Source organism: Lygodium microphyllum, chromosome 29, assembly GCF_053477565.2.
Source record: "Lygodium microphyllum isolate KBCC chromosome 29, Lygodium_microphyllum_v1.1.10, whole genome shotgun sequence".
Classification (NCBI taxonomy): domain Eukaryota; kingdom Viridiplantae; phylum Streptophyta; class Polypodiopsida; order Schizaeales; family Lygodiaceae; genus Lygodium; species Lygodium microphyllum.
The window spans coordinates 119,319,965-119,896,680 of record NC_141163.1 but is presented as its reverse complement, the minus strand read 5'-3'; the positions used below and the strand labels follow the sequence as shown (position 1 = coordinate 119,896,680).

Here is a 576,716-nt window from a genome sequence, read left to right as displayed (position 1 = left end):
GGCCTGCTTTTTGTTAGGCTCTACACTCTTTTTTGCCAATGATCTTAGGTAGTCTGCCCACTTGTAAAATCTAGGCTCTATCTATGCAGTGCTATGTGGGGGGTGCAAATGCGTCTCTTGATCTTAACTGAGTAGGCAAGATTGGTGTGCTCACACTAGAGAGTGATCTCATCTTTGATTATGGGTTTCACATCCTTTAGGTGCGCTTGGGCTTCTCTCACTCACTCCTTGACCTTATCAACCACTTCTAATTGGTGCCTCCTATTGGAATATTCTCCAATCTTGGCACTTCCCTTTTCTACTGTCTTCGGAGTAGATGTCTCTGCTTCAACATGCATATTTTGCTTCCCCTTTGATAACGTGGTGGCACTATCTGTCTTAAGTGTAATATTTGTCATCTCAGCCCTCTTTCTTCTTATTCTACAAATTTTTTTCCTTATTGAAGCTACATCGAGGTTACTAGGTCTGGATAATGAGATACTAGCCTACTATTCCTATGCTCGGGTCATGACTTCACCATCAGGTGTCTCAACTCCAAACAACCCCAATGGTACGGATGACACAATAGCCAAACTGGTGGAAGGTTTATTCCTAGGGCACTTAGTGTACAAGTGTGATCCCACACTCAAGGCATCTAAGGCTAGCCTTGTTGGCCTTGTCTCAATTGGCTTGCTCCCTTTTGGGACATCAAGATGAGATGTGCCTTGGGTGAACCCAAGTCTAGCAAGCAATGGCCTCTTGGTTCTATCCTCCTAGACCTCTACCTCTTCCCCTACCCCATGCCATCCACCGGCACTGGTCTAAAATCCATCAAGATGGAATTAACCTCTTCATTGTAGGAGATATAAGGGTTCACATATGCTTGATCCTCATTCAGGTCATCCTCTACGTAATGTATCAGAGCATCACTTGGTAGATGGGTCACAATGGGTCCAGGTGGTCCTAGGTATCCCTATGGGGTTGATATCCATCCTCGGGACAACTAGCTTTAAATCATTGGGTGCTCCGAGAGCTAATGGAGCTCCCCTTCCAAAATGTGGTGGTCTATTCCCTAGGTAGTAAAGCTGACTATATGGCTATGAGACAATCGCCTCAGTAATCAGCACTGCATTGCATCATGGCCAAATATACCACATTTGGCATCGGGTCTGGATCTAGGATCCATGCACTTGGTCGGAAGATGGTTTCCTCCACAATGCATGTATTGCACATGAGGTCATGTGGGCCTTCTCATCATCTCTTGAAGCCTAGCAAACTCTAGCTTCATGTCTACTAATTCTTGGCTCTGGTTGGCTCTCTTTCCCTTGTCTTGGGTGCTTTGGCTAGATCTTTCACTATCATGGTCATAGATCTTTCTGAGGTCCTAGAGCCAGTGTTGTCTCTGTTTGTGGGTCTTGATATTCTCTCCTTGAGCAGGTCATCCACTCGTATGGCTTCTTCAAAGACCCTAGCTAGCATGCCCCTTTGCTCTTCACTTTATATTCTGCTTATGAACACGGTGGAGAGAGCTCATGTGCTATTGGGATTCTCTTAATATAAAGAGACTTTGCACATGGATGAATTATTATTGGATATCCTCCCTATCCTTTGGATTGACATTCATTATCCTAATGATGAGGTTGTTAGAGTATCTCACCTTAGAGAATCTCTTGAGGTTATTGAAGATATTGCATTCAACATTGTCTAGACTAGTGTACCACATGCGTCCTTTGTCTCCTAGGCAAAGTCTGAAAGTTATGCATGTTGCGCAAGGACCATGAGGCTGTTTGCCTTGCATACTTGCTCAAATTTCTCCACAAAGCTATACAGATCATGTCGAGTTGCTTAGAAATGACATATATCTTGGTCTCGCTCTTAGAATTCGGGGTGATTTCTAGTCTTACTAGCAACGAAGTCGCCAGGGCTACTCCACTCTACTCTACAGCCGTGTTGTGTAGGAGTTGCTTCGTGAAAAGATTGCTCAATGTGAGGTTGGTCTCTAGTGCTCTCTCCCTCTCAACATTTTTTCTTGTTCTATTTTGGTTGGAGAGCGCTAAGACATGTTGGACTTCATACATTTCTATGTCTTGTCTCAGCTTTTGAGCTCATTGCTCTTGGTTGTAGGCAACTATGCCTTATAACACTTTCGTTGCCAACTTCCACTCTTCCTCGATATCGGCTATGATGTCCTCGCATGTCTACTGTGATGCTCTATTTTGGTTGAAAGTCATTCGGGGTTATTACTTGCTAGATGTTGAATGGGAATTCTCCCAAGTCAAGCTTGTCATTTTCTTTAGGGTGCTAGCTCCTCACATGTTGTTGATTTCTTGAGCAAGTAGGGTATTGATTAGATTGATCAAGTCAGGTAGAGTTGCATCCCTAATCATGCCTATCACTATTGCTCCTTAAGCGGCTTGGTGATTCAAGTCTCTCAATATTTGATGACAGGTTCCCTTGGCCACTATTTGATGTCTAGGAGTCTCCTCCTACTATTGGGTTTGTTCAGCTTATCTTATCTTGCGTGAATTCCTTGTTATTTAAAACAATTCTCAATGTTATGTGCACTAAGATGCTACTGGGATACTCCTCAATGTGCACAGTGCAAAATCGTGATTTCAGCTTCTTTGCTGCATTGTTGCATGTCAAATGTTTAATTGATGCAGTATGCGAATGCAATGAAAACAATATAGTGCAACACACACTTTTCTAGATCCTTTCATGCAAGTGACAACCACTCTAGGTGGTTTGTTCTGGTCTCTATACAACATTCTAGACACGTGGTTTGAGGGTCGCACATTCAATCAATTAGTCTAGGTCTCTATTGGGGCACACAGCTAAGGGTCAGTGACCATAGTCATTTTCTGGACCATTAGGTCGCATTTTGTGAGTTTGGTGACCCTATGAGCCATTCTACACATATGGAGGCCTATAGAGGTGTCATGTAGCTTGGGATTAGGCTTTGCATGTGTGGGTCCAATTTGCCAGAATCTGGATTCTATACAATTTGTCCAAGTGATAGTGTCCGAGTATATGACTCGGACTGACCGAGTACAAATGTTTGTGCATTCGAGGGGACTATTTTTAGCATTTGAATTTGGCCTTTTGAGATTGAGATTAGTCATCCGAGGCCGAGTGGCCATCTGTGAGGATGTCATTGTCCTAGTTGGAGTCTAGAACTTTGATTGGTATGGTTTGTCCAAGCGGACTAAAGACTCAGATTGTTTGATAGCTGTAGTGAGCGTCTAGCTTGGGCTTAGGCTCTGCCTGCCCAAGGATGGGTCCAATTTGCCAAAATCTGGATTCTGTACAATTTTTTCGAGTGATAGTGTTCAAGTATATGACTCAGACTGTCCGAGTACAAATGTTTATGCATCCAAGGGGACTATTTTTAGCATTTGAATTTGCCCGTCTGAGATTGAGATTAGTCCTCCTAGGCCGAGTGGCCATTTGTGAGGATGTCATTGTCATAGTCGGAGTCTAGGACTTGGATTGGTATGGTTCTGTCCTAGCGGACTAAAGACTCAGATTGTCTGATAGCTGTAGCGAGACATGGAGACTATGAATTCGTCTAAGCACAGTGCCAAAAGTTTCAGAACGACAAAAATCGTGATAAATCTCACACGCGCCTTGATCAATCTCTCAGCTATGATTCTAAAAGTAATTATCCAACACGAAGGTACACTCAGAGCTTATTACTTGTAGGGCTCGAAGGCACAGTGGTGAAGATTGCTAAGCATAAAATGGTTTCCAACCCTTTAGCTCTCTCTCTTTCTCTCTCTCTCAAGCTGTCTCCCTCAACTCAAAAATGACAAATGAGCTCTCCCCCTACCCTCTTGGCTTCTTAAGCCCCTCTTTGCTTAGTCTTTTATCTACCCCTTCTCTCTCTTTGCTGTTGTAATGCCTTGAAGCTCTCTTTTCTCTCTTTTTCCCTTGTTTTGGGCCTGCTATTATAGCAGAAACCCTATTGTGTGTTTATCTTTTTTCCTTGGTTTTCCTTACCTAAATGCATCCAAATCACAAAAAATAACTTATATTAAGCTTACCTACTTGCCTAAATCCTAAAAACCAAAAAATTTACTTGCAAAGGAGATTGAATACCTCTTCAACTCCCTTGCTTCCTACCTATCTCAAGCACTGGTTTGGGGAAAACCCTACTTCCATACTTGATTTGGAGTGCGCAAGCACTCAAAGCTTGAATCCATTTGTCCCAACAATAGAATCAAAATGTGGGAGCTCACGCTTGACTGCCAAGATCAATGGACCACTTATTGTTTCAAGTGTTTCAAGCCAAGTGCAATGGCTATCTCTCACATAGCCATGCACACTCTCACACCTACAAGTGTAGTGAGCTTACCTTCATGCTTGATCAAGTTGCCTCCTCCCTCAAGCACTTTGGTAGCTCCATGATCCAAGGTGCAAGCTCAACCAAGCTTGATCCTCAAGCCCCAAGCCCCATGCTCCATTGTCGGCACGTAAGACAAGACAACATAAGAGAAGAGAAGAGAAGAAAAAGAGAGGAGAAGATGGAGAGTTTCTCCACCACGGTCCCTTATCCTTACACACTCACTCCCTCTCTCACACACAAGCACAAGTAAGCAAGAAAAAAAAGGAGACGAAGAATAGGAGTGCTAGTTTTGGCTACACACAAGAATGAGATTCTTCATTCACTTATTGCCTTTTATACAAGCCCTAATCCCCTTTGGGCACCTGCCCCTTTTTTACATGACCGGCCACTTTAGCCTACGTCCTCTTTTCCTATTCCCTTCCTATTTACATTGTGCCTTCACCCATATCCATCTACATTTACAAATTGCACAGGAGGGAGCCTAGCGCTCTCTTACACAAATTTAGGGTGTGCCTTTGCACAGGAGAGAGCCTAGCAGTCTCTTGCAAAAATTTAGGGTGCGCCTTTGCATTTAAAATGCACATTTCCTCTTTAGCACTTGCCCTAAACTTTTAAGGTTGTCCTTGTGCTTTTGGCCTTTTTTTCTCCTATTTCTTCGATTGGATTGTCTTTTTTCGCTTTGCTTTTTGTGTCTTTTTAATTTTCTTTTTACTTTCTTTGCACTGGGGTTAACAAAATTCTTTCTATACATCATCCCAAGACTTTTGGAATAACCTCAATTACAACTCCCATACCTTGATTCATCATCATCTTTGCCACAAATCCTTTTGCTCATGTATTTGAACTTTAGCCTCCTTCAATTGTTGTGAATTTCTTGATGTCATTGTCTCATAATATGCAGGTCCTAATCCATGTTAAACCTCTCTTGCCACATGATTTCCATGTCTTTCGAAACGAAAGAGGCTTCTAGTATTTCACACGGTCATTGAACCATTATAACTAGGTGATATATAACACTTGAGCAAGTCTTTAAGACCTTCTACAACAAACTCTACTACTTTTCTTCCAATTCACCATCCATGATGACTATTCCAATAATCTTTACATTCAAATCCTTGAGTATTTTTATTTGTAGCTTGCACTATTATAGCCTTATTTCCTTCGTGATTTTCTTTGCCAATTTCTCTATCCCCTCTCTAGAGACATACTCACCCCCACTGTCAAACCATAGGCATTTTAGCCTTTATCCAAATTGGTTCTCAACCATGGTAAGAAATCATTGAAACGTAGGCAAGACATCCAATTTCTACTTAATGAGGTAATACCAAAGCTTATGCAAAAAATCATCTATGAATATAACAAAATACTTTGCACCACCTAGGACTAATTGGGCATGGGGCCACAGACATCCAAATGCACAAGCACTAAAGGATCAAGGCTCATCCATATGCATAGAACTAGACTTCTTATTCACTTTATGGGTTTTCCTACCATAAAGACAATGATCACATGAATCAAAACATGAGTAATCTAAGGGTAGGAGATATTGCAAATGGGTCAAAACTTTCCTTCCTTTCAAAGATATGTGCCCAAGGTGATGATGCCATAAAGATACATGTGAAAGATTGTTCATGACCAAATACATACTTAACAAATCCAAAAATAAGTAAAGGGTAGACATTGCTAGTCTTGGCACCTCTAGCAAAAACCAAACTGCTATTGATGATCTTAAATGAAGAATCACCAAAGGATACATGATACCTAGCATCATCCAATCGTCTAATTGAAATAAAGATTTTGGCCAAAGTTGGAACATGGAGTACATCATGAAGCACAAACAAAGCACTAGTATTAAACTATAATTTGACATTACCTATGCCAATGATATCCAATGTGATGTCATCCCCTAGTCTAACAAAATCCATAACAATATGATAGCTATGAATTTAATGGCCATGTGGGGTAATATGAAAGGAAACCCCCAAATCAAGAAGCCAACATTAAGAATAAGTAGATGATGCATTTTTCAACTGACATAAAGAGATGAAGCTACAAGAATATAACCATCACAACTATACTCCAACACAAAAAATGGCTCCAAAAATACATACAAGGATTAATATGAAAAAATCCGCTCGTCGGATCGCAGGGCAGAAAGAAGGAAAAATGTGCCAAATAATGTGCCCGACAAAACTATCACATCAACACACGGTTTCAACCAAGAGAGAATGCGTTTACATAGAAAAAACCCAAAAAATGAACTCGAAAATGGGCTCAAAGATGAAAACACAAAGAATTGAGCAATGAAATGAAGGGCAATAAAAAGAGAAAATGTCCACCTGAAGGGGATGCACAGGACTATCACGTCAAAACTCACGTCCGGTGGAGTTAGAAGGGGTTTACATGCGAAAAACACCGAAAATATAGTTAAAAAGTAATAACGAAAAATACAGTGGTCGAAATAAGGTGGAGAAAAAAGGAAAAATGTGGAAAAAGGCCAAGGGACACAACAGTCAAATGAAACTGGAATTTTGGTGAAAATAGGATATGTTCACATGGAAAAATATTAAAAATATGCATGAAAAGGGCTCGAAAACGCACAAAAATTAATATCGGATGAACCGTGCATTGGAAGGACAGGGAGAAAAAAGGAAAAATGTCAGGAGAAAGACAGAGGACAAGGCTGTCATGTCATATTGTTGTTCGGAAGAAATAAAGGTGCATTCACATGGAAAATCGTCCAATTTACAGGAAATGCTTCAAAAATTAATAACTCAAGAACCATCAATCGGAACATGGGTTGGTAAAAAGGAAAAGTGGGTAGTTCAAAGGGACGAATAAGGTTGTAAGGTTGGATTTGGATTCTGGGTGTATGCACTGACATGCAAAACATCAAAACAAGGGATAAAGGGAAATAGGAAAAAAACGGCCCAAAGGGTGGGGTAAAGTCTGAAGATCACAGAATAGATTTAATTCCTGGAACACAACCACCATGTAAGGCACCATATAGACAACCAAATTGAACAGAAAAAAATTTAAAATCAAATAGAAGAATTTCTTAACAGAGGATTAATTAGACCTAGTAGTTCTCCATTTGGCGCATCAGTTTTATTAGTGAAAAAGAAAAATAATACTTATCGCATGTGCATTGATTATCGTTCCCTAAATAAAATTACAGTTAAGAATAGATATCCAATACCTAGGGTAGATGATCTTATGGATAAACTACAAGGATCTGCCATATTCAATAAGATAGATCTTAAATCTGGTTATCATCAAGTAAGATTTGGATAGATCTGATATATTCAAAACTGCATTTAGAACACAATTTGGACACTATGAATTTCTAGTTATGCCTTTTGGTTTAACTAATACACCAGCCACATTTAATTGTATGATGAATCGCATATTTCTGAAATATCAGCATTGTCTCATAGTATTCTTTGATTATATATTGGTATACAATAAAAATGAGAATGAGCATTATGAACATTTATCTTTAGTTTTTAAGTTGTTAAAAGACTCAATTGTATGCTAATCCAGAAAAGAGTGAATTCTTCCAAACAGAAATTGAATATCTAGGACATATTGTTTCATCAGAAGGTATCAAAGTTGACCCTAAAAAGATAGAAGCAATTTTAAATTGGCCCATACCCAAAAATGTGCATGAGCTACGTTCTTTTCTAAGTCTTGCTAGCTTTTACAGAAAGTTTGTGCGAAATTTTTCATTACTTGCCTTATCTTTGACTAAACTTTTAAAGAAGGGTATTGTGTATAATTGATCTGATAATCAACAAAAGTCTTTTGATTTATTGAAACATGCATTAACCCATGCTCTTGTATTACAACTACTTGATTTCAATAGACCATTCTTCTTAGTAGTTACTGACGCTAGTGGATTTGGAATAGGAGCCGTTCTTATGCAAGATAATCATCCCATAGTCTACTCTAGCTGTAAACTCAAATCATCTGAACTTAAATATTCTACATATGATAAAGAATTGCTAGCTGTAGTACAAGCCTTACGTCAATGGAAACATTATTTAATGGGATCTGAATTTATGATCAAAACTGACCAACAAAGCATTAGACATCTTCTTAGTCAATCATAAATATCTAACCGACACATTAAATGGGCAGCTTTTATTCAAAGTTTTCATCCCCTTATACAATATCAACCAGGAAAAGAGAATGTTATAGCCGACGCTTTGAGTAAAAGACCGACAATTCATAATATTTATGTGATATCATTTGATTCCCTTGTCTCTATGAAAGATACTTATCATCAGGATCTTGCTTTTCAAGCTAATTGGAATAAATTAGTTGCAAACAATTGGATTCCTATTGATTTACTGTCTTACAATAATGGATTCATGTTATATGAAAAAAGATTATGTGTGACAGTTCCATTTCGATCATTTGTTTTGCATGAAATTCATTGTTCTCCATTTCAAGGTCATAGAGGTATTATATCTACTCTACGTACATTGACTGAAGATTTTTATTGGCCATATATGGACACTGATGTATCTAACTTTGTATCTGAATGTTTAGTTTGTCAACGAGTTAAAAGACACCATGGTAAACAGTATGGTTTACTAATGTCATTATCTATTCCATCACGACCATGGAAACAAATTTCAATGGACTTTATCACTGGTTTACCTAACACTAAAGCTAACCATGATATGATTTAGAGTGTTATAGACAGGTTTAGCAAACAAGCATATTTCATTCCATGCAAGAAAACTTTAACTGCATCTCAAGCTGCTCAATTATTTTTGAAAACTGTTTTCACTAATCATGGTTTACCAAAAGTTATTATTTCTGATCGTGATTCTAGATTTTGTAATAATTTTTGGATTACTTTGTTTGCTAACTTAGGAACAAAGATTGATTTTTCATCTGCATTTCATCCTGAAACAAACGATCAAACAGAAGCTACTAACAGTACTATTTTAGATCTTTTGTGTGCCTACACCATTTCAAAACCACACACATGGGATACACATCTACATTTACTTCAGTTTGCATATAATAATACACCACATACAGCTACAAAGAAAGCACCATTTGAAGTTATTTATGGATATAGATTGCCTACACCTGTTGCATCATTATCAAACAAAATTCAAACTGCTGATGATATTGCTAACATGCATGCCACTATTTTTTATGAAGTTAAAGATATGATTGCCAAAGCCCAGCAATCATATACAAAACAAGCAAATAAGAAAAGACAGGCTATGAATTTTAATGTTGATGATTATGTTTGGTTACACATAGAAAAATGTAGATTACAAAGTGTAGATAAACACCCAGTTGTGAAATTAGCACCTAGATTCTATGGACCATTCAAGATCATACACAAAATCAATGACAATGCATTTAAACTAGAACTACCACAACATTGGAAAATCCACAACACCTTCCATATCAGTTTATTATGACCCTTTAGAGACCAATTACATGTACACCTTGTTTATGAAAACCCTCCTTTACTAGATAATGAGACTAAAATCCTTGAGTCTAAAACTATTATAGATATTGACTTTATGACCATTAGAACTGGCCGTAGATATTCTAGATATTTGGTCAAGTTTAAAAACCATCCCGTTGAATAGGCCCAATGGATGCACGCTAGAGACTTAAATGCTTTTCCCACTCTGTTAGCTCCACATTGAGCTAATAGCAATTGAGGACAATTGCTATCCCACCCCAGGGATATGATGCTAGGAGGCATATTCCACGATGGATTCCGTGAGGTTTTGCGGTGGATTCCGTAAAGTTTTATTACCAGGGCTCATACACAAAGTGGATTCTTTGTGCGAGAAGTTGATGGGGACGCCTATGCTTTTCGGCCGTTTTGTTAATTTGATGTATACGTGGGTGATTCCATAGTGGGTGATTCCGCAAAATACATATTTAAATTAATAAACGTTTATGAGTTTAGAGTACGCACTCATGATAAATTAAAGTTAGGATTGATTTCTAACCAATTTATTTATGTAGCTAAAGACTGCTAGGTATTTACTTTTTTCGGTTTAATTGTATTATTTTTCTAACAATTGTGAATGCTTCAGTTGATGTGTAGAGCAAGCAGCGTTGACAGTGGAAAGCATTGGAGGATAGCGTATATTCAAGTTATCGTTAATATTTTGAGGGGCGCATACCTTAGACATAGCGCCTATATTTTGTCGTGCTTATTTATCAAAGCGCTTGATATTTATTTATTATTTTTGTATGCGCATGGACTCACGATTTAGATATTTGTATTGGACATTGTACTTGGGTACACCTGACTTCTTGGGCGCCCATTAGCTTTAATTCTTTATTGACACAAAAGCAAACTCAAAAGCTAAAGCATGCTATTTTATAATTTGGGCTATTATTTGAGTTTGAAGATGAATAATATATTAAATACATGCTTTGTGGAGCGCTCACATAAGGCATGGGGGGAGATTGTACCCAATTGGTCTCTTGTTCATGTCGTGGAAGCTTGCTACATTGATTTGTGTGCAAAAAGTAGAGTTCTTTTGTTCTTGGGGACCTTCTGACGCTCACTACGTGCACATACGGCAACCGATCTGTGCACCATGTCAAGTCTAGTTAAATTGATTTCTTCAATGAAGAAGGGTATTGTATAATAGCACATGATAGCTTAAGTGCATTTTATGTTTATGGCTTCTCTCACATGTAGTGGGGATGGCACTTAAACTTTCAGTAATATTTCTTGGATTGGAAAATAGAAGCAAAAAAGAGGAATTTAGAGCAAGTACAACTTTTTTCTACTAGCAAAGTTTCTTCTCTTCAAAATGTAGTATATCTAACATCTTGCTAGGTGTCCATGCGGGTTGATATATCCTCCAATTGTTGCAAAAATTTCAATATCTATTGTCTTCTATCTTAACCTCAAAATTATCATCAAAGGGTAGTTGTTGTAAATGTCTTTCTTCATCTTTTGGCTATTCATCTTATACATGCTATCTATTGTTGCTTCTATCTTCACTTCTAAATTATTCTGAAAGGCTAGTAGATGTAATGTATTTTTTCATCCTTTTGATAGGCCTTCTTTTATGCTGCTCTACTCCTTTCGATGTTTGTAGTATGGCCTATATATACTTTTATGTTTCTCTTGCATGTTATGCTATAGATGAAGTGTTTCTTCTTAGATCCTTGTGTTGCTATGTTCTAGAAATGGATCTTGTATGTTGTTTAGGGCTAGTGCGGACCAATGAGGGTGTACTTAAGGAGGTGGTAGTATTTGTATTGGTTGAGAAAGATATTGTGGTGTTGGCAACAAGGAGGTTTCTCATTGGGCTACATTTATTTTAACTCTTGTAAATAACATTATCATTGTTAGAGTAATTGTTTATTTGTGTTAAATGTATTGAGGTTTAACAAAAAGTCATATTTGATTACTTGCCTATTCTCTCTACGATGCTTCTAAATGGATTGTTCTACTCTATAGATTTTTTTGTACACCTGAATGAGGATTGGTCCTAAATGATTCAGTGTGTGGTGTTCGCCTTTTATGAATTTGTTCAGTACATCGATAACTACTTGTTTGTCCATATCTAGCAATGGCTTGAGGGAGATTGTACCCTTAGTATAATAGCTCAATTGGTATGCAAATATACCCTTCTTTTTTGTGTCTAGTAAGACCCATGCAAGGACCGTCTGTATTGGAAATGTTGCCATGTGTTTGTAGTAGACCTCTAGCTTGTTAAGGATCTCTTTCAAGAGTTCTACAAAAAGCTTCTATTATTTCTACCTATTTACCAATAAATGAAAGTTTCAGATTTTTAAGAAGGAATTGTATCGTTTGTGATTCTATACAGTTCTTCCCGTCAATTGTTTTGAAGGATATGCTTGGTCATATCCATGAATCTTTGTTGTCTATTGTAGCCATTGAAGCCTTCTAGGTATGGTAATGGTTGCTAGCCAACATTGGTTGCCATCCTCATTCGACATATTATTCAGTATTTGCAATGCTTGTAGCCACATGTGCTGTCGTGATTCTTATGTACAATTGGAAGAGATGCATGTAGAGTTTGACATTAACAATTTTTATGTTGGTGTAAAGTACATCTCACTTATTGTACATGCCTCATCCTCTCCTTTGTAGGTCTAGTTTTTTGTACACGTGATAAAAATAAATCATGCTAGTATAAAAATAAGGAATATGACACTATTAATAATCTTTGAAAGAGAAATAGCATTTATATTCTTTTACTTAAAAGAGGCGCGCAATGTTTTTTTCTTCCTTATTGTACTTGGTATGTGTTTGGTTATGTGGTAACCTATTGTTTGTGTATGAAACATAACTTGATGCATGGTATACAAATGAATGGTGATGGGTTTGAAAGACCCAATATTCATAAGTTTGTTCTCTCAATCACTCTGTCACTTGACAGAATACTACACATACAAATTGTGGAGCAATGTGTTCCTTGTTTGTAAGAGACCTTTTGAGGCCATTGATGGTTAGTAGACCAAATTGTGACTCAAGTAAATGCACATTTCAACCCCTTTTTTTATTTCCATTGAATTTACATGTTACACTATTCAAAGCACCTATGGTGAGGTGGATGTTTTCTATTTATCATTCTATTGTAGCAATTGCTCTCTCCTATCCCGCAAAATTCTTCTCATAACTAGTTTTGTAATGTTGAATCCTCACTTGCATTCTTTCAATTTAGGTTAGATGGAACTTTTCTCAAGTATAGTGTACTTGTGAAGAAGTTGCTTGGTGTAGTCAAATATGCCTTCCTTATGTGCATATTATTGAAGTTTTTTATCTACAAATTGTAGAATATTTCTCTTATCAATGATGCATTTATGTAAACAATTTCATATTTCTTCAATGCATATCAATGTCTAATTGCATATAAGAATGGTACAAATGGTTGGTCATGTGCATGCCTCCCTGTTGTCTAAAAGGTGTGGCATTGTCCACATGCCTAATATGTTGATGTAATGCAATATTATTGACGCATATCACATCAACGTATGTAAATTGGTGATAATTGTGTAAAGTTGTTAAATAAGATCATGACCTTGTTTTAAGTGGGTCAAATAAGTGAACAATCGCTACTTGAGGGACTCGTATGTCAAACATTGTTTGTATCAACATAGACATCTCATTGATAATGATTACATCTATTGCGTACTACGATGAATCATAACAATACTAGATATAGTTGTGCATGAACTAGCAGTGAATGAGCCAAGGTCCACTTGCTCTTGTACCTACTTTTCCATTGCCTAAGGTCCCATTGATAATATGCAAGCCAAATGTTCTATTAAGTTGGTTATAGACCACCTATCACTCTATTACCAAAGCATTGTGGGCTATTGCTTTGAACTCTTTTCTAAGTTGCGATGTCTCATTTTTACTAATGCCAATCTTATAGTGACACTTGGTAGCTATTGGAAATTATGTGAATGTTACTAGATAGTCTTTGACGAATGAGATTTTTGGATGATCATATTCATCATTTGATTGGGTGGTCTAAGACCAACAAATTTCTCTATGTACACTCAATGGTGTAAGTTTTGAGGTCTTCCTCCATTGTAAGAGGACACACTATACATTTCTCATTTCTCATTAGTTCTCTCTCTAGCCTGAAGCTCACTCATTGCAACAATGTAATTAAGAAGAAACCTTTGGTTTGTTTATTGGATGGAAATCAGTGAATCATACTAACTACTCTTGCACAAGATTGCTATAAGCATCCCTTACAACACTTGAGCTACCATTCATATGTAGCTTGGGAACTTGGCATAATGTATGTTCGTTGGATGCATGACGATATTCCCTAACCTTATCATATCTTTGTAGGGGAATTGTCTATTGTACTCAAAAAGCTTACCTATTGTCACTATTGGAACATGCATGCAGTTCAAGGCTAGTTTGATAGGTGATATTGGCTTTCAGAGTATTGTGGTTGCATCAATCATTCCAAGACCAGTCTAGCTAATAGTAGACACGCATGCAACCATAACTTACGTGCTAAATTCAAGCATTGATGAAGTCTTGAGTGCTGTTGCAAGGCTCATCTGCAATAGAGTTCTCTTCATATGACGCTTCCTACTTCGAAGTAGATGCTTATGCAACTGATGTGCTTTTGTTTTACCTTGTTTGTAGACACCTCTAGGAACTCTTAGGATTCAGATGTAAACTTGAGAAGTATGAAAGTTTTGATCTACCAGAGACAAAAACTGCAAATATTTACACAGTCAGGTCTGAGGTATACCCTCCAAGCTGAAGAACCTCTCCTCTCAAGAGCATCTCACGTTTGTTCTCTGCATATTGCGTGACTGACTTTTCTCCCCAGTACTCACTTCACATATTGCAACAAAGCTGGATGAGGTCAGTAACCATATTTTTCATTTAGGGCAGTCCTGCCATCTCCAGTTTGTCCTGCAAAAGCAAAGAAAATAGAAAAATTGGTAAGTTCAAGCACCATGCCACAGAAGTTCAAGCTGAATGCAGCTCATTACTGAACTGACTCAGTCACAACACTGTATGGAAATTGAGTCTATCATTTCGTACCTTTGGGAGGAACCCAAGCTTGGAATTTGGATTCTTCAGTATTGAGAAAAGATGGCTTCTCAGGTCCTAACTTTCTCTTCTTTGATTCCTTTAATGGCTCTTCACTTCTCAAGTCATCTTCTGTTTCTTCTACTGCTCCAAGTCCTTTCTGGTGTCTCAATAGCCGGGCAACAGTGTCAGCAGCAGCTGCTGCTGCCTCATCCCATATTGTTTTTTCTACAGCAGCTTTGTCACCCCTTTTTTGTGTGTCTTGTCCAGAAGGATTCTTTGGTTTTCTGAGTATGAGTCCCCGTGCATCCTCTGGTATCTCTTGTGAATAGTCAGGTTCGATCAATTTTTTATCAAGCTTACGCCGGTCATGGTACTCTAAAAACTCATTCCCACTAGGCTGTGTTTCAACAGGTTCTGGCTCAGCTGTATCACTTTTAGTTTCCCTTGGATGACCAAGCCAAATAGGACCCTTGACTACGGCTTGTTCCTGTTTTCGGTCTTGGTTCGTTACCTGTTTGGACACTAAATATACCCTTTCCATGCTTTCACTAACCTTGGCCTTGCTGAGCATGTCTTGCTCAAAGAAAGGCTTGGAATCATTTGTTTCTCCTTGTTTTTCTTTTTTGATCTCACCCCCATTTTCTCTGATGTTATTGGAGGCATTTGCAGCTTGAATTTTACTTCTTGTGTCTGACTCAGAGTGCCATCTTTTCAAAGCTTCCCCTGGTGGATCAGCTATTTTTAGTAAGAAAAGAATCCTATCTAATTCTGTTTGTTGTATCTCTAAATCTTTCTTGATATTGTATACTCGATCACTCTCTGTGACATATAAACAAAAATCCAGTCAGTCCATTTAGTAATTTAATCCTTCACAATAAAGGATTAACGAGCTAAGAATCACACTTAACCTAGTGTAGAAGACACAGATGTCATGAAAGCATCTAAAGGATCTTGCAGCTCTGATTTTGTTTCTTCAGACATGTTCTCACAGGAGACATCCTGATCTTGCAGCTCTGATTTTGTTTCTTCAGACATGTTCTCGCAGGAGACATCCTTCTTCACTTCGCATTCAAGAAGAGTTGTTAACCTGTCAATTTCACTCACGAGTTTGTCTCTTTTCTCAAGTAGTGACTCCACTGTTTCTACCACCTGGCCAGACTGCTCCAGCTTGACATTTTTCTTGCTCTTCTGATTCGTACGATCATAAAACTCATCATCATCACTGCATGGTTGAATAAAACTATTTAAGATCATTTTCAAAGTCAAGATAACAAAATTGATCAAATAAATCAAACAGAGTGAACCTCATATTGTCATATTCATCTTCTTCATTTTCTCTCCTAAGCTTTTTCACCCGCGCACCTATACTTTCTTGGATGCTCTGATTCAAAGTCTCTTCCAGATTTTCAAGCTCTTCCATAAGCTGTCACAACATTGAACTCATTATCCGATAAACAAGTTCCAATCCAAGCTCATTTGCAATTAGGCTGGTTAGCAAATGAGTTTATATGCAGGTTACCTGTTCTATCCGTTGTTCATTGCGAGCAACTTGAGTCTGCTGTCCCTGTGTGAGGCCTCCCTGAGGAATCTCTTTAACTTGAATGGCATCAATCTCTCGTCTCAAGCTGGATATCTTGTGGAAATATCAAGAAAAGATTTAGGAACTTCGTATTAGTTCAGAACTATGTGAAAAATCTACTGAAAGCAGTAGCAGTAACAAACATTCATAAACTTTTAACTCACAAGATTTGTGAGGTTAAATCAAACCATTCAGAGAAGTTTCTAAAAAATATGAACTCATAATAAACAATTTAAAATGCCACAGATTACTGAAATGCCAACTAAGTATCACACATAACAAAGATTTGTGAGACAGCAACATGCCTAGTTTGGTGTAGACCAAAATACAGAGAAATTACAGGTACCGGACAAGGATGGGAAAAGACCTTCTCATTTCTTTTTTTGATTTTTTCAAGGGTCTTCTCTTGCTTCTCAGTTAGCTGCCCTTTGTAGGTCTGCCATGTAACTTCATCTTCTTCCTACATGTCAGATAATAAAATAGCTGTGTCAGAGCCACCGCATATAACTCTCAGCATTATGAGCTAGTTCAAACAAGAATCTTGCATAACCTTAATTTCATCTTCAAATGCATCCTCTATCATTCCCCAAGAGACCCCTTCCATTTGTATGGCTTCTCTTCTTGCACGCAAAAGGGATGCCTCTGCATCAGCTCCACCACTGGCAACCTCAAGTTGTTGCAAGAGTTCCTTCTCTGCTTTTGAAGGAGCCTCCTGTGGTTGAAAAACAGACACATACTTAAGTAACTCGCCGCATTCATCTCCAAAATCATCTCCACTTCTTACTGTGGACAACATATGCAATGATCATTGACAGTGAGAAATGAATTCTGGATACTATTAAAAATAAGGTCACTAATTATTCACAATCAAATTTCAATAGCTGTAACCTTGCACTTTGCTTCTTTATGGACATTGACTTGTATAGACACCTTGCACTTTACTTCTTAATGGACACTGACTTGTATAGACTTTGGTTGCAGTGCAGATTTTTTGCTTGTGTGGGTAGTGAGCATTTTATTTCCTGCAATTCAGTTTTTTCATTTTAAGAACTGCCTTTTTAAAGTCCAGAAGAATTAGGGAATTTGTCAATGGATAGCACCTGACCATAATTGGATTTGCATTAGGAAATGAGACAGCTGTTGAACTACGCAAACATCCTGTAAAATTGTCGTTACTTGCACCAATATAAGGGAAGAAAACATGAAAGAAATAGTGCTTTATCAGACAGTTGATACTCCAGTACGCTGTGATTCTCCTGCATAAAGTACAAGCTGCCCTGTTTATCTCCCCTCTGTGCTGCTGACATTGCCTTCCCCAACAAACTGGAATATCAGTCTCTCCTGCAACCTTCCTATCATTGCTAGTCTTTTTTCCTGCTGTAATCACCATACACATTGAATTGCAACTCTGCCAGCTACCATTGATTCTGTTATGCTGCCTCTGCCAACACCATAAAACACGCAAATCACAATCGATGGCAAACCTGCTGCTTACCTTCACTGCTGCTGCTACAACAGGGCAGGCATCACCCACTCACCTAGCCAAAGCATATTCTCTCTTCCTATCCATCCATGGGTCAGAGACTCAAATCTACATGTGACCTCCAGGCTCTGCACCTATTCTCAGGTACATACTCACACAGCTGCTATCTGCCTTTCACACCCTGCAGACTGGATTTTCAGCAGATCTGTCTAACTTGCTGGTGCCTTTCTATCATTGGTCTCACAAGGACATATATGCCCAATTTGTGAACAGAAGCTTGCCCAGCAATTCATCCTCTATAGTCTTCTTCTTTGATTTGGGACATTGCTAAGACACAGCCCTCATAACTAAGGACTGGAAAGGCTCCTTCCAACCAACCTGGATGAGAACACACCTGCTGCTTGCCTTCAGTGTTGCTGCTACAACCAGGGCATGAACCACTCACATTACACTGCACATTCTCTCTTCCTATCCATCCTTGGGTCATTGGTTCAAATCCACATGTTTGACCTCCAGGCTGCACATCTATTTTCAGGTGCATATTCACACAGCTGCTACCTAACCTTCACGCCCTGCAGACTGAATTTTCAGCAGATCTGTCTAACTTGCTATTGCCTTCATTTTTTTTCTATCATTAGTCTCACAAGGGCATGAATATGCTCAATTTCTGAACAGAAGCTTACCCCGCACTTTAGCCTCTTAAGTATTTTTCCTTGATTTGGGACATTGCTAGGACTTGGCCCTCATAAGGACTGGAAAGGCTACTTCCAACCAACCTGGATGCACAGGTACTGTCAATTTAGAGATAAGACCACCAATGGCATGCTACAGTGAAGAACAGGGCATGTATTGGTGAGTGAAGATGCCCAATTGCCAGTGCACAGCATTAGTGGACTGCACAGACTGCATGAGTAAGTGAAAACCCCAATTCAGGACACTGCTCTTGAAAATCTGCTGGAAAAGCATCCCACTTTTACATTCTCCTTCGGATTAGCATTGTGTTTTTGTAATTTTGTAATTTGGACTGTTTGAGTAAGTGAAAACCCCAATCGGTCAGCCTTCGGAGTGAAAAAACTATGCATGTGTAAGTGTGCATCATTTTACTTCACCAAGCGGAGATTTCTAGGCTATCTTGCTCATACCAGATTCGCACTATAGTTTCCCATGCAAAAACTGTTGTTTTTTGGTACTCAAGAGCCACGATCAAACCACGTGCGTGTACACCCACACATAACAATGACAACAACAACAACAACAAAGGGCCTTGTTTATCAATTCCCTTGGGCTTCCTTTTTAAGCTTCAGAGGGGGTGGTATGCTACCTGAAATTAATGCCACATTAGTCACACTAATTGGTTAGATTTTACCTCTTGTACGGCCCCAAAAAGGATTACAAATTAAATTAAAGTGTTTTACCAAAAAGTTAAATTTTAATAGCACAACTGGCTAAAAAGTTCTATAAAAGGGAGCATGGGCATGCCACTTCTCGTCCCACTTTCCTTGGTAGCTTGCCATTATCATCATCACTCTCCCTGCCATCACGCTTCATCACCCATCCAGCCCAGTGCCTACATTCATCACCTTTGGTGCCCACAACCTACTAAGCCGCTCAAAGCCCCTCACGTCGCACTACTGCCCTGCCCCGACTGCTCCCTCGCGCGAGCCCTTGCCTGTCCCCTCACGCCTGTCCCCGTTTGCACCTATATGTTCCTCACATACTTGGTATGTGCATTATGCACAATCACTCTAAAGGACTACTCTACTTGTCACAAAAGGAGTACATTCATAAAGTCCTTGAGTAGTTCCATATGCAAGGTGGTAAGTCTATTAGCTACCCAACCATTACCTTCTCATTTGAAGGTCAACTAGGCAAATTATCCCTAGTCAGATGATGAAAGGGATGAGATGGCTAAGATCTTTAATGTATCCATAGTGGGTAGCTTGATGTATGCCATGATAGCCACTAGACTTAACATAGCATTTGTAGTGAGAGGTGTCGCTCCTTATATGGTGACACTTGGTAGGCAGCATTGGAATGCCGTGAAGGGTTATCATGAGATACCTTAAGGGCATTGCAAATATATATATTTGTTATAGTGGCCAGGATATTGGAATCGTGGGCTACACAAACTTTGATTATGTAAGACATGTAGATAGTAGGAAACCCAAATGTGGCTATATCTTCATCTTTGCTAGAGGTGCTATCTCTTGTTTTTCCAGGGTGTAGATGGGCTTGTCTACTATCAAGGCTAAGTATATTGTATCCATTGAGGCTTGCAAGGAGGCCATATGGTTAAGCTAGACCTTGGTTTGACTATAACTCCTACATTGCATTCATACTCTATGAGTGCCATTCAATTGGCACATAATTTGGTCTTTCATGAGAAGATCAAGAACATTGAGGTCCATTATCACTTCATTAGAGACGTAATTGAAGACAAGTAGATAGAGCTTGTTAAGATCTCGACAGACAAGAATCCTATAGATTTGCTCACTAAAAGTCTCCTGGTGGAACATTATGCCCCGTCGCCATCACACACCCCCTCCCCCGCCGCCGTCCTGTGGCGCGTTGTCCCCCTACCAGCTTCCTTTCCCGTGGTGCATCAGCCCTGCCTAGCTCCCCTCCCCGTGGAGGCGCTGCCTCCCCACCTAGCCCCCTCGCACTGCCATCCCCCGCTGCCTCCACCATACCCACCCCCGCCCTGTTGTTTCCCCCCCTCCCCCCGCCAAGCTAGCCCCTGCGCCAAATCTCCCCCGCCTAATCCCCCCCCCCCCCTCGCGCTACCTCCGCCCTACAGTCCCGGCTTCGTCCAGCAAACCTACCACACCCGCGGTGCCCATTGTAAGCCGGCCATCCGTGGCGTCCAACACCTCCCCCATCGTCGAAAAAACAGCATCTCCCCTCCTCGCCATCGGTCCCTCCCCCCCTAAAGTTGCTCCCTCCATTTGCAGCAATTCCCCCCCCCCCCCCCTCCCCCGATAGCACAGCAATGTGACCAATAGGTTCTCAAAAGGGACGCGCAATGGAAACCACTGGTCAAACGCCGGCACATTCAACGAGTGCCCCCCAATCAAACACCTTGCACGTCGTCCTCTCTGAGGAATAGCTCTTAGTCGTTCGTGCCACAGAGGAGCTAAAGGAAATAGCGATCTTTGGTCAGGTAGTAAGGCATTCCCTGTCTAGGGCCCAGCTTTGGGATTGGCTTCACTCCACGCTGCGCATCGGCATAGCGCAGATCGTGGAGGCAATTCTAATGGGACATGGGATCTTCATGGTACAGCTCACCTCGGCAGATGCAGCCCATGAGTTACTAGCCAGTTCACCCTATGCATCCACGAAGGGAATCATTTACATGGTCCCTTGGTACAGTGGCTTCACAATGGAGACATTTGCACTCCACAACAGGTTTCTTCGGCACCCAGTCACCCTTCTCTTTCCCGGCCTGGCGATAGTATCACCAGATGGTGGAAAACTTTGGACGGCTTTTCGGCACTATCCTTCCCGCCTCTTTCACAGATGCAATGACAGCCACAGGAGTCCCAAAGGCACGGATGGCAGTGAAAGAGGTCAAGAATATCCCACAGTTCCCAGAGATTGAGGCAAGCAAACACTCCTTCAAGCAGCAGGTCATTGTGACTGGGCAGCTAGGGCAATGCTTGCGATTCCATGACTTTGGGCACCATGCAGCAAAGTGCACACGCTTCAAAGCTAGGGCAGTCACCGACAGGGCCACAGGTGGATACGGACGGTTTCACATGAGTACAGAGACGACAGAGAGGGAGATGGTAGGGGGGGCCCACAGACAGCTCCACAGCCACGGCAGGGAGTAGGAGGGCGAGCGTCACCCCCCTGGCAGAGCACCGCGCGGCCCCCCCTTCCTCGCCCTACCCGACAGGTCCACAGGTCTACACATCCACCCCCCACAGAGGCATCACAGGCCGTGTCACCCGAGGGCTCCCAATCCCCATCCCCCCCCCCCACCCACGGCTCGCCCCCTAACCCTAGTCCACACCCCCCTTCACCCAGAGCTACTGGCCTCCCTCCCACACCCGTCGAGTGCCTCTGACCACCCTACCATCCCTCAATCCTCCCCCTCCCTACCATCACCCCCACCGACCAGTCCCCCCCCCCCCCCGATCCCCACCCAGTATAGGTGACCATTCCCCCACCCATCCCCCCCCCCCCACAAGAGGTAAGGAGCCCCAGACACCAACATCCTCCACCCACTAGCAGTCTAGCCCCCCCTCACACAGCCACCAGTTTATCCATCCATACCACCCGTCACACTTTCTCGAGACAGGCACAGCTGCTACCACAGGAGTTTTTTCGCAGTGGGCCGTGGTCTTACTTGAAAGTTGCGGAGCATGCAGTGTTCCCACTACCCCTGGAAGTGGGAATCTTCGTAGTACGCAAGTCTAGGATCGGCAAGGTCCATCTACTAGCACCACTAGATGGACCAAACTACGTCTTCTCCCTTCAGACCTCTCACACAATAGACTCGACGAAACGACTCAGATAGAGGACGAGGTGAAGAGCCAGGTGGCAGACCACATCTCCCAGTGGATGGGAGGTGGACTGACACTTTTCTCTCAGCAATGGCCGGGTTGCATAATGGACATCAATTGGTGGATTGGGGCCGAGGTCCCTCATCTAAGCATTATCTTTCGAGCCCCTCCGCAGTGGAGAGCGCCGATGGATGTGATCAAGTGGCCCCTGGCACAGGCGGCCCGTTTCTACCAGTGTACCGAGTCTCGCTTCTCAACCTAGTTGATAGACGCCCTGGTGGTACCACCAAGCGCATCCATCACCCCCATGGTCAGTACCATGGGGAAAAGGAGTTCACCATCCAAGCCAGTAGCAAAGCGTATACGTATGCCTCATAGTTCCTCTTCTTCGTCAGTAGCTTCCACACCGATCAGATGCTTGTTCCGTCAATCACAGGTCTCCCTATGAGTTTACACCTTGCATCCTAGAATGTGAATAGCCTCCACTATAGTGGGGCACGTGGTTCCAGGAAGTTGATTGTTCAGCAAGAGCTATAGCCTACCCTTGCCGGACGGATCGACATCTTACTTCTACAGGAGCACAAGCTCACTCCACACCTAGGCCCAACGGATAGAGGGAAGGTACTCCTGGGCAGCTCACACACTTACTGGGAGCACGCTATCGGTGCCCACGGCAGAAGTGGAGGCATATACACCTCTATTGGCTTGAGTCTCACCGCCTGTGTACGAGACCACAGGACGATTATGGCAACGAGGGTTCTATGGATCAGATTGATTATTGGGGACTCGTGCCTTGGAGTCCTCAATGTCTATGCCCCTACGAAGGTTAGGGCATGCAGCAAGTTCTGGGTGGAGATCACGAATAGACTCCCAAAGGTGGACTCCTGGATCGCTAGAGGAGACTTCAACAACCTGGATGCTTTAAAGGACCAGCTAGTTCAGAGCGAAGATCGCGAATGGACTCCCAAAGGTGGACTCTTGGATCGCTAGAGGAGACTTCAACAACCTGGAGGCTTTAAAGGACCAACAGGGCAAAGGCAAAAACTACAAGGGCATGGCTAGTAAGGAGTAGGAGGCATGGGAGGTCTTTCTATTGGCAGTAGAAGCACACGATGCCTCGAGAGACCTTGCCTTCCACACGAGGGAGAGGTCGTTGGACTTCTCTTGGGGATACAAGCGGCTAGGTGAAGTCCTGCTATGGCGGTTGGATAGGTTTTATATAGGAGAGTATAGAGGCTCTCATGGAGGCCAGATTGGGCAGTTGGCGGGCACGACATTGTCCGATCATTGCCCGGTTCTCCTGACACTTGATCCCCCAGCGTCTACCCTAGACACAAGATCCTGTCAGATCCTTGACTCGATCGATAGGAGGAAGGAGATGATGAGACAGATTAAGCAGATTTGGACTAGGAAGTGGGGCAAGAGGGACCAGATTGCAGAGGAGGTTGCAGAGGTCCTAGCCGAATCGAGCAGTATCTGCCAAGAGGCAGCCATACAGGCCAAGCAACAAAGCTGGAAGGAGGAGAGAGCACTCCGGTGAGACCTTACAACCACGCAAAGATTATTACAAGAGGCACCAGGGGAGCCCACCCTCTAGGCACAGGAGATGCACCGCGAGTAGCCATCACTGGCCTAGAGGATAGGCACTCAGAGTTCTCTTTCTGCACCTTAGCAGCCTTCTAGGCACGGAAAGGGGACACAATGTGCAGGGAGTTTTTCCAAGTGCACCAGCCTTACACCTCTCAAGAGAGCAGATACGCAGCCTTCGATATTAGTACGGGAGGACTCGTACTAGCCCAGACAAGGTGATGGAGATTGCCACCGACTACTACAGATGCCTTCTCCAACAGGAGACGGCCTCAGCTAGAGGATAGCGATATAGACAGCAGGTCTAGGATCACATCCCGTCCCTCGTCACAGAGGAGATGGGACGTTCCCGCCTAGCCTCCTTCACAGAGAAGGAACTAGAGGAGGCTTTCTATACACAGGACAGGCAGAAATGACCATGATAGGATGGCCTCTCTAAGGCCTTATTCACTACCTACTGGGAGGTGGTGAAGGACCCCCTATTGATGACCTTCCAAAAGATTTTCACTTCAGGACAGATGCCAAGGAGTCTTTCGGTAGGCCTTATCAATCGTCTCCCCAAAGGAGGAGACCAGTTGGAGCTTTCCCAGTGGAGACAGATCACCTTATTGTCAGTGGCCTATAAGGCACTAGCAAAGACGATTGGTAGGCGACTACGGCCCGTGCTTCCAGACATCATTCATGACACACAGACAGGCTTTGTCCAAGTTAGGAGCATCATAGACAATGTATTCACCTTCTTTGAGGCGACAGAGTGGACTCAGCACAGTGAGCAGAGACTAGCCATACTACCCTTGGATTTCGAGAAAGCTTATGACAGGGTGGACTGGGATTTCCTAGAGGGTACCATGGTGAGGTTGGCTTTCCCCCACGCTTAGATTCGCGGGGTCTCCGTACTTTACAGATCGGCCACCAGCAAGGTTCTCATAGGTGGTAGGCGAGGAGAGGAGTTTCGGCTCGAGAGATTGGTCCGGCAAGGTTGTCCCTGGCCCCATACTTGTTTCTACTCTTTGCAGAGGCGATGTCTCACTTCCTCAAGTCACGTGTGAGCGAATTACGTGGCCTTCAACATCCAGTGAGAGAGGAGATTGAGTTGTTAGACTCAGAGTATGCAAATAATACAGCACTCTACATATAGGACAATGAGTTGATGCTAGAGAGAGTGAGGCTGGCTCTTGAGGTATTCTGTTCTGCAGTGGGTGCGAAAATCAACTGGCGAAAGTCGGTTGGTTTCCCCACAGACCTAGACTTTAGCACGGAGTGGAATGTCTACCTGGGATTTAGATGGGTGAGCAAAGGGCAGACTGTCCATTACCTAGGTTTCCACGTGGAACTCGACATCACTCCCGCCCCGGCAATTTCTTCCAATCCTCGATTCTATTCGCAGCAAGCTGACCTACTGGAGTACGGCTTGCCTCTCACTAGCAGGCCAAGCCCTGGTGGTTAACGAGGTCCTCCTAGCGACAGCCTGGTACATCGCCTCGTGTTGGTACTTCTCCTCATCCTACGTAGTGCACCTTCGTCGCCTAGTGCAGAACTTCCTTTGGTCCGGGTCAAACGGCTCCAAGGATTCCAAATCCAAGGTGGCGTGGGCAACCATCATATGGTATCGGTCAGGGCTTGGGATCATAGACCCAGAGTATCAGAGTATAGCTCTCTTGGACAAGCTAGTTGTCTGCGGCCTCATACCAGGAGGACAGACCTCAAAGGTCCTAATGCACGAGGGTCTTCAGGTGTAAACGCCCCCAACAGCGTAGTATGCTTACCAATTATGATATTCGCTTAATTTCGAGATTTAATATAAAAGAGAATGAACACTTAAAGCTGAAAATGAAAATTACTCACAAAATTACAGCCATGAAAATGTAAAAGTAATGGAGACAAGATTGAGGGTTGAAGATGGGCAACCCCCCCGAAGGAATGTATTTCTGCTCAACCCAAGTCCCTTAGGGAAGAGCTCAATTACAATCAACCTGAGAGTGAGGAGAAGCAATTCTCACTCTCACAAGATCATACAAAGATGTACAAACACACATGCATTATCTATTATGCAATGATAAGAACTGATTTCTTTACAATATGAGAGAAGAAAGAGGGGAAATCAGCCTTTCTCCATCGTTGAACAGTAGTACATGGATAGGGCTTGCTTCTTGTTGCTAAAATGAAAGAAAGAGCTTGAGAAGGAGGTGCTGTAATGAATTTACAGGCTTGCTGTCCTGTAAAACAACAGTGATAGAAGAGGGAATATGGAGGAATTTGATAATGGAGAAGTGGGGAATGATAATGGAGATGGATGGGGCCAGTTTCTGGCTATCTGTGGGTGCTGTACATGAGTTTATAGCAAAGAAAAATGATGCTGAATGAAGAAAAACGAGCTCTTATTTATAGGAGAGGGAAGAGCTAGTACAAAAGGGGAAAGTGGAGTAGCACAAGACAAGTGTCCAGCCACATGTCATGAGATGTGACAAGTGGTGGGACACTCGGAAACTTGTGTGAGAAGTGTCTTGACACTTGTCTCTTCTCTATGGCCTTCCTTTTTGGGCTGAATACTGTCAAGAATAGAAACAACCAAATTTAGTAAGCACAGTCAGAGTACAAAACTTACTATTTTTAGAATGACATCCCTATTTTTTAGGACTAGCATTTTTAGGCTAATTCGAGGCTCCTAAAACTTAGGGACCTCCTAAAACTTAGACATCCCCTAAAATTTAGGCATCTCCTAAAATTTAGGGACCCTCCCAATATGGGTGTCATATGAAAGCTTTTTCCGTGTACATCGCAAAAACGGTATCAGAATCTTCATGTGACTTTCCTATGCAAAGAAATGTGCATTTCAAGCTTTCAGTCCACACATGCACATTATACAAGCATTTCATGATCGCGCCATCTTGTTGATTGTAACTGTCTGTTCTGGTGGATCTAGCCCACACTTCAAGGCATCAATCTTTTCTGTGTGCGAGTCTAACCCTGATATGTGTGAGTTCTGGTCATAGGCGCCCAATCGGGCCATATAGGTGGAAGTGTGAACTATCTTTTCTCTAACCCACCGCGTGGGTCCACCATAACCTGTGATCACTCATCAGTGGTCAGCTCCAATGCACTTTTCTTTATATCTAATTAGTGCAAAGGAAATAAATTTAATAAATCATTATATAGACAAATTAATGAAAAATGATACAAATTCTGTTTCTATAGAGTTGTGACATCAGGATTGTAGACCAAGGCTTAGTGGTGAGTGAAGGCCGTCCCTGAGATGGATCTTCACGTCAACCCAGATCACCTTTCCTTCGCAGCTTGCTTCGCGTGTGGCAAGGTCTGCGTAAGGCCGTAATCCAAAACCCCCCACGCTACCAGGAGGAGATAGACCGTCAGCCGATGATCTAGAAATCCCAAGTCACAGATCAAGAAGGGGCACAGATTGGCAAGCACCCCCACATCCAATGGACTGGTTGGGAGGCCAGCCTGACTCGTTCCATCAGGACATGGCAAGATGTGTACAGGATGGTGGACGAGGAGGTGTTGTAGCGAGTATCAGGCTACCAAAGAGAAGTGGAGTTGAGAAGAAGGGAGATAGATGCAGCAATACCTTTGGAGTGGCTTGCTCCCCCGATACGAGAGCCGATAGAGCTCGTGGAGGTATGGGCCGCTAGGTTTTCACCAGCAGGCATCCCCCTACAAGTGGTAGGTAGAGTGGGTGGCGCTCCACCTGGGACCTTCTTCACCGTACAGGAGAGGAGGCGTCTGGCTCTTGACAGAGGGCAACAAGATGAGGGGATAGTTATCCCTTCATGAAGGAGGATTCGGGTGATTGGCCTTCGGGGGAAGACATGGCGGCTGGACCCTTTTGTCCTCTAGAGGGAGCTCAGGGAGAGTGGCGCCTCTAGATTTGGGAGGACAGGCCACTTGATGAGCTGGAGTGGGATCCGGGAGAGTGGCTATGGCCGGCCACCACGGTCGCCAAGAAGGCACCGAGATTCCTGGAGTATACTGCCAGGATTGGCAAACACGTACTGATGCAAGAGAATATGGATTGGGCACCGTCACGTAGCAGGCACTGGGCGGAGCACAATATCACAGAGCCTTTCCAACAGACCTTCTGGCACCGCCTATGGGATAGCTAGAGGCCAAGGAGGGTATCGTATTTCTTATGGCTGGTGGCACATGGAGGCTTGGCGGTGGGAAGTTGGCTTGCCTAGTCAGGAGGTCCTACTACTATCACTGCCCTCAGATGTACTCCTTAACAACAAAGGAACTGGAAAACTAGCCCAAGGGGTTATAGTCAACATAGACATTGAAGTTTTGCATACAACATACAATACATACATCTGTAGCGCAAACAAGACTATAACAATTGTATACCTATCCTTGAGTAACAGATGGAACTATTTGGCCGGAGTTGCACAGTACTCCTATTGCTTTGCAAGGCAGTAACTAAAGAAATTGTTCCAAGTCTTTTGTCTGAACCCCATCATTCCAGCCAATGCAAGAATAACTAGCTAAATTTTCACTTATTTCTAGAAACCAAACCCTCTATCAATTTGAATCAGATACCTTCGCACCACCATGAGCTACAAATTGATCACATGCAGACACAGCTAGTTATATATTTTGTGTCTTAGTAAATATGCTTCCAAGAAGAGAAATGCTGTGAAAGGCATATAAAGCATGCAGCTACCTTTGGCATTAACTCGGTGGGGCCTAGGAGCACATAAAGCCGAGAAGAACTGCACATATAAGACAAAGAATTAGCACATCATCTGATTTTAAACAGAAGTTGAGGCACACTTGCAAATTGATTTAGTAGAAATGAATGTGTGCACTGCAAACATATAGTACAGCAAGCAAGGGGATGTATATGCTATAGATGCTTCTATAAAACGGCATATTACATTCATGTTTACATATATGCCGTGCAGCATGCTGAAGTCTGAAAAGACCTAACCCTTTCTGCACAAAGAATTTTGAGTTTCATGAACCTCAAGAGAACCCTAACTTGTTGGAATAATCTGGTTGTCACCTGAAACCCTGGTCCTAGCTATACAAAGAATTTAGGGTTTTGTGAGAAGAAAGTCTAACTCATCAATATAATAAGTAAACACCATGTACACCATGTGTTAGTAGTTTTTTCTAGCCACTACTTTGGAATCCTAGATAAATATTTGTCTGTCATGGAATGCCAGGAATTGAAGAATAATTGCTGCAATAAAATCATTGTGAAACTGCACAAGCAGTCCACAATCCCACAAATGACAAAAATAGATGTTGAAATGAGCTGTCTAAAAACGAGATGATGATGCTCCAGCTTACAGATTTAGGCCTTGAATGATGGAATTTAAAAATGGTGGAAATTCTGTGAGGCTACTAGTCTCTACCTTCCATGTAATTAGAACACATACAACTTGTAAAAGAAAGTGTGTAATCACTCCCTAGATAAAGCTTTGTATAACACTTGGAGATTAGAGCTGCAAGGACTGTAGAGCAATGTTGGCTGTCATGGTCTGCATTTCAGATATAGGAACAAAAGAAGCCAATCTTTATCTAAAAGCTAACGCCCTATTGTATACAAATATCATTAATTTAACCTGAAAAACTTTAAAGAAATGAAAATTCTATGGCAATATTCCAAAAGACACTTACAGGCCAAACTTGATTACATCACCAACATGAACGGGGGTATATATCCTCCCTGTGACCTGTAATTTCAAAACAAACAAATGAGAAATATATAAAAATTTCCTATGGACAAAACCAAACTCAGCTCTAATTAAATTGGTCTTTATAACTCACCAGTATACCTGTGTTTTATTGACAACTGTCTTGTGAGTACTCCCAAGGTCATAGATAAATGCATCACCAGTTCTCTTAAATTGTAAAACTGCATGAATAACATTACCTTGAGAAGTTAGAACGAACTAAGAAGACCCTCTGCTCACAGGTCAACATTGTAGAACACATATGCTAGAATACACTGGCTATGAAGTTAGAGCAAAATAAGAAGACTCTTTGCTCGCAAGTCAACAAACAAAATACGGTTTACTATTACATCACAAACATTAACACAACATTTTGTGCATGTCAAGCGTACTTTCCACCTCAAATCCACAACAATGGCCTCAAGCCACATGCTTCTCTTGATACCATTATCATAATCGCCCCCCACACCTCACATTCTTTTTGAAACCGGTCTATGACCACATAAAGCAGTAGTCCCTTACAATTAGTACCTGGTCTTTTCACATACACACACAAACAGAGACCTCACTCCCTCGCTCAACACCAGATTGGCCCTGAAGTCCAACGCCCCTTTCGGTATTCTTTATCAATTAAAAGATGGAAAGTTACAAAAATGAAAGGTTCCAACGTACAAAACCTGTGAACAATTGGCTTTCATCTTTTCTGAGCAAATTTCAGCTGCATAAGGACAATACAACATATCCAAAACAACATCCCAAGTAGGAAAACACTTTTTGTGACCATAACTCCATAATTCAAGTGCAGAATTGCCACCTACACAACTCTGTATTTACTCTTTTTACTGTCCAGCATATCCAAAACAACATCCCAAGTAGGAAAACACTTTCTGTGAGCATAACTCAATAATTCAAGTGCAGAATTGAAGTCTGCAGAACTCTGTATTCACTGTTTTTCACCTGATTCTTGACATGTTCTCAGCCTTATTCCATTCCAGATCTGTTCCACACCAATTGGACTACAAACCCTTTGATCCTGGCATCATTCCAACAGTAAAACAGTCCCACAAACAACACTAAATCAGAGCTAAAAACCATGTTCCCGTGTGGTGTGGTCATGTAAACGCCCCGAACAACGTAGTATGCTTAACAATTATGATATTCGCTAGTTTTCGAGATTTAAATATAAAAGAGAATGAACACTTAAAGCTGAAAATGAAAATTACTCACAAAATTACAGCCATAAAAATGTAAAAGTAATGGAGACAAGATTGAGGGTTGAAGATGGGCAACCCCCCCCCCCGAAGGAATGTATTTCTGCTCAACCCAAGTCCCTTAGGAAAGAGCTCAATTACAATCAACTTCAGAGTGAGAAAAAGTAATTCTCACTCCCACAAGATCATGCAAAGATGTACAAACACACATGCATTATCTATTATGCAATGATAAGAACTGATTTCTTTACAGTATGAGAGAAGAAAGAGGGAAAATCAGCCTTTCTCCATCGTTGATCAGCAATACATGGATAGGGCTTGCTTCTTGTTGCTAAAATGGAAGAAAGAGCTCGAGAAGGAAGTGATGTAATGAATTTACAGGCTTGTTGTCCTGTAAAACAGCAATGATAGAAGAGGGAATATGGAGGAATTTGATAATGGAGAAGTGAGGGATGATGATGGGGATGGATGGGGCCAGTTTCTAGCTATCTGTGGGTGCTGTACATGAGTTTACAACAAAGAAAAATGATGCTAAATGAAGAAAAACGAGCTCTTATTTATAGGAGAGGAAAGAGCTAGTACAAAAGGGAAAAGTGAAGTAGCACAAGACAAGTGTCCAGCAACATGTCATGAGATGTGACAAGTGGTGGGACTCTTGGAAACTTGTGTGACAAGTGTCTTGACACTTGTCTCTTCTCTATGGCCTTCCTTTTTGGTCTGAAAACTGTCAAGACTAGAAACAACCAAATTTAGTAAGCACAGTCAGAGTATAGAATTTACTATTTTTACAATGACATCCCTATTTTCTAGGACTAGCATTTTTAGACTAATTCAAGGCTCCTAAAATTTAGGGACCCCCCAATATGGGTGTCATATGAAAGCTTTTTCCGTGTACATCGCAAAAACGGTATCAGAATCTTCATGTGACTTTCCTATGCAAAGAAATGTGCATTTCAAGCTTTCAGCCCACACATGCACATTGTACAAGCATTTCATGATCATGCCATCTTGATTGTAACTATCTGTTCTCGCGGATCTAGCCCACACTTCAAGGCATCAATCCTTTCTGTGTGCGAGTCTAACCCTGATATGCGTGAGTTCTGGTCACAGGCACCCAATCAGGCCATATAGGTGGAAGTGTGAACTATCTTTTCTCTAACCCACCGCGTGGGTCCGCCCTAACCTGTGACCACTCATCAGTGGCCAACTCCCATGCACTTTTCTTTATATCTAATTAATGCAAAGAAAACAATTTTAATAAATCATTACATAGACAAATTAATGAAAAAGGATACAAATTCTATTTCTATAGAGTTGTGACAGCCCTCTGGCTTTTATTCAGCTGTCCTCAGCTGAAAAGCTTCTTGATATGGCTGAAGAATGTCTGGGTAATCCTTCATGAATTTTTCATCTACCCACTGTGCATCTATTGTGAGTAGATTCTTGAATTTTAGTAAGAATTTTCGTGTCACAAGGCCACTTCTCGTGGTTCGATCCTTGTGAAACAAAATCTGTTCAGGTTCCAAGAGTTGCTCTGTTTCTTCAACTTCTGGGGGATCTTCAGTAATGGGTTCCTTTTGTTCTGGTCCTATGTGAGGTTTTAGCAAACTTACATGAAAAGCATTGTGTATTTTCCAATGAGCAGGAAGCTCAAGTCGATAAGAAACTTTATTTATTTTCTCAATCACTTTGAAGGGTCCAAAGTATCTACTGGAGAGCTTTGGAAAAGATGAATTTTGACCGGAATCTTGTTTGAGCTTGCTTTTATCAAACTTTAGCAAAACATATAGACCTTTTTCAAAAGCCAAACGTCTTCTTCGTTTATCTGCTTGCTTCTTTTGTTGCTCTAGGGCAACTTTGATAGTGGCTCGAACTTGATCTATTGCGGTTTTCAAATCTGAAGCAAACTCATCAGCAGCAAAAATCTTATCTTTAGTGCGAATACTTGGAGGAGAAATCACTTTACCCTGTACTATTTCATTTGGAGCTTTCCCTGTGGATGAATGCACTGTATTGTTGTAACCAAACTCCAATAATGGAAGATATTTCTTCCATTGTGACTTATGTTCACTAACATAAGCTTTCAACATATCCAAAAGAGTGAGATTCATCACCTCTGTTTGGCCGTCAGTTTGAGGATGAAAAGCTAAGGAGAACTTTAAAGTGGTTCCCAAATTTTCAAATAAAGCACGCCAAAAGTTACTTGTGAATTTGGAGTCTCTATTTGAAATGATCTCAGAAGGCATACCATGTAATCTGAAGATATGTTGAATGAAAAGTCTTGCAGCTTGTGCGGATTTCAATGTTTTATGACATGGAATAAAATGTGATTGCTTGCTGAATCGATCAATTATGACCCAAATCATATCATGACCTTGAGGTGTTCTTGGAATACCTGAGATGAAATCCATTGTGATAGATTCCCATGGATCTTTGGGCACTGGAAGAGGTTGCAACAATCCTGGAGTCTTTTGCCTATCATACTTGGATTTTTGGCATACTAGACAAGCCTCAATGAAGTTATGTGTATCTCTTCGTAATGTTGGCCAATAAAAGTAGCGCTCAATTGCACTTAGAGTGACTGCCCTTCCTCTATGCCCTGCATAAGGGGATTCATGACTTTCTTTAAGCACCTTTTATCGAACAGGAAGAGTGACACAAAGGCGATTGTTCATGAGAAGATAACCGTCTTTGTTGGAATAATCTGAATGAGAACCTCCTTGCTGTAAATTTGACCAAATTGCTGCAAAATTAGTACCTTCATCATAAGTATTCTTCATCGTTTGAAAATCTTCATGATGAGCCACTGTAATAGTTGCAATGCGAGGCACTCTAGAAAGTGCATCAGCAACTACATTTTGTTTCCTTGGAGGGTACATAATTTTAAAATGAAACATAGACAAGAAATTTTCCCATCTTGCATGTTTCTCCTGCAAATGCTTTTGAGTCTTGAATACTTCAAGCTCTGATGATCAATTTTAATAAGGAATTCATTGCCTAAAAGATAATGTTTCCATATCTTCAAAGAATGAACCACTGCTAAGAGCTCCTTTTCATAAATGTCATACCTTTTCTCCACATCATTTAGACGGCGGCTTTCAAAGGCTACAGCATGGCCTTCTTAATTTAGCACTGCACCAATACAATCACTGCAAGCATCTACTTCCACCACAAATGGTTTTACCAAATCTGGAATGATAAGAACAGGTCCAGAAGTAAGAGCTGTTTTCAACCTTGTGAAGGCCGTCTTCTCTTTTTCCTTCCATCGGAAAGAGATCTTCTTCTTTGTAAGGTCATGAAGTGGAGAAGCCATATGTACAAAATGCTTGATGAAGCGGAGGTAATAAGAGCATAAGCCAAGAAACGATCGCATCTCATGTACATCATGAAGATGAGGCCATTCTTGGATTATCTTGATCTTTACAGGATCCATCTGAATCCCTTCAAAAGAGATGACATGCCCAAGGTAATTTATTTTATGCATGAAAATTTCACTCTTTTTACCATTTACCAAGAGTTGATTTTGTTGAAGTAATTGTAAAACAATCTCCAAGTGCTGATGATGCTCCTCTTCATTCTTGCTAAAGACAAGAATATCATCAAAGAAAGTACCGACATATTGTCGATGCTCTCTAAAGATGCGCTCCATCATTCGATTAAAGGTGGCTGGTGCATTGGTCAATCCGAAAGGAACCACCAAGAATTCATAAAGACCGTATGAAGTACGGAAGGCAATTTTGTGTACATCTTGTGGTATTACCCTAATTTGATGATAACCACTCTTTAGATCAATGCGGCTGAAAACCTTTGAGCCTCCTAGACGATCCAAAATGTCGTCAATTCTGAGAATAGGAAACCGATTCTTCACAGTGATTTTGTTGAGGGCTCGATAATCAATGCACATCCTGAATGTACCATCGTTCTTTTAAAGAAGAACCGGTGAACAAAATGGTAAGCTACTTGGCCTAATTAGCCCACGGTTGAGTAGGTCTTCGACTTGCTTTTTGATTTCTTCTTGTTGAGGACGGCTCACATGGTATGGTGCTATATTAGGAGGAGAACCGCCCGGAATAATATCAATATGATGGTCTTCTGGCCTTTCCGGGGAAAGCTGATAAGGAAGATTTTCCGAAAAACAATCTTTATACTTTTCCAAGAGCTGAAGTCGCTCTTGGTTTTCAACATTCATATTATCTTTTACATCAGTGACATAAAGCAAACAACATTGAACACAATCCTTAATTGCTCTAGAGACTTGCATATGGCTTACCATAGGTATGGTGCCTCTAGAAACTCTAGCTTGGATCTCGTACTTCTTGCCTTTGTTGGTGAGTTCTACCTTCTTTTTCTGAGAGAAGATGGTTGAATCTACTCTATGATTCCAGGGCATGCCAAGAATCACATCGCAACCATCAAGGTCTCTGATACAGAAGGTATCTTCGTCACTGTAGCCTTGAATTTGAAACTTGAGCTTGCCAATGTAGGGTGTCATAGTCTTCACTGTGTCATCTTCATCGGCATTTAAAGCTTGGCGAACTTCTACCAAAGTGTCCATCTCTTCATTCTTTAATCCAAGCTCTTTAGCTAATTGCAAGGAAATGATATTTTCATTCGCCCCAAGATCTATCAAGAATAGTGCTTGCTTACCTTGCAACTGTCCCAAGCTTTTAATAATTTGTGCATCTCTGGAGTGTGAGTTGTGTTTGCAACTACATCACTGATAACATTGATTTTCACTGGCGACTTAGGCGTGTTGTCAGAAACCTTGCTTTGTCCTTTGTTTGGGCATTGCTTCGCTATGTGGCTTGTTTGTCCACATTTAAAGCACTTCCCTTCTTTCATGAAGCGCTGCTTTTCTTCTTCGGAAAGTTGCTTTGCTTGTGGGTATAGATTGGAGCGAAATTGAGGAGCATTAGGAGGTGTATAGGGCTTCATCTTCTTTTGATTTCATGGCTGCTTTTGCCGTTGTTTTTGTCCTTCATTTAGGGCTAAATACTCCTGATCAGCTATCTCTTCTTATCATTCTTTTGGAATGATTTGTTGCCATTGTGCTCCATTTTCGATGTCTCAGCATGGTCAATGAGTTCCTTGAGACTAGAACAATGATAATGATTAAGAGCAGTACGAAGTTTAAAATGCAAACCTCCTTGAAACTTCCTAAGCTTTTCCGAATTGCTGATCTTCTTGAAATGTTGGACCTTCAAAAGTAGCTCCCAAAATCTCTTGGTATAGTCACCAAGTGACTCATTTTTCCTTTGCCAAAGCCAATCCCATTCCATTTTTACATCTCTTTTGAAATAAACATGAAGAAATTGGCTTTGTATCATGCGAACAAAGGACCGCCATGATTTTGGGGCAGCATGATCATATTCCAACCCCGTCCACTAAGTATGGGCTAAGTCCGTCAAATGTAAAGCTGCAAACTTAATCTTTTCTTTTTCTTTATACTTGTCACGACCATACAAAATTTGAAATTGACGAATAAACTTCAGAAGAAGATCAGGATTTCGGGAACCATCATACATACTGAACTTGATCTTCTTTTCAAGTTGAGATAGTGACTTAGTCTTCGTCTTCTTCTTATACCTTCGTCCATGCCCGGATCTTGAGGTTGAAGATGATGAAGTGCTTGATGGGGATGAAGATGGAGACGAGGGTGAAGAATGTCGACGCCTTTGACAATGATGAGGTCTTCCACTAGAAGGGTGTGACTCTTCATCCTTAGAAGAGGGTCCATTAGAGTAGGCGCCAGATAACTTTGAAGAAAAGGATGAGCTTCAACGCGATCTCTTTCTTTGTCTTGAAGTAGAATGGGACTGCCTCTTAGAAGTACTTGGACTTCTTAATTGGCTCCTTTCATTGGTATGGCTTTGTCTCCTTGAAGCAGATGGGCTTCTTTCCTTGAATTCTTTGGGATTCTCAACTTTTTCTAGTTTGAGAAGTTGCTCATGAATTTCCTGATTCTCCTCTCTAAAGACTTTGAATGGCTTGAAGGATAGCACTCGACTGATCCATTGAGACTCTTAAGAAAAAAACATATGCTCAAGCACTCAATGCAAGGGCTGAAAACAAACAAACTTATAATTGTAAGCACTACCAGTGTTGGGGTGAGGACCGAGCCAAAGCTCTGATACCACTGTAAACGCCCCGAACAGCGTAGTATGCTTACCAATTATGATATTCGCTTGTTTTCGAGATTTAATATAAAAGAGAATGAACACTTAAAGCTGAAAATGAAAATTACTCACAAAATTACAGCCATGAAAATGTAAAAGTAATGGAGACAAGATTGAGGGTTGAAGATGGGCAACCCCCCCCCGAAGGAATGTATTTCTGCTCAACCCAAGTCCCTTAGGGAAGAGCTCAATTACAATCAACCTGAGAGTGAGGAGAAGCAATTCTCACTCTCACAAGATCATGCAAAGATGTACAAACACACATGCATTATCTATTATGCAATGATAATAACTGATTTCTTTACAGTATGAGAGAAGAAAGAGGGGAAATCAGCCTTTCTCCATCGTTGAACAATAGTACATGGATAGGGCTTGCTTCTTATTGCTAAAATGAAAGAAAAAGCTTGAGAAGGAGGTGCTGTAATGAATTTACAGGCTTGCTGTCCTGTAAAACAACAGTGATAGAATAGGGAATATGAAGGAATTTGATAATGGAGAAGTGGGGAATGATGATGGGAATGGATGGGGCCAGTTTCTGGCTATCTGTGGGTGCTGTACATGAGTTTATAGCAAAGAAAAATGATGCTGAATGAAGAAAAACGAGCTCTTATTTATAGGAGAAGAAAGAGCTAGTACAAAAGGGAAAAGTGGAGTAGCACAAGACAAGTGTCCAGCCACATGTCATGAGATGTGACAAGTGGTGGTACACTTGGAAACTTGTGCGACAAGTGTCTTGACACTTGTCTCTTCTCTATGGCCTTCCTTTTTGGGCTGAATACTGTCAAGAATAGAAACAACCAAATTTAGTAAGCACAGTCAGAGTACAGAACTTACTATTTTTAGAATGACATCCCTATTTTTTAGGACTAGCATTTTTAGGCTAATTCGAGGCTCCTAAAACTTAGGGACCCCCCAATATGGGTGTCATATGAAAGCTTTTTCCGTGTACATAGCAAAAACGGTATCAGAATCTTCATGAGACTTTCCTATGCAAAGAAATGTGCATTTCAAGCTTTCAGTCCACACATGCTCATTGTACAAGCATTTCATGATCATGCCATCTTGTTGATTGTAACTGTCTGTTCTGGCGGATCCAGCCCACACTTCAAGGCATCAATCCTTTTTGTATGCGAGTCTAACCCTGATATGCGTGAGTTCTGGTCACAGGTGCCCAATCGGGCCATATAGATGGAAGTGTAAACTATCTTTTCTCTAACCCACCACGTGGGTCCACCATAACCTGTGACCACTCATCAGTGGCCAGCTCCAATGCACTTTTCTTTATATCTAATTAGTGCAAAGGAAACAAATTTAATAAATCATTATATAGACAAATTAATGAAAAATGATACAAATTCTATTTCTAAAGAGTTGTGACAGGTCATCACTTTTTTTAGTTTCCTCATTGGAGAAGCAATCAACTGCTCCTGAACCTGGATAATGAGGCTCTTGCCTCAGCAGAGTGCAAAGAAAACATAGAACTGTACATTCGATGGAATCACCCCATCATGCAGAGCATTTCCTCTGAGAATAGAGAGAGAGTTGACCAAAGGGAGCAAGCTCTACCTCCGTACATGAGTCAGAGACGACGAAGTACTCTCCATAGTTGATGTATTTGCAGCAATCTACCCTCAGCCCTTGAAAACTTCACGCTCAAATCTGCCCCCTGTCTATTACCTTTTTTTTTTAAATGCTCTCTCTCTCTTTTGGGAGTTTGTGCCCAAATTGTGACACATGGCATACATGTAACAATTTTCCCGTTTAAACCTTCCGGTCTAAAATTCTCCATGATCGGTGCAAATTTTGACCTCGGCATAGACTAGAGAATTAATCCTCGTGTAAAAACGAAGATATGACGCGAACAGATTCTCGGTTCCAAAAATAGTAACTCCCTAAATTTTAGGGATGGTGACCCTTGCATTCTTCAAGTTGTTTTGAGCAACTTTTATCATTGCAACCACATCAAAAAGTGTAATGTGGCTCAGTTACGGTGACTTTTATTCCGTGAGCATTCTGACATGTGCATCTTCGGTCTTGGCCAAGTTCATTGTCATGCACTAACTCCAGTGGCTAAGCATACAATCCCAAGCCACTGGCAATCTATTCTTCACTGCCCATTCAATATGGAACCGGTCCCAAAGCTCAAATAAACCATTAATCCAATTTGTCCCAATGACTGCCTCTTCTGGCTATGCAAAGATCCCGGCCTAAAGAAAAGAAAAAGAAAAAGCAACTAAAGAAAAGAAAAAGAAAATATTAATATAAGTAAATAAGGAAAGCAATTGCAAAAAGTATCACCATCTAGTGACACACCCCCCTCTTGAAAGAAGCAAGCGACCTTGATTCCATGCCACACATGCTAACGGATGACACAGGATGATAATAACATGTGCCATTGCAAGTTTAAGTCTCATGTTACTAAGAGCCTTTCTAATATACATGTTTCCGGATACAACATAGGGCGATAGCACATTTCCCCGAACTATTAGTGTCACAACATGTATAATCATTCAACTGAAGTGTAGCAAATACAACTTCAAAGCACTGGGATTTCATTCAATGATACACATGTTAATGCTAAGTGTAAACCATGCATTGTTCATTATTCAATGACATGCAGTATTTAACTATACAATAGAGAATGTAAATTGCTTCAAAAAGCATTCTAAGTCATTGTAAGTTCCAACAAGAAAGCTTCTCGGTAAAGTTGCAATAACTGAGACAAATCTGCTAATTCGGCCTCTTCCATCCATTTGGCATCCATTGGTGAATAGTTCTTGAACTTCACCAAAAATCTTCTTATAACTCTAGCTTTTACTTTCCTATCCTTATGTGCCACGATCAGCTCAAGAACTAGAATCTCATCTAATTCCTCTACTTCAAGTTGTTCCTCTTGAACCATATCTTCCGGTACTTCACCACCAATAAAAGGTCTCAATAGGCTCACATGGAAGGCATTATGAATTCTCTAATTCTCTGGCAATTTCAGCCTATATGCCATGTCATTGATCTTCTCTGAGACTTGAAAAGGGCCATAGTAACATATACTCAGCTTTGGAAACAAACGTTCCTTGCCCTTTTGTTTTCTCAAATGTGCCTTTTCAAAACGCAATAAGACCCAATCATGCTTTTTTAACAAGAGTTCCCGACGATGACTATCAGCAACTCTTTTCTGTTTAGCTTGTGACTTTTCTAAGGCATACTTCACCTTTTTATATGCTTCTTCCCAATCTTTTACATAACGATCTGCTTCAAAAATGTTATCTTTTGTCTTCAAAATGGGAGGCACTTTCTTTCCACCTTCTCAAAAGATGCTTTGCCAATAGATGAGTCCACTGTATTATTGTATGCATACTCAACCAATGGCAAGTAGTGTTCCCAAGAAGTCTTATGATCTGAAACATAACATTTCAATAGATCTAAAACAGTCGAATTTGCTTCTTCAGACTGTCCATCAATTTGTGGATGGAAAGAATATGAAAATTTCAGCGTAGTGCCCATGTTTTCAAACAATGCCTTCCAAAACAAGCTAGTCATTCTTGGGTCTCTATCACTGACAATTGACAATGGCATTCCATGGTACTTGAAGATATTAAGCATAAATATCTTTACCATGTGTTCTGACTTAACATTTTTTCTTACAAGAATAAAATGTGCCTATTTGTTGAATTTGCAAATGATAGTTCAGATTCCATCATTCCCTGAAGAAGTTTTTGAAAGATCAAAAATGAAATCCATGGCAATACTTTCCCATGGCCTTTTTGGAATAGGCAATGGTTGCAATAACCCTGGTGCCTTCTGTCTATCAAATTTGACCTTTTGGCATACAAGGTTTGCTGTCCATCATCATCTCGCTCAAAAATAACCGACTAATCATCAGTTTCCGCCTGTGGTATAGCACCATGAGGCTCGTCATCTGAAGTAATAGGTGGCTGCAAATTCTGAAATTTGACCTTTTTCATATCTTCATTAGAGGCTAAAGTACCTTTCAGCAATTTTGCCTCATTAAACACAACATTATGGCTGCGAATAATTTTCTTGGACTGAGATAATCACACTCTATAGCCGAATTCACCCTCATTACCATAGCCCATAAAAATGCCTTTGATGGATTTTGGGTCAAGTTTGTTCCTCAGCTCATGTTGAACATGCATAAAAGCATCACAGCCAATATGTGTGAATGGTCATATGAGGCCGATTTGCCAAACCAAACCTCCTCAGGGATGCCATTATTTAAAGATCTGTTTGGAGAGCGGTTACAAATGTGAATCTCGGTTTTGAGTGCCTCTCCCCAAAATTCATAAGGGAGATTAGCAACGGACAGCATGCACCGCACTCTTTCACATAAAGTCCTATTATATCTTTCAGCCTCCCCATTTCAAAAAGGGTTGTAAGGAGTTGTAAGCTCCCTCTTGTTTCTATGCAAGTCACAAAAGGACTTAAATTCAGTAGATGTGAGCTCACCCCTATTATCAGTTCTCAAGCATTTCAGCTTTCTACCTGTCTGAGTGGTCACAAATGCATGAAAAGTTTTAAAAACAGCAAACACTTCACTTTTCTTTTTCAACAAGTATACCCAAATCTTTTTGGAACAATCATCAATAAAGGAGATAAAATATGCAGCACCACCCAACAATTTCACATGCATACTACATACATCAGAATGCACTAAGTCCAAGACATTGGGGGATAGCTCCACACAAAGCTAATAACACTTAGATATATCAAATTTACTGAAATAACAACTTTGGAAGAGGTATGTGGTTGCTTTGGATCAAAACCGTGTACCCTATCAACCAGTCCCAATGCTGTCTACAGTGACCACTTGTCACTAAAATGGCCAAAACTTTTGATCCGTTGGTCCAAATTAAGTGTTCTATAACTAGGGTCGAAGCTAACTTTTGTCTCTACGCATTGAGTATAAGAAGTAATATTTCAGAGTGAAATATCTCATTTGCTACTTGGGGAGTGCAGGATCTGTCAGCTTTCCAGTTCTGGTTAGTGAGTCTAATTCTCAAAGGTCCGAGTCCAAATTGGCACTCGTTACAAAAGTCAAGTTTAGAGCCTTTTGCATCAACCCTCTTCAAAGAGATAAGGACATCAAGTCCTTTCTAGCTCATATGGCCTAATCTCTTATGTCATAACTCCAAATGACATCCAATTTCAGCAACTGCAAGAAACTTGCCATTCAAGGCTTTACAGTGCAAACAATACAAAGTGTCCTTCTTGGTTCATTTTGCAATCAGCATGGAAGCCCTTTTCACTTTCCACAAACCACCGCCAAATAGTATAGTGTAACCATGCAAGTCAAGCTGACCAACAGATAGTAAACTCTTTTTAATGCCAGGCACATATCTAACATCTTTCAACACAAGCTCTCGCCCACTGTCTAAAGACAAGTGTATAATGCCAATCCCATCGATGCTGCAAGCATGGTTATCTCCAAAATACACCTTTCCATAACTAATTGCATTGAACATAGCAAAACGCTCCAAGCAAGGAGTTACATGGAAATAGGCACCAAAGTCTACAATCCAAGTCTGAGTGACACCATCATCAACTAACAAAAGTGCATCAATCACATCAGCCTTGGTAATCTACATATCTTGCATGTGACATACAAGGGCATCGTAATCAACTGCACATAATACATCAGCCTCTGTATCCGAAAGCTCCTCTATCCTGGAGGCCACATTGGCCTTTTCCTTGCCTTTGGCTGCCTCAGATGCATCTGTCTTATCCTCCTCCTCCTTTTTGTCTCTTGCATTCTTCTTTCTCTCTTGTTTGTTCTTGTAATACCTACAATCAAGCTTCTTGTAGCCCTTCCAACCAGCGAGATAGCAAGTAATGCCACTCTTTTTCTTTCCTTTGCTCTTCCTCATGTTTCTCTGTCCTGCATTTGCATTTTTCTTTTGGACTTTAGTCCCTACCTCTTACATTATAAGCTGAGTTGTTGCCTTCTTCACAAGACATACGTCTAATTTCTTCATTTAAGATTGAACCCCTCACCCCATCATATGAGAGATTTGGGTTATTGCAGAGAGAAATCACCAAGGTCTCCTAAGAATCAGGCAGTGTCATGATCAAAAAGATCACACTCAACTTATCATCAAAATCCAAATTTACATCTTTGAGCTGATTTAAAATGCCAGTAAATGCACTCAAGTGCTCAGCTGCAGACTTTGACTCATCCAGTCGCATATTCACCAACTTGCGCATTAAATGCACCTAATTAACAGGTGTGGTGATCTCATAGGTAGTTTTCAGCTTCTCCCATATTGCATAACCTGTATCTAAACCCTTGATGCCTATCAAGATATCATCAGTGACACCCATCATAATGCAAGCCACACCCTTTTTGTTTTCTGGCCCAATCTGCATCAAAGATTTGTGCAAGTTTATCTTCCTACAAAGCATCCTCCCAATCCTTTAGGAACAATATGCCATGCATACCGTCTTTCCAAACGTCAAAGCCATGACCATCAAACTGTTTGATTTCCATCAAACTCTTGATGTCTGAACTGGAAGAAGTTGCAGTCGTTTTATCATGAACACAAGAGTAAATGCCCTAGACTGTAAAAGTACAAGCTGAACCAGCAAACACACTATTGTTCTTCCTCAAACAGCAATAAATCTCTATTGTTTGTACATGAACCAATCACCACACGGGTAAAAAATGCAGAAATTTACCAAATTCTCCACAAACCCCCAAAATTTCAGGTCCAAAAGTGCATAAATGTTAGCCAATCTGACCTAGCTAAGCAAAATTTTACCAATACATGAAAAGCCCCAATTTTCTGGGATCCAATGTCAAGAAATTTTACTCAAAAGAGCGAAATTCTGACAAATTTGGTAAAATCCCCAATTTAATTGAGGCCACCACACGCAATGTCTACAATTTCTGACGTGAATGTCACTATCAAGCATGGAAGAGATCAAAACTAGGAAAAGCCCCAATTTTTGGGCTAAATTTGCCCAGATCTATGACCCGCGCATCCACGTGTGAACCCCAATCAAAGGAAAGGAATTCAAAAGAGATTTGAAAGAAAATGAAGTTTTTGACCTCTTAAAAAAAAGACGAAATGACGCTTGTGGTGTTTTGTTGGTGGTTTTTCGCTGACCCGTTAGACAGGTCGCGTGACACCACCTGCTTGTTACGTGGCGCCTGGTTGCGAGCGAGCCTGACTTGTCGTGTGGCACCTAGATGTGAGCGACTTGGCGTTCCCTATCCGCTAGCGTGTTGATCGCGCTGGCCGCTGGAGTATCACGTCTGGTGCCCACGTGCTCTACAGCTGGCGCCCACTGCCCCGTCGATGCTAGTTTGCAGCGTAATCACGCCACACATCTGCTTCTGCTCATCTTCTACTTGGCTGCTGGTCTTCTTTATTTGTTGATTGCGTATCGCCTATCAGCTATGTCTACCAACTCAGGAAGCGTCCACAAACCATGACTCTGATACCAGTTGTTGGAGCTCAACTGGGGATGTGCAGCAATTTGAGGAGTAATAGTGACAGCGAGAGAGAGTGTGAAAGTATGATTAGATTTGAGTATACCAACAATGTGTTGATACACAAAAAATAAAATATATTTATACTTAGGACACGTAAGGGTGCATTCACATGTACAACTAAATAATGTGTGTGTACTATACACGGAGGTGAAAACAGGCCATTATCCCAACAAAGGGGAGCCAATTTTGGGGCCAACAGGGTGTCCAATATCCAAGATTATAAAGTAAAGTGTGCATTTCAGTTTTGTGAATTTTTTAATTGCTATAAATAGTACTTAATCATGTTATTTACCACCCTATCCGAGAAGGAAAGCTGGTTTCACCTCCTCTATTTGTAGTGCACAAAATTCCTCAAACGTCAGAGGTTGGGGTCTCACCTAAGTGTTTAGGGCAGTTACCAATCCATCAAACTTTGGTAGGCAAATCCGAAGACACCTCCAAGCTAGCTCATCACTAGTCTTTTATATCCAAGTGGCAGCTATTTGGTCGCGCAAATTCTTGATCCAAGTGATAAATGCTTCAACTGTCTCTCCTTCAATAAACTTCTTTGCTACTAGTTGATTCTCCAAGTTTTAAATCCTTATTTGATTTTCCATTTCATACTAACTCCTCAGTACGTTCCAAGCCTCTAATGCCTTGGTTGTGTACTGAATCAAGGTCAAAACATTGTCATAGCAACTTGTAACTAAGATACACACAATGGATCTGCGTTCCTTCATTTCCAAGCTCAGAGTAAGATATTTGAAAGAATCATAACACTCGAATTTGATAGGTCGCAGATGGGTTATGGTTCTAGGTCGGTCCCCAACACCGTCTCCAAAAGCTCATAAGAATCAAGGATAGTTGCGATTTTAAACTTTCACAAATTATAGAAAATACCATCTCACTCACATTTATTGAAGGTTGGTGGACAAATCCTTAGTGTTTGAATTGCCAGGTACAACAACACCACCACCTGATATGCCAACACCGCTATTTGATGCAACAAACGACATTTCTCCTCTTCGTTGTTGAAGCCCTTGCCTCTCGCGTACTCTTTACTCCTCAAAGCCCCCTAGACTCTGATCCATGTAGAAATTTCACAGCACAACAAATAGAATCTGAGCAAAAAGTAGAGAACACACAACAAAAATGAGAAAAACAAAGACTTTAATTTCAAACAAACTAATACAAAGATGGCTCTGTCCACCCGTGCGCTTCCATTGTGAAGCTTAGAAGGCGATCCAAACAGATGATAGCCAAAGAGTTTAGGATAGCTGAAAGAACTTTGACTGGGTGAAAGATAGATTGGCAACGGCTTTAGAGGGGTCTTCCTTTTATAGTCCGGAAAGATAGCTTCGTCGACATATCTGACCATATTCAGAACCTTCCCTAGTCAGTCAGGGAATATTCCCTAGTTGACCACTTCCATAGCCCTCGGACCCCAAGATAGGGACCCCTAATAACTCCCACACCCTATAACTCGATGCATTGTGTCTCGAGTTGCTACCAGTATAACTACTCTATCTAACCCAAAGGCTAGATCCACAAAGGTCACCTTTTGGCCATCCAGTCATATAGACCTCATTTCACATATAAGTCCAGACCCACCCAATGTCCGTGCTTACACATGGCTTCTTCTCATAATAGGGACCTTACAACTTAGAGCACCATGGATCATTGGTGACACCTTACAAGGGTTGATCATTGAGCATATCTGACAAATGAATAATGAGATATGGACTATAAGTTTCAAAATCAATAAGCAAGCCCATTTTTTTCCTGTGAGAAAGAAGGTAAAGGTTGAACATATGGTATGTATTTTTATGCAACATGTATTTAGGTACCATGGCATACCAAAGTCAATTATCAATGGTCGAGACATAAGGATGACCAATTTATTTTGAAAGGGAATGTTTGAGAACATAAACACTTCGTTGAAATTCTCTTTATCCTTCCATCCACAAAATGATGGTCAATTTGAGGGGGTTTACTCCACAGTTACGGATCTTTTGAAGTGTCACCAACATGCCATGATCAAGTGTACAAATTGATTCTTGCTCATGCCATATGAATTCACACCGCATGCAAATGCACCCTTAATAGGACATCCTCGAACCAACCATACAAACCCACCCTTGCCATGTCATTATAGAACCTTCTACAAGATATGTCATGTCATCGCCTACATCATCCATGATGTCATTCCAGAATATCTTTAGCTGCCCTCCAACACCTATAAAAGGAGAGGCTCACCATAGAGCTCCTTAATCTTGCAAATGTCAGTGTTGGGAGCTCAAGGAGTCGAGACCTCCAAGTAAGTAAATTCAAGTTCCAGTTCTAGTTCTTGTCTAGTCATGGTATCTAGTATTGTTTTGTCTTTCATTATACTCCCGTTATCTTGTCACCTTGTAATCTCGTAGTACGAGATCTTGTCTAGTATTGTCTTGTATCTTGTTCATCCCTGTCGAGGAAGATCTTGTAATTCTAATATCTTGTATCCATACCTATGGTCCCAGATTGTGGGATCTTTCATATCCTATCGAGTCTTATTATCTACACCTATGGTCCCAAGTTGTGGGATTTTCGTATCTTGTTAAGTTATCATTGTATATTGTGCCCCTACGTGGGATTATCTTGTAATCAAAATTCTTGTAACAGACCTTGCATCTAGTCTAGTCTCTCGAGCACAGTCGAGTGGTCCCTAAATGTTTGGCAAGACTACTTTCTAACCCTACTCAGCACTATGGAGGCGACCCTTGAAAGAATCATGGCCTCCCTTCAAAACCTCCAACAACAAATTCAAGACTTGAATGAACGACAAGCATAACTTCAAATAGAACACCCTATGCATCTGGGCCCTACGCTTCAAGAGATGGAAGACCAAATCCAAGACTTGCAGAACAATAGAGGAAGTGATCAGATGATTGCGCGTGTTCATCAACCCCCAACAAGAGAACCCAAGATCAGCATGCCAAAGAAGTTCAATGGTGACCGTTCGAAGTCCAGGAGATTCCTGCAACAAGTAAAGCTCTATACCCGCATGCAACCGAATAGGTATCCAGATGATGCTTCCAAGGTGGGATTCATTGGGACTTTGCTTTATAGTCAAGCTTTATCATGATTCACCCCAATCTTAGAAAAGAATATGCCAATACTTCATAACTATGAGGCATTTCTTTGCAAGCTCGCTTTTACATTTGGAGATGCAGACACTAGTAGAGTAGCAAAAACAAAACTTCGAAAGCTACGACAAGGTAACCGCCTCTGCTTATGCATCTGAATTTAGGCAATTAATTTGTGACCTCACTTGGCATGAGGAGTATTTTATCAGTCAATTTAGATGGGGTCTTCGAGATGACATCGAGGACCTCATGCTCACTATGCCTAAGGTAAAAACACTCAACAATTATATCATGCAAGCCATCCAGTGTGATAATAGATTGTTCGAGAGGAAGCAAGAAAAGTACGAAAAATTAAGGCCTCGCCAATGAAACCTAATCCCAATTAGAGAAGAAACCAAGCCCGAACCGATGAAATAGATAATCTATGCATATCTTGTGGAAACCTTGGACACATCGCCCTAAATTGCCCAAATAACAACAAAAGTTCTTGCAACCATGCTCAAGCAGGAAAACGAGAATGTCCCGTTGTAAATGAGACCGCAAAACCGGATCTTGATATAAGAAAGGGTCTCTCAATCCCAAGCACAACTATGAAAACTTTCCTTGTCACAGTCCAAATGATCCTGCTGAGAAATACCCTTTTCCTCAAAGCCCTGGTCGACTCCGAGAACTTTATATGTTTCATTCATAATGGCTTTGTGAATAAATACCAAATTCCAATACTCCAAAAGACCAATCCTGCACCAGTTGAGGTCATGGATGAAAGACCTCTAGCATCTGGAGATATTACCAAGGAAACCCGATCGCTCATGGTAACTCTTAGCGATCATAAATCTCGTGTATGCTTTAATGTCATATCCAGTCCCACAAATCCAATCATCCTTGGATGCCTTGGCTAAAGAAACACAACCCAAAAATTGATTGGGTTAAGCAAAAGATTACATGTTGTAAAAATCAAGGAAAGTCAGTACATCTAGGAGCCAAAGCCTTTATGCACACAGTAAGGCAAGACCCAACCTACATGATATATTATATACCAACTCAAGAATCTAGTAAGGATGAGTCAACCAAGCTACCATGCCAGTATCAAGAATTCCAAGATGTCTTTGAAAAAAAGAATGCAAATCTCTTACCCGAACACCAACCATATGATTGTGCTATAGAACTCCATGAGGAGGCTCAACCACCGTTTGGACCCATCTACAAGTTATCCCTTGATAAACTAGTTGAACTACGCAAGAATATTGATGAGAACTTAGCAAAGGGGTTCATTGGGCACTCGAAGTCTCCTATTGGAGCCCCAATTCTATTCATGAAGAAGAAAGACGGGTCACTTCGAATGTATATGTGAAACCGGCCTGTTCACTAGAAAGGGCGGTAGTGTACAACCAAAATATTTAAATGCTTTCACCCAATTCACAGTCGCCCACTTTACCTGAACTTAAAAGACACAGAATCAAGAAGAAATACAGGAAGCTAGAATGCTCCTGTTGCCACACAGACACCCTGTTGACCCCTAAGTCACGCCCCTTGCGGTATTTCTTTATTTTTAAAGAGAGAAAGTACAATGGGCTGTCTTTCACCTATTCTAGGTGAAATTTGGCAGCATAACAGTACAATTACTAACCCAAATCAAGTTGACCAAGAGGGGAAACTCTGCCCAAGTCTGAAACTTCTGGTTGGAGTGCAGATTTGACCATTTCAGACTGCTATAATTACTGGCTCAGACCTGTTCTGAGACCTGTTTTCAACTCATACTATTCCCTGTACTGTTCAGCCCACAGTAACTACTGGTTCAGACCTGTTGTGAAACCTGTTTTTAGCTCATATTGATCCCTGTACTGTCCTACATCATCAGTGCCAAGAGCCCCTTGATTCTGAAAACAATTGGGCTCTGAAATAACCTCTGAACAGTCCAGAATCAGTACTGGTTTAGTGCTGTTTCAGGCACTTGCTTGGTGAGGTTACCACCCTCACCTATTCCTGCTTGTGGGAAGCAAACAACTGCTCCTATTCCTGGAGAAAAGAGGCTCTTGCCTCATGCAAAAACAGTATATTCCACACAGTTGTACCTGAATCAGAAGAAAGGCCCTTGATTCTGCAGCATAACCATACTGTCAGGGAGAGAGAGAGAGAGAGAGTAGGAAGCAAGCCCAGCCCTCTGTGCATCATAGACAAGGTAGGCCAGCTCTCAAGAGCTCTCCATCTGCAGCTGTTTTTCACAAATGAGCCCCTTTTTGCCCAAAAACTGCACGCCAGCCCTCTTTAAAGAGGCAAGTGCACAACTTTGTGCCAAGTGGCAACACTGGAAGATATTTCCCGTTACAACCTTCCGGTCTAAAATTCTCCATCCTCGGTGCAGAATTTGACCTCGGCACAGACCAGAAGATTGATCCTCGTGCAAAAACGAAGATGATGACGCGAACAAATTCTGAGGTCCAAAAATAGTAACTCCCTAAATTTTAGGAGTTGCTTCCATTGCATCCTGAATTTCCACTGATGACCCCACATGGACTAATCTCTTCAAGATTTGTCCATCTTCACTTTGAGCTAGTCTCTTCCAGGCTAGTTCTTCAACACACTTGTCCATATACACTTTCACAAGTCTCTTCCAGGCTTGTCAATCTACAGTGCCATCAGTCTCTTCCAGACTTGTACTGGACCTTAACTGTCCAGTCTTGACTCACTAGACATTCCTGTCCGTTTCACATACTGGCCATGCAACTCAGGCGTTTAAATTTCAAGAAGGATCCTTCCAAAAAGAAAAACCAAATAAAATATGTAATAAAGAAATCAACAAAAAGATAATAGTTGTCACAGTCTTGTGACAGTATGGATTACCGAGGACTCAACAAGACAACAGTCAAGAATCAATACCCTTTGCCATTAATACCAAAGCTCTTGGAACGCCTTGGAAAAGCCAAGATCTTAAGAAAGATTGATCTATGAGGAGCTTACAATCTTGTACAGATCAGAGAGAAGGAGACGAATGGAAGACAGCCTTCCACACAAGGTATGGTCACTTCGAGTATGTTATTATGCCATTCGGTCTCACCAATACTCCTGCAGTGTTTCAACATATGATGAATGATATCTTCTGAGAGCATCTAGATGATTCTGTAGTTATATACTTGGATGATATCTTGATATTCTCAAAAGATCCAAAGGAGCACGAGTACCATGTAAAATTAGTTTTGAAAATGTAGGGAAAGGTTAGGCACGGAGATCGAGCTAGACAGACCTTATGTGCAGTGAGAGAGACAGAGAGAGTGCGAGAGAGCAGAGTAGAGAGTGAACACGTTTTTCCGGTACAATGACGAGTGTACCACTTTAGGTTTTTAGATAGATATATGTATGAAAGTACAATGTGCTAAGGGTGTGTTCACACCCGTGCTCATATAAAAGGCACAATGGCCCTTTATTCCCAACAACCTCCCACCTAAAGGCAATGTGCCTTAAGAGGAGAAAAGAATCAGCTAAGTCTAGGTATGTACAAAGCTGAAATAAATATATCTATCCAACTTCCATCATCTGTCGACAATGAGCAAACCGCTCTACTAGAAGACCCTTCGTGAGAAGGTCTGCAGGATTATCATCTGTATGCACTTTGACAAGCTCAATACTCTTGCTATCAAGTACATCTCTAATGAAGTGATACTTCACCTGTATGTGCTGTCTTTGCATGAAAGACAGGATTCCGTGCTAGCATGATAGCACTCTGACTATCACAATGGAGAACAGGTAACTCTGTGATGCCAAGCTCTCCCACCAGACGTGAAAGCCATAAAGCCTCCTTACATGCCTCAGTGGCAGCTATATACTTTGCCTCTGTAGTAGACAATGCAACACACTTTTGTAGCCTGGAGATCCAAGAGACTGCTCCTCCTGTAAAAGTAAACACATATCCAAAAGTGGACTTCCTGCAGTCCGCATGACCAGCATAGTCTACATCCGTAAAGCCAACAATAGATACCTTCTGCTTTCCAAAGCAGATGCACAACTCCTTTGTGCCTTTGAGATATCTCATAATACCTTTCACTGCATCCCAATGCTTCTTGCCAGGGGTTGTCATATATCTTCTAACCACTCCCACTGCAAAAGCAATGTCAGGACGTGTAGCAACCATAGCATACATCAAACTACCAACAGCTGAAGCATATGGTATCTTGGCCATTTCAGCCTTCTCATCATCAGATGTAGAGCTATCCTCTGCACTGAGTTTCACATATGGAAGCAATGGAACCCCAATTGTTTTCCCCCCCTCCATATTGAAACATTGCAAAACTTTGGAGATATACTCCTGCTGAGATAGATAGAGTAAGCCTTTAGATCTATCTCTGAGTATTCGCATGCCAAGAATGTGATTTGCATCACCAAGATCCTTCATATCAAAGCTGCCATGAAGACTTTGCTTCAGTGAATCCGAGGCATGAGTATCCCTGCCAGCAATCAACATGTCATCTATATACAAAACCAAGATAATCAGGCTGCCATCTGCTGCCTTCTTGGTGTACAAGCAGTGATCCACTTGACTTCTATGAAAGCCTTGGGACTGCATGAATGTATCAAACTTATGATACCATTCTCTTGGTGCTTGTTTCAGCTCATACAAACTTCTTTTGAGTTTACATACCATTTTTTATTTCCCTTGTTCAACAAACCCTTCAGGCTGCTGCATATAAATCTCTTCATGCAAATCACCATGTAAAAACGCAGTCTTTACATCCATTTGTATGAGTTCCATATCTTCAACTGCAACCAAGCCCAAAATGGTTCTCAATGTAGTCATCTTGACTACAGGAGAGAAAATCTCATCAAAGTCAATTTCATGCTCCTGCTTGTATCCCTTTGCAACCAATCTTGCTTTGGACTTGGGTGAGGAACCAGAAGTGACCTTCATTTTGTAAACCCATTTGCATGGAAGGGTTTTTCTGCCCTTTAGACAACTGCACCAAGTCCCAAGTGCCATTTTTTTCAAGAGATTCCATCTCTAACAACATGGCTTTATACCATTTCTTGTTGTCTTGTTTGTCCATTGCTTCCTTGAAGCAAGACGGTTCACCACAGCCTGTCAACATGACATACTCAGCCACATTAATTGCACCAGGAACAAATCTGTCAGGTTGTCTAGTAGCCCTAGACGATCTCCTAAGCCAATGGTCATTGTTTGCTGGCTATTTTTGCAAATTTCCATTTTCAGCATGCTGTCCTAGCATTTCAGCCTGCAAATCAGCATTAACAGCTTGCTGTCCTAGCTGTTCCTGCACATGTAGTGGCTCATTTTCATGGGCAATAGCTGGCTGATCATTTCCAGCACCATTCATTGCATTTACAGGTTCATTTACAGCATGTATTTGCTGCTGTACAGCGGGCACATTTTGCTGTCCAAAAGGTGTTTCTTCCCAGAATACAACCCTACGGACCTCCTCAGTCTTTTCGGGCTGTTTGTGCATGCGATCTTCCCGAAAGATAACGTCATTGCTGCGTACTATTTTCCTTTTCTTGGGATCCCACAATTTATACCCCATTTCACCCTTGTCACCATATCCTAGGAAAATGCATTTACAGGACTTTGGCTCAAGTTTGCTGCATTTTTCTTTACGAATGTGCACAAAAGCCTCGCAACCAAAAACTTTCAGATGAGCATATGAAGGTGGCTTGCCCGACCACGCTTCTTGGGGAACTCCCCCCCCCCCCCCCAAAGACCTGTTTGGTGACCGATTAATCAAGTGAACGGCTGTCATAACAGCCTCTGCCCAAAAAACATGGGGTAATGCAGCATGAGACAGCACCGTACAAACCTTATCCTATATGGTCCGATTCATACGCTTTGCAACTCCATTTTGGGGTGGATTATGAGGGGCAGTGAGCTCCCTTTTTATCCCTTTGCTGTCACAAAATGCCTGAAAGGCTTTGGACACATATTCCCCACCATTGTCAGAGCGAAAACACTTAAGTGTCTTATCTGTTTGATTTTCAGTCAATGCCAAGAATTTTTTAAACTTATCAAGCACTTCATCCTTGCTACGAATAGAGTCAACCCATACTTTCCGTGTAGCATCATCGACAAAGATGACAAAATATTTCTTTCCCCCTAAAGATAATCCTGGCATTTGACATACATCTGAATGTACTAACTCTAAAAAAGAAGATTTCAAAGAAAGAGACTTTTTGTAAGAAATCTGTGCATGTTTGCCATAAATACAATGATCACAGTGCTCAAAATCAGCATAACGAAGACAAGGCAAGTAACCCAAACGAGAAAGCACTTTCATTCTTGTTTGACTCATGTGTCCCAACCGGCCATGCCATAAAGAAACACTTGGCTGCTCAGTCACGGCAACAACATGGTCACGCACACTAGATACATGAAGTGGATACAACGTATCACTCTTGCAACCTCTGGCAATAACCCTAGATCCCTTACAGATCTTCCATTTTCCATCACCAAAGGTGGTATGAAAACCATCATCATCTAGCTGCCCTGTGCTAATCAAGCTCTTCTTGAGCTAAGGTACATGCCATACATGCTAAAGTGTAAAGACAGAGCCATGTTGAAACTGTAACTGCACACTGCCAATACCTGCAATTTCACATGCATAGTTATCCCCAAGAGAGACAATATTGTCAACCCCCTGTATAGGCGGAAAACCACTCACGATGAGGGGTGACATGAAAGGAAGCCCCCGAATCAAGAATCCAGGTATGCATGTCATCATCTGTATCTACAAGTAGAGCATCTGCATCAAAATGTGAAGAGACAAAGAGTACATCACTTCCACTGTCACTGTCATGAGTAACTACATTCATCTCTTCAATTTTTACACTGCTCTTCTTAGACTAGCTGTCCGTCTCTTCCTTGCAGTCATCTGTTTTCTTGTCTTTTTCTTTCTCTTTCTTTCATTTGTAGCAGTCACGTTTAAAGTGACCCTTCTTGCCACAATGATGCAATTCAACATCTTTGCCACGTGATTTACTGCATCCCTTGCCATTATATTTGCCCTTTTGCTGTGATCTGCCCCTAGTATGCAAAGCACTGGAAGACTTACTGGATGCATTGTTATGCCGATTCATCTCTTCCATAAGTAGAGCACTCTCTACATCAGCATACAAAAGGATCACATTAGAATTGCTCATAGCAGTCCTGAATGTATCCCAACTCTCTGGTAGAGTGCAAAGCAAGAAAGTAAGCTTTAAATTCCTCATCAATCATGAACTTCAAGGCAACCAACTGTCTGAAAATGGAGTTAAACTCACTCAAGTGAGTAGACATTGCTATACCTTCTTTCATACGCAAATCCATAAGCTTTTTCAGCCTATACACTTTACTTGCAACACTCTTCTGTGCATAGAGTTCTTCCAGTCTAGTCCATATACCATATGCAAAATCCAAGCCTTCAATGTTGAAGAGCAAGGCATGAGAAATAGATAGCTCTATGGTTGAGCGTGCAAGCTCATTCAACTCATCCCAATCATCCTGATCCATGTCTGCAAGCTTTGCCCCTTTAGTTTTGATTGGCTTTGCCTGCTTCTTTTATAACAGGATATTGTAGCACTATTTTTGCCACACTGCAAAATTATGTGCGCCTTCAAGCTTCTTTATATGCATCAAATTACTGCTGTCATTGCTGCCAGCCATGGTTTTCAGCCCAAATGTGACCAAAAAACCAGCAAAAGTAGGCCCAAACTGTCACCCAAGTGACCAAGCTACAAACAAGTACCAATCAGCAATAAATGACCACGCAGAACTACAGATTTCAGATCTGTAATTAAGTTTTCAAAAGCACCAAACCAAGTGCTATAGCATTATCCAACTGATTATAGCTGTTTCAAAGGGCATGTGTATCACATTACATGAGAAATCCCAAAATTTCAGCTGCAATCTCTGTTGTACATGTACCCACAGGCATAAAATTCGACACGAACAATCAAAAGCCCCAAAATTTTGTACTCAGCGTGTCAAACACACATCTGCATTTCCTCTGTCATACATAGGACTGTCCAATTTTGCCAAAATAAAGCAATTTCAGCAGAATCCCCAAATTTTACCAAGTGTTGATGTCCAAATTGCGCGAAATTCAACCTGCATGTACATAAAATGACCAAATGCTGCACAAATTTTGCCCAAATCGCAAAAGCCCCAAATTGCACGGGGTCCAATGTGCCTCAATGTAGAGAAATTGGGTAAATTTTGTGAGAGTGCGCAACGGAAGAAGAAACACGAACACAGAGGGAAAGAGAGAGAAAGCAGAAAATGAAGGAAGAAAATCTGCACTGACTGAAATGAATGCTGAATACATTGAAATGGACTGTTCAGTCCCTGCACGTAGACCGAAGCGTCAGTGAGGGCACCAGATCAGGCTGATGATGACGGCAGCACCGAAGACGGAGGAAGATGACGGCGGAGTCGGAGTATGCACCTTCAAAAGGAGGAGGAAAGATGATAATACAACTGACAGCCAAGTGAAAAATGACTATAAATAGCCAAAAAACCCAAAAACTGGCCGACCTGAAATTTGAGGCCATAAATATGTCCGACCAGCATTTAATGCTGGTAAAAATGCCAGGAATGCTCAGAAAAATCCCGGAAAGGGTAGACAATGTCCGGCAGGTGAGGCAAGCTGAAGAATGCACAAACTGCCCCGGGAAATGCACATAAAATCCTGACTAGAGGAGAAAATGCACTGAAATGCAATAAACTAAGTGCTCTAGAATGAGCTACCTCCTCCGTCAAAACAAGTGATACAAGTCAGAGCTCCTAAAGTCCTCATCTGACTCAGACTGAGGCTCACAGGCAAGAGATGACAAGGCATGACAAATATGACTGCTAACACCCCCTCTCAGATCCTGGATGTGGCGGAAAGCCAAGGGAGAAACGGATCTTGGGGTGGCAAGAGGAATGCGAAGGTCGATGAAGTCCGTCGATGAAGATTGCCGATGAAGAAACTCCTCACGATCCTGGGAAGCCCCCTCTAAAACAATAGGGGCCAAGAAATCCACAACCGCATCACCGAGATCGTCCCCCTCCAAAAGGGATGGGGGGTACGAGGGAACCACCGGAGGAGAGGGTGGGGGATGGGAAGGAACCTGTGGAAAAGAGGGTGCACAAGTGGGAACGGGTGTAGCAATAGACAACTGCCTCGGAGGTCCCTGCATAAGAGAAGGGGAATGGGGCCTATAAAGCTTGCTCTCAAACCTGTCGCAATAACAGCCCCTGTAGAAGAATCCTCAATACAAACAGCTTGCTCAATGAAGACAACCCGGGTACCAAGCCTAGTAAGGCCATAGACTGAGAGGAGTGGAAAGTCCAAGTCAGGAACATAAAGAGCTTGGGAAAGGGAGCTCAACGCGCGGTCGGGAAATAAAGGCAAAGTGCCAACACCACAAATAGGCACCGAAATAATATCACCAACAGTAACTGAACCCTCAGAAGGGCATAGATCCTACAACAAATCACCTCGGGGAGTCATATGACTAGAAGCTCCACTATCAACCAGCCAAGGCCTCTTAGAAGTAGAGGCAACCACTGAAGAAGGCTCCTCCAAGTCAACAATATGAAGGAACACTGATTCATGGGTAACCGTTGGAGTAGAGGTAGAAGGCTCAGATGTTTTAGCTCCATCCTTCGCTCCTCGACGAAGGTGAAGGTACTTCTTCCAACATTTCTCCTCTGGATGTGTCCCCTTCCCACAGTATGGGCATTTAGGCTTCTCCGAGTCGGAGTCAGAACCTGAAGAACTCTCTTGTCTTTTAGCCTATGACTTCCCTTTCTTTTGTGTCCCCCCTCTCGAACCTGCAACAAAAGCTTTGATGGAGGTGGATCCACTGGCTACCTCTTTGGCGCGCTCGTCATGCTCCAAAACAAGCGGGGCAAGCTCCTCCCATAGAAGCTTCTCACGGGTCCTCGATGTAAGAAGGCTGGTGTAGAAGACATCAAAGCGGGGAGATGGCAGCTGAGTCAAAAGAACCATGGCCATATCCTCGGAAGAGATCATCCTGTCAAGGGACACAAGCTCATCCCTCATGTCCTCTAACCTATTGATATGATCCTTCATGGAAGAAGAATCATCAACAACGAGCATCCGTAATTTCTTCTCAAGAGTAATCCAATGGGCAAGAGTCTTCTGATGGTACAAAGAAGCAAGCTTTGTCCACACTTCCGCTGCTTTCCGCAACCTGCACACATGCACTAGGACAGAATCCTGTAAGCTCATAAAGGGGAAAGATCGAGCTCGTGAGTTGAGCCGATCCCGCACGATCCATCGATGATCCAACGGTGGGATCCTCCACTGGACGGAAAATAGGGTGGGTAACAAACTCCCAAAGATCAAAGGTGTCAAGGATACACTCCACCTTACACGACCAAAGCAAGTAGTTGGAACCATCAAGCCGGTCTTCTTTGGGCAAAGAAGGGAGTACAGTCACCTGTATAGAGGGTGCCATGGAAGGCATATGAAGGCCAGCAGAACGAGCCTTCTGTGAAACATGAAGAAAACGGGGAATAGAGGGATCTCGGTCAAATGGGCTAGGTGACCTCCGGTCGTTGCATGAACTAGCACGAAAGTCTCTCCGTCTCTCAGAGGAAGGAATAGAGACCTCATCCTATGAATCAGCAAAGAACTGGTGATAAGACATCTTCGTATATATCTACAATCACCAAGCAATCTGCATAAACAGACAGTCAAGATGGAGTCGCCTATGTCAAAAAAGACCCAGAAGATGCTGTCGCTTGCAAGAGGAGAGAGAAAATACTGCCGCCTGGAGAAAAAAACTACCGCCTATCCTCCAGATGATGACGCGTTCTCCTCTGCTGATGTTGACCACCTCCTGTTGGCAGCGTTTGATGCAAACGCAGGCTGCAAACACCTAGAAAACTGTCGCCTACTCCTCCTGATGCTGCAAAACAACAAAACGCAGGTATGGAAGGCTGTGTTTCAGCCTGGACAGCACCGCCAAGGGCTGGAAAGGAGGGAAGGAAGGCTGCACTTGATAGTGTCCTCCTTTGCAATGGAAGCTCTCCTCTGTGCTCTCAGTTAGGCTCTGATACCATATGAGAGTGCGCAACGGAAGAAGAAACACGAACACAGAGGGAGAGAGAGAGAGAAAGCAGAAAATGAAGGAAGAAAATCTGCACTGACTGAAATGAATGCTGAATACACTGAAATGGACTGTTCAGTCCCTGCACGCAGCCCGAAGCGTCAGTGAGGGCACCAGATCGAGCTGATGATGACGGCAGCACCGAAGACGGAGGAAGATGATGGAGTCGGAGTGTGCACCTGCCAAAGAAGGAGGGAAGATGATAATACAACTGACTGCCAAGTGGAAAATGACTATAAATAGCCATAAAACCCAAAAACTGGCCGACCTGAAATTTGAGGCCATAAATATGTCCGACCAGCATTTAATGCTGATCCGACAAGCATTTAATGCTGGTAAAAATGCCAAGAATGCTCAGAAAAATCCTGGAAAGGGTGGACAATGTCCGGCAGGTGAGGCAAGCTGAAGAATGCACAAACTGCCCCGGGAAATGCACATAAAACCCCGACTGGAGGAGAAAATGCACTGAAATGCAATAAACTGAGTGCTCTAGAATGAGCTACCTCCTCCGTCAAAACAAGTGATAGACAAGTCAGAGCTCCTAAAGTCCTCGTCTGACTCAAACTGAGGCTCACAGGCAGGAGATGACAAGGCATGACAAATATGACTACTAACAAATTTCAGCCCAATTTGTGCATGTACATGAAAAGCCCCAAATGTCTGGGACAAAATGTCACAAATTCCTGCAATTTCTGAGACAAATATCACTGTTGCATCTTGCTCGCACCAAATCTGGACAAATCCCTAAATTTTCCAAGTCTTGTGTACACTAATTTCAATGAGATTGAAAGAATTTCACTAAAATGTGAAAAACCCCAAAATTCCCGGGCAAATGTGCACCGACTTTGCAATTTCTGAGTCAGATTGTCCAATTCTGTGTTGAGATCCCAAGATTCGAGAAAAGCCCCAAATTTCTGAGCCAATTTTGCATAGATCTGAGATTTTGTGCTTACGCGCGTGAAACCCCGTCAATGGGTGAAAGAAATTTCAAAAAAAGATTGAACTTTTGAAAAAAAATCCGACAGGTCAACGGACCCAGTCGTGCACTATGACACCCGCCTGTTCGCCGTTATGCGCTGGTCGCCGTGCCCACCATGCAGTCGTCCGTGCTTCACGCCTACTGTCCCGCCGCGTGGTCACCCATTAGCGCATCCGTGCAGCCCGCTGAAACTGTCACGCGCTGAAGCCATCAACAACCGCTGAAGCCGATGACTACTGTCCTCGTCGGACTCCTGCAACACACAAGCTTGCCTGCAACCTGCCCGTTGCTCCTATCGATTGCCTTGACTACCTCTCAACTGCAACTCATCGAACTCCTGCAGCACCTTGGTTGTCTCTTACCAGCTCTAATACTAGTTTGTAGGGAAAGGTTAGGCACGGAGATCGAGGTAGACAAACCTTACGCGCAATGAGAGAGACAGAGAGAGTGCGAGAGAGCAGAGTAGAGAGTGAACACGTTTTTCGGTACAATGACGAGTGTACCACTTTAGGTTTTTAGATAGATATATGTATGAAAGTACAATGTGCTAAGGGTGTGTTCACACCCGTGCACATATAAAAGGCACAATGGCTCTTTATTCCCAACAGAAAAAGCTCGGACAAAGAGGACTATATGTAAAACTTGAGAAGTATTTTTTCCATCAAAAAGAAGTGGAATTCTTGGGGTACAATATCTCCCAAAGAGGAATCTTCATGGACCCCTAGAAAATTGAGTCTATTCTTGATTGGCAAACAACCACGTGTCCACGATGTCCAATATTTCCTTGGCTTTGCCCAATTCAATGGAATATTTATCAAGGATTACTCAAAGATAGTCACACCACTCACCAAACTTACAAGAAACTCAAAGTTCTCATGGACTCCAAAAGCCGAGAAGACCTTCCAGACCCTGAAGACGACTTTCACCCCACTACCCCAATCCTAGTTCACCCAAATCCTACCAAGGCATTTTTTTTAGAGACAATGCATCATAGTCATATGCATCCAGTGGCATTCCACTCAAGGAAGTTCTCTCCTCCAGCGATAAACTATGAGATCCATGACAAAGAACTCCTTGCAATTGTAGATGCCTTTGATACTTGGTATCATCATCTGGAGGATGTAGCCCATAAAGTTATCGTCTATACAGATCACAAAAATCCAGAATACTTTATGATAACCCGCATTCAAAATCAAAGACAATCCCGCTAGAGTAACTTCTTATCTAGGTTTGACTTTGTCATCTCCTCTCGCCCAGAGCACCAACATGTGCTGAAATAAACTGTTGAAACACAAGACAAAAAGAAAAAAGAAAAGAACACGATACAAATGAGAACTCAGATGTATACACGGGAAATGGAATCCATATATCTAAACACGAGACAGTCGCATACAACAGTGAGTCACTGGCTGCGTGGGCACTGGCACTGGCACTGGCTCCTCTCTCCACAGAGTCTGCAGATGGTGAAGATGATGATGATGACTGTGGAGGAACACTGAGTATAAATAGGCTGAAAAAGTGGGGAGCAATAATGCTGGTCGGACAGCATTAATGCTGGCCGACTGGTGCATAAAAATGCCCCAATGGCATAAAATGCCACACCAAAAAAAACCTAAAATACCGAATAAAAATGCCCACCCCAGATCAAGCTCAGACTCACACATGAGCTGACAAATACTCTGCTAACACCCTCTCTCAGATCATGGGTGATCTGATATAATACAAGAGTACAATGAAAAGGGATCAGAAACTATACAACATAGAACCACCAAGTAGAACCATGGATACCCAAGCAGTGGGTGATCAAGCCACCACCAAGGTGCCTCGGAGAGAACCTGATATCGATGTCGATCGTACCAAACACCTGAAAATAGAAAAGATCAGAGCATGTCTCTGTGTCCATCACCAATGTCTCGCAGTAGCATACAAGACCATCCTGTCAAAAATGCCCCTGAACATAGGTGACCATGGATTCCCCGCCTTTGGCCAGACCGCCAAAGTGTCCCCTCATGTGAGCTCCAGACGAAAGCCTCCCGCTCTCTGTCAGATGACCAGCTTATCATGAACCTGGATGTCAATCCCGGCTCCAGGATTTGATTCCGCCAAACTGAAGTCGATGCGTCAAGGACGTCCCTCTCTGGAACCTGTGCACCTGTATAAAAGTATAGATGAGGCGCAGCTGCCCCATTTGAACACCCGCTCACACTCCCTCTCTGGCACAAGAGAGTCGTGAGGAATGACCTCATTACCACCATTAGAAAGCAGCCGAGGAAGGGGCCACCAAGCCCTTCTCGCGATCCAAAAAAGAGGATCCCTTCCGCGCCTTGGACTTCACCTTGGTCAGAGGATCTGAGTCGGAGTCTGATGAAGGAGAGGACTCATCGGTAGAGTCAACATCCCGTTTCTTCTTCTGCTCCTTGGAAGCCGCTAACTTCTTGCAGTCCTTCCGCAAATGTCCCTTCTTGCCACAGTGGTAACACTGGGCCTTCGACTTCTTCTTCCCGTCACCCCTCTCTAAAGCTACATAAGCTTCGCCTCCATAATGTGCCGGACGTCACCCCTGAAATCTCAAGGATGTCTCATGCTCAAGAAGCATCGAGGTTATATGTGTGAAACTCACAGGAGTCGATGATGTCTGCGCCCGCAAAGCATTCGTCACTCCATCAAACTCCGAGGGGAGCTTGTAGAGGACCGTCCCGACGAGATGCGACTTGGGAAGAGCAGATTGCATGTGTCGAAGCTGGTCCTGTACCTGCGTAACACGAAGAAGAAAAGACTGAATAGTATCTTTCGGCTCAAACTTCATCTGCTGGAGCTGGCCATAAAGTGTGACTGCCCGCATGGTGGAAGGTGCCTCGTACATCTGCTGCAACTTCTGCCATACTTCAGCAGATGTCCTACAGGAGGTAACCGCCGGTAAGACCGCTTTAGAAATACACCGAAGCAACGCCGAGTAAGCACGGGCATCGTCCGAGTCCCAGGTGAGCACCGCTTCCTCATGGTTGTCCTCATCAAAGTCTTCAGGAAGAGAAAAAGGACGGAGAGGTCGAGCAATAGCTCCACAGACGATGTACCATAACCGCTTCTGCACAAACCAAGCTTTCATGACAGCACTCCATGTGAGATAATCAGGTCCATGTAACTTATCATCAGTGGAAGTGCACGGAGGAGCCATATGGAGAGGATAAGAAGAGAAGTAGAGAAGAGATGGAATGTAGAGAGGAAACACAACCAAAACACAAGCACAGACTTCAGAAAATGAGAGTTCACATGCAATACAACCCAAAATCTGATCAATAGAAGACAAAATGTGCTGCAGAAAGGCAAAAAATCAGTCAAAAACTGCCAAAAACAGCAAAAACGGCCTGAGGTAATAGTCACCCAGCCACGAGAGATACTGAATCAGCAAAACGCAGGCTGTAAACTGCAGAAAAACAGGTAGAAAACTGTCACCAGCAGCTGCTGATGGAGAACGCAGGCAGCAGACGGTGCGGAGGCAGCAAGTGATGGTAAAACTGCAGAAAACGCAGGTCAAACAGGTCGCCTATATGGAGCAGCAGCCGCCTGAGCAGAAAAGGGGAAAACAGTCTTGAAATCAGCAATAAAACACAGCAGAAACACAAATCCTGAAAACTGATACCATGTCAGAAGTGGAGCAGCGGTGGAAGCATAAACATGTGCTGAAATAAACTGCTGAAACACAAGACAAAAAGAAAAAAGAAAAGAACACGATACAGATGAGAACTCAGATGTAAGCACAGGAAATGGAATCCATATATCTGAACACGAGACAGTCGCATACAACAGTGAGTCACTGGCTGCGTGGGCATTGGCACTGGCACTGGCTCCTCTCTCCACAGAGTCTGCAGATGGTGAAGATGATGATGATGACTGAGGAGGAGCATTGAGTATAAATAGGCTGAAAAAGTGGGGAGCAATAATGCTGGTTAGACAGCATTAATGCTGGCCGACTGGTGCATAAAAATGCCCCAATGGCATAAAATGCCACACCAGAAAAAACCTAAATTACCGAATAAAAATGCCCAGCCCAGATCAAGCTCAAACTCACACATGAGCTGACAAATACTCTGCTAACAGTCTTGCCACATGATAATTTGGCTAACAATATAAGAGAAAAAATCAAAAGGGACAAGGAAATGAAGTTTGTGAGTTTCAAGAAACTAATGGATTGTTATAGTATAAGGATCTACTTTACATCCCTCTAGGAAAGCCGAGACTCCAAGTACAACAACGCCATGACACCCCAACAATAGGACACTTTGGAGTTAATAAGATCTTAGAGCTTATTTCAAGAGATTTTTGTAGCCCCAAATGTGGAAAGAAGTTAAGGAATATATAAAATCATGTGATACCTGCAACAAGGGCAAGGTACCTTGTCATAAACCACATGGCCTCCTGCAACCCTTGCCCATTCCAACGCGACCCTAGTCTTCTCTGACCATGGATTTCATAACAAATCTTCCCAAATCAGACAAATATGACTCTATTCTTGTTGTGGTAGATAGGTTCACAAAAATTGCACATTTCATCCCTACCACCAAGACCATCACAAGCACAACTACTATCTGTCTAGATTGAAGATCATGAAGAATTTGACGTCGAGCATGTCTTAGACTCAAGGTCTTCCGAGGTCAATTGGAATACCTTGTTCATTGGAAAGGATATGACATCAATGATGACACTTGGGAATCTACAGAATATCTCCAAAGAGCACCTCTCAAAGTTAAAGAATTTCACAAGAGAAATCCAACGAATTTTGGACCAAACCACCCAGCCACTCCTCATGGAACTTGTCAAAAGGGGGTGATGTCACGGATATGGCATGATCAAGTGTACAAACTAATTCTTACTCATGCCATATGAATCAACACCCCATGCAAACACACCCTTAACAGGACATCCTCGAGCCAACCATGCGAACCCACCTTTACCATGCCATCATAAAACCTTCTACAATATAGCCATATCATCGCCTACATCATCGATGATATCATCATGGAACATTCTAAAATATATTTAGCTGCCCTTCAACACCTATAAAAGGAGGGGCTCGCCATAGAGCTCCTCCATCTTGCCAATGCCAGACTTGGAAGCTCAAGGAGTCAAGACCTTCAAGTAAGTAACTTCGAGTTTCAGTTCTAGTTCTTGTCTAGTCATGGTATCTAGTCTTGTCTTGTCTTCCATTATATTCCTGTTATCTTGTCACCTTGTAATCTCGCAGTACGAGATCTTGTCTAGCACTGTCTTGTATCTTATTCATCCATGTCGAGAAAGATCTTGTAATTCTGATATCTTGTATCCATACCTACGGTCCCAGGTTGTGGGATCCCTCATATCCTATCGAGTCCTGTTTGCCACAGGATTGCTATTTGATATACTAGTTACTCTGTTTGGTATGCATATGCTATGATCTATTATCTATAGCTCTGAAACTATACATTTGCATCACTTTATACTTGATGTAGGATCAGTTATGATTAGCATTGGATCATTGGTATTTTGTCAGTACAAATTGTTTATCTTATATAGATTTACAGTAAATAGTCATTAGTTTTCAGTGGTGTTCAGCTGATTGTATGGATAGCAACATGTGTTATGATGCCATTGATGTTTCAGCCATAGTTTATGCTATACTTTGGTTTGGTTTTGCTAGATAAGTAGAGCTCATGAGTAACGGATGCATCCCATGATATTCTGGAAATGTTTTTAAGATTCTTGATGAGTCTTGTGCTATGTTATGCTCGTTGGTAATTTTCAACATGTGTTTGGTAGTAGCACGGTTTGGCAGCAGTGGCCAATGTTATCTTTACTCTGATGCCTTGTGGAAATTCCAGTGCAATACTTTGCTTTTGATACATCCAACAATGCAATGGAGGACGATTGCAAGGATTTCAAGGGAGACAATTGTCACAAGGGCGTGAAATTTTGTTTACTCCACTTAACATTTGGATCAATTTTCAATCAAATGTTTTAAGTATGTGTTATACATGTGAAGTGCAACTGAGATTATTTTATATTTACGAGCCAAGGACCCAAGGAAATCAATGGAAGTCAAAGGCAAAAGTTGTCTAAAGCAACATTGCACAGATACTAGGTGGTAATAAGTGCCAAAAATTGGCCTAAGGCATTTTATTAGGCAAAGTATTAATTGGTGATCCTAGGGATTTGGCATTTAATGGTACTTAATGCCAATCTAGGGGCTAAACAAGACTTGGGAACACTTGGGAGATGAATTGGTCTGTAGCCAATTTAATTGTTGGCTAGTCAGACTAATTTGTTGGACACTAAAATAATTACTAAACTAATTTTCAAAATTTTAAAGCTGAAACTCAATTTAATAACACAGGTAATGCTGAAAATTTGAGTTTGGAAGGCTGCCACTTGGCACACTTGCCAATCTAAGCTAGTGGAGGCTATTGGGAGGCTAAGGGAGAGAGAGAGAGAGAGAGAGAGATCATTCTTTGCTGAATCTAATCATGGAGACACTGTAGCAGCAAGTAGCCAGCAGATTTTGGCCATTTTCAGCTAGTTGTGAGCAGTTTTGGAGCAGGCAACAGCAGCCAGGGGGTCCTCTCAGCTGGGCAACAGCCATCTGGGCTTCTTTGATTGCTGGTGATAGTTCTTGTGGCTGTCAGGACAGAGCAGCAGTTGTTTTTGGCTGAAATCAAGCCTCTTGCAAAGAATTTCTGAATTTTCTCTCTCTTCAGCATTCTCTTGCATTCTCCAACCATTTCCCAGCCTTGCTCCAAAGATTTCAACATTCTAATCCCTAGAAGTTAAGAAATTGTATTTTTTTCTGCTGTAAACCTTATTCTATAGCAGAAATTAGGGTTTGACAGTAACCTCGGGAAGCATGCCATGAAATTGAAGCATCAAGACTTGAATTTTCAGGGCTGAGAATTAATTCTCAACAAGATTCAAGTGAGGGACCAGCCAACATTCGAATTTGGGGAAATTTTCATTTCCCAAGAAGTCAGTGAAGGCAAATTCCCCGAGCAAATGAAGGGGTAAATCAATTTGAAGATTTTCTGGTCATTACTGACAACAAGGGGCTTTTGCATTACGAACGGGATTGAACGACTCCCATTATATTCAAATTCAATTGCAACTCAAGAAATACTAAAAAGAGCACCAATTTTGGGGCCAACAAGGTGTCCAATGTCCAAGATTTGATTGGTAAATATTTGTATTTCAGCATTTCATTAATTATTACTTGCCATATTAAGTTATAATCAGGCTATTACCACCCCTCCACGGAAGGAAGGTTGGTTTTAGCAACTCCTCACAAGCATGACCTATTGCATTGCCCTTTGGACAAGTGAACTCCCCTACAAGAGCCCCTCTCAAAAGGAAGGCTAGTTTAGCAACTCCCTACAAGCATGGCCTATTGCATTGCCCTTTGGACAAGTGAACTCCTCCCCTACAAGAGACACCGTCCAAGTGGCATTGTTGCATAGCATTTTGCATGAGTATGACCTATTGCATTGCCCTTCGCATTACCCCATGCATTGGCATTTTGTTCTTGTAAACATGCATCTCCACGCATTTATCCCTTTTCAATCATAGAAAGAGTGGTCAACTCTAGATCCACCATCTTCGCAGTAGCTCACAAGAGGGGGATCTTCTGGGGCACTTTCTTTGGCAACTCGACACGCGTACTCCCCGTACCTCTCTTCTTTACTAACACCTATAGGCGGTTAGGGGTTGGGCTAGTTTTTTTTTTTTTGTGGCACCTTCGATCTAACTATTCCTTTTATTTCCCCGAGGAGCACAGATACTCAATAGAACCAAAAAAAAGAAAGAGAGAGGTACAAAGCAAAAGGTCAAAGTGGTATCATCGCCTTTGTAGATCTTGATAGGCCACTCGCCAACCAAGGAGCACCCTTTGTCCAATGCCTTGGCCTCTCTAGGATGATACTTTAAGCTCCCTTGGTAAGATAACCATCGCCTCTCTAGTCTTGGTCCTTAGGCAGCCAATGTGCATCCTTGGCCTAATGCTATGTCTACTTCAGGTGGGACACCTTGGGATGACTATGGTTTGAGCTATGCTTTATAGTCCCTTCATAGTTCTTGTTTTGGGCCTGATGTAAAAAAAATACCCTAACGCAAAGAGCACAAACACAATTGTACGACAACACACAAACCGATAACACACCACAGTCAAGGTTAGGATAACTCGGAGACAATGAATATAGTGCATAATCTATGAATCTTATGAATCTGAATAATACAATGCTCATTTAGCAAACACACTATGCAATGAATGAATACTAAGCCTCCAACTCTCATGACTCAAGGACCAAGGTAGAGATAATGACCTGGAGAGTGTGTTATACTCCGATGGATCCCAAAGCGCAACAAGGCAGCCTCTGAAGACATCTGACAATAGCAAATACAACAATGTGAGTGTCAGATCTGCGTCAAACAGGCAAACGAGAGAGAAAAGCTGAAAATGCAGCCTCCAAGGTATAGCGGACCAAGAGATGGACTCCAAGAAGGTCAAAATGCAGTCTATGTGGAGCCACCAATAGTTGAGCGAAGGTGCCGATGCAACAAATGCAACCTCTTAGGTGTGGGTGTCAACTAGCAGCTACAATGGATAATGAGGACAGCGAAGAGAAGGCCAGAAACTAGTGCTAGATGGGTGTAGAAAGTGTGGGGCAGCTTCAGCTAAGATGTCCTCCGCAAATGGAGTGTGGGCAATAAAGCTCTAGCATGAAACCTGCAAAATGAGATAGGACTGAGTGGGAGGGCAAGCTATTTATTTATAAAATTTTGGGGCCTCCCAAATTAGGGTTTACATGTGGGGCTTTGAACCTCTCTTGAACCGCATCGATTTAAAAGAAACGGTTAAAACTTATTAATTCACTTGAGTTTTAAGACTGTTTAATGAAAGCTAATGATAATTTAGCTCAAAATTGTTAGAGGTAGAGCCATCCCCTGGACATGTGTTAGGGTTTCTGCACAGTACAACAGTATACAGCATACAGCAGAGGACACCTCAGCAGCGGGATGCCGCGTCAGCATAGTACGGACACCACATCAGCAGCTGCAGTCGGACTGTTTTTTATTGTTTTTTACTGCAGCCGACCTGGTGCTGGTAATTTCCTATTTTCTGGCTATAAATAGCCAATTGGTGGCACACTCAGTCATTCATTCATTTCAGATTCTGGTCTTGAGATTTGTTGGCTGAGACAGACTGTGCTCAGGCTGATGGAGATCAAGGTCATCAAGTCGGACACACATGCAGATATTTCCTCTGCCCCCGTGTATAATTCTGCACTCTTATACAGCATACTACACTGCAGATTTTCTGCGTTTACACTGTCTCCTTTTCTCTCTCTCTCTCTTCTCTCTGTGTTCACTCTCTCTCAGTCTATGTCCTACGCTTCCACATCGCTACACTCTGACATGGTATCAGAGGGGTGAAGATGGACCGCCTAAGGGCTGAACCTATCTAAAGAGAAGATTTCAGCGCGACACAAGGCTGCGTTTCCAGGATTCGAGGGCGAGCGGGAGGGCTACGCATCGGATCAAGGCTGAAGCTGAAGCAAGCGTGGGCACGCGGGAAAGAAGTCTAATCGGTGAATTTGCTGCAGGTTATTGCTGTTCAAAGGGGACGAAGGCTACGTTTGAGGCCTTCCATTGCAAATTTTACCTTTTCATCGCCTCCAACAGGTGAAGAAGGTTTGGGCAGCAGAGAAACCAGCCCTAGAAGGCTGTGTGTTTTCACAGTCAGAGAAGGCTGATTTTGCGTTTGTGCGGGTATTGCAGGTTAGCATGTCTACAAAGACTGATTTTGAGTTCCAGACGATCATGGACAGGAAGGTGTCTGTCCTACCGGCTCTTCCATCGGATCAAAAGCTTGATGGTGACAATTACCGCATCCGACGGGTGATGATGTTGGCCATTTTGGAGTCTTATGATTTGGCGGAACTAGTGATGGAGGAGATTCGGTGAGGGATGAGTCCAAACTCTCTTCCAATGCTCGTGCGGAATTGACCAAGGCCCAGTCTCATTGCTAAATGCCAAGATTCGATCTTTTCTATTTCTGTCTTGCACTACAGCTGTGATAGCTCACATCAAGCACTTGACGATGGCTCATGAGATATGGCTAGAGCTCGACCAGATGTACAACCGGATGACCCTAATGAAGAGGGTTTCTTTGGAGGTGCAAATGCGGACCTTGTTCGTGAATGACTTTCTTCGCTTCAGGAACACATCAACAAGCTTCGGCAGCTTCAGATGCAGGTTCAAAATGCAAGGAAGCCTATTTCCTCCGAAGACATGGCAATCACTTTACTGTCCTAGTTGCCGCCACAATTTGGTACCTTTTATTCCGCTCTTATTGCATCAAGATGGGAGTCGACTCTTCGGTGGGAAGAGTTGGTTCCTATGGTCTTGGACCAGGAGGAACAATTGAAGGGACAGAATGCTTCCAAATCGGAGACTTTGGTTGGTCAAGCCTCTCCAAAGAAGGGGAAGGACCAAAAGAAGAAGAAGGAGGACAACAAATCCAAGAAAGCCAAGGAGAAGGAATCGACTTACCATATTTGTGGAAAGACCGGTCATTGGAAGAAGGATTGTCCCGACAAAGACAAAAACACCAAGAAGAAGGACACAAAGGATTCTGGAGTGGCGACTGCACCCTCATCAGCTGCTTTTCTACACTTAGTAGTCATTGAGGACTCTACACCGAAGACTTCTGATGCTGCGATGGCAGCTCCCCAGGCTCGTGAGTGGATTGTGGACAGTGGTGCCTCTCGGCACATGACTCCTCCCGTTGGTGTTGCCCATTTGTGACCTTCGCGTGGGAAGATTCTCATTGGAGAGAGCTCTTCTGTGTCTATTGCTACATGGGGTGAGATGCAGCTTATTCCAGATGGACGTGGCGGTACCGACACTTCTGAGGTATTGCATGTACCAGGTTTGCATTTCCTTTCGGTCCATAAGATTTGTGCTCTTGGCCTCTTGGTGGAGTTTGACAGTGATACTATTCGAGTCCTTGATCGTGGATCGAGAAAGGTTCTCTCTGCAAGGTATGAGAAGAATGGCATCTAAAAATTGAAGTCTTCTTTAGCTCTTACTTCTCTTCTTCTTACTTCTCTGACACAGTCTGAGCTATGGCATGCTCGATTTGGCCACCTGAACTACGAGTACCTTCGAAAGGCGTCGCGAGGGTCATTTGTCTGTGGATTGTTGGAAGGCCCTTAACCAACTCACGGCGTGACAACTCATAAAGAGAGTCATAACCAAGATGCCCTAAGTGAAAATGCCAAAGGCGCTCATTGTTCGTAGGCTCCCAAGATGTGGCTAAGGCCTGGAAGCTATGAAACACGTATCCCGCAGCTGTCTGCTCGGTTAAAAAATGTGTCATGTAGTATAGGCCATTAGGCTGTGCCTCACCGCAAGCAATCACTAAACAAGTCTGAGAGTCAAGGACCTCGACTGTGGTTGCTGTAAAGAAGACCGCTCGCCCCAACTGGCAAAGCTGCTAAACAGATAACAAGTTTACCCCAAGCTGAGGAACATGATACACATTGTCCAGCAAAACTATATCCGGACCCTTGTTAGTGGCAAAACTAACACAACCTTGAGCTTGAATCTTAACCGAGGAGTTGTTTCTTACGTGCACCCATCCGGCTACAAGGGCTTGGGAATGGAAAATATCCGCTTCAGAAGTCATATAATGTGTAGCTCCACTGTCCACAATCCAAACAGAAGCTAAAGTCCTCAGCTGTGATAAGTGGGCCTCTACAGTAGCCTCATCAGGAGGCAACTCACAGATGTGGACAAGACTCGCATCTAATGTCTCTATGGAAACGATGTGGGTCTCTGCAAACCAGTCAAACAAGCCCTTTGGAGTTGAGAACGTTGTCGACTGAGATAGCTGAGCGGTGGCAGTAGGAGTCTAACCTTTAAACTATCCCTTGCCATCACCCTGCCTCCCTTGTTGGGGGTTGCCCAATTGAGGGGCAAGGGTCTATGACTTAGATTTTGATTTTGTACCTCTTCCCTTTGATCAACACTCGTAGTCAAAATGGCCAACCTTTTGACAATGTTGACAATATCTATTCTTTTTAGGTACATTATGCCACCCAAGTTTGAGAGATTGGAATGTTCCTTGTGATTCCCCAGATTGATTTTGCTTTTGCTTTTGATTTTGATTTTGATTTTGAGTGGATGTTTGGTTTTGTTTTCCCTTCCCTTGTTGCCCTTTCTAAGAATGAGCAACAATAGTCCCCTTTAAAGAGGAATTCATATGAAACTGATCAAACAACCATGTGTAATGCAACAACTAACACTCAAATTCATAGAATATAGGCATGGTAGGCTTTGAAACTATACCTTCCACAAAATTGAAATATTTCCTAGGGAGTTTATTTAGAAACAATGTGACCTAATCGTTAGAGAACTTGAGAGTCCCTGTAGTGGAGAATTCAACAAGAATACGGCGATACTCAGCCAACTTGACTTTCAAGTCATCTCGGTTAGTGATTTTGAAAAGCTGGAGCTCATGGTCAAGATTGATACAACGAGTCCTCTCCCTAGCCGCATAGTGGTCAGTCAAGTGTGCCCATCGCTTAGATGCTAAGTCAAAATCTTGAAGCTGAGAATGAAACTCAGGCAATAAGCCCTGCATCAACTCGACAAAAGCAAAGGCATTCCTAGCCTTCCATGAGCGGACAACGTCGTATGGGACAAGTGTAGGATCAGGTTGGGGTTCTAAGCCCTGCACAAGATCCCATAGGTTCTGGGAGTCAAGGACATGTCTCATCAAGTTCGATCAAGTGGTAAAGTTGACCCGTTAAAACGAGTCTTGTCATTAAATGCATTCTTGACAGAAGATGAGCAAGAACCATGAGGTGTCCGGTAGGTGGGGTCAAATGAGTGTGGAAAAAAAGATGGTGGAGGTAGATATGTTTGATAGGTAAAAGGAGGGGATAGAGGTAGATAGGCAGAGTAGGCTGTGAATGTCTAATGAGTGTTGATTGAGGCGAAGGCACTCGAGCATGAATGTTTCCATAAGGTGCCGGTGTAGGTGGATGCACTGGGACATAGAAGGCCTATCCAAAGTGAGGCTAGGGCACAGCAATATGACCAGAAGGTCCACTAGATAAACCCATGGAGGCAAATCGTGGAGTCAACTAATTCACACTCGGGAGAGACTGCGAGGGATCCCTAGGCTGCAATGATCCCAAAAATGTGTGTGAAGTAGGTGGAACACCACCCAGCTGAGGGAAGGATGAGGTCCTAAAGAATGTGCCTATGTTTCCACAACTCCCCGATGTAATGTGAGGTGTGACATGAGGTGTTTGAAATGGAAATGTAAATGGTATAAATGGAAGTGGAGAAGTAACGGAAGAATGTGGTGGGATGGGTGGGTTTTGCAAATGTGGTATTTAAGGTGCAGATGTATTTTGTTCATTTTTATCATTTAATAATTAGAAATGAAAATGTAAAGATGATGATACACCATGCAATGAAGAAAAAGCAACACCAAATTCATTCTAATTTTGTGAAGTAGACAAAAAATAAGAAAGGTTAGAAAAAGAGGTACCTGGCTTTTTCTTATAATCCCCACGATGTGTGTTAACATACAAGAATTGGTCCCCAAGAGGACCTTTTCCGTAGTCAACAAACTGGACTTTTTCTTCCACATGATCTCTATCAAACTATTGCAAAGCAGAAGAGAAAAAAGAAAAATGAACAAAAGATGAATCTAAAGTACCTTGCACTAGAGTGGATGGAAGAGAATGAAAGAGAGGAACATACTATGGGTCTTGTTATTCAACAGGGGGGCCTATCCCTGATGGAGGTCTCGACAGCCCTGCAACATCATCAGATTTACGTGCAACATCTGAAGAGAGAAATTCATGCATACATTCATTTAGAAGCTTTTCTTGAAGGGCAATCCTTCGATCGAGCTCCTCAATCTTCTTTCGTCTATAAGCTATGATCGGTTTGTATTCTTCAAAGGTCAGCTTGTCTAGCTTTTCTTCCATGTGATCAGAAGTGTCTTCCACCATGTCGAAACTTTGTGAAGGAAGCTGATCGGCCCACTCTCACTCGATTCTCAACATAGTTGGTTTTGGAGACTGAATTGGTGTTGTTGTATTCAAAGTCATTTGAACCTACTGTTGTTCTTGCTTCTTGTGTAGAGCTTTCAAATCAAAGGCCTAGGTTTCTCAGAGAGTACCAAGCTCTGATACCATGTAAAGAAATGCCCTAACACAGAAACATAAGCAGAAATTGTACGACAAAGCATAGACTGATAAAATAACAGAGTTAGGGTTAGGGTAACTCAAAGACAATGAACACAATGAATGAATGAAGTAATATGACTACTAAATATACGATGCTCATGCAACAAACACACTATGCAGTGAATGAATACTGTACCTCAAACTCTTGTATCTCAAGGATCAGGGCAGAGGTAATGAGCTAGAGTGTGTCATACTCTGAACGGTCCCAAATCGCAACAAGGTAACCTCTGGATGTTGAACACTAGCAAACGCAGCAGTGAGAAGCTGGATTTGATAATGCAAACAGTAGTAAGGAGAGAGAAAGACTTAAAACGCAGGCAATAGGTGAGAGAAAGACTAAAAACGCAGGCACAACAACCTGCAAGAGAGAGAAATACTAAAAACACAGCCTGTAGGAGAGAGAAAGACTAAAAACGCAGGCAAGACAGCCTGCAAGAGAGAGAGAGAGAGCGCATGCAGGATAGTCTGCAGGAGAGAGAAAACTACCAAACGCAGGCAGAACAGCCTGGCGACAGTCCATAGCAACTGGGTGACAGCCTGCAAGAAGGAAACACAAGGCTGTGATGACGTGGTAGGTTGTACGGCAGCAGGTTTACACACGAACAACAAAGGCCTACCTGGAATCAGCTCCAAACTATGTGAAGAGGGCTGAAAATCAGGCACCAACTAATGGAGACAGCAATGGACAGCTTCAGCTGAGATGTCCTCTGCGAACGGGGTGTGGGCAGCAAGCTGAAATGGTCGTGGGTTAAGACATTAAAATCGGCTCCCTCATCGATTAATGCGTTGATGGTGCATGTGTGCTTAGCAGTGACCGTCATGCTTAGGTAAGCTGGTGGTACTGCTTCCTCATCCTCACCGTCCACCTCAGAGATAGTGGCTACTCGTACGTGGACAGGGGGTGTTGGCATTGGAGGCTCATGCAATGGGTGCATGGGAGGGAAATACTTTTTCATGCGATTATCATTGAAGAAGCCTATGCTCTCACCTTCTAGGGTTTTGAGATCTATATTGCCAGTTCGGCCAATAAATTGATCTAGGCTAGAATCTAAAACTAGATACCAACGAGTATTTGTCAAATATAACTCATTACAACTTTTGCCTTTCATATCAACTAATATTTCGAGATCCTAGGTCCCACATTGTGAAACAATTAACTTACATTACACATGTGCAAGTCACATTAGCACATTTGATTAACTTTTAAACAAATGCAAAGCAAAGCAATAAAAGTTCACCTCCTCATGACAACAAAATCATACGAGCTTGCTTTAAGCCATAGAGAGTCTTCCACAACTTGTAGACAAGGTCCTCCTTTTACTACACACGAAAGTTAGAAACTTGATCAACATGAATCTCCACCTCAAGAATGTCATTCAAAAAGGCAAACTTCATATCTACCTAGAAAACTAGCCATCGATATGATAGTCATGTACAATCCGTCCAGTCCGTGGACTTAGTATGGTACCGAATGTACACAAAAAAATATCGGATAAAATCCATTGTTTTGTACAATCATTAAAAAATACATAGAAAACTAAGAGTTAGGCTAGTAAATATTTCTTATTTTAACATAAGAGTGACTATCCATGAGATAGAGTATCACAAGGCATTATCCATCCAATACTAGTACAGTTTACAAAACCACAAATGTCTTTGATTTAGTTTTCAATAATGAGGTGTGAGGATAATAAGAGGTTGAGACAAAATGTAAATCCAAGACTCTAGTCACAAGTAATTTCCAAGATCCAATTTCATTTATAAGATTCAAAATATGTAAAATTGATCAAAAAAAGAAGCAAGCTACAATGATGGATCAAACTCATGGATAATGGTATGGCAAGTCACAAGTGCCAAGTGGCAATTACGAAAAGTAGTAGATACAAAAAGAAACTGAAGGTTAAGACTCAAGGTGAGATGTGTGTAATGCCAAGGCTTTATAAAGAGGCTTAAGCATTGTGATAGGGATAAAGAATATAGAGATATTGGTAGAGCTAGGGAAAGAAGAGGAGGTAAAGGAAGAGAAAATAGAAATAGAGCTACACATAGGGGATGAGACACAAGAGAGAAGTGGATGAAGGATACCCAAGAGAGGAGTAGAGGAGGTTATAAGAGAGAGTAGAAAAAGAGGAGGTGGTAAATGAGGTGCACATAGAGGTCAGTGAGGATAAAGAGAAAAAAGGATCAAGCCAAAAAACCGGTTTTTCAAAAACACCAACTCATCCACCCAACCCAAAAAGGGGGAAAAAAAACAAGAATAAAAACTAAACAGATCGTACACATCCGACTGGACTGGACTGGACGGATCACACTATATGGAGCCAGTGCCATCAAACCTCTTGATTTCAAAGAGGGATTTAGTGTCACTACTGCTAGAAGCATTTGCAGCTATTTTTCAGCAATACACCAGAAATTCAATGCTGCAATTTATGACAGCAAAAATGAGCTGAATATTCAGCTGATGTCAGCCCAAATTTGCAGCAAATAATAGCAAGATTCAGTCCAAGTACATGTACAACAGTAGAACGAATGACTTTCAGCAGTATGACTGCAATTTCAGCATACATTAAATGCATACATCACTGCCAAGTAACTCCTACTTCAGCAATATCACCAAAAATACATCTGCAACAATCCCAAATCTGCAAATGATCACTAAAACTGCTGCAACATGAATAATCAGCAATACATCAACTAAATGGGAGCTGTCCAACATGTATACTACATACATATGTGCTTGTATCAACTTCTGATACACAAAACACCAAGAAATCTTTGCAATTTCTCCAAAATCGCACAAGCGGGAGATAAAACATGCTCAAATCACTCTGCTTATGGCAACAAGATTGCTTCAACAATATTCCCAAAATGCATTTCACGCATCAACTTTGCCAAAATCCACAAGTTTCAACAAAAACCCCAAAATTTCACTGACCGATCGGCCCGAATTAATACATGTTCCCGAAAGCATAAAATGGGCAAAATTAGCAAAAATTAACACAAAATTTTGCAAAAGCCCCAAATTTCTCGGGTCCAAATGTGCACCAATGTCAACCAATCTAACTCCGCTGAACAGAATTTCACCAATACAGCAAAAGCCCCAAATTTAATGGGTCCAATGTTGAGAGATTTCACTCAAATGAGTAAAATTTCAGTGAATTTAGCGAAATCCTCAATTCAAACGCACACAATGTTTGCAATTTCTATTGCAGATGCCTCAATTATGCATGAACAGCACTCAATCTAAAAAGCCCCGATTTTCTAGGCCTAAATCTGCACAAATTTGCGCATTGTGCTTGCGCTCACGAACCCCCGTCAAGCCAAGGGGAAATTCAAAAAGGATTTTGAAGAAAAAATGAGTTTTTGACTTTTTAAAAAAAGAAGCAACGGGATCCGCTGACCTTCCCGTCTAACGGCGACGTGACTTGGAACCCCGCCGGACGACAGGCCTATCGTCCGTCTGTTGATGGGGCCTGTGCCCTATCGACTGTCCAGTCATGCACGTCTAACGTGTGGCCTTGTTGCCACACGCGTTGGTCAAGCCATCAATCCATCCGTCTCCATGCTGGTTTCCCCGTCGGACCCGTCAGTCTCGCAAACGTCGCCTGTCGTGCAATAGTTGCCAGTCACTCACATTGGTCACATCTGCACAGTCGTCTACCGTCTGCTAGGACTGCCCTATCAATTGTCGGCCACTGCTAGTCTTGGACCTAACACTTGTACACGTGTCACCTCAGCTATCGACTACTGTGCAGAAGCTCCTTCTCTTGTGCAGACCTATTTCGCACTTCTTGGGAAGCATGAACACCGTAACCAATGCTCTAATACCAGTTTGAAGGGAAGAGAGTGCAATGGAGTGCGAGAGCGAGATGTGAGCTGTGGAGCTGAGAGTTAGAGAGAGTGAACGCAGAGATAGGTGTAACAGATCGTAATGGTACACAAAGAATAAAAGAATGTTAGGGTACAATAAGGGTGTGTTCACACACATAAGACTATTTACACGGAGCCGGATCCACTCACTCCTAACTCTTTGAGTTGCTTCGTGCTCCAAAACAAGTGGAGCTAACTCTTTCCAAAGAACAATCTCGTGAACCCTAGAGGTAAGCAAATTGGTATAGAAGACATCTTGGAGATCGTAGATGAGTGATGAGAATCAACGCCATGTACTCCAATAAAATCATCCTGCCAAGGGATGCAAGCTCATCCTAAATGTCCTCTATCTTATTAATGTGGTCCTCCATGGAACGAAAATCATCAACAAAAAGCATGCAGAGTTTCTTCTCTAGGGTGATCCAATGGGCAAAGGTCTTCTAATGGTAAAGAAAAGAGAGCTTCGTCCATACCTCCGCTACAATTCAAAGTCTACATATATGCACAAGGATAGAATCGTGCAAACTCATGAAGAGAAAGGATTGGACTCGAGAGTTGGGTTGATCCCATAGGGCCACTTTGTCCATCGTACAATGTTGGGATTCTCCACTCGATGGGGAATAGGGATGGTGATAAATGTCCACAAGGTGAAGATATCAAGAATACACTCCACTTTGCATGACCAAAGGAAGTACTTTGCACCATCAAGTCGATCTTCTTTTGAACAGAGAAGAAAGAACAACCACCTGTACAAAAGATGTCATAACGGCTATGCAAGGACTTGAAGTACGAGCCTTGTGTGAAACATATAGAGAACCATCAAATCGATCTTTTTTTCAGCAAAGAAGGAAGAATTGGCGCCTATAGAGAAGGTGCCATAACAACTATGCAAGGACGTAAAGTACAAGCCATGTGTGCAACATATAGAGAACTAGGGGGAGCAAAAGGCTGCTCCGATCATCTAGACCTACCAGAGTTGCGTTTCGTGTTGAAATATGGCTCTAATCTTCTAACTTCAGGTCGCTCTTCATGACATTTGGATCAATGAGAATGCTTGTCTTCTAAAGAATATATAGACTTAGTATGTGAGTCATCAAACGCATTGAGCCGGTGGTACTCCATAACTCTAATAGACTTGCAAACATATTTAAAAAATTGTTGTGTTTTGGTGTTGGGTTGCCCAAACAAAGGGAAAATCAGCTACACCACACTTTGTAGAAGGCCCGAACAATGCAAAAATTTTGCATTCTTCACAAGATATCAGCTCCAAACAACAAGCTGAGTGTGGTCTTCTCTTCTTAGAACCTCCGAGCCTTCTCTTTTGGTGATGATACCTTGTGAGAGTGTGCAATAGAAGAAGAGCATGAACACAAAGAGAGAGAAGTGAAGAGAAAAGCTACAATGGAAGAAGAGACTGGAAGTGACAAATCAGCATTGAACTCTGAATGAATGTTGGAAACAAGATGGACTCATCAGTCCTTGCAGGCAGTCCAAGGTGTCTGTGAGGGAACCAAATCAGCCCAATGACAAATAGAAACACTAGATGACAAAGGAGAGTCCCAAATGTCGAAGTGTGTTGGAAATTTGCAAGAGAATAATGATGACTAGTCACTGCGTGACAGCTATAGATAGCCAAGGGACACAAAAACTGGCCTACTGTCAGCATGCCCTAAAAATCTCACCAACAGCATAAAATAATGCAAGAAATGTTGTCACCTACAGTATGGGCTGATCACCACAAGGATCAAGTGTGAATGCACCCTCCAGCCACTAAGAAAGGAATGCAAAGGCTGGAAATAAACCTCGGCCAATGTGAACACACTAAAAAACTCACTTAAAGTGCAACACACTATAATGCATACTCAAGAATCGGTAAAAACAGTCAAAGCTCCCATGTATCCGTTAAACTCTGATGGAGCTCACAACCACAAGATGACAAACTGGCATAGTACACATTAACAAAGACAAGACCCTAAGTTCTCTACATGAGACAAGATTGAGCCTATGTGACAATCACTGATGAGGGCTCTCTTGAGATGACATGTATACTCGTGGCCTCCCAAAGCCCACTCCATGTGCTTTTCGCTTAGTCTTCAGGCAGCTAAGTACCTTTGCCACCTACAATAGTACCAATTAGAATTTGATGTTAGCATTTAGCTTTTACTTATTGTTTCTTTCTTTGACAATTGTATCATTCTATAAATGGTTATAACTCATGCCTATAGGTCATTTTTGCCCTTTGCAAACATTAATAGTCATTTCATCTCTCTCTCTCTCTCTCTCTCTCTCTCTCTCTCTCTCTCTCTCTCTCTTTTCCGTAAAAGGTAATTGTATTAATTACAAAAAGTTTTCATGATTACAAGATACACGATGGCTCTACCCCATCGTGTGTACAAACTGACTGTTTACAAGAACCAGAGGGCCAAATAGTTACAAAATCATGGCAAAGACGCGGAGGAAATTGCCATGTGCCAGGGGCGTAAGTCCTCCCGAGAGAGGATGTCAGAGTGCCGGAGAAGATCTATCTGCCAATACAAGAAACCTTTAAGCCTAGCAATATGCCGCTGAACATTATAAGCAGAATCAAAAAGGAAAGCATTCCGAATGGTCCAGTTGTGCCAACAGCCCCAATATCAAAGAAAGTGAAACAAGATCTTCATATGTGGCTGTGTCGGTGTGGGATATTTGGGCTGCGCGAAAACCCAATCAAACGGGTGAAGCGAGAAACCAACCACCGCTCGCCAGACGGCTGACAAGAATGACCAGATTTTCTGAGCAAGGGGGCAAGAAATAAAACGATGACGGGCGGATTCCACAATGGTGGTGCAAAAGAAACAGTTGCCATTGGAGATTCGGCGCTTTGAAAGAGCTGAAGCAAGCGGAAGACCACCAATCATCACCCTCCAAAGAAAGACCTTATATTTGAATGGTGTCTTATTTAACCAGCCCTCCATCACAGTTACCCTCCACCATGACCAGGATTTATGCAATCCCCATAGAATATTAGCTTTAGTAACCAGCCATTAATGATCTTTAATCAGAAGATGATACACCTAGTTACCTGAAGCCTTTTCTAAATGCAGCCGGCCTGCAAAGTCCCAATCCTGCCAGGGACGATCCGTAGCAAGGGCAGGAAAGGGTTGTCTGCTCTGAAGCACCCTCAAAAGCTGTTCCCATAAAAACCTATATCCACGAGGGATCCTGAAAATCCTCCTGGCTGTACGAAACAACATGAACACATTGCGACTGGCAAGAGTAGCATCCGCGACCGAAGTTAAGCCCAAATGTGCCATACGGTTGAATTGTGGTCGAAGCTCATGTTTACCGTCCCACGAAATTAACCGCGAGACTGCCAACAGTTCCAACGAATTAGTGGCTAAACGATCCTCCACTGGATGCCACTGAGACTTCCGGAGGACCAATTTCCAGGAACACACCAAATGGGCAAGCAGAGATGAGGAAGAACTGGAGAACCGAGAATCTGCATTAAGAACATGCCACCACAAACTGCGGATGTGGGTATTACCATGCAGAAGCCCGTGATCCTCAAGAAAGTAACGGGCTATGACGACCCAAGGATGACAATCCGAGCACATGGCGCGAAAAAGACTCTCTCTCTCTCTCTCTCTCTCTCTCTCTCTCTCTCTCTCTCTCTCTCTCTCTCTCTCTCCGTAAAAGGTAATTGTATTAATTACGAAAAAAAAGGTACAAGTTTACATGAGTACAAGATACACGATGGCTCTAAGCCAACATGTGTAAACTATCAGTACAAAACCAGGAAAGAGTTACAAAAATCATGGCAAAGACGCAGAGGCAATTGCCATATGCCAGGGAAGTAAGTCTTCCCAAGGGAGCAAGTCAGAGTGCCGAATGAGATCTATCTGCCAAAGCAAGAGGCCATTGAGTCTGGCAATGTGACCCAGAACATTAGAGGCCGAATCAAAAAGAAAGGCATTCTGAGTGGTCCAATTGTGCCAGCATCCCCAGTATCTAAGAAAGTGGAACAAGATCTTCATATGCAACTGAGCCGGTGTGGGGTATTTTGGGCGTACAAAACCCCAATCGAAAGGGCTTAGTGAGAAACCAACCACAGCTCGCCAAACAGCTGACAAAAGCGACCAAATCTTCTTTGCGAGAGGGCAAGAAATAAATCAATGACGGGCCGATTCCACAGTAGTGGTGCAAAAGAAACAATTGCCGTTAGAGATTCGACGCTTGGAAAGGGCCGAGGCAAGAGGAAGACCACCAATCATTACCCTCCAAAGAAAGACCTTGCATTTGAAAGGTGTCTTGTTCAACCAGCCCTCCATCAAAGTTGCCTTCCACCATGACTGAGATTTCCGCAACCCCCATACAATATTAGCTTTAGTAACCAGCCATTGATCATCTTTAATCAGAAGATGGTACACCTGGTTAGCTAAGGCCTTTTCCAGATTCAACCGACGTGCAAGGACCTAGTCCTGCCAAGGACGATCCACAGCAAGGGCAGGAAAGGGTTGCCTACTCTGGAGCACTAACAAAAGTTGTTCCCACAAACCACGGTATCCACGAGGGATTCTGAAAAGCCTCCTGGCTGTAAAAAACGATATGAAGACATTACGACTGGCGAGGGTGGCATCTGCAACTACTGTAGTCAAACCCAAACGGGCCATACGGTTAAATTTTGGTCTGAGCTCATGTTTGCCGTCCCATGAAAGTAATCTCGAGGCTACCAACAATTCCAGTTGAAAAGAGTTAGTATATAAGCGTTCCTCCACTGGATGCCAACGCACCTTCTAGAGAACCAATTGCCAAGAGCCAACCAAATAAACAAGCAAGGATGAGGAAGGACTCGAAAACCGAGAGTCTGCATTAAGAACATGCCACCAGGAGCTTCGAATTTGTGTATTATCATGCAGAAGCCCGCGGTCCTCAAGAAAATAACGGGCTATTACGGCCCACGGGTGATGCTCCACACACATGGCACGAAAAAGAGACCAACGAAGTGCCAGTATATGAGTTTCTGCATCCAAAATAGCCCCACCACCCAGGCATTTGGGGGTACATGTATGTGACCACGAAATCCACGAAATACCTACATGCAGTGAATCCTTCTTCCATAACATGAAACGAATGGGCCGAGTGAGAGCATTCAAAGTAGTAGGAGTCCAAGGCAGCAATGGTAAGAAATATGTGAGCATTGGCAGCATAATTGTCTGAGCCACTTTGAGGCGAACATGGAAGGGCCAAGCTTGCGACTTCCAATACAGAAACTTAGCTGATAGTTTCTGTGAAATCCACTGTAGTAGTTGTTTGGGCCGAACATTGACACCCAACGGGTACCCAATGTTAGCAGAGTATTTGTCAGCTCATGTGTGAGTCTGAGCTTGATCTGGGCTGGGCATTTTTATTAGGTATTTTAGGTATTTTTCTGGTGTGGCATTTTATGCCAGTGGGACATTTTATGCACCAGTCGGCCAGCTTTTAATGTTGTCCGACCAGCATTATTGCTCCCCACTTTTTCAACCTATTTATACTCTGTGGCTCCTCCTCAGTCAGTCACATCATCATCTTCACCATCTGCAGACTCTGTGGAGAGAGGAGCCATTGCCAATGCCCACGCAGCCAGTGACTCACTGTTGTATGCGACTGTCTCATGTTCAGATATATGGATTCCATTTCCCGTGCATACATCTGAGTTCTCATCTGTATCGTGTTCTTTTCTTTTCTCTTTTTGTCTTGTGTTTCAGCAGTTTATTTCAGCACATGTTTATGCTTCCACCGCTGCTCCACTTCTGACATGGTATCAGTTTTCAGGATTTGTATTTCTGCTGTGTTTTCTTGCTGATTTCAGGACTGTTTTGTACCCCTGCTGATCAGACGACTGCTGTCGCAGCCAGGTGACGTGTTTTGGGGCTGTTTTCAGCCTGCGTTTTTTGCAGTTTTGCCATCGCCTGCTGCCTACGCACCCCCTGCTGCCTGCGTTTTTCATCTGCAGCTGCTGGCGACAGTTTTCTACTTGTTTTTCTCCAGTTTACAGCCTGCGTTTTGCTGATTCAGTATCTCTCGTGGCTGGGTGACTGTTACTTCAGGCCGTTTTCTCTATTTTTGGCAGTTTTTGACTGATTTTTGACTCTCTGCAGCAGATTTTGTCTTCTATTGATCAGATTTTGGGTTATATTGCATGTGAACTTTCATTTTCTGAAGTCTGTGCTTGTGTTTCGGCTGTGTTTCCTCTCTAAATTCCATCTCTTCTCTACTTCTCTTCTTCTCCTCTCTATATGGCTCCTCCGTGCACTTCCCCTGATGATAAGTTGCATGAGACATCCTTGAGATTACAGGGGCGGCTTCCGGCACATTATGGAGGTGAGGCTTATGTAGCTTCAGAGAGGGGTAACGGGCAGAAGAAGTCGAAGGCCCAGTGTTACCACTGTGGCAAGAAGGGACATTTGCGGAAGGACTGCAAGAAGTTAGCGGCTTCCAGGAAGAAGGAGCAGAAGACGAAGCGGGATGTTGACTCTACCGATGAGTCCTCTCCTTCATCACACTCCGACTCAAATCCTCCGACCAAGGAGAAGTCCAAGGCTCGGAAGGGATCCTCTTCTTCGGATCGCGGGAAGGGCTTGGTGGCCCCTTCCTCGGCTGCTTTCTAGTGGTGGTGATGAGGTCATCCCTCACAACTCTCTTGTGCCAGAGAGGAAGTGTGAGCGGGTGTTCAGATGGGGCAGCCGTGCCTCATCTATACTTTTATACAGGTGCACAGGTTCCAGAGAGGGACGTCCCTGACGCATCGACTTCAGTCTGGCGGAATCAAATCCTGGAGCTGGGATTGACATCCACGTTCATGCTGAGCTAGTTATCTAACAGAGAGCGGGGGGCTTTCGTCTGGAGCTCACATGAGGGGACACTTTGGCGGTCTGGCCAAAGGCAGGGACTCCATGGTCACCTATGTTCAGAGGCATTTTTGACACGCTGGTCTTGTATGCTACTGCGAGACATTGGTGATGGACACAGAGACATGCTATGATCTTCTCTATTTTCAGGTGTTTGGTACGATCAACATCAGGTTCTCTCCGAGGCACCTTGGTGGTGGCTTGATCACCCACTGCTTGGGTATCCATGGTTCTACTTGGTGGTTCTATGTTGTATAGTTTCAGATCCCTTTTCATTGTACTATTGTATTGTATCAGATCACTCATGATCTGAGAGAGGGTGTTAGCAGAGTATTTGTCAGCTCATGTGTGAGTCTGAGCTTGATCTGGGCTGGGCATTTTTATTAGGTATTTTAGGTATTTTTCTAGTGTGGCATTTTATGCCAGTGGGACATTTTATGCACCAGTCGGCCAGCTTTTAATGCTGTCCGACCAGCATTATTGCTCCCCACTTTTTCAGCCTATTTATACTCTGTGGCTCCTCCTCAGTCAGTCACATCATCTTCACCATCTGCAGACTCTGTGGAGAGAGGAGCCAGTGCCAGTGCCCACGCAGCCAGTGACTCACTGTTGTATGCGACTGTCTCGTGTTCAGATATATGGATTCCATTTCCCGTGCATACATCTGAGTTCTCATCTATATCGTGTTCTTTTCTTTTCTCTTTTTGTCTTGTGTTTCAGCAGTTTATTTCAGCACATGTTTATGCTTCCACCGCTGCTCCACTTTTGACACCAAGATACCTGACAATGAAACCACGGGGCACCACTTGTCCCTGCCAGCCCAATGACTGTAAATCAGACTCCGTGCAACTGAGAATGGCTGATTTGAAAGCATTGATACGAAGACCAGAAGCATGGCCAAAGAGCGTCCAAACATCTAATGCCTTGCGAATATTGTCCTTGTCCGCACGCAAAATCATAAAGCTGTCATCAGCCAAAGATTGACTAATGAAGTGCTGACCAAAAGGAAGAGACAAGCCGGTCAACTGAGTAGAAGCTGCCATGGAAGATAACATCGAAAGAACTGGATGAGTCGACAGGCAAAGAAGAGAGGACTCAAAGGGCAACCCTGTCTCACAGAGCGTGCAAGGACAAAGGGCTCTTTAGCACCACTATTTAGCATTACTCGCGAAGAAGCCGCAGCACTAATGGTGTAGATCAAGCGGGACATCCTAGTACCAAAGCCCATAGTAGACATCAGTTCTGCAATGAAAGACCAGTCTAAATAGTCAAAAGCCTTTTCCAGATCCAATTGAATCAAGACCACTTTTTGACTAGAGTGCCTTGCATAGTCAATAGCCATCTGCACATTTAAGATATTATGCAGAATATTGCGACCCTTAATGAAACCATATTAAAGAGGATGCACAATGGCCGGAAGATGCTTGTGGAGCCGATTCGCCAGCACTTTGGATAAGATTTTATACATCGAACCCATCAAAGAAATTGGTCTCCAATGTTGCAACATCGACGGCGGCGAAGGAACCTTTGGAAGCAGTTTAATAAGACCTTCTTTCCAGAAGGAAGGCATGGACCCTGTTTCCCAAACCTGCTGAAACATAGCCGTCAATGGCTTCACCAGTTGGGTAGCAGAACTCTCAAAGAATTCATTGGTGAGACCATCCCAACCAGGACTTTTATCCTTAGGCAGGCGTAAAGAAATCTCCATAACCCCCTCCTCACAAATATTTGTCTCCAAAGCAATTTGCATATCAAGTGGAACTTGATGTCCAACCAGATCATAGAAGACTGAATGTGCATGCATAATCTGGTCAGAAGGTGACTGAGAAGAACCAAGAAGATCTAGAAAATAATTCCGGCACATATTGACAATAGTTTTGAGGATCAGTGACCATTCGACCTTCTGAATTCTGGAGTCTAGTCATATTTTCTCGAGCAGGAGAGGCATGCAGAGCGCGAAAGAACTTATGAGTTTGACAAGCACTATCTTGCAAATTCTCAGTCAAATTTCGCAATTTGGCTTGCTGATAAGATTTCAACTGAAACTCTTTGATAAGATCAGCCAAACGCATCGCCAGTGACAGCAAAAATTCATCATCCGGAGTGTCCACCAGCAACGAACGAACCAAAGCCAGTAAGTCCTCCGCTGCATGTCGGCGCCGCCGACACAGAGGCATGGTGAATCCCATACTGCCGAGCAACCCGCTGCACATTTGAGAGCAATTGTTCAAAGGAAGCAATGCCCTCAGTGGCGAAGTCCAATAAAAATCTATCCACCAATTGTTGCATGTAGCCCCGAAAGATTGAGTGCTTCAAATACGACAAGTTGAAACGTAAAGGAAGTCTATCCAGCAATTGCTTAAAAGGTGCAATGGGTTATGCAAGCATCTCAAGCTGGAGAGGGAAATGGTCCGACAAGGCATATTGCTGCAAGACTGTCATTTCTAGCATCTCAGGAAGAAAATCATCATCCTGCATAATGTACATTCAGTCCAAGCGCGACCATGTAGTTGCATGCTGCGCCGAATGGAAAGTAAACCCTGTAGAAGAAGGGTGTAGCCAAGACCATATATCTTGCTTAAGTACTGCAAGCGCAAGCGCATTCCACACCCGACTTTCCAGCGCATCCATCACCGAATGCTCTGAAGTGGACTGTGAAGAATCAACACATATATTAAAATCCCCCATCAAAAAACCCCGTCTGCCGAGTGACAAGGAGGTCTTCAAAGAATGCAAAAGATCCCGATGGGATAAAGGGTCATTCGGAGTATAGAGGCCCAGCAACCATAAGATCTCTCCTTCAAATAAAACTTCAACTACCACAAAGCGGCCATGTACATCATTTTTAATAAGAACAAGCTAATATTTCTCATGTACAATCATAAGCACACTAGAATAATGCCCTGCGTGTGCCCATGCATAAAACAAGCGAAACCCATGGCAATCCACAACTTTTCCTGCTTCACCATGACTCTTGTGCTCAACCGCACACAAGACATCCCACTGATTCTCATGCAACACAGTCCATATGGCATGTTGCTTATGGCGAGAACAAATGCCGCGCACATTCCACGTGGCTATCTTCATGTGTATTCAAAAAGAAAATCAGGAACGAGGCACCGCTTGCCTCGATTTAACCTTTTCTACTAAAATGTCAAGGACACCCTCGTCCAAAAAATCAGCTAAGACGGCAAAAGAGTTCTAACGGCCAGCTTTGGAGGTAGACAGAATATCCGCTGTCTTGGGGATGGAACAGGGATAACAACAATCCCATGGTGTAATCACATTTCCTCTAGTATCAAAAGCCAGCTTAGCGGGTGGGCCCTTGAAACCGTCTGTATATGCTTTCCTAGTAGACTGATTACGGAGAGCAGAAGGAACCATAGTACGCACAGCGTGCTCTGAAGACAACATTTCTTTCCTGCGCATATAGGTGCGCATGGAATCTTGTGAAACGTTAGGCCTAGTATCCGCCAAGCCAGCATCAAACTTTTTACCTTTCTTTGGACGTGCCTCTACCCAGTCATTGCCATGGGAATCCAATCCCGAAACAGGTTGTTTACCTTTATCCACAACTTTAGGTGGCTGGGTTGCATCCTGTGACGGAGCATCAAGTACCATGTCTTCCATAGGTAGCACAACATGCTCCTCATCTGAAGACGGTTGCTTCTCTGGGCATTCGGCCATATAATGCCCCAATTTTCCACACGAAAAGCAGTGACCTGCAAAGTTGCCCCATTTCAAACGAAAGTGCAAAGGATGCATGCCAGAGCAATTCATCCGAAGCCATGCAGGCCTTTTCCTAGCAATGTCCCATAACATACACAAACGGTTACAATTCATGGCCCTTAGGCTTGGGGGGACCAGAACAGTTCCCACAACGGCCATGGCATCCTTTAACAAAGGCCGATAGACCGCCGGGCAATTTTCCACTTCAACCCACACTGGGCATTCACGTTGAAGCAGGCGCTGAAAGTTTGCCATAGGGCGCCATGGCACCACATGGACCAAACGGCGATCAAAGAACAATGGCAATTGAGAGAGGAGATCAACCCGATGCTTCTCCAATTTCAACAGCACCTCATAGAAGCCTCGAAGCCCAACAAAAATCTCCTCAACACACTCCCCTTGTAGTAAATGGTACAGCCACTGGCGAATATGGGAAAGCACTAGGATCCTGCTAGTGAAGAAGAGTATAACAGCACGGTCATAAAACACCGAAAAAGAGCGCAAGACATTTTTCGGATCCACCGTGGCTTCCAGAACATCTTCAGATTCAGAGTCCGAAAAAGCTTCATGATTATGTTAGACATAATCACCAAGCAGAGTGTTGGCAAACTCCAGCAAATGCTCCCAGTCAATATCCTGCGAATCCACTGAATCAGAGGCAACCTACGCATAAGAGGGGTCCTGATGACCCATTGTCTCTTCCGAAGCATGCTTGGAGCGTTTGCCCGCAGGCTGAAAGTCGGGACCAGGAGGCATCTCCTCTGTGCAAGGAACCATATCCTCTGGTTCCTCTGCATCAAAATCCGGAACAAGGGCTGCCACCGTTTGATCGAGAAAAGCCATATCCAGACCAGCCATATTTCTCTCCTCTCTCTCTCTCTCTCTCTCTCTCTCTCTCTCTCTCTCTCTGTGTGTCCAGATCCGTGGGCACATGTGTCCAAACGATGCTTCTCTGACCACTGTCGGACTTCGGGTTTACAGCCACTAGGCATCTCTCTCTCTCTCTCTCTCTCTCAGACCTGCCAAACCAGGAAACCGCTGGGCTGCAGGAACAGGACTGCAATGGGGCAGAACCGGACGGCACGAGCAGGTGAACCTCTGACCAAGGGTGCGTGAGAGCAGTGGGCGGCCGCAGCGCTGCTCAGGCGGCAAGTATCTGAAGGTTTGTGAACCTCTGACCAAGGGTGCATGAGAGAGCAGTGGGCAGGCACAGCGCTGCTCAAGCGGCGAGTATCTGAAGGCACATACCCATCAGTAGGCGCAGCAACCGCACGTACCCGTCAGTAGGCACAGCGGGCGGAAGGTCCAGGCGACGGCGGGACGCGGACGTCAGGGCTGACAACCTCCACGCAGGTCCGGGGGAAGATCGCCCGCAGCGCACAGGGGGTCGTCATCAGGTCACGGGGGAGGCAGAACCGCTATCCCGTCGTGTCTCCACTGCCAATCTCTCTCTCTCTCTCTCTCTCTCTCTCTCTCTCTCTCTCTCTCTCTCTCTCTCTTGGATATGGTGGTCTACAACAAGGTTCATTCATATGTAACTAGAGAAGATTCAATTTGGGCAATAAGGTATTTGGGCTGGTCCACAAAATGTTATGTTCAATGCTAGTCAAGTTGCTATAACAACAGTCCACACTACCATCCTTTTGCAATTTAGTTTGTTACCACATTTTAAGGTGCCACAATTAGGAATTGATTGTTAGTGGGAACAACCATCATAAGGAGATCTCCCTTGTTTTCTTGTTTGATGTCTAAATGGCCATCCTTTACAATTTAGTTTGCTATCGTTTTAAGGTGCCACAATTAGGAATTGGTCATTGTTTCTTAGTAACGACAATTGCACATCGATCGCATAGCAACCATTAGTGTTAAAACTTGCCTTGCTTGACTTGAATTACTTTGCATACCCTTCATAGAACTTGCTCAATGTAAAGTGCAATTGCATGTATCATCTACTAATTGAATAACAAGTGGATACCTAAATGCACTTCCGTGATGAAAATTGTACAATATAAGTTATTATAACTGATCGATGAATGATCTATGAAAAGTAGGAAGACTAAAGGGTCTTTAGATATGGTTTACCTGCATGATATCGGGATATAGATGGATGCTCCAACATAAAATCACAACGATCACTGCGACCAAACATGTAAGCACCTTTTGATGACCTGCAACAAAAAGAACAGGATTGGTAAAATTCAACACCCCGTGTGTGTGTGTGTGCTGCTCTAACATCCTATGGCAAGATAGAAGACAACCATCATAACTAACACCACCTATTCATACCTCATTGCATGTGACTTTGGTCATATCTATAAATAATAGGGTTTCAATCTACTTTCTATAGTAGCATGGGACAAGGGACCAAAATGGGATGAAAGACAGCCAAGACCAAGGGAAATGGGGGGGTCAGACATGTTAAGCAATCAACATTATCGCATGCATTAACAACAAATTATGGTGCACTAATGCCCAATTTTGGTCTTGACTCTTCATTAACAGCCCCAAAAAGATTTAATTGTATTTATTGGATTTTATTTTACACAGTAGGACAAATTTGTATTAATCCCCTATCCAAGGGCATGTTGTTGGCAATCATCCCTCTCCCTCTCACTTCTCATTCAGATCAGGTAATTTTCACAACCTGCACCCCATCTCACCTGCTGTCAAAGGCATCCATTCTGCTGCCACAGTTGGTAGCCCGGCAGTCTTTCCCCCTGCAGTCATCAAGTGAGCTGCTTGCTTCATCATTGCTGGTCATTGTGACCTGTTGGCAGCCATCTATGATCTGTGTTTGTTGTGCTCAGATTCATGTGTTGAGCTGGAGTGCTGACTGAATGCAAGACTGGAATGAGCAGTGATAGAGCTGAGAGCTGAGAGAATCGAGTTAGAGCGTACCAGTGTGTTACACGGTACACAAAAAATAAAAATGTATTTATATGTTAGGGTACAAGTAAAGGGTGTGTTCACACCCATAAGTTTATACACAAGGGATAAATGGGAGTTTACACCCAAAGGGGCTTTACACCCAACAACCTCCCACTTAAAGGCCTGAAGTGGTGCCTTTAAACTATCCAACTCCCACTAGTCGAATACAATGCTCATGTTGAGCCTTTGCAAGGCTTTTAATGAGAACATCTGCAAGGTTATCTTGGGTTTTGACCTTAGTTAGTGTGACAAGGCCATCATCCAAGACTCGTCGAATAAAATGATACCAAACATCTATGTGTTTGGTACATGCATGAAACATGGCATTTTTAGCCAGACATACTACACTCTGGCTATCACAACCAAGCATTGGAGTATGTGAAGAGAGACCAAAATCCTTGACCAAACGGCCAAGCCAAATAGCTTCTTTAGAAGCTTCTGTGGCTGAAATATATTCAGCCTCTGTAGTAGTCAATGCTACAATTTTCTACAGCCTTGAACACCAAGAAATAGCTCCACCAACCAAAGTAAAGACATACCCACCCGTAGACTTTCTAGTGTCAAGATCTCCTGCCATGTCCAAATCACAAAATCCCTGCAGTTGTAATGTATCCTTTCCATAGCATATACACTTGTCTTGTGTACCTTTTAAGTATCTAAAGATACATTTCACTGATTCCCAATGTGGTTTGCTAAGATTAGACATGAATCTACTAACAACTCCCACTACATGAGCAATGTCTGGACGAGTTGCAACCATGACATACATCAAAGAACCACAAGCCGATGCATAATGTATGCCTTTCATTGCAGTAGCAGCTGCACCATCTTTTGGGCAATTAGCTTTGCTAAGCTTTGTATATGGTGGTAAAGGCACATCAAGAGGCTTAGCATCAACCATATTAAATCTGTCAAGTACTTTGCTGATGTACTTGTCTTGTGAGAGAAACAAGTGCTGCCCTCTATCTCTTTTAATGTGCATGCCCAAAATGTACTCAGCTGCTCCCAAATCTTTCATTGAGAAGGCCGAACTCAGCTGCCTTTTAAGAGTATGTGAAGTACTCTTATGCTTTCCTGCAATCAGCATGTCATCCACATATAAAACCAACACAATAAGGCTTCCATCATCAACCTTCTTAGTGTATAAGCAGTCATCTGCATGGCTACGTTTGAATCCATGGCTAAGCATAAAAGTATCAAACTTTTTATATCACTGTCTAGGGGCCTGTTTCAGCCTTATATAAGCTACGTTTTAACTTACAAACTAAATGCTCTTTCCTAGAATAGCAAAGCCTTTGGGTTGTTTCATGTACAGCTCTTCATCCAGGTCACCATGAAGAAAAGCACTCTTCACATCCATCTAATCCAACTCTAAATCCAATGATGCAATGAGAGCAAACAAAACACGGAGCCTAGTCATCTTCACCACTGGTGAAAAAACCTCCTAGAAGTCTATACCTTCCTTCTGTGTATAACCCTTAGCAACCAAACGTGCCTTGTATTTGGGCTTCTCATCAATACATTTCACCTTATAAACCCATTTATTAGGAACATCTTTCCTATCCTTGGACAAACGTACAGGCTCCCATGTGTTACTCGTATACAAAAACTTCATCTCTTCCTGCATAGCAAGCTCCCACTTTCTTTTGTTTTCACATGACTGTGCTTCTTTAAATGTCAAAGGCTCACCTTCGTCAGTCAATAAAATGCAATCCAAAGATAGTGAAAACCTTTGCGGCTGCCTTCTAACACGTGTAGACCTTCTTACCCAATGATCTGTATTGATAGGCAATGGGCCTACATCATCAGGTATGTGCACAGCATCACCTGGTGGCTCGTTTTCAGCATTTTCTTGTTGCTATGACCTGTTTTTGCTCTTTCTTGTAGTAGCGATTATGCCCTTTACGTCCACATTGATAGCAAGTGACATCTTGTTGTTTCCCTTGCTTTTACTCCTGCTTTTGCCTTTATTTCTTGCATTACCCCCTCTTTTCTGACCTGCCTCTAAGATGATAAGCTGAACCACTGCTTTCTCCACTGGACTTTCTTCTAATCTCCTCATTGAGAATAGAGCCCCTAACACCATCGAAGGTTAAAGCAGGGTTGTTGCTCAATGAAACAACCAAAGACTCCCAACTATCAAGCAAAGTCATCAACAAGAAAATGGCCTTCAATTTATCATTGAAGGGCTACAAACCAGAGTCCTGCAACTGGCTTAAAATCCTTGTGAAAGCACTCAAATGCTCCAATACTAACTTAGACTCATCCAACTCCATGTTTACAAGCTTGCACATGAGATGCACTTGATTTACTAGAGTTGTATTTTCATAAGTGTCCATCAACTTTTTCCATATGGCATAAGCTGTATCAAGATGCTTAATGTCCGTAAGTATATCATCAAATACAGCCATTTAATGTATGCAATGGCCTTGTTGATTCTAGCCCAATCCTCATATATCATAGCTACAAACTTTACTTCCAAAAGAGCATCATCACAATCCTTGAGAAACAAAATGCCTTGCATCCTGTCCTTCCACAAGTCGAAACCAGTCCCATCAAATCTCTTGATTTCAAAAAGGGATTTAGTGTCACTGCTGCTTGAAGCATTTGCAGCTATTTTTCAGCAATGTACCCAAAGAACAATACTGCAATTTATAACAACAAACAATGAGCTGAATATTCAGTTAATATCAGCCCAAATTTTCAGTCAATGAGAATAAGGTTTAGTCCAAGTACACGTACAGCAGTAGAATTGATGACTTTCAAGTATAACTGAAATTTCAGTATATACTCAAAGCATACATCATTGCCAAGTGACTCCCACTTCAGCAGTATCACCAAAAGTACATTTGCAATAATCCCAGATATACAAATGATCACTAAGACTCCTGCAAAATGATTGTTCAGCAATACATCAACTCAATGGGAGCTGCCCAACATATGTACTGCATACATATATGACCAAGTACTTCTGATACACAAAAGAAACCAAGATTCTCTGCAATTTGTTCAATATTTCACAAGTGGGAGATGAATCTCACTGCTTACAACACCAAGATTGCATCAACAATGTTTCCAATGTACATTTCAGACATCATTTTTTGCCAAAATTCTCAAATTTCAGCAAAAGCCCCAAAAATTCACTAATAAATCTGCACCAATTGCATTAATATATGAACCTAAGACCATAAAATGGGCAAAATTAGTAAAATTTGCCAAAATCTTGCAAAAGCCCCAAAAATTCTCAAGTCAATTATGCACCAATGTCAACAAATTTGACTCTGCTAAGCAAAATTTCATTGATATGAGAAAATCCCCAAAAAATTTGGAACCAATGTATGCAATTTCTAGAAAAATCTCTGGTCAGATTGTCTTGCTATGTATGAACAGCATCAGATTTGGGAAAACCCCCGAATTTCCGGGTATAAGAATGCACTGGTCTAAAGATCGTGCTTGCACACGCGAACCAGGGGTTAAAATAAGCCACTTCACAACCAAAAAGAAAGAATTATTGGCTGGTCGTCGCCTGCCTGCCCACGTTGACCTAACACGTGACGTCGAATGCCTCTCCCTGGCCCCGTTGCCCCCTATCGCATATTTGCGCTCGCCCTGTGTTGGTCCTGTTTGACTTTGACTCATCAAATCTGGTCGCCCGCTAACATCCACTAGCGTGCCTAATGCCCACTCATCGCCTTTCGCCTCAACTTGACCTATGCTGGTCGCTTTTACCTCATCTTGACCTGATGCAGGCTATCCTAATCTGCCTCACATGTTGAGCGTTGTCTGTTGACACGATCCTGTCCCGCGACCTATGACACTCTTGGGAAGTGCGAACGATGTAACCAACAACTCTAATACCAGTTTGTTGAACTAGAGTGCTGATTGAATGTGAGACTAGAATGAGCAATGATAGAGCTAAGAGTTGAGAGAATCGAGAGTACCAGTGTATTGTAGCTAACACATTCTCGATTAGGAAAATGGAAATGAATATACCTAAGTCCTTAAAATTAAAGCATAAAAGATTAGCTACATCTTTAAAAATCAATTCTAGATTCACTTTTTAAACAATTTCTTTATTACTAAACATATTATAAAAATATAGCAATCATTCAATTAGGCGAAAGCTATGGGAACTGCACACGCTTAAATTATAAAAATTCAGTGATCGTTTAATTAGGTAAAAGCCATGGGATCTACACACACTTAAGTTACTTATCTAATTCCTTGTTAAAAATAGCATGCACTAACTTTAATGAATAATGACTAGAACATATATTAGTTCTTTTTTTTACAAATTCATAAATAGATTTATTCATATTTTTAATTACTTGTGGTGGATTGCAAATTAAAGAAAGGTTATCCATAGAGATAGCATCATTAAATCTATTTTATAAAACAAATAACTACCATATACGGTCTAGCATGCAATATAGCATGAAAGGGCTGCTGTGAATGCAGCTAAAACACTCCCTAGATGGCTGTTACGCACTCTCCACGAGAGTAAAGTGGATGCTCCCTTACCTCAGTGCACTAGAAGGGCTGCTAGGCATGCAGCACATGATGCAAGGGGGGCCCATTTGGTTGATTTTATGAAAGTAAATGGTGATTGTGATAAGCATGTGTTCATGAGCTCACTATTAGATGACAATGAACCTACTTCCTTGGACGAAGCTCAACAAGATGTACATTGGATGCAAGCCATGCAAGAAGAGTTAGACTCTATTGCCACTAATTCTACATGGAATTTTGTGGATTTACCACCCAGTAAGAAGGTTGTTGGCACAAAATGGGTTTTTTTACTCAAACACAAAGTAGATGGCACAATTGACAAGTACAAGGCACGGTTGGTAGCAAAAGGCTATGCACAAAAGAAGGGCATAGATTATGAGGAAACCTTTACTCGTACATTCTGTATAAGTACAGTGAGATGTGTGATTCTTATGGCTGCAAATTATGGCTGGAAAGTACATCGAGTGGACATTAAGATAGCATTTTTAAATGGGGATCTACATGAGGATGTTTATGTTTCACAACCTCCAACATTTATAGTTAAGGGAAAAGAGCACATGGTCTGCAAGTTGCGTAATGCTCTTTATGGTCTAAAACAAGCTCCTTATACATGGTACTTTAAAATTGAAGCTTATTTGGCCAACAAAGGGTTCAAAGATAGTCCAACTACTCCCACTCTATGCATTAAGAATGAAGGGGGGAACTTGTTGATTATCATTCTTTATGTGAATGGAATGCTGCTCATTGGAGCAAAAGAGGATAACATTGCAGATTTCAAGGCTGAATTGAAACATGCATTTACGACATTAGATATGGGCTGCCTACACTACTATTTAGGGATTCAATTCGCCTAGAATCAGCATGGCATCATCATATCACAGTCATAGTATGTGGACAAGCTTTTATATAGATTTAAAATGTAAGATTGTAAACCTCTGTGCACTCCTATGAAGACGAGCTTAAAGCTGTCTATACATGATGGTGAAGAGATGTCTGATGTTGCAATTTACAGCCAAGCTATTGGCTGTCTTATTTATCTTTGCAACACACGACTTACATTCAATATGCAGTATCTAAGGTGAACAGGTATTTGCATAGCCCAAGGACTATACATTGGCAAGCCCGTTAAGTGGATATTTAAATATTTACAAAGTACTCACTCACATGCATTATTATTTCCCAAGGGGGAGACTTACATCTACAAGCTTACAATGATTCAAATTGGGTTGGTGATTCAGACACTAGGCAGTCTACTAGTGGATACTATTTTTTTTTGCCGCTCATGCATTTCATGACTAAGTAACAAACAACCTACAGTAGCTACCTCGTCTTGTGAGACTGAGTATAGGACAGCCTTCACAACAACAATGAAATGTGTATGACTACGAAAATTGTTGGCTAATCTACATATAGCATTGAAGAGTCCTACGCCAATTCTTTCTAATAGTCAAAGTGCTATTGTAGTGGCACGAAATCCTGTGTTACATGCTCACACAAAACACATTGAGATGCATTACCATTATGTCAAAGAGAGATGCTATGCAAGAGAGATCAAATTGATGCATGTACACACACATGAAAATATTGCAAGCATCTCACCAAAGCATTGCCGCGTGAGAAGTTTGAGGCTTTTCGAAAGTCCTCGTACTTATTATCCTTTGGTGATTGATCATCCTTGTACTTCATCACATCAGCACTCCAGGCGGGTGTTGGAATTCACCAGTTCTGGGCAATACACATGTAGTTCAATGTAGTGGGGACACTTATTCAAGTATCAATGTAGAGAGAGAGAGAGAGAGAGAGAGAGTGTGTATGTGTGTGTGTGTACCTAGTGTCTTTAGACATTCAATTCTCTCCTCTCCACTGCTAGTGCATTTCTCACAAATCAAATGTGCAATGTGAGTTGCACATGTGATGTGCAAGTTAGTTATTTCATAGACGGACCAAGGACTCATATCAATGGATCTCAAAGGCAAAAGTTATAATAAATTATATTAGTTAGGTACTTGGTGGTACCTAGTATCAAATTTTAGCCTAGACTTATTTATTGGCCACTAATGCCAATGGTGACACTAGAGACTAGGCATTAATCAATAATTGCTCTAGGATACTTGGAAGACAAATTAGCCTAGTCAATCTAATTATTGCAATTACATTATTTTTCTGGGCACAGAAATAATTATTAAATTAGTGGGCTAGATAATGCTGAAAATTTAGTTAAGAAGACTATCACTGGGTAAAACTCGCCCATGCAAGTTTAAGAAAGCTAAATTGGAGCTGAAGGAAGAAGAGAAATCTCATTTTAACATTTTGGAGCTATCACAAAGAGGTGTTGGACTATTACTGCCAGCTTTTGGGGCCATTTCCTAGCCATGAGAGACCATCTTGATGAAGGCAACTACTTATTCTTAACTAGGGGAAGCTAGTGATTGTATTTGATACACTTTCTCCTAAAGATTACACCTTTGATACTCCCTTTGCTATTGGTGAATCCATTTGGGGCTAGAAAACCGGGTTAGCAACTCAATTTCACCAAATTCTCACAACAAATCTCTAAATTTTCTCTCTCTAAAACATTCTCTCCCTTTCTCCAGCCATTTCTTGGCTTTGCTCCAAGTTTTACAACAATCCAACCATTGGAGGTGAAGATTTTGGTGATTCTCTATTGTAAACTCTAATTTACTTTAGAAATTATGATTTGGCATCCACCTTAGGAAGTATGTCCAAATTTGAATGCTTCGAACTTGAATTTTCAATGTTAAAAATCGGTGTATTTCAGAAGGATTCAAGAGGCAAGCCAGTCAATATCAAAGTTGAGGCTAAATTTGTCTCGCAAGGAGCAGGTTCAAGGCCAATCCCCCAACAAATCAAGGGGCAAGTTGGTTTGAAGGCTTGCTAGTCATTTATGACACCAAGAGACACTTGGATTAGTAGAGGAGATTGAAGAATATTAGTTGTACTCTATCTATTTGCAATATAAGTTAAAGAAATACTACAAGGAGCACCAAGTTTTGGGACCCATTGGATGTTAATTGTCCAAGATTAAGTGGTAAAGCATGTATTTAATTTTATGTGAATTTGCTTTTTGCTGTAATTAAATATTAATCAAGTCACTACCACCCTTACAAAAAAGGAAGGTTCGTTTCAACAACAAAAACTAAGAGAAGAAAACTCAGAAGAATAGTGAAGAATCATGAACATTGAATCATCCTAATACAATGGAGCAAAAGCTCAAAGTTGGCTGCAATGTACTTGTTGATCAAATGGCAGCACATCTAGGGAATTTGCACAGTGAAGGGAGCAAAACGCAATTCTCTGCACAATAGGGTATCGAAGGGAAATGCTGAATGGTAAAGGACAGCTATAGAGAGAGTAGAACCCAGTCCTCACGTGTTGTCGAAGTGAAGAAGATGATGATCAGCAACCCAAATCACAACCAAATGACTACCAAATAGCAGGGCGGGCTGCTGGGATGCAAAGCACTGATGTGGTTGATGACAAGGACTTGCTAGCAGCAAAAATGCAATGTTGATGAAGAAAATGGCAGCTCCAAAAGCAAGGCAGCCACTACACAAATGTAGATTGCATTAGAAGATGCAAAAGCAAAATCCAAATCCTAATGACGTAGATGCAAGTAGTGGGCAGAATGCCCAAACAATGTGGCAAGATGGGGGACAGCAAGCTAAATATGGTGACAGCTCTAGATACAATGGGCGGCAGCAAGATACCTCCCAATGGTAGCACTCAAACCACTTCCGCAAGTAGCATCCACCAAACATAGGACAAATGGAGAAGGAAGAGTAGATCTGAGAGAGAGAAGATGATCGAATGTAGGTGAAAGTATGGAAAGAAGGGAGTTAGTACCCTATTTATAGGCACAAACTGTCACGAGTGGCACCCCAAAATGTGGGCACCCAAGTCTTTTTGGGGCTGTAAGAGTGAAACTAGAATGAATTAATGAAAAGCAATATGGGTAATGAATGGGTTTCTCAACACCCCCTCTTAGGCCCAAAAAGGAGCTATAAGAGGGTGGTAAGAGAGAGAAGAAAATCCATCCTAAAATCCCAATGTTCCACCTATAAGGTAACCTATAGTGAAGAACAGTAGACATGATGAGCAGATAGAACCCAAAACTCAACTGAGAGAGAGAAGACACAAACTCTATGACCTCACTAACTATCAAGGCACCAGCACCGGCTCCTCTCCACAAGAACCTAAGGAGGTGAATGACAAATTATACAAACTGTGGAGAAGTGCCTAATAAATAGGTCAAATCAATGTCATAAATGATATCATGTCGACCAGCAATAAATGCCCTTAAGACCATCAGAATGACAAATAAAAAATGCCTAAAATATCTAGAATGTGTCCAACCCTCTTTAGCATGCACAGACTCACACATAAACTGACATATCTACTAACACCTCTTTGAGCAAGGACAATAGTAGCTTTTTAAAGTTTCTCGTGATAGTAGGGGCAGCAGGACCTTTACAATGTTTCTCATTATGAAACTTTAAAATTTCTTTCTCTACAGCATTCTCTTTGATCCCCGAGCCATCTCTCAAGTTATCTCAATATTTTCCAACAATTTAAGCCATCAAAGAAAGAGATTTCAGTCAATCTCTGTTGTAAATCCTAATATATAACAAAAATTAGGATTCTGCAAAACCGCCTCATGATGGTGTTCAAAATTGAGGGCCTAGGACTTGAATTCCAATAGCTAAAATTGGAAAATTTGAGGGAGATTCAAGAGCCAACTAGACAATATCAAATTTGGGGCTGAATTTATTTTTCAAGGAGCAGGGTAAAGGCCAATGCTCAAGTAAACCAAGAGGAAAATTGGTCTCTCACCTACAACTTAGGACCACCAGAAGGACTACTTCCCCCTCCTATATGCTATCATCTATACCAAAAGGACCTTGGGCTATTGTCATGTGCTCCTAAAGGGCTTCAAACTACTACCACTTGATGTAGGATTGATCCCTAGTGGCTGCAAATTACATCAACAGCCTCTCCTTGCTCTCTAGCAACCTCCTCCTCTCTCACAATGGTTGTAATAAACTTCCAACAGCCCCTACAAACGTTTTTTCCACTTGCATGGGCAAGTTTTGCCAAGTGGCAACCTTCTAATCCCATTTTTCAGCATTATCCAACTTATTAAATTACTTTTCAAAATATAAATTTTAAAAATTAATTCAATAATTATTCTAGTGCTCATAAGACTAATTTCACCACCCAATAACTAAATTGGCTAGGCCAATTTGTCTTACAAGTATCCCTAAGCAGTTATTAGCCCTTAGACAGCATTAATTAATTATTTAATATCTAGTCTCTAATGTCAACACCGACATTAGTGGCCATTAATTTGCTCTAGGCCAAAATCTGACACCAAGTATCACCTTGTACATGTCAAGCATAACTTATTACAGCTTTTGCCTTTAGCACCAACTGATATCTTAGGATCCTAGATCCCACACTGTGAAATAATTTACTTGCATCTTACATGTGCAAGTCACATTAGCACATTTGATTAGCTTTTAATCAAATGCTAAGCAAAACAATAAAATTTCACGTTCTCGTGATAAACCACCCCATTGAATACATCCATAACTCATGTTTCTCGATTGTTCTAGCTTCAGAACCATAGTAAAGTATATTCTCAACATAAACCATGGCTAAAATTATTAATGGCATTTACTAACATGCTGTTGTCCATGGAACGAGCTGTAAACCATTGAAAACTAAGCATAAACTGATCACTTGCTGATTTGAGAACTGATTGCAAAAATTGATCAATAACTAAGGCAAAAGTCATCCCAAAAGTAACTATAAATTGTTCTCAAATTGATCAAAAATTGAGCTGCTATTGATTATAATTTTTATCTCAAAACTAAGGCAAAAACTCATGTCAAACTAATCATAAACTAATGTAAAAGTATAGTTTCAATGCCCGGATGAAACTCGTGCTCATTTACATACACTGAGTAGTGACCTCATGGTAAACATACTCTCAACACAGTACCTTGGATGCATGCTGAATACATCCGAGATCCACTACATACGAGAGCTATCCACAACTGGAGGAGTGAAAGTGCTACCTCCCCCTTAAGCATTAGGCAATGCTCCGCACCTGTCATGCATAACTTATTACAACTTTTGCCTTTAGCACCAACCGATAGCTTGGGGTCCTAAGTCCCACACTATGAAATAATTGACTTGCACCTCACATATGCAAGTCACATTAGCACATTTTATTAACTTTTAATCAAATGCTAAGCAAAACAATAAACTTCACATCCTCATAACAATCTAAAATTTAGGGACCCTCTAATATGGGTATCATGTGAAAGCTCTTTATGAGTACCTTACAAAAACAGTACATCTTCTACCACTTGTGAAACAATTTGGCTTCGGAGATTGTTGGGTGAACTTGGATGTGAGTAGCCTCAAGCCACTAAACTTCTATGTGACAAGGAGAGTTGCATAGCCTTGGCACAAAATCCCATATTTCATGAGAGGATGAAGCACATTGGAATACAGTAGCACTTCATTCATGAGAAGATCTTGGATAGGACCATTGATATGAGATATTGCAAGACAAAGGACAATCTTGTAGATTTGTTTACCAAGACACTTCCTCAAGCTATTCTTCATCAGCATTCCAAATTCCTTGGCCTTATGCCGCACCCAAGATCTAAAAGGGGGTATTAGAGATTTAGTCACCTCGAGGAGGAGTATAGGCTTAATTGGGGCAGTTTTGGGTAATTTATGTAGCATCTCCATGTACAAGAGCAAATCGGATAGTAGATATGCAATCACCAACAGTTTGGGCAATTTATCAAGGTAAACCAGACTGTACAAGCAGGCCAGGAAGACCGGACAGATATGTCATGTGGCAATCACAAGCTGTCCCAACATTTACTAGAGTCGTATCATGTAGTCTGCCAAATATTGCAGCAATCGACTAGTTTTCGACTCGCCGACCTAGTCATTATTATGTTTGGTTTTGCCCTATTTTTTTAGTTTGCTCAAAAAATCCTATTCAGTATTTAATTAGACTAGGGGAGAAAGAAGATGAAGGGAAAGAAAAGAGAACAAACAAAAACAACAGAACGAATGTCTAGAAAGTATAAAGGTAGAAGCATTGAAAAAATTCAATCTTGAAAATAGAAAGTTATCAAAATCCAAAAAATAGTTATTTGAGGTATCTTAGGTTGTGCATCATCCCGTGGATTATATTGGATATTGTACAACCTCCTCTAAGTACTGAGGGCTATTACAAGGACAATCCTACCCAGGTCATTTTCATCTTGGATTTTGTGCAAAGTTAGAGAGACCCTCTGGCTAGATATTCCTCATAGCCCATTGTACATAAAGAAGAAGAAGAAGAAGAAGAAGAAGAAGAAGAAGAAAAAAACATGAGAAGAAGAAAGAAAGAGAGAGAAAGAAGAGGAGAGAGAAGAGAGAGGAAGGAGGGGGGATGGAATCGTCGGGGAGAGGTGGGAATTTTTTAATTTAAAAAATTTAAAAAAAAGATAAATGTTAAAAAGAATAAAAAAGAAAACAAGGTAGCCCCCCCTCGTCATGCGTACAAGCGTAGGGCGGGGCTTAGAAAATTTGCATCGATGGGATCAAACGGGGCCAAGTTGGTGGCACGGGAGTTGCGGACGCAACGAGGGCATCTCGAGGTATGTAAAAGCGAAAACACGCGTGGTCACACGCAAGACGAGGCGTGTGGTAACACGGCAAAACAAAGAAAAATTAATAACAAGCAAACCGTGCACCAAAACGAAATTTCGAAAAATGAAAATTGTGTTGTTGCCTAATATATACAACATACATTAACTGCAGACTTTAGTATTCTTCTCTGTGTGTGTGTGTGTGTGTGTGTGTGTGTGTGTGTATTTTTACTTTTTTCCTTCAATCTCCATAGTTCTACACTCTTAACAAACCCTGCCACTGTAGATGTTGAGGACGATGACACTACAAGTAACTCAATGGACCGTAGACCACCCCTCTATCACCTCTAGCCTCAAAGAGGGGAGCTCATGCAGAGTCTCGTGTCGCCTGGGTGGCATAGTCAAGTCCCTATATGTAGCAAGCCTGGGATCCCTAACAACTCTCTATCATCTCTTAGATTGTTGCTCATGTTCCTATCTTCCTTTATCTATCTTTGTTGTAACTTGTCTCTTCTGTCTAGCAGCTCATCTCCTCTGCCACTCCCTTTCCCTCTTGCAAGGTATGGACCCTCTCCCACCCCCCACCCCCCAAAAATTTCCTAAAAGGAGTCCAAGTCTAGTAGTTTGTTTCCTCCACTATATCTTGGGGCAGTCTAGATGGCCCACCATCCTACAAACAAAGCACCCTCTTGGGAGGCCAGTGTACTAAACTATCTCGAGCATGAACCCTCCATGAACTAATAGAATCTTAATGGCTTGAGGAACGGAATCCAATGCGGAAATAAGGACCATAGCCTTGACTAATGGGTGCTAAGGGCACCCCTTTGCCACAACATCTACAAAGGTCCTATCCCGCTGGATCACACACCCAAAAGCTATACCAATCTAGGCTATGTGGGGCAAGAGGTACTCATTGAGGCCAGGAAAATGAAATGTGATAGCTGTGCTATCTCTAAGTATGGAATATTCCTTGCCCTCAATCCATATATCAAAGAAGGTGTTGTAACATAGTTGAGGGAAACAAGGAAATGAAAATGGAAATGACGAGTTTCAACAAGGGGGAAATGAACACCACATCATCAAGCAAGGGAGAGGTAAGGATACATACAAGTTTCATGCTCAAAATCAAAGCTTTCTAATTTCTAAGATTCAAAAGACAAAAGGTATATAAGCTCAAAGAAGCTTTTTGATACATACAAGGATTTTGAAACACAATTAATATGCTAATTGCAAAGAAAAAACAATTTTAAAAAAGTGCAAATTCCAAAAAGAGAGTAATTGATGTAAAAACTTATCATCCCTAAATTCCTCCTCCTCTCCATCTCCCTCTTCCTCATCCATGTCATAGTCTTCAATTGATGTAGGCAAATCCTCTTTGTCCTCCTCCTCCTCATCACCTACATCTCACATAAACCCAATAACTTGCTCACTTGTACGGAAGCCTATATATGCATCTCAAGAATACTTTAACCTCATTTTTGTCAACAAAAGTAGCTTTGCATTCATAAAAACGAGGTCATCTACTCTTTAGAACCCTAAGCGATTCCTTTTCTTTGTGTGGATGTGACTAACAATGTTCCAAAGCCTCTCTAATGATGATGATGACCAAACTTGACTAAGGATTCTAATAGCCAAGTTTTGAAGCTCGGGTGAGTCTACTCCATAGTCCTCCCACCAAGTCATAGCTCAAATGTGGAAGCTACAAGATAAATACAATACTAATCAAAATTATCCCTTATTGATTCAAATTGTTGGTTGAGACTCGAACCACTTCATAGAAAAGAGACACGTCACACTAGGTTTCCCTCCAATCTCAATTAAGATGTCAAGCAATAGTTGACCATACTTTTGACAATGGATTGCACATAGGATCATGAAAAGTCGGCACATGATAACAAGCTACAAAGAGGATGGAGATGATGCCAGACTATATGATTCAGATGGCCTTGAAAGCATGATATCAATAAAATCAAAATAAGAAATTTCAAGAGTCTATTTGGCTTTGGACCCTCAATACCACTATTAGTAAGGTGCTAAATGAACACTAAAGTACCAACTACCTAGGTAGATGCCCAGTGTGCTTTTGCAATTTTTGGGCTCACAAAATGGCAAAACAAATAAACTATGGGGTGGGAACTACATATCATGGTTCAGGTTAGCTCCAGTAAGTGCATGACATAGCATACACACCATGGACTATCTGATCACTGCACCGATATTATATTAAGCTTAAAGAGAAGCATAGAGCGGTTGTAGAACTCCATGGACTCGGTAAAGTTGTTGAGTCGATGACCCATGGGAAAGCTCGCAAAAGCCCTCTCCCACCATGGGGACCTCGTTCCTCCATGCATTGCCACTACTTGCTAGCATTACTTTAGTCAGTCTGTTTACAAACCGGGCAGCTCCAACTGGCAACATCTATTCATCAGGCCTTCAAACAATTGAGACACTAGCAGAGTCCGGTGATCGAACCTAACATTGGGGTTTTTCAAGGCACGAAGCGAGCACTTACACATTCAGCTTATCGATAATTAGTCCATCTTTGATCACTTCAAGGAAGAAAGGGTGCATCGGAGCCGCGCTCCACGGGGGCACCGTATACGGGCACTCGCTCGAGGTGGGTGGTCTCCTCTCTGAATGGGTGTCCCAATCTCTGCGTAGAGCAGCTTCTCTAGGAATATCGATAGCATCCTCGGGCGTTTTGCCTTCTTCTTTCTGTTGCGGTTGGTTCGTTGCTGCTGCTGCATCTTCTTGTCCGTCAGGTACGACCATAGGATGAGAAGGTGCATCTGCAGAGACGGTGTGTGCCGGCTTGGGTGGCCGAGAAGGAGGAGGCGGCATCGAGGATGAGGATGAAGAAGCCATGGCTGTAGAACTGCAAGCTCGCCGAAAGTCTCTACTCTGATTAGACGAGTTAAAATTCACAACTGACGAAAGAAAGCTTCCTACTGATCCAAAGCTTAGCCCAATTGGTTGTGCACGAGATCTCTCGTTACTAAAACCCACACAGCGTTCAAACCCATAATCGAGGAGCTTCGCTAAGGCTTACCGTGGGATGAATTTGTCTACAATGCATACTCGTATTAAAATTAAAGATGCATCTATCAATCATCTAAGTGGGGGACGAGATTTAGCTTAGTGTGACTCAGCTAACTTCCTTGAGAGCTTCATATAATTCTCTACATGTAGAGACATACTACAAAGAGCTTTGAATGCCAATAGCACCTCTTGCTTGTAAGTCAGCTTGTGTGAAGGGGACCAAAATTGAGTTTTTCCAAAATACTTGTTATTCTTATGCCACCATATAGCTGGAAATTGCCACATTCCAAATGACATCCCAAATTTGGGTTGAACCTTCATTAAGACGGCCTCCTTCCCCAAATGAAATGGTTTTGGCCAAGATACCACCATGGAACTTGACCATTTGCACCCATTTCATGAGCTTATTCCACAATCAATGTGCCCCTTAGCACTCCCAATGGAGGTGTTTTATGTTTTTAGGATACCCCTTACATAGCCCACAAAGGTTGAGGGCCTTCCTTAATGATTATCTCCCTCGCTCCATGTCCTCACTTTAGTTCAAGGGTACCAAGCTTTTGAGTACTTGTAGACCCTAAAAACATGGCATCCATCCTTACACGTAAATTCCTTTTGTTTTCAACAATCAATTTGAAGCTTACTTCTCTTGGTCTTAAGATGACTTAGGGAGTTCATTAGCTTAAGAATATAAGAGGAGACCCATGAGTCTTTCTTTTTGTTTAATACTTCTACCCCACCCACATATCTCATCTTCATTGAGATCCAATGTTGCTTTATATCATCCTATGTAAGCTATCTCCATTCCACTCATCCATCCACCTTTTTATACCTTTGAGGTATAACACCCCTTGGAGAGCTTTGGTTTCTCTAGAATAGGCACAAAGCCATTCTAAAGGTGTCAAGAAAAAACCTGATTACTTGCCTAAGATTCAAATTGCCTCTACCATCAACCTTTCCACACTAGTTGGGTTTACTTAATTTTATCACTCCATGCTAAGACTAGTTTTTGGCTTGCATCTGAAGCTAAAGCAACAACATTGTTGATCAGAGTATCCCACTAATTAAGGTCCAGTCAATGTCCTCCAAGCAATTTATAGTTCATTATCTAATGCTTTATGATGATGGCTAAGGTTACTAATCTTCCTTTGACTCTTTCAATGATGACAAGCTCCCTAGCCACTGCATGCCATTGGTGGCTATCACCTTCCAGGTAATGGAAATTCCTAAATACCTTCTCTAGCTCGCCCCATCATGCTAAGCTAAAAGCAAATATAATCACCCCAAAGATGACCATGGAGACAAGCGTTGAGGTCGAGATTACCAACAATCCTCCCATTGAATAGCTATCCTTAGACAAATATGTGAGTTTTGGCAAGAATTTGTGCTTAAATCATTCAAATCTTTGTATTTGGGAAATCCCTAAACCAAGAGAGCACCCAAGATATTTGAATATCTCACCCTTTGAATTAGCTTGCAGCCATAGTGCTCTAGCCACTAAGTTGTGTCATCCTAGACCAAGTAAAACGTCTTCATCCTAGTGCAATCAATTTGTGAGTCAAATAAGTCAAATAATTTTTGAAAAACTATTATGAGGGTATCTAACTAAACTTGTTTAGCTTTGATGATATAAGAATTGACATTCGCGTGCAACAATGATAGTATGAGTTGCTCTTCTGCAAGTAAAAGGCCAGGTAGTGACTTTCTTTGCACTAGCCAATCTAACTTCTTGGGTAAGGGATCTCACAAAAAGGAGGGGGGCCAAAGAGCACCCTTGCCTTGTGATCCTTCTACAATGAGGAAGAGTATCTCAACTATCAATATGAGATCCAAACTAACATGGTCATACACCTTATCAAAATCTAGATTCATCATAAGTAAATTTTGGCCACTTGCCAAAGCCCAATCCACATAATCACCAACATAGCACCATGAAATTACTTCATGTGCACAAAGCCATATTTTTATTCATGTAGGATCTTAGGGAGAACATATTTTATTCTCAAAACAAGCACCTTACCTATCAATTTATACGATAAGGTTAGCATAGTGAGGAGCCTCCATTTTTTTGAGATTTTAAGTCCCTCGGCAAAGTTCAATATAAACTTAATCAAGCTTGCATTAATCTCTTGAGACATGACCATCTCCAAGAGACAATGATGTAGCAATCTAGTGAAGTCTCTTCCACATACCTTCCATATACCCTTATAGAATACAATCAACAACCCATCAATACTAGGGTATTTTCTACCCTTCATTGATCTTAAAGCATACTTGACCCCATCCTCAGAGAAGGGCCTTGCAAATTGCTCCAAATTGAGGTAGAAATCCAAGTTGAGGCATTCCGTGTCCACCTTGGATCCACTAGAGAAATCTTTGACTTTAGCTTCCTACTCTACCACCTTCATATGAGTCAAGCCAATAGTTTTAGCTTAGTGCAAGTAAAAAGTTCCCAAGATCTCCTCCATAGTCAATAATCTTCATACTCTACCACCTTCTCATGAGTCAAGCCAATAGTTTTAGCTTAGTGTAATCCTCTCTTCATCGATTGAGATTTATGTAGCTAGTATTCATCCTTCATCATCCATTCATAGTAGCATTGGAAAGAGGGAATCATAAGCCATTGGCATTGTCCCTCCCTTTCCTCCGATGGAGGATAGGAACATATAGTTTTTCCCCACTAATGGAAGCCTAGCTAGCTTCTTAATGTATATCTTTGGCTTGGGTGTAGGAAACTTACCTTTGTGTTTGCCATCTCTATGGTCAAAGTTGTCCTTGTTATGCACCTTGATATCTTTGGTGCTGGTCTCCTTCTCGGACTCCTTAGGTTGTTGCTTGCTTGAGGCTTCTGGTGCATCCATTATCTTGCTCTCTAGCTTGTTCATCTTTGCTCTTTCTTTGCTCTTCTGTGGGGCCTCTCCTTGTGCCATGACCCCTTGCTTCTCAACACTCTTCTCATCTTCTTGTGCCAACTTCTCTACTTTCTTTGTATAATCCTTAGCAAAATGGCCATACTGCTTGCATAGATAGCATGAGTTAGAGAAGGATCCAAATTGAACCTATAATACCACTTCAAAGCCATTATGATAATAAAATTCAATGTACTTAGGAATTCCTTTGTAGTAGTCCCACAAAATATAGATTCCCTTTCAAGCTTGAGTGCACCAATGGGAGGAGATGGCACAGCAAATAAGTGGATATACCCATTCTAGTGTGCCAACAAACATAGCCACTTCACCATCAAGCCATACTCACAAGTCTGATAGAGTGATTGACGCTAGAGACTCAAACTAAAGTACTAATTCCTAAGAGGAAGAAGGGCTCCAAAGGAAAGCCATAAAGAAGTCGTTGCCAGCATGAAATGAAACAATGGAATGAAAGCCTTACCATGATAAGTAGTTGAAAAGAAACTAAAGAGTTTATCCTCACTCCTCACTATTGCAAACACCTCCACTTAACTTGAAGTTGATTTGCATGCCCTCTTTTGCATTGACTCTCATTAGGATGAGTTACTCCTGGGTGAACAAGGTTGGTTTCCAATCATCAATCTCCCATTGGGTGAGTAAGATTGGGTTTCCAACCATTAATCTCAAAGCTATCACATTAAAAAATGATCCAAACTATGTAGATGCCTGACCTCCATAGCAAGATGATGATAAAAACTACAATATATGTGCAATATGGCATAGGCTTCAATAGCATATGGGTAAAATATAGTGGTTCTCTAAAAAAACACACACTAATAATATTGTAGAGGTCATAAGGATCTACAAAAGAAAATATGATAGTGCAACATTGGAAGAAGGCATTTTGTCCATGCATCAAATGTTGCAAAGGGATACAAAATATCATGCAAAGGTAAACTAACATTCAAGGCTTGATTCACACCCAACCATTAACCTTAAATCTATCACATTTTAAAAACAATCTAAAATTTGCACATAGATGACATTTATAACAAGGTGATGATAAAAATTACAATCTATGTGCTTATGAAGCTCTTAAAGATCTTTATTATAACATGGCACATCTAATGGTTATTGGGAGCACTAAAGGCTTTACATGGCATAATGGTACAAAGATAGCTCATAATGAACAGTTGGATTCGATAGGGCTTATGTTACTCATGGAGGTTGGTGAGTGATACCTCAACCTAAGTTCAATGATATCTTTTAATTTCTAGATTCGGATCATTGCCTAATCTAGCCTCCATGTGTATCATTTTTGTCACCTTTTATTTTCAACATTACCTTTTTAAGACATAGGGGATCCCTTGCTAGACTAAATAATTGCTAGGCTAGTACAAGTTTGACACAATTTAACACAATCCTTAAGATAAAGAAATGTACAAAATCCATCACTAGTAAAGCTAAAAGGCATGGCAAAAATCATGCTCTATGCGAAAGGAAAGCCATGTGTTGAGCCAAATGCACCAACAATTAGGACATTGGACTGACTTCTATTGTTTTAGAAGTTGCAACTCACTTCAGCGACAATCTCTCACCTTGTCTCTCAACACTTCACTCTAACTAACCAAGCATCCTTCTCTCCAACTCAAGAAAGCAAGAACACAAGGCTAGCTTTAAGTTGTAGCGAACTCACCTAATTGACCTTCTTACGTTTGATGACTCGAAGGCTCGAAGATGGTTCCACAACCATCGGGACTTTGGACGGACTTCTATTGTTTCAAAAGTTGCAACTCACTTCAGCGACAATCTCTCACCTTGTCTCTCAACACTTCACTCTAACTAACCAAGCATCCTTCTCTCCAACTCAAGAAAGCAAGAACACAAGACTAGCTTCGAGTTGTAGAGAACTCACCTAGCTGACCTTCTTACGTTTGATGACTCAAAGGCTCGAAGATGGTTCCACGACCATGATCACCACGATCCGATGCCGTCGCTCCTTCACATCCACCACCGCCGCACACCAACAAGTCGAAGGGCTAGTAGAGATGACGAGAAAAGCAAGACGATGGTGAAGAGCTTCACCTTCCCTCAGTCCCTCACTCAACACACCTCTCACTCTCTCCCTCTCAATCACTCTCAACACAATGGAAGCAAGCTAATAGAATGGAAAGATAAAATAGAAAACTTAAGTAGTCACACTGATAGAGCTTCCGCAGCATGGATGTGCCAAAAGGGTGAATACAACTGAGACCTCCCACCCTTATATAGATGAAGAATTAGGGTTAGGGTTAGGGTTTATGTTTTGCATTTAGGGTTTGCACCCCTTTTGCATTTCGGGTTTCCACAACTATGAATTAGGGTTTTCACCTCTCTTGGGTATCCTACCCACTTATTGGGCTCTAGGCTAGTCAATCCTTGAAGCATGCTTGTACCTTACCCTAAATAGACCAAGCCTATGCTAATTTAACCATAAATACATATGTGCAACCCACGCAACACTTGCGAGTGCGACAAATACAACTGCAGGTGATAAATATAATTTGCACCCGGCTCTCACAAAATAATACATCCATGATAATATGATGATGTTCATAATCCAAAATAGTAGCTGGCACGAGCTTTTTGTAGCCTTTTCAAATAACCATTAATAGTATTTCCCCCCTAGACGAGTGCCAATCCCATGGTACTTGCGTCGTAGGTAGCATGCAATATAGCTTGCACCAAAGATGCAAAATGCTAGGAACAATTGATGAAGGAGTAGTAGTCCTGATGGTGGAGTAATGAATATAGCTGATGAAGAATTGTGGCTATGGAGGAAGATAAGATTCTTTCTACTGCAATTGGGACAAAGGATGTTGCTCATGCTGTGGTAGATGGTGAGTGATGTTGTTGTTGGTGACAAATCTTGTCGAACTGGGTGTTGCTGAAGAGACACTTGACTGCTGGTCCTTTTAATGGAGACAGCTTGAATGGTCATGGGAAATGATTGTGATATTGGAGAAGATGGAATATTTGATGTTGATGTAGCAATGATGATGCGTGATCCTCCACAAACTTTGAAATTGCAAAGTAAAACCTCTTGTGCAATCACTTCCTAGGGGAAAGTGCTATTCTGATGTTTGTGCACAATACAAATAATGATGTTGGTTTGGGAGATGGGTTGGAACTCCAAGCAAGCCCGAAGTGTTGTCCCACACTTGAGGACCCAAAAACCATGAATAGGTTATTGTGTAAATATTGATAGCGAGTGCGCGTGCATACATAGTCTAATACATAGTCAGAAGACTACTTCAGAGGTGCTTCTAATGATGTTGGCAGAAGAAGTAAGGAACCTTCAAGCCGATGAGGATGGGAAGAACTATCATCGCTGAGGGAAAAGGGATTGTTGATGAAGAGTATGGAAAAACACTAATGAGAGAGGGATAGGAGCTAGAGAGTCCAATCCAATATGCTCTTGAAGTGCATGGTTTGCTGTTGGACCCAACCACTCATGGTAGTTGATGCAATTGTTAGCTTTATGTTGAAGAACCTTTTCCACCTTGTTGGGAAGTGAGGATTGATGACATTGGATAAATCGAATGAAGGGATGAAATGTGCAGGTGACTCAAGGAGACAGGTCTAACCTAGGTGAGTCGAGACTCCCTAGGTATGTCTTGACCTTGATGTGCCCTAGGCAAATGTGCGAGAAAATGGGAAAAGGGCTAGAGGGTTAGAGATGGAGCCAGCCGACTGAAGCCACTGGATGCATTCAACTTGAGGACCTTGAGGTGCGATGCAGTGCATGTGAGTGCGTTTTTCTTTTTTTGCCTCTCGTTTTTTGTCTCTTTTCTTTTTTTCTTTTCTCTCTTTATTCTTCTTCTTTTTTTTCTCTCTTTTGGCAAGTCAAGTAGCAATAGTGATATACAATAAGGCACGCTACCTTACAAGGAGATATGGAAGTATGAGATCAAAAGGCCGACTATAAAGAACAAAACTTGGCACATAAGATGATTGGTGCACTGAGAGGTGCGTACAATAAAGATTTGAATATTGAGCCTGGACATTGAAGCACATTGCCTTATTCTTGATGAAGTTGTTGTTGAAGAAGAACGTGAACTTGGCAATGAAGACTGGTATGCTCATTGGATGAAGCAATTTGCAATGGCTCCTAAGGAAGTAGATGACCATTGGATGATGTAGTCAACGTATGTTGTCATTGAAGAAATGGGAAACTTGTTGTTGAGTTCTTTAAGTTCCGTGTTTCTTCAGTGAGGCACCAAGATAAACTTGTTGTCTTGATTGGCCTTTGATGTCTTGAATTGATGCCGCGTGAGCTTGAGATCTTTGGGAAGGTTCTGATGCTAGTGTTAGCTTCAAGTCTTTAATGTTGTTGCAACATAGGATATTCATGGAAAGCTTCTATTGCCAATGATATTGCCTTGAGCCTTGAGGCTCATTGCATTACTTTGTCACCTATTGTTTTCCTGCATTCACTTGGGGAAACTTTGAGAGTACCATGCAGTGGATTCAAGGGAAAAAGATAGAAAGAATTATGAACAATTTTTTTCTTCTTTGAATTTCACCATCACACGAGGAGTGAAAGGGTTTGAGCTTGAACCTCTTGTTTTTATTGTTTGCCCTTGCATAAGATGTAGCATTATTTATAAAGTTGAAGGGATTTTTCTCTTCCCAATGTAATAATTTGAGCTTAAGAAAAATATGTACAAAGAAACTAAGACTAAAAAGAAAAAATAGTTAGTATTCCGCAACTTTGGGGATCCACTAGTCATAGAAATTTGGATAGTACTCCAATTCGGCAAAAGCATCCAAGTCAGATGGTTTAGTAGCTAGTCCACAAATGTAGGTAATCAGATCACCAAGCAAAGAGGGTCATGCAAAGCGACTAGCAATGTGTAGTTCCTCTTCGATCAAAATCTTGTCAAGCAATGGGTGATATATCAACTTTCATGGCAATGCAAGATTTCGAGCTAGATGATAGAGCGCAATGAAGTGGTCTCACAATAAGTAGTTAGCTTGAAGTATACTGACTTTACAACGTTGCTCAGTTGTGGTCAATAGATGACTGCCATAGCAAGCAATCTCAAGTCGATGAGAAAACCACTTCTACAAGAATGGACTTGAGGAATGACAATTCTACTCAAGCTCATAAACTACTGATTGGTCTTGGATTTTGGCCATAGAAGCATAAGAAGGAATAAATCGCCATGATAGCAAGTGCACTTGAGGGAGAGTCCTAACATATTCCTCCTGAATCAAGAGGATTTTCTCGAAAAGATGTTCATTGTCCTTCCAAGTGGAATGCCATTGAGAAGCAACCTAAACTGCCTCATCATTAGCAAGGCCGAGATCGATCATTGCAAACAACTTGGCATAAGTAGTGTATATGGCCTCAAATTGGAGTAGGCATTCTTTTTCAGAGGAATTGAATTTCTTTGCCAAATGAGCAACCATGGTACCCAATGGTCAACATACTAGCAAAGGCTTGATGCCAAAAAGAGGGTCAGGTTTAGTAGGGCTAATGATTTGAAGATGTGTCTTGGCAACCTCCTTGGAAGTTTCTCGAGGTTCAACTGACTCAATTGGGACTAACTAGTGGGGTGAGTTGGTAGGGACATCAGTGGTGTTGGGCCTAGGATCTAGACTTGCGAGTATACCTCTTCCGCCCACTGTGTCTGAGGGGTTAGGAGAAGGTTTATGTGCATCACTCTGATTCACATCATTGGATAAAGATTTAGTCATTGTAGTACTAGAAGTAGAGGTAAGATTTGGTGTTGTGTCATGCAGCCTTCGAATAAACCATTCATAGAAATTAGGATTGTATTCTAATGAAGCATGCTCATTAAGAAGTTGTGGGTCATGGGTGAGACAAAATATATATCTAGTGACATCAATCATCATGTCTCATTGTCCTAATCAACTTGCAATGTGCAGCTCTTCCTCTAAAAGAAGTTTGTCACACAAGGGATCAAGTTTAGTCAATTTAGAAATGCTGACACCATGGACAAGTGCAAAGCACTCGGAGAGATGTAGGAGCAACATATGTAGGATCATGCATTGAAGTCCAAAGTGCCTTTCTTTGCTCAGCAATTGTCATTAGGCGGCTACCATATCGTGTAGCTAACCCTCGACTAGAATACCATTTTTGTTCAAACTCACTTTGTCCTTTTGCTTTATTGGCCAATGCTACAACATCTTCCCAACTTGTTGAGTGCTTCCAAGTGTAAAACATAGGAATTAAGCGATACTTTTGTTGCTCTACCTTGGTCATTTGCTTTATAACTTCTCCCATGATAGCTAGGTAAATCCAACAAATTTGTGATTGCTCTAACCATGTCAAAGGCTTTTCTAAGAGTTTTTTATGCTTAGTAGTCAGATTTGTGATTGCTCTAACCATGTCAAAGGCTTTTCTAAGAGTTTTTGATGCTTAGTAGTCTGAATTCCAAGGTTGGCATGAACATATGCACGAGCAAGTGAAGTCAAGAGTGTTTCATCTAGTTCTTGAGAACTTGTAGCTTCTGATTGATCTATGTGTTGTCCCCTCTTTTTTAACATCTCCATGATCGATTGTTTAGCTAGTTTTAAGTGTATTGGAGCCTTTGGTCGAGAAGAACATGACTTATGAATCAATGGGCTCATTATGCTATTTCCACTAGATTCTATATCCTTGTGTGAGACTGAAGTACTAGAGACTTGTTCTTCACCTAAAGTGATAGTCTTAGTCACAACCAAGGGCTGTGATTATATGGGTTCCGTCTCAGAATTGGAAGTAGTAACTTTTGATTCAATGGAGTGGTCAATCGTGACAGCCATAGATGGTTGTGCACTTGAATCCTCGGACTGAGTGGAAGTACTCATGGTCTTGGTATTTCCAAAATTTTTTGTGACAACACTCATAGAGGGAGGTCATCACTCTTTTGATGTTTTCGGAGCTATCCCTTGTGGATCCTTTTCCTTAGATTGAGCAGCTACACTAGGCTTTTGTTGCTAGATTTTTTGTTTCGATTTGGGTGACAAAGATTCTTGGTTTCAAGGAGATTTTGGTGATTTTCAAGAACCAATAACAATATCAACACTTGAGGGCTTTATTTCATCTACCCTTGGACTTTTTGTTTCAATTTGAGCAACCTCACATGGAAGTGGCAGTTGGCTCTAGCTTTTCCCCCTTGCTTGACTTTTTGGACACTACTATTCCTCTTGTGGAGTAGCAACAACTTCAAGTGGTTGCTCTTTTGGAATTGTGGACTTAAGTATCACAAGAACTAGCTCATCAGTCACTAACTTATCTGGTGTTGTCTCCTCAAGTATCTTGGTCCATGACCTAGATCTGTGTATGGGTCTATTTCGCTTTCTCTTAGATTTGGATGGGAATTGGTTTGTGGTCATTGGAGGTGGCTTTGCAGGTGGTTTTGGTAACCAAATCCAACAAAATCCTACATAAAACCCTTGAGCACGGAGCAATGCTTTGGGCACCCATCGTGGCCTTGTGCTAGCTCTCTATCGATGCTTTCGATTAGTTGCCCTAAATCTCTTTCCCCTTCTAAATGTAGTTCTATTCCCAATATCTTGAGAAGCTAGGGTAGTGTTTCTAGTAGCTATGGTCTTTCCTTTGGTTCCAGGAGGCTTCCTACTGAGTGGTTCTCTCTTGTTCTTGTGTGCCTTGAGTAGTTCATTAAGAACTCTTTGGTTGTCCTCTCTAGGCATTTGATCTAACTTTGAGACAAGCTTCTTGCTCTTCTCTCTAGAGAAGAGCAAGGTCCCCTTTGCTAAAAGTACTAACAATCTCCACGTCTCGTAAACTTAGGTGTATATAGTGTGCTTCGTAGTCCACAATGCATGTGATTGCATGCTTAAAAGGTCTTCCACGCAAGACTTCCTTTCCCATATCTTCTCGATTTGGAAGCACATCAAACACTATGTGCCTGCTTTTAGTCTCAATAGTCAAGAGAATTTTGCATCATCCTAAGAGGGAATAGGCCGATCCTCCATATAGCTTAATAGCTGCATTGGTTGGGATGAGTTCAAGTTGTCTGCGGATCTTAGTCCATACCTCATAGGTCGAGATGTTGTAATCTAAACCTTCATCTATGAGAGTGTCAATGATGAGCTCTCACTTGCTAGTTAGTTTGACCCTAAGATATGTAGGAGGGATTAGACCTTTCGTAAATCAGGCATGGTAGACCTAGTTAGGGTACTACATGAAACCTTGCATGTTGGACAGTCATGATACATGTGAGTGATGCTGCACTCAATGCATCTAAGGTTAGCCTTTGGAAATTTATATAGCACCATCCGGTCTGCTAGCTTTGGCCTAAGCTCTTATGTTGCTAGCTCTAGCAACATGTGAATGGATAGATGGATGGGAATATTCACTCAATTGTGTTGACTCATCAGGTGTTAGGACTTTGAGACATAAGGTCGAGTCCACTATGAGGCACATCAACAAAGTGTAAGGCTCTTAATAACTCGATGACAAACTCTTCAACTCTTTTTGCAATCGTCTTGTGTGGTTGTTGGTGTGGGTGTTCCCGGTCAACTCTCTAGACTTGTCAATTCTTCTTGGATTTTGCAACTTTGTTGCTTGGAGTTTCTATCCTTCAAATTTTTCTCTTGTTGGTTAATTGGTCTTGTGATTTGCACTAAGTGCAAGTGATGAAATTATGGGCATAGTGGTTGGCTTCTCCTCTCAATTGTTGTGGTCTTGGGACTTTCTTGAATGTGGTTCAAAATGATTCAAAGGGGGCTTAGGACTTTCGAGCCCCAAGAGGAACACCAAGGAAAAGGGGATTCTACTGCAAGAAAATTTATCTTGTAACATCAACAAGCTTTTATTTCATTATTTTGATAATCAAAATAAAGAAAACAGCAATTCTTCACGCAGCATCATAGTAGATATCTCCCACAGATTTGATAGAGACAACCATAATCTTCAACATCTTCATAGAATCAACATAGATAGCTCCCACAGATTTGATAGTATCAACCATAATCTTCAACATCTTCATAGAATCCTTCAATAGAACAATGAACACAAAAGAATACACCATCTTTGAATGGAAATCAATCACATATTATTCATCTTCAATGTCTTCATAGTTCTCTCTCTCAATCTCTCATATACAGTTACACTGTTTTGATAGAATTGACTCTCTCTCTCTCTCTCTCTCTCTCTCTCTCTCTCTCTCTCTCTCTCTCTCTCTCTCTCTCTCTCTCTCAATAGTACATCATCTCCTTACTACAATACTCTCATAATAACTCTCAATAATCCTTCTTAGGTCGTGGATGCACCTCCCAAGAGGTATGTTTGATATGAAGAGGCACCAGAGCCACTACAGTGTCTTTTCACAGCTCACTACTGTCAATGTCACTTCAGTCTTCAGCAGCTGCTTCTTCCATTTGTTTTAGCTCTTTTGAACTTAGATTCATCCTTTCCAAAAGGTAGAAAACTTTCCCAAAGTCATACATACATTCTATAGAACACTTACAAAAGGTCTACAGAACAGTAGAGTACATTATTAGAGCAGTTACAGAATAGTTATAGAGCAGAGATAGGGGCTCTACAGAGGGTTTATAGAAGGTCATCAAAACCTCATAACTCATACTCAAACCATTCCAAACTATCACAAACTATTCAATAAGCTTCCAAAAGATCTCACTCTTCATCAATCATCATCAATCCATGCTTCATACAGAAGAAAATCAGAACAAAATAGAAGCTATACAGAAGGTATACAAAACCAATTAGAACCTCAACATAACCTATCAGAATATCATAGAGCCTCATATCTCCACTAAAAATCATCATAAACTTCCAAAATATAATCAATATCATCCAAAACACTCTCAAACACTTATTTTATTAACCATACATCACTCTAAATCCATAAAAAATCAATCATTCACTAACCAATTGAGGGGTTGAGAAATAAAAGTGGCAAGAGATGAAAGTGGAATAAGTAAAAGTGGATGAAGAGATGGGTAGGAAAAATCATAAAAGGAGGAATAAGATAAAGAAAGAGTGGCTGAAAATTTAAGTGAATTAGTTAGGAAAGGTGTCAATTGATAAACATGAAAAGTAGAAGGTATATGGATAGATGGAGAAGGACATGGTGGAGAAGGGGAAAATACACGATCTTCGATGAAAGAACAATAGGTAAATATAGGAATTTGAGGAAAACCTTGAGGTTGGAAAACAAGAGGTAAGATAGCTATTGAATTGGTTTGATAAAGGGAAAGATAGGTATCATAGCGATGGGCCATTTGTTGATAGTACAATAGGCTAGGAACAAAAGGACCTAAGACATGTCTTCTCTGATAGGCATAAAAAAAGGTTGAATCAAATGGATGGTTTTTGGAAAGATAAGCTAGGAGATCCACCCTCAGTTGGTTAGTGCTCTGCACATAGGTAGAAGCTGTATTTTGGTGTTGATTCAGGACCACAGAATCAATCATTGAGTGCCATGAATTATCAGGGGAAGTAGCCACTTTTGAGGAATATCACTGGAACATGTCATCTATCCGTAACTCCAAATAGTTGACATATAAGATAGCTTACAAAACCACATTCCCCACATACCAGACCATATCTACATCATCTGGAATCAACAGATCACCTCATAGATACATGTAAAACAGCAACATGGTATCCGTCTCGTCACAGAATCTTCAAACACCATACGGACCACTTCTGTCAGTAACTCAGGAGACCAAGCCCCACTCCAACCATCCTCTAGAAGAGGAAGATCCATAGTTGAAAGCTTCATATAAAAGGCCACCTTTTGCAACTAATAGTGGACAAAGAAAGAATGGTCCGGAGGAACATACTCCTGAAAGTGCTCAAAGGTAGACCATAACAAATCCATCCTGGACTACAATCTTACCACTTTATCTTGGAACAATGGACACAATGTGGCTTGTCTTTGGAGAACTGCCAAGTCCTGCATAGAGAGAGAAGGAATAATAGGAACATTGGGGCTTGGAGGAACAGATCATGACTGTGCTAGTTGGTCTTGCAACTGCTTGATTTGGAAAGCTTGTGATTCCACTATATTATGAGCAGTCTGTAAGGCTGACAGTTTTGCATCTAAAAGAGTTTGAAACTCTTGAGCTTCTTTGGATATTCTCTCATTCTCCTCCAACACTCTAGTAACCTCTGATTGAGCTTCTGTTAACTGAATCTTCAAAGAAGATATTTCTTCTCTTTGGGTCTCAATCATTTGGGTCTACTACTCCATCTACTTAAACAGATCTGCAAGTGTGTCTTTAGCAGAGGCTAACTCTGAGGCTGCCTTATGCAAGTGGTATTTGGACTGCATCAGTTCTTCATAGAAAGAAGCATACAACTGTTGAATACAAGTTGTCACTGAAAGTTCAATCGAACTCTGGATGTCATTACAGAGGAATGGAATAGCATCTCTCGATACTAAACTGTTCAGTGAAGAGACTGATATCTCCAAAGAACCCTTTCTATGTGCCCTGAACAAATTGTTACATGTGAGGTAAGTAAGAAGGTCACTGCCAGATGTAGCAGGAATTGTGACTGAAGAAATGACTGAATGAGTTTTATCTGCCACATGCTTCAAGTGCTTTCGCTGAATGACCAGTGGGGAGGAGGAGAATCAAGATCCTTTATGTCAATAGGTTTTGACTCTTTTGAAGGTGGTGGGGGAGGTATTGGATTAGATGGAGGAGGTGGTAGCACATCCTTCTTAAGACCGAAGTACGTCAAGAAAGCATACAAGTAGGAACCATAGGTGATATTTGTGACATTTTCTCTGGTTACTTTGACAAAATGTTGGTCCATCTTTGTAAGTAGGTAAGTACTCCAATCAATGGCCACCCCTTTTAACACCATCCTGGAAGCTATGAAGAGCTCTTTGGACAAATAATGGGATGGTGTTTTGGTAGGCATAAACCTGTATTGGAGGAACTGATAGACTAACTTCCAAAGAGGATCAGTGATCATGGAAAAAGATACGCCTAAAGTGTTTATCACTTTCTTGACATCCAGAATCTCTTTGGTCTACTTTTGTAACAGCTTGAAAATCTCATCATTGGAGAGTAATTGTCTAGCTGTAACAAATGGCTCTCCTTTGTAGGGAAGAGACAAAGCCTTCCCTAACTTGCGGGGTGTCAATACCATGGAAGCACCATGAACCAAACCCGACTTCTTACTGTATGATGCAAGGAACTCATCACACATGGATGGATCATTTGCAATTAATGAAAATGAAGCAGCCACGAAAGTCGCAAGTCGGAGAATAATCCCTATTGATCAACGGGACATACTGGATAGGAGGAGGAGCGTGAAGCACCATTTAGATGGAACAATCACAAAGAATGCCTGCAAAACAACCAAAATAGCTATAAAAAAGAAGTCAAGCAAAAGAAGGACACGCACATAGACGTAACTAACTAATTTACCACCCCAAACAACCCACATCCTAGAAAAAATTTGGCATGACCTCTGCACTTATGCGACCGAATACTTCATGCGATGCAACAAACAGGCACTCAAACCCCCGTATCAGGCAAGAAAGAAAAAAACTACAAACCGTACCCGTAATTGTAGCACATAAGTAAACCATAATACCATAAAAATGTAAATCAGGACCTAACCATAATCTTGATCAACAATTTCAACGAAGAGGACTTTATGCGCCCATCCCACGAAGCGTGTTTATTAAAAAGGGGGAAAAAAGTGTAGTGAGAAAAAATGGTTTTAATGAAGGGTTCATTTTAAGAAATTATTAATAATGGGTGACTTTTTATTAGGTTATAAACCTGAATAAGAAAACGACAGTTCCTTCTTAAAATTTTAAGTACAATTTATTAGGGTAAAACGGTACTTTATCGAAACTTAGACTACGATTCCCAGACTAGGGTCTCTAAATGCAAATTCATTAATTAAAAAATAATAGTGATGTGGAGCGCTTTTTTGCCAGCGCGTGCATTTTTGTGACGATTGGTTCATTTTTATTAAAAATTAAGGTGCCTCTGAAGCGCACATAGCACGTGCAAAGTGAATGGCTGGTTGATTTTAAATTATTAGAAAATGTGTGTTTAGCGCGAATACGCATGAAAAAGTGGGTGAATATAGTTCATTTTAGCAATTAATTATGGTTAAGGGGTAATTACAATGAATAAAGCTAAAAAATAAATACCTAGTAGAGGTGTGTATGCAAAAGATTGAAGGCGCACAGAGTAGTCTCCAAATGCAAGAAATTCAGTCAAAAAAAACAAACACCACTGATTGAAAAAAATAAAGCACATTAGTGTTTGTGTTTTATTTAGATTTTATTTTTATTTTTATATTTTATTTATTTGTGGGTTTTTTTTTCATCTTTGAATTTTAGGTATGTTTGTATTTTGTATAGTGTTTGGTTTGGTTTGTTTGTTTTGTTATTTTTTCTTTTTAAAAAAAATAAATAAATCGAGGTATATAACACATGAATATAATATGAATTGTAAGGGTGAAATTTCAGCAATCTAGCAAGTGTCAACAATGTGTGTTGATTCATCCATGATTTTTCAACTGATTTTTGGAATTTAAAATGATTTTTTATGAGGGAAAGTATTAAATTAGGGGTTTTTGACTTTAAATAATACTTTGGCCATTTATGGAAGCATGTCTAATTGAGAATTTATTGGCAGAATGGTAAGGGGATTTGTGAAATTTTTTGGATTTATTTTTGAATTTTTACTACTTTTTAATGAATTTTACTCATTTTACATATATTTTTGAAAAAAATTTGAGATTTTGAATTTTCTACAATTTATTTGCTTGAATTTCTACATTAAAAAAAATTCCAAATGATTTCAGCAATGTTGTAAAATTTTAGGATTTTTTTTTGCATTTTTTGAATTTTAAATAAATTTTAATGAATTTTTGGAATTTTATGCGTTTTATGTTTTTTTAAATGTATTTTTATGTATTTTGCGGGTTTAAAAATAAAAGGCGGTACCCGAGCTGCGTGTGAATAGCGAAGGATGACTGTGTGTGAACAGTTGACTACAATACCCCACCGCACAGACAAGTCGGAAGCGCGTCTTCGCGCGTAAACGCTCGCTAGCACACCCGTACACAGCGGGAAAACAACGGAGGAGAAGGGGCATGAACGAGGGCTGACTGAGTAGGTTAAGTGAATTAGGTTAGGTTAGTCTAAGAAAGTTAATTAAGCTAGTTTAGTGGTTTAAATCAAGTAAGTTAGTTAGGTGAGTTTAGTGTGGTAAGTTAGGTTAGTGTAAGTAATGTTAGTCTGTTTAATCTGTTTAAGTAATGTTAGTGAGGTTAGTCTATTAAGTAATGTTAGTCAGGTTAAGTTGTGGTTAGTTGGTGTAAGTAAGCTTAGTTAAGGCTAACTAGGGTTAGTTAGATCTAACTAGGGTAAGTTAGTCTAACTGGGGTTAGATGATGTTAACTGGGGTTAGGTTAGTCTAACCGGGGTTAGATGATGTTAACTGGGGTTAGGTACTTTAACCAAGGGTGAGTTAGTTTAACCAAGGTGTAGTTAAATTAACTAGGGGTTAGGTTAATTAACTAAGGGTGAGTTAATTAACTATAGTTAGGTTAAAAACTATAGTACGGAGGAGGAGGAGGAGGAGGAGGAGGAGGAGGAGGAGGAGGAGGAGGAGGAGGAGGGAGACGGGCGCCTGTGGTGGAGGGAAAGAGGGGAAGGAGGACGAGAAGGAGGATAATGACGGGGGGCGGGTGCTGGTGGCACGAACCACTACAAGAGGGACGGCGGCGAGCGGCAGGTGCTACCACGACGAGCGACCACAACAAGGGGGACAGACCGAAGGCGCGGGTGGTAGGTACGAGGGAAGACCATGATGACAGGTGCGGGGCACGACGACGAGGGGAGCACGTGGAGGAGAAGAAAGGGAGGTTGGAGCAGGTACGTTTGTTTTTTCTTTTCTTTTTTCTCTTTGTTTTTTTTCTTCTCTTTTTTTTTTCTCTTATATATATATATGGTTTTGTTAAAAATATGTGTTTTGTTTTTGTTCTTTTTGGTTTTTTTTTAATTTTTAAAATTTGAAATTTTGTAAATTTAGTTGTTTGTTTTTTTTTCTGTGTCATTTAATGTTGTGTGTTTTGGTTTTTGTTGTTATTTTTTTTCTTTTGTTATTAGTATTATTATTAGTATTTATTATTATTATTATTATTATTTTAAATTTTAGTGTGTATATTTGGTTTGTTGTGTGTTTGATTTTTTATTTGGTTTTTTAAAATAAAAAGAAATTGAATATGGGTGTGGAAAAGAACACACCCCCGTCTCGCGCGCATGTGTGGGCGGGCGTAAAAAAATTTACAATGACGGGATCAAACAGGGCAGGGACGGCAATGCGTGAACCACAGACGCCACGGGGGCGTCCCAAGGTGTGTAAAGCCAGAAACAGGTGCGTTCACGCGTGACACGAGAAACGCAGTCACACGACGAAAAGGAATAACAATTAATAAAATCCAAATTGTTCGTCGGATCAAAAATCCATAAAAAGTAAAATATGCTAGGAGACGAGGGAGAAATGATGGAAACATGCAGCACAGGTTCCGGGGCCAAATCAGGGTGTTCCCATGGAAAAAAACACAAAAAACAAGCCCGAAAACACATACGTGCATTAATATCAGAAAATCTGCGCATCGGAACGTAGTGTAGAAAGAAGGAAAAGTGTGAAGATAAGGTGTCCAACAACCCTGTCATGGCGAAACACAGTTCCGAGCAAGATAGGATGCGTTCACATGGAAAAAACCCCAAAAATGGACCAGAAAATGGACTCGAAAATTAATACGGGAAGAACCGTGCGCCGGAATAGAGGATAGTAAAAAGGAAAAAGGTCTAAAAGAAAGGGATTCACAGCGTTGGCACATCAAAACCTAGTTTGGGGGAAATTAGGAGGGGTTCACATGAAAAAAACATAAAAATCACACCTGAAAATACTCGAAAAAACTAATAACTAAAAATTCGACAGTCGGATGAGGGGGAAGGAAAAAGGAAAAAGTGGGGGGAAGGTTGGTGGGACATAATTGTCAAATTAAACTCAAATTTTGGTGAAAATAGGGCAGGTTCACATGAAAAAACATAAAAAAATAAACATGAAAAAGGGCCCGAAAACCCGCAAAAATTAATAACAGACCAACCGTGCATCAAAATGACATGGAGAAAAAAGGAAAAATGTGAGGGGGAAGGGGTAGGACAGGGCTAACACAACAGATCAGGGTTTTGAAGCAATAAAGACGCATGCACATTCCATTTTACGAGAATCACTTCAAAAATTAATAACTTTAGAACCGTGTGTTGGAACATGGGTTGGTAAAAAGGAAAAATGGACAATTCAAAGGGAAGAACAGGAGTGTAAGGTTGGATTGGGATTCCGGTAAACGTAGGGTGCGTTCACATGGAAAAATCACAAAACGAAGGATAAGGGTAAACGGTCAATAAACAACCCCGGGGACAGGGTGACAGAGAATGGAGGAGTGAGGAAGGAACCCCATCAGGGTAAAATGAAGTCATAGCAGAGATATATGATCAGAGCAGAGTATATGTATGGGGGTATGCATTGTAGACGCGTAGGGATTCGTCCCCACACTTAAAACCTTAGCAGGAAGGGTAAACCGAACATCAAGGACCTAGTACTACACATTCGACCAACCACAACATCCCCACACTTAAGACATGACCGTCACTGAGAAACATAAGGTGTAGGGTTAGAATAACTTGGCCTATATTGCCAAGGAGGAATGTCGACGATTGAGGTTACATCTAGTATTGTTGTCGGCTGCAGGAGGTACGTAGGTGTCTTCACAACACACATCCTTCATGGCAGGGACCATGCGGCAGCACCCACGGAGGTAACTGGTTGAAGGAATCGTAGGAAATTGGTCGATGGCGAGGGATATGGCACTCAACTCATGATCACTCAAATGGATGGAAAGAGCAGTCACCTGCCCCATTACTAACATCACTTGAGAAAATAATCATGAAAATCCAGAGCTCACACTCAGTTTAGAAATCAACAAGGGACTGGTGCAGAGAGAGTATGCCAGGGTGCATAATTAATGGTGCATTAGTGCGTCCCGCCCATCTGGGATAGGTGCAAGTAGGAAGGCTAGGGAGCCTTGCAGTGCAATGTACAGAACATAGTGACGTGTCCTGTGCTGATGGCAGAGACCCAGCCCGTGGGTGTAGAGGGAAACGAGAACATACCTGACTCTAATGGTCGTAACGTCCCTCAATCCTCACCTCTCGATAATTGATTGAAGAAACTCCAATCACACTCAGCCCACCCTCTGTCTCACGCTCTGTTGAAAGATACAGAGGGCACCCCATTCCTAAAACCCATTGATATAATCCTCATTGTCACTTGTGCAGAGCTTGTATGCCTTGTGCGCAATTGATGGTGCAACTGTGTATCCCGCCCTGTGCCGGCATATAGTGCAAGAAGGAAGGCCAGGGAGCCTCACGGTGCAATGTACAAGAACAGATCGTGCTTTGTGCATTGAGAGGCCCATCCCGTGCATGCAACACTTCGTTCACACATCTCACCTCTCATTTGATTTAAAGGGAAAGACTTGTCACTCACCCCACCCTCTGTCTCACTCTCGGATAGATATAGAGGACAGCCCATACTCACGTTCCCATCCTGTTAAGATGAAAGCTCACATCATTCAAGGGGTTGATGATGAAGATCATGGCAGCTGTTGTTGTCATCAAGATCTTGAAGACGAGGCGTACCCAAGGAGGCAGCCAACAAATCTCATACTTCAATGATTTGTAAGAAGAGTCGTGTGTTAAGAAGGACAGACGGACTGATATTGCAGAGACAGCGCACCGAGGGAGGTGGCTTCAAATTACTTGCTGAAGAGGTTATGCTGGTGATGAGTCAGCTATCCTGAACTGCGGGGCGTTACCACCTTTTCCACAGTCAGTTTCTCGCCCAAGGGTGTTGCCACCTTTTCTTGTAACGAGGTCTGTTATGACAGGGAATTTCTTCATTTTCTCCCATAACAGTTTTGTCTGTTTTTTTTTCTTTTTTTTCTGTTTTCTATTTTTTTTTCATTTAAGAAAGAAAATGGTAGAAATACCATGTGTTAGGACCAACCTCGCCACCGTTGTTGGATCAGACAAGAAGAGAACAAGGTCGGGTTGAGAGGTATCTGTGAGGGGCTAGCAGAACGAGATCGCCTCATGAGGAGGATCATAAGGGCTATCAGAAGCATGATGAGAAGGAGAGTGTGACGCCTAAAAGGGAAAGGGTAGGTCGACTGTGATTGTCAAGATCCCGAGGGAGGGAAGTACATCTTCAAATGATAGCCATTGATCAGGAGGGGATCATCAGAGGCATCAACGGTCTGCACCTGAACAGAGCTGTTAGGATTGATAGCCGATACCTTATATGGGCCCATTCACCATTGTTGTAGCTTGCTAGGAAACTTGCCAAATCTCGAATCATAGGCTAGGACAAGATCACCTTCTTTGAACTCCTTGTGCTTGATAAAACTGTCATGATAAGCTTTGCATCGCGCTTGAGTGGTTTCCATGCATTGTAGGGCCATCCGCCGTATCTCATCCAAGCATTCTAAGTGCAGGAGATGGCATTGAAGTGACTCATCATCTCCCAAGCATTCTTTAATTGCCACTTGCAACGAGGGCAATTCTAGCTCAACAGGGAAGACGACTTCTGTCCCATATACTAGCTGGAAAGGGGTCTATCTTGTAGTTGCCTTATGGGAGGTTCTGTATGCCTAGAGGGCCTCTGTAAGTCGATCGTCCCAGTCGCAACGATGTGCGGCAATCGTTCTTGTCAGAATCGAGCAGAGAATGCGATTGGTGACTTCAACTTGGCTGTTGGCTCTAGGGTAATAGGGAGTGGACTTATGATAGCGGATCTTATACAGCTTTGTCAACTCCTCCATGATTTTGTTAAGGAAATGAGTACCTCTGTCACTTACCAGATCGAGGGGAGATGGCTTTAGGGAAAGAATGGGTTGGAGTGGCATGGCACTTGTTTTGGTGGGTTTTCCCATTCGCTAACAAGCATCACATCTCTTGAAGTAGTTGTATGCATCCTTGTGGAGGGTCGACCACCAGTGTCCTGCTAATAGAGCCTTCCTAGCTATCGCTTCTTCCGCGAAGTGTCCACCACATGGTTCGTCATGGCACGCTTTCAATACTATGCCGATTTCATCCCTTGCAACACATCTTCGCAATACTTCATCTTTGCCTCTCTTGTACAGTGCACCACCTAGCAAGGTGTAGGGGGATGATTCTAACAAAAGCTTCTTCTTCTCACGGCTTGAGATGTCAGGAGGGTACTATTGAGTTGCCAGGAGGTTGGCTATGTTTGCATACCAAGGAGTAACTATTTCAACTAGAAACAAGGAAGCATCAGCAGGAAGGTCAGGATCATCCTGTTCCTCTTCCTCTGTTTGAGGAATCCGTGATAGATGATCAGCTAGGACATGGGAATGGCCAGGCTTAGTGACAACTTCAAAGTTGAACTCTTGGAATAGGAGTAACCATCTCATCAGTCGTCCTTTAACATCTACTTTGTTCATCAAGAAGGAGAGGGCTTCATGATCCACGTAGAACTTGAAATGCGTTGACAATAGATAGTGTCGAAACTTCTCTAGTGCAAACACCATTGCTAAGCACTCAACCTTTGTCACTGTGTAGTTTCGTTCCCTATGAGTGACCTTTCGGCTTGCATAATAAATTGGTTGATCTAATTTAGAGGGGCCCTTTTGACATAGGACAACACCTAGCCCTTCAACTGATGCATTTGTGTGCACATGGAACTCCTTCATCTAATCACGAGGTTGTAAAATAGGTGCTTGGATAAGGCAATGTTTTAGGGTATTAAAGGCTTCTTCACAGTCATCAGTCCAAAGGAAATCAGCTTCTTTCCTTAGGAGCTTATGCAGAGGGGCTGCCTTGGTTGCAAAATGTGCAATAAATCTTTTGTAGTAGCCCACATGGCCAAGAAATCCTCTCAATTCCTTGAGGTTTGTTGGTGCTGTTATGGCTTCTCAATCTTCACGGGTCTGTTGCAATCCCTTGTGCCAAGACAATATGGCCCAAAAGAACTCCTAAAGAGACACCAAAGACACATTTATCGGGGTTGAGAGAAATCCCATACTCTCGACATCAGTCAAAACATTGCTCTAGGTATCCCCAATGCTCTCGGATCAAACTATAGACACAAAAGTCATCAAGATACACCTCAATGAAATCATGAAGATGATTCTAGAAGGCAACCATGATTACTCGTTGGAAGGTGGCAGGAGCATTACAGAGCCCAAATGGGATCACTCTATAGGCATAGGTCTCCCATTCTGTGGCGAAGGTTGTTTTGGATTGGTCCTCTTCTGCAAATTTTTGGACTTGGTTATATCCGCTGAATCCATCCAAGAGGGAATACAGCTCATGGCCTGCCACTGTGTCCAACAGTTGGTCTGTAAAAGGGATAGGGAAATGATCCTTCTTTGTCTTCGAATTGAGCTTCCGGAAGTTGACACATATTCGAAGTTTCCCGTTCTTCTTGGATACAACCATAATGGGCGAAACCCATTCACTGTTAGGCACGGGATAGATGAACTCTGCTTCAAGAAGTTTCAATAATTCAGCCTTAACCAGAGCAGAATAATTAGGATTCATACGTCTTTGTCTCTGCCTTATAGGTTTGGCATCAGGCTCTAGGTCAATGTGATGTTGACATACTATGGGATCAATCCCCTTCAGGTTTTTATACGACTAGGCAAACATATCTAAGTTCTGTTTTAGTAAGTCTCACAGGACCACTAGTTCTTCTTTTGGAAGATTGAGACCCACTTTCGTGTGACGTTCAGGACTGTCATTATCCAAGAATGTTACTTGTCTTTCACCTTCCACTTCGCGGATAAATGTCCCACGAATTGCTTCTGGATAGAGGTCTGACTCTTTCAAGAGAGTAGTATCCTCGTCTGATGTTCTGCTAGAACCAGTATCCTCCTTTTGAATAGATGACTCATTTGTCTATTGAGGTTGCTGAAAGGGTATTAGAGCTTTGTTTGCTTCTGTATGAGTAGTAATTTCTTTTGGACTTAAGGATTCATCTTCAGAGGATGCATCCATGAATGTCACATAGCACGGACCTTCTATGGGCCGAGGCTTTGATAGCTCTGGTTTTTGTTGGCAGGGGGCATCATCATCATCTTTTCTCTGGACTGAACAGTTAGGGCGACATGAGCCATTGGTGAACTTAATTTTTATGCTTTTAATCCATTGCTTATACAAATTCTGCATACTTTGTGGTCAATTAATCAACCTGAATGGAACCATAGTCATTCCATATAGCACATGGAGATCTTCGGCCTCTGAGGGCCCTGTAGGGACATCAACAAGATCATTCGCTATCAGAGGAAATTCTTCATCTGCACTTTCATAACCTACTTTATTTTTTTCCTCATCATTTTCATCCTCTTCCTCTGAAGGCTCTATCTCTGCTTCTGTAGAGACTCTGTAGGAGAATAACAGATCTTCTGCCTCTCTGCATCTGCTTTTGCTTCAGTCACAACTTTTGACTCTGCTTCTGTCTCTGGCTCTGGGTCTGGCTCTAGCTCTAGCTCTGTGTTTGTTACTGTCTCTGTATCCGCTCTGTCTCTGTTCTGCATCTGCTCTGTCTTTGTACCTGTTACTACTCTGTATCTATTCTGCCTCTGCTCTGTCTCTGCAACTGTCATGTAACAGGGAGAACAGTACATCCATGCTTTTATGTCACTATCAGAGGTGATTTCAGAAGTCAATTCTAGTTGAGGCAGGAGGTATTCTCCCATGGACAAGGATTTTGCTTCTCCATGCAGTTGGCTTACAGTGCCCACTGTTAGGGACTGTGCCTCTGTTTTCTTGGGAAAGATCTGCTTAACAGCCTCTTCGTCTCTTATTGTACCATTTGTTACCTCGTTGGAGGAGTCAGTTTTATGACTTCAATGGATGTGGATACATTGCCTTTTTGCGATCCATACAACTTTAAAGGCCAATTCCACTGATAGCCAACAGAAGGTACAAGAGCCTGCCTCCAATTTGGTAGAGTTGGAAGTTGCTGCTGTTACGCGCACCAAGAAGAACGAACCAGTTGTTCAGAACGAAAATAACTCTCCTTCCAAGACTGTGAAGTTCAACTTGCCAATAGAGGGACAGAGCAGTACAGAACAGAACAGTGCAGTACAGAGCACTGTAGTGCCACAGAGTCACAAAGACAGTCCCAGAGACAGGACCAGAGGTCCAGGAGATAGATGATACAGAAGAACATCCAGAAACAGAAGAAGTGCCGATGCTGCAATTATTAGAAGAAAAAGGAAATATGAAAATGGGTGTAGCCCCATTTCCCAATCGGCTGGAGAAGACTGTGGATCCTATCAAAGATTATGACTTGGTAAAAAAACCTAGACACTTTTAAACCAAACTTAACATTCCGACAGTTGCTGATGCTGTCTCCCAGCTGCCGAAAAAAATTCAAAAGCATCTTGACAAGAAGAGGTGGACTAAGGATCTCTCCTTCAACACCGACCAAGACCAATAAGGCCCCGGAGCCTGTAAAGGAAGTAGATGTGGCTAACGCCTTCCTAGATCCTAGAACCCCAGAGATTAGTGTATGGATTGAAGGGTGCTTTATTTTAGATGCATTGATTGATGGAGGCTCATAAGTAAACATAATGACAGATGTGACAATGAAGGACTTAGGGTTGCAAGGAATTCAACCTACACAGTGGCTTATCAGATTGGCAAACCAAAGTAGAATTAAACCGTTGGGCATCCTCCCATACGTAAAAATAACTATTGCAGGAAGAGATTATTGGCTGATATATCTGGTGGTTAAATCAAATTCTTACAAGACCTCATACCCTCTACTGTTGGGAAGACTTTGGCTTTTTGAAGCAAGAGCCAAGACGGATTGGTTCAAAGGAACCCTAACCCTAGGTAGAGGACCCAACAAAGTGGTGTTAAAGTTGTATGTATCACAAAAAGGCAATGTATTCACATCCATTGGAGTCATAAAACTGACTCCTCCAACGAGGTAACAGATGGTACAATAAGAGATGAAGAGGCCGTTGAGCAGATCTTTCCCAAGAAAACAGAGGCACAGTCCCTAACAGTGGGCACTGTAAGCCAACTGCATGGGGAAGCAAAATTCTTGTCCATGGGAGAATACCTCCTGCCTCAACTAGAATTGACTTCTGAAATCACCTCTGATAGTGACATAAAAGCATGGATGTACTGTTCTCCCTGTTACATGACAGTTGCAGAGACAGAGCAGAGGCAGAACAGATACAGAGTAGTAACAGGTACAAAGACAGAGCAGATGCAGAACATAGACAGAGCGGATACAGAGACAGTAACAAACACAGAGCTAGACCCAGAGCCAGAGATACATTGCCTTTTTGCGGTCCATACAACTTTAACACCACTTTGTTGGGTCCTCTACCTAGGGTTAGGGTTTCTTTGAACCAATCCGTCTTGGCTCTTGCTTCAAAAATCCAAAGTCTTCCCAACAGCAGAGAGTATGAGGTCTCGTAAGAATTTGATTTAACCACCAGATATATCAGCCAATAATCTCTTCCTGCAAGAGTTGTTTTTACGTATGGGAGGATGCCCAACGGTTTAATTCTACTTTGGTTTGCCAATCTGATAAGCCACTGTGTAGGTTGAGAATTCCTTGCAACCCTAAGTCCTTCATTGTCACATCTGTCATTATGTTTACTGATGAGCCTCCATCAATCAATGCATCTAAAATAAAGCACCCTTCAATCCATGCACTAATCTCTGGGGTTCTAGGATCTAGGAAGGCGTTAGCCACATCTACTTCCTTTACAGGCTCCGGGGCCTTATTGGTCTTGGTCGGTGTTGAAGGAGTGATCCTTAGTCCACCTCTTCTTGTCAAGATGCTTTTGAATTCTTTTTGGCAGCTGGGAGACAGCATCAGCAACTGTCGGAATGTTAAGTTTGATTTAAAAGTGTCTAGGTTTTTTACCAAGTCATAAACTTTGATAGGATCCACAGTCTTCTCCAGCCGGTCGGGGAATGGGGCTACACCCATTTTCATATTTTCTTTTTCTTCTAATAATTGCAGCATCGGCACTTCTTCTGTTTCTGGAGGTTCTTCTGTATCATCTATCTCCTGGACCTCTGGTCTTGTCTCTGGGACTGTCTTTGTGACTCTGTGGCACTACAGTGCTCTGTACTGCACTGTTCTGTTCTGTACTGCTCTGTCCCTCTATTGGCAAGTTGAACTTCACAATCTTGGAAGGAGAGTTATTTTCGTTCTGAACAACTGGTTCGTTCTTCTTGGTGCGCGTAACAGCAGCAACTTCCAACTCTACCAAATTGGAGGCAGGCTCTTGTACCTTCTGTTGGCTATCGGTGGAATTGGCCTTTACATGGGCTGGACTTGGACAGTCCTTTGCAGTGTGGCCTTCACCTTTGCATTGGCTGCATAAGGGGTTGTAATCCACATATCGTCTAGGGTTTGGACAATTCGGGGAGATATGTCCATTTTCTCCACACCTGTAACATTCCACCTTTGATCTCTGACCACCGCCAGACTGTCGGCCTCTGTAACTTTGAGAGGAAAACCTCCTTGGACCAAAATTAGGACCAAGTTCTCTAGGCTTTGGTCCAATATCCTGTGTTTTCATTTTGGATTTCAGCAAGTTGAATCTTGCATTTTCATCCTTTTGTTTTCGTTCATGTATCTCTTTCAGAGAGCAAACATCCTCTGTATGGTTCTTCCGCAAACGGTAGGAACAGAAGGCCCCAGGAATGGTTGGTTTTCGGGTACATTCAGTGGCTAAATGTCCCTCTTGATGACACTTTCCGCACCATGTATTAGAGTGCATCACATCTCTTCGAGCTCCCACAGAGTGGATATATTGGCAGTATTCACCTTCAGTGTCTGTAGCTGCTCTGTAATCACATCCAGAAGCTCTTTTTTGATACTTGCAACTGAGTTGGATAAGTAGTCCTTGAGATTTTCACCTCTTGAAGTACTTATAGTAGGGTTTTGGAAAGCTTCGGTAATTACTACATACACTGGTTGGGTCGATCTAGAAGGTCCTCTATTCTGGTTCTGATTAAGAGCTCTTGTTGAGACTTGGGGTTGTTGATTCCAGTTGGTAGGATTCCACTATTGTTGAGTCACCATTGGAGAAACTGTTTGAGGCCACTGTTATTGTGGTTGAACCATCATTTGAGGCATTGTCGTCTGTGGTGACCATAGTGGATTAGGTGCATTATACTGCGGCACTGTTTGCATCTGAGGATAGGGGTAGAAAACTGTTCCTGGGACTGCATTTGGTGGGTATACCATTCCCGACATGGGAGGAGATAAAACTCCTCTTCATGGAGTCATTGACAGCCTTGCTTCAACTTCGTCATACAATCTTGCACCTTCCATTGTAGCTTGCAGATTGACTGGTCTTCTCAATTCCACGAACTTGCGAACTTCTGGTTGTAGACCTCTAAGAAACACTCATTTTTGGATTCCTTTGTCCAAATGATGGTTAGTCCATCTCTTCAGGATGGATTCCATTCGCGAGACATAAGCTTCTATTTTTTCTCCACAAGACTGACTTAGATTCATGAACTCCTCTCACATTCGCTCTTCAAAACCTTCACGCTTGAATTTAGTGAGGAAGGCCAACTTCAGATTGTCCCAAGTGCCAAAAGTTTCTACTGCTTGTCTCTCATACCACTGAAACGCCGCGCCCTTGAAAGTGGTGGGGAATATTGCTAACCAATGCTCAGGGGTTCTGGCATTGTTAGCCACACATGCTATCATAAATTCTGCTACATGAAGATCAGGGTCCTCATTATACTCTCCCTTAAAAATTGGCAATGGGACTACATTTGCTGGCCTGTCCATCAATATTTTCAGGACGAATCTGACTAGGAAGGGGACCTTGAGTCACCATGGGGACTTTTGTAAAGAGTGATTTTAGGGCGTCAAAGGAAGCTTCTGCTGCGAGCTCATTCTCAGCCTTGATTTTTGCCTTCTCTCTTCTCAAGTACCTCTGGACTCGTTCTAACGCTTGCCTCTTGATTGCGTCATTCATCAGGGGGTTGGCTCCAACCAGTTGGTCTGTACTCCATAGGATAGTATCAGAGAGGGCTTCAATGTTTGGGGGATTCTCTGGCCAACATCTCCTCTACTTCCTTCTTTTCAACATCTCTGAATTCGGCTTTCAAACCACTACAGAGGGGGAGATATTCCGTTCTGAAAGTATCAAAACTCATTCTTCTTAGGATCGTTGTTGTGTCATTATAATAATGCCAGCTTCTGAGGGTTTCAATAGTGTATGTTGTGAAAAACACTTTGTCTACCAACTTCTAGTGGGTTGCTAATTGGACAAACAGAAGATTGTCAGTGCACCAAGCATCCCACGTATCTTGCTGTTAAGCATCCATGAACAAATTCCAACTCTTTTCCTTCTTGTTTTCGTGAACCTCCACAGACCACAACTCTTGAATCTTCTTTACAATCTTCCACTTGATGATATCTGGAAACTTATCAATGAATGCTAAATCTTCCATGTGTGGTCATTCTCTCTGATTCTACTTTTCAATTTATTCCCAAACAGTTTGCCACCAAGATGCAAGTTTTTGCTGCTTCAACGGGAAGAGGAAACAATCCATCACATAGAGCATGCATCATAATGGCGATATGTTTCCGCAATTGTGGGATGAACTTCTTGTAGAAAGTGGCTTTGATGATGAGAATCTCCAACTCTTCAGTGGAAGAATGAACTTTGCAAACATCCATTGAATTCTCCTTTTCTTGGCAATGCCATTTCCTTCATTTTCAGCCTCTTCTAATGCTTGTTGATGGCAAGTTTCCCCGACTGCGTACCAAAAACATGGAGCCCTAAGAGGAACACCAAGGAAAAGGGGATTCTACTACAAGAAAATCTATCTTGTAACATTAACAAGCTTTTATTTCATTCTTTTGATCATCAAAACAAAGAAAACAGTAATTTTTCACGCAGCATCATAGTAGATATCTCCCACGGATTTGATAGAATCAACCATAATCTTCAACATCTTCATAGAATCCTTCACTAGAACAATGAAAACAAAAGAATACACCATCTTTGAATGGAAATCAATCACATATTATTCATCTTCAATGTCTTCATAGTTCTCTCTCTCAATCTCTCATATATAGTTACACTGTTTTGATAGAATTGACTACCTCTGGCTCTCTCTCTCTCTTTCTCTCTCTCTGGCTCTCTCTGGCTCTCTCTCTCTGGCTCTCTCTCTCTCTCTCTCTCTCTCTCTCTCTCAATAGTACATCATATCCTCACTACAATACTCTCATAATAACTCTCAATAATCCTTCTTATGTCATGGATGCACCTCCCAAGAGGTATGTTTGATACGAAGAGGCACTAGAGCCACTACAGTGTCTTTTCACAGCTCACTACTGTCACTGTCACTTCAATCTTCTCTTCAGTCTTCAGCAGCTGCTTCTTCCATTTGTTTTAGCTCTTTTGAACTTAGATTCATCCTTTCCAAAAGGTAGAAAACTTTTCCAAAGTCACACATACATTCTACAAAACACTTATAGAAGGTCTACAGAACAGTACAGTACAGTATCAGAGCAGTTACAGAGTAGAGACAGAGCAGAGAGAGAGGGTTTACAGAAGGTCATCAAAACCTCATAACTCATACTCAAACCATTCAAAACTATCACAAGCTATTCAATAAGCTTCCAAAACATCTCAATATTCATCAATCATCAATCCATGCTTCATACAGAAGAAAATCAGAATAAAATAGAAGCTATACAGAACCAATAAGAACCTCAATATAACCTATCAGAACATCACAGAGCCTCATATCTCCACTAAAAATCATTATGAACTTCCAAAATATAATCAAGTTCATCCAAAACACTCTCAAACACTTCCTTTATCAACCATACATCACTCTAAATCCATAAAAAATCAATCATTCAGTCCTCAAAAACAACAAAAATAAGTCAAAAATTCAGTCTTTTTTTCATTCTCAACAGACTTATGGTAGCTTGGTCAACAATATTTTACTCATCGAGCCCTTGTAATGATTGGAATGGAGCACATGATGATGGCGGCTTGGTTGGATGATTTTCCCCCTAATGACTTACAGTGTGTCCTATATGTAGATGTGAAAGTGATTGTTGTGGTTGTGTATTATGATCCCAAATGACCTAAGGTAATGTCAGTCCAGTGTATGTTGCCAAGGTTGCCTAGGTGCTAAGTGCAATGTGTGCTAGTGTTGGGGGTAAAGGCGCCTCTACCGAGCCGCCCGTGTATTAGTACACTGACAGTACCCGCCACTACACGCTGTAAGTGGCAGACGCCCATCACCGTCACTTTATTCTTTATTCTTTTAGTGACAGTTTGAATAAAGAAAGGCCTGGTCACACATTGTGACTATTGGAGTTCCCATTTGTGTCTCTCTCTCTCTTCTTGCTCTTGCTCTTTGCCATAGCTTACTTCCAAGCAAGCTTCGATCCTTCTCACGTTTCAACTGGTATCAAAGCTTTGGACTAAAGCTTGATCATGGAGCTTGGCCCGGCATTACTTCAGCTTGGATTGAAGACCTAGAGCTTGGAGCTTCAATGCCAGCCATGGCTTATTCCCCCTGAGGTAAGATTTCATTTCCCGCCTCTCCCCGGCCCTCATAGGCTCTTTGCAGGTGTTCCTTGGCTTCATTGGGCACCTTGTATGCCCCCATATGCCCCTTTATCCTCAACATAACCAGCATGCCCCACAGTCATCTCACGTTTTTTTTGCACCCATTTCAAAATTTGGCTCAAAAATCTATTTTTTCTTATATCTTGAGCATCCGGAACCTGATTTAGGCAAGGTAAGAGTCTAACTTGGGGTTTTGGCACACTCCAAACTCAATGCCGATGCCAGATTTGCTAAATTTTGATCACAATATTTTTTGCAATAGATTTGAGTTGATTTACAGTAAGAAAATGCCATGCTCTTAGCTTATGTGATGCTCTCGAGGCTTGGTATTTGATGCCTAAATACTTTGGGGATGTTTTTCCAATGTTTTGAGATGCTTTAGGACTTGGTTTGAGCTTCCATAGATCGATTTATGCATGGATTTACTGTTGTACATTGTTCGGGCGCAAGGTTTGAGCAGGGACAGCTTATGCATAATGCTCTTTGTTGACATTCGGGTGTCCTGTTGGATGTATTGATGCTTGGTCACATCATGGTTTATGCATGGTTATGCTATTTGAGAGCTATTGAGCCTTGATTTGGATGCGGACACTTCGTTGTTGGTTGGGATTTTTGCTACCTTGGTTGACATGTTATTTTACCTCTAGTTTGGTTATGCTTATTGGTTTCGGGCTATGTCTTTGGGATATGCAATGAAGTATTAACCTTCGGGGTACGACATCAAGCTTGTCTTTGGTTTTGGATTTTCATTTGAGCTTGAGCTTGGCTTTAAAATGCAGTTGATGCTTTGTCTTGGATGTACATATGGCATATATGTTACCTATGTCTGACCGGTCTTGACATGCTTGGCCTATGCCACTACTACATGCTACTTATGTTGTTTGGAGACAATTGCTACTAGTGCCTTGTCTTGGCTTGCATCTGGCTTCTGGGAACTTACTTGGGATATTTATTGGCTTGCCAAAGTTGTATTTGGGATACAATTGATGTCTATGGATGCTCTAATTGGAGACTATCGAGCCTATATGCTCATGATGTCTTATTGATGTCTGGTCTTGGATCTTTCATCATTGGTGCTCTCATATACCCTTCTGGAGCTTCTTGGCTTGATCCATACAGCTTTTGTGCTAGTGGGAGCATCGTTGGATGCTTGACAGACATTAAGCAGGTGGTTTATGCTATTAAGCTTTAAGTCTTTTGAGACTGGGATCTTCTTCACTTGGATGTTGCATTGTTGATATGTCGTGGTCCACATACATGTACTTGGGTTGATTTGGGCTTCGCACTCCCTGAGCATATACCTCGCCTTACCAGTGTGTTGTGTACTCTTTGCCCTACTACTACACAGGGGGTGTGTCGGCTTACTGATGGATTTGTTTGATATGCTTGGGTGTTTGCTTGATATCCGTATGACTATCATATGCTGATTTATGTCCGCTTGATGTTGATTATGCTTTGACAATCAGTGGTTGACTTGGTGCAGTTATTTTGCCTATAGTTTGCCTCTCATTTTACTTGGCAGTAATTTATTACAACAAGCAGTTTTGTATGGAATGATGTGGAATTTTCATGCTGAATTATCCTAATTTTATGTACTTTTGATGGTACTTGGTGGGCATTAGCTATTAGTTTGTGGTCATTTTACCTTGGTTTTGGTGGTATTTTTTGGCTGTTTATAGCAGAAAACAACAAGCAGTTTTGAACTGTCTGCACTGTTTTGGACTGCATTATGGGTTCTTCTTCCACTGACAGTGCTATCTTCAACATCACTAAGCTTGATGGCACGAATTATGCTATTGGAAGAGCCAAGTTTGGCAGGTATTGGTGCAAAAATCGTAGATAAAGCCACTAAGGATGCATGGCGAGCAGCTTGAAACTATGACTGATGATGAATGGGATGAGCTTGATGAGTTATGCAAGTCCACCCTCATCTTGTCTCTCACTGAACATGTGCATTACAATGTGGTTGAGGAAGCATAGAGTGCTTGGCAGCTTTGGGATAAAATTAAGAACCTCTATGATAAGAAAAGTCAAGCAAGTCAGATGTATTGGGCTCAAGCAGCTTATGGACCTGCGCATGAGGGAGAATATGACAATGTCTGCTCATTTGAGCCAGTTCCATGTTATTCTCAAGAACTTGACTTTGTAGGGTATTATCTTTAATGATGAGGTTACTCCATTGTTTTTGCTTGGGACTCTGAGTCATGGGATGTATTCCACACTGCCTTATGTGCTCCTGCTACTAATGTGAACTTGCCTGATGTAGAGAGTGCTCTTCTCAAGAGGAAGAGATCAATCGTAAGAACTTGGATGCCTCTCGTGTGTCGCATGCTTTGATTGTTAGAGGCAAAGATGGTAATGACGAGAATGACCGTGGGAATGGCCATGGCAAAGACTCGCATAAGTCTAGGTCTAAGTTATGTGGTAAGTCACACAGCAAGTCTCGTGGGAGAAATGCTAATGTGACATGCCATCATTGCGGCAAAAAGGGTCATATACACCCATAGTGTCATGATTTGCGCAATGAGAAGTGCAAAGAGAAGGGGAAAGACAAAGTATAGGAAAAGTCCTCTGATAGCAGCATTATGCTTGCGAAATCCAATGTGAAAATCGAGGAGATAAATGTCATGCAGACTGATGACTCCGATGAGGAGTACATACTTGCAGCTAGTTCTTGTGATGCTACGTCATTGACCAATGTTCACTCTATGTATGCGCAATGCTGGCTTTTGGATTATGGTGCTTCATTTCATGTTACACCATGTCGTGAGTGGTTCCACTCCTATCGCATTGTCTCTGGTTTAGTTCACTTGGGTGATGACACGTCACTTGCTATTGTTGGCATTGGGGATGTACGGTTGCAGTTCTCTACTGGCAGTACTTTTCTGTTACAGGATGTACGTCATGTATGTGTGCTTACACGCAATCTTATGTTTGCAGGGTAGCTTGATGATGCTGGGTTTCATGTTTCATTTGGGGATTTTGCTTGGAAGATCACTCGTGGTAGACTTGTGTTTGCTAGAGGTGCCAAAGCTGGTAGCCTCTATCCTCTTGTAGTTGATGGGTCCTCTGTTGACCATGTTTTGTCAGTGGGTTCCATCCCACATATATCTCTTTGGCATGCCCATTTGAGCCATATGTCATTGAAGGGAATGAAAATGCTTTTTGGTTTGCAGTACTTACCACCCCTTGACTGCGCATGTTTTAATTCATGTGAGCATTGTCTTTATGGCACACAGAATAGGAATACACATAAGAAGTCTGGTAGGACATGCATGAGTGAGCCCCTGGCATTGGTACATTCGGATGTTTGTGGGCCCATGCCCTATCAGTCTATGGGTGATGCAAAGTATTTTGTGATGTTCATTGATAATTTTCACCTAAAGTTTGGGCTTACCCCATTAAGCTTAAGTCCAATGTCTTGGCTGTATTTCAGAGATGGCTTGCATTTGTTGAAAACCAGGCTAGGCATAGGCTAAAATACCTTAGGACTGACAATGGGGGAGAATGTGTCACGTGCTTTTGAGCAACTATGTGACGAGAGGGGTATTAAGCGTCAATTGACCGCCCCCTATACCCCACTCCAGAATGGTTTGGCTAAGCGGATGAATAGAACCATCCAGGAGCGTGTACGGAGTATGCTTAGCCATGTAGGCTTACCACAGAGCTTTGGGGCTGAGGCAATCAATACAGTTGTGCATGTCATAAATAGATTACCTTCTAGTGGTTTGGATTTTCAGGTTGCATAGGAGGTATGGACTGGGAAACCTCCATCTTATGTGCATCTACGTGTCTTTGGATGTGAGATGTTTTGCCATGTGCCCAAAGACAAGTGTACTAAGTTGGATCCTAAGAGTGTCAAATGCATTTTCCTTGGCTATGGGGATGCAGGCGAGATAGGTTACCGGCTCTGGGATCCGCAAGCGCGAAAAGTCATTCGCAACCATGATGTCGTTTTCCATGAAGAAAAGTTGCATAGGTAGCCTGAGAAGATGGTAGAGATACACAGGGTTATATTCCAAGAGGAGCCACGTGCTCTTGCACAGCCAGTTGGACTGCCTGCAGTAGTAGTTGGTATACATGGCCAGGGTGTTGGACCGGCCGTAGATCCTGCCATGAGATGGTCTACTAGAGATAGATGTCCACCTGATAGATTTGAGCTCTTGATGCATTATGTATTGGTTATAGATGCAGGAGAGCCTCTCACCTATGATGAGGCTATGCATAGGGGTGATAGTCACTCCTGGGAGAGGGCTATGCAGTCTGAGATAGACTCCCTGGACAAGGATATGACTTGGGATTTGGTTGCACTTCCTCAGGGCAAGAAGGCTTTGCCATGCAAATGGGTGTACAAGCTGAAAAGTACCCCTGGAAACCCCAAGCTGGCTGATAAGGCAAGACTGTCACTAAGGGTTTTAAACAGGAGCATGGAATTGACTTTGATGAAGTCTTTTCTCCTTTGGTCAGGATGACCACCCTACACTTGGTTTTGGCCTTAGTCACATAGCTTGACTTGGACTTGTACCAGATGGATGTCAAGATTGCATTCTCGCATGGGGATTTGCATGATGAGACATACATGGAGCAGCTTAAGGGCTTTGCAGAACCTGGCAGGGAGCACCTAGTGTGCAAGTTGAAGAAAAGTCTTTATGGCTTGAAGCAGGCACCTAGGGAGTGGTATCATATGTTTGATGCCTTTATGCAGTCACAGGGCTAGAGCAGAAGTGCTATGGATCCGTGTCTTTACCCGAAGAAAGCCCGTGATGGCTCATTGCTTATTTTGGTACTTTATGTGAATGATATGGTGATAGCAGGGAAAGCTCATGATGAGCTGGATGCTCTTAAATCTTAGCTGAAGAAGAGCTTTGAGATGAAGGATTTGGGATAGGCCTCTCACATTCTTGGTATGCACATTAAGTGTGACAGGCATCAGGGACTACTCTACCTCTCACAGAGGGAGTACATTCATAAAGTCCTTGAGCGTTTCTACATGCACGACGTAAATGCATTAGTTGTGGGCAGTTTAATGTATGCCATGATAGCCACTCGTCCAGATATTGCATTTGCAATTGGTGTTGTGGCACACTATATGGCTACGTCTGGCAAGAAGCATTGGGATGCCATAAAGGGTATCATGAGATACCTGAAGGACACAACAGATATGTGTATTTGCTATGGCAGGCAGGATACGGGAGTTGTGGGCTACACAGACTCCGATTATGCAGGACATGCAGATAGTAGGAAGTCCACTTCCGGCTATGTCTTTACCTATGTTGGAGGTGTTGTTTCTTGGATGTCCAGGGTTAAGAAGTTTAATGCTCTCTCTACCACTGAGGCCGAGTATGTTGCGGCCCATTGAGGCTTGTAAGGAGGCCATATGGTTGGGCCGTTTGGTTCATGACCTTGGGATTGATACCATACCTACGCTGCATTCGGATTCTATGAGTGCTATTTAGCTAGCCAAGAATTCGGTCTTCCATGCGAAGATGAAACACACTGAGGTGAGGTATCACTCCATACATGGGGTCATGGAGGACAAGTCTGTCGACCTTGTCAAGATCTCCATTGATGAGAATCCTGCAGATCTGCTCACGAAAAGCCTCACTACAGAGCCCTTTGCCTTCCTGAGGAGATTGATGGGCTTTGGATGAGATGACGTTTTTCCTCATCCTGTTGTACATGTGTACATTGTACTCTCTTTTCTTTTTCTTTTCACTCCTCACTGGGGCAAATTCACCTTTAAGTGGGAGGTTGTTGGGGGTAAAGGCGCCTTTGCCTAGCCACCCGTGTATTACTACATTGACAGTACCTACCATTACACATTGTAGGTGGCGGGCGCCTGTCATCGTCACTTTACTCTTTATTCTTTTAGTGACAGTTTGAATAAAGGAAGGCTTGGTCACACATTGTGACTGTTGGAGTTCCCATTTGTGTCTCTCTCTCTTCTTGCTCTTGCTCTTGCTCTCTGCTATAGCTCACTTCCAAGCAAGCTTCGATCATTCTTACCTTTCAGCCAAGTCCTTGCAATATGATGTGGTGGTTACTTAGTTTAACAAGCTCCTTATTGAGTTCTTAAGTCATTAAGATATTTACTTCAAATGCTTGACTTCAAAACCCACAAGTTATCAAGGCACTTTGCAACACTTTGATTTAAAAACTCTCAAGAGTGAGGTGTGCAAAATTAGGCTTTCTTCCTTTCCAATGCAATGTCCATGGGTGCGATCAATTCCTCAAAGTATCACAACCATGTTATGCTAACAATATGGCAAGTAGGACGGAATTTTGATGCAAATACTTAAAGCAAAAGGTTCAAATTTAGAATGTGAGTAAGTCAAGTATAAGTGAGCCTTGAGGCGTAGTGTGTGTGTGTAAGTGGGAGTGTGAGTGAGTATGGGAGTGATTGGTTAGTGTGAGTGGGTGATAAGTGAGAGTTGAGGGAGGATGAATGAGTAGGGATGAGTGAGAGATGAGTGTGGATGAGTAAGTGGGGGATTAGTGAGAGAGGAGTATGAGTGAGGTGTGAGTATGAGTGAAGGATAAGTGAGGTGTGAGTGGGCTTTGTATAGTAGTATGCGTAAACTTCCCTTATGTATGAGTGAGGTGTGGTGGCTTGAGTGAGGGGTGAGTGGTTCGAGTGATAATTAGGGTTTGTGAGGGATTAGGGTTGGGGTGGTTCGAGTGAGTGTGATAGTTCAAGTGAGTGAGGTGGTGCGAGTGAGGGATGGTTCGAGTGAGAGGTGGTTCAAAGGTGGTTTGAGTGAGTGAGGGGTGGTTCAAGTGAGTGTGGTGGTACAAAGGAGGTGGTGCGAGTGAGGTGGTACAAGTGAGTGAGGTGGTGGGGTCAAGGTGGTTCAAGTGAAATGGTGCGAGTGAGTGAGGTAGTGCGAGTGAGAGGTGGTTCAAGTGAGTGTGGTGGTGTGAAGGAGGTGGTGCAAGTGAGGGGTGGTTCGAATCAAGGAAATGGTTCGAGTGAGTGATGTGAAGGAAGTGGTGCGAGTGAGAGAGGTGGTTTGAGTGAGATTGGTGTGAGTGAGTGGCTAGGGTTGAGGTCGTGCGAGTGAGTGTGGTGGTGTGAAGGAGTAGGGTGAGTAGTGCGAATGAGGTGGTTTAAAGGAAGTGGTGCGAGTGAGTGTGACTAGGTGGTGAGAGTGAGTAGTGAGGTGGGTCTGACCTACATGGTGCGAGTAGTGAGGTGGATGTGACCTAGGTGATCCAAGTGAGTGGGCTAGGGTCGAGGTGATTCGAATGAGTGAGGTGGTGCAAGTGGGGTGGTTCGAGTGAGTTTGATGGTAGTGTGTGAGTGCTAAGGTCCAAGAGTTCTTTAGTGTGGGAGTGAGGTTTTAGGGTTTGACATGTGAGAGTTAAGTGCTCGTGTGTGGGAGTGAATTTAGATGGGTGGGAGTAGGTTTGATGCATGGGTTAGATATGGAGAGTTGGGTGTGTTAGAGAGAGAGCATGTGTATAGGTGTGAGTGTGTTTTGATTGAGTGAATGGGGTTCTTAAGTGTGAGTATATGTGCAAAAAGAAGGTGTGTGTGTGAGTATGGTGAGTGAATGAGTGTGTATAGTGAGTATGTGGGTAGATGTAGGGTGTGGGGGTGCATAAATGGATGTGTGTGAATGCAAGTGAGTGAAGGTGTGTGTGAATGTGGTGGTGTAGTTGTGTTTGTGTGAATGTGCGTGTTTTTATGCATGTGTGTTAGTGTGTGTTAAGGTGTGTGAATGGGGTTTTTGTGGGTATGTGTGTGTGTTTGTGTATGTGTATGTTTGTGAGTGTGTGTGCATGAAGGGGGTTTTGTGATGAGTGAAGTGTACTAGTGCGTGTGTGTGTGTGTGTAGGGTGAATGAGGGTTAGGGAGGTGTGAGAGCAAAAAAAGAAATTAAAATTAAAGAAAAAGAAAACACACGACATTCCTGTAGCTGCACGTCGCCACCTGCCACCCCGCTGATGCTGTCGTTGCCAGCCCTGGAGGGAGAGAGAATGCCGCTGCCAAATGCCAACCCAACGCCACCAGTCACACCACATTGTCGACCTCTTGTGCCAACGTAGCCATCGGTAGGCTGCCACCCCCACCAATCCGACAATGCTAACGTAGCTGTTTGCGTTGTCGGTAGAGGCTGCCACCGCCACTAGTTCGATAATGTTGATGCAGCTGCTTGCGTTGTCAGTAAGTTGTCACTGCCACTATTCCTCCTACGCCCACACAGCTGTTGGTAGGTTGCCACCGCCACCAGTCCTCCTGCGCCAATCCAGCTGTTAGCAGGCTGTCGCCACCACCAGTCCTCCTGCGCTAACACACACACACACACACACACACACATCACTCTCTCTTTGCCCTTCACCAACTTCCTCTTCCTCTCCCTTCTTCTTCTACTAACACTTGTTCTTCTTCTCTTCATACTCTTCTTCCTATGCTTCTTCTCTTCTCTTCTCCTCTATTCCTCTGGCTACTCCTTAATCCCTTCTACTTCTTCATTACCTTCATCTTTTCCTTCTTTTGACTATCCTTTGATAGTGAGACGCTTAACAACCAAGAAGAGTACAATGCAAGCTATATATTGGGTTAGGTTGTGATCATGAATGCATACAGCCAATGACAAAGCCACATAAGATGAACCTTTCGCACCTTACATTACCACAAAAGATATCCAACAAGAAGGGATTCAGTTTATGTTTTGTGTTTTGTGTTTGAGTTTTGAGTTTTGTGTTTTTGAGTTTATATTTCTATGTTTTTCTAATACTCTACCCTATTCCAATCTCAATCCCAGGAACGGGTTCCTTCCGATTTGGCCTTCCTAACCTAGCCGCATGGGTTTCGGAATATTAGCCACCACAAACACAGACAATCGGTACCCCATTGATCCCATCCACGCCCATGCACAAGTCTCCTATTCTGCCACATGGTAGGAGTGTGAGAACCTGGTGGTTGCACCGTTCTATGTCTCGACAATGGAACCAAAATGTTGAGCCAAATGCACCAACAGTTGGGACTTTGGATGGACTTCTATTGTTTCAGAAGTTACAACTCACTTCGGAGACAATCTCTCACCTTGTCACTCAACACTCCACTCTAACTAAACAAGCATCCTTCTGTCCAACCCAAGAAAGCAAGAACACAAGACTAGCTTTGAGTTGTAGTGAACTCACCTAACTTACCTTCTTGCATTTGATGACTCAAAGGCTCTAAGATGGTTCCACAACTACGATCACCACAATTCGATGCCATCGCTCCTTCGCATCCTCCATTGAGCACACCGACGAGTCGAAGAGTTAGTAGAGACGAGGAGAAAAGCAAGACAATGGCAAAGAGCTTCATCTTCCCTCAATCCCTCACTCAACACACCTCTCACTCTCTCCCTCTCAATCACTCTCAACACAATGGAAGCAAGATGATAGAATGGAAAGATATAATAGAAAGCTTGAGTAGTCACACTGATAGAGCTTCCGCAACATTGATGTGCCAAAAGGGTGAATACAACTAAGACCTCCCACCCTTATATAGACCAAGAATTAGGGTTAGGGTTAGGGCTTACGTTTTGCGTTTAGGGTTTTCACAATTGTGAATTTACATCAATTATCGCAACTTAATTGAGCATGTTTCGAGATAATGAGCGTACTAGGAAAATTTTATTCATTGCATTAATCTCAGGTGATCACTTAAAGTTACACTTAGAAGCCATTAAATTGCACATAAATTGCATGGAAATTTCATGCTAATATATATATGAAAAGCTTCAAGAATATGCATTAAACTGTAATTAAGCCAGATAGATTTTATGCATCCGCATCCATTTGCTTGGTTGAAATAATAGGAAATCCTATTGCATCTCACAAAACATAGATTGAACTTGTGATAGAATATGTAGGGTTCCTAGGAAGTTGAAAGAATTTCAAACCCTAAAGTGTTAGAAGTTGAAAGGATTCTTCTCAAGGCCCATCTTGCTTAAAGTTGAAAGGAATTCAAAGTCCTTAAGTAACTATATGAATTACGCGACAAACCCTAGTTCAAATGAATATGTAGGGTTTCATTGTAGGGAAGCCAATGTCCCAAATTGCAATTAACATTGTAAAGATATTCCTTCATTCAAAAGAATGAGAAAATTAAATTAGTTTATCTCTGCATATCTTGGACGATAACAGGGATAAAGTCGAGACTCGATGTTATCGCATCAAATTGAAATTTCCTTCAGTAGAGAGGACAAAGAATTGTCTAACACATATTATGCACTTCTGCTTGTGTTTGTACTTAGGAACACCTATTTGAAAAAGAAGTCATCTAACAAAGGAATTGATAAGAATAAAATATTTCAAATTGGATTTAGATTGAAACACCTGGGAAAGGCATGTTGAGCACCGCTAGCTAGCCGCCAACCCTATCCAAGGGGGTTTGTGATAGCCATGTCAAGAATGTGGACCAAACCCGTTGTGAGAAGTCTCTCCATAGACACATTTGTTCATAAGAGGATGCTTGGGTGACTCAAGAAGGAATCTCGAGGCCCTATTACTAGTGCAAGGGCGAAAACTTGAAGGAAAATAAGACACATCCTTATGGATTGCGGGAATCATTCTATGGGCAGGATTTGTATCTTAGTTGAAATTTTAATATAAAGTTTACTTTCAAGGAAAATTTCTAATTTGTTTTTGTGTTAGTGTATAAAAATACGTAAAGGAACATGTGACTAACATGTTATTTAAGGAAGACGTTGCTTGTATGTGTTACCACTAATGTACCCTTAGGTAAGTAGGAAACTAAAGCTATCATCAAGGAAAGGGGGTGGGCGGAACCCCCGATGGGTCCACCGTCCTACGATAGGGTGGTCCCAAAGAACTGGGAGGCTTCTCCACATTCAAATCGCGATGACATATTAACCTTAGATAATGTAGGGTAGAACCCTGGCTCATATCATTTTAGGGGACCAGAATGGGACTTTACCCTACGTGTAGAGAGGTCGAGTGATACATCCCTCTCGTTTCCCATTCTCTTTGAACCAAGCGCGATATGAGTCCACCTCGGTTTAGATGCTCTATGCAAAGTAGATCGCTCGATGCTAGAAGGCTATAGAATGACTTAACCATTAAAAACCTAGGAAGGTTCAGGTCGATCCTAATAGGGTTGGTAGATATGTTTCATTGCCGAGTAGACTTGGGAGTCACTGACCGACAAACCCTGTGACATTCCATGGCAGTGCTAGGCAGCATCTTTTAGATCAGGACTACTAAAAGGTGTCGCAACCTAGGCATGTTACAGTTGGTATCAAAGCAAACTAACAAACAACATAAGCAAGATAAGAGTACAAGGACAATGAAAGAAACCAAAGGCAAATGCAATTAGTGACTTTATTCCTACATAGAGAAATAACCAAAACCTGCGATGCTTCTACTGCAAGAAACCCGAGCACTTCAAAAGAGAGTGTCCCAAACTTGGTGAGGATCACCGCTAAGGATGATTCCATGGGCAAACCAGAGTTGTGCATGGTCGGGGTCAAGCAGCAATGGGAAGGGCAAGGACTTCCCATATCACTATCAAGGAAGTAAATGAAGAGGAAGAACCAACTATGGAAGCATAGATTGAAAAGGCGACAGTCCATGCTGCTCTCCATAAAAAGGGACCGAATCACTGATTCTCGATGATCCAAATCCCTTCACACTGCCAAGGTAAGAATTTCAAAACCTTGATTGTGGAAGTATGCATTCTTTTATTTCTCCTACTTGTGCAAGAAAGTTAGGAATAACCACAGTAGTTGCACCCACTTTACTTGTGGAATTAGCAAATGGGCGTTAAATCACTTGTACTAGACAAACTGCCAAAGTGACATTCCTACTCAGTGGAAAGCCAACAATTGTAAAATTCAGAGTAATAAACTTAGGGGCTCATGAATGCTTACTTGGCATGGATTGGTTAATCACCGTGGAAGGGGCGAAATTTCCTTCCAAAGTTTTGAAGGGGAATTAGTCAGAACTCAAGGGGAGGTTGGTAAACCCAAGATCCAATTAGCAAAGGCATCATGGATAGTTAAGGGAATGCAGAAGGGTTTACCCATCTACTTGATCAAGTTGAATAAGCTAGAGCAAAGCAAGGAGTCCGAAGAAGAACCTTCATGGCTGAAGGAGTACGCATATGTGTTCCTCAAAGACTTGATGGGAGCTACCGCCCCCAAGGGAGATTGATCATGAGATCAAACTCATACTAGGTGCCGCTCTAGTTGCAAAAAGACCTTAAAAAATATATATTCCCAAAGCTATTGAATTAGAGGAACAACTCAAATAACTTTTAGATCAGGGGTTCATTTGGCCTAGTAGTTTTCCATGGGGAGCTCCTGTGTTGTTTCGGAAGAAGAAGGATGGAACATTCCGGCTATGCATTGACTATTGAGGGTTGAATCAAGTAACTGTCAAGAATAAATATTCTATCCCAAGGATAGATGAGTTACTCGATCGCCTATAAGGGGCAAAAATATTCTTAAAATTTGACTTAAGGTTAGGGTATTACCAAATCTGCATCAAGGATGAAGATATTCCAAAGACAGCTTTCAACACCAAATATGGTCATTTTGAGTTCATAGTAATGTCCTTTGGATTAACCAATGCTCCTACTACATTCAATAGGCTAATGAAGGATATCTTTAGACAATACCTTGACGACTTTTTACTTGTTTTGTTTGATGACACCTTAGTCTACTCCAAGAAAGAAAAAGACCATGAACCTCAACTTCGCATTGTCCTTGAAATCATGAGGATGCACAAGCTTTATGCCAAAAAGAAAAAGTTTGCCGTCCACAAATGACAGATTGTGTATCTAGGTTTCATTGTATTAAAAAAGGGAATCTCTGTGGATCTTGCGAAGGTTAAAGATGTATAAGATTGGCCCCCACCAACCACTATTAAGGAAGTGCGTAGCTTTCTTGGTCTAACAGGATGGTATAGAATCTTCATCAAAGATTATGCCTTAGTTGCGGCACCCCTCACAGATCTACTAAAGAAGCAGGTTGCCATAGTGTGGATAGCCACCATGAACAAGCGAGCTTTGACCAACTCAAACATAGCTTAGTGACAATGCCAATTCTGAAGCTCCCAGACTTGAGCAAGGAGTTTGAAGTTGTTATAGATGCCAACTCACTTGCACTAGGTTGTGTACTAATGCAAGAAGGTCATCCCATGGCATATTCCTCAAGGAAGTTAAAAACCCATGAGAAAAATGATGCTACTCATGACTTGGAACTGTTGGCTATCATTCATGCCCACATGACTTGGAACTATTGGCAACAAATTCTCATTGGGGGACCACAAGAGCCTCAAATGATCTTCTCCTAGGCTGACCTGAATATGAGGCAATACCGTTGGATCGAGGTGGTACAAGAGTATAACTTTGAAATCAGATATAGTCCTGGCAAGGAAAATGTGGTCACTGATGCCTTAAGTCGTAAAGCATTCCTTAACTCTCTCGTTATGAAGGAACCTTCGATGGTGGCCGGATCACTAGCCACCATGGTGTCAATGCTAGGCAACCCTATCCTTGAATTGGCTAGGGAGGGCTCTAAACATGACCCACATTATCAGAAAATGATAAAGGAGATCCTAGAAAAGGACCAAAGTCCCAAACTCAAAGTTAAATACCAAGAGTACTTTGTCTATGAAGGCCTAGTCTACTTCAGGACAAGACTATGTATTCCTTTGAGCCAAAGACTTAAACAACGGATACTCTGGGAAGCACATGATTCCCCTTTCTTTGGTCATCCAAGATATACCAAGACCCTCAACATGGTCAGGAAGAGCTATCATTGGGAAAGATTTAATGGAGATGTACTCAAATATGTCACGGAATGTTTGTCTTGCCAATGTATCAAGGTAGAGCATGTCAAGATGCCTGGAAAGCTACAACCCCTTGACATCCCTTAGATGAAGTGGGAATTTATCAGCATGGACTTTGTTGTTGGGTTACCTCCAGTTCTAGGTGGGCATAACTCAATTATGGTTGTAGTAGATATGCTCACCAAGGTTGCACATTTCATCCCAATAAAGACAAATTATAAGGCTTCTGATATTACCAGACTATTCATTAAGGAGATATTCAGACTCCATGGTTCACCCAAAAGGATCATTAATGATTGAGACTCCCCTTTCACATCTCATTTTTGGAGAGGGATATTTGAAGCTATTGGGACTTAACTCTGTTTTAGTATGACCTATCATCCTCAAACTGATGGCCGAACATAAAGGGTCAACAAGTGATTGAAGATATGCGTAGAGCATATTGCTGTCATGAACCCAAGAAGTGGATAGAATATCTATTCTTGGTGGAGTTTGCCTACAATGCTTCCTTCTAGAAAAGCATTCAAATGACATCTTTCCAAGCATTGTATGGGCATGATTGCCGTTCTCCATTAAATTTCTCGAACCCCAATTTAAGGGTAGAGGCTTCCAAAAATATGCTAGAAGAAATGGATGAATAGGTTAAGGCCATTAGGCAAGACATGGAAGCCGCCAAGGATAGGTAGAAGGCTTATGTAGATTGGAATAGGCAAGAGCGGCTCTTCAAGGAGCGGGATCTAGTTTTCATTCATGTACGATCCAAGAAGAGTTTCTTACCCTTGGGAGAATTTAAAAAGCTTAGCTCAAGGTATTGCCAGCCTTATAGGATCCTCAAAAGCCTAGAACCTAATGCTTACAAACTTCAACTCCCTGAAAATGTAAAAGTTCACAACGTATTTCATGCTAGTCTACTAAAGAAATATGTGCCTAATCCTAGTCATGTAGTGAGTGATCAATAAATTGTAATGCCTAGCCAAGGAGTCCTTGAGTTGCAGCCAAATAAAATCCTAGATACTAGGGAGAGACAATTGAGGAGTAGAACTAGAGAATACCTTGTCCAGTGGAAGGATTATCCTGAAGAAGATGCTACATGGATAGATGAGAATGCTCTTCATCAACAATACCCAAGGGTTCTCTCGAGATGAGGACATCTCGATTTCTCTAAGGGGAGGAGGATGTAATACTTCCACGCAATTAAAAATTAGTTGGTTAGTTCAAAAGTTAGTTAGTCAATTAATAAGTTAGAAAGGTTACTAACTAAAGACTAACTAAAGTAAAAACTAACTAACATTAATAACTAACAATTTTTATTTAATTAAAAATATAAAAAATTGAGAGTCGTAATTTGACATTTTTGCCGAATTAACAAGGATTGTAGCCACCCTTCACGGAAGTTACAACGTGAATGAGAGTTATGTGCCATATTAATCACTAGTGTTAATGTGTATAGTATGGATGGTCCAAAAATATTAGATTTTTGGGCAAAACTAGTATATTTTAGATATTTTAGAAATTACCAATTGTAAATATCCTAAAAAGCTAAGGAGATTTTTAGAACAGGATGTCATGTAAAAAAAAGCAAGTGGTTTTTAAAGCTTGTTTTGGAGATTTAATACAAAAAAAGAAGGATTGGCGAAATCGCGCGCGTCACAATGGCAGTTTACAAGCAATAAACAACACTTCAAACAGGGAGAAGGAGTGAGCTGGAAGATTTCTAATCAAGTGTCTTGGGGTTTTAACCTCCCTTTCGGAGCCAACGAAACTATCGGAATTGTGATTTGAGCATCAAATTGCTGATTTTTCCAAGATCCCCTCCATAAAGAGCTCTTCTTCTTAGCCACAACTCTCCTTCTCTTGTTTAGCTATAAATATGAGGCATGGGGAGCAATTAGAGAAGAACAAGGAGACCTCGAGAGGCTGCAAGAGAGAGGTAGAGAGAGGGAGGTAGAAGGATTTCCCTCAGAGAGAGAGAGAGAGAGAGAGAGAGAGAGAGGGAGGGAGGGAGGGAGGGAGGGAGGGAGGGAGGGAGGGAGTTACCTTGAGAGGCTACGAGGGAGAGAGTTAGCTCAATTTCCTATGTCTCGGTCATGCTCTCTAATCTCAAAATCATTCCTTCTTCTTTATCTATCGAATCCCCTTGCGGATGATGACCCCTAAGCGAAAGATCTCTCCAAACGTTGAAACTCCCACCACAACCAACGGGACCGTAAACCAATGGACTGCAACTACGGGAAATGTATCTCTTATGAATCAGGTGCACCCTGTTGTACTAGGGAAAATAAATTGGGAAAAAAGAATGTTTACATTAATTATTGCAACTTAATTGAGCATGTTTTGAGATAATGAGTGTACTAGGAAAATTTTGTTCATTGCATTCATCTCAAGTGATCAATTAAAATTGTACTTAGAAGTCGTTAAATTACACATAAATTGCATGGAAATTTCATGCTAATATATATATATATATATATATATATATATATATATGAAGTTGAAAGAATTTCAAACCCTAAAGTGTTAGAAATTGAAAGGATTCTTCTCAAGGCCCATGTTGCTTGAAGCTGAAAGGAATTCAAAGTCCTTAACTAACTATGTAATTTACGTGACAAACCCTAGTTCAAATGAATACGTAGGGTTTCATTGTAGGGAAGCCAATGTCCCAAAGTGCAATCAACATTGCAAAGATACTCCTTCATTCAAAAGAATGAGAAAATTAAATTAGGTTATCTTTGGAAATCTTGAACGATAACAAGGATAAAGCTGAGACTAGATGCTATCGCATCAAATCGGAATTTCCTTCGGCAGAGAGAATAAAGAATTGTTTAGTACATATTGTGCACTTTTGCTTGTGTTTGTACTTAGAAACACCTGTTTGGAAAATGAGTCATCTAACAAAGGAATTGATAAGAAGAAAATCTTTCAAGTTGGATTTAGGTTGAAACACCTCGGAAAGGTGTGTTGAGCAACCCTAGCTAGCCGCCAACCTTATCCAAGAGGGTTTTTGATAGCCACGTCGGGAATGTGAACTGAACCCGTTGTGAGAGGTCTCTCTGTAGAAATGTCTATTTGTAGAAGGATGCTCAGGTGCCAGGGGGGCTCTGGCTGTAAATCCTCTACCTTTGGGTCCTACTCATATGGTCTACGTGAATCGGGAAGGAATCTTGAGGTCCTGTTACTAGTGCAAGGGCAGAAACTTGGAAGAAAATAAGACGCATCCTTGCAGGAATCATCCTATGGACGGGATTTGTATCTCAGTTGAAATTTTAATATAAAGTTTACTTTCAAGGAATTTGTCTGATCTGTTTTAGTGTAAGTGCATAAAATTACGTAAAGGAACATGTGACTAATGGTTTAATTAAGGAAGTTGCTTATATGTGTTACCACTAATGTGTCCTTAGTTAAGTAGGAAACTAAAGCTATCAAGGAAAGCGGGTGGGCAGAACCCCCGACAGTCTGTCCTGTGGCAGGGTGGTCCCAGAGATCTGGGAGACTTCTCAACATTCAAATCACGATGACATATTGACCTTAGATAATGTAGGGTAGGACCCTGACTCATATTGTTTTTAGGGGACCGGAATGGGACTTTACCCTATGGGTAGAGAGGTCGAGCGATGTATCCCTCTCATTTTCCATTCTCTTTGAACCAAGTGCGATATGAGTTCGCCTCGATTTAGATGCTTTGCACAAAGTAGATCGTCGACACTAGAAGGCTGTAGAAAGATTTGACCATTAGAAACCCAGGAACTTTCAGGTTGATCCTAACAGGGTTGATTGATATGTTTCATTGAGAAGTAGAGACGAGAGCCGCTAATCGACAAACCCTGTGACATTCCGTGGGAGTGTCAGGTGACATCTTTTAGATTAGACTCCCAATGGACTACTAAAACTCAGCACAACATCCAATTCAAATAAGAGCTTTGAGTCAAAATGTTAGTGAAGAATGAATCCTAACTACTTTTCTCTAGTGAAGATTGAGTTGTTGAAGCTCTAAGAAGTAGAGTTTGGCCAATAGTGAACAGGTTTTGCCTATTGTGGCCATGCCTAAGAAGAATGGGAAGCTTTGCATTTGTAAATGAGTTTTGCCTATTGTGGTCGTGTCTAAGAAGAATGGGAAGCTTTGCATTTGTTGGAATTCCAAAAACTAAATTCTAAGATCAATAAAAATATATTTCCTATCCCTTTCACAAATCAATTGCTGGATATAGTTGCAAAGCATGAACTATATTTCTTGTTGGATGGATTCATTGGATATAGTTGGGTGTAGAAGAAGATCAATCTTCACCATCGAATGGGAAATCTATGCCTATAGGGTGATGTTGTTTGGATTGTCCAATGCCCCTGCTACCTTTCAATGGGTGATGATGGCCGCTTTTCAAAATCCTCTACATGATTTTATCAAGATAAATTTTGTGTATTCAGCTTATTTTGCAAGTATTATTGGGAAGACTTGCAGCAATGCTTTGATTGAAAAAGGGAGCAAGGAATCTCCCTCAATTGTGACAAGTGCATTTCTAGAGTAACTTCGAGAATTATTTTGGGCTACATAGTCTATGCACAAGGGATTGCAATTGATTCAGCAATGATCATGAAGATTGTAGCCGTGACAACACCTACCAGCCTCAAATAGTTATGGGGATTTCTAGGCCATGTAGAATATTATTGAAAGTTCATTACAGATTTCATAATGAACAAAGGCATCTCCCTTGCACAAGATTCTCAAAAAGGATGTGGAATTCATATGGACATCTAAAAACGACAAAAGATTTAATACCATAAGGCATCTCCCTTGCACAAGCTTCTAAAAAAGGATGTGGAATTTGGACCAGCTTCTCAAAAAGGATGTGGAATTCATATGAACATCTCAGTGCGACAAAAGTTTTAATACCCTAAAGCACAATCTCATTAAATTACCTATACTATGGTTCTTTGATTGGTCAAAGGAGTTCCATGTGCACATTGATGCATTAGTTGAAGGGTTAGGTGTAGTCTTATGCAAAAAATGTTTCTCAAAGTTGGATCAACCAATCTAGTATGCAAATTGCAAAGTCACTAATAAAAAGAGCGACTATACATTGACCAAATCGAAATGCTTGGCCATGATGTTTGGATTGGAGAAGTTTCCAGCATCACTACTTGCTGTCAAAGCACTTCAAGTTCTATGTGGATCATGAGGCTCTAGTCTTCTTGCTGAATAAAAATGAAGTGAAAAGTTGCATGATGAGGTGGCTCCTTTTTTTCTAGGAGTTTGATTTTGAAGTGGTCACAAAGCTTAGTTGCTCTCGTATACTTACTGATCACTTGCACAGATCCCTCAGATTGAAGAAGTGGAGAGAGATGATTCGAACCTGCATGATGCTCCCCTCTTTCTCATCGAAATAGTTACCCCATGGTGCACCAATATTGCCAATCTCTTAGCTACTCACAATAGTATTCTCTTGGATTCTCTAACTAATAAAAGAAGAAGCTCATGTTAGAATCATCCCCCCCTATAATTTGCTAAGTGATTGCTATATAAGAAGAGAAATGATGAAGTGCTACAAAGATGTGTTGTAGGAGATGAAATCAATATGATTTTGAAAGCATGTCATAACAAGGCATGTGGTGGACACTTCACATGAGAAACCACAACTAAGAAGGCTCTACTTGTAGGTTGTTGGTGATCCACCCTACATAAGGATGCCTATGACTATAATAAGCATTATGATGCTTGCTAGTGGATGGGAAAGCCAACTTACTTTAGCACTATGTTGCTACAATCTATCTTCCTTGGAAGTTGTTTGAGAAATGGGGTATTAACTTTGTGGGACCAATCAACCCTACTAGGTGAAAGTAGAATATATATATCTTGGTCTATACTAATTATGTGTGCAATGATGTGAAGCCAAAGCTCTCAAGAGAGATGATAGCAACAACATGGCGCTATTCGTATATCTTGGTATGTACTAATTATGTGTGCAATGGTGTGAAACCAAAGCTCTCAAGAGAGATGACATCAACAACATGGCCCTATTCCTATATGAGAACATCATTACTCACTTTGCTAGCCCCTTGGAGCTTGTTAGTGAGATCAAGGTGCCAACTTCCTCAAGAAAATCATGGAAGAGCTTAACAAAGTTTAAAAGATAAGACATCAGAAGTTTGCCCCTATTATCGCAAAGTTAACGGCTAAGTCAAAGTCGCCATTCAAATACTCTATTTGATCCTAAAAATACAATTATAGCTCATTGCCGCAATTGGGATGACCATCCATAGAGGCCCTTTGGGCATACAAAACCTCTCATAAAGCCACCACATGCCAAACATCATTTCAATTAGTGTATGGCACCATAGAAGCTATCTTTTTTGTCAAACTAGAGTTGCCCTCTCTATGAGCAACCGTCAATAAATGCCTAGGAGGTGATGATCCCTTAAATGTTACCTATTGCACTTGGAGTGCTTGGATGACACAAGATGGATAACACTATAGTGCATTAAAGCTACACAAGCCTAGCACAAAGCTTATCATGATAACTTTATCAAGCATTAAGAATGGAATGAAGGTGATTTGGTTATAGCATATGGTTCATGCTTCGAAAACTTTCTAGGAAAAGCTATGATAATGCTGGATGAGCCCTTACAAGAGGTACTTGGAATGGACCCTAATGACTTTTTCCAAGTATAGGCCATGGATGCCTTTGATAATCTCTTTCTATTTAATAACTATTGTCTAAAAATTTATTTTCCTCGTAAATATCGAAGTGGCCAATCTCCTTCTCCCTTAGTTGTTGCCCAATGATGCTTTTAATGCTATGTTAACCTTGTTTTCATGAATTGGTATAGATTCTCCATTCCTTCGTGTCCAGCACTAGCCATTGTTCCACAATCTGTCGCTTCAGTCTTGCAGACGTAGCATCATTGGCTTTGATCAATGGTACTAACATTGTTGAAAAACTTCAAATTAAGGGGAAAAAGCCCATAGATCATGGGAGAAAAGAACTTTAGTCTCTACCATACCACGTTGCTCTTTGAGAAAAGGTGGAAACACCCTCGGTAGCAGGAGAAACAAAGAATAAACACCATATTGGAAGAAAAGGAATAAATTCCCTATTATAACAAACTCCACTCCAAGAAAAGATGGCAATACCCTTGGGGTGGGAAGCTGACTACGGAAAAGGTGGAGACATCCCTAAGTCCAAGCCTTCTATTCAATACCCCCCCAATAACCCATGTGTACTTTCCACCTCCTTGGGTACAATGATCTTTATTAGCCATATTAGATGTAGTTTTTGATTCATCTCCCTTGGTGCATTGTATCTTGTTTCTCCATTATATACTTGAGACCCTACTATGCCTCCTTGGGTACACTAATTGATAGATTGCTTTTGTAAATTTGATCCATATAGTGTGCATGCCTTCTAGCTCTGACATAAGTTCCTCATTTGATGGCTATCCCCCAAGTATGCCATGATATAAGCCATGATCAATTCTTGAAATCATCAATAAGAAGAGCTTCATTACAAGGCTCTTGAGCCTTCAGTCTTGCACCTATGCCAATTGGGTTGGGTTACACCATTGCATCTTCAATTGTGCATGTGGACATGCTTCTCTTCTATCCTAGAAATTGCTGCTTTCTTAGACCAAGTCTATGAATGGGTTCTTTTCAATATTATTCGAGTGACATGAATGATTGGAATGAGTGAGTGTTCTATGAGTTCAAATTGAGTGATTGGTAATATTGAGTTATATGCACTTTGTCAACACCAATGTCGCCCCCCTTCATAAATTATTACCCTTTATCAAATGCTCCTACATTATCCCTGTTATGCATCTTGCTTGCCCTTCTAGTTCCTTGAATCATTTGGACTACTTCGACTTCTTTTAGAACTCAACAATCATCATCGACAAATCTACTTGGCCTAAGTATTTCTAACCTTATTCCTCTATGTGTTATGTGTGCATTTGATGTTTTAAGTGTGGGGACAATTTAGTTTGGCACTCCATATGTCTAATGCCCTTGTTAGTCCTATTAATCAATTAGGTTTTGGTCTTAAGTGTGGGGACGTGTCCTTGTGTGTCTTTCTTCCATTTTTTATGTAAACATATCCTATAGCTTCCCAAGTGTGTGTGTTCTTTCCTCATGGCCTCCAAATTCCCTTTTCCTTCCATTGATCATAGTATACCTCTTGCACGATGCTTTCTTATGTGCTTTCGTAAAAAATTTCATTTTTTCTTTTGTCCCATGTAAACATATCCATTTCCTACCAAAGGTGGATTTTGACCTTATCTCCTTTTTGTCCCTTTGAATTCAATATTCACCCTCTTACAACCCCCTATTTTGAGTTTTGAATCTTTCAATCTTAATTTTTAAAGGATTTTATGTAATTTTTTGAGCTTTTGATATATTTCCATGAGATTTTTCCCATTTCCCCCCACAGTTGGGTTGTGATCTTACAGTCTTGTTTGTATTTTTGAACTTGATATTCTTCATTTTTATAAATTCTTGTTTTGCCTTATGAATTTTCTGATATTAATTTCCAAAGGATTTTGCATGCTTTTCCTGTGGCTTTGATATTTTTTCCATGCAAACATGCCTTTTTGCCATCAGAGCTAGATTTTGATATGATAGGTCTCTTTGTCCCTTTGGACAACTCATTTTTCTTTTTTATTGCATCTTGATTTGAGTTATAGACCTTAAGAAATATATTTTCGTAGCTAGATACATAAGGTTTTGAGTCTTTTTGTTACATGTCAACATGCCCATTTGGTGTGCAAGAACAAAATTTTGATGTGATAGTCCTATTTGTCCTTTGAATTGCATGTTTTTCCTTTTTACTCCATCATGACTTGAGCTGTGGATCTCCCTGAAATAATCTCCACCCATGGTTGTATCTATTTTAAGGGTTTTTTTCAATATTTTTCCATATAAACACTCAATTTTTTATCTTTTTTTCAAAATTCCTATTCACTCCAGTGATTCAATACGGTCCTACTGTGCCTTTTTAATGTAAGCCCTCATTTCCCCAAAATAATGCCCCCCCCCCCCCCCCCCCCCCCCCTTCCCAACCCAAAAAAAAAGAAAAGAAAATCAAGACCTCCTTTCCCCACCCAAAAAAAAAACCCCTTGTCCACCTACATAATCATCCCTTAGCCCCCTTTCTTGTGTGTGAAGGGGATGCTTGAAAGGGGGGGTGAGGGGGGTTCTTTGTTTTTTTATGTCACATGTTCTCAAGCAGCTTTTTGAGTGGCTTGGGATATCATTCCTTAGTGTTGTTTGTATGGCTTACCACTTGCAATGATTTGTGTGGATACATTTGTGAACTATGATAGGTATTGTTCGTGTGCCATTTAGATTTTCAATTATTCTTGTAGAGTTGTGGCTACTATGCATGGGACACGCGTGCATGCTTAATTGTGCCGAGATAGAGGGCATTCGTGCACTTAGATACTTGGTAGACATCTTTTTCTCTTCTTTAATTTGTGCATCGTTTTTTTTGGCCACCTGCATAACCACACAAACCATCACATATTTATTTTTAAAAATGCATTGAAACACAAAACTCACCATTTGGAAGACGTTTTTTTTCAAAGAAGAAAAAAGCACAATAATACTCACACAAACTATACACCCATAATTAAAGTATAAATAAAATCAACCCTTTGTTGCACCACACAAATTAATACAATGCACTTAATTATTTTTAACAAAAAATTCACTCTATCGTTAATATTATAAAATGAACCCGTGTTGTTGATTGTAGGTATATTTGCACTACAATCCACTTAATTTTTTTAAATTAAAATGAAATATGTTGTTCACATCTACACATACATATGCACCATAGACACATTAATTTGTAATTAAAATTATCCCCCACTATCACGCATGTATGTGCTTGGTGCTACACATCATTTAATTTTAACAATGAACTCCATTGTAGAGACCTATTGAGACCCTTGTGTTTGAGTGGGATTGGGATGTGTCTAATTGTAGAGACCTATTGAGTCCATTGTGTTTGAGTGGGATTGGGTTGTGTCTAATTGTGATTCACCTTGCATTAATAGGTTAATGTAATAATAAACTAATTGTTTAACTCTTCATTAATTAAAAGAAACCTGTTTGGTTCTCTCTACTCATTGCACCACAATTTAGGAAACCAAAATAGGTCTATGAGGATGGGGTTTAATTGTTGAGGTTTTTATTGTCCATTCTTTCCTTTCTTGCCCTTCCTATGTTTCAATTGTCTATCATCACTGTATGAGTCAGTCACGTTCTATACGATCTTGTTTGTATCAAGATCACGATGTGGCTTGACTTTTTTTTTTCTTTTTTTTTTTGCATGATTATGGGGTTTAGGGTGCTTAATTTTCTACATGTCATGAAGCTTTTGATCACAAGTGTATGTAGGTCATGCTGAATTTCTTCATAAGACTATGGAATGCTTGGGGATATTTTGTCAAGTCCTCTTCATCATTGGTCCTTTTTGTTAACCCATTTCAGTTGTGTTTTTGTTATTTTGAAGGAACTTTTACCTCTATGTTTCTTGGTATGTGTATAGGTGTATTATTTTTGTCTAGTCTAAATGGCACCCCCCATTGTGATTTAGTATGTCAGCATGTTAGTCCATGATTACTTTCCACTATTGGAGGCACATTGTATTTGCCATACGAGTTTACATGATTTCGTGACCCTCACATTTCCACCCATTGATGCTACTCCTTGTTACTCTTTCATGTCGTCTTATAAATGACAAATTGGTTTGGTTTATCAATGAAACTTTTAGTTGTGTCCTACCAATGTCAATGAAGCCATGTCCTTGCTTCTATCCACTCCTTCTATACACCCATTACTAAATTATTTTCAATGGAGTAGATTATTGCTATACTTCAGAAGGAAACATCTACTCCTTTGGTAGCTAGTTGTGTTCTTAGTAGTTCTAGAGTGTCAATGATTGTGAGATCTTTACCACTTCTATCAAGATTCTAGATGGAACTCAATTTAATTTGGCTTTGTTCCTAATGACCAAGGTGGATCAACACTTCTTGAAGGTCCAAAAAGGCAAGTTAGTAATGTATCTTATTATGCTTTCCTTTAGTGGGTTAGGTGATTACTTTTGCACCTCCTCTTAGTGGAGTTCTTGTTTCCTCTCCTTCTCCTCTTTCATTGCAACATGTTCCCTCTCCCCTTGTGCTATAGGATAACTTTGACGATGATGATCATCCAACCATACTTATTCAGAAGAAACACTCTCACATGCAGGGTTCTTCTTATTCCTCCTTTTATTCCTTCTCCTACATAGGCTCCTGCTCCTACTATCTTTGTTAGCTCCCTTCCTACATTCCTCTCCTATGCAAATATGTTTGTAGCATAACGGGATAGGTAGATTTGGCCCTCAAACTCCCCAATCTTTGTAGAAAATGGTAGTTAGACCAATGTTTCCACAGTTCGTTTTTTATGTCTGGGCTACTATGGAGATAACTCTTACTTCACGTCTCTAGTCTATGTATAAAATAGTGTATATACCATTGTAAGCAAGATTGATTCCTTGACACATCAACTTAGACATGATTTATAATAGGCTTTAGCATTGGAGAAGGCTACCCTCATTGATATCCATAAGCAAATGGCCAAGGAAATTGCTCTCATGGATTCACAGAAGGCTTGGATTTAGGTAAAAGAAAATGAGAATCCCAATTAGCAGAGTCCCAAGCCATTGGTCCTTCCCTTACTTTGGAGCAGGATCATGCCATTTTTGAGATGCTTGGTTTGGCTTCAAAGCTTGGTACTTGTGAGACCGAGTTAGAGCACAACAAAAGACAATCCATGGCTTACAAAGTCATGTAGCTACCCTTGCTATTTCTCCTTCCACTCCTATGTGGTGCCTTTTGAGGTGTTGTCCATGAATGACTTAGCATTGAAGAAAAAAACTTTAACAAGTTAGATTCAATCTAGATACATCAAATTGAATTTTAAAATTTTTAAAAAACCTAGTTATAGCATAGGGCTCACCTAGGTCCCGTTGTATCCCCTTTGTTCCACCCTCACAATATCCATACTAATCAGTTAGTTTAGTTTTGCTACTTATTGAGTCTAGTTGTAGAATAATCAAGATTGTAGTCAAAAGGTGGGACCACATCTATCTTCATCCCATGTAGGCTTAGTTGAGTGCATATCTAGGCATACCAGTAGCATGTATCTCCCTCTGTTGCTAGTTATCTAGAGGATGTAAGGGCTAGCTTGGGGTGTCTCACTTGTGGGAGCTCTCATAGTCTTTGAAGGAACTTCATTGTCATGAAGAGGGCCTCTATGACTAAAGGTGCAATGCCTAGCTCCACTATGATGATCTCATGGAGCACTTATGGCTTACTTGTGATCATACATGCTATCATCATCACCAATGGTTGCTCCATGAGCTTCCATCCATTGTGGAAGTCTTTGTCTAGTCCTTCTTGCTTTGTAAGTAGCTCTCTCCTCATTTGGCTCCATAGAGAAGTGTTGTGGCGACCAATGTATCAAAAAACCACAGTTTAGTGCATGGTTCTTGAAATTGTACATTTTCAAATTCTCTCTCAAGTGCTCCTAGTGCTGGAAGCCTTGTGCTAGCATGGCCTCTATTAGCTCTTGCATGGAAAAATGTGGCCCTTTAAGGTCACATCTAAGAATACATGACAATGTTAACAACTTCTCTCCCAAGAGTGAATTTATATTTTGATTGGATCACCCAATCTAGCATGGTGTTGAATACCATAATTTTAGTTTTTCTAAGGTTCATTAAGAGGTCTCTATCTCTATAAAGGCACAATAGAGGCACATAGTGCATCAAAATGCTATTGCAAGCCTTGAAGGGGGCCAAGATCATCACAATATCATTTGCATACAATAGAACGGATATTACTACCTTTGTAATCCACATCCTAGGGTCTCCTAATCTATCTATATAGTTAGCTCATCGATATAAATATCAAATAGAGTAGTGATAGTGGGAATCCTTGCTTCATATCAATGGTGCTAGCAACTCTATCTAACAATCCCTTTAGTGTGCATACTCTACTTTTTATTAACACATGCAAGGGACAAATCTTGCATTATAACTCCTTTGGCAACCCAATGTGTGGTAGTTTCCTCATAAACTTGGTTTGTGGGATCATGTCCAAAGGCTTTACAAAAGTCTAAAAAGAAGCATATATCCTCCTTTCTCATGCATGTCCCTCCTCTCTATGACAGCCGCGAGTGTGAGTAGAGTATATGATCGAATGATGTGTATCTCATTTTGGAACTAGTGTGTCTTGTGCCTTTGTACATGTGTTTCTTCGCCCAATTTCTTAGCTCACGCTCAAGGATGGCACCATAGATCTTGGCTAGGTAGTGACCAATTGGTATGGTTCTATAGTGGCTAGGGATCATAGAGCGTCTCTACTCTTAAAAAGTGATACAATTGTGCATGTCCAATTGTTTGGGAAGTATGAAACTAACGAGAGAGAGAGAGAGAGAGAGAGAGAGAGAGAGAGAGAGAGAGAGAGAGAGAGAGAGAGAGAGAGAGAGAGAGAGAGAGAGAGAGAGAGAGAGAGAGAGAGAGAGAGAGAGAGAGAATCTCTATAGAATCGTTATGAGTTTGCACACATTTCTAGTAATCTTTAAATCTTGTGCAAACTCATGTTGGCTTGATTAAGTGTATTGTAACGTGCATGCCTATCGACTGTCCATGCACGTTTTAGCTGTCCATGAGTCTAAGCGATGCCGCTCGGCACTCCCATGGAATGTCACAGGGTTTGTCGCCTAGGGTTTCTCAAGTCCGCCTTGCAACTGGGGCCCCTAGTGATCAAGGTCTCCTGACAACATTCTAGCGTCGGTGGGTCATGGACATCCAACTTTACATTGAGATACGCAAGCCAAAGCAGATCCAAGCCACACTTGGTTCACAGAGAATGGGAAACAAGACGAACGTGCCGCTCAACCTCTCTGCCCGTAAGGCATAGTCCCATTCTGGTCCCCTAAAATAGCATGAATCGAGCTTCTAATCTAACAATACCCAAGGGTTGAATGACGGTAAGACCTTGTGAGAAGCCGTAGGATGGACTCGTCAGGGGTTTTGCTCACCCACTTCCCTCAATAGGCATTCTTTAGTTATCTAATTAGGTCCTACCACATTTATGTGTGTCACTTAAAGTTAGATTCCTTAATTAAATCTTTTAAGGAACAAAGTTCATTCACATAATTTAAAGCACCGACACGAAAATATGGCAAACAATCCTTTTGACAAGCAAGTTCCTTAACTTATCTTCAAGTTAATGTTTGTCTCCCGCCCATACATGAGAAATCATGCATCCTTTCTGCCCTGCAGAAGTAAGTGATCCAAATCACATGGCACCACAAATTCCATCCTTTATCTAGAATAGGATCTTCCAATGCCATAGACATTGGGCTCATGGCAGTCTTCAACTTCGTTCCAGACTAGGTAAGGGGTGTTAAGATCTCCACCTAACCCTGAGCAGCCTAGGAGTGAGACTTAACTTCCGTGGTTGGCCTTTTTACCACTCGACCTTTGGCCTGTAAATGGAGCAGTGGCCTCTCGGGTTGAAGCATGATCTGACCTTGGACATGATCCACCCACACAAAATATCCTTTCCTTAATTAATCCAGTTAGGAATCAAGCACAATTAGGATATTCAAGCCTAGTATCATCTCTCAGAAAACATTAATTTATTCCCATGGCAACTTGTCATCACAGACCCCTGCCATGCATTTACCATCAATCACAAGCACTTGGAATAATCATCCAATCACATCCCAACAATCAGTTTAATGCAAAAGCATTTAGGATGTTGTTTGATCAATCAACAAAAACAATGGTATTCTTTTTCAAACATTGCAAGAATAGTTGCGATAACCTTTCCATCGTGTATTTGCTCTCTCCCTTGAGATTAGGAGTGGTTCTATGTAAAATCTACTCAACACACCTTCTTTTGGCTAAGGAGTATGTTAAGGTTTCAAACAATGTACAAGACATAAGTTCTATTAGTCACTTACATTGATTGATAACCGAACCTTCTTCCCTAACAAGTACAAAAGCATCGGTCTTTGACTTAGGGTTTCCTAATCCTTGAGCTCTTCACTTGCCTTGGAGTTGTTGTTTGCATCTAGCCCAATCCCGAATATGATTGATAAATATAGTAGCTATTGGACAGATCTCAAGGCATTAATTTTAATAGTTATGATCGTTATTTGTGTTAACTACAACCAACATCAAGATCCCAATGAACTAACAATTTGAGATATTTGCGAGAGCTTGGGCAGAGATCTTAGAGTTTTCGGGAATGGATTTCCTTTAGGCTAGGTTGCCTACCATGCAGTTCATCAAGCATGCAAGCTACAACATATCTTTAATGGGGTGAAAACATTACTACTAATTTGCAAGAAGGGAAAATCAATAATATCTTGGAACTTTATATGCTCTTTATGCTATGCATGAATTTTATCGCATAACATCTAGTCGTGGTTTTACTTCTCTTGATACGAGTACTTTGCAAACTCCCTCTTTCGAATATTGGGATGAACTTTATCCTTTTAGTTAAACCATTCTCGTGCGGCATAGTATGGGTCTAATGCATCTCATGCGGAAATCAAAGTAAGCATTCGTCAATTTCGAAATGCATTACTTACAATTGGTACCGCAATTGGATTGGTAGTTGTGTCCTTGCCCAAAGCTTCGATGCTTGTTGTGGGGTTGCCATCTGCACATGACATTTTCCACTTGGGGGCCATTCTTGATCTTCATCTCCCTTAGACGTGATTCGCTCAAGACTTCAGCATGCTTTACTCGATTAACGGGGCCAATTTGGGGAGAGAATTAAGCTACGGTGAAGGAGGAGAAGAGGAGGTCCTTCAAGGAGTCTTTCTCCCCCCCCCCCCCCCTCTCTCTCTCTCTTCTTCTTCTTCTTCCTCTTCTCTCTCTTCTCACTTCCTTCTTCCTATTCTTTTTCTTCTTCTTCTCCTCTCTCTCTCTCCCTCTCTCTTTCTCTCCCTCCTCCCCCTGGAGCCCCAAGAGGAACACCAAGGAAAAGGGATTCTACACCGAGAAAATCTATCTTGTAACATCAACAAGCTTTCATTTTATTCTTTTGATAACCAAAACAAAGAAAACATCAAATCTTCACGTAGCATCATAGTAGATATCTCCTATGGATTTAATAGATTCGACCATAATCTTCAACATCTTCATAGAATCCATCAATAGAACAATGAATATAAAAGAATACACCATCTTTGAATGGAAATCAATCACATAGTATTCATCTTCAATGTCTTCATAGTTCTCTCTCTCAATCTCTCATATACAGTTACACTATTTTGATAGAATTGACTATCTCTGATTCTCTCTCTCTCTCTCAATAGTACATCATCTCCTCACTACAATACTCTCATAATGACTCTCAATAATCCTTCTTAAGTCGTGGATGCACCTCCCAAGAGGTATGTCTGATGTGAAGAGGCACAAAAGATCTATAGAACAGTACAGTACAAGACTAGAGCAGATACAGAGCAAAGACAGAGGCTCTACAGAAGGTTTACAAAGGATTATAGAAGGTCATCAAAACCTCATAACTCATACTAAAACCATTCCAAACTATCAAAAACTATTCAATAAGCTTCCAAAGGATTTCAATCTTCATCAATCATCAATCCATGCTTCATACAGAAGAAAATCAGAACAAAACAGAAGCTATATAGAAGGTATACATAACCAATCAGAACCTCAACAGAACCTATCAGAACATCACAGAGCTTCATATCTCTACTAAGAATCATCATGAACTTCCAAAACATAATCAATATCATCCAAAACACTCTCAAACACTTCCACTAACAACCATACATCACTCTAAATCAATCATTCAGTCCTAAAAAACAAAAAAAATCAGTCAAAAATTTAGTCTTTTTCCACTCTCAACATATCCCCATACTTAGAAAGGAAGCGTCCTCGCGACCTAAGGAAAAGAAGAATATAAGTTCACTAAAGAGCTCAATTTTGATCTTCTTCAGTATCCTCAATAATCTCGCCAAACCACAACCCCAACTTATTACATGTGTCTCTAGAAAAGAATACTTCTAAAGGAAAACTTCGTTATTTAGTAACACATTTGATAAACAATAAAAAGTCATAACAAATTTGTGAAGGATATGAGAGGTTCTTCTTTAGCTTTCCACCATAGGCAGGTCATCCACCATCACCAGTTTGAAAAGAGCTCTCGAATAAATTATTCAACCAGTACGAACTCATCACATACAATTATTACAACACACATACTAAACACTAAACACAACCATTTGAATGACACCTCCAATAAGAGATATATATATATAATTAAGAATCATCCAAAATAAATTGCAAAGGCATCAATGAAGGTGATCCCTTTTGAAGTCTTGATGGTTTAAAAAATGATCCATGGAGAAGGACTCATCCACAAATGTCTTTGGAGGATTTTAAAAGAACTGAAGGTAGCACATCCTTTCTAGCAAAACAAGGTATCTGCTAGGTAGACGTAGGGAATGAAAATATAGGACATCCAACTGTTGGGAATCAATGTTCAGATTGACATTCATACAAAGCTTTGGAATGGCCTTTTGATCATTATGAAAATGCCTATGCATGTATGCTAGATACCAAGTAAAATGAGTTGTCAATCTCACTAAAGGATCTAGAGATTGTGAATATTGGTGAGCAAAATGGAGGTAATTCTGGTATGCTTGACTAGCAGTTGTCCAGTTCCGTGGAATTAATGGCTAGTTAATCTTTGGTCCTGTGAGAGAATCAGTCGAGCTCCATCCTCTTCTTCTCGAAATCTGTTGATCAAATCCTTCGTACCCACTAACCAACTGAGGGGGTTGAGAAATAGAAGTGGAATAAGTAAAAGAGGATGAAGAGATGGGTAGGCAAAATCATAAAAGGAGGAATAAGCTAAAGAAGGAGTGGCTGAAAATTTAAGTGAATCAGTTAGGAAAGGTATCAATTGATAAACAAGAAAAGTAGAAGGTATAGGGATAGATGGAGAAGGGCATGGCGGAGAAGGGGAAAAAACTCGATCTTCGATGAAAGAACAATAGGTAAATATAGGAATTTGAGGAAAACCCTGAGGTTGGAAAAGGAGAGGTAAGATAGCTGCTGAGTTGGATTGATAAAGGGAAAGATAAATATCATAGCGATGGGCCATTTGTTGGTATTATAATAGGCTAGGAATAGAGGGACCTAAAACAGATCATCTCTGGTAGGCATAAAAAAAGAATGAATCAAATGGATGGTTTTTGGAAAGATAAGCTAGGAGATCCACCCTCAGTTGGTTAGTGCTCTACACATAAGTAGAAGCTGTATTCTAACATTGATTCAGGACCACAGAATCAATCATTGAATGCCATGACGTGTTAGGGCAAGTAGCCACTTTAGAAGAATAACATTGGAACATGTCTTCTATCCTCAACAGAATCAATCATTGAATGTCATGAAGTGTCAGGGCAAGTAGCCACTTTAGAAGAATAACACTGGAACATGTCTTTTATCTCCAACTCCAAATAGTTGACATACAAGACAGCTTGCAAAACCACATCCCCCACATACTAGGCCAAATCTACATCATCTGAAATCAACAGATCACCTCGTAGATACATGTAAGATAGCAACTTCAAATCTTCAAAAACCATACGGGCCAAATCTTCAAAAACCATACGGGCCACTTCTGTCAGCAAATCAAAAGACCAAGCCCAACTCCAACCATCCTCTCTAAGGCCCCTTAATACATATTGTAGCCCTCGGGCGTTTTTTGACGCCGCCTGGACACCTACTGTCCCACCAGTGTTTAAGCCATGAGGGTAACCTAGCTAATGCAGGCCCCAGCCATAATCATTGGACATCCTTGACAAATCGCCGAAGGGGGGGTTCCTCTCTCTCTTGATACCCCCACAAGGTGGGCACCTATGATATTTAGATCCTCAATGTCAACGGGGGCAAGATAGTCCTCTTGTGGCATGCTGTTAACCTCCTCAATTTCACTTTATGAGAGCGTGGGAGGCGTACCCCCAGGGGTACTGTAGTAATAAGGTCACGACCCACTGAAGAGCATCTCAAGCTCGTCACTTTGTTGATTATTAGAAAAGAGATTCTCTATTGAATAATCGTCTGGTAGGTCTATATGGCTAGCGAAAAAAAGTAGATTATCATTAATACGTGTGGGTGGATCTTTCTTTCCTTGCGCGTATTCTCCCCTCTCTAGAGTTCGACTCATTCTCTTCCCTTGCTGCCCGCCCATATCAGAAGGCCACTTCCATCCAAAGGGTCCCTTTCTAGTGTTAGAATTATTCATTTGGCCCTCCCTTTTTCATAGAATGGTTTTAGAAATACTTTGGTGTTCGCCTTTATTACAAGAACATAACAGGTAAGTCATAGGGGGGGTTCCTCATATCATCTTGAATTAAAATCTATAGCGGGTACCTAGCCGTGAATTGTGAGATTTTCGTAATAGATGCCCTTCGCTCCTCGGTAGTTGTGCGCCTTGGGCCAGCGCGATGCCAAACCATTCTTAAGAAGACAGTTGAATGCTTGAATGCGTACGTATGGGATATCAGACATTACACATTGCTGTTTATACAATAAATAGGATGTCTTTAAAGGCAGTACAACATCTACCTCTTCTACTATAAAAGTAGTAATCCAATGCTCAACGTGCCACTTTTTTAAGGACTCGAGCCTAAGAGGGGTAGAATCTAAAGGCTTATCATTAGTGGCGTTTCTATCATTTGTATTCTGAGGCATCCTAATCCCCCCCCATCCCATCTAAGGGACATAGTAGTAAGGTTTACTGCTAGTGACATCCAACACTATATGGATGGCTCAGGACCGAACCAATGGGTTTAGGCAGCGTAGACTATACCTACTTACGCCCAGGGCGGCTATACAAAGAGAACCATATTTACTTACAAAACTAAAAAGGGATGCGAGTGGGCTGGTTACCTGGGCACTTGATATGCCAACTAAATGGGCTTGAGTGGGCGAGATGTATCAGGTGTTCTGGAATGGTTGTTTAGTTGTGTGAAGTATCACCCCCCAGTGAAATGCCGTTAAGTGCCAGGAAGATACCTATACCAGGTGGGCTGTACAATTCATACATCCAGTACATAGAGGCAAATGGGATTGAGGCAGTCATTTACCTTTCATTTGGAGAAGTGCTCAAAGATTCTCTAAGATCACTGGGATATAGGGATATCATCATAAAAAGGAAAATGAATGGAAGAATGGTAAAAGGAATTAGCTTAGAAGGTAGAGAGCCTATAAGAAGGAGTCAACGGTCAGACACAGTTAAGTCTTGATGGAGAGGGAACCCTGGGAAGGATTCTTTGAGGAGTCACCCTTAGAGGAGCACGGCGAGGAGAAAAATGACGAATATGACGAGCATGATGACTATGACGACTATGACTACTATGACGACCACGATGACCTTAAGGCATTAGGCGACAATATCTATACTGAAAGGGATCAAACAGCCATAGTCAATTCATTTGAGGCAGACAATGAGGAAAAGGTGGAGTGACAGGACAAGAGGCCATTAAGGCTAGGGGAGAGGCCAGTGACTAATAAGGGCGAGATTATGAGAAAAACCCAATCCAATAGAGGGAGCCTTTCCTACCTAATTGAGGAAAAGGTGGGCTCTTTGACGAGACCAGAAGCCCAGAAGACGGAGGATTTTCTATCAAAATATCGCTGGTTAAAGGGAGTGCTGGCTGGCCAACAGGAGGACTGGCCCATAGAATGTCTAGTGGATGAGGCCAAAATCATATTGCAAAGGGATTACTCTATCATGGATAAGGTAGAGGAGGTATATGGATCTATAGCAAAATTGCATATCGTCAACATTCAGTTACCACCCACGCTATGTCTTTCAACCACCATGGATGGGTTAAACTACCCATTGGCCCCAGCCTTAGGGCAATCTATTGACCAATTAAAGGTATCTTAATCGCAATTTCAAAGCCTTTTCGACCTAATAAATAGGGTAGCCTCCCCAATAGTTGACACTGTTTATATGCTATTTAGGCTATTTAGGAGGTAAAGCAGCACTTATTTTAATCGTCGATGCCCTATTAAGAGGCTGTTTGCCACCGCTTACACACAACTAGGGGTATCCAAGACTAATTCCCCAGGGCGCGGATGGGGCGGGCACTATATCTTGTCTAAAAAGGGAGTGTACGAAGGTTCTCAAAAAACTCCTACAAGGAATAGTCATTCCACCTCATCTGGCTATTGAGGAGCTAGATATGGGGCCTACCACACGGGTATCTATGTGGGTCTTACAAGGAGGGGTTTAGCACCCAATACATTAGAGGCCTACAAGACTGGCCATTTTTGGTCCTTCATTATGTCCAAATGGGGAGAGGATATCCCTAAAAAACTGTTGAAGACTCTTCTTTATGCCGGTTTGAATGGAGCCCTTCTTACAGGAGCGGGGGCCATCCGAGAACAAGTAATGGATTTCTGTATGGATTTAGACGAGCCTGAAAAGGATGTTTATCTACAAAGGGTTTTACGCCATCTCATTCTTCAGGAACTTGCTCTATTTTAGTCGTCGTTAAACAAGAGAGAAAAGATCTATCTACCCTCTGTGTACTGCCATACTATGGGAAGGTAGAAGAAGAGCTAAGCGGGAAGCCCGGGGGTAGTTGGTATCACGGGGGTTTGCTTTCCTCCTGTATTTTAGCCTCTCACGAGATAGTACTTCTTGCCTACTTGATAGAGGCGATCTATCAAAAGAGGCTAGGTATTGCCCTTTCTCTAGAAAACGATGGTCTCTTAATTCTTACCCAAGCAAGCCAACGAGATTTGATGTTTGATCAACTAGATAGTTTCTTAAAGCAACAGAGCACTAGCTTCTTAGGAGTCAATATCTCATTAGAGAGAAAGGATTAGGTCACTTAGCCACTTCAAATTGGGATAGTTAAGTGGCAAGAGGAGGAATAAACGTTATGGCCGTCATAGTCATAGCCGACATAGTCGGCATGGTTGTCATATATATATATATAGAATCTCAAATTTGTTCATGCTTCTTCAATCTGGCTCTTCCTTACCTATTTCACTAATATCTTTAATAAGCGGAGGATCTTATGAACCACCTGGACACCTTACTCGGTACCTTTCAGGTAATGAAATACGTTTTTGATCAGTTTTTACTGTAGTGCCTCCGTTATTTTCAAGAATTCGTCCGCGATTCTTTAAAACAAACTAAAAAACTCTCCTCCGATGAGTAGCACCTTATTGCGATGGATATTGCCACAAGGGTATGGGATAAGTTTGGTCACATGCCATCCTCTGAGAAGAGCATCTTGTGGTCCCATTTGGGCTCCTTTACTGGATCTATATACCAATATATAGTCCCTGGTTTCGCTCGATCTATCTTATTCCTTCCTACATACGTCATTACCACTCCCTTTAGATTTTTTATAGAAAAAAAGCGAATGGACTCCCTAAGGGAGCGAACTCGTGATATGGCTATGCAAGGTTTATGGAGCCTTGTTATACCCATCAGCCTTGCCTATCTGGCCACATCCCTACTTGTTCGCTGAATGGAGTACGTCCGAATAGTCAATGGGGAGGGGCCTGAGGGGGCTGAGATATAGAGTCATACCCTTAAGCGAGTAGTAGTGGGCGTGGGATGCTTTTCTATTATGTTGCCCAATAACGACGTTATTTATCTAATAGTCTATGTACTCTTTTTCTTTAGCATTTTTCACACAGTCAGTTTTATAGTGTTGTTATTTAGATTTAACAACAAGGCTTAAAGAGATAGACTAATAACATCCCTCTCTAACACTTGACCTTAACAAACCAATGTTGATATAATAATGTCGTACTCTTGTACATAGATCAATGTAGCTTAATGGATGGCCACCTAAACTATCAGGCAGGAGGGTTTCTAAATAGACCAAGTAGGAACCCCCCTTCTGTTAGTTATAGTAAGCTACTTTATGAAATATTATAACAAGGTGTAAGGTTTAGTCAATAAATAACTACTATGTCCCTTAGATGGGATGGGGGGGACTAGGATGCCTCAGAATACAAATGATAGAAACGCCGCTAATGATAAGCCTTTAGATTCTACCTGTCTTAGGCTAGAGTCCTTAAAAAGGTGGCACGTTGAGCATTGGATTAATACTTTTATAGTAGAAGAGGTAGCTACTATACTGCCTTTAAAGACAACCTATTTATTGTATAAACAACAATGCGTAATGTCTGCAGAATATCCCGTACGTATGCATTCAAGTATTCAACCGTCTTCTTAAGAATGGTTTGGCGTCGCGCTGGCCCAAGCCGCGCGACTACCGGGGAGCGAAGGGCATCTATTACAAAAATCTCACAATTTGTGGCTGGGTATCCGCTATAGATTTTAATTCAAGATGATATGAGGAACCCCCCCTATGACTTACCCATTATGTTCTTGTAATAAAGGCGGACACCAAAGTATTTCTAAAACCATTCTATGAAAAAGGGAGGGCTATTAGGAGATCCATCATTGAAAGCTTCATATAGAAGGCCAACTTCTGCAACTAATAGTGGACAAAGAAAGAATGGTTCAGAGGAACATACTCTTGAAAGTGCTCAAATGTAGACCATAACAAATCCATCCTAGACTGTAATCTTTCCACTTTATCTTGAAACAATGGACACAATGTGGCATGTCTCTGGAGAATTGCCAAGTCCTGCTGAGATATAGAAGGAATAATAGGAACATTGGGGCTTGGAGGAATGGACTGTGACTATGCCAGTTGGTATTACAACTGCTTAATCTGGGAAGCTTGTGATTACAATGTATTATGAGCAGTCTGCAAAGCTGACAGTTTCGCATCTAAAAGAGTCCGAACCTCTTGAGCTTCTTTGGACATTCTCTCTTTCTCTTTCAAAACTCTAGTGACCTCTGACTGAGCTTCTGCTAACTAAATCTTCAAAGAAGATATTTCTTCTCTCTGGGTCTCAATCATTTGGGTCTGCTACTCCATGTGATTAAATAGATCAGCAAGAGTGTCTTTAGCAGAGGCTAACTCTGAGGTTGCCTTATGCAACTAGTCTTTGGACTGCATCAATTCTTCATAGAAAGAAACATATAGCACAATCTGTCACCGAAAGTTCAATCGAACTCTGGATGTCATTACAAAGGAATGAATGGCATCTCCTGACACTAAACTGTTCAGTGAAGGGACTGATATTTCCAAAGAACCCTCTCTATGTGCCCTGAATAAATTGTTACATGTAAGGTAGGCAGGGAGGTCACTGCCAGATGTAGCAAGAACTGTGACTGAAGGAATGACTGAGGGAGTTTTATCTGCCACATGCTTCAAGCGCTTCTGCTAACCAATGGAGGAGAGGAATCAAGATCCTCTATGTTTCAATAGGTTCTAACTTTTCTGAAGGTGGAAGGGGAGGTAATGGATCAGATGGAGGAGGTGGTAACACACCCTTCTTAAGGCTTGAGTATGTCAAGAAAGCATATAAGTAGGAACCATAAGTGACATTCCCTCTGGTCACTTTGACAAAATGTTAGTCCATCTTCGTAAGCAGGTAAGTACTCCAATCAATGGCCACCCCTTTTAACACCATCCTGGAAGCTGTGAAGGGTTCTTTGGACAAATAATGAGATGGTGTTTTGGCAGGCATAAACATGTCTTGGAGGAACTGATAGACTAAATTCCAAAGAGGATCACTGATCATGGAAAAAGATATGCTTGAAGTGTTAATCACTTTCTTAACATCTAGAATCTCTTTGGTCTACTTCTGTAACATCTTGATAATCTCATCATTGCAGAATAATTATCTGGCTGTAACAAAGGGATCTCCTTTTTGTAGGGAAGAGACAAAGCCTTCCCTAACCCTTGGGGTGTCAATACCATGGAAGTTCCACGAACTAGGCCCGACTTCTTACTGTATGATGCAAGAAACTCATCACACAGGGATGGATCGTCTGGAATCAATGGGAGTGAAGCAGCCACGAAAGTTGCAAGTCCTACTTTCGCTATAGGTTCAAAACCAGTAGGGAAGAATAATCCCTACTGATCAATGGGACATACTGGATAGGAGGAGGAGCGTGAGGCACCATTCAGATGGAAAACACACACACCACAAACACAGACAATCACAAAGAATGCCTGCAAAATAACCAAATAGCTATAAAAAAGAAATCGATCAAAGGAAGTACACACACAAACGTAACTAACCAATTTACCACCCCAAACAACCCACATCCTAGAAAAAATTCGACATGACCTCTACACATATGCGACTGAAAACTTCATGCAATGCAATAAGCAGTCACCCAAGACCCCATATCAGGCAAAAAAGAAAAAAAAACTACAAACCGCACCCGTAATCGTATCACATAAGCAAACCATAATACCATAAAAAACCTAATCTGGACGACCTAACCATAACTTTGACCAACAATTTCAGCTAAGAGGACTTTACGTGCCCATCCCACGAAGCGTGTTTATTAAAAAGGGAGAAAAAAGTGCAGTGAGGGGAAATGGTTTTAATGAAGGGTTCATTTTAAGAAATTATTAACAATGGGTGATATTTTATTAGGTTATAAACCTTAATAAGAAAACGATAGTTCCTTCTTAAAATTTTAATTACAAATTATTAGGGTGAAGCGGTGCTTTAACGAAACCCGTACTGCTATTCCCAGACTAGGCTATCTAAATGTAAATTCATTAATTAAAAATTAATGGTGATGTGAAGCACTTTTTTGCCAGCATGCTTTTTTGTGACAGCTGGTTTATTCTTATTTAAAAAATTAAAGTGCATCTGAAGCGCACGTAGCACGTGCAAAGTGAACGACTGGTTGCTTTTTAATTATTAAAAACTGTGTATTTAGTGCGAACGCACGTGGAAAAGTGGGTGAATATAGTTCATTTTAAGAATTAAGTGTGGCTAAGGGATGATAAAAATGAATAAAGCTCAAAAAATAAATAGCTAGTAGGGATATGTATACAATAGACTGAAGGCGCACTGAGTAGTCCCCAAATGCAAGGAATCTAGTCAAAAAAGCAAAAATCACTGACTAGAAAAAATAAAACACCTTAGTGTTTTTGTTTTATTTTTATATATTTATATATTTATTTTTTTTCTTTTTCTTTTTTAAAATTTTAATTTAGGTGTGTTTATATTGTGTATATTGTTTGCTTTTTTGGTTGTTTTTTATTCTTTTTCTTTTTCTTATTTTCTAAATAATTAAAATGGGATATAGGATACATGAATATGTTGTGAAGTGTAATGGTGGAATTTCAGCAATTCAACAAGTGTCAACAATGTGTTTTAATTGATCCATGATTTTTGAGTTAATTTTTTAGAATTTTAAATAAATTTTCATGAGGTGAGGTATTAAAAGTAGAGTTTTGGCTTCAAATAATACTTTGGTCATTTATGGAAGTATTTTAAATTGAGAAATTATTGGAAAAAGGAACAAGGGGATTTGTGAAATTTTTAACTTTTTTTTGAATTATTTTTGAAATTTAACCAAATTTTAATGAATTTTGCTCATTTAACGTGTATTTTTAAATGAATTTTGAAATGTTGATTTTTTTTTCAATTTATTTTCTTGAATTTCCACTTGAAAAAATAGTGTAAATGATTTCAGCAATGTTGAAAAAAAATTTCAAGAATTTTCCTACAATTTTTTGTGAATTTTAACTAAATTTTAATGAAATTTTGAAGTTTTTTTTTTTTTTTGGGTGTATTTTTATGTGTTTCTTATGTGTTGTTAGGGGTGTTTGAGGGTTTTGAAATACTCGTCACTGCATAGGAACGGCTCTAATGAGTGCAACTGCATAGGAACGGTTGCAACCACCACTCGAAGAAGCCGAATGTGCGTCCCCGCGTGCGAACGCCCGCTAGCCACACCCGTACACTCACGCACACCGAGAGGGTCGCACAGCGTGGGAATAGGGGAGGGAGAGGGGAGGGTTTCTGCGGGTGGAGAGGAGGGTGGGTGGGAAGGGGGGCTAGGGGAAGGGTAACTAGGGTTAGTGGGTTAAGGATTAGGGGGACTGTGGTTAGGTGGGGTAGGGTTAGAACAACTGTGGTTAGGTTAGGGTAACTGAGGGTTAGCGGGGTGGGTTAGGGGTAGGGTAACTCTGGGTTGGGGGGGTCAAATTTGGTGGGGGGTGGGTAAATCTGGAGGGGGGGTAAAACTAGGTGGGGGGGAGGGGGGTGAAATTAGGTTGGGGGGGTGAAATGGTAAATGTGGGGGCCCAAGGTGGTGGGCAGGCAGGTAGGGTGGGGCGCCCAAGGAGATGGACGGGCGGGGTGTCCAAAGGAGGTTGGGGAGGCGGAGGGCAGTAGGAGGTGGAAGTGGGGGAGGAGGAAGTGGAGGGTGTAGTGGAGGAGGGGCGGCAGACGAGGATAGGGAGGAGGGCCACAGGCGGGGCGGCCAGCGAGGAGGGAGGGAGGGGAAGGGCGGCGAGGCAGAAGTGGGGGTGGAGGAGGAAGCGGAGGGGGGCGGTGGAGGAGGGGCGGCACAGGAAGATAGGGAAGGAGGGCCACAAGCGGGGCGGCCAGTGAGGAGGGAGGGAAGGGAAGGGCGGTGAGGCAAAAGTGGGAGAGGAGGAGGAAGCGGAGGGGGGCGGCAGAGGAGGATAGGGAGGAGGGCCACACGCGGGGCGAGGAGGGCAGCTGTAGGCGGAGGAGATGGAGATGAAGGAGGGCGAGGAGGAGAGAGAGGGGAGGGGTAGCCGAGGCAGAGGAGGTGGAGATGAAGGAGGGCAATCGAAGAAGAGGAATCCTGAACAGGTACGATAGGTTTTTTTTTTCTTTCTTTTTGTTTTTTTAATCATTATGTTGGTGTTTTTTATTTATTTTTATTTTTTTTCTCTTTCTGTGGAGGTTTTTTTGTTTGGATTTTTAAAATGTTTTTTTTTTTTGTACTTTCATTTTTGTTTTGCTATTTTTGTGGGTTTTTATTGTTGTTGTTTTCTTTTTTAATGTAGGTTTTTGTTTTGTTTAATGTGCATTTTTTATTAAAAAAATTATTATTTGTTTATGGGTGTGGTGTGGTTTTGGTTTTTTTTTTTTTTTTTAAAAAGATAAATTTGTTATAGGTGTGAAAAAGGAGCGCATCCTCGTCCCACACACATGCGCGAGGCGGGAGTAAAAAAATTTTCAATGGCGGGATCAGACGGGGCAGGGACGACGATACGCAAGGCACAGAGGCCATGGGGGCGTTCCGAGGCACGTAAAACCAAAAACAGGCACGTACACGCGTGACACGAGAAACGCAGCCACACAACAAAAAGGAAGAAAAAGTAAAAAAACCCAAACCGTACGTCGGATTGAAAAACCATAAAAAGGAAAAAGGTGCTGGAAGACGAGGGAAAATGATGGGAAAATGCAACACTGGTTCCGGGGAAAAATCAGGTTGTTCATATGGGAAAAACGCAAGAAACAAGCTTGAAAACACATACGTGTATTAATATAAAAAAATCCACGCATTGGAACGAAGTGCAAAAAGAAGGAAAAATGTGCAGAACAATGTGTCCAACAAGCCTATCATGGCAAAACACAGTTCCGATGGAGATAGGATGCGTTCACATGGGAAAAACTCCAAAAACGGACTCGAAAATGAACTCAAAAATTAATACGAGAAAAATCGTGCACCGGAAGAGAGGACAGTAAAAAGGAAAAATATCTAGAAGAAAGGGATTCACAAGGTTGGCATATCAAAACTCAGTTTGGGAGAAATTAGGAGGGGTTCACATGGAAAAAACACAAAAAATACACCCGAAAACACTTGAAAAAATTAATAACTAAAAATCTAGCAGTTGGAAGAGGGGGAAGAAAAAAGGAAAAAGTGGAGGAAAGGCGGGCCAGGCATGACTGTCAAATTAAATTGGAATTCTGGTGAAAATAGGGCAGGTTCACATAGAAAAATGTAAAAAAATCTGTAAAAATTAATAACGGATAAATCGTGCATCAGAACGACATAGAATAAAAAGAAAAAATATTAGGAGAAATGGGTAGGGCTGGGCTGGTACCTTAGACCAGAGTTTCGAAGCAATAAAGACACGTTCATATGGAAAACCGTCCAATTTACGAGAATTACTTCAAAAATTAATAACTTTAGAACCGTCTGTCGGAATAGGGGTTGGTAAAAAGGAAAAATGGGCAGTTCAAAGGGACGAACAAGGCTGTAATGTTGGATGTGAGTCACAGTGAACATAGGGTGCGTTCGAATGAAAGAGTGTGAAAATAAAGGACAAATGAATATAGAGAAGGAACGACCCCAAGGGAGGGACGGGGAATGGGTAAGGGACCCGAACATGGTAAAATGAAGTCATGGCGTAGATGCATGATCATAACAAGGTATATGCATGGGGGTATGCAACATAGATGCGCAGGGACGCGTCCCCATACTTAAAACCTTAACAGGAAGGATAAACCGAACAACAAGGACCTAAGACCATTTAGGAATCGACAAGGGAATGATACAGAGAGAGTATGCCAGGGTGCACAATTGATGGTGCATTAGTTTGTCCAACCCTGTCTGGCATAGGTGCAAGTAAAAAGGCTAGGGAGCCTTGCAGTGGAGTGTACAGAATAGAGTGATGTGTCATGTGCTGATGGCAAAAACCCATCCTGTGGGTGCATAGGGAAACATAAACGTACCTGACTCCAATGGTCGTAATATCCCTCAATCCTCACCTCTCAATAATTGATTGAAGAATCACCAATCACACTCAACCCACCCTCTATATCACTCTCTGTTAAAAGATATAGAGGGCAAGAAGGAAGGCTAGGGAGCCTTATGGTGCAGGGCACAGGAACAAATCGTGCATTGTGCATTGAGAGGCCCTTCCCGTACATGCAATACTCTATTCACACATCTCTCCTCTCATTTGATTTGAAGGAAAAGATTGGGCACTAACCCCACCCTCAGTCTCACTCTCTGATAAATACAGAGGGCAGCCCATACTCACGTCCCCATCCTATTAGGATGAAAGCTCACATCACTCAAGGGGTTGGTGAGGAAGATTATGTCGGCTATTGTCATCAGGATCTTGAGGACGAGGCGTACCCAAGGAGGCAGCCAACAGGACTAATACTTCAATGATTTGTAAGAAGGATCGTCTATTAAGAAGGACAAACCGACTAACATTGCAAAGACAGTGCACCAAGGGAGGTGGCTTCAAATTTCTTGCTGGAAAGGTTTTGCTGGTGAGTTAGCTATCTCGAACTGCGGGGTGTTACCACCTTTTCCACAATCAGCTTCCCTCCCAAGGGTGTTTCCACCTTTTCTTGGAACGAGGCCTATTATGACAGGGAATTTCTTCCTTTTCTCCCATAACAATTTTGTTTGTTTTTTTTTTTTCATTTGTTGTTGTTTTTTTTTCATTAAGAAAAAGAAAGGTAGAAATACCATGTGTCAAGACCAACCTCGCCACCATTGTTGGATCAGACGAGAAGAGAACAAGGTCGGGTTGAGATATATCTGTGAGGGGCTAGCAAAATGAGACCGCCTCATGAGAAGAATCATAAGGGCTATCAGAAGCACGACGAGAAGGATAGTGCGACACCCAAAAGGGGAAGGGTAGGTCAACTGTGATTGTCAAGATTCCCATGGAGGGAAGTACTTCTTCAAACGATAGCCATTGATCAGGAAAGGATCATCAGAGGCATCAACGATCTGCACCTGAACAGAGCCATTAGGATTGACAACAAGTACCTTGTATGGGCCCATCCACCATTGTTGAAGCTTGCCAAATCTCGAATCATAGGCCAGGACAAGATCACCTTCTTTGAATTCCTTGTGCTTGATGAAACTGTCATGATAGGCCTTACGTTGCGCTTGAGTGGTTTCCATACACTATAGGGCCATCCGGCATATCTCATCCAAGCGTTCCAAGTGTAGGAGGTAGCATTGTAGTGACTCATCATCTCCCAAGCGTTCTTTAACTGCCACTCGCAAAGAGGGCAATTCCAGTTCAACACAGAAGATGGCTTTTGTACCATACACTAGCTAGAAAGGGGTCTGTCTTGTAGCTGCCTTATGGGAGGTTTTGTATGCCCAGAGGGCCTCTGTAAGTCAATCATCCTAGTCATGACGATGTGCGGCAATTGTTCTTGTCAAGTTCCAGCAAAGGATGAGATTGGTGACTTCAACTTGGCTATTGGCTCTGGTGTAATAGGGAGTGGACTTGCGATGGCGGATCTTATATAGTTCCGTCAGCTCCTCCATGATTTTGTTAAGGAAATGAGTACCTCTGTCACTTACCAGCTCGAGGAGACTGCCAAAACGGGTGATAATATTCTCGTACATGAATAGAGCTACGCTGTTACCATCGTCCCACTTCAGGGCTTTAGCTTCACACCACTTTGTGACATAATCCCTACATACTAAGATGTATCTATTCTGCTTCCGTCTGGTAGGTGGATCAATGGGACCCACAAAATCAATCCCCCACTTCTCGAACGGCTTTAGGGGAAGTATAACTTGCAGTGGCATGGCACTTGTTTCAGTGGATTTCCCCATTCGCTGACAAGCATCACATCTCTTGCAATAATCATATGCATCCTTGTGGAGGGTCAGCCAACCACCAATATCCTGCTAACAGAGCCTTCCTGGCTTTTGCATCTCCTATGAAGTGTCCACCACATGGTTCATCATGGCATGCTTTCAATACTATGCAAATTTCATCCCCTGCAACACATCTTCTCAGCACTTCATCTTCGCCTCTCTTGTATAGTGCACCGCCTAGCACAATGTAGGGGGTTGATTCTAACAAAAGCTTCTTCTTCTCACGTCTTGAGATGCCAGGAGGATACTATTGAGTTGCCAGGAGGTTTGCTATGTCAGCATACTAGGGAGTTATTGTTTCAACTAGAAACAAAGAAGCTTCAGAAAGGTCTAAATTATCATGTTCCTCTTCTTCTGTTTGAGGGATCCGTGATAGATGATCAGCTAGGACATGGGAACGGCCAAGCTTAGTGACTACTTTAAAGTTGAATTCTTGGAATAGGAGCAACCATCTCATATGTCGTCCTTTAACATCTACTTTGTTCATTAAGAAGGACATGGCTTCGTGATCCACATAGAACTTGAAATGCATTGATAATAGATAGTGTCAAAACTTCTCCAATGCAAACACCATTGCCAAGCACTCAAGCTCTGTCACTGTATAATTCTCTTCCCTATCAGTGTGACCTTTTGGCTTGCATAATATATTGGTTGATCTAATTTAGAGGGGCCCTTTTGATATAGAACAACACCTAGCCCTCCAACTGATGCATCTGTGTGCACATGAAACTCCTTCATCCAATCAGGAGGCTGTAAGATAGGTGCTTGGATAAGGCCCTATTTTAGGGTATTAAAGGCTTCTTCGCAGTCATCAGTCCAAAGAAAATCCGCATCTTTTCTTTGAAGCTTGTGTAGAGGGGCTGCCTTGGTTGCAAAATGTGCAATAAATATTCTGTAGTAGCCCACATGGCCAAGAAATCCTCTCAATTGCTTGAGGTTTGTTGGTGCTGCTAAGGTGACAATCTTCTCAATCTTCACCAAGTCTGTGGCAATCCCTTGTACAGAGACAATATGGCCCAAAAGAACTCCTGAGGAGATGCCAAAGACACATTTGTCCGGGTTGAGAGAAATCCCATACTCTCGACATCTGTCAAAATATTGCTCTAGGTGTCCCCAGTGCTCTCGAATCAAGCTATAGAAACAAGAGTCATCAAGATACACCTCAATGAAATCATGCAAATGATTCCGGAAGGCAGCCATCATTACTCGCTGGAAGGTAGCAGGAGCATTACAGAGCCCAAATGGCATCACTGTATAGGCATAGGTCCCCCATTCTGTGATGAAGGTTGTTTTGGATTGGTCCTGTTCTGCAATTTCGACTTGTTTATATCCATTGAATCCATCCAAGAGGGAATAGAGCTCATGGCCTGCCACTGTGTCCAACAGTTGGTCTGTAAAAGGGATAGCAAAATGAGCCTTCTTTGTCTTCGAATTGAGCTTTGGTAAGTCGATACATATTCGAAGTTTCCCGTTCTTCTTGGGTACTACCATAATGGGCGAAACCCATTCACTGTTAGCCATGGGATAAATAAACTCAGCTTCAAGAAGTTTCAATAATTCAGCCTTCACCAGAGTAGAGTAATTAGGATTCATACGCCTTTGTCTTTGCCTTACAGGTTTGGCATCAGGCTCTAGGTCAATGTGATGTTGGCATATGGTGGGATCAATCCCCTTTAGATCTTTATATGACCAAGTAAACACATCTAAGTTCTCCTTTAATAAGTCTCGTAGGACCACTAGTTCCTCTTTTGGAAGATTGAGACCCACTTTAAGGTGACGTTCGGTACCATCAGTATCCAAGAACATCACTTATCTTTCACCTTCCACTTCGCGGATAAATGTCCCACGGATGACTTCTGGATAAAGGTCTGACTCTTTCAAGAGAGTAGTATCCTCGTTTGATGTTCCACTAAAACCAATGTCCTTCTTTTGAACAGACAACTCATTCGTTTGTTAAGGTTGCTGGAAGGGTATCTGAGCTCTATTTACTTCTGTATGAGTAGTAACTTCTTCTTGACTTAGGTATTCATCTTCAAAGGATGCGTCCAAGAATGTCACATAGCACGGGCCTTCTAGGGGCCGTGGCTCTGAGGGCTTTGGCTTCTGTTGACAAGGGGCATCATCATCATCTTTTCTTTGGACGGGATTGAACGTCAAGGTGACAGGAGCCACTGGTGAACTTAATTTTTATGCTTTTAATCCATTGCTTTTACAGATTTTGCATACTTTGTGGTCCATTGGTCAACCCAAATGGAACCATGGTCATTCCATCCAACACCCTGAGATCTTTGGTCGTTGAGGTCTCTGTAGGGACATCAACAAGATTATCCGCTATCAGAGGAAATTCTTCATCTGCACTTTCATAACCTGCTTTATTTTCTTCCTCATCATTTTCAACCTCTTCCTCTGGAGGCTCTGTCTCTTCTTCTGTAGAGGCTCTGTAGGAGAAGAACAGATCTTTTGCCTTTGCGTCTACTTCTACTTCTGCTTCTATTTCTTGCTCTGTGACTACTCTGTATCTATTCTGTTACTGTCTTTGTTACTGCACTGTATCTGTTCTGTCTCTATTCTGTTACTATCTTTGTTACTGCTCTGTATCTGTTATGTCTCTATTCTGTCTCTGCTCTATATATGTTCTGTCTCTGTTCTCTTACTGTCTCTGTTACTGCTCTGTATCTGTTTTGTCTCTGTTCTGTCTCTACGACTATCATGTAACAGGGAGAATAGTACATCCATGCTTCTATTTCACTATCAGAGGTTATTTCAAAAGTTAATTCTAGTTGAGGCAGGAGATGTTCTCCCATGGACAAGGACTTTGCTTCCCTTGGTAGTTGGCTTACAGTGCCTATTGTTAGGGACCGTGCCTCTATTTTCTTGGGAAAAATCTGTTTAACAGCCTCTTCATCTCCTGATGTACCATCCGTTACCTCGTTGGAGCAGTCAGTTATGACTTCGATGGATGTGGATCCATTGCCTTTTTGCGATCCATACAACTTCAACACCACTTTGTTGGGTTCTCTGCCTAGGGTTAGGGTTCCTTTGAACCAGTTCGTCCTAGCTCTTGCTTCAAAAAGCTAAGGTATTCCCAACAGCAGAGGGTATGAGGTCCCATAAGAATTTGGTTTACCACCAAATATGTTAGCCAATAATCTCTTCCTGCAAGGGTTGTTTTTATGTATGGGGGGATGCCCAACAATTTAATTCTGCTTTGGTCTGGCAATCTGATAAGCCACTATGTAGGTTGAATTCCTTGCGACCCTAAGTCCTTCATGTCACATCTGTCATTATGTTTACTGATGAGCCTCTATCAATCAATGCATCTGAAATAAAGCATCCTTCAATCCATACACTAATCTCTTGGGTTCTAAGATCTAGGAAGGTGTTAGCCACATCTACTTCCTTTACAGGCTCCAGGGCCTTATTGGTCTTGGTAACTATTGATGAAGGAACAATCGTTAGTCCACGTCTTCTTGTCAAGATGCTTTTGAATTTCTTTCGGCAGCTGGGAGACAGTATCAATAATTGTCGGAATGTTAGGTTTGGTTTAAAAGAGTCTAGGTCTTTGACCAAATCATAATCTTTGATAGGATCAACAGGCTTCTCCAGCTTGTAGGGGAATGGGGCTACACCCATTTTCATCTTTCCTTTTTCTTCTAACGATGGTAGCATCGCATCGGCACTTCCTCTGTTTCTGGAAGTGCTTCTATATCATCTATCTCTTGGACCTTTGGTCCTGTTTCTGGGACTATCTCTATGACTCTCTGTAGCACTGTAGTGTTCTATACTGCATGTTCTGTCCTCTACTGCTCTGTCCCTGTGTTGATAGGTTGAACTTCACAGTCTTGGTAGGAGAGTTATTTTCATTCTGAACAACTAATTCCTTCTTCTTGGTGCACGTGACAACAGCAACTTCCAACTCTACCAAATTGGAGGCAAGCTCTTGTGCCTTCTATTGGCTATCACTAGCATTGGCCTTTACAGGGGCTGGACTTGGACAGTCCTTTGCAGTGTGGCCTTTACCTTTGCATCGGCTGCATAAGGGCTTGTAATCCACAGATCGTCTAGGGTTTGGACAATTCGGGGAGATATGACCCTTTTCTCCACACCTATAACATTCCACCTCTGATCTTTGACCACCGCCAGACTGTCATCCTCTGTAACTTTGAGAGGGAAACCTCCTTGGACCGAAATTAGGACCAAATTCCCTAGGATTTGGTCCAATATCTTGTGTTATCATTTTGGATTCTAGCAAGTTGAATCTTGCATTTTCATCCTTGTGTCTTCGTTCGTGCATCTCTTTCAGAGAGCAAATATCCTCTGTATGGTTGTTCCACAAACAATAGGAACAGAAGGCTCCAGGAATAAGTTGGTTTTCGGGTACATTCAGTGGCTAAATGTCCTGCTTGATGACACTTTCCGCACCATGTAGTATTAGAACGCATCATGTCTCTCCCAACTCCTGTAGTGGTAGATATATTGGCGGTATTCACCTTCAGCGTCTGTAACTGCTCTGTAATCACATCCATAAGCTCCTTCTTGATACTTGCAACTGAGTTGGATAAGTAGTCCTTCAAATTTTCACCTCTTGAAGTGCTTGTAGTAGGGTTTTGGGAAGCTTCTGTAATTACTGCATACACTGGTTGGGTTGATCTAGAAGGTTCTATGTTCTGGTTCCGATTCAGAGCTCCTACTGAGACTTGGGGTTGTTGATTCCAATTGGTAGGGTTCCATTGTTGTTGAATCGCCATTGGAGGAACTATTTGAGGCCACTGTTGTTGTGGTTGAACCATCATTTGAGGCATTGTCGTCTATGGTGACCACAGTGGATTAGGTGCATTATATTGCGACACTGTTTGCATCTGGGGATAGGGGTATGGAACTGTCCCTGGAACTGCATTTGGTGGGTATACCATTCCTGGCTTTGGAGGAGGTAAGATTCCTTTTCTTGGAGTCATTGACAACCTTGCTTCAACTTCGTCATACAATCTTGCACGTTCCACTGCAGCTTGTAGATTGACTGGTCTTCTCAATTCCACGAACTTGTGAACTTCTAGTTGTAGGCCTCTGAGAAGAACTCCTTTTTGGATACCTTCGTCCAAATTATGGTTAGTCCATCTCTTCAGGATGGATTCCATTCGTGAGACATAAGCTTCTACTCTTTCTTCAGAGGACTGACTTAGGTTCATGAACTCCTCTCGCATCTGCTCTTCAAAACCTTCACACCTGAATTTAGTGAGGAAGGCCAAATTCAGGTCATCCCAAGTGCCAAAAGTTCCTATTACTTGTCTCTCATATCACTAAAACGCCGCGCCTTTGAAAGTGGCGGGAAATATCGCTAACCAATGCTCAAGGGTTCTGGCATTGTTAGCTACACATGCTACCATGAATTCTGCTACATGAAGATCAGGGTCTTCATTGTACTCTCCCTTAAAAATTGGCAATGGGACTACATTTGCTAGCTTGTCATCAATATTTCTAGGGCAAATCTGACTAGAAAGGGGACCTTGAGTTGCCATGGGGACTTGTGTAAAGAGTGCTTTTAAGGCATTAAAGGAATCTTCTGATGTGAGCTCGTTCTCAGCTTTGATTTTTGCATTCTCTCTTCTTACGTATCTTTGGACTTGTTCTAACGCTTGCCTCTTGATTGCGTCATTTATCAAGGGGTTGGCTCCAACCAGTTGTTCAGTGCTCAACATGATAGTATCAGAGAGGGCTTTAGTCTCTGGGGGATTCTCTGGCCAATATCTCCTCTACTTCCTTCTTTTCAGCATCTCTGAATTCGGCTTTCAAACCACTACAGAGGGGGAGATATTCTGTTCTGAAACTATCAAAACTCATTCTTCTAAGGATCGTTGTTGTGCCATCATAATAATGCTAGCTTCTGAGGGTTTCAACAGTGTATGTTGTGAAAAACACTCTGTTTACCAACTTCCAGTGGATTGCTAATTGGACAAACAAAAGATTGTCAGTGCACCAAGCATCCCACGTATCTTGTTGTTGAGCATCCATGAACAAATTCCAACTCTTTTTCTTCTTGTTTTCGTAAACCTCTACAGACCACGACTCAAGTAGCTTCTTCACAAATTCCCACTTGATGATGTCTAGATCAATGAATACCAAATCTTCCATGGATGGTCATTCTCTCTAGTTCTACTCTTCAATTCATTCCCAAACAATTTGGCACCAAGATGCAAGTTTCTGCTGCTTCAACAGGAAGAGGAAACAGTCCACCGCATAGAGCATGCATCCTGATGGTAATATGTTTCCGCCATTGTGGGATGAAATTCTTGTGGAAAGTGGCTTTGATGATGAGAATCTCCAACTCTTCAATGGAAGAAGGAACTTTGCAAACATCCATTGAATTCTCCTCTTCTTGGCAATGCCATTTCCTTCATTTTCAGCCTCTTCTGATGCTTGTTGATTGCAAGTTTCCCCGATTGCGCACAAAAAACATAGAGCCCCAAACACCAAGGAAAAGGGATTCTACTGCAAGAAAATCTATCTTGTAACATCAACAAGCTTTCATTTTATTCTTTTGATAACCAAAACAAATAAAACAACAAATCTTCACACAGCATCATAGTAGATATCTCCCACGGATTTGATAGATTCAACCATAATCTTCAACATCTTCATAGAATCCATCAATAGAACAATGAATATAAAAGAATACACCATCTTTGAATGGAAATCAATCACATAGTATTCATCTTCAATGTCTTCATAGTTCTCTCTCTCAATCTCTCATATACAATTACATTGTTTTGATAGAATTCTCTCTCTCTCTCTCTCTCTCTCTCTCTCTCTCTCAATAGTACATCATCTCCTCACTACAATACTCTCATAATGACTCTCAATAATCCTTCTTAGGTCGTGGATGCACCTCCCAAGAGGTATGTCTGATGTGAAGAGGCACCAGAGTCACTACAATGTCTTTTCATAGCTCACTATTGTCACCGTCACTCCAGTCTTCTCTTCAACCTTCAGTAGCTGCTTCTTCCATTTGTTTTAGCTCTTTTAAACTTAAATTCATCCTTTCCAAAATTTAGAAAACTTTCCCAAAGTCACACATACATTCTACAAAACACTTACAGAAGATCTACAGAACAATACAGTACAGGACTAGAGCAGATACAAAGCAGAGACAGAGGCTCTACAAAAGGTTTACAAAGGGTTACAGAAGGTCATCAGAACCTCATAACTCATACTAAAGCCATTCCAAACTATCAAAAAATATTAAATAATCTTCCAAAATATTTCAATCTTCATCAATTATCAATCCATGCTTCATACAGAAGAAAATCAGAACAAAACAGAAGCTATATAGAAGGTGAACCAATCAGAACCTCAACAGAACCTATTAGAACATCACAGAGCTTCATGTCTCTACTAAGAATTATCATGAACTTCCAAAACATAATCAATATCATCCAAAACACTCTCAAACACTTCCATTAACAACCATACATCACTCTAAATCAATCAAAAATCAATCATTCAGTCCTCAAAAACAACAAAAATTAGTCAAAAATTCAATCTTTTTCCACTCTCAACACCTCTCTCTCTCTCTCTCTCTCTCTCTCTCTCTCTCTCTCTCTCTCTCTCTCTCTCTCTCTCTCTCTCTCTCTCTCTCTCTCTCTCTCTCTCTCTCTCTCTCTCTCTCTCTCTCTCTCTCTCTCTCTCTCTCTCTCTCTCCCCTCCCCTTCAGTGTGCTGCTCACAACATGTCGCGAGCCCCCCCTTTGATTCCATGGGGGACATTTATAATGGTAAGGGGGTGGTATTATTAGGGGGGGAGAGTTAGTGGTGGGGGTGTGTGAAGGGCGTGGTATGGACTAGCCCTCTCTCTCCCTCTCTTCGCTATGTTTCCTTCATGGCGGCCATGTCAACGGCCACCTGGCGATCTTGGGGAGATGGTCGATGCCTTCACAAGGCTCTATCATCTTCCACTTCTTTCTCTTCTTCCTCGGCATCATCTCCTTCTTCCTCTCCTTCTCTGTCATCTCCGTCATCTTCCACTTTGGCTTCCTCCTTCCTCGTCGTCATGTTCTTCTTCCCCATTGACGTCATCATCCGCGTCATCTACTCCTACTTTGACTGCTCCTCCCCGATGTCATCCTTCTTTTTTTCCCCCCTTCGTGACCTGTCGGCCCCCAATGTCATCTTTTCTTTCCCCCTCGTCACCTGTCGATGATGACAGGGGGAGAATATTATTTAGGGGGGGTTCCTATGCAGACGCGTGGGGATATTACATGTATTGTGACATCATGAAGCATGATGTCACAATACACTCCATTAGATGCATCATGATGTGATCCTTCTACAATTAGTGACATATGATAGCATCCTAAAAGCTTGTGCCACTATAGGAGGCCACGACGGGGAAAAGAAATTCATGATGATAATGTGTGCGGATTGCTTTCATTTTGGACATGTATGCTAGTACTATAATCTTTTGTAGCCAAGGATCACTACATATTTATCATTGTATCTATGACAACGGGGATGCCACATAATAATATTATGCTTGGAAGTGTTATCCTAGACATGCATGCCAAGTGTACTACTCTTTTTAGAGGCACAATGCATGCTTTAATAGCTTCCTCATCGGGATGCTATCTCCTAGAATGCACTAATTATAGACCACGCATAAGACAATCAAGGTGAGAAGGCACTAAATTGCTTCGATAAGATGCAAGATGGTGGCATCCAAATTCCTAATGCAATCACATATGCTTGCATTGTAAAAGCTTGTGCCACTATAGAAGTACATTATAGGAGAAAACACATCTGTTATAAGATTGCGAGGCAAGCTCCATAGTACAATAAGATTGTGTTGAGCACTACTCTCATGGACATGTATGCCAAATGTGGTAATTGTTTGGATCCACAATGCATTCTTCATAAACTCCCTTCTTGGGATGTTGTATCATGGAGTGCATTTATTGTAGGATTTTGCAAGAAGGTAAAAAAATTGTAGCATGGTGGTATCATTTCTCATTAAATGACTTATACTTACATTTTTAAAATATGGGTGCTACTGTGTAGAGGCTACAAATAAGGGAAAAGAAATCCATGAAATTTTTTTAAGACAGGGGTTGATAGGTGTTAGATATACATTGCAAATGTTTACTCTTATCAAGAACATTTAATCCTTTTGACAGGGCGCTATTTGCCATACTTATCAATCAAAGTAATGTTAGCATACATTCCTCTTCTTCCAATATGCAAACATAGGTGATTGTATTTGGAGAAATGGTCTTAGTTTGCATGAATTGAATGCAAGATGTGGATACTCACCCTACCATTGTTGGACATATCAAACATTAAATCTCATCTGCCAATGTTAGACATATCTTGCAATCAAATTGCAAACCAAGAGAAGACATACTTATAACCCTCCTCATAGAATCACAAGATATTCTCACTTCCTTCTAAACAATATCTTCTCCTCTTCTTCTAGCATGCAAGCATAGGTGATTCCATCTAGAGAAATGGTTTCATTTTGCATGAACTCAAAGCAACATGTAGCTTCCTGCCCTATCCTTGTTGGACAATTCAAGCATTGGATCTCATCAAGAACAATTTGTCCTTTCATACACATTGTCCATGTTGGACATGTCTTGCAATCAATGTGCAAACTGAGAGAAGACATAGAACCCTCCTCAGAGAAATGTTGAGTGGATGACAACCAACACAAATGAAAAAGAGAAGATGTTCAAAAGGAAGTGAGAATATCTTGTGATTTTGGTTGCATATTGAAACCATTAATAACTATTATAGAGACCGTCCTTAAAGTTTCACTTGGAACTCTCTTTTTTTTTTTTTGAGAAAAGTGGATGATCATGAAGCTTTTCAAAGGTACATGTCATCGATGTGCAATCAATGGGAGAGACAACTTGCCTAGCTCATAATAGGAATTTGGACAATGTGAGGGAAAGTGGGAGCTTGAAAATTTGAGACATTGGTGGAAATTTCCCCTCACTTTTTCAAACCATAATCACACATTACAAGTGACATATTCGGCTCAAAAACACTATATGTAAGGTACTAGATATTGTAGAAAATGCTTGCCAACTAAGAATGATTCATCTAGCCAATATTTCTTTATCCATTGAGGCTTTTGGTAACCACCAGAGTTTTTGTCATAACCATCTTAATGCTCACTTGGGAATCAAATTAAATCTTGGTTCTCAAGGAAAGGGGATATTCATAGAGATATTGAAGGTAGCTATTATAGGATGCATGGGACACATGAGGAAGAGACACATTATCTACATCATTATTTACGGGAGTCTAAAGGAGGCAAGGGAAAGCATTTTCCAAATTGTAAACTTGATTCATCATTGATGTTTGAACTAAATGCACCTTTGATACTTTATCCAAACTATAATGACCTTAAGGGTGATGCATCAGGCACTAAGAAGCACTAAAGACAAGCCATTGGTGGTGGGTACTGTGCACAACTACTTGTTGTAAGCTAGAAATGATAGATTCACCCAACATCTTTGCAACCACACAAGTCTTTGGTAACCACAAGATCTTTTATTGATGACTGTCTTTTGTACACATACATGACTTTGGTAACCATAATATCTTCTCTGGACAACCATCTTACAATGGATGGCATCAGAAATATTGTATGCATTAGCTTCAACAACATGTACATAATAAAGATTGGAAGATTAGAATTTGAACTCCTACTTGGAGTGCTTTTTATTGGGTGCATAAATATGCAATATGTAACTGAAGATGAAATAATGAGAAGTAGAGGGCTCATATGTATCTTTGGTAGCATTTAATGAGAGGTAGAGATAGTGAAATATGTTAATCACAAGGAAGTGATGATACCTTATATCCATGTCACAAGTTGAAACCACAAATAATTATCAGAGAGTAATGGCCCTCAATGTTTTATTTAGAACTTAAATGAAAGCTTGTTTTTGGACAAAAGTGAACAATAATGGAGATTTTGTAGTTAGGCATAATTTAATATGTAGGATTAGAGGAAGAGGTAGGTTGCCTTACTGTAGAGAATCTTGAGGACTTGAGGGAAAGTGAAAACTTTAGACAATGTTTTGGGTTGGATTTTCTTTGGTACCTTTTCCAAACCATAATCACACCTCAAGAGTGGTATATTAGGCTTAGAAGCATTGGAAACAAGCCAATGGGTTGCAAATAGGCATGATACATCTAGCCAACATTCGTTACATAAATCCCTCCTTGGGGTGATTTGTGAATAAGACTTAATACTCATGTATAGGAAAGTGCCAAGCTAGGTGGACTATGATAAATCCACAAAGGGGAGAAAGATGAAACCTTTGCAAAAAGCTTAAAAATTCTTACAGGGAAAGGCCATTTTGAAAAGATTTGCAAGGCTTTCCTATGTTGGTACATATGCCAAGCAAATTTTTGTGCAAAAAGTCTCTCCTTGACATGATAATTATGCACCTCAATGTGCTTACTATGAGCATTGAACATTGCAATGTACTCTAACTTTCAATGAAGATGGCAATTATATATAGCTATCCAATATCAAAATGAGCCAAAAGGTGTCTGAGCCAAACATACTGAACTATAGTTGTGAAAGCTACCATGTACTTGGCTTCACAACTAGAAGTGGCTACAGTGGTCCACTCTACCATGATATGCATGAGTTGCCAAGCATGAAGCAAAAACCACATGTAGACAAATAGGTGTTGTAACAAGTCGCCTAGTCAAAATCCAATATAGGCATATAAATTTGGTAGTAATGATTTCCTTGAGGACAAAACAGCCCAAGGTGTCTAATTACCACTCAAAAGTGAGAGAGATGCCTCATTGCCTCATCATTGCTTTATGCTTGGACTACGCATAAACCTACCCCTTTATGAGACTACAAATTAAAATGCCATGCCTTGCAATGCATACATAAATTAAGCATCAAAAGCTTGTTGATAGAGAAAGGCATGAAATCTATCTTAGGCATCATGAAGGCCCAACTTCAAATTTGTATCTATAAGTTGAACAATAGGCTTGAAGTCCTCAAGGCCATATGTATGTAACAATGTTTCAACATACTTTGTTTAACAAAAAGTAATACCGCTATGACACTACTTGGATTGAATGCTTAACTAATGATGTGATAGTCCCAATTTTGATATGTTAAAAGCCCAATTCAAATTAGCTTAAGAAATTAGCAATGTGTGTTAGGAGGAGTGAGCACTTCTCTCTCTCTCTCTCTCTCTCTCTCTCTCTCTCTCTCTCTCTCTCTCTCTCTCTCTCTCTCTCTCTCTCTCTCTCTCTCTCTCTCTCTCTCTCTCTCTCTCTCTCTCTCTCTCTCTCTCTCTCTCTCTCTCTCTCTCTCTCTCTCTCTCTCTCTCTCTCTCTCTCTCTCTCTCTCTCTCATTGATGGTCACAAAACCAATCTTCTTCTTCTCCTCCTTCACACACACATATATGCAAACATGCCCCCCACCCCCCTTGCATGTGCATGCATGCACACACCCCAAAGGTTAACAAAAATTTGAAGGCATCTTAATAATCTTTGTTCTAGGAATGATCCATCACCACCAATCGTGTAAGAATTTATCAAGCTTTGGAGATTTGATTATAAGCTAGGTCCCTATATTCTCATGTTCATATCTAAAAGTAAATTCTATATTATTGTTAGGGCTCGGATTACACCATTACGTTAGTACTTTTACCTTAGTATTTATGCATGCATTTAGGCACCTATGACCAACATATGTAAAGTGACCCTTATATGTCATGTGAGTTCACTTGAAAGGTAGGGACTATCTTGATTGCTTCACTTGTATCTTTTCATAGCTATCATCATTTTAAATGTGAAGATTTTGAGGGCAGTGCCAGGGGCGTCGATAATGTCTGGTTCTATCATTCTATTTTCTTTTCATGAAATTCAATCATGCCTATGATGAGTTATCTATTCAATAATAATTTGATGGATATTTTTCAAGAGAGTGGCATTTTGTGAACAATTATAGTGTATACTGCATGTTAACTATGCTTGTAATTTGTCTCACAAAATGTTATGCTATAAGAGGGTTATTTTAGGCAAATTTTTGTGTTCTTTTGGTCATGAAGGGCCATTACACTTTGGTGCTCTTGGTAGTTTTGTGTGCATGCTACTCATGATTTAAGCATTAGGCCTAGAGATAATTAGGTTCATGAATTTGTTGTGGTGTATAGGACTATAATGGCAATAATTATGATAGAAGTTCTTTGAGGTTGTTCTTTTAGTGGAATATCCTCAACTAGGGGATTAGATTGTAACAAGAGCAAGAGCCCCTCAATTCAAGGAGTATTTAAGAAGGGAAACTCAATGAATTTTGTATGAGAGAAGTTGACGTACGTGTGAATGAAGGAGTGCAGGCAGAAGTAGATGTGTAGGGTGATGAAGATCTAGAGTATCAAGTAGCACTTGAAGATCTTGCTCCTGAAGATGTTCCCTCTACATGCCAATCTTGAAGTGGATTTGATGTTCAAACACCTCGTGATCATTTCATAAGGAGAGCACAAGATGTCTTCCTGGTAGAAAATATTATTTTTGGCTGTTGGGACTTGGTACTAAAACAAAGAAGAAGATGTCAACTCAAGTACCACCACCACAAAGCCCTAAGGTTTGGGCAACAAAGTTTTTGGGTAGAAGGAGAGAAGATCATGATTGCCATGTTGCCCACTTTGAAACAAGGTGGATACTAGTTTCAATCAACCATATAGAGATTAGGTTAAGAAACAACAGTTTTTAGCAATTTTTTAGGGTAAAGCCATGGATTGGTTTAGAAAGTATAAGATGGCTACTTTCAATACATATAATGATCTAAACCTAGCATTTTTGAAAATGTTTAAGAAAGATAAAACTCTAGGGGATATATTAAGGAAGATCAAGGATATAAAATAGAAGAATATGCTAGTGCTCAAAAGTTTAGGAATCTACTCAATTGACTAACTTAGACGGATACACTATTAATAGAGATGTACCTTTCTTATTTCATGAAGGGCTTGAAAAGTAGGATCAGAGGCCCTATAGCTAATGTGGAGTTAGCACCTAATGACACATTGGATACCATGATCAGAGCTATTACGTGGGTGGAGAGAAGGCTTGGTACTTCTCATTCAAGGACTAGGAAGGATGAAGATTCTTCAAACAAAGATACGGATGCAGACACGGACAACAATAATGAGGATGAAGACAATGATTATATTTGGAATCAAAAGATGAGTCCAATGATTTGGATGATGAAGAGACAAGTAGGAAAAGGCATAAGAAGAAGAAGGAAACAAGCTCAATAAAGATTTTGCAGCAATATAATAGAGATAGTATCATGAAAGGGATGGTTGTCAAGATTTTGCAGGCTCAATTGGTTGTGCAGTAGCAGAGGTCTGATAGATTAGCGCAGCAACTGTAGTTAAGCAGGATGAGCGTGATACATTAATGTTGCAACATGCTAAGAAAATTGCAGAGCTAGAGTAGGTAATTGACAAGGACAAGATGTTTGCGGCTCTTTTTGAGAAGTGGAGTGGAGAGCTTCGGATGAACTGTATGGCTAAAATTTATGTGTTTATGGATAAATATGTTCAACTACAAGTTAAGCATAGGTTGTTGCTTGAGAGATTCTAGCCATTGTTGGTTGTGGAGAAGTAGATTTTGCAAGACATTGAAGTGGATGTGGGTGTTGTTGTTGTTGTTGTTGTTGTTGTTGTGTTTAATGTGTTTAAATCGGAGCTACATGATATGAGGAATGCTTTATTGGCTGAGGTGAAGAATGATTGGGAGATTGTGGCATAGAAATTTAATGAAGTCATCTCTTTGCCTTATGAGATGCTCAAAGATTCCTTTGTATCAGTTTGTTGATAATTCTTTGGTACAAGAGAAGGAAGCCTTATAAGATGCTCAAGGATTCATTTGTTTCAGTTATTGATTATTCTTTGGTGTAAGAGAAGGAAGCTTTGATGTATAAAGTTCATGAATTAGAGGCTACATGTATGGAATTGAATGCTAAATTGGATTGTGCTTTGGAAGCTAAGAGAAGTAGTGATGACTATATTGCATGTTTGTTGCGGCAGAGGGAGGTAAAGAGTGTTGATAGTGATGCTATGATCTTGATGGTTAGTGGTGATCAAATGGTTACTGATGTGTCTTCATGCATGGCTATCATTCCTCATGTACCTAGATGCAGTATTTAGTCTCTTTTCTAACTGTACTTTTTTTTTTGTTTCATCATGGATACTAGTTTCATCTCACTAACACTTAGGGCCAGTTATGCAACTGTGAATAAGAGGGCTTTGAGTATCCTAGAGGGGATCTACTCATCACTATTTCTTGGTGTGGCTTGTTAAGGGGCATAAGGCCTTTGGCAAGGTATAGCTTTGTTCTCTTGGTTAGTTTTGATGTGTTATCGAGTCCTAATTGGTCCAATCATCCATCGGGCTACGCTAGGTGTGAGGACGTGGATTACAACATTACTTTAGTACTTTTACCTTAGTATTTATGCATGCATCTAGGTGCCTAGAATCAACATATGTAAAGTGACTCTTATATGTCATGTGACTTCATCTGAAAGGTGGCAATTGCCTTGATTGCTTCAATTCTATATTTTCATATCTATCATCATCTAAAACACTCAGGTCTTAAGGATAGTGCTCACTCATGGGTTGATACTATCCGGTTCTATCATTTTGTTGTTGTTTCTTGAAATTCAATTGTGCCTATGATGGATTATTTGTTAAAAAATAATCTTATGGATATTTTTCAAGAGAGTAGTATTTTGTGAATGTTTACAATGTAGACGATATTATTGCATATAATTCCTAAAAATTAACTTCTAATTATAGCTATAATTTAACTCAAGAAATCATATGGTGGTGTAGGAGGCTTATTTTAGGTAGATTGTCGTGTTCTCTTGGTCATAAAGGGACATTGCAATTATTTAAGCCTTTAAATTAACTAATTTCAATTTTCACTTACACAATGAATCCATGTTATCAAAATATGCGATTCATAGATTATTAATTCAAGAAATTTTGATGAATTAATTAAGTAGCAACTATAAGTTGATTGCTTACTACTTCCCATTAGATGCTTCATTTTGCCAAGGTTCCCAACCACATCTAACTAATCTTCTCAACCTACAAGCAATAACTTTTTCTATGGATCCTTGTATGGAAGATCTACCTTGCCAATCAGTTTTATCAATTCATTTCAAGCTGCCTTAACCCATGTTCACTAGTCATAATAAGGGTTCTCTAGGGCAATAATTTTTCTAAGTTTCATTCCATGGCAGATGGCCTATGACAATGAACTTGACAAGTTTCCTCAAGATTTTTTCAATGGTCACTATAGGTGTTTTGTAAAATTAGAAGAAATGGACCTCCAAGCCTTGGTGACAACAAAGTTGCGAACTTAACCTCAATCCCCCTCCCCATTTTGATGATCCATTTTGCAAGGATCCTAACTAACTTTGGTCCACAACCAAACTTTTGCCAATTAATAAGGTCACAAGAAGCTAAGAAAAAGATAGCCATGGCTATCATAAAGGCTCTAAAGTTTCCCTCATCGATGTACAAAAAGATAGCCACATTTATTTATCCCACGCATGCACGTTCATCTATTAGAAGATAACTCATAGCCTTAACATGAACATGAAGAAAATCGGGGCAATGTCTATCCTTACCCAGCTAATCATTGTATGCCAAATCTCTCACCGTCAACTTTATTAAGAAAGTGCATGGTCCAAACTAGTTAGTAAAAGGCTAAAATGTCTCCTACCTACTACTATGGGAAACCCATCCTCAATGTCATGCCCTTTAAGAACTCCAATCAAATTTATCATAGGCCTTCTCAACATTGAGGAGCAAGGCACTAAAATAATTTCTTTTTCCAAGAAAGGAAAGATTATATCAATAAATCCCATCCAAATAAAGTATCATAAGGCAAAGTACAATAGAGCCTTGTAAGGGACTTCCAAAGTGGAACTACAACAAAGGATAAGCCTATTGCAAGGCCTAGGTGAATATTGAGTCAAGAAGTCTATAGTGACAACCTTGTGTGGTGGACAATGAGATAAAGTGCCAAAATCCTAGGCCTTGAGAAAAGCACCTCTATTGGACCTCCTCACAATTTTTGAAGCACCTTGTATACTTTCCCATGTCATGTAGAGAGTATGGTTAATTGCTCTCCAAGTCCCAAAGAGAGAATCTATAGTAGACATGTTTGTTGGTAGCCACTAGAAAGATCTTTGACGATGATAACAACATGTATGATTTGTAGCAAGTCATCCACACCACCTCCTATCATCCAAGCCTAGCTAGGATTTGCACTAGTGCTTACAAACCCCCTTTAAGTTGGTGATGTTATTCAGAGATTATGGGAACTTTTGGAGCATAGATATGCATGCATAGCACTCAAGTCTTCTAGAAACCTTGCATGGGATGAGTATTGATAGGCTTTAGACTTTTAATTGGAATTTAGATTGTTTGAACCTTAAACTTAGTAGGCCTGATGTGAATTGAGTGAGCAGAATGGCTATTATGAAGTTGGATGTTAAGAGGACATGGGTGAGCTATGCACAATAGTTGGGCATAAAGATGACAAATCCACGATCACTTTTTAAATCTTTCCTAAGATAGATTTGTCATGCACCTAGCATATGTGGATACACCCCTGTCACATGGCCTCACATGTGCCATCCATTAGATCTACATTTCATCACACCAAATAAGGCAAAAAATTTGGAGAGATGAGTACATTGCAGTGAATGACTGCATTTGCAAGGTGTGCATGTTAGATGTTGAGATGGAGGAGCACTACAATTACCGATGCTCGATTGACCATGAGATTAGGCTGAGATAATATTCTCTTTCATGAGGGTTTGGATCTGCTCCAAGGTGACTAAGTTTCAACAAAAGTGTAACTCTTAACATCCATTCCTGAAGACTTGGTATGACCATCAACTCGACATCACTTATAATAGCAATCAACTCATAAACAAACACAAAGTAATGATGTGTAGAAAACACTACAATATGACCACACCCACTACAATGGCATCTTGCTTAGGTCGATCCTCATTTCTTAAGACCTAGCCTACCCTCGAGAGATAGAGCACCATCCTCTCATAGACAAAGTCCTTCTAGAGGAAGAGTTACATATTCCAAGCTGACACAAAGGCCCATTGTTGTTAATCAATGTTATTGCCTATCTTTGCAATGTTCATTGCTAACCTTTTGAGTTAGATTCCCTTGAAAAAATGGAGTATAACTCGAAATTCTATGGCTGGTGGCTCCCAAATTATGCCAAAAAACCATCTTGTACATAAATACATTACTCATTATTTATAAATAGCCTAAAAATTTATGCATTTGCTATTGCATATGTCTCAAGAGCCCTATACTAATTTCAAGCTTAGGAAGTTGTTCATTGTTGTTTTAAAGGGGGGAATAATGAGAACAAAGAAATGCTAAAGGGGTATATCGAAACAAATTTAGAATGGAATAATACTAAGAACAAGAGTGTCGAGCATTTGGAATTGTATACACAATCATCTAAACTAGCCTTAAGCTATGAGTGTATTCATTTGCTAATACATTGTCCATTTCTTTGTTCAGATAATACCACATGAATAGGAGAATGCATAATTTTTCCTATGCAAATGGTAGAATAGGCACCTACTCAAAAGATAAGATCCATTCAAGATAGAAACAACCACAACAAAATGTACTTTTCAGCAATGATAGGTGTTCCAACCTTCAACCTATGCTCTAGAACATGGGAAAATTGAGACTTTCCCTATTGAATAGCATGAACAAGGCCGTAGGAAACCGTGACATGGCCAAAGCATTGATTAGTGGCCAAACTGTGACATGGCCAAACCGTGACATGGCCGTAGGAAACCGTGACATGGCCAAAGCATTGACTAGTGGGTATGGACTTGCAAAATATATCAAGGTCATGGGTGTGCCATCACAAATGCTTGGTTGCACAACTTTCATTTAGGAGTTAAGACCACAAAAAAATTATATTTACTTCAAAGAAACAACAGGTGTTTGACCTTTGACCTATGATCTAGAACATGGGGAACTTGACCATGAACTTGAGATTTTGTCTATGATCAATAGCATAAACAAGGCCATAGGAAGCCGTGACATGGCCAAAACCTTGATTAGTTAAAGTTAACTTGCTCAATACATCAAGGTCATGGGTGGGCCATCACAAATGGTTCATTGCATAACATTCATTTGGGAGTTCACATTGAAGACCAAAACCTCTATAATGTGCATCATAGACAAAGGGAAAAGGAGACTCACAAAAGTTACACTCATGTTAGAGTTGGTGTAATGCATCATAAGCATAAAAATGCATGACAAAAGGTATGATAAGGCCAAGAAAGTAGTATTAGTGTTGAAAAATTTGGGCAACAAGGGGGGACTACTCTTCAATGCTATCCAGGACAAGGATTTCAGAGTCACCACTCAAATATTCTTTAGTGCATTCACTTATATTAATACCTAGGTGTCTGCTAGCCAAAACCCCAAGGGTCTAATGAAGGATATCCTACCGAGAAGCATAATTGAATGAATTGTGGCTTGAGGCCATGACAATGTCCCTCATGAGGGCTCAAAGCATAGTTGAATGAATTGTGGTTTGAGACCATCACAAAGTCCATCATGAGGGCTTGAATCATGCTATTATGTAGAGCGCCAAGTTGACTATTGTCTTTCATACTGACGCAAAGCTAGGGACAATATTGTACAGATATACCCTAAGCAAAATCATAATCACATATATGAATGCTTCAATGATATAGTAATCCACACCAAAGACATAATAGTAGAGTAGAATCCCACTAAGATGAAGGAGGCACTACCTCATAGAATATGGCATTAGGGAGGGGAACAAGGTATCACATATCAAGGAGAAAAACAAAGCATTGAAAATCAAGAGAAAAAGCTGGGAGAAGAGGAGATAGACACAAATAAGAAACAAATGAGGAAGTAAAGAAGAGGAGGAGGAGGAGGAGGTGGTGGTGGTGGTGGTGGTGGTGGTGGTGGTGGTGGTGGTCACCATGAGCAATCAAGAAAGGGAACATATTAATCAAGCCATCAAAGAATTGAAGGATATGAAACAAGAGCAAGTAGAGTGCCTAAAGGACCAAGAAAAGCTACTCATTGGCATGTGAGAATCCTCTCTGGAGGATATGCACAAAACACAAGAGGAGCTAATGGAAGAATAGAAGTGGATTGAACAAAAGGTTGGAAACCTCCAACAAAGAAAAGGAGAAGGTCGTAGAAGGGACAATAATTCTAATAGCACATCCATTCAAGTTCTAGAGACCAACATAGAAGACCTCAAAAATCAAAGATTAGCATGGCAAGTCTCCATGGAAAGAGATAAAGTTGCACATGAGCATGAGGATGGGATAACACTCACAAAATGTAACGTGCCCACCGTCCAAGCACATTTTCAACAATCCATCAAGAGACGAATCTAAGTGACATTGCCCGACACTCCCATGGAATGGTATGGGGTTTGTCACCTAGGGTTTCTTGAGTCTGCCTTGCAACGAAATGTTTGTAGCAGATAACCCACTAGGATCGACCTGACACTTGGGTTCCTAGTGGTCAAGGGCTCCTATCAGCATCCAAGCGTCGGGTCTTGGACATCCTACTTTACGCAAAGATACCCAAGCTGAAGCAGACCCATGCACGCTTGGTTCAAAGAGAATGGGAAACGAGAGGGATGCGCCGCTCAACCTCTCTGCCCATAGGGCATAGTCCCATTCCGGTCCCCTAAAACTGCATGAATCGAGGTTCTAAACTAACAATACCTAAAGGTTGAATGTCAGTAAAACCTTATGAGAAACCTCCCAGTTCTCTCGGACTACCTTGCCATAGGACGGACGCATTGGGGGTTTTGCCCACCCGCTTCCCTTAATAGCTTTAGTTTTCTAATTAGATCCTATCACATTTATGTGTGACATTCAAAATCAACTTGCTTAATTAGGCCTTTTAGGGAACGAGGCTCGTTTGCGTAATTTATGGCACATACATGAATACAGAGTAAGCAATCCTTTTGACAAGCAAGTTTCTTGACTTATCTTCAAGTTAATCTTTGTCTCATGCCCATATAGGAAAAATTATATATTTCCTTCTACCAAGCAGAAGTACCTGGTCCAAATCACATGGCACCACAAATTCTATCCTTTATCTAGAATATGATCTTCCAATGCCATAGACGTTGGGCTCACGGCAATCTTCAACTCCATTCCCGGACTAGGCAAGGGTGTCCAAAGCTCCACCTGACCCCAAGCGTGACCTAGGAATGAGACACAACTTCCGTGGTTGACCTTTTCACCACTAGACCTTCGGCCCGTGAATCGAGCAGTGCTCTTCTCGGGTTGAAACGAGATGTGACCTTGGAGATGATCCACCCGTGCAAAAATATCATTTCCTTAATTAATCCAATTAAAAATCAAATACAATCAAGGCAAACAGCCCTAATATCATTTTCCAAGAAAACATTCGTTTATCCCCATGGCAACTTGTCATCATAGACCCCTCCCATGAATTTTCCAATAATCACATGGAATAATCATCCAAACCACAATCCAAGAATCCGTTTAATGCAAAAGCATTTAGGATGTTTGTAATAAAGCAATTTTCATGTTGCTTTAATTAGAAAATTAGTCTATTTTGGACTGGACTATAAAAGGCAAGAGGGTGCCAATGTAAATCATCTTTTGAATCATTTTACACATCTCCACTTCTTGGAGCTTGAAGGTATTTCCTTCCCCACCACTGTAAGGGGTGAGTTCCTTGCAGCAACCTTCATCAATTGATTCTCAAGCTTCCATGGCTTCAACATCTCATGTAATTCTTGGTTGTGAGACATCTTGAATTAAGAAATGGCAAGCTATGGTTTCCATCATTTCTTGTTAATTCAGCATTTCCTATTAGTTCTATGTTAATTTCCATTTAAGTGGCAACCTTCATTTCAATTGGTATCAAAGCATAGACTTTGATCCATGGGAATGGTCATTTTCATGGTGGATCTGGTCACAGGATTGATACAGGGTAACTGGGAGGACAAAGTCTGGTCACATGACTAGTTACAGTTCAAACCATGACTAGCCATAGCTATGCATCAAGTCGTCACTATTTTTGAGGATCTTGGAGGTTCTATGGTGAAATAAGCAGCTCGTGGCCAATTCATAGGTCATTTTGGAGGGAGATTGGACTAACTGGAGTTAAACAAGGATTATGAAAGACTAAACAAGGTTACTTTTCATTAAGCAAGGGTTTCTTCTTCTCTTTCCTCTTTCTTTCAAGCTTTCCTACAAATTGCCATGGAGATCTTTGCTCATATCTTCCTCCCATGGACTTCATCCATCAAATGGCCTGGTAAGTATCTTCTATGGATCATAAGCTTTGTGTAGAGTACCTATATGGTACACTTTACAACCATTTTGGTCACGTGATGCAGGAGTCTGTTTCTCAGCAGTTTGCGCCAATTTCCTGCACACTCCCTTATCAAATCGTGAAGATTTTGAGGCTGTAGCTCTTCTAGAGCTTGTGTGATGCTTATCCTACCTTAAAAGAACTCTACATCAGGCCCATACAAGCTTTCTTTCATCTCCACTTTGAATTCTTGAAGCTTACATGAAACCCTAGCTATGGAGGATCTTGGACAGCATGAAGACTCTTTCAATTTCTTGAAGAATTGGCTTCTTGTTGATGCCTTTTAGCTTCCAAAGGTCAAAGACAAGCATCTACAACTAACGTTGAAGCATTTTGAAGAGATTTGAAGCATTCTTCTTCTCTTTATGAAGGGGAAAACAAACCAGCCATGTATTTCATGAAATTTTTGGTCAAATGAAGCTTGATTCATGGGGCTTTTGATCTGTCTTGCTTCTTAAAGCTTCCCTACACATCAAGGACCCAACATTAAAGGCTTTTGTCAAGATTGGAGCAAATATTCTTCTCAAATTTGGGGAAAAACACGACGGCCACTCAATTCTTCAAAATTTTTGGTCTTATAAGGCTCAAATCATGGGGCTTCTGTATTCTTCAGCTTCAAGAAGGTCTCATTAAATCTACTCCATCAAAGGAGGGCCAACATTGGAGCACTCTATCAAAAATTGAAGGCATTTTCTCTTCATGAAGACAAAAAGGTCCTAAATTCTCATAAATTCTTGATTCTAATCAAGAATTGAGGCTTCTTCAAGAATCTTGGATTATCTATAGCCCTTTCTTGAAGACATTGAATCAATGATGGCATTCCCATAATCAATTGGAGCTTCTTGATTGCTTGGACTTGGAGCAAGCATTATGGGGTTAATCTTCTCTTGAAGTTGAGCTTATACCCTTCAACTTGGATCAATTTGATGATGGATTTTATAGAGTATTGACCGATTGTGATTCATCTACCATTCTTCAACATCAATCAAGAGGTAATTCTTGTTTTCTACTCTTAATTTCCCTATTAATCCACTTGTTCAAGCTTTCCAATTGCTGAAAGGGAAGAAATTAAGAGTAAATCATTGATGCCATGATCATATAGTACCTTACATAGAGATTGATTGATGTTGTTTACTGATTTCTAGCTTTGTCCATTCATAAATTGATGCCCAAATGATTGCATAGATTGATTCATTACTCCTTGCTTTGTTGCTTGATCAACCCATATTACAAACTCATGCAATTTCCTTTCATCGATACTTAAGAATTTATTAACCTCTAACTTTGGGGTTTTTGTGATTCAATCCATTGAGAATATCCAATAAATTGTAAAAGGTAAGCATAGTAACTCAGTGAGTCACTGATTACAATTAGTAAGCCTTTCTCATCCTCAGTTTTCATACATTTTACCCTTCAATTCTTGCATACCATGAAATGAGAAAATCGTGATTTAGCCATGCATTGCATTCCTTGATTGTTAGAACACTAGCTCTTCCATGTATATTCCGACCGAGGAAAAAGGTCAAAGTCAGACGATATAGTAAGACAAAAGAGAGGTGACCCTCCCTTGCTATTTAAGACTCTGTAGGGGTGCACAACCTAGCCCGAAAGGAACTTTGCAGACCTTTCAAAGTTTCAGAACCCATGTAGGTGCCCGTCCTACCGTTTTTTCCCTCACCACAAGTGGTGGACCACGGAATACCACTTGGGAAAGAGTGGATGAAGATCGGAAGACTCATGGTACCAAATAGAGCAAAACAGGGCAGTCAGTGACATTTTGATCAGATATACAAGTCTACATGTACTTTGAAGTTGACTCCATGTGAATGAATGAGATTCTAGGTCATACTTCAGTGCCCATAGGTGGTTATTGATGATCCATGACAAAAGGATTTGAAACAGGGTCCAAACAATGAATCACAAGCTATTACAAGTTGTTGTCTAATCCTAGACAATCATAAAGAATCAATTACATAAATGGGATATTTCACTCTGAAATATTGGTTCTGATACTCAATCCATAGAGGAAAAAGTTAGCTTCGAGCCTAGCTATAGAACACTTCATTTGGACCAACGGATCAAAAGTTTTGGCCATTTTAGTGACAGGTGGTCAATGTAGACAACATTGGGACTGATTAACAAGGTACATTGTTTTGATCCGAGGCAACCACATACCTCTTCCAAAGTTGTTATTTCAGTAAATTTGGTATATCTACATGTTATTAGCTTTGTGTGGAGCTATCAAGCACCTAGATGGGAGGAGAATAGCTTTGGATATTGACCATTCTTTATCAGGCAGTCCTGAAATTGTCACAATTTGCATGATGGCAAGGAACAAGAAGAAAGATCAGGTATTGGAGCCCATTAATGAAGGATTAGAAGATTATCATGCTGAAGCTAATCCTACCATTGGAGCCACATATCAGGGACAAGAATTTATGGGTAATAGTACAACAAATGAAGAGGCCCATTGGCCAAGGGTTCCTTTTGACAATGAGCCCAGAACTGAAGCAAATGTTACCCATGATTCCAATGACTTTCAACAATTATCAAAGAAATTTGGTAACTTGAATGAAGGTCTAATCCAACTCACACATTCAAAGGATGACAAATTGGGTAAGATGATCACTCATATGGAGCAGCAAAACCATAGAATGGATGCCAAATTTGAAGAATTAGTCACAATATTCAGCAACTTGGGTAACAAATTGCAAACCAATTCACCTTCCCATGCTGAAGATGTACCTATTGTTCATGGCAATGTGAGGTTCACAATAGCCCAATAGAATATACCATCTACTTTTGAACATGGAGGACCTTCTAAGGTGAATGAAACAGTTCAGCGTCATACCAATTCATGGAATAGGAGCATGCCCAACTTTATTAGTTCAAGAGATAAAGGATAGCAAGATTATTCCCTGCATGATGACAGAAATGAGTTTGCACATGGATGTCATCTCTTTTACAAAGATTTTGGTTCTCAACATACCCAAGTTCCTCATGAAGAGATGATCAAGGGCAATATGCACATGATAAAGCAAGGAAAGGAGACAATTTCCAGCATGTTGAAGATCAACAAGATGGATTGTCACATGGGATATCCACTCATAACCAACATTCGCATGGAAACTTGTTGTTTGGTCGTCAATCTTTTGGAAATAATGGAAATGGACAGCATTCATCTACACATAATCATGGACAGCAAGCAATGAGTGATCATTCTAATAGACAACAATCTTTTGGATATACCAACCATAATGGACAGTACTATCATTATGACAAGGAATACAAGGACAAGGTCAATATATCCAATTTTGAAGGAGATAACCCTTCACCGACAGAACTTGAAGAATGGCTCAACAAATTGGAAATTTATTTCACTCTCTACGCATGCAATGATCAAGCAAAGATTTGTTATGCAACCCTACATCTAGAGGGTTATGCACATACATGGTGGAGATACATGAGCAAGATTGGAGAGAATTTTCAGTCTTGGGAGGACTTCAAATCAGCCATGACTCAAGTATTCATATCACCAATGGAGAAGGAAAGGCTTGAAAGGAAATGGTATGATCTTAGGAAAAGGGGTTCTATTGTGAGGGAGTATTCTAATCAATTTTTTAACCTCTCTATGTATGTGGAAGGCATTTCCGATATAGCCAAATTGAACAAATATATTTTTGGTTTTGATCCAAACCTATCAGCTGAAGTAGGGGCAGCCAAGCCTACAAATGTTCATGCAGCCATTCAATATGCCGAGAGGTACAGCCAAAAGTATAGAAGAGTTTTGACCTCATTTCAGCCCAAAACATGAATGAATTATCAATCCAATCAGCCTATGAGATTTGGACAACAACTCAGCCAACAATGAGAAGGATTTAGTGCTAAAAATAGGTTTCAAAATAATTACAGCAAGGTGCCAACCTATCCTACAGCATATGCTTCAAAACAGGGCAATATTTTCAGATATAATGCTAATCCAAAAGGAGATTTCAAAAGGGTTGAAGGTGCAAATAGGCAATATCCCAATAATAACAGTAACAAGGTACTTCCTAGTGATAAATCCAAGGGTTTATGTTACAAATGTGGGGAGAAATGGTCTCTTGAGCACAAGCAGAAGTGCAAGGGATATATAACAAAGTCTAATATGTTAAATATTGAAGACTCTCATGAAGAGGAGACACACGAAGGACATATTTTGCAAGTAGAGGCAGTTCCTACTTGTGATGAGATGCATGAGCATGATGATCAGGACACATAGGAGGAATTAGAGCCGGTTAGTAATTTTCCTTATGATCCAGGTGGTCCATTTGATCCTGGTGGATCAAAGATTGATGATCATTCTATGGTTACTTGTCAGCCCATGTTATGTTCCATATCTCAAGATGCATGGTTGAGTTGTAAAGGTGAAAGTACACTTCAGCTTAAGGATACTATAAATTCAAAGGTTGTCCATATTCTCATTGCTACGGGCAGCACACATAGTTTTGTCAATGCCAAATCATTATATGAGCTGAAGTTATTACCTCAAGAGATAGAAGTTCCACTGAAGGTACAAGTAGCTAATGGTGCCCAAGAGTTGAGTAAAGAGATATGCCGGCAGACTCCTATTGAATTATCACAGACTTGCATCATTATGACAGACTTGATTGTCCTAGAAATGGGTCCCATTGACATCATCATTGGCTGCGATTTGCTTAAACAGCTTGGAAAATTTTCTTTGGATCTAAATCAAAGAAGACATGAGCTTTTTGCAAAGGAAATCCCATACCACGGAATTCTACTTCACTACGAGGATTTCTTGGACTATCTTCTTTCTATAGAAGATACATCAAGAATTATGCCCATGTAATAGCTCCTCTTACTCGTAGATTAAAAAAAGAAGCTTTCTTTTGGGATGCTACAGCCACTAAGAGTTTCAATGAGCTGAAAATTCTATTCATTCCAGCACCTATTTTAGTGTGTCTAGACTTTTCCAAGGAGTTCACTATGTTTGATGATGCTAGTGGCAGAGGTATTGGGGTTGTTTTATGCCAAGACCATGGTGTTATTGCTTATGAAAGCAGGAATTTGGATCATAAAGAAAGAGAACTCCATGTATATGCTTTAGCATGCTGCCCAACGTGTCGAGCCCTTCAAGGCCTCCTCTCCTTCCTTTCTGTCAACATTCCATTGAAATCCTCCTCCTCCTTCCTTTTACGATGGAGGGGGGTTTTATAGGTGTTGGGGGGTGTATTATTGGGGAGGAGGTGGAGTGGTGCCACCACCTGTCCCTTTCGCATGGTAGTGGTGCTACTGATAGGTCGAGCAAGGGTCAGGAGGAGGGGTGGTAGGCATGTGGCCTCCCCCTCATTGATGTCTCCTTCCTCTTTATTATCGCCAACTTCCTTTCCTCCCGGCTCCGGCATCGTTGTCATCCTCCTTCCCCTCGCCACCTGTTCAGCGGCGGCTAGGGGGTGGGATAAAAAAATTTAAACTAATTTTATTGAAATTGTTGGGGGGGGGGGGGGGGGGGGTCGTATGTGGGGGTGTTACATCCTCTCCCCCTTAGAGAACTTGAGATGTCCTCATCTCGAAAGAATTGGAGATTTTATTCTGGAACCTGTGGAGTAGGACCCATCACACATTTGTTGCGACACCCTGACCACTCATAAGCATGCGGTCTTTTAGAATAACAACTAAATATTTGATATATCTGATTTTGGATTACAAGAGAATAGTTTATTGTAGTTACATATCATGATATCTTCTAGGTTGTTCCAAAGTATCGAATAACTTCCTGGTAGATTCTAGATCACTAAAGCTTGTACAACTTCATTTCTTGCAAGCTAAAGTTCCCTTTTGATATGTCCAATGTTGTGGTACTCGGAGCATCAGTGTTTAGGGTGCTTTGGACATTCCCTTTTGAAATGACCTAGCTCCTTGCAATAGAAAATGCATGGAGCTTTATCACTTGGGGCCACAAGATTCTTGGTTGGCTTTGGCAAGATTCTCTTCTTTAGAGCAAATTGTCCTAGGATCCTTTCAACAGATTGAAGTGGTCCTTTATCGCAGAAACTTTGTTTCCAAATTGTCCTCTTTTTAGATTTGGATTGAGGTCCATGATCAATTAGCTTTGCTTGTAATCAAACTTCGACATTCTGGCAAGAACCAATCTGTATTAGTCAAGAAGAATACTTAAGGAAAATTCATTGCAAGTTATAAATGTCATTCCTTGCTAGAGTGTCTCTAATCATTTGCAAGTTCTAGGCTCAAAATAGACACAACTCATATTAGTTGGGTTAGCTGTAGTTACAAGAGTAAGGTTTATTCCATTTAGGATATGTCTACAAACCATACATTAATCAATTACGTGTCATTACAAAATTTCGCTCTGATACCAACTGTAATGTGCGGCTGTCCAGGCACGTTTTTAGTGGTCCATCGAGAGATGAATCTAAGTGACACCACTTGGTACTCCCATGGAATGTTACAGGGTTTGCCGCCTAGGGTTTCTCAAGTCCGCCTCCCAACAGAACGTTCACAGCCAAACCCACTAGGATTGACCTGAAACTTGGGTTCCTAGTGGTCAAGGTCTCCTGTCAGCATTCTAGCATTCGATTCTTTGACATCCTACTTTAGGCAGAGATGCCCAAGCCAAAGCAGACCCATGCCACACTTGGTTCAAAGAGAATAGGAAACGAGAGGGATGGGTCGCTCAACCTCTCTACCCGTAGGGCAACAAAGTCCCATTTTAGTCCCCTAAAACGGCATGAATCGGGATTCTAACTTAACAATACCTAAAGGTGGAACATCGGTAAAACCTTGTGAGAAGCCTCCCAGTTCTTTGGGATCACCTTCCCATAGGAGAGACCCGTAAGGGGTTCCGCCCACCCACTTCCCTTGATAGCTTTAGTTTTCTAATTAGGTCCTATTACATTTATGTGTGACATTAAAAATCGGCTTCCTTAATTAGGCCTTTTAGGGAACGAGGTTCGTTTGTGTAATTTATGGCATAAACATGAATATAGAGCAAGAAATCCCTTTAACAAGCAAGTTCCTTAACTTATCTTCAAGATAATCTTAGTCTCCTACCCATACAAGAGAAATTATACATTCCCTTCTTCCCAACAGAAGTACCCGGTCCAAATCACATGGCACCACAAATTTCATCCTTTATCTAGAATAGGATCTTACAATGCCACAGATGTTGGGCTCACTGCAGACTTTAACTCCGTTCCGGACTAGGCAAGGTGTGTCCAGAGCTCTGGCTGACCCCAAGGGACCTAGGAGTGAGACGCAACTTCCGTGGTTGGCATTTTCACCACTCAACCTTCGACCCGTGAATCGAGCAGTGCCCTTCTCAGGTTGAAACACGATGTGACCTTGAAGATGATCCACCCGCACAAAATTATCATTTCGTTAATTAATCCAATTAAGAATCAAACACAATCAAGGCAATCAGCCCTAATATCATTTTCCAAGAAAACATTCCTTTATACCCATGGCAACTTGTCATCACAGACCCCTGCCATGAATTTTCAAATAATCACAAGCACTTGGAATAATCATCCAAACCGCAATCCAACAATAAGTTTAATGCAAAAGCATTTAGGACGTTGTTTGATGAATTAACAAAAAACAATGCTATTCTTTTCCAACATTGCAAGCATAGTCACGATAACCCTTCCATCGCATATCCACTCTCCCCCTTGGCATCTAAGTGATTCTACGCAAAATTTACTTAACACTTTAGCTAAGACACATGCCAAGGTCTCATACAACTACGCAAGAATGTAAATTCTATTGAGCACTTACATTGATCGACAACCCAACCTTTTTCCCAACAAATTTGGAAGCATTGTTTTATACTTGATCCTAGGGTTTCCTAATCCCTTGAGTTCTTCCCTTGCCTTTGAGGCCTATGTTGTTTGCATCTAGCCTAACCCCAAATAGGATTGATAAACATAGTCACTATCTGACGAGTCTCAAGGCATTGTAGTTTTAATCCTAATGATTGTTGTTTGTACTAGCTACGCACAATTTCAAGATCCTAATGAACTAATAGTTCATGATATTAGCAAGACTTTAATGCAAAATCAATTTGTGTAACATCGATGTATGTTTCATATAATTTTTTCCATGCATGTACCATCTACGTGCATAACCCTTAAGTAACCTTATATGCTCTTTCTACTACGTATGCTTTTGTCGCGTAGCACTGGGATGCAATGATTGTATTTGGATACAAGTGTTTGTGCGAACCTCAATGCGTCATATGCGTAAATCTATGCGAGGTCATCTATGGCTATGGAAAGAATTGTCCTAAAATCCCCTACGAGTTCATCAACTATTGAAAAATAATTTCGGGTTACTTATTAAAACGAACTCATGCGCATGCCAAGGCGATATAACCTATGTCTCAATGAATAGCAGAGATGGCAATTAGTACCTGGATATTTGGATATGAATTATCCATACCTGACATTGTATTCATATTTGCAGAAATTCCCTGGCCCATGGCTCCCTTGTTAGATGTAGGATTATCATTGGTGCGTTTCTCACTCTGTTTTGGGCCCATACTTTCATTTTAAAACTCTCTCTCTCTCTTGTCGGAGAGATGGTGTGCCGGGCGACTTTCTTCTATCGCAATGGAAGGGGTTAAGCTTGCAGGATAGGAGGGAAAGGGTAAATGCATGTGGCCACCCTCTAAGGAGGGGAAGAGAAGAAGAATCTTCTAGAGGTCTCTCTCTCTCTCTCTCTCTCTCTCTCTCTCTCTCTCTCTCTCTCTCTCTCTCTCTCTCTCTCTCTCTCTCTCTCTCTCTCTCTCTCTCTCTCTCTCTGTGACACTCTCTCCCTCTCTGTGACTCACTCTCTCCCTCTCTGTCAGGCTCTCTCTCTCTCTCTCTCTCTCTCTCTCTCTCTCTCTCTCTCTCTCTCTCTCTCTCTCTCTCTCTCTCTCTCTCTCTCTCTCTCTCTCTCTCTCTCTCTCTCTCTCTCTCTCTCTCTCTCTCTCTCTCTCTCTCTCTCTCTCCAGCGTGCTGCCCAACATGTCGAGCCTGTTGAGAGTGGAAAAAGACTGAATTTTTGACTGATTTTTGTTATTTTTGGTGGACTAAATGATTGATTTGATATGATTTTTTATTTATTTTAGAATGATTTTGATAGCTCATTATATTTTTTGATGAAGATATATTGATGTGATAGGTTTTGATGATGTTCTAATAGCTTTTGTATGATCCTGTTTGAGCCTGTTGAACTTCTTCTTTATTCTATTTTGCTCTATTTTGTTTGAGTAAGTGATGTTGGGATATTGAATGATGAATTTTAAGGTTATATGATAGCTTATTGAGTGATTTAGAATGGGTTTATTTGGTTTTAGTTGAGCTAAATGTTTGGTGTTTAGTTGTTGTTGAACCTCTGTAGACCTTCTGTAGAGCCTCTATTCCTGTTCTGTAGATTTTTTGTAAGTGTTCTGTGATATGAGGGTGTACTTTGGGAAGGTTTTATAACTTTTGGAAAATATGAATCTAAGTTCAAAAGAGCTAAAACAAATGGAAGAAGTAGTTGAAGAGAAGACTGAAGTGAAGTGACAATAGTGAGCTATGAAGAGACACTATAGTGGCTCTTGTGCCCTTTCATACCTCCCATGCCTTTTTGAAGGGTCATCCACGACCAAGAGAGGATTATCGTCAGTGATTATTGAGTATTGAAGTGAGGAGATGATGTACTATTGATTGAGAGAGAGAGAGAGAGAGAGAGAGAGAGAGAGAGAGAGAGAGTCAGAGATAGCCAATTCTATCAAAACAATGTATCCTTCTATGAGAGATTGAGAGAGAGAACTATGAAGACAATAAAGATGAATACTATGTGATTATTTGCATTCAAAAGTGGTGTTTTATTTTTTGTTCTTATTAGTTTTGATGGATTCTAAGAAGATGTTAAAGATTATGGTTGATTATATCAAATCCGTGGGAGATATCTACTATGATGCTGCATGAAGATTTGTTATTTTCCTTGTTGTGGTTCTCTAAAGAATGAAACAAAAGCTTGTTGATGTTACAATATATATTTTCTTGTAGTAGAAACCCTTTTTCCTTGGTTTTTCTCTTGGGGCTCCATGTTTTTGGTCCGCAGCTGGGGAATATTGCCATCAACAAGCATTAGAAGAGGCTGAAAATGAAGGAAATGGCATTGCCAAGAAGAGAAGAATTGAATGGATGCTTGCAAAATTCCTTCTACCACTAAAGAATTGGAGATTCTTATTGCCAAATCCACTTTCTACAAAAAGTTGATCCCACAATGGCAAAAACATATTACCATCATAATGCAAGCTCTATGTGGTGGACTATTTCCTCTTCCAATTGAAGCAATAGAGATGTGCATCTTGGTGGCAAATTATTGGGGACAAATTAAAGTGCAGAAACAGAGAGAATGACCATCCATGGAAGATTTGTCATTCATTGAGAAGTTTCTAGACATCATAAAGTGGGAGATTGTGAAGAAGCTTCAGGAGTCATGGTTAGTAGAGTTGGAATTGTTTCGTGGATGCTCAGCAATAGCAGCAAAACATGTGGGATGCGTGGTGCACTGACAATCTCCTGTTTGTCCAATTAGCAACCCACTGGAAGTTGGTGGATAGAGTATTATTCACAACATACACTATTGAAACCATCAGAAGCTAGTATTATTATGATGATGGCACAACAACAATCCTTAGAAGAATGAGTTTTGATACCTTTACAAAGGAATATCTCCCCCTCTGTAGTGGTTTGAAAGTTGAATTCGGAGACATAGAAAAGCAAGAAATAGAAGAGATGTTGGCCAGAGAGTCCTCCAAAGAGTGATACCCCCTCTACTTCAGTTCTATTGAGTACAGACAAACTGGTTGGACCTAACACTCTGATGAATGACACAATCAAGAGGCAAGCATTAGAATGAGTCCAGAGGTACGTGAGAAGAGAGAGGAAAAAAATCAAGGGCGAGAACAAGCTTGCAGTAGAAGCCTCCTTTGATGCCCTAAAAGCACTCTTTACAGAAGTCCCCACAATGACTCAAGGTCCCTTTCCTAGTTAGATTCATCCTGGAAATATTGATGATAGGCCAGCAAATGTAGTCCCGTTGCCAATTTTTAAGGGAGAGTACAATGAAGACCCTAATCTTCATGTAGCAAAGTTTATGGTAGTAAGTGTGGCTAACAATGCCAGAACCCCTAAGCATTGGTTAGCAATATTCCCTACCACTTTCAAGGGTGTGATGTTTCAGTGGTATGAGAGACAAGCAACATGAACTTTTGGCACATGGGATGACTTGAAGTTGGCATTCATCACTAAATTCAAGCGTGAAGGTTTTGAAGAGCGGATGCAAGAGGAGTTCATGAACCTAAGTCGGTCCTCTGGAGAAAGAGTAGAAACTTATGTCTCACTAATGGAATCCATCATGAAGAGATGGACAATCATCATTTGGATGAAGGCATCTAAAAAGGAGTGTTCCTCAGAGGCCTACAACTAGAAGTTTGCAAGTTCGTGGAATTGAGAAGACCAGTTAATCTGCAAGCTACAGTGGAAGATGCAAGATTGTATGACGAAATTGAAGCAAGGTTGTCAATGACCTCAGGAAGAGGAGTCTTACCTCCTCCCATGCCAGGAATGGTATACCCACCAAATGTTGTTCGAGAGATAGTTCCCTACCCCTACCCCTAGATGCAAACAGTGCCGCAGTACAATGCACCTGATCCATAGTGGCCACATGCGACAGTGCCTCAAATGATGGTTCAACCACAACAACAATAGTCTCAAACAGTTCCTCCAATGCCAACTCAACAATAGTGGAAACCTACCCACTGGAATCGACAACCCCAAGTCTCAACAGGAGCACTGAATCAGAACCAGAATAGAGGACCTCCTGGATCAACCCAACCAATGTATGCAGTAATCACAGAAGCTTTCCAAAACCCTACTACAAGTACTTCAGGAGGTGAAAATCTGAAGGACTACATATCCAATTCAGTTGGCAAGTATCAAGAAAAAGCTTATTGATGTGATTACAGAACACCTACAGATGCTGAAGGTGAATATCGCCAATATATCCACTCCTGCGGGAGGTGGGAGAGATGTGATGCGTTCTAATACATGGTGTAGAAAGTGCCATCAAGCGGGACATTTAGCCACTAAATGTACCCGAAAACCAACCATTCCTGGAGCCTTCTGTTCATACTATTTGAGGAAGAACCATACAGAGGATATCTGCTCTCTGAAAGAGATGCATGAACGAATAAAGAAAGATGAAGACGCAAGATTCAACTTGCTGGAATCCAAAATGACAACGCAAGACATTGGACCAAAGCCTAGGGAGTTTGGTCCTAATTTCGGTCCAAGAAGGTTTCCTCTCAAAGTTATAGAGGACGACAATCTCTGGCGGTGGTCAAAGATCAGAGGTGGAATGTTACAGATGTGGAGAAAAGGGTTATATCTCACCGAATTGTCTAAACCGTAGAAGATCTATGGATTACAAGCCCTTATGCAGTTGATGCAAAGTAGAAGGCCATACTGCAAAAGATTGTACAAGTCCAACCCCTGTGAAAGCCCCTATGAAATCTACTTCTGATACCCAACAAAAGACCCAAGAACCTGCTTCCAATTTGGTGGAATTGAAAGTGGCTGCAATAATGCGGAGCAAAGAAAGGGGAATCCGTAGTTCCAAAAGAGAACGTTCCTTCTGCCAAGACTGTGAAGTTCAACCTTCCTCGGGAAAACCAGAACAATGCAATCCAAAATAAGGAAGTATAGAGCATTACAGAGCCATAGAGAGCTATAGAGATAATTGCAGAGACAGGACTAGAGGTCCAGGGAATAGAGGATGTAGAAGTACCTCCTTATGAAGTAGAAACGCAGATGCTGCCACTCCTAGAAGAAAAAGGAAATATAAATTTGGGTGTGGCCCCATTTTCCAATCAATTGGAAAAGCATGTGGATGCTATCAAATATTATGATTTGGTCAAAGACCTAGACACCTTTAAACCAAACTTAACCTTCTGACAATTTGCTGATGCTGTCTCCCAGTTATTGAAAAAGATTTAAAAGCATCTTGACAAGAAGATATAGCCTAAGGATTGCTCCCTTAACAACAACAAAGTCCACCTACAAAGCCTCAAACCCTGTCAAGGAAGTAGATGTGGTTAGCGCCTTCCTAGATCCTGCAACCCCAAAGATTGGTGTATGGATAGAAGGATGCTTTATTGTAGATGCATTGATTGATGGAGGCTCATCAGTAAACATAATGATGGATGGGACAATGAATGATGGAAATTTCCATGTCTCACTTTTAATGAAGATCTTATTTTTTTGAATGAAACTAAGCACTATGTTTATTTTTTTCTTTAAAAGGCACTTTGTATGTTACAAATATGAGATCACACAACTTGAGAGCTTAAGTGATGAAGTGTAAGCTATGTGGCTATTAGGAGATTTGGATTTAACAAAATGTGAAATTGTATGGTGGTGGAAACATCAAGGAGGCTTAGCTAGGATATACCTAAGAAATTTCCAAGTTTGATATAAGAATACAAAGGTTTGAAAGAGTGTAGAGAGAATACAAGAGTCTCAAATATTATATGAAGATATATTATCATGGCTAAATTTTATAATGTTATGGATTTGAAGATATTATAATATGAGTTTTTCTTTTAGATATAGCATCATTTAAAGTGACATATATAAGTTTCATGAACTAAGATATTAAAAGAGTCACCACTAACTAGGTGTGGTTTAATAACTTGATCTTATACTATATCGTCTAATAAGTTTGGATAACCTATGCTGTGATGGTTTTTTTTCCGCGTGTAAACCAATAGACACAAGTATGTTGAATAATTACTCACCTCATTTACATTTTTTGTATGTATATGCATGGTATATAAATATCTTTTGTTCAAAAGTTCCATCTATCTTAACAATATATGGACAAGATGGATATGGCTTTGGCCAAAATCAACTAGCTTAACACTTTGAATAGCTAAATGAACTCTCATATCACAAAATGAAGATTTATACATGTAGCTAGAAGTTTATCATTTTTCTAAGACCAAAGATTTAACCTTTGATCAGTGGTTTGTGTTTCTAAAAGAATAGACATAAATTTTATTATTAAGACTTAGTTGTTAGCTAAGATATAAAGTACAAATTGAACTTAAACCACTTTATAAGAAATTTCAACACAATTAACTAATGTTATTGAAATAATAAAAAACATTAAGTAGATTCTCTCATTGATATTGGTGGTGTTTAAAAACACCAAGGTAACTACATAAAACACTTCAAATTTCTAACACACATATATTTCATGGCCATGCAAAAGCCCTTAATATAATTAATATATTTATTATGGGAGTCAAAATTAGTCCATATAGAGTCAATGCCTTGTTACATCATGTATATTGGGAAAATACAACTTTTGTAGAATTTGTATGAGATGTTTGTGATACCCTAACTAATGAGTAAGTTGCATTGCTTCCATAACTTTCAAAGTAGAGACTAAAGGAGTATGATTCAACTTGGATAATTGTGAGCTATTCAATGTAAGAGATAGATGACGTGAGGTATTTGTATAATTGATGGTCTCTTGAAGCAAGAAGTGATTGAAGGTTGAATATATCTTTCGTCTTTATCAATCATGGTCTCATGCAGTGCTAATGATGAAGATGAAATACCATCATTCTCTACTTTAGTCCATTCATCAATGACAACCTTGAATTGTGCATATAATTGGCTCCTGTCCATATCAATCAAACTTGATGACTTAACATGCATCATGGCATTTGCTTAAGCAAGTCAAGTATGGTGGAAGTTATTTGATCAAGATAGAGTCTCCACAATCAATATCAAATTTTTTTGGATAAATTCAATTCTCAATAGGATTTGGACATCCTTTGTAACAATTGTTATCTATGAGAATAGTCGGTATGTTGACAAACATCTCCATATTGATCCACACATACTTCAGAGGCTTGAACATTACTTCTACTCTCATCTTATTTGGCCTATATACGATTTTGAGTGGATGTTTATGATATTGTTCTTGGCCCCGAACCATAAAGAAAGGATACTTCCTTTTTGTATGGATCTCCAAGCACTTATGTTGAGAATGGAAAAAGACTGAATTTTTGACTAAGTTTTGTTGTTTTTGAGGTCTGAATGATTGATTTTTGATGGATTTAGAGTGATGTATAGTTGTTAATGGAAGTATTTGAGAGTGTTTTGGATGATATTGATTATGTTTTGGAAGTTCATGATGATTCTCAGTAGAGATATGAAGCTCTGTAATGTTCTGATAGGTTCTGATTGGTTCTGTTAAGTTTTGTTGTTTTTGAGGTCTGAATGATTGATTTTTGATGGATTTAGAGTGATGTATAGTTGTTAATGGAAGTATTTGAGAGTGTTTTGGATGATATTGATTATGTTTTGGAAGTTCATGATGATTCTCAGTAGAGATATGAAGCTCTGTAATGTTCTGATAGGTTCTGATTGGTTCTGTTTAGCTTCTGTTTTGTTCTGATTGTCTTCTGTATGAAGCATGGATTGATGATTGATGAAGATTGAGATCTTTTAGAAACCTATTGAATAGTTTTTGATAGTATGGAATGGTTTGAGTATGAGTTATGAGGTTTTGATGACCTTCTATAACCCTCTGTAGACCTTCTATAGAGCCTTTGTCTCTGTACTGTAACTGTACTGTAGCTGCTCTGGTACTGTACTGTAACTGTTCTATAGACCTTCTGTAGGTGTTCTATAGAATGTATGCGTGACTTTGGAAAAGTTTTCTAACCTTTGGAAAGGATGAATCTAAGTTCAAAAGAGCTAAAACAAGTGGAAGAAACAGCTGTTGAAGATTGAAGAGAAGATTGAGTGACAGTGACAGTAGTGAGCTATGAAGAGACACTGTAATGGCTCTGGTGACTCTTCATATCAAACATACCTCTTGGGAGGTGCATCCATGACCTAAGAAGAATTATTGAGAGTTATTATGAGAGTATTGTAGTGAGGATATGATGTACTATCGATAGAGAGAGAGAGAGAGAGAGAGAGAGAGAGAGAGAGAGTCAGAGATAGTCAATTCTATCAAAATAGTGTAATTGTATGTGAGCGATTGAGAGAGAGAACTAAAAGACATTGAAGAAGAAGAATATGTGATTGATTTCCATTAAAAGATGGTGTATACTCCTATGTTCCTTGTTCTATTGAAGAATTTTATGAAGATGTTGAAGATTATGGTTGATTATATCAAAATCTGTGGGAGATATCTACTATGATGCTGCGTAAAGAATTGTTGTTTTCTTTGTTTTGATGATAAAAAGAATGACATAAAAGCTTGTTAATGTTACAATGTCAGAGAGAGAACCAGGGAGAGAGAAAGAGGAGAGAGAAAGACTGCAGAAGAGAGAGAATAAGAGTGACGAGGAGAGAGAAAGACTAGAATTGGAGAGAGAAAGACAGGAAAGATGAAGAAGCCATGGAAGCTTAGAGCAAGAAGGGAGAGAAAGATTGTAAATGTATTGATTTGTCAAAAGATGTGAAAAATTACAACTTCTCTCCTTATATACCAGTGTCTATGTGACATGGCATATTATTAGCATTCTAACTATTCCCAGCTTCTTACAATCCATCCCTTCCCAAAAGTTTTTGTCCTAAAAAACAAACCCAGAAAGAACTAAAGAAGAGATGGATAGAACAGAGTACTACTTTGTTTTACAGCTTACAAATGGGAGATGAGTGAAGAATTATCATTACAAGGGCTGAATTTGAAGAACGGAAAGAGGACCTTGCTATATACATGATTTGAAGAACTTCAGAAGCAATTGGAGCCATAAAATCTTCAACAAATAGTTCCAGAAGAAAGTAGACAGCTTGCTGAAATAACAGTCCCTGTGCTGAATCAAATCTGCCATATTTTGATACAAGTGTCCAAATGAGATGTACCACATATCAAAATGAAGCTCTTGAAGAGTACTTTAAGCTCATGTACATAGCTCAATTATGAAAATGAAGTACGACAAAAATTGTTCTAAAACAGCATGCTGTCCTGAACCAGTCTGCACCAATACTAGCTCCATAAGCAATAGGCTTCAGCCACCAATGTATCCCTCAAGTATGGATACTCATCCAATATTGAATCAGGTCTCCAAGAAGCCTCTTCAGAGGGTAAACCTCTCCATTTAATCAAATATTTCACAATAGAACGTGATCGAAGCTTCTTTTCACGCTGACCTATAACAGCCTCTGGGATGTACTAAACAATACCATCTTAATCAATAGGTGGCAGCTCATCAACTAAATCCATTGGATCACCATAATAGGGCTTGAGCTAACTAACATGGAAGACGTTATGAATCTTTGTAGAAGAGGGAAGCTCTAGTCTGTATACCAAATCTCCAATCCGCTTAAGGATCTTGTGAGGGCCATAGAATCTGTGGGCAAGCTTATTACTGGATCCATATTTCAATGTAGAGTACTTGGATTTGGGCACCTTCAACAAAACCAGCTCTCCTTCCTGGAACTCTAAAGGCCTCCTCTTCTCATCAGCATACATCTTCATCTGATCTTGAGCCTTCCTTAGATTCACCTTGCATTGCTGAAGAAAGGTCTGCATTCTTTCCAACTCTTCCTTCCCATGAGGATTGATCTTTTCATTAAAAATGACTGTGGGTAAGGGCACCTTGTAACCATACAAAGCCTCAAAGGGTGAAACTCCTATGCTGGCATGAGTGGAATTATTATAAGCAAACTCAACCAGGTGTAACCAAGAATCCCATGAGGTTTGGACATCATAGCAAAAATGGCGAAGATAAGTCTCCAACTATTTATTAACTTCTCTGTCTGTCCATCAGTTTGGGGATGATAAGCCGTAGATGGAGCCAACTTAGTACCCATAGATGTAAATACCGCTTGCCAAAAGTTACTCATAAACTTTGAGTCCCTATCATGGACAATCACCTGCGGTAATCCATGTAATCTGAAAATCTGCTCCATAAACTGGTTGGCCACCTGAGAAGCAGTAAATTGAATTTTTGTTGGGATAAAATGAGCTGCTTTGGTGAGTCTATCAACCACCACATAAATACTATTCCACCCCTTCTTGGTAGTAGGTAAGCCAGTGATAAAGTCCATAGTAATATGAGTCCATTTACCCGTAGGAATAGGCAATGGCTGCAACAAACCTCCTGGCTTATGGGTGCTATCCTTATTTTGCTGACAAGGCATACACTTCATAACGAAGTCCTTGACATCTTTCCACAGTCCTTTCCAATAAAAGCTCTTGCTAATCATGTCATAAGTCTTGAAAACTCCCAAGTGTCCAGCTAAAGGCGAAGAATGCAACTCCTCCATAATTTTTCGCTTGAAAGAAGTAGAGGGGAATAACAATCTTGCCCTTCCACTAAATAAGACCATTTTTAAGCTGGTAATGTGAGTTTTCTTCCATAAGACCTTGCTGTAATTTCTGAAAGATTTGGCTGAATTCCTCATCTAAGAGGTATGCCTCTTGTAGCTCTTCAATCCAATCACTATGTAATTATGTCATGGCTGATACTTTGCAGGCCCACATATGAGAGAGAGAATCAGCCACTATGTTATCTTTGCCCCTTGTATGAGTGATGTCATAGTGATAATTTTGTAATGTTGCTACCCATCGTCGTTGCTTTGGAGTAAGATTTGACTGAGTAAGGAAATACTTGAGTACCCGATTATCACTATGTACTCTGAATCGGCTGCCATATAAGTAATGGTGTCATTTCTTGATTGCATGCAAAATAGCCAACATTTCCTGGTCATAAACATTCATGGCCATCTCCTTATCAGTAAGCTTACGGCTTTCAAATGCAATTACTCCATGCTCCTGAAGCAAAACAACCCCAATGCCACGGCCACTAGCATCACACTGTATAGTAAACTCTTTAGAGAAATCTGGGCATACAAGAATAGGAGCCGAGGTGAGTAATTCCTTTAACTGGTTGAAGCTGCTATTTGCAAGAGCATCCCAAAAGAAAGCCTCTTTCTTCAACCTGTCAGTTAAAGGGGCTGCAATTGCCGCATAATGCTTTATAAATCTGCAATAGAATGAAGATAGACCAAGAAATCCTCTAAGAGAGGTACTAGTAGTAGGCGTTGGCCGATCTTTTATGCATTGCACCTTCTTGGGATCAGCCTATATTCCTTTTTCACTGACTATATGTCCCAAGTATTCCACTTCAGTCTGCATGAAAGAACACTTCTTCTCCTTAGCAAAAAGCCTATGATGTCTCAACACATCAAAAACCCTCCTCATATGCGACAAATGATCCTGAAAAGTCTTGCTGTAGATCAAAATGTCGTCAAAGAACACCAAGACAAACTGAAAGAGGAAAGGTTGTAGAATCTTATTCATCAGGCTTTGAAAGGTAGCTGGAGCGTTTGTAAGGCCAAATGGCATCACCAAGAAATGGTAGAGCCCACGATCAGTCCTAAAAGCAGTCTTGACCTCATCACCCTCTCTCATGCGAATCTGATGATACCCTGATCTCAAATCAATCTTCGTGAAGAATCGAGCCCCCTTAAGCTCATCAAGCAAATCATCTATCCTAGGTATAGGATACATGTTCTTCACTGTTATCTTATTGAGATCCCTGTAGTCAATGCACATTCTGAAAGATCCATCTTTCTTTTTGACTAACAAAACTGGGGACGCATAAGGTGAAGAACTTGGTTCAATGAATCCCATTTCAAGAAGCTCTTTGATTTGCTTGGCTACTTCCTCTCGTTCACATTTTGATAGTCTGTAAGGTGGCTTATTGATTGTCTTTGAATTGGGTTCCAAATCAATGGGGTGATCCACCGCTCTCTTAAGAGGCAATGAAGTAGGTACTTCAAATAAATCTCTATACTCCCCAAGAAGAGCTGTCAAGGCTGGATGGTTTGCTAAATTATTGGGCTGATCCTGTGTTTCTTTGTTCAAATGCAATACAAATATCTGTGAGCGCTTTTTGTACTCTTTCTTGAGTTGTTGAATGGTGATAAGCTGAAAATCAGATCTACTAGGGATCCCCTGTAAACGGATGAGCTGTCCATTGGAGAAAAACTCCATATATAACTGTGAGAAATCCATAGTAATCCTGCCTAAGGTCATCAACCAATCACAACCAAGTACAATATCTATGGGCCCCATTTCCAAAGTGATCAGGTTTACTTTGACTTCAAAATTTTTAGCCATCTGCAAAGAAACCTGTGGGCAAATCTACATGTTGGTTTCCTCTTCACCATTAGCCACTTGTACTCGAATAGGCTGCTGTAAGTCAGTGGGAACACAATTCAACTTGTACATAATAGATTTATTGACAAAACTGTGAGTACTACCACTATCTATCAAGATGAACACTGGCTTTCCACATATGCTTCCCTTCATACGAAGTGTATTAGGGCTCTTAGATCCCGTCCAAGCATCCATAGAGATAGAACAATTAGTGGCAGTAGGCAACTCATTACAAAATCCACCAGGATTAAATGGGATATCACCGCCTGGATCAAAAGAAAAAGAGTCAGATGGATCATAGAAGTACTCCTGTCCACCATCATCCTCGAAATCTTCATTTTCAGCATTGATTGTGACTGCATTAACTTCATCTATGTCATTTTCAAAGTCCTCAAGAACTAGCATACTCTGAAACTTTGGCTTGGCATTTTTGTATACACACTTTGAAGCATGGTCAGGAGTATACTTTTCTCCACACTTGAAGCATAAGCCTTTGTCCTTTCTTTCCTTGTAAAGATCCATGGGAATATTTCTGGAATTTGTGTTGGCTGAAGTAGACTTAGGCTTATTGCCACCTTGCTTAAATTCAACCTTTGGACTGTTTGCTGTCCTGAAATTGCTTTGAAGCCTAGAAGCATTAAATGGAGGATTTGCTGTCCTGAAATTGCTTTGAAGCCTAGAAGCATTAAATGGAGGATAAGTTGGTATCCGTAAGCTCCCACTAGGCATATGATTGCTGCCATAATTGTTACCAACTTGCCCTTGCTTTAAAACAATCCTTGGCTGTCCATAACTTGGCTGAAATGAAGACTCTTTCCTATACTTCCTTCCATAGCGCTCTGCAAACTCAATAGCCTTGAAAAGTGAAGTAGGATTCTGCGCCATAACATCAGCTGACAAGGATGGTTCTAAACCATACATAAACTTGTGTAACTTGGCCTCATCACTGATGTTTTCCACATACATGGTCAAGTTGAGGAATTGGTTTGTATATTCTCTTACACTTAGGCCCCTTTGTTCCAAACCATACCATCTTCGTTCTAACTTCTCTTTTTCAAGAGGTGAAACAAAGACTTCAGCCATAAGTGCCTTGAAAGCTTTCCAATTCTCAATAAGTACATTCTCTTTCTTGATATACCTCCACCAAGTGTGGGCAAATCCTTCTAAGTGCAAGGAGGCAAAGTGTATCTTCATAACATCAGTTTTAGGAAATATGTCAAAATAAGACTCCATCTTAGAGGTCCATTCCTCTAATTCTGATGGTGAAGATGACTGGCCATTGAATTTAGATAAAACAATTTTGTCCTTGAATTCTCTATCATAGAAGGGTTGCTGTCCCAAAACTGGCTGATCAGGATTTCCAAGTACAGAACCTCCAAATTGAGACTGATATCTTCCAACAGGTGGCTGAGAATTACCATGTAATCTTCCTGTTGGTAAAGCACCCCTAGAATGCTGAGTATGCAGTCCAAAAGCTTGAGTATTGGCTCCGTTCAAACTGCCCAAATAGTCATCATGCCTTTGTGAAGCTTCTCCTACTTCATACTGACTATTTGGAATACCTCTTCTTCCAATGATTCCATCTCCATGACCATTTTGGTTGGATGGCTAAAGTGGTACTGAAGGGTCACTGTTTGAACAAGCCTTCTCATTGGCTTCTTTTGATCCCTTTTGTGACTGCATGAGTTGAGAAAATTGTGCCATAAGTTGAACATTAGATTCTACTAATTTATCAATGGAATCATTGGTTCGGGTAGTTGATTCCATCATCTTCTCAACAGTAGACTTCATTTGATCATGAGATAGAATCATCTGCTCCATTGCTGTCAAAAGGACCTCATGACGTTCCCTATGTCTTGGTTCATGGAGACGCATAGTATCATTGAGTATACTGATCTCTCCTTGTTGTTGAAGCTCTTATGGGTTCTCTTGAAGTGTGATTTCCATCATGGAATCCCTGATTTGCTGTGCATAATCCTCCTGGACCTTATTTTTGCCTTTATGTCCTGCCATACTAGTGCAGTCCTGCAGTACCCCCTGTCAGTAAAACGGCTATAACTTTGGCTAGAAAACTCCGATTGCAAAAATTTTTTGTGCAAATCGAAGCTAACAATGCCCTCTTCGAGATGAGCTATAGCACGCTATAACAAGTTTAGGACAAAAAATTCTGTAATTGAATTTCAGAGTCTGAACTGTCCAGTCCTACACCTTGTTTAGACCTATAAGTGCCCTGTTTTGACCCTGTAATGCAAGAGAGTAACCTCAAATGGCTACCAAACCCTACAAAGGGGTATATAGGACCTGTGGGTACCCTGTAGTACCTACACTTGTGCTTCAGTAACAAAGGGTGTACCTGTATCCACCTGTAAATACCCTGTGGGTAACCTGTAAATTCCCTGTTTTACCCTGTTTTAATCCAGTAGGTACTTAAGTCGTTGGAAAGTCTTCAATCTTCAATTCTCCACTCACTGTACCTGTGTGAGGGATAAAACGGCAGGACAGGCTCCCTACACGGGCTCCGAATCACCGGGAGGTGGGCAAAGTTCCCCCCGGGTCGGTTGGTTGCACCCCCTTCGGGATCTTCGATAGTGAGGGAGGGTCACCTCTCTTTTGTCCCACTATCTCCCCCGGCATCCACCTTTTTCCTCGATGGGAATATCAACATGGCAGAGGCTAGTGTGCTAAGCAATCAGCATGATATGCAATTGAAAAATATCCATTCAGCCTTTCATGAGATGCAATTGATTGAGATAAGAAAACTTGAGATGGGAGAAGGGTTTTACCTATGCAATTCAGTGACTCACTGATTGCTAGTACTTACCCTTTTACAATTTTCCAATTTAGGCAAAAGAGAATCAACCAATCAATTGGATTAGAGTAAACAAAGGCACCAATCAATGTATTCAGTCAATAAGATTCAAGTGTTATGCTGAAATCTCAAAATGAGGCCTTTAATTCACTAATTGAAGCTAATATGCATTAGGCAAACATTGCATTCATGAATAGATGAATTCAAGCAAAGGTTGGCTGAGAATTTGATGAAAATGTTCAATTCTTTAATCTCTCAGTCAAATGGCTTAAGCTCAGCAATTGGATTAATGAGAGAGATTAAAAATTGAAGAGAAATACCTTGACATGGCTGAAAATAACTTGCCAAATGCTTGATAGGGCTCCCGGTTGTCCAATGTTAGCAAAATAATCCATAAGGCTTGCTTATCTGATGGTTGAGACCAATCTTGAAGCTTCAAATGCTTGAAATTGAAGCATTAAACCCGTTTCCCCCAAATTTTTACTCCATAGAAGCTCTTGATCCTCAATCTTTAGCCATCCCGTGCTTAATCCTTGCAATTTGTTGAAGAATCCTTGCTGAAATGATTCCACGGGCCAAAAGGATGAAGAATCTTCAAGAAATTGTCAAGAAATGGAAGCTTGGGCTGAAGCTTTCATGGCTGCCCATGGACTGTTCACCTAGGGTTCAAGAGAGCTGAGGAATCCTTGAATGTGGCTGAGAATCTTTCTATTGCTGAGGATTTATGTTTGAAATTGATCAAGAAGAGTGCCAGAGCTGAGGAGAAGCAAGCTTGAAGCCGGGCAGGGCTGGAATCAGCCCGAAAATTGCGCTGCAATTTTCGGGGTTGCTTCTGGCTCCATGGCAGTGGCAAGCTTGAGCAACCATATGCTCATTCTAAAGGTCTTGAACTGAGGAATCATTTCCATGTGGCATTTGACCAAGAAACTCAGGGTTAAGAGAGATATGAACTGATCTTCAGGGTTGAACTTCCATGAAACCTGCAGGAAACTCCAGGAAAGGGGAAAGAGAAACCCCTCTTTTCAAAGTAACCACAGTTTGTTCCCAAACTAGGCCCGGTTAACCATCCTTTATCCTAGTTACCTTCAATTTTGCATAAAATTTGGTGACGTCCAACCATTTAAGCCCTTATCCGCCATATCTGACCTTGGATATCTCCACATGTAGTCATTTGCTAACTGTAGTTGTCCTGCAGCACTCCACTAGTCACTGTCTTGTACCATTCTTGTCTGAAATTGGTTTTGAAATAGGATAATAGGAGTGAAAATGGAAAAAAATAATGGATCAAAGACTAAAGCTCTGATACCACTTGTCAGAGAGAGAACCAAGGAGAGAGAAAGAGGAGAGAGAAAGACTACAGAAGAGAGAGAAAGACTGCACGAAGAGAGAGAATAAGAGTGACGAGGAGAGAGAAAGACTAGAATTGGAGAGAGAAAGACAGGAAAGATGAAGAAGCCATGGAAGCTTAGAGCAATAAGGGAGAGAAAGATTGTAAATGTATTGATTTGTCAAAAGATGTGAAAAATTACAACTTCTCTCCTTATATACCAGTGTCTATGTGACATGGCATATTATTAGCATTCTAACTATTCCCAGCTTCTTACATACAAGATAGATTTTCTTGCAATAGAATTTTCTTTTCCTTGGTGTTCCTCTTGGAGCTCCAACTTAATAACTGCCATGACATTCTTATGTAAAGTTGTTGACCAAACACCCACTTGGAATCTTACAAATAAGGCTTTAAGAAACTCCATACATCCCAATCAAAGAACAAGCCATTGCTTTTCCATTTGAAAACTTTGGAACTTTTTAGACTTAGCAAAGCATCATTGTAAAAGTAGACCATCGAGATCGAGTATTAAACATAATTTGGTTGCATTCCTTATCAAGGACACATCAATCATATCATTGCGCTCTATCGTTGTTGAATTTGTTAGATATCCAACCATAGATGTCTTAGTTGAAGTTACAAAGAAGAAAAAGAAGCACATTAGATTCATATTCACAAATACATGCATAGGTACTAGTTAATAAATGATGTCTTAAGAAAAGAGACATTTGACCATGTGGAAAAATTTAACCAAGAGTAATATCATGAGGTGAAGAAAATATATATGATGATTTCTTTGAGGTAAAATCTGTTCTAATAAAGTCATTTTTCCATACCTTATAAGAGATGAGGATACGAGAATAAAATAATAGAGAAAAATACCTACTACACTAGCATATATATAAGATGTAAGGGACTTGACATTTGGACCATCAGATTATAATAACAAGTCTCATTCATCTTCTCTTCCTCTCTTCAACTTTCATGGCTTCCTTCCTTCCTTTTCTAGTATTTCTCTCTCTTCTTCTAGTCTTTATCTCTCTCATCACTCTCTTTCTCTCTCTTCTACTTCTCTTCTTCTCTCTCTTCTGTACTCTTCTCTCTCCTCTTTCTCTCTCTCCAGTCCTCTCCTTGACAATCAGTATCAGAGCCATAGGTTCTTGATCTAGTTGGCCAACATTCCATTCAGTTATCTTTTTTTTAGTCACAGATTTAAGAGCCACAAGTACACAGGTACAGACATGACATGGAGCAGTAGTGCAGTTATCAAGGAATTTTGGACCACAAGGATTGCAGATTTGGAGCATTAATGGAGTCTTGGACCAAGTTTGGAGGCTGGAAGACTAGATTTAGTAGCTTGTGGGTCATTTTTTACCAATTTTGAAGGTATTTTCTTAAAAGATAGTGGTAAATGGAGTAGAAGAGGGGAAAGTCCTGGTTACTTTTTAGAAACAATCTTCTCTCTCTTCATTCTCAAGCTTCAGCCAAGCTTCCACGGAGGAAAACCACCCTAGATCTTTTCTCTCCCACCTCCATTGATCAGATGGCTTCTACCAAAGCTTCCCAAGGACCTTAAGCTTCATTCTAAGCAGCAATTTGGTCATTTTCACTTTGTCTTGGCTCTTGATCTTCCAAATCTGGTCTTGTCACAATAGGCTTATCAGCATCATGTCTAGCTTGCCTAAAGGATCTACCAGGCCAGGTGCAATAGCTCCTTCCATGTGGCAGCACCTCGAAGTGCAACTTCCAAGGGATCAAAGAGTGTTCTTAGTCCTCTTTAATACATGCAAAGTGAAATGGCAATGGATCAAGTTTATATGCTACATTTTTCCCCTTTATCTTAACAAGATTAGATGGTATTCCCTCTTTCCAAGCATATCCATTTGCTATCTTCTCTATGACACCATCTTATTGAAAAAATACAATATCACTCTTTAAAGAAAATAAGAGAACATTGTTAGCTCTTTTCCTTGACTATCATAAACATCCACATACCATGGATACACAAAATCACCACTAACTCCATCAATGGTTTGGGTCTCCTTTTTAGATATGTTATTTTTCTTTGCCATAGAAAGAGAAAATTTTGTCAAACAAATGTGGATCTACAAATAGTCAAAATTCACAAGACCTAAATAAATGTATAAGATTTCTACAACATTTTACAAAATACAAGATAAATATACTCCAAAGGGACTCTTCCATAAAATGAAATATTAAAATTTAAGATTAAGTGTGATATGAGATCTAACCATAAATAGATGTGCTTATGTATCGAATCTTATGGATTATTTTGGCCCTAAGTTAACATTAATTATGTTTTTCTTTCAAGAATCATATAGAAACTTTGCCATGTACTCTGACCAGAATATCAAATTTTGTTAATAGTGAGACTTGGCCATGGGCTTAACCAAATGGTCAAGCTATAATGAAATGTCGACTATCAGTGTGGTATGAGATATAGTATAAAATCATTGTGGTTATGTAGAAAATCTCATGGATGTTTTTGTCCCCAAGTTAACATTGGATTTCTTCTCCATGTAAGTTTCCTATGCAAGGATCGTACTCTAGGAACTTTGCTAAGGTTTTTAACCATGTGGTCAAATCCTATTTGATCAAAGAATGAGATTTAGTCCAATATGAGATCCACCCATATATCAATGTGGTTATCTAGCAATCTCACAGCTCCATTTGGTCCAAAGTTAATATTGTAATTATTGTGCATGTAAGTTTCCCTTGAAAGGATTCATATTGTAGAAACATTGCAATTGGTTTTAGCCATGTGGTCAAATCCTATTTAGTCACAAGACTTATCTATAAGATGAGAAACTTTGCCATGGTTTTTTACCATATAGTTTTTAAAGGCTAGTTAAACAGAGGATGTGGTTTATTGTGATATGAGATTCACATATAAACAAATGTGACTATGTAATAAATCCCATAGATATCGACATAAGGTAATGTGAAAAATATTTGAAATATGGAGATTTGACCTTATGGTGAAGCTTAAAAGATATTTATGTTTTTATAAACTAGTTTTAACCATATGGCCAAATCTAGTTTCATAACCATATGAAGAAAGTGGTTCATTTGTTGTAACATGTTGTGAAATTGGATTTGAGTATATAACCAAATATCATTTTATAGTGGAATGAAAAAAGTGATCGCATGGTTTGCAAGATGTATGAGATTAGATTTGATCATATGGACAAATGAAACAAAAATGGGGGATTCTTGGATGCTAGCATTGATAATAAAATGAAAGATTTGACCATATGGCCAGTTTTTATTTTGTAGCGGAATGAACAAAGTGGTTAATTTGTGGCAAAATGATATGATATTTGTATTGACCATATAGATAGAAAGTTATGAAAAATTGAAACGAAAGAAATGGATTATGGAAACAAAGTAGTTTGTTTGTTGCACGACAAGTTTTGACCATGTGGCCAAACCTCATTTTAAATATACTAGGTAATTAAGGAGTTCCAAGTAGAATAGGGTCTTCCTTTTTGGAGATAATATAAAAGATGTTTGTCTTAGAAGATTTTGCCATACGGCCAAATCTAGAATGTCCAAATTTTGTATGATCAAACATAGATTTAGTCTTAATTTTTCAAGATTAATTCCCAAAAAAGTGGTTTGTTTGTGTTGCAAGGCAAGATTTGACCAGATGGCCAAATTATAGAAAGTAAGAAATTCTAAGTAGAAAATAGTCTTTCCTGTTGGAAGTAAGGGTTGACGATGTAAGAAAGCATCTGACCAAATGGTGAAATGTCATTCTTGTATTAAAATGAACAAAGTGGTTGATTTATTGCAAGATATTGTGATATTGCAAGAGTCCTTGTTTTGGCCAAGAGATAGCTTAAGGAGAAGATTTGGCCACATGGCCAAATCTCACAATATATTGGGAAAAATAGTAGAAATTACATCTTATATTATAAGAAAAAATTTGACCGCATGGCCAAATCTTAGATTGTATTTGATAAAATAATAATTATTATTTCTTATATTGTAAGAAAATTTTTGACCATATAGTCTAATCTATAGATTGATGAAAGATCACTATGTCTGTTGTTAGAATAATAAATTTCATCATATGACAAAATCATATATTGCATTTCATGTAATATGCTTTATTGAGTATTGGTAAGTATTGTATGGCCATATGCTTATTGCAAAATCATATAGAATATAATGATCAAATATTATGGAAATGCTTTTACTATGAAAATATAGTATAATAGAGAGTGCTATATAGTAAAGTATAATATGATGCATGAAAACTTGATAAAATGCTCTAATATTAGCAAATGATATAAGAAATATAAGACTAGATTTAGCCTTCAGGTGAAACCTTAAGGTATATAACATCAGGCGCAATAGAAAGAAAGGTTAGTATTTTGAAATCACTCATTGATGAAAGCATTGCACAAATCATTCATTTCATATTCACATATAAGAGAGTTTTTTTAGCATTATACAAATCATATATTTTATATTCACAACAAAGAGAGTATTTTCAACATTGCACAAAATGATGTTTTTCATATTCACAGCAAAGAAGTTACCATTTGCAGGGAAGTGGGCATAAAAAAAGAGAAGCACTCTAAGAGATCAATCAAGCAATCGGGAAGAAGAAGAAGACATTGAATTTCCAAGAGTAAGTGTCTAATTTCATTGCTACAAAAGTAAAGATTGTAGTTAATTTTCATACGTGATTCTGATTTAGATAATGCTTATGGTGTTTGATCTTAATATCATTCTGTACTAATCATATGAAAGATTAGTAGTGTGATTTGTAGTAATTGCATGGATTGAATTGATGAAGAGAGAGTATGCACTAATAGAGATTAGAAAAAAAGTAGAGAATCACTAGTACCATATCGATGTAATTTAACTCAAAATCAGAAATAAAGTAGGGAAGAGTTTAAAACATATTGTAGCTAGTGGACGTAAGCAATCTGTGCTATTTGGAACGTAATAGAAATCATTCGTGAAGTAGAGTAGACACATTGTGGAGTGGCGATCATTCACTACCATGTAGAATTGCTAAACCTTTGGAGCAATATTTTTTTATTCGAAGATGTAGGTAGTTTTGGTCACAATATCCACATTCGAATCAAATTTTGCAATGTACCTAGGTAGTTATATGGAAGAGAGAGCGAGGGGAAGAGACTCATTTTGAAAAACGTCATGATTACTTGGTAAAGATCGACCTTGTGAAAATGATCATTTAATGTATCGTGCTATTTGAATTTCCATAACTTGTTACACGAAATACGAGTAGATTTAGATCTTATTTTTGTAACTATTTTTTAATTTCTTTAAAGATTTCAAGTCGTGATTTTTTTTTTAACAATCACGTAATAGCCATACCATGGCCTACCGGGGTCTATCGACAACCCCCGGACCCTCGTTAGGGGTGTTATCCCTAGACCCCATCAGGGGTGCTATCCCTTGGATCCCATGGCTGGGGGCGTTGCCCCAAGACTCTCACTAGGGGCGCTACCCCTTGGACGCTGTTAGGGGCATTGTCCCCAAATCCCCACACCAGGGAGTGCTGCCTTTTGGGTCCCTGTTGGGGGCGTTGGCCTCCCCAAACCACAACCAGAGGGGGGGGGGGGTGGCGCTAGCCCCTAGACCCCTGTTGGGGGCATTGCTCCTAGACCCCAATCGAGGACACTGCTCCCAAACCCTCACTAGGGGTGTTTCCCCTAGACTCCCGCCCCCCCCCCCCCCCCAAGGCTACCACCTAAGAACCCACGATTGGGATATTGCCCCTATTTTCACAATTAGAGATATTGCCTATACACTCCCTATCCTACCCTACTAGAGATTCTACTTTTGAACTATCACTAAGGTGGCTTTAAAATCCTCAATGACATTATACATTATATATTAGATACATTAAATATACATAATCTTACATAATATAATTTAATATATTTTGATTATATTTATTAATTATTAATAAAGTAAAATAAAAATATATTTTGATACTAATTTCTATAATATGCACATATTACGATACATTAATATGACATGATTTAAACTAAAATAGTATAACATAAAAATAAAATGAAATATGATACATTTTACTATTATGAACAAGTAGGTACTATAAGATTTATAAATATTTAACTATGATATAAATCATATTTCCTTGTCAAATAGCTTCTAATTGATGGTAAAATTTCCTCAATCTGTATAGCTTCATATCATAGGGAATGAAATATCCTATTCTTTGGAGGTCCTTTTGGTTTTAACATTTAAGCACGAGGTCAATGTTTCTCATACAATATCTTTATCCTTGTTGTCATGTGGAATATATGAAATAAAGGCTTTGATCATTTAATCAAATATCTTCTTATGGAGATCACAAAAAATTGTTTATCCTTGTTGACATACAATAGAGGCTTTGACCATTTGGCTAAATCTTGTTCTATGGACATCACAAACAATTATTATCATTGATATCATCTAGGCTACATACAATACATGTGTTGACTATATGGCTAAATATTTTCTTGTGAACATCATAAAGAATTTTAATCGTAAGACTTGTGTAAAATACTTGCAATAGAGGTTTTGACCATTTGGCTAAATCTTTTCCCATAAAGATCACAATGATTTTTTATATTTGTATATATTTTGCTTGAGGTTTTGACCATCAGGCTAAATTTTTTTCTATGGAGATCACGATGAACTTTTATCATTTTTGTCATGTGGAATACATACAATAAAGGTTCCAATCATTTAACAATGTCTTTTCCTATCACAAAGAATTTTTATATTTGCTATGGTGTGGAATACATACAATAGATTTTTGACCAAGTGGTTGAATCTTTTCCTATATACAGTATAAATAATTTTAATCATCGTTCTTGTGTCGAATAGATATAGTACAAGTTTTGACCATCTACTATATCCTTCTCTAACGAAAACACACAAATAAGTTTTTTGCTTACGCAAAGAGTAGCCAATAAAATAAAGTAAAATTAAGGGCGACTAAAATATTGGAAGAGTATTTTCTTCTTTAGTTTAGGGCATAGTTTGAGAACGTTTATTTATGGCCATATGGTCAAATCTATCCCCTTTCTACATGAAATTTTCATTAATACTTTTTATTATGGATATTAGACTCATTCTATCTAATGTTTCAATGCTTTTTTCTTTTCAATGAAACTTGATACTTCATTGTATTTAGTAATCTCATTTCTATTTTCTTCTTTTTGAGAGGTGACAATATACAAATTATAAAATCTCCATTTTCTCACGTGTACAAGTATCATGAATAATGAATTTTATTTTGAAGAAATTGTGAATTTGCTAGTTGATCATGAGATTATTTCACTTTTGGAAGAGTGCGTGCAATTACATCCAAATGAGATGCCATAGAGAAACACTTCAAGATGAATATGTTTCAGTGGCTATTAATAAATGTCTAAATGTAGCGGTATTTGCCATTCCCAACAATTGATGCAATGAAGGTTCATGAAGCTATAGGTGGTTTTGCAAAATGGAAAAAGAAAGATGTAGTGGTTGTTTCAAATTCAATAACAACACACAAAGGAGATGATTACGAATCAAACCATGTCTTACCTTTTAAGGATATTGATTTGCTTAATATTCATGAAAGTTGGTTGGAGAGAACATAGAGTGATGCTATGGATAGAAGGCAACATGATGTGTGTTGGGACAAGGGTTATATTATTGGCTTTTTCATAAGATGTGATAAACTTTGAATTTCTAGGAGAAGAGGATGTTGGTGTGGTGGTAGATAAATTCCTTGATCAAACCACATGAACATATATAGGCGACAACCTCCACTGTGTCACTTTGGAAAGATGGCCTATTTAAATAGGTCACCTTTGATGATGGAACACCATTGCTATAATAACAATCATACATGCAATTAATCTCTACAAATGCTTGTGCCAAAAACATGGAAGATACCAATGAAGATTTTATTTCTACAAAAAAAATTCACTTTTTGTTCAAGAAATATCATATTGTATGGTCAATAGAAAGCCTTGAATTTTTGCCCCTAAAGGTGCAAACCTGAGAACTTCTATGGACTCCATTATTTCACATGTTTTCATAATTGATTGTTTCCAAAAAAGTGTTGTGAGTTTGTTAATAGAGAAACAATGTAACGATTACATAAATATTTTTGGGGATTGCAATTTGAAGACTACACAAACTATGTTTATGATAAGTTCGAGTCATCACATAAGATTGATCATGTGGGACCAAGGAAATACAACTTCACCTTCAATGGACAAGTGGTATGTGGAAGAGCATGGCATGAGATTCATGGAATCCCAAATACATATTTTCACAGGTATAAAACACAATTTGAGCATGGCGTGAGGAGGGCAATGTATGGAAACAAGGGGCGATAAGAGCAGCTTGGGATCACACAGAGATGGGAAGAGCCATCCTTAGAGACTTTTTTAAGAAGAATGCAAAGCAAATGCCACATAAGAGTAGAACAATGCAAGATGGATCAAGGGAGACACAATTGGTCATCCCAGATGTTTACAAGTAGGTAGATATATGAACAGAAGTAAATGCAACATTGAATGGTATTGGATGTAAGCAAATGTCATTGTCTACCTTCAATCGTATTTTTAACACAAAGTTCAAGCATGTAACATTAGCAAAGACAAGTGAATTCTCCAAATGTAGTATTTACTCAAAGATCAAAGAGCAACTTGTAGCAACAAACTGTCTTTAAGAGTGAAATGTACTTTTAAAAAAGCATCAATGTCACATGCTACAACAACAAAGTTGTCAGAACATATACTACAATTAGTGCTTGGCCTCAGCATTAGATCTAGATGTAATGAATGAAACTGAGAGGAGAGAGGAGAAGAGTTGAAGAGAGAGAAAGAGAGCAAGAAGAAGAGAAAAGAAGACTAAAAGAGGAGAGAGAAAGAAAGAAAGAAGAAGAGAAGGGAGGAGGAAGCCATGGAAGCTGGAGGTGAAGGTGAAGAGTATGTTCTTGATAATAATTGGTTGCCCTAATCTAGGACTCTTACACCTTATATACCTTGATCGGTGTGATTGGGTATTTAACCCCTAGTCGGTGTGTATCCCGCTTATTACAATCCATCCCCACCCTAAAGGTTTTTACTCTCAAAAACAAGGAGAAGTAGAGGGGAGTGATGGGTGGGCTAAGGGAGGCCTACAAAGTACTACTCTGAATCCTTTTACAATGGGTGGGTAAAGACTAGGGACAACATATTGTCCAAGGCCAGCTTGTTGAAGCAAATGGGTCATAACTTTTGAGAGGCTACTCCAAATAGGGTGTACCACATGTTGAAATGGAGTTTATGACAATTACTTTCAGCCTATGTAGGATGCACATGCCTGAGATTTGGATAAGTAAAAAATTGTTCTAAAACAATGTGCATTCTGCAGGCAGACGGTGGTCAAATGGGGCATGGCCAACTAGTCTTTAGGGCATGGGGCCCCTTGAAGGTAGGAAAATTCATTGACAATGGTTGCTAGATGCCAAGAGGCTTCTTTCAGGGGTAGGCCTTGCCATTTGATGAGGTATTCTTTAATCAATCAAGATCATAATTGCTTATCTCGCTACCCAATGATTGCCTCAAGGATATCTTGAGTGATGCCTTCTTCATCTATGGGGGAAGTTCTTCCACATAGTCCACCGAGGAGCCCATGAAGGGTTTCACCTGGTTGACATGAAACACATTGTGGATTTTGGTGGTAGAGGGGGAAGTTCTAAGTGGTAGGCCAAGTCACCAACTGTCTTTAGAATCCAGTATGGGCCATAGAAGTGGTGGGCCAACTTAATAGTGTTGCCCTCTTTGAGAGTCTAGTCGCAAGACTTAGGCACTTTCAAAAGGACCAATTCCCCTTCCTAGAATTCGAAATGCCTTCTTTTCTCATATGCATAGAGTTTCATGTGTGTTTGGGCCTTTTGAAGGTTCACTTTACATTGTTGAAGTAAGGCTAGCATGCGATCCAACTCAGCCTACTAACTCTGAGGGTTGATCTTATCATTAAGTAAGATTGTGGGGAGGGGCACCATATACCCATATAAGGCCTCAAAAGGGGAAACTCCAATGCTAGAGTGTGTGGAGTTATTATATGCAAACTCAGCCAAGTGGAGCCATGTATCCCAACTGTGTTGTACATCATGGCAAAAGTGCCTCAAATATGTCTCAAGCTATTTGTTCACTCTTTCAGTCTAGCCATCATTCTGAGGGTGGTATGCAGTGGGTGGATGGAGCAAGCTTGGTTCCCACGAAGGTGAAAATTTTCTGCCAAAAGTTGCTCATAAACTTTGTATCCCAATCATGTACTATGACTTGTGTTAAGCCATTCAACTTGAAGACATTTTCCATAAACTGAGTGGCCATGTGAGAGGCAGTGTATTGGGTCTTAGTGGGGATATAGTGGACATCTTTGGTGAGGCAATCAACTACCACATAGATACTGTTCCACCCTTTCTTGGTTGCGGGAAGGCCAGTGATAAAGTCCATTGTGATATGAGTCTATTTCCCTTCAGGGATAGGGAGAGGCTGTAAGAGGCCAGCGGGCAAGAGTGTACTATCCTTGTTCTGTTGGCATGGAACACATTTGGTCACAAAGTCCTTGATATCCCTCCACAAGCCTTTCCAATGAAAGCTTTTGGCAATCCTGTCATATGTTTTGAAAACACCCAAGTGACCAACAGTGGGGCAAGAATGCATCTCTTCCATGATCTTTTGTGTGAGGGGGAAAGTGTGTGGGATGAAAATCTTGCCATGGGACCAAATAAGGGCACACTTGAGCTGATATTAGGAGTTTTCAGTCATGACCCCATGCTATAATTTCTAGAATATGTGGCTAAAGTGATCATCTAACAAATTAGCCTCTTGAAGCTCTTCAACCCAATCACTATGCAATTCTGAGATAGAGGTTACTCTGCACGCCCACATTCGAGAGAGTGAATCAGCTAGAATATTATCCTTGCCTCGAGTGTGCGAAATGTCAAAGTCATAGTTTTGTAAGTTTGCCACCCATCGCCTTTTCTTAGGAGTCAAAGTGGACTGATTCAAGAAGTACTGGAGGACTTGGTGGTCGCTTTTTACTTGGAAGCAACTGCCATACAAATAGTGGTGCCATTTCTTGATGGCATGGAGGATGGCTAACATCTCTTGGTCATATATATTCATTTGTATCTCCTTCTCATCAAGCTTGCGACTCTCAAATGCAATCACACCATGCTCTTGCAATAATACTACACCAATACCCCTATCACTGGCATCACAATTAATGGTAAACAGCTTAGAGAAGTCACGATAGACAAGGATGGGGGCGGAAGTAACCACTTCCTTTAACTGTTTGAAGCTATGATCAGCAGTGGCATCCCAAAAGAATGACTCCTTTTTTAAACGATCAGTCAAAGGTGTTACAATGGTGGCATAGTGCTTAATAAAGTGTCTATAGAATGAAGAGAGACCAAGGAAGCCACACAAAGAAGTGGTGGTGGAAGGACTGGGCCAGTCTGTAACACATTGCACCTTCTTTGAGTCAACCTGTATGGCATTCTTGCTCACAATGTGTCCCAAGTACTCCATAGATGTTTGCACGAAGGTGCATTTTCTCTCCTTAGCAAAGAGTCGATGCTCTCTCAATATGTCAAACACCTTTCTGACATGTGTCAAGTGCTCCTTGGAAGACTTGATGTAAATGAGGATGTCATCAAAGGAAACAAGCACAAACTTGAATAGAAAGGGTTGCAGGATTTTGTTCATGAGGCTTTGAAATGTGGCGGGGGCATTAGTCAATCCAAAAGGAATCACTAGAAAATAATAAAGCCCACGATCAGTCTTGAAGGCTGTTTCGACCTCATCTCCCTCCCTCATACGAATCTGATGGTAGCCAGAGCGTAAGTCAATCTTAGTGAAAAAGCATGCCCCTTTTAACTCATCCAGCAAATTGTCAATCCATGGGATGGGGTAGTTGTTCTTCACCATGATTTTGTTCAAGTCTCTATAGTCAATGCACATACGAAAGGAGCCATCTTTCTTCTTGACTAACAGAACAGGGGATGCTTAGGGGGAAGAACTTGGTTCAATAAAAGCCATCTCCAACAACTCCTTGAGTTACTCTGCAACATATTCATGCTCACACTTGGAGAGTCTATAAGGGGGCTTGTTTACTAGCTTGGAATGGGGCTCTAAATCAAGTGGGTAGTCTACTTGCCTCTTAGGAGGAAGGGTTGTAGGCATCTGAAATAGGTCATTGTATTCCTTAAGTAAGGCCTACAAGGCTGAATCATTAGATACTGAGGGGGACTGACCTGAATTGTCCTGATTCAATTGCAAAACAAAGTTTTGTGAGCATTTCTTAAACTCCCTTTTGAGTTGCTTTGTTGTAATGAGCTGAAAATTAGCATGATCTTGAACTCTCTCTAGGTGGATGGCATGAATCATAAACTCCATGTAGAGCTGAGAGAAGTCCATAGCAAATTTTTCCAATTATTTCAGCCAATGCCACATAATTTTCAGCCAAGCATAAGGGCACTGCAGGACATACATGTGTGCTGATTTCTTCTTCTCTATTTCCTAGTTTGACCTACAAGGCATGGTGTAATGCCATAGGGGTGCATTTCAACCGATCAATGGCTGATTTATTGACAAAATTGTGAGTGCTACCATTGTTCACAAGGATGAATACATGCTTTCCATGGATACTTCCTTGAATGCGAAAGGTGCTGGTGCTTCAGGAATCGTCCATGCGTCCAAGGAGATAAAGCAAAGGGAAATGGTAGGTGGGTGGGATGCTCGATCAAGTATCCATGATAGATCACCGCCCACGTTTTTAGTTCATAAGGACTACTTGCCATACACTATAAGAAGTCGAGCAGACTCTTAATGGATTCATGCCATCCATAGCAATACCGAGCTCAAGATTCCTTAGGTCTCATGCAAAGCCTAGAAAGGTGGAGTCAATGTGACCCCGTGCTTGTGAGTTTGCTAGTATTCGATGCATTCCATTTGTGGACATTTTTTTGGTATGCTATATTGTCAAACTCACCATACTTGACATGCAAAAGATGTGACAAATGTTCCGCACAAGTGAAAAGTGTTTGAGAACCTTCTGAGGGAAAGTTTGGCCCTACATGTCTTGTTTACGGGGGCTGAAATGGTAGATAGCTTAGGATAGATTGGCACCTCTCTATGGACATTTCTAGGGCACATATAATATTATTGAAGTTTGTTTCCATTAGAGTTTGATTGCAAACCATGATTGGTACACACTTTGCTCATTATTAACTCAAAGTCCAAGACCGCTTAATCAATGATTTTTTATTGAAACTTATCGAAGTGTCACACATGATCTATAGACAAGTGATATTTTTGTCAAATTGCAAGTTTGCACTAAGTGCAAGGATATGGGATACATTGATTAAGGTATACCTCTTAATCTCAAACTTGGGGATCCTTTTCATTGTCCATTTTCTCTATGTCATGGTGGGCAATACACTTCTCTCAATTCATCACTCTCTCTCTCTCTTCCTTCCTCTCCCTTCCTCCCTCTATATTTTTGTTTAGTTCTCTTTTTGCTTCTCCCTATCTGTCTACATATATCCCTTCCATGCTCTCTTTCTCCCTTCCTCTCTCTTCTCTCTCTCTATGTATTTTTATTTATTTATTTATTTATTTATTCTTTTTATCTCTCACACACACATATATCTCCCTCCCTCACCTCATTTTCATTTCTTATCTTTATTTTTATCTCTTTAGTTCTCTCTCCCCCTCTATATCTCTATTTCTCTCCCCCTCTCTCTCTTTCTCGCCTTTCCTCTCTATTTTTCTCTCCCCCCTCTTTGTTTGTCTCCCTCCCTCCCTTTCTCTCTATTTCTCTCTCTTCCTTCCTTTATCTATCTATTTTTCTCTCTCCTCCTCTCTCTGCCTCTTTGTTTTTCTACCTCTCTATTCCTCTCTCTTTGTTTCTATCCTTCTCTCTTCCTCCCTCCGTCTCTCTATTTTTCTCTCCACCCTCTCTCTTCCTCTTTGTTTTTCTATCTCTCCATCCATTTCTTTGTTTCTCACTCCCCCCTCTCTGTTTCTCTCCCTCCCTCTCTATTTCTCTCTCTCTCCATCTTTGTTTCTCTCCCTCCTCTCTTTCTCTCCCTCCCTCCCTCCCTCCCTCCCTCCCTCCCTCCCTCCCTCCCTCTCTATATAATAAAAAGATAAAGAGAAGAGAAGAAAATGTGAAAACAAAGAGAGGAGAGATAATGTACCTACCTCAAAATCTCGAAGAAGAATCCCTTTTCTTTTGTGGCTTCCCTCCCTTTTGTCTTTCGCACCCCTCTCCTCTCTCTCTCTCTCTCTCTCTCTCTCTCTCTCTCTCTCTCTCTCTCTCTCTCTCTCTCTCTCTCTCTCTCTCTCTCTCTCTCTCTCTCTCTCTCTCTCTCTCTCTCTCTCTCTCTCTCTCTCTCTCTCTCTCTAAATGTCATGCTTCGATCTTTGCCGCTTTTTTTCTCCGTAGGTTATCAATAGCATCGCTATTTGCATCACTAATAGCACCATTGTTTGCTATTTTTGACACTATTAGCGATACTAATAGTGATGCAAATAACGATGCTATTTATAATTGTACTAATTTTCGATCGAAACGACCGTTGATATGTCTTTGTTTCCTTGTAGTGACTATATTTGAAATAACTTGTGCATACGATACAAAATTGGATGAGACTTTATCAATCTTATGAGATAGTAGAATAAAAGGTCTAGAATAAGATTCAAGTGGAAATTTATTTTGTAACAAATCTAGCAGTTGGGATTGCAAAGCTGTTTTCTGTATGCATGTTGGTTGGTTTACTTTGCTATCATTAGAGGCATGCTTTGTTTGAATGCTTGATTAAATGCTATTCTACTCACTTCTTGATGTACCTTGAGCTTCCTTTGAGTCTCTTTCAGACATTTGGCTATGTCTTTTGCTTTTGCTTCTCTCTACAACTGTATGACTTCTTCATCCCCCACTTCATTTAGTAGATTCTTGTTTGGTTGTTGTGGACTCTTCTTGTGTTTAGGATACAAATTGTACCAACACATTGGGTGTCCTTTATTGTATTGGTGCTCTTAGTGCTTGAGGGTCTCTAATGGATTCTTCAATTATTGCTATTAGGATGCCCCCAAAGCCTACCAATGTGGCTTTGATAATAACTTTCCTTCTAGTTGCAATTTTGCTTGATGTTGGTGTATTCCTAAACTTTTTGGGTCCATGTGCACCCAAGATCCGTACCATAGAATGGATGGTTTCCCTTGCATAGCCCTTGAAGTTTTACTTATTGATGTTCCTCGTGCCAGACAAGTATTCTATCAATCCCACATGAATCCTATTCATCATTAAGCTATTCTTCGTGCTAAAGAAGAGGGTGTATAGCAACTTTACCTAGTTTTTTAGTGTAGGGTCTAGAATGGCTTCTATGTTTACGGAGTTCATTAGTGCTCGTTTCTTGCTTAGCTAGACCTAGTTGGATGAAGACCTTATGTTGCTTTTAATTGCCCTTTAATTTCTTTTTGGTAGATCCAATGCTTTGTGTATCATGTTGGCTTGCAATGACATCTCTATTTGATGTTGACCTTCTACATCTTTAACTATGACTATTCCTATTCGCTTGTTAGGGCCATAGAAGGTCAAGAATTTTGTGCATTGGTGTAGCCTAATGTGCCTTCAAATCTTCCAAGGCATTTCTACAATGGCACTATACTTCCTTTGCTCTACACTTTTTGGTTGCCATTTTCTTGATGTTTTGAATTTTCCTATATCACAAATGATAGTGCTTCCAAATCTCCATGTTGAGGTTGAACTTAGAATGTTCTTCCTCAAAGAAAGGAAGGTAGGGCTTACTTATATTTTCTTGTATGATGTTATCACATATGCCTACCATTTTTAATGCAGTTGCATATAACAAAATCTTAATGAGAATTACCCATAATGGATAAAATTTCTACCTTATTGCTCAAATAAAAATACTTAAATTATGGTGCATATGTGACCAGCGTGCATGAAGTTCTCTTGCCTTTCCCTTCCCCATCAAAATGATTGCAATACTTTGTAGGATTGCAAAAGAGTGGGGTTTTGAATAGAAACACTTCATGTGTGGTGGTTTTTTTTTTTGTAATGAATTGCTCAAAGTGATTATTTATATATAAGATGAGGTTAGTTTATTTATCTACATCATTTTGCAGTAACCACTTGTAAAAGTGAGGATTATACTTGGGTGTCATATAGTGATCCATGTCATACGGGTGTATGCCAATGTGGGTTATGTCGGTCATCAAAACACTAGTTAAGGGGTCACCCAAACCCAACTTGCCACAGCATGAATCTCTTTCTCACTCAAAATCTAGTCCAAGTATGGATATAGCATAATTTGGACTTCAAGCTATCAATTCAAGTTAAAGCTAGCACTTAAGATGATGTTAGGGCAAAATAGGTGGGTCCTATTCATTATTCTTTATTGCACGATGATGTTCAATGTTAGTCATAATAATCTAATAGTTCACTCCTTCCCACTATGCATATTGTGTGAATCACTTCTACAAGAATAGGGACTCAAATTTGGCCGAACAATCCAAGTCATCTAGGTTCTCTTGTGGAGTGTCCAAACAACTAGGTTTGAATCTGGTGATCAAGCATCCTTTGAGAACTTGTTATCTTGTTACTTGTGTAGCTATCAAATATTTTGCAATGCTATCAACATGGGAGTGGCCTAACCATTGCAGTTGTGTCATCATATAGAAGGCCTGGGTATAAGTGTTCATAGAGCTACGAGTGAAAAAGTTGAAAGTATTAGCAAGGCATTTAATGCTAGTGACAACACTCTCACCACCCATGTCAACAAACCATATTGGTAGCTAACACCAAGATTGAGGGTCTTTTATAGGAGAAGTGTAATCTTGGAGGTGGATCTAGTTTAGGGCCACATATCTACTAATTACAAATACTCGACCTTTGAAGTGGTTTTTCGTAAGACTCAACTTTTGATTGCTCTCTAGGATGTGTGTAGTATTCGTCTACTATGATTATTGTTTTGTAGCTATAGTTTTCATAGTTACTTTTATAGCTACACATTCAATAGTGAGATATTTTATATCATAAAAATGTTGTACAAGACCTTGTGACCTTGCACATCCAATTCAAAACCTATCAAGTACTTTATCTCATCAAACATTAGCTTGCATGCTTGTTGTTAGTGTATATCCTTAATCACAACTTGTTCTACATATATAAAAGTGAACCCCCCCCCCCACACGCCCCTCTCCAATTAGGCTTAGATTTAAATTGAGCTCATACATCCATTGGCAATAGACTCTTGCATCTACATTACAAGGGCATACATATAGCTTCATGTCTCTTCATTACATGCATCATTTTTTCCCTCCCAATAATGTATACTATCGTATTCCAAACTTTAGTAATCAAATAGTATATGTATCTCTCGCAACACAAGAGTGTTCTACATTTGCATTGCATGAGTATAATATGCAAGATTAAATAAAATGGTGGTAGTATACAAGTTAATACATTTACATAAAGTAGATTTAAAAAATATTACAAATCCACTTTCAATCCAACTCCAAAGATGGAGGCTAAACTAGGTAACAATGTCCTGGACACAAGGGAGTATACATTCTAAGAGGACAATATCCATTGGATTTCTCTCAAATTTAGATGGACATATAAAAGAGCTAATTGAGTTATTTCCCATCTTTAACATAATCCCAATCCATAAAGTTTCACATGGGGTTCAAGTGTGGCCAATCAATATCACCAAAACATTTTATAAAGTCTAGCTTGGATTGCTTCTTTACCTTAGATTGATCTTTAGCATTTGTCCTCTTTATCAAGCTCCATATAGAAATCACAAGCAAACCATGTATATAAGCTAGAAACTTTATGAGGCCTTGCCATAGGATGACCCAACATCTACCTATATCGAGAGGTTTCACTAGTGAGGACCCAATTGCTTAAGCCACCTATGTAGAAGCACCTCATTTAGATCAAAGACAATAAGCTTCCTTGTTGCTGGAGGAAGCTATAGATAAACATAGGAAAAAGTGAGAATATATATGTAATGCCATGAGAAAAAAGAGTATCATTAGCTATTGTCATTATAGAAGTTCAATTACTTATGTTGCCTTCAGTCTTGAACGTGTCCCCTCTTCACAAAAGCAATACAAGCATATGACTTTTCTGCAAAAATCTCATGCTATAGGTGCAAGGTCATTGCAACCCACATTGCAATCTAGACTTGTGTCCTATTCTCTAGTATATGTTTGCAAGACTATCCTCGAAAAAGTCATGCCACATTGCATGCCACTTGCAACATGTATTATTGATAGAAAATCCACAATCAATACTAAGGTACTAATAGTATCACCCCTCGATTAGTATGAATACAAGGGAACATCCCATGGAAGCTTTTTATTGTTGTTGCACCTAGTCAACCATGATTATATCGTTTGTCAGGAAATTTGGAGGGATTATTAGTATTTACATCGCATGTAGTTGCATTTAAATACAAAGAATAAAATTACCAAGTGTAGTTTAAAAAAGAAAGGACTAGATATAGTATTCTTGCATATGAATGGTGTGAGCATAATCCAAAATAGTGCTACTTACCTCTACCTCCAATGAATGGTATGAGAATTTATATTATTGCATACAAATGGAGTGAGCATAATCTAAACCAACACTACTTACCTCCCTACCTCCAATAACACATACAAATCTCTCACTATGGACTAGTTGTGTCACACATAAAGTCCAATCCAACTCAATTTGTTGATGTATGTCCTACATATCCTCTCAAATGAGGTCCGCCATAGAGGGTATTATGGCAATGAAAATTAAGAGCCCTATGTCCTTCAAAAAGCAATCAATCATGTGCATTACATAAACAAACTCCCTCTCAATATAACAACCTCAAGATAGAACCCAATTTTCACTAGTTGAACTCCTCCAACGTCTCCACTAGTCTAGGGAAAGATTCACTAGGTTGATTGCTTTTTAATGGAGGCTTCAAATGTATCAAGAGAATGGTTCACCAATCCACCTTTGTCATCATTGAAAGATGGGATGTACTAACCTATGATAGTGCTTCCATATCAACACAAGTGTGGCTCTTTGCAAAGAAAGCTAAATATAACCCTTTATGTATTACTACACACAAAGTTTACAAGCCATGTTTGTGTATTTGTATGTACATATATTGTATCCTCAGGTGTATTGGTTTGTGCTCCTCACTTCCTTCCTCTTCTATGACCCTTGAATATTATTGCTAATTATAAGAAAGAAATAGAATTAAGACCTCACACATCATTTAATCATGGCACATTGAACCTTACGGTGCTTGTATTATTGCATTTAAATGGATTTCAATCTTCTATCTTCACCACCCTGTGTGCTCCCCATAACAATAGTTTCTCTTGACACTGGCAAGGTACGTCAACATTTCTAATATATGATATGGAAGAATATCCTCCCTTATTCTTTCCATGTCAATCAAATATCCCTATTGATTTAGTATATACTTCATCTATTAGAAAAGCATTAGACTAACCGGCCCCACCCATATGTAGGATTGCATCATCATGATGATTGTCCACCCATTGTCCACATACGCACTTGACATGCGTAATTATATAATTGGACCTTATCACACAATGTGACATATAAATATAATTTCATTAATTACCCCATTACATAAGATTCATTTCATGTCTTTATGCACAACACAAAAATAGTAAAAATAATATTTTTTTAAAAGCTTCTTTTTATTAGAATAATTTAAGCAATCTCAAGTCCACTATTGAAGGGATTCCTCAACTCATCCTGAAAATCCTCCATCCTTTGGTATCCCATCATTGGATACCCTAGGTCACCAAAACACCTTTACCCCTTTCTTCTAATTGGAGTCTCTCTAGTGCCCATCACCATGGACAATGCATGTTGAGCATTTCTTTTCTATTGTAGAAGTAGTCACAAGTATTGTCGGACTAGAGACCCACTAATTTTCACACTACCACGAGAGGGCACATTTCTCACACATATGACCTCTCATCTAGGTGGTGGTATAGACTTGAGATGCTAATATATTGCCAAGTGGAAAGCCTATCATGACAAGACTTGCAAGAGAGTACATATATACAGTTTCACATAATCTCATCATGTGATAATTCTCATTAGCCACATCCACAACCAATCATATCTAGCCACAACCATTTATATCAAACAATAATCCACTTTAATCAATCGTCCTTACAATCACAATATTTCAACTTGATGCTAGATATGCTCAATGCCCCACCCTCATAAGGTGCTACCAATGATCCATGGTGCTCAAAGTTGTAAGGGCCCCATTATGAGGAGAAGCAATATGTGAGCCCGGATATTGATTGAGTCTTGACTTGTATGTCAGATGAGGTCTATGTGATCGGATGGCAAAAAGGTGACCATTGTGGGTCTAATCTCTGGGTTAGTTGGAGTACTTAAGCTGGAAGCAACTCGAGGCACATTGCATCAAGTTGCAGGGTAAGAAAGTTATCAGGGGCCCCTATTTTGGGGTTTGGGGGCAGCATCCTCGACCCGACGGTAAAGGGAATATTCCTTAAAATATTTCCTGGCCAACTAGTGGAGGCTCATATGGTAGGTCGGTCAAGCCAACCTAACCGCCTTTGTGGGCTATAAAAGCTAAACCCCTTCACAACCATCCATCATCTATCTTTCACCCAATCAGAGTTGTTCCAACTAGCCTTAAACTCTTCACCTATCTTCTGTCTAGATCGCCATCTAAGCTTCATGATGGAAGTGCCTAGGGAATCCATCTTATAGAACATGTAAGATACCATGTGAGTTCAAAAGAAAGGGTATTATATTTAGTAAAATTTATAGAATTATATTTACAAGAGGGATTTTTTAACAATTTCAAAAAAATTTGTAAGTTTAGTAAAGTAAAAGGGGTTATTTTAAGGCTTTATAGCATGTACGGAAAGGGCATCTCTTAAAATCCTTTGAACGCACATCCTCTTATTTGTTGTGTACTCTCTATCTCTTTCTCAAATTCTGTTCCTTGCACCGTGTAATTTTTACATGGTATCAGAGCCCAGGGGGCTCTAAGGATCGAAGAGTGCACAAGAGGCAAAGGCTTCAACAGCAAAGAGGAATGATGTCATCTTCTAGAAGCGGTTATGGCATATCAGGAAAGTAGTGCAGGAGGTGGTGTTGTTGTACCTGCTATTCAAACATTGAGGATTTGTCCCCCAACCTTCAATGAAGGCAAGTTAGATGGTACAAACTACACCTTGTGGAAGTTCAAAATTACAACTATCCTTGATTCTTATGAGCTTTTGGAGACTGTGCTGGGGACTAAGGCAGAACCACAACCTACACTCGACCCATCAAATTCTAGTGTGATGATTCCTCCGAATGCAGATCTTCTACGAGCTTGGAAATGAAGGAATGCAGATGCATTGTGTGCCTTAGTTACAAGCTATTCTGATAGTGTTTTGGCTTTGATTCAGCATACAACCAAAGCATCAGAGGCTTGGAATGTATTGAGGAGTTAGTATGAAACGCGAAACCAAACAAGGATTCAAAACTTGGAGAATCAACTAGTAATGGAGAAGTTTGAGACAGCTTAAGCATCGAGACGCTACATTCTCTACCAATGCAAAATGCAAAGGTGGTTCCTCCACCAAAAATGATGGTGAAAAAAAGAAGAAGGGCAGTAAGAAGAAGTTTCAAGGAGAGTGCTTCTACTACAAGAAGAAAGGACATGCAATCACAGATTGTTGTGTCAAGAAGGCAAATGAAAAGAATGGTACCCTTAAAAATAAAGGGAAAGAGATAGCCAATACAGCTAAAGCAAAGTTAGAGTTATTCATGGCGACCATTGAGGAAGTGTGCTCCTTGGCGCAAGAAGAATCTAACACTGACTCATGGGTGTTGGATAGTGGGGCCTTACGTCACATGACTAACAAGAAAGGTCTATACAGCCTCTACAAGAATCCATCACTATGATAGTTGGAAATGATGCAAAATGCCCTATTGCAAGCACATGTACTATTTCTTTTATTGCTGCAAATGGTGAAGTCAAAAAGCTTTCAAATGTGTTTTATGTTTTCAAAATTAGGAGAAATCTATTATCAGCTGCTTCCATAATTGATATTGGTCATGAAGTGATGTTTAAGAAGACATGTGTAGAAATTCTCGACAATGCTGACAAAGTTGTTGGCAAAGGAGAAAGAAGGAACAACCTATATGAGCTAAGTGCTCTTATAGCCACCATTGGAGTGGGCACAAGTAAGCTTTGGCATGGAAGGTTTGTACACATTGGATTTGTAGTGTTGAAGGAGATGCACAAGCAAGGTATGGTTGCTCACCTACTTGCAGTGAATTGAATTGAAGGAACCATGTGAAGCTTGTATGATGAGCAAGCAACAAAGAAAGACATTTCCATAGGAAGCAAGAATAGAGTACAGGCTCCTCTAGAGTTGGTGCATGCTAACTTGTGCGGTAAGATGCCTACACTGGCCTTAGGGAGATCTTCTTATTTTATGTTGATTGTCGACGACTACAACAAGAAGATGTGGGTGTACTTCCTTCCTAATAAGGCTCAACCTTTTGGTAAGTTTAAAGAATGGCTAAAACTTGTTGAGAATGAAACATGAAGTGTGAAGAAATCTAGAACAGATGGTGGTGGTGAGTTCAACTCAAAGGAGTTTGAAGACTTTTGCAAGAGCAAAGGGATCAAGCGTCAATTGACGATGCCTCACACACCTCAGCAGAATGGTGTTGTGGAACACAGGAATCGCACCATTGTGGAGATGGCAAGATGCATGCTAAAGGGCAAGGGATTGCCTAACCATTTTTGGGCTAAAGATGATAATACTACAGTCTACATTCTAAATTGGAGCTACGCAAAGGCTCTTAAGGGAAAAACACCTCATGAGGCTTACACTAGTAAGAAACCATCTATCTCGCATTTTAGAATTTTTGGATGTGAATGTTATGCACATGTTTCAGATAAGAAGAGAAGCAAGTTAAAATCAAAAAGAAAAAAATGTATATTATTGGGTTATAGTGATGAGCAAAAGGCTTACAATTTATATAACCAAGAGGCAAAGAAGATCATCACGAGCCATGATGTGGTGTTCAAGGAGTAGCCGCATACAGTGGAGGAGGAGAAGGCAAGTTCTTCCACTTTATCATTAAGTGAAGTAGTCCACTATGAACCTGTCCCAAGAGCTATCCCTATCCTTAAGGAGGAGGAAGCATCATCTTTAGATGATGAGGAAAAAGTTCACCAACCTGACATCACCCCACCGAAAAAGCCATTTCCACGTTGGGTGAAGTAGCTCTATGACCACAATAATCTTATGCCTACATCTATTGAGGAGAAGTCAGATGAAACCAAGGAGGTCTTAGAGAATAGAGGAGCAAAGGAGGGCTTCTGCTCACATAGTCAATATGGCCTCGATGGCTGAGATTATGAAAGAAGTAAAGGAGCCAACTAACTTAGAAGAAGCACTTGCAAATCCAACATGGAAGGCAGCTATGCAAGCCGAGTATGACAGCATAATGCAGAATGATACTTGGGAGCTAGTGGATCGACCCCAACAAAGCGAAAGGTTATTGGCACCAAGTGGATCTGGAAGGTTATTGACACCAAGTGGATCTGGAAGGTAAAGTACAAGGTTGATGGTACCTTAAAAAAGTACAAAGCCAGACTAGTTGCCTATGGATTTTCACATGTTGAAGGGTTTGATTTTCAAGAGTTATTTGCCCCAACTGCTAGAATGACCACTATTCGCATAGTACTTGCAGTGGCCGCCCACAAGTAGTGGCTGGTTTACCAAATGGATGTTAAGTCAACGTTCTTCAATGGTGGCCTCAAGGAGGAGATGTACGTGGCTCAGCCACCAAGGTTTGAGGCCCCCCATTCTGAGAACAAAGTGTGTAAGTTGAAGAAGGCATTGCATGGGTTGAAACAAGCCCCTAGAGCATAGTACCAGTAGATAGATAAGTTCTTTTTAAGCTTAAACTTCAAAAGATGTGCCTTAGATGCTAACTTGTATGTTTACAAGGATGGTGAAAAGACTGAAGTGATTGTTCTATATGCGGACAACCTTCTTATTATAGGTGACTATGAAGATATGATCAACCAAACTTGAAAGGCTTTGAGTTCTGACTTTGAAATGACAGACTTGGGCTTGCTACTTGTTTGGGGATTGAAGTCTGGGCAAGAGCCAAGAAAGATCTTCATCTCTTAGAAGAAGTATGCATGGGAGATCTTGAAGGCATTTGGCATGACCGAGTGCAAGGAGATAGCTACACCTATGGAGGTGAATGCAAAGTTATCCATTGAGGATACATCAACACTAGCAGACATTGGGAGGTACATGAGGTTGGATCTAGTTGTGTAACACCGGACCGGATATTAGTTTTGTTGTTGGTGTTTTGAGTAGGTTCTCAAACAAACCTCATGAGAGTCATTGGAAATCTGGGATGAAGATGCTCATATACTTGAAGGAAACTCTTGACTATGGTATCGCATACAATTTCAGACTTCTCTTATGGGGAACTGTGACTTGGATTGGGCAGGAGATAATGATTCCAGGAAGTTAATTTTTGGTTATTGTTTCTCTTTGGGTTCATGAATTTTCTCTTGGATTAGTAAGAAGCAACCAACAATGGCATTGTCTTTTACCGAAGCAAAGTACAATGCAGCTAGTCTTGCTGCATGTGAAGCAGTATGGTTGAGAAGGATCCTATGGCATATGGGAGTGCACGATAAAGAACCAACTGTGCTGATCAGAGTTGCATTGCCATTGCCAAAAATCTAGTGTTGCATGCGCGCACCAAACATATAGAGATCTAGTATCACTATGTGTGTGATTTGATCAAGGATGCGATAGTGGAACTGGTCTACTGTCCACCAACAAAGGAGAATGAAGCAAATCTTCACCAAAGCACTTACAAAGGATTTGCTTCAAGTTTATCTTCAGAGACTCGAGGAGATAGTTCACCTAGGTACACATTGAGGGGGGGGGGGTGTTAGATATACTCAATGCCCCACCCTCATAAGGTACCACCAATGATCCATGGTGCTCAAAGTTGTAAGACCCCCATTATGAGGAGAAGCCATATGTGAGCCCATGTATTGGTTGAGTCCTAACTTGTATGTCAGATGAGGTCTATGTGACCGGATGGCAAAAAGGTGACCGTTGTGGGTCTAATCTTTGGGTTAGACAGAGTAGTTAAGCTGGTACCAACTCGAGGCACATTGCATCAAGTTGCAAGGTAAGGGAGTTATCAGAGGCCTCTATTTTGGGGTCCGAGGGCATGCCCTCGACCTAATGATAAAAGGAATATTCCCTTGAATATTCCTTGGTCGACTAATGGAGGCTCATATGGTAGGTCGATCAGGCTGACTTAACCGCCTTCACTTGCGGGCTATAAAAGCTAAACCCCGTCACACCCATCTATCATCTATCTTTCACCCAATCAGATTTGTTCCAACTAGCCTTAAGCTCTTCACTTATATTCTGTCTTGATCGCCATCTAAGCTTCATAGCGAAAGCGCATGGGTGGACAAAGCCATCTTTGTATCAGTTGTTTGGAGCCATTTTTATTCTCCTCTTATTTGTTGTGTGCTCTCTCTCTCTCTCTCTCTCTCTCTCTTAGATTATGTTCGCTGCGCCGTGTAATTTTTACACTTGATACCAATGTTAGATCCTTATATTTAGATAATAGAATTTCCATGTCTGTACAATATACCATGGCATGACCACATCACATCCATGCACACATAATGTTGCATGATCCCTATCTTAGAAAACAACACATCCACACAATCAAGAAGGGCAATTCAAGTAATTATCACATCTTCTAGTTGTAACTTTTCCAATGCTATCATTGCACAATCCCTGTCTCAAATAAAGATTTCACAAGGTATGGTTTGTTTAGAAAATGTTATGTCTTCACACTTTTCTCTAATAGCATTATGTAACAAAGCTAAATGATGACTACTCAGGGTCACATCATAGATCTTGACTAGCACCATTTTAGAGGGCCAAAGCTGAGAATATGCCTTGTGGATAGAGGGGGTGAGAATCCCCTTCATCTCTCACTCTCTTCAACCACTTGATGTAAATGTTAATCCAAAAGAGGAATGGATAGTGTGTGATGAGCCATCAAAACCACATCCACATTATGCTACACTCAAACTAGAAGGAAGAGCCAAAAAAATGAGGCAGAGGATCCATCAAGTATTATCCAACAAAAACTCAAGCTAGTTACTAGTCCACCCAAGAGTCTAAAATCTCCTAAATCTAAATCTTCATCATCTAAGCAAAAGTAAGAAATCTAGTAGCAATAGCCCAGTGCAACTACTCAATCAATGAAAGAGAATTCGTGAAGGGGAGCCAAGAAAACACCCAAGGATTGACAACCTCCATTTGCGAGTGTTGTTAAAGGTACACTTGAAATTGCTAAGACCAAGACTACTTCTAGTCAATATGACAATTTGAGAATCAATCATCCTCAAATCTACTAAATCCAAAGCGACAAGTTTGAAGTGGCATCCACACAATCATAGGCTTTGACTACAATAAAACCTATAATTTTAGTCAAGGGACAAGCCTCTTCTACTTTGATACCATCGAGGGATATAAGTCACTTGCATGGGTCCTCGTCAATTCCTTTGAGTTTCATTCTTGAAATAGCCATATGGTTGGAAATTTTCGCATCTAGTTTTGCACTAAGATAAAAAGCATTGTGAACCCAATAATTCACAACATTCTCTTCTTGATTGAAACCTCCAATACATTTGAAGCCTAAGAAAATCAAGAAATCTCTCTCAAAGATGACAGAAGAGATAGTGCAACAAAACAATGAACTAGAAATGAAGTGCCTCATAGAACTTGATAACATGTAGACCTCACTAACACGTGCCTATGTCCATATCAAAATTGGATCCCCAAGACTTATGAGCACAAAGCTCTTGGAAAAACCATTGCCATGGGACAAGCAACAATACATTTTCCCTCATTATACAACCATTGTCAATGAATTCATGAAGCCCATATTAAAAACAAAATCTACAAAGCTATTGTCAATCCCTTCATTTCTAAATATTGTGAGACAAACAAAATGAAAATGGGAGCATTAGAAAAAAAGGGAAAAGGACAAAGAGTGTTTAAACAAAATGGTATTCAAGCTAATGTTTGGAAACTCAAATTGGTAGTGGATTAATGACTATGGTTGAGCAAAGAAGAGCTCTCTAGACTTCAATGCATGCATCATTTGATGTATATTTTCTCCACGTGTTTAAAGGTGCTTGCAATTGTCTGGCATGTCAAACTTTTTGCACATGACCTACAACATCCCTTGTGTGATGCTCCTTTTATAGGAGGAACTACATGTGACTTGCATGGTGGGACAAGGAAGCACGATCCTTGATCTCAATACCTATATTTTTCACCTTACCTAAAACTCGCAACTTCTCACCATCTGTACTTCATTTCAATATAATCCCAACTTCTTTAAGTGGTTTAGTCCAGAATTGAGTCACATAAAAATATAACCTACCTTCCACCTCTACTCTTACATAGCTCACATCTCCATCTAAGGACATGAGGTAGAGTTATTTATCTAAACCCTCTCCTAATGAGAATGTAGGAAAAAGGGCAAAATGACCAAGTATCTAAATTTAAATCTGCACCTCTTAAAGAAACTACACAAACCACCAAAATGGACACTAAAGGGAAACAACCACTAGATGAGCCACATACAAAATTCAAAAGTGCTATCATAGGTAGTCCCAAGGCGATGGAGCCCAAGAATACTTTCATTTAGCCCTCGGGTCCTAATATGTAGTCATGTATGACTACTCAAACTACTACATCCATAGATCGTGTCACTATTACTTCCCATCCCAAAGTGGAATCGGAAAAGCCACACCTCCTCGTTGCAATTGAGAACTCTACCTACGAACAAATTTCTAATGTTTCAATGAAATGGGATACTAGCTCTAAAACAATGAGCGAAAATAACTCAAAGTCTATCAAGTTGTGCTCAATCCAATCAAGGCCTCAAGTTTGAATTGAAACCTGATCAAAAGTATTAATTAAATATCAAAATAAATAGCTTAAAACAAAAATAGAACAATGGATGAATGTCTCAAAGAAGTGAATGTCAAGCTAATGTTACTTGCCATGTCTATACCTAGGCCGAAGCCAAAATCCTAGCTAAGGAATACATGGAATACCTAGAGCGGTCTCTACCACAAGAAGAGTAAGGCCATGTTGTCGAGCAGTATGACAAACTCATAAATAACTTTGTTCAACACATCCCTGAGGAAAAAGTTGAGAAATGCCTTTTTGTTCCCACATCTTACAACATGATCTATTGAAAAACTATTAAGGAAGTGCAATAACTAAAAATAGAAAAGGAGGAATGAAGATGGTTCGAAAAATTGACCTATGCATTAATAGTTCCTTGATCAACAAGGAATTCAAGAAATATTTCTTATTGAGTAAATATGCTACTAAATTTTCTTCCTTAGGTGATATTTGATCTCTAAGTAACACTTGAAGCACCTCAATCCATCTTCTTTGCCTCATTTTAAGGTTAGGATGAGTGTGTATTCACTAGACATGCTTTTAGCTAGTTAGCAATGTGAATCTTCTATCCAAAAAATTATGTTGTCATAGCTTCAAGGCATGGATAATGGCAAGCAACTCGAAGTCATGAGTGGTATAATTTCTTTCATAATGTTTGAGTTTATGGAAGGTTTAGGTTATAGGGTGATCTTCTTGATTTACATCCTAATGCAAGGATGTTCACATTAATGATCCCTTCAAACTCCCTAGTAAAGTTAGCAAATTTGAGGATGGGGACTATTATGACACATGACTCCAGCTTTTCAAATCTTCTCTACTCAAGAGTGGTTCAAGCAATCAAAAATTTTAATTATAAAAGTAGCACAATTAAAGGAGCCACAATTAAGGTATGATCCTTGACAATGATGTAATATCCTCCTATAAGCCCTAGAAATCCTTAAATTCCCTTAACTATTTGAGGTGTTGGTCATTCTAGAATATTCTTAACCTTAGCTAGATAAATTATGATTCCAACTTCTAAGTAAATGTGACCTAGAAACTCAATTTTATTATAGAAGAATGTATACTTGCCTTTTTGGGCATATAGCTTATGTATCTAAAGAGTTTCCAATACAATAAAAAATGATATAGATGTTCTTGGTCGAACTTGGAGTAAATCAAGATGCCATCGAAGAACACAAATACAAATTCATCAAGATAGGTTTTGAAATTATCATTTACTAGATGACGATTGAAAGTTGGCAAGGCATAAACTAGTCAAAAAGACATCACGGAAAACTCATAGGGGCCACACCTCATATTGAAGGCCAACTTGGAAATGTTTTCTTTTTTTAATTATGATATGTTGATAATAGCCTAGTTTTAAGTACTTTTTTAAGAATACCTCTACCCCTTGCAATTTCAAGGATCTAGTCTTTTTTCTTTGGAGAAGGGCACGAGCTCCATAAGGCAATCTACTGGGTGAATAAAGCCTTAGTCCAACAATTGCGGTAGTTGCTCCCTTAGCTTGATATCTTTTGATATTGAAATTTTATAAGGCCTTTTTATTACGAGCTTATATTATGGCACCAACTTAAATCTATGATCTACATCGTGACTTGGAGGAGGTAACTCAATTAGCTCCTCTCAAAATATATCTACATATCCTTGAAGCCAAGACGTATAAATATTTTCCTTTGATTGGCGCACTTGTTGAGATCAATTAAATTAAAAAAATACCCTTTTGTATCCCCTTAATAATAATCCTAGCCTTAATCTAATGGATATTAGGTATACTTGACTTCTCTTGTATCAAAGCTTGATCACTTAGAATCTTATTGAAGGTGACCCAACCATCCCCATAGTGAATATTATCCTTATTTGGGAACTAATCCATTCTAAGGAGATAGTCATACACTCCTTAGGGGGGGGGGGGGGTGACCTTAGAGTTCAGAGTAGGTGGTTCTATCCTTATCTTGAACTCTATAGGTTTACCATTTGAAGTCATTCTTTCCATTGGCTAGCTCTAATAATCTTCACGTTGGTCTTAGTTCTGACTAAATTTTCTTTGCCCAATTGCAATAAAAAAATCAATTGAGAATAGGTGACCCAACCATTCCCGCAATGAATATTAGCCTTATTCAAAACCAACTCATTCCAAGGAGATAGTCAGAAATACCTAGGAAGTATGCAACGATTGGGTTTGTCCTTAGCTAGAATTCTACTTGGTTTATCAATGGAATAAATCGTTATTTTCTATTGGCTGGATCTACTAATAATCTTTTTGTTGGTGTTAGTTCAAACTGAATTTTCTTTACATATTGGGAGAAACAAAATCATTCTTTCCATAGTCTATCAAGATTTGAAAGGATTTACCTTTGTAGGTGGTGGAAAATTGAATTATAGAGTAATAGGAGTCAACCCTGCTAATGATCAATAATGGCATTAAGAAATCCTTTTTCCACCTCATCTTCGAGAGAGGAGCTAGCTTCATTATTTCTAAGGGCATAAGGTCATGCTCCTACTGCATGACCTTTCCAACATCCAAATGTATGGCAGCTTGCCCTATTTGAGGAGTTTCCCATTCCTTGTGAGTCTCTTAGTATATTGATATTAGCATTTTGACCACAATTTGGACAGTGGGCTTTAAAGTATCCTAGCTTATCATAATGAAAATAATGATGTTATGAGTTGTCACTTTTGCAATTATTATTGATGTGAATGGAGGGAGCAACATAATTATTGTGAACCCTCTTCTAATTTCTATTGGTTGAGCTAGACTCTTTTGGGAAGGATATTCCTCAAGTTCCTTGGCCCAATGAAGAGGGCTTGAAATGGCAGTTTTCTTTACCTATTTCCTCGATCAAGGACTTGTCTCTAATCAATGTATATTCTAGATTACTAGGCCATTTTGGCTTGAGGTAAGTATCTAGTGGTGCATCTATCCCTTTGTGGAATTAAGCTACTTGCCTAGGAGCTATCATTGAAGGCATGCACTTTTCAGAGTTGCAAAATGAGAGTAGCATGCCTCTAAGTTTAGCCTTAGCTATTTCAACCCAAAGGACCAATTTAGCTTTACAGACTCAAAGGTTGGTGGAGGATACCTCTTTTGTATATGTTCTTTTCTTTTCTCATAAGTTTGAGGTGCTTCAATTACCACATTTCCACAACACCATTGTTTTCACCACTTATAAGCTTTGCCTATGGAGCACAGCTTATCGATTTGCTTGATCTTCATGGCTAATTCTTCCTTCCATGGTCTCTATCTAGACCTAGACATTGGTCTTTACCTTAAGCCCATTGCCATTGAGATATGGTAGTTTGATTTGTAATGAGAATTTCATATTATTTGAGCTCAACTACATTGTTAGTGGTAAAGTGTACTTGGATCAATGGCTAATTTTCAAAAAACTTGTATAACCATTCTAGATAATTTTTAGAAAATATGTAGCTACATTTCATTCATTTATTCATACTCATTCTTATAGTTTGAGATCACTCAATTGAGCTACTATAACTTTTTGTAAGATTCATGCCATTATAAACTTTTACAAGATTCATGGATTTAGCTAACCAAGTTGGGAGACCTCTTTTATTGTAATTATTCTACTTATATCGCCTAAGTATAGCTACCCAATTAGGAGGAATGACTTTTGTCACTCTTTGCAAGAGGTCAAAAGCTACTCTGATATCGATTGCTACATTGAGGATTGTAGGAATGCATATACATAACTTGGAGAAGAAGAAGCTTGAGAGCACAGAACACAAAGTGTATTGGGAGGTATCAAAGTAGAAGATTTACAAGACTAAGAATGCCCTGAAGTGAATATGTATATGCACAAGACCAAGGGAAAAATCTACCTAGTGAGGGAAGAAGTGCCCCAATGGTCCTAAGTATGTCACATATATCACTATCAATTTATGGCAACAATTTGTACAAAAAGACATTATTAGAACCATCCTTGTTAATGCATATCATAGATGTCAACACTAGAACCCAAATGTTATCAAGCTTACACCTACTAAAATGCTAGAAAAACCAAAACCAAAGGACTAATGTCAATCTAAAAATATAGTTAGTATATCCACAAATGTTTAACAATGAATTTGGGATTGAGAAGCTAATGAATATGTTTTCATCACTTTCAAACTTTCAAGGGGTAACCTAACTGTGAATTTAATCATCTTAATGACATTCATTGAAAATATTTTTAGTCAATGACATAATTCATAAAAGAGTGGTCCAAGTAACCTAGAAATAATAGATATCTAATTGTTAATATCCATCTCAATGTCACATCCAAAGTTTCTACCTAAAGACCTCAAAGCAATAGTAACTTATGAATAATCTAACTAACAACATTGCATTGAAAAATCAGATTTTCAATATTGTTATAATGGATTATCACTTAGGATCTTAATCTAATTTTTCTTTATTATCTTCAAGGAGTAGCTCCTCTCTGCAAAAACATAATCTTCGAATATGCATAACTTGGGTGATTACTCAAGGAGTTCTCCCAATATTAACAACATTAGTTTTAGTATGTAAATCACTAAAAGTCTTATTGTGTCTTTTATTCAAATAATAGTACATGGGCTTTATCAAAACATGAAAAAAAATTATCATATAGTTGTATTATGTAAATCACTAAAGTCTTATTGTGTATTTTGTTCAAATAATAATACATGGGATTTATCAAAACATGAAAAGAAACTCTCATATAGTCGTATTTATCATAGCTAATTATATATTAGGAATTTTAGATTGATTTGTTAATGTTGGCAAACTACATTAGTTAAGAACTTTAGGTGGTAGTCTAGATAAATCTTGAGCCCAACATCCTGCATGCATCAATAATTCATTACAATATTCAAATGTGCGATATTGAGGCCTTTATGACCTATCATCATATGCAAAAATTATTGATGCTATGTGCAAGCAAATACCTAGTTTATGGGTACCTACTATATAAGATTGCAATTAAACTTGAAATATAGTGCTTTTGGGAATCTTGAACAATGGTGTAGATCTCATAAATGTAATTGGCGAAATTAGGTATAGGGGAAGAACGAAAGTTAATGATACATTTCATATGCACGTTTCCAATGATTGGGATGCATCCAATGATTTATCTACATAGAGCTCCAAAATAGCTTATTTCTTATAGAGTGATACATTAATTTCATTTATTCAAGGTCATGGTTAGAAGATTATCTCCCCATGTGTTGGCCTTTTGATAAAATAGGTAGTATACCAGTAGCCTATGAGTCAAGTACATGGAAATATGATAAGGAAGCAAGTTGGCTGTGTGGCAGGTGCTTGACAAGAACCTCTACGTGCATGATATATGGCTAGAGCCCTTTTAAGTTACGTGTGACAAGTAAGGGCAAAAATATATCCAAGATAAAAGGAAAGGGAGAGTAAAAAATCTATTTGTTTTACAAACAAAGTGAAAGAATCTAAGAGGTGTAGATTTTTCAATGTCTCACTTCTCACTTAGAGGAAAAGAATTAAGAGGTGCTAGAAGGCCACACTTTCAAATTGGTTCTCTTTTTTTATGGAAGGCCACAATATGTAGAAACTCCCAACTAAGGATGACATTCTTCAAGTACATGAATGTTGCTCCAAAGTTCCTTATTTGCATAGTAAGTGTTTCTATCTCTTTTGGGAATGCCACGAGTCAAGAGATTTGACTAACTGATGTATCATGTAGGGTTCCATGGTGGAATTAGATTCCAATAGGTTTTATCGACAAACTACTGTGGAATATAAATCTATAGTGCAATCCACAATGGGCTTTGCTCAGAGGGTTTGTCATGAAGAGGGTATCATATATTCAATATGCAACTTTATATGGGGAGTTAGGTTCTTGAAATGAGGCACAGAGGACACCTTTTCTATTTATCTAAGAGAATTGTTGTCTACAACTTGAAGGGAGATGCCTTATGGCAAGGGGGCCAATTGTAGAACATCTAACTAGTTGTAGCTTATTCCCTACTTCCCCCTCATAAGGGCTGTGTAGGTATGCCATGGCGCTGCTACCAAAAACACCTATATAGGGAGTAGCACTCACTCAAGCCCTGCTTGGGATGTGCTTCTACATGTGATTCCCTATGCTCAGTTGGTGAACTCTCACATGTGTGGCATCAAAAAGGTGTAGTCTTGAGATGCCTTAATGTTGTATCTTTCTATATCACGAATACAAAGGATTCCTTATCGATATATATTGTGCGTCTTTCCCCTCTGCCATTTCTTTGCCTCACAACAGGTTATGATTTGGAGTCCCGTAAAGGTTTGTTACGCCATTTCTTTGCCTCACAACAGGTTATGACTTGGAATCCCGTGAAGGTTTGTTAAAACACCCCCCCCGCCCCCCCCTCTACCAAAAAAAAAAAACAAAAAGAAAAAAAGAAGTTAGAAACATGTTGTCGACATCATAGACATGTTCATAAATAACAAAACAAAAATTTCTACTTGTAATTATGATTGGTGAGGTGAATTTTACCTCTTTCTAAAACACATGTAAAAACTTTGACCCTCTAATGCAATGCGCATAAGCACCAAAGGAAAATGGGTGCATGGCAATTTTGACAAGAATTGAACCGCTATCCCAAGGTGCTTGAATTATCCATATTACCTTGTACCAATATTCCATTATCCAATAGTCCATATACCTAGAGTTAAATGAATTTATATATTTGGCCCTGCTAGTGCGCTTGACATGTACCATAACGGTCCTCGTTCTCTAATCGCCCCTTTATCTTATCTTTAGAGTAGCTTAAAAAGTCTTTTGATTACTTTTCCTTGACGGGAGTGACTTTTGAAATGGGCGGCATGGACGGGCCCGTCATTTTCTCCTCTGTCGGACGATCTTTTGCACAGCTATGCAGACGACACGCCAGCCCATGCTCTTGTAGACAAAGGCGTCCGAAAATTGCATGTGACTGAGAAAGTTCGTATTCGCGAAAGCCCGCGAGAAGTCTGAAGGTTTGACTATGGAGGAAGAAGATGCTTTTCTCAGGTTCGTGGAGTCCGCGAAGCTTATGTTGCTCGAGTCATCGTCAGAGAGAGGCAAGGGCGACAATGGCGACAGCACGGCAGTAAAAGTGGAGGCTGGGCCTGGGCCCAGCTGGGGCTGGGTCTGCCGCCGCATCCTGGAGTGCTGCAAGGCTTATTCGAGCGGCGTTACCCCAGCAATCCTGTTTTCTAATCTGTTCAAGGTTTGTTTTTGTATAGCAGGTTTTGTTTATCATCCCTATTTGTTTTCAACGTATCATACACAAGGAGTTCTTGACATTTTCCACTCTGAGATAAGAGGCTCTTTTCCCTTGTCTTTATCTATTTGTCTCTATCCGTAGTATTCAACATCATGATGTTGGGGGAACGGGTTTGCCGACCATCGGAGAAGTTCATGATAATGTTGTGATTCTCAATGTGGAATTATAGTGGGAATTTGTCTACAGCTTGTTGTGACCCCTTGTACATCGTGCTTTGATTGAAGCAACAACAATACGGGCTTGCACCTTATTATTCAACATCATGATGTTGGGGGCATGGGTTTGCCGACCATTGGAGAAGTTCATGATGATGTTGTTGTAATTCTTAATGTGGAATTACGGTGGGAACTTGTCTAAAGCTTCTTGTGACTCCCTTTACATCATGCTTTGATTAAAGCAACAACAATACCGGCTTGCACCTTATTATACTAATGGCCATTCAAATGGTTATCAAACTATTATCAGTCCTTGCATATTCTTAACTAAATGGAAAAAACCTTTCTTCTTACCATTTAAAATCAAGAGTAGCAAGGAAATCATCAAGATACTAAAGCAACTTGACTGTCAAGTCATCCCCCTCTGAAATGTAAAACTGCTGTAGCTCATGATCAAGGTTAATCCTTTGTGTTCTATGCCGAACCACACAGTAGTCAGTAAGGTGAGCTCACAAGTCTGATGCAATAGGGAAGTGCTGGAGTTGTGAGTGAAACTCCGGCATCAACCCTTGCATAAGCTCAACAATTGTTGTAGTAATGTGAACTTTCTATCAATAGATTAAGTGGGGACAAGGAGAAGGCTCATATCTCTAAACTAAGTCCCAAAAGCCCCGATCTCGAGCACATGTTGCACGAGGTTGGACCAAGTGGTGTAATTTGATCCGTTAAACCTCATATTGTGAGTGAAAGCTTTTGTTGCAGTAGCAATCAGAGCATGTGTGCTGAATGGATAAGAAGAGTCCCTTGAAGCTCCAAAGGAGAAGGGTTACTTGAAATTGAAGCTCTTTGGGGTCCGGGAGTAGGAATATTGAAACTAGAAGCTCCAAGGAAACCTAAAGGAGTAGAGATATTAACACTAGATAACTAGAATGAAATGGTCTCGGGAACTCCAGAGGATGAGTGAAAATAGAATGTGAAGGTCTTGGGAGTCCTAAAGGAACACTCGTAACAGAGGGAGCAAGCACTTCTCGAGGGTAGAAAATATTGAGTCTAGGGAGATGAAATTCTAAATGACTACTCCAGAGGATACTTTCACAAAGGGTTGAGAGAGTGGCATTGTAGGCATGGGTGTTGTACTAGAGGATGGGTTGTAAATAAATGCCCCAATGCAGAAACACAATACAATTGTATGGCAAAGCACAAATTGAATAGAACACAATTAGGATTAGGGTAACTTAGGGACAATGGATAGAGTGAAGAGTTTGAAAATGAACGAATTTGAATATTACAATACTCATGTAGCAAACGCACTATGTGGCAAATGAATATTGTATCCGAAACTCTTGTGTGTTGAGGATTGAGGTAGAGGTAGTGAGTGCCGGAGAGTGTGTTGTACTTCGATGGATTCCGAAACGTAGCAAGGCAACCTTCGAAGACGTTTGGTAGTGGCAAATGCAGTAGTAAATGTTGGATCAGTGATGATAGACGGAGCAGTGATGAGGAGAGGAAAAAAATTGCAAAATGCAACCTCCAAGAGATGGGTGATAGGTAGAAGAACACCGTGATAAGCAAAATGTGAGGAAAAGTGTAGGCAATAGTTGTGATGACCAAAACATGGCCTCCTAGAGATAAACGTAGCCTTGTAATGCAACTGCCATCGATTGGAGAGGGTACTGAAGCAGTAAATGCAAAATATGCTAGCCGGCATGCTGATGTGTAGTCACTTGAAGGATAGAGGACATCTGGCAATAGCTCTTGGGGGTGTGAGAATTGCGAGGGTAGGTTGGAAACATACGCTAGATCGGTGTAGACGATGTTGGGTAGCTTCGACTAAGATGTCCTCTACGAATGGGGTACGGATAGCAAAGCTCTAGTACCTGAAACCTACAAAAAAGAGATTGGGCTGAATGGGCATGCTATCTATTTATAGAAATTTGGGGCCTCCCAAATTAGGGTTTACATGTTCAATATTGAAACTCTCTCGAAGCACTATTAATTAACTTGAGTTTTGAGATGGTTTAATGAAAGCTAATGGTAGTTTAGCTCAACACCCCTCTCAGGGTCCAAAACTGAAACCAGAAAGAGATTGCAAACAAGCCCAAGCCTTGTTTTGTTTTTTCTGTGTCTTTTGCCTAAGGTGTCCCACCCCAAAGTAGCCAGGCCATTGGGTAAAGGGTGCATGTCAGTTGCCCAATGACCTACAAGGACTACAAAAGCGATGGTTATCTTACTAAGGGAGCCTAAGTGTTCACCCCAAAGAGGAAAGAGCATTGGACAAAGAGTGCTCTCGGTTGTCCAATGGCCTACTAAGTCCTGCAAAGATGGATGGAAACACAATGGATTTTTTTTTTGGGCTTTTGTTTGGTTTTCTTTGCAAAAGATTTATCATTAAGTGAGTGTTTGCAAAAAGTTTTCAGTCAATTGAGTAACAATGCCCTAAGGGGAGAAAGGGATGGTCAGCCCTAGGACCTTCACAAAACAAACAAACAAACCTGTCCCAACTAGTACTAGGTGTCCATCAAAAAGAAAATAGGTTTTGTGTGGAAAGCATCTATGGTGGGAGTGTGGAGAGTAAAAAGGAAGTGCAAAAAATAGGCTAGATAGATACAAAGTATGATATACATAATGTTTGAAGCAAAAGCTGTAATCAACACCTTGTCACCAACAAGAGAAGAAAGCTGCCCCCTTGCAAACTGATATGGAAAGCTGGAGGAAAGCATCCTCTCCTCGTCAATTTGAAGAAGTAGAGGAGGGAGTATCCAAGCTGATCTTGGATAGTGAATATTGAAGTACCAATTGATTGATTGCCTTGGTCGATATGTTTGCAAAATTATTTGATGAATGCACACTCTAGGCGAATGGCGCCTAGCCCAACTTGCTCTCCGATGAAATGAAAATGCATCCCAACATGTTGTGTTCGAAGTGTGATAATGGGTTACCAACTAGTGGAATCGCACTCTATTTATTGCAATAGGGGATGATCGGTGTGGCACATGGAATTGAAGCGTTGCTAGTAAGCTCCTTAGGTAGATGGCCTTGGTAGTGCCATTAAAGGGAGCTCTATGCTCAGCCTTAGTTGTGGAAGATGCCATTGTCTCTTGCTTATGGTTGGTCTAAGAAATGGAAGCTATGCTCAAGGTAAATATGTAGCCGCCATGGGAACACTAGGTGTTAGGATCTCTTGGCCAATCTGAATTTGTGTATCCTTACAAACATGAACTAAAACCATAAGTCAATCCATAAGAATAGATATAACACAAATATCTCAATACACGAAGACATGCATTCTAATGTGACATCCTAGGTGTAGTGAAATGTTGGTTGAGCAAACTAATTGAGTATGCTAAATTTGGCATAGTATGAATTACTCAATGCAAATTTTCTACTACAGATCTATAGTTGAGCTTGTCGAAGGGCTGACCTAGGGTATCCTTAGATAAGTGGATAGTTGGATCGAGAGATGTCGCCATAGGATGTGTTTGATCCTGTGGCAAAATTGTTGTTTCACGATAATATTGCAGAGCTCGACTTGCTGATGTGCAGAACAGAAACAATACTGATCCACCAACAAATGAAGAGCATACTTTTGCTAGGACACAAAATGCAACCCCAGGTTGAACTACCTTGATTCCCATAAAGTAAGAGTTTGTTATCTTAAAAGTAGGATAGAGCTTAGCCCTAATTTTTGCTATGGTATTGATTGTAGAATTTTAGCCAGTGATAAATAAATCTTCTATGCATAGCAAGTTATAGATAACTCCCTTTGAAGTGATACGAATACATAAGTTTGGCTCATAAGGGGTAGAATAGTACCCATGAGTTTAAAGGAACTCTTCCATCCTTTGGAACCAAGAATGTGGTGCTTGCTTTAGCCCTTAAAGAGCTTTCCGCAAGTGAAAGACCTTATCTTTCCGATCAATAGAAGAAAATCCGGGTGGTTGCTCCACATAGACTTCCTTCTCTATAAATAACCATTTAGAAAGTCACTTTTGACATCCATCTGATAGATCGGTCAATCCATGTTCATGGTGCTCTACCTTGCATTAAAAGCGTGGACCACCACTAAAATGCATTCCCCTTCAAGAAAGGGGTTGCCTTTTGATTCTTTGAGGATGCGGTGAAATTTCCCTTTTGAATAGGTTGCATCAAATTGTTGAATGAAAGTCAAAGTTTTTAGTCTATCTTGTGCACCATTGAAGAACTCAAACTTTCCAAGTTTTCCACTCTCATCATAGTCCTTTGCTGCCCCTTTGGGTGTCAAGTTGTCATACAATGGTTGTTGCAAAAAGGGTGCATTTGCTAAATTTACATCAAAACCAACACCAAATGGAGCATTTACATGACCAGCACCGATTCCTTGAGCCCAATAAATGTTTAGGGGTGCATATGCATTACCAAACATATTACTTTATGCCCTAGGTATCAAGCCAATGCTGCTATATATAGGGTTTTGCACATTTTCAACCATACCTGAATACATTGGGCCTTGCATACCATATATCTATTGTTGCATACCGTAGGGATTTGTGCCATAGATTCTCATATGTGGTCCTTGTTCAACCATAGCATGAAAAATCGTGCCACTACCAAAGTATCCTAGTTGCCTCATCATAGCATGCATGCTAGGTTGTTCAAAATCCATTGGATTGGCACTTCCATGTTGGCCTTGCATTTGCATTCCTTATCTTGTAGGTACTAATTGTTTTGCTTTAGTGGCCTTGTTGGGAGCTTTAAGTGAAAATTTTGGCATTACATTCAATGCGCGTTGCTATCCCTAAGGTTTAGAAGATGACTTTTTCTTCTTGTCCTTTGTGTGTCCTTCTTTGGAGCATTCAAAAATTAGGTGAAGTGAGGATCATTTGTCAATTCAGCATAGAGATTTGCTGTTTCCCTCATTTGATTCTTGAATTGATCATCTAATTCCTCTTCACTTTGTTGGTCATCAGCCTCATTATGCCTTGAAGGCCTTGCATCTTGCCCAACAACAACATTTTCAGCTTGCTGTCCAAGGTTTGGGCCTTCTCCAAGATCAGGTATTGCATTTCCTTCTTCCCCATGTGAATGTTTATATTGAGAGGCATCATCTCCGCTTGATGCCATCTCACTTAATGAAGACACATTGTTGTAATTTCTTAGCCGAGCAGAAAAATCAGCACTAGCACAAGGCTTTGGCTTGCAATTAGGTGCCTCGGGCGCATCAAATCAAAGGATCGAGTGGTATCCCGGTAATGGAACCATGAAACCAGCCTTCCTTCTTGGATAGGGTGGCATTTCCTAGTCAAACACTTAATTACAATAATCAATAAATAAACATAAACTAAAAACACACAATTTACCTTAAAATTCTTGGATAGTAGACATCTTATTGGTCCCAAAATTGGTGCCCTTTTCAGTATTTCTTTAACTTTATTGATTAATGGATTGGGTACAAGCTGAGATTCCACAATCTCCTTGGCTGATCCAAAAGCCCCTTGCTATAGATGCAATTAGCATGCAAGTTGGGCCAATTCCCCCTTGAATTTCAACAAGGATTCGCTCTAATTGGACCCCAAGCAGACAAATGCTGCCCCAAATTCACAATGATGGGTTGACATTTGAATTCCCCGATAACTCCACAAATTTTAGGTGCTGAACCCAGTGTATCATGCCTTCTATTGATGGCAAGGTTCTTGGGGTGTCTGCTAAACTCTTATTTCTGCAGAAAATTTTAGGGTTTACAGTAGAATTCCCTTTGTTATCTACCAAATCTAGCTGAGATATACTCCAAATGGCTGAGATAAGCTGAGATCTTTTGAGAAGTGACTAAAGAAGGTAAGAGAATGCCAAAGAAAGAGAGAATTTAGAGATTTCTCGTGGAGAAATCCTCCAATCTGCTTGTTGCCTATTTCAACCAGCAAGAAAAGTGGTTGCATGCAGCTTGGGAGCACTAGAATTGCAGCCAGCAGCTAGCTGATGGTGTTGCCAGCCCTTGATGGGCCTTCTGCTGTAGCTTGCTTGTTGATGGCTCCAGATGGTTGCCACTTGTTGTAATTTGCTGTTTTCTACTCAAAAAACGAACCAACAACCTTCTCTCTTCTTCTCCAGCTAAAACCTAATCTGAATGGTTGAGACCAGGCCCCAAAAACGTTTTCTCAGTTGCCAATTGGCAACCTTCTAAACCCAATTTTCAGCATTATCTAGCCATTAATTTTCAAAATTAAATAATTCTGAAAATTAATTTCAACCCTTCTAATCGTGCCTAAAATTAAACGTGCCCATCCATAATTAAATTGGTTAGGCCATTTACAACTTGGAGTGGTCTCCAATCTCTAACGATTCTCTCTCCTTCTCAAGCTAAAACCTAATCTGAATGGTTGAGACCAAGCCCCAAAAACGTTTTCTCAGTTTGCATGGGTATTTTTGCCAATTGGCAACCTTCTAAACCCAATTTTCAGCATTATCTAGCCATTAATTTTCAAAATTAAATAATTTTGAAAATTAATTTCAGCCTTTCTAATCCTGCCTAAAATTAAACGTGCCCATCCATAATTAAATTGGTTAGGCCGTTTGCAACTTGGAGTGGTCTCTAATTTCTATCGATCTCTAGATTGGGATTGATTAATTAATAAATGCCTAGTCCCTAGCATCACCACTAACACTTAGTGGTCACACAACTATCGTAGGGGCACACAACTATCCTAGGGTGGAGGAGTGTTTGGAAGAGGTGGAGGATGAAGAGGAGAAAGATATGAGGTGGATATGAGGGATAAGGTGGAGTAGAAAGAGATGGAGGTGTCAAAAGATGATGTACCAGCGAGACAATAGGGTTTGCGGGGAGGAACACGGAGTGAACTCGGCAAATATGGAGAAGAGAAGAGAGAAGAAACTCTGATGAATGGAATGATGAAGACCTGAATCATGGAGTGAATGTGATACAAGGGAACAAGGGTGTTGTAGCACAAGGAAGATGATGAAGAAGAGGTGACGGACTGAATGAATCAGCCGTGAGGAATGAATGAGAGAGTGGTCTATAAATAGGCATAGTCAGTCTAGGATTGCGCCCCTTTCTGGGGTTGCAAACCCTAAACGCAAAACGCAGAAACGCAAAAACGCAAATTGCGGGTAAAGGGTGAAGGTTTTCTCAACACCCCCTCTCAGGCCCAAAAAGGGGAACAAGAGAATAGTGAGGTGGAGATGCAATGCTACATGTTAAAGAATGCTCATGCAACAGGTGCCACTTGGACAGTGTCTCTCGTGGGGAAATTGTTTACTTGCCCAAGTGCCCTAGTACAAAGATGATGAAAACATGCAATGCATAGGAGGAATGTTGGACTTTGTGTGGTGACAAGAACCATAAGAATATGCCCGTACTCGATCTCGGGAGTTGGCTCCATGCTGACCAAGTGACCAAGGCAAGAAGAAGAGGAGAAAGATGTAGAGGATCCCTAAGATCCAAGATTTCCGCCGGAAAGGTAACCTGTAGTAAAGAACAATAGACAAAGTGAACTGGAGAACCCAAAACTCAACCTCGGGAGAGAAGCCACTAGCTCCGTGCATCCATGCTGGAAGGAATACGAAGGTCTCGTCACCAAGTCGCGGTTGAATCTCTGAGGTCCCGATCTAGGTGGTACCTGAAGATCCTGGGTATCAGTAGAAGAGATGACTGGTTGAAGACAGCCACCCCAAGAAAGTAGAGGATGGGTGAAGAACTTCATGTGGAGTAGGTTCCCCCTTTGAGGTGGGAGGTGGAGGGCTCCCCGTTGAAGTCAAAGAAGAAGTAGATGTCCCCTCTGAGGACAAAGAAATAACATCTCCCTTTGAATCCCTCTTTGAAGTAGATAGAGAATCTAAAAACTCATGGATCATGGACTCGGAAATGTTTGATGACGAAGGAAGTGTCACCGGTTGTGCCGAAGAAGGTATTTGGGGTGCTGAAGAGCGCCCAGAGGTAGCCTCGTGAACCTGAGTAGTTGAGGGTGGGGAAGGGTGGAGCTCAGAATGAGCAAGAGGTGGGCAACAATCGCTATCTCTCAGTGGAGCAGATTGGGTAGCCGAAGAAGAGGAAGGAGTGGAGCAGCCATTGTCTCTCGAATGAGGAGACTGACGAGGAGACGGTATCAAACAATCATTGTCTCTCGACGGAGCGGATTGCAGATCCGTAGGGCGTGGAAGCCACTGTTTCTGAAAATAAGTGGGAGAAGATTGCCATTGACATTGCGACGATCTCCAGGAGGTGGTAGCGCCAATCAATCCTCCATGTGCTTGAAAGGACTTGGTGCGCATCGGATGCATCTTATTGCCTTGAGCATAGTACTCTGATAGCCGATGTAGAATGATCTCTGTGGCCCAGAAAGGAGAGGTGGCACAAGGGGTGCCTGGTGGAAGACGATATACTCCGGGGGGGGTGGGGAGTAAAGGTCGAAGTCGGCAAGCATCGGTGGTGTGGAAGTAAATTGCCAGTGGGAGGAAGATGTGACCAGCAGCAGTAAGAGACTGCAACCAGTAGAAATACGCAGGTGAGAAGAGAGAAAGGCTAAAAACGCAGGCAGTAGGAGAGATAAAGACTAAAAACGCAGGCAGGACAGCCTGCAGGTGAGAGAAAGACTAAAAACGCAGGTGCAGGAGAGAGAAAGACTAAAAACGTAGGCAGGACAGTCTGTAGGAGAGAGAAAGACTAAAAACGCAGGCAGGACAGCCTTCATAGAGAGAAAGACTAAAAATGGAGCCTGCAGGAGAGAGAAAGACTAAAAACGCAGGAAAAAACAGCAGCAGTAGTTAATATGCTGAAATCAGGTCCGGACAGTGTGTGATATGCTGGAAATAGGCACTGGACTGTTCTAGACAGCGATGGCCAGCTTGGACCGCGATGTCCTCCGTGTTTGGGGTGTGGGCAGCAAGCTGAAATACCTGAAATCTGCAAAAACGAGATTGTTTTCTGAATGGAGAGTGATCAGCAACAGTCGTTCTGCTGTAAACAGCTGCAAACTGCGGGTAAAAGGCGTGTGGGCAACAAGCTGAAAACACCTGAAACCTGCAAAAACGAGATTTTGATGCAGCGGAAGAAGAGAAGTGGATGCCGAACCTGCCACCGGTCTTTGCCTTCATTGGAGTGGAGGATCTTTGTCGCTGTTTGAGCAAATGTAGCTCTGTACCATGTCAAAAGATGACGTACCACCGAGACAATAGGGTTTGTGGGGAGGAACCCGGAGTGAACTCGGCAAACATGGAGAAGAGAAGAGAGAAGAAACTCTGATGAATGGAATGATGAAGATCTAAATCATGGAGTGAATGTGATACAAAGGAACAAGGGTGCCGTAGCACAAGGAAGATGATGAAGACAGCCATGAACCACAAACCGCAATGTTCTCCTAAAGGGGTGTGAGGGTAGTGGAGAGGCTAGAGAGAAGAGATGACGGACTAAATGAATCATCCGCGAGAAACGAATGAGAGAGTGGCCTATAAATAGGCATAGTCAGTCTAAGATTGTGCCCCTTTTTGGGGTTGCAAACCCTAAATGCAAACCCTAAACGCAAAACGCAAAAACGCAAAAACGCAAACTGCGGGTGAAGTGTGAAGGGTTTCTCAACAGGAGGATGAGGAGGAGGAGGAGGTGATGAGGTGTGCAAGGAGGACATTAAAAAATGTGGGTTGTAATAGCAAAACAACTCATGCGTTTTTTAAAGAAAAGAAACTTGTTAAGTTTTTTTTAAAATTTTTGAAACCCTATTTCGTGAAATGAAACAAAGTAGGAAGCGATGGAGGAGGTGATTGGGCACGCAAGGAGGGTTGGAAAAAATATAGACTATATAAGAAAAATAGCCCCCATGTTCTTTTTAATAAAAGAAACCTTTTTTTCTTTTGTTTTGTATACATTTTTTGTTTCACAACCTTGTTTCACAAAATGAAATGAAACATTTCTCATGTTTCAAGGTTTCACGTTTCGCTAGGACAAAGCACGTTTTTTGATTACTATGTTCAGGAGCAGTGGTTGCTTCCCCATCGGCAGCTTTCCTTCACCTAGAAGTGATTGGGGCTTCTACACCGGATGCTAGTAATGTGGCATTGATGGCGCTACATACTTGTGAGTGGATTTTGGACAGTGGTGCTTCTCGCCATATGATTCCTTCCTTTGATAGTAATGCCCACATGTGTCTGGTGGATGGGTAAATTTTGACTGGAGATAGCTCTTCTATTTCCAAATCACTGTGTTTAGCTCGGCGTGCAACTTCTTGAGCTTCTGTAGGTTCTTGAGGAGCTCTATCATGGCCCACTTGATAGTGATGGCTAAGGAATGATTGCTAGAGGAGGCCAACATGGCGCGGTTGCTGTTCTTGTGGGCACGGTGGTGAAGAGAAGCTTGAGGATGCACATGCCAGCACCGCTAATGTTCTCACATGAGTCCACATAGGTGTGTGAGGGTGGTAGGCTACCACATACCTTCCAAGACACACAAAGTGATGATGAACATTTGGGTAATCGGTAGAGAGGAGAAGTTGTGGGAGATAGCCTGTTTACTAATTGGATGTCTAAGTCAGCCTTTTTGAACAGGGACTTAAAGGAGGAGAACTATTAGAGTAGCATGCTGGCTTTTCTTCCTCAAATATTGAGGTGTGTAGGTTAAGGAAGGCCCTCTATCGCCTCAAATAGGTTCCACATGCATGGAATGAGAAGATAGACTCATTCCTTCAAGAGAAGTGGGGATATTCGTGATCTACTTTGGATTTGAAGTTATACATCTACAGATGAGTTGGAGGGCATGCAATGCTTGTGCTCTATATGGATCTCATTTAGAAAGGTGATCAAGCCCAGATGGTCAAGCAGGCTGAGGGAGCACTCCGTACAAAGTTTGAGATGACAAATATGGGGCTTCTTCATTTCTTCTTAGGTCATGAGATATAGTAGATTGGGGGGGATCTTTTTGTCTTAACAACAGTATTTTTGAGATGACGGAGAACTAGCCTATTTTGATTGCCATGGTTCCAAATTGGAAGGCTTTGGCTCACTTTGATTCACTGGCAGCAAATGCTTCCAAATATTGATAGTTGATTGGGTTGTTGATTTGGCTTCTTAATACTCAGATTGACTTGTATTTTCCAGTTGGTTTGCTGTAAACTTTACGAGTGAACCCAAGAAGATTCATTTGCAGGCTGCCTTGAGGATTCTGCAATTCCTGAAGAGAGCCCTCGATCTGTTTTATCGAATAGTTACAGGTGGTTCAACTTTGGCTCTTCGAGGCTGGACAGATTCAGACTAGGCTTGTGATGTCAATCAAAGGCAATTGACAACAAATTATTGTTTTCTCTTAGGTATAGGTGCAATTTCTTGAAGTAGCAGCAAGTAGCCTACAATTGTCCTTTCATCTACAGACGAGCAGCATCTTATACCACTACATGACCGTTTAGCTTTGGAGATTGTTGGGTGAGCTTGGATGTGAGCAGTCTCAAGCCATCAAACCTCTATGTGACAATGAGAGTTGCATAGTCTTGGCACAGAATCCCATCATTTATGTGAGGACGAAGCACATTGAGATACAATACCACTAATCTGTGAGAAGTTCTTGGATGGAACCATTGATGTGGAGTATTGAATGACAAAGGATAATCTAGTAGATATGTTTATCAAGGCACTTGCTCAAGCCATTCTTCATCAACATTCTAGATCCCTTAGCTTTATGCCACATCCAGGATCTAAGAGGGGTTGTTAGAGTTTTAGTCACCTTTGAGATAGGCACAAGCTTGGTCAGGACAGATTTGAGCAGTTTATGCAGCATCACCATGTACAGGAGCAGATAGGGCAGCACATATGCAGTCATCAGCAGTTTGGGCAGTGCTCAAGGCAGACGGGACTGTGCAGGCAAGTTGGGCAGATGTGCTACATGGCAGTCAGCAGCAGTTGGCCAGGTTTAGACTGGCCGACCTGATCATTATTGTATTATTTTTTTCCCTTTTTAGGGCAGGCCTGCCCTGGTCATCTCTATCTTGGATTTTTGTGCAGATTGCAGGCTTGGTCAGGGCAGATTTCGGCAATTAATGTAGCGTTGCCATGTATAGGAGGAGATTGGGCAGCAGATTTGCAGTCATCAGCAGTTTGGGCAGCAATCAGGGCAGACTAGACAGTGCAGGCAGGATGAGCAGGTCAGGCAGGTGTGCTACATGGCAATCACAGCATTTATTACAGTTTTTAATGCAGTTGACCAGTTTGAGACTGGCCGACCTGATTGTTATTATTTTTTGCCCTATTTAGGGCAGGCCTGTCCCCCAGTCATTTCTATCTTGGATTTTGTGCAAATTGAGAGAGAGACTATGGCTGAATATTCTTCATAGCCTGTTGTACATATTGCCTTCAGTATTCAGCATTCATTCTCTGCAGTCTTTAGCATTCTACTCTCTCTTTTTCTCTCTTTCTTCTCTTCATGTTCACTTCTTTCTTTCAATCCAATCATACACTTCCATGTCACTGCACTATGGTAGGCTTCTTGTCAAGTTACCATTGAGGCTTGAGCTTCAATCACTAGTTACAAATTTCTCAATGTGAAATGAGGATATTGAGGAGAATGAGCTGGAGAGACAAGATTCAAGTGCCCAAGAGGAGCCATGAGCTTCATAGTTGTCAAACTTTCACGTCCCCAATTGTTTCTAACTATCATGATGGAGTCCAAGGTCCATTCCTTTCCAGAGAGCAATTGGGATGGTCTTCTCAAATCAGAGAGGATCCAACACTTGAAAGAAGAGAATGGAAGGAGAAAATCTGCACTGGACTCCAAAAGAATGCTCAATACAAAGAAGATTGATCAGTCCTTGCACGTAGCCCAAGGTGTTAGTGAGGGCATTGAATTAAGCTGATGATTAAGGCAACACTAGAAGATGGAGAAAAGTACTTGTATGCCGCAAAGGATGAATGACCAACTAAGAGACACTGCTCTAAATAGTAGAAATATGCCAAAACGGGCCGACTATTGCCCTATAGGGGCCAAAAATGCTAGCCAACTAATTAACAACAATAGTAGTGAGGAAAATGCTGATTGCCATAATAAATATTGGTCACCCCATCTTGGCTAGTGTGAATGCATGCAGTTCAAACCCACGAAAAAAGAAATGCATTGAGCTAGAAAATAACCAGTCAGTGTGAACACTCCTAAATTGGACTAAAAAAGGAATGCGTGCTCTAGAAAGAACTGCTTCTTCCGTCAAAACACAACGACAGAGTGAGTGTTAGAGCTCTTAATGTTCTCATTTGACCTAGACTAAGACTCATAGGTACTAGATGGTTGTGCATGACGCTTCAACACTTTCTCAACTTTGCTTGTTGGTTATAACACTCGTGATCTGTCTTCGGTGGACATCACACTTCAACTACTCCCTCAATCCACTCCCATGAGGCCATCGGTTGTTGGATACCTCTGCCCTTGAGCATTCTGTACATTCTTTCCTTCATTTATAGCATTGGTTCATTCACTTCTCTTCTCTCTTTGCTTGTGTTCTCTATCGTCACACATACACCTAAACCCCTAACCAATATTGTACCTAGTACACTCACTCTACTCTTAACATGTTTTGCATTTTGCATTTTCCGTTTCGAGTTTGCATTTATTGTATTACTATTTGAGTTATTCTGGTTTAGTTGTGTGCGTGCATTCTATGTTTCTTTGTGCAAACCCTAACTCATCTTACTAGATCCCAAAGTCTTTGAGATTCACACTTGTTGCATGAAGTTCGATCAAGTGTCGAAATTTGACTTGTTAAAACGAGTCTTAGTCCGTGAAGGCATTCTTGGCCGTAGCAACAGGAGTAGTAGTGTTATAGGATTGGTAAGGTGGGTAGGGTGGGGGAGCGAAGTACACTCGGGGAATTAAACCTAGAGTGCCCACCATGCTGTCACAACTCTATAGAAACAGAATTTGTATCATTTTTCATTAATTTGTCTATATAATGATTTATTAAATTTGTTCCCTTTGCACTAATTAGATATAAAGAAAAGTGCATTGGAGTTGGCCACTGATGAGTGGTCACAAGTTATGGTGGACCCACGCGGTGGGTTACAGAAAAGATAGTTCACACTTCCACCTATATGGTTCGATTGGGCGTCTGTGACCAGAACTCACGCATATCAGGGTTAGACTCGCACACAGAAAGAATTGATGCCTTGAAGTGTGGGCTAGATCCGCCAGAACAGACAGTTACAATCATCAAGATGGCATGATCATGAAATGCTTGTACAATGTGCATGTGTGGGTTGAAAGCTTGAAATGCACATTTCTTTGCATAGGAAAGTCACATGAAGATTTTGATACTGTTTTTGCGATGTACACGGAAAAAGCTTTCATATGACACCCATATTTGGGGATTCCTAAATTTTAGGAGGTTCCCAAATTTTAGGAGCCTCGAATTAGTCTAAAAATGCTAGTCCTAAAAAATAGGGATGTCATTTTAAAAATAGTAAATTTTGTACTCTGACTGTGCTTACTAAATTTGGTTGTTTCTATTCTTGACAGTATTCAGTCCAAAAAGGAAGGCCATAAAGAGAGACAAGTGTCAAGACACTTGTCACACAAGTTTCCAAGTGTCCCACCACTTGTCACATCTCATGATATGTGGCTAGACACTTGTCTTGTGCTACTCCACTTTCCCCTTTTTGTACTAGCTCTTTCCTCTTTTATAAATAAGAGCTCGTTTTTCTTCATTCAACATCATTTTTCTTTGCTGTAAACTCATGTACAGCACCCACAGATAGCCAGAAACTGGCCCCATCCATCCCCATCATCATCCCCCACTTTTCCATTATCAAATTCCTCCATATTCCCTCTTCTATCACTGTTGTTTTACAGGACAGCAAGCTTGTAAATTCATTACAGCACCTCCTTCTCGAGCTTTTTCTTCCATTTTAGCAATAAGAAGCAAGCCCTATCCATGTACTGTTGATCAACGATGGAGAAAGGCTGATTTCCCCTCTTTCTTCTTTCATACTGTAAATAAATTAGTTCTTATCATTGCATAATAGATAATGCATGTGTGTTTGTACATCTTTGCATGATCTTGTGAGAGTGAGAATTACTTCTCCTCACTCTTTGGTTGATTGTAACTGAGCTCTTCCCTAAGGGACTTGGGTTGAGTAGAAATACATTCCTTCGGAGGGGGGGGGGGGGGGGTTTGCCCATCTTTAAGCCTCAATCTTGTCTCCATTACTTTTACATTTTCATGGTTGTAATTGTGTGAGTAATTTTCATTTTCAGCTTTAAGTGTTCATTCTCTTTTATATTAAATCTCGAAAACAAACGAATATCATAATTGTTAAGCATACTACGTTGTTCGGGGCGTTTACAGTGGTATCAGAGCTTTGGCTCGGTCCTCACCCCAACACTGGTAGTGGTTACAATTATAAGTTTGTTTGTTTTCAGCCCTTGCATTGAGTGCTTGAGCATATTTATCTTAGAGTCTCAATGGATCAGTCGAGTGCTATCCTTCAAGCCATTCAACGTCTTAGAGAGGAGAATCAACAAATTTGTGAGCAACTTCTCAAACTAGAAAAAGTTGAGAATCCCAAAGAATTCAAGGAAAGAATCCCATTTGCTTCAAGGAGACAAAGCCATACCAATGAAAGGAGCCGATCAAGAAGTCCAACTACTTCTAAGAGGCAGTTCCATTCTACTTCAAGACAAAGAAAGAGATCGCATTGAAGCTCATCATCTTCTTCAAAGTCATCTGGCGCCTACTCTGATGGACCCTCTTCTAGTGACGAAGAGTCACACCCTTCTCGTGGAAGACCTCATCATCGTCAAAGGCGTCGACATTCTTCACCCTCGTCTCCATCTTTATCCCTATCAAGCACTTCATTATCTTCAACCTCAACTCTGAAAGTCTCTTCCTCGAATGCCTTTTCCTCACAAAATTTAGCTTTTTCATTTGTGAAACAGAGATGCGCCAAACCAAAACCAAGTTCGTCCGGGCATGGACGAAGGCATAAGAAGAAGAACACTAAGTCACTATCTCAACTTGAAAAGAAGATCAAGTTCAGTATGTATGATGGTTCTTGAAATCCTGATCTTCTTTTGAAGTTTATTCGTCAATTTCAAATTTTGTATGGTCGTGACAAGTATAAAGAAAAAGAAAAGATTAAGTTTGAAGCTTTACATTTGCCCGACTTAGCCCATACTTGGTGGACGGCGTTGGAATATGATCATGCTGCCCCAAAATCATGGCGGTCCTTTGTTCGTATGATACAAAGCCAATTTCTTCCTGTTCATTTCAAAAGAGATGTAACAATGGAATGACTATACCAAGAGATTTTGGGAGCTACTTTTGAAGGTCCAACATTTCAAGAAGATCAGCAGTTCGGAAAAGCTTAGGAAGTTTCAAGGAGGTTTGCATTTTAAACTTCGTACTGCTCTTAATCATTATCATTGTTCTAGTCTCAGGGAACTCATTGACCATGTTGAGATATGGGAAATGGAGCACAATGGCAATAAATCTTTCCAAAAGAATGATAAGAAGAGAGTAGCTGATGATGAGGAGTATTCAGCTCCAAATGAAGGACAAAAACAGCGGCAAAAGCATTCATCAAATCAAAAGAAGATGAAGCGCTATGCACCTCCTAATGCTCCTCAATTTCGCTCCAATCTATATCCACAAGCAAAGCAACTTTCCAAAGAAGAAAAGCAGCGCTTCATAAAAGAAAGGAAGTGCTTTAAATGTGGACAAACAGGCCACATAGCGAAGCAATGTTTAAACAAAGGACAAAGCAAGGTTTTTTGACAACAAGCCTAAGTCGCCAGTGAAAATCAATGCTATCAGTGATGTAGTTGCAAACACAACTCACACTCCAGAGATGCACAAATTATTAAAAGCTTGGGGACAGTTGTAAGGTAAGCAAGCACTATTCTTGATAGATCTTGGGGCGAATGAAAATGTCATTTCCTTGCAATTAGCTAAAGAGCTTGGATTAAAGAATGAAGAGATGGACACTTCGGCAGAAGTTCGCTAAGCTTTAAATGCCGATGAAGGTGACACAGTGAAGACTGTGACACTCTACATTGGCAAGCTCAAGTTTCAAATTCAAGGCTACAGTGACGAAGATACCTTCTGTATCGGAGACCTTGATGGTTGCGATGTGATTCTTGGCATGCCCTGGAATCATAGAGTAGATTCAACCATCTTCTCTCAGAAAAAGAAGGTAGAACTCACCAACAAAGGCAAGAAGTACGAGATCCAAGCTGGAGTTTATGGGGACACCATACCTATGGTAAGCCATACGCAAGTCTCTAGAGCAATTAAGGATTGTGTTCAATGTTGTTTGCTTTATGTCATTGATGTAAAAGATAATATGAATGCTGAAAACCAAGAGCGACTTCAGCTCTTGGAAAAGTATAAAGATTGTTTTTCGGAAGATCTTCCTTATCAGCTTCCCCGAGAAAGGCTAGAAGACCATCATATTGATATTATTCCGGGCAGTTCTCCTCCTAATATAGCACCATACCGTGTGAGCCGTCCTCAACAAGAAGAAATCAGAAAGCAAGTCGAAGACTTACTCAACCGTGGGCTAATTAGGCCAAGTAGCTCACCATTTTGTTCACCGGTTCTTCTTGTTTAAAAGAAAGATGGCACATTCAGGATGTGCATTGATTATCGAGCCCTCAACAAAATCACTGTGAATAATCGGTTTCCTATTCCCAGAATTGACAACATTTTGGATTGTCTACGAGGCTCAAAGGTTTTCAGTTGCATTGATCTAAAGAGTGGTTATCATCAAATTAGGGTAATACCACAAGATGTACACAAAATTGCTTTCCGCACTTCATACGGTCTTTATGAATTCTTGGTGGTTCCTTTCGGATTAACCAATGCACCAGCCACCTTTAATTGAATGATGAAGCGCATCTTTAGAGAGCATCGACAATATGTTGGTATTTTCTTTGATGATATTCTTGTCTTTAGCAAGAATGAAGAGGAGCATCATCAGTACTTGGAGATTGTTCTGCAATTACTTCAACAAAATCAACTCTTGGTAAATGGTAAAAAGAGTGAATTTTTCATGCATAAAATAAATTACCTTGGGCATGTTATCTCTTCTGAAGGGATTCAGATGGATCCTGAAAAGATCAAGATAATCCAAGAATGGCCTCATCTTCATGATGTACATGAGGTGCGATCGTTTCTTGGCTTATGCTCTTATTACCGCCGCTTCATCAAGCATTTTGCACATATGGCTTCTCCTCTTCATGACCTTACAAAGAAGAAGACCTCTTTCAATTGGAAAGAAAAGAGAAGGCAGCCTTCACAAGGCTGAAAACAGCTTACTTCTGGACCTGTTATTATCATTCTGGATTTGGTAAAACCATTTGTGGTGGAAGCAGATGCTTGCGGTGATTGTATTGGTGCAGTGCTAAATCAAGAAGGCCATGCCGGAGCCTTTGAAAGCCGCCGTCTAAATGATGTGGAGAAAAGGTATGACATTTATGAAAAGGAGCTCTTAGCAGTGGTTCATGCTTTGAAGATATGGAAACATTATCTTTTAGGCAATGAATTCCTTATTAAAACTGATCATCAGAGCTTGAAGTATTTCAAGACTTAAAAGCATTTGCAGGAGAAACATGTAAGATGGGAAAATTTCTTGTCTATGTTTCATTTTCAAATTATGTACACTCTAGGGAAACAAAATGTAGTTACTGATGCACTTTCTAGAGTGCCTCGCATTGCAACTATTACAGTGGCTCATCATGAAGATTTTCAAACGACGAAGAATACTTATGATGAAGATACTGATTTTGCAACAATTTGGTCAAATTTACAGCAAGGAGGTTCTCATCCAGATTATTCCATTGAAGACGGTTACCTTCTCATGAACAATTGCCTTTGTTTCGCTCTTCCTGTTCGACAAAAGGTGCTTAAAGAAAGCCATGAACCCCCTTATGGAGGGCATAGAGGGAGGGCAGCCACTCTAAGTGCAATTGAGCGCTACTTTTATTGGCCAACATTACGAAGAGATACATATAACTTCATTGAGACTTGTCTACTATGCTAAAAATCCAAGTATAATAGGCAGAAGACACCAGGATTGTTACAACCTCTTCCAGTGCGCAAAGATCCACGGGAATCTATCACAATGGATTTCATCTCAGGTATTCCAAGAACACCTCAAGGTCATGATATGATTTGGGTCATAATTGATCGATTCAGCAAGCAATCACATTTTATTCCATGTCATAAAACATTGAAATCCGCACAAACTGCAAGACTTTTCATTCAACATATCTTTAGATTACATGGTATGCCTTCTAAGATCATTTCAGATAGAGACTTCAAATTCACAAGTAACTTTTGGCGTGCTTTATTTGAGAATTTGGGAATCACTTTAAAGTTCTCCTCAGCTTTTCATCCTCAAACTGACGGCCAAACAGAGGTGATGAATCTCACTCTTTTGGATATGTTGAAAGCTTATGTTAGTGAACATAAGTCACAATGGGAGAAATATCTTCCATTATTGGAGTTTGGTTACAACAATACAGTGCATTCATCCACAGGGAAAGCTCCAAATGAAATAGTACAGGGTAAAGTGATTCCTCCTCCAAGTATTCGCACTAAAGATAAGATTTTTGCTGTTGATGAGTTTGCTTCAGATTTAAAACAGCAATGGATCAAGTTCGAGCCACTATCAAAGTTGCCCTAGAGCAACAAAAGAAGCAAGCAGATAAACGAAGAAGACGTTTGGCTTTTGAAAAAGGTCTATAGATGTCTTGCTAAAGTTTGATAAAAGCAAGCTCAAACAAGATTCCGGTCAAAATTCATCTTTTCCAAAGCTCTCCAGTAGATACTTTGGACCCTTTAAAGTGATTGAGAAAATAAATGAAGTTTCTTATCGACTTGAGCTTCCTGCTCATTGGAAAATACACAATGCTTTTCATGTAAGTTTGCTAAAACCTTACATAGGACCAGAACAAAAGGAACCCATTACTGAAGATCCCCCAGAAGTTGAAGAAACAGAGCAACTCTTGGAACCTGAACAGATTTTGTTTCACAAGGATCGAACCACGAGAAGTGGCCTTGTGACACGAAAATTCTTACTAAAATTCAAGAATCTACCCACAACAGATGCATAATGGATAGATGAAAAATTTATGAAAAATTACTCAGACATTCTTCAGCCATATCAAGAAGCTTTTCAGTTGAGGACAGTTGAATAAAAGCTAGAGGGCTGTCACAACTCTATAGAAACAGAATTTGTATCATTTTTCATTAATTAGTATGTATAATGATTTATTAAATTTGTTTCCTTTGCACTAATTAGATATAAAGAAAAGTGCATTGGAGCTGGCCATTGATGAGTGTTCACAGGTTATGGTGGGACCCACGTGGTGGGTTAGAGAAAAGATAGTTCACACTTCCACCTATATGGCCCGATTGGGCTCTTGTGACCAGAATTCATGCATATCAGGGTTAGACTCGCACACAGAAAGAATTGATGCCTTGAAGTGTGTGCTAGATCCGCCAGAACAAACAGTTACAATCAACAAGATGGCATGATCATGAAATGCTTGTACAATGTGCATGTGTGGATGGAAAGCTTGAAATGCACATTTCTTTGTATAGGAAAGTCACATGGAGATTTTGATACCGTTTTTGCGATGTACACGGAAAAAGCTTTCATATGACACCCATATTGGGGGGTCCCTTAATTTTAGGAGGTCCCCAAATTTTAGGAGCCTCGAATTAGCCTAAAAATGCTAGTCCTAAAAAATAGGGATGTCATTCTAAAAATAGTAAATTCTGTACTCTGACTGTGCTTACTAAATTTGGTTGTTTCTATTCTTGACAGTAGTCAGCCCAAAAAGAAAGGCCATAGAGAAGAGACAAGTGTCAAGACACTTGTCACACAAGTTTCCAAGTGTCCCACCACTTGTCACATCTCATGATATGTGGCTGGACACTTGTCTTGTGCTACTCCACTTTCCCCTTTTTGTACTAGCTCTTCCCTCTCCTATAAATAAGAGCTCGTTTTTTTTCATTCAGCATCATTTTTCTTTGCTGTAAACTCATGTACAGCACCCACAGATAGCCAGAAACTGGCCCCATCCATCCCCATCACCATCCCTCACTTTTCCATGATCAAATTCCTCCATATTCCCTCTTCTATCACTGTTGTTTTACAGGACAGCAAGCCTGTAAATTCATTACAGCACCTCCTTCTGGAGCTTTTTCTTCCATTTTAGCAATAAGAAGCAAGCCCTATCCATGTACTGCTGATCAACGATGGAGAAAGGCTGATTTTCCCTCTTTCTTCTCTCATACTGTAAAGAAATCAGTTCTTATCATTGCATAATAGATAATGCATGTGTGTTTGTACATCTTTGCATGATCTTGTGAGAGTGAGAATTACTTCTCCTCACTCTTTGGTTGATTGTAACTGAGCTCTTCCCTAAGGGACTTGGGTTGAGTAGAAATACATTCCTTCGGGGGGGGGGGGGGGGGGGGGGGTTTGCCCATCGTCCTAAACGCTGTATGTCTTGTGAAGATATGCTAGAGTTTGCACAGAAAAAACATAGAATGTACGAACACGGCTGAAACACAATAACTCTGATAGTAACAAAATACATGCAAAGTCTAAATGCAAAAGGCAAAACACAAAAATGCAAAGATAAATAGAGAAGAAAGAGAATTTTGAAGTGTATGAATCAATGCTGATTTTTTCGTGTTTTTATGCCTATTGGATTCCCCATGTGTTGTGTGAATGTCCATCAATCTTTGTCTCGTAATGTGCACCATTGGGTCCAACATGTGGAATGCAGCTTGCCGCCTGTGCTCTCCATGCTCTTGTCTCATCCTGGCAGTCCAAATTTGTAACCCTGTCTCACACTGGTGCGCGGGATGGGGGGAGTCTGTGGTTAACCCTTTTTTTTTTCAACAACCGTTTTTGAAAAAAATCAAATAATACAAACAAAATAAAAGACTTCAAAAAGAAAGAAAGAAAAAAACCAACCACCCACTAGTTCTTCTCTTTCTTCTTCTCCTTTTTCCTCCAAAGTCATTCTTATACGTAGACCCCTAATGATAAGATAGGTAAGCTCACTCCTTCAGCTGATCTCCTGATTTTTTTTGGATACTCCTTAGAAGTGAAATCATATCGTTTGTTCTATCCTCAAACAAACAAGGTGATCGTCAAGAGAGATGTAGTGTTTAATGAGAGAGAGATTGTGTATTCATTTGTACTGGATTTGGAGCCCTTTTCTTATATTATTTCTTTAGAGATAGTGCCTTCTGAGCGGGGTCTACTACTTGCTTCTGATCCACCCATAGATTTTTCAGCTCCTTGGTCCCCTTTGTGAGACCCATTACCTCGTTGATACTAATAGACTATGTAGGGTTCGGAAATTCTTTCATTGGATTCCACTCCGGAGGACCCTAGAAGATCTACCTATCTTATACCTTAGGCTTCATTTGTGTTGTTGTTTACAACTGATTATATAGCACATTCTGAGGTTGATAGTTAGTAGGAGGCTTTTCAACATCCCCAATGGCGAGAGGCAATGAAAAAGGAGCTAGAGAGTATTGAACGAAATGAGACTTGGATCTCGGTGGATCGTTTGAGCCATAGACAAGTCATGAGGATAAAGTGGATATTTGGGACTAAGCCAAAAGCTGATGGGACTTTAGACAAGTAAGGTTTGCCTTGTGGTACAGGGTTTTCGATACAAGTAAGGTATTGACAATGAAGAGACCTTTGCTCCTACTGTGCAGTTGACATCATTTTGTATATTGACTGCACTCATCGCTCACTATAGTGTGGCAATTTATTAGATGGACGTCAAAAATACATTTTTGAATGGTTATTTGGAGGAGGACATCTATGTAGAGTAGTCTCTCAGTTTTTTTTTTTTTTTTTTGTTTGACAGGAAAGATAAGGTCTTTCGCTTGCGGAAAGCTCTTAATGGCTAAAGCAAGCACCGCAATCTTGGTCTAGAGGATGGATGAGTTCCTTAGGACTCACAAATACCATTATATTCCTTATGACCTTGAACTTATATGCCTGCACTACTTTAGAGGAGGTCAGCTATGTCTTGTTGTACCTAGATGATTTACTTATCATTGGCTCAGATTCTGTTGCTATAATAGATATAAAGGCCTAGCTTTGCTCTACTTTTGGGGATGACAGACCTTGGTTTGTTGTCTTATTTTTTGGAGATCGAGGTAGTTCAATCTGGGGGTAGTATTTTTGTGTCGCAATAAAAATACACTCATTTAGTGGACCAGTATTGCATGGGGATCAGACATGGTTTGTGGCCATGCCTCTTGATCCCACTATCCATCTTTCTAAGGATACCCTAGGTCCATCTTTCTAAGGATATCCTTCAATGAGTACATCTATAGATTTGTGGTAGGAAAGCTTCTTTGGTTGATTTACAGTAGGCTAAATTTTCCTTACTCAGTTAGTTTTCTTAGTCAGTATTTCATTGCGCCGACGAGTGTCACGTTGGATTGCATGTCTTTGTGTTTTGAGATATTTGTGGTGTATCTGTTTTATGGTCATCCTAGGAATCTGATTTATGTTTGTAGGGAGGGGTACATTGACTTTGATTGGGCGGAAGAACTTGATACTCGGCGCTTCCATAGCAGCTACCTCTTTACCTTGGGCACAACAAGTAGGAGACGATGGTGGCTTCCATGGCCGAGGTTAAGTATTAGGCTCTTTTTGGTGGTAACATGGAGGCTATCTACTTTAGGAGTTTATTGGCGGCACTTCATTTCCATGTGACTCTTCTACCGTTGTCTACTGTGACGACCAGAGTGCCATTGCCCCTGCAGGGAATTTGATCATTACTCCATGAATATGACATCTGTCTGGGAGTCCACTTTCACTTCACCAGAGAGCAGGTTGAGCTAGGCATCATATGCCTAGAGTTTGTATCTCCATTAGATAACTTTGTAGACATATTGACCAAGGCGGTCGCTGCTGCAATATATTCTACTTAGGATTGGCTTGGGTACATTCTTTCCTACTTTTTTAGGTTGACGAGGAGAGGGGGATGCCCTCCAGCTTTCCCTTTTAGTTTGAGAGAGGGGTGACTTTCTTCTCTTAGTGATGACAATATGTTTATAATTTCTTTTTAATATATTTTTGTATATTGTACTTTATATCTTCATCTGCATCATCAAGATGACATGATTGTAAAAGGGTGCTTGGGTAAATGAACAATTTCCCTACGAGGGCACTGTCGAAGTGGCACCGTTGCATAGCATTTTGCATGAGCATAATCACACTTGTATAACTCCAATGCATTGGCATTCTGTTTTATAAACATGCATCTGTGTGCATTTATCCCTTTTCGGTCTTTTTGAGTGGTGTGGACTTTGGATCCACCATATTCATGGCATTGCATATGGCAGTCTCCCTTGCTTGCTTAGCTTTGTTAGCTTGCTTTTCACACATCTTTTTTGCCTCTCCACGTGTCCTCCATATTTGCTTCACACACCACTAGCCTCTTTCTTTATCATCGTACCTAGTAGTGGTAGGGATAGTTTGCTTATTTTGTGAAAGCCTTTGGGTCTAGCTATTAGTCTCCTGTTCATTACTTAATCGGCGGCCACCTCCTTTTTTCGAACCAATCATTATTAAACCACCCATCCAAAAAAATGGTTTACAATGGTTCCATTCGCCTTTGCAAGACTTGATAGGCCACTATGTAGGTGATGTGCACCCTTTGTCTAATGCCTTGGTCTCTTTGGGGTGACCACTTGGACTCCCTTGGTAAGATAAGCATCGCCTTTGTAGTCTTGGTAGGCTGCAGGATAGCCACTATGCACCCTTTGTTCGATACCCTGGCTGCTTTGGGATGGGACGACTTGGGGTAAAAACCACATAAAAACCAAAACAACCAAAACTTTGGGTTGGCCTTCTTTTTTAGCTCAAAAATGCCTAAGAGGGGATGTTGAGCTAACATAAAGCATTATATGTTGAATTAGTGACTTAAATAGTCCAAAAAATGCTTAATTAATAAAACCTGAAAATGGTGCTTAGTTCAAGAGATTTTTAAAATGGTGCATGATACAACATCCCGAGACTTTCTATAAATAGGCACGTTGCCCTCCATTTAGTCCAAGCTTGGCATTATATGTTGAATTAAATAGCCCAAAACATGCTTAATTAATAAAACCCGAAAATGGTGCATGGTTCAAGAGATTTTTAACATAGTGCATGATACAACATCCCGAGACTTTCTATAAATAGGCATGTTGTCCTCCATTCAATCCAAGCTTGTTTTTGCAGATTTCAGACCTTCTAGCTTCCTTGTCTACAGCTTATTCACAGAGAACATCTTAGCCAAAGTTGCATGTTTGCTGTCTCCATCCATATGGCATCTGTTTCGAGCCTCCATCGTGTAGCCTACATCGATTTCTGTTGCATTTACTGACCAACTGGATCATCTACAACTAGCAAACTATTGAATTGCTGCATTTGTGATTTGTGGTGGCTGCTGTACGGATTGCCACATCATCAGACTTAAGTTTTTATTACCATCAGCCTGCCATGTCATCTTACTTGTTTTTGTTGTCGTCAGCATGCCACGTCATCATTAGCTTGTTGTGTTTGCATTTTTCTATCTCCTTTACCTTTCCGACACTGATCCTTGACACCACACACTTGCATTTGCTGCTGTTCGACATTAGGAGGCTGGCTTGCTGTGTTTTGGGATTCGTTAGGGGTACAACACTCTCCTGCGTTCAACACCTTTGCCTCGGTCCACGAGACATGAGAGTTCGGGGTATAGTTTTCATTCGTGTATGGTTTGTTTGCTACATGAGCATTGTATACTCACTATTCAGTTATTCATTTAGATTCCACTATGTTCATTGTCTCCGAGTTACTTTAACCCTAAGTGTGCTCTTTTGAGTTTATGCTTTATCATACGCTTTCATTCATGTTATTGCATTAGGGTATTTCTTCATAATAATGGCTAACTAATAGGTATGGCTATAAATAGGTAAGAAATCCAAAATACTCTCGGATGGCGTAATCCTCAAGAAACCCAAAAAATGCTCTCGGGTGGTGTCTTGGGTCAAAAAGATGGATGGGGAGCAAAAATAGAGACAAAGGACAATAAGAACAAAAGTGACCTAAAAGAGTACCCCATAATGTTTCTCATTGACTTAGTGTAGGGTTTGCAAGCAGGAAATGACCATGACCACTAGTAGGAATTGGCATGGGAGATTGCTAATGGTAATTGATGTGAATATGGTAGATCCAAGTTGATCATCCTTTGATGAGGTAAAAGGGGGTATGCTTACACAATGCAATGTTTTTCACTTTGAAGGGATACTTACTTTCATAAGTTTTCATTTGTTCAATGGGTGTATTTCACATATACACAATGCCAATGCATGGTAGATGCAAGGGGTAATGCAAGTTGTCATGTAAAATAAGATGAAATGCTAGGTATAGTGGTGCCACTTGAGCAATGCCCTATGGGGGAATTGTTCACTTGCCCAAGTGCCCCCTTACAAGTATGACCATCTAGATGCAAACAAATAATCATTCAAACATATAGGAACATGAAGATCATGACCATACTTGTAAGCATCAAGAGAAGAAGCTACCCCCTCTCACCATCGGAGAATGGAGTTAGCAACCCATTAAGACCAAGGCTTGGACTTGAACTTCCTCTTTTAGCTCTCAAAACTAAACATGAGTATCATCATAGATTGATATCTAATGAGTATTGGCTGTATTGTGATACATTATACATGCATATTGTACAATATAGGGACAAAAACATACCTAGGTTTCACTTTGCACTTGTTGAAAAAATGATTGAAGTCTAAGCACAAGCCAATTTGATAAGTTGGCTTAGGTCAATGTGAACCTTTAAGGTCCATGGGGTCTGAACAGGGAATAGTTTGGGTCTTGGTATCATTGAGTTGGACATTCAAGGAGATGGGGCACACGAAGAATGTTTTAAGGCTTGCTTGATGCAGCAGAGCTATAGGCTCAAAGGGGATGTCGAAAACTTCATTCAAGAGACATGATGAGACTTACATGCTTGACTGGCTCTCCCTTGTGTAGCTTAACCTCTTGATGCATAGAGACAACTGCCGTAGCACCCTAGAAGTTGTTACTTTGTTTGTAGAGAATCCATAGCCAGTCTTGAAAGGCCTTGACCACCCCTAAACAAAGCACGGCAGCACAATCCATATTTGATTATCTTGATTTGGCATCAAGTATATCCATAGATATTCTTCCCATATTTAGTCACAATCCACATCCTTCTCCAATTCAGTGGTGATTGAGATTGAGATTCAGTATATGGGATTGTGTTGTAGACTCTTGACTTGCCATCAAGCATTTGGTTATTTCTTTTTGCTACAGAATTAGTGCAATTAATGAATGCTACCTTAAAACTCCTAAGCTTAGTGTGGTAAAAGTGGTTAATATTAGATCAATAGAACACTAGATTCAATACACTGGTCCCTTAAATCTTGATCTTCATTACTGAGAACAGTCACATTAATGAATATGATAGTTTTTGTCAAAATTTCATTGGCTTCATACACAATGTTGAAACTTTTTGCTGCAAGGATTATGTTTCACAGTGACCTTGCTGCTTGGGCAGAGGTTTTGAAGCCTTGAATGGATGTTTGGCCATTAACTAGCTGACTTGCTTTTTTGCTTATAGGAGCTTCAAAGACCAAGAGCCCTGATGTATGCAACATTTACATTGCAATTGATTTAGTGTCTAATCATTAGAAATCAAAACTAGTTCAAGGACTTGAAAGCAATGTCATTATTACAAATGCACAACTTACTTTTTTACCTTGACATAGATTCTGCATTTTTTTGTGACTCACTTTGATAGGCATTGTTATATCAGGCTTGGTTGGAATGTTCAAGGGTTGGAAGGAGTCAAAAATCCAAAGAGCGCAATGATTGTGAATTTCCTAAAATGGATGTTTATAGAAAGCGAAAACAACTTCATAGTCGGTTGCCAAATATCATCACCATTGACTCGATTTTTGAGAAGAAGTTTGTCTCTCTTGATGCAGTTTTGGAAGTTGTAATACTTGATATTCAACTATTGTCAGGTGCAAGATGTTCTTGGCCATTCTTTGTAATAAGGTCTAGGTTTTAGTCAAATATTTTGCTTTAAAAAATGGTAATTGCTGGAACAAGAATATAAAAGGTTAAATCAATTAACATTACTGTGGTTTTTATTATTGAGTGCTTGGCTTGACAAAATGCCTTCTCATGGCAAATAAGTGTATAAGAAGGAACCTGATAAAAACAAAACCTGATTCTTAAGGCATTGATGGTGTTATGTTGTAGCAGGTGAAGAGATGATGGGGCCTGTAAATTGAAACGTGCCATTATCCTTGGATTAGTTCAGTTCTAACTTCTCTTTTTTGTTTCTTTTTTCTTGAGATAAGACACACTTTCTTTATTGGGTGAAACTATAGTTTTGAATTATGGTAGTGTATAAAGAAGGCGATGCTTAGCTTGAACACAAACATTGTTAAAATACTTGAAAAAATAGAATTCTCAACTCAGTCAATTTTGTGGAGATATCATAAAGTGCTATAGAGATCATTAAGGGCAACAAAAGAATCAACAACAGAATCACCAAAGGCCACATGATTGCAGGATTTCCAGATGGTTCAGGGTGCCCATTATGCAATCCAAGAAAAGAATTGGAAGAATCTCCTTGAAGGAGTAGGGATCATTCCAAACATTTAAAAGTTGCTAAAATCTTGAGAGGGGAACCATACGCTCAAGTAACTTGATACCTTATCTAGAAGAACATGGGAACAAGACTAAACAAAACTATGGGGGATTGTTTTGTGGGTGCATTTTATATAGAGCAAGTAACATTAAAGGACTCAATTACCAAAGATTTATCATGCATTTGGGCCTAGTTTTACTCCACAAAAACAGCCCCAAAAATAATTATTCGTGAAATAGAAGTTTTGTTTGGGACAAAGAAGAAATGCCCAAAAATCTACTATCTAATAACATGTTTTGGGCATCCATCCTCATCCCTCATCATTGCCATCACTTTGCTTCAGCCACCGGCCATTTCACACCCACTTGCTATCCATGCCCTCTTTAGGGGCTGCCTACTTGCTATTTGGAGGTGCCACCCTGCTGCTCAGCTGCTGCCATGACCTCCAGAGGCTGCAGCCAACCTACTGAAGTTGCCGCCTTTTCTCGAAGAGTCATTGCCAACATCTTCCAGCCTGTCGCCCGGTGCCCAGCCATGTCACCATCTTTTCGAGCTGCTGCTCTCTGAGTTTTCTGCTGTGCAAGCTGCGTTTATAGCAGCCGGGACATGCACAGCTGACATCATCATTATCTTCATCCGCTGCCATCAATTAGGCTGTGTTTCAGCCAGCATTCCTGTGTTTTACCACCTTGGAGTCTTCACCAACATTCTGTCGCTTGGAGGACTGCCATTCACTTGCTCTACTACTGTCCATGTCATCATCATTCTTGGTGGACTGCTGCTGTGTATTGGGATCCGTCTTGAATACCATCTCAACCATCTGCCCCAGTTGTTTTGCCTCAGTAGATGGTCGCCTAGGCTGTAAATTAGGCGTAGTAGTCAAGACAGGTCCAATCAGCAGCAGAGATTGAAACACAGATTTTGCAGCAGAATAAATCAGCACCAGCACACCTCAAATGGTTGACACCAGGCAGGAGCAAGCCTTCAACTTGAAATCTGATACAGCTCTTTGTCAAACAGCTCATCATGAACCTGGATGAACATTTTTGGCGACCACATCATAGTGAAAAGAAATGTGCCCTGCCCATTGGGACATGGATAGACTCACGCAAGAATCAACTATATCTGCTAACACCCTCTCTCAGATCGTGGGTCATGTGGTACAATACAATATAGAGTGATGATGATGCATCATAGTACATATAATAATGACCATTAGAATAGGATGATGGATACCCAAGTGGTAGGTGCACAAACCACCACCAAGGTGCCTTGGAAAGAACTTGATGTCTATGTTGATTATATTAGCTCCTGAAAATAAAGAAGAATCATAGCAACTCTTTGTGTTTGTTAATAATACCTTTGAAGTAGCACATGTGACCATCTTGTCACATCAATGCTACAGTGCATAAATGACCATGGATTTCCTGCCTTTGGCTAGACTACCAAAGTATCCTTTCATGTGAACTTAGAGTAGGAGCCAATCTCACTCTTTGTCAAACAACTCATCATGAACTTGGATGTCAATCTTAGCTCTAGGATTTTCAACTTGCTAGATTTTGGTCGATGCGTCAAGGATGTTAGAGATTAGTCATCTCTTGGACTAGCATTCTCAGGCTATAGTTTGTGTAGTTAGTTCTCTTGGGAGGAGGTACGCATTTTTCCTGTCAAATTTGGGCATTTCAAGCAGTCATTAGATGGACTCACCAGCTCTCGGGCAGGTCAGACATGAGTCAACAGGCATGCAATTATGGCACATGGCAGCGAGGATGATTATCGTAGATTATTTTAGTGTTTTATTATTAGTCGGTAGCATTTATGATCAGGTTGGCCAGTTTGCTGTCCACCTGCATGATTGTATTGCTTTGTTTCATGCTCCCCTCATCACTCGTCTTTTTAGGTGTTGGAAAGAGAGACTAGCTCGAGGAGATACTTCAACAGCCCCTTGTATATCAGCCCTTTTCATTTCAGCATTCATTGACTGCAGATTTCTGCATTCTTTTGTCTCTTTTCTCTCCCCCTCTTCTCTCGTGTTCATTGTCTTTCAATCTTGTCCATATGCTTCCGCATTCATTGCACAGTGACATTGTATCATAGTAGTGTAAAAGGGCTGATTGATTGGGGGCAGACCTGATGGGGAGGATTCTTCACAAAAAAAGTTTGCGTTTTCAGCCTATGGAGGCTGAGATGATTGCAGGTTTTTGCTGTTGGTAAAGGAGAAAAGGCTGCTTTTTCAGCCTTTTGGAGTAGATTTTGAGTTCTCATTGTCTCCACTGGGCGACTCTCTTTGAGGACGAGTGGAGGAAGCCCTAATACGCAATGGCACTATGTGTGGAGTCAGAGGGGAATTGCCCCTGTTTTTGTGTAGGTCATTCCATTTACAATGTTGACTGAAATTGGCGCTAAGTTTCATGCTATTATGGTCTGTCTTCCTTTGGATCAGAAGCTCGATGGGGAGAATTATCGCATTTGGCACGTAATGATGCTTGCTATACTAGGGTCTTATGATTTGGCAGAGCTCGTGGCTGTAGATTGCCCTGCAACCCGTGATGCCTTCGAGCTTTTTGCAGATGTGAAGATGAGGTAATGAAGGTACAGGCACATTGAGACAAATTGAATGCCCACATCGATTCTTTCCTCTTTCTCTCTTGCACTCTAGCTATCATTACTTATATAATCGAGCACTTGACTGTGGCTTGGGAGAATGGTTGGAGCTAGATCAAATGTACAATCGGATGACTATGATGAAGCGAGTGCCACAGGAGGTTCAAATGAGGACTTTTAAGTCCTAACAAGTCTTTTGCTATAGAAGAGCATGTCAATAAGCTTCAATAATCGCAGATGCAGGTCCAAAATGCAAGGAAGGTGATTACCTTGGAGGACATGGTGATAACTCTTCTCTCTCAGTTACCACCCTGATTAAGTGTATTCTACTTTTGCCTTGATTGCTTCAGGGCAGATAGAGACCCTTAATTGCAAGGAGTTGGTTCTTATGGTCTTGGACCAAGAGGAACTACTCAAAGGTCAAAGTGCTCTCAAGTCGGAGGCTTTGACCGGTCGGTCTTCCCAATAGAAGGGGAAAAACAATAAGAAGAAAAAGGACAAGAAGTCCAAATAAGATAAAGCCAAGGACTCTACTTGCCACATTTGTGGCAAGACAGGTCATTGAAAGAAAGATTGCCCCGACAAGGACAAGAACGGCATTAAAAAGGAGAAGACTACAAAGGACTTGGGAGTGGTGGCTGCTCCTTCATCGGTTGCCTTTCTCCATTTGGAGGTGATAGAGGATGTTCCTCCAACGGCCACTGATGCAGCGGCGATGGCCCCATAGTCTTGTGAGTGGATATGGATAGTGACGCTTCTCGCCACATAACTCCTCTTTCAAATGGGATTGCTCGTATGTGTTCGATGCATGGGAAAATTCTTATTGGTGACAGTTCTTTGGTCCCTATTAAAGGAAAGGGTGATATGCAATTGATTCTACATGGGCAAGGTGATGCCCACACATCAAAGGTGCTCTATGTGTCAAGTCCAGGGTAGCATCTCCTTTTAGTGGCAAGATTTGTGCTCTTTGTTTCAGAGTCAAGTTTGATAAAGGCTTCTTCCAAGTTCTTGATGGCATATCTCGATAGGTTTTCTGTGCAAGACATGAGGAGAATGGAGTCTATAAGATGCGGTCTTCTTTTGCCTTTTCTTCTTTTCTTTTTTCTTAATAGACTTAGGCTAAGCTTTGGTATGCTCAGTTTGGCCACCTGACTTATAAGTACCTTCGGAAGGCAGCTCGTGCGTGGTTGCTAGAGATTTGGGTGAGCCACCCATCATGTGTATCTTGCATTTGTGGCAAGAAGCATAGAGATGCTATTCCTAGTAGCAAGGCTTCATGATAGGCTAAGGAGCCCTTGGAGCTTGTTTTGATGGACTTCTGTGGTTCCATGAGGGACGAAGTCCTTTAAGGTGAAATTGTATTTTATGCTTGTTGTTGATGAGTTTAGTAGGATGATGTTGAGCTAAAATATGCATTACTTGCTGATTAGCCTCTTAAACTGCCCCAAAACACACTAAAAATGCTCTTTAGATAAAACCCTACAACGGGGAGCGGTTTCAGAGAGTTCAGTGGAAACCCTAAAACGGGAGCAAGGCTTCATGATAGGCTAAGGAGCCCTTGGAGCTTGTTTTGATGGACTTTTGTGGATCCGTGAGGACGAAGTCCTTTAAGGTGAAATTGTATTTTATGCTTGTTGTTGATGAGTTTAGTAGGATGATGTTGAGCTAAAATATGCATTACTTGCTGATTAGCCTCTTAAACTGCTCCAAAACACACTAAAAATGCTCTTTTATAAAAACCCTACAACGGGGAGCGGTTTCAGAGAGTTCAGTGGAAACCCTAAAACGGGGAGCAGTTCGAGAGAGTTTAGTGGAAACCCTAATTTTTTGGGCGCCCTTCCACATCTATAAATAGATAGGCTACCCCCATTTAGCCATTATCCTTGTTTGTAGGTTACAGCAGCCCACACACTCTCTGTTGCTGTCGGCACCTAGTTTCCAGACCACCTCCATCTGCTGTCCAGCCATCATCGACTGCAGCCACATTATCTTCAGCCTATCCATTGCTATAGGCGATAGCTCTCAGCTGGTAGCTACTGCTCCAGAGTCCAGACTATCCCAAACTACTGTTCAGCCTGCTGTCCATCATCTCCAGGGTCAGCCAACATGCGTTTTCAGCATTGCAAGCCCTGACACTCTCAGACATTGTTTCAGCGTGCACTTTACAGCCGACAGTGCACAGTTTTCAGTCTCTGATCGGTGGTACACTGCTGCATTTATCAGTTTCCAGCCGCTAGACTGCTGCGTTTTGGTGATCAGCCTGCTGCCATTCACTATTCAGCACTCCTACACTCCGATTGGTGGTCACAGACTTGGGATTCGTTGGGTGGATGTCACACTCCGACATTGCTCTGCCCTTGAGCACACTGTACATTCTTACATTCATTTACAATATTCATTCACTTCAGAGTTGTGTTCTCTCTATCCCTTCTTCTGTTTGTGTTTGAGTTTTTGTGTTTGAGTTTTGAGTTTTGCTTTTTGGGTTTGAGTTTTTCCCTCTGTGTCTGTGTCTGTCTCTTTGTGTTTCTGATGTGGTCGTACACTTTGTGTGTCCTCAGTGCAAACCCTAGCAATATCCTTCAACAGATGATGTGGGTGCATTTCTTGGTATTGAAGTCAAAAGCATTCTCACATTTTAAGGATTGGTTGATCTTTGAAGAGAATGGGTATGGCAGGAAACTCATGACCTTGCATTTCGACAAGGAAGGGGGAACAAGAGCTAACTTGTTTTTGTGCAGATCCTGGCATTTACCAGGAGTTTGCCAACACAAATACTCCTCAGGAGAATGTCATATTGGAGTGGAAGGATCATTGTGTGATTGAGATGGTGCGGACTATGATGGAGTATCGACAGGCACCTTAGTGTCAATGGGCTGAAGCAGTGGCCACTACTATCCATTTTAATCGATCCCCTATCTCGGCCATGGTTGGTATGATTCTTTTTGAGGCTTACTTTGGACAAAAGCTGGATGTTTCTCATTTCAGGGTATTCAAGTGTGATGCCTATATTCACATCCTAAATTAGAAGAGGTATAAGTTTAAGTTGGCTTCCAAGAAATAAGTATTCTTGGGATATAGCTCGCAATTCCAAGGATACAAGCTTTATGATTGCGCTTCCCAGGAGGTGTATACGAGTCGAGATGTTCGATTTGTGGAGTTTCTAGTGGTAGAGGGGGGTGTTGATCATCTCGTTCTTGGAGATCCAACAATTGGGCACCTGGTCCAATGCCTTCAGAGTCTTTGCCTATTGAGGTTCCACCCTCTGTGAAGGAGGAGATTGTTTCACCAATGGATACACCCATTGAGTTAGCCCCGGTGGATCTTCCAAAGACTTCGATGGAAGGAGAGGGGCAAGGGGAGTAGGGGTTTTCTCCTTGTTGGGCTCATGATACACTCCGTGATTCAAGGATTGAAAGAGTTCTCAAGGAGTGGTAGCCACAAGATGGCGTGCGGTGTTTTGGAGGAACTGGGTACATTCACTAGGCTTGTATGCATTAACTATTGTTTGATGACCCATGCCATGCAAGATAGGGAGCCCACCTCCATGAAGGATGCTTTGTAGTCACAATATTGGAAGAAGGCTATGGAGAAGGAGTTGGATGCTATTGAGCGGTATGGCATTTAGGATCTTGTCCCTATGCCGTTTATAGGAATGTGATTGTTGTTAAATGGGTCTTAAGACCAAATACCACAATGATGGTACTCCGGATAAGCACAAGGTGTGGTTCATTGCAAAGGGCTTTGCATAGCGGCTAGGGGTGGATTTCCATGACACCTTTCCACCTACAACTCAGATGGTTACCATTAGGGCCGTTCTTGTCTTAGCCATCCATAAGAGATGGTTGGTTAATCAACTTGATGTGAAGTCTGCTTTCCTTATTGGTGATTTGAAGGAGAAGATCTATGTTGAGTAGCCTCCTTGCTTTTCCTCATTAGATGGATAGGTGTACAAGTTAAAGAAGGCTCTTTATGGCCTCAAAGAGGCTCCATATGCTTGGAACAAGAAGAAAGACTCGTTTCTCCAAGGGAAGTTGGGGTATCGGTTTCTCTTTTAACCACTAGTTGTGTGTCTACACCTCAATTGGAGGGCATGCGTCGTTCGTGCTTTATGTGGATGATCTTATCTTGATAGGTGACCATGCTTACAAGGTCAAGTAGATAATGGAGGCACTACATTAGGTGTTCAAGCTGATGGATATGGGCCTTTTCCATTCCTTTTTAGGTCATGAGGTTTGGTAGACTTCGAGGGGAAGTTTCGTTTTTCAGCAATGGTATGTGCAGGAGCTTTTGACCATGTTTGAGATTGAGGGATGTAATGTCATTTCTACTCCTATGGATCTGAATAAAAGGCTATGATCCATGCAGATTCAACAGTGGCGGATGCTTCCCACTATAGATAGTTGATGGGTCCTTGATATGGATTCTTAACACTCCACTTGATTTGTGCTTTCCGGTGGCTTTATTGATTGGGTTCATGAGTGAACCCAAGGTGGTTCATTAAAAGGGTGTTATGAGGATTTTGCAGTTCTTGAGGGGAACCTTTGATCTTGGCATTCATTATGGAACATGTATTGGTGATTCGGCTTTGGTTCTTATAGGCTGGACGGATTCGGATTGGGTTGGAGATGTTAACCGACAGAGGTGAACGATAGGATATTGTTGGACTTTCAATGTAGGTGTTATCTTGTGGAATAGCAAAAAGTAGCCCACAATTGCCCTTTTTTCCGTAGAGGTAGAGTATAGAGCGGTGTCTTCTACCACATGTGAGTCAAAGTGGCTTCGGAAGTTACTAGGAGAGCTTGGCTGTATGTAGATAGGTCCTACGACCCTTCATTGTGACATTGAGAGTTGCAATTGCTTTGGCTTGTGTTTCATGCTAGGTCAAAGTACATTGAGATATAGTACCATTTCATTCGAGAGAAGATCGTGGATGAGACTATTGATGTGGTTTATTGCAAGACAAAGTATAATTTGGCAAATTTATTTACAAAGGCGCTTTCTTAGGTTCTTCTTTGACAACACTCTAGATCCGTGAGTCTTATGCCATGTCTAGGATCTGAGAGGGGGTGTTAGAGATTAGTTATCCCATGGACTAGCATTCTTAGGCTACAGTTGGTGCAGTATGTTCTCTTAGGAGGAGTTATACATTTTTCTGTTAATTTTGGGAATTTTGAGCTGGGTGATAGTGCTTTCAGGCTGGTTTCTATCTCTAGTGGCTGCAAACTTTGTGGTTTGTGTTGTATTGGCTGTGTTTTGATACATTCTTTCCTGTTTGATCTCTTTTTGCAGCAGGTGTCTTGTTTTTGAATGAGCTCATGTGTGATACATTGCTCAGCTTTACAAAGGGTTCTTGTGTATCTAATTGTCATGTTCTTTTCACTATGCGTTGGTTACTATTGATCCTTTCTCCATATGCTATCTTCATTGCTTGAACTCTTGAAACTGTTGTGAGTCTATTTTGTTGGCACAACTCTATCCCTCAAGATCCTTTGTGTAAGTTCATCTTCTCTGTATCTCCCTCATCATGGCTCTTGTGCTTTCATCTATTGATGATCAGATTGCAAACATTGTTTACTCATCTATGAGTGTTATGTTGGAGGCAAGAAGGGATATTTTCGGAAGGATTGCAAGACATTAGCAGCTTTGCCAAAGGCGATGGAGCAAATAATGCCGACGAATGACGAATCTATTAATGAGTCTTCCTCATCTACAAGTCCAAGTTCGGAGGCTCCAACCATGGGATCTTGGTGATGGCTGTAGGGGCCTCCCTTCCCGCTTACTAGTACAGGTGATGCACATCATCCCTCACAATTTTCTGCTGCGAGAGGAGTGTGAGAGGGTGGTGAGGTGGGGCAGTCAAGTCTCATCTATTTTTCTATATAGGTGCACAAGGTCTAGGGTGGGGTTTCCTTTGTCAGAGTTTAGCGAATGCGAAAGTGTATGGACAAGACTGAAAGTCAATGAACATGAGAGAAGAGGGAGAAAGAAAAGAGATAGAAGAATGCAGAAATCTGCGGTCAATGAATTTTGAAGTGAAGAGGTCAGATATACAAGGGGCTGTCACAGTCTCTCCTCAAGCTGGTCTCTCTCTCTCCCACATGTGAAAAAACAAGTGATGAGGGCAGGCAGCCTAGTGGGCATAAACAGCATGAAACAAAGCAATAAAATAATGCGGGTGGCCAGCAAACTGGCTGACATGATCATAAATGTTGTCAACTGATCATAAAATATGAATAATCAGTGATAATCATCGTGGTTGCCATGTGGCATAATCGCTTGCCTGACTCATGTATGCACAGGAGCAGAAAATCAAAATGTAGATGCTGAGCACAAAAATGGAGGCAGGGACAGCATTAAATCCAGTCGTCTTGCATGGAAACAAGTCACCTCAGCCTGTAAACACAAAACAGGCTGAAAATTGGCAGTAGGCGGTGATCAGGCTGAAGAACCTGGCAGCAGTTTAGGACAGGTCCAATCAGCAGCAGACATCGTAAAATGCAAATTTGTAGTAGAAGAAATCACAACCATAGGACCTAACACGGATGTCTAATACTAAATAGGAGCAGGACCCCAACCTAAACTTTGATACCATGTCAAAAGTGGGTGCAGCGATGGAAGCGTAGAAAATTGCTGTAATAGATTACATAACACGAGAGAACAGAGAGGAGAAACACTGCAAAGAAAAGAATAACAATGCACAAAGGATTTAGAAGAAAAGAGATGCTTGGGAAATGGAATCCATATACTAAGACATGAGACAACACAAAAACAATGTGAGCCACCAGCTATGTCAGTAGTGGTGCCGGGTCCCTCTCTCCGATGAATCCTGCTGTGGAAGTATGCAGAGCGATACAAATTGGAGGAGGGAGTGCCAGCCTATAAATAGGCTACAAACATGAACATGTCTGCCATAAATCTGGGGCCAATAATGTACAAGTCAGCCATACAATAGACACCTAAAATTTGGCGACCATATCATAGTGAAAAGAAATGTGCCCAACTCATTGGGACATGCATAGACTCACACATGAACTGATTATATCCGTTAATAGTTCTCAGCATCTCATCACAATGAAAAGAGATATTCCTAGCCCATTGGGACATGCACAAACTCACACATGACTTGACTATATCCGCTAACTGTTCTCGGCATCTTAGACACCACTCTCAGCTCACATCTACCTCAGTCCTCCTATCACTCTTAATCTATATATACTCACATCTTTGTTGAGCATTCATCATATTGTGTTTATCATGTTTTGTACATTTACATTTCTCTATCTTTGCCCTAGCCTTTCCTTCCGTGTTAGCAAAGCCAATTGCTCTTGACTCTTAGCAAAGCCTTGCTTTAGAATGCTTCGCATTTAGGAGTGTGCAAAACCATTTTCAAAGTCTCAACCAACCTCACCAACAAAGTTGGATTCCCACATTGGGTATCAAAATGTGGGTAAGCTTTTACCATTCAATTCTTGACTTCTTTTTTCATAAAAAATTTGGGATAAATCTTTTACCATTCCATACTTGACATTGTGACAGTGAAGCTTTAAAGTTTGATCTTTATGAATCCAAAGTTAATAAGTTATATTGGTTTGAAGTTCCAAGTTTGGAGTTAAAAATGTGTTGAATGTTCTATTTTTTTAGATTTTTTACACGCAAAATTAGGGCCATGTATGTTTCAGGCCTATGAGCCGAACCATACTCCAATTGTACTTCCATACCTGTATGCATTCGACATATGTAAATGCATGGGGAAAACTATGCTCACAAAGCAATTCACCTTGGAGCTTGTTCCCACGGCATCAATTTCTTGCTCCTTAGAGGGTTTGAAGTGGTATCTTGAGTCATCCTCTAGGGTTAAAAGGGAAGTTGCTCACCATTAGAGGAAGTGGGCCATCCATCTTCACCAAATTCACTTGGTAATACTCCTCTATTACCCTTGGCATACCATTCCAATGACTGAAATTTGTAGATGGAATGATGGTGCATGGAGTTGGGGCTTAAGACTGGCAAGAATTTGGAGCTCCTAGCCAAAAGGGGACTCATGTCATGGGCACAATGGCCTATCCAATGTTTTTGCTTACATCAGAATAGTGCAAAGTACGTATGCTTTACATTCTGCTAGTCTCTCTTTTGTTACTCCAAGTAATGTGTAGACTATGGTTATAAGTTATCATGGAGACCATAACCTATAATACATGTGATGCGAGAAGAGGTAGTTTTAGATGCGGAAGGACATGTAATATGAAACCAATCCTCCTCGGAAAAGATGGTAATAATCCGATTTAACAATAATTTGTAAAAAGCTAGGAATAGCAAATAAGTGTTAATAATGCTGATATTATGCCATGTCACACTGACATTGGTATAAAAGGAGAGAAGATGTAATTTTCCACATCTTTTTGACATATTAATACAATTACAGTCTTTCTCTCCCTTCTTGCTCACAGCTTCTATGGCTTCCCTTTCTTTCTTGTCTTTCTCTCTCTAAATCTAGTCTTTCTCTCTCCTCGTCACTCTTATTCTCTCTCTTCCTGCAGTCTTTCTCTCTCCTCTGCAGTATTCTCTCTCCTCTCTCTCTCCTTGGTTCTCTCTCTGACAAGTGGTATCAGAGCTTGAGTCTTTGATCCATTATTTTCTTTCATTTTCAGTCCCATTTTCCTATTTCAAAACCAATTTCAGACAAAAATGGTACAAGACAGTGACTAGTGGAGTGCTGCAGGACACCTACAGTTAGTAAGAGACTACATCTGGAGATATCCAAGGTCAGATATGGCGGGTAAAGGCTTAAATGGTTGGACATCATCAAATTTTATGCAAAATTGAAGGTAACTAGGGTAAAGGATGGTTAACCGGGCCTAGTTTGGGAACAAACTGTGGTTACTTTGAAAAGAGGGGTTTCTCTTTCCCCTTTCCTGGAGTTTCCTGCAGGTTTCATGGAAGATCAGTCCTAAAGATCAGTTCATCTCTCTCAAAACCCTGAGTTTCTTGGCCAACTATCATATGGAATAGATTCCCCTGTTCAAGACCTTCAGTATGAGCATAAGATTGCTCAGGTTTGCTGCAGCCATGGAGCCAGAAGCAGCCCCGAAAATTGCGGCGCAATTTTCGGGCTGATTCCAGCCCTGCCTCTTGCTCAGCTTGCTTCCCCTCAGCCTTGGCATTGTTCCTGGTCTATTTCAATCATAATCTTCAGCAAGATTAAGGCTCTCAGCTTCATTCAAGGATTCTTCAGCTCTTCCTAAACCCTACATGAACAGTCCATGGGCAGCCATGAAAGCTTCAGCCCAAGCTTTCATTTCTTAATAATTTCTTGAAGATTTTTCATCCTTTTGGCCCGTGGAATCATTTCAGCAAGGATTCTTCAACAAATTGCAAGGATTAAGCACGGAATGGTTAAAGATTGAAGATCAAGAGCTTCTATGGATCAAAAATTTGGGGGAAACGGGTTTAATGCTTCAATTTCAAGCATTTGAAGCTTCAAGATTGGTCTTAAGCACCGGATAAGCAAGCGTTATGGATTATTTTACCAACATTGGACAACCGGGGGCTCTATCAAGCATTTGAGAATTGATCAAGTCATCTTCAGCTATGTCAAAGGTACTTCTCTTCAATTCTTAATCTCTCTCATTAATCCAATTGCTGAGCTTAATTCATTTGATTGAGAGATTAAAGAATCGAATATTATTCATCAAATTCTCAGCCAATCTTTGCTTGAATCCATCTATTCATGAATGCAATGCTTGCTTAATGCATATTAGTTCCAATCAGTGAATTAGAGGCTTCAATCTGAAATTTCAGTATAACACTTGAATTCTATTGACTGAATACATTGATTGATGCCTTTGTTTACTCTAATCCAATTGATTGGCTGAATTTCTTTTGCCCAAATTGAAATATTGTAAAAGGGTAAGTACTAGCAATCAGTGAGTCACTGAATTGCAGCGGTAAGACCCTTCTCCTATCCCAAATTTTCTTATCTCAATCAATTGCATCTCATGAAAGGCTGAATGAATATTTCTGAATTGCATATCATGCTGATTGCTTAGCACACTAGTCTCTGCCATGTTGATATTCCCACCGAGGAAAAAGATGGATGCCGGGGGAGATAGTAGGACAAAAGAGAGGTGATCCTCCCTCACTATCGAAGATCTCGAAGGGGTGCAACCAACCGACCCGGGGGGAACTTTGCCCACCTCCGGGTGATTCGGAGCCCGTGTAGGGAGCCTGTCATGCCGTTTTATTCCTCACACAGGTACAACGAGTGGAGGATTGAAGATTGAAGACTTTCCAAGGACTCAAGTATCTACAGGACCAAAACAGGGTAAAACAGGGAATTTACAGGTCACTTCCAGGGTATTTACAGGTGGTTACAGGTACACCCTTCATTGCTGAAGCACAGGTGCAGGTATTACAGGGTACCCACAGGTCCTATATACCCTTTTGCAGGGTTTGGTAGCTATTTGGGGTTACTATCTTGCATTATAGGGTCAAAACAGAGCACTTACAGGTCTAGACAGGTTGCAGGACTGGACAGTTCAGAATCTGAAATCCAGCTACAGAATTTTCTATCCTAAACTTGTTATAGCGTGCTATAGCTCATCTCGAAGAGGGCAATCTTAGCTTCGATTCGCACAAAAAAATTCTGAAATCGGAGCTTCCTAGCCAAAGTTATAGCCGTTTTACTGACAGGGGGTACTGTAGGATTGCACTAGTATGGCAGGACATAAAGGCAAAAATAAGGTCCAGGAGGATTATGCTCAGCAAATCAGGGATTCCATGATGGATAGCACACTTCAAGAGAACCCTGAAGAACTTCAACAATAAGGAGAAATCAGTATACTCACTGATACTTTGTGTGCCCATGAACAAAGACATAGGGAACGACATGAGGCCATCTTGTCAAAAATGGAGCAGATGGTTCAATCTACTGATCAAACCAAGGCTTCTATTGATAAGTTGGTAGAATCCCACGACTAACTCATGGCACAAATCTCTAAATTCATACAATTGCAAATGGCATCAAAAGAAGTTAATGAGAAGGCTTGTTCAAACAGTGGCTCTTCAGTCCCACTTCAGCCATCTAACCAAAATGGTCATGGAAATGGGATTATTGGAAGAAGAGGCATTCCAAATAGTCAGTATGAAGTAGGAGAAGCTTCACAAAGGCATGATGACTATTTGGGTAGTTTGAATGGGGCCAATACTCAAGTTTTTGGACTGCATACTCAAAATTCCAGGGGTACTTTACCAACATGAAGATTACATGGTAATTCTCAGCCACTTGTTGGAAGATTTTAGTCTCAATTTGGAGGTTCTGTACTTGGAAATCCTGATCAACCAGTTTTGGGACAGCAACCCTTTCATGAAAGAGAATTCAAGGAGAAATTTTTTTTAGCCAAATTTAATGGCCATTCATCTTCACCATCAGAATTAGAGGAATGGACCTCTAAGATGGAGTCCTACTTTGATATATATCCTAAAACTGATGATATGAAGATTCACTTTGCTTCCTTGCATCTAGAAGGATTTGCCCATACTTGGTGGAGGTATATCAAGAAAGAGAATGTACTTATTGAGAATTGGGAAGCTTTCAAGGCACTTATGGCTGAAGTCTTTGTTTCGCCTCTTGAAAAAGAGAAGCTAGCACGGAGATGGTATGGTTTGGAACAAAGTAGCCTAAGTGTAAGAGAATATACAAACCAATTCCTCAACTTGACCATGTATGTGGAAAGCATCAGTGATGAGGCCAAGCTTCACAAGTTTATGTATGGTTTAGAGCCATCTTTGTCAGCTGATGTTATGGCGCAAAATCTTACTTCACTTTTCAAGGCTATTGAGCTTGCGGAGCGCTATGGAAGAAAGTATAGGAAAGAGTCTTCATTTCAGCCAAGTTATGGACAGCCAAGGACTGTTTTAAAGCAGGGACAAGTCGGTAACATTTATGGCAGCAATCATATGCCTAGTGGGAGCTTGTGGGTACTAACTTATCCTCCATTCAATGCTTCTAGGTCTCAAAGTAATTTCAGGACAGCAAACAGTCCAAAGGTTGAATTTAAGCAGGGTGACAACAAGCCTAAGTCCACTTCAGCTAATACAAATCCCAAATCTATTCCCATGGATCTTTACAAGGAAAGGAAGGACAAGGGCTTATGCTTCAAGTGTGGAGAAAAGTATACTCCTGATCATGCTTCAAAGTGTGTATATAAAAATGTCAAGCCAAAGCTTCAGAGTATGCTAGTTTTTGAGGACTTTGAAGATGACATAGATGAAGCTAATGCAGTGGCAATCAATGCTGAAAATGAAGATTTTGAGGATGACGTTGGACATGAGTACTTTTATGATCCAGCCGACTCTTTTTCTTTTGATCCAGGCGGAGATGTTCCGTTTGATCCTGGTGGATCTTGTGATGAGTCGCTTGTTGCCACTAATTGTTCTATCTCTATGGATGCTTGGACGGGATCTAAGAGCCCTAATACACTTCGTATGAAGGGAAGCATATGTGGAAAGTCAGTGTTCATCCTGATAGATGGTGGCAGTACTCACAGTTTTGTTAATAAGTCCATCATGGATAAGTTAAATTGTGTTCCCACAGACCTACAACAGCCCATTAGAGTACAAGTGGCTAATGGTGAAGAAGAAATCAACACACAGATTTGCCCACAGGTTTCTGTGCATTTGGCTGAAAATTTTGAAGTCAAAGTAAACCTCATCACTTTGGAAATGGGGCCTATAGATATTGTACTTGGTTGTGATTGGTTGATGACATTAGGCAGGATCTCTATGGATTTTTCACAGTTATATATGGAGTTTATCTCCAATGGACAGCTCATCCATTTACAGGGAATTTCTAGTAGATCTGATTTTCAGCTTATCACCATTCAACAACTCAAGAGAGAGTACAAGAAGCGCTCACAAATATTTGTTTTGCATTTGAACAAGGAAACACAGGATCAGTCTAATAATTCAGCAAACCATCCAGCCTTGATAGCTCTTCTTGAGGAGTATAGAGATTTGTTTGAAGTACCTAATTCATTGCCTCCTAAGAGAGCGGTGGATCACCCCATTGATTTGGAGCCCAACTCAAAGACAATCAATAAGCCACCTTACAGATAATCAAAATGTGAACGACAGGAAGTAGCCAAGCAAATCAAAGAGCTTCTTGAAATGGGATTCATTGAACCAAGTTCTTCACCTTATGCATCTCCAGTCCTGTTAGTTAAAAAGAAAGATGGATCTTTCAGAATGTGCATCGACATACAGGGATCTCAATAAGATAACAATGAAGAACATGTATCCTATACCCAGGATTGATGATTTGCTTGATGAGCTTAAGGGGGCTCGATTTTTTACGAAGATTGATTTGAGATCAGGATATCATCAGATTCATATGCGAGAGGGTGATGAAGCCAAGACTACTTTTAGGACTGATCGTGGGCTATATCATTTCTTGGTGATGCCATTCGGGCTTACAAACGCTCCAGTTACCTTTCAAAGTCTGATGAATAAGATCTTGCAACATTTCCTCTTTCAGTTTGTCTTGGTGTTCTTTGATGACATTTTGATCTATAGCAAGACTTTACAGGATCACTTGGCACATATGAGGAAGGTTTTTGATGTGTTGAGACATCATAGGCTTTTTGCTAAGGAGAAGAAGTGCTCTTTCATGCAGACTGAAGTGGAATACTTGGGACATATAGTCAGTGAAAAAGGAATTCAGGCTGATCCCAAGAAGGTGCAATGCATAAAAGATTGGCCAACGCCTACTACTACTACCTCTCTTAGAGGATTTCTTAGTCTATCTTCATTTTATCGCCGATTTATAAAGCATTATGCGGCAATTGCAGCTCCTTTGACTAACAAGTTGAAGAAAGAGGCTTTCTTTTGGGATACTCTTGGAGATAGCAGCTTCAACCAGTTAAAGGAACTACTTACTTCTGCTCCTATCCTAGTATGCTCGGATTTCTCCAAAGAGTTTACTATACAGTGTGATGCTAGTGGCCGTGGCATTGGGGCTGTTTTGCTTCAGGAGCATGGAGTAATTGCATTTGAGAGCCTTAAGCTTACAGATAAGGAGATGGCCATGAATGTTTATGACCAGGAAATGTTGGCTATCCTGCATGCAATCAAGAAATGACACCATTACTTATATGGCAGCCGATTCAGAGTACATAGTGATCATCGGGTACTCAAGTATTTCCTTACTCAGTCAAATCTCACTCCAAAGCAACGACGATGGGTAGCTACATTACAGAATTATGACTTTGACATCACTCATACAAGGGGCAAAGATAACATAGTGGCTGATTCTCTTTCTCGTATGTGGGTCTGCAAAGTGTCAGCCATGACAGAACTACATAATGATTGGATTGAAGAATTACAGGAGGCCTATCTTTTAGATGAGCAATTCAGCCAAATCTTTCAGAAATTACAGCAAGGTCTTATGGAAGAGAACTCGCATTACCAACTTACGAATGGTCTTATTTGGTGGAAAGGCAAGATTGTTATTCCCTCTACTTCTTCTTTCAATCGAAAAATTATGGAGGAGTTACATTCTTCGTTATGAAGTGTATGCCTTGTCAGCAAAATAAGGATAGCACTCATAAGCCAGGAGGTTTGTTACAGCCATTGCCTATTCCTACGGGTAAATGGACTCATATTACTATGGACTTTATCACTGGCTTACCTACTACTAAGAATGGGTGGAATAGTATTTTTGTGGTGGTTGACAGACTCACCAAAGCAGCTCATTTTATCCCAACAAAAATTCAGTTTACTGCTTCTCAAGTGGCCAATCAGTTTATGGAGCATATTTTTAGATTACATGGATTACCGCAGGTGATTGTCCATGATAGGGACTCAAAGTTTATGAGTAACTTCAAGCAAGCGGTATTTACATCTATGGGCACTAAGTTGGCTCCATCTACGGCTTATCATCCCCAAACTGATGGATAGACAGAGAGAGTTAATAAATGGTTGGAGACTTATCTTCGCCATTTTTGCTATGATGTCCAAACCTCATGGGATTCTTGGTTACACCTGGCTAAGTTTGCTTACAACAATTCCACTCATGCGAGCATAGGAGTTTCACCCTTTGAGGCTTTGTATGGTTACAAGGTGCCCTTACCCACAGTCATATTTAATGAAAAGATCAATCCTCATGGGAAGGAAGAGTTGGAAAGAATGCAGACCCTTCTTCAGCAATGTAAGGTGAATCTAAGGAAGGCTCAAGATCAAATGAAGATGTATGCTGATGAGAAGAGGAGGCCTTTAGAGTTTCAAGAAGGAGAGCTGGTTTTGTTGAAGGTGCCCAAATCCAAGTACTCTACGTTGAAAGATGGATCCAGTAATAAGCTTGCCCACAGGTTTTATGGCCCTTACAGCATCCTTAAGCGGATTGGAGATTCGGCATACAAACAAACTAGAGCTTCCCTCTTCTACAAAGATTCATAACGTCTTCCATATTAGTCAGCTCAAGCCCTATTATGGTGATCCAGTGGATATAGTTGATGAGCTGCCACCTATTGATGAATATGGTCTTGTTCAGTACATCCCAGAGGCTGTTATAGGTCAGCGCGAAAAGAAGCTTCGATCACGTTCTATTGTGGAATATTTGATCAAATGGAGAGGTTTATCTTTTGAAGAGGCTTTTTGGAGACCTGATTCTATATTAGATGAGTATCCATACTTGAGGGAGACATTGGTGGCTGGAAGCCTATTGCTGATAGAGCTAGTAATGATGCAGACTGGTTCAGGACAGCACGCTGTTTTAGAACAGTTTTTATCGTACCTAATTTTCAGAATTAAGCTATCTATATGGGCTTAAAGTACTCTTCAAGAGCTTTGTTTTGATATATGGTACATTTCATTTGGACACTTCTATCAAAAGTTATGGCAGATTTGGTCCAGCAGGGACTGTTTATTCAACAAGCTGTCTACTTTATTCTGGGACTATTTGTTGAAGACTTTATGGCTCCATTTGTTTCTGAAGTACTTCAAATCATGTATATAGTTGGGCCTTACTTCCGTTCTTCAAATTCAGCTCTTGTAATGGTCATTCTTCATTCATTTCCCATTTGTAAAGCTGTAAAACAGAGTAGTACTCTGTTCTATCCATTTCCTCTCTAGTTGTTTCTAGGTTTGTTTTTGAGGACAAAAACTTTTGGGAAGGGATGGATTGTAAGAAGTTGGGAATAGCAAATAAGTGTTAATAATATTGATATTATGCCATGTCACACTGACATTGGTATAAAAGGAGAGAAGATGTAAATTTTCACATCTTTTTGACACATTAATACAATTACAGTCTTTCTCTCCCTTCTTGCTCATAGCTTCTATGGCTTCCCCTTCTTTCTTGTCTTTCTCTCTCTAAATCTAGTCTTTCTCTCTCCTCGTCACTTTTATTCTCTCTCTTCTTGCAGTCTTTCTCTCTCCTCTGCAGTCTTCTCTCTCCTCTTTCTCTCTCCCTAGTTCTCTCTCTGACATAATTACATCAAGTAAATAAATCACATAATAAAATGCAACTTTACCACTTTAATCTTGGACAATGGACAGCCTATTTGCTCCAAAACTAGTGCCCCTATTTAGAACTTGTTTTTACAGTTTTTAAGTATTTGGTATATTTTTGTATATTTTATAATATTATGATATATTTTGTCTTACGTTTTCTTTTTACTTTTTGTAGTAAACCTTTGGGGAGTTATATTGGTTGATACTTTATAGTTTGGGACATATCTGTACTTTTTTGTAGTGTTTGGTAGTATTTGATACCTTTTTGGAGCTCATATACGTTTAAAAATCCTTGCTACTTTTTTTGTACCAATTTATATTCTCTACATGCCAAGTTTTCATCACTGCTTGATTCCATCTCATTATAAGATGACATACTTGCTGTCAATACTCAGTTGAACACAATTTCAGCACTAGAGCAAAAAATTTGACCTTCAATTAGGTGCCTAGGAGTGCCACGTTAGCAACATATGAATCTGCATTGTACTATTGCACCCTGTCATCCTGCTGCTACATTAGGGTATTCTATCTAAGGTATGCAAGCTTTGAGGGCTGCTTTTTTGTAGATTTCTTGCTGCTTAGGATGTACTTATAAGTGTCAAATTGAATCTTGTATTGGAATTCCCAATACAAGGCAATGCCGAGATTGTTGGACAGCTTCAAGAGCATCTCCCTGCACAGTCACTATGCTTCCCTTCCATAAAGCTACTGCCTGCCTCGCTTATCTCATTGATCTAGCTTCACACTAATGCGTTTGTTGCTGCTAGACTTATCCGCAGGTGGTTTTCTACATTTTAGGATCCCTTAGAATATGACACACCCTCTTGCTCATACTTTTTGTTGTGGTCCTTGAGACATGAGAGTTTGAGGGTTAGTATTCCACCTTTGCATAGTGTATTTGTTGCATTGAGCATCGCACATATATTCAATATCCATTCTTCATTCATTATCTTCTTTAGTGTTCATTGTCTCTAAGTTGTCCTAACCCACGAAGTCAAGGGATGTGATGGTATCCCAGTGATGGAACCATGAAACTAGGCTTCCTCCTCAGAGATGGTGGCAATATAAGTACAACAAGATAATAAATTCCATTAATTGAAAAGCACACTTCAACACTTTATTCTTGGACAATGGACAGCCTATTGGCCTCAAAGTTGGTGTCCCCTGTGGTATTTCTTTATCTTCAATTGCAAATGGATGGAGTATAACTGAGATTCACTAATCTCCTCCACTAATCCAAGTGCTTCTTATTGTCATAAATGACCAGCAAGGCTTCAAACCAATTTGTCCCTTTGTTTGCTTGGGAATTGGCCTTCACCTTGCTCCTTGCAAAGCAAATTCCTCCCCAAATTTAATATTGGTTGGTTGTCCTCTTGAATCTCCTGGAACTACTTCAATTTCAATGGTTGGAATTGAAGTCATAAGTCCTCAATTCTAAGCCCGCATGCCGGGGCAGTTGTTAAACTCTAATTAGGGTTCATGGTAGAGGTTAACCAAAATATTCACCTTTGATGACTCAAATGTGAGATGGAAGGATCGAGGTGCAGACGGGATTCAGTAGATAGTGTGAGAGTGAGAGACAGAGTTGAAGCACGACACCCAAGAGAATAGATTGAATGAGTGTAACCAGAAAGTACAAAGTACAACCCTTAAACCTTAGGGTTGTAGGGGGTGTTCACACTCGACACACACTAAGTGCCCAAATGTGTGTAACATAAGCACACAAGTACATACGACAATAAGACCATAAGTCTGGGGGAAAAAAGCTCTTTTACCGAGAGTAAAAAGTGCCCCAGTGTCCTATTGATCACCGACACTCCCATATGAGCGTAGGCGTAAGTGAGGCGTGAGTCAAATACCCAACAAACCCCCCTGGAGTGAAGAGTGATCAAGAGTACAAGGATCATCCGCCACCAAAGGATATCAAATTTAAAGCATCGCGAAATGCTTCAAATTTGTCACGAGGAAGAGCTTTTGGTGAAGATGTTTGCCACATTACTGGTGGTAGGACAATAGACAAGGCTGATATTACCTGCATGTAGCCTCTCTCTGACAAAGTGATAATGAATCTCAATGTGTTTCGTGCGAGCATGAAACACTGGGTTCCGTGCCACTGCAATGGCACTCTGACTGTCAGTGAACAAAGGAGTAGGCTCAGTAACAGATACATCCAAATCAGCTAGCAAGCGTCTAAGCCATACGCATTCAATTGTGGTAGTGAAAGCTGCCTTGTATTCAGCTTCACATGACGATGTGGCAACAATGGATTGTTTCTTGCTAAGCCAAGAAATGCAAGAAGAGCCAAGAAAGAAACAATTGCCACTAGTGGAGTGACGTGTATCATAATCACCAGCCCAATCAGAATCACTGTAAGTATGTAACTAGAGTGGTCCCCCCTTGGCATAAAGCAACCCAAGAGAATGAGTACCCTGCAAGTAGCGAAAAACATGCTTGACAGCTTGCCAATGTGACATACGTGGCTGATGTATATACTTGCTCAAAGGTGAAATTGCAAATTGTATGTCCGGCCTAGTATTGCATAGATAGAAAAGACATCCAACTGCAGGAGCATATGTATGTATATCAAACAAATCACTGTCATCATGTAATGACAGTTTCAGTCTAGGTTCCATGGGAGTACAAACTGGCTTGCAATCGTGTAAGCCAAACTTCTCAAGAAGCTGCCCAATATACCTTGACTGTGATAGCCCAATACCTCGAGCATTATGTATGAACTGGATGCCCAAGTAGTAATGCAAAACTCCCAAGTCAGACATGTCAAAAGTTTGCTGCAAATTTTGTTTGAATGCTGAAATCTGATCAGCATGTGTTCCAGTGAGCAAAAGGTCATCAACATAAAGACATATAATCAGCATAGATCCCCCTTCTTTACATACGTAAAGGGTAGACTCAGATGAGCTGTTTAGAAACCCCTGACCAAGCAAGAAAGCATCTATTTTTGCATACCAAGCTCTAGGAGCTTGTTTCAAACCATATAGTGCCTTTTTGAGCTTGCATACCAAATGTTCTGAGCCTTCAATTGCAAAACCAATGGGCTGCTGTACATAAACTTCCTCCTGAAGTTCCCCATGTAAAAATGCAGTCTTGATATCTAGTTGATGCACTGTCCAACCATAATGTGCAGCCAAAGCAATCATAGACCTGATGGTCGTCATACGGGAAGTAGGAGCAAATGTCTCCTCATAATCAATGCCCTTTTTCTGTGCGTAGCCTTTAGCTACCAGCTGTGCCTTGTATTTATCAATGGATCCATCTGCTTTTCTTTTCAGTTTGTAGACCCATTTCGTTCCAATGGCTTTCTTCCCAAATGGCAAGGACACCAAATCCCAAGTTTGATTCTTAGTAATAGAATCTAATTCAGCTTGCATAGCTGCCATCCAATGCACACTGTGTTGTGCATCCTCATACCATTCAGACTCTTCATTATCAAAAGTACTTGCTGCCATAATAAACTCCATGGTATGTGCCGAATCATGCAAACGAGTTTGCCTTCTAGTACGACCAGCCATGGGTGCATCCAAAGGACTATCTTGCATAGTCTGCAAATACCATCTAGGTAGTTGTCTAGCATCCTGATGTGTGCAAGCTCTTGCTGAATTTCAGTTTCAGCATGATGCTGAATATTCCGATCAGCCAATGGCTGAATTTTTGCACTTTCCATAGGAGCAGCTGGCTGAACATTAGGTTCATTTTCTGAACCTCCAGCTGAATCACCAAAAGTAATGGGCAGCAGCCCTTCAAAAACATCACGGGCAGCCTGATATGTATCCAAACCGGTCAAGGATAATTCTGATTTTTCATCAAAAACAACATCCATGCTGACAAAAACCTTCTTTGTAACGGGATCATAGAGTCTGTAGCCTTTGCTCTCATTGCTATATCCCATAGAAATGCACTTAACAGCCTTGTTGTCCAATTTTTTTCTAAGTACCTGTGGAATATGGGCATAGGCAAGACACCCAAAGGTACGAAAGTGACCAACAGAAGGTTTACGGCTGTTCCAAGCCTCAAAAGGTGTGATGGTCTTCAAGGCTTTGGTAGGGCATTTGTTCAAAATATGGCAAGCACACATGACTGCTTCCATCCAAAAACTATGAGGCAAGCTCTTTGCCTTCAGCATATATCTGGCCATCTCCATGAGTGACCGATTCTTCCTTTCTGCTGTCCCATTCTGCTGTGGAGTATAAGCTGTAGTATACTGATGGACTATGCCCTTCTGCTGCAAAAAAGAATTCAGCATAGAGGACATGTATTCTCCCCCTCGGTCCGAACGGAGAGTCTTAATCTTGCATCCAAACTTCTGACTTATTTTTCAAACAGTAGACCCAGCAAAAACGTGTAAAGTCATCAATGAATGTCACAAAATAATAACAACCGCCCAATGACATGGTGTGCATAGACCCACAAACATCTGAATGCACCAACTGCAATCTGGTTGTTGCTCTGAAAGCAACATCACGAGGAAATGAGAACCGATGCATTTTTCCCAAAATGCATCCCTCGCATAAGTGCTCAGGAGGTCTCTCCAAGAGAGGTAAGCCATCCAGTATCTGAGTACGCTGCAAAACCATCAAGCTGCCAAAGTTTACATGTCCTAAACGAGCATGCCATAACTCCGCCTGTATCATAGCAGGAGTAAGAGTGGATATCAAGTATGCCGACTGATCTACTGAAAGAGCATCCAACTCATATAAACCATGACACAAAGATCTTGTCAAGACCAAAGTCATGCATTCTTTTTCTCTAACCATGCAACGGTCATCATCAAAGGTGACCTGCAAACCACAACGTGCCAAAGAAGAAATAGAAAGCAAATTCTTCTTGATTCCAGGCACAAACAAAGCATCCTGCAGGCGGAGAATAGAGCCATCAATGGCTGTGAGCTGAATCTCCCCAATACCACGAACAGGGTATGATGCATTATTGGCACACTGTACCGATTTTCCAACGGGAGGTGCACTAACTGAAGCAAACAAATCTCTGCGAGATGTAATATGTCTAGAAGCACCGCTGTCAAAGAACCAAGTGTCAGCATCCTCTATAGAGCTAAGTGCTCTATCGGCCCAAGAGATGTCATAATTGCAAGTCTAAAAACAATAGTCTTTGTCCACAACAAAGGACGCGGACCTCACTAGCAGTGGAAGGAGTAGTAGAAACAGACATTCCTGACTCCTTCTTCTCTTTGGCAATGCGCTTCCTGCACTTAGTGATATAGTGGCCGGGCTTTTTACAATAATGACATTTTCCTTTTTTTGCTTGCGTTTCCCCTTGTGTCTGATTCTGCGATATGCTCGAAGTGCCAGAACTCTGTGGAGCATTTTTCACTTTGCATTTTTTGCCTTTCTGTCTTGCCACAAAAGCTTGCTCAGAGACTATAGCATCCACACCACTATTTTTCCGTGTTTGCTCCTCCTCTAGAAGCAAACTAACCAGCTGAATAAAAGTGAGTGGGTGCTCAGCAATCCTCATGGTGAGGTTTAATGCAGTATGAAAAGACAAGTACGAAGGAGGTAAGAAATTCAAGGTGGTGGATATCAATTGTGCATCCGAAAAATACTCATCTACATTCATGAGCTGCTCCCTCAAGTCCTGAATCTTATTTAAGTGATCCTGCATAGAATCACCTTCATGCATCTTCAGAGTTTCCAACTCTTTCTTTAAGAAAGAGATCCGAGTCTCATTCTTTCCTGCAAACATATGCTCCAAAGTCAACCATGTATCTCGTGAAGAAGATGCCGAACGGATATGAGGTATGATGGACCGCTGAACTGCCAGAGCAATCAGCGACAAGGCCTGTGCATCACGTGTATCCCAAGCTTTTTGAGCTGCAGTTCTTGGAGGAAGTGGCTGAGGTGGAGCGGGCTGAGGTCCCTGTTGTCCACGTGCGCCATGGGGAGGAGGAGTAACGGGACCTACAACTCCCGGTCGAGTTTCCTCTCCACTGACATAATCCCATAAATTCTTGGCCACTAATACATTCTTCATCATGAATGACCAAAGCGAATAGTTGTTTCCGTCCAATCTGTCTTCCTTGGATACATACGTTAAGACATCACCTCCCTGATTTGCCATGATGACGAATTTCCAAAGACAAAATGAGCAATGTCAAAACAGTATGAACTGGAAACTTGCAAATTTCCAGAAATTGCAGCAAAAAGGTTTCTGCAATTAATGTGCAAGGGCGTACTCTGTCAGAAAACTGTCTTTTAATGCACGCTTCCCAAGGTGCAAACAGTGCACTGCAACACTGTTATATCAAAATCCCCAAAAATTTTTGCCAAAATTTTTGTCAAAACAGTCTTTCTGTGATTGTACCAGCAGTTCATATGCAACTGTCCCCAAAATACACAAAAGCCCCAAAATTTTTGATGATCCAGTCCAGAAATTTGCATCAAATTTATTTCACACTTGTGTTGTGCCTGCGGTCCTTGCTGCGTATGAACCTCCTCTGCCAGAAATTGATTCTGGACTAAAATTAAAAATTTTATTTTTAAAGAAAAATACACCTGACGTGGTCAGGGCGGACAAGTAGAGTGACAGGTTTGACGTGGACTCGTCAGACGGCGGGTAGGACAGTCGTGAGCTGACGTGGAGGCGTCAAATGGGCGGGCAGGACAGTCGCGAGTTGTGTGGCAGGTGGCTGGTCGTCGGGCGGGCGGAAGGATAGTCTGACGGAAGTCGTGTGGGCGAACAGTCGAGCCAGCTGGCGACAGTGCTAATGAACAGCACGCTGGCAGACATGGAGTGCACTGACAAATAGCGCGTTGGCAGACGTCGGCGCTTGCTGTTGACTTGACGCCTGACGAGACTGACGTGGCTTCTGCAGACGAGATTGACGTTGCGCTGGAGACAGGTTGCACGCCCCAAGTTAGCTGGAGACGTCTGCTCTGTAAGCTGGAGGCAGGAAGCGACGTCTGACGAACAGGAGTAGGCGGACGAGCTGCAGTTTGTTCTTGACAAGGATGAGGCGCTGTTGAACTGGTCGACTGGGCAGAGCTGGCGGGGGCTGCAGATAGCAGACAAAAGACTGCTCTGATACCAAATGTGAGATGGAAGGATCGAGGTGCAGCCGGGATTCAGTAGACAGTGTGAGAGTGAGAGACAGAGTTGAAGCACGACACCCAAGAGAATAGACTGAATGAGTGTAACCAGAAAGTACAAAGTACAACCCTTAAACCTTAGGATTGTAGGGGGTGTTCACACCCGATACACACTAAGTGCCCAAATGTGTGTAACATAAGCACACAAGTACATAGGACAATAAGACCATAAGTCTGGGGGAAAAAACCTCTCCTACCGAGAGTAAAAAGTGCCCCAGTGTCCTGCTAATCACCGACACTCCCATATGAGTGTAGGCGTAAGTGAGGCGTGAGTCAAATACCCAACATCAAATGGCTGGATTTTGTTGAGATAACTTGAGAGATGGTTGGAGGATGAGAAAGAATGCTGAAGAGAGAAAATTCAGACTTGCATCGTGAGAAAATGAAAGAAATTAGTTGTAGTCTTGCCTAGATAGCCATGAAAACTATCTCTACTTGTGGAACACCCCCCAATATGATGTTACCTAGCTAAAAACGGCCTTCATTAGACTCAATCTCGTTTTCGTGGGTTTTAGGTGATCTAGCTTTGCCACCTACACCCCCTTTGCGGAGGACATCTTAGCCGAGGATGCTTGACACTCTCTACATCTATTCGACACTTGTTTCTAGCCTTACCACTCAATCTATACCCTTCATTGCTGTGAATAGAGAGCTAGACCTCTTCTATTGCTGCGTTTGCTTCAGTGAGCTGTGGCCTTGCTATCCATGACCCTCAAGAGGTTGTGTTTGCTGCTCCCAACTGTCGCCCAGGTTGTTGCCACCCTCCTACTATTGAATTTCGCAGCCTCTTCTGTGGACTGGCAATCCGACACTCTTTGGAGAATGTATTTTGCATATTTCTAACTCTTTTATTTGTTCGGCATCGTTGTTTGCTGCGTTTGTTGTTGTTTAACATATGGAAGCTTCCTTGCTGCATTTTAGGATGCGTCAGGAGTACGGTAGACTCTCTAGCTCATTAGCACTGCCTTGGTCCTTGAGACACCAGATTTCGGGATACAATTTTCATTCCTCGAATAGTTTGTTTGGTGCATGAGCATAGTATTATATGTATTCATTCATTGAAATCTTCAATGTATTCATTGTCTCTGAGTTAACCTAACCTTAACTATGTTCTATTGAGTTTATGCTTTGTTGTATGCTTTCATTTATGTTTTTGTGTTAGGGTATTATTTGATAGTGGCAACATTAGTATGGGGAAGTTTTGCTAAGTGGAAGCCTTCCGAAACAATTTACAGTATTGCCCAACTTTACTAAATTAATTTTTAGTATATTAATTCTAAAAAACTAATTTAATAATTATTTATTTCTTAAAAGAAAACTTGACTGGTCAACAATTAATTTGGCTAGGCCAATTTGTCACCCAAGTGGCCTTGAGCAATCATTAGCTTGAAAATGGTTTTAATTTATTAATCAATGTCAATTTCCTAGTGTCACTATTGATACTAATGGCTAATTAAATGTTCTAGGCCAAGTTTTGACACCGGGTACCACCTAGTACATGCCAGGCATAACTTATTATAACTTTTGCCTTTGGCACCAAATGATAACTTTGGGTCTTGGGTTCCACATTGTGAAAAAATTAACTTGCATCTTACATGTGCAAGTCACATTTGCTCATTTGATTAACTTTTAATTAAATGCTAAGCAAAGCATTAAAATTTCACATCCTTGTGATATAATACTTCTCAACACATGCTTATTATAATGATTTTGATATTGGCGCATCACCTTCTTAAAATCACTTCCTACCCATATCACCCTCTACTTCACTCATTCCATCTTTTGTACCTCCATTCACTTATTCCCTTTTTCCTAATCACACCACACTAGGGGCTCCTATTCCCTTAAGCATAACTTTGATAGCTTCTATTCATGTCTCTTAATTAGTTTGTGGAATTGCAACTAAGCCAAGCATGCTTGAAAGCTCACGCTCCACGATATCCACCTAATGCATATTAAGCCCATAAATCTACTTAGGTGGCCATGCAATTTGCTTGAATGTTGATGCCTAGTGGGCCATCTTCCTTCTTTTAGGAAAATTCACTCGACATTGGTTGTCCATCTAGAGTGCCCAAAATGAGTACCTCAATGTCGGTTGTAGTATCTAGCTAATCACCTTCTAATCATAGTTGCCTGAAACAACATTTCAGGCTGTCCAAAAAGGAAACGAAATGACACAAAACGTTTTTGTCCGAAACATGTTTTGGGATAGGCGTTTCAAGAGAGGTAGAAAAAATCCTGTAGTATCAGGTTGTTTTGGTCATTTTGTCTCATTGTGTGCAGTTTGCACATGTTTTCCTTTATTCTCCACCCTCTTTTACTGCTGCTCATTCTTCTTAGCTGTTGCTGTTTGTTTTTCCCCTTGCAAATCTACTACTATCTATAGACTTAAACCCTAACTCCCTCATCCTTCCACTGCCTAATCCTTTTCCTTTTCTATCCACACTATTTAAAGTTATTTTCCCTTAGTTTTGTAGTCGTTTTCTCTCAAATTTGGAAAATGCGGCGTCAATCTTTAGATCATAGATGATAGTGGATATATCATGATTCATACTAGATGGATCTGAGAATCAAGGTCATGATCATTTTGGTAGTATATTCTCCACCATACTTTGTAGACTTATTGATCATGTTTAGGGATAATTAGCACTTGGATGATGTTGCATGTATTCATTTTTCGTATCACTTTTTAATAAGTACTCTCCTTTTTGAGTCTATATGACATAGATGAAAATACGGCTCTATGATTGTTCACTACTCACATCATCACTCATGGCATATTGTAGTCTTTTATTTTGAGTTCTAAATCCTAATCTTGAAAGTTTTTGAAACTCATTGATTGTGAATTTACAGACTTTGGTAGAATCATGTAGACTTGTCAAATCTCTTCTAATATTACATTTATACTCTATATTGTTAAGGAATTCAAGTATTTTGGTGTAAAGGTTCAAGTTACAAATGGTATTATACTTGGTCAAACAATGATGAAAAACACAATACTTGGCACTCAAGTTTGTGGAAGGTGGCAATTGGGAATGTGAGATTTTTTGCTGCATACAATTGAAATATTTTAGTGGTAGGTTGTTTAAGAACAAAGTAACTCGATCATCATCAGATTTTGAAGAGTCAATGGTGGTGAATTTCGGAAGTAACCGCTGATACTCCCCCAACTTAACTGACAAGTCCTCAGTGATTTGAACTCCTAGAGTACATCGTCAAGGTTAATACAACGAATCAAGAACCAAATAGTGGTCAATCAAATGTCTCCAATGCACAAATACAAGATCAAAGTGCTATGATTGTGAATGGAATTTGGACCTTAGACCTTGCATAAGCTCAACTATGGTTCTAGCATTACAACTCTTCTAGAAGTGTACTACCTTGAATAAAGACTGTCATGAGTCATATTACGGCATAGGCTTTCTGCCCTTAAACAAGATCCCACAAATCATGGAAATCCAACACATGCTACATGTGGTTATACCACATCATGTCATTCAACCCATTAGAATAGGTTTATCACTCTACCCATTCTTCACCATAGTGATAGAATGGAAGGAATGAGAATGGGATAAGTGGGTGGCAAAGCATTAGAAGCATAGTTGCCTGGAGTTTTCAAAATGGAGAAACAAAAACATGTTTCGAAGTCATGAAATGGAATTTCGGCCCGAGACCAAAACTGCAAAATGGAAAAACGGATTTTGTCTATTTCTAGGAATATTTTAATATTCATGCGGTGGTGGTTCACTCTTTTAATGCAAGGTAGAGCACCGTCAACGTGGGTAGAATTCAAGCAAATGGTTGCATTGAATTGGTTGACAAGTACCTTCAAGGTGGACATTATGATAGCTTGGAATAAGCTGGATGCTAAGGAATGCAAGAATTTGGAGCAATATAATAAGAAGGTTCAGGATGCATTGTTGTCTCTATCACTTCTTATCGGCCCTTATCCCTTCATGAGCATGTGGAAAAATATGTTTGTGGGTTGTCCAAAGGAATCAAGGATTTTTACATTAAATCCACTGTGTCTACCATGTCTTAGCTCATAGAGACTGTTGCTACAGCCGATGCGTTGCTGTGTGGAAAGGATTAGAGCTTCCTAGAGAGTGGGAAAAAAGTTGAAGAAAAAGTTATTTAAGGTTGAGAAAAGAGGCAGATCCGAAAATTAGCTTGTAAAGAGGCCAAAACAACAAACAAAGGGCTCGATAACATTGGCACAACGTAGGGAATTGATGGGTGCAAGTAAATATTTTATTTGTGAAGAGGAGGGTCACATTGCAAGGGACTATCCCAATTGGCAGCAAGCTAGAAAATGAGGGAGATGGTAAAGGAAAGAAGCCCAAAACATCAGTGGGATTAATGCCCGATGTTGTTATTGATTAGCCCAATGATGATGCTATTGAGTTGTGTAGGTCATGGGGCAAAATTAGGGATCAGCGCATGGATTGATTTTCTTTGATAATGGTGTATGAGTCAACTTCATTTTTGTAGACATGGCAACTTGTCTAGGTGTTAGAGGGGATGAGATGGGACCCATGGGGGGAGTTGGAATGACATGTAAAGGCTATTCAAAGCCCGCCACACCGCTCATTGGGAAGCTTCAATTGCATACACAAGGATATGTGGACATCGAAGAGTTCTTTATTGCTCTGCTTGAGGGTTGTGATGTATTGCTTGGTATGCCACGGTGTCATCGCATGCATATAGTGATTGATTTTGTGTAAAAAAGATCACTGTTCAGCATAAGGGAAAGACACTTACACTTGATATAAAGTTGAAAGGTGAATCTATCTCTGTTGTATCTACAGTTGCCATTTTTAAAGTGATGAAAAATCATGTTTCAGTGTACTTGATTTTTACTCAAGATAAAGATGATAGTGAGAATGTTAGGAACATGTCTAAGTTAGAGAAGGATCGCATGTCATTTGTTAAAATGTATGCTGATTGCTTCTCTCAGTTACTTCCAGGGAAACTACCGCCTAAAAGGCCAGAAGATCATGGCATAGATCTTATCCTTGGAAGTAGCCCACCTAATAAGCCGCCTTAGAGAATCCGTGCAGCCCAGCAGGAGGAGACTATGAGTCAGGTGAATGAGCTGTTAGAAAAAGAGTCGATTTATCCCTTCTTATCTCTTTTTTGTTCTGGAGTTCTTTTGGTGTAGAAAAAGGATGGTTCATGGTATATGTGCATTAATGATTGTGCTTTGAACAAAATCACAATAAAGAATCACTTTTTGATTTCTCGGATCGATGTTGTTATAGATAGATTGCAAGGGACAGTTATATTCAGCCGTATAGATTTGAAAAGCGGTTATCATCAGATATACATTAGAGTAGAAGATATACCTAAGACAGCTTTTAAGTCATCTTTTGGATTGTATGAGTTTTTTATTATACATTTTGGACTTACGAATACTTCTGCCACTTTTAATCGGATGATGGATCACATCTTTAGGTCACATAGAGGATTTGTGGGTGCTTTCTTTGATGACATGATTTTCTATTCAAAGAATAAAGCAGAGTATAGAAGACACTTGGACATTGTGTTCAATGAACTGCATGAGCATAGATTGGTTATTAATGGCAAGAATAGTGAATTCTTTTTGCATGAAATCCATTTTTTGAGACATATTGTATTTGTTAATGGTATTCGCATGGAATTTACAAAGCTTAAGGCAATACAATCATGGCCAGCTTTGAGAAATGTGCATGAGATCCACAGCTTCTTAGGTTTATATTCTTACTACGGCAAGTATGTACGTGGATTTGTCAAAATTGCATTTCCATTGCATGCTTTGCAAAAGAATGATGTGCTATTTATTTGGACAGCAGTGGAAATTTCAGCCTTTGAAAAGTTGAAGAAAAAGATGACCTTAGATCCTATGCTTGTGTTGCTTGATCTAAGGAAGTCATTTGTAGTTCAGTGTGATGCATGTGGTAATAACATTGGGACTATTATTGTGCAGGATGGCCGAGTTGTGGCTTATGGAGCTGAATTCTTCATGGTGTAGAAAATTATTTGCATGTCTATGAGAAAGAGCTCTTGGTTGTAATTCCATGTACTATCTTTGTGGAAATACTATTTGCTGGGGGCTGATTTGACAGTGCAGATAGACCATCAGACCTTGATGTACTTTTTGACATAGACAAAGTTATCAGAGAAACATACGAGATGCATAAATTTTCTCTCTATATTTTTTCATTTTCAGATTGTACATATTGATGGTAAAAAGAATGTTGTGGCCGATGTAGTGACATGTAAGCCACAAATATAAGCCGTCAGTATGGTTTATCACATTGAGTTGGATGCCATGAAAGAGCAATGTGTGACTGATTTGGACTTTGCTAATGTTTATGATTAGCTTTGCAATGGTCAGAGGCATGAACACTTTGTGCTAAGAGATGGATCTTTGATGATGTATGGATAATTGTGTGTCACAAAGCAGTTAAGGCCTAGAGTTATTATTGAATGCCATGCTCCTTTGTATGCATGACAGAGGTATTGATGTGATGATCAAGGTTGTGCTTGGAGCGTTTGCCGGTAGGCGGCAGTTCAGAACCCGGAGGCAACTCCTCCGTGCATGGCACCATATCCTCCGGCTCCTCTGCATCGGAATCAGGGCCAAGGGCTGCCACCGTCCGGTCGAGAAAATCCATATCCAGGCCAGCCATACTGCTGTCTTCGCGTTCACGCCCTCTCTCTCTCTCTCTCTTTCTCTCTCTGTGCAAGTCCCGCAGACTTGTCGGCCTCAGCCGTGGCCTATCGCGAGGGAGTGTAGATAGCGCGTGGGTCAGCGCGCAACCCTAACGGAGCAGATGCAAGAGGGCGAAACGCAGGGCCAACGGGCAGTGACAAAGGCCAGAACGCTGAGGAGAAAGGCTGGCAGGCGATGGCAGGGCTGAACCGTCAGCAACAGACGTGCTGCGAAGCAGGGATCAGGCGACAGTCCAGCGGGCCCAGGTCCGATGGCGACGGGAGGAGCTTTGACACGCAGAGCAGACGCGCGCTGACCAGGAGTAGAGCCCGCAGGTCAGATGGGCGACGGCAGGGCAGGGCACGCAGCCAACGGGCACTAGATGCTGTCGACGGCGACGGGTCTGCTGACGACGACGACGGGGCACAGGCGACAGGGCTGGAGGCGATGGCGACGGGGCACAGGCGACGCAAGAGGCGTTAGGCGGCAGACCGGCGATGACGAACAGGGCCGCAACGAGCAAGTCCCGCTGGCGTGACACGCGACAGGAGCAGGGACGATGGTGGGCGAGGGGCGACGGTCAACCAGTCGACGGCAGGGCAGGGCACGCAGGCGGCGTCATCGCATCGGTCTCTCCTCTCTCTCTCTCTCTCTCTCTCTCTCTCTTGCTCGACGCAACTGCCTCAGCTCTGCGCGCTGACGCAGAGCAGGATAGCGAGTCGTTTTGGCGTTGACAGGGCCGTCCGACAGGGCACGTAGGTCAAGGTGTAGGCAGGAGCACTGACCCGCAGGTCAAACGGGCAGCGGTAGGGATAGGCGCACAGGCGAGACTCCATCAATCCTCTCTCTCTCTCTCTCTCTCATCATCAAGCTTCCTTGTACGCACCATTTGCTTCCATCGATCTCCTTAAGGATGTGGAAAGAGAGATTGCACTCAATTATGGTGCGTGGAATCTCTATTTCGACTTGTCTTTGTGTCTCTTTGAGAAAAGAAAGAGGATCCAATACTTGGCTTGTTGCTTGGCCAAGTGTGGCTTGCCTCTTCGGTATAAGCGCCCTACTTGAATGGCTCCTTGTTGATGGGATAGAGGAGGCTCCTGCAATGGATCAAATGTAGATGGTAGGAGAGGGATCTTGTTCATGATCTGAGACCCCATGATCGGGAGACACCACCTCCTCGCTTGCCCTTGAAATGCCTTTGTGCCGCTTCAATGCGAAGTATTTTCAACAACATTCTTGGTGGACATCGTCCGGAATAGTGGGGCATAGTGTGGCCTCCCCTCCCAATTTGCATATGTGTATGTGGAGGCAGGTGACGAACGAGGTTTGGATCTTGGGGCAATACTTGCATTGCCACTTGCAAGTGTTGGATTTCTCCTTCACTCACTCAAAATAGGTAGAGTGCAAACGAAAGGCCTCATGACAAGGAGGTTTCATTGATGACGGGGTGTATGGAGAGAGAGAGAGAGAGAGAGAGAGAGAGAGAGAGAGAGGGAAAACTTGAGTAGAGGATGAAGATTCAAGGGTGGAGGGTGGAGTGATTGAGGGAGTAGAAAGGGTAGAGAGGTTGAGGAAGTAGCGATAGCTTGGGGGAGTAGAGAGCTTGAGATGGCAAGAGTGCTTGAGGGAGTAGAGAATGCTTGCAAGATGGAGAGGGGGGAGAGGGAGAGTGTTTAAGGGTTTAGAGTTGGTGAGGAAGGAGAACGGGAAAGGAGAGAATGAGAGTGAGAGAATGAGTGTATGTACTATGTACTATGGGCAATAGGTATGGGCCATGGCCCTTCATGGTTAATCCATGTCACATGGCCATATTCCATTGAATCTTGATGATTGTGGGGGGAGAGAGTGAGAAAGGGGAGGGGGGGGGGGAAAGAGAGATTGTGTCATGTCACATCAGCATGTGTGAGAGAGAAGGGGGAGGAGAGAGAGTGAATGATAGAGAGAATGTAATGGATATTTAGTGATAGAGCTGTTGGAGAGTGGCTGTTGCAGCTTGCAGAAAACGCGTAGGGAAACAGGCAGCAGATATGCAGGAAAACGGGCACACTTGATTGGGCGGATGCGCATCAGGGAAACCATCAGACGAGTCCGGACAGATTGTACTGGATGGTACAGTTGACTGGGTGGATGCACAGCAGGGAAGCCATCAGATGAGTCCGGATGGATGGTACGGATCAGACGGATCATTCCGTCCGTCGGACGTAGACAACCCTGATGCCGCCCATGCTTATTATTTACCTCTTTTGCCTTGGCCCAAACGTAATTTCCATAACCTTACGAGGCATATCTCTTTCATGGTATGGAAAAAAGATTTGATGCATGTTGATATTTCTTGGATTTCTTGGAACCATGTCTGTACTCCAAAGAGCATGTTTGAGGGGCTGTTTTGGAGGCTGAGATTCACATGGTTGCTCTCTGCTGGTTACTGTTTCAAGCCATGTGTGCAGGACATCAGCCCCGGGTCTTTGTTGCTCGCTTTTTTTTGGAAGACCGGGGAGTTGTGCATGGTTATACTAAAATTCAGGGTTTTTGGTGGCACATCCTCAAGAGTCAATAATGACTCCCTGCTCTCAATTTCATCTTCTATTCTATTGACCCATTTGGTGTGCTCATGGAAAACAGTCCTTCGGAAGGTGAATTGGTGTACATTCATTCATCAGCCATTGTAATTGGGTACTGTGATGATGTTTATATTGATCTGTTAAGCTTAGGGAGGTTGCTTTCAAGCATCATAACTTTTTAAGCAGTTATTTTGTAATGAATGCTGTATTGCATTGCATGATAAATCATATGTAGATTATAACTTGTTTGTATTTGTTTAGCACTTGGTCCAATGATCTCTACAGTAGTTTTGTGCTTTAAGTGAAACAAGCTGGCCAGAGTTGCTGCATACTTGTTTGGAAGTCCATGGTAAATATTCCTATGGAGTTTTGGCAGCTGTATTTGGTTTTTCCAAAAGTCTTTGGAATTTGCTAATTATACTTTCTATGGGTTTAACATGTGCTTTTACATGGCACATCACAATCTTATATGAATTCTTAGAATTTCAATGGAGTTTTATACTGAGTACTTTGACTCTTGCATGCAGTGTAAGGCTTTTTTTTGAACTTTGGAATTTTGCTGGAGTCTTTGAATTTCACCAAAATATTTGATACAATGTTGATGCTACAATATGTTTCAATAAACTGTTACCTCCAGAGGCAAGACATTTGCATTATGCACATAGCAAAAAAGTTTTGTTTGCTGTATCTGTGCTTATGCTAACTTTATTTGTTCAAGGGTGCTGGAACTTTGAAATGATAAACTCACTGAGCTTGACATTTGTGGTTTCTATATAATCTCTTTAGATTTGTAGTTTTGTCAATCTAAAGGCAGGATCTGAATTCAGAGTACGTTTATGACCTCTAGAGGATGGGAAATCTCTCACACTAAAATGATTATGTTTCTAGAAGACATGGCTGCTTGAGATCATGTTAGTATATGACGATATCAACGTTTAAAATCAATCATTTTTTTGCAGGAACTAGTAGTTATTTGCTTACACTTGGAGATGCATGGAGTGCCAATACTATAGACTTTTATGTGCATCGGAGGTACACCCACTTTGGTTATGTTTGCAGTTATAAGGTCTTCATACTGGGTGAGACAGTATTTTGTGCTTGATTGTTATGCTGCTTTTATAAGTTCATGATGTGATGCTCATTGTACCTAAAGTTCATACCCTCCAACTCCACCTACATACCACTGAAGAGTTTTGTGAAACTAGTGATTTATCAGCTAATCTTGGGAAGACAAAGACATGGTAGTTAGAACCGATCAACCAGAGGTCTACCCGTGTTCTACATATAAGCATGAAATCATTGAAATAGTCAGGTCATTCAAATATCAGGGTATTTATGTGCCAACAAGTCACAGATGGAGAACATGCATAGAACATTGATTGTGGCTGGATGGAGGTACAACATGCCTGAATCCAAATGCAATTCAAACAACATAAGAATTGGAGAATAATAGTGCTAACACATTACTTTGGGATAATTTGTCATGGGATACTTTGTCTGGAGGAGATCAATGAATAGAAAATTTCATTCTTAGGAAAAACAATAGTAAAATACAAAGCATAAAGAATCATGTGGAGAGTGGCTAAATACTTCACAAACATAAAAGTAGTGTGAAAAACCAATCTGGTTGGTTATGATGCCAGAAAAACAGTATCGCTAACACATTGTAGAAGGAAATAAGCTTGAATGATTTGTACTTTGTCATTGTAAAGATTTAATTGGTGATTTGCAACTCATATGAAGCTAAACACATTTCTAGGCTGAAGAGGAGAGTATTGAAGCAAGGCCATTGAGGTCTTGAGCTGTGGTGGAACACACATGGCTATTTATTGTCAACAATTTCCAAACCCCTATATTTGGTACAAAAAGTACAATACGATATGGTATGATAAAGTATGGTACTAAATGGTACCTTAAGATATTCTACGGTATGGCATCTATTTGTTTTTTACAAAATAAGATAGAAAATTGTTTGAATCTCAAATAATCTAATCCCGTGGGAGAATAATATTAGTGTAAGGAGCATTTAGCTCATCCTAAAGCGCAATTCGGATGGGAAAAGAAGTATCCATTAAGTTGGTATCTTATAGTACTAATACGTAAGGTACAGTACCTAAAAGTGCGGTATAGTATGAACCCTTTCGTATAGTGCAACTATGAAACCGTGCAACCAAACCCACCCATCCACACACCCCATCCTCTCCATTTCATGCCCTCTTTTTTTTTTTTTCCGTGAATGAGTGTATATTAATATTGGAATATTTACATCTGGCCTTTAGGCCAATCAAACATAAAGGATACATCAGATCATCAAGTCAGCAAAGAAAAAACACATGGATAGAAGTCTCACATTTTTTACATCAGACCACCAAGTTAGCAAAGAAAAAACACACGGATACAACTAAAAGTCTATCACAACTCTAACTCTGAAATGTCACTTAGAAAGGACAACTGGAGTGGAGCGAACAAGATCCAGCCAGGGAGCAGCAATGTCAGGAAGAGCCAGATCAGCTGAGACCAAAGAGGAGATCTGTCATACTACTAGACCATGAACACGGGCCACATGACCATGGATGCCCGATACTATATAAAAAATGAAGGCATTCCGAGTACGCCAAATATGTCATAGAGCTATCCATCTAAGGAAATGGAAAAGGTAAGAATAGTTTGAATGCAAAGAAGACGAGGAAATCATCTTTCCCATAATCCATGAGCGAATTGATATTTGGTGCTGAGTTGCCGCGGATCACACACGGGAAATAAAACTCCAAATTTGTCTAGCAACAGGGCAAGAGACAAAAAGATGAAGCATTGTTTCATTGCATGTAGTACAGAACACACAATGACTAGTGGAGATCTTGCGGGCTCGTAGCACATCACTAGTTGGAAGACCCCCAATTAGTAGCCTCCACATGAACACTTTACCCTAATACGGAACCTTAGACTTCCAAAGCTAGATGAATCTTTCCTGCCACCTCTTTTTACTATCTCGAGTATGCCATACTTTATTAGCCTTTTCCGTGACCCATCTCTTGGCCTCCACCATTTGATGATAAATCTGGTTAGCTGACCTTTTCATAAAATCATCAGGAATCACAAACTTCCAATCACACCATGGTGAAGATTGCTGTAATATTGGCAAAGGGGAGAACCTCAAAAGCCTGTCCCGTATAGACGATCAAATGTCATGATAACCGTGAGGTACCTGGAAGTGTTGATGGATACGCCGAAAAGAATAAAGATGAGCCTATTGAGGAATGACACCATCAAGGACTGTCTTCAACCCGAAACAAGCCATTCGATTAAACTTATCTCTGTGCAAATCTTTATGAGGCCAATCCAACAACTTGGAAGTAGCCAGCACTTCTCCTTGCAATGAATTCTCCTCCTTACGAGAATCAAGAGGGCGCCAAACTGCAAAACGTAACATTGCCTGCCAAGAGGCAATCATATGAGAAAGATGAAAAGATTGAGAGACCTTTACAAGTCTTGTGGAATTAAGCACATGCCACCAGGATGCATGAATAACTGTGTTTCCATGAGAGATTCCAGTCTTTTCTATGAAAAATTTTGCAATATCTGACCAAGGATGACTCTCTATAAATAATGCTTGCAAAAGTGCTAGCCTCAAGGCTGCCATATGTAAGTTAGCATCCAACAAAGCTGCTCTCCCCCTCCTTTTAGGAGTAGTAATATGCTGCCACAAAATCCACACCTGGCCTAAGCGAATCCTCTCTCTCTCTCTCTCTCTGTGCTGTGCTGCTGCTGCAAAGAGATCCTGCTTCTAACCAAAGAAATTGCCAAAAAAGTTGCAATAGCACATCTCATGGGATCTAATTTCATGTTATGATGGACCAACAAAGCATTTGAGACCTTCCTACCTAGGCTTTGCCATACCACGGGCTCACTTATTTGAGGTTTTCAACCATCACCATCAAAGTAGGAAAAGGAAATGAGGTGGTTGATGCTCTGAACTCTAAGATTTAGATTGTGTATTGCCATTCTCCAAGTTAGCTTCCTTAATTTGTCACATGGTTGGGCTAGCCAAGTATTTAGGAACACATCTTGTGATAGCTCACACATGAGCAAACCAATAACGTACATGCCGTTAGTTCTTTTGCTACAGTGTGCTCCCACTTGACAGATCACATCACATCATTTTGTTCCACTTACAGATGTTATGTGACTGCTGTTTTGGTAAGACACATGTGGGCCATCCTTATGGGCGCCCCATGGAAACCTCTTCACATGATAGGTACTTCACATCATAGTGCTAACACTTTCTGAATCATGCCATACTAGGTGTCACTAGATAGTTTAGAGTTCGGGTTTCTGATTCATGATAGGGTTAGGTTTTCCAAATAATGTATGACATGCATGACAAACCCTAATCCATACTCTCCAAACTCTAATGCATTCACGATACTCACAAATTCCCTTCATTGCACTAAAAAATTAGGAGCTTGCAACAGTTAAAAGAGTTTTTGTTTTATTGATGGCAAACTTTTACTATTTCTTTGAACTTGTTTACATTATATAGTAGTATAGATTGGCTATTGTTTTTCTTTTCAATAATGTACGATGTCAAAGAAACAATAATTATCCACAGAAAAGTGTGCAATGATCTGACAAGTAGAAAGAATGTAGAATTCAAAGATGGTCAGTATATGCTCTTGTGAATTGAAAAGTGTTACAAGTGCTCAACATTTACATTGGGGTCAAGTGTTATAGACCTGTCAAGTTCATCAATAGATAATGTGGATAATTTTGATGTTACATTGGACTACTATAATTCTTGTCATGTGCATTTGTTTTAAGCCTTCAGACCAGGATACCTTTCCATCCTGTTTTCCAAGAAGCATTGCTCTTTAAAGTAAAAACTGAAGTTCTAGATATGTTGACGAAGGTAAAGTTAGCACTCAAAAAGGAATATGTATATTATTATATTCCAACTGTCACAAACCATCCTTATGAAGCTACTGGATGAATGTTAACTGCTGCTTGTGGCTTAGACAAAGAAAAAGGTGGTGGAATGATAGAAATAGATGGCTTCTTAGAAGGCTGACTTGGTGGTTCCTACCAATATCATGTCTAGGGAGTGGAGAACAATGGAAACCCTTGATTGAAGGCAAGCTGAGACTTGGCTTGGCTCAAGGAACAGGCTGAGAAGCTCATGATTCAATTCCAATCTTCAGCAAAATTGGAAGTCCAGTTTGTGGTCTTTTAAGTAGGAATATCAAGAGCAATTGCAAGCAAGTATTTCAGCTTTCATGTTTTTCACATGTCTCTACATCAACTAGAAGAAGTTAGACTTTTGTCTTATAAGTTTTTTGTAAGGGACTTCCAAAAACAAAACCTGTACAACCACACGAACATCTATTACAAGGTTCGAGTGAATAACCAATCAAGAGGTTCTAGTGCCAATTCATGTGTTGTTAAACAGTCCCATCACTTTGGACTTACGCAGTCCTATTATGTATTGGAGGATCTATCGTAGGAACCTTGATAAAGCATTGAGGCCTGTGTATTTAGGAAGTTGAAACTCGTGGTCTCATCTCTTGGAAGAGATAAGTTGCAGGCCTGCTTATGTTTTTTGTGCAGGGTGGTTTTATTTTCTCGTTGTGTTAATATCTAGAGTTCCTTACTAGCATGAATGCATCGATAATGATGATTTCATGACCAATTCTATATTTTGGAACTGCAACATTAAATTCAAATAATAGTGCAAGAGGCTCCATGGCGGTGTTGCTTTAAAGGAGCAATGTACCTCCCTTGTAGTTTCTTTGCTCTTGATTTTCAGTTGTTGAAGTACTTGTGTTTGGCTGTCTTGTTTCACAGCCCTTAGATGTTATTAAAGGCCAGTGTTAGTAGTTGTGGTCCTAGGATCATCACCGAATTTTGCAAGGAATGAGCTCTTGGTCGCCTCATGAAGTTGCAGTTGTAGGTTCAAGATGTTAGGAAGTGAAGTTGCTTGTGAGAGTGGGATCTCTTTTGGGGGTGACAACAATATATAGGTTTCTGAAAAAGAGCTTGTAGTCATTCATGCTCTTTCTACATCGAGCATTATCTTCTTGGAGCTGATTTCACAACTCAAATTGTTCAAGAAACTTTGAGGTCATATACACTAAAGCCTTCCAAGAAGCATATGAGACATGGCAACATCTTGGCCTTGTTTCATTCTCAGATAGTTCATGTTGAAGGCAAGAGTAATGTAGTGGTATACACTCAAAGCTGAGCATGCATCATCATGGGCCTTTTTAGGTGTATTTGTGAGGTAGCTTATCGTTGAAGTTGCTAGATCAGTGGAAGATTCACAATGCTGTTCATGTTAAACCCAGTATGTGTCCCTTGTAGCTGTTCCAGTGTGAATAGGCTCTAGCATATGGGCACTTTTTACCTTCTTGCTGGAGAAGGGCTTTTTGTCCATGTGACCACTCTCTTACACATTAGTTCTCCTATATTGTAGATTTTATTGCAATTCCATTCATTCAGTAAATTTTGGCTTCCAGGTTTACTGTACTCTTATTTATTCAATCAATTGTGACTACCCGGTAGGTTGCTCTCTTTTTCTTGTGTGCTGTGTGTTTTCATTAAGCTTGACACAACTCTGAATGTTGCCATCAGGGCCATGTTTGGATTCCTACCCTTCTTTGTGCATCGAAGCTTGTTGCTAGCACATCATTTTAACATAATGTGTTCAAATAGCACACAGCCCTATTGTGCAGCAGGTGGTAAAAATCTAAAAAGACTGTTTGCAGCAGGCAGAACCCTGATCATAGCAATAGCAGCTCAAAAATCTGTAAAATAATCTGTTTGTAGTTTATTAAATGCTAAAAAATAGTGCATGGATCTACAAAACACTAAAATGCAGGTGTACAGACCTGCAAACCCTGCCTTGAAGCTGCTGCAACTGTAACAGTCAAAGTTGGTGCTCTTAAAGTCTGCTGTTGCTTGGACATTCCTGCTGCTGGAACTATTGAAGTTGTTGCTGCCTTGACACTGTTGCTACAGTTTTCTGTAATAGTTTTTGTCTTTGTCAGAAGCTGTGGTACTTTACTAAATTAGGCTGAGCTCTGCTCCAGAAATTGCAGGCAGAAGTGAAGACTTGTCTTGTTAGGTTTGACTCTGATTTCTCCCTATTTTTGGTGCATTTTCTCTTTCAAAGCTTGGGGTATTGCTCCTATTGCTGTGCTTAGGCTGTGATGGTTTTGGGATTTTTATTTCATGCATATTCAGCAATGTTTCAGGCAGACTATACATCTGGCTTAGTAAGTTTTTGCATAATAGTATTTTCTTTTCTTTGGATTTTTTTTTTTTTTTTTTTTTTTTTGGAAGACTTGCCTTGAAAGGTTTGACTCTGATTTCCCCCTATTTCTGGTGCATTTGGTTTTTCCAAGTTTGGGACATTTGCTCTTATAACTGTGCTTGGGCTGTGATGGCTTTGGGAATTTTATTTCATGCATATTCAGCTATGTTTGGGACAGATCATACATCTGGCTTAGTGAGTTTTTGCATGCTTTAATTGATTGTCAATTAAGAGGCCTATTACCATAAAAAGCAGGTCATCTTGAGATAGCAAGAGCTTCATGGGATCTATTAACCTCAGTGTACCAGGCTCACAATGAAGGTGGAGTTGCTTTTTGAGAAAGCAACTTGAGGATGCTAAGATGGACAAAGGGGACGCCTACTTGACACATCTTCAAGAACTTTAAGAAGTAGCTTGACAATTTTGTATGAAATTGCTCCATAGAGTTTACTTGTGTCCATATGTTAGCTGGCTGGTCCGAATCTTATTAGAGGTTTGCTGCCACCTTGACATTGGTTTCCAGGGGCAATGCCAATTGTCACACATTTTGGATAGCAGGTTACTTTTTGACTTCAGGAGGTGAGATGGAGGTGAAGGTTTGAGATAGATGAAGGGGAGGAGAAAACAGGAAAGGGAGAGGAAGAGGGATTGGGGAAAGGGAGATGGAGAGAGAGAGGAACTATGGATGAAAGTGAGAGAGAGGGAGAGGGGCTGTCGATGAAAGTAAGAGAGGAAGAGAGATAGGGAGAGGAGAGTAAGAGAAGGTGTGGATGACAGTGAGAGAGGAAGAGGGATTGGGAGAGGAGAGCTTAGAGGAAGAGGAGATGTGGATATAGCAGCCAGAAACATCAGAAAGGTTTAGAAACGAAAGGTCAGAAACGTGTTTCATAAGTTTCTTTCAAGAGGGCATAATATAAGAAACGAGGGTTTTTTAATATAATAATTTTAAAATAGTTTTAACTAGGGAAAGAGGCTTCAAACCTCAATGGAACTTTCTCTAAACAAAGAAAGGCAAATCGAGCTTGAGTGATAATACATGAGAGTCAATTGCGAATAATATGCTACATATCAATTATCCATTATTAACTTCTGTCAAAGTTAGTCTTTAGACAAGTTATACTATGGTTCAAACCGCAAACATTATGACACACAAAGAAAATCGAAATAAAGATGTAAATAGCCCACGTACAATATGGACCGAGTCAAGTTGCAACATCATGAGTTGCATTTCAAAACAATCTGACAAAATGTCAAAATCTATAATGAATCATAATATATCATAAATAACTCATAAATGAGACTAAAGTCATGTAATAATCAACTTTCAAGACAAGAATAGATACTAGATTGATAGAGTGTAATAACTACAGAAAACCCCAAAAAAGTAAGTCTATCATCCAAAATCTCGAGTCCTCACGAGTCATTACTCTTCACCATCATCGTGTTTAACATTGCCCTACAATTTTTGTCCAAAAATGTTTTTGGATCCCTCCTCCGAAAAACAAAAAAACACGTGTTTTAGCTGTCAAAATGTTTCTTACTTTAAGAAACATTTCGTAAGTTTCAAACTCAAAGAAACACATTTCTTTGTTGCTATGGGCGTGGATGAAAGTGGGATAGGGAAGGGAAGAGGGAGAGGGACAATATATTAAAGTGGGAGAGCAAGAGGAAGAGAGCAAGGGAGTGTAGATGAAGCTTGAAAGTGGAAGGTGGATGAACTCTACATTAAAGTGGGAGAGCAAGAGGAAGAGAGCAAGAGAGTGTAGATGAAGCTTGAAAGTGGAAGGTAGATGAACTCTAGAGAAGGAGATTGAAGAAGATAAAGGCTGAAGAAGATGACGACATCAAAGGGTAGGGCTGCCCTTTCATAAGGGCTGAGTTAGAGGCATCATATCCATCAATAGCAAGCACAAGTACATCACAATGGGATACAACAACTAAATTGCTTTTTCTTGTCGCTAAAGCAATGTGCTTCATACAATCACATATAGCACTTTCGATCTTGTGCTATAATTATACATTTTCATGCTTTTGTCTTCATCTTGGTTTAAAGCAAATGAAATCCCAACATCATTCTTGGACTTACTAGAAGACTTGCCACCCTTGTCATTACTAAAAATAAGCTTGATATAACTTACAAAACGCATGCCTATTAAAAAGCTTGCTCCTTTCTTTCTTTCTCTTGCTATCTACATTCTATATCCCAATTCCCTACCTTTACCTAACACTCTCTCCCTCTTTCTTTCACTGTACCTAAGCCTTTTCATGAAGCTTTTAGTTTATACACCACACATCTTGAGAAGGCCGTGGGCAAGTCAAATTGCTACCAAGGGACTCACAATTTTCGTGGGAAGTCCATGACAAGTAGCGTAATGCGGCTACTCATTTAGTTAACCAAGGTGGGTGGATAATCCGGCCCTTGTTCCCAAATCCCTCAATCTCTAGCTAATGAGATCATGAAGGACTCTCCCCTATCCAATCAAAGCGACAATGTCTCTCATTGAGCATAGCAACGGTTCAAGAGAAGGTTGTTACCTTGACATGGAAGTAGATGCTTCCGAATCTTCTAGTCCATTTGTCTCAATGACCTCAGGCTCTGTTACCAACATGGGAAGCAAAAGGCCTAAGATAAAAACATTTTTATAGGAAGCTATGGGAGCTATTTCCAATTTTTTGTCTATCCTCAAGGAGAGAGGGAAAGGATTGTAGAGATAGGGATTGCATGCACTATTATTGAATGTGATTTCCTATTTCATTTGATTTGAGTAGATGGATGGAGAAATATGGTCAAAGCCATTGTTGTGGTTAGTCCTTACGAGGGTTGGTACGGGGTCACCTACAATGATGTGTGGACTGAAAAGGTTGTCATGAGGGGAGGGAGAGAATCAAGTCTCTCAAGCTCATGTGTGCCAGATGGGTAAAGTATGGTTGCACCATACTTTGTGATGGATAGAGTAATAGGAAGAAACAAGGCATCATCAAATTGTTATTTCTTGATCTCTCATCACATTTTTCTTTCAGGCCATGGATGCAAGGCAAAGACGAAGAAGAATAATGAGAGCCTTTATATACAAACACATATGGTGAGCTATTATTGAGGTAAGCCTTAAAAATTAATATTGAGCTTTTAGCCCATTTTATGTTCCATTTTTTATAATACTTGTCATTCTTCTACCTCTTCTAAGTTCTATCTTCTCATTTATGATTCACATACCTCAATGCCTCTTTTAGATTTTACCTCAATCATAAATCTCTCTCTTTTACTTTGTATACTTCATCCACGTCACTTACCTCCTCTTTTACTTGTGATATGTAGATTGATGTGGTTAACGTGGTGCAAGTAGCCACCGACAATGCATCTAAATATCAGAGGATGGAACTCTTACAAGACATTGAATTTTTATCTATCATTTGGACCCCATGTGCCTCTCATTGCAATGATCTTTTTATGGAAGATATTGGGACACACTTGATTCAGTGAAAAAGTTTGTTTTTAGATGCTCATCTTATTGTGCATTTCATTACAAAAAATGTGAAAGTCTTGGTCATCTTTCATGTCTACAGTGATATAGAGCTAAAGAAGCCCTCTAAGTCCTAGTTTGCCGCCATGTGGTTGTTTGTTGAGTGACTATATGATGTACAAAAGAAAACTCAATAAGCCATTGTCTTGGAGGAGTTTATGCTATGGATGGAGGAGGAGCCACTGTCAAGCATGAAACATGGAAAAGCCATTTAGAGACTTTGCTTGAGAGAGTCATTTTAAAACATTGTGTAGACCTTGGCCATAGCCATAACCCCTTTGTATAGGATATTGCACATGATTGATATGAAGGGTGCTATCTTGGGGCATCTTTTTCACTTCATGAGAGAAGCTATCGAGGAGATCAAGGTGTGCAAAGATGTTGAGGATCCAAGGTAACTATACTCATTTTTATATAAGTTGAATAATTACTTTTGAGTTTTAAATCCTAAAGGCCAAATCTAATGTATTTTTAACAAATGTAATGATGGTATATTGGATGCCATGCCAAGGGCATGATGACATCCTCTAGTTTATGGAGAAAATATGAAACTCGATGAGGAGACCCATCCATGGACTTGCTGTCCTCTTGTATCCTCTGTATAGAAGCCCATCTTTTTTTATGGATCAAGAGTTGACAATAGATAGATATTCCTATCTTGCATAAGGATGGGCATGGTGTGTTCTTGTAATAACTTTGAAATTATAGTGGCCAAAGAGAAAACCGCCTTTGCTAGCGCTATGCATTGGAAGAGGTTCTCTTTGGTCAAGCCTTTGTTTTGGTGGGAGTCTCTTGGATATTAAATGTTAAATGTCCAAACGATTGCCCTTAGAGTTCTTGCAAAAGTGAGTTGAAGTTTAAAGTTCACAATTTAAACTTGTAACTTTAAACTTTAGAACTATCATTGAGTGCAATCACGTGTTTCTTCTATGGTCATCTCTTTCCTATGAGTCTTAGTCTGAGTCAGATGAGGACATTAGGAGCTGTAACATTGTATTTGTATGCCATTTTATATGTTTTTAGAAACTTTAGATGGAGGGCATATTAGTGCATTTGTTTTTGGGCCCCTTTGGCCATTTTTAGGGTTTTGACCCTATTTAGGATTTTGTAGGCAGCTTGCCCTTCCATTCTCGTTATCCATCATTGATCCTTCGTGATCAGCTAGCCCTCCTCATTCTCTCACCCCCATGCTACTATGTGGTGCTCACATTAACATGTAGAGCTGTGTGTTGGGGATGAATGTTGCAGCCTTACAAACCTTCAGCCATTGCAGTCACATTGTTCCTTCTCTCTCTTTTGTGTTATCTTTCTATCTCCTACTCTCCATGTTCACTTTCCTCTTTCCATTGTGCACTCTCACATGGTATCAAAGCTACATATGGGAGCCAGAGTTCTTGAAGAGGAATGTGCTGTCCGCAATGAAAATTGCCAGGCATCATCCCCATGTGTTGCGGACCTTGTGTGTGGATTCAAAGAGGGGGACAGGGTGGCTCGATTCCAGCCCTTTTAGATAGCGTTTACTAGGGCAGATTTGCCTTATGCAGGCTGGGAAGCACCTTTCTCTGTTGGGCAGGCTATTTTAGGCAGATAGATTTATTTCTTTGGTGTTTTCATTGCTGAGACCATTGTACTAAGCTGAACAATGTGTTCGTGTTCCTTATTCTGTTGCGCACTCTCACATGGTATCAGAACCTACTTGAGAGCACGGAGGAGAGCTTCTATTGCAGAGGATGACACCATCAAGTGCAGCCCTTCTTCCCTGCTTTCCAGCCCCTGGCAGTGTTGTCCAGGCTGAAACGCAGCCTTCCATACCTGCGTTTTGCTGTTTTGCAGGATTGGGAGGAGTAGGCGGCAGTTTTCTATGTGTTTGCAGCCTGCATTTGCATTAATTACAGTCAACAGGAGATCGTCTATTTCAGCAGAGGAGGAGGCGTCCTCATCTGGAGGATAGGCAGCAGTTTTTCTCGCCAGGAGGCAGCATTTTCTCTCTCCTATAGGCGGCTCCATCTTGTCTGTTTGTTGGTTGCAGATTGTTTGGTGATTGTAGATATATATGAAGATGTCTTATCACTAGTTCTTTGCTGATTTAGAGGATGAGGTCTCTATTCCTTCCTCTGAGAGATGGAGAGACTTTCGTGCTAGTTCACGCGATGAGCAGAGGTCACTCAACCCATTTGTACGAGATCCCTCTATTCCCCGTTCTCTCCATGTTTCACAGAAGGCTCATTCTGCTGGCCTTCATATGCCTTCCATGGCACCCTCTATATAGGTGTCCATACTCCCTTCTTTGCCCAAAGAAGATTGGCTTGATGGTTCCAACTACTCGCTTTGGTCGCGTAAGGTGGAGTGTATCCTTGATACCTTCAATCTTTGGGAGTTTGTTACCCACCCTATTCCCCGCCCGTGGAGGATCCCACCATTGGATCATTGATAGATCGTGTGGCCTTATGGGATCAGCTCAACTCGAGAGCTCAATCTTTCCTCTTTATGAGCTTACAGGATTCTGTCCTAGTGCATGTGTGCAAGTTGTGGAAAGCAGCGGAAGTGTGGACAAAGCTTGCTTTTTTGTACCATCAGAAGACATTTGCCCATCGGATTACTCTTGAGAAGAAATTACGGATTCTCATTGTTGATGATTCTTCTTCCATGAAGGATCATATCAACAGGTTGGAGGACACGAGGGATGAGATTGCGTCCCTTGGTAGGATGATCTCTTCCGAGGATATGGCTATGATTCTTTTGACTCAGTTTTGCCTTCTCCCTGTTTTGATGTTTTCTACACCAACCTTCTTACATTGAGGACCTATGAGAAGCTTCTATGGGAGGAGCTTGCCCCGCTTGTTTTGGAGCATGACGAGCGTGCCAAAGAGGTAGCTAGTGGATTCACCTCCATCAAAGCTTTTGTTGCAGGTTCAAGAGGAGGGACACACAAGAAAGGGAAGTCATAGGCTTAAAGACAGGAGAGTTCTTCAGGTTTTGACTCTGACTCAGAGAAGCCTAAATGCCCATATTGTGCGAAGGGGACAGATCTAGAGAAGGGGACACATCTAGAGGAGAAATGTTGGAAGATTTCCCCTCACCTTCGTCCGGGAGCGAAGGATGGAGCTAAAATATTGGAGCCTTTTACCTCTACTTCGGCGGTTACCCATGAGTCAGTGTTCCTTCATATTGTTGACTTGGAGGAGCCTTCTTCAGTGATTGCCTCATCTTCTGAGAGACCTTGGCTGGTTGATAGTGGAGCTTCTAGTCATATGACTCCCCGAGGTGATTTGTTGCAAGATCTATGCCTTTCTGAGGGTTCAGGCACTGTTGGTGACTTTGTTTTCGATGCCTATTTGTGGTGTTGGCGCTTTGCCTTTATTTCTTGACCGTGTGTCGAGCTGCCTTTCACAGGCTCTTTATGTTCCGAACTTGGGCTTTCAACTCCTCTTAGTCTATGGTGTTACTAGGCTTGGTACCTAGGTTGTCTTCATTGAGTAGGCCATTTGTATTAAGGATTCTTCTACAGGGGCTGTTATCACAACAGGTTGGTAGGAGAGTGGGCTTTACAAGCTCCATTCCCCTTCTCTTATGCAAGGTCCTCCGAAGTAGTTGTCTATTGCTACACCCGTTCCCGCTTGTGCAACCTCTTTTTCACAAGTTCCTTCCCATCCCCCACCCTCTCCTCCGGTGGTTTCCTCGTACCCCCCATCCCTTTTTTAGAGGGGGACGATCTTGGTGATGCGGCTGTGGATTTCCTGGCCCCTACTGTTTTAGAGGGAGCTTCCCAGGATCGCGAGGAGTTTCTTCATTGGCAATCTTCATTGACGGACTTCATCGACATTGGCATTCCTCTTACCACCCCATGATCTGTTTCTCCCTTGGCCTTCCGCTGCATCCAAGATCTGAGAGGGGTTGTTAGCAGTCATGTTTGTCATGCTCTGTCATCTCCTACCTGTGAGCCTCAGTTTGAGTCAGACGAGGACTTCACGAGCTCTGACTTGTCTATCACTTGTTTTGACGGAGGAGGTAGCTCATTCTAGAGCACTCAGTTTATTGCATTTCACTGCATTTTCTCCTCCAGTCGAGATTTTATGTGCATTTATCAGGGCACATTCTTCAGCCTGCCTCACCTGTTGGACATTGTCCACCCTTTTTGGGATTTTTCTGAGCATTCTTGGCATTTTTACTAGCATTAAATACTTTTTTGGCCTCAAATTTTAGGTCAGGTAGTTTTTGGGGTTTTTGGCTATTTATAGCCATTTCCCACTTGGCAGTCAGTTGTATTATCATCTTCCCTCCTTCTTTGGCAAGTGCACACTTCGACTCTGTCATCTTCCTCTGTCTTCGGTGCTGCCATCAACATCAGCCTGATATGGTGCCCTCATTGATGCTCTGGGCTGCGTGCACGGACTGATCAGTCCACAACTTTGTATTCAGCATTCATTTCAGTCAGTGCAGTATTTCTTCCTTCATTTTCTGTAAACGCCCCGAACAACGTAGTATGCTTAACAATTATGATATTCGCTTGTTTTCGAGATTTAATATAAAAGAGAATGAACACTTAAAGCTGAAAATGAAAATTACTCACAAAATTACAGCCATGAAAATGTAAAAGTAATGGAGACAAGATTGAGGGTTGAAGATGGGCAACCCCCCCCAGAAGGAATGTATTTCTGCTCAACCCAAGTCCCTTAGGGAAGAGCTCAGTTACAATCAACCTGAGAGTGAGAAGAAGTAATTCTCACTCTCACAAGATCATGCAAAGATGTACAAACACACATGCATTATCTATTATACAATGATAAGAACTGATTTCTTTACAATATGAGAGAAGAAAAAGGGGAATTCAGCCTTTCTCCATCATTGATCAGCAATACATGGATAGGGCTTGCTTCTTGTAGCTAAAATGGAAGAAAGAGCTCGAGAAGGAGGTGCTGTAATGAATTTATAGGCTTGCTGTCTTGTAAAAAAAACAGTGATAGAAGAGGGAATATGGAGGAATTTGATAATGGAGAAGTGGGGGATGATGATGGGGATGGATGGGGCCAGTTTCTGGCTATCTGTGGGTGTTGTTCATGAGTTTACAGCAAAGAAAAATGATGTTGAATGAAGAAAAACAAGCTCTTATTTATAGGAGAGGGGAGAGCTAGTACAAAAGGGGACAGTGGAGTAGCACAAGACAAGTGTCCAGCCACATGTCATGAGATGTGACAAGTGGTGGGACACTTGGAAACTTGTGTGACAAGTGTCTTGACACTTGTCTCTTCTCTATGGCCTTCCTTTTTGGGTTGAATACTGTCAAGAATAGAAACAACCAAATTTAGTAAGCACAGTCAGAGTACAGAACTTACTATTTTTAGAATGATATCCCTATTTTTTAGGACTAGCATTTTTAGGCTAATTCGAGGCTCCTAAAATTTAGGGACCTCCTAAAATTTAGGGATCTCCTAGAATTTAGGGACCCCCCCAATATGGGTATCATATGAAAGCTTTTTCCGTGTACATCGCAAAAATGGTATCCGAATCTTCATGTGACTTTCCTATGCAAAGAAATGTGCATTTCAAGCTTTCAGCCCACACATGCACATTATACAAGCATTTCATGATCATGCCATCTTGTTGATTGTAACTGTCTATTCCGGTGGATTTAGCCCACACTTCAAGGCATCAATCCTTTCTGTGTGCGAGTCTAACCCTGATATGCGTGAGTTCTAGTCACAGGCGCCCAATCGGGTCATATAGATGGAAGTGTGAACTATCTTTTCTCTAACCCACCGTGTGGGTCCACCATAACCTATGACCACTCATCAGTGGCCTGCTCCAATGCACTTTTCTTTATATCTAATTAGTGCAAAGGAAATAAATTTAATAAATCATTATATAGACAAATTAATGAAAAAGGATACAAATTCTATTTTTATAGAGTTGTGACATTTTCTGCTTCCTCTCTCTCTCTCTCTCTCTCTCTCTCTCTCTCTCTCTTCGTGTTTCTTCCGTTTCGTACTCTTACAGGAATGTGTAAGAGACATTAGTTGACATACTCCCTCATACACACCAAGACTCGCAAATGGCAATTAGAGTGACTAATTTCCTATCACTCTAACATAGCCATTCTATGGACCATGCACAAGTTGCTCAAGGCAAGATTGGTAACTTAGTAAGTTTCAAAGTTTTAGGCTTGTTGAATATTATAAATAATGAGCGAAATTTGAATCTTGATGTGCAAATTATCATTTTTTGCACTTAGATAAATGTTGATGAGCTGAAGTTGACCAAGGCAACTCTAAACAGTTTCAACAAAGAGCATAATGAGGAGCAAGATGTTATCTTAAGGTATCTCTATATGGACCTAGAAGAGATTGACCCTGGCAGGTGGGAGATATCACCCATATACATCTTCCTTTAGCTTTTCCCAAGTAATGGTTTCTTCCATTAACTCTTGGTCCTTGCACCATTGCTTCTATCAAAATTGAGCTTCACCCGTTAACTTCAATTTAGCTATCATTTGGCTGATTTGGAGGAGCAATATCTATAGTAGCAAAGTAATCCTCCATAAATTCAATCCGAATTTCTACTTTAGACTCAACATCCTTTCCTTTGCTATTACACTCAAGTGGTTCTATTTTCTTGAGAAAAATTTTCTTCTCTTACACTTTAATAAGGATAAGTATAGAAATGAAAGGTGAATACCCTAGTTTTGTTAATATTTGCAAGGTTAGTTGCATATCTTGAGTGGTTACAATATTCCGCAGCTGGGTCCCCTTGTGGCGGCTCTTGGGCCTGTGGCGAGGGGGTTTGTGGGACTACGTCTTCCCTGAATTGATTCACATCAATTTCCAGCTCTGCTTCTTCCCCCTGCCGTTTTAATTGTGCTGCTTCTTCCTCGAATCCAAGGGCATTTATCTCCTGGAGGGTTAGGCCGGCCAACATTAGGTATTTTCGTTGTTCATCCAAACTGAGCCTAACCTCTGGAGGTAATGGTGGCATCTGCAGTCCAGCGTGTAGGGCTCTTCTTGCCATGCCGAGCTTTCTTTGCATTGCCTCCAGTGGCTCTCCTTGCGCTGCGTGCGTGGCGTCCAAGATGGTGTCAAGGAAGGCCTTCTGTTGAGTGCTGAAGGCCACTTGGGCTGCCTCCGCCTTGCTCTTTGCGATGATTTTCTCCTTTTCTGTCAAAGCAAGGCGCCGTGCCAGTGTCTTCACCCTCTTTTCATTGTGCGCAGTGCACTCCTCTGCCCTTTTGTTCATTACTTCCAAGCCCTCTCCCTGTCTTAAGGTTAGCATTATGAGTTTCTGCTCATAATCCTCTAGTTCCTTGACTAGCCTCTCTTGTTCTCCCCACTGAGTCTCACATACTTGTAGGGGCCGCCGAGTTGTTGCTTGAGTTGTGAGCACCAATACCACCACTATATCGGCTAGTATGTTTTATGTGATGCTAGAGTCTTCTAGCTTCTCTATTGCGTTATCAATTGTTCTAGAGGATGCTCCATTTAGAGAGTCTTAAGTATGATGCTTTACTACTTTCTATTATCTATCTTTAAGTTGCATATTTTCTATATGTGTGAGATGATTTTATATATAATTTTGTTTCTATTTTTAAACAAATGTACGAAACAACGTATTTTATTCTTAAAAGTTTCTTTATGTTCCATTTTGTACATATTGGCATATTGAACATATTGTATAGATTGTACTTGGCCACCCCAAATGGGCACTATCACATGTGCCAATAATGCTTCATATGTAGTAAAAGGCATTATGAAGATGAGCTCCTCCACATTGTAAATGCCCAAACTGATACTGAAACCTAGCTTATGTCTAAGGACCCTTTGGTGACTCTAGAAGAGAAGCGATTCTAGATTCCTCATCAATTGTTGAAACCTAGCTTATGTCTAAGGACCCTTTGGTGACTCTAGAAGAGAAGCGATTCTAGATTCCTCATCAATTATGTCTAAGGACCCTTTGGTGACTCTAGAAGAGAAGCGATTCTAGATTCCTCATCAATTGTTGAAACCATTGGGGAATGAGGAAAGGTTGGTGATTGTTTGAAGGAGGACATGAAGTCTCAAGTACTTGTAATGCATCTATATCTAATGACAACTTCTCCTTATCAAGGAAGGGGAATCCTCCTCAGAAGGTTCATTGACCCTCATAGAAGCTCGAGGAATAGCAAAAGCTTTTTTTTTTTGGGGGGGGGGGGCATGGGGAGAGCTTTACCGAAGGGATAGGTAGCAAATGGTGCTGAAGGAGGACGGGTGTGAAGAGCTAACCTAGAAGCAATAGATGGTTTGGAGGGTGGGATTAGAATGGGGTTAGTTGAAGAAGATCCATGTATTGGTGCAGCATTGAGAGGAGGGTTTGAAGAAGAGGTAAGGCCTCATTGAACACAACATTCCAACTCACCACCACATTGTTGGAATTGGTGCTGTAGAGTCTAAAGCCTTTGGTGATCTCATTGTATCTAACAAAGATGTGCCACATGAACCGGGCATCTCTTTTTCTAGTCAATACATGTAAAGCCATTGCATCCAAAGATGAGAAAATGTGCTATAAATAGCTTTTGCCCAAAGAAACTCTTGTATGGAGTCATATCGTACAATGGAATGGGCAAGGACTTCTGTGAATATGAACGATTGTCGAAACCACTTCAGCCCAAAGGGTTATGTGATAACCCTTGGTGCTCAAGTATGGAGTGGGCCATCTCCAAAATAATCCTACTTTTATTGCTCCACTACACCATTCCCTAATGGTGTGTTGGTGTTGGCAAACTCATGCATATGCGATGCTAGCTGCAAGTCCCATCAAACTCTTTAGAGTTGAATTTCTTGAATTGTGAATGAATTGGTTTCCACAAAGATCTTCCACTCTAAAAAATTGGGAATTAAGCTTTCGTTTGGAGCTGGAAAAAATATGCTCAAACATATCTTGAAAAAGTCATCAACTAGAAGCATAAGGTTGCATTGCCCAAAGAAGTTGTGTGCATGGGCTGAAAGAATTTGTAGGGAGAAGCTCCAGTGGAGTAGATGGTCCCTAGGTGTAGTTTGGTTGCCTTGGGCATAGGCACCAATGGTCTTTACGTCTCAAACAACCCTTTTGATTGGCATGTTGAATAGAATCAAAGTTCAATTGTCTATAATGGGCATACCATAGTAGCCCAAGTGCTGAAGAAGAAAGGGCAGCAAGGGCTATGAGCTTGTATAGACCACCCTCTAGTGCACTGGATTATAGAACAACCACTAGTAGAAGTATCCTCTGTCATAGTACACAAGGACCATTGGGGCACCCAGCTGTGTAAGGCCTTGAACATACCGAATATTGAACGCCAAATTTGGTACATAGAGGACTTATGCTGCTGAATCTTGTCTATCAGCATGTAATGGTTTATTGTCCACACTTCAAAGAGGCATAGAAGAATTGTGACTCATGGTGATAGAGTCCCCTCTGTCGTGGAGATCCTATATCCAATCTTGATGGTAGGTTATATGGCGAGATGCTCCACCCCTAGCCAAGGATTCTTTGGAGAATAAGCAAGTGCATTGTCATCGATATTATGGGCATGGACAAAGACTTACTTTGATGTTGTGGTAATGTAGCCTTGGAAACCTTCGCTTTGAGTCTTTTTGTCCCAAGTTGAGGGTGGGGGTATTTGTTCCAACATTTCTCATCCGGATGGGTCATCTTCCCATAGTGAGGGCAGTTCAGATGACCCTTGGACTTTCATCCTTCTCCTTCTCCTGTTGTTCCTTCTTTGGTTTCTTGCTCTCCTGCTTTTTGCAGCCACTTGTAGATGTGCCAGCCGCAAAGGTGAGATTGGCTGTCCCTGCACCTTGAACCTTGGAGTTGAGGAGACTATGGTAGAATATGTCATACTTGGGGGATGAGAAATGTGACATCACTTTCGATTAGATATTTTTGAGGGATGCAAGTTTTGAGGGCAGCCTGCTCAAGAAGGTCTTTGGGGCTGGAGGAGGTGACATAAACACTGAAACAGCTGTATTTGATGATCGACCAGCAGTAGGATGTTTGCTAGGCTGAAAACACTGCAATCTGGAGTGATTCACATCACTTGATGAAGGTCTCCTTGTCGTAGCAGCTCTAGTTCCTCTCTGTTGGCAATGATACTATGTGGGAGTGCACAATGGAAGCAGATCATGATCATGGAGAGAAGGGAAGAGAGAGCAAATGAGCATAGCAAAAGAATTACCAAAATTTGCCCTGATCTTCTTCTTCATACAAGGCTGCTACAGTCAACCCCTGCATGCTGCCGGACTGTGTAACTTAGGGCACTAGAATGTGGCAGGGAATGAAGAGAGTGCAGGTGATGAGAGAAAGAGAATGGAGGCGACTGAAATGCTGAAATAGTTGGAGTCTGGACCTACAATAAAGTAATGCGAAAATGCTGGCCACCAGCTGTCTTGTGGCAGGGAGGAAATCTGCCTTGCAAGTGGGCAGATGGTAACCATGATCAGGCTGGAAACGATCATGTACTAATGGGCAGCACAGATGCACACATGCATCACACACACAGTGCTAGAGCTCCTCCGTTTCCATCAGATTTTGATGCAGCTCACAACCAGCCAAAAGAAAGGCCGAAGGAATCAGTCTCGAAGGACACATAACCTTGAATGGTTTGGTTTACTGGCAAGAAAAGTGCTAAGAAATGACAAAAAAGGGCTAAGCTTAAACTGAAGAGTGAAGGCCTCTCCTGAACACAGCTAGCAGTTGCCAGTTCCTATCTCAAGTGCTGAAAGTGCCACCACTGCACCACCCAGAGAAAAAGAGATGCTCGCAAAAGACCGCACTTATCTAGACCCCGTCCAACAGCTTGCTGCAATAGACAAGCTCAAAGAGTAGGTCCAAACCACTCAGAACGAACTAAAGGATGTACCCAATGATTAAATCATGAGCTTACCTAGTTTCTCACGTTTGACTAATCCTAGCTTGACACAACAACCTGATGAGTTTACCACAGAACGCATCAATGAGCAATCAAGGGAATAGGTGATATCTCTTCCCCCTGAGAATGTGAACAATTACTGCTTGTGCTAGGAGCCATGAGGACAATCGCTGTTCAATTCCACCCTGATCCCCTCAATGTGGAAGGAAGAAATGTTAGGGTTAGTGACATGCAATGATGATGGCGACGACAACATCATCTCTGTAGCAATGAACGGCAGCCCAAGTCTAGGTAATGGAAACAGCTAGGAAATGGCTGGGGAAGCATCGAACACAGAAATGTTGTTACTTAAAATGTGGAGGGAAAAATTTTACACTGGCACACTAACCTAAGTTGACAAAGGTTGTGAGAATTTCAACCAATTCATACTAGATAAATGAAATTTTTGGGCAAGGCTATGGCTAGACATTTGGAAACTGGTGTATGGAAATGACAACTGAATCTAATTGCAAATTCCATTTTTGAGTGAAAGGGCTAGCAAACGGCAATTTCTTAAAAAAAAAAAGAAAATTCTAATAATTTCGAAGAGAAGATGCTTGAGGTAAAGTATAAAGTACAAAGGACTCTATACAGAGTAGCTAAGTACATCATAAATACAATGGTGGTGTGAACAACCAATCTGGTGAGCTATAATGCAGACCATTTGAGGGGCTAGATGAAAAATTCTTCTCGAGAGATGTAAGGATGTAGGATGGCTTTGAGAGGATTAGGAAGAGAGATGTCTTCTTGCATACCTGTGACTCTAGCAAATGGAAGTTTCTTGTGACTAGGATATGAGATGAGCATCGACTCATGGCTGGCGAAGTGGATGGCATAATTTGACCTGTGCAGATTTGATGATGCTTAGTGCATCGGACAGATATAGATCATGCTTGGGTAAGGCATGTGTGTGGAGGGCTTGGTTGCAACCCAAGCCCAAGACTTCATACATATTTTCTGTTGGTCCCTTGAGCACACTGTCTGGGATGGCATGCTGGCATCTTGGGGGTGTGTCCGAGCCATACCCTGTCACTATGGTTTAGAGGATTGCTTGGTGCTCAAAAGAGGGGTCGCACCTTGGCTCCATTGTTGCACATACTCAGAAAACGTTCAGGGGTCCCTTGATGCAATGTTATATCTATCTGAATGTGTTGTAGGCTGCTTGTACAACTGCTTGTGGCACTGTTGTTGATATGTATACTAGTTAGTAGTTGATTCGGTTCACTGTTTCATGCATCATGAACTAGAACTGCAAGTAGGGATATAGTATATACAAATTGCTGGACTTTGAATACGATTCAGCAAGACCAAGATATTAATCTTTGTTGTATTGGTCTGGCTAGTTATGTATTTGATCATATGGCTGGTCATTTAAGCATTGTTGTTTCCATGACTTCATACTGCTTAACGGAGATGCAATCCAGGATCCTTGCCATTTTTCCTATGCTTCTTTGCTTCATATCCCTTCTTGTTGCTTCTTAGCTTGTGGAGGCCAGCTATGTTTCTGCTGTCTAGCAGATGTTTTTTATTTAATATTTCCAAGTACAGGCCTCCTGTGGTGGCTAGGTTCTAGCTTTGAGATTCACCTGCTTCATGGCCCTAGAAAAGGTCTTCTGTGGTGGCTAGGTTCAAGCATTGAGATTCATCTGCTTCATTGCCCCAGAATAGACCTTCTGTGGTGGCTAGGCTCAAGCATTGAGATTCATCTGCTTGATGGTCTTAATGCAGCCTTTGCATGTACCTTCTTGGTAGGGCATATGTGGGCCATAAGGAGGAAGGGGGAGAGGGAAAGCGGGCATGTCACCTTATTTTCTTGGCAGGAAGCTTGCTAGAGGCCTCTATAGCATCCCCTTATAGCTGACTCAGAGCATTTCAGCAAGGATGGACCTGTGAGATTGGAACTTCTATTTGTTTGTCCATTCATCTTCTTGTGGGGCCCTTGGACCTTCGGTGAGTTATAGGAAGGTGTAAATAAATTTAGCAAGATCCCCGTGCCATCTCTAGCTGTGAGCCCCCCTGCTCCCCAAACCAACAAAGTAAGGACACGATCGTGCATCGGGCCTATCAACCAATTGTTAATGTCTTGTACACCTGGCTTCATTTTCAGGTTGGTCCTCATATGGTCATTAGAGTTTGCCTTTGGCCTTGTATGGTGGTCCATACTTGTGTATATATATGTGGACACTCTTATGGTCTCACTTTTCATATAAGGGAAACATGACTATGTATGGTGGCTCAAGTTTCTCTCTCTCGCCAAAAGAATAGTTGAACTTTTTGGCATGATCCTCTTGTGTTGCATTGTTCAATGCACCTGTCCAGTTTGGCTTCAAACAGAAGTCGGACATTCAGGTCTCAGATTCATTTTGTAATACCAAGTTGTACTGAGTCCTTCATACAGGTTACCAGCATTCAATATTGTATGATTGTGGGCATGTGCAGGTTTTATGATCTTATTGATGAAAGAAACGGTGTGTTGAGGAAAGGTCGGGAAATTCGTCTAACAGGATGCCGCCTTCGAACTGCAGTAGTAGCAGGATCAAGCAAAACACGCCTTCTTCCCACTGAATATCTTGTTATTCTGTTGGATGAGGTGGTTGTCTCTCCATAGTTAAATTTGATGATATTGATCTATTTCCTAGTGTGAAATCAATTTTCTCAAAGCAGGAACAAGATGAAGATGCATTGCTTTTGGGTGCAAGATTTTGTGCCGACACGTTTTCTAGCATTCAATTGGACTCTGTAGAGGGTGGTGCAGATTGCTGTTTCTACGCAAGGTGGTTCTTTAATTTGAACTGTTTCAATGCTCCTTCTGTGTAGATTGCTCTATTGAGGTGGTTCAGATTGCTGTTTCTATGCAAGGTCTCTCTTTTATATAACCTGGACACTTTCTTTGTAAGATCTCTCTTTTGTTTAGACTGCCATAGGTTTGTTTGTATCTTTGATTACGTTCTTGTGAGTCTTAGTGCCATTTGTGGCTACACTTACAATTTAGTATACCAAAGAAATATTAATCTATATTTCAAATTCCTGCAAATGATCTCTGGCAGTATTAGGTGCTTGAATGTGGATTCCTTGTAAATCTTCTTATATTTTCTTATACTTATCCAATAATGAAATTGTGGAAGGGTGGACCATGTGCTATTGTATTTTGCAAGTGGAATTGACTACAATTGGTTCAGCTCAATGTTGCAGTGCAAGATGATGATAAAACTTCTAGAAGCTTATGCTCTTTGGGCAAGATGCCAAGGGCACTCAAGAAAGCTGTGCATCCTGTATTATGCAATTTGGTAGAATCCTCAGATTTTCATCATGCCAGCAAGTAGTGCATTGGTCTTTGAACTTTTACCAAGTTCTTGAGAGTTAGAATTTTCTCTTTGAATGGTTTCTGTTAGTTAGGGTTCCATGAAGCCGGTTATTGAGTTAGAGGAGATCCTGCCCCCTTCCTAGTCCAGCATGATTTTGTTGTAGAGAAGAGAACGTTGGTGTGCTAGAAGCATTGCAAAGCGGCTTTATCTACTTAGAGTACACTTGCTTGATCTTTGCAGTGGAAATGCCCAAAAGTGGATCAGCTCCTTATTGCTTTTGAAATCTGCATGAGAGCAGCTGATTATTTGCAATGTGAATCTCTAGAGATCCAATACATAGCTGATAAAGAGAATAAATAAAGGATGATCCTTTTATTTAACTTTGGGTAAGCTCTCTTGCTGCAATCAGACTCTATCATGCCTTGGTTGATATTCCAGTTGCTATTGTTTGTGGACACCTCTTTATGATCTCTTGCCTTCATAAATGATACTCTATAGGCCAGATATGTGCTTTTCATGAATGTGGGGCCACTTGCACTGCTAACATGGCACGTGGCCCTTTGAGGAATTGAAGTTTTCACCAATTTAATCTACAAAATAATATATAAACTGGTGAGCATTTTAATGGAGATGCTTTAAAAGTGTAGCCACCAGAAGACATGGAACCTGCAAAATGTGAAAGCCCTAAAACTGCAAAATGGCACAATAGAGGTTGTAAAGTGAGAATCAAATAAAGTTCATGCAAGAAGAGTCCTAGTGGGAAAGTGCCTGAATTGTTGCATCAAACAATTGGTCAATTGACTTCAAAAAACCTCTCTTTGGAGCATTTGGGGTGGTTGAGAAAGAAATATTTGTGATTCAGATTCAGGGGGTTATGGCGCTAGATTGGCACCCTAGCCTCACTTTGCTGTTTATAGATGTGATGGACATGGGAATTCATGTTGGCCAGAAGCCACCAGTGACCTTTACATGTTGGTCAAGGTCATTTTATACATTTGAGTATCCTCTCAAAAAAGCATTTCAAAAATCAAGGAGAGTGGAACCTTGAATGTATACTGACATTCATTTACACTTTTTTTGCAAGTCATGATTAAGAGAACAAAAATAGGGATATAATGCAGGTCATAGCAACTGTAGTTGAGTGTTGCTAGGCTTACATTCCAGTAACCTGGCCCATTCTTGCTTGACCATCCCACTAGCATTCAGGTGAATTTCTCAGCTTGTTGTATAGCCTTCATTGCTTTTTGTTGTACTAACCATTGCATGCACTAGGGTGCACTGGTTCTCTGTGACCATCCCACTAGCATTTAGTCGAATTACCAGTTTACTGGCTGTTGCATGTTGGTGAATTTCTCAGCTTGTTGTATAGCCCTCATTGCATTTTGTTGTAACTAGTGACTGCATGCAGTAGGGTGCACTGGTTCTTTGCTTGAATGCTTATATATCTTTCTTTGGCTAATGTGGGGATTAAGAGAAGAAAAATGAATTTAAAAATGCAGTTTTAATTTTAGGAGCGAGTGGCTTTTTTTGTTTCTCATTTAATGGTCCTGACTCTTTTCTGAGTTTCAAACATTTACAAAATGAATCATTTTGCTTTTGTTTAATGGTCCTGATTCTTTTTCCTCTGTCCTGATCTCATTAGATGGTCCTCATGTTTCTTTGGCATATAATGGCCCCAACTCTTTTTCTTGGTCTCCGAATTTTCAAAACCAAATCATTTTACTTTCATATAGTGCTCCTGAATCTTTTTTCATGGTCTCAAACTTAAGAAAACTGAAGAATGCCTTTTTCAAAGTCATGTTACAGCTATGTGTACTTATTATGACATGATGTTTTGGATAGATTGGAAGAAATTGGTGAAGTTGAGATTCATGCACATTGGAATCATGTAAAACGACAAAAACTTTTTTTGTGTGATGGAAATGGTACCAAAATGCCTTTGGTTCTTTGGGATGAACAACTTTGCCTCTCCTCTCTTTTTAGGTGAGTCATAACTTACTTCACTTGATGCTCTTGTTCCAAATGTACTCGAGTGTGAATGAAGAGAAATTTAGAAATTCAAACTTCTATCTTCTTCAACTTTTCTTTTAACCGTTTTTGCAAAAGGGTGTCTGACAGAATGGTGGTTTCTTCCTTTTATTGACCTTCCAGTGAAGGAAGCATGATTGCTATAGAAAGACCGTTTCTTAATCTAGTCGACTGCCAAAGTATTCAACCAAATGCAAGGTTTATGATGGAGTATGGGAGTGCTTCTCGCTTGTACACAGTACCATATTCACAGCATGAAGAGCAGGTGATGAATAGCCTTACGTTGACATTATGAACGTGTCACATTGAAGTCTCTTTATCAAAACATCAGATGTCCTGACAGTAAAGTTGAACCCTTCAACTGTTAAATATTTAGAACACATTGCAGAAGTTTTAGTTCATTTAGTTGCTAGTGATGAAAGGGGTGGAGAATGGGTTGCTGTCCAAATACTGTGGCAGCAAAGTTTCCAAATGAATGTGAGCAGCTTGAAGACTGTTGGGTGGAACAGTAGTGAAAACCAGCTAAACACAGCAAAATGCTGCAGGAGATAGGTTCATGACAGTACAGCAGTACAGCATGCCATGATCAAAGACAATGAATGTCTCCCAATGGTCGCACAAGTAGGAGATGACCATAGTACAGCAAGAGAGAAGTCCACAGCTATCCCTTAGGAGGCAATCTTATCTTCCTCGTATCTCATAGTAGACATGGTTGTTGATGTGAAAATGCAGAGATAGATGTGCTTGGAAAGCAAACAGGAGACTGACCTGGTGAATAGGTAACTGGCAAGGCGGACAAGGCAATCGAACGATAATGTAGTCGCAAGTTGGACCAATCAGCCTGTGATAGTCAGACCTGGTGCCGACTCCCACCACGTAGCAGATTGATCAGGAAGGTTTCCCCTCCCAGTCTATAAAATTGGTGTCAGACATTTAGTCCTCTCCAGTAGCCTTGGCACTTCGTATCTCCACTTCTTACATAACTGTCATGTGAGATTCCGTCTTTGTACACTTGAATCTGAAATTTAGACCACATTAGTAACAGCAATCAGATATCACATGGTCTAATGACTCTCGAATTGAGGAAATAGGACATCACCTCTGCAAAGACTAGAAAGAGATGAGGGGTCAGGGGGTACCTCTTCTTGACTGAACTCTTGAGGCAAAACTCCTCTCCCTTCTGCCCCCTTATGATCACCCTGCTGCTGCTTCCTGTCCTGTAATGTGCTGAAACGCCTCTGATCCACAGTTAAGGAAAGCCTAGCCACTCCATGGTACTTTTTGGGAAGTGCCAATATACCCTCTAGTAGGATTTCTCAAAGTTTAGAAGGACTGCTATCTCGTGCCAGCTGTGTTGGGCCCACTCCATGTCCTTGAAGGACATAAGAATATGTCTAGGACATTCCTTCCAGATGCAAAAATGTTGTGGATGATATATGTTTCAGGTTTGGGGGAGAGTCTACTGCTAATCCTCTTTGCCAGGGCCTTATAGGCCACTGATAAGAGAGTGATGGGGTGCCAGTAACTTTGCCCCGTATGACTCCCTTTGTGAAGGAGACAGAACTAGGCAACAAAGAGGCTAGCCAACATCTGCTCAGTACTGAAAACAAGCTGAAAAGCCACCAACAGGGAGTGCTTCTGCTCCTCCCAGGAGCTGCAAAAGAACCTAGACGAGCCATCTTTTCATGGGAGTCCTGCCTGTCCTAGGCTTGGAAGGCTTGAAGCAACTCTTGCTGTGTGAAGGGTGCAAAGAGGGGCTGTCCAATCCCCCATCCCATCCAAACATGCTTTGTGCAGCAGAGTAGTTGTGCCAAAACTTCATCTTGTTGATACAAACACATGTAGACATTAGCGGCTAGCTTCATCACCTCCTTCGGGCAAGTTCTCCCTCTACCCTATTAGTTTTGGAGGCTGCAAAGTCCTGAGCGTGCTAGGTTGATGTACTTGTGAGAACTCTTTGCATATGACATCTCCTTTTTGCACCTAGAAGGTAGTGGAAACTCGAAAGAGAAGGCTTAGATGATAAGTGTATGGTCTCTTGGGGAGCCTTGTAGGCTGTCATAGGTATTGGATGTTGTTAGATTTCTATGCAGTGCTCTCTCCTCCTAGCATTGTTGCCTTGTGTGTAGGGCCTCCTTTTGGCAAATCCTACTTCACTCACCCTGAGTATTGAGTGTGAGGAGGACGAGAAATTTTTATTGCTTTGCTTAGCATTTGATAAAAGTTCATCAAATGTGCTAATGTGACTTACACATGTGAGTTGCAAGTTAATTTTTTCATAGTGTGGGACCTAGGACTTCGAGATATCAGTTGGTGACAAAGGCAAAAGCTGTAATAAGTTATGCCTCTTAGGTGCTAGGTGGTACTTAATGTCAAAGTTGGGCCTACACTAATTTCTTGGCCACTAATGTCGGTGGTAACATTAGTGACTAGGCATTAATCAATCTAGGGGTCAATAATTTCTCAAGGACACTTAGGAGACAAACTGGCCTAGCCAATTTAATTATTGGTTGGTGGAATTATTTATTAATAGTTTGAAAATATATTTAATAAGTTAGATAATGCTGAAAAATGGAAGTAGAAGGCAGTCACTTAGCAAAATTTGCCCATGTAAGTGAAAAAGACGTTTGAGAGAGAGAGAGAGAGAGAGAGAGAGAGAGAGGTCATTCTAGCCTTGTGCAAGCTAAGAGAGATAGGTGTGAGAGATGGGGAAGATTGAAGCTCAATTGAGAGTACAGAGTTGACAATGAAGAGTGTGAGAGTGAAGGTACGACTCCCAATGCAATACTCAAAGAGTAATGTGTAAGTACAAAGTATAATCCTTAAACCTTAGGGTTGTCAATGTGCGTTCACACCCCGAAGGTGTAAAACATGATAAGTGCCCGAACTGTGTAACATAAGCACATAAAATAAAGAAAAATATAACTAGGGAAAAAAACATATTGTAAGGAGAGTAAAAAGTGCCCTAGTGTCATACCAAGGATCAACAACACTCCTTTGTGAGCGTAGGTGTGAGTCAAACCCAACAAACCCCTTGGAGTGAAGAGTGATCACCATACAAGGATCATCCACCAAAGGAGATCAAATTTAAAGCATTGTAGAATGCTTCAAATTTGTCATGAGAAAGAGCTTTGATAAAAATGTCTGCCACATTACTGATGGTAGGACAATAGACAAGGCTGATATCTCTTGCATGTAGCCTCTCTTTGACAAAGTGATAGTGGATCTCTATGAGTCTCATGCGTGTATGAAACATTGGGTTCCGTGCCATTGCTATGGCACTTTGATTGTCAGTAAACAAAGGAGTAGGCTTTATGAAAAATACATTAAAATCAGCCAACAAACGTCTCAGCCATACACATTCAATTGTGATAGTGAAAGTTACCTTGTGTTCAGCTTTACAAGATGGTGTGGCGTGGATTGTTTCTTGCTAAGCCAAGAGATGCAAGATCCGTGAAGAAAGAAACAATTTCCACTCATAGAGTGGTGTGAATCAAAATCACTGGCCAATCTAAATTAGTGTAAGCATGTAGTTGCAGTGGTCCCCTCTTGGCATAAAGCAATCCAAGAGTCCTAGTCCCCTACAAGTAACAAAAAACATGCTTCACAGCTTGCCAACGACATGCGTGGGCTGTGCATATATCTGCTCAGGGCTGAAACTGCAAATTGAATATCTGGCCTTGTGTTGCATAAATAAATGAGACATTCAACTACTAGAACATATGTATGGATGTCGAACAAATTACTGTCATCATGCAAGGACAGCTTGAGTCCAATCTCCATTGGTGTGCAAACTGAATTGTAGTCTTGTAAGCAAAGTCTCTCAAGAAGTCTACCAATATATGTGGACTGTGACAATCCAATGCCTCTAGCATCATGGATGAATTGAATGGCCAAATAATAGTGCAAAGGCCCTAAGTCTGACATTTGAAAAGTTTACTGTAGACTTTGCTTGAATGCTGAAATTTAATTAGTATGTGTCCTTGTGAGTAGAAGATCGTCTTCATAAAGACATATGACCAGCAAGGATTCCCCCTTTTTACATACGTAAAGAGTAGATTTTGATGAGCTGTTAATGAACCCTTGGGTGAGTGCAAAGACATCAATTTTTGCATACCAAACTCGGGGAGCTTGCTTTAAATCACACAAAGCCTTTTTAGCTTGCATACCAAGCCTTTGGATCCCTTAACTGCAAAACCAATGGGCTGTTGTACATACACTTCTTCTTGAAATTTCCCATATAATAATGTAGTGTTAATATCAGGCTGTGGTGCACAGTTCAACCATGATGGGCAGCCAAAGCAATCATAGACTGAATGGTAGTCGTATGGGATGTAAGATTTATAGGAAGCATGATTGGTTTACGAGAATAGTTTGAAATCTCTAGTACGATGTTTAGATGACTTAATTTCCACTTTAGATGGATTCAAACATATACTATGACTTATTTTGAAGGGAATAAGTCGTCCAAGACAAAAGATGGAGAAAAATGATGCGGTTTACGAAAATCGTCATTTTCGCCTATTTATGATGGATTTTGGTAATTCTGGCCGCGTTAGCTTATCGACCAGATGCGTTCCGATCGTTTTTGAGTACCCGGACTACTATATTCAAAGTTCATATGACGAAGTTATGATCCAAACAAGTTGCAGACAGGCACAGGGCAGAAAAAACGAAAATGGTGAAAAAAGCATAAGAAAAAACACACATGAGAGAAAGTAGAGAAAAACTATAAAAGGGAGGACAAGGAGGGGAGAAGGGCCATCAAAATCACAAGTGTGTGTAAGGCTTGAGGTTGAGATTTTATCCCTCGCCTTCTTTGATCTTGCCATCGAATTCCGAAGAGAAGGTTTGAGGATGTGCTTTAAGTCCCTCGCCTATATCAAAGTTCCAACATCGCGAGTCGCTATGGAGATTGGCTTGAGTTGAGCTTAAAGCTTCTCGCCTATTTTTGAAGATCGACAACAAATTCTCATCCGTGCGGCGAGTGACTTCACGAACCCTTACACGAATTCCGTGCGACATTTGGCTCCATACCAAGAGAGGGACGAGCAATCTTGACGAGGACGAGACGTTGATCGAGAAGGAGGAGACACTATTCTGTGAGATGAAGAGACATCATTCCATTCAACCCAAGGAAGGGGATACGCAGAAGGTCTCTCATCCTCTTCTACTCTAATGCGAGAAGAGAAGACACTGAAAAACCTTATCCTATTCTATCAATCTGGTTAGAAGTCATACCTCTACTCTCATCCCTATTCCGTCTACTAGAGAGACAGAGATCATATCTATTCTCTCGCTCTTGCTCTATATAGATATTCTTTGGGTCAACCTTGATACCATTTTTCCCAACAATATGCTCCAAATACTCTACTTCTTTGGTCATAAACGTGCATTTAGATGCTTTGGCAACGAGTTTGTGCTTTCTCAAGATGTCAAACACCTCTTTAACATGCTGTAAATGCTGTTCTTTGCTCTTACTATATATCAATATATCATGAAAGAAGACCAAAACTGTCTTAAACAAGAATGGCTGAAGTATTTTATTCATTAATGCTTGAAATGTTGATGGAGCGTTTGAAAGACCAAAGGGCATAACCATCAAATGATATAGTCCCCTTTCAGTCCTAAAAGCTGTTTTATATTCGTCTCCCTCCTTCATACGCATTTAATGGTATTCCAATCACAAATCGATTTTTGAAAAGACCTTAGCATCTTTCAACTCATCCAAGAGATCATCAATTCTTGGTATTGGATACCTACTCTTAATTGTGGAATTATTGAATTTACGATAATCTATGCATATACGGAATGATCCATCCTTCTTCTTTACCAAAAGAACGAGAGAAGCAAATGGAGATTGACTTGGTTGTATGAGACCCATCTCAAGTAATTCCTTTACTTGGTGCTCAACTTCTTCTCTCTCCACCTTTGAGAGATGATACGGAGGCTTATTGCTAGGCTTGGTATTTGGAAGCAAGTCAATGGGATGATCCACTGCATGTTTGGGAGGAAGAGAAGAGGGTGGCTGAAGTAGATCATCATAATCTTCGAACAATTTGCAAAGGCAAGGATCCATGTCCTTGGGAAGTGTAGAGAGTTGATTTGAAGAGGACTAATCCTCATCAATCTTAGACAAGAGAAGAGTGAACATACATGCCTTTATTGAGAAACCCTTCACCTACATTTTGCGTTTTTCTGCGTTTCTGCGTTTTGCGTTTAGGGTTTGCAGCCCCAAAAAGGGGCGCCATCTTAGACCGACTTTGTCTATTTATAGGCCATTCTCTCATTCATTCCTTACCGCTAATTCATTTAGTCCATCACCTCTTTTCTCTAGCCTCTCCACTACCCTCACACCCCTTCAGGAGGACATTGCGGTTCGTGGTTCGTGGCTGTCTTCATCTTCATTGTGCTACGACACCCTTGTTCCTTTGTAGAACATTTACTCCATGATTCAGATCTTCATCATTCCATTCATCAGAGTTTTTTCTCTCTTCTCTTCTCTTCTCCATGTTTGCCAAGTTCACTTTGTGTTGCTCCCTGCAAACCCTATTGTCTCACTGGTACGTCATCTTTTGACATGGTATCAGAGCTGGATCTGCTTAAACAACAGCAAAGATCCTTCATTCTAATGATGGCAAAGACCGGTGGCGGATTCGGCATCCACTTCTCCTCTTCTTCCGTTGCATCGAAATCCCGTTTTTACAGGTTTTAGGTGTTTTTAGCTTGTTGCCCATATCCCTTTTGCGAAGGGTATCGCAATCTCAATTGTTCCTTGCTATCATCTACAGTCTCTGGCGCCTATTTCCAGCTTTCCACCCGCAGTAGTTTGCAGTTGTTTACAAGAGGAGCGACTGTTGCTGATCACTCTCCATTCAAAAAACAATCTCGTTTTTGCCGATTTCAAGTATTTCACCTTGCTCCCCACACCCTGGATGCGGAGGACATTACGGTCCAAGCTAGCCATTGCTGTCTATAATAGGCTCGTGCTTGTTTCCGGCCTATCACACATAGTTCGGAGCTGATTTTAGCATGGTGACTGCTATTGCTGGTTTTTCCTCTGTTTTTAGTCTTTGTCTCTTCCGCAGTCTGCATTTGATATTTTCTCTCTCTTGTAGCCTGCGTTTTTAGTATTTCTCTCTCCTGACCTGCGTTTTTCTACTAGTTGCAACCTCTTACTGCTGGTAGCATTCTCCTCCCATTGAGAGCTGACTTCCAGCCCTTCCATTGCCCTCCCATCCCGTGCGGCGGACATTGCAGTTCATGCTTCACATTGCCCTTACACCCCTTGAGGCGGACATTGCGGTTCGTGGTTCATGGTAGTTGATCTTTGCCACCTCTTTCTTCTTTAGTAAGGCACACTGGTACCCATGGCATCTTTACTAACAGATAACCAGAGTACTGGGTGCTTCTATTGTGGCATCACCGGATGCACTACCAATGCTTGCCGACTTCGACCTTTGCTCCCTACCCCCTGGAGTCTATGCGCCTTCCCCTAGGCACTCCTTGTGCCACCTCTTCTTTTTGGGCCACAGAGATCGTTTTGCATCGGTTATCAGAGTACTATGCTCAAGGCAATAAGACTCATCCGATGCGCACTAAGTCCTTTCGAGCACATGGAGGATCGATTGGCGCTACAACCTCCTGGAGATCGTTGCAATGCTAGTGGTAGTCTTCTTCCACCCATTTTCGAGTACAATGGCTATTACATCCCGTGGTTTTGCAATCAGCTCCATCGAGAGACAGTGAGTGTTTGATACCGTCTCCTCGTCAATCTGCTTCTTCGAGAGACAATGGTTGCTCGACTCCTTTCTCTTCTTTGGCTTCGCGGTTCTCTCCATTGAGAAGCAATGACTGTTACCCACTCATTGCTCTGTCTTAGCTCCACCCTTCACCCTCGCCTACTCAGGTTTGAGAGGCCACCCTTGGGAATTCTTTACCACCCTAGATACCTTCTTTGACATGACCGGCGGCACTTCTTTCATCCTCAGACATTTTGGAGTCCGTGATCCATGAGTTTTTGGATTCCCTATCTACAGACTACCTCAGAGGGGGATGATCTTTCTTTGCGCTCCGAGAAGGCATCTACATCTACTACGACTTCAGAGGGGGCTCCTATTCCTTAAATTTCAAAGGGAGTCCCCACCCACTGCTTAATCCTTCATGCACCCTGGCGGAGGCCTTTTACCTTCTTCTTTTACCCTTGGATTGGGTGGCTTCCTTCCTGCAGTCATCTCACCTATTGATTCCCAGGATCTCGAGGATCTACCTAGGTCGGGGCCTTGGAGGTTCAGTCATGACTTGGTGACGAGGCCTTCGTATTCCTTTTTGCATGAATGCACGGAGCTAGTGGCTTCTCTCCTGAGGTTGAGTTTCAGGTTCTCCAGTTCACTCTGTCTACTGTTCTTTATTGCGGGTTACCTTTCAGGTGGAAATCTTGGATCTTAGGGATCCTCTACATCTTCTTTCTCCTCTTCTTCTTGCCTTGGTCATTTGGTCAGCATGGAGCCAACTCCCGAGATTGAGTACGGGCATATCCTTATGGTTCTCGGCACCACACAAAGTCCGACATTCCTCCTCTGCATTGCATGATTTCATCATCTTTGTACTAGGGTGCTTGGGTAAGTGAATAATTTTCCCACAAGGGACACTGTCCAAGTGGCACTTGCTGCATGAGCATTCTTTTGCATGTAGCATTGCATCTCCACCTCACTCTTCTCTTGTTCCCCTTTTTGGGCCTGAGAGGGGGTGTTGAAAAACCCTTTACCTTTCACCCGCAGTTTGTGTTTTTTTGCGCTTCTGTGTTTTGAGTTTAGGGTTTATAGCCCCAAAAAGAGGGTGCCATCCTAGACTGACTTTGCCTATTTATAGGCCACTCTTTCATTCATTCCTTACGGTTGATTTATTCAGTCCGTCACGTCTTCTCTCTAGCCTCTCCACTACCCTCACACCCCTTCAGGAGGACATTGTGGTTCGTGGTTCGTGGCTCCATGATTGCTCTATCTTTACTAAGATTTTGAAATTGAAAACTCTGTTAACATCTTCAATGACTTGGCTTAGAACCTTCAACCCTTCTCTTATCTCTTCCATCTCTAGAGTCTAAGCTCTTGAACCCTAATACAATCTTCTCTCTCAAACCCTTGTGATTGACCAAGAAGTACTTCTTGTACTTTTAAACATCCACCGTAATTTTCTTATCTCTTGAAGACACTTCTCCAATTCTCTTGTCTAGTTTTCTTGCCAAACCCCTATGGTGACCTTCAACCCTATGTGCATTACAATGTGGTTGAGGAAGCACAGAGTGCTTGGCAGCTTTGGGATAAAATCAAGAACCTCTATGACAAGAAAAGTCTAGTAAGTTGGATGTATTGGTTGAAGCAGCTTATGGACTTGCGCATGAATGAGAATATGACAATGTCTGCTCATTTAAGCCAGTTCCATGTTATTCTCAAGAACTTGACTTCGCAGGGTATTGATGTAAAATTTTCATAATGAATTATCTTGATTTTATGTACTTTTGATGGTACTTGGTGGGCAGCATCATTAGCTATTAGTTCATGGTCATTTAGACCCAAGAACCAATCACATGTTGGACTTGTGGTCACCCAGGGCATGTTTCTTCATGCTGCCTCGAAAGGGAGCAAGTATGTTTGATCTTAGATATGTTGAATGTGGAATTACTCATCTCTTTGTTGATTTTCCTAGACAGAAGCCATATCATGTTCCTTGTGGTACGGCAGCCTTGTTCCCTTGTATCACATTCACTCCATGATTCAGATCTTCATCATTCCATTCATTAGAGTTTCTTCTCTCTTCTTTTCTCTTCTCCATGTTTGTCGAGTTCACTTCGTGTTCCTTCCTGCAAACCCTACTATCTCGTTGATACGTCATCTTTTGATAGCCTTAGCATTGATTTTCCTCTTGATTTTCTTGGGATTAATCACCTCTAACTTCTTCTTCTCTATCCCTTGAAGAATAACTTCTTGTCCATGCAATTGGAATTCCATTTGCAGCCTTTCCAAATCCATGGTAAATCTGCCAATACTCTTCAGCCAATTACAGCCAAGTATCACATCAATGGGGCCCATTTCCAAAGCAATAAGACTCACCGAAGTGGTACATGATGAAGATAAAATCATAGGAACATTAGAGCAAATCTGGTTATTGCTCTCATAAGCTCCGTTTGCCACTTGAATCCGTAAAGAGGAAGGCATTTTTTGAATGCTCAACTTCAGCCCATCAAAAGACTTTGTTTTTATGAAGCTATGAGTACTCGCGGTGTCAATAAGAATATGAGCCATTCTTGCATTGATGTAACCTCTTAAGGCATAGGGTATTATCCCTTTTAGAACCATTCCGTGCGTCATGGGAAATAGTGCATAACTTCAAAGAATCTAGATTATTCCAAGGATCATCCCTATAGTATCCACCCGGGTTGAATGGAAAACCATCCATGGGATCATAAAACTCCTCATGGCTGTCCTCTTCATGGTCATGCATCTCTTCAAGAGTGGATGGGCTCTCAAGCTGAAACACATTGCCGTCATTTGCTTCAACATCGGAATCTTCCTCAAAGATCATGCTTACCTTGACATTCTTGGCTTTGCATTTTGCCTCATGATCGGGAGACCATTTCTCTCCATATTTGTAGCATAGTTCTTTTGCGTATATGTCCTTCAGCTTGTCATTGGAAACATGTTTGCCTTGCACCAAAGCAATTGAAAAATTTCTACTAATTTCAGTCCTTTTTCCATCTGATCTATTTTCAGCATTAAATCTGAAATTAGTGCCTTGTTTTGACCCATAAACTGTAGGAAATGAACGAATCTTACTGTAGGTATTTGATTGCTTTCCTCCATGCTGTAAATCAGTCTTTGTCTGCCCAAAATTAGCAATTGTCCTAGTGGTCTGATTTGGCTGAAATTGATGCCCTGTTCTTGGTGGAAAATTCTTGTACTTTTGACCATACCTTTCAGCCAATTGTATAGCTGCTTGTAAGGAAGAAGGTTTCATAGCTCCTACTTCCGAAGATAGAGAAGATTCAAGCGCAAATATATATTCATTCAGCTTTGCATTTTCGGATACTCCATCCACATACGTAGAGAGGTTAAGGAACTAGTTAGAATAGTCTCTAACCGATAATTCCCTTTGTTCAAGAGCATACCACTTCTTTTCTAGCCTCTCTTTTTTGATTGGAGATACAAATACTTCGATCATTGCTCTCTTTAATGCTTCCCATATCAACAACTCGTGGCCGATCCTTGAGATGTACCTTCACCAAGTGTGTGCATATCCGTTCAATTGTAGGGTTGCAAACTTGACCTTAGCATTTTCCGGTCTAGGATACAAAGAGAAATACATATAAAGTTTGTCAAACCATTCTTCTAATTCAGTTGGGGATGCATTATCGCCCTTGAAATTGGAAATGGTAATCTTCTCCTTCTATTTCCTCTCAAATTGATGAGGTTGGCTATTATAATGTTGCTGCCCATGAGTATTTGCACCAAATGAATGTTTTTCTTTGAATATTGTTGATCCATGTTCCATGAGTATATGATAATTGCTATTCATGGGGGTTTCCAAATCCATGGGCTGATTATATTGTCCTTGTGGCTGAGAGAAGGAATTACCCATGACATGTGGTTGTCCATATACTCGTTGATGGTGTCCATACATAGGAGATAGAATATTTGTTGTGGTTGCTGCCCACTAATTCGATCAGGCCAAAACTGATTAGAATGAGGACTTTGCTTGGAAGACGGATTGTGAGCATGATTATTGTTGACATGCTGCTGTTGCCCATAAAAATTTGGGGTTGAATTGACATGACCATGTCCATTATAATGGTGCTGCCCATGAGACATATTTCCCCCACTTGCTTGACCATGATATGATTTTTGCTATTCAAACTTCTCTTGATGGATAGGTTTTGGGATGGTTGATGGGGTTGAACATAGAAAGATTTGTAGAAAGGATCACACCCATGTGTGTCTTCATCATGCTTAGAGTTAGCATGGATCCTCTCGTGGATCTTGATCATGAGAGCTTGTGGAAACCTTTGGCTGATAAGGAGGCTGAAATTGAGATGGTTGAGCTCTAGATGGTTCTCCAACCTCATAATGTCCCACAACCTTAGGTGTTGTGATCCTTGGCTGCTCCTCAACAATGGGAGGGCTTGGAACATTTGGGACTGTTGTAGGTAATATTCTCTCGCTTAAGAGAGCCACAAGTTTGGCAATGCCCAACTTCATTTCTCTTATATCATTGGATAGTTGCTGAAAGTTATTAGAATCTGTAGATACATGAGTTGTGCCAGCCTCATTCACTTGATTGTTGACTGCAGCATGAGTTGAACTCATTTCCGCCTCCTCATTATAGTGGCGCACATGGTAAATAGCTTCTTGGGAGCCTTCGTTCTCTCTTTCTTGCTGGTAATCCCTTAAACCTTCATTGATAGTATATATAATGGGATCCTTCTTCTTGTATTTCGCCATAGGTGATGATCTGTCTTGCATATACAGCAGCAGTAAAACTCATATATCTTGAGCTTCAATGATCCAAATGATGAACTACTTTGCTTTGTTCGAAACTAAGAATGTCTCCTTTCCAAAGAGCTATCAAACGTTGAAATTAGTTAAGTATAGAAATTTCTGCAAGCAATTTTCAGTGGCTGTTTGCAGTTCCCTGCATCCTGCAAGTACTGAAAACAATCTCTGCAAATACCCAAGACAAGTTGACTAATCCCATTGTGACTATAGGAAAGTAATCCAACAATGAATCCCTGTTTGCATTTGCTGTCAGATTCTTCAATGCTGAATTCAGTACTTCAATGCATCAATAAGCATACATGTTGCTTTGAATATCTCTGTCCATATTTGTCAAGCGTTTCATGCTGTCATACATTTGTTCACATATCATGCTGCCCATACATTTGTCAATTCATCATGGAGTCATTTGCCAAGTACATCATGCTGTAGGCCAAAAGTACATCACTCTTTATGTCGGTACCTGCACCTAATTTGAAAAATGCATGGGATCGGTGACTTAAGGGGTTTGCAAATTTCCCTCTCAAGCCGGTTTGCGCTCCCCTTGAGGGTCCTCATCAGTAGGGGAGGGTCACCTCACTATTGTCCTACCAACTTGCCTAGCATCCACTTTTCCTTGTGGGGAAATGACATGGTAGATCAATACTAGGCTAATAAAACAGCATGAAATGCATGGATTGAAAGAAAATAAGTATCCATTTCATGATGTGCAAGAATTGAGTGAAATGGGCTGGAAATTTGAGATGGGAGTAGGTGTGAAATACCTTCAGTAGTGACTCATTGTCTTACAATTTTTTTTTCTTCAATTACCATTGGGCAGAAATTTTCTCATGACATTTGAGACAGTGATCAATCAAGGAAATGTCAAAGTTAGGGAAAAATAGATGAGAAATTTGGAAGCTAAAGTATGGTTATGGCAATGAAATTAGAGTGGTTTGGTATTCATTACCATCTATGAAGACTCTAGGGAAAGATCATGTAATATGTTCAAGAATATGGATAAATTTCTTGAAAATTTAACCTCTCTTTCATCAATTCGGTAAGCTTAGTAATAGGACATTCAAGAGAGATTAAAAAATGTTTGAAAATACCTCTTGTACCTGGAGTTGAAGTATATTGTTGATGAAGAATCCGTTGACAAAATGTCTTCAATTCAGCCTCAATTTGACCAAGATTAAGGCCTATGTTGTGTGTACAATAAGCTTCAACTCAGCATCAAGTTACTTCTTCTCATCAAGTTGCTTTTTCTCTTAAGGTTTGCGATTCTTTTGAAAGATTGCAGCTCTTTCTTGTCTCCTTACTTACGCCTTTTAGTCCTTACTTGTCTATGCATTCCTTGCTTGATTTCTTTGGTTTTCCTGGATCAGTTAATATCTCTAGTTTCTTTCCTACACCCTCATTCAATCTTTGCATCTTTTCCTTGTTTATGCTGAATATACCAGTTGCTCTGTCTGATACAACAGATACAAGAAAAAAAACTAGGCTCCCAAAAGTCTGCTTAACACACACATGATGGAGATCGACACAATTTGGTGGTTGTCAACACCAAAACAAATTTTTACTGGTTTTTCCCTTCTTTACTCTCAACATCCGAAGGGGCTTGTTTGAAATTCGATCATCACACAAACGCACCGCACTTGGATCCGTATGCCCTGTGTTGTTATATCTCAAATCGTTCTTCAGCAATAGCTTCCTCAATCACCAGCATAAGGTTCAATACTAGTTCTCCTACTTGCGTTGTTTTGTTTAGACGTTTCGTGTTTTCTTTGTTGAGTGCTAAGAGGCTTGTTCTCTCATTGATCCCATCCATTCAATTGTTCAAGCGACAAAGATCTTCATTAAGACCTTGATTGGGAAGACCATCACTCTGGAGGTGGAGAACTCTGACACGATTGACAACTTCAAGGCCAAGATCGAAGACAAGGAGGGCATCCCTCTTGACCATGAGAAGTTGATCTTTGCTGGCAAGCAGCCCGAGGATGGTCGGCAGACCTTGGCTGACTACAATATAGAGAAAGAGAGCACTTTGGATCTTGTGGCTGTTTTCAATAGCTCCATGATTCAGTCCTTTATCAACATCTAAAACTGTCTTTTTGCACCTTAGAAGATCCACAGTCCTTTATCAACATTTGAAATTGTCTCCCTATGGACACCACTTCTTGTGTTGGCCTGATGCCTTTGAAAACTCTACAGCAAGCAGCACAGTTGAAGCAAAACCACCATAAATGGTGCTTGTAGGCAAGCTTAGTAGATGAATAAGCTTATTATGGAATGCCTTTATAGGATAGAATCCATAGAATCAAGGTAGGAATAGAATGTTTCCATAGAATTTTTCCATGGAATCCATGAAAGAAAGCTTTAAGAGAGAGAAGAAACCCTGTCTTTCAAAAAAGTAACTCAAGTGTGGTCTCCATTAGGACTGTAGCCTTCATTTTGTCCAACTTGCCCTAAATTTTTGGTTAAAATTTTGTCACGACCTACCAAAATTAGTTGGAGTCCACGATTATCTACTGGTTCATACCAAGAACCTCCATCTTGGTCACAGTTTGTGACAAATCTCCATGTTTGACCATGGTTATGAAGGAACTAACTCCTGTGACTAAATTTGAACAGCGGTTTTCGCTCCCTAGTCATTGCAACTAAATCTAATGCATGAAAATGACTTTTGAAAGGATCTAAACTAGTGCTCTGATACCAATTGAAGAAGGTCTTTTCTACCATGACAATCAACAAAAAAGCTAATGAACTAAACTAAGAAAATAAGAGGAGATAACATGAAATACTTCAATCATGGCCATGCCATAGACATCTTCCATTATACCATAGCACAACGTAGCCATGGAAGCTGAAATCAAGATACAAGAAAACAATGCTTGGTACTCACCCCAAGATGGTGGGTGATGGGAAAATAGTGTAAGTGTCAAAAAACTCCCTACATTAGCACTTGTTGCCTTTTTATAGTAAACCCTAGTACCATCATGGGTAAGGTATTTACATGGTTTATTTTGATAAAGGTAAGTGAACTAATGTGGCTAATTTGCTTCATTACAAAAGCATACTGCAGGAGTGACATATCCAGTGTGCCAAATTGACGGGCTCTTTGATTGTCTATTGCACATTGGGCCAAAGGTGGGAGGATGCAGGGCAAATAACAGTTTGGGCCGTAGGTGCCCTATTGGGCTGCATGAGGGTGGCACTCGACAGGAAGGTGCAAGATGAATTGTGCGTGGGGCTGCAGATGCCCTATAGTACTGCAGGGCCAACACCCTAGCAAGAAGGTGGGTTCTCTCTGAGTTCATTGTTGATAGATAGAGCTGTATGTTTACACATAGCCATAGTTAGTTTCCTTTCTTATTTTGCTTTGTGCTACATATTTTGCCCAGACAGTTGTACCATCATACACATGATTGTAACTCATGGTCTCATAGGTCATTTTGGCCTTTTGTAGACATTAATATGTCATTTCATTTCATTTCGTTTCTCTCTCTGTCTGTCTCTGAGTCCATGCTTGCTATCATTGCACATATGGGTGTAGGGGCTTGCACGAGTGCAGATGATGCACAAGGCAAGGTGCAAAGCAGAGGAGCAGTCGTGCAGGCCTACAAATGAAGCTCAAGCAGCGCACAAGGCAAGGAACATCTTGAGTAAATTAGGGTGCCACACAGGGAGGGTCACCATTTGCTCTGTGTGTGTGTGTGTGACCATCCATTAGGATAGGAGCAGGCCCACCCTTGTGTGTCTGAGTAGCAATGGCCACCCAAAATCAGTTTCACTTGTCCTTGTCTATGGATATGCAGATCGCGTAGGTTTGCAGGTCGATCAAGGTTGTAGTTGAGAGTGCATCACTTATGCTCAGCTGTCACGATCATTCGTGACATATCTCTCTCTCTCCCTAAACCAAACCCCCCTCCAGCGGGCTGCATGTTGTCTATTTGCCACATATTAGTCATCTTTTTGTTATGGCAGCATCAATGCCCCACTCCACCTGCCCTGGTCCCACCCCACCCTGCCACTTCTACCCGTTGCCTGCCCCACCATGACATTCCGGTCAGTGCCCATGGGATAACAAACATCAAGAATAGGGTCCACCAAGAAAAGTTGGGTATCCCTAACATCCAGCATCCGCACAAGGGGAGAAGGGCGAGAAATACTCAGTTATTTGGAGCAACATCAATAAGGTGACGGACCCTCAGATGAAGAAGAGCCTAGAGGTGCTTTGAGATGTTTGCAAATTGTAAGATCAAGATATGGGAAATATCAAAGAGATGATGGCAGCAATGTGTGATGAGGCCATACAACAAATTAGGGAGGAGATGGCTAAGAAGGTGCAAGCATGGAAGAATGAAAGGGTAAATTCTAGGTGTTGTTTAGGCTTCCTCTCCACAACACGCTTGTACATACCCCAAATCCCTAAAGAGACATCCCCGTATGCACCACTATATGAGGACATAATGGGATACATGAGAATTGGGGATGTTCTACTAGCAGGAGACTTTAATGCACGCACAGGAAACAACCAATCTGCTTTCTTTGACACTAGTGATGAGATGTTCAGAGATATTGCATTAGATGAAGTGGGATTAGCTAGATCAGCCCAAGATAGAGAGATAACAGAATATGGAACACACCTACTGGCACTGGGAAGTGCACATGGTTTGGCCATCCTTAACGGGCTACCACAGTGGCCAAGATCTAATCGCTTCACATGTTGGAATAACAAGAAAGGGTCAAGCATAGTGGACTATTTGATTGGATCACCCAACTTGCTACCTGACATAGAAAGTTTTGAAATCTCAGACAGACCAATTGGATTAGTAGCAGACCATGCTATTCTAGCTTTCACAATGCAGTGTGGGCATATACACGAAGCACAGTCACACATACCAAAATTACCACGCTATGATTTTGTGGAAGCGACCTCACACATATACAGCATTACTGTGCGAGATGCATTGAGGGAACTAGACACACATGCCTCTCTGGATGAGTTTACAGGACAGTTGGCCGAGATAATACACACTTCAGTAGCATATGCTTTCTCACCTGAGGGACTAAATAGACACTTGGATGCATTATCAGCTTTTTGCAGAGATAGAGATCTTAAGGTAAACCTTGGGAAAACTAAAGTTATGGTATTTAACACTTCAGCTGCTTGGGTGACAAGAGCTGAGCACCAGTTTACTTTTGACGGAGAGCCAGTGGAGATGGTTAGGCAGTATGTTTATTTGGGGGTCACATTGAAAGGACCACAGTTCTCTTGGAGAGAGACATCAGAGGCTCGTCTGGCAAAAGCATATGCAGCCTTAGGTGCATTGGAGAGGCAATGTGCTCACATACAATTTCATGAGCCGCGCACCAAACTGTGGCTTTTTGACACCCTGGTGACACCCACACTCCTATATGGGGCAGCTATTTGGGGTCCGAGTCTCTTTCACACGAGGAGACAGCCTTTGGGGGACTAGGATGGACCAGAGAAGGAATACTATGACAGATGGGAGTATATGGAAAGACCACTGGTCATGATGATCTCACGCATGATACGAGCGAAGAGCTCGACCCCACATGAGATTATCAGAGCTGAGTTGGGAGCATCAGCCATGGTGGCTGAAGCCTTGGTCCAGACAGTGACTTTCATACATAGACTATGGGAACTCCCCCAAGACAGATACCCATGGCTAGCCCTGGCCTCTTCTAGACAACTAGCAGCAGACGGTGACAGACACTGTTGGTATGCTCAGATGAGTACATGGATGAGTCTACATGGGCTGCAGATTGACAGACTACCCCCCTTCGACTATAGCTTGGATTGCCCTACACTTGACCTAAGCTGATCAGAGCTAAACCATGTGATTAGAGCAGACATACTGAAGTTAGATACGGAGAAGACTTGGATCCGACCCCCCTCCCCCCATGGCACGAGGATGGTACACTACCAGATCCACTTCTTTCAGGTATCTGAGGATGGTTTCATCACCCGACCCAATTACATGGACACACAGCTGCCTCATGGACTACACACAGTTATCGGTCAGATCCGCACCTCATCCCACCACCTGAGGATTGAGACAGGCAGATGGGAGGGTATACAGACAGAAGAACGCATATGCCCACTATGCGACAGAGAGCCAGAGACAGAGGAACACTACATCTGCCGATGCGTTGTATATTATGACATACGAGGTAGATACCACTGTCTGTTTTGAGAGGGTTTTGGACCCCTGAGATGGATCATGCAGTTTGAGGATCAGAGATGCTTGGGATTTTTCCTCTTGGAGCTCCAGAGGTGCAGAGCAACAATTCTACGGAGTAGGAGGCCCCCACAGCTGGGCTCACATAAACAGAGAGCAGTCACTGACTTTTTCACTGATACACGACAGAGTATGGCAGATACCACTACTACTGCCACACAGCCTACAAGAGTACATCATCATTGGACCTCATCCTCTGTAGGTGTCCCTTTGGATAGAGCAGTGGCACTTAGACGGTCTAGGTGCCCACGTCCACCCGGACGAAGGCCAAGACATCCACACCACAGACAAATTAAAGCCATCATTTAGCGGCACAGGAGACAGATGCCGAGACGCCTCAGCCATGCAGAGATACACCTCCCTAGAGAACAGACATATCATTGATGGAGAGTTTTCCTTTCTCTACTCTCACTTTGAGATCACTGACATGTTTCCCCTTTTATAGGACAGTACTTCATTTCTTTTTCAGTCTTATAGGCATGTTTTTCATCTTTTTTCTCATTCCAAATGAGAAACACACCATCATTGTATGTACTACTTTGGTCTCATAGGCCACATTGGCCTTTTAGAGACGTTAATATACTCTCTCTCTCTCTCTCTCTCTCTCTCGCCTTGCTTCTAGCAATATACTCTCTCCCTCTCTTTCCCTCTCTAATTTCAAATTCAAATTTCAAGCTCAACTTTCAGCCTCTCTATTCTCAAACACTCTCTCCTCAAGCTCTCTAACCCCACTCCTTGAAGCTCTCCTTCGCCATATCTCCACCCAGCCTCCAGTTTCAAGCTCTCCATTGGCCATCCTCTTTAACCACAAGCTCTTAGTATGTAAACTTCTAGTATAGAGTCTCTAAATGCTTAAAGTATATTACTTTGAGTCTCAACATTCAGTATAGGTATTAAAATTATATGTATAATTTTTTTCATCGGATGTAGCATTGGACATAGGTCCAAGATTGATTAGTCGGATTAGTAATGTACTAGTATTGGACGGTACTAATCGGATGCCATCAGACGTGACAACCTTGCACATGGCGAAGGAGATTAATACATGGGTGACTGTAGAGAAACAAGCATCAACAAAGTTGGTTCAAAAATCCAAATGGATCAAAGTGGCAAAGAAGATGCCAACAAAGAAACAAGAGCTTGTGAATGCAGCACTTGAAGAGGAAAAGAGAAGGGAAATTAGAGCCTTGCACGTCTAGGTGGTTGAAGAGGGAGATAGCCCCCTAGAAGATGCAGCACTTGAAGAGGGAGATAGCCCCCTAGAAGATGCTGAGAGCATATGCGAAAAAATAGTGGTGAATGCAGCACTTGAAGAGGGAGATAGCCCCCTAGAAGATGCTGAGAGATAGCCCCCTAGAAGATGCTGAGGGAGATAGCCCCCTAGAAGATGCTGAGATAGCCCCCTAGAAGATGCTGAGAGCATATGCGAAAAAATAGTGGTGAAGAACCCTCCAGGGATGGAAAGTGCATGATGGTGCATAGGAAAGGATAGAGAAGGGCCGGCCCCATATCATCAAATTTGCTAATTCTGAGTCATAACGAGCCTTTCTATCTAAAAGGAAGACTCTCAAAGGAGGAAAAGTATACGTTGAGGATTATCTCACACCCATCTAAGTAGCCCACTACAAGGAGTGTATGCCCTAAATTATGGAGGCCGAGAAAGCAAGCAAATGGGTAGTATAGAGAGACGGGCACGTCATTGTCAGAAATAGGTGTCAATGATGGGGTGCAGCCTATGAGACGCACTTGAAGTTCGCTATGTGGAAGTCTATTGGAGCCATTAGGATAGATATGAGGCTATTTCAAAAGGCCTTCATTGACAATGACATCATTCTATATACATAGACATGCCAGAGTTTTAGCACACACTTGCCAGAGGTGAGTGCCACCCTAGAGCCCAATCATGAGGGGAGACCAGGGGGTTTGGAGTAGTTGTGCTGCACAGGGAGGCATAGGGAGGAGCTACACCATATGGTATAGGTCATATGGAGAGGTGAGGAGGCTCGCTTCATGTGGATTTGGATACATATAGATCATCCTTGTGATATCTACGTTGCAATGTGCTACTTTTCCCCATCACATTCTCCATATGCACCACTATATGAGGACATTATGCATTATTCCAACATTAGAGATGTCCTGTTGATGGGGGATTCCAATGGGTGCACAACACAAAGGCAGGTTTTCTTCAAGAGTGAGGACATATATAGAGAGAGAGCACCGGAGGAGATATCACAAGACACGTCTGAGGGCACAGATTAAGGTGACCACCTTTTAGCCTTTGGAGGCACACATGGATTGGCCATCCTTAATGGCTTGGATAGATGGCCCGAATCGGATGGTCTCACATGCTTTCCACATAAGCATGGATCAGATGTATAGGAGTTGCGCCCTTGGGAGGATCTATATAGAGGCTAGGAGTGAGCACAGTGGACTACCTCCTAGGGCCCTTATCCCTCACTCCTATCAGAGAGTGCTTTAGAGTGTCTTCTCGTCTACTAGCATTGGCAGTCGACCACGCCTACTTGTAGTTTACCATGACTTGCGAACATGATGTGATCCCTCCAGTGAGTAGCCACCCTATATTCCCCAGATGCCACTTCACTAGATTGATAGCGTTTGCGTGCTCGTATAATCTCTATTGGAGCTTTCGAGAGATGGATCCCTACATACCCTTAAGAGGATTGTATGACACAACTTGCAAGAGCACTTCACACCTCAACTGCTATGTATTTCACCCATACATGCATCCATACCACCCCCCTTCGCAAGAATGTCTCATAGAATAGCTAGTATGATGAGGAGTGCAAGGAAACCCATCTTCTACTCTAGCAAGTTGAAACACAAGGTACCTATACACACAGCCAGATAGGCTCGATCTTTTGTGGCCTAGTGCTATGGAAAAAGAAGGTATTCCTATCCAGATTGGAGCACGAGTTTTACTAGCTATACTTGGGATAGAATAGCAAGGAGGCATGGAAAGCATTCTATGAGCCTTGAGCCCATACAACCATCACCTCCCTAGACACATGGCATGCATATGCTACCTCATTATACTTGGTACATGGGCAATCCCTGTTATGCCAATCATTAGAGGACAAACCCATGCCATCTATATTCTTTAGCGCAGTGAGGGTTTGCAATGTCATTGATAGACTCTAGAACAGTCGGGCCTAAGACCATGATGGACAATAGCAAAGGACCTATCACATGTCAGAGATTTCCTAGCACCCTTCTAGCCCACCTATTCAAAAAGGCTCTATGTGAAGACATCCTTGCTAGTTGCTTAGCTAATACTATGCTACTAATTATGAAAGTTGGAGATCCCATGTTTTTTACGAACTATAGGATGGTCATGGTTGTCAAGCTCTATGGATCGATACTAGAGCATAAGTTGAGCAAACAGATAGAGATGCACGAACATTGGGTATGTGGGCATGTAGGGTTTGGGAGGGGCTACTCCATTCTTGATTATATCCTCACACTCCGAGCCATCATCAAGATAAGTAGGGCATAGGGGAGGAGGGTATACTTCTCCTCTAAGAAATTCCATAAGGCCTTTGACATAGTACCATGTGCTAGGCTCATGCAGAGACTATAGGTGCTTGAGGTTTCGATGGTGATGAGATGGGGGATACTACTAGTGTATGTGTCTGTTTAGGATGAGTGTTAGCACCAAGAGGGTTGTCAGAGGAGATCACCAACACCATTGGGATGAAACAGGGATGCCTACTCTAACATACTCTATTTAGCTTTTGAATTGATGAGATATTAGACTACATTGATGGACTTGTAGGGAGGGGGATGGCCCCTTCCGCCGGGGGGGGGGGGGGGGGGGGGGTTTGCATTGATACCCATATTATTGTATGTTGATGACATAGTCCTCATCTCGAGCACATGGGAGGGATTGCAATGCGACCTAGATGCACTACAGGCCTTCTATCATGATAGGGATCTGATAGTGAACCTTGCGAAAACCAAGTTTGTAGTGTTTAACACTTCTTCCCAATGGATTCGGTGATCAATATCCCATTTCACATATGGAATGGAGATATTGGAGGTGGTCTAGAGATATGTTTACTTGGGGATTACATTCCTAAGGTTGAGATTCACTTTGAGGAGACCAACAAATGATAGTTTGACACGAGGCTATGTGACTCTAGGATCGACAAATAGCCAGTTCACACACATACATATTTGTAGTTAGATTTTCGATGAGGGCTTTCCATCAAGAGATAGCCATATACTCACTAGCAATTGTTCGGGTTTGTGAGTATTGTACTTTTTGTAGGTCTACTTAACTAATGATGCATTTGCATTTTTGGCTGTGCTAGTCTTGGCTAACCACCTCTAGGGTAGATATGGACAAGTGGATGCTTCGAATTCTGCATGTATAGCTCACTATCTAGTTGTCATTGTGTAGATAGGGGGCACCCACCATATAAAGTGGAGATGTTCGGATTGTCTTCTACAATTTGTACTATGATGTGGGAAGGTTGTATGTTGTCTGTATATGATTTTTTGTCCATCTATTTTAGGTCAATGTGGTGTTTTTGTGCCTTGGTTGGATTGTGGGGTTATACTTTGTGCTCTCCCTTTTCAAGTGTATTTTTGCAAGTAAAATGTGGCTGATTATATTACTAAAAAAAAAACTGATTACAACGGAGTGCTCATGCTCAACACACTAGCAGGAAAAGGTATGTGTAATAGTCGGTGGCAATCTCCATCACCTCGTCTGGGCTAGAACGATTCCTTCCATATTGATCCCAAAGGCTGCATATCTACTCGCCTGCGGTGTGAGGCTTGTGCACCTAGAAGAACTCCCTGCAAATCGTGTCCCCCTTCCGTGCCCAGAAGGCTGCTGAGGTTTGGAAAGAGAACTCCGAGCGCTTGTTCTCTAGGTGAGCAATTGCCGCTCATGTGCGCATCTCCTGTGCGTGGAGGGTGGGATCGTGTGGTGCCTCCGGTAAAAATCTATGCGTTGCTGCAAGGTCCCATCGGAGTGCTCTCTCCTGCTCCTAGCTGTGCTACCTGGCATATATGGCTGCCTCTTGGCAGATTCTGCTCGACTTTGCTAGTACCTTTGCAACCTCCTCTCTTATCCAGTCTCTCCTGCCCCACTCTTTGGTCCAAATCTGCTCTATTTGTCTCGTCACCTCGTCCCTCCTATAGATGAGTCAAGGATCCTATCCACTGGGAGATGTGATCCGCCACTTGACTCTTCAACTCGTCCTCTATCTGTGTAGTTGTCCACTCCCCCCTGAGTGAAAGGACTGAAGAAAAAAGGCGTAGTTTGGTCCATTCGGTGGTTCTAGTAGATGGAGCTTGTCCCTCCTTGACTTACGAACCATGAAGATCCTCACCTCTAGAGTTAGTGGGAATTGTCCGCGCTCTGCAACTCTCAGGTAGGACCATGGGCCACTGTGGAAGAACTCTTGTGGCAATAGTTGTGCCTATCTCGGGAAGGTATGACGGGCAGTAGGGGCTGATGAGCTGGTGGCTGTATGGGAGGCGAAGGATTGTTGGTGCAAGGAGGAAGTAGATGTGAGTGGCTCATCACCTCTTGTGGGAGGATGCGAGGTGGGTTTGGGGGGGGACCACTTGAACCGGGTGCGGATCAGGGGGGGTGCTCGATAGGGGAGGTGGTTGGGAGGAAGAGGATCGAGGGATGGATAGAGATGCATGGCCAGAGTTGGGGGGGGGGGGGGACTGGTGGCCCTTGAAAGGGGGGGTTGTGGGCCAGGGTCAATGTGGTGGGGGGGCATGGGATGTGGGTGTGGGGCTGTGGGAACTCAGGCGAGGCAGTCTGTGGCGCGGGTGGTGGATGTGGAGGGTTGCGGTCATGTCGGGTGAGACAGGCAATGGGGGCTGTGGAGTGCTTTGCCAAGATGTCGTGGCTCACCCACCTGCTCCTTGCTGTCGAGGCTGGGTCTGAGGAGTTGGTTGCGGCCCCCCTGCCATCGCCCTCTCTGTCGCTGTTGCCTGATGCTCAAAGTCGTGGTAGCCCAGACATTGCCCTGGTTGCCTAGTCACAATGACTTGCTACCTAAAGGAGTGCCCGCTTGCCTCAATCTCTAGGAACTGTGGGATATTGTTGACCTCTTTCACTGCCATCTGTACCTTTGGGATTCCTACTGCTGTCATTACATCCGTGAAAGACGCGGGAAGGACAGTGTCGAAGAGTTGTCCAAAGTCTTCCACCAATTGGCGATACTCTATTGCCAGGCCGGGGAAAAGAAGGGTGACTGGATGCCGAAGAAACCTGTTGTGGAGTGCAAACGTCTCCATAGTAAAGCCACTGTACCAAGGGACCATGTATATGACCCTCTTCATGGACACATATGGTGAACTAGCGAGTAACTCGCGAGCTGCGTCTGGCGAATTGAGCCAGACCATGAAGATCCCTTGGCCCATTAGGACCGCCTCCACGATCTGCGCTCCGATTGAAGATCCCTTGGCCCATTAGGACCGCGTCCATAGTAAAGCCACTGTACCAAGGGACCATGTATATGACCCTCTTCATGGACACATATGGTGAACTGGCGAGTAACTCGCGAGTTGCGTCTGGCGAACTGAGCCGGACCATGAAGATCCCTTGGCCCATTAGGACCACCTCCATGATTTGCGCTCCGATGGGCAGCGTGGAGTGAAGCCATTCCCAAAGCTAGGCCTTGGTTGGGGAATGTCCTACTACCTGACCATAAATCGCTGCTTCCTTTAGCTCCAGCCCCTTAGCTCGGACGGCTAAGAGCTGCTCCTCAGAGAGGACGATGCGCAAGGTGTTTGATTGGGGGGCACTTGCTTAGTGTGCATGCATTTGACCAAAGGTTTCCCTTGCGCGTCCTTCTGAGAAAACTACCAATTACGTCGTGGTGCTACGGTCTACCTGAGGGGAGGAAGTTGTTGCAGATAGAGGGAGCAACTAGACGGTGGGGGATCAATGGCGAAGGGGGGGAGGCTGCTGTTGTTTTGACACACCACGGACGGAGGCAGTGCGTCGGGGGGGGGGGGGGGGGGGCAGTGGGCTGTCGGGGTGGGGGGGAAAGTCTCTCCAGGGAGGAGAGCCGGGGGTTGGGGGGGGGGGGAGCAGCGATTTGTCGGGGTGGGGGGGGGGAAACTGTCGTGCTTGGGCGGACAGGCTGGGGGGAGCGGCCAGGCGGAAGGGAAGAGGCCAGGTGGGGCGGGGGGGACAGTCATGTCTGGGCGGGCACACGGGGAGGAAACGGCCATGCGGGGCGGAAGCGGTTAGGCTGGGGGGGGGGGGGGGGGGGGGGGGAAAGCGGTCAGGTGGGGGGAGATGGCCAGCGATCTAGAGGGCGTGATCAGATGGGGCGGAAGGGAGCAATCAGACGGAGTGAGGGGGCGTGAAGGATCTAGGGGGTGGGCGCTATCCGACAGCATGGGGGGAGCATGTGAGGTGACGGGTGTTGAGCTATATGAGTTCTTAGATGTTCAAGTGTAAGATAGAGTTTGAAGCAACGCATTTAAGGATAATACAAGTTTTAGCTCGTTGTATGTTAACTGTGAGTTATAGAGCACCATTTGGCATTGTTTCATCAAGCTACAATGAAGTAGTGGTCCGACTAGGATGTTTTCAATGTGGCGTGCTTCTATACTTGTGGGCATAAGTGTATATGCTGGAGGCAACTTAATGATCAATCAGTCTCGTCATAAGGGCTGCATGTGGATTTCTTGGAAAGAAGGTTGGTTAGTTTGGTCCCTCAGAGGATTCATGAAGTTGAGAAAGATCTTGCTTTCTGCATATTTCCTGCTTGATAAATACCTGTGGATCGTAGAGTGGGGAACACTGAAAGGTCAAATGAGACTTATTCTAAATGTTCATTGTGAATCTTAAGAGAGATCCCTCACACCAAGGGCCTTTTCCCAATTACCTAGAATAATGACCTCTAAGAAAATGAAAATGTGGGAATCACCGCTAGTAACAAGCTTGAGGAGTGGACTGTGCAGGATTCGCATAGTCCGGATGCCTCGTATTATTGCAACTAAGGTCTATGGGCTTACATTATGCAAATCATGGATGACTCCATTGTGGAGTTTTGTCTCATCCTTTCTTTGTTGTTGGTCATTATTCATTTCTGTTCTCAATTTATGTGAGAATTATGTCAGGGTTCTGCTCCACCATTTCTAACCAACTTACATGTATTGTTACTTTTGTAATCACTATGAAAATCCCTTCATGACTGTCATAGAGTGGTGGACACTGATTAAAGTCAGATGAAACTGTTCATGGCTTTCCAGGTGATGGTGGGGCCAAGTCAGAGCAAAAGCAAGACCGTGGATGGTGTGATGAATTTAGCCAAGGCTAAGAGTCAAGATCCAGTGTTGTCTCAAGTCTTTCTCCCAACTGATTCTCAGGGTTCTATTGATTACTGCAGTTTCCCTGTTCGGGTAATGTTCAATCCATAGCTTATCAGCAAAACTTGCAAGTCATATCAGTCTGGATTCTTGTTTTTTCCTTTTGTGGAATCATAACTTGACAGATGCAAGCAATGTCTTTGTTGTCTAGAGAGAATTACTACAACTATAATAATTCATTGTGCTATTCAGGTTTGTAATGGGTTGGCATTGTACATGATGCGATGAGAAAAAGGTTGAGTCTTGTAGATGAGATATATAATATTATAAGTTACAGTCTCTTGTTGCAGAACTCAAATGCCATTCTTGGTAAATGAGGAATGCTAAATTACTCACTGTTTCTATTCAATATTCATAATGAAAGAAAAAGGAGTAATGAAATCTGTCTAAATAATCAGTGTTGCATACTGCTAGTTGATAAGGATGTATGGCCTTTGTCATGTCAATCATCAGCACATTCTAATGTGATGAAAACTCTATGGAGTTTGGATATTTAGAGCTTTCTAATGTAATGCCAGCAGAGGGGTTATTTTTCTGATGACCATACGCTGCTCTTAACTGCAGTGCAATGGATATGGGATAGAAAAGAAATGTACATCCTGTGGCTAATTGCTCTACAGGGTTAGTCTTTCATACAGTTTGGGGAATGGTAAAAAAACTGCGCTGACACCAAGTAGTTCCATCTAATTTTTCAGTGGTTTGCCATGACAAAAGGATTATAAGCAGGTATCAATAACAACTGTTTATTGGGTGGCTGCTGCATCATAAGGTCTTGTATAAAATTTTCCAGCATCCTCTGATTGTACGAATAGAATTAAGCCAGATTTGTCGTAGAACATTTTCTGGTGTATGGACTCAGAATCAATGATAGCCTGCCATTAACATGTTGATATATGCCACTGTGGGAACAAGTCATCTACTGTCTAGTGATTTTGATATCCATTCTGCCTGGATGGTACTCATAGGCACAATGTTACGTGTGGGATAGAGAAACACATGCTTCAGTGTAAGTATCATTTCTCCTCCATATTCGAGAAAAGCGTCTGGAGTGCTGTTGATCAGATCTGTTTTAGTCGAGACTAGTCCACAGTGCAGCATATCTCTATCTTTGAATGATGCCCGCATCTAGAGAAATTGGTGGGATGATGCCCTACTACTATCCAAATGTCACCAGTAGTCTTTTGTGGGCCACAGAAGCCAAAAATGGAAAGGGACATTTGAAGAATTGCAGCATAGTTTTTATCATTACTGGTTTTTGAGCCATCTAGCTGGTTACAGCTAGAAACTGTCATCCAAATTCATCTCCAACCTTCTTATTTCTGCTTAATGTGCCTCTATATTTAATACTGCAGCAAATCTTTATTGGGAAACTTTTCCCAAGATTCCACATGTTCTGAGTACAATTAGGGTCATGTATGTTTGATGCCAAGTGTCCATACAGTCCTGAAATATAGTTTTATACTCGTATGCATACTTCGTTAACTTTGCGCATGGTAAAAACTAGGGTTGAAATGTTTCAGAACCAACAAGAATCTCTATATGAAACCTGAGGAAATCTAGTCTGACCTTTTAAACGCTTCTCTTTAAACAAGGCCACCCTTCTCCCTAGGTAGATGATCACTGATGGTGCTCACACTCCCTAGATAACAGACTAGCTGGTCAATCTGTTCTCTGACTCCCTAGATAACAGACTAGCTGTGAGCCACTAAAGAAAGGGCAGAGACTCCTCTACTCTCCTTCTTCAGCAGATCCAAAGCATAGCCTCCCCTCAGGTGAAGATTATCAAAGACGGATAGAACTTGCTCCAGAGGTATAAATGAGGATTTGTAGGGTGGGATTGGAATATCAAATCAATTGCCTCTAGATTGTTGCTGGAAGTAAGCTGGGTTTCTATTGTCTTGCCTAAGGCCATCCCTATACTTTCTGGCTAACTGCCACCAGTAGTTCACTTTCCCCTCCAGTCCAATAGTTTTCACTTTGAAATTTGGGCACCCTGATAAGTGCAGTATGCCTTCAATCCACCTCAAATTTTGTCAGGATGAGCTAAGAAATAGGAGCGACTCATCATGATTCAATAGACGCCATCAATCCTCCTTGATCCACAAGGTGCATGAATATCTGAAAATAATATCCCTTTGATTCCAAAATACTCATAAACCATAAATACATAGCTTCTAAAATTCTTGCATTTAAGGAGTCATGCTTTTCTGAATATCTGTTCTGAAGAGCCATGATGATTGCCATTCCCTGATATGCTGTCCTAGGACGTTAAGGTCTGCATTCTATATTTTCTCTTAATATGTTGAGAGACCAGAAGCAAAAGAAAGCTCTAAACCAGTCTATAGATATGCATAAAAAATGTCAATCATGAACTTACTGAGAATTGAAGGGACATTTAAATACATTCAGTACCCCACCATAATTGGATGCCACAACTAAATGGCTTGTGCTTCATATTGAAAGGAAGATGCCAGAGTAAATCACTTCAGCCATGATATACTGTATCCATGAAACAAATCAAAGTTTCCAGGCCAAGCATATGGATTAAATGTTTTTACTGAGGGGGCACATGACCTCAAAATAATGTCCATACTACATGGTTAATAGGGTACATTTAAGTGGAGCATCATTATTATATATGCAGAATGTAAAATGTTATAAACATCACCGTAACAACTTGTGGACCAGGATACATGATGCTGTGTTTTCAAACTGGAAACTTTATTCTGCAATCCTCCTTGGGGTGCAATGTTTGTTATGTGATTTACTTTTTTTTTTGGCAAGCAAAATGTGGCTGATTATATTACTCAAAAAAACTAATTAGAACAGAGTGCTCATGCTCAATAGACTAGCTGGAGCTGATGACGGTCACAAATACATCATGTATACAAGCCTCTCAAGGCAGTCTGGGGGGGATGGGGGCAAGAAGCCATGGAGGGGGGGGGAGGGGGGGTTGTATCACCATCTAGGGTTGCCTGCTTGCATCACGAAAAATAGGTCTTGGCCACCCCAACTGCACATGAAATGACATTGGAGCTCTTGATGAGCCCTGGACTCGCCCTGTACCTGATCCCATCAGCCGTGGAGGGAGTGGATGATGGAAGTCTAGAGCTCGGCTAAGGTCACATGTGCAGAAAGTCTCTCTCCATTGAAAGCCTCCTGACACTCCGCCTTCCAGATATGCCAGCCAGTAAGACTCCCTATGATCTCCCATATCTTAGAGCGGTCTGCTGTGGGCTCTAGTACTTGGTGGATGGGTAGAGCCTCCAAACCGACCACTGCTCACGACACTGCCTCAATAATGAATATCGTGTCCTGCATCCCGGTCTTGCATCCCGGCCTCATATAGAAGGTGACGGCGCTGGTTGACTGCTTGCCAGGCAGAAACCTCCCCATGAGATACATCCAAGGTTGGGAGCTATACGACGAAAGATGGGGCATGGTCCTCTCCATAGGAGCTGTGCTGCCTCACACGACCAAAGGTAGTGCTTTGGGGTTTCTAGAGGCTGCTGTGTGTAGCGTCTACAACCTCCCTCTTGCATCTGGGCAAGCCAGCTTCCCATTGTCAAGCCTCCCTGTGGCACCAGCCATAAAAAATACGATACCCTCCTCGGGCTCCGGCTATCCCATAGGCGGCGCCAGAAGGTACGTCGGAAAGGCTTCGTGATGTTGTGCTCCACCCAGTGCTTGCTACGTGACGGGGCCCAATCCATGTCGTCTTGCGTCAGTGCGTTGTGATTTGCTCAATTTTATCCAAAACATATATATCTTTAACTATCATTGAGCCAACAAATTGTGCCATTGCAGTTGCTTTGGTCTATTAGGTTGGGAGTAGGAAGGTTTCACAAAAGTTGGGGGTCATCTGCACAGTTATATGTTGTGGAAGCGTTGTTTTATTCAAAGATGTTGTAGCACATAGGTAGAATCATCAAGTTGAGACATCTTATAGTTGAGCAATAGTGAAAGAGTTCTAGTTGATTTTGACAAAATTCCCCAAGACCAGAGGAGTCTAGTAAGACAGAACTTCTGATGATGTATACCAACAAAGAAGAATTAACCGTGTGAAAAATCAATGGGGCCATCTAGACACTTCTTTTTCAGTTCAACTATAGTGTATCAATGCACATTCAGGGTAGACACAAACGAGTGGAAAAAGAGAGAGTGGCAATCTTTAGCGATATCTTGGTGAGGATAGGAGTCATGAAGGGATTGATTAAAGAGGTCTCCTAGAGAAAGTATAAGGAGTCGATAGCACCATCACCAAAGACCATATGATTGCAACATCTCCAAATGTTGGGTTCCCAAATCAAACATGTTTTTTTTCAAAACAGAAAAAACGTTTTCATTTTTAAACATTTACTTAAAAGAATAAAATGTTTTAGGTTAAAACATGAAATTTAAAACGTTTTAGTTAAAACACGTTTGTTAAAATGTGAAAAATGATAAAATGTTGACCTTTTGCTAAAACGTAACATTTCAGATGTTCTATTGTAAAACACATTACTTAAACATGTAAACAAACAAAGCATTATTTTCTCCAATATATATTGGGCGTGTGAGTCACTTTTTAATAGTTTTTGTATGTTACTGTACTTTGATATTTTAGAGTAACATAGTCTAGGTATATTAATTGCATGGCATTCTCATTTTTGTTCCTTGTGAGTATGATCTCCACTCAGTTTGGGATGAGAGAGAAGGATCCGATGCTAGCTCTCTGTACATACCGTCCTCACTCTCGAGGAATGGTACCTATCTCAGTGACATGCGAGCATTCAAATCCCGAGCTAATAGAAGATTTCCTGTATTGCAGTAATGCACAATATCCTCATATAATGATAGGTAGGGATACTCCTCCCCCTAAGTAGCATATGCAAAGCTTGCAAGTGCAAACTAGCATATCATAGTCCATATGTCACATGGGTGAGTCATGATTTATACGTATCCAGATCTGCATGAAGCGAGCCTCCTCATCTCTCCTTATGATGTGTACAATGTATTGTAGTTCCTCCCTATAAAGAATTGCCACCCCTCTTGACCCTCTGGTGTTGTCTCACGATCGTGGCCGAAGAGGGCAGGTCATCTCCCATCTGTAATCTCTCACCTCTAGTAGATGGGCATCTGGCTTTGCTGGGTCTCTCTGTACAAGATGGCATCCTTGTCTGTGAAGGTTTGTTGAAATAGGCCTATGTCAGTCCTCATGGCTCCATTGCAGTTCCACACTGCGAATCTCAAGTGTCTCTTGTAGGTCGCACCTTGTCATGGGCGCCTCTTTGTAACAATGACGTGACCATCTCTATAAACTACCCATTTGTCCTTGCAGGCTTCCATCATCCGTTGCATGCATTCTCATCAATGGGCTACCTATGCTAGGGTAAAACTATCCTTTAGGTAGATCTGCTTCCCCTTTAGGGCTTTCCTTTTGGAGATAAGGTCTCTCCATGTCTCCAAACCAAAACATCTAAGGATAACAGTTGATCCTTGGTTGAGTCAGGGCTCTTGCCATTTCACCATGCGCTCTCAACAATAGAAGTGTTAAGAACCCCTAGTTTCCCACATAGAGCATTGGCATTTAGTGGGCTGTCTTATTCAATCAACCCCACTACATGGACCTGCAAAGCTCCACTTTTTCTTCTCTTCTCCTCTTCTACTACAGCATTTACAAAGTCTTTTTTGTTTAGTGAGGCTTTCCTCACCACTTTGATCCATTCAGAATTATTCCGTACATGCTCTTGAGCCTTTTTTGTTGTTGCTGCCCATATCTTGATTTCCTTCTCCATACCTGTTTTCAGCTCATTAGAGCATCTTTCCAAGCATATTCTCTGTTATCTCCCCTCCTCTTTTTTAAGAAGATGCTTGAGTAGACAATTTGTTTCATTTCTTAAATCAGGGTATCAAGCTGGTTTTTATAGGTGGTTACCTCATTTTTAAGCTCCTGAATCACCATATTTCTCTCCTGAAGACATGACTCAAAGTTTGCTTTCCACGAGGTAAAATGCGCTTTTATCTCATCATATGTTCCACTTTTGCATTCTTGCTATTTTATAAGTAGTTCCTCCCTCATTTGCTGCATTGCCTCATCACACATGGTTGTCACAAATTTTAAATATTTTCCAAGTCTCACACACACACACACACACACACACACACCCTAGTCTTTTCTCCTTTGTCATTTGATTGCATTTTGGCAGGAGATCTTACATTTTTCAGTTTGGTGTCCCCTGATATTCATAAGGAGCTGAATTCGCTACAAGGAGAAGTACTGGCATCCTCTAGGTTGTTGGATTGGCCGGACAAAGATTTGTAGAAAGTCAAGTTTAAGGATTGCTCGTTTGAGGTTACTGACAGTTTTTGATGGTGCTATTCCTGGGCCGTGCCGTCTTTATTCTTTTCGGCCTATTCGTTGGCACTTTCGGGTACCCTATGGATATTGTGACATCTGGTCATCCATACAGGTGAGACTTCAGAGGTTCTCTCCTTTGCCTGTGCTACAGCCATTGTATCCATGGCGTGATTGGATGTTTGTGCTTCCAGATGATTTCGAGAAGAGGTTTGCTAACCAGATATATCATCAGATGGAGGAGGCCAAGAGATGGGTCACTACAAAGGTGATTAAATTATGGCATACGAGGGATGGTAAAAAGAAGTGGCAGGAAAGATTAATTCAGCTTTGGAAGTCTCCCTATCAGGCTAAAGTCTCCTTGTGGAGACTGCTAATTGGTGGTCTTCCAACTAGAGAGGTGTTACGTGCTTGAAAGATCTGTGCTGGTCGTTGTGTATTCTGCACTACATGTGATTATGGGAAAGCTGCCCTCTTTGCCTCCTTGCATTCTGACTATTCCTGCCTATTTCATTTCCTTAGATGGACTGCTCTTTGGCATATTTGGCATACTCGAAATGCCTTTATTTTTGATTCAATTTCGGGCATCCATGGTCATGTGGTCTGTGTTGGAGGTTTAGTGCTATGGCAGATTTCTTCTATGATATTAGTCGACTTGGTTCTTCGTGACATTGCTGCTCCCATGTTGGCTTTTGTTCGCTCTACTCTAGCTGTCCTTTATATGTGATTTTTTTCTTTATGTAAAAGTCCTGATAGTCTTTCATCAATTTCTCTGATGACTTGATGGTCTGATGTAATAGAAAGTAAGAGATACGAAGAGAATGCTGACCTGATGGTCTGATGTAAATATCTACTACTTAATTCAATTATTTGAGAGAGAGAGAGAGAGAGAGATTTACGAAAAGAGAGAGAGAGAGATTTACGGAGAGAGAGAGAGAGAGAGAGAGAGAGAGAGAGAGAGAGAGAGAGAGAGAGAGAGAGAGAGAGAGAGAGAGAGAGAGAGAGAGAGAGAGAGAGAGAGAGAGAGAGAGAGAGAGAGAGAGAGTAGTATAGAGAGAGATGGGGAGAGAGAGGAGAGACGACGATGGATCGTCGGCAGCCTGAGCCCCCGTCGCCTGAGCCCCCGTCGTCTGTGCCCCCGTCGCCTGAGCCCCTGAGCCCTTGTCGCCTGGGCCCCCATCGTCTGTCAGAGCCCCCGTCGTCTGCCCGCGTTACGTCAGTCGCCGTCGGCTCGTCTGCGTCTGCAGGTACGCGTCTTCGCCTGGATACCTCTGCGCGTGCCCGTGAGCGAGACAGAGCTCGACAGAGGGGAGTCGAGCGAGCGAGCGAGTTCAGCCCCTTCGTCAGTTGTCCTGTCTGCCCTCTGCTCTACGTCTGCTGCCCGCGGGTGCCTGCCCTCTGCATCTTGCGGTGCCGTGACAGAGAAAAGGGAACCCTAACCTGGCAGCACGTGACTGCAACCCTGCTTAGCTCCGAGATCTGATCTGCTCTTGTACAGAGAGAGAGAGCGAGAGAGGGAGAGAGAGAGAGAGAAGAGAGAGAGAGAGAGAGAGAGAGAGAGAGAGAGAGAGAGAGAGAGAGAGAGAGAGAGAGAGAGAGAGAGAGAGAGAGAGAGAGAGAGAGAGAGAGAGAGAGAGAGAGAGAGAGAGAGAGAGAGAGAGAGAGCCCTCCGGGACTTGCAGAGAGAGAGAAAGAGAGAGAGTGAGGGAGCGAGCGAAAGCGAGAAGACAGCAGTATGGCTGGCTTGGATATGGATTTTCTGGACCGGACGGTGGCAGCCCTTGGCCCTGATTCCGATACAGAGGAGCCCGAAGATATGGTGCCATGCACGGAGGAGCCGCCTCCGGGTTCTGAACTGCCGCCTGCAGGCAAACGCTCCAAGCATACTTCAGACGAGCCAATGCGTCCTCAGGACCATTCCTATGCGCAAGTTGCCTCTGAACCTGTGGATTCGCAGGAAATTGACTGGGAACATCTGCTGGACTTTGCCAATACTCTGCTTGGCGATTATGTCCAGCAAAATAATGAAACTTTCTCTGCTGCGGCTGCGGATGATGTGCTAGAAGCCACGGTGGACCCAAAATCAATCTTGTGGTCCTTCTCGGTGTTTTATGACCGTGCAGTTATACTTTTTTTCACCGGCAGGATCCCAGTGCTCTCACATATTCGCCAATGGATGCACCATTTAGTGCAAGGGGAGTGTGTTGAGGAGATCTTCCTTGGACCTCGCGGCTTTTATGAGGTGCTGTTGAAATCGGAATCGCATCGAGTTGAGCTCCTGTCCAAGTTGCCACTATTCTTTGATTGCCGCTTAGTCCATGTGGTACCATGGCGCCCTATGGCTGACTTCCAGCGTCTGCTTCAACGAGAATGCACGGTGTGGGTGGAAGTGAAAAACTGTCCAGCGGTATACTGGCCATTGTTGAAGGACGCGATGGCGGTTGTGGGCACAGTGCTGGTTCCCCCGAGCCTCAGGGCTATGAACCGAAACCGTTTATGCATGCTATGGGATACGGCCAGGAAAAGGCCTGCGTGGCTTCGCCTCACTTGTTCAGGCATGCATCCTTTGCATTTTCGCCTGAAATGGGGCAATTTTGCCGGACACTGCTTTTCATGTGGTAAATTAGGGCATTTTGTGGCCGAATGCCCGGAACAGCAACCGTCTTTTGAGGAGGCGCAGGTTGTGCAACCCAAGGATGACGTGGTCCTCGATGCCCCGGCACAGGAGACCCTTCAGCCACCTACTATCATGGATAAAGGCAAACAACAGGTCCGGGGTTTGGATTCTCCTAACACTGACTGGATTGAGGCACGACAAAAAAAGGTAAAAAGTTGGACGCAGGCCTGGCAGATCCTGGGCCTAATGCTTCTCTGGATTCCGTGCGCACGAACACGCGCAGGAAAGACATAGTCACCTCACAGCAGGATGTGCGTACTATGGCCCTGTCCGCCCCCCGTCATCCGTCTTCAAGGAAAGTCTATTCAGAGGGCCCCAAGGGCCCACTGCTAAGCTGGCATTTGATGCAAAAGGTAATGTGATTACACCTTGGGATAGGCATTATCCCCGGCCTACTCCCAAGGCAGTGGATTTCCCTTCTACCTCTAAAGCAGGTCGCCCGAATTCGTTTGCAGTATTGGCTGATTTTCTGGATGAGGGTGTCCTGGATGCCCTTGCGGAAAAGGTGCAATCGAGGCAACAGGCGCCTCGTTCTTGACTTCCTTTTTTGAAACTATATGAAGATTGCCACGTGGAATGTGCGAGGCATTTGCTCTCGCCATAAGCAAGATACCATGTGGTCTGTCTTGCATGAGAACCAGTGGGATGTATTGTGTGCAGTGGAGCACAAAAGTCACGGTGAGGCAGGAAAAGTTGTGGATTGCCATGGATTCCGTCTGTTTTATGCAGGGACACCTGCTAAGCACTACTCGGGCGTGCTGATGATTGTCCATGAGAAATACCAGCCTGTTCTTGTTAAAAATGATGTGTAGGGCCGATTTCTGGTAATCGAAGTCTTATTTGAAGGAGAGATTTTATGGTTGCTGGGACTCTATGCTACGAATGATCCCGCATCCCGACGGGATCTATGGTCGACTTTGCAGGGCTCCATGGCACTTGGCCGCAGGGGGTTTTTGATGGGAGATTTCAATATGTGTGTTGACTCTTCTCAGTCCACCTCAGGGCATTCGGTCATGGATACACCAGAAAGCCGGGTGTGGAACTCCTTTGCTTTGCACGTACTTAAGCAAGATCTTTGGTCGTGGCTTCACCCTTCTGTTTCAGGTTTCACTTTTCATTCCGCACAATATGCAACCACTTGGTCGCGATTGGACAGAATGTATATCATGGAGGGGGATGATTTTCTTCCCGAGATGTTGGAGATGAAGGTCTTGCAGCAATATGCGTTGTCGGATCATTTCCCCCTGCAGCTTGAGATGCGGGCACAATCCATTGCACCTTTTATGCAGTTGCTGAATAAGCTCCCTTTACGCTTCAATTCCTCTTATTTGAAGCATCCAATTTTTCAGGGTTATATGCAGCAATTGATTGAGAGGTTCTTATTGGACTTCGCCTCTGAGGGCTTGGCTTCGTTCGCACGCTTACTCTCTAATGTGCAGCGGGTTGCTCGGCAGTATGGGATTCATAATGCCTCTATTTGTCGCCGTCGTCGACATGCAGCAGAGGACTTATTGGCCTTGGTCCGTTCCTTGCTCCTGGACTCCCCAGATGATGATTTTCTGCTGTCACTGGAGAGGCGTTTGGCCCATCTTATTCAAGTGTTTCAGTTGAAATCTTATCAGCAGGCCAAGCTGCATAACTTGACTGACACATTGCAAGATAGTGCCTGCCAGTCTCATAAGTTCTTTCGCCCCTTGCATGCGTCTCCGGCTCGCAAAAATATGACCAGACTCCAGGATTCGGAAGGTCGCATGGTCACTGATCCACAGACCATTGTCACTATGTGCAGAAATTATTTTATGAAACTTCTTGGTTCTTTTCCCTCGCCTTCTAGCCAGGTTACGCGTGCCCGCTCGGTCTTCTATCATCTGGTCCGCCAGCAGGTTCGAGTTGATATGCAAGCCACTTTGGAGGCCGATATTTGCGAGGAGGAGGTTATGGATGTTTTGTTGCACCTGCCGAAGGATAAAAGTCCTGGCTGGGATGGTCTCACTAATGAATTCTTTCAGACCTCGGCCACGCAGTTGGTGGAGCCATTGGTGGTCATGTTTCAGCAAGTTTGGGAAACAGGGGTCATGCCCTCCTCATGGAAAGAAGGCCTTATCAAATTAATTCTAAAGGTCCCTTCGCCGTCAAAGCTGCAACATTGGAGACCAATCTCTTTGATGGGCTCCACGTATAAAATCTAGTCCAAAGTGTTGGCGAATCGGCTACACAAGCACCTTCCAGCTATTGTGCATCCTCTCCAATATGCTTTCATTAAGGGCCGCAACATTCTGCATAATATCTTAAATGTGCAAATGGCTATTGACTATGCGCGGCACTCCGGTTAGGAAGTGGTATTGATTCAATTGGACTTGGAAAAGGGGTTTGATTATGTGGACTGGTCTTTCATTGCAGATCTCATGTCTGCTATGGGCTTTGGTACCCGGATGTCCCGATTGATCTACACCATTAGTGCTGCGGCTTCCTCTAGAGTTATGCTCAATGGTGAGGTTACAGAGCCATTTGTCCTTGCACGCTCGGTCAGACAGGGTTGTCCTTTGAGCCCTCTCTTCTTTGCCCTGGCGACTCAATGTTATCCTCCATGGCAGCCTCTGCTCAGCTGGCCGGGCTGTCTCTTCCGTTGGGTCAGCACTTCGTTAGCCAATCTTTGGCTGATGACACCTTTATGATTTTGCAGGCGGACAGGGACAACATTCGAAGGGCATTAGATGTTTGGACACTATTTGGTCAGGCCTCTGGGCTTCGCATCAATGCCTTGAAGTCAGCCATTCTCAGTTGTACGGAGCCTGATTTACAATCATTAGGCTGGCAAGGCCAGGTGGTTTCCCGTGGCTCCATTGTCAGGCATTTTGGATACCCATTGGGGGTGGATGTACGGCCAAAAGACCTGCTGGAGTGGATTTCACAAAAACTGGCCGCGAAGTTTATGTATTGGAAGTCGCAAGCGTGGCCATTCCATGTCCGCCTCAAAGTGGCCTAGACAATCATGCTACCAATGCTAACGTATTTCCTGCCTTTGTTGCCATGGACGCCTACTACTTTGAAGGCTCTCACTCATCCCATCCGTTTCATGCTATGGAAGAAGGATTCACTGCAGGCAGGCATTTCCTGGATTTCATAGTCACATGCATGTACCCCTAAGCGCCTGGGTGGTGGAGCTATTTTGGATGCACAAACTCATATGCTAGCTCTTCGTTGGTCCCTTTTTCGTGCCATGTATCTGGATCATCACCCGTGGACCATCATAGCCCGTTATTTTCTTGAGGACAGCAGGCTCCGCCATGGTAACACACGGCTTCGGGTCTCCTGGTGGCATGTCCTTAATGCTGACTCTTGTTTTTCTAGTCCCTCTTCCTCTTTGTTATTGCACTTGGTCGGCTCTTGGAAAGTGGTGCTCCAAAAGGCCCGTTGGCACCCAGTAGGGGACCGCATGCAGACTAACTTCTTTCAGCTGGAATTGTTGGCAGTTTCGAGACTCCTTTCATGGGAGGATAAAAATATCAGCTCAGACCAAGATTTAACCGCATGGCCCTTTTAGGTGTGACGTCGGTTGCGGATGCTACCCTTGCCACTCGCAATGTCCTCATATCGTTTCGGACTGCTAGGCGACTCTTCAAGATCCCACGTGGATACCGTGATTTATGGGAAAAGCTTTTGTCGGAGCTTGAGGGTAGGCAACCCTTTCCTGCCCTGGTTCTGGATCGCCCTTGGCAGGACTGGGACCTTGCAGGCCGGCTGGGTCTGGAAAAGGCCTCCACTAATCAGGTGTATCATCTTCTCATTCAAGATCACCAATGGCTGGGTGAGAAAGCTAATACTGTTTGGGGACTGCGGAAATCGCTGTCATGGTGGCAGAAAACGCTGATGGAGGGCTGGCTAAATAAGACACCTTTCAAATGCAAGGTCTTTCTTTGGCGGGTGATGATTGGTGGTCTTCCTCTGGCCTCGGCCCTTGCGAAGCGTCGCATCTCGAATTGCAATTGTTTCTTCTGTACCACACCGGCGGAATCGGCCCGACATCGTTTTCTTTCTTGCCCGCTCGCCAAGAATATCTGGTCACTCTTGTCGCACATTTGGCGCGCGGTGGTGGGTTCCTCGTTAACGCCTTTCGACTGGGTTTTTGTGCGCCCGAAGTATCCCACACCGCCACAGTTGCATGTGAAAATCTTATTTCACTTTTTCAGATATTGGGGATGCTGGCACATTTGGACCACGCGCAATGCTTTTCTCTTTGATTCGGCCTCTAATGTACCGCGACATATTGCCAGGCTTAAAGGGCTCTTGCATTGGCAGCTAGATCTCATTCGACACTCCGACTTGCTCCCTCGGGAGGATTTGCATCCGTGGCATATGGCAATTGCCTCTGGGTCGTTGCCATGATTGGTGTAACCTTTTTAGTGCATTACTACGGGGATTCCCCACACGTTGGCCTAGGGCCCTCGTGTTTCTTGTAACCAGGAAAAAGAGAGAGAGAAAGAGAGAGAGAACCACTTCACATGATGGCTTTGTGTCATCATGTATCTTGTAATCAAGTAATCTTGTATTTTTTTCGTAATTAATACAATTGCCTTTTACGGAAAAGAGAGAGAGAGAGAGAGAGAGAGAGAGAGAGAGAGAGAGAGAGAGAGAGAGAGAGAGAGAGAGAGAGAGAGAGAGAGAGAGAGAGCATTTCCGCAGTTGGTTCATCCACACCAATACAGTTCAAGTGGGGATTGACTTTGCAAAAGCTTCAGGCCAGCAGGTGGCCATGCTTTAGCTTGATATTGAAAAGGCATTTGATCATGTAAGCTGTGTGTGATCCTTACCTAGCGACTTGAAATATGAGAAGAGATGCTGATCTAGGAACTTTGATATCCACAAGCTGGTCCTCTATGATAGTTCAAGTCACTACTCCCCAAGTCACTATCATCTCCTCCTAAATGTCCCCGAAAAGATGAGGCTACAAGCTCGTCTCCACCCCTCTACTCTTGGGGCAAAGTCCCAAATGTAGTGCCTCTAAATCTCCCAAATCTTTTTTGAGGCAGCTAATGTTCACCATGGGTTTTGGGCCATGGATGGTTTCACTTGTAGATACTATTGGTTAGGGGGTAGTGGCCCATATTGCACTTAATAGAGGGATCATTGATGAAATTACCTTATCTCACTCTCTCCGGCAAGGCTGTCCTCTCAGTCCTTTGTTGTTTGATTTGGTTACTCACCCGATGCTTTCTTTTTTGGATAAGTTGGTCAATCAAGGTGAGATCGTTGGTTTGTCTCTTCATAGTGGGGCCCAACTTGTGGATAGTCTTTGGCAGATGATTCCATTATGTTTCTTAAGGCTGATCGCTTGAATGTTAATTGGGCAATGGTTGCGTGGAAACCTTTTGCTATGGCATTGGGACTTCATATTAATGCTCAGAAATCCACTCTACTCTCTTGTACAGAAAATGATTTGTAGGCTTTGGGTTGGAATGGTATTGTGATTCCTAAGAGGAATATAACGGAACACTTGGGTCATCCTATCGGTGTGGATGTAGCTCCTTGTGCCTTGTTGGATTGGATGGCATCCCGTATTCATGATCGGTTTATGTACTAGAAGTCTCTAGGCTGGCCTCTCCATGTGAGACTTAAAGTTTCTCAATGCATTATGATCAGCAAGATTTCGTTTTTATTGCCATTGCTTCCTTGGACTAAGAAGTCCCTCTTGGAATTGGTTCAAGCTATCCAATTCATGTTATGGAAGAAGAAAGGAAATCGTATAGGTCAGGTGTGGATTTTATGGTAGCACGTGACTACTCCTAAAAGGATAGGGGGAGCTGCTCTCTTGGATGCTAATTTGCCTTTAGGTTAGCTGTTTTGCAAGCACTTTGTGTACAGACTCATCCTTGGACAAATATAGCAAAATTTTTTATAGAAAGATTGGCATTTCTCATGGTAGCACAATTATTCACTCTTCTTGGTGGCATGTGCTAAACTCCAGAAGATCTATTAAGGTCTCTGAGTCTTTTCTCCTTTCCCATATGATGACATCTTGGCAGGCAATGTTATGTTTTGCGGTTTGGCGCCCCTTGGATTTTTGCAAAGAGGAGAATTTCCTACTAGGTGAGGTATTGGCCTTCTCCAGGTTGTTGGAGTGGCCTAATAATGATCTACAGAGAGAGAAGTTTAATTGGATGACTCGTGTACGGCTACAGACAGTCTAGAATGGTGTCATTCTTGGGTAGGGCCGTTTTTACTCCTTTCAACGTATTTCGTCAGCACTTTCGGGTGTCTGGTAGATGTCATGTTATTTGGACGGCCATACGGGACAGAATTATGAGCTACTATCCTTCGCTTGCATTACACCAGTAAGTCTTCTTGTGCATCCAGTAAGTCTTCTAGTAAGTCTTCTAGTGCTTTGCATACTAGGGGTAGATCACAGCAGAAAGGCAAATCTGATAGCAAGGGATGTAGTAAATCAAATGGCAAAGATGTTGAATGCGATCACTGTGGTAAGAAGGGTCACTTTAAACGTGATTGCTACAAATGGAAAAAAGAGAAAGGAAAGGACAAGAAGATAGATGATAGCAAGGAAGAGAAGAAAGAGGGACAACCCAGAGCAGTGTTAAAATTGAAGAGGGGAATGTAGTCACTCATGACAATGACGTACTTTTGGTCTCTTCACACTTTTTTGCACATGCTTTACTTGCAGATAGAGATGAGGACATGCATATCTGGATTCTCGATTCAGGTGCTTCTTTTCATGTCACCCCTCATCGAGAGTGGTTCTCTACCTATATAGGGGGTCGACGTGGTGTTGTCCATCTTGGGGACAACTATGCATGTGACATTGCAGGTATTGGCAGTGTGCAGTTACAGTTTCACCATGGCTCTGTCTTTACACTTCAGCATGTACGGCATGTAACTCAGCTCAAGAAGAGCTTGATTAGCATAGGGCAGCTAGATGATGATGGTTTTCATACCACCTTTGGTGACGGAAAATGGAAGATCTGTAAGTGATCTAGAGTGATTGCCAGAGGTTGTAAAAGTGATACTTTGTATCCTCTCCATGTATCTAGTGTGAGTGATCATGTTGTTGCCGTGACTGAGCAGCCAAGCTTTTCTTTGTGACATGGCCGGTTGGGACACATGAGTCAAACAGGAATGAAAGTACTTTCTCGTTTGGGTTACTTGCCTTGTCTTCATTATGCTGATTTTGAGCAATGTGATCATTGTATTTATGGTAAACATGTAGAGACGTCTCATAAAAAGTCTCTTTCTTTGAAATCTTCTCCTCTAGAGATAGTACATTCAAATTATGCCAGATGCCAGGATTATCTTTAGGGGAAAAGTAATATTTTGTCACTTTTGTCGATGATGCTACACGTAAAATATGGGTTTATCCTATTCATAGCAAAGATGAAGTGCTTGATAAGTTCAAAAAATCTAGGTATTGGTTGAAAATCAAACTAATAAGAGACTCAAGTGCCTTCGCTTTGATAATCGTGGAAAATATGTGTCCGAGGCCTTTTAGGCATTTTGTGATAGCAAAGGGATAAAGAGGGAGCTCACTATTCCTCATAATCCACCCCAAAATGGAGTTGCAGAGCATATGAATCGGACCATACAGGATAAGGTCCGTACGATGCTATCTCATGCTGCATTATCCCATGGTTTTTGGGCAGAGGCTGTTCTGAGAGCCGTACACTTAATTAATTGGTCACGAAATAGGTCTTTGGGGGGGGGGAAGGGGAAGTTCCCCAAGAAACGTGGTCGGGCAAGCCACCTTCATATGCTCACTTGAAAGTGTTTGATTGTGAGCCTTTTGTGCACATTCGTAAAGAAAAACACAGCAAACTTGAGCCAAAGTCCTATAAATGCATTTTCCTAGGATATGGTGACGAGGGTGACTTGGGGTATAGATTGTGGGATCCCGAGAAAAGGAAAGTAGTATGCAACAATGATGTTATCTTCTGGGAAGATTGCATCCATAAATAGCCTGAAGAGACTGAGGAGGTCCGAAGCGTTGTATTCTGGGAAGAAATACCTTTTGGATAGCAAAATGTGCCCACTGTACAGCAGCAAATACCTACTGTAAATGAACTTGCAAATGCAGAAAATAATGCTGGAAATGATCAGCCAGCTATTGCCCATGATAATGAGCCACTACATGTGCAGGAATAGCTAGGACAACAAGCTATTAATGCTAATTTGCAAGCTGAAATGCGAGGACAGCAAGCTGAAAATGCTCAACAACTAGCAAACAATGATCATTGGGTTAGGAGATCGTCTAGGGCTACTAGACAACCTGATAGATTCATTACTGGTGCAAATAATGTGGCTGATTATGTCATGTTGACGGACTGTGGTTAACCGTCTTGCTTCAAGGAAGCAATGGACAGACATGACATCAAGAAATGATATAAAGCCATGTTGTCAGAAATGGAATCTCTTGAGAAAAATGGCACTTGGGAGCTGATGCAGTTGCCTAAAGGACAGAAAACACTTCCATGCAAATGGGTTTTCAAGATGAAGGTCACTTTTAGTTCTTCAGCAAAGTGCGAAGCAAGATTAGTTGCAAAGGGATACAAGCAGGAGCATGGAATTGACTTTGATGAGATTTTCTGTCCTGTAGTCAAGATGACTACATTGAGAATCATTTTGGACTTCATTGTAGCTAAAGACATGGAGCCTATATAGATGGATGTAAAGACTGCATTCTTACATGGTGATCTGAATGAGAACATATATATACAGCAGCCTGAAGGTTTTATTGAAAAAGGGAAAGAAAAGATGGTATGTAAACTTAAAAGGAGTTTGTATGGGCTGAAAGAAGCACCAAGATAATGATATCATATGTTTAATACATTATACAATCTCAAGGTTTCCATAGAAGTCAAGTGGATCACTACTTGTAGATTAAGAAGGCAGCAGATGGCAGCGTGGTTATCTTGGTTCTGTATGTTGATGACATGCTGATTGCTGGTGGGGATACTCATGCCTTGGATTCACTGAAGCCAAGCCTTCATGGCAGCTTTGACGTGAAGGATCTTGGTGATGCAAATCATATTCTTGGTATGCGAATACTCAGAGATAGGTCAAAAGGATTGCTCTATCTTTCTCAGCAATAGTATATCTTCGAAGTTTTGTATCATTTCAATATGGAGAGAGGGAAAACAATTGGGGTTCCATTGCCTCCGTATGTGAAACTCAGTGCAGAGGACAGCTCTACATCTAATGATGAGAAGGTTGAAATGGCCAAGCTACCATATGCTTCACCTGTTGGCAGTTTAATGTATGCTATGGTTGCTACACGTCTTGACATTGCCTTTGCAGTGGGAGTGGTTAGCAAATACATGGCAAACCCTGGCAAGAAGCATTGGGATGCAGTGAAAGGTATTATGAGATACCTGAAAGGCATAAAGGAATTGTGCATTTACTTTGGCAAGCAAAAGGCATCTATTGTTGGCTTTATGGATGCAGACTATGCTGGTCATGCGGATTGCGGGTATGTGTTTACTTTCACAGGAGGAGCAGTCTATTGGATCTCCAGGCTACAAAAGTGTGTTGCATTGTCTACTACAGAGGTAGAGAATGTGACTGCCACTGAGACATGCAAGGAGACTTTATGGCTTTCACGTCTGGTGGGAGAGCTTGGCATCACCGAGTTACGTGTTCTGCATTGTGATAGTTAGAGTGCTATCATGCTAGCACGGAATCTTGTCTTTCATGCAAAGATAAAGCACATACAGGTAAAGTACCACTTCATTAGAGATGTACTTGATAGAAAGAGCATTGAGCTTGTCAAAGTGCATAAGATGATAATCCTATAGACTTTCTCACGAAGGGTCTTCCAGCAGAGCGGTTCTGCTTATTGCCGACAGATGATGGGAGTTGGATAGATATACGCATTTCAGCTTTGTACATACCTAGACTTAGCTGATTCTTTTCTCCTCTTAAGGCACATTGCCTTTAGGTGGGAGGTTGTTAAGAATAAGGGCCCTCGTGCCTTTAAATGTGCTCGAGTGTGAACAAACCCTTATCACTTGTACTTACACATATATATCTATCCAAAAACCTTAAGGTACACTCTCGTCATTGTACCAAAAATCGTGCACACTCTCTGCTTTGCTCTCTCCCAGTCTCTTTGTCTCTTCGTGCCTAAGGAACAACGACTATTTCAATCTTTGTGCCTGACCCGTCACTATAGTCTCAACTAATTTGGTTCTTCTTGACATTGCTATTTCTTGGCTGTATATTGTTCGTTGCACTCCAGTTGTTCTTGTTGAGTGACATTTCTGTGTTAGAGTCCTAGTAGACTTTTAGGTGTATTGCTGCCTTGATGGCTTGATGTAAGAATGTGAGACTTGTATCCTTTCTGTTTGGTTGGCTTGAAGGCCTGTATGTAAATATTTCAACATTAATATACATTTATTCATGGAGAGAGAGAGAGAGAGAGAGAGAGAGAGAGAGAGAGAGAGAGAGAGAGAGAGAGAGAGAGAGAGAGAGAGAGAGAGAGAGAGAGAGAGAGAGAGAGAGAGAGAGAGAGAGGGAGGGAGGGAGGGAGGGAGGGAGAGAGGGAGAGAGAGAGATTTTTGTTGGGCCCCGAGGTTTTTTTGAGGTCCTGTTGAAATCTGAAACGCACCGTGCTGTTCTTCTGTCTAAACTGCCTTTGTTTTGTGATCGCCGGTTGGTTCATGTTATTCCATGGCGCCCAATGGCAGATTTTCAGCGTCTGCTGCAACGTGAATGTCCTGTGTGGGTGGAAGTGGAAAATTGTCCGGCTGTTTATTGGCCACTATTGAAGGATGCTATGGCCGCTGTGGGCACTGTTCTGGTCCCTCCAAGTCTAAGGGTTGTGAATCGCAAGTGCTTGTGTATGTTATGGGACACTGCAAGGAAAAGGCCTGCTTGGTTATGTCTCAATTGCTCTGGCATGCATCCGTTACACTTTCGTTTGAAATGGGGCAATTTTGCAGGACATTGCTTTTCTTGTGAACAATTGGGGCATTTTATGGCCGAATGCCCAGAGTAGCAACACACTTCAGATGTTGGCCATGTTGCGCCGCCCATGGAAGATATGTGATGCTCCGTCGTTGGATACTATCCACCCGCCTAAAGTTCTGGACAAAGGTAAACAACATGTTTCGGGTTTGGATTCCCGTGCCACTGATTGGGTTGAAGTAAGTGCAAGAAAAGGCAACAAGGTTCTTGCTGGCATGGAGAATACTGTGCCTACTACCTCACAAGATTCCATGTGTACATATATGCGCAGGAAGGAAATGTTGTCTTCAGAGGGCTCTGTTGCTGCTATGGTTTCCTCTGCCCCCCGTCCTCAGCCTGCCAGGAAAATGTATTCGGATCGTCCAAAGGGTCCACCTCGTAAGCTGGCTTTTGATACCAGAGGCAACGTCATTACCCTGTGGGATCGTCGTTATCCCCGTTTCCTCCCCAAGCCAGGAGATATGCTGTCTACCTCCAAATCTGGTCCTCAGAAGTGTTTTGCTGTGTTGGCGGATTTCTTGGACGAGGGAGTCCTCGACATTCTCGCAGAAAAAGTCAAATCGAGGCAAGCTGTGCCTCGTACATGATGTTGTTTTGAATACACATGAAAATAGCCATGTGGAATGTGCGAGGAATTTGTTCTCGACACAAGCAACATGCCATGTGGACTGTATTGTATGAGAATCAGTGGGATGTCCTGTGCGCTGTTGAGCACAAGAGTCATGGAGAAGCCGGAAAAGTTGTGGATTGCCATGGCTTTCGTTTGTTCTATGCAGGGACACAGGCCATGCATTATTTGGGTGTGCTCATGATTGTACATGACAAATATCTGCCTATTCTTAATAAAAATGACCTAGATGGCCGCTTTCTAGTGATTGAAATTTTATTCGAAGGGGAGATCTTATGGTTACTTGGCCTCTATGCTCCGAATGGTCCGTTATCTCGTCCGGAGCTTTGGCAGACTTTGCAGACCTCCTTGTCACTTGGCAGACGGGGCTTCTTGATGGGGGATTTCAATATGTGTGTTGATTCTTCCCTGTCGACATCGGAGCATTTGGTAATGGATGCGCTGGAAAGTCGTATGTGGCATGAGTTGGCTCTTGTTGTTCTTAAGCAAGATCTCTGGTTCTGGCTACACCCGTCTTCTACAGGGTTTACTTTCCATTCTGCCCAGTATGCAACAACATGGTCGGGTTGGACCGCATATACATAATACAGAATGATGATTTTCTTCCCGAGATGCTCGAAATAAAAGTGTTGCAGCAGTATGCCTTGTCGGACCATTTCCCTCTACAGCTTGAGCTGCTTGCACAACCCATTGCACCTTTCAAGCAATTTCTGGAGAGGCTCCCTTTGCGTTTCAACTCGTCTTACTTGAAGCATGCAATCTTTCAGGGCTATATGCAGCAATTGATTGATAGATTCTTCTTGGACTTCTCCTCTCAGGGCACTGCTTCATTTGAAAGATTGCTCTCTAATGTGCAGCGGGTTGCTCGGCAGTATGGGATCTATCATGCCTCTCTTTGTCGGCGGCGTCGACAAGTAGCGGAGGACCTGCTGGTTTTGGTTCGTTCTCTGCTGGTGGACACTCCGGATGATGCATTTCTGCTAGCACTGGCAATGCGGGTGGCTGATCTTATTAAAGAGTTTCAGTTGAAATCGTATCAGCAGGCCAAATTGCAACATTTGACGGAGATTTTGCAAGATAGTGCGTGTCAGACCCATAAGTTCTTTCGAGCTCTCCATGCCTCTCCTGCTCGAGAGAATATGACCAGACTCGAGGATGCAGAAGGCCACCTTATCTTGGATCTGTAGACTATTGTGCATATATGCAGGAATTATTTCCGTGACCTTCTTGGTTCCACTTCTCCACCTTCAGCCGAAATTACTGAGGCTCGTTCGGTTTTTTATGACCTGGTCCGCAATCAGGTTCCGCAGGACATGCAAGCTACTATGGAGTCAGATATTTGTGAGGCAGAGGTTATGGAGGTTTTGTTACACTTGCCCAAGGATAAAAGTCCGGGTTGGGATGGTCTCACCTATGAGTTCTTTGAGGCTTTTGCTACCCAATTGGCGAAACCATTGCAGGCTTTGTTTCAGCAGGTGTGGAAAACGGGGATCATGCCTTCCTCATGGAAAGGACTTATTAAACTGCTTCCAAAGGTTTCTTTGCCGTCTACGTTGAAACAGTCGCGCCCAATTTCTTTGATGGGTTCTATGTACAAAATCTTTTCCAAAGTAATGGCGAATCGGCTCCATAAGCATCTCCCTGCCATTGTGCACCCTCTCCAGTATGGTTTCATTAAGGGCCTAAACATTATGCACAATGTATTAAATGCAAAACTCGCAATTGATTATGCAAGGCATTCTAATCAGGAGGTCGTACTGATTCAACTGGACCTGGAAAAGGCTTTTGACTATCTGGACTGGTCTTTTGTTGTTGCTGAACTTATGTTTGCTATAGGCTTTGGTGCTCGGATGTCTTATCTAATCTACACCATCAGCGCTGCGGCGTCTTCGCAAATCATGCTGAATGGAGGTGTTACTGAGCCATTTGTCCTTGCCCGCTCTGTCAGACAGGGGTGCCCTTTGAGCCCTCTCTTCTTTGCCCGTGTGATGCATCCAGTTCTTTCGATGTTATCTCATATGGCAGCTTCTACTCAGTTGGCCGGATGGTCGCTTCCTACTGGACAGCAATTCGTTAGTCAATCCCTGGCTGATGATAGCTTTATGATTTTGCGTGCGGACAAGGATAACCTTCGAAAAGCATTTGATGTTTTGGATCTCTTTGGTCAGGCGTCGGGCCTTCGCATCAATGCATTCAAATCAGCTATTCTCAGCTGCACGGAGTCGGATTTGCAGTCCTTGGACTGGCAGGGTCTGGTTGTTTCTCGTGGCTCCATTGTCAGGCATCTTGGGTACCCTTTGGGTGTTGATGTTCCCCCAAAGCAGCTTCTGCAGTGGATTTCTCAGAAAATGGTGGCTAAGTTTCTGTATTTTGGAAGTCTCAGGCCTGGCCCTTCCATGTTCGCCTCAAAGTAGCCCAGACAATTATGTTGCCAATGTTCACATATTTCTTGCCATTGCTGCCTTGGAGTACTACGACTCTGAATGCTCTTACTCAGTCTATTCGTTTCATGCTATGGAAGAAGGACTCATTGCATGCAGGTATTTCCTGGATTTCTTGGTCGCATGCATGCACCCCCAAACGCATGGGTGGAGGAGCTATTTTAGATGCCCAAACTCACATGCTGTCACTCCGTTGGTCTCTTTTTCGTGCCATGTGCTCGGATCATCATCCGTGGGTCGTTATAGCCCGTTATTTCCTTGAGGACCATGGGCTTCTGCATGGCAATACCCAAATCCGGAGTTTTTGGTGGCATGTTCTTAATGCTGATTCGCGGTTCTCTAGTTTTTCTTCATCGCTGCTTACTCATTTGGTATGTTCCTGGAAACTGGTCCTCCAGAAGGCTCAGTGGCATCCAGTGGAGGATCGCTTAGCTACTAACTCTTTTCAATTGGAATTGCTGGCAGTCTCGCGTTTACTTTCATGGAAAGGTAAACACGAGCTTAGACCACAACTCAACCGGATGGCACGTTTGGGCTTATCTTCAGTTGCGGATGCTCGAGAGCTTATTCCTCGTGGATATAGGTATTTATGGCAACAGCTTTTGACGGTGCTCCAGAGCAGACAACCCTTTCCTGCCCTTGCTTTGGATCATCCCTCGCAGGATTGGGACTTAGAAGGCCGGCTGAATTTAAGCAAAGCTTCTGCTAACCAAGTGTATCATCTTCTGATTAAAGAGAATCAATTGCTAGTTACTAAAGCGAATGCTTTATGGGGATTGCGTAAATCGCGGTCATGGTGGAGGGCAACTGTGATGGAGGGCTGGTTGAACAAGACACACTTCAAATATAAGGTCTTTCTTTGGAGAGTGATGATTGGTGGTCTTCCGCTTGCTTCAGCTCTTTCCAAGCAACGAATCTCCAATGGCAACTGTTTCTTTTGCACCACTATTGTGGAATCCGCCTGGCACTGATTTATTTCTTGCCCTATTGCTAAGAAAGTCTAGTTATTTTTGTTGGCTGTTTGGCGAGGGGTGGTTGGTTTCACCCTACACCCCTTTGATTGGGTTTTTGGGAAGCCCAAATACCCCACTCCGGCATAGCCACATATGAAGCTCATGTATCACTTTCTTCGATATTGGGGCTGTTGGCATAACTGGACCATTCAGAATGCTTTTCTTTTTGATTCCGCCTATAATCTTCAGCGGCATATTGCTAGGCTTAAGGGCCTCTTGTATTGGCAGTTAGATCTTCTCCAGCATTCTGACATGCTCTCTAGGGAGGACTTACGTCCGTGGCATATGGCAATTTCCTCCGTGTCTTTGCCATGACTTTGTAACTTGTAGTACTGGAACCTCTTCACATGATGGCTTAGATTGTCATCATGTATCTTGTAATCAAGTAATCTTGTATTTTTTTCGTAATTAATACAATTACGTTTTATGAAGAGAGAGAGAGAGAGAGAGAGAGAGAGAGAGAGAGAGAGAGAGAGAGAGAGAGAGAGAGAGAGAGAGAGAGAGATTAACGTCTACATAAGGCCAATGTGGCCTATGACACAAAATCCAGAGTACATCCATGTCTAGTGTGATCTCATCAGTAAGGTAAATACACAGAGAGAGAGAGAGAGAGAGAGAGAGAGAGAGAGAGAGAGAGAGAGAGAGAGAGAGTTATATTAACGTCTACAAAAGGCCAAGTTGGCCTATGAGACCAAAAGGTTATGTACAAAATGTTTGGGAAGTTTTCCAAGTCCCAGTAAAGCTACTATCTAGTGTTATGGTGAACTAGGTGAGCAGGTAGAAAATGGTATGCAGACTCGATACAATCTAGATGCACTTTTAAGTGCAGTGTGGAAGTGCTCATGGAGCATGGTCATCTTAAGATGTCCCACATGGGCCTCTCTAGGATGGAGAGGCTGAAGCGGGGGATATGGCTCCTCGGTGACGCTGTAGTATTCGCTGTATCAGTGGGTATAGTATATCATACATCCCTGGTGAGATGGTGTATAGATAGCATCTGAATTAGTATCACCCCTACTAGATGTTGCTTGTGCCACTAATGGATCTCCATCATCAATCTAGTGTAATCTCTTTGTTTGATATTCCTACATCGTTAGTCCGCGTGTGACTCTAATCTCCTTGGCTCTCTAGAGTGTCATTGCCCTCTATGTGGGGACAATGTGTGGTCAATGTCTTAAGAGAAGTCCATGAGTTGTGACTCTTTGTTGCTCCCATTCCCCAAGTAAGAGGAAAAAACACCCCCCTTTCTTTTACATGGTGCTTGATTGGAGTGATGATGTGCAAAGCCTCTAAACGTCAAGGAAGAACTAACCCAAGTGTTGCTGATTTGGGGATTCCATGGCTAGTTTAGGGGAGGTGTCTCTCTAAATATTGTAGGATATCTTGCCCGGACTGTGCTGTAGGCTCAACATCTACATATCCTCTTTTCTCTAAGGATGCAAGCTGCTCTTCTATCTTGACATCTAGTTGGTGAGAAAAGATTCTAAGCTGGTCGATTACTACTCGCATCTCATGCGTCACGTACGTCTAAGTAGCCAAGTCTCTCAATATAACCGTGTGTTGTGGTCCTCGGAAACAAGCCCCTATGGTATGGCATCTTTAGGGGTAGAGGCTATTGGGGTAAAATCCACGTATCCTGTGTGTGTATCTAATAGAGACCCTATCTCATGACTAGGTTTCTCCTAGTGGAAGAGAGGTGTATAAATGTAGAGCTAGGATCATAATGTAATGGAGAGGGGTGGTCCATGTCAATCCCGTATCCCATGAGCCACTATTCTAGTTCTATATACCGTGAGCTCTCATGCCTTGTGTGTGCTAATTGCCTAGAAACCTTGAAGACTCTCCTAGGCAATCTGTCTAGATGCATATCTTGTACTCTGTGTATAAAGCTGATTGTCTAAAGAAGGGCCTCCATCATTGTAGGAGGTGCTACAAACTTTGCTTCGATGATGTATTGTGATGTTGATGGTTTATTATGGATCATCCTTGAGAGCATGATTATTTGTGGTCTCTCAATTTGCGTCCGTGGGGATGTAGCCAAGCAAAGGGTTTGGATAGGCGCTCCATAGGCAATAAGTATGGATCCATATCCTGTACTTTGTGTATAAAATTGATGGTTTGAAAAAGGGTCTCCATCGTCATAGAAGGTGCTACAAACTTTTCTATGATGATGTCATGTGATATTGATTGTTTGGTACGGATCATCCGTGAGAGCATGATAATTTGTGGTCTCTCAGTCTACATCCATAGGGATGTAGCCAAGCCAAGGGTCTAGATAGGTGGTCCCTACATCATGGCTAGTGTGATCAATGTATCAAACAACCACCTTTGTCTATGGGGATCATGAAAGTGTGCTTGATGGTGTTGTTTCTCCAACATGGACTAGGGCTAGCGCTACATATCCCTCGTGTGAGCGGATTACTATCTACCTGTGATATCGTGAATCTATTAGTGGATGTGGTTTATGTCTTCTGAAAGTAGATATATGAATCCACTACCTCCATGTGTCTTGCTCCTAGAGTGAACATGGACCTTCTCCATATTGGGATCAATGTGTGGAACAATAAGGTTTTGGTTTTTCCAAGATGAATGGTCAACCCCTTCTGTGTGTAGAAGCCATGTAGAGCATAGAGATTTCATTCTAGACACGACTCTAGAACCAAGATGATGTCATTGTTATAACATATAATAGAGGCCAAAGTACTTGCTAGGTCCACCTTATCCATGCAACCTCTTGTGATGTGGTCCTTTATCTCGTTGATGTAGAGTCCAAAGAGTCTAGGAGACAGAGGACATCCATGCTTCATCGTTGGTGCTAGAGACTATATCTAGAAGTCCTCTTGGGCATCTAACTTGGCTTATCACCCTCACATGTAGTGCATAGATGCCCCAAATCATGTGTGATGGAATCACAATAGTTTCTAGTCTCTATAGTAATCTATCCCTCATAGGATTGTATCAAATGCTTGACTAAAGTCTAGAAAGAAGCAGTAGACTCTCTCCTTAGTAGAGAGACACACAAGCGGTGATACACTTAGGCATGAGAGGAAGGGAGGGAGGGCTATTTTAACGTCTACAAAATGCTAAATCGGCCTATGAGACCAAAATATTACATCTAAGAAATCTAGGGATTTCCAATGTCCCAAAAAAGTTGTAATTCAATGCTATGACTAACTAAATGGAGAATAAACACGGAACAATACATAGTTGATGAGTACAAAATGATGTCTAAGTTAGATATAATGTGAAATTACTCAACAGGCACTCATCCCAAGATGTCTCTCATGGATCTATTTAGCATAGAGAGGTTGAAGCGGCGAGGTAGGGCCCGTGGTGGCATTGTAGTATCCTTTGTATCTACTGATGATGCCTCCTACGAGGGCATGGATCAACTGCACATGGGTGACGAGCTCTGCACCTCTTTGTGGTTGTGTCTAGGGTGGTCCCTGGAAACTAGCGTTTCTCCTCACATAGAGTGGTAAATAACTTGATTAAGAACTTAATTATAGTAATTAACAAATTCACAAAACTGAAAATGCACAATTAACCACTTTAATCTTGGACATTGGACACCTTGTTCACCCAAAAACTAGCACTCTTTTCAATATCTCTTCAACTTATATTGCAAATTCATGGAGTTATAATTGAGATCCTTTGATCTCCTCTTCTAATCCAAGTACCTCTTGTTGTCACAACCGACCAATAAGCGTCCAAACCAATTTGGGCCTTGGTTTGCTTGGGGATTGGCCTTCACCCTCCTCCTTGAAAGACAAATTCAGCCCCAAATCTGATATTTAGATGGCTGGCCTCTTGAATCTCTTAGAAATTCTTCAATTTTAGCTATTGGAATTCAAGTGCTAACCCTCAATTTTTGAGCATACATCTCAAGGTGGTTGTGAAAACTCTAATTTTTGTTGTAAATTAGGGTTTATAGTAGAGATTGATTGAAATGTCTTTCTCTAATGATTCAAACAACTGGAAAATGTTGAGATAACTTGAGAAATGGCCGAGGGATGAGAGAGAATGCTATAGAGAGAAATTTTAGAGTTTTATCGGGAGAAACACTTAAAAGCTACATCTACAACTTAGGACCAGCAAAAAGATTGCTGCCCCCTCCGATCTACTATCATCTACACCAAAAAGACGTTGGGGTGCTATTACATGTTGTTGGTCTAATCCTTGGTGGTTGCAAATCACATTAGTAGCCTATTTTGCTCTCTAACAGTCTCCTTCTCTCTCAGAATGGTTGGAATGGACCTCCACCAGCCCCTATAAACGTTTTACCCACTTGCATGGACAAGTTTTGCCAAATGCTTAAAAGCTACATCTGCCTTGCTCAAATGGCCATGGAAGATGTCACCTACAACTTAGGACCAGCAAAAAGATTGCTGCCCCCTCCAATCTACTACATCTACACCAAAAGGACCTTGGGGTGTTGTCACATGTTGGTCTAATCCTTGGTGGTTGGAAATCACATTAGCAGCCTATTTTGCTCTCTAACAGCCTCCTTCTCTCTCACAATGGTTGTAATAGATCTTCACGAGCCCCTAAAAACGTTTTACCCACTTGCATGGACAAGTTTTGCCAAGTGGTAGCCTTCTAATCCAATTTTTCTTAGAATATTAGTTTTGAAAATTAATTTAATAATTATTTTGGTACTAAAACAATTAATTCCACTAGCCAATAATTAAATTAGCTAGGTCAATTTGTTATCCAAGTATCCGTGAGGAGTTATTAGCTGTTAGACTTTGGCCTTTGGCACTAATGGATATTTCAGAGTCCTAGGTCCCACACTCTGGGATAATTGGCTTGCACCTCTCCCATTGAAATTCGTGCAATCGTCCTTGATTGCAATGCATTGTGAAAAAAGAAAGCATATTGCACTAGAACATTCGTAATGTATCGTAGTCACAACATTCGCCACTATTATCCAACCATGGCACATGCCCCAAAACTGCTAAAAAGTTCCAACCAATATATATATAACATAAATTTGAAATACAGTCAAGAGCTGTTGCTCAAAACCGATTGGATGTATCCGTAACTCATATTTCTCAACTATTCTAACTTCAAAACCACAATAAAGCATATTCTCAGCATAAACCATGGCTGAAACTCTCAAATGCATTTACTGACATGCTGCTATCCATGGAGCTAGCTGTAAACCATTGAAAATTGAGTATCAACTGATCATTTTTTGCAAGTAAAATGTGGCTAATTATATTACTCAAAAACATTGATTACAACAAAGTGCTCATGCTCAACAGCTCAACAGACTAGCTGGAGCTGACGCAAAGTTACCAATACATCATGTATACAATCCTCTCAAGGCGGTCTGAGGAGAAGGGGGCAAGAAGCCATTGGAGGGGGGTATATCGCCAATTGGGGCTACTTGCCTGCATCACTAAGAACAGACCCTGACTACCCCAAGTGCGCATGAAGTGACCTCGGAGCTCCTGACCAGCCCTGGACTCGCCTTGCACTTGATCCCATCGGCCATGGAGGGAGTGGATGATGGAGGTCCAGAGCTCTGCGAAGGCGCATGTGCTGAAAGTTTCTTTCCGGTGAAAGCCTCCTATCACCACGCCTTCCAGATATGCCATCCAGTAAGACTCCCTATGATCTTCCATATCTCTGAGCGGTCTGTTGTGGGCTCCAGTACTTGGCCGATGGGTAGAGCCTGCAAACTGACCACTATGCACGACCTTGCCTCGATAATGAATATCGTGTCGTGCATCCCGGCCTCATACAAAAGGTGACGGCCTTGGCTGACTGCCTGCCAACAGAAAGGTTCCTATGAGATACACCCAGGGCTGGGTGCTACACGGCGAAGGATGCGGCATGCTCCTCTCCGCACGAGTTGCACCTCCTCACATGACCAAAGGCAGTGCTTTGGGGTTTCCAGAGGCTGCTGTGTGCAGCGCTTATAGTCTGCCTCCTTCTGGATCTAGGCAAGCCAACTTTCCACCGCCAAACCTCCATGTGCCACCAGCCATAAGAAATACGACAGCCTCCTCGGTCTCTAGCTATCCCATAGGCGGTGCCAGAAGGTCCGTCAGAAGGGCTTTCTGATGCTGTGCTCAGCCCAGTGGTTGCTACGTGACGGCGCTCAGTCCATATCCTTCTGCATAAGTACATGTCTGCCAATCCTGACAATGTACTCTAGGAACCTGGGTGGCTTCTTGGCGACCGCAAAGGCTGTCCATAGCCACTCTCATGGATTCCACTCCAGCTCATGAAGTGATCCGCCCTTCTAGATCCAAAGGCGCCACTCCTTGAGCTCCTTTCAGAAAACATAGGGGTCTAGTCGCCATGTCTTGCCGTGAAGGCCCACCATCCAAATCCTCCATGAAAGAGCGGAAATCCCCTCATCTTGCTTCTCTCTGTCAAGGGCCAAACGTCCCTCCTCGCGAACGACGAAGAAAGTTCCCTCTGGGGCATCACCCACTCTACCTGCCACACCTGACGTGGAATGCCTGCTGGTGAAAACCGAGCTGCGGATACCTACCCGGGCTCTATTGGCTCTCGTATCAGGGGAGCAAGCCAATCCGGAGGTATTCCTGCGTCTATCTCCCTTCTCCTCAACTCCACTTCTCTCTGGCAGCCTGATACTCGCTGTAGGACCTTCTCCTCCGCCATCCTGTACACCTCCTGCCATGTCCTAATGGTACGAGCCAGGACCGCCATCCCACCTAGTCCACTGGATGTGGGGGCGCTCACCTATCTATGTGCCTTCCCCATCTTTGATTTGGGAGTTCCAGATCGGTCTATCTCCTCGTAGCAGCTTGGGGGGCTTTGGATTTGGGTCTTATGGAGGCCCTGCCACACGCACAGTAAGATGCGAAATAAAGGTGATCTGGGGGGGTGATCAAGGCTGATGTGAAGATCCATCTCAGGGATGGCCTCCACTCACCGCCAAGCCTCGGTCTACAATCCTTAATACCCTCCTACAGTAAGACCTTCCGTGTCTGCCCGCCTGGTGTGAGACCGCGGACAACTAGCTTGCCTAAGAGGGCCTTACTTTGATACTGTGGGTCTACGTCCCAAGCCCTGTCTCTGACCTATGTCGTATGATGGTCGTCCATGCCACCTTGGCCTTGGAATCCCTGGAACCATCAGATCCTGACCAGAGGAAATTCCTCACTAGGTGGCGAAGCTACACTATACACAGTGAGGAGAAGCACCAACACGAGGCGATGTACTAGGCCGTCGCTAGGAGGACCTGGTTAACCAGCAAGGCTCATTCGGCTAGTGAGAGGCGAAGGGTGCTCCAGTAGGTCAGCTTGCTCTGAATAGAATCAAGGACAGGAAGAAGCTGCTAGGTAGGATTGATGTCGAGTCCCACCTGGAACCCTAGGTACCTGATGGTCTACCCTCTGCTCACCCATCTAAATCCTAGGTGCACGCCCTAGTCCGTGCTGGAGTCCGGGTCTGTGAGGAAACCAACCGACTTTCGCGAGTTGATTTTCCCTCCCGCTGCAAAATAGAACATGTCAAGAGCTAGCCTCACTCTCTCAAGCATCAACTCATCATTGTCTATATAGAGGGCTATGTCATCTGCGTAGTCTTAGTCTAACAATTCAGTCTCCTCTCTCACTGGAAGTTGGAGGCCGCATAATCCGCTCACACGTGATCTGAGGAAGTGAGACATCGCCTCTATGAAGAGTAGAAATAGATATGGGGCTAGGGGACAGCCCTGTTGAACCGATCTCTCCAGCTGAAACTTCTCCCCTTGCCTTCCACCTATGAGAACCCTGCTGGTGGCCGATCTGTACAGGGCGGAGACCCTACGATTCCAAGCTTGGGGGAACCCCAACCTCTCCATGTGCCCCACTATAGTGGAGACTATTCACATTCCAAGATGCAAGGTGTAAGCTCATGGGGACATCTGTGATTGACCGAATAGGCATCTGTTTGGTGTGGATGCTGCTTTGCTACACCGCGGATGGGTCCGAGGTTGCAGATGGGGGAAGCGCCCTGGGGGGGGGGGGGGGATCTGGAATAGAGGGTAGCCTTGGGGGGGGTGGAGCGAACTATCTGGGTCAGGCCGGGGGGGGGGGGGGGGGCGTGGAATGTCGGGGCGGGAGGGGCAATCATGCTTGGGTGAACAGGCTGTGGAAAGTGGCTAGGCAGAATGGGAGGCCATGCGGCCCTGGGGGGGACAAATGTTGAGGCGAGGAGGCAAAGCGGTCAGGCAAGGTGGAAAGTCATGAGACCGAAAAATGGCCCGCGATCTAGGAAGGGCTGCGATCATGTGGAGCAAGGGGCGTGATCACGACTGGGGGCCGGCGCGATTAGACGAAGCGGGTGGTAGAGACCTTTCGACGTGACGGTATTGAGTGCAGACTGTATCAACTGATCATGAATTGATCACTTGATGATTTGAGAACTCATCACAGACTGTTGCAAATGTGACCCCAAATTGATTACAACCTAATTGCAAAATTTGATTAGAAATTAATGCAAGGACCGATCCCAAAAATAACCATAAACGGTCCTTAAAGTGATAAAAAATTGGGCTGAAGTTCTGTCTCAAAACTTAGGCAAAAGCTCATGCCCAAGTGATCATGAACTGATGGAAAAGTATAGTCTTAGAGCTGTAATAACAAGCACATTCATCTGCATATATCTCAGAGTGACTAGTACATTGAGTATTGGTCTGATGGCAAACATATTGTTAGTATAGTACCTTGGATCCATGCTGAATTTATCGGAGATTCACTACATACGAGAGGTATCCAGAACTGGAGGAGTGGAAGTGCTACCTCTTCCTTGAGCCTTAGACAATGCTTCGGATCCTTACTGTATTGAATCCAACTGAGCCCGAATTGAAGTGGGTTGTAGTTGAAAGCAATCTAGGTGAAGTTGCAACAATTAAGGATTGTTTGCCAAGTCATCCTCTTCCATCCACTTTGGATCTATTGGTGAAACAATGTTGAAGCTTCACCAAGAATCATATGTAAACTTGACCTCTAGTTTCACTTGCCTGGAAACCTCCACTAGGTTGTAGGCCTTTCTTCCCCTTAAGCATTGCAATGCTTTATACTTTCACATTGCTGCAATCCACGTAACTAATCTGCAACATTGTATCTAGTTGACCAACCCCTCATGTGTACTTGACATGCAAGGAGCACCAGATGCATAAGGAAACATTATTGTTTGTATACTTTAGACGATTCCAATTTGACTGTACATGAAAATTTGCATACTACCAGCCATACCAAGATACATTTTTCCATACATTGCATGCATTTCTAACTGCATTTTTCCTGATGACCAACACTATATGGAGCATTTGCATGACCCAAATCAATACCATGAGTTCCAAACACAGTAAGCTGCATATATACATTGCCAAACTTGCCACATTATGTCCCATCATCATGCAGACATTGTTATGCACGGGGTTATGTTACCAACCATACTTGTATACATTGGGGCTTGCACACTACGCTTTGGTTGTTGCATATCATAAGTAGTTGTGTGATGCATCTTCGTATGTGGTCCGTGACCCATCATAGCATGGAAACTAGTGTCACCACAGAAGTAACCTGGCTGTGTCATAATTGCATGCATGCCCTGTTGTCCAAAAAGCATTGGATTGGCACTTCCAAGTTGGCCTTGCATATGTATTAATTGCCCCACTGGCATCATTTGCTTATGCTGACTACCCAAATTTAAAACATCATACTAATGTATTGGTTTTGCTACCCTCTTGACTGGGTTCAAGAAGTGTATAAATTGAGGATCATTTGCAAATTGGTCAAACATTTTAGATATTGTCCTTATTTGATCTTTAAACTGGTCATCAAATTTCTCTTTCTCTTGCTGATCTTCAACTTAAAGAGACCTAGAAGGACTCAGATTTTGGTCTAATCCAACATTATCAGCTTGTTGTCCATGTTGCGTGCCTTGTCCAAGATCAGCCATTGCAATTTCAGTACTAGAGCAAAGCTTTTGACCTTCAATAATGTGCCTTTGGACCACCAATTCGAAGGAATTGATGGTATATCCTTGTAAAACCATCCTTCCTTCTTGGAATGGGTGCTAATAATCTGATTTAAGAGTTAATTACAGCAATAAATAAATGCACATAAAATGAAATACACACTTTACCATAACATTCTTCGATAGTAGACTCCCTGTTGGCCCCAAAATTGGCGCCCCTTATGGTATTTCTTGAGCTTTCATTCAATTGGAAGGAGTACAACTTGAGATTCTTTAATCTCCTGCTAACCGATTGCTCTTGCTGTCATAAATGACCAGCAAGCCTTTTGGGTCATTTGCCCTTTGATTCACCCAAGACTTCTTCTCCAATTTGACCCTTGGTTGGCCAAGTGCTGCCCCAAATCAATTTGGGATGGACTGGCTCTCGAAATCCCTTGATAATCTTCAATTATCAGTTGCTGATTTCAGTCCCTTGGGCCTTCGATCTCTGGCACAGATCCCAAGGTGGTTGCTAAACCTGAATTTCTGCTGGAAATTAGGGTTTGCTGCAAAAATTACAGATATGCTTACCAAAAATGATTGAGATCTCCTTCGAATGGCTAAGAATTGCTGAGAATGGCTGAGGAGAGGTTGAAGAAGATGAGAGAATGTTGTAGAGAGAGAAAATTCTGAGATTTGTCGCGAAGAACTGATCAAAATCAGCACAGCTGCCGTGCTGTACCAGCCCCAAATGGATGCACCAACAACAATAGGAGCATCAAAGACCATGATATTCAGGAGAAAGTGCATCAGCACCAATTGCCAGCTTCCCAAGGTCAAGAATATGCAATCTCCATCACCAAAATGGTCTTCAAATGCTGGGAAATGGCCCCAAAAGCTGGCAGCCACAGTCCAACACCTCTTCCCAATAGCTCCAAAATGAAAAGACGAGATTTTCCTCTCCCGTCAGCCCTATTTATTCTTTCCCCTCACTTGCATGGGAAAGTTTGGCTAAGTGGCAGCTTTCTTAATCCATTTTCAGCAATATCCAGCCATTTAATTAATTTTCAGAATGAATTAATTCTGAAAATTAATTCAGCCCTTAATCCATGCCCAGAAAATTGACCTTGCTCATCCAAAAATTAATTGGCTAGGCCATTTGCAACCCAAAGTGGTGCCATGCATTAATTGACCCTTGGACAAGCATTAATCCATTAATTAATGCCTAGTCGCTAGTGTCACCACTAACACTTAATGGCCAATTAATGGTCCCTAGGGGCAAACTGACACCAAAATTCACCTAGAATCTAACAAGTGTAACTTGTTACAACTTTTGCCTTTGACACCCATCTTTTTCATAGGGTCCTTTGGTCTTCAACTATGAAAAAGTAGCTTGCACCTCACATGTCCAACACATGTGCATCTTTTAATTGCACATTTGATTAATCCTTTAATCAAATGTCAATTGAACATAAGCAAAGCATCAAAATTTCACGTCCTCGTGACAGACCAACCCCTTGAAATCCTTGCAATCGTCCTCAATTGCACTGTAATGTGTCAAAGTAAACAATACTACATTGAAATTTCCACACAAGGCATCATAGTCAACACAACATTGGCCACTGCTGGCTAACTATCTCATATGCCCACCATTTGCTGAGAATTTCCAGCCAGCGTAAACATAGCATAAAGCTCAACAATAGTTCAGAACTATTGCTAGAAACTCATCGGATGCATCCCAAACTCTTCTTTCTCAACAATACTGACTACAGAACCATAGTAAAGCATAAACCGAGCCAAAACCATGGCTGAATTGTCAATGGCATTCAATACACATGCTACTGTCCATAGAACCTGCTGAATACCATTGAAACTAATGATCATACACTGAAAACTAGCGAGTACTCGGTAATCAGTCTCTCATGATCATAACCTGATGCAATGTACAGTTTTCAGAACTGCAGTGAAAACCATACCCATTTGCATACATACTACAGTGACTAGTACACTGAATAGTGACCTCATGGCAGACATACTGGCAGCATAGTACCTTGGATGCATGCTGAATACATCCGAGATCCACTTTACATGAGAGCAGTCCATTTCTAGAGGAGTGGAAGTGCTACCTCCCCCTTGAGTATAAGGTGGTACTCTGGATCCTTGCCCTGCTGAATCTGAAAGAGCCCGATCCAAAGTCGGCCGTAATTGAAAGGCATCAAGGTAAATCTGCAACAACTGAGGATGGTGTGGCAAGTCATCCTCTTCCATCGATTTAGCATCCATTGGTGAATAGTTGTGAAACTTCACCCAATAGCTTATGGAAGCTTTATCTTTGACCTTTTCTCTTTATGTGCCAAAATCCTTAGATACGAATATCTTATTCAGCTCCTCTACATTGGACTGAATTTCAGCAGATACATTCTTAGGCACATCACCATAAAAAGGCCTCAACAAGCTCACATGAAATGCATAGTGTATCCGCTAGTGTAGAGACAATTTCAGCCGATATACCACATCCCTGATCCTCTCTAACACCTGGAAAGGTCCATAGTTCCTCATTCTGAACTTCAGATACATTCTCATTTGCCCTTTCACCTTTTTCAGCCTTGACTTTTCAAAACGCAGCAATACATAATCACCCTTTAAGAAATACAACACACATCCATGGTGATCAGCTGCTCCCTTTTACGTTCCTTAAGTTTTCTGAAACGCATACTTTATCCTTACATAAGCTGTAATAAACTACGGCATCTTTTGCCTACCATGCTTCACTTGCTAACATACAATGCATGTCCGATCTTTCATCACATGCGCTCCAGTGTGATATTCCATACATCACTGTTTCTCTCATGTGCTATCATCGTTATCAGCTTCTTGATTATTAGGAGAGTTCCTAGCAATGTGTCCCTCTTGTTCACATATGTAACATTTATTAGCAGCCCTCAATTCTCTATGCTTTGCCAGACCTTTGGAAGGTCTCTGCTGTTGTTTTTGCCTCTTTTTAGCCAGATTTTCAGATCTGCCATTTTTGTCAGCCTTCATTTCCTTGACATTTGAATCATCATGGTCTTGAAAGCCGGCATCTTTTCCACACAGCAATGTATTAGTTGTAGTAGCAGTTTCTATAAGCTGAGACATTCTTGAAACATTGGATTTAATGCAAAAATCCCTGATTCCTTTAAGCAAACCACATACATACTTCTCCACCTGCTCATGAAGGGGAACTGACCGATAAGAAGTGATGGGCAGCAATGCATCCCAAAACTTCTTATGGTATTGCTGTAAATTCTTGCATTCCTTTGCATCAAGCTTGTTCCAAGCTGCCATGATGTCCACCTCAAAGGTACTAGTCAACCAATTCGGTGCAAACATTTGCTTGAATTGTACCCATGTTGATGGTGCTCTACCTTGCATCAACAGCGTGGATCACCACTATAATGCATTTCCCTTCAAGAAAGTGGCTGCCTTTCGAATCTTTAAGGATTCGGTGAAGTTTCCCCCGGAATAGGCTGCATCAAACTGCTGAATGAAAATCGAAGCTTTCAGCCTATCTTGTGCACCACTGAACAGTTGAAATTTCACACTTTGATCTCCCTCATCATAGTCCTTTGTTGGACCTATGGGGGTCAAATTGTCATATACGGGCTGCTGCAAAAAGGGTGCATTTGTTGTATTTCCATGATAGCCAACATTAAATGGAGCATTTGCATGACCAGCACTTATTCCTTGAGTCCCAAAAGTACGAAGGGGTACCGATGCTTGCCCATATGCGTGATTTTGCACACCAGGCATCATACCGATGCCGCCATACATTGGATTATGCATTCCATGAGCCATATCCAAGTACATTGGGTTATGGAAGCCATGCATTGGTTGCTGAAAGTTATGGGGAGGTGTGCCGTACATTCCCACATTCGGTCGCTCATCCACCATAGCATGAAGAATTATGCTACCACCAACGTAAGCTGGCTGCCTCAAGTTCTCATGCAAACCTTGTTGTGCAAAAACCATAGGATTAGCATTTACATTATGAACTTGCATTTGCATTTCTTGCCCAACTGGCACCAACTGCTTTTCACCATAAGCATCTTTAGGAGCATCATGAGAAGGCTTTGGCTTGTTCTTCGGTGCATCTTGCTGTCCCGAAGTTCTAGAAGAGGATTTTCTCTTCTTGCCCTTATTGTTGTTCGTAGGAGTGTTCAAAAATCGAGTAAACTAAGGATCTTTTGCGAATTTAGCAAAGATATTGGCTGCTGCCCTCATTCGATTCTTGAATGTATCATCGAATTCCATTTCCCCTTGTTGATCATCATCCTCTTTTTGCATTGAGGGTCCAACATCTTGGCCTTTAGCCACATTTTTAGCATGTTGTCCATGATTCGTGCCTTGTCCAAGATCAGACATTGCATTTCCTTCTTCCTTATGTGAATGTGCATCATGAGAGGCATCATTATTGCTTGATTACATCCCACTGTATGAAGACATCTTGCTGTAATTTCTCAGCTGAGCACAAAGATCAACACTAGCACAAATCTTTGGCTTGGAATTAGGTGCCTCGGGCCCACCGAATCAAGAGATTTGATGTATCCGAGCAATGGAACCTTGAAACCAGCCTTCCTTCTTGGAATGGGTGGTAATAACCTGATTTAAGAGTTAATTAAAACAATAAATAAATGCACATAAAATGAAATACACACTTTACCATAACATTCTTCGACAGTAGGCTCCCTGTTGGCCCCAAAACTGGTGCCCCTTGCGGTATGTCTTTAGCTTTCATTCAATTGGAAGGAGTACAACTTGAGATTCTTCAATCTCCTCCTGCTAACCAATTGCTTTTGCTGTCATAAATGACTAGCAAGCCTTTTGGGTCATTTGCCCTTGATTCATCCAGGACTTCTTCTCCAATTTGGCCCTTGGCTGGCCAAATGCTGCCCCAAATCAATTTGGGATGTGCTGGCTCTTGAAATCCGTTGATAATATTCAATTATCAGCTGCTGATTTCAGTCCCTTGAACCTTCAATATCTGGCACAGACCCCAAGGTGATTGCTTAGTCCTAATTTCTGCTGTAAATTAGGGTTTGCTGCAGAAATTACAGATCAGCCCACCAAAAAATGGTTGAGATCTCCTCCGAATGGCTAAGAATTGTTGAGAATGACGGAGCATAGGTTGAAGGAGATGAGAGAATGCTGTGGAGAGAGAAAATTCTGAGATTTGTCGCGAAGAATTGATGAAAATCAGCAGCTCCTCTGCTGTATCAGCCCCAAACGGATGCACCAACAAAAATAGGAGCATCAGCAGCAATTGCCAGCTTCCCAAGGTCAAGAATATGCAATCTCCATCACCAAAATGGTCTTCAAAGGCTGGGAAATGGCTCCAAAAGCTGGCAGCCACAGTCCAACACCTCTTCCCAACAGCTCCAAAATGAAAAAACGAGATTTCCCTCTCCCTTCTGCCCTATTTAGTCTTTCCCCTACTTGCATGGGAAAGTTTTGCCAAGTGGCAGCTTTCTTAATCCATTTTGAGCAATTTTCAGCCATTTAATTAATTTTCAGAATTAATTAATTCAGCCCTTAATCAATGCCTAGAAAATTGACCTTGCCCGTTCAAAAATTAATTGGCTTAGCCATTTGCAACCCAAAGTGGTCCCATGCATTAATTGACCCTTGGACAAGCATTAATCTATTAATTAATGCCTAGTTTCTAATGTCACCACTGACACTTAATGGCCAATTAATGGTCCTAGGGGCAAATTGACACCAAAATTCACCTAGAATCTAACAAGTGTAATTTGTTAGAACTTTTGCCTTTGACACTCATCTTTTTCACAGGGTCCTTCGGCCTTCAATTGTGAAAAAGTAGCTTGCATCTCACATGTACAACACATGTGCATCTTTTAATTGCACATTTGATTAATCCTTTAATCAAATGTCAATTAAACATAAGCAAAGCATCAAATTTTGACGTCCTCGTGACACCTTGCAATGAAACCATGTAACTAGCCTTTTTGCTTGGACAAGGTGGTAAATAAGCTGATTAAGCACTTAGTGACATGAATTAATAAATTCACAAAATAAAAAATGCACACTTTACCACTTTAATCTTGGACGTTATTGCCAGGATTTTAGTCAATCTCTGTTGTAAATTAGCCTTTACAACAAACATTGACTAAAATCTCTTCCTCTAATGGCTCAAACTGTTGGCAAATGTGGAGATGATTGGAGAACTGGTTGTCGATGAGAGAGAATATTGTAGAGAGAGAAATTTTGAGATTTTCATTGCGAGGATGCTAAAACGCTACTGTTGCCTTGCTCAAACAGTTATGAAAGGTGTCAGCTATAGCTTAAGATCACAAGAGAGACTATTGCCCCATCTTGTATGCTGTTATCTGTATCAAAAGGACCTTGGGCTGCTGTCACTTGCCCCTAGAGGGCTGCAAACTGCTTTTACATGCTGTAGGAGTAATCACTGGTAGGTGCAAATCACATTAGTAGCCTCTCCTTGCTCTCTAAGAGCCTTATTCTCTCTCACAATGATTGGAATATATCTCCACCAACCCTTAAAAAACGTTTTTTCTTACTTGCATGGGTATGTTTTGCCAATTGACAACCTTCTAATCCCATTTCTTGCATTATCCAGCTTATTAAATTAATTTTTAGAATATTAATTTTGAAAGTTAATTTAATAATTATTCTAGTGCTCAAAAAAATGATTTCACTAGTAAATAATTAAATTTGCTAGGCCAAATTGTCTTCCAAATATCTTTGAACAATTATTATCCTTTAAACCGGCATTAATTAATTAATTAATGCCTAGTCTCTAATGTCACTCCATTGACATTAGTGGCCAATAAATTGGTCTAGGCCCAAATGTGGCACTAAATACTACCTAGTACCTGTTAGGCATAACTTATTACAACTTTCACCTTTGGCACTTACTAATATCTCAATGACCTAGGTGCCACACTATAAAATAATTGACTTGCACCTCACATGTGCAAGTCACATTAGCACATTTGATTGACTTTTACTCAAATACTAAGCAAAGCAATGAAATTTCACATTCTCGTGACATCCCGCGTAGTAGGGTATCCCTATCACACCCCAATGGTGCTATTGATCTCCTCTTACAATCTTGTTGGTACTTGTACTCATCCTATAATAGATGCGTACATTTCTAGTATCTCGCATCTCATCTCCATTAGGACCTCCAGCTCCTGTAGTCTCCATATGGGCCTAGTGTGTGGTAATGTGTCAAAGGCCTTAAGGAAATCCACAAAGCAGCAGTATACGTGCCTCCGTTATGCCTTTCTTTCCTCAATGATGGCTTGGAGTGTAAGGGTGTGATCACGAGTGGAGTAACTCTTTCTAAACCCTACATGTCCACATGCCCTATGTTGATTCTTCTTTGCTTATTTTTCTAGTTCATCCTCTAGTATTGATCCGTAAAGCTTGGCTAGTATGCGGCCAACCATGACCATCTAATAGTTTATAGAAACCATGGGGTCTCCAACTTTTAGTATTAGTATTATAGTATTACCTGACCAAAGAGCTATGAAGCCTTCACATAGGGCTCTATTGAATAGGTGGGCTAGAAGGGGTGCTAGGATATCTCTGGCATGTGATAGTAGGTGCTCTACTACTAGTCCATCATGGTCCTAGGCCTAACCATTTTGGAGCTGATTGATGACGTTAGAAAGCCTCGTGGTGGTGAAGAAGGTGGATGAAGTGGGTATGTCCTCTAATGGTTAGGGCAACGGGGGTTGCCCAAGTCCCTAGTATAATGAGGTAGAATATGCATGTCACATATTTGGGGAGATGATGGATGTATGAGCTCGGGGTTCATGGAACGTTGTGCATGTCTCCTTGCTATCTTGTCCCAAAAATTGCTGGTAAAACTTGTGCTCCAAGCTAGATAGAAATGCCCTCTTTTTGCACTACACTAAGGAGTGAAAGATCGACTCTGTCTAGCTCTATGTATAGGTCCCTTACATAGTTGTTTAGGTATGAAAGGTACGATACGATACGCTACGATAAAATACGGTACTAAATGGTACCTTAGGATTTTATAAGGTACGGTTTGATATAAGCAGGAAAAAAATTTAACCTGATTTAAAAAAAAACCATAAATCATTAAATGATAGAATACATGTTTAAAGTGGAAATAGCCATTTCATTACAAAATAAGATTAATACATGAGGGTGACCATCACGGTCGCATGGGCTACGCAAAACGTGTGATACAACTATAGTCTACACTCTAGTGTGTCATAGTGGCATCATGCATGTGGATACAATGATAGTAGATACAAAAAAGAGAGACTTATGAATCTATGATGAGGCATCTATATCATTATTATCTTCATTATCTGAGTGACACCATTATCAATTGACAAAAGTGCATCAATCACATCTTGGTAATTTGCATATCCTGCATGTGACATAGAAGGGCATCATAATCAACTGTGCATAATACATCAGCCTTTATATCCGAGAGCTCCTCTATGACTACATTGGAGGTCAAAATGACCTTTTCCTTGCCTTTGGCTGTCTCAGATGCATCTGTCTTATCCTCTTTATTCTTTTTGTCTCTTGTATTTTTCTTTCTCTCTTGTTCCTTCTTGTAGTACTTGCAATCAGGCTTCTTGTGGCCCTTCCGACCACACTGATAGCAAGTAATGCCACTCTTTTCCTTACCTTTGCTCTTGCTTTTGTTTCTTTGTCGAGCATTTGCATTTTTCTTTTCAGCCCTACCTCTAACTTATGTGTAATTTCTTCATTCAAGATTGAACCCCTCACACCATCATATGAGAGATTGGGGTTGCTGAGAGAAAGCATTAAGGTCTCCCAAGAATTAGGCAGTATCATGTTCAGAAAGATTTCCCTCAACTTATCATCAAAATCCAAATTTGCATTCTTGAGCTGATTTAAAATACCAATAAATGCACTCAAGTGCTTAGCTGCAGGGTTGGACTCATCCAGTCACATATTCACCAGCTTACACATTAAATGCAGCTGATTAATAGGTATGGTGATCTCATAGGTAGTTTTCAGCTTCATCCATATTTTCCCAAGAATCAGAGAGTGTCATGTTTAGAAAGATTGCCCTCAACTTATCATCAAAATCCAAATTTGTATCCTTGAGCTGATTTAAAATACCAATAAATGCACTCAAGTGCTCAGCTCCAGGCTTGGACCCATCCAGTCGCATATTTACCAACTTACACATTAAATGCATTTGATTAATAGGTGTGGTGATCTCATAGGTAGTTTTCAGCTTCTTTCATATTGCATAACAAGTATCTAAACCCTTCATGTCTGTTAAAATGTCATTAGTGACACCCATCTTTACGTAAGCCACAGTCTTTTTGTTAACTTTGGCCCAATCCGCATTAGACATTTGTGCGGGTTTATCTTCCTGCAAAGCATCGTCACAATCCTTTAAGAACAATATGCCCTGCATACGGTCTTTCCAAAGGTCAAAGCCCTGACCATCAAACCATTTGATTTCCATCAAACTGTTAATGTCAGAACTGGAAGAAGTTGCTGCCATTTTTATCACGAACACAAGAGAAAATGCACTGAACTGTTGTTTCTACATAATCTAGCCACGCCACGGGCAAATAGTGCAGAAATTTACCAAGTTTGACACAAAATGTCGCAATTTCAGGTCCAACAGTGCGAAATGTCAGTCAATCTAACCCAACTGAGCAAAACTTCAGCAAAACTTGAAAAAGCCCAAATTTTTCGGGTCCAATGTCAGGAAATTTTACTTGAATGAGCAAAAATCCGACAAATTTAACAAAATCCTCAACTTGATACGCACAATGTCTGCAATTTTTGATAGAATGTCACTGCCAGACACAAATGGGATTAAACTTGGAAAAAGCCCCAAATTTTCGGGCTAGATTTGCATAGATCTGTCACTTGTGCTTCCACGCATGAACTCTGGTAGAGGAAAGGGTATAAGGAGATTTGAAATGAATAAAAATTTCTGATTTTAAAGAAAATGACCCTCGGGGGGGGGGGGGGGGAGTCGTGGTCCCCGCCGTCCTGTCGGGTGTGACCATGCATCTTGGGTCTCCTTGCCACGCATTGGACCTTGTCTCCTCCGTTGCTCATCTCGTCATGCGTGCTGCAACCTCATGCGACGCTTGTCTGTTTGTGCCTTGGCTGCTGCAACCAGGATGCGCCATCGCACCTCCCTGCCCCGTCATGTTGGTTGCTTGGAGTCTTATCCGTATGGAGTGCTTGCTGGTGTTGACCTCCTTAGCTCAACCCGTCACATCAGTCACGCTATGCTTGTCTCCTGGTTTCGCTACGTCCGGTTTGCATGTGCCGCCTAGCCTTCACGTTGGTAATCCCTATTGGTCTTCAGCACGACCTGTTCTGCATACGTCTTTTGACTCGAGATGCCTGCATTGTGAGCTGCCCTTGGTCTCGGGAAACGTGTAGAACCTTGGGCTTTGATACAAGTTGTTGACAGGGTGAGCTACAATTGAACGAGTGAGCAGGTGAGTGAGATGACAAAGAGAGAGAGAGAGTACAATTCTATTTTGGGTGTACCAACAATGTGTTGGTATACAAAGAATAAAATATATTTATACTTAGGGCACGTAAGGGTGGATTTATATGTACAAATATATAATATAGGTGTACTTTACACGGAGGTGAATGAAGGGCCTTTATCCCAACACACGATACATCGCAAGCAGCTTTATCTTTAGCGTGTAGAAGGTGATAACTGATGTAGCTTTGCGGACCATCCTCTTTACCCATTCGAGCTCCCCAATGTCCTCCATGAGCAAATCGAAACTATGACTTGCACATGGAGTCCATATAATTGTTGGAAACTCGGCCTCAAGCAAACGACCCATGTGCTGACAATTGAATGCATTATCGGTAACAACTTGCACCACATTCAAGGGGGTGACCTACAACCACAATTTACAAATTACAAGCAAGTATACTCACAATACTTGGAGGTTAGAGAGAGAAAGAGAGACTCGAGAGTTGAGATGGGATTAGGTCCCATAGGGGGGTGGAAGAGAGAATTGAGATAGATATTAGAGATAAACTAGAATAGGGAGATAGATCGTTATGTATAAATCAATTATAATAATGAAAGAAAGTGAAACAAATTTTAAAGGCAATGACAAATGTATATCTCAATGATAGCTTGGCAAATGTCGCGGTAGATGAATGCAGTTGTCGTTTTCCTCCCTCTCTTACTGGTATCTATGGCTCGCAAAAAGTTAGTGCCGACCATTAGACAAGTATGTGGATGATGCTCCGCTTCTTACAATCACTCAATCCATCGATGAGAATGAGGCAACCATATTTTATCTGTGCAGCCCGAATAGGATTGAGGGTCCTCTATCAATCCTCTCCTCCTCTTCATCATTCTTTTTCATCCTCATGTCATTGTATGTGATGCTAGTCCATCCTTCACGTGGACCCACATTGTCAATGGCTTTTACCATATTCTTCCATTGCTCTTGCTTTAAAACATTGAATGCAAGATTGCACTCAATCACCGTGCGTGCAATTTCAATGCCCGCAAGGCATTGCCTTTCTCTAAGAAAGGCAACCGATCTATGCATATGACTGGGAGCTTGAGAGAGAGAGGATTGTCTCTTTGGCATCACATGAACCTCCACTTTTGTCTTTTGCCGCAACCGGATGCAAATGTGGAGCCCCCACCACCAATGGTAAGAGGCCTCTCGCACATTTGTTGAAGGTATGCCCACATTCGATACTTCCTTGTAGGCTTAGCAACTCCACACTATGAACCTCAAATGTGTAGCATAGGCTGCACCTTGTTATTGACGCCTATCTATAATAATGATGCGCCCATCTCTGTATTCCACCAAACTTTCATAATCTCGGCATGCACTCCTTGCAGGGGCTACCCTGCAAGGGCTACCTAGGCAGGTGTGAGATCATCCTCAAGCTATACTTTTTCTTTTTTGAGAGCATTTCTTTTGAAGAGGAAGGCTCGTCGTGACTCTAAATCAGCAAATTGATGATAAGGGGCCCGCCCTTTTCTAGAACCTTTCTTCCATGGCATGTGCTTGCCACGGTTGAAGGGTCCTCCGCTTCCAATTTTCCACATATGCTCCTGGCATCTTCTAGAGTGTTGTCTCTTCCTCTTTCCATCCGACCACCTGGAGTGCAGAGTCATGTAGTCTGTTTGAAAGGACTTCTTCATTGGCAGTTTGACTTGATTGAGTTGGCAGATATTCTCCCTAGACAAGATTTACTTTCTTGGCATGCTACAGTTTCTTCTACCCCTGTCCAGTCAGTATCTACTTCCTTCGTACTTGGATTGTGATGTCTTAGAGAGCATCTGTAGAGTCTATTGTATCTACTTTATGCTTGATGGTTTAGAGCCATCCTACATCTTGTAATCTTGTACCTTTTCTGTGATGAATACAATCACCTATTATGAAAAAGAAGAGAAAGCGAGTGAGGGAGAGAAAAAAAATAATACTTAAGGCCCCACTACACTCATATTGCATAAAAGGTTAAAGATACAACTGAGTGTCTAAAGCAAAACCTTAGCAGACACTAGAACATTACAATGCAGCTCTTCAACTGTTACTCACTGTACACACTTCACACCCTACATATGCCACTACAGCATTCTTATGTGGTAAGAGGGATTGGTCAGATGGGCCAGTACTCTGCACTAGGAAAGCCACATCACTGTAACAAGTGCAGTCATGAATCTGTAATTAAGATGCAGAGAGTAATGACTGCGGCATCTGCAAGAGTAAGTGCTCTTGCAAAGCTGCCTGACTGTTACTGGTTTTGCTCCAAAAGTAGCTCCTGGAAAAAGTTACCTTCTTGAATTTGCTGAAGCTCCGACCTTCCGAAAGTTAAAAGTAAAAGGCCTTCTCCTGAGTGAGAGAGAGAAGGCTTGTTTCCACATTTTGCTTCTGCGGCCTTGCTGGACCAAATCGGCAGCATTGTTGAAGCTACTATTTGGCCATGCTACAGTTATAGAAATTGTTGACAAGGTGTCACTGATCACTAGGAAGTTGTATAGGGTTAACTCAGAGGAGGCCATGAGAGCCACACAGTAGTATCAAGAGGAGGAGAGAGCAATGTGGTGCTGTCCAAAGGACTCGTGTCAAGATGCAGTCCTGATGCAGGGAGGAGCTATAGGACTTCATCTTGACACGAGCTGCAGGGTACATGGGTTGCTCGTCTTGGTGCCTTTATCTCTACATGAGACTCTTCTAGCAGGTTCATTCTGATGTTCTAATTCAGGGAGGAGGTATAGGACTGCATCTCGACACTAGTCTGCAGGGAAGATGAGTCACTTCCTTGTGGTGCCTTTCACGGTGCAAGGTTGCTTCGGGCTTTTCAAGGTCAAGAGAAGCAGAAGTACCAAGGTCAAGATGTTCTCTCGGTGGACTGCTTCTTCACCTTCTGGCAGGACATGGACCCCTTGCTGTTAGTATTGAAGGTGTTTTGCATGGCAGCAGGGGCGAAAATCATCTTATACAAATTGGTTTCTTTTCTCACCAACATCAGTATTGAGGCATCCACCTTGGTTTCAATGGATGAGCAGAGGGCATATAGTCAGATAGCTTAAGTTGTAAGGCTTCATATCACAGCCACTCAGCGTGTTTTAACAGAGAATGGACTCCAGTTGCTACTAGAGCAGCACATCCTCACTAGCGGTTAGAACTTTAGTGGTCAACAAGGTCTTGTAAGAAATCGGGTGTATATTACTTTTTGTTGGTTTTACTAAGTGGCGTGTGCAAGTTTACAACTCAAACAGACTATCTGGTTCTGGAAATTTTCTAGAAATGATGTATATCACTTTTCATTGTTGTTCTGAGTGACATGTGCAACTCAAATGCACTATTTGCTTCTGGAATTTCGTCTAGTCTAATGCGAACAAGCCAAGGTTGTGTAGTTGACTCTTATCATGCATAAATAGATGTTTGACTTGGGGATTACTGGTTGGTGTATCAGAGCCAAGCCCTGTTAGGCAAGCTGGTGGTTGGTTAGGTTCATGGCACCTAGCAGACAGACGTGGAAGATGCTCGTCCAACGGTCCTTTTAAGGAATGTCAACCATGTCTCAGTGGAAATTAGATTCCCTCTCTTGAATTTTCTTTGCAGCCTATAAAACTCTCTTCCATGCATCCTTCCTATACAGTAATGCAACCTTCCACATATCTGGGAGTGCCCACACACGGTGCTGGATTAATGGCTTGGGGTTGCCAATAGGGGTGTCATAGCTGGTGGCTCCTCTCAAGCAGGTAGGATTAAGGATGGATGGCTTGTAGCTCGGCAGGGGCAAGCATTTCAGTTTGGAAGCTTGGGGGTTTGGCCTTCCTTGAAAGGAGAGTTATGGTAGATACTCTTGGTGGGTCAGAGCATCACTAAGCCTTTGAGATGCACGTTCTAGAGATGCTCAAGAAACAGTTGGCAGCCAAGGAAGGTGTTACTGTGGCTAGCCATATAGGGCTTATAGTTGGTAGTTGGCTGGCATAGATGCAAAAGGATGGTGTCTGTTTTAGCACTGTCCTCCACAGGATATGGGGACCTTGAATAAAGGCCTTTTGTCTTGGGGGGCAGCACTGTTGGTGTGAGAGGGACTTGCGTGAGTCTGTTGTGTGGAGCAAAGCCTAGGTGCATCATCTAGGGAGCCTTCTATTAGTAGTCAGTTAGTTAGCTAGGGCTGGTACTTGCTCTAGAAGGGTGAGGTACATGATATGATATCTCATCATCAAGGTTGGCTCTTGTGTGGCTGTGGGCTTGGAGGCCTCACCCATCTGGCAGATGCTAAGGCCCTTGACATAGTGAGAGATTTGAGATCTCTTTGGAAGCTTGCAGGTTGGCACATTTAGGAGGCACATCGCCAACAGATCTTGTGTGTGGTGAGTGCCCTTCAGTGTAACCACCATTGCAGGTCCTCAATTATACACCGACTCTGGATGAGTGGCTTAAGGGAGACTCTCAGCATCACCAAGAACTCTTGCAGATGTTTCTTCACACTTGAGTCTTGGGGTTACCATGGTCTGTTCATGCTACAGAAAGGTAGCCGTTGGTGGTGCTACACCCCCTGCTTTAGCTTCTTTTCCATTCTCCCCTTTGAAAGGCTATGTATATAGGGGATGAAAATAGTCTGCTTTACCCTCTCTGTTGAGCCCATATACTGCCGCACTTTACTTTGAGTAATATAATCAGACACTTTATTTTGGCCAAAAATCCACTTGCCAGTTTCTAACTTGAGAGTAGAAAATGTAGCTGCCAGCAGCATGCAGAAGCCACCTGCAACAAAAACACAGTGAGTGAGATTCGCCATGCAGTAAGCAGTAGCAATGTAAGGAAACTTCTGTGACCAGCCACAAAGTATAAGAAGAGATAGCAGCCATGATCTCGCAAGGGAAAAATGCAGCAGTAGTGCACAACTTTCTTAACGCCAAACAAAGTAGTCTTCAGCAGCAGCAGGAAAAAATGCAAAATATAACTAGCCATGAGTTGCACACCTATAATCTTACAATGGATAGGGAGATGGCAACCATGGAACGTCCAAATATAGTATCTCCTACCATTATGGAGAACTAAAAAGAAACTGAGTCAGTGGAACACATTGAGAGGAGAGTCTCACACTATCTTAAGTGACTGCAGTGTGAGCAATACAATTCTTAAAGGTGCAGGCAGTAACTAGAGTGTACAAGACAGGGGTTTGTTTAGACAACACAAACCCTGAGGAAAGTAGAGATATGGCTAGGCATTAAAATACTAGTGCCACTGAAGAGAAATGTCATCCCCATGTCCAGAAAGAGGCTAGGGTAACAACCTATTGTTTTCTTGAAGATACAGGTCATTTAACAACTTTGCTAATCTTATGGGTTTAATTTGTTTTGTACTACCAGAAGCTTGGTTTCATCAACTTAATTATTCTGTGAATCTTCTTTGTTGTGTTTGTTTTAGCCTGTGGGCTCTATTTCCCTTCCAAGTGCTTGTTTTTGTTTTCTTATACTGTCATGTGTAGTTGCTTATTTCAGATGTTCACCCGAAAATGTCCAACATTTCTCTGTATGGTGTGGTGAGATCTGTCAGAGAGTCTCGAGCATTGTCTCATCTTACAGGCTCTGGTGGTTCTTGTGGCTCAAATGGATTAAAGCTGATTCTGGCAGATGAATCAGGATGCATTGTTATATGGTTACATTCCAATGAGGAAGGGTAGGCATGTTTATAGAGCAATTTATAGAAATGATTCTCCAGTAGGGCCAATATTACCTTGTCAATTATGTGTTTTGTACTTGAGCTGTTCATGATATACTGATGTAAAATTGATAAGCAACAGGAAGCATGTTTCAGTTGAGGTTGGGCATACCATCTTTATTTCTGGGCTGAAGCTCTGTAGCAAGATACATAAAAAGTAAGTGCAAACATCATCTCAATATTGCAATACACTTAATATGCAGAGGGTGTCCAGGCACAGGATGCATAACTGCAACTTTGCATCTTTGGAAACTTTGTTCATGCAGGGTAGAGTTTTCTTGGAGCGAAAAATATACAAATGCATGTCTGATCAATATAACCCAACTGCCAGCTTTGCTGACTTCACCTTGCCTTTACAAACTTACACGCTTATCCAACATCTCCCAAAACTTTGTGGGGACTCAAGTAAGGTGTCCGCATTTAAAAGTTTCTATCTGTAATCTGACAGAAAAATCAAGATGATTAGGCTGTTGATGTTGGATGCTATGTACTGTTGCCTTTCATCTGGATTTTTCCTGGTAGGGCATCTGATTTGGAAGGTATGTGATGAAGACTATGGCATACAGCTTGTCTAGTCTTAAGCTGTGCTTTGTTATTTAAGAATTTGGTTGAGAATGAAAGGACATTATCTGCATTTATCTGGAATCTTTATGAACTGCAATACTTTGGTTCATCAGTTTTAGAGCAACTCTGTTGTATAGTCACTTCAGAAAACTAAAGTTTTACTAACAGGTGTGCAAAGTCTTTATAAAGAACTTGAAACTTGACCATGTGCGAAGGTCAATGCATGCTCAATGTAGACAATACCTCAAAAGGGATTCAAATGGGAGCTTCAAATGCAGATTTTGTGCAATCTTGAATGATGAAGACATTGTTGATGTATTTACTATGGTTCTCACTCTCTATGATTCTCACAATGGAGTGGATGGAACATGTTTTGCATTGTGTTACAGAGAACCTGCAACAGAGATCTTACAGGCACAAGTTGAGGAGTTTTCAAGTTGGCCTGAGGTATGCAAACAGATGTGCTCAAATGTTAGGTGTTTTAGATGATGCTTTTTGAGACTTCAAAGAAAATTAGGACCTTCAATTGAAGTGAATCTTTCAAAGCAGCAAGAGTTTAATGTGCCAATGGTCTTATCATTCTGTTCAAAGAAACTTGTGTCACAGCAAATATGGTATGCTTTTGCGTTTGTGTGGGCTATGAGTAAGATAAAGTACTGTCTGGGCTTTTACACATCATATCATCCATTGTGCCAGCATGTTGGTGCACAACTATAGCACCGACTCCAAGATCTTGGCTGTTCACATAGCATGTATCTCCATTTTTTTAAACTGCCAATGTTTGTGGTGATGGTCAAATAGAACTGATATTGGGGTCAAATTCTAGGTTAGGATGCACCATTGTGCTACAAAGGCATTTCATAGTACATCATCAGATTAGCATGCCTTTATATAATGATGATGCATCCACATGCACATCACACACACAACCTGAGATAAGGAGCTTTGAAGTCTTCCACTCTACCTAGAAGTATTGTGTTTTACTGAAACAGTTGCATTTTTGTGTTCGTGGGCTGCATTCATCCTAAGCAACAGTGTATGGCCTACTGGCCACAGGACAGCTGGGATTATGATTGTGACCTTGGGGGCAGTAGTTTGGTCAGACAGAGGTCCAACTCATGGATATGAGGATCTCGAAGGGAATCACTCCTTTCTGATTGTTGGTCAGCACTTGAGCATGATCCTGACATCTTGTGGGCAGAGTGGACTGAGGGGTATTGCTATAGATGGGGGAGGATTGCTAGCATTATTGCTTGGTTCAATTGGACCTTCAGGTGCTGTCATGCCATTGATCTGCAGGACATTTCGACTGCAGAGAATTTAGGAATTGGACAAATATTATGAACACATTGCACACAATCAGAGGTTGTAGGGTGACTCTTGAGTGTATGGGGAGGAGACATGATTTTATTTGTATTTGGGATTCTGGCACCTTCTTCCACTTTGAGTGCCATGTGCTTTGGCATCTGCAGAACTGGTTGTTTTACTCAGCAGTAGTATCTTTGGTGTGCTTCATAGTATGCTTACAGGGCATATTTTGGACCTCACATTTTACCTCAAGGAAGGTTTTCCCGACTCCTGAGGCCTCACCAGCAGAAATTTTCTTTAAGAAATATATAATTGGTGTACCAGCTGCCCTTTACCATCACTATCTCCACATCACATCTAATAGCGTTTTTTTCTTGGAAAAAAGTGTGTCAGAGCCGGGTGCTCTTGACTGACACCTGAGCCCAGTTCACTAGACAAATCTGGGATTTCATTTCACGAGTGTGGATCTTAGTGACATGTCAGCATGGATGGTGATCCGTTTTGGGGTTTTGGGGTTTATAGCCACAGCACCCTTGTGTTCTTCAATTTATGCAATGGATCTATCTTTGACATATCTGGAGGGCATGCAATGCTATTTATTTTTGATTCGGCCTCAGGCATCTATGGTCATGTGGGCCATGTTAAACGATAGCTATTACGGCAAATTACTTCCATGATTTCAGCTGGTTTGATACTTGGAGAGGAGGCTACTTCATGGGCGGATATCATTCTCACCACCTCGTTGTGCCTGCTTCATGATCCCCTTCTTTATTCTTGTAGCTCTGTTTTTGTACCCTTTTGACGTGTTGTTCTTCATGATGTAGGCAGGCAGCCTTAGATGGCGATACACCCCCTCCATGGCTTCTTGCCCCCATCCCCCCTAGACGGCCTTGAGAGGCTTGTATACTTGATATATCTGTGACTCTGCATCAGCTCTAGCTAGTCTATTGAGCATAAGCACTTCTTTGTGTTCTGGTTTTTCTTGAAGTAATATAATTAGCCACACTTTATTTGCAAAAAAAGGACATACGCGGACGGTACCACAACCTCTTTTGTGCTGGTTTTGGAGCTCTTTGTTGGGTTATAGAGTACGAGGACTAGAGATCCCCAGGTCTTTTCCTCCTGGAGGTCCAAAGGCACCACACAACACTACTATGAGACACGAGGCCAACTCTCCCAAAAGGAACCACACAACAATTAATGCTAGACTTTTTTCATAGATCACAACCTATTGACAATGCTGGACTAGCATAGATAGAGCCACTCGTTAGACAGCTTCCATTTGAGGTTGTGGAGTCGCATTGGATAGAGCCATTTCACTTTGCCGAGCATGACAATCCCCTCTACCAAGACCGCATAGGAGGAAGCCATACCACAACCAAATTAGAGCCATTATCACGAGACATTAAAGATTCACAGGTAGGCATATTAGTGGAGTAGTTAGAGACCACATCCTAGTTGAGATCATGTGGAGATCTTGAAATCAGCTACAACCTATAGTCTCCACTGCAACTTTTTGTAAATAACTATGTTAGATTAGGTTTTCCTTTTCTTTCTACGAATGGGACAACAATAGATAATATTCTACTCTAGTACAGTCACATGGTACGGTTATTTTGGGCATTGTTTCAAAGGCCACTTATTTTAATGTTTTCTTCACCTTACTGATGAGATGTCATTAGATATGGATGTACTTTGGATTTTTTCTCATACATTGGCTTTATGTAGACGTTAATCTCTCTCTCTCTCTCTCTCTCTCTCTCTCTCTCTCTTTCGTGAAGATAATTGAATTAAGTAGTAAATATTTACATCAGACCATCAGGTCAGCATTGAAAATAACAGTCATGAAGGAAAGCCTACACAGACTGTAACACAGAAATGTCACACTGAAAGAACAGCTGGTGTGGAGCGAACAGTATCTAGCTAGGGAACCACAATGTCAGGAAGAACTAGATCAGCAGACACCATAGAGGAGATTTGTCACAAAACTAAACCCCGGATTTGGGCCACATGACCATGAATGCGAGATACCCAATCAAAAATGAAGGCATTCCGAGTACGTCCCATATGCCACAAGGCTGTCCATCTATGGAAATGGAAAAGGCAGGGATAATCTGAACTCAAAGAGGTCATGGAGGTCATCTTTCCCATAATCCATGAACGAGGTGATATCCGTTGCTGGGTCAAGGAGAGCCACACACAGGAAACAAAACTCGAAGAGAGGAGGCAAAAAGATGAAGCACTGTCTCATCACATGTGGTACAGAAGATACATCGGCCAATAGAGATTTTACGAGCATACATCACATTCCCGGTAGGAAGAGCCCCAATCAGTAGCCTCCACATAAACACTTTTCCCTGATACGGAACCTTAGATTTCCAGAGCTGAATGAATCTATCCTGCCATTTCTTTTTACTGTCTCGAATATGCCATACTTTATTAGCCTTATCCTTGACCCATCTCTTGGCCTCCACCATCTGATAATATATCTGGTTAGCTGACTATTTCTCGAAATCATCAGGAATCACAAACATCCAATCATGCCAGGAGACAAAAGTTGTAATACAGATAAAGGATAGTAGCTCCCAAGTTTGTCCTATATGACCATCCAATTATTATGATATCCTCAAGGCACCCAAAGGTGCTAACGAATATGTTGAAAGGAATAAAGACGGGCGTGCCCTGGAATGACACCATCCAGGATTGTCTGTAACCCTAAATGAGCCATCCGGTTAAACTTGTCATGCTATAGATCTTGATCAAGCCAACCCAACAATTTGGAGGAAGCCAGTATTTCACCTAGTAAGGAGTTCTCCTTTCGAAAATTCGAGGGGTGCCAAACTGTACAATGTAACATTGCTTGCCAAAAGAGGAAAAGACTGGGAGACCTTAATAGATCTTGTGGAGTGAAGCACATGCCACCAAGAAGCATGAATACCCATACTACTATAAAAAAAATTGTTATATCTATCCAGGGATGACTCTCTACACAAAGTGCCTGCAAAAGAGCTAACCTCAAAACAACTATATAAAAATTAGCATCCAAAAGCGCTGCTCCCCCCATCCTTTTAGGAGTAGTCACATGTTGCCATGAAATCCACACCTGGTCTTGACGATTTCCTTTCTTTTTCCATTGCATGAATCGGATAGGCTCAACCAATTCGGATAGGGATTTCTTGGTCCAAGGAAGCAATGGCAAGAAAAACGAAATCATGCTAATGATAATGCATTGAACAACTTTAAGTCTCACATGGAGAGGCCAGTGTTGAGACTTCCAGTATATAAACCAATCATGAATACAGGATGCCATCCAATCCAACAAGGCTCGAGGAGCAACCTCCACACTGATAGGATAACCTAAATGTCTGGTTATATTTCCCTTAGGAATCACAATACCATTCCAGCCCAAATCTTGCAAATCATTTTCCGTACAAGAGAGGAGTTTGGATTTTTGAGCATTAATATGAACTCCTGATGCCATAGCAAAAAGTTTCCACACAACCATTACTGACTAACATTGGAGCGATCAGCCTTAAGAAACATAAAGGAATTATCTGCCAAAGATTGACCCACAAGTCGGGCCTCACTGGGAAGAGACAAACCAACGATCTCACCTTGATTGACCAACTTATCCAATAAAGAAAGCATTGGGTGAGTTACTAATGCAAATGACAAAGGGTGAGAGGGTAGCCTTGATCCCTCCATTAAGTGCAATACGAGGCCCCCCCCCCCCCCCACCCCAAAAAATATCGGCCTCCATTAAGGCTACCCATTCTGGCCGAATGTGATTACTAACCACATCCCAAATGTATCTGCGAGCTGAGTGCACAACATCCGAAAGAATCTCTTGAGGGCCCAACAAAGATTTATAAAAATCTACACAGATCTGAATGATGGATGCAGGATCTGTCACCCTTGCTCATTCTTTGAAGGCACAATATTTTCGCGGGCGGATTTCTAATGTAATCGGGTGAAGAATTTATGAGAATGACAATTATTGTCGTGCAAAGCTTCCACTCTGGACAGCAATTTGTATTTAGCATATTCCTCTTCCTGTCAAGATTCAACTCGGTCTTTCAACCATTCAATGCATGTAAGCAAATCATCTGTGGTGTCTCCCGATTGACACAAAGACAACGAATTGCCCAACAAAGATTGTGCATGCAGCAATTCAGTGTGTAAAAAGGAAAGCAGACTGAATCCCATACTGTCGGGATAACATACGCGCATTATCCCTAAAAACAGCCCATGCCTCCATCCCCTCCCTAAATATCTTCTTTACCACCAAAATAGGTGTCGACAGCCTCACGATTCCCTCCTATATTTTCTTTAGAAAATTAAGTAAAATAATAAAATAAAAGAGAAAGAAGCTTCCCACTCTGATTGGAGGAGCTGTCTTTACACAAAGAGAGTAGAAAGAGAGGGGAAGTGAGAGGCTGCGAGAGGGAGGTAGAGAGAGAGAGGTAGAAGGATATACCCCTCCCCCCCTGCGAGTACCTCTGAGAGGGAGCTAAAGAGGGAGAGAGTTTGAGAGAGAGAGGGAAGAAGATCCCGAGAGGCTGTGAGAGAGGGAATTAGAGAGGAAAACAATTAACTCAACCTCCCCGTGTCTCGATCTTCAACTCGGCAATCTTCTCTCACACTCTCCCATCCCGAATTCATTATACCTTCTCTATCTCTCGAACCCGCTTGTGAACAATGGCTCCAAAGCAACGAGGCGGCGGAAAAACCATGAGATCCATCGCAACCGATCAAAGAACGGGTATTGCTAGTGATACGGGAGTATCCGAGTTTGCCGGAGTTGCTACTACCAACAGAACATTGAGAGTGGTGAACGCAACTGTAAGCAAAGACGAGATTCCTAATATCGTCATGTCAAATCAGGTTATGCACAACTCAAAAACATGCTATTATTTTCATATCGCTACATAAAATAATAAGGTTTTTGTCGAAATTTTACATAAAATGTTAGCTTTTGTATTAAATGATACAAGAACTACTTGTTAGAGTACATGGACAGCATTCATATAAAAATTAAGTACATAAAATATTAGCTTTCACATTTACACTTACACGAAATGACAAGTTCATCTAGAGAGTGTATTAATACACACATAAATGGTTAACTGCTATCTATGATTTGAAGTTAGATTAATCGAGATTATAATTCATAGAATCGTGATGGAAATAGCTGCAAGAGATTATTGTACGAAATGAGTAAAGAACTTTATGCGCACTCAAGATTAGTAAAATAACTCGATATATTTACTGTCCAACACGACAATGGTTAAGATTTGATTAACGCTTAAAAAGTGAAAGTCTATTTAAAGGGTTTGTGTTTGCTAGAATCTAGATCTCTGATTAAAAACATTGACAAACAGGATAAAAGGAAATACTGCACTAAGCTACCTCCAAGCTAGTTGTGAGACTCTACTCCAAGGGGGTCATGGTTATCGCTTCGAGAGACTTAGACCGGATCCATAGTGTAAAGATGTGTGCGTAGGGATAGTCTCGAGCAGTAGGAAATGTGGATGTACTCGGGGGGGGGGGGGGGGGGGGGGGGGAGGAAGGCTTTGGTCGTTAATTCCGCATTACTCGTAGAATCTGATGAGCCTCTTCGTAACCTTGGATGATCCTAGAACCCTAATACTAGTTACAAGGGAGGAATTTCGGTGGGCTGAATACCCTTGTGGAATTTTGTATATCTTTCGCAGGATCGGAAAGATGGAAATTGTAATAAACTTCCAATATAATAAAGAATTTTTTTAAATTTAAGGCTGGATGATTAAAGATGGTGGATAATAAACTTCCAATAAAGACAGTGGATGATTAACAGAGAATATTGCTATATCGATGCAAGCCGTCTAGCTTATGTTCAGAATAATCTGAAAAGGGTGAAATGGATGGAAGATCTTAAAGTTGTGAAAATCTATCTATTTTGTGAAGTCATTGTAAATTCAACTTTGTATATGTATGAGGAAGTTACAAACTTTGTAAATTCAAACTAAACCTGTATATCTATGAGGAAGTTACAAAGATCCTTTCTGCTGGGAACAAAATAAAAGTCGTAGGTCGCTCTAGTTGCCGCAACCGCGAAAAGAACGGATTTCTTGAACTCTCTAAAAAATATAGATTCCTAGATATCTACTCTCAAAATCCAAGTTACTTCATAAAGAATGTATCAGAGTGTCATGCTTAGATTGTAGTAGGGAATCTTTTTTTTATTTTAATTTTATTTTTTAAAAGAAAGATGAGCTTGTGAGCTATCTAAATAATATATTTCTTCCCATTTGATTACCTTGTACGTCGGTTGTAATAAAGATTAATTGATACTTTATCAATCAAAGAAATAATGGAACTTTACTTTTTCCTTGGAACCTCTGAAATTGCAGTTTAACTCTAGCAATGGGAGAAGAGTTTTATTTTAAAAAATTTCAATAAATTAAGCGAGAAATAATTTGAGTGTCAAACTCTAATATTAATGCTATAAAAATTTTGTAAAGTTTAACTTGGGAATTGTTGAAAATTTGCCGAAATCTCGCACCCACAATAATTCCTTATGAAGCCTGAGAGAAAATGAATCTTTTGAAGCAACTCAAATCTTTGGAATTTGATAGGAGAGGCAAAAATGTGGAAGCTGAGGCAAAATTTTGGATCCAATCCATGGAAGATTATTTTACTGCTGTTGGAACTGTCCGAGCCAACCAAGCCATGATAGCTAAGCTAAAATTAATTGGTGAAGCTGGACTCTAATGAAAGCAGTAGTGTCGAGATCACAATTTCCCTGAAAATACCATTACTTGGGATTTGTTGAAAGAAGTTGTATAGGAAGATATTTATCTCCAGCTTATCGCACCCAGAAGATAAATTAGTTCTTTAATTTGAAGCAAATGGGAGTGACCCTATAGGCATATTACTCCAAGTTTATTTCACTTCTTAAATATCTCTCCATGGATTTTGCTCAACAAGTGTCCAAGTTCTGCAATGGGCTAAATTTTCCTATGAACACTTTTTTGGAATCAATTTGTCCAACAGACCTCCAAGATGCTTTGATTCAAGCTGCTCCTATTGTGCGAGAAGTGTAATCAAAGTCTAAATATAATAAGTTATGGAGCTACAATAACCACAACAAAGGAGGATTCAAAGGTCAACCAAAAAGAACCCAAGGTCAACTTTACCAAGGCCAAAAGAAAATGGCAAAATCTAATACAGTTGGAAATTTTGTTCCTACCCAAGGAAACAAGGATGGTCTTAGGTGCTTTCACTATAATGAGCTAGGACATTTCTTGAGAGATTGTCCAAAGCTTGGTGGAAACTATCGCCAAGGACAATCTGAAGGTCAAAGCAGAGCTGCCCAAGGCCGTGATTAAATAGTCATGGCAAGAGGAAGAACGTCAAATATTACCCTTAAAGAGATTAATAAGGAGGAAAATCTTACTATGGAAGAAGATATTGAAAAAGCAATTGTTCATACTGCATTCCACAAGAAGGGTCCAAATCATCAATATTCGATAATACAGATACCAACTAGTTATTGAGGTAAATCATTTAAAGTTTTGATTGATTGTGGAGGTACACACTCATTTATTTAACCCAAGTGTGCTAAGAAGTTGGGAATAGATACAATAAATGCATCAAAATTGCTTGTGGAATTAGCAAATGGGAAGGAAGTACTTTCTACATAGCAAACTGTCAAGGTAGAGTTTAACCTAGGAGAAAACCTTTCAAGTATGAGGTTTAGAGTAATGAACTTAGGAGCTTATGAGTGTTTACCAGGATTGGATTGGTTGATTCCCAATGATGCCCATATCCATTGTGGGAAAGCTTAGTCACATTTCAAGATCTGAATGGCGATATAGCAACTACACAAAGTGAAATACTCATATTGTAGCAAGGAACCTAAAAGGTGGATTCAGTATCTATCCTTACTGGAATTTGCTTATAATGCCTCCTATCATCGAAGTATTCAGATGACTCCATTTTAGTTAGAAGAAATGGATGATCAAATCAAGATTATCAAACAAGATATTCAAGCTGCCAAGGACCAACAAACAGCGTATGCTGATTTGGAAAGGCAAGAACGAATCTTCAAAAGGAGATATGGTCTTCGTCTGTGTCCATCCAAAGGGTTCTCAAGTGCTTAGAACCAAGCGCTTACAAAATACAACTCCTTGAGAATCTAAAAATCCAAAATGTATTTGATGTTAGCTTATTGAAAGCATATGTGGCTAACCCTAATCATATCCTTGATGATCAACAAGTTGTAATACCTAACCAAGGAGTCCTTGAGTTACAACCTGATAGAATAATTCATGTAAGAGAGAGAAAATTGAGGAGTAGAACCCTTAGAGAATACTCTGTCCAGTGGAAGGATTATCCTAAAGAAGATGCTGTATGGATAAATGAGAATGTTCTTTATCATCAATACCCACGGTTTCTCTCAAGATGAGAATATGTGGATTTCTCTAAGGAGAGGAGGATGTAATATTTCCACACAATTAAAAGTTAGTTAGTTAGTTCGCAAGTTATTAAAGTTAGTTAAGTTATGAGTTAATAATTAAGCTAGTAAGGTTAAGTTAGTAAGTTATGTAACTAATAACTAACCTTACTAACTAAAACAAAAAAGAACTAACATTAAAAAAATTAACGTTACAAAAAAAGAATTGAATTGAATTGTTCGCTGCCGGCCATCTCATCATCATCGTCATCTTCTTTGTCGTCGTTATCATCATCCTCATCATTGTCATCATCATCATCATTCTCATCAACGTCGTCAATCTTATTTGTCATTACCATTTTTATAATCATCTTCTTTACCATAAATATCTTTTTTACCACCAAAATAGGAGTCGACAGCCTCGTGATCCCCTTCCCCCCCCCCCCTTTTCTTGAGAAAATTAAATAAAATAGTAAAATAAAAGAGAAAGAAGCTCCCCACTCTGAGTGGAGCAGTTGTCTTTACACAAAGAGAGCAGAAAGAGAGGAAGGGAGAGGCAACATGCACTCCCTTCTCCCTATATAAAGAAAAAAGATGATCCCAAGAGACTGCGAGAGAGAGATATACAGAGAGGATTAGAGAGGAAAAGAATTAACTCAACCTCTCCTTGTCTCAGTCTTCAACTCAACAATCTTCTCTTACGCTCTTCTATCTCGACTTCATTCCACCTTCTCTATCTCTCGAACCCGCTAGCGAACAATAGCTCCAAAACAACAAGGTGGAAAGACTATGAGATCCACCGTAACCGGTCAAAGAACGGGTATTGTCAGAGATACGGGCATACTCGAGGTTGCTGGAGTTGCCACTACCAATGGAACATCGGCAATGGCGAACGCAAGTTCAAGTAAAGACGAGATTCCCAGTAGTGTCGTGCCAAACCTAGTTATTCACAACTCAGAAATAGGCTATTTTTTTCATATCACCACATAAAATAATAAGGTTTTTACCAAAATTTTACATAAACTATTAGCTTTTGTATTAAATGGTACAATAACTACTTGTTAGATTACATGGACAACATCTATATAAAAATTAAGTACATAAAATATTAGCTTTCATATTTACACTTACACGAAATGACAAGTTCATCTAGAGAGCCTATTAATACGCGCATAAACAGCCAATTGCTACCTATGATTTGTAGTTAGATTAATTGAGATTATAGTTCGTAGAATCATGATGGAAATAGTTGTAGGAGGTTATTGTATGAAATGAGTAAAGGACTTTATGCGCACTCAAGATCAGTAAAATAACTCGATATATTTATTGTCAAACGCAACAATGGTTAAGTTGATTAACGCTTAAAAACTAAAAGTGTATTTAAAGGGCTTGTAAATCATCTCGTTAACTTATTGTGGCAATATTTTTCGAAGTACCAACTAAAGGAAATTCGCTTATGTTGGGTAAGTTAGCCCTAAACAAGAAATTTATGTCTTGCTTAACAAAGTTGAAAGATTTGTATTCAACACTTCTTTATGGGGAGGAGAATCCTCGTTAGAATGTAAGGTTACCTTAGGTTAAGGATCTACCTTGGCTATGTGAAGCTATAAACTGCACGATGATATAATTGTCATTGTTTAAAAGGATTGTTTGTGTTTGTTAGAATCCAGATCTTTGATTAAAAACATTAACAAACTGGATAAAAGAAAAGATCGCACTAAGCTACCCCCAAGCTATCTGCGAGACCTTACTCCAAGGGGGTCATGGTTATCGCATCGAGAGGTTTAGACCCGGCTCCACAATGGAAAGATCTATCCGTAGGGATAGTCTCGAGCAGTAGGAAATGTGGATGCCGAGGGGGCTCTAGTCGTAAATTCCTCATTACTCCTAGAATCTGATGAGTCCCTTTGTAACCCTGGATGGGATTCTAGAATCCTAATACTAGTTACAAGGGAGGAATTTTGGTGGGCAGAATACCCTTGTGGAATTTTGTATATCTTCCGCAGGGTCGGGAAGATAGAAATTATAATAAATTTTCAATATAGTAAATGAATTTGTTTTTATTTAAGGGTTTTTTGAATTGTATGCTTGTCCATGAGATAAATTACGTGAAGGAACTTGTGATTTAACGGATTAATTAAGGAAGATGGTTGTATATGTTTCAATATATGTGCTATAGGTAATTTAAAAAAAATGATACCTTCATCAATGAAAAGCGGATGGGCGTGACTCCCAATGGGTCCATCCAATGGTAGGATGGTCCCGCTTAGCTGGGAGCTTTTCTAAATCGGCGATAGAAATAGGAAGACGAAAAATTGACCAACTAGTCACTAAGTAAAACCAACTTGCATTGTTTTAGGGAGCTGAAATGGGATTTTGCCTTATGGGCAGGAGGGTTGACATACCGCACTCCCCTTCATCTCCCATTGTCTTTGAGCCAAGTGCAATGGTAAGTCCGCTTCAATTTGAGTAATCCTATAGGAATTGGGAACACGAAATTACTGACACTAGCTGGCTATTAGGAGACCCGTCTGATCTTAGAACTCGGAAATTCAAGTCGATCCTAGTGGGTTCGGCCGGAACTCTTCCGTTGTGATGGAGACTCAATAGGGCCTAAGTGACAAACCCCGTGATACTCCAAGGGAGCGCCGGGCGATGTCATTTGGAAAACCCACGGATAGACTACAAAAAAGGTGGGCCTTGGATTGAGCTTGCGGACACCTCACATGTGGTAACCAAATGTTTTATACTTGAATGAAAAAGGGTAAACATACTCAACCATTTTTAGATTTGAGAAACGGAATCCCAAATGACAAAAATATGCTACTTTTGCAAAAGCATCTCTCATGCAAGGACAGTGAAGTTTGAAATTTTAAATTTTAAGTTTAAGCTTCAGCAGCTCTCTGGATAATGTATACAATTCAAACCATTCCTGTTTTAATATTGTTTGATGTTCTTGCTTTGGACCATAGAAAAGGAATATCATCATTTGGTGCTACTGGTAGAAGTACTGATGCTTCAAGATGCAGGCAAAACTTTGCATGTTTTTCATCCTTAGTACCAAGTGAGGACACAAGGATTGAAATTTGTTGCAATTAATTGCAGGATGAGCAAGCATTGTATTTATACAGCCTTCAAAAGGAACAATATTTGGTTACTTTGTACAATGGTACTGGAGACTTTGTAGAAAGGTGTTCAGATAATAGTCCCTTGTCTCAAGATCTGAAGACTCCATGGAGAATAGGACAAGCTTTGAAATGTGAAGTATAGTTTTCAACTGATCATTGAGATATGTCGGAAAAAGGGAATTATTTTGAACTGCATGTTGAGAAATCAAGTGATATATTCAGCCCACGTTCCTCTTTTCAATGTCATTCAGATTGTATAGTTGTATTTTACCTGCTTCACTTTTGGACCTGTGTGAAGCTGCCACATACACCCTGCAGATAGATTATTGAAGTAATAAACATTGCTTTTTATGTTGAACATTTTTTTTACCTGTATATAACAGCAAGCCACTTGTGTTTAAACAAACTCTTGCAGCTTAATCATTGAGCTGGCACCGTTGCATCGAAAAATATCTTGTGGCAGAGGCAGCACTGCATCTGATCCTTTGGATAATGCTACATAAAACAACAGGTACACAAGACAACTTCCGTGGCTGCTTCATATTTCAAGATCAAATTCATGCAATCATTTCATCTACTGTTGTACCTCACTCCATAACAATCTACAACTCCTCTCAACTGTCCCATATTTCTGATAAGACCTTCTGAGAGGAGACAGCACAACATCCTGAAGACAAGTTGCCCCTAAACAAACCATTCAATTAAATTTCCTCCTACAATCACTTTTCCTGGCCAGATACCTATCTAGAAGTATATGGGTGGCTCATAGGATACGCACCTCCAAGGTTGAGATTGATGCATTTGGAAGCCAGATCAGAGAATAAAGGTTATGTGATGGCTTAGGAAGTTATGAGACTCGGGAAGGCTGATGGTTCTATTTCCTAGAGCCCTCCAGAGATTGGAGAAGTGGCTACAGATCATTATACGACTCTGTTTGGATCCACAACCAAAGCTGCAAACTACGAGAGGGATATGGAAAGTTTGGAGCATGAGGGTTGTCATTGACAATATGAGCAAGCATGTAGAAATAACATGGCACAACGGACAGAATTTGAGCAAGGAGTAGAGAACACATCAAATATGAGAAGAATAAAGATTTTTTTAATTTCAAACGAATTGATACAAAAATAGCTCTGTCCACCCATGCACTTCCATTGTGAAGCTTAGATGGCCATCCAAGCAAATGATAAGCGAAGAGCTTAAAGGTAGTTGGAGGAACTTTGATTGAGTGAAATATAGATTGATGATGGTTTTAGAGGGGTTTTTCTTTTATAGCCCGGGAAGGTAGTCTAGTCAACATGTCTAACCATATTATGAACCTTTCTTAGTCGGCTAGGTTATACTCTAGGGAATATCTCCTTCACCGTCAGATCGGGGGTGCTACCTCTAGACTCCTATCAAGGGGCCCACTAGCTCTCTTGAGACCCCCAAGCCAAGGGCCACTTTGTGGCCCTTGGACGCCAAAATAGGGGCCTCCAATAACTCCCACGCCGCGCAACTTGATACATTGTGCCTTTAGTTGCTACCAACATAACTACTCTAACCCAAAGGTTATATCCACAAAGGTTATCTTTTTGCCATCCGATCACATAGGCCTCATCTAATAAACAACTCAAGACCCACTCAATGTACATGCTTATGCATGGCTTCTCCTCCCATAACTTTGAGCACCATGGATCATTGGTGGTACCTTAGGAGGGTGTGGGGCATTGAGCATATCTAACAACATTTGGTGGCACCTTTCACAAAAGAAGAGCTTGCAAAAGCCTTAGCAACCTTGTCTTGTGGCAATTCTCGGAGAGGATGGGTTGGACATTGATGCTTTTACTTTAGTTGTTAGGACCTCAATGCAAGCCTCCTTGTAGACAAGACATTATGGTTACATGAGACATTTTTAGGAGATTAGGAATTGGTTCACTTCATCTTGAAGGACACTGGGACAAGTTAAGGATCATGAATCGAGGCTAGGAATTACCTACAAGATCGTAGCAAAGGTGATTGGCCTTATCCTTCTAATGCTAGATATCATTCACCTACTGAGACCAAATTTGTCTAGAAGAAAAGCATATTGGAAAATATTCTTAGCTTTTGGAAAGTCCACTACACTAGATGCACCAAGAGCTAGGAGCTTATTTATTTTCTTCTCTATTCTAGATGCCATATGATAAAGTAGATTAGGAGTTGGAGGGCACTATGTTGAGTATGAGATTTTCTAATGCAATGGATCAAAGGTCTTGTATCACTTTACTCATCAATTTAATTTGGAGCCTTGGTTAGTGGGACTAGAGGAGAGCATTTTAGCATCCAAATATGAGTAAAATAGGGCTGTCTTTTTACTTCTTGTTTCTTTTTTATAAAAAGGCTATAATTTCCTTTCTAAGAGAGATCCATATGTATTCCAAGGTACAACTACCCATTCTGGAGCTTAATGAGCTTCTAGATGTGGAGTTTGTTGATAACACAGTTATGTACTAAAGAGGGTGTCGAAGCAACTATAGGGAATTTATGATAGTGATTGAGATCTTTTATAGAGCATCATGTTCTCTCATCAATTCACGCAATGTTATGGCTTTTAGAATGTGAGACTCAAAGACTAGGTTGGAGACCTCATGAGACTTCGATGCCATGTGGACAATAATATCACTTTAAAGCAGCAATTGGCACCACTACTCAACATTGGACAAAAGCTCATTTGCTTTACAAACATATGCGAGAGACTTTAGTAGGAAGGATGGTGGCTAATGAAGTTGTGGCCATGTGATGCATCACTATTGAGCCTTTCGAGTTCATGCATTGGCCAAGTGTAGTGGCTTATCAAGAACTTTATTTGGGAAAAGATGAGACAAGAAATAGATTAGGGAAAAGGTTACCTAGATCTAGAGGCAATAAATTATTGGTCTAGATAGCCAACCGAAAGCTTTCTAAGTGAACCTCATCATCAGGGGCCTTTCACCAAGTGAGGAGCCTTGGAAGAAGCTTGTTCTTTAGAGATTTAAAACAATCATGTTTGCTCTTGGGGAACCTTGGCAAACTAGTATGCATTGGAATTTTCAAGGGATCAAAGCTATAGTTATTGGGAGGAGTTTTGAGGTAAGAATCATAGATGCCGTAATTCGAGTTTGGGGATCCATTTCTTCGAGACGTCATCATTTAGCAATGACAATTGTGGAAGAGACAAGGAAAGCCATTCACCAAGAAACTTTTTTCAAGCTAATGCAAAAGTGCAATCAATACTTTTATGAAAGTCATTAAACATATCACACCCTTTCCCCAAGAGCCTTCTATGTTAACATAGAATGTCTGTGACTCACCACATATTACTATGGCCTCTTGAACAATTTGTGTATCTAACATTCTTTTTTTTTCAATGATGTCCTTGGATTTACTTGTCAATTCTACCCTCCATTTAACAATCTTTCCATCTCTATATTTTGGATCAATTGCACTTGGAATCTTTCCATTAGATTTGCTAGCTGGATCCTCCTTAATATGTTCAACCTCCCCATTAAAAAAGTATTGCTTTTTGTGAACTTCATCAACCTCTTTACCTAGAAAATATGTCTCTCAACTATTCGCTATCCTCTTATATCAAGGTCGAGGGGGGCCTACCGCATGGTGCTTATCCACAATCCAAAGGTGAGTGTCAAGAGGTATTACAATATCAAATAAGCTCTCTCAACCAATCCACCTGAGTATTTACTATACCCTCAAAAGTGTGATGTAAGTACTCCTTGAGTAGTCTTTTACGAGGATGTGCTACACAATGGAATGTAAGGAGCATAACACGGAGTGCTAGGAGGTGCTACACAAGGTAAGGAGAAAAGCATGAAGAGTACAAGGAGATAGTCTTGAACCTTCACCTTAAGTCCCACCCCTTATTGATTGAGAGAGATCCATACCACACCCTCCACACCCTTTTGATAGATAGGATGCCATACCTCAAGTTAATCCATGGAGGTTCATCTATCTATTTGTTAGGGATTAAAAAATAAGTGATTCATCTTAAGCTTATTTGCTATAATTTAGTAACTTTTCATCTCTTTAGTTTTTTTAATTAGACAATTAGAAAGGAGTCTCTTTAGTCTCCCAAATCAAACAATCAGAAAAGAGTGTCATGATGTTGTCATGGGTTTCTAATGGCTCCTTTTAAGAAAGATAGGGAAAGATTGCCCTAGCTAGGATTTATGAGGAGTTGCAAGTATTATATGCTAGATTGCTTCATAAAGGATTGTTTCAAGAAGGATACATGAAGGATTAAGGCATTTGCTGAATGGAAGAAGTAAGTAGTTTGCCCAAACAATTTATGTTAACAAAAATAGGCATAGATCCTATGAGTGTTTGATATATGCACTTTTTAAAATCATATTATGCCTTGTCGTATGTGGTACCATTCATCATCATGACCACCATCATGATCCAATACTATCATGCAGTATTTTAGTTGTTGTATACTTATCATCCAATTGTGTCAAACTTGTTTACCATCTCAATCAGCACATCAAGTAGATCCATGTTTTCCTCAAACTACATGTGTAAAATCATCTCATCCTTTGATTCTTCCTCTTGAAACCATTGAGATAGCAGCATAGAGATTGATTTATGACTTGAGGATGGACTTTTACTTGGAAAGCCCTAAACAATTGGCATGTTTATACATGTTCAACCAAGCACTTGTAAAGATACAAGGTACATATGCTTGTATGAAACATAAGCTAAATATTTCTTTCTTGTTTAACATCCTCAAAGTTGCATCTTAGAAAATCAAATAGTCATCAAACATATCCCACCCTTTCCCCTAGAGCCTTCTATGCTAACATACAATGCATGTGACTCACCACATATTACCATGTCCTCTTGAACGAATTGTGCATCTAACATTCTTTTTGTTTCAATGATGTCCTTGGATTCTCTTGTCAATTCTAGCCTCCATTTAACCATCTTTCCATCTTTATATTTTGGATCAATTGCACTCGGAATCGTTCCATTAGATCTATTAGCTTGTTCTTTCTAGATATGTTCAACCTCCCCATTAAGAAATATCATTTATCTTCAACTTCATCAACCTCTTTAGCCAATAGGCATGTTCCCTCAACTATTGGCTATACTCCTACATCAAATTCAACGGCCCCTCTAACAAACAAGGGTTCAAAGGCAGTGCCCCTGATCCAGATGATAAAGGGAATATTCCTTGGATGATTAGGGAAGATTCATAATATCGTCAGACATGTCGACCAAAATACCTTCCTGAGCTATACAAGGAAGACTCCTCTAAAGCCATCATCAATCTATCTTTCACCCAATTAGAGTTCTTTAGCTACCCTAAGCTCTTCACCTATCATCTATCTAGATCTCCATCTAAGCTACACAATGGAAGTACACGTGTGGACAAAGCCATCCTTGTATCTATTTGTTTGAAATTAAAGCCATCTCTATTCTTCTCATACTTGCTGTGTATTCTTTACTCCTTGCTCAAATTGTATTTGTTGTGCCATCTAATTTCTGCATTGTCAAAGCCTATACTATGGTGTCAAAGATTTGGTATGTGTATGTGTGTTTCCCCTAGCTTTCCTATCATATCTCTTCTTGCTTTCCTCTCTTTCTCATACCTCTCCTCTCCCCCTTGTTTCAACCACCATGCTGCCATTATGGATTATCATTGCTATCAATGGAGACCATTGATGCTATCAGCATAATGGACCATTACTATTGTTGTCTTATCAAGTGTGCTTTCTCTTTTTTTTTGGTAAAAGATAATTGTATTAATTACGGAAAAAGATACAAGTTTACATGATTACAAGATACACGAGGGCTCTAAGCCAACGTGTGAAATCCCAGTACTAAGCCACAAAGAAGTTAGACAAGTCATGGCAAAGACCCAGAGGAAATTGCCATATGCCAGGGAAGCAAGCCCTCCCTGGGGAGCAAGTGCGAGTGCTGAATGAGATCTATCTACCAAAGCAAGAGACCTTTAAGCCGGGCAATGTGTCTTGGTACATTAGAGGCTGAATAAAAAAGAAAGGCATTCTGAATGGTCCAATTGTGCCAGCATCCCCAGTATCTGAAAAAGTGGAATAAGATCTTCATATGTAATTGTGGCGGTGTGGGTTATTTTGGCCGCACGAAAACCCAATTGAAAGGGGTTAGAGAGGACCCCACCACTGCACGCCAAACTTGTGACAAGAGCAACCAAATCTTCTTGGCGAGTGGGCAAGAAATAAATTGATGTCGGGCCGATTCCACAGTAGAGGTACAGAAGAAACAATTGCCATTCGAGATTCGACGCTTGGAAAGGGCCGAGGCAAGAGGAAGACCACCAATCATCACCCGCCAAAGAAAGACCTTACATTTGAAAGGTGTCTTATTCAACTAGCCCTCCATCACAGTTGCCTTCCACCATGACTGAGATTTCCGCAATCCCCATATAGTATTAGCTTTAACACCCAGCCATTGATGATCTTTAATCAGAAGATGATATACCTGATTAGTAGAGGCCTTTTCCAGACTCAACCAGCTTGCAAGATCCCAGTCCTGCCAAGGACGATCCACAGCAAGGGTAGGAAAGGGTTGCCTACCCCGAAGCACTAACAAAAGTTGTGCCCAGTATGAAACGATGCGAAGACATTACGACTGGCAAGGGTGGCATCTGCAACTAAAGTCACATCCAAACGGGCCATGTGGTTAAATTTTGGTCTGAGCTCATGTTTGTCTTCCCATGAAAGTAATCTTGAGACTGTCAATAATTCCAATTGAAAGGAGTTAGTATGCAAGCGGTCCTATGCTGGACCCCAACGCGCCTTTTGGAGCCCCACTTTCCAGGAGCCGACCAAATGCAGTAACAGAGAGGAGGGACTGGAAAACTGAGTCTGCATTAAGGACATGCCACCAAAAGCCTCGAAGTTGTGTATTACCATGCCGAAGCCCGTTTTCCTTAAGAAAATAACAGGCTATAATGGTCCACGTGTGATGATCCATGCACATAGCGTGAAAAAGAGACCAAGGAAGAGCCAGCATATGAGTTTCAGCATCCAAAATAGCTCCACCACCCTGGCATTTAGGGGTACATGTATGTGTCCATGAAACCCATGAAATACTTGTGTGCAATGAATCCTTCTTCCATAACATGAAACGAATGGGGCGAGTGAGAGCCTTCAAAGTAGTAGGAGTCCACGTTAGAAAGAGCAAGAAATATGTGAGCATTGGCAGCATAATTGTCTGGGCCACTTTGAGGCGGACATGGAAGGGCCACACTTGCGACTTCCAATACATAAACTTAGCTGCTAGTTTCTGTGAAATCCACTCCAGTAGTTGCTTTGGCCGAACATCAACACCCAACGGGTACCCAAGATGCCTAACAATGAAGCCACGGGGAACAACCTGACCTGTTAGCCCAATGATTGTAAGTAAGACTTCGTGCAGCTGAGAATGGCTGATTTGAAGGCATTGATGCGAAGACCCGAAGCTTGACCAAAGAGCGTCCAAACATCTGATGCCTTGCGAATGTTGTCCTTGTCTGCACGCAAAATCATAAAGCTATCATCAGCCAAGGATTGGCTAATTAAGTGTTGTCCCAAAGGAAGAGACAATTCGGCCAGCTGAGCAGAAGTTGCCATTGAAGATAATATTGAAAGAACCGGGTGGGTTGCCAGGGCAAAGAAGAGAGGACTCAAAGGGCAACCCTGTCTCACTGAGGGTGCAAGGACAAATGGCTCTGTAACCTTGCCATTGAGCATAATGCGCGAAGAAGCCGCAGCACTAATGGTGTAGATGAATCGGGACAGCCGAGTACCAAAACCCATAGTAGACATAAGTTCTGCAATGAAAGACCAGTCTAAATAGTCAAAAGCCTTCTCCAGATCCAATTGAATTAATACCACTTCCTGACTAGAGTGCCTTGCATAGTCAATGGCCATTTGCACATTTAAGATATTATGCAATTCAGCATATACAGAGCGTCAGTCTATTTGCGCAGGAGCCAAGCATCGAAGTTGGGGTTGTACTCTAGCTCAGCTTCACGGTCTAAATCGAATGGAAGGATACCCACGTGTGTGATGTATGTCGAAACATTGATTAGGAGATCGCCAGAATCGACGCGACTAGCAATGTGGAGTTCTTTCTCTGTTAAGAGGCAGTCAAGGTAGAGATGCTCCTTGATGTGCTCTTCCATGGGTTGGCCACGAAGAGTGGTTAATAATTGATACGAGGTTGGTGCGACGTAAGTGGGATCGTACTCTGTTGTTTTTATTGTAGGCGCTAATAAGATCTGCCAAACGCTGCGCCAGGGACAACAGAAATTCATCATCTGGGTTGTCCACCAGTAGCGAACGAACCAAAGCCAGTAAGTCCTCCGCTGCACGTTGGCGCCACCAACAAAGAGAGGCATGATGGATCCCGTACTGGCGAGCTACCCGTTGTACATTAGAGAGCATTCCTTCAAAAGAAACTGTGCCCTCAGAGGCAAAGTCCAAAAAAAATCTCTCAATCAATTGCTGCATATAGCCCTGAAAGATTGAATGCTTCAAATAAGACGAGTTGAAACGTAAAGGAAGTCTATCCAGCAACTGCAGAAAAGGTGCAATGGGTTGTGCCAGTATCTCAAGCTGGAGAGGGAAATTGTTCGACAAGGCATATTGCTGCAAGACTTGCATTTCCAGCATCTTAGGAATAAAATCATCATCCTGCATGATGTACATTCGGTCCAACCGCGACCATGTAGATGCATACTGTGCGGAATGGAAAGTAAACCCTGGAGATGAAGGCTGTAACCAAGACCATAGATCTTGCTTAAGTGCCGCAAGAGAAAAGGCATTCCACGCCCAACTTTCTGGAGCATCCATCACCGAATGCCCTGAAGTGGACTGTGAACAGTCAACACACATATTGAAATCCCCCATCAAGAAACCCCTTCTACCAAGTGACATGGAGCTCTGCAAAGTCTTTCAAAGATCCTGGCGAGATAAACGGTCATTCGGAGCATAGAGGCCGAGCAACCATAAGATCTCCCCTTCAAATAAAATTTCAATCACCACAAAGCAGCCCTGTAGATCATTTTTAATAAGAACAGGCTGATATTTCTCATGGACAATCATAAGCACACCAGAATAATGCACAGTATGCGTCCCTGCATAAAACAAGCGAAACCCATGGCAATCCACAACTTTTCCTGCTTCACCATGACTCTTGTGCTCCATTGCACACAAGACATCCCACTGATTCTCATGCAAGACAGTCCACATGGCATGTTGCTTATGGCGAGAACAAATGCCTCGCACATTCCACATGGCTATCTTCATATATCTGCAAAAGAAAATCAGGAACGAGGCTCCGCTTGTCTCCATTTAACCTTGTCTTGCAGAATGTCAAGGACACCGTCATCCAGAAAATCAACTAACACTGCAAAGAGAATTCTGTCGGCCCGCTTTAGAGGTAGATGGGATATCCACTGTCTTGGGGATGGCACATTTCCTCTAGAATCAAATGCCAACTTAGCAGGCGGGCCCTTGGGACCGTCTGTATATGCTTTCCTCGTAGATTGATTACGGGGAGCAGAAGGAACCATAGTATGTACATCATGCTGTGAAGAGAACATTTCTTTCCTGCGCATATGCGTGCGCATGGAATCCTATGACACAGTAGGCCCAGAATCCGGCAGGTCATCATCCAACTTTTTACCCTTTTTTGGACATGCTTGTATCCAGTCATTGCTACGGGAATCCAAACCCAAAACCTGTTGTTTACCTTTATCCAAAACACTGGATGGCTGGGGTTTCTCCTATGAGGGAGCGTCAAGCACCATGTCATCCATGGACGGCACAACATGCACATTCTCTGAAGACGGTTGCCTCTCTAGGCATTCGGCCATAAAGTGCCCCAATTTCCCACATGAAAAGCAGTGTCCTGCAAAGTCGCCCCATTTCAAGCGAAAATGCAAAGGATGTATGCCAGAGCAATTAAGGCGCAACCACGCAGGCCTTTTCCTGGTAGTGTCCCATAACATACACAAACAATTTCTATTCATTGCTCTTAGGCTTGGGGGGACCAGCACCGTTCCCACAACGGCCATGGCATCCTTTAACAAAGGCCAATAGATAGCCGGGCAATTTTCCACCTCAATCCACATAGGCCATTCACGTTGAAGCAGGTGCTGAAAGTCTGCCATAGGGTGCCATGGCACAACATGGACCAGACGACGATCGAAGAAAAAAGGTAGTTTGGACAGGAGCTCAGCCCGATGCTTCTCAGATTTCAGCAGCACCTCATAGAAGCCTGGAGGCCCAACAAAAATCTCCTCAAGACACTCCCCTTGTAGTAAATGGTCCAGCCACTTGCGAATATGGGAAAGCACTGGGATCCTACCAGTGAAGAAGAGTATAATTGCACGGTCATAAAACACGGAAAAAGAGCGCAAGACAATTTTCGGATCCACCGTTGCCTCCAGAACCTCTTCAGTTCCTGCGTCAAAAAAAGCTTCATGGTTATGCTGGACATAGTCACCAAGCAACGTATTGGCAAACTCCAGCAAATACTCCCAGTCAATCTCCTGCGAGTCCACAGAATCAGAGGCCACCTGAGCATAAGAACGATCCTGATGACCGATTGTCTCTTCGAGTGTATGCCTGGAGCGTTTGCCCCGCAGGCTGAAAGTCAAGAGCAGGAGGCATCTCCTCTGTGCAAGGTTCCTCCGTATCAGAATCCGGACCAAGGGCGGCCACCGTTTGGTCAATAAAAGCCATATCGAGGCCAGCCATGCTTCTCTCTGAGCTGAGGCGGAACTACGACAAAGGTGAAGGAGTAGGTCTGGAACTGAGCGTCTCTCTCTCTCTCTCTCTCTCTCTCTCTCTCTCTCTCTCTCTCTCTCTCTCTCTCTCTCTCCCCCTCGTCTCTCTCTCGCTCGCTGTGTAGGTCCGACAGACCTGCAAAATCAAGGAACCACCCGACTGCAGCAACAGGACTGCAACGGGGCTCCTGTGGAGAACAGGACGGACACGTGCAGATGAACCCCTGACGAACAGGGCTTGTGAAGGTAGGCGAGTAGCTACAGGGGCAGATCTCGATGATTGATGGCCACCACAAACAACTCAACGGCAGCAAAAGACAGGGACGAGACAGACCTGTTTCGGCGTGCTCTGCGACCACAGGCTTCAGACGGCAAGGCGAGTAGGCAGGCACAGGCGGAGTAGGCAGCCACAGACGAATATAGACAGGTCTTCAGGCGTTGTCAGACGCGCAGGCAGTCGTCAGGCGGGTAGGTCATTAGGCGCACAGGCAGTCGTCAGGCGGGAGGGTCTTCAGGCGCGCAGGCAGTCGTCAGGCGCACAGGCAGTCGTCAAGCGGGTCTTCAGGCGGCAGTCGTCAGGCACGCAGGTCTAGGCGACGACAAGACGGGACGCACCGGCGGCACCATCTCTCTTCGTGCTCTCTCTCTCTCTCTCTCTCTCTCAAAACATCATCACTTGAATCAAGTAAAGACTACATCTACTTTGGCCTTCCTCTCAAGGTGATCATTCACCAATACTATTTGTCTGTGTTATCTACTTACTCTAATATACTTTTAAATGCTATATGTTATGCAAATAAAATAGACAAACTAAAGGTGTGTTTGCTTTCATTTCCAAAGTTGCCCTTAAAAGAGAGGATTAGAGAAAACATTTCAAAAGGTTCAAAGCATCTTGCTTAATTATATGGATGTCCATATGATTATTCCCATTGGAAAGTAATAGTGGGAGCTATACTCTCGTTGGAAAGAAATAGGGGAGCTATTAACATGAATTTATACTAACATATGACTTAACGATGTAAGACAAGTGTTTCATAAGCAATTTATTAAACTATAGTATTTTGTAACAATGTTGCCCATGATTTATAGATGTGTAGCACAACCTCTTTGTATTGTGGTAGCTTAAATAAAAACCACACATTTCTTGCTTGCTTTGATAAGCTTTATTGTTGTAAGTGTGGTACATGTCTTAAGTTGGGGTGTGGTGCATCCCCTATACTCGATGTATGCATAAGTAGTGGAAGACTGTAAAGATGCATGACACTTCAATGGAAATTAACATAGGACTAACAAGAAATGCTGGAAACCATAGCTTGCCATTTCTTAATTCAATATGTCTTACAACCAAGAGTTACAAGAGATGTTGAAGCCATGGAAGCTTGAGAATCAATTGATGATGGCTACTGCAAGGAACTCACCGCTTATAATGGTGGGGAAGGAAATGCCTTCAAGCTCCAAGAAGTGGAGGTGCAAATTGATTAAAAGATTATTTACATTGGCATCCTCTTGCCTTTTATACTCCAATCCAAACTAGGCTACTAATTAAAGCAACATGAAAATTGCTTTATTGCCATCCATCCCTTCCCAAAAATTTGTCCTCAAAACTTTGGAAAAGGTGAAAGAATAAATGAATGGTAATTGGTAAGAAATGAAAAGTCAATGCTGAATATCTTTGTTGAAGTTGTCCATTGAAGAAGATAATCTTCCATTGAAAAGAATCTCCAAAATAAGCTCAAAACAATGGAAATTTGGAATGTTGTCCTAAACAAGGTAGTGATAATAAATGACCCATAACTTTTGATTGAAATGGCGAAATGTCGCATTTGAGAGATAGAAATGGCGAAATGACTGAAATCCAAGTTTAATGTTGGCAAGTCAATTATTTTCATGATAGAAAGTTAATACAACAAGCTGTCCACTGTGCAATGAACTATCTATCTTCTTGAAGAAGCCATGGAGATTGATCCAAATAAGTAGCATGTTGCCAAGATGATTCTTCCATAGGCAATCTCTTTCGCTTGACAAGATATTCCATAACAACACGGTTCCTTAGAACTTTCTCTCTCTTGCCAACAATTCTTTCGGGCTCATAGATGATTAAGCCATTTCATCAAGAGAATATAGTTTTTCAAGAACTTGTATGTTAGGTCCAATGTACTTCTTGAGTTGAGACACGTGAAAAACATTATGAATGCGGGTGGTAGAAGGTAAATCAAGTTGGTAAGGAAGATCCCCAACTTTCTTCATGATTTAATATGGACCATAATAGCGATGATCAAGCTTATTATGTCCACCCTTGAGAGAAGCATAATGAGATTTAGGTACTTTCAAAAATACCCATTCTCCTTCTTCAAAAGCCACATGCCTTCTTTTATCATCTGCATATAATTTCATTGTCTCCTATGCCTTCCTGATATTCTCTTTGTCAACTCTTCCCTAGTAAGAGGATTCACTTCATCATGAAACAATGCTGAAGGTACTTGGACTTTATATCCATATAATGCCTCAAATGGTGACATACCAATACTCATGTGATGAGTATTATTATAATAGAACTCTGTATGATGAATCCAATGATCCCATGCATTCTGTGTATCATGGCAAAAGTGTCTGAGATAGATTTCTAACCATTTATTGACCCTTTCAGTTTGGTCATCTGTTTGTGGATGACAGGCAGTACTTGGAGTTAGTTTTGTACCCATGGAAGTAAAAATAATTTTCCAAAAATTCCCCATGAACTTGAATCCCTATCAGAAACGATCTTCATAGGTAATCCATTCAGTCTGAAAATCTCTTCCATGAATTGATCCGCCACCTGTTTGGCTGAATATTGGACTTTGGTAGGTATGAACTGGGTTGATTTTGTAAGACGATCAACCACAACAAAAAGACTATTCCAACCTTGCTTAGTGGTAGGAAGTCTTGTAATAAAATCCATGCTGATATTAGTCCATTTACCCTATGGAATAGGTAAAGGCTGAAGTAGTCCATTAGGCAATAGATTTGAGTCTTTATTCTGTTAGCATGGTAAGCATTGCATCACATATTCCTTGACATCTTTCCAAAGTCCTTTCCAATAGAAGCATTTATGGATCTTGTCAAAGGTTTTAAACAATCCAATATGTTCAGCCAAAGGAGAAGAATGCATCTCCTGTAAGATTCGAGATCTAAATGATGACTAAGGGGTCAAATATACTCTCAGTTTAAACCAAAGAAGTCCATTTTGCCATTTAAAATTGAGAAATTCAAATCCATCTTCTTGCTGTAATTTTTTCATATATTGGCAGTGTGCTCATCTAAAAGATATTCTTCTTGAATGTCATGGATCCAATCCTTATGGTAGAAATTCTAGAAACAGAACATGCCCACATCCTGGATAAAGCATCAGCCACTACATTATCCTTGCCTGCCATATAAGAAATCTCAAAATCATATCTTGAAGTGTAGCTAACCATCGTCTTTGTTTGGAAGAAAGATTTGGCTAAGAGAGGAAATATTTCAGCATACGATGGTCACTCTTCACCTTAAAATGGCTGCCATAAATGTCGTGATGCCACTTCTTGATCACATGAAGAATGGCTAACATTTCTTGCTCATAGACGTGGAACTCTCTTTCTTTATCGTCCAAGTTCCTACTTTCATAAGCAATAACTCCATGGTCTTGGCTTAAAATAGTCCCAATACCTCTACCACTACTATTAGCAAATATAGTGAACTCTTTAGAAAAGTCTGGGCACACTAAAATAGGTGCTGAAACAAGTAGACGTTTTAGCTCATTGAAACTCTCAGTGGCTATAGCATCCCAAAAGAAAGCTTCTTTTTTAAACCTATCAGTAAGAAGATAGTCTAGGAAATCCTCGTAATGAAGTAGAATCCTGTGGTATAGGCCAATCCTTGATACACTGAACCTTCTTTGGATCAACCATAATCCCTTTCTCATCAACTATATGACCCAAGTATTCTACTTCATCAGCCATAAAAGTACACTTGCTTTCCTTTGCAAAGAGCTTGTGTCTTCTCAGGGTAATAAAGACTTCTCTGACATGCTTCTGATGTTCATCTCTATTCTTGCTACAGAAGAGAATGTCATCAAAGAATACCAAGATTGATTTATACAAGAATGGCTGCAAAATCTTGTTCATAAGAGCCTGGAAAGTTGCGTGTGTATTTGAAAGTCCAAATGGTATAACTAGGAAGTGGTAGAGATCTCTTTCTGTTCTAAAAGTTGTCTTGTACTCATCCCCTGCTTTCATCCTGATTTGGTGATATCGTGACCTTAAGTCAATCTTTGTGAAAACTCTTGCATCTTTGAGTTCATCCAACAAATCATCAATGCGGGGAATTGGGTACCTCTTCTTTCTTTTTGACAAGTAGTATAGGAGAAGCAAAAGGTGATTGACTAGACTGAATAAATCCCATTTCCAACAAGTCTTTAACCTGTTTCTCTAGTTCTTCTCTCTCATACTTGGATAGCCTGTAAAGAGGTTTATTGATGGGTTTAGTATCACGCATTAGATCAATAGGATGATCTACTTCTTGCTGAGAAGGCAACGATGTAGGTGGCTGAAATATATCCTTAAACTCTTCCAAAAGTTTACAAAAGACATGGATCTTGCTCCTTAGGTGAAGTAGATTATTGATTTTCATCTGCCTTTGATAGTAGAAGTGTGAAAATGCAAGACATAGCATTAATTGTCTTCTTCATCTTGTTCTTGTTGATTATTTTCACTTGCTTTCTCTCCATGCCGTCTAATTTAGATCCAAAGAAAAATTTCCAAGTTGTTTAAGCCAATTGCAGTCAATGATGACGTCAATAGGACCCATATCTAGGACAATCAAGTTTGTCATAATAGTGCAAGTCTGTGATAATTCAATAGGGAACATAACATGGGATGACAAGTAACCATAGAAGGATCATCAATCTTTGATCCACCACGATCAAATTGACCACCTGGATCATAAGGAAAATTACTAACTTGCTTCAATTCCTCCTGTTTGTCCTGATCAATATGCTCATGCATCTCATTACAAGTAGGAATTGCATCTACTTGCAAAAGATGTCCTTCTTGTGTCTCCTCGTCATTAGAGTTTTCAATATTCAGCATATTAGACTTTGTTGTATATTCGTTGCACTTCTGCTTGTGCTCAGGAGACCATTTCTCCCCACATTTCTAACGTAGACCCTTGGATTTATCATTAGGAAGTGCCTTGTTGCTGTTGTTATTGGGATATTGCCTATTTGCACCTTCAGCCCTTTCGAAATCTCCTTTTAGATTGATAGGTTGGCATATGTTGTAGGATAGGTTGGCACTTTGCTGAAATTATTTTGAAACCTGTTTTCAGCTCTAAATCCTTCTCTTTGTGGCTGAACTGCTGTCCAAATCTCATAGGATGATTGGATTGATAATTCATTCCTATTTTGGGCTGAAATGAAGTCAAATCTCTTCTATACTTTTGGCTGTACCTCTCAGCATATTGAATGGCTGCATGAACATTTCTGGGCTTGGCTGCCTCTACTTCAACTGAAAGGTTTGGATCAAGACCAAAAATATATTTGTTCAATTTGGTTGAATCCGAAATGCCTTCCATATACATGGAGAGGTTTAAAAATTGATTGGAATACTCCCTCATGGTAGAACCCCTTTGTCTAAGATCATACCATTTCCTTTCAAGCCTTTCCTTCTGCATTGGTGACACAAACACTTCAGTCATGGGCGATTTAAAGTTCTCCCAAGATTGAAAGTTCTCTCCAATCTTGCTCATGTATCCACGTATGCGCATAACCCTCTAAGTGTAGGGTTGCATAACAAATCTTTGCTTGATCATTGTGTGGGTAGAGAGTGAAATACATTTCCAGTTTGTTGAGCCATTCTTCAAGTTCGGTCGGTGAAGGGTTATCTCCTTTAAAATTGGATATATTGATATTGTCCTTGTATTCCTTGTCATAATGATAGTGCTGCCCATTATGGTTCATATATCCAAAAGATTGTTGCCTATTAAAATGATCACTCATTGCTTGCTGTCCATGATTAGGGGTAGATGAATGCTGTCCATTTCCATTATTTCCAAAAGATTGATGATCAAACAATGAGTTTCCATATGAATGTTGGTTATGAGTGGATATCCCATGTGGCAACCTATCTTCTTGATCTTCAGCATGCTGGAAACTATCTCCTCTCCTTGCTTTATCATCTGCATATTTCCCTTGATCATCTCTTGCATGAGGAACTTGGGTATGTTGAGAACCAAACTCTTTGTAAAAGGGATGACGTCCATGTACAAACTCATTTATGTCATCATGCAAGGAATAATCTTACTATCCTTTATCTCTTGAACTAGTAAAGCTGGGCTTGTTTCTATTCTAAGAATTGGTATGAGGCTGAACTGAATCATTCACCTTAGAAGGTCCTCCATGTTCAAAAGTTGATGGTATATGCTGATGGCCTATTGTGAACCTCACATTACCATGAACAATAGGTACAGCTTCAGCATGGGAAAGTGGATTGCCTTGCAATTTGTTAACCAAGTTGCTGAATATTGTGACCAGCTGTTCAAATTTGGCATCCATTCTATGGCTTTATTGTTCCATGTGTGTAATCATCTTACCCAAATTTTCATCCATTGAATGTGAGTTGGATTAAACCTTCATTCATGTTACCAATTTTCTTTGATAACTGTTGGAAGTAATTGGAATCATGGGTGACATTTGCTTCAATTCTGGGCTCAATGTCATAGGGAACCCTTGGCCAATGGGCCTCTTTATTTGTTGTACTATTGCCCATCAATTCTTCTCCCTGATGCGTGGCTCCAATGGTAGGATTAGCTTCAGCATGGTAATCTTCTAAACCTTCATTAATGGGCTCCAATCTTTCTTCTTGTTCCTTGCCATCATGGAAACTGTGATAATTCAGGATTGCCTGATGAAGAATGGTTAATATCCAAAGCTATTCATGAAGAATGGTTAATAATTCATGAAGATTGCTTGATAGCTCCACATGAAGCTAATAACACGTAGATATACCAGATTTACTGAAATAACAAGCTTGGGAGAGGTTTGTGGTTGCTTCAGATCAAAACAATGTGCCATGTCAACCAGTCCCAGTGCTGTTTACAGTCACCACCTGTCACTAAAATGGCCAAAACTTTTGATCCGCTGGTCCAAATGAAGTGTTCTATAGCTAGTGTTGAAGCTAACTTCGTCCTCTACGCATTGATTATAAGAATCAATATTTCATAGTGAAGTATCCCATTTCTGTAATTAATTCTCTATGACTGTTCAGTATTAGACAGCAACCTGTACTAGCCTGTAAGTTCACTGTTTGGACCCTGTTTCAAACCCTTTGGTCATAGATCATTAGAAACCACCTGTGGGCATTGAAGTATTACCTGGAGGTTCAATCATCTTCTTGGAGTCAACTTCAAAGTACTTGTAGAACTATATATGTGATAAAAAATGTCACTGACTGCCATATTTTGCTTTGTTTGGTACCATAAGCCTTCACGTCTTCATCCACTTTTTCACAAGTGGTATTCCGTGGTCCACCACTTGTGGTGAGGGATAAAAAGGTAGGACGGGCACCTAAATGGGCTTTGAAATTCTTTAGCATCAATGAAAGGGAATTTCATGAGTTTATAATATGGGCTAATTAAGCAACAAAGCGAGGAATAATGATTCAATCAATGTCAATGGGCTGATTACAATTGGCTTGATTTATCGATCAATTCATGCTTAGCTACTTGAGCATTATGGTTCAATCAATCAATAATGAAATTGAAGCTCAATGTAATCAATCAATGATTAATCAACAATGCAATAGTACTGTACTTCACCTCTCCTTCAGCAATAGGAAATGCAACAACAATTGAATGAAGGTTGGAGAGATTTAAGAAGAGTAGTAGGAATACCTCTTTCAATGGTTCAAGAAGAATACTTGTTTGAGTCAATCCTCAGTCACAAAGATTGATAGATCTTACTCTTGAACAAAATAGTTAATCAAGAGAAGAATAGCTCCATAACCAACTGATTACCTTCAAATTTGATCCAAGAATGAAATATAGATCAAGAATTCAACTCCATTGAATAGCATAGATGATAATCCTTGAAATTTGAAGCCTATTTGATGAAGATTTCAGTAAATTTCTTCAATCCATGTCATGGTTGCAATCCAAGAGAAGATTGAGCTTCAATCTTGAATACATTGCTTGGATTCTTCAATATCTTGAGTGGTTGAAGTAGAAGGAAGATCCATGGAGTGGCTTAGAGTAAAAGCCCCATGAAATTGAAGGAAATAATCCAAAAATTCTTTGAAGCTTCAAGTCCAATAATGTATCAATGTCGGTCCCTTGAGTGTTGTTTAATCTTTTGAAGAAATTAAAAAAAAAACTCATTGCTGTCCTGAATCTACTATAGCCAGGGTTTTGAAAGCTCAAGAATGATCAAGGATGATCAAGGAGTGTGAAGAAACCATGAATGCTTGCTGAAGACCTGAAGGAACCTTGTCAAAGCTTGCTTAAGCCATAGCCAAGTTTCATTAGCTGAGATTTTTCGTGTAGGAGAAGAGATTGGAAATCAGCGCAATTTGTGCAAACAGCTCCTACTGTCTTGGCTGATCAAGCTCATCAAGTTTAAATGATATGCTACTTTACCTGAAGCTCATGGCACAAGGAATCAAACTCTGATGTCTCCTCAATGGGAAATGGCCATTGGAAGAAGATTGCAGCAGTTGAATCCATGGATTCTTGGAGAAAAGCTTAAGAGGAAGAAGAGAGAGAAACTGGTCCCCAAAAAGTAAACTCAGTTTAACCTCTATAACCCCAATTAGAGTCCAGTTAGGGTCAAAAACCTTCAAAATGGACCTCTATATGACCACGTCCTTCTATTTCAGCCAAGAATCTTCATCTTCCTTAAGATCTTTCTCAAGATCTTCTTCAAGAAACCTCCAAAATTAGTCCCGACTTGTTGCAGAGAACTTTAAGTAGTCACGGTTTGAACTATACCAAACCTTGTGACCAAATCTTGGTACTCCAATTACTTGTTGCATGTCCCTGTAACTAAATTCTCCATGAAAATGACTTCCCATGGATCAAAGTCCATGCTCTGATATCAATGTAAAGATGGATGCCACTTCAATGGAAATTAACATATGACTAACAAGAAAGGTTGAATTAACAAGAAATGTTGGAAACCATAGCTTGCCATTTCTTAATTGAAGATGTCTTACAACCAAGAATTACAAGAGATGTTGAAGCCATGGAAGCTTGAGAATCAATTGATGATGGCTATTGCGAGGAAGTCACCCCTTACAATGGTGGGGAAGGAAATACCTTCAAGCTCCAAGAAGTGGAGATGTGTAAAATGATTAAAAGATGATTTACATTGGCACCCTCTTGCCTTTTATACTCCAATCTAAACTAGGCTAATTTCCTAATTAAAGCAACATGAAATTTGCTTTATTACAAAGACCATATGCATCCATTGATGTGGGTGGGGATTTTATCACATCATATGTTTCTCCATTACTTCTCCTGGAAAGAAAAGAGGAGCATAATTATGCCGACACCTCATACCTTGATGAGCAGGTGGGCAATCAAGTAGGTTTTGATCCTTATGATTAGGGAGCTCTTACTACTTTGATCCAAAACATATGTTTGGATTTTTTTTTTTTGGAACTTTGTACTACTCTTACATCCAAGAGTTTTGGTTCTTATTTTTTATATTCTAATATTGTACATTATGAGAGTTGATGTTTTTTATATTATCATTCTTTTCATTTGACAATGTATGGTGATATATAGATTATTATTTATCAATATAGTGTCTTTGAAAAGAATTGTTCTTCAATAGGTGGAGGCAGTGACAATATCCATGGCAAATGACCCAAGTTACGATAAAGAGCATTAGGAGCACCATTGATTTCACCACTTCATCGATGATCAATCCAATTTATCATGACTTGCAAATTGTCATATCATGTTATTGTAAGTAAATGAATTTGTAATTCTTGTACTCATGTTCTTTAATAATGATCTTTGGTGTTGTCCTTACAACTTATCTACAACTTATCTACAATCTATAGTTTTAGCTTTGGGATGGTAAATAAAAAACCCAGATACCTCTCAATTATAAGACTTGACTTTTAACATTTCTAAGAATTTAAATGTTATGGTCATTTTATAACGTTGGATTTTGGCACACATCAGTAAAGAATTGTTGTGATATAGGAAGATGATGTGTTCATGCACACTTTCATCATCACATCACAAACATAGATAGGACACACAAAGGAGAATTGTTGGGTAGTTGAAATAGAAATACCATAGCCATGTACACTTCCATTGCAAGTATTGATACGTAAAATCTATAAATCCAAGAGACATGTAGATGTTGAAAAAATAATAATATTTTACGTCCGTATACCATAACTTACTCACTTTTTTTTTTTCTCAATACACTTCACTTTGGAGAATAGTATAACTCAAAGAGACAATGAGCAACCTACTCAAGTTGCCTCTATAGTGGGAGAGTGGTTCTCTTTCTTGGAGTTACTAGAGGACCTTTACAAACAACGATTGCAGGGCCTTAGGAGACCCAAGATTATGATAGAGACAAACCATGGAGGGAGTTTCCCTTGAGTGGACCACAACAACAAATTCACAAGAGAAGACATTGTCATTGACGTGATTGAGACCAGCATAGAGCATAGCATCTCTTCACATTCTCAATTGTAGAGGATCACAAATTGATGAGCGACAATTTGGATGAGACAAAGTGTGCATGTTGCTATCATTAAAGGATTGGAGTACTCGCTCAATACGATAGAAATTAGAGCTTAGACCTAGATTTATGACTTGTTGTTGGACATATGGAGGTTCTAAGCTTAGCAAATAGAGCACTTCAAATATTACCATGGGATCGAGGGGAAAATGTATGGAGAGACACCTTTCAAGATAGACCTAAAGGTGTCCCCTTCTTTGGATATACCAAACTAGGGAGGAGGATTTAGATCAATAGGATTAAAGTGATACCATTTTCCTCTTAGTATTGGACCAAATAGGGCATTTCACAAATGTGCTTAGTAGACTACTAAAGGAGACTATACAATTACTACAAACCTAGCAAGATTTCACTCTTCGTATGGTTGGTTCCTCATTGAATTTTGGTTGCTGGCACTTGGTTCAATTATGGCAAGGATCCTACATATAATATTAGATGCATTGAAGCCGAAGGTGACCTACATGCATTATTTATGGGATTGCCACTAATCCTTGGAGGCATACAAGAGAGCTCCATGATAGCTATTTGTTGGGGGTTGTAGCACATGCCACTAATTGAAGCTCAGCCTAAGGCCATGAGAATATTCAAAGTACTGCTTAGTCATGTTTCATCAACATGTGCGTAGGTTTGGTTCTCAATATTTTTGCATTTAGTTTGGATCAAGGGATAGTGTCGCACATGGGAGATGCTTGCCAATATTATTGCTTGGTTCATTTGAACTGCGTTGCAATATACATCAGTTAATAGAGAGTTCGAAGTAAAATTTCATTGCATGAAGGTACATTCGCCTTTAAGTGAGAGGTTGTTGAAAGTAAAGATGCCCATACCTAGCCACCCTGATATTAGTTACGTTGATAGTACTTGCACAGATGTATGTTGCACATGACAGGCATCCATCATTTCACTTTATTTTTTCACTGATATTGAAATAAGGGAAGGCCGGCCACATATTGTGACTATTGGAGTTCCCACATCTTATGTCTATCTCTTGCTATTGTTTCTTCCACTATAGCTCTTGCTTTTGCTTACATGCTTCCACTCATGGGTTAGTCATTTCCTTAATCCCTTCAGGGTGTTACTAGCCTTGGCTATGTGGATCTTAAGTTTGCTTGACTTTCCTTGTGATAAGACCATTTTTTAGATTTTTGAATGTAATCTATCCTTCCCCATAGTGTAAGTTTGTTTGATTGGGTGTTAACCAATCTATTGTTATAGGCAATCATAAATCTCTAAAGACATGACTTAGAAATTTGATATAGTAGTCTCTTCCCCTAATTTAAACTAGACATTATTGATGAATTGAGTTGACATTGTTTTCTCCCTGTTTACTAGTTTCACAATGAGTTTTGTAGAGGGTGTGGGATTTAACTTCAATCTTTTTGCACATGTACGAGAAATAAATAAAAGTGTAGCTCCATAATTGATCAAGATTTGAAATGGAATACCTTAATGTTTGGGTAGAATTTGGATGATTGAAAATTATCGCCCAATGCCCTGGTTATTGATTGAAGCATGAATTGATCCTCTTTCAACTTCTTCATCAAGAGATAGATCCAACTCATCGCTTGTGATCGCACAAACACGCACTCTAGCTTCACGCCCTACTCCTTGTCCAACCATAGGCCCGGCTCCACACCTTGCCCCATGCCCGTATTCCCAATTATTATAGTTATCCCATGGGTTGAACCTATAAAAATCATCTATATAACATGTGTTCAAAGGGTATTAAGAAATATCCTTTCTTTATATATTATAGGGCCATAATATGACCTCTTTTAATTACTAAACTTAGAAATTTATTTTAAATTATAATTTAAAATCCCTTTTGTAAATATAATCTTGTAAATTTTACTAAATAAAATACCCTTTCCTTTGAACTCGCGTGATATCTTATATGTTCTAGAAGGTGGACTCCCCGAGGTAGTTACCTTCCTTTGAGAGGATTTCGAGGAGCATTAGTATAGGTATTCATTCCTCAATTGGTGCATTGAGTATGAAAGTAGCTTAATTGGTTGCAAAGCAATATAACTCATCATTTCAATTCTTATTGTTATTATTGCCAAAATTTTGGGAAGCAATGGCAAGATTTATGTGGCCTTAATTAAAGTTTCCTTGTTGATAGTTTAATCTAACAACTTTTGCAATAGGTAAACCTGTTGAATCTATTGTACATAATTTGAAAATTGAATATTTTAACTAATTTAACTAGTTAACTAATTTTAATTTGTAAAATGATACTAATACTAAATTCAATTTTTATTTTTCAATTTTCAAGTTTCTTGCTAATTCAAGCTAAAAGCTCAAATATATGTGTCTTCATCCACCAATGTGCACCTTGCTTCATTGAAATGCCAACAAAAAGAAACTATGGAACCATCTTCTAACAATGTAGTAGCCTATGTAAGTATATATACTCACATATTACACCATAATGTATACACATATTGGTTCCTCAAGTAGTATAGGACAACAGTCTAAGACTACTTGGAGATCCATCTCCCAATTCATCAAAATGTCATGGGCACACAAAACTAGACTAACACATTTCTAAAAGGACATTACATGTGAGGTTTTACTTTGCAAGTATAAGATCATGTGAAAAACCAAAAGTTCTACTTCAAGATGACTCTTCTACCTACTATTATGTTAGAGCACCCCATGTCCCCATCAATTTTATATTCAATAGATGGAAATCCCATTGTAACCCCAACAACCACCTACCCCATCGCTACCTTTGATGTTCATTGCTAAGACTTTGGCATTATGAATATTTAGATACAGAGGTAGAGTTAGCATATAAGTATGTGTCTTAAGGCATTTTATGATTTTGTATGGCCCACAATATATGGGATTGAGCTTCTCTTGAATTTTTCAAGAGATAAAGAACTCTTCTTGGATTGAATACTTAAAAATAATATGTTGCTTTCCTTAAAGATTCAATTTGTCCACTCTAGGTCTATATAGACCTTTCGCCAGTCATGGGTTGCCTTATATCTTGACGAATTATCTTGCCCATGAGTTTGGAGATGATAGACATTATTGAAACATAGGTAAGTTCTAATGGCTAGGAAGAGACTAATCCAAAATTTGGAGGTGACTCTTTTTAGGAGCCCATGAGTTTGGAGATGATAGACAGTGCTGAAACATAGGTAGGTTCTGATGGCTTGGAAGAGATTGGTCCAAAATTTGGAGGTGACTCTTTTTAGGAGCCCATTTAGTCAAAATATCTCCTTGATGAATATCTTGGTGATATTTGAAGCCTAATGAATTGATTTGATAGGGATATGATTTGTTTAAAATATTGTCTTTTTAAAGTCTGGTCATCGACAATGTATTCTAGTTATTTTTTGCAATCGCATTATTACTTTGTAATCTTACTCGAGAGATGGGATTACTCTTATGCAGATTGTAATATCTCGCATCAAAAGCAACAATGCAAGATTAATGAGGAGTTTAAGCGAGCTCACCTTCTTACCTTATGTGTTATAGTCAAGACTTGAAAGGTTTATTAATGGCTCCACCATTTGAATGGTGCCTCTTGAGCCAAGATGCTACTCCATAGCCTCAAAGCTGATCCACCAAAGCTCCATTGCAAGAAGAATGGAAAGAGGAAGAAGAAGAAGTGGAGATGGGTATGTAGAAGATGTTCTCTCGTTGGTCGCTTGCTCTACCACATATGCATACACATGCACACAAGCTCTCGCTCTCTCTCTCTCTCTCTCTCTCTCTCTCTCTCTCTCTCTCTCTCTTTCATAAGCTTGAGGCAAGGGTATGCTCTCTCTCAAAATTACACACACATGACTAAACTTTTCCATTCACTTTTTGATTTTTATACATGGGGTTGGGTTGGCCACCCTACCCTTCTTCTTGGCCTATTACCAATTCTCCTATTTTTATGCATGCACCTTGGCTAATTGGTTCTATCCTATCAAAAGCTTGAGGCAAGGATAAGGTCTCTCTCAAAATTGCACACACAAGAATAAGCTTTTTCTACTCACTTTTTAATTTCTCTACATGAGGTTGGGTTGGACACCCTACCCTTCTTCTTGGCCTATTACTAATCATCCTTGGTTTATGCATGCACCTTGGGTTAACTGGTTCTGTCCTATCAAAAGTAGTGTGTGCATACACCTTGGGTTAACTATTCTACCATCAAAAGTGAATCAAAGCTTGGTGCCTACAATTTCATCTAGCTAGGGGTCTTTCTAGATCACGAGGGGAGTGTATGATTAATATGAGGGAGAGGATAGATAGTCATGTGAGAAGTCAGAGAGCTACATAGATCAAAGCTCTTGAAATAAGATGAGTATCGTCCAATGTCCTATCGTTGTGTTTGAGAGACGTGACGTATGGGATCTCAATATTGATGTACATGCTAGGATTGAATTTGAACTTGTTGATCTTGACTCATGTTTAGAGTCCTTATTATTTTCCTCCCTAATATTATTGTATTCATCATTCTCATGGTCTCCTTATTCCATTAGCAACACCGTTAGGATGTTATGGTAATTGAATAGCACTCGATGTAGCTTCACATTCCATTTCCATCCTTGTTGTTAAAGCAACTTGTCAAAAATGAGCAAATTGGCCTCATGGTTTTCCTTAAGGATTATCATTATTGGGTAAGGATTTTTTAAAGCCTTAGGTGGTTGGTGAGGATGTTTGCACACTTTGGCCCTAGGTTGACATGGTTTCAAGTTCATGATGAGCACATGTAACATCAATCCAATCATGCTAGGCTCAATCATACATATAGTGAGTTCTCCATCCCAGTGACTCATTCCTTTGTAGACTTCTTTATGTTTTCTCTCTTTCGTGAATGGCAAGCCTAGTATAGCAAGAATGTGTATCCAATCTAGTTATAGGTGCACAATCTCTGTCTCCCTAGAGCATGCTAGAGATGGCATCTAAGTGGACATGTAGGGTCTATCACCTTTCTATTTTGACCCTAACTATCTCGTGTTTATTATTCATTAAGACGAACACATTTCCCCAGTCATCAATCAATCAAGTGTTTTTCATCTAAGGGCATCCTCATAGTAGTTCACAATCTACACCTTTCATGAACATGAAGTTCAGAACCTAATCCTTGTGACCTTGAGAGGCCAATCCTTTACGGTACTAGAAATCTACACCTTTCATGAACATGAAGTTCAGAACCCAATCCTTTTGACCTTGAGAGGTCAATCCTTTACGGTACTAGCAATCTACACCTTTCATGAACATGAAGTTCAGAACCTAATCCTTGTGACCTTGAGAGGCCAATCCTTTACGGTATTAGCAATCATATCTTAAATCCATTAGGCATGGTGAGATTGAAGTGTATGCTTTCAATCGATGTGTTTCCCCCCCATGCCCCAATGGTTGATGATTCTAACTCCCGGGTAATATCTATGATACCCCTTCATAGAGATTCACCTAGGGACTCCACTAGAAAGGCAATATGGTGCTCGACTCCTCAAAATTTGTTGACTTTAATTGCCCTTGGAGAAGGAATTGGTGCTTTAACAATGATGTTGTTATTTAGTGGTATGTGAAGAAAAGGTTTGTATGATTCCATTGTTTCCTCTAACTAGAGGTTGAATGCCATCTAGAGGTTAGAGATGGAATTGGCGCTTTAACCATGATGCTATTATTTAGTGCTATGTGAAGAAAAGGTTTGTATGATTGCATTGTTTCCTCTAACTAGAGGTTGAATGCCATCTAGAGGCTAAGACTATTCCTTAGTAACATTCCTAGAGGGCATTGTCATGCTAGTTCAAGCTAATGTGGTAATAAATCCACGTTTTATTTTTAGTATACTAAAACCAACTACTTTTTGGCTATGATTTTGCCTTAAGCCAGTCAAACTTTAGCTCATTTTCTTTTTCATTGGATCTGAAGTTTATGTTCTTGGGTCATGTTCTAACCATCCTAGGTGTGATAATAGTGCCATGCTATGGATAGTTCTAATGCACTCATGCCATACACGGCCTTTTGATTTTGCTTTCCTACCAAGCCTCTTGTACCCATTTCTTTATTTTATCTATCTAGGTTCTATATTGGGGTTATCCTTCTCCTTAGAGGCTACAACCCTTCCACATATGGATAGCTATGGTCATGCTTTTCATGCATGATGCAACATCATTTTAGTATGCAACATGGTGAGCCCCTTGCTTTTCGATGAACAATAGCATTGCTTGGGACAATTGGAATACATGTGTAATGCTACATTCAAGGCATCACTAGTTTACTCAAGTATCCTTGGCTAAATTTTGTGGAATTTTCATATATAGGTATCATGGTTGCCTATATTGCTATTTTTTTATGGTTTTTCTTGGCTAAGTCATTCATCTCCCTTCTCCTTGTCCTAACGACATGATGGGAATGGACCAATAGTCCATGAGGACAAGTTGCCTTCTTGATCAAAGGTGACATAAAGGACTTGTGTACTCCTCCTCGATTGATTCTTCTACAAAATGAATGGGTACATATCTTGGAGGATGAGTAAGAGGTATTGGAGGTGGCATAATGGGCTGATGTTGGCTCTTTACGCAACTCACCTTTACTCAACAAGTATTGTTAGGGCTCATTAGGCTCATTGTTGAGTCCTTAGTAGGCAATATGGTGCCATACTTTGCTATTGATATGCATTGCTAGCATATGGATTTGGTTTTAACAATCATCTAGGGCCTTGCAAAAGGCTATCTAATTCCCAAAGCATCCTTAATTTGTGACATTCATGGGGTCTCGAATATGTAGATGTATTAAAATCACAAATACATGATATGTATTTGGGGGATTGCACAAGAGTCACAATGTTTAGATTCATTAAGTTGCTCTATGGTTGCTTATCCACCTAGAAACCACTAGTAGAAAGAGACCTTCTAAAACCAATCTCCAAATCAGCTACCTTAAGTAGCTTGTGTTGTATAAGCCTATGTAAAGACACCCTATCTACATGAATAAAAAACTTTTTCTCATTGTACTTTCATTCTCGTTAATTAGAGCTATTGAGCTGTAGTTTGTTGCTCTTTGTCAATGTTTATATTGGAAAATCAGCCATGCACCACCTGTATCCACGTTCCCGAAGGCACATTCTTCCTAGAACACTATGATTGACACTACCATTGCTACCCTTTATTATGGGTAAATGGTATAACTCTAGCTATCCAATATGTGTTTTCAGATATCTGTGTCTAGATCTAATCTTGATGGTGCTCTATTGGCTCCATAAACTCCAATAAGAATCACAAGAGATCCATGACACCAAAAAATTGCTAATCTAAAGTCGCTAGATACTAAGAATAAACTATCTAATAGCTAGTAATGATCATGTTTGCCATGTTGTTTAAGACTATATTGAACTATTAACCTGTTTAAAGTGCCTTTTACAAAGCATTAATATATGTTGATGAGCTACCATTCACATTGGTTATGAAGGTTGTGATTTGTTGCTCTCTCTCATATCAGATCTACTATGATTAAAATATAGGATGAGCTGTCAGATTATGCATATTTCTAGTATGCTTGCCACAATGTAATTTGAGCTAAAATAATACTCCACTAAACATGTCATCATTTCTAATTCATCTTCCTTGTTAAATACTAAAATTTGGACCAAATCATGCTGCCATTGTTGCCCATCTCAAGCACTGAAATCATGATTAAGCTCCCTACCTCTACTACATGAGATCATGATGTTTTCTTCTACTCATCTTCATCAACAAAACATACCAAATGCTACTTTGAATCATGTTGAATATGAGCAAGAATTAGCCATTCGTTACTACTATTTGACATGCCCATTATGCATCCACATCCAATTGTACATGCTATCCACATCCAATTGTCTAAGTTGAAACATTGTTGAGGCTTCAATCCACAATAATAGCTATTATGTTGTTATAAAAGAAGGATTTTCCTTTGTGAACTAAGCTACTAATTATATCTTTGCTTATTAGCAACAGTGTGGTCTATATCAATTATATTTTAGTCTTTCTCAATTTTACTTTTGGACCATATTCTTACTAAGATCCTTGCTTTCTACACACAATATTATAAGTATCATGTAACATCTCTTGGTCCTCCAAAAATTTGCAAACATAGCCTCTAATGGAGAAGAAGGAGCCCTTAAATTTAAAGATTATGCATTTCATACTTGGTAGACAAGAATCAAGTTGAAAGTGGAAAGGAGAATAAACCTTGGGTTGTGGCCCAGGTAGATGTATGAGAAGTGAAAGAATGCGAAGCCTAAGCCATCATCAAATTAGAGCTTGATGATACTTAGATTCATTATATACATGGATGTGACACTAGAAAAGATACTTGAGATGAACTCAACAAGTTGTTTGGATTTCAATCCAAGAGTTCCAAATTTGGGTTGTTAATTGAATTCTTTTGTTTAGAACTGAAATCTCGATCTTCTCTTGCATCTCATTTGAATCACATGAAAAAATTGTTAACTTAGCTTGTAGAAATTGAACTCAAAACTCAAGAGGACATTGCTATTGGTGTATTGCTTAAATCCCTACCTGAAGAGTATGACCATGTGGTCACAACTCTAATCAACATTCCCTCTCCTGGGGCTAGTTGGTGTCTTGCTTAAATCCCTGCCTAGAAAGTATGACCATGTGGTCACTACTCTTATTGGCATGTCCTCTCCTAGGCTAGTTGAAGTTGAAGCCTCTCTTCTAGAAGAAGAGAAAATACCAAAGTTCAAGGAAGAGATCAATGCAACTTCGAAGCATACAGCCCTCTACACCCCCAATCCAAGTTCAAAGGGAAGAACAAGGTCAATCACAATGATCCCATTGTCTGTGACTTTTGTTACAAACTTGGTCGCAAGGACAAATACTACTTTCATAGAGGTATTTCTTATGAAGATAGCTCAAGAGAGTGATGAGAATAAGGAGCAAAAGACGAGAAAGTGGAACAAGAAATTGAAAGGCATCATGAAACCCATTCCATGACCCTCAAGAAAAAAAGGGGATCTAAGAAGGCTTCCTCTAATGCTTCAACTTATGAAGGATTGCTTTAAAAAGTGTGCATTCTCTTTGTAATACTCCCTAGTCATTTCATAAAGCCCTTATAACTTTTACTTGTGCCAACCTAAGCCAAAAATATATTGCCTAAAAGTCCTAGTCTCCTAGACCATCCAAACATGTAAGCCACAAATGATCAAGTAAATAATGCCTCTAATCATATTGGGAGCACAAACCAATGAGCCTCCATGACACTCAAGGGTGGACTTGTCCCTAGTAAGTCATATGGTGACTAAAAATATTGTCATGCACAAAGCTACATACAATCATGAGTTTGAAATGGGGTGCTATAAATCACAAACACATTATACATATTTAGGATATTGCACAAGAGCCACATTACTTAGGTTAATTGGTTTACCCTATGGTTGTACCCATTAATAAAGGAAGAGTCTCCCTACACCCGTTGCGTTGAGTGAATCTACCTTTAGCCACCAACCTTATCTTCCTAGAAACCATTAGTAGAAAGGTACCTATCAAAACCATTATCCAAATCCATTATCTAAAACCACTTGTGTGTAAGGCTATATAAAGGCATCCTATTTACATGAATAACAATTTTTTGTGAGTTTACTTTCATTGTGGTGCAATTGTATTTGAGTAATTTCTATCCCTCTCATCACCTTTCAAATGTCTCAACATCAAGAGGGAAGGTGGTTGCCTCCATAGTGTACACACTAGATGTTTTGGTGGCGGTAGGGTCATGGTTGCTTCAAGGCATTTGCTAGCTTGGATATCTCTAACTACTACTAAAAAGCTAACATTGTTTCTCCACCTTTCTATCTTGTCTTGATCCCTCTCTGAGTGCATGGCCTCATCTAATACTCTTTGAGATTTCACTTATGTAACATTTAGCTGCTAGCCATGGCTGTATAGATTTGTTTGTCTCAAATGTACTTAACAAAGGCCTTGCTGTTTGGTCTTCTTGTGGTAGGGATTTAATTATATTAGCTTAATTGATTTAAAAATATCTCAAATGTGCTTAACAATAGCTTTAAAAATGGCATTGGTGTTGATTATTTTTGTTGTAGGGATTTCATTACTTAGGCTTCAAACCACCTTGGAGATGTAGTCATGTATATTCTCTCCCTCTAATTGCTCTAAGTGCTGAAAGGGGAGTGGAACCTAGGAAAAAGAGGCTTGGCGGTGAGAGCTATGGTGGATGGAGAGCAAGAGCAAGAGAGAGAGTGAAACTCAAAGTGGAAACTCCAACAACCACAATGTGTGTCCGGGCCTTCCTTTACTCAAATTGTCACTAAAAGAATAAAGAATAAGTGATTGTGATGGGCGCCCACCACCTGTAGTATGCAATGGCGGGTACTGTCAATGTAGCAAAGTGTAGTAATACACGGGCGGCTAGGTGGAGGTGCCTTTACTCCCAACAACCTCCCACTTAAAGGCGAATCTTAGAAAAAGAAAAAGATAGTACAAGATGTACACATGTACAACAGGATGAGGAAAAAGATGCAATTTCATCCAATGCCCATCGATCTCTTGAGGAAGGCAAAGTGCTCTGTAGTGAGGCTCTTCGTGAGCAAGTCTATAGGATTTTGCTCAGTCAGAATCTTGACAAGATCAATAGACCTGTTCTCAACGACCTCGCGAATGAAGTGATATCTCACCTCAATATGTTTTGTCTTCGCATGGAAGACCGAATTCTTGGCCAACTGAATGGCATTCATAGAATCTGAATGCAGTGTAAGCATAGTATCTGTCATACCAAGGTCTGTAATCAAGCGGCCTCACTAGATAGCCTTCTTGAAAGCCTTTATGGTTACAATATACTCGGCCTCTGTAGTAGAAAGGGTTGTATACTTCTGCGCCTTGGACATCCAAGAGATAGCCCCTCCAACATAAGTGAATACATAGCCAGAAGTGGACTTCCTACTATCTGCATGCCCTACATAATCAGAGTCAGTGTACCCCATAACTCTTGTATCCTGGCTGCCATAGCAAATACACATATCTATTGTGCCCTTCAGATACCACATGATACCCTTCACGACATCCCAATGTTTCTTGCCAGGTGTAGCCATATAACGTGCCACAACCCCAACTGCAAAAGCAATATCTGGACTGGTGGCTATCATGGCATACATAAGACTGCCCACAGCTAATGCATAGGGAATTCTGGTCATCTCGGCCCTCTGCTCATCTGTCTGTGGACAATGGCCCATAAAACCTTCACATGAGAAGGTAATGGACAGCCAATAGGCTTAGCATCCTGCATACGGAAGCGCTCAAGGACTTTATGAATTTACTCCCTCTGTGACAGATAGAGTAGTCCCTATCGTGCCTAATGTGCATATCAAGTATATGAGAGACCTGTCCCAGATCTTTCATCTCAAAGCTCTTCTTGAGCTGAGCCTTAAGAGCATCTAGCTCCTCATGAGATGTCCCTGCTAAAAGCATGTCATCCACATAGAGTACCAAAATCAGTAAAGAACCGTCACGGGCTTTCTTCGTGTACAAGCACGGATCCATAGTACTACGGCTGTAGCCCTGTGACTGCATGAATGCATCAAACTTATGGCACCATTCCCTAAGTGCCTACTTCAAGCCATATAGACTCTTCTTTAGCTTTCACACTAAGTGTTCCCTGTCAGGGTCTGCAAAGCCCTTAGATTGCTCCATGTAAATCTCATCATGCAAGTCCCCATGTAAAAAAGCCGTCTTGACATCCATCTGGTACAAGTCCAGGTCAAGCTGTGCAACCAAGGCCAAGACTAAGCATAGGGTGGTCATCTTGACCATAGGAGAAAAGACTTCATCAAAGTCAACACCATGCTCTTGCTTAAAACCCTTAGCAACCAATCAAGTCTTGTATGCTGGCTTGGCGTGTCTAGGGGTACTTTTCAGCTTGTACACCCACTTGTATGGCAAAGCCTTCTTATCCTGAGGCAAGGAAACCAAATTCCAAGTCTGATTCTTATGCAATGAGTCAAGCTTAGATTACATAGCCCTCTCCCAAGAGTGACAATCATCCTTGTGCATAGCCTCATCATAAGTGAGAGCCTCTTCTGCATCTGTAACCAGTATATAATCCATAGAGGGCGCAAAACAATCAAGAGGTCGTTTATCTCTAGTAGAACACCTCAACCTAGGCTCTGTTGCCTAACTGACATCATGTCTAACATCAGCATGTCTAACATCTGGGCCATGAGCATTAGGTGATGTTGCACGCTATTGAGCTAGCTGTGGAGCGGGTTGAATGGAATCAGGTGGTTTTTCCTGAAAGATAACTCTACATACCTCAACCACTTTCTCAAGCTGCATATGCATTTTGTCCTCATGAAAGATGGCATCATGGTTGCGGATCACTTTCCGTGCATGTGGATCCCATAGACGGTAACCCATCTCTCTTGCATCTCCATAGCCAATGAAAATGCATTTGACACTTTTAGGATCCAGCTTATTGTGTTTGTCCTTGGGCACATGGCAGAATGCCTCACATCCAAAGACACGAAAATGATCATAAGAGGGGGGCTTGCTTGCCCAGACCTCCTCTACAACTTGAAAGTGAATGCCATTGCTAGACGACTTGTTAGTGAGATGCACCACAGTAGTAATTGCCTCAACCCAAAAGTGATGCGGTAAGCCAGCCTGGCTAAGCATGCTATGGACCATTTCCTGAATGGTCCTATTCATGCGTTCAGCCATATCATTCTAGGGTGGGGTGTAAGGGGTGGTCAACTAATGCTTAATACCCCGCTCATCACAAAACTGCTCAAAAGCACATGATACATACTCACCCCCATTATCTAACCTTAGGCATTTTAGACTGGTTCTCTGCTAATGCAAGCCAACACTGAAATATGTCTAAGACATTGGATTTTCTCTTGATGGGATAAGCCCAAACCTTCATGAGTAATCATCTATGAAAGTAACAATATTTGCCCCACCGAGTGACTAACAGGGCATGGGCCCACATACATTTGAGTGCACAAGAGCCAAGGGCTCACCCATGCGTTTCTTACCAGACTTTTTATGCATATTTCTAGTCTACTTGCCATACAAACAATGATCACAAGAATCAAAATGCGAAGAGTCAAAAGGCGGAAGATACTACAAAGCACGGAGTATTTTCATTCCTTTAAGGGACATATGCCCCAAACGAGCATGCCAAAGAGATACATGAAAAATAGAACCCATAGACAAAATATGATCCAAGGTAGCTCCAGATACAATTAAGCGATAGAGAATGCTAGACTTGGCACCTCTTGCAAGCGCAAGCTTGCCACGAGTAATCTTCCATGCAGAGTCTCCAAAAGACACAAAATATCCTACATCATCAAGCTGTCCAACTGACATAAGGCTGTGAGTCAACGCAGGTACATAGCATACATCATGCAAAAAAAAAAGAACTACCAAAAGGAAACTGTAGCCTAACATCTCCAATGCCCACAATGTCAAGAGACCTGTCATCACCAAGATGCACAGAACCAGAGATAGTACGATATGTATGAAACCAATCTCTAGAGGGTGTCACATGAAATGATGCACCCGAATCCAAGAGCCAGCACTGCGCATACATAGAATGTATCTCAAAAGCCTGTAAGGCATCTCATGAAGAAGCTGCAAGTATGTAATCGTCATCTAAATCAGTGGCCAGCATGACATTAACCTCTTATATCTTCACACAGGACTTTGCAGGTACAATATTACAGTGAGAAGACTTTTCCTACACTTTCTCTTTTCCTTTTTCCTTGAGCTTATCATCGCACATCTTATGGCATTGCAGTCTAATATGTCCTACTTTCCCACAATAATGACAGGTAAGATCAAACTTCCGTCCACGGGATTTACTACGACCACGTGACTTGGACCTAGACTTCTGAGAGTCCTTGCTCTTATGATCATTACCATGCCTGCCATGTCTGGTACCTCTAACGGTCAATGCATGTGAAGAGCGAGAAGCATCATTGTTTCTCTTGTTGATTTTCTCAGTCAATAAAGCACTCTCAACATCTTTGATTTTCAGCCCATCAAGCTTGTTCGTTCATATGGCAATAGAGAAGAGCCAAGCAGAAACAACGGGTGCAAGTTGTCTTTAAACTCAATACCATGTGATAACAGATTCTTCATGATAGCATGAAATTCACTGAAATGAGATGATAGGGATGTCCCCTCCTTCATGCGAAGGTCCATTAACTGCTTTAGCGAATACATCTATGACGCAAGACTCTCCTGTGCATAAAGCTCCTAAATCTTCTCCCGTAAATCCCATGCACTCTGATTCTCATCTTCAACAACATTATGATGGACCTTCTGAGAGTGAAAAGATAATGGTAGACTTGCATAGCTCGTCAACTTCCATCTAAACATCATCATCCATATCCTCGGGTTTAACACCCTTGAAATGCAAGGGTTTAATCTGTAACTTCTGCACCAAAATGTGCCATATCTAGGACTTCCAATATCCATAGTTGGTGCCATCCAACTTGGCAATGTTAAAGAGAGCCGTGTCTTTCAGATGATCAGCCATACTGTCCCAAATCAAAGCAAAAAAGTAAAATTGCATGTTGTTATAATTAGCAGAAATTGCACTAAACCCACTGCTAAAACTGGCTAAAAGAGTGGATATCACCAAGAGAACCGCCTTCCACCAAATGTGACCAAGATAACAACAATATTACCCTCTTAGAAGTGCTCAAAATCTGCAGATTTTAGCTTGCTGTAATAAATGGCAGTTGTATGTAAAACTGTCCCAAAATGAAGCAATCACTGATACATATGTCACTGCAACTACTAGGTAGCAAGATACATCCAACAGTGAGTGTCAAGGGGCAAGAAGGTACCAAGAACTTCAAACCAACAACCTGTCAAGCAAGAGACATCTCATAGGTCTAGAAGTCATGCATGTAATGGGTCTCGGGTTAAGAGGAGAGACCAAGCACAAGCACAACTGATAGAGCAAGAAGCTCAATGCATAACCATCCAAGATGCATACAAATTTGACAAACCTGTGACAAAGATAGGTGGCTGCCCCAATAGGCGTATCAAATCAGGCCACTATATACTAATTGCAGACATAAAGCTTTCAAGAGAGCAAATGCATACAATTGTCCCACAAGCTCAAGCTCAAGTGTAAGTAAGACTGTGTACATTCGAATATACCAAGAGGCTCTTAGTGGAAGTAAAGCCAGATGCAAATAGAGCAAGCAACGCTCTAATACATGGAGTACATAGCATCAAACATGTAAATCCCAGTAGGGTACATCCGGAGCATAAATCCCAAGCTATCTCAGATCCGTAAAGCATAAGCCTGAAAGCATTCAAAGAGCATGTAACTGACAACCAAATGTAATGCCCAGTAGGTCCAAAATGCTCAAACATATCTAACGACGAAGCTCCAAGTGACTGTCAAGCATGGGCAAACCAAGTGGCATCCATATCTGACCAAAGCATAAATGCAAGAAGCCTTAATGTCAAGTAGCGACAATAGGTATAAACTAGTCCAAAGCATGCCAACTGAAGCCAAATTCCAGTGAATGACGACCAAGGCGGAGCCTAATCCAAGCTCAAAAGCATTTCGGAACCAAAAGGAAGCATTTGACAATCTCCAAATACATCAGTATGACCATTCAAACCTCCAGTAAGCACCCCGTATCCAAGAACCAATGCATACACCAAGTAAATGAGCTCTATCCCAATGTATTACAGCATCATATTAACTATTAAATGAAGCTCAAACGGTGTCCAAATCTGCTCTAAATCAATCCCAAAGCATAGACATAGCATCCCTTGAGTTCTTGAATGCTTGAGTGCTAAGAACTCAACACAAATATGCATCTTAATCAAGTGAGCTTCAAGTAGTCAATGTTTCAACATGAGTGCAAGTGTGCCTGACTAGTCCACAAGTTCGTTTCTTGATCAAGTGAGCTTGAAGAAGTTGATGCTCCAACATGAGTGTAAGTGTGCCTGAGTGGTCCATACTCATGCTATATTTATAATTTAGTGTGAAGAGTCCTACCTTATGAGAAGAATTATGATGTGCATGACCTTGAGCTTTTAGCATTCATTCATGCCTTAAAAGTGTGGCATCATTATTTGCTCTCACCCTTGTGACAAATCACAAAAGTCTCAAGTGGATTTTTACCCAACTTGATCTCAACATGAGACAAAGGTGTTGGTGCGAAGTCCTCTATGAATTTGACTTTGAAATAAAATTTCCACCTAGAAAGGAAGGCAATGTAATAGTTGACACCCTAAGCAAAAAATTATTCCTAAATCCTTTACTAATGGAAGAAGTAACTAGTAGAGGATTTCTTGTGAGTTTGATTTCCATGCCTAGAAATTCAATTCTAGAGATTATAGCTACCGAAATTCCTAAAGACCTTGATTTTTTATTTCTCTCTATCACGCACACATTTCTTTCATTTTTCTATTCCTCTCTCTGTCACACACACACAAAGAAGTAAGAGAAAATAAGATGTCAAGGATTTTGTGCACTCAACATTCCAAACATGAGTAGAACTCTTATTCTTTCAATAGCTCAATCACCTTGGTAGACTAACCTCTCACCTATCACTTGCCTCTCCTCTCCAAACCATCAAGCTCATCACTCTCAGTCCTCCCAAGATTGTAAAAGACATATCGATCCTCCTCTTCATTGTAAATTCAATTTGGAGTAGGAGATAGCCTCATGATTCTAGTTCTACCTCCTTGTTCCAAGTTTTTGACCCATGGCCTCAAGCCTCCTCTTAGCTTGAGCTAACACACAAGAGAATGGGTAAGAAATGGGAGAATAAGGGAAGAAAGAAGAAGATGGAGATGGTGAATCCATTGGAGTGTGTTTCCACTTGTCCTCCCTCACACTCTTTGAAGCTCACTCTTACTCTCTCGCGCACTGCCTGTCTCAAGTTGTCTCACTCCATCTCTCTTATGTTGGTATGAAGTAAGCAAGAGACAAGAATAAGAATAAGCCTAGACTTGAATTGGCTTCTATTCAAATTTTCCAAATTTTACACATGGAACGTTTCAAAATTTCCCCTTTATTTGGGTATCTTAATATTGAGGTTCTCAATATGGTCTATTTTCCTTGAAAGACTTCGTGGTAATAGCCATTTCTCATTGACAAAGGATTGAGTTGTCTAAAATTTTACCAACAAGAGGTTTTTACAATTTTCATAGGAATGGGCTTTGCTCGCAACTAATCACTTACATCAGGGTGTTAACATTGGAATTAAATAGGATCACAAAAATTTTCCTCTAAATTTTGTAGCATTTGAGACTTCTTTTCCTTTGTTTCTAAGAGTTAATATTAACCCCTCATACACAAGTTCCAATCCCCTTGGCTCTCATTTGAAGGTCAATTGGTTGAAGGTAGATGGATGCAAATGCTAGTATTCATAGAAGAAACAATCATCATTGCAGATTAGTTGGAGATGGGGATTTACTGCAAGCTTGGGTGCAAAATTTTATTGTACAAACTTGTAGTAGAGGGAAGAAGTGTGGCCATCTATGTCAAAGGATGGACCTTCAAGTACCTATAATTTTTTATGTGCTTCCCAGAGGTGTGACTGCCTATCGATGTAGTGAATGATGCTCATAATAGCACTATTGAGAGATGGCTTTGATTCATGATCATTTGTATGGTATAATGCTCAAGCTAACAAGTTGTTCAAGCATGCTCAGTAGGTCCTACCCTTAAAGTACCTTGAGATGGTGGGCTAGGGTCCTAGAGCGACTCCTAGCTATATTGGGTGGGTGTGTATATGTGTGTTTTTTTAAAACTAGAGTTCAAGGATAGGGTACAATGTCCTTCGGAGGAATCCTTCACTCAATAGGTATTCCTAATAGATTCATGAATTCCAATGGTGGACTCTAGGAAGAAGAGGTGGGTACACATGGCAAACATACTATCTACAATATCTTTAAGGACATCTATGTAGGATGAAGACAATAGTAGTGCTCCAAGGTGTAGTCACACCATCACGATTGCATTCACATTTAAAAATAAGGGTGGGAGCTTGTCTCCATGGGTGTAGTCTTGATTGTTGGAGAAGCTTCACCCATAACCATAGATAATTACAGGTAGTGATGAGTGAGAGGTTAGGGTAGTCTCCATGCAAAATTAGTGAGAGTATACAAGGTCCATGGATTGGAATAGGTACATCTTATCATTATCAAGGGGTCGTACATTTGGAATATTGGGGAAACAATATCTTTCATTCTCCTTTTCACTATAGTCATTGCTTGAGGATAGGGACAATGCATCAGATCAACTTGTTCATTAGGATGTGAGTAGCAACATGCAAACTAGGCTTGGCCATAACATTCTAAAATGGTCCATAATACCACTTCGGTTACCCCCAACCATGCATCCTTGGGCTTCATTTTGAGGCAATGACTTCTACTACCTTGGAGGCAACATGCTTTGTAGAAGGCTTCTAGATTTTGTTGGTTGAGCTAATTATGCTATGCTCTCCCCCATTCTAATGAGTGATTATACAATTTGTAGAGGGAGAGTCCTTTTGAACCTTGGCTCATCATATACTTTAAAATCTAATGTCACTCTGATATCTGATTAGGGCCTATCTTGGGACTTAAATAGGGGTTCCTTTTTCTTCTTCCTACTATGGGATTTCAAGTGGGAGGTTCATTACCTTTTGAGTGGGGCACTTAGGGTCTTGATCATTCTTTTGTAGACCTCTTGGTATTTTTGGGTGAATTCCCCACCTTCTTGGGCATCTAATGTTTCTTTTGCCTCTTTTATGTGAGGGTCAAAGGGTTTAAGCATCTCTATTAGTTGCCTCATGTGATCGATGGTGGTTCCATAGTTGTTTCTACTAGGAGTTGAAGGTCTTCAATTGTTGATAAGGAAGAGGAAACCCAAAGAACATGGTGTTCAATTCGTGGTCATCAAATCTTGCATGACAAAGGTGGTCCACAATCCATCCCCTAGTGGGTTTGTACGGCATCACTATGAATTCCCTCCTAATGTCTGCTTGCTCTAAGGTGGCATCACTATTAATTTGTCCTTAAGGTCGTCCACATAATCAACATGTTTTCTCACAATTCTTGCTATGTATTTTTTACACATGGACACTTGCTCCCTACGACGACTTTTGTGGAAGATGACATTACTAAGGCTTGAGGCCATGCAATGTAGCACCTTAGTATTAGCCCATTCTACCTCTCCCTCCAACCTATTTAAAACCGCTATGAGGCCATCTTCAAGTTAGCCTATATATCCTTGAATGCCAAGTTGAGTTGTGCTTTGGGATTGTTGACTATCTATGAATTCTTGATTTTATATCTCCTCGAGGTTGTGAAGGTGGGCCTTATATCCTTTAGCTCCTCTTTATTCCCTTTATTTCCTTGTCCTTCTCTCTTATATCCATGGCTTTTCCTTCTATCTCCTTGTTCCTATTCTCCAACTCTATCTCCTTCTCCTCCATTCAAGTTTGTACATCATGGTACTATTGTCATAGGAACTATTCATATGCCTTTTGGGCCTCATCCAAACCTCTTTCTTATCCTTGATGGCATGGGCATTATCTCTTTAAAGCTCCTTGCATAGTTTCTCTAGCAAGGTTTGGCCTCCTTCTAGGTAATACCCCCGCATACGAAACCCCCCCCCCCCCCCAATTTCAATAAAATTAGTTTAATTTATTTTTAACCCACCCCCACAGCCACTGTCGAACAGGTGGCGAGGGGAAGGAGGATGATGATGATGCTGAGGCAAGAGGAAAGGAAGCTGGCGATAATGCTGAAGAGGAAGGAGACATCGATGAGGGGGAGGCCATGGTCCTACCACCCCTTCTCCACCTATCAGCAGCACCGCTGCCATGCAAAAGGGACGGGTGATGGAACCACTCCACCTCCTCCCCACACCCCCCAACACCTAACCCCCCCCCCCCCCCCCCCCCCCCCCCTAATCATAAAAGGAAGGAGGAGGAGGCTTTGAACGGAATGTTGACAGAAAGGAAGGAGAGGAGGCCTTGAAGGGCTCAACATGCTAAGCATCATGCTAAAGTGAGAGAGAGAGAAAGAGAGAGAGAGAGAGAGAGAGAGAGAGAGAGAGAGAGAGAGAGAGAGAGAGAGAGAGAGAGAGAGAGAGAGAGAGAGAGAGAGAGAGAGAGAGGGTGTGACAGAGGGGGAGAGAGAGAGAGAGAGAGAGAGAGAGAGAGAGAGAGAGAGAGAGGGAGAGAGAGGGTGTGACAGAGAGGGGGGGAGAGAGAGAGAGAGATAGAAACCTCTAGGAGATTCTCCTTCTCTTCCCCTCCTTAGAGAGTGGCCACACGTGTTTACCCTTTCCCTCCTATCTACAAGCTTAAACTCACCCATCGCAATAGAAGGAAGTCGGCCAGCACACCATCTCTCCGACGAGAGAAAGAGAGAGAGAGAGATTTTTAAGCTGAAAGTATGGATAGCTATCTTTTGTTGGTCCATATTATCATGTATGATGCATAAGTTTTTCTCTAGTGTAACAAGTGGGATACGCACCGACTAGGGGTTAGACACCCAGTCACACCGACCAGGGTATATAAGGTGTAAGAGTCCTAGATTAGGACAACCAGTTATTATCAAGAACATACTCTTCACCTTCATCTCCAGCTTTTGTGGCTTCCTTCTCCCTTCTCTCCTCCTTTCTGTCTTTCTCTCTCCTCTTCTAGTCATCTTTTCTCTTCTTCTTGCTCTCTCTTCAACTATTTTCCTCTCTCCTCTCAGTTTCATTCATTACAAGTGGTATCAAAGCTTCATGCTTTGGTCCTTTTCTCCTTTCCACTTTCTTCCTTTTCAAATCCCCAAAACCCTAGATACTCAACTTACAAGTACATGTACGGCAAGAAGGACTGTAGTTAACTTCAGCTTTTTGGAGCAAGCAGGAGCTATGGCTGGAGACTCAAACATATCTGGAAGTAAAACGGTAAAAATAGCAGGTTGTCACTTCTTTTCATGCAAATTTTAAGGGCTCCATGCCAAGTTTGGAGTCTCAGGGGTTAGAGGAGGATAAAAACTTGGCGACATTTTGCTTCAGCCCCTTTCTCTCTCCTCCCAAGCAAACTGCCATAGCCACATAGTAGAGAAGAACCCTTCATTTTCTCTAGAGTAACCATGGAAGTGCCCTCCTAAAGCCCCAAGAGTCTTCCCCTCTTGCCCCTAACCAAGGGCGATACCCTTGTGAAGGGTCACAGGCCAGGAGAGAGTCGGGTGAATAGCCCACAATTTGTAGTGCATTTTGCGTTGTTGTTTCCTTCTCTCCCTACCCCCCCTGCTCCAATCTTTCCCCCTTGCTGCCCTTTGCCACTCCAAGGCACTTGCTCAGCAATTGGACACTCTTGGCTCCTCCTTGATATTCTTGGCTCCCGGGAATCAACCCCCAAGATGGACAGTAGCTGGACAGCTTGGGCAACCATGGATTCTTCAAATGAAGCCATCTCTAATCTTGAAAGCTCAACCCCCACAAGCCCTTTAGCCTGTGAATGATTTCTCTTACTCGGATTGAAGACATGGAGCTCAGCATGTAGAGAGTTTTTGTGGCCAGCCATGAAAGCTTCACTTAAAGCTTTCCTTTTTTGAAGCTCAGCGCAGGAACAAGCACGGGAGCCATCATCATCATTAGGAGCATTCAAATGCTGAAGTCTTCTTCCATGGGAATGCCCCAACCAACCGGGCTTGATTGATGGAGCAAATGGGCATCATGATGAGTTATGCTTCAACAGTCTCCCTAAGCATTGAAGAGGTATGTCAATCTAATCTTAATCTCTCAAATTTAGCCACTTACTGAGCTTAATCCCTTGTTGGAGAGATTAAAGATTGCATAGCCTTTGTAACTCAATCCCTTTTGTATGCATGCATCATATCTAGTCCTGAAATTCATTGTATTGGCTGACATTAACCCCCATTTTGTCTTGTGACTTGGATAAGCCTCAAAGTGAATAATAGCTGTTGTAAAGTAAAGTGGGTAAGTAGCAGCTAGTGAGTCACTGGCATGCCAAGGTAACCCCTACCCCAACCCTCCTTCATTCCTTGCATCTCATGAAAAGGCCCAATGCATCTCATGATGATTGCTTAATAAAAATGTTTGCCATGTATACTCCAGATGAGGAAAAAAGCCAATGCCATGTGAGGTGCTAAGACAAAGGAGAGATGACCCTCCCTTACCACTTAAGATCTTGAAGGGGTGCACAACCTGGCCCGGGAGGAACTTTGCCCACCTCTCGGTGATCCAGAGCCTGATACTTGTATGTTGGTGCAGGTACTTTCCCCATGATCTCCACCTTCCCTAATGCAATGATCCCCTTTGGACACCTCCTCAATGCTAATGGCACTTGAAGTGCATGCAATCAGAAGAGATGTATGGCAATGAATTTACTTATTCATTGATGGCAGAGAAGATGGGTGTGCAATGATGCTTGGGATAATGCTTAGTATGCTTAGGATTCTATTTATGTTTTTGATCAGGTCTCTCTAACTTTGCTTCATCCATATAAGGCCTTTGCAATAAGGGATAGCAGGCTAGTGTTCTTAGTCACAGTCCTGCAAGACAGTCAAGAAGATCCTATTGTAGAAATTTATGTTTTGAATTTGGGAGTGAACCCTATAGCTCACCTTGAAGAGGGTTTTGTCCCCTCCGGTTTGAATCAAAAATCTCCCCAATCTGAAGCTATGGTTTGGAAGTTAAACCCATTTTTGTGCTCTAGGGTCACTGTGGACCGCTCGATGCCCCAAGACACAGGCACAATAATTCCACTGCAAAAAAATTTGATTGTTTTTTGGCACAAAGGTTAATATCTCATCTCAAAGAGGACTTTGTCCCCTCCAACTTCAACCAAAAATCTCATCAATCGCACGTTCCTACAAAAAGTTACGCCCCATTTACTCACAGTAGGTCCTATGGACTACATCCAGATGGCTGGCCAGAAAGGCAAAATCAAGGCCCAAGAGGACCTCTAGAGGGAGATTAGAGACTCCTGGACCTCCATGAATGAGGAACCTGAGCTCGACACAAGATTACCATGGTGATGTATAGGAAATGCTTGAAACGGACCTGTACACCCTGCTCAATCATACCTTATGTCAGCATGAGCTTTGCCACATGAAACGATATAATGACATGGTGACCAACCACCACCAAATGATGTTCAAGTTTGATGAAGCTATCAAGCACATGGCTCTCTCAAACTTGAGGATTCAACATACCTTGGAGCAACTCACTACTCTTATTGCTCAACTAGCTACCGCTTCAGCCCAAGAGAAGGTCAATGACTTTAGGCATGAGTCTAGACGTCCTCCACATTAGGAGCCATTGCATGGTCCATTGGGTATACTTGGTGCTAAGGGGATTCCCCCCTTCTACTTATGAGATTGGTGAATCCTCTCATGCACAGGATGAGCCCCTATTGAATTCCCCTGTCAACCATGTAGCCAACATCCCGCTGAGTCCCTCCCCCACCCTTGGTCAAAATTCCCCCACTCTCCCTAGGAGCCCCCATGCACCCTATATGAATCACTCCCATCATGGTACAATATGGTACCAATTGCCAACATGGAAATCATGGACATCCTGGCTATAATGGACAACATGGGATTAATGCACCACATGGGATGTATGGATAGCAAGGCATGTATGGTCACCATGGGATGTATGGGCAGTAAGGGTTTCATGGGCATTATGGCCCTAATAATCTACGTGAAAATATCTTCCTAACAAAGTACAATGGGCAATCCCCCTCACCATCTAACTTGGAGGAATGGACGTCCAAGTTGGAGTCGTACTTCAATATCTACCCTCGCACTGATGATCAGAATATCCTTTTTGCTTCTCTCCACTTGGAAGGATTTGCCCACACATGGTGGCACTATATCAATTGAGAGAATCAACAGCTCATTGATTGGGAAGATTTTAAAATGCATATGGTCCAAGTTTTTGTGTCTCCTGTGGAAAAAGAGCGGTTGGCAAGACGATGGTACAGTCTTGACCAACGTGACCTTATAGTGCATGAGTAACAAATCAGTTCATGAACTTGACAATGTATGTGGAGAGTAGATGATGCTAAATTGCACAAGTATATCTATGGGTTGGAACGAAGCCTATCAGCAAATGTCATGGCCCAAAAACCTACCACACTCTTTGATGCAATTGAGCTAGCTGAGAGATATGCAAGAAAGTACCGTAAGAATGAACATTCTCAAAAAAGTTCTTGATAGCCTTGCATCCCTTCATAATCAGCCCCATACAGAGTTGGTTCTGAGACACTTCTATGCCTAATAACGGCCCCAAAGTCCCCACTTGCCCCTCCTTCTATGCTAAAAGAAAAACAGGCACTTTTGGGACAGCATTTGGCTCTAATTTTGAGAATAAGTATGATGAAAATAAACAATCCACTACATCACTTTCCCATGGATCCAGTAGCCAACGCTTCATTTCTCCGGATGTTGTGAAGGAACGGAAGGAAAAGGGGCTATGCTTTAAATGCAGAGATAAGTACACTGTTGATCATGCCTTCAAATGCCCTTGCAAGACAACTAGGTCAAGGTTCATAGCATGTATGTCATGGAAGATTGGCACAATGATGAGGATGACCTGCCCACCGATCACACTGAGCCTACAAAGAATGTTGATCGTGAGTAGTTCTATGACCCGAAGGATGGTTTCCCTTTGGTATTGAAAGGAGCAAGGAAACCGTTCGGTGAGGACCCTTTGGATTCTTAGAGGTAGACTTTGAGAAAATATAGAACGATTTGCATGATATATTTATATTGTTGGGTTATTGTGAATATGCGCACAACCTTTTTTGTTAATTTTTAGAGAGCACAAGACAACCACAAATACTTTTTCATTCTTTGTGGTAGGCTCTTATTTGATATTAAAGATGTAATTTTGTACCCAAACCCATGACAACCTCATTAGAGGTATGTTGTGCCATCAATATCCTGTAGCGCTCGAGTGTATGATGAAAGCAATGTCCTTAGCATATATGAGGAGAGTATGTAGGTAGAGTCCTTGTTGTGGTGGGTGGAGGATGAGGAGGGCTTGTAGTATGCAAAAGGAAATAAGCATAGGCAATCTAGGTGAAGAGAGTGGAGCACAAGAATTTTTCAAGAATGAAGTAGACTTCCCTCTTTATATGGGGATCTATGCATAGACCTTCTAGTGCATGCTGAACTATCCCAAGAGCTTGTCTCATGGAGTCATAGGATTGATCGTATTTACATTTGCTTGTTATCAAATTTGTTGACTATTTGTTTTTATATGTTTTTAAACTAACATCCTTCTTTTCAAATATATACTATTGTACTTCATCTTCATCCTTATTTGATTGTGCTAATATTATTTTTTGGCTATGTAGGTCACTGTAGATGATCCAAAGAGAATGATGAGTCAAGGAATGAAAAATGAGGAGCTATAGGAGATCTTTATGCATGTCTCTGCATCAGATGGTATGGTTCAGAGATATGGCATACTAGGAGTTGTCTCAATTATCATCACATCATTTAGTGTATTCTACCTCGACATACTCTAACGTGTTGATCTCTAGCAAGCAAAGTTGATGCTCTAGGCTAGCCACCATGGAGCGAGGCTTAGATACTTTGAGAGATACCACCCCTACAGGTACTCCAGGCAGGACAAGGGTCTCTTGGTTACACCTAGAAGCATGGTCGCAGGTGGGAGAGGACACATCTTGGATGCACCCCACCAAGGTATGGGTAGTTAATTAATGGATGAGAAAATTGATGCCATGCTCATGAATCCTGACTGGAAGAGGATGATGGCATACATGAGGGAGTTATATGATTTAGGCAGAACATTCTAGACCACTAAAAATATATGTGGGAGGGAGAGGACTATGTGATAATATTCTTGTATGAGGATTTCTCAGTACCTATGATGATCGATTGATTTTTCACTAGATGGATGACGAACTCATGCATGTGCATATGTCATGTAGATAGTCAAATGCATGCAAGTCAATCAAGAGGAGTGGCACCCTAAAGCTTGAGTGGCTGGATGTAGAGGATTGGTGGAGACTCAAGGAGGAGATTGCAAACTCTTGAAGACAATAATGGTAACAATAAGAGACAACGAGGGCACAACTAGAGACAATGATCGTGCATCATCTTGGGAGTGGCGGACATAGAACTTATTTGAATGATTTCATAAGTTTTCTTTTGGTTATGTTCACTTTCTTATTTGGTATACTACTTATACTAATAATCTTATTTCTAACAATACTACTTTGTTTTTATTGTAGCATTTGATTACAAACTACGATCACACAAGTTTGGAGATTCAATATGCAAAGAGGCATGGTTCCATTACTCTCATGGATAGATTACATATGCATAGCGGTCCGTGTGATATCCCGAAACTGATTTAAAATCTTCCCAACTTCTCGGCAAATGGACTTGAATAACTCTAAAATCATTAAATAGAGAAGATCTCAAGCAAAAAAAAAAACCTCAATGATCGTAACTCAACATTTTTTTTGGATTGATAGGGACTGTAGCCACCTGTCACGGAAGTTACCACGTGAACAAGAGTTATGAGCCATATTAGTCATTAGTGTCAATATCTATAGTATGGATGGTCCAAATATAGTAGATTTTTGGACAAAACTAGCATATTTTTTATATTTTAGATATTAAAAAGCTACAAAAAATTTTAGAACAAGGTGTCATGTAAAAAAAGCAAGTGGCTTTTCCAATCGATTTTGGAGATTTAATGCAAAAAAAAGAATTGGTAAAATCGCGCGCGTCACGTTTGTAGTTTACAGGCAACAAACAACACTCTGAATTGGGAGGAGTGATCTGAAAGATTTTTGAGGATGTATCTTGGGGTTTTACCTTCCTTTAGGAGCCAATGGAACCATCGGATTGCATCTTGAAGCCTTAGATAGCTGATTTTGCTAAGATTCCCTCCATAAAGAGCTCTTCTTCTCAGCCATAACCATTTTTCTCTAATTTAGCTATAAATAAGAGGCATGGGGAGCAATTGAGAGAGGTCTGAGAAAGAGGGAAGAGGCCCTTCTCAGGAGTATAGAGCAAGAGGGAGGAAAAGAGAGGGAGGTAGACCCCCCCCTTCCCTCCCACTGCCCCGGAGAGGTTGCGAGAGGGAGTTAGAGAGGGGAAGAATTAGAAAGAGAGAGAGAGGGAAGAAGATCTTAAGAGGCTATGAGGGTGGAAATTAGAGAGGAAACGAATTAACTAAACCTGCCTCTATCTTGATCTTCAACTTAGCAAGCTGCTCTCATAATCTCCCATCCCAAATTCATTCAACCTTCTCTATCTCTAGAACTCACTCACGAATGATGGTTATGAAAGCTATGAACTGCACCATGGTCTTTCCACCTCAAGCACTCATGTATCTCTAGCAGTACTCGAATGAGGCCTACCTTGGCTATGGAAGCTCTGAACTGCACAATGGTGTGATTGTCATTGTTTGAAAGGATTATTTGTATTTGCTAGGATCTAGATATTTGATTTATCATTTTGAGAGGCTTAGATTGGCTCCATAGTGGAAAGGTTTGTCCGTAGGGATAGTTATGACCAGTAGGAAATGTGGATGATGGGCGACTTTAGCCGTAAATTTCGTATTATTCCTAGAATCTAACGATGAATCTTGGTGGATAGAATATCATCTTGGTAGACAGAATATCCTCATGGAATTCTGTATATCGTCTGTAGGATCGAAAAAGATGAAAATTGTAATAAAATTCCAATATAATAAAGGAATTTGTTTTTTATTCAAGGGTTATTTGAATTGTATGTATGTCCATGAAATAAATTACGTGAAGGAACCTGTGATTTAATTAACTAATTAAGGAAGTTGGTTGTATATGTTTCAATAAATGTGTTGTAGGTAATTAAAAAACTAAAGATGATATGGTCATAAAAGAAAAGCGGGTGCGCGTGACCCTCAACGGGGGTCCATCCAATGGTAGGGTTTTTCTTGGTTATCTGGGATATTTTCTAAATTGGCGATAGAAATAGGAAGGCAATAAATTGACCAACTAGTCGTTAGGTAGAACCGACTTGCATTGTTTTAGAGGGTCGGAATGGGATTTTAACTTATGGGTAGAAGGGTTGATGCATCGCAATCCCCTTCGTCTCCCATTCTCTTTGAACCAAGTGTAATGGAAAGTCTGCTTCAATTCGAGTAATCCTGTAGGAAGTGGAAACTCGAAATTACTGACATTAGAGACACATCTGATGTTAGGAACCCAAAAATTCAGGTCGATCCAAGTGGGTTCGGCCGGAACTCTTCTGTTGTTGTGATATAAACTCAATAGGGCCTAAGTGACAAACCCCGTGATACTCTAAGGGAGCACTGATAGTAGGCAGCGTCATTTTGAAAAATCTACTGATGGATTACTAAAAGGTTTGCCTTGGATTGAGACTGGTGGACACCTCACAGTCCGATAAGTCATGCCTCTTTCATGTTTTGAGTTTCTAGATTTTTTGTGATGCATTATGTAATGTGGATTAATCTTTGGTTGCTTTATATTGTAGAGTTTATTCGATACTCTATTGCATTGGGATGAGCTCTTAAACATTGTGGAGTTGTGGCAGTCGCTTAGATTTTGGAAGCACACATACTTTCTTTTTTTGCCCCTATGGTCCATGTAGACTTGTTCTATGTAAGCTTTCTTAGATATATTTCTTATTATTTTTTGCCCCTATGGTCCATGTAGGATTTTTCTATGTAAGCTTTCTTGGATATATATTTTATTCTTTGTATGGACTCACATTTTATGATATTTAAAGATATATTTGTCTATTTTGGATTTTCCTCCCTTCATTAGTCCGTATAGTCCATACAGACTTGTTCTATGTAAGCTTTCTTAGATATATTTCTTATTATTTTTTGCCCCTATGGTCCATGCAAGATTTTTCTATGTAAGCTTTCTTGGACATATATTTTATTCTTTGTATGGACTCACATTTTGTGATATTTAAAGATATATTTGTCCATTTTGGATTCTCCTCCCTTCATTAGTCAATATAGTCTTATGAGATGTTGTGAGGTACCGACTGCTAAATATAGTCGATAACGTTTGATGGTCATCTGGGATCTTTTCTAGCTACCGCCGTCCACACTCCACTAGAATGTTTGGACTTTGATCAGTTTAGGTGACCCGAGGTCCACCTCATAGGGGAATGTCCTGCCTCATCCCATGAGGATTGATCTGAGTGTTTCTTGCTGACCTAACAATCTCCTGTCTTTAGCTAGCTCATGTTTGGAGGTGTCCTTTGAGGGGCTTCTCATCTGAACGGAGAGGGGTCATTACCCTTGGTTTATGGAGTGCAATGCTTTTTTCTAACAACAAGCTCAAGTTCGTGGAACCCTAACACGTTCTAGCACAGATGTTGTACCTTTTCCCTAAGATAATGATCAACCAAGGTTCTAAGACTTTGACCCTAGGGTAAGTCATTGTGTCCGCTCTTATCCTATTTTTCCATTTTAGTAAAGCACTCGACTCATTGGGTCCACCCTGCCATTGAATGCCCTTCGTCAGGAAAGGTTGTTCGCCCACTTCCCTTTAAACAATGTTTTCTTTAGTTATCTAAACATAGCATACTACCACGCTATTGAACACATAAAAATAGCTTCATTAATTACCCTTTTAGCACAAGGTTCGTTTCACATCTTCGTTAATTCATGATATGAAAACAGTGAAACTAGTACTTTCAAAACATTGGATAAAAGCATATTTATATATTTTCAATTCCACCCTCAAAACCAGAGGTGTGTCCGCTCTCAAAAAACAAGAGAAGTGTTTTTAGCCTGCATCTCCAAGCTCCAATGCAAAACCGCATTGATAATAGTACAGATTTCTTCTTAGTCTTAGCACTGACTACATATTCTAGGAGCCGACCAGTGCCCCTCATGGTAATGAGTCGCCATAGGAGGGAATCCTAGGCACTGATCAGATGCTCTAAGCAAACCAAAAGATATATCTAGCTCGTTCGAGCTCTAGCAATTGACGCTAGGGGAAAGTCAACCACTAAAATTGCCCTTAATCTGGGTAAGAATATTTCCTTCCATTAGTGAAAAAATCACAATCACATCTAGGTTTTGAAAATCAGAAGCCATCAACCATCCAGTCCTTTGTAATCAATATTTCTTGAGCAATTAATGCTACTAAAAATAATAATTTATAAAGCCGATTATAACTTTATAAAAAAGATTTTTCAATGACTTTGATTTTGACAACCAATAATTTCTAAGGATTTCCATTCCCTGCTTCTTTCTTTTTGCAGCTATTGAATTTTCTATGGGAAGACTTTGCTTGATTTGTTTTGCTAATTTTTAAATTTTTCAAAATTATGGCAACCAATTCTTTTCTTTCTTCGATTACATTATTTTCCTATGACTTTTTTCTAAGTTTACTAAATCAACAATTTCTTATACTTCCGTATTTATCTGTTTTGTCACCCAAGAGTTAAGAAATTCATTTCTAAGTAATAATTTATATTTCATATGTCATCTAGGATAGTTTATGATTACGAAAGTCTTTCCATGGCCAAATCGATAGAAACTATTCTTATTTAAAGGAGTCTTCAATTCTATTAACAATTATCATTATCATAGAAATAAGTCGTATATGTTTAAACGTTCATAGAAACTGTTAATTTTTAGTTAAGAGAATAATTGAAATTTCAATGATGCATCTAAATAATTATTACTATTACTATACTTAACTTTTATAGATGGACTTAACTAATTTATCCTTAGTTAATATTTAATATTTATAAGGATTCCATTAATTTCATTCTTATGAGTATGATACTCAAATTTATGGTTAGCTCAATCATGGAAATAATTTTAATATTCTATATATATTTTTAAATATTAATTTTAATATTCTAATAATATTAGTTTTTTAATAGATTACCTTGGATAAGTCTTAAACTAGATATGATGTTAAATAAGATTTTTGACTTAACATTTTATGTAAAAAGTTTCTAAAGCATAATAGTTAGCATAACATTCTAAGTTAGAAAATTTTCAAGCATGCTTGTTTATTCTTTAGTATAACATTCTATGTTAGGATTTTTCTAAAGTATAACAATCATTCTTTTTTTTTAAATTTTTGACTTTATTATGCCATGTATATATACAATCAATTTTCTAATTATTTCAAATGACTAGAATCCAATCTAACTTTAACTATAATTATCACTAATTCTTTCTTTTTAAAAAGAATTATCATTTGATTAAAAGAAAGATTATCAAAATGCGAATATTAAAAATCAAATTTGATCATTAATTTATTAAGCTTTCTACTTTAAAGTAATAATCTTTTAAGAATAAAATGATTTTTATTATTTTTCTAAAATAAAATAGTATATTTTTAATTTATTTAAAAACCTGATTTTTGTTTGGATTATTCGTAGTTGGCCTTGCATTAAGTGAGGATGTTGGCGATGTAGCCACATTTTGGGGTGATGCCACACCTCGTCTTCTTGGTGGCATGATGAGGATATTTTTGGATTTTAGAGAAAGAATAAAATTAAGAGAAGATTTTGGCAGTGTAAGGGTGTCGTCGTCGCTTCTTTGATCGCCCTTCTTCACAGCAGAGTCTGTTTAGCTCCACACTCCATGCTCTTACATTGGAGGGGAGGGGTTTTATTTATAGGAGAGAAAGGGGGAAGGGGAGGTATGGGATGCTGCCTACATAAGCGACATTTGAGGTGTCACATGGTGGCACCATGAAAATGATGGGTGATGGGTTCATTAATTGGGTATCAGCTTTTTAAAATTTCTTAAAATCTTTTTAACATGAAAATGCCATGTGTAAGATATTTCTAATGAGATGGTAGTTTAGGATTTTTCAAAAAATTCTCATTTTTTCATTTTAAGAGAATATTATAAAGAGGATATGAGATTCCCTGATGAGGTTGGAAGTGGCTAAAAATATCCCAATTTTTTTAAAATGAAAATTGAAAAATTTGGAGGAGTATTAATGTGGCAACTTAGGAATTTTCAATCAATAAAAAAGAAAATCTCGTTTTTGAAATTTTCATCAAATTTTAGGATATGAGAAATGATGTGTCTTGTGGATGTTAAAAAGTACTAGGATTTTTCTAAAATTTTTAATATGATAGTTAGAAAAATAGAAAAATGAGTATTTATGTGGCAATAGATGGGAGGACAAGTATATATTCTTTCTAATCATTGCTTATCTCTCTCTCACCATGTGTCATTCTCTTGTAAAGTTCTACTTACAATTGAACTCTTTCTCTCTTTTAGTTAACTACTCTTTGGCTTTTAGTTAGAATTAGACTAACTGGATGATTTTTCTTTTATTCCCATTTCTCCTTTTCATGCATGCATAATTTTTTACGTGTTTTGTCGACGACTAAGGTGGAGTTTTCACGATAAGGAATAACACACATACACTATTGAAAATGGTTAGCCAATGTTTGCAAAAATTATTCTTTTTGCATATGTTTGCGTGCTTTTAAGTAAATGCACAACCACATATCAAGAATGAGTTCACAAGAGTAAATTATTTATTTATTTATAAAATGTGCATGCACGTGTTATACGTGTGCACATATGCCTAAGGAGGAGGTCACATGGATAACTTATCCCCAACACTGGTTCGGTACTTTTAAGGCTTAGGTCATTTGGCTAGTGGGAGAGTGTGTGTGGGGGGGGGGGGGGGGGGGTGTAAGGGCTTTGTAGCTATACCATGCCGTTGCTACCGATTGCACCTATATAGGGAGTAGTAGTGACTCAAAGCCCTGCCTTGTTTCCACTCTACGTGTGACTCCCTATGCCCAGTGGTGAACCCTCTTATGTGTGGCGTCACGAGGGTGTAGTCCTGGGATGTGTCTATGTTGTCCCTCCAGCAAGAGGAAAGATCTAGTGCCCCAAAGAGATCGAAGTCGTAATGACCCACAGCGCGACGCCCGGCGTTGTGTCGCCCCACATCGCGTCGCCCCACGTCGCGACGCCCCCCAATGCGTCGCCCCGGCGTGACGCCCAAACCGCGACATCCCACCGTCTGAAGACGGGACGCGGCTTCCCCGCGGCACGACCTACACCACCACAGGCGAAACACGGCTTCCCCGCGTCGACACCACTACCAACCACATGGAGGACGAAAGGGAGAACGTCACCCTCCCAACACTAAAGGAGAGGAAGAAGAGTAGGGGACAAGAATGGAGAGTGGCCCAAGAGGAGAAAGTGACCGGACTAGAAAGACAGTTAGATAGTATGTCAGGCATGCTAGAATCAATATGGAGGAACATGCAAATGAAAGAAGAGGAGGAAAAAAGGAGGAAAAAACTAGAAGTAGAGCAGGGCTATAGAGAATGGGTGATTCAACAACAAGAAGAGGAGAAAAGACACCGAATGCAAGAGGAGATGGATAGAACGGGTAGAGAGAAGACATCTAGGAGGGCGCAAGATACAAGGAAGGAGAAGGAGAAAGTAGTAGAATTAGGAAGCAAAAAGAAAGACAAGAAGGAGAAGAAGCACCATCGCAAAGAAGAGGAAGATAGTAGTAGTTCAGAAGATGATTATGGAAAATTCAAGATGCCCCAACCCGCCAAGTACAAGGGAGAGAGAGATGGGTTGGTTCTGAAGAAGTGGATCGTAGAGGTGGACAGGCATCCATTTACTTGGAGGAGGACGCTGCCAGTTGGTACTTGCTAGAACAAGAGCAGGGCCACACAATCTGTTCGTGGGAAGAACTCCAGGAAGAACTGAAGGACTACTTTATTCCAAAGCTGGAGAAATTCAAAGTGAGAGATGAATGGAGGAACCTCAAGCAAACACAGGGAAAGATGAAAGAATATGTCAGCAAATATAGGCAGATCATGCTGCAGCTACCAAACATGGATACATGTACTAAGCTACATGGATTTTTGTTTGGGATGCAAGAATGGGCTAGAAGAGATGTGGAGAGACAGGAGCCAACAAGCTTAGCAGAAGCCATGAGAATGGCCGAACGACTGGTAGACCTGGAAGGTAGAAGAACAGCACAAGGGAATCAAAACAGGTTCAACAACAACTTCAACAATGCCTTCAACAACAACAACTCATGGAACCAGAGGCCCAATGCTCCTAGAGGGGCATTCACAGATACAAGGAGCCAAAAAAGCACTACCACCACGGCCATATCACAAACCGCCTTAGTACCAAGAGGAGCAGCAGGGAGATGGGGAAACAATCACTATAGGCCAACCCCTAGTACATCGTATGGGCCGGTAGGATCAAACACGTCATGGTGGAGACCCCCAGGCCCATCCGTCGAAATCAGATGCTTCAAATGCGGGGGTCCACACTACCAAAAGAGATGCCCAATAGAAGATACAGCTTCGTCAAGTGGATCAAGGGTGAATGCAACTAGTGCATATGGAGGAGAAGAACTACAACCACCGCGAATCCAGGAAATCCCTAATGGGAGTGAAGAAAGCATGGACCACCCAAGGGTAGGGTCAGTTAGCGCCCGACCCCAATGCATGGTAGCCAGAGTAGTAGCAGTCCACCATCTATACATCAAAGGCCAAGTGGGCGAGGGTAACCAACCTATCATGGTGGACACAAGAGCAACACACAACTTCATGACACCAGGGTGCACAGCAAAACATGGATTAAAACTGTCGAAGGCCCTAGAAGGATTAACAGTGACATTCACACAAGGAGAAGCCAAGGAGGTGAAACAAGTATTTGCAGTCCAAGTAGCAGCCGACAAGTGGAAGGCGAAACTCAACTTCTTAGTAATCCCCATGGATGATTTTGAAGTGATACAGGGATTGGAATTCTATGACAAGTATGTCATTGCAATGTTTGGTAAAGGTGTAAATGAAATGATGTTAGATATGAAAGGAGAAGGCGTCAGAGTACCATGTGAAAGAATGCAACTGCCTGGCAGGACCCCAATCAAAGTGCAAATGAAGGAGAATAAGCCAAGAGTATGATGCCAAACAATGAAACAAACTTCAACCCAACCAAAGGGCAGACCCAAAGTGTACCGGTCCAGGGGACCGTTATCAGGCCATGTATCATGACTTGCTGCAGTGCCAAGCAAGTCGAAAAATCAGTCAAACAAGGAGATATGGTCTATCTATGTATGATCCGACTGATTGAAGAAGAAGAAAGTGGCAAGAAACCCAGACAATAGAACAAGAAAACAGAGGTGGTAGAAATACTGGAAGAGTTCAAAGATGTGATGCCAGCCGAGCTGTCCAAAGGTCTACCACCCAAGCGAGATGTAGATCACAAAATTGAGCTAATCCCAGGGTCTACCCCACTAGCCCGAGCTCCCTATCGCATGAATCACACTGAACTAATGGAACTGAAGAAGCAACTGCATGAACTAGAAGAACAAGGATTCATCCGCCCTAGCAAATCCCCCTTTGGTGCCCCAGTGTTATTTGTAAAGAAGAAGGATGGGGGACTCAGACTCTGTGTAGATTATAGGGCCCTTAACAAAATCACCATAAAAAACAAATACCCCATGCCCCTAGTGGAAGATCTCTTAGATAGGTTACACGGGGCCGAGTACTTTAGCCGTATTTATCTTAGATAAGGATACCACCAAATCCGCATAGCCGAAGAAGATATCCCCAAAACAGCATTCCGCACCGGATATGGTAGTTTTGAGTGGTTAGTACTAGGATTCGGCCTAAGCAATGGGCCAGGCACATTTTGTGGCCTCATGGATGGAGTCTTTAGACCGAAGATAGATATCTTTGTCATTATCTACATAGATGACCTTCTAGTCTATAGCAAAACATTAGAAGAACATAAGCAACACCTACGCCGAGTTTTTGAGAAACTGCGGCAACATAAGTTAAATGCCAAGCCGGAAAAATGTGAGTTTGCAGTGAAAGAGTTGGAGTTCTTAGGCTTTATTGTAGGAGCAGATGGAATCAAAGTGGATCCTAAGAAGGTGGGAGCCGTCCAAAGATGGCATGCACTCAAGAATGTAAGAGAAGTGCGGGAGTTCCTCGGCTTCACAGTGTTTTGCCGAAGATTTATAAAGGATTACAGCCTCATCACTGCCCCCCTCTCCCACCTCACCAAGGAAGATCACCCTTTTACATGGGGGAATGCGCAACAGGAAGCCTTTGAGTAGATGAAGAAGTGCATGAGCCAAACTTCCGTCCTAAAGGTGCCAAACTTTACCAAACCCTTTGAAATTTCCACAGATGCATTCGACTACGGCATAGGAGGTGTCCTGGTACAGGAGGGTCACCCCATTGCTTATGAGTCAAAGAAGTTCACCGGTGCTGAAACAAGGTGGAGCATGCATGAGAAGGAAATGTTGGCAGTCATACACTGCCTTAGAAAATGGAAGCATTATGTTCAAGACAAGCATACAGTCGTCTTCACCGACAATATCTCCCTCAAATACTTCTAATCTCAGCCCAAGTTATCGGCAAAGCAAGCCTGCTGGCTAGACTTCCTAGCCGAATTCGACCTGGAGATTAAACACAAGCCCGGCTCCACTAACAAGATAGCAGATGCATTGAGCCGGAAAGCTGACCTAAAAGCTGTTAGTGTGGTCAGCACAACAACTTCATAGAACTCGTCAAAGAGGCCCTAGAGCAAGACCAAGAAATGCACAAGATAATCAAAGATGTGGAAGCAGAGAAGACCCCACATGGAATGTACACCTTAGAGGAAGGTATCCTCTTTCTAGGCAAGAGATTATATATCCCCAACAATGTGGAGTTGAAGAAACTCATACTGCATGAGATACATGATGGCAAGATTGGAGGCCACAAAGAGCAAAGCAAAACCTTGGAGGCCCTCAGGAAGCAGTTCTTATGGCCAAACAGTAATAGACTACATCAAAACTTGCCCCACTTGCCAAATGGTCAAAGCACCACGATCAAGACCAGCAGGTCTACTACAGCCATTACCAGTACCCAGCCGCCCTTGGGACGTCATCAGCATGGACTTCATTGTGGAACTACCTGAGTCCCATGGGTACACAATCATCTTTGTAGTGGTGGACTATTTTTCCAAACAAGCTCACTTCATCCCAGCCAAACCACCACTGAATGCCCAGGAGGTAGCACGCCTCTTCTTCACACATGTATTCAAACTTCATGGCTTACCGCTGGCTATTGTATCAGATAGAGATGGAAGATTCATGAGCGACATGTGGAAGGAACTTTTCAAGTCTCTAGAAACACAATTGAGATTCTCATCATCCTTCCACCCAGAGACAGATTGCCAGATAGAACGAGTCAACCAAGGCATCGAAGATTATCTCCGAAGCTATGCTCGAGTGGACCAGAAAGATTGGGCATTGTACCTTGATGTTTTGGAATTCCACTATAATAGCTCCATACACTCGGCAATCGGGTACACCCCCTTCGAGTTAGCAACAGGAAAAGAAGTCATTACACCATTGGCCTTAACATCCGGAACGGCCAAACCCGAAGATCAAGATGCAAAAGAATTCTTGAAGAAATGGAGAGACCGCAATGTAGCAGCTAAGCAAAGCCTAGAGCAGAGCAAGATCACCATGACAAAGTAAGCAAACAAAAAGAGAAAGGCTGTACTATTTGCCAAAGGAGACATGGTCCTAGTGAGCTCTAAGAATATGTCACTTCCCAAAAACATGACCCCCAAGTTCAATCACCGTTACTATGGACCCTACCGAATCACTCGAGTGCTGAACGAAGTCACCTACAAGCTGGACCTGCCAGACAGTGTTTGTGTTCATAATGCATTTCATGCTCATCTTCTGCGCAGGTTCTATCCCGACAACCAATGGGGACAGCGCGTACCAATGCTCCATTCCAACAGTCCCTTCGAAGTAGAAGTATTCCTCCGACGCCGGGAACAAAGAGGCTTCCCCGAATATCTCACCAAGTGGCGCGGGCGTCCACTCAAGGAGGCCACTTGGATCTCAAAAGCGGAGGCCGGCAAACGCGGAAAGGATGCCTTCGCCTTTGGCTCAAGGAGAACCCCCCAGCTCCTTCCAACGACCCTTGAGCCTTTCCAATACTTCAACAAATAATGCGGTTCTCAAGCATAGACCCACACGTGCCCCACTCCTCAAATGTAATCAAGTCGAGGGTGGGCCCGCATGGTAGCAATCATAAAAAATAACTCTAGCAAATAAAAAGCCCCAACGTCCTAGTGCAGCAGACACTGGCCAATCTGATAGCATAGACTGTGTTAAGACCCTGCGGTCCCTTAGACCGGCAGACACTGACCAACTTGATAGGAAAAGTTGCGTTAAGACCCCAGATGAGTCAAATAACAAACGCTACCCTTAGATTGTTGAGGTCAGCAATCCAGTAAGCGGGGGTGAGTGTAAGGGCTTTGTAGCTATACCATGCCGTTGCTACCGATTGCACCTATATAGGGAGTAGTAGTGACTCAAAGCCCTGCCTTGTTTCCACTCTACGTGTGATTCCCTATGCCCAGTGGTGAACCCTCTTATGTGCGGCGTCACGAGGGTGTAGTCCTGGGATGTGTCTATGTTGTCTCACTTTTTGGATTGAATAATACAAGAGTATACCTTGAGCTCATATCATGTTACCTTTCTGTGCCGTGTTGAGTGCGTAACGAGTACAGTTTTATCACGGGGGGGGGGGGGGGGGGGGGGGGGGGTTTCATGCAAGGATCATCAATTTTGCTCGTGTATACGATGAATAAAATTGCCATGGGAGAAAATTTTTGTGTGTACATTTTGTGTTGTCCAGGCGGTTTGTTACATATGTCATTGTCAATATTGTACTTATTTGGAAATTGAATCAACAAATCCTTTCTTCCTAGCATCTCATGATGCACGTTTCTCAATAATAATTATATACTTAATTTATAAATGATTTATGGAACATTTTTTAACACTTAGTTGGAAGGGTAGCAAGGATGTATGTCCTACCACCCAAATTTTTTTCCTTTGCAATTGTTGCTATTAGCATCACAAATAAATTGACACATGTCATTATTTGTGTCACTAGCAATACATATAGTGACGGTTTTGTAGAGATGTGTATACCGATGGTTTTAGCGATGACAAGGGATACTTGTCTAGATAAATTATTCCATCACTTTAAGCATCAACAGACGGCCCATATCTTGTAGTGGATGAATTAGAACCTAAGACAGTAAAGTGGCTTGAAGCCACTTTTGTAGCAAATTACAAGACTAGTGTTAATCCAACAAACTTTATTTCTATATCTCTTTTTTATTATAGGATTGCTATGATGAGCCATTATAGAAGGATGAGATGTTTGATTAGAGATCTTATCATATTGTGCTTAAAAAATCAAAGCTCTCATCATGTTGTACTCAATCTCATGTATTTTTTTAATGTATAAATTTACAAATCATGTTGTACTCATTTTATATGTATGGATATACAAAGTTTGCAACATTAGCTCTTTTAAATACATTCCATTGGGGCTTACTATTCTATTTTTGTACTTAGTTAGTTATGATCATTTCTGTTTGTATGTGTCCATTGGACTTTATATATGTTTATGCACTAATGCACTCACATAGTAGACATGGATAGCAAAGGGCTAGATCCTTGCTAAAGCTTTCTTCTCTTTGTAATTGTTAGTATATCCCTTGGTACAATTTTTTTTGTAAGCATTGGAATAAGAATCAATAATATGGTTGATATATATTGCTATTTATTTTGACACTCTTTTCATTGCTTATTTTGACGTGTACACTAGCATGGCTTCACCTACACTCATAAACTATATTCTTTTAGGAATAATATTAGGACTTGCTAGAAGCGTGGTCTTAAAAGGCACAAAGATCCCTTAGAGCCAATTATTTATAAATTACAATCCTTTCTTGCTATTAAAACATTTAGGTCTATTTAATTAGTACTGTATTAATGTGTGTATATGTGCGCTCTTCAACAAAGCATAGCTAAAGAGCTAATGCATCAATTAAATTACACAATGTTGCAAATAATAATTTGCAAGATAAGAAGGTAAAATCCATATTCAATGTATAAAAAGCCAACGTAAGCAATATTTTAACCCAATTTACAAGAAATAGCCAAGACATAACCAAGTAAAACGTATTCACAAAGGAGGGGTATTGCTTGTTACCTGTAAGCCAAATAATCAAATTATTAGTAAGGACTACATAACCCAACTTACATTGCAAGTGTCCACAATAGTAGTAAGTACCCAAATGCTATCCTTGTCATCTACATGAAACAAGTTTCCCTTGTTCATGTCCATGGAGCTATTCTAAGAGGTTTAGATGTGTAGAATAGTAGTAGCTACAATTAGGTGAAGACATAGAAGTATAAGAGTCACAAGAATGTAGTTTGGGATAAAAAAGGCTTGTGCATTTATAAGACTTTGGATAAGAAGTAAACTAGATGCAATTCTTTTTTTATTTAGTACCCTCCAACTAGAGGGATACCAAGGGACTTGGTTTCTCAAACCCCAAGAACAGGGTTTGTCCCAAATAAACTATTAGTTACTTGTGAGAAAAACCAAGTGGTCCATGTTCCAAAATAGGCTTGCAAACTGAGAAGTAGATCTTAGAAGTCGGCTAAGGGAAAAATTGAAGAGGAAAATTAGTTGAAACTTACTCTTACAAGGGAAGGGATAGACAAGTATTACAAATAAAGTATTACAAAGAAAGGGATAAGGTACCAATGAGTCATAAGCCTTGCAAGTGTATTTATGTGCGTGCGTGCGTGCGTGCGTGCGTGCGTGTGTGTGTGTGTGTGTGTGTGTGTGTGTGTGTGTGTGTGGAGAGATCAAACAGATTTCTATGTATATAAAGAGAGAGATATATGGTTAGACTCATGGCCTTAACGTCTGTGTGTATGTTTTTGCAAGTATTTCTGTGCTTTTAAATGTAAAAAGGTATGTGTAAGTGTGAGTGCTCATAAAAGTAGAGGCCAAGTAGTAATGTGTGTATGCATTATCAAATTGCAAAATTAATTCAATGTCAAAACATTTTCTTAGGGATATAAATATTAGCTTATCAATTCAAATTGATGCAAATGAAAATGGCATAGTAAGAAATTGATATAGAGGGCAGTTATATGTGTATAAAAACTATGAGTACCATAGATTTAATATGACCCACTATGATGTTTCCATTAACAATATAAGTTTAATAGCCATACACAAAAGAGTAGGTGTAAGAAAATAGAGAAGTTCTACTCCCATGTTGCCCCTTAATATTATAAGAAGTTCAATGACCATGATTCCACACACACACACACACACACACACACAAATCAAACTAGATCTTTTGGATAGAAATAGTAATAGGTATCATTTGCACTTTAAAAATGCATATTGAAATAAAATATCATTGAAATAAAAAATGTAAAAAATATTGAACTTTTTTTATAGTTGTCCTTGGGATTAGTCCTTCCACGCCTAAGTAATTGTCCTTAGGATTAGTCCTTCCATGCCTAAGCAAGTTAAGGGTCTAGTTGTTATGTGCCTCTATACAAAAGATGAAGGTAACAACCTTGCCATCTAATGCATATTGTAGGTGTTGTCAAGAGACTTGGTTCTTATCCTAGTCACACCTACAAATATCCTAGAAAAAATGAAACCCTAGAAACTTCAAAATAATAAATAGATATTTTCACATTAAAGTTTTAAGAATAAGTTAGAGCCGTAGCAAACATGGATATATTTTGAGGTTGTTCTTGATATTTCTATTCAAGCACTCAATTACTAGGCCACCACTTTATGCATAGTCTAGAAAGCCAAGACAAGAAAATTGCATAACCACTTGATATCGTTAAAGGGAATTTTCTTCCAATTGTCACTATTGAAAAATCAAACTAAGTAGCATACTACTTTGTAAAACTAAACTAGTGATACTTTAATTTAATTTAATTTTTTGTTTTTTGAGCCAGGTGCCTAATCAGGCTCAAAAGCGGAACCCTGTGCCATTAGCTTATGATTTCGCTACTTCCTTCAAGATAAGATCCTTGGAAGACTCCGCTTACCCCCAAATCATGGAGCATGGGTAGGTACCTAGCACCTGGGTTTAGGGGTCCAGGTAGTGCTAGACTCTCACAAGCTAAAACCACCAATCCCTCTGCAAATTCCCTTAGAGGGATGCCATACCCCACGCTTGAGCATCGGCTCGAAGTGATACTTTAATCATGCTACCATTATTAAGGTGAGGCAAAGACAATATATCCTACCTCCATAAATTTCTATACCTCATGCACATAAGGAGTTTAAAACATTTGAGACTACATCAACTCAACCACATGTCTTAGTCATTTAGATAAGTTACATCTCTTAGGCCTAAATAAAGGAAAAGCTAATGTAATATAGTTCACATGCACAAAATTCTAGATATTGCTTCATTATACCACTTAACAAGAATATAGAATGCTCAACTAGTAAAAGAATATAGAATGCTCAACTAGTAAAATCCAAACTATACTACATATTACTTCAATATACTACTTAGGAAGTATATAAAATGCTCAACCACCAAAGTATAGACCTTGTATAGTATCTAGAACAATCAGTAGTATGAGTAGCTTTCCATACTAAATCTCCCTTAGAATGGCATGCATCAACATAAGTTCTTTTAGTTTCTAAGGGTAGATCTTGCTCTTCATATACTATGGGTTACTACATCCTATAGGGAATACGTAATGAATGATTATGTTCATCAGTATAAGCCTACTAAATTAATAGCTTCTATGAGCTAGTAATTATCAAAGGCAAGGTCATAAAGATAAGGACAATAAGAGCATTATATCGAGCCTATTAGCAGTATGTGGAGACCTTAGCACAATAACCCACTTCACAAATCACTATCATTGTTATATGATGGTTATAGAGAGACCTTTACAATAGCTTCTCAAGCAACACCACCACTAGAGAGAGGTGCTAAGAAGACACAAAGTCAACTAGTTAGCTTTTATAGAGAGGTGCTTAGAAGATACAAAGTCAACTAGTTAGACTTCTAATGATTATAATGGGTCCATAACACATGTAATAATTAACCATGTTCTTGCATGCTATCCAACCAAATCATGATAAAGTAGATCACCTCTACACTATAGCACTATGTGTAGTAGAAACTAAGAGAAATACAAAAAATTGAAGACCAGGACATATATATTAATATTATATGTGTGTTTTAGAGAGGGAAATTAGAGTCAATGAGCTTAAAGAAGAATTAATATGCTTATTTTTATTGATGATATGGGACCACAAGAGTAGCTACTAAGATTGAGACAGAAACTCGAGGAAGTTACTACATATATATCCTCTACATCATGTGTGTTCAAGGACTATTATAAATATCCTTATTTGTGAATTTTTCTTGAATAAAACGTAACATTTTCTATTCAATCTGTAAATAATCCCGTTATATTACACCCTTCTGTATGTAAAAAATGGATATTTTTAAAATACCTTATTTTGAACTGTAATATGCTCGCCTAATAGCTATATAGGCACGTTTTTAGCGGTCCATCGAGAAACGAATTTAAGCATCACTGCCCAGCACTCCCATGGAATGTTTCGAGGTTTGTCGTCTCCCATGGAATGTTTCGGGGTTTCTCGAGTTCACCTCACACTAGAACGTTCGCAGCCGAACCCATTAGGATTGACCTGAAATTTGGATTTCTGGTTACCGAGGTCTCTTAACAGCATTCTAGCATGGAATCCTAGACATCCTTATTTATGCAAAGATACCCAGCCGGAAGCAAATCCATGTCGCACTTGGTTCAAAGAGAATGGGAAACGAGAGGGATGCACCGCTCAACCTCTCTACCCATAAGACATAGTCCCATTCCAGTCCCCTAAAATGGCATGAATTAGGTTCTAATCTAATATTACCTAAAGGTCGTACATCTATAGGACCTTGCGAGTAGCCTCCTAGTTCTCTGGGACCACCCTACCGTAGGATAGATCCGTCAGAGGTTCTGCCCACCCACTTCCCTCAATGGCATTCTTTAGTCATCTAATTAGGTCCTATCAATTTATATGTGACATTTAAAAAAAACAGCTTCCTTAATTAAGCCTTTTAGGAAACAACTTTCATTTTTATAGCTTATAGCACTATCACAAAAACAATTCAAACAAGTTCTTTGGAAGTGAACTTTATATTATCCTTTTAACTGAAATACAAGTCTTGTTCAAAAAGGACAAATTCCACAATCCGTGAGATTGCATCTTATTTCCCCCAAGATTCCGCCCTTGTACTAGTAACATGGCCTTGAGAATCTATCTCGAGTCATGTAGATCATTTGAGTAGGACCCGGAGGCAGGGAATTTACAACCATGCATCCAAGTGTCCTTCTACATTCAAACTAACCCATAGAGAGACCTCTCGTGGGGGGTTCGGTCCACATTCCTGTCACAGTTATTTGGAACCCCCTTGGTTAGGGTTGGCAGCCAGTTGGGGGTAGCTTGGCACGCCCTCCTTGAATTCAATGTGTTTCATTATTCAAATTTCTATTGTGAGCTTGGGTCATACATTCCTTTCACAGACATTGAATCTAGATTTACAAGCACAAACAACAATGAAAGTGAGTGCTCAAGACATCTGCTAAGGTGGAGTCCTCATCTTAAATGCTCAGTGTTGCCCTTCTTGGGTTTTTCTTGCCTTGGCATCATTTTCCATCATCTTTCGAAGAATAGAGAATACCCTCATTTCGATCTCCCTTCTATGTAATAGGGATAGGCAATTACACTATAGTTTCAGATGACAACTTCCCTAGGTTACTATCCTTTAGTTCTTATCGTAAGATCTTTGTCTAGAATTTTATTTGGTCAGTTGGTAACCATTTTCCCATCTTAGAATTTTGTTGGGGTTCTAAGTTCACCCTAGGGTTTCCTCCCCTCAAGATAGCAGGAACTTGTGTTTACTGCTCTTGCAAGTCAAGGGTAAACTAAGTCTATTTACCATTCCAAAATAGTTGCGAGCATCAGATGTAACTTGATGAATAGTCATTCTTCATGTGTGTCTAACATTCGAACCTTCTTGTGTCAACTTTAAGATGTATCATCTTTTGAAAATGATATACTCAAGAGTGTTTTGGGTCCATTGTGGTTGGCGATTGGGGTAGGGACCAAGGAGCATGTTGACTCTAATTACAAATATGAATGTAAGGCAACTTCACCTCTTTGCAATTAGAACTCTAGTTGAGTTGAACTCAATATTAGCCTCACTCATCATGTAAGGCTTCATTTACGAGACTGACCCTTGTAGTTAAGCTTAACCCTTGCCATGCGCATCTTAAATCCACCTTTTTAGATGCATTTCCTATTATGTGGTGCAATTGAGGCTATTCATGATGCCATGCAAATCTAGATGCAGGTCTTTCCTGGGTTGTCGACGCGATGCGAGATCCCTATTCATAAAAATCCCTTCTAGTGCATTTATGCAACTCAAAAGGCATAACCTAATTATTCAAATGCGAGTGTGCATGCATTCACTGTAAATGTGAGTTAATTTACTATGATGGTCTACGGGATGCAATTGACCTATACGGAATATTTATGTACCCCAGCAATTTATGATGCATTTGCGAAAGATCAAATCTAATACTTGACTTAATTTCCGCAATAACCCGTAGATGCTTAATCTATTCTCAACAACTCATGGTTATTAAACCCTCTTTGGCTACCTTTCAAAATATGCAAGTTACTTGATGCGAGGTATGAATTTCTCCTAATGATGCCCATGCTTACATAATTGATTTCAATTTCTAGACACGATAGCGGCAACTAATTTTGGAGTGTCGAGTTAGCATTCATGCTTGATAACCCGTTCGTGTTGATGGTGGCGTCTTTGCCTGATCCTTCTCCCGTAGTTGCGGCTTTTCTAGTTACTTGGAAGAGTTTACGCTTTGGGGCCGTTTCGGAGTTGAAAAGTGACCTTCACTTCTCTCGACAGACTCCTTGGTATCAAAGCCTCTATGCTTTGTCTTGAATTTCACGATCTCTTGTCTACTTTAAAGCCAATTGATGGAGTGGTTACGGGACTCGCGATGGAAAGAGAGGGTACCCGAGCCTTTGCCCACGAGAGGAGTTGTCCTTGGCCTCTCTCTCTCTCTCTAGGTTCTTCTTCCCTCTCTTTCCTTCTCTCTTGCTCTCCTCCACTACCTCTCCCTCTCCTTCTCTCCTTCTCAAATTGGCAAGGGGAGAAGAAGAATAATGATTCTGCTTGCTGAAAGGAAAAAAGGGGGGGGTGCTATGATAGGGGGTCCTTAACTACACAGGACCCCCAGCTTTTTCTACCACCATGCAGCCTATTGAGAGAAGGAAGGGATATTGGGGGGGGGGGGGGGGGGGGGGGATTGGAGGTGGTGCATGTGTGGCCCTCCCCCCATTGTAATCGTCATTTCCTTCACCTATCTCCTTGTCAACTTCATTACAGCTCGGCAATTCCCATCATCCTCTTCTCCTACTCGACTACATGTTCAGCTCCCTCCCCTCCCTTCTTTACCTTTGTTGTCTCCTCCCATTATTCTCGTCAACTCGGAGTTTTACTCCCTCTCCCTTTGTCACTCAATAGCACTGACAAGGGGTGACGTTTAGGAAATAATTTCGCTTTTTATATTAATTCGTTAATTTGGATAGAGAAAGGGGGGAGGAATTTGATGGCGAAAGAAAAATGAAATAGGAGGGAGTCTTCATAACGGCGATGGAGGCGGCCTATTACATGAACCCACGTGATGCACATATGTTCATGAGTAACTTACCTGAGGACAGAAAGGAGATTTTTTTGCTCATGAAAATGAATACTAAGTGGAGATTCATGGCTATTTTCCTAATTAATTGAGAGATTTTTGAAAAGTATGTAATGGACTATGCCTTAATATATGCATAAAGCATGAGATTACTATTGGTAAGAATACACCCAATCTAGGGGATACTTGTGCATTCACTAATGTATACTTCTACATCATTATTGAAAATATCATAGCCTAGTAGTCTACATAAAGTAAACCTATTGTAATACCATAACCTACCCTTCAAAGCCAAACAATTTAGTGTAACTATAGGTGTCTCAAATGTCTTTAGTGAAATGTCTATTTAGTAGTTATAATGAGAGAAAAGGAAATCAAGAGGGCAAGAAAGATAAAGAGTGTGTGTTTATGAATGGCACTAGTGAGAGAAATCAAGAAGACCACACACACACACACACACATTCTGTGTTAAGAAGTGAATTGGAGAGAGAGAGAGGAGAGATAAGATTGCAGAAGAGAGAGAAAGAGAGTGATGAGGAGAGAGAAAAACTAGAAATAAAGAGAGAGTGATGAGGAGAGAGAAAGACTAGAAATAGAGAGAGAGAGAGAGAAAGATAGAAAGAGATGATAAGCCATTGAAGCTGAAAGCAAGGTAATTAGGAGAGAGACAATGATGTATTAATGTTTCAAAAGATGAGAAAAATTACATGTCTCTTCCTTTTATACCTATGTTAGTGTGACATGGTATTACTAATATTTTCATTTTTAAACAACTATTCTTCTGAGCTTTTTACAATGATCCTGTCCCAAAGGTTTCTGCCCTTTAAAAAAAACTTACAAGGGTTGGAAAAGGATGGATGGAACAGGGATGGAACAAAGTACTACTCTGTTTTCAACTATACAAATAGGGAAATGAATGAAAGATTAAAGACATATGGACTGAAATGAAGAGAGTAAGCCTCAACTATATACATGATCAAGAGTGCTTCAAAAGTACTTGGAGCCTTAAAATCTTCAAATGATGGACTCAAAATAAAGTAGACAACTTGCTATAAGAACAGACCGTGCTGAACCAAACTTGCCATAACTTCTGATAGAAGTATCCAAACAAAGCGTGCCACATTTCAAAATGTAGCTCTTGTGAAGAGTACTTTGACCCTATGTAGGTGGCATAATTTTGAAAATTAGGCAGAATAAAAAGTATTCTAAAATAGGTTGTTGTCAAGTCTTTGTCCAGATCATAACTATCTCCATAGTCAGTGTATGTGCTTCAGTCCCACTAATGTGTCCCATAGATAAGGAAACTCATCTAGTTTAAAATTAGGCCTCCAAGAAGTTTCCTCAAGTGGCAAACCTTCCATTTGATCAAATATTCAATGATGGAGCGAGAGCCAAGCTCCTTCTCATGCTGATCTATAACAACCTCTGGGATGTATTGAATAAGACCTTCTTCATCAATAGGTGGTAGCTCATCAACTGTATCAATAGGATCACCACAGAAAGGCTTGAACTAAGTAACATGGAATACATTATGAATCTTAGTTGAAGAGGGTAGCTCCAATCTATGTGCCAAGTTTCCAATGTGCTTCAGGATCTTGTACGGTCCATAAAACCTATGAGTAAGCTTGTTACTAGATCCATCCTTCAAAGTAGAATACCAAGACTTGGGCATCTTCAACAAAACTAATTCTCCTTCTTGGAACTCTAAGGGTTGCCTCTTCTTATCTGCATACATCTTCATTTGGTCTTGGGCTTTTCTAAGATTCATCTTACACTACTGAAGAAGGATATGCATTCCTTTCCATTCTTTTTTTCCATGAGGATTGATTCTTTCATTGAAGATGACTATGGGTAAGGGCACCTTATAACTATACATAGCCTTAAAGGGTGAAACTCCAATGCTAGCATGAATGGAGTTATTGTAGGCAAACTCAGCCAAGTAGTGTAACCAAGAATCCCATGAATTTAGCACATCATAATAGAAATGCTGAAGATAAGTCTCTAACCACTTGTTTACCCTTTGTGTCTATCCATCAATTTGTGGATGATAGGCTGTAGAGGGAGCCAACTTAGTGCCCATGGATGTGAATACCGCCTGTCAAAGTTACTCATGTACTTTGAATCTCTACATGAACAATCACTTGCAGTAATCCATATAATCTAAAGATTTGCTCCATAAACAGAGTGGCCACTTGAGAAGTAGTAAACTTGGTCCTGGTTGAAATAAAATGGGCTGCCTTGGTGAGTTTATCCACCACCACGTATATACTATTCTATCCCTTTTTGTTGGTAGTAGGCAATTTAGTAACGAAATCCATTGTAATGTGCATCAATTTGCTTGTAGGAATAGGTAATGGCTGCAACAAACCACCTGGCTTATAGGTATTGTCCTTATTCTACTAACAAGGCATGCACTTCATGATAAAATCTTTGACATCTTTCTACAGTCATTTTCAATAAAAGCTTTTATTGATCATATCATAGGTTTTGAAAACTCCAAGGTGTCCAACTAAAGGTGAAGAATGCAACTCCTCCATAATTTTCTGTATAAAAGAAGAGGTAGAAGGAATGAAAATCTTGCCATTTAACTAGATTATGCAATTTTTAAGGTGATAATGTGAGTTATCTTCCATGAGACATTGCTGTATTTTTAAAAAAATATGGCTAAGCTATTCATCCAAAAGGTAAGCTTCTTGTAATTCTTCAATCCAGTTACTATGTAGTTCAGTCATAGTAGCTGAAACTTTACAGGCCCACATACAAGAAAGAGAATCAGCCAACTAAATTGTCTTTGCCCCTTGTACGAGTGATGTCAAAAGCATAGTTTTACAGTGTAGCTACCCACCTATGTAGGAGTAAGATTGGACTGAGTGAGAAAATACTTAAGGACCTCGTGATCTTCAACTCTAAACCAGCTACCATACAAATAATGGTGTCATTTATTTATTGCATGTAAGATAGCAAATATCTCTTAGTCATAGACATTCATAGCCATTTCCTTATTTGTAAGCTTATGACTTTCAAAGGCAATCACTCCATGCTCTTGTAACAATCTCCTATGCCTCAGCCACTAGCATCACACTATATGGTAAATGCCTTCAAAAAATCCGATCATACTAGAATAGAAGCACAAGTAAGGAATTCATTTAACCAATTGAAGCTACTATCTGTGTAAGAGCATCCCAAAAGAAAGCTTCCTTCTTCAACCTATCAGTCAAAGGAGCTGCAATTATTGCATAATGCTTGATGAACCGGCGATAAAATGAAGATAGGCCAAGAAACCCTCTAAGTGAAGTACTGGTAGTAAGTGTTGGCCAATCTTTTACACACTACACATTCTTTGGGTCAACTTGGATCCCTTTTTTGCTAACAATATGTTTCAAGTATTCCACTTCAATTTGCATGAAAGAGCATTTATTTTCCTTAGCAAAAAGTCTATGATGACTCAATACATCAAAAACCTTCCTCGTGTGATAAATGGTCATGAAGGGTCTTACTATAGATCAAAATGTTATCAAAGAAGGTAAGGACAAGTTGAAAGAGAAAAGGCTACAAAATCTTGTTCATCAGACTCTGGAAAGTAGCTAGAGCATTTTTAAGCCCAAATGGCATCACTAGAAAATGATAGAGCTCTCAATCGGTCCTTAAAGTAGTCTTAATTTCATCACCCTCGTGTATACGGATCTAATGATACCCTAACCTCAATTCAATCTTTGTGAAGAATCTAGCCCCCTTGAGTTCATCAAGCAAATTATCAATTCTTAGTATTGGGTACCTGTTCTTCATTGTGATCTTGTTAAGATCCCTGTAATCAATACACATCCTGAAAGATCCATCTTTCTTTTTAACTAACAAGATCAAAGATGCATAAGGTGAAGAACTAAGTTCAATGAATCCCATTTCAAGAAGCTCCTTGATTTTCTTGGCTACTTCTTCACACTCACACTTGGATAATCTGTAAGGTGGCTTATTAATTGGCTTTGAGTTGGGCTCCAAATCCATTGGGTGATCTAGTGCTCTCTTAGGAAGCAATGAAGTAGGCACTTCAAACAAATTCATGTACTCCCTCAAGAAGAGCTTTCAAAGCTAGATGACTTGCTGAATTTGTGGATTGATCTTCAACCTCTTTATTAAGGTGCAAAACAAAGATCTAAGAGCGCCTCTTATACTCCTTTTTGAATTATTGAATGGTGATAAGCTGAAAATCTAATTTACTAGGAATTCCTTGTAAATGGATGAGTTGTCCATCAAAGATAAACTCCATATACACCTGTGAGAAGTCCATAGTAATTTTACCCAATGTCATCAACCAATCACAACCAAGTACAATATCTATGGGCCCCATTTCCAAGGTTATCTTGCTTACTTTTGGTTCACAATTTTCAGCCAATTGTAAAGAAACATATGGGCATATTTGAGTACCGATTTCTTCTTCACCATTGGCTATCTAAACTCTTATGGGCTGTTGTAAGTCAGTGGGAAGACAATTCAGCTTATCCATAATAGACTTATTCACAAAACTGTGTGTAGTGTATTACCACTATCAATTAGGATGAACATATCCTTCCCATGAATATTACCCTTCATATGAAGTGTAGTAGGCCTCTTAGAACCTGTCCAAGTAGCCATGGAAATGCTACAACTAGTGGCAACAAGTGGCTCATCAAAAGTTCCTCTTGAATCAAAAGGAATACTAGCTACCACTCAGATCAAAAGAAAAAGTGTCAGCAGGGTCATAAAAATGTTATTGCCTAACAACTTCCTTGAGATATTCATTTTCAGAAGTAGGTAAAAATGCATTGACCTCATCAATGTCATCTTCAAAATCCTCAAGGACTAACATGAACATTTGCTTTTACATTTTTGTATACACACTTTGTGGCATGGTCAGTAATATACTTTTTCCCACATTTGAAGCATAAGCCTTTTTCCCTTCTTTCTTTGTAGAGGTCGATTGGAATAGACTTTGGATTCATATTGGCTGAAATAGATTTAGGCTTGCTATCTCCTTATTTAAAATCCACTCTTGGACTATTTGTTGTCATGAAATTACTTTGACGTCTTGAAGCATTGAATGATTGATAAATTGGTACTCTTAAGCTCCCACTTTGTGCATGATTGCTGCTTTAAACATTGCCAACTTGTCTCTATTTTAAAACAATCCTGGTTGTCCATAACTAGGCTGAAATGAGGACTCCCTTCCATATTTCCTTCCATAGCGCTCTGCAAGGTCAATAGCTTTGAAGAGATTGGTAGGGCTTTGCATCATAACATCAGCTAATAAAGACAACTCTAAACCATACATATACTTGTGGAGTTTGTCTATGTACATGGTAGGATTGAGGAATTGATTTGTATACTCCTATACACTTAGACCTCTTTGCTCCAATCCATACCATCTCTGTGCCAATTTCTCTTTTTCAAGAGGAGAGACAAATATCTCAACCATAAGTGTCTCAAATGCATCCAAATTCTCTACAAGTGTATTCTCCTCCTTTATGAATCTTCACCAAGTAAGGTTCACTGTTTAAATGAGCTTTCTCCTTATCTTCCTTGGTTCCCATTTGCATTTGCATCCATTGGGAGAATTGAGCCATTATTTGAGTATTAGATTCTACTAAATTGTCAATTGAATTCTTCGTTTGGGTAGTGGAATCCATCAACTTCTCAATGGAAGACTTTGTTCGATGAGTAGACAATACAATCTCCTCCACCCTAGATAATAGCTCCATATGCCTTTGAGCATGTTTATTCTCATATTCACACATGGTATTATTGAGTGCATTGATTTTCCCTTGCATTTGAGGCTCTTCAAGGCCCTCTTGAGGTGTGTTATCCAACATTGAATATTTGATTTGTTGTGGATACTCATCCTGGGCCTTATTATTTCCTTTATGACCTACCACAGTAGTGTAGTCTTGCAATACCCCATGTTAGAAAATTGGGTATAACTTGAGCTCAATAATGAAGATGGTACCTGCCTATATATACCATGCGGTGTCTTGTAAATCCCATGTTTTACCTTGTTTTGCTCTTAAAGGTACTTGAGTCTTGGAAAGCACTTCAATCTTCAATTCTACACTTTGTGTATCAATGTGAGGGATAAAACGGTAGGACAAGCTCCCTATACGGGCTTCAAATCACCGGGAGGTGGGCAAAGTTCCCCTTGGGTTAGTTGGTTGCACCCCTCAAGATCTTTAATAGCAAGGGAAGGTCATCTCTCTTTTGTCTCACTATCTCCCCCAACATCCATCTTTTTCCTCGGTGGGAATATCAACATGGCAATGGCATACTGCTCAAATCAATCAACTGAGTTATATTACTGAAATAACCATTAAGCTCTTTTCATGAATTATAATAGATTTGAAAATTTGGCAAAATGGATGGGAAGAGGGTCTTACCAAGCGGCGAGTCACTGTTGTTGGCTTATCCTTTTACAATGAGGTCATGATATGTTTTGCCACGAATGAACAATCATCAGCAAATCAATGGATTAAAGTAAGAAATCTTATCAATCAATGGGGCTAAATAAATTGGATTGAATGCAATGCTCTATACGGGCTTCAAATCACCGGGAGGTGGGCAAAGTTCCCCTCGTGTCAGTTGGTTGCACCCCTCAAGATCTTTAATAGCGAGGGAAGGTCACCTCTCTTTTGTCTCACTATCTCCCCCGACATCCATCTTTTTCCTCGGTGGGAATATCAACATGGCAATGGCATACTACTCTAATCAATCAACTGAGATATATTACTGAAACGTCCATTAAGCTCTTTTCATGAATTGTAAGAGATTTGAAAATTTGGCAAAATGGATGGGAAGAGAGTCTTACTAAGCGGTGAGTCACTGTTGTTGACTTATCCTTTTACAATGAGGTCATGATATATTTCTCCATGAATGAACAATCATCAGCAAATCAATGGATTAGAGTAATAAATCTTATCAATCAATGGGGCTAAATAAATTGGATTGAATGCAATGCTCTATAATTTTCAATTAGAAGCTTCTAATTCACTGACTGGATCCAATATGCATCAAGAAAAAATGGCATTACATGAATGGACTGATTTAAGCAATGGTTGGCTAAGATTTGATAGAAATTATACAATTCTTTAATCTCTAAGTCAATTGGATAAAGCTCAGCAATTAGATGAATGAGAGAGATTAAGAATTGAAGAGGAATACCTTTTATATGTTTGATGAAGACTTAATTGATCCCCAAATGCTTGATGAAGCCTTTGATTTCCCAATGTTGCTGAAATAACCCATTTCCTCATAATTTTGACTCCATAGAAGCTCTTGAGCTTCAATCTTTGGCCATTTGTGCTCAATCCTTGCAATTTCTTCAAGAATCCTTATTGAAATGATTCCATGGCTAAAATGATGAAGTATCTTCAAGAAAGTAAAGAGAAATGAAAGCTTGAGCAGAAGCTTTTATAGCTGTCCATGGATTGCACAATTAGGGTTTTCAAGAAAGCTTGAGGATGAAGAATGGAGTGTAATCTTGATGATTGTTGGAGGATTTCACTTGTTAATGACCAACTAAAGCACCAAGACTTGAAGATTGAGAAAGGGGAGTAGAGAGTAGGCTGAAATCAGTCTGAAAAATATGCCACATTTTTTGGGGCTGTCCTATGCACAATGATGGAGCTTGGCTGGGGCTGACAGTAGATAATGAACTTGAAGCTCTTAAAGTGAGGAAGCTTGGTTTGGTGTTACCTTGTTAGGAAGAGCAAGGGTTTGAGAGATAGAAGAAGTTTTTGGTTGCAAACTCCAGGAAATCTACAAGAAGCTCCAAGAAAGGGGAAAGAGAATCCTTTCTTTGAAAAGTAACCATAGTTTGTTTCCCTTCTAAGCCCGATTAACTCCCATTTGACCATGATACCTTCAAAAGTGCATAAAAGTTTGATGAGACGACATGCTATTTTGTCCTTTCACCACCATATCTGTCCCAAAGATCTCCAGATATACTCTTCTTCTAATTGTAGATGTCTTGCAAGCCACTACTAGTCACACTATCCATGTCTTTTATATGTAGTACTTGTTTGAAATTGGTTTTTATGGTGAAAAATTAAACTAAAATAGAAGAAAATGGATCAAAGACCAATGCTAACACTTGTCAAGAAGTGAAATACTAGAGAGAGAGAAAGAGGAGAGAGAAGATTGTAGAAGAGAGAGAAGAGGAAGTGTAGAAGGGAGAGAAAGAGAGTGACAAGGAGAGGGAAAGACAGAAAGAGGTGAGAAGCCATTGAGTTGAGAGCAAGGTAACGAGGAAAAAAAATTAATGTATTAATGTTTCAAAAGATGAGAAAAATTACATGTCCCTTCCTTTCATACCTATGTTAGTGTGACATGTTATTACTAATATTTCACTCTAAACACTATTCTTCCCAGCTTCTTACATTCTAAACACATGTACGACCTACACAAACATGTACATGCGTGGGTGCACACACACACACACAAACACACGTATGCATGCATACAACCATATAAGAAAAGATATTCAAATATGATGCATGCTATCTTTTTCCCTTTCTAGATTCTCTAGAATCATGAGATTTGTTAACCCTCAAACAAACAAGGTGAAAAATCTGAAAAATCTAAAGCAGAAGACAAGACCAAGGCAAAAGTGAAATGGAAGATGAAGGCACGCCAAGAAAATATGGAAACTCAAGAAATGTAGAAAAGTTCTAAATTAAGGAGAAAGGTGCACAAGAAAAGCGCAAATCAATACTTTTGTAAAAGAGCGCAAGGTGCATCATGATTTATTTTAAGAGCATCGGATTCTTACCCGTGCAATTTGTAAAGATAGATGGGCGGTAGGAAGGAAACTAGGAAGATAGGAGGACAATGGAAAAAAGGGCCTAGGCCACAGATGACCATGTAAAAAAGGGGATAAGGGGATGACCGCCCAAAAGGGATTTAGGGTTTTGTATATAAAGTTAAAAAGTAAATGAGAAGATCATTCTTGTGTATGGCCAAAAGTAGCTCTCCTCCTCCTCCTCCTCTTCTTCTTCTTACTTACTTGAGCTTGTGCTTGAGAGAGGGAGTGTGAGAGTGTGAGGGAGTGAGCATGTGAGGGTGAGAAACTGTGGTGGAAAAGCTCTCCATCTTTTCCTCTCTTCTTCTCTTCTCTTCTCTTCTCTTGCTCGCGGCAATGGAGCTTGGAGTGTGGAGCTTGAGGATGGAGCTTGCTCGAAGCTTGCACTTGAATCGTGGAGCTACTAGAGTGCTCAAGAGAGGAGGCAACTCAATCGGGCATGGAGGTAAGCTCATTACACCCATGGAGATGGATAGCGCATCGGCTATGTGAGAGATAGTCATTAGTGCTTAGTTTGGAACACTTGAACAATAAGTGGTCTGTGGGTCTAGAACAGTTGAACAATAAGTGGTCCATGGGTCTTGACGGTTCTCATCTCTACATTTTGGTTCCATTGCAAGGACCAACGAATTCAAGCTTGAGTGCTTGCGCGCTTCAATCGAGCATCGAAGTAGGGTTTTTTCCGAACTATTGCTTGAGGTAGATATGTAAGATGCGAGGGAGTTTGAAGAGGTATTTGATCTCCTTAGCAAGTAAGTGTTTGGTTTTTTGGATTTGGAAAGGTAGGTTAGAGTAGTGTAGGTTTTTTTTAAATAATTTTTGTTTACATTTAGGTAGGATAGAAGCAAACAGTGTGAGCACACAGTAGGGTTTTTGTTGCTATATAATAGGTTGAAATAGGGAAAAGAAGGGCAAAAAATAAAATTTTGGGTTAAATGCTGGTAAACAGAGCAAAGCTAAGGTGAATGTAGACCTGGGCAGGGTAATAAGAGGCCAGGAGGGGCAAGGGAAACTTCATTTTGCATTTCAAGGATTAGGGAGAGCTAGGGAGAGAGAGGGAGAACTGCATTGCATGGAGCTACTTAAATCTCATCACCGAGGAGTTTGTGGCCCACTACAGGTACTCCCACACCTTCTCTTACATGTGTAGCTAAGATCTGGAGGTGCTCGACCAATGGAAAGGCCTCCATCGTTTGATGCAATGAATTCTGTGTAAGTTCAACAAAAAACCTGTCGCATTCAGCCCGTTTGAGTGACCGCAATTTTGGGCTGAGTCCCAGAATCAGCCCTTGGCCCACCCTATATTCCTCCACTCGGCCAAACCCATTCAGGCAAAAACCACCCAGGCTTTGGCCTTGCCATTCGGCCCATCCAATTCGACTCGTTCGGACTAACTTGATATTCAGCCCTCAGCCCTGATGACTCGACCCACTCAGACCAACTTTGCATTTGGCCCATCTAACTCGGCCCTTGGTTGTTTGGCCATTTGGCCCTTAGACAACCACATATGGACTAGCCAAATTGAGTATTCGGACCAATTGTATTAGGCCATTTCCTCATTCGGCCCTCGACCATTCCGACGGGGGCCAAATTGGACATTCAGCCCCTGGAATTCGGACCTATTGGGTTGAGTTTGGATTTTTCCAAATTTTAATATGTAGACCCTGAAACAGACTCAGAGACCATATAGAGCCACAAGAACACCATAGATCTATCACTAGATTGAAATCAAGAGCAAGTAGTTCAAAACTTGGACGGCCCTTCAAATCGTGCAGGTTATTTCAATGTAACGGCCCTGCAAGCTGGGAGCTCTACCCCTTTGCACCTCCCCCAAGCAGGCTAGAGAGGAAACACATGCCATAAAAGGTCCTCCAAATTAGATTCTATTGTAGTGATTGCTCTACACAAGCATAAATTCTCACTTACAAAACAACAACCAAAAGCCCATACTCAAACAAAGATAAATAGAGACCCTAGAACCTCAATGGGCCAATCTAGCCAACAAGGGCAAAAAGGCCACGCCACAAAAGCATGTACATGTTGCATTCAAACTGCATCTAGTTAAAGCGAAACAGAACAATGTCAAGCTACAACTGGGAGGATGACTAGAAATGACAGTCCTAAAGATAGATGCACCTTGAATGGTACTACACACATGACCCAAGACATCAGTAGAGAATCCACATTTGGTTGTGCAGTTGAGGACTCAATGGCATATATTAGAAGGCTTAAATTTATAAGCCAAGACTCGGAAGATGAAGACATAGTACCACCTACTTATCTTAGGGTCAAACTCACTGCAAAAAGAGAGCATAGTGTCGATGCTCTCATTGATGAAGGAGCTTATTTTAATATCTTGACCCATGAAACATGGATCCTACTAGGCCAACCAGAGCTTACATCAACTGATGCAACTCTTAATCCTTATGGGGGACACCCACAAGCACTTATAGGGAAATGCAAAATCCTTGTAACTATTGAAATAGAAAGCTTGTCTATCCTATTCCATGGTCCCCCAAATAGTACTAATTGTGGAAAGGAAACCTCCTACCCTTCAAAAGGACAACAAAGTGTGAGGTGATTACATAGCACAAAGGATACACTTGACACTACCGAGTGTGAGGATAATCACAACCTTTAGCAAGGGTGAACTCATCAAGCCTCGAGGGAAGGACAAAGAACATTCTGGCATACCAGGCAAGTCTAGTGATGAGAGCGAGGACTTGTTGAAAGAATTGATACAAGCGCATATTGAACAGAGGGAACCAGTGAGTGAGGCCATGCTTGAAACATGAAGGTCAGGAGACAATGCCAAGCATAGGCTTTGGACTTACAAATATCATAGAATACCACAAAAGAAGCCCAAGCCTTATAGATGAAGGAATAGATAGAGAGCCAACACAACACCGTGATGGATATCCAAAGTATTGCTACGTACTCAAGGGTATTACATAGGTAACCGCCAATGGATTTGGGTGCCAAAACCCCCTTGCTAAACCACCTCTATCAGCTGAACTATAGATTGTATCAAAAGCAAAGAAGTGCATGAGGAAATCTGAACGAAAAACTAATTCTCTAGTCAACAACATTGGAGTGACTGAGCCCCTCACGACTGAAATCAAGAAACCAAACGGGACTATTCGAGAGGTAGATCCTCATCATTTAATGCTTAACAAGTAGATATCATTTGTAATTGTCGGGTGTGCACAAAGATCACTAGTGCCCAAGGAGCCTTTGACTTCCCAAGAGGATGATGAGCACCACATGCGCAATGTTTCTCATGATAAGGTTGATTGCTTAACAAAGAAAATGGCAGAATCATCTAACAACCATGAGCAAATCTTCCAGCCAATGCCAAGTCCACCTAGGAGTCCCAAATCTCCTACACCCTCTTTCCCTAAACGGATGTAGGAAGCACAACACCAGTCGTCAAGTGGAGCTACTCAATCCCAATCTCTATCTCCATCCAAGCTTCCAAATGTCTAAGAGGTGGGACATGACACCACCCATAGCTCTCGGCCCAAGGATATGCATGTACAATCTATTGTGACTAGATCAACTGAGGCTCGATCTGCACAAGTGAATGCTCAAAGGGAAACAAAAGACACAAACACTTCTGATTTTCCTGAGGACCTGACACTGCAATCTACCAACAGTAGCCAGTCCATTGAGCTAGTTGCTACTACTTCCAATCAGGAATCACAACAATTACAGCCTTTGGTTGTGATGATGCCCCTTGTGGAACATGTCCTTAGCAATTCACCTGTAGAAGAGATGTCGCAACCAACATCCTTGACAACTCCAATAGTAGCCAGTCCATTGAACTAGTTGCTACTACTTCCAATCAGGAATCACAACAATCACAGCCTTTGGCTGTGAACGTCCTTAGCAATTCACCTGCAAAAGAGATGTCGCAGCCAACATCCTTGACACCTCCAGCACTTCCGAAGCACCTAAAGCCTAAGCTTGAGGAGAAATCTCTCGAAGATTTGGCCAAGGAGATGGCACATCTGACCAATGAACCAAAGATGAAGTGCCTGATGAAGCTTGATCACAAGTTGATAGCCATCACATTTATGTATGTGCATGTGGACATCAAAAGGCCATCTAAAGCCTAGGCTTGAGAAGAAATCTCTCAAAGATTTGTTCAAGGTGATGGTGCATTTGACCAATGAACCAAAGATAAAGTGCCTGATGAAGCTTGATCACAAGCTAATAGCCATCACACATGCGTACATCAGAAGGCCAACACCAGAAGGACATCAGAAGGCCAACACCAAAGCATGCAAAGCTCATAGCCAAACCCCTGATGTGGAACGAGCAACAACATGTTTGCTCCCACTATGTAGATATTGCCGAAGAAGTCATGAAGGACATCCCAAAGGCCATAGCTAGAGCATTGCGCTTGATACCCTCACTCTATACTACTCAATGTGTGACAAAAAAGGAAAAGATCAAAGCAATCAAACGAAAAGGAAAAGGACAAGGTAAGTTTGTGGAGAAATGGTACTCCAACCAAAGTTTGGCAGCCAAAATTGGCCACTGACTAATGACACTCACTGAGCAAAGGAAAGCCCTTTGGACATCAAGACATGATCCCTTGTACATTGCCACAACCTCATTAAGAGTGTTGGCAATGGTCCATGAGGTCCAGATTTTTGCCACCGTTCGAAAACATCCCTTATACGATAAACTACTTCTAGAGGAAGATCTACATATGGCTAGCAAGTTAGGAGTAGGGAGCATGGTGCTTGATGTTAGTGCATATGTCTTTTGCCTCACTCAAGTCCCTACAATTCTAGATCTCTATGCTTCCCATCAATACAACCCTGACTTCTTCATCTGGTTTCGTCCAAGCCCACATGATAGGAACCCCAAACCGTCTCTTGCTTCTACACTAGAGTCACCTGAACCTCCAAAGCAAGAGAAAAACAGCTCTAAACACAACACCTGCTTTGATAAGAAGCAAAGGAGGCACATTCCAATGGGTAAGGACAAGAGTCTAAAGTAAATGCCTGACTAGGAACAACTGCCAATGCAATTGGATCAGGGGCTAAATGGAGAGGAATCGGCTGAAGAGCTAGAATCTCCAAAAAGTACCCTCACAACCTAGCGAGGCTGTTCAACAAGCCACAGCTATGTCCCATGAGGACACACTAGAGAAAGAGAATGCCAAGGCCTAGCCAAGCACATCAACGACTAACCTCGATTTCCTAAGAAAAAGAGGAGAAAACAGCAAAAACAACGGCACTTGCAAGTGGCGGTAGACGCCAAGAAGATTGAGACCAAGGGTGCTAAAGAACTGAGGAATGAAGCATCGAGCCCACCCATGGATGAACCCATTGCCATCTTTCCTAACAACGGTGAAACCTCAGACACATCTATGTGTTTTGATAAGTCAAAGCAACCATTACCATCAATGGTTGCTTGCAACACTCAATCCTCTGACAACAGAACTTGCATTGACCAATCAAGAGTGGATACAACACTGTCACAATATGTTGACAAAACTATATCAGTGACATAATGAGGAGAACCATGACACAATAGGAGCAAAGCCTTAGGAGAAACATGAAAACCCTGAGGAAAAAAACAATCCTAGTATTGACCAATCTTGCTCATCTAGGCCTAAGCCCCCAGCTATTCTAAAGCCTAGGAAAACTCCTAGAACCTTGCATGAGATAGCAACCAAGCAATCCTTCATAGAACATAGAAGTATCATGGAGTGCTTGACTGAGTGGGAGGCTAAACTCAAATTATTTGCACGTATCTATGTCCTTGTGGACATGGGCACATTCCCTAGGGAGCAGCTTGAGGAATACTTTCCATATCTGCTATCTTGGGAAGAACAAGAATATCATAATGAGCACTACGACAAGCTCCTACATGAATGCATACAACTCATATCTGACAAGGAAGCCAACAAGCTATGCTTAACTGTGACATTCAACAAAGTGCTTTGCCAACCAAATCTCTTAGAGATAGAGCAACTAAAGCAACAATTAGAGGGTTGAAGGTAATTTGAAAAACATTGGTTCCAAAGCCACGCTACAATGGCCGAACTTGAAGCCCAGATTATGACACAGTCTCAAAGGAGCGACTGGCCAAATGGCACAGTCTCAAAGAGACCCAACCTATGTGGCACCAACTTCCTTTCGAGTACTAACTACCATTTAGGGTATGGACTTAATCAGAGGTAGCCAAAAGAACTCTCTGATTGATAAAATTCTCACTGAGAAGGAGCTACATGTTGTAAGTAGACTGGGACAAGGTACCATGCTACTCGATCTTGCAAAATATATGTTGTTATTGAGTAGGCTGCCACAAGTATTGGATGCATGTGCCACACTCTAGAACAATCTTGAGTTCTACAATTGGTTTTTATCCTTATGAAGTGACATGGATTCATAAATGTGTATATAAATAAACAATGAGTTTTGTGACTGTGTATAAATAATACCAAAAAAAGCAAAGCCAACACACACAAGCAATGCTAATCAAGTACAAGTGATATGTATCAAAGTCAACACTGTGGAATTCAGATAAGTAATGTTTCTTTGAGCTGTACCTGTTCATTATGATTGAAGCATATGACTTGCATGTACTCTCATGAGTTGACAAGTGAATGTAGGACAACAGAGGTCTCTGTATGAAAGCGTTTAATGTCCAAGTTACCACAAAACCACCAACCCCACAAAGAACCATTATGGAGAAAGTGACATAAGTGCTAAGAACAAAGAGCCGTTGATGGAAGCCACGCTGTTGGAAGAGAAAGCCACCCCTGCAAATAAAGCACACATTGCATTTGAGCATGGCCTAAAGTATAGTCATTGGCTACTCTCTCTTTCTTGGCCAAACTCTACATTCGGCTCACTCCAATTGCTACCTCCATTGTACCGATGTCTCACATGTTAGAAAGAGGTTTGCAAAATCTCAAGTGTATCTCTCCATCTCAACAATTGTTCCTCTAGCATTGAGGCTAGTAACACAATCATCCTTGTAATATCCATTTTTAATAGCCTTTGGATCTCAACATTTCTCAATCCAAATGAAAGGATGATAGCTTAATCTATTGCATTGGTTGTATTCATTTTATCCAAAAAAAAGAAAATAAAAAGAGAAAATAAAAAGAAAATAAAATAAAAGAAAAAAACACTCATGATCATAGCACTGCACCTAGGGGTCCTCAAATTGGGTATGTCCAGTGACCTTGGTTAGCTGGCTCTGAACCTATTCCCCTAGCCCTTTACACATTTCCCACAATTGTTCATGGCACATCAAGGGCATGACATGCCTAGGGAGCTCGTCTCATCTATGGTTAAACCTGTCACCATGAACCCTTTGCACACTTCTTTTTCACACTCCATCTCAGTGCCATTGTAATCAACAGTGGTAAGCAAGGCATGGAAGACCATGGAAAGTACAATGTACTCTTCAACCACTACAAGTGGCTACTAGCTACAAAAAGCTAAGGTGTCAATGAGCTCAAGTATGCTCAGTCATGATGTTAAAACCTCAAATGATGTTTCAAGAAGCCTTTAAGTGTACTTCTCCTCAACGTTGGCAAAATTTTCCACCCCATTGAACCCTTGTTTCATCCACACACTGCTACGAGGAACCTAACCAATAGTCTTCTAACTACATACTATCTACGTATACACGTACACTCACATAATATCTACACCACAATCTATACACAGTTTGGGTCCGCAGGTGTAGGATAATACTCTCAGCTTGCTTAGAGTTCTCGATCTATCTCCCAAAATAATCAAACTATGTCTTGTGCACGATACGAAGACTAGCACTAACCCCAAGGAGAGACCACATATGAGAGGTTTCTAATTGCAAGTATTGAAGACTCCAACGAAAGTGTCATCAGCCCTTCATCAACACTCAACTCTGAATTTCTTATCCTTTATCATCATGCAAGCCCACCAAAGAATCATCATACAGAGAATCCCTAGAACACCAACACTTGTGATAGCCATGAGTGCAACTCCCAACAAAGAACAACCCTATCTCCAACTACAACAACCCTATCACCATCCAATCCTACCACCAATGACCTTCATTCGCACCACCACCACAACTCCTCTAAGGCCATGGGACTAGCACTCGTCTAGGAGGGGGGTAATGTTAATCCTCAGGCAAACAAGGTGAAAAATCTAGAAAATCTAAAGCAAAAGTCAAGGCCAAGACAAAAGTAAAATGGAAGGCGAAGGCGCGCCAAGAAAAATATGGAAACATAAGAAGTGCAAAAAAGTCCTAAATCAAGGAGAAAGGCACACAAGAAAAAGCGCAAGTCAATACTTTTGTAAAAGAGTACGAGGCACATCATGATTTATTTTAAGAGCACTGTGCACTTTTTATAAAGGTAGATGGGCAGTAGGAAGGAAGATAGGAAGATAGGAGGACAATGGGAAAAAGGGCCTTTAAAAAAAGGGGATAAGGGGATGACCGCCCAAAAAGAATTTGGGGTTTTGTATATAAAGTTGAAAAGTGAATGAGAAGCTCATTCTTGTGTGTGGCCAAAAGTAGCTCTCCTCCTCCTCTTCTTATTTTCTTCTTGCTTGCTTGAGCTTGTGCTTGAGAGAGGGAGTGTGAGAGTGTGAGGGAGTGAGCATGTGAGGGTGAGGGATCATGGTGGAGAAGCTCTCCATCTTCTCCTCTCTTCTTCTCTTCTCTTCTCTTCTCTTCTCTTGCTCACGACAATGGAGCTTGGAGATTGGAGCTTGAGGATGGAGCTTGCTTGAAGCTTGCACTTGGATCGTGAAGCTATCGGAGTGCTCAGGAGAGGAGGCAACTCGATTGGGCATGGAGGTAAGCTCACTACACCCATAGAGATGGATAGCGCATCGGCTATGTGAGAGGTAGCCATTAGTGCTGGGCTTGGAATGCTTGAACAATAAGCACTCCGTGGGTCTTGGCGGTTGAGCTTGTGCTAGCCTCTATAAGATTACAGATTCCTATTCTTGGCTAATTCTCCTCCACCACCATTAATTCGAGATGACGTTAATTTCAAGGAATATAGTAGCAACAATTTACTATTTAGTGGACCATGGCTTATGGCTCTTTGCAATAAGCTTCTCTTCAGTATTTCAAAATTGTGTGCTATGGCTAACCATCTAGAATCCAGAATCAAATTTTGACATGGCATTGGTAACCATGGCATCTTCTCATTAGGTTGTTGACCTCTTTATGGACTATGGCTGCTTTGATTTTACAAACATCTATGTTATTTCTCTAAATTTGAGTATAATTAAATGTAATCATTCATGCATAATGGTTTATTAGACCAGCATGATATACTACTATTATGGACTTGCTTTGCAAAAATGCATATGGTCAAAACTGTACTAATAAAATTTAGATGAAAGAGCATAGTGAATTCAATCCTAGTGCTTATTTAGTTGATCACAACATGCATAAGTGATTTCTAGATGAATGATACAAATATAGGCTCCATGGTTTTATGAGACCATGTGTTGCATAGATAAGGATTCAAACATATAGATCAATCATAAAATATGCTTTATAGTAGGTAAAAGGGTGTATCAATTGAAGAAGGCATTATGAGTAACCTTGATAGTCACTCCATGAGGCTATATAGGAGGCATAATTATGTTTTGTAAGAAAAAAATTGATATGTAGCAACTCAAATGCATAATAAAATAAATAAGTGACTCATTGCATAAGTATCGAGGTGTAAACGTTTTTTAGCAACTAAGAAACTCTAAAAGTTGTAGTAGATTACAACTTGCATAATCGATGTTTAGATGGATGATATGAATATGGATCCTTGGTTGTATGAGACTTAGGCATGTAGATCTATCATGAAATATAATTTATGGACACAACAACGAGGTAAAGCATAGTATAAACTTGCATTTGTTTTAGAAAGCTTTAAGAGAAACTTTCATAGACATTCTATGAGGCTATATAGGCTGCATACATAATCTAATATATAACAACTCAAACACTTAAGTGATGCATTGCATAAGTCGTGGGGGATGACAAACTTTTTTGTCATTAGGAAACTTTGAAAATGCATGGAGAGTTTGAATTACAGTAGCTTACATCCAATTAATTTAGATAAAAATTAGACATGCTCATAAGTGCTCTAGGCATAGAGGTAAACAGGTAAATATTCACTCATCATTAGGCTTCTTGACATCAGTATTGCATCAATAGGTATAATATGTTCACTTGAGATATTACTAGTTATTATCTAAGTACTCAATCATAAGTACCAAGATATCTAGCAATCCATGTTGCTATTTGCTTTGATAGAACTTATAAATCTTTGAGCTGTTGTTTTGTTTCAACAATATAGTTTACTATATTTGCAGGCAGGGATACATCAGCCAAGTAAAAGGGCAATATGCTACTTCTAGAGTATACTATGATTAAGCTTAAAAATGATGAAGATATGGTATCTTTAGTATATGAAGCTTCTTAGCTATAGTGGGAGATAAGAGATTTGACTTGGTAGACATCTATAATGAATATAAGAAATTGACAGAGGTATGTAGTTTTCTTGTTTCAAGAAAATTTGTAACCTCCTCTATTAACAAGTTAAGAAAGGTTTGATGAAGTTGTTAAAGGATGCAATCAAGTATATAAAAACTGGTATATATTTACTTAGTGCAATGAAGATAATATCTCCTCAAACATTGCCACGAGTGACAAAGAAACATAAGTGTATATAGTTAGAATGTTTCTTTTGGATATGCATATACTTAGGACTACATATGGCTAGTAGAAACCATTGTTTAAATAGCAAAGTACAAGCTTAGAAATGTAAGTACTATGATACATCCACATAGGTATAAATTTGATACACTATAAAGAATAGGATCATGAAGAAAAATAGAAAGGCATTGACATGCTGTGTGAGCTACAAAACCTTTCAATAGAAATGTAGTAATCGATGATGGTCATCCAAACAAAGGTATAATGAGGATATGAGGTGCAAGATCTTGCATAGAAATGCAATAATTTATGACTTTATATCTAGATAGAGATATAGTAGGGCACAAACTAGTGCACATATGTAATTCTCATTTATGGCTTATTTTGTTAGCAAATAAAGAAATATTCTTGATAAGGAAGATATTAAGAGGTGTGAGCATGTATACAGAAATCCTTGGGACATAATCATAAGTGATACATAGAAATATACATATAGGATGCTTGTTTTGGTACAACAATGCATACATTTGACAAGTAGAAACCAATGTGAAATGGCAAAGTGCATGCTAAGGACTATAAAGTAAAGACACTATGGATCAAAGAATAGACTCATATAGTAGAAAGCTATTGACAAACTCTGTGAACTACAGGCTCTATCATAAAAATATAGCAATAGATGGTGTATACCTAGACATAGATGTAGACACTATATACTTGCATAAGAAACCTAGTAAATGATAAAACAGAGCAAGTTATGATGGTTCCGCTCTATAACATTTTATAGACTGTAGTAGGGCATAATAAGTATGAAACTCTGCATAAATATCATCTCATTAATCTTTGTTGTGTTTTTTAAAGAGACATTTATAAATGAGTTTACTAATCTAATAAAAGGTATGTTGTCTTTCTTTTTTGAGTTAACAGTAATGAAGTTTGTATCTTCTTAATTTGAGATGGTATAAAACCCCCCAAAAAACCACATTATGGGTTGCCATGATACTCTTTAGATAGTTATGAACTAGATAACTAACTTTCGATGAAAATAATGAATCCACAGCCTACATAAAGACTTTTTAATGCCCTTGGTCTTGGCTCTTAGAATGCTAGGGTCATAACTTCTAGACATTTGCTTAATAAATAGGACATACATGAAGTTTTGTTACCTTGTTTTTTGACTTGTCAGAGTATCCCAACTAGTTATGGTTTTTTGGCAAAATCTAAAACCCAGGTTGAAAATTTAATAGGATAGTCTATTAAACATAGTTTTGAATTTAAAATTGAGTTACATAGTCTACTTAAGACTACCCCATAGTACATTATATTAACAACATGCTGACAGGTTGAAATTGATAGAGATGGTGAGTACTTATATGATCCATTGAACTTGGCTAAGATTTCAAAGGTATAATTAAGTGTGACAGCCTACTTAAGACTACCCCATAATGCATTTTTAACCATGGTTTTTTAACATTGAGTTAGGTGGTTTGTTTAAGACTACAACAAAAAAACAGGATGTTAACAACAAGTTGATAGGTTTAAAATGATAGAGATGGTCATTTTTAATGCATGGACCATTGAACCCAGGTGTGAATTGTCAAAGTTTTTTTGAGTCCTTGGTAAGCTAGGTTTATTTAACCATTGTTATCATGTCACAAGTGGTTAAAGGTGATAACATATGTAGTCTCAGTGCGGTCTAGGTTTTTACCTAACAATTTTCTTGTGCATTGATATATGTATAGTTTTTAACCTTACTATAAAAGTGCCTGATGAATGTTGCTAACCATGGACTCCCAATAATGAAGAAAAATAATGATGAGGGCCATGCCTCTTTGAAAGACACTATCCTACCTATGCAAAATAGGATGAATCTATGATATTTTACTCATGAAAGTTCTTTTAAAGACAAGAGCATAACTTTTCTTTTTTATATATGGTTCAAATTTTTATGAAGATAAATATTCTTCAAACACACACCCACACCCACTATCCCTAGGCAAACACCATATATAATTAAGAAATTATTATACTATCCTCTATATTCACTTTGATTTGTCAATTAAGATTTTGATAAGACTAACTTGGTTGTTGCCTCCTTTGATGTTTTTAGAATACATGGATTCCTTCAATAGTGAATTTGGGATATGGTACTACTCGCATGAATTGAAACTTCCTTCTATAGGAGCCACTCAATTTGTGCTTGCTTATTTTTACGAGACCAGACTTCCATAAGAAGCTCTTATACTTCAAGACTTGAGCTCTTGTCAAACAATCACTCTTAGCTCTCAACATAGCTTCAATAAATTATTGGATAGCCCTACTAGTTGTAATATTACCGCACCTCCAATATATTTTTTAAAACATAAATGTTGTTATTTTATAAGGTTAGTTTATACATCAGTTAGTAAGTTAGTTTATAAGTTAGTAAAGTTAATTAGTAAGTTAGTTAGTAAGTTAATTATAAGGTTAGTAAGATTAACTTATATAGCTTACTAACCATTATAACTAACAGACTAACACTTTTTTAAAAAGAAAAATATTAAAAAAAAGAAACGTCGAATGGATCTGAGGCAGCCGAAAAGAGGACCGCCTCCCAATCGAATAGACCGCGGGTCTTATCATCATCATCATCATCATCATCATCATCATCATCATCATCATCATCATTGTCGTCGTCGTCGTTGTCGTCATCTTTATCATCATCATCATAAACAGCCTCATGACTACGTTTTTCAAAAAAAAAAAGGAAAAAAAAAAAGAGAGAAGCTCCCACTCTAAGTGAAGGAGTTGTTTTGGCATAAAGAGAGGAGAAAGAGAAGGGAACGGAGAGATAGCATGCACTCCCCTTTGCCTATATAAAGGCATACCCTCTACTCAAATGAGAAGGAAGAAGGATACCTCGAGAGGCTAAGAGAGAGAGAGAGAGGAGTTACCCCTGAGAGGCTATGAGAGAGAGAGAGTAAGAGAGGGAGAGAGTTAACTCAACCCCCCTCTCTCAATCGTCAACTACGACATCTTCTCTCATGCTCTCCCATCCTAAGTTAATTCCCCCTTATTTATTTCTCAAGCCTACTCACGAATGATGGCTCCAAAGCAACAAGGTGCAAAAACCATAAGATCCACTACAATCAGTAAGAAAGGGTATTGCTAGAGATACGAGAGTACTTGAGGTTTCTGGAGTTGCCACTACCACAGAACATCGGGTGTGGTGAACGCAAGTGCAAGCAAATACGAAATTCCCAATGTCATCATGCCAAACCAAGTTATTCTCGACTTAGAAATAGGCTATTATTTTCATATCGCCACATAAAATAATAAGGTTTTTACCAAAATTTTACATAAAGTATTAGCTTTTGCATTAAAAGATACAAGAACTACTTGTTAGATTGCATGGATAACATCCATATAAAAATTAAGTACATAAAATATTAGCTTCCAAATTTACACTTACATGAAATGACAGCTTTCATCTAGAGAGCATATTAGTACATGTATAATATGTTAACTGCTACCTATGATTTGTAGTTAGATTAATCGAGATTATAATCCGTAGAATTATTATGGAAATAATTGTAGGTGGATATTGCACGAAATAAGTAAAGAAATATATGCGCATTCAATAATAAAATAACTCGATATATCTATTGTCAAACTCGACAATGTTAAGTATTGATTAAGACTTGTGAAAGTTTATTTAAAATCCCTCCAAATTGTCTCATCGTCGTATTTTTACTAGGAAATTTTCTATTTCTTAGGACATATCAATGTTAAGAAGATATTGGATGGAATGTAAAAATGTGAAGAACAACTTAGACCCTCCTAGTCGATCGTATTACCTACAAACTCCCAAAAATTAAAATAGAAGGATATCACATATTCTTCATAAATAGTTTGTGCAATGGTATCACTTATGTTGGGTAAGTTAGCGCTAAATGGGAAATTCATGTCTTGCTTAATAAAGTTGAAAGAAATGTGCTCAACACTTCTTTATGGGGAGGAGAATCCTCATTAGATTATAAGGTTACCTTAGGTTAATGTCTACCTTGGCTATGTGAAGCTGCGAGTTGCATGATGATGTGATTGTCATTGCATCATTACATGTTTGAAAGGATTGTTTGTGTTTGATAGAATCTAGATCTTTGATTAAAAACATTGACAAACAGGATAAAATGAAAGATCGCACTAAGCTACCCCCAAGCTAGCTACGAGACCCTGCTCCAAGAGGGTCATGGTTATCGCTTCGAGAGGCTTAGATTGGGTACGTAGTGGAAAGGTCTATCCATAGGGATAGTCTCAAGCAATAGAAAATGTGGATGCCAAGGGGGGCTCTCGCCATAAATTTTGCATTATTCCTAGAATTTGATGAGCCTCTTCATGACCTAGGATGGGATCTTGGAACCCTAATACTACTTACAAGGGTGGAATCTTGGTGGGTAGAATACCCTCACGAAATTCTGTATATTTTCCATAGGATCGAAAATATGAAAATTGTAATAAACTTCTAATATAATAAAATAATTTATTTTACTCAAGGGTTGTTTGAATTGTATGCATGTTTGTGAGGTAAATTACGTGGAGGAACCTACGATTTAACATACTAATTAAGGAAGTTGGTTGTATATGTTTCAATAAATGTGATGCGGTTAATTAAAAAACTAAAGATGATACTATCATCGAAGGAAAGCGGGTGGGCGTGACCCCCGACGGGTCTGCCCAACAGTAGCGTGGTCTCGGTTAGCTAGGAGCTTTTCTAAATAAGCGATGGAAATAAGAAAATGATGAATTGACCAACTAGTCGCTAGGTAGAACCGACTTACATTGTTTTAGTGGGCCGAAATGGAATTTTGCCTTATGGGCAGGAGAGTTGACATATCGCACTCCCCTTTGTCTCCTATTCTCTTTGAACCAACTGCAATGGCACGTCTACTTCAGTTCGAGTAATCCTGTAGGAAGTGGGAACTTGAAATGATCGATGCTAGCTGGCTTTTAGGAGACGTGCCTGATTTTAGGAACCCAAAAATTTAGGTTGATCCTAGTGGGTTTGGTTGAAACTCTTCCGTTGCGATGTAGACTCAATGGGGCCTAAGTGACAAACCCCATGATACTCCAAGGGAGTGCCAGGAAGTGTCATTTGGGAAAAACTACTGATGGACTACTAAAGATGCACCTTGGATTGAGACTGGCGGACATCTCACACTAGTTAAGGCACAAAAAGAACCTAACATAGTAATGGATAATCTCACTAGATTACTAATATCCTTGCCTAACATTAATTGTGAGGATGCTTGTGATTTAGAATTCTATGTCTCTTACTTTCTAGGTATATTAAACGAACTATATTGTGAATGGCCAGCCTCTAATTCCATTACCCTCTAATATAGTGGAGTCACATGACTTTTGTCTTATTGTAATCATAGGAAATAAAAAAACATCTCATCTCTCATAGAAAAAACATGGCAAAAAGACTCTAATAGAATTATCCCCCTAACCTTTTCCAGAGTGGTACCACTTCTTTCCCCCAAACAACTTGAGTTGGATTCTATCCACCTTCGACACAAACTTTAGGATTTTGAAGTGATTAACCACTGCAACCCCTTCACAATCCAATCCTTGGCCCTAATTTGTAGCATATCACAATAAAGCTATTGAGCAATATAAATCCTGAGCTATTCAAGCTAGACATCTATTATCTTTGAAATTTCCCATTTGACTTTCATCTAGTTTGATTATCTAAAATTGACCACACAAAGTGTGCTAGCTAACATCTCATTGCTTGGACCAAAAGGCCTTTGAATTTTGATAAGATAGACAAACCAAATAAAATTTTAAAAATTTGTTGGAATACCTTCAGGCCCTTCATCAAACATTAATGTGGATCATTAGCAACCCTTATTTCTCATTCATCATTTAGATAGACCAATACTCTAGTACATAATTCAAAATTTACCCAAATTCTTCTCCTTTTCTCTAGATTAGCTCAAGTATTTGCTTTTATTTGTTGGGTTTCTATAATTGTAATCAAAGTTTGCTCATCACCCATCATATACTATCACTTCCATTCTCTTATGCTTGAAGCCATTAAAAATCTCTATTGTTTGTCCTCCACCACACCTCTTCTCCCTAAACCTACCAATACCCTTGCAACAAACATCATTAAGCTAATACCGATACCTCAAAAGGATGATACTAGTAGCAAAAGACTTACGGCCTCTACTTCTTCTAGTATAGGATCCACATTGACCATGACATTACAAAGGAACCATGGATATAGAGGATTTTCATAAGATAAATAATAGAGGAACATATTTATTCACATTAGACTTTTAGTAAAGGCTTTGATTATATCAAGCCTAAGATTGTGTATAAAGAATTAGCTACAAATTTTGGATTAAAATGGATATTGCTCAATGATCAGGTTACATTTGGCTGGAAGCATACTAATAATATATGAAATTTTGTTTATAGGCCAATAAATTTTTTTAAGGAATCGTTTAATATATTAGATGAATGTAGGCATACAATAGAAAAAAGATTTAAATCATTCTATAGGGAAATAGGTGAGTTTGGTTCACATGTCATTATGGAAGATGTATGATCTTCCATCCACCCATTTTGGAAAGCAAACTTCTGAAAAGGCCTGAATCACACACCCCTTGTGCCCCATTAAATCTATTCAGTATTATTGAGGAACTGTGGGATGGATGGCAGTCTCTCTCTAAAATTTACAATTTTGAAAATATGCCAAGAGCAAAGAACTTGCCTTAACACTATTGTCCTCAAAACATTTAACCTTAGATTTTTTGGACACAAACAAAACCAAAAACCTTTTTTTTCGAATGAGAAGCTTCTTGATAAACTTCAATTCATCACCAAACATATTTATATATTTGGATTAGACAAGGCATCCCAAACACCAATAATTTTGATATGCAAAAAACTAATAAGGCTAGTTGCTCTAAAGAAACTAATAAGGCTAGTTGCTCTAAATAAACTAGATGGACTAGAATTCATTAATATTGGACTTGATGAAATAGACATCTTTACTTGTTGGCTACCACTCGTCAAAGAACTAGACCTTCCAATGACCTCCAATACATCAATCCCATTTATCATGGGTATGGGTATTTTGCAAATTCTTTTAAGTGGATTGCAAATTAATGCCCATAATTGCCTGTTATTAGTCACTTTCCTCTCAGCCAAGGCACTTCATGCTTTGGACCTTGTTATTCCTAAATACAGTGAGGCCCCAACATAAAAAAATAGCCACTTTTTCTAAATGCCAAATAAATGCATATTGGATCATTCAAAACTAGTATTATTTTCTAATTAATTTGCCTAAATTCAGAACCTCTATATATACCTTTAATAACACATCCTGTTATGAAGCCATCCCACATATAGCCTTATCGAGTCTCTTGAAGGCCTTATTAAATACATGAAAAAGATGGGATATGTTGGTTTTAAGAAGAGTAGAAACAAAATGAAAATGGTAAAAAAGAATAAAGATGTGCAAATAAGTCTTGAAAGTTTTATAGAACTCATATTTTGCCCTTTCTAGATTCTACAAAATCATGAGATTACAAGTCCATATTCTTAGCTAACTCTCGTCCATTACCATTAAATCGAGATGATGCTGGTCGCAAGGAATGTAACAACAATAGTTGGACCATGGCATGGACCATGGCTCAAGACTCTTGGCAATAAGCTTGTCTTCAATATTTCAAAATTGTGTATTGTGGCTGACGATTTGGAATCCATAATCAAAATATCAAAATGGCAGTAGTGATGATGGCATCTTCTCATCAAGTTGTTGACCTCTCCATGGACTATGACTACTTTGACTTTACAAACATCTGTGCTATTGCTTTGAATTCAAGTATTAAATGTAATCTTGCGAGTACGATGGTTTATTAACCTGCATGATATACTACCATTATGGACTTGCTTTGCAAACATGCATATGGTCAAAAGTGTACTAATAAAAATTTAGATGAAAGAGCATAGTGAATTAAATCCTTGTGCATATCTAGTTGATGACAACCTGCATAAGCTATTTTTGGAAGAATGATACTAATATAGGCTCCTTGGTTTTATGAGATTATGTGTTGCATAGATAAGGATTTAGACATGTATATTAGTCATGAAATATGCTTTATAGGTAAATGACACTATAAATTGAAGAAGGCCTTATGAGTGACCTTGATAGTTACTACATGAGGCTATATAGGAAGCATAATTATGTTTTTAAAGAAAAACTTTGATATGTAGCAACTCAAATGCATAATCAAATAAATAAGTGATGCACTGCATAAGTCTTGGGGTGTGTAAACATTTTTTAGCAACTAAGAAACTCTAAAAGTTGTACTAAATGACAGCTTGCATAATTGATTTCTATATGAATGATACAAATATGGATCCTTGGTTGTATGAGACTTAGGCATGTAGATTTGTCATGGAATATAATTTATGGACACAACAATGAGGTAAAGGACAATATAACTTGCCTTTGTTTTAAAAAGCCTTAAGAGGAACTCTGATAGACATTTTATGAGGCTATATAGGCTGCATAAATATTCTAATATATATAGCAACTCAAATACATAAGTGATGCACTGCATAAGTCCTGGAATGTAAACATTTGTAAGAGAGGGGAAATAAAATAATGAGGATAAAATACTAGCTACACTAGCCGATATAAAAGGTGTAAGGGACTGGATTTTTGATCATCAGATTATAATAATAAGTCTCCTTCATCTTCTCTCCCTCTCTTCAGCTTTCATGGCTTCCTTCCTTGCTTTTCTGTCTTTCCCTCTCTTCTTCTAGTATTTCTCTCTCCTTATCACTCTCTTTCTCTCTCTTCTGCTCCCCTTCTCTCTCTTCTCTCTCCTCTTTCTCTCTCCCTAGTCCTCTCCTTTTGACAAGTGGTATCGGAATCATAGGTTCTTGATCTAGTTGGCCAACATTCCATTCAGTTATCCCTTTTCAATCACACAGATTTAAGAGCCACATGTACATAGGTACAAACAATGACATGGAGCAGCAATGCAGTTATCAAGGAATTTTGAACCATAAGGACTGCAAGTCTGGAGCATTAATGGAGTCTTGGACCAAGTTTGGAGGTTGGAAGACCAGATTTAGCAGCTTGCCACTAACTTTGAGGTAAATTTTAGGGTTCCTAGTTAAAGAAGGGTTTCAGAAGACTTAGAGGAGACTATTTTCCATTCTACCTTTTGAGAACATGCATTTTCTTCTTGTTCTTGGAGCTTTTTTCCAAGCTTTCATGGAGGAAATCCCTTCTACTATATTGATCACTTGCTCATTGTGGGAGATAACGACAAGAAATACATTCTTGACATCGTTTCTTCCTCAAAACGTGGAGTTGTTGTCCACCATTTTCTTCTTGTCTTGCTTTTGCCCTTTTGTTAGGCCTCCACAAAGAGATGCTTGAACCTCAGCTCTAAGCCACCATTTCTATTCCAGAGGAAGTAATCATTTGAGCTTTACAAAGTGCCTGCCACATTGAAGCTTCATGTATTGAAGGATACACAAGAGATGAAAAAATAATAGCGATTGGGGTCAAAGTATTACATTAGACAACCTACCATGGCTTGGCCCTTAATGTGACCACAAAACAATCCCCCTTCAGAAATATAATTTCCTGTGGTATTCACAATCGTCGAGAGTGGGAAGTGTATGGAAGCTGTTAAAAGACCAAAACCAACTGTAACAGTGTAAAGGTAAATCTAGTAGGCTTATCGACTGTGGCCATGAAGATGACCGAGTTGGCTTTTAGATCTACTCCATCTCCATCTCCATGACGGGAGTACCATCTAGGTGGCAAGCAAATAAAGCATATGTGCCAAAAGAACCAACAGGGTTTTGCAATGGTATTCGAAGAGCAGCCCCTTGGGAAGGAAAATCTATAACTGCACCAAATGCGCTCTGAGAAGGAAACCGAGGAGCACCTTGTAGAGGGAAAAGGGAGTCCATGCCCTACTTTGGAGCAATACAAAACCTCCTAGTATTCCCATTCCCATGGAAGATGGACCAGGACCTTGCATTGCTTGAGGTAGAGCATTTGGTAGTGTTTGATCTGCATAATATCCACTCACTAAAGACATAACAGAAGGAGGATAAGATATTAGTGGGGGAACCATGGTGTTAGTTTGGTTCCATTCATGACCGAAACCACACAATCTAGATCTAGGCATTGGCATTGAACCTATATTCATGTTTGGAAGGGTTGCTTGAAGTGGGCCCAAACTAGGAAAATCTCGAGCAGCAGCTACACTTGTTGATGAGTCTCCAGGAATATCAAATGGATTTCTTGATATAAATGGGTGATCAATTATAGCTTCCCACCTGCATGCCCATTCCTCCTGCAGCTAAATATGGCAGACGAAATGGAGCTCCTGGAACCTGTAGTCTTGGTTGTGGTGCACTAAAAAGATCCACTAGAATTTCTAGTCTTGAAGATTTTTGTCCCTGCAGTGCCTGTGATATTGCACCTACAGAATTATTAGCATCCAATACTTCATGAGAATAAAGGATCTTTTTTTTGTGTTTGTCTTCAAAGATGGCAGATCGGCTTCGGATATTTTGATTTAGTAGCCTCCCAGAAATTGTTGATGCAGTGCATTAGTTGTTCAATACACGAACCCCAAGCCTCTTCTTCCTTGAACCTCTCTTCAATAGGATCCCCCAGTTTCTTCAATTCTTCCAGCTTGGCAATGTATACACCTTTTGTGTAGGTAATGTCCGCTTGCTTTCTGAGCTAAGAGACAAAGGATTCTTGTCTGCTTCCAAAATCCTTGCAGCGAGATTATAGTCTACTAGGATATAGTCTATAAGGGATTAACAATTGCTTTCAATGCATGAAATCAAAATGTTCTCCACATGATGGTGCAGCAAATTATTGAAAGGATACTAAAAAAAAACCAGATTTAGAACTGTCGAAAATGCACCAAGTTGAATCAACTCTTTCCTAGCTCCTTCGCTATTCGTACAAAGTAAGATAGCCAAAAAATCTAGAATCTTTAAGCGATGAGTGCCAAGAGGAGAGTGAAGCTCTCCATATGTTGTAGACAAAACTTTCTCATTAGCCAAAACATCAAGCAACCTCAAAAGATCACCTAACCTCTACAGTATGCCTTCAATAGTCTCAGGATTTGACTATGGATGATAAATTTTTCATATACTATCCTTTGCCCATACCAACGAGAACATACTTCTTTGGGTCAAGCAGCACAATGCACATACTTAAAGACTAAACAAGAGTTGACTGTGCTTGCACTTGAAGTGGTTGTTGCTTGTGTTGTTCAATTTGCTCTACTGCATCACACCATCTGGCTGTAAAAGCCTCTGCTATTGATCCAACTGAGGTTGTGCAACTTGTTGTTGCATCTATTGCTACTGTTGAGTAGTTTATGATTGTGGAAGCAGAGACTATTGCTGAGAAGCCATAGACAGTAATGAACTTGTGTGTCTTGATTGTGTTTGAGGGGGTTGTAGAGACTGAGGCATCAAAGCTGTCAAAATGAATTTTCATCCAAAAGAACAGGCTTAGTAACCTTTATGTTGCTGTCAACAAATGAGGCATGCTGCAATGTTGCAAACATTACATTTTGAGTGACTTGGCTACTTGATCCATTCTTTTGATTTAAGTCCAGATTGGCAAATATATTGAGGTGAAGATGATTGTAATCCAGGTATCTATAAATCCTCAAAACCAGATATAGATAGTTGATGATGGACATGTTGTGCTAAGATGTCTCCACCATTTAATTGTTGCATATGATGCAATGAAGACTGCTGAGTTGCACCTGATGTTGTTGGTTTGTCTCTCATTGAGATGCTGATTGTCCATATGGTTCATGAGAACACAAAAGACATACTTTAAGGGATTTTTTATCTTAGCCTCTTCCTTTGAGTTATTTTCAAGAAGCTGATTAGAACCCTCCTTGTCTAAAGGGATCTACAGTTGAAGATAGAGGCATAGATTGAATTAAGGTGCTCCTTTGTGCAATTGGAGTAATTGTTGACCAGATTACTATCATCTAAAGGGATTCCTGCAACATTTATCATCCACTTTTGTCAGATGTTTGCTATCTTATGACCTATGCCACATGTATGCTGCCTTGTGAAAATCTACAATCAATTGTAGAACCATGAGATACCTATGCATTCTTTGAGGATTCATGATCACACGATACTGATGTAGCTAGCTTCTACTATGCTTTGGAATATTCTGAAAGCAACTTGATTACAATGGCAATTGAGATCAATAGCTCCACCTCTAGTGAACAAGGTTGGCTTCAAACACAAGCTAATATTGATAAACTTAGAGCTTTAATTGATCGATATATTGCTCTTATGAAGGCAAACAAAGAAAATAGAGCAAGACTTGAATCAAGTATGGATTCTCATCACCCTGAGTATTATCATAGCATGATGAGTATTATGGTCATGATGAGCATTCTCATGGGAATTATGTACCCGATGCTTATGCTTATGGCCAACATGTATATGCTAATGGTACACACTATGATCTGCATGCATCTTATGAATATTATGGACATCAGCAACACGCAAATGAACATGAGTAGTATGCAAGTACATCTAGATAGCATGTTAATGCTTATAGATATGATGTACCATGTCATAATGCAGAGTATCATTCCATTGAACCTTGGTAGCAAAATGGTTATTATGGGCAACATGCTTATGCTTATGAGCATCCACCTTTTCAGCAACATAGTCATGATTATACATGTGAACCTTCCTTAATTCAACAACCCAATTCTTATGGATATGACAATAATGGTCATGCTTATCATTACTCTTCTAGCTTTGATGAGCAACAAATTCATAACTACCATGGTATCCTATATCCCAATCAGTTCATACCTCATGATCACCCAAATGTAATGATGAGTTATTTTCAAGGTGCTAATGATGAACAAGAGAGCAATGAGCAAGCTAAATATCAAGAAGGGATAATGAGCAACATGATCAACAAGAAGATGTACACAGTACAAAAATTCATGCTGAGATGATGAAGGAAATGCGTCAAATGAGAGCCACCATGGACACACTTAATGCCAAATTCTCTAAGTGGTTTGGAGATTCAACTGAAGGGAAAAGAGCAAGAAGACCAAGAAGATGTACAGGAAGGGAACAAGGTAGAGCAAGATGTATAAGCTCATGACATATTAGTTGAAGAATCACATGAGGCACTCACAGATGTGGATGGCTATGTTGAAGGTTTTAGACTTTTGGAGAAACATCATGATGATCTTCTTAAGCATCACTTTACACTTAATCAAGGTTTACAATAGCCATTGAACGCATTTGATAATGAGTACCTTGATCATGGTTACGATGATTGGCATATGTCTGATGATGATGTGATACATGATTTGGGCATACATGACGATGAAGATGGCATTATGCTTTCCTATGATCTGAGAGATTATGGATGTGATTATGGACTTGATTATGGGGATACTTCCTTGTATCCATTTGACCCGGGTGGATTGGAATATGTGGTGGATGGCCATTCTCTTGTCTTGGACAATCATTATGACAGAATACCTTTTGATCCAGGAGGTTAATGGATTGCTTCGGGATCTCATTTAGACAAGCATCCATCTTGCGGGAAATTTCTTCTTTTTTTTGTAGACTCTTTTGGATGAAGATTGGTTATCTATGGCCATATTTTAGTGTAGGGAAGGTTGCAGACAACTCACTGTTTTACACCAGATTTTACTCTAAAATATTAATAGACAAACCCAACCTACATGGGATGAAAGAACTTACCGAGAGCTCCATTTTGATGTGTAGCATGCCTTGATTAGAGTTCTTTGCAGAAAGTCATCTCAGATTTACTACTACAAGGTCCTGTAGTAGATAGCATGATGTCCACTCCCTGTAGGCTTCATCTTCTTGGAGAATATGAGTCAAGATTTAAAATTTATCATTCCCCAATCATAACTATATATCATACTTGATCAATGACCCTTTACACATCAATGATTACCCATCATTCCATCAGATAACCCTTGTAATGTCTGCATTAGAGTAGTACTCTATCTGCTCCTACCTTGTCTTTTTGTAATAAGTGCCCAACTTGTTTTTTAGGGCAAAAACCTTTGGGTGGGGATAGAATGTAAGAGAGGGGAAATAAAATAATGAGAATAAAATACCAACTACACTAGCCGGTATAAAAGGTGTAAGGGACTAGATTTTTGACCATCAGATTATAATAACAAGTCTCCTTCATCTTCTCTCCCTCTCTCCAGCTTTCATGGCTTCCTTCCTTCCTTTCCTATATTTTTCTCTCTTCTTCTAGTATTTCTCTCTCCTTCTCTCTCTCTTCTTCTCCCCTTCTTCTCTCTCTTTTGTAGTCTTCTCTCTACTCTTTCTCTCTCACCAGTCCTCTCCTTGACAAATTTTTTTGGCAATTAGGAAACTCTGAAAATGCATGGAGAGTTTGAATTACAATAGCTTGCATCCAATCAATTTAGATAAAAATTTTGCATGCTTATAAGTGCTCTAAGCGTAGAGGTAAATAGATAAACAATTCACTCATTAGGCTTCTTGACACAAGCAGTGCATTAGTAGGTATAATATGTCCACTTGAGATATTACTAGTTATTATCTAAGTACTCAATCATAAGTACCAAGATATCTAGCAAGCCATGTTGTTATTTGCTCTGATAGAACTTATAAATCTTTGAGGTATTGTTTTGTCCTAAGCAATATAGTTTATTATATTTGTAGGCAGGGATACATTAGCCAAGTAAAATGGCAATATGTTGCTTCTACAGTATACTCTAATAAAGCTTAAAAATGATGAAGATATGGTACCTTTGGTATATGAAGCTTCTCAACTATAGTGGGAGATAAGAGATTTGACTTGGAAGACATCTATAATGAATATAAGAAACTGGCACATGTATGTAGTTTTCTTCTGTTAAGAAAATTTGTAGCCTCCTGGGTGAACAAGTTAAGAAAAGGTTTAATGAAGTTGTTAAAGGATGTGATAAAGTATATAGAAACTAGTATATGTTTACTTAATGCAATGAAGATAATATCTTCTCAAACATTGTCATGAGTGATAAAGAAACATAAAAGTATACAATTAGGATATTTCTTTTGGTATACGCATATACTTAGGACTACATATGACAAGTAGAAACTAGTGTTTAAATAGCAAAGTACAAGCTTAGAAATGTAAGTACTATGATGCATCAACATAGGTATAAATTTGATAGACTTCAAAGGACAGGATCTTGAACAAAATAGAAAGGCAATGACATGCTTTATGTGCTATAAAATTTGTCAAGAGAAATGTAGTAATTGATGCTAGATAACTAGACAAAGGTACATTGAGGTTATGAGCTACAAGATATGGCACATAAATGCAGTAATTTATGATTGTATATCCAAACAGAGATACAATAGGGCATAAGACATTCGTCTTTGTACAAATCAAGGGTCACCAAGCTCATATATAATAAGTATATTAAATTGCAGCAGATATGTAATTCTCATTTATGGCTTCTTTTGTTATCAGATAAGGAAATCTTCTTAATAAGAAAGATAGTAAGACATGTGATCGAGTGTATAGAAATCCTTGGGACATAATCATAAGTGATACATAGAAACATACAATTAAGATGCTTGTTTTTGTACAACAATGCATAAATATGACAAGTTGAAGCTAATGCAAAATAGCAAAGTACAACTCAGAAATATAAGTAAAGGCATTGTAGGAGAAAGGTAATGTGACAAAGTTTGCGAATTGTAGGGTATGTCACTGAAATACATCAATATATGTTGTATACCTAGATAGAGATGTGGACACCATATACCTGCATAAGAAGCTGAGTAAATGATAAAATAGAGCAAGTCATGATCTTTTTACTCTATAAAATTCTATCGACTGTAGTAGGGCATAATAAGTATGAAACTTTGCATAAATCTTATCTCATCAATCTTTGCTATGCTTATTTAAGAGACATAAGATAAATGAGTCCACTAATCTAATAGAGATATGTTGTCTTGCCATTTTGAGTTCGCAATAATGAAGTCATATTTGCTTAACTTGACAATGGTACAAAACACCCAAAATACTACATTATGGGTTGCCATGATACACTTTAGATAGCTATGAATTGGATAATCAACTTCTGATGAAAATGATGAGCCCAGAACCCGCAGAAAGAGCTTTTAATGCCCTTGGTCTTGGCTCTTTGAATGCTAGGATAAGAACTTCAGGATAGTTGCCCAGTAATAGGACATATATGAAGTTTTATTACCTCATTTTTAAAAACCTAGCTAAGGTTTCAAAGTTGGAAATTGAACAGGATAGTCTGTTAACCACAATTTTGAATTTAAAATTAAGTTAGGTAGTTTGCTCAAGATTACCCCATTATATTATGTTAATGACGTACTGATAGATTGAAATTGATAGAGATGGTTAGTACTTATATGATCCATTGAAGTTAGTTGCCAAACTTGGCTAAGATCTCAAAGTTATAATTAAGTGTGGTAGCCTACTGAGGACTACTCCATAATGCATCTACTAACCATATTCTTTTAACATTCTGTTAAGTGGTTTTTTTGAGACTACAAAAGAAAAAATATGTTAACAATAGGCTAATAGGTTGAAATTGATAAATATGGGTCCCATATGCTATCTAGATATTTGTAGCAATGGAAGCTTGCTTTCTTAGCTATTTGTTGCCCATATTTGGATTGACATATACCATTTTCTTTATTTAGCATTGTTGTAATTATAGTTTTCAACATTCTTTTGGAGAGTAACAATTTGTTTTGGTACTCTATTGATTGTAGTTTGTGGATAGTTATACCCTCATTTGTTCCACCCTTTTCTTACCCTTTTGCATCAATCTTGGGGCTATTGTGAGTTTTTCACTAGGCTCATTCATAGGTGCACCTTTTTGTAGTCCCCATCACTAGGTTTTCCAAATGACATTACCCAGCACTCCCTTGGAACATCACAGGGTTTATCACTTAGACCCCAATGAGTCTATATCGCAAACTAAAGTGCTCTAGCCAAACCCACTAGGATCGTCCTGAATTTTTGGGTTCCTAAAATGAGATGGATCTCCTGAAGACCATCTAGTGTCACTAATTTCGAGTTCCCACTTCCTACAGGATTACTTGAACTAAAGCAGACTTGCCATTGCGCTTGGTTCAAAGAGAATGGGAGACGGAGGGGATTGCAATACATCAACCCTCATGCCCATAATAAAAAATCCCATTCTGCCCCCCTAAAACAATGCAAGTTGGTTCTATCTCACTGACAACTATTTGGTCAATTTATCATCATCCTATTTCTATTACCGATTTAGAAAAACTCCCAACTAACTGGGACCACCCTACCATTGGACGATGGACTTGTTATACCCACCCGCTTTCCTTTGATGACATAATCATCTTTAATTTTTTAATTACCTACAACACATTTATTAGAACATATACAACCAGCTTTCTTAATTAGACAGTTAAATCACATGTTCCTTCACATAATTTATCTCATAGACACACTTACAATTCAAAAAGCCCTCGAGTAAAATAAATTTCTTTATTATAGTGAAAGTTTATTACAATTTTTATCTTTTCGACCCTGTGAAAGATATATAGAATTCCACGAGGGTATTATATCCACCAAGATTCCACCCTTGTAACTAGTATTTAGGGTTATAGGATCCCATCCTAGGTCACAAAGGGGATCGTCAAATTCTAGGAGTAATGAGGATTTTACAACCAGAGCCCCCCTGGCACTTACATTTTCTACTCTCGGAGGCTATCTCTACAGACAGACCTTTTGCTACAAAGCCAGTTTAAGCCTCTCGAAGCGATAACCATGACCCCCATGGAGTAGGGTCTCATAGTTAGCTTGGGAGTAACCTAGCGTGATCTTTACTTTTATCATATTTGTCAATGTTTTTAAACAGAGATCTAGATTCTAGCAAGCACAAACAATCCTTTCAAACAATGACAATTACACTATCGTGTAGTTCACAACTTCCATAGCCAAGGTAGACCTTATCCTAAGGTAACCTTACATTCTAATGAGGATTCTCCTCCCCATAAAGAAGTGTTGAGTACATCTCTTACAACATGTTAAGCAAGACATGAATTTTTCGTTTGGGGATAACTTACCCAACATAGGTGAATTTCCTTTAGAAAAAATATTGCAACAATAATTTAATGAGATGACTTACAAGACCCTTAACTAAAAATTTACTTTTCATAACAAGTGTTAATCAACTGTAACTTTGTCGCGTTGACAATATATTGAGTTATTTTATTAATCTCAAGTGCGCATATAGTCTTTTGCTCATTTCATGCAGTATTCTCTTTGCAACTATTTCCATCATGATCCTACGAATTATAATCTTGATTAATCTAATTACAAATCATAAGTAGTAATTAACCATTTATGCGTGTATTAATATGCTCTCTAGATAATGTTGTCAATTTGTGTAAGTAAAAAATATGAAAGCTGATATTTTATGTAAAATTTCAGTAAAAACCTTATTATTTTATGTGGTGATATGAAAATAATAGTCTATTTTTGAAACGTGAATAGCTTGGTTTGGCATGACGACTTTGGAAATTTCGTCTTTGCTTGCACTTGTGTTCGCCACACCCGATGTTCCATTAGTAGTGGTAACTCCGGCAACCTTGGGCACTCCCATATCTTCAACAATACAGATTCTTTGACTAGTTGTAGTGATTCTCATGGTCTTTTCACCTAGTCGCTTTAGAGCCATCATTTGCAAGTGGATTTGAGAGACAAAGAGAAGGAGAAATGAATTTGGGATCAAAGAGCATAAGAGAAGATTTCTTAGTCAAACACGAGACAGGGGGTTGAGCTAACTCTCTCTCTCGGTCGCAACCTCTCGTGGTAACTTCTCTCTCTCTCTCTCTCTCTCTCTCTCTCTCTCTCTCTCTCTCTCTCTCTCTCTCTCTCTCTCTCTCTCTCTCTCACTCACTCTCTCTCTCTCTCTCTCTCTCTCTAGCTCCGTCTCACAACCTCTTAGAGGGGTATTCTTCTACCTCCCTCCCTCTACCTCCTTCTCCCAGCCTCTGGGGTCTCCTTGTGCCTCTCTAAATTGCTTCCCATGCCTCTTATTTATAGTGAAATTAGAGAATAAGGGTTGTGGCTAAGAAGAAGAGCTCTTTATGGAGGGGATCTTGGTAAAATTAGCAATCTAAAACTTCTAAGATTCAATTTGATGCTCAAATCACAAATCTGATGGTTTTGTTGGCTGCAAAAGGAGGGTAAAAATCTAGGATATCTACTTAGAAATTTTCTAGATAACTCGTTCTTCTTCTCCCTGTTTGGAGTGTTGTTTACTACTTGTAAACTGCGACCGTTGTAATGTCCCCATTACTTAGTTTATTTTAATTGACAATGTGTGTATACATTCCAAAAAAATTGATTATGTTGAAAAAAAATTACACATTTTTAAAACTAACTCTAAATATGAAGATAATTGTTATTATTAATGATGTATTATATGCCAGTTCATGAAAGAAAGACTTTGGAAACTCCTCCAAGACAAGCTTATTAAAACTATATTTGTAGTATAGAACAACAAAAAGAACTAGCCTAGTGAATAGTCACTTGGTAGTAAAGTGCACTTAGGTGACGACACTACCAGGATGGGTGACCTCCCGCGGCAGAAAGATTTTTCTACAAGCTAGTGAGAGCTTCTCACATGCAGCCAACGTTGCCAACAAAACCTTCATAGCCCCTTAACAAGTATGCCAAGGTCTATGTCTTGGTCACTGCCTGAGTCATACACCTTGGAGTGACACTCATATGCCAAAAATGCTAAAAGAAAGCATTTTCTCTTTATGATCGATGATGTCATCAAAAACACTAAAAAGCAAGCGTTCTCTCTTTACCCCCCGGTTACTATATAAACAGGGGTTAAGTGTCACGTTAGATACACACACACAAACACACAACGAACCGATGCAGAAGTCTCTTTGTTGTAGACATGACAAAGCTCTGTTGCAATCATTTGAGCCTTTCTTTCCCTCTCTCTCTCTCTTCCCTACACGGAAGCGCTGCTCGAATCCATTAAGCTTCTTCCATGGCTCTTAAGAGATGTTGAGCGAGGTCACGCTCAAAAAGGTCCCCAACGTGAGGAAGTAGTCACTCTGTTGAAGAGTAAGCAGAAGTTAATCCTAAATCCATTCAACCCGAAGGATGGGTTATTCCACAACAAACAGAGGTTGTGGCCATAAACCGTAATCACGATGGATAGCCGAACAAAGATAATCAGGTTAGTACATAAGAAAATGATCATGATTAGTTATAACTTACTTAAACTTGTAAAAGCATGTTATTATTATCAAATGCTTTTTGGGAAGGAACATGGAAATTGATGAAGAGGGATAGATTCTATGCATCGCATATATTGATAATTGTGTTAAAAATGTTTATGGTTATGACTTCTTTTGGATTTGTGAATGATGAGTTATGGCTCTTATGATTTCGAGCTTGCACAACCGGACGGGTTGTGGATTGTGATGGTTTGGGACATTGAGGTTCCCAACCCAATGCTCCCTAAACACTCTCTGGAGTGTGGAAAAACTCACTTGTGGGTGGGGATCCTACGCTCCTGAGGGAGATAGGTGTTTTTGGAAAAACTCACTTGTGCGGGTGGCGATCCTTTGCTCTTAAGGGAGATAGGATTTTTTGATGTTTAATCACTCGAGCACCTAAGAGGGCAAAGGGTCGAGTGATAAAAGTGCCCCTGTTATGTAGAATGGCTCTGGAGGCTTAGGGAAGCTTAGAGGAGCTCTAAGCCAATAAATTTTCTGTTGACCATGGATGGAGTGTGATCACATACAGCCCAATCCTGAGGGAAATCTTGAGGGATTGGAAGGTCCTATCCTAGGCTGGACGGTGTCTTTCTGCAAAAAGACAATTTTGTACCACTCTACTCCATGATGGTGAAATAAAGTATCAGATTTCTAAATTTTTTGTTATGTGCTAAAGATTGAGTTTAATGAACCCATTTTAATAGAGTAATAAAAGGAAGCCGATTTTATATGTCCGAACAGTATGGTAGTATGCTTTGCTAATTAGAAAACTAAGCAAATCCCATCAAGAAAAGTGAAAAGCTTCAATCTTGTGACAATTGGACGCCTATGGTTGGGTGGATCTGATAAGTAGGGTAACTTTCCAACACTAGATAGAGGTGATTAAATCGTGACCCTCCTAATATCGATAGGATTAGTTACCATGTTTAACACCCTTTTAGGGGGTCGGAGCTGAGATTTTACCTTGTGGGTAGGGGGATGGAGTTACACTCTCCCCCGTCTCTCACTCTCTTTGAACCAAGTGTGGTGTTAACCTCACTCCTGCCTTTGATGGATTACAAAGTGGTCTTTCTTAGGTGTGTGTTAGATTGCTATTAGGGGTGACTTGTCCATGCTTCCCTTGTGAAGTAGAATTGAGATTCCCATGTTCAACTAAGTCTAATGTTTTCCATGGGGAGACGGGATGGCGATGTGCATGGATATGAATTTCAGTCGACTACTAAGAGGACTCCTTCGGGTCTGTTGGAGAAGCCACCTCAGATGTGGTATCAGAGCCTAGGTTTCAAAAGAGCTTTCAGTGTAAGGTTAAGTAGTCAACGTATATTCGCCTACTAAGAGAACTCCTTCGGGTCTGTTGGAGAAGCCACCTCAGATGTGGTATCAGAGCCTAGGTTTCAAAAGAGCAAAGGTTAAATAGTTAATGTATAAAAGGAATTAATGAAATAACCACACTTGTTTGAAGAAAATTGTTGTTGATTATCTTGCACTAACATTAGCATACGCATTGTGTTCATTAGGAACTTAGCGATGAGGAAGCTACACATTTGCAGGATATTTTTCCTATCATATCAAGTAGCCTTAGGGTCAAATAATTTCTCATACCACGAGGCTACATTTGAGATAATGGAAATGATATTCATTCCTCCAATTGTTTTGCAACCTCATCCTATGTAATATTCCACCCCCACCTGCTCTGCATGAGAAACCCCTCCTCCACCCCCCCAAAAAATGAATTAAGATAAATCAAATTTTTCTTTAATTCTCCCCCTATCATCGCCAATAGGTGGTGGGGGGAGAAAGAGGAGGACGACGTGGCGGAAGGGAAAGATGACAGGGAGGAAGAAATCAATGATGAAGAAAAGGATGATGATGATGATGATGATTACGAAGAGGGGGAGATAAGGCTGATGTGGGGAAAGATGGCATGGACAAAGGAGATGAGAAGGAGGGAGAAAGGCGACGACGTCAAGAAAGAAGAACAAGACGATGATAACCATCTGGAGGAGGAGGCCACAGGCCTACCACCCCTCCACTAGCCATTTTGACCAGGCCTTGCGGCCCAAATAGGTCCCTGCCACCATGCAAAAATAGGTGGTGGAGACACCACCACCACTCTACTCCCTCCCCATTATCTCTTCCCCCCCAATAATACACCCCTAACACCTATATAACCCCCCCTCCTTAATTAAGCGAATGGAGATACCACCTCTTGCCGTAGCTAGTACAAACAACAAACATAAGGGTTAGAACTAAGATGCATTGAGATTCGTCTGATAGCTACTATGTTTATCAATCCAAATTTGGGGTTGGGCTAGATGCAACAACAACTCTAGGGCAAGCAAAGAGCTCAAGGATTAGGAAACCCTAAGTCAAAGGAAAGACCGATGCTTTTGTACATGTTGGGAAGAAGGCTGGGTTATCGAACAATGTAAGTGACATATAGAACTTACATCGTGTGCAGTGTTAAAACCCCCAACATATGAATTAGCCAAAAGAAGGGTGTTTAATCTTACAAAGGGGCTACAATTGGAGCCCAAACTTGGGGAAGGGATGACCCTTACTTTTACTTAGACTCAACTCTATACGAAGATGTGGAAGTCCATCTCAAGTTGTTGAAATGGCTCAGAGACCTCAAATTGATAGGACTTTATAAGTATGATACTCTTCGAACTGATAAGGAAAAATATATAGATGGAAAAATTGTATTGAGAAACAAATGGGTGTATGATCAATATACGAAGGTTATTTCTCTCGATAGGATTGCCCTTACCACGGGTGTAAAGTCAAAAAATTATGAGCTAGTATGCCAATCTCCCAAAATCTTATTGATTCCTAGAGACACCTCGTTTTGTGTAACAAAGAAGTTACAAAGATAATCAGGATCGCCAACTAGTGTGAATTGATGAAACATACAAGGAACTCCAAGAGAATAAGTTTCTTCTCAAGCAGACACCAACACCTAGGTTTAGTGGTGAAGGACCCAAGGTGGAGCAAGATGCAAAAGCTTGGATTAAGGGTTTGGACGACTATTTCCTAGCCATTGTAACTACTGCTGCAAATCAGTCCATGACTGCTTATCTTTATCTTATTGGCAAAGTTAAGCTTTGGTGGAAACAGTTTTGCCGAGATAAAGGGGTAACAAAAGCTTCCCAAACTTGGGAGGAGGTCAAAGAAGCTGTGAAAGGACATTATCTTCCCCCATCTTTTGAATCAATCAAGATGAATGAATTCTACAACTTATGACAATAAATCTTAACCTTGAAAGGATACTATTCTAAGTTTGTGAGTCTGCACAAATTTGCACCCCCAATGACAACGTCTCAACAGATTGCAAGGTTTTGCCACCTTTGGACACTCACCTTGAATCAATGAGACCAACAACTCTCAAAGTTGCTCTTATGTGAGTAAAACGTATGGCCAAGGAAATCGCTCAAAATGGCCAAAGGAACAGTGCAATAAACAAATATGGAAGGGGCTACCCAAACCATGGTGTCGATATGGCCAATGCCAGAGGGAATGGTAGAGCTAATGCAATCACCCAGGGACCAAATGGGATATGAATCAGGCAATGCTACCAGTGTGGAAGGATTGGACACCTTAAGGCAAATTGTCCTAACGGTCCTCAAAATCCTAGCCCAAACTAGGTTCATGGAACAGGCTAAGGGAACGGCAACAACAACCTAGGTTGTGGACGTGGAAGAATAGTTGTTGCCCAGGTAAATACCATGATCCAACAGCTCGAGGAATGGATGTTAGGTGAAGAAATTGAAAGAGGATCCATTCATGTTGTTATGGAAAGGAAAGGAGTGGACCACTAATGTTCAATAATCCAATCTCTAGCTACTTACAAGGCTACATCATTTATAATCTTGATTGATTGTGGTAGCACACATTCCTTTCTTGCACCCAAGACAGTTAAAAGATTGCATCTAGAATCAAGGGGGACAAAGAAAATGATAGTATAATTGGCTACTGGGAAGGAAATCACCTCAATCGAATCTATAGGGAAACTTAGACAACCATATAACTGAAGAAAAATTTTGAATCCTACCACTAGGATGCTATGATTGCATTTTAGGAATGGATTGGCTCAAGAAGAACAAAGACCAGATTCTATGTGTTGAAGAGGAAATAATCTTTCAAGACTTGGAAGGAGAACTCGTAAAGGCATATGGAAAGTTGAAAGAACTAGAGTCCACTAGAGTCCCAACCAGCCAAGGCAAGCTGACTCAGGAAGGGATTGAAGAAAGGTCAACCAATCTACACGATCCAGTTGAATAAGGTTGAAAAGACTAATGAAGGCACTCTACTTTCCTAGATCAATGACTTTGAGGATGTCCTCCCAGAAAAACTGACTCAACTATCTCCAAATCGCAAAGTTCATCATGAAATAAAATTGATTTTTGGAGCTGAGCCAGTGTCAAAACGATCGTACAAAATGTCTATTCCTGAAGCTATTGAGCTTAAGGAACAACTGAGGCAACTGATAGAGCAAGGATTTATCCACCCAAGTAATTCACCTTGGTGAGCGCATGTCCTCTTCCAAGAAAAAGAAGGACAGAACACTTAGAATCTGCATTGGCTTTAGAGTACTAAACCAAGTTACAGTAAAAAACAAGTACCCCATACCTAGGATAGATGAAATTTTACATCGCCTATACAGAGCCAAGGTTTTTCCAAGATTGATCTAAGGTCTAGATACTATCAAATTCAAATCAAGGAACAAGATATCCCAAAGACTATATTCAGCACTAGGTATGGTCATTATGAATTTTTGGTCATGCCATTTGGATTGACTAATGTCCAGCTACATTCAATTGTCTAATGCAAGATGTCTTCCGACTATATCTAGATGATTTTGTGCTAGTATTCTTTGACAATATACTAATATACTCCAAATCAATAGAGGAACATGAAGGTCACTTAAAGATCACCCTAGTAACACTGTGAAAATCAGCTCTATGCCAAAATGAGTAAATGTGTATTTCTCACGGACATGATTGAATATCTTGGATACATTGTTTCCTCTAATGGAATCTCTGTAGACCCTACCAAAGTAAAAGATATCCTAGAATGGCCAATACCTAAGACAGTAAAAGAAATTTGAGGATTTTTGGGACTGATAGGATGGTATCGAATCTTCATTAAGGATTATTCCCTCATTGCTACACCCTTGACAAATCTTTTGAAGAAAAATACAAAAATCATTTGGACCATTGAGCATCAAGAAAGCTTTGATAAGCTTAACGAAGCTGTAACCACTACACCTATATTAAAACTCCCTGACTTTAGTCAACCATTTGAGGTGATCAACTGATGCAAGTGGACTTGCAATTGGTGGGGTGCTAGTACAAGAAGGAAGACCAGTGGCCTATACTTCCGAAAAATTGAAATCCCACGAGTCCAACTATGCCACTCATGACCTTAAGTTACTCGTAGTAATCCATGCCTTGAAACTATGGAGACACTATCTATTGGGAAGGGAATTCACTTTAGTGAAAGATCATAAAAGTCTTAAGTGGATCTTCACCCAAGCTTACCTAAACATGAGGCAAAGAAGATGGATAGAGATACTGCAAGAGTTTGATTTTTAAATAAAATATCATCCAGGGAAGGACAATGTTGTTGCAAATGCCTTAAGCCAAAAAGCCTTTCTTAACAGGGTTGTAGAAGTTTGAAGCTTAAGAGCCGTATCCATACTTGATTACCCTGTACTTAAGCTTGTACGCCAAGCTATTTCTCAGGATAAGGAATATGAAGGACTCATGGCTAAGGTACTTTAAGGAGAAATATCTAACAAAGAAAGATGTAATATTAAGGATTATTGTACTAGCAATGGTTGTCTATATTACCATGATCACCTTTGTGTCCCAAAAGGACTAGAACTAAAGGCCAAGATCTTATGGGAAGCACATGATAGCCCCATTGCATGACATCTTAGGGTATGCCAAGACACTCAATGTAGTTCATAAGAGCTATCATTGGCCATGATTGAAAAGGGATGTATTAAAGTATGTAACTCAATGCTTGACTTGTCAAAGAGTCAAGGCAGAAAGGATCAAGATGCCTGGAGAGTTATACCCTTGGACATTCCACAAATGAAATGGGAGTCAATATGTATGGACTTTGTAGGGTGAACCAGTCCATTGAAGATATTCTAATGTCTTATTGTGGCAAAGAACTGAAATGATGGATTGAACATTTACCTTTTTGTGGAGTTTGTTTATAACATTGCCTTTCAACAAATGATCAAGGTGTCACCATTTCAAGCCTTGTATGGGCAAGAATGTCATACATCTCTAAACTTCTTAGATCCCACTCTCAAGATAGAGGCTTCTAAGGCTATGCTTGAAGAGATGGACCAAAAAATCCAATTGATCCGACATAACATTCAAGCTACTCAAGATCTGGCAAAATTCCTATGCAGATCTTGAAAGATCCATAAGAATATTCAAGGAAAGTAACATGGTATTTCTAAGGGTAAGACTCGAAAAGAGCTCATTATTCTTGGAAAAATACAAAAATCTTAGTCCAAGGTATTGTGGGCCATATGAAGTAATCAAAGTAATGGGAAGGCAAGCCTACAAGCTTAAATTGCCACCCCATCTCAAGATTCACAATGCATTTCATTTAAGCCTACTAAAACCTTATGTACCAAACCTCGATCACGTGCTTAACAAACAAATAGTCATGCTTGTCCAAGGAGTTATAGAAATGAAGCTAGAGAAGATCCTAGATACAAGGGAGAAACCTCTAAGGATCCAAATCCTAGGAGAACACCTTGTATAATGGAAGGATTATCCTAAAGAGGGTTCCACTTGGATCGATAAGGCAACCCTTATGAAAGAATTCCCCTAGTTTCTCTCGAGATGAAGATATCTCGATTTCTCTAAGGAGGGAAGAATGTAATGTCCCCATTACCTAGTTTATTTTAATAGACAATGTGCGTATACATTCCAAAAAATTTGATTTATGTTGAAAAAAAATTGCATATTTTTAAAACTAGCTCTAAATATGAAGATAATTGTTATTATTAATGATGTATTATTTGCCAGTTCATGAAAAAAAGACTTGGAAAATTCCCCCAAGTCAAGCTTATTAAAACTATGTTTGTAGTATAGAATGACAAAAAGAGCTAGCTTGGTGGATGGATAGTCACTTAGAAGTTAAGTGCATTCGGGTGACGACACTGCCAGGATGGGTGACCTCTCGGGAAGATTTTCCTACAAGCTAGCAGCCAACAATGCCAATGAAGCCTTCATAGCCCATTGCCAAGTATGCCAAGGTCCATGCCTTGGTCACCGCCTTAGAGTGATGCCCAACCTGAGAACGTGATGTGCGGTGCGTCTTCACCCATATATTCATCAATTTTTATCTTTGCACTGCAAAAATGGAGCCCCTCCTTGATGTCATCAATGATGTCGCCAAAAATGCTAAAAGAAATCATTCTCTCTTTACTATTGATGATGTCATCGAAAATGCTAAAAAGCAAGTGTCCTCTCTTCACCCCCCGATTACTATATAAATGGGAGTAGACAGTCATGTCAGACACATACACACAAATACATAACGAACCAGTGAAAAAGTAACTCTACTGTGGACATGACGAAGCTTTGTTACAATTAGTCAAGTCTCTCTCTCTCTCTCCTCCCCTACGTGAAAGCACTGCTCGAATCCATTAAGCTTCTTTTATGGCTCCCAAGAGATGTTGAGATGTTGAGCAAGGTCACGCTCAGAGAGCTTCCCGATGTGAGGAAGTAGTCACTCTGCTAAAGCGCAAGCGAAAGTTAACCCTGATACCATTCAACCACTCGAAGGACGGGTTATTCCACAACAAACCGAGGTTGCGGCCATAAACCATAATCACGATGGATGGCCAACAAAGATAATTAAGTTAGTACATAAGAAAAGAATCATGATTAGTTAGAACTATTTTAAACTTATCATGTTAGTATTATCAAATGCTTTTTAGGAAGGAACACAGAAATTGATGAAGGGGGATATATTCTATGCATTGCATACATTGATAACTGTGTTAAAAATGTTTATGGTTATGACTGCTTTTGGATTTGTGAATGATGAGTTATGGCTCTTTTGATTCCGGGCTTGCACAAATGGGTAAGTTGTGGATTGTGGTGGTTCAGGATATTGGGGTCCCCAATCCAATCCTCCCTAAACACTCTCCGAAGTATGGAAAAACTCACATGTGGGTGGGGGATCCTACGCTCTTGAGGGAGGTAGGTGTTTTTGGAAAAACTCACCTGCGTGGGTGGGGATCCTATGCTCTTGAGGGAGATAGGGCTTTTTGATATTTGATCACTCAAGTACTTGAGAGGGCAAAGGTTCGAGTGATAAAAGTGCCCTTGTTATGTAGGACGGCTTTGGAGGCTCAAGGAAGCTTAGAGGAGCTCTGAGCTAGTAAATTCTCTGTTGACCGTGGATGGAGTGTAATCACATACAACCCAATCCCGAGGGATTGGAAGGTCCTATCCTAGGCTGGACGGTGTCTTTTTGCAGAAAGACGATTTTGTACCACTCTGTGGCGTGATGGTGAAATAAAGTATTTGATTTCTAAATTGTTTGTTATGTGCTAAAGATTGAATTTAACGAATCTATTTTAATAGAGTAATAAAAGGAAGATGATTTTATATATCCAAATAGTATGGTAGTATACTTTGCTAATTAGAAAACTAACCAAACCCCATTGAGGAAAGTGGGAGGCTTCGATCTTGTGACAATTGGATGCCTATGGCTGGGTGGACTTGATAAGTCGGGTAACTTTTCAACACTAGATAGAGGTGATTAAATCGTGACCCTCCCAATACCGGTAGGATTAGTTACCATGTTTAACACCCTTTTAGGGGGTTGGAGCTTAGATTTTACCTTGTGGATAGGGGATGGAGTTACACTCTCCCCCATCTCTCACTCTCTTTGAACCAAGTGCGGTGTTAACCTTACTCCTGCCTTTGATTAAGTACAAAGTGGTCTTTCTTAGGTGTGTGTTAGATTGTTGTTAGGGGTGACTTGTCCATGATTCCCCTGTGAAGTAGAACTGAGATTCCCATGTTCAACTAAGTCCAAGGTTTCCCATGGGAAGACGGGATGGTGATGTGCATGGATATGAATTTCAGTTGACTACTAAGAGGACTCATTTGGGTCTGTTGGGAGGCACCTCACAATTGTGATGTGCGCGATTTCGCCAATCCTTCTTTTTTGCATTTAATCTTCAAAGCTGGCTAAAAAAGCCACTTTTTTTTTACATGACACTTTTCTAAAAGTTTTCATAGATTTTTATAATATTTACAATAAATAATATAAAAAAATGCTAGTTTTGTCTAAAATTTTGGTATTTTTGGACAATCCATACTGTACACATTGACACTAATGACTAATATGGATCATAACTCTCATTCATGTGGTAACTTTCATGATGGGTGGCTAAAGTCATTGTCAATCTAAAAAATATATCGGGTTATGATCCTCGTTTTTTAAAAAAATTAGTTAGTTAGTTTTTACTTTAGTTAGTAACCTTACTAACTTACTAATTGACTAACTAACTTTTGAACTAACCAACTAACTTTTAATTGCGTGAAAGTATTACATCCTCCTCCCCTTAGAGAAATCAAGATGTCTTTACCTCGAGAGAAAGCATGGGTATTGTTGATAAGGAACATTCTCATCTATCCATGGCACATCTCCTTCAAGATAATCCTTCCATTGAACAATGTATTCTCTAAGGATTCTACTTCTCAATTTTCTCTCCCTTATATCAATTACTCTGTCAGGTTGTAGCTCAAGGAATCCTTGGCTAGGTATTACAACTTGTTGATAATTAAGGATATGGTTAGGGTTAGCTATGTATGCTTTCAATAAGCGAACATGAAATGCATTGTGGATTTTTATATTCTCAGGGAGTTGTATCTTGTAAGCGCTTGGTCCTAAGCACTTGAGAACCTTATAGGGTCCACAATATCTTGGACTTAACTTCTTAAATTCTCATAAGGACAAGGAACTCTTCTTTGGATGGACAGGAATGAAGAACATGTCTCCCTCTTTGAAGATTCGTTCTTGCCTTTTTAGATTAGCATACGCCTTTTGTCAATTCTTGGCAGCTTGAATATCCTGTTTGATAATCTTGATTTGAATATCCATTTCTTCTAACTTTTTTCTTGAAGCTTCTACCCTTAGAGTAGGATCAGAAAAATTTAGTGACATACGGAAATCTTAACCATATAGTGCTTGAAATGGAGCCATTTGAATATTTCGATGATAGGAGGCATTATAAGAAATTTCAACTAAGGGTAGATACTGAATCCACCTTTTAGGTTCCTTGCTGCAATATGTGTGTTGAGAGTGAAAAAAGACTGAATTTTTGACTGATTTTTATTGTTTTTTGAGGTCTAAATGATTGATTTTTGATGGATTTAGAGTGATGGATGGTTGACAAAGGAAGTGTTTGAGAGTGTTTTGGATGATATTGATTATGTTTTGGAAGTTCATGATGATTTTCAATGAAGCTCTGTAATGTTCTGATTGATTTTGTATAGCTTCTGTTTTATTCTGTATGAAGCATGGATTGATAATTGATGAAGATTGAAATCTTTTGGAAGCTTATTGAATAGTTTTTGATAGTTTGGAATGGTTTTAGTATGAGTTATAAGGTTTTGATGACCTTTTGTAACCCTCTGTAAACCTTCTGTAAAGCCATTGTCTCTGCACTGTCTCTGCTCTAAGTGTTTTATAGAAAGTATGTGTGACTTTGGGAAATTTTTCTAACTTTTGGAAAGGATGAATCTAAGTTCAAAATAGCTAAAACAAATGGAAAAAGTAGATGTTGACGACTGAAGAGAAGACTGGAGTGACAATGACAGTAGTGAGCTGTGAAGAGACACTGTAGTGGCTCTAGTCCCTCTTCACATCAGACATACCTCTTGGGAGGTACATCCACGACCTAAGAAGGATTATTGAGAGTCATTAAGAGAGTATTGTAGTGAGGAGATGATGTACTATTGAGAGAGAGAGAGAGAGAGAACCAAAGATAGTCAATTCTATCAAAATAGTGTAACTATATATAAGAGATTGAAATAGAAAACTATGAGGACATTAAAGATGAATACTATGTGATTGATTACCATTCAAAAGATGGCGTATTCCTTTATGTTCTTTGTTCTATTCATGGATTCTATGAAGATGTTGAAGATTATGGTTGATTCTATCAAAACCATGGGAGATATTTACTATGATGTTGCATGAAGATTTGCTATTTTCTTTGTTTTGATGATCAGAAGAATGAAATAAAAGCTTGTTGATGTTATAAGATAGATTTTCTTGCAGTAAAATCCAATTTTCCTTGGTGTTCCTCTTGGGACTCCTTGTTTTTTGTGCATAGCTAGGGAAACTTGCTATCAACAACAAGCATCAGAAGAGGCTAAAAATGAAGGAAATGACATTGTCAAAAAGAGGAGAAATCAATGGATATTTGCAAAGTTCCTTCTTCCACTAAAGAGTTGGAGATTCTCATTATCAAAGCCACTTTTCATAAGAAGTTCATCCCACAATGGCGGAAACATATCACCATCATGATGCATGCTCTATGTGGTGGACTGTTTCCTCTTCCTGTTGAAGCAGTAGAAACTTGCATCTTGGTGGCAAACTGTTTGGGAACAAACTTAAGAGCAGAAATAGAGAGAATGATCACCCATGGAAGATTTGTCAGTCATTGAAAAGTTTCCAGACATCATCAAGTAGGAGATTGTAAAGAAACTTCAGGAGTCGTGGTCTGTGGAGGTTCACGAAAACAAGAAGAAAAAGAGTTGAAATTTATTCGTGGATGCTCAACAACAAGATACGTGGGATACTTGGTGCACTGACAATCTTCTATTTATCCAATTAGCAACCCACTAGAAGTTGGTAGATAGAGTTTTTTTCACAACATACACTGTTGAAACCCTCAGAAGCTGGCATTATTATAATGGCACAACAACGATCCTAAGAAGAATGAGTTTTGATACTTTCAAAATGGAATATCTCCTCCTCTGTAGTGGTTTGAAAGCCGAATTCAAAGATGATGAAAAGAAGGAAGTAAAAGAGATGTTGGCTAGAGAGTCCCCCAAAGATTGAAGACCTCTCTGATTCTATTCTGTTGAGTATTAAACAATTGGTTGAAGCCAACCCCTTGATGAATGACAAAAACAAGAGGCAAGCGTTAGAACGAGTCCAGAGGTATGTAAGAAGAGAGAATGCAAAAATCAAAGCTGAGAACGAGCTCGCAATAGAAGCCTCCTTTGATGCCCTAAAAGGACTCTTTATAGAAGTCTCCATGGCGACTCAAGGTCCCCTTCCTAGTCAAATTCGTCCTGGAAATATTGATGACAGGCCAGCAAATGTAGTCCCATTGCTAGTTTTTAAGGGAGAGTACAATGAAGACCCTGATCTTCATGTAGCAGAATTCATGGTAGCATGTATGGCTAACAATACCAGAATCCTTGAGCATTGGTTAGCAATATTTCCCGCCACTTTCAAGGGTGTGGCATTTCAGTGGTATGAGAGAAGCAGCAGGAACTTTTGGCACATGGAACGACCTGAAGCTGGCCTTCCTCACTAAATTCAAGCATGAAGGTTTTGAAGAGCAGATACGAGAGGAGTTCATGAACCTAAGTCAGTCCTCTGGAGAAAGAGTAGAAGCTTATGTTTCGCGAATGGAATCCATCCTGAAGAGATGGACTAACCATCATTTGGACGAAGGTATCCAAAAAGGAGTGTTTCTCAAAGACCTACAACTAGAAGTTCGCAAGTTCGTGGAATTGAGAAGACCAGTCAATTTACAAGCCACAGTGGAAGGTGCAAGATTGTATGACAAAGTTGAAGCAAGGCTGTCAATGACTCCAGGAAGAGGAGTCTTACCTCCTCTCATACCAGGAATGGTATACTCCCCAAATGCAGTCCCAGGGACAGTTCCCTACCCCTATCCCTAGATGCAAACAGTACCGCAGTATAATGCATCTAATCCACTGTGGTCACCACAGGCGACAATGCCTCAAATGATGGTTCAACCACAACAACAGTGGCCTCAAACAGTTCCTCCAATGGCGACTCAACAATAGTGGAATCCTACCAACTGGAATCAACAACCCCAAGTCTCAACAAGATCTTTGAATCAGAACCAAAACAGAGAACCTTCTGGATCAACCCAACCAGTGTATGCAGTAATTACAGAAGCTTCCCAAGACCCTACTACAAGCACTTCAGGAGGTGAAAACCTGAATGACTACTTATCCAACTCAGTTGTAAGTATCAAGAAAGAGCTTATGGATGTGATCACAAAGCAGCTACAGACGTTGAAGGTGAATACCACTAATATATCCACTCCTATGGGAGCTAGAAGAGATGTGATGCACTCTAATACATGGTGCGGAAAGTGTCATCAAGCGAGACATTTAGCCACTGAATGTACCCGAAAACCAACCATTCCTGGAGTCTTCTGTTCCTACTGTTTGCAGAAGAATCATACAGAGGATATTTGCTCTCTGAAAGAGATGCACGAACGAAGACAAATAGATGAAAATGCAAGATTTAACTTGCTAGAATCCAAAATGACAACACATAATATTGGACCAAAGCCTAGAGAATTTGGTCCTAATTTCAGGCCAAGCAGGTTTTCCTCTCAAAGTTACAAAGGCCGACAGTCTAGCGGTGGTTAGAGATCAGAAGTGGAATGTTATAGGTGTGGAGAAAAGGGACATATCTCCTCGAATTTTCGAAACCCTAGACGATCTGTGGAGAAAAGTGGAATGCTATAAGTGTGGAGAAAAGGGACATATCTCCTCGAATTTTCCAAACCCTAGACGATCTCTGGATTACAAGCCGTTATGCAGCCGATACAAAGGTGAAGGCCACACTGCAAAAGTCCAGCCCCTATAAAGGTCAATGGCACTAATAGCCAACAAAAGGTACAAGAGCATGCCTCCAATTTGGTAGAGTTGAAAGTTGCCACTATCATGCGCACCAAGAAGAAGGAACCAGTTGTTCAGAATGAAAATAACTCTTCAGTTAAGATTGTGAAGTTCAATCTACCAACAGAGGGACTCAGCAGTACAGAACAGAACAGTGCAGTACAGAGCACTGTAGTGCCACAGAGAGTTATAGAGACAGTCCCAAAAACAGGACTAGAGGTCTAGGAGATAGATGATACATAAGCACTTCTAGAAACAGAGGAAGTGCCAATGCTGCAATTATTAGAAGAAAAAGGAAAGATGAAAATGGGTGTAGCCCCATTCCCCAGCAGGCTGGAGAAGCCTATGGATCCTATCAAAGATTATGACTTGGTCAAAGACCTAGACACTTTTAAACCAAACCTAACATTCCGACAGTTATTGATGCTGTCTCCTAGTTGCCGAAAGAAATTCAAAAGCATCTTGACAAGAAGACGTGGACTAAGGATTGCTCCTTCAACAACGACCAAGACCAATAAGGCCCCAGAGCCTGTAAAGGAAGTCAATGTAGCTAACACCTTCCAAGATCCTAGAACCCCAGAGATTAGTGTGTGGATAGAAGGATGCTTTATTTTAGATGCATTGATTGATGGAGGCTCATCAGTAAACATAATGACGGATGTGACAATGAAGGACTTAGGGTTGCAAGGAATTCAACCTACACAATGGCTCATCAGATTGGCAGACCAAAGCAAAATCAAACTGTTGGATATTCTCCCATACATAAAAACAAGCCTTGCAGGAAGAGACTATTGGCTGACATACCTGGTGGTTCAACCAAATTCTTATGGGACCTCATACCCTCTGCTGTTGGGAAGACCTTGGCTTTTGGAAGTGAGAGCTAAGACGGACTGGTTCAAAGGAACCCTAACCCTAGGCAGAGGACCCAACAAAGCGGTGTTGAAGTTGTATGGATCGCAAAAAGGCAATGGATCCACATCCATCGAAGTCATAACTGACTCCTCCAATGAGGTAACAAATGGTACATTAGGAGACGAAGAGGCTATTAAACAGATCTTTCCTAAGAAGATAGAGGCACAGTCCCTAACAGTGGGTACTATAAGCCAACTACCAAGGGAAGTAAAATCCTTGTCAATGGGAGAATACCTCCTGCCTCAACTAGAATTAACTTTCGAAATCACCTCTAATAGTGAAATAGAAGCATGGATGTATTGTTCTCCCTGTTACATGACAGTCGTAGAGACAGATCAGAGGCAAAATAGATATAGAGCAATAACAGATACAGAGACAGAGCAGATGCAGAACAGAGACAGAGCGGATACAGAGAGAGTCACAGACATAGAGCCAGAGACAGAAGCAGAAGTAGAGTTAGAAGCTATGACGAAAGCAGAAGTAGATGTAGAGGCAGAAGATCTGTTCTTCTCTTACAGAGCCTCTACAGAAGCAGAGACAAAGCCTCCAGAGGAAGAGGATGAAAATGATGATGAAGAAAACAAAGAAGGTTATGAGAGTGCAGATAAAGAATTTCCTCTGATAACGGATGATCTTGTTGATGTCCCTACAGAGACCTCAGAGGCGAAAAATCTCAGGGTGATGGATGGAATGACCATGGTTCCATTTGGGTTGGCCACCACAAAATATGCAGAATCTATATAAGCAATGGATTAAAAGCATAAAAATTAAGTTCATTAGTGGCTCTTGTCACCTTGATCGTTCAGTCTAGAGAAGAGATGATGATGATGCCCCTTGTCAACAGAAGCCAAATCCCACAGAGCCATGGCCTCTAGAAGGGTCGTGCTATGTGACATTCTTGGACGCATCCTCTGAAGATGAACACCTAAGTCCATAAGAAATTACCTCTCACATAGAAGCAAACAAAGCTCTGATACCCTTCCAGTAACCTTAACAGGCAAATGAGTCATCTGTTCAGAGGGAGGACACTAGTTCTAGCGAAACATCAGATAAGGATACTACTCTCTTGAAAGAGTCTGATCTCTATCCAAAAGCAATCTGCAGGACATTTATCCACGAAGTGGAAGGTGAAAGACAAGTGACATTCTTGGATACTGGCAGTACTAAACGTCACCTGAAAGTGGGCCTCAATCTTCTAGAAGAAGAACTAGTGGTCCTACAAGACTTATTAAAGGAGAACTTAGATGTGTTTGCTTGGTTATATAAAGACCTAAAGGGGATTGATCCCACAGTATGTCAACATCACATTGACCTAGAGCCTGATGCCAAACCTGTAAGGCAAAGACAAAGGCATATGAATCCTAATTACTCTGCTCTGGTGAAGGCTGAATTATTGAAACTTCTTGAAGCCGAGTTCATTTATCCCATGGCTAACAGTGAATGGGTTTCGCCCATTGTGGTTGTACCCAAGAAGAACGGGAAACTTCGAATATGTGTCGACTTTTGAAAGCTCAATTCAAAGACGAAAAAGGATCATTTCCCTATCCCTTTTACCGACCAACTGCTGGACACAGTGGCAGGCTATGAGCTATATTCCCTCTTGGATGGATTCAACGGATATAACCAAGTTCAATTTGCAGAAGAGGACCAATCCAAAACAACCTTCACCACAGAATGGGAGACCTATGCCTATAGAGTGATGTCATTTGGACTCTGTAATGCTCCTACCACCTTCCAACGAGTAATGATGGCTGCCTTCTAGAATCATTTGCATGATTTCATTGAGGTGTATCTTGATGACTTCTGTGTTTATAGCTTAATCTGTGAGCATTGAGGACACCTAGAGAAATGTTTTGATAGATGCCGAGAGTATGGAATTTCTCTCAACCTCAACAGATGTATCTTTGGCATCTCATCAGGAGTTCTTTTGGGCCATATTGTCTCTACACAAGGGATTGCAACAGACTCAGCGAAGATTGAGAAGATTATTGCCTTAACAGCACCAACAAACCTCAAGAAATTGAGAGGATTTCTTGGCCATGTGGGCTACTACAGAAGATTTATTGCACATTTTGCAACCAAGGCAGCCCCTCTGCACAAGCTCCTAAGAAAAGATGCGGATTTTCTTTGGACTGATGACTGTGAAGAAGCCTTTAATACCCTAAAACAATGTCTTATCCAAGCACCTATCTTACAACCTCTTGATTGGATGAAGGAGTTCCATGTGCACACAGATGCATCAGTTGAAGGGCTAGGTGCTGTCTTATGCCAAAAGGGCCCTTCTAAATTATATCAACCGATATATTATGCAAGCCAAAAGGTCACTGATAGGGAACGGAACTACACAGTGACAAAGCTTGAGTGCTTGGCAATGGTGTTTGCACTGGAGAAGTTTCGACACTATCTACTGTCAACACATTTCAAGTTCTATGTGGATCATGAAGCCCTCTCCTTCTTGATGAACAAAGTAGATGTTAAAGGACGATTGATGAGATGGTTGCTTCTCTTCTAAGAGTTCGATTTTGAAGTGGTCACTAAGCCTAGTCGTTCCATGTCCTAGCCGATCATCTATCACAGATCCCTCAAACAAAAGAAGAGGAACAAGATGATCTTAACCTTCATGATGCTTGTTTGTTTCTAGTTGAAACAATTACTCCCTGGTATGCAAACATAGCCAACCTCCTGGAAACTCAATACTATCCTCCTGGCATCTCAAGCCGTGAGAAGAAAAAGCTTCTGTTAGAATCATCCCCCTACACTTTATTAGGTGGTGCACTGTACAAGAGTGGCAAAGATGAAGTATTGTGGAGATGTGTTGTAGGGGATGAAATTGGCATAGTATTGAAAGCATACCATGACAAAACATGTTGTTGGGGATAAAGGCACCTCTGCCTAGCCGCTTGTATATTACTACATTGCTAGTGACCTCTGACTGAGCTTTTGCTAATTGAATCTTCAAAGAAGATATTTATTCTCTCTGGGTCTCAATCATTTGGGTCTGATACTCCATCTGCTTAAACAAATCTGCAAGTGTGTCTTTAGCATAGACTAACTGTGTAGTTGCCTTATACAACTGGTCTTTGGACTGCATCAGTTCTTATAGAAAGAAGCATACAACTGTTGAACACAAGCTGTCTCACTGAAAGTTCAATCGAACTCTGGATATCATTACAAAGGAATGGAATAGCATCTCTTGACACTAAACTGTGCAGTGAAGGGACTGATATTTCCAAAGAACCCTCTCTATGCGCCTTGAATAAATTGTTACATGTGAGGTCGGTAAGCAGAGAGGTCATTGCTAGATGTAGCAAGAATTGTGATTGAAGGAATGACTGAGGGAGTTTTATTTGCCACATGCTTCAAGCGCTTCCACTGAATGACCAATGGAGGAGGGGAATCAAGATCATGTATGTCAATAGGTGCTGACTCTTCTGAAGGTGGAGGGGGAGGAACTGGATTAGATGGAGGATGTGGTAGCACACTCTTCTTAAGGCCTGAGTATGTCAAGAAAGCATATAAGTAGGAACCATAGGTGACATTTCCTCTTGTTACTTTGACAAAATGTTGGTCCATCTTTGTAAGCATGTAAGCACTCCAATCAATGGCCACCCCTTTTAACACCATCCTGGAAGCTGTGAAGAGCTCTTTGGACAAATAATGAGATGGTGTTTTGGTAGGCATAAACCTGTGTTCGAGAAACTAGCAGACTAACTTCCAAAGAGGATCAATGATCATGGAAAAAGATACTCCTGAAGTGTTTATCACTTTCTTGACATCCAGAATCTCTTTGGTCTGCTTCTGTAACAGCTTGAAAATCTCATCGTTGGAGAATAATTGCCTGGCTATAACAAAGGGCTCTCCTTTATAGTGAAGAGACAAAGCCTTCCATAACCCTCGGGGTGTCAACACCATGGAAGCACCATGAACCAGCCCCGACTTCTTACTGTATGATGCAAGAAACTCATCACACAAGGATGGATCATCTGGAATCAATGGGAATGAAGTAGCCACGAAAGTTGCAAGTCATGCTTTCGCTATAGGCTCAAAAGCCAGTAGGGAATAATAATCCCTACTGATCAACGGGACATACTGGATAAGAGGAGCGTGAGGCGCCATTCAGATGAAAAACACACACACAACACAAACACAGACAATCACAAAGAATGCCTGCAAAACAACCAAAATAGCTATAAAAAAGAAATCAATCAAAAAAAGGACACACACATAGACGTAGCTAACCAATTGACCACCCCAAACAACCCACATCCTAGAAATAATTCGGCATGACCTCTATACATATGCGACTGAAAACTTCATGCGATGCAACAAACAAGCACCCAAAACCCCGTATCAGGCAAAAAAGAAAGAAAATTTGTAAACCGCACCCGTAATCGTAGCACATAAGCAAACCATAATACCATAAAAATCTAATCAGGACTTGACCATAACCTTAACCAACAATGTCAGCTAAGAGGACTTTATGTGCCCATCCCATGAAGCACGTTTATTAAAAAGGAAAAAAAAAATATAGTGAGGGAAAATGGTTTTAATGAAGGGTTCATTTTAAGAAATTATTAACAATGGATAACATTTTATTAGGTTATAAATCCTATTAAGAAAACTACGGTTCCTTCTTAAAATTTTAATTACAATTTATCAGGGTAAAGTGGTGCTTTAACGAAACCCATACTACAATTTCCAAACTGGGGTCTCTAAATGCAAATTCATTAATTAAAAATTAATAGTGATGTGGAGCGTTTTTTTGCCAGCGTGTGCTTTTTTTGTGACGGCTGGTTCATGTTTAATAAAAATTAAGGTGCCTCTGAAGCGCACATAACGCATACAAAGTGAATGACTGGTTGATTTTTAAGTTATTAGAAACTGTGTGTTTAGCGCGAGTGCGCGTGGAAAAGTGGGTGAATATAGTTTATTTTAGCAATTAATTGTGGTTAAGGGATAATGAAAATGAATAAAGCTAAAAAAATAAATACCTGGTAGGGGTGTGTATGCAATAGACTGAAGGCGCACGGAGTAGTCCCAAATGCAAGGAATCTAGTAAAAAAAAACAAACACCACGATTGGGAAAAATAAAGCACCTTAGTGTTTTTCTTTGATTTTTATTTTTATGTTCTTTTTTTGTGGGGTTTTTTTAAAATTGTATTTTAGGTGTTTTTGTATTTTGTATATAGTTTGGTTATGTTTGTTTTTTTTTCTATTTTTTAATTAATTAAATTGAGATACAAGACACATGAATATGTTGTGAAGTGTAAGGGTGAAATTTCAGCAATCCAACAAGTGTCAATAATGTGTTTTAATTTATCCATCATTTTTCAATTGATTTTTGGAATTTAAAATGAATTTTCATGAGGTGAAGTATTAAATTTAGAGTTTTGGCTTCAAATAATACTTTAACCATTTATGGAAGCATTTTGATTGAGAAATTATTGGCAAAAGGACAAGGGGATTTGTGAAAATTTTTGAAATTTTTTTGGAAATGTATCTAAATTTTTACCAATTTTTAATGAATTTTACTCATTTTACATGTATTTTTTATGTAATTTTAAAATTTTTAATT

General features: G+C 40.9%; 2 protein-coding genes and 1 pseudogene across 12 annotated transcripts; 2 read left to right on the top strand and 1 right to left on the bottom strand.

Annotated features, from left to right (window-relative positions):
* Window positions 1-13,988: 13,988 nt before the first annotated feature.
* On the bottom strand, window positions 13,989-106,730 carry LOC148011083 (SMAD/FHA domain-containing protein). 2 transcript variants are annotated; one of them, XM_087671440.1, is made up of 13 exons: window positions 106,185-106,321; window positions 90,639-90,724; window positions 68,137-68,197; window positions 29,823-29,902; window positions 29,665-29,720; window positions 28,703-28,751; window positions 17,003-17,164; window positions 16,820-16,912; window positions 16,393-16,506; window positions 16,178-16,296; window positions 15,782-16,095; window positions 14,883-15,692; window positions 13,989-14,750 (listed from the first exon to the last, which is right to left on the bottom strand). In XM_087671440.1, the coding sequence occupies exons 1-13, from the start codon at window positions 106,186-106,188 to the stop codon at window positions 14,701-14,703; spliced, it is 1,998 nt and encodes a 665-aa protein (XP_087527566.1). In that variant the 5' UTR covers window positions 106,189-106,321; the 3' UTR covers window positions 13,989-14,700. The 2 variants fall into 2 exon arrangements, with proteins under 2 accessions (XP_087527566.1, XP_087527565.1); XM_087671439.1 differs by lacking the exon at window positions 68,137-68,197 and having other exon boundaries at window positions 106,185-106,730.
* Window positions 106,731-265,498: 158,768 nt separating this feature from the next.
* On the top strand, window positions 265,499-495,465 carry LOC148011081 (Nucleic acid-binding proteins superfamily). 10 transcript variants are annotated; one of them, XR_015689510.1, is made up of 15 exons: window positions 265,499-265,915; window positions 271,074-271,160; window positions 293,957-294,167; window positions 331,248-331,320; window positions 354,470-354,620; window positions 354,695-354,804; window positions 357,178-357,318; window positions 357,487-357,628; window positions 384,416-384,565; window positions 434,541-434,731; window positions 434,856-434,930; window positions 435,040-435,178; window positions 435,506-435,784; window positions 448,626-448,721; window positions 495,083-495,465. XR_015689510.1 is itself a non-coding variant. In XM_087671736.1 (14 exons), the coding sequence occupies exons 1-14, from the start codon at window positions 265,691-265,693 to the stop codon at window positions 448,350-448,352; spliced, it is 2,139 nt and encodes a 712-aa protein (XP_087527862.1). In that variant the 5' UTR covers window positions 265,499-265,690; the 3' UTR covers window positions 448,353-448,568. The 10 variants fall into 10 exon arrangements, 4 of the variants coding, with proteins under 4 accessions (XP_087527862.1, XP_087527865.1, XP_087527863.1 ...); XR_015689514.1 differs by lacking the exon at window positions 495,083-495,465 and adding an exon at window positions 473,164-473,476 and having other exon boundaries at window positions 435,727-435,784; XR_015689512.1 differs by lacking the exon at window positions 495,083-495,465 and adding an exon at window positions 473,164-473,471.
* Window positions 375,038-375,739, top strand: LOC148011082 (uncharacterized; annotated as a pseudogene).
* Window positions 495,466-576,716: the final 81,251 nt, after the last annotated feature.

Coding starts and splice junctions, on each gene's coding strand:
- LOC148011083 (XM_087671439.1), bottom strand. CDS start 106,537: ATGGCTTCTTCATCCTCATCCTCGATGCCGCCTCCTCCTTCTCGGCCA. Junction 17,165..28,702: donor CCACCGAGTTAATGCCAAAG/GTAGCTGCATGC, acceptor TTTCAACCACAG/GAGGCTCCTTCAAAAGCAGA. Junction 14,751..14,882: donor AGCTTGGGTTCCTCCCAAAG/GTACGAAATGAT, acceptor TTGCTTTTGCAG/GACAAACTGGAGATGGCAGG.
- LOC148011081 (XM_087671736.1), top strand. CDS start 265,691: ATGGAGGAAGAAGATGCTTTTCTCAGGTTCGTGGAGTCCGCGAAGCTT. Junction 357,319..357,486: donor TGCCTCTCCTCTCTTTTTAG/GTGAGTCATAAC, acceptor TTGACCTTCCAG/TGAAGGAAGCATGATTGCTA. Junction 434,732..434,855: donor TTACATTCCAATGAGGAAGG/GTAGGCATGTTT, acceptor GATAAGCAACAG/GAAGCATGTTTCAGTTGAGG.